The sequence below is a fragment of the Stegostoma tigrinum genome, chromosome 36 (assembly GCF_030684315.1).
Source record: "Stegostoma tigrinum isolate sSteTig4 chromosome 36, sSteTig4.hap1, whole genome shotgun sequence".
Taxonomy (NCBI): domain Eukaryota; kingdom Metazoa; phylum Chordata; class Chondrichthyes; order Orectolobiformes; family Stegostomatidae; genus Stegostoma; species Stegostoma tigrinum.
Window position 1 is genome coordinate 23,433,039 of NC_081389.1, and position 568,084 is coordinate 24,001,122.

Consider the following 568,084-nt stretch of genomic DNA (forward strand, 5'->3'; position numbering starts at 1 on the left):
AACCATTCTGTTGAAGGGTCACTGGACTCAAAATGTTAACTCTGATTTCTCTCCACACATACTGCCAGACCTGCTATTTCTGTTTCTGTTTCTGATCTTCAGCATCCACATTTTAACATTTTGATTATGTTATTTGTTCTATTTATTAAACTTGACATAATGTGACCTTTTTTAAGGGTCATTCTGATGAATCTGTGGTCTTATCCAAGACCAATTTCTAGAAACAAAGAAACATAGAAGATAGGAGGAGGCCAGTCAGCTCTTCAAGCCTGCTTTGCCATTCTTCATGATCATGGCTGATCTTCCAACCAATAACCTCATCCTGCTTTCTCCCCATAAACTTTGATCCCATTCACCTCAGGTGCTATATCTAGCTGCCTCTTGAATACATTCAATGTTTTGGCATCAACTACTTCCTGTGATAATGAATTCCACAGGCTCTCCACTCTTTGGGTGAAGAAATGTCTCCTCATTTCCATCCTAAATGGTCTTCCCCAAATCCTCATTCTGTGACCCCTGGTTCTGGACACACCCACCATCAGGAACATCCTCCCTGCGATTACCCTGTCCAATCCTGTTAGAATCTGTTCTGAAGTGTGGTGCTAAACTGAATGCAGTTCTTCCCAAGTGGATCAGACCAAGACTCTGCAAAACTGAAGCATAACTTCCTTTCTTTGGAATTCCAAACTCTCTTGTGGTAAGGACTGATGTTCCGTTAACCTTTATGGTTACTGTTTGTGCTGGTATGCTAGATTTCCTTCGAGATCCTGGCCTCTCCTTATGAAGAAAATGTTCCTCTATTTGTTCTTCGCAGATCCAAAGTGAATAGTTTTACATGTCCCCACATTAAGTACTGTATGCCCTGACTAGTATTTAATTACCCCTTTGGAAAGACGTTGTTAACCCCACTATCAACATTCTGGTGGTTACCATTAACCAGAAACAGAACTGGACTTCCTATCAGTAGATGCTGGAAATCTGAAACAAAAACATAAAGTGCTGAAGAAACTCAACAGGTCTGGCAGTATTTGTGGAGACAAAAGCAGAGTTAAGTTTCTGAATTTAGTGACCCTTCACCAGAACTGAAAGCAGCTGGGAACGGGTAGTATTCATCAGCATAAATACTACGCTCTCCCAGCTATTTTGATTCTGTTCAAGGGTTTCCAAATTTGAAACATTAACACTGTTTTTCTGTCTACAGATGCTGAATTCAGTTTGGCTGAATTTCTCCGGTACTTTCGGCTTTTGTCCCAAGGCACAGGTTAGGAATGTGATGGAATACTCCCCACTTGCCTGGATGGATGCAGCTCCAATAACACTCAAGAAGCTTGACACACTCCAGGACAAAGCAGCTGCTTGATTGGCCACATTTGTGCCTTCCTTTACTCCCTCCAAGATCAGCACACTGTCGCAGCAATGTGTACCATCTACTAGATGCAGTGTGGAAATTCACCAAAGCTTCTTCCAAGTCCATGACCACTACAACTTGGAAGGACCAGAGAAGCAGAGACATGAGAACATCGCAACCTGCAAGTTCCCCTCCAAACCACTCCATATCTGACTTGGAAATATACTGCCACTGTACACACAGCAAGCCTCCAAATCCACAGTAAGAAAAATGACCTGATAATCTGTTTTAGTGTTGTTGGTTGAGGCAGAAATATTGGCTAGAAGATTGGCAATGGATCTCCTGTTCATCTTTGAATAGCATCATGGGGCCTTTTACAATTACCTTTTTACAACCTTGATGGGACCTTAGTTTAACCTCATCAAAAAGACAGTTCCTATGACAGGGCAGCAATCCCTCAGTGTTGCACTGAAGTGAAGGGAAAGCTTGTTGCACACATGGGTAGGAAGAAAAGGACTGGATAGAGAGTGGAATAAATTAATTCCCTATCACGTAGTGCAAGGGTGTTGTTAGAGTGTATGATAAAGCAAAATAAAAACAAAGTGCTGGAGAAATTCAGCAGGTCTGGGACCATCTGTAGACAGAGGAACAGGGTTGGATATAACTCAACTTTAGAAGTTTTCTTCTGATTCTCCCTTCATAGACCCTGCCAGACCTGTGCAGTTTCTCCAGCATTCTCAGTTTTTATTTCAAATTTCGAGTATCCAAGTATTTTGCTTTTGTTTCTGTGATAACATGATATCAGGAAACACAGTGTCGAGATTTGTATAGGCACTGCAATTAATCATGACAAACAATGACCAGGAATGACGTAGTGGAGTTACCATCAGCCTGTGGTCACAATATTGGCACCAAGCTGTGGTGGACTTGTGACAAATAAGGCTAAAGAGTGAATGGAGGAATTGCTCTGGTTTAGATCAACATCAACATCTGAAGGAGGATCCTGGATGGCATTGTCCATCACACAAGGATAAAGACTAGGTACTGGTTCATGATTAAGCTTTGTAATTGACATTGAATATAAATGCCAAACCATTCTGATGAAAGTTTAGAGACTTGAAATGTTATCGTTCCCCTCTCTACAGAAGCTGCCTTTCCCAAGTACTTCCAACACTTTTTGTAAGTGGAACTTAAGTTGGGCACTTCAAATACTGCAACAAAGCTGCAACATTACACTTGGATAAATCATTGATCTCCTTTTGTGGAAGTTTGTTCGAGGTTCAGATTTAGTTCCATTGCATGGGACACAGAATTGAAAAAAATTGAGTTCAATTTCATTGTCCAATTCCCATTTTTGGAAGGTTGTTGCACCCAACAATGACACAATGCAGATGGTTCTGTAAATAAAGGAACAAATGATGACCCAGTAAGTCGGGTTTGAATCGTAGTTCAGCAATTTAATCATGCAAATTATGCCAAGGCAGTGCTGTCCAATCAGAGTAGGGAGGTGATGGCCTAGTGGTTAATCCAGAGACCCAGGTAATGTTCTGGGGATCAGTGTTCGAATCCTGCCACGGCAGATGATGGAATTTGAATTCGATAAAATATCTGGAATTAAGAATCTAATGATGACCATGAATCCATTGTCAATTATCAGAAAAACCCATCTGATTCACTAATGACCTTCAGGGAAGGAAATTGCCATCCTTACCTGGTCTGGCCTACATGTGATTACAGACCCACAGCAATGTGGTTGACTCTTAACTGCCCTCTGGGCAATCAGGGATGGGCAATAAATGCTGCCTGGCCAGTGACACCCTCATCCCGTAAATGAATAAAGAAAAAAAGTAGCAGTCATTTGATGAAAGTTTTAACCAAAGTCACTACAGCCGATAGCTGTAAAATACACCAAAGTCATTATTTTGAAGAGCAGGAAGGAATTTCTCTACAGGACCTTGGCTAATATTTATCCCTCAAACTATACCCAGAACAGATGCATTGTTCATTAATTTTCTGATTATTTTTAAGAGCTTGATTGTATATTGGCCATCACATTTGTCAACAGTGCAGCAGAGACTGATACTCATAGCTATTACAATGGCAATAAAGTGTTCTGTGAGCTATATCAATGTAAGTCTACCTATCCCAGAACAGAGATAATGGGAACTGCACCCTGGTTGATTGTTAGAGAGTATATTGCCTGGATGTATATCGGTACGCTTCCTAAAATGCTCAGTCATGGTTTAACTATCTCACCCAACAAAAAACATAATGCAGATGACTCTGTAGATAATGGAGGACATGATGAGCAATCAATCTGCAAACAAGGAGCTGGCAGTATTATTCTTCTGTTGTCATGGCAGCTCCCACTATCTTCCTAAGATATTGTCACCAGCTTGAAAATGAGGTGATAGAGCATGGTGATCCCCAACCCCTTTTTACTCCTGTCACCTCCTTCACTTTTTCTTGAGCTGATCTCAGCTGGACCCTGGCTCTTCTTAATTTAATAAGTAGAAAATAGAACAAGGCTATTCAGCCCATCGTATCCATACTTGCTTAATGAAAAATTCATCTTATTAGTCACACTAGCCCACTCTTTTCCGATAGCCCTGAAAAACCTTCCCCTACAAGAATTGTTAAAGTTTCTCTTTTGAAAGTGATGATTGAATCTGTTTCCTCAAACTTTCAGGTAGCATGTTCCGCATTAGAACAACTTGCTGCAGCAAAAAACCCCTCATCTCCCCCCAGTCCTTTTGTCATCTGCTTCACTTCTCCTCGAATGCTCCTATTGTCTACAATAAGATCAATTTTGAATGTTCCTGTTTTTTCACTGCTTTCTCAACCCAATACCTACAAAAATCCTTCCACCAGCCTCAAGGTATTGTGATCTAGAGACCCAAGCTCAGCAGTTATTATTCACCTGAGGTCACTCATTCTTATGATTGCTATTAATATCAAGAATTTCCTCCCCAGGTTACCACATTACAAACAAGGCAATTATTCTTTTGCCAAGCACCAGAAAATTGAGAATGGTAGTTGCATCTTGGTGAAAGGATCTGAGGTTTTTGCTTTCTGACTTGTGAGTTCTATTCCATTCGTTGGACTGGATAAAATTTATATTTGTTATGTATCTTTATTTTTCCTGACTGGTTTCCTGGAGATAGTGACTCATTCTTGGATACAAGTGAAGCAGGAAGGCACGCACACTAAGGAACACACAGCACTTGCTGACTGGAAGAAGCAAGGCAAAGTAGGATGAGATGGCAGTTCACCAATACCCTCTCCAGGACAATTAGGAATGGGCAATGAATGCCAGTGAATTCCACACCCTGTGAAAGAGAAAATGATTCAACTTCACACCCATTTACCATTGGTTGACCAGTTAAATAGGAATTCAGTAACAATGGCTTGCATTTATGTAGCACATTCAATGCAGTTAGATGTTCAAGGTGGTTTACAGGAGCATTGTCAATGAAAATTGGACAGAAGAATTACCAACAGAAAGGCAGAGTGGAAGTTTTCATACAAAAATCAAGTAGTGTGCACAATATTTCACTAAAAATGATCCTTCAAAACAACATATATGACTTAAAAGGGAATTTAATAAGCATTTAAAAACAAACAAAAAGTCTTAAAGGATGGGATGAGAGATAAATTAAAGAATTAGAATTCCAATTTCGAAGATCGAGCATTACACAACATAGTGGGCTAAATGATGTCCTTTGATGTTAGTTTCTAAATATCTATGAAGTCTGTGTTTTGAATTCCATGTTCCTATCTACTCCTGATAACCCTTGATTCCTCTGCCTTCCAAGAACCCATGTACTTCTGCCTTACAAATATTCAATGAACCCCCGCCCAAATTGTGTTCTGCTGCAGACAGCCCTCACAATCCACTGAGAGACACATAGAAACATAGAAGATAGGAGCAGGGGTAGGACATTTGGCCCTTTGAGCCTGCTTCGTCATTCTTTACAATCATGGCTGATTGTCCAACTCGATAGCTTAATCCTGCTTTCTCTGGATAAATTTTGATCCCATTTGCCACAAGTGCTATATCTAGTCGCCTCTTGAATACATGCAATGTTTTGGCATCAACTACTTCCTATGGTAATGAAGTCCACTCTTTGGATGAAGAAATGTCTCCTCACCTTTGTTCTAAATCATCTACCCTGAATCCTCACTTCAGCACTGTGGGGATTCTAAGAAAGACACAGGTACAGGAAGGAAGATCCCACCAACTGCAATGTGATTGTGACCAATTACTCTTTATCCTGTAAGGGAGAAGCCCCCTGCTCCAGGCTGGCATTTGTTGCCTATCCTTAAATGCCCTGAACTGAGTTACTCGCTAGGGTCATTTCAGGGTTATGCGTCAACTACATTGCTGTGGTTCTGGACTCAAGTGCAGTCCAGACCAGGGGGATAGGTTAGGGACAGCAGATTTCCTTCCTTGAAGGGCACTAGTGAACCAGATGGGTTTTTGTGATAATCAGTGCTCACCATTGCTTTCAATTCCAGGTTTTGATTAATTGAATGTAAATTTTCCCCCAGTGTTCCTGCAGTCAAGGATATACTCTCCTCAGCTCTGTTCTAAAAGGGTGATTTCTAATTTTATAACCGTGTCCTTTAGTTCAAGACTCGCCCAGAAGACAAAACATCCTTCTCACATCAATCTTGTCAAGACCATTAAGGATCTGACAGGCAAGTTTCAACAAAGTCGCTCCTCACCCTTCTAAATTCCAGTAAAAACAAAGCCAATCTGTCCATCTTTTCCCATCAGACAGCCCACTCATTCTAAGTCTCAATCTAGTAAACTTACTCTGATCTGCCTCCAATGTATTTACAGCCTGATGCATAGCATCCATGCTCTCATAATTTACCATCCCATTAGTTTTCTTGATGACTTATTATATCTGCTTACTAGTTTTTTGTGGTACATGCACCAGAACACTGAGATCCTTCTGTACCTGGTATTCCACAGTCCTTCTCCATTTAGCTAACACTGTGTTTTTACCTGGGAGGTGAAGGGGAGAGTGTTAGCTAGTTCACTTGGCTGGACAGCTGATTTACATTGCAGTTTATGCTAACAGCATTATCCAGTTCTCTGATTAGCTGGGGTTACTATAAAGGGCTCCTCAAACCCCTCCTGTCCCTTCCCCTCCCGAGGTATGGTGACCCTGAATCACCACCAGTTACCTCTTTCTAATGAGAAAGCACCCCTATGGTCTGGTAACGCTACAGTGACTTTGCCTTTATATTCTTCCTGCTAAAGTGAAAAAATTCTTATTTTCCCACATTATACTCATGTCAGATTTTTGCCCACCCACTCAGCTATCTGTATCCAACTGCAACACCTTAATGTCCTCTTCACTGTATACTTTCTGAGCTATCTGTCTGTAACTAGCGAATCTAACCATCTTACCTTCACTCCTTTCATGTCAGTGATTGAAGTAAATTGTAAGAAGTTGGGGGTACAGCACAGATTACTGCAGGACTCCACTGGTCACATTCTGACAGAAAATATTGTCGGAAAACTACCCAGGTATGCATGTTTCATGGCACCAGCCATTCTTTTACCCATGCTTCTATGTTGCACAATAACCTTTTGTGTGGCATAATGTCATGCTTTTGATAGCCGATCTATATTGCTTGTTTGGAGGCAACTGCTTGTATGAATTACACAGAATATTATCTCTGTTTTGATGGAGGGTCACTGGACTTTAAACATTAGCTGTTTTTCTGCTAGACCTGCTCAATTTCTCCAGCACCTTGTTTTTGTTTCAGTTCTTTGTTTTTATTTATCATCCCTTTTCTATACATTCCTAAGTGGACTGCAAAGGACTGAAATTGTGTAGTGAAGGTAAACTAGATTCATTCCTGGAACAAATACATTGGAAAACAAGAGGATTTCAAATCTTGAGAATACACTGACTTACCTAGCTATTTCTCCTTTATTTTCTCCTGCTTTATTGACAGATGAAAATCAATTTATTGTCTGGTTCTCTTAGTTATGTAGAGAGGAAGTTTTACTCTTGTTTGAGATAACACAGTGTGGAGCTGCAGGAACACAGCAGGCCAGGCAGAATGAGAGGAGCAGGAAAGCTGACGTTTCGGGTCGGGACCCCAATTCTGAAGAAGGGTCTGGACCCAAAACGTCAGCTTTCCTGTTCCTCTGATGCTGCCCGGCCATGTGTTCCTCCATCTCCACACTGTGTTATCTCTGACTCCAGCATCTGCAGTTCTTACTATCTCTTTACTCTGGTTTGAACCTTGTTTCTCTGAATGTTTGTTGGGGACAATTCAGAAGTAGTTTTACTTTCAGTTTAAGGTTTTAATTCTGGTCTTCCTGCCTTAGGAAAGATGTTGTGAAACTTGAAAGGGTTCAGTGAAGATTTACAAGGATGTTGCCAGGGTTAGAGAGTTTGAACTATTGGGAGAGGCTGAATAAGCTGGGGCTATTTTCTCCCAAAGTTTTGGAAGCTGAGGGGTGACCTTATACAAGTTTATAAGATTGTGAGGGACATGGACAAGGTGAATAGACAAGGTCTTTTTCCAGGCTAGGGGATTCCAGAATTAGAGGACATAGGTTTAAGGTGGGGGAGCAAGGTTAAATGGGACCTGAGGGGCAACATTTTCACATAGAGGGTAGTGTCTGAATGGAATAAGCTGCCAGAGGAAGTCATGGAGGCTGGTACAATTACAGCATTTAAAAGGTGTCCAGATGGGTATATGAATAGGAAGGGTCTGGAAGGATATGGGCCAAATACTGGTAAAAGGGACTAGATTAATTTAGGATACATGGTTGGCCTGGATGAGTTGGATTGAAGGGTCTGTTTCAGTGCAACACATCTCCATGACTCTTAAGAGAGTAGAGGGAGCTTTACTCTGTACCTAGCCCTAGGCTGTCTCTGTCCTGGAATGTTTGATGGAGACAGTATCAAGGAGGCTTTATCTTCAGCTTGAGACTAGAGAGCTTTACTGTGTATCTAAGCCAGTGCTGTCCCTGTCCTGGGAGTGCTGTTGGGGTAGTGTTACAGGAGCTTTAATTTTAGTTTGAAGTGTAGAGAGACTTTATTCTCTATCTAACCTCATGCTGTGTGAGGAAAGGAGATAAGCTGAGACCAAGCCTTGACTATTCACCTTATCCATTTCCCTAATAATTTTATAAACTTGTATAAGGTCACCCTTCAGCTCCAACACTTTGGGACAGAATAGCCGAAGCCTATTTCAGCCTCTCCCACTAGTTCAAACTCTCCAACCCTGGCAACATCCTTGTAAATCTTTATTGAACCTTTCAGGTTTGAAAAACCAGGTTGATTGTGACCAGCAGCAGAACAAAGCCCGAGGAATTGCACACAGTCGAGATTCCAGGGGAAGAATGATTAAAATGGGAATGATGGGTCTGTTCAGCGTGGAAAGGTAAACTCTATTGAATAAATCTGAGAGACTTGAAGTTGAACTGGAGTAGAAGGATGTCAGTGCCAATGAACCAAATATGAAGAAAATAGACAGAGGCAATTGGATCTTAGAAACCACACAATGGAGAGTTATAAACTCAATGTTTATTTTAATTTTGGAACAACTGGTGATCCTACAAATACAAGTTTGTTTTAAAAGCATCAGTGGGGTCAATAATTTAGCCAATAACAGCAGTATGTGATAGCCTTCCCTGGACAGTCCTGTAGTGAATGGATGCCAGTGACCTCTGTACTCCCAACTCTTGGACACTCAGCTTCTCTGTCTCTTGGAATCACCTCATCATTCCAGCATTGGGGGAGCTAATCCATTCAGGATCCAGGAGTTGAAGCCCAGAGACTTGAAATGTTTCCTTTTAACAGTTTGTGGCACTTCAGAAAGTCTATGAACGACAATTTTAACCTAAATTCACCCCAGTCAGGAAGCAGGAGAATCTGGTGTAATGCGAGATAACTCTCATTGGGATTTACTTCTGTTTGAAGTGAACAAAGATATTAAATTGAATGGAGTTTTAAACCAATGATACTGTCCAGTTCCCTGGGCCTCCCACTGCAGTTGGCGTGTGCCCCTAAATAACACAATGATGTTGGGCCTGGAAACATGAACCCAACTCAGATATTAACCAAGATTCTGGGGACATTTAGATTCCAAAATGAATTGAAAAATAGTCTTGAGACTGATGCAAATGACAACAAATGGAGGAATAGAAAGCTGGAGGGAGGAACTGGTCTTCATCATTCGCAGGCCACTATGGACAAATCAACCGTGGATGCTGCACCCTTTGGGGACACTGACATAAGAACTATACAAGGAAGTGAAACATTTGGGTAAAGTCTAGTGTTAGGTAGCCAATAGCAAATGAAATTGTGAGTCGAAGCTCAAAGCCTGTAATTAGAAGAGATTGTGATTATGTTCACTGACTCACTGTGTTTAATAACAACAGTCTCAGATATTTTTAAGTTTGTGAGTGAGTATTCTCTGGGAGGATTCTCACTGAGCAGTGTGTTCCGTGTATCAGTCAACGCAGTCCCTCCCCAACAATCTTCACTTTGGTGGAAAGCTTATTTACCAGGGCCCAGAATGATGGAAGCAAAGAATTGTATACCAGTGGGGTTTGAAATGAAATGCTCCCTAAATTAGTTTTGATTTCACCAACTATTAATAGTTATCACAGTACAAAGATATTCGGAATCCTAGCATCCCACTACCCAGGATTAGTATCGCATTGTGGCAGCTTGAGAGGTACCTAACAGGGAGCATCAGCAAACACTGCTGTTCATTTAGACATCGTTGGAAGCAAGGATTACAAAACAGGGAAACAAAATTCTAACCACAGGGTCCAAGACAATTCTAGAATGTGGGGGGAGAGATGGAAACATCTGTACAGGAATAAGCGACGTAGCAAAGGAACAAAAAGAAATTGATATAAAATGAAAAGGTTGTGTTTTTTAATGTTTATGCCCCTCAAGCAGTACACAGACAGCTACTGATGCATATACCAAGTCTATAAACGTTCCAGCAGTATAATACTACAGATAGAATTGCACGCCCGCTCCAATGACCTGACTCTGCTCCAGATGGTGCTGATACACTCTTCAAAGATGCTCAGTTCTGATTGGCACAGAGCCGAAGCAAAAAGGGAGAAGTACAAGCACAGCAGCCCCTCATCAGAGCCTCGTTCAATAACGTGATTCTGGCATCCAGCTCTTGACCCCAGTGGCGAGGGGCGGGTGAAGTCCCCGCTATTTCCCGTAGAACTTCTTGTTCAGGAGGAAGATCAGCAGGTTGACGTTAACCTTTGCTTTGTCGAACAGCTTCATAACGGCAACACCTTCATATTGGAGCTGGAGGAGATCCTGGGCAAGGACAGAAGTTACAGGCTCAGCAAAAAGTCAAGAAATCTGACACAGAGAACAGCTGTAAGCCAGTCACAATCTGAGTCTCACAAGCAGAGTTCCCATTTTCACTCTCATTATACTGTCACCAGTTCCCAACAACAGGTGGTTGCCAGGGAATTGAATTTCTCTTGGGAACTGTCCTCCAGTGAGACAGTACCTTCAGGAACTGTATCCTAGTGAGAGGCAGCACCTTCAGGAACTGTATCCCAGTGAGAGTCAGTACCTTCAGGAACTGTATCCCAGTGAGAGTCAGCACCTTCAGGAACTGTATCCCAGTGAGAGTCAGCACCTTCAGGAACTGTATCCCAGTGAGAGTCAGTACCTTCAGGAACTGTATCCCAGTGAGAGTCAGCACCTTCAGGAACTGTATCCCAGTGAGAGTCAGCACCTTCGGGAACCGTATCCCAGTGAGAGTCAGCACCTTCGGGAACTCTATCCCAGTGACAGTCAGCCCCTTCAGGAACTGCGTCCCAGTGAGGGTCAGCGCCTTCAGGAACTGCATCCCAGTGAGGGTCAGTGCCTTCAGGAACTGTATCCCAGTGAGGGTCAGCACCTTCAGGAACTGTATCCCAGTGAGGGCCAGTACCTTCAGGAACTGTATCCCAGTGAGAGTCAGCACCTTCAGGAGCTGTATCCCAGTGAGGGCCAGTACCTTCAGGAACTGTATCCCAGTGAGGGCCAGTTACCTACAGGAACTGTATCCCAGTGAGGGCCAGTAAATTCAGGAACTGTATCCCAGTGAGGGCCAGCACCTTCAGGATTCACAAGGACAGAACAAGAGTTTCCATTTATATCGTGCCTCTAACGTAGTAAAATCCATTGTGTGTCATGAGACTGACAGACTATTTGGTACCAAACATATAAAAAGATATTGGGACAGATGCTGGAAAGTTCAGATGGGTTTAAGGAGTAACTTGGAGGAGAAGAGGTTTGACAAAGGAAATCTCAAAGCTGATGGGGCCCAGGCAGCTGAAGACAAGCTCAGAAGTGAAGCAACTGAAATGGATGATGTAATTGAAAGCCAGAATTAGCGGATCAGAGGGCTCTGGCGGCTATTAGAGATTACAGAGCTAGGGAAGGAATATAGAGATTTTGCAAATATGGTTACAAGTTGAAATGTTGTGGAACGAGGTGCCAAAGTGGACAAGAAGGTAAAGCAGAGGTGACCATATCCGGCCATGACAATTACCTGATAGTGCAGCATGAATGTCTCCATTTGAACTCCCATGAACTTGGCCTTCACCTCAAAGTCACCCACCTCTTCTGTTGGGCAGATGTCAAAGATAACATTTTTAAACCTGAAAACAGAAGAGAACTGTTTAATTAACCAAATAAACCTATGGAAAGAATAAAACACAAGTGCAAGCAGGGAGAAGGTATCTCCTTTAGCCGTGGGTTAACACTCGTGGCCTGTGAATCAGAACTGAAAGGCCCGGTGTAAAATTTGAGGTCTCAATTTAGTCAGTCCTCACAGCAGCAAACAGCTTGTTTGGGAGGTTAACCCAAAGCCTGATCTGCGCATGTTGGTGGTAGGTTAAAGATCCCTTTCGATAGACATGAATAAGGGCGTGCTCTCTCAAATGACAGTACTCCCTAAAGATTCTGATGCTGCCTCTTCTCTCAGATATTATTTCTGGCTGCAAATGGACTGCTGTGAGGGTAGCAGCAATCTCAGACTCTCCCTGCAAAAGGCTGGGTATTAATTGAGGTTCTCCAGGCTGACATTGAATATAATTTTTCTTATTTAAGGCCATGCATTGTATAACCACCACCTCCAGGTTCTGCCATGGATAAAGCAATGAACCGGATTTCCCCAGCTCCCTGAACTGGTCATTTCCTGTCAGTTCAAAATGTTGAGCGTTAAATATTCCTGTTACCTTCTCAGTGAAACCCTGCCCAGTCCAGATACATATCCTCAGAGATAATGGGAACTGCAGATGCTGGAGAATCCAAGATAACAAAGTGTGGAGCTGGATGAACACAGCAGGCCAAGCAGCATCTCAGGAGCGCAAAAGCTGGCATTTCGGGCCTAGACCCTTCATCAGAGGCTTGGCCTGCTGTGTTCATCCAGCTTCACACTGTTATCTCAGATACATATCCTGTTGTCTCCAGCCTGTTGCAGGTATTTTTAAATCAACTTGTAACAACACACCTCGACATCAGTTGGGATTTGAACCTGGGACTTCTGGCTCAGATACAGGCATACTACCACTGCATCACAGACCCTGTTGGATACAGTCTTTTTTGCACACTGCCTGCGAAGCTCACTTCTTCGCTCTTTTTATCCCAAATTTTCTGCCATGAAGCCCTTGACCCTTCTTCACAGGAATCAAACCACTCATTGCCACTTTGATATCCTTCATTGACCCCAAGGGGGGAAGCTGCAAACTTTTTCAAAGGAAGCAAACCGGATTTCCTGGTGAATTCCTATCACTCACTGGTTGCTGTTGAGATCCTCGATTTCAAGCAGAACACCCTTCTCATGGAGTCTTGCTGCTGTGTATCGCTGCGAGACCTGTTTGCTTTTCTTTCCTTTAACATCTCCTGGCTTCTTTGAAACTCTATAAGGAGCATCAAAGCACAGGGGTAAGACACAACAATGCCACATGTCAAACACAATGCAACAATTTCCAGCAAAATCCACTCAACATGTTCTTACAGTTTCAAACAGAGGAGTCTGGGTGAGGCATACAGCAGATTATAAAAACCAGGAAAACAGGCTTACTACTGGCTACTTTCAGACACTTCCCACCGAATCAGCTGGGGGTTTTTAGTTTAAATTTTCACCTCTGTCAGGTGTTGTTTTCGGGTGCAGTGAGTATAAAAATGCATCCATTCTCACTGGTGTCAATATATAAGAACAAAGAAGGACATGCATTCAACTGGGACAGCACATCCATAACAGCACAAACCAAACAGAGACATCCAGAGATTTCCTGGAGGCCTGGCATTCCAACTGGAACTCAACCAACAAACACATTGAACTGGTCCCGATATACCAACCACTGAGAAACAGAACCAGAAGTGATGCCAACTGCCCCAGCAAACTGAGGCATATAAATAAAAAGCAGGAGAGACACCAGTGCTTCACCAGATGCACTCTGATGATTTTACCCAGCACGGTGACAAAACGTCTGCAATCAAACCTACCAGATCAGCGAGCAAGTCTACAACCTCAATGATTCAGGGGATGTAACAATGGTATGGCTTGGGGGTGGAAAGACCAGAAGGTCCTCTTGATTCTATTGTCCTTCTAAAGGTCACTGAGGGAGGGGGAATGGGGTGGAACCTTGCTGACCCATTTCTGAGATTATTGAGACTGGAGTCACGTGTGGGTCTGACTGGGTACGGGAGGCAGGCTGAGAGTTTACAATTCTTTTTGATGCCAGCTCTAAAGTTACAGAGATGGGGTTTGAGCTGTTGATCCGCGGGTGAGCAACCTGATTGGCTATAATCACTAGACCACCATCTCAGCAAGCGATGATATCTTCATTGATAAGCAGACTCAGGCTCACGTTTTAAACACAGACCACAGTGAGACCTTAGGGAAAGTTCGAGCTTTGCGGGTTTAGGAAAACGGGACAGCGAGAGTCCCTGGGGCCACGTCGGGTTGGGTGCAGAGGGAGAGGCGTAAGGATAAGTGACGTTAGTAGCTTAGAAAGTCCTGGAAAGCTCAAGAGATCAGTGATCACAGACACATAAGGAGGAGACAGGAAAGGTGGAGTTTCTCTCCTCCCTTGGTCTTTAAGCTCTTGAGCGATCTTTAGGTCAGTGCTATGGTCATATTTTCCCCATTCCCTCCTGTAGTGATCTGCCCAAAACAAAACAAATTCACATAAGTTTTGAAAGGGAACCAGATAAATGCTCAAAGGAGAAAAAGGATTGCAGGGCTAGTGGGAAAGGACGGATGTGAGTGGGACTCACTGTATTTCTCTGCCAACAAGCCAGCAGCAGAGTAATGGGTTAAATGGTCTGTTCCCTACACTCGAATGTTCTTCAATTCCATCTTTTCCAAGCTGAGGGTCAGCATGCATTCAGAACATCAGGAACAAGTCATTATCATAGCAGGGAATTGGAGCCACTCACTTTCCTTTGCTGGCCAGGTTGTCCATGCAGGTCTTGATGTACTGGTTGTAGTAGTCAATCTGCTCTTCGAAGAAGGCAGTTTTTGAGATCAGGCCACTGTATGTCTGCTGCAGTCGTACCAGCTCTGCCTTCCGCCTCTGCCGGTATCGCCGCTGGTTTCGAATGTCCTGCAGGCAGGAACAGATGGGGATTAAATTTTGCCCTGGCATGTGAGCTGTGATAAATGCACCCTTCTCAGGTGGCACTGAGCAGGAAGATCCTAGTTGGAACCCAGTTTGGTCCCATGTGAGGCACCACCAGCTTCAATTTGATAAATGTGCAGAGATGTGTGTGCACGGGAGTACGCGTGTGCGCGCACATGGGCAGTAGACCGTGTGTGCATGTATAGGGGGGTGTGTGTAGGTGTACGTGTCTGCATGTGTTCAGGCATGATAGTGCATATGTGTGTGTACACATGATTTCACAGATGTGTGCGCGGTCTGAATGTGCAAACAGCAACATCACAAACGGCCAGAATCAGCCTCAGCTGCAATGCCTTGCATGACCAACCAGCCCAACACTTCTCTGTCTGACCACACCAGGGCAACAGCTTTTGAGTGAAGCAGCAGATATTGGCAGCCCATATACCAAACAACCACTTACATTCATATAGCACCTTCACTAAAGATAAATGCGCCAAGATTTTCAAGTGCGTGAGGAAAGATGGAGCTGAAAACTGTGGGGGCAAAAAAAAAGTCTCCCAAACTCCTTCCATCGTTGTCACTCAGCACAAAATAAAAACAGTAAAAGATGGAATTAAATCAGCAGGTCTAGCAGCTTCTATGGAGAGTAAGAGAGTTAGAATTTCAAATTGATGTTGTTTTGCCATTGGTCAACCTCTCTCATCATTTTTCTTATTTTCACAAATGAGCATGGCTGGCTGGGCCAGCAATTATTGTCCATCCCTAATAGCTCTGGAGAAGGTGGTGGAGAGCTGCCCTCTCTGAACCGCTGCAGACTTGGGTGTAGATAGACCCACAATGCTGGTAGTGAGGGGATCCAAGGTTCTGATCCAGCAACAATGAAGGAATGTAAATATATTTTCAAATCAGGATGGTGAGTGGCTCTCAGAGAATTGTACACTCTGATTTCCGTCTTCACCAGAAACAGGCAATCCTGCGGAGTTATCAGAAGGCAGATCAGATTTCATTTATTTAAAAATAACCAGGCTTATTGAATTATATTCAAACGAAGTGTGTTTGGGTGGGGTGCTGAGGAAGATGTTTCTCTGACCGGTTACACAGGTTGTCTGGATCCCAGAGGCGATGGGAGTGTGGCACAAAATCCTGGAGGTGAACTCCGACCATCATTGAGAGATTGTAAATCAACAGTGAATGTTTGTGCATGAGTGAGTGTGTGTGCACACGAGACGAGAGAGAGAATGTGTATGCGTGTGTGAGAGAGAGAGAGAATGTGTGTGCATGTACAAGAGAAAGAGAATGCGTGTGAGAGAGAGAGTGTGCGCGAGAGAGAATGCTTGCGAGAGAGCACGAACAAGAGAGAATTGGTGATACAGTGAGTGAGAGAGAATGGTTGAAAAAGCGAGTGGGTGACAGAATGAGTGAGAGAGAATGGGTAAGAGAGCGAGCGAGAGAGAATGGGTGTGAGAGTGAGCGAGAGAGAATGGGTGTGAGTGTGTGTACTTGTGTGTCAGAGAGAGAGAAAATGTGTGTATATGAGACAGTGTGAGAGAGAAAGTAAGTGAGTGTGAGACAAACACAATGCAAGAGAAGCTAAGCAGGTCTGACAGCATCTGTGGAAAGAAAACAGAGTTAATATTTTGAGACTGGAATGACTGGTTCTTTGGGCTCTGAAGAGTAGTAATACTGGGTTTGAAATGTTCAGTCTCCACAGATGCTGTCAGACTTGCTGAGTTTCTCCAGCACTCTATTTGTTTCAGATTTCCAGTACCTGCAGTGATTTGTTTATGTGAGTAGGAATGAGAGGAAGCATGAATAAGTGGATGTTTGTGTGTCTGTGTGAGCAAGAGACTTTGAGGAATCACAGTGAGGCTTTCACTCATGATCTTGAGTGCATTCACTCCTCATTCTTGCACATAGTTCTCAGCCGCTGTTAACAGCCACTAAAACATGTTTAAAGGAACCATACCTCTGGTTGTCTGACAGTCAAAATATTTTAAAATGAATTTTTGGGATTATTGCTCATTCTGGAGCTGCACTGGAGTGGTATGATACACCACATCAGACAGCAGTTTGGAAATTACTCCCAGATGACACTGGAGGTACAGAAATTGGGAATGGAATTAGAACCCCTACCAATGTGGAAACAGGCCCTTTGGCCCAACAAGTCCACACCGACCCTTGGTGCATCCCACCCAGACCCATCCCCCCTTTTACCCACCTAATCTACAGACCCTGAACACTATGGTCAATTTAGCTTAGACAATCCACCTAACCTGCACATCTTCAGACTGTGGGAGGAAACCCATGCAGACATGGGGAGAATGTGCAAACTCCACACAGACAGTTACCTGAGGGTGGAATTGAACCCGGGTCCCTGGTGCTGTGAGGCAGCAGTGTTAACCACTGAGCCACTGTGCTGCCCTCAAGGCTGGAGGGTTTCCAGCTTAGAGGATATAATGCCCTGGAAAACAAAGAAAGACCTCACAGCACCAGGGACCCGGGTTCAATTCCAGCCTCGGGCAACTGTCTGTTGCATATTCTCCCCGTGACTGCCTGGGTTTCCTCCAGGTGTTCCGGTTTCCTCCCACACACCAAAGATGTGCAGGCTAGGTGGATTGGCCATGCTAACTTGGCTGTAGTGTTCAGGAGTTTGTGGGTTATAGGGGGATTGGTCTGGGTGGGATGTTTCGAGGGGTGGTATGGATTTGCTGGGCTGAAGGGCCTGTTTCCACACTGTAGGGAATCTAATCTAATCCTGCTTTTTATGATCTCTGGGTGTCTCAAAGCATTTTACAGCCAGTGAAGTACTGCAGTTGCTGGTGTGATGCAGGAGACACAGTGGCCGGTGTGCACAGCAGGATCCCACAAACAACCATGGACTAAATGACTGGATAAGACAAGTTTTTTTTTCATGATGCTAATTGAGGGCACATTGTTCACTAGGGATCACTCAGAGTCACAGTTGTACAGCACAGAACCAGGCCTTTCATTCCAACTTGTTCATGCTAACCTGACATCCTAAACTGATCTAGTTTGTATCCATCCAGATGCCTTTTAAAATGTTGTAATTGTACCCACCTCCACCACTTCCTCTGGCAACTCATTCCATACACACACCACCCTCTGTGTGAAAATACTGTTTCTTAGGCCCCTTTTAAATCTTTCCCCCTCACCTTAAACTGAGGCCCTCTAGTTTTGGATCCCCTACCGTGGGGATAAAGACCATGGCTTTTCACCTTATCCATGCCCCTAATGCTTTTATGAAACTCTCTAAGGTCACCCCTCAGCCTCTGACACTCCAGGGATTAATAAAAAGACGATCAAGGGAGAAGGCAGGAGATGGGATTGAGAAACACATCAGCCATGTGGAGCAGATTCAATGGCCGAATAGCCTAATACTATTCCTGTATCTTATGGTCTTATTTATGCTCAGTAATTTACAAGTCTGCAACACCCTGTTTCGTAGTGGACCCTGTGCTCCTGTACAGCCCTGGGTCACAGCTCCTGCTGGCTCTTTCTGCTTTCTCCAAGCTACTTGCTAGTTTCACTATAGATATTTCTACTAACTTCAAGCTAGGCACGTCCGACACTCTCTGTTCCCTCATGAACTCTGTCTTCAAACCAACCACAAAAAAGCATCTCTCCCAAACTCAGAGTGGAGATTAACTCAGCTGCTGTTGTTAGAAATCCAGGAATCTTCTGCATCTACCTGAGCAGGCAGCTGGTCACGGTTTTCATCAGAACGACAACAGTACTACAGCGGGAGTCATAGAGTTGTATTACTTTACTTCTCAAGCTCTGAACATTCATGGCTGATTCTGAACTAATCATCCAAAGGTATGCAGGTTAGGTGGGTTGGCCATGCTAAATTGACCATAGTGTCCAGGATGTGAAGGCTGGGTGCATTAGCCAAAGTAAAGGCAGGGTTGAGGGGATAGGGTAGAGGTCTTGATCTGGGTGGGCTACTGTTCGGATGGTTGGTATAGACTCGATGGGCTAACTAACCTCTTTCCACACTGTGGGGATTCTATGATTCTGTGAATTTGGTTTGTGCAACAACCTAAAACTTCTACTGTCCCTCGTACAGGTGTCAGCTTTTTAGTTAAAATACCACTCTTCAGTTGGAATATTCAGACTGTCCCTGGCAAGACTCGATTTCTGGATCATTGTTGCTGGTATTAATATGTCATTACTGCACTACTCAATACTTATTAAAAACAAACTGATGCAGCATCTAAATGACTCAGTAGACAGATGCACTGTTTGCTGACCACAGACTGTGCTGAGTTTACCCTCATGAAGGGGGACAGAATGTGAAAACGAGGGAGAAAAATCGGTTGGTAAAGATTTCTTTGCGTAACTGTGGATGTGACACATTTAAAGGGAACGTGGATAATAGACAGGAAGGAGAAATGAACAGAAGGATACCATGTTTGGGTGAGATAAAGGGGAGGGTGGTGAGTGAAGAAGGTTCATGTGCAGCCTACACCGCTGACAGGTCAATGATCTGTTCCTATGCTCAAGACAGATTCATTGGATCCTCTCATTCACACAGCATTCTACCACCATCTAGAGGTGTAACTAAGGACTGCTGAAAGTGGCAGTAAGAGTGCACAATGAAATGGTGCAGGGCGAGGCTGCTTATCCTGAGCTGGTCCTGAGCTTGTTTTCTGATGAAAAACAAATTGGAAGCTGTGGGAGGACTGGAATTCCTTTCCTGATAGATGAGCTAAGGCGGGTCTTCAATTCAAGAATGAGACGGAGTGCTGGAGAAACCCAGCACATGTGGAGAGACAATCTGAGTTAATGTTCCAGCTTATAAAAAACTGGAAAAACTGCAGATGCTGTAAATCTGAGACAAAAACAGAAACTGCTGGGAAAGCTCAGCAGGTCTGCCAGCATCTACACAAATGTGCTGAGCTTTCCCACCAATTTCTGTTTGTGCAATGTACCAGCTTGATGTGATAAAATGAAAGGTTTATTCATAGAAACACAGAAGATAGGAGTAGGAGGAGGCCATTCGGCCCCTTGAACCTGCTCCGCCATTCATCATGATCGTGGCTAATCCTGCTTTCTCCCCAAAACCTTTGATCCCATTCACCCCAAGTGCTATGTCTAGTCGCCTCTTGAATACATTCAATGTTTTGGTATCAACTACTTCCTGTGGTAATGAATTCCACAGGCTCACCGCTCTTCGGGTGAAGAATTTCTCTGTCCTAAATGGTCTACCCCAAATCCTCAGACTTTGACCCCTCTGGTTCTGACACACCCACCATCAGAACATCCTCCCTGCATAGACCCAGTCCAGTCCTGTTAGAATTTTATAAGTCTCTATGAGATCCAAGTTACTGGGCTGACTGCACATTTGCAGCATTTTTTATTTTTAATTTCGATAGGTCTTCCTTGTATTTAATTTGATCATTCACCACATACAAGAGATGTGATTTAGCTGTGGTTCAGGTGGGATCACTCATCTGCTTTGTGGCTGTTACTCACAGTGTAGTGCTGACCAAGTGCTGCATTATCAAGGGTGCTGTCTTTTGGCTGAGAGATTAAATTGAAGCCCTCACTCTCAGGTGAGTGTGAGGTGGGGTGTTGAAGGGGTGCAGGGGAGTCTGTCCCACACAAGGATTTATCCCTGAGCTACTGTCACAGTGAGACAGACAGCTGTGTTATGGTGGTGTCACTAGACCCTCTGAAGAGCATCTCACCCAAATCCATACTATTCCCATCCCCATAATCAATCCACCCTAACCTGTAAATCTTTGAACAGCGGGAGGGAACTGGAGCACCCAACAGAAACCCATACAGATATGGGAAGAATGTGCAAACTGCACACAGACAGCCCCCTGGCGCTGTGAGGCAGCGATGCTAACCACTGAGCCACCGTGCCGACCCTTTCCTGCATTACTAACAGTGACTATACTTGAAAAAGTAACCTCATTGGCTGTGGACCTGAGGGTGTGCATTAGCACTATACAAATGTAAGTGTCGGGATGGAAGTCACTGGGTTAAGACGGAGCTCTCTGCGAGGCCACCTGAGTTGAATATCTTATCTAGCCTGTCACCTGTGGCAGTGAGGTCAGAGTGAGGCTGTTCAGTGAATGTGACCCCTTTGTGCTTAGGGTGTTACCTTGGCGATGTCATTGATCAGATCCTGATATTTGTTCACTGGGTTGACTTTTCCCAGACTTGCCAACTTTTTCAAGTTTTGTTCAATTCTCTCTTTCTTCTCCTTCAGAGACATCTGGTTTTCCTCCAACTGGACCTGGTTCCGTTTCATCTTCTCGGGAGTCTTGGCATCTCGTATAGCTCTCCTCTGCATGGCTCGCTGGTGATCAGCATCCTGTGTGGAGAGAGAGAGAGAGAGAGAGAGAGAGAGAGCTTCAGCAGGGCTTCTCAACACTGCAGTGTGGTATCTGCAGCTCAAACTATTTCTTAAAACAAAACCCTTCGATTTTCTGTTAGCACACAACGTTCCTCAGTGAGCTTCGTACCCACTGGAACAGGAGCAGGCCATTCAGCCCCTGAAAACTGTTACACAGATACAACAGGAAGCCATTCAGCCTTTCAGATCTGTTACACAGGTGCTCAATGGTCAGCATTACTGCCTCACAGTGCCAGCGATCTGGGTTCGATTCCACTGTGCAAACTCCACACAGACAGTTGCCCAACATTCTCCGTGTCTGCGTGGGCTTCCTCCGGGTGCTCCGGTTTCCTCCCACAGATGTGCAGGTTAGGGTGGATTGGTCATGCTAAATTACCCATAATGTCCAGGGATGTGCAGGCTAGGTGGGTTAGCCATGGGAAATGGAGACAGGAAGGACTACAGATGCTAGCCATGGGAGATGAAGGGTTACAGGTATGCGGTAGGTGTGTGGGTCCAGTTAGGATGCTCGTTGGAAGGTTGGTGTGGTCGTGAGGACTGAATGACCTGCTTCCACACTGTAGGGATTCTATAATTCTTACAGGAGGAGGCCATTCAGCCTCTTGAACTGATTGTATAGGAACAGGAGAATGCACTCAGCCAGAACAATCAGTGGCATAGAAACAGGAGGCTATTCAGTCCCTTATGACTGTTGCACAGGAACAGGAGAACTTCAGCGCCTTGAATAGATAGCATTGGACAGGAGGCCATTCAGCTTGTTAAGCCCTGATAGGAACAGGAGCCCCGTGGGACAGAGATCAACCACCAGCAAGCGGACGCAGCCTCTGAATGCTCAGGAAGATTCAATACTCACTTGCTCCGGAGAGGCTGGAGTCTCCAAGATCTCGGTCAGAGTTTCACCAGTTTGGAAACGAATCACATCGACAATCAAACGCTTGGTGCTGGAATGCATCAAAACAGAGGTTGGGGTCATATTTCACAGCAGCTCAATATTCCTTAAGGGAAACAAACAAAGAGAGACAGAGAGACAGAGAGAGAGAGAGAGAGCTGGACACAGGCTAGGAGGTTTACGGAGGGAATTCCAGATCTTGGGATGCAGGCAGCAGAATACGCGGCCACTGACAGTGAAGTGGTTGAAATTAGGGATATGCAAGAGCCGGAATTGGAGGAATATGGACCTGTTGGAGGTGCAGTACTGAAGGAGTGCTACACTCCCAAAAGCACACTGTCCTACAGGTGAAATATTATTCACCTGCTGTCTCAGTCCCATGGCCACTGTTTCGAAGGGAAGCAGTATTCTCCTCAGTGTCTTGGCCAAGCCCTATCCCCAACATTACTGACTGACAGAGTCTATAGGTGAGAGGCTGGAAAAGCACAGCAGGTCAGAGAGCATCCGAGGAGCCGGAAAGGCAACATTTCGGGCTGTTAGGGACACTGACGTTAACAGGTCATCACTTCGAAAGCATCTCATTGGCTGCAAATTGGGAGGTGGAAGGGGGTACAGAAATTAAATTTCTTTTGATGGCAAGAAGTTGTAGCCCTCCTAGACAAACAGCTTACTTCAGCAACAGAGTGCGTGCGTTCATCTCCTCGTTCTCACTCCCAGACACATCAAATTTGTTGGTGAGGGTTAGGGACAGCTCTGTCTTGGAAAGCTGCTCTTTATTCGTTTCATGCAAAACCCCTTCACCTGTGGGAGGGAAACCCCAACAAGTTAACTTAGCAAACAGCATTTATAAATCAAACATTCCCTGGCACGTTCACAAGCACAGAGAGTGAGCAATAGCTGGAGTCACTGCAATGGAGACCAAAGGTTTGGCGAGTGATGGTCAGTTGAAGGAGGAAGGTGAGGCCATGAGGCAGACGGAGAATTCCGGAGCCTGGGCCCTGGGCAGCTGAAGGCACAATCACCAAGACTGGAGCGACAGGGATCGGGAAAATAGGGAAGGCCATATGTGAATCGGTGTTGGAGGGGCCGGAGAGGGTGACAGGAATAGGGAGGGGGTACAGGGGCTGGAGGGGGTGACAGAGATAGGGAGGGGGTACAGGGGCCGGAGGGGGTGACAGAGATAGGAAGGGGGTACAGGGGCCGGAGGGGGTTACAGAGATAGGGAGGGGGTACAGGGGCCGGAGGGAGTTACAGAGATAGGGAGGGGGTACAGGGGGATGGAGGGGGTTACAGAGATAGGGAGGGGGTACAGGGGCTGGAGGGGGTGACAGAGATAGGGAGGGGGTACAGGGGCCGGAGGGGGTTACAGAGATAGGGAGGGGGTACAGGGGCCGGAGGGGGTTAGAGATAGGGAGGGGGTACAGGGGCTGGAGGGGGTGACAGAGATAGGGAGGGGGTACAGGGGGATGGAGGGGGTTAGAGATAGGGAGGGGGTACAGGGGGCCGGAGGGGGTTACAGAGATAGGGAGGGGGTACAGGGGCCGGAGGGGGTTACAGAGATAGGGAGGGGGTACAGGGGCCGGAGGGAGTTACAGAGATAGGGAGGGGGTACAGGGGGTAGGGAGGGGGTTAGAGAGATAGGGAGGGGGTACAGGGGGTAGGGAGGGGGTTAGAGAGATAGGGAGGGGGTACAGGGGGATGGAGGGGGTTAGAGATAGGGAGGGGGTACAGGGGCTGGAGGGGGTTAGAGATAGGGAGGGGGTACAGGGGGATGGAGGGGGTGACAGAGATAGGGAGGGGGTACAGGGGGATGGAGGGGGTTAGAGATAGGGAGGGGGTACAGGGGGATGGAGGGGGTTAGAGATAGGGAGGGGGTACAGGGCCGGAGGGGGTTACAGAGATAGGGAGGGGGTACAGGGGCCGGAGGGAGTTACAGAGATAGGGAGGGGGTACAGGGGGTAGGGAGGGGGTTAGAGAGATAGGGAGGGGGTACAGGGGGTAGGGAGGGGGTTAGAGAGATAGGGAGGGGGTACAGGGGGATGGAGGGGGTTAGAGATAGGGAGGGGGTACAGGGGCTGGAGGGGGTTAGAGATAGGGAGGGGGTACAGGGGGATGGAGGGGGTGACAGAGATAGGGAGGGGGTACAGGGGCTGGAGGAGGTTACAGAGATAGGGAGGGGGTACAGGGGCTGGAGGGGGTTAGAGATAGGGAGGGGGTACAGGGGGATGGAGGGGGTGACAGAGATAGGGAGGGGGTACAGGGGGATGGACGGGGTTACAGAGATAGGGAGGGGGTACAGGGGCTGGAGGAGGTTACAGAGATAGGGAGAGGGTACAGGGGCTGGAGGGGGTTAGAGATAGGGAGGGGGTACAGGGGGATGGAGGGGGTGACAGAGATAGGGAGGGGGTACAGGGGCTGGAGGAAGTTACAGAGATAGGGAGGGGGTACAGGGGCTGGAGGAGGTTACAGAGATAGGGAGGGGGTACAGGGGCTGGAGGGGGTTAGAGAGATAGGGAGGGGGTACAGGGGGATGGAGGGGGTTACAGAGATAGGGAGGGGGTACAGGGGCTGGAGGAGGTTACAGAGATAGGGAGGGGGTACAGGGGCTGGAGGAGGTTACAGAGATAGGGAGGGGGTACAGGGGCTGGAGGAGGTTACAGAGATAGGGAGGGGGTGTAGGGGCTGAAGGAGGTTACAGAGATAGGGAGGGGGTGTAGGGGCTGGAGGAGGTTACAGAGATAGGAAGGGGGTACAGAGGGATGGAGGGGGTTACAGAGATAGGGAGGGGGTACAGGGGCTGGAGGAGGTTACAGAGATAGGGAGGGGGTACAGGGGGATGGAGGGGGTTACAGAGATAGGGAGGGGGTACAGGGGGATGGAGGAGGTTACAGAGATAGGGAGGGGGTGTAGGGGCTGGAGGGGGTTACAGAGATAGGGAGGGGGTACAGGGGCCGGAGGGGGTGACAGAGATAGGGAGGGGGTACAGGGGCCGGAGGGGGTTAGAGAGATAGGGAGGGGGTACAGGGGCTGGAGGGGGTTAGAGAGATAGGGAGGGGGTGTAGGGGCTGGAGGAGGTTACAGAGATAGGAAGGGGGTACAGAGGGATGGAGGGGGTTACAGAGATAGGGAGGGGGTACAGGGGCTGGAGGAGGTTACAGAGATAGGGAGGGGGTACAGGGGGATGGAGGAGGTTAGAGAGATAGTGAGGGGGTACAGGGGCTGGAGGAGGTTACAGAGATAGGGAGGGGGTACAGGGGCTGGAGGGGGTGACAGAGATAGGGAGGGGGTACAGGGGGATGGAGGGGGTTAGAGATAGGGAGGGGGTACAGGGGGATGGAGGGGGTTAGAGATAGGGAGGGGGTACAGGGGGATGGAGGGGGTGACAGAGATAGGGAGGGGGTGTAGGGGCTGAAGGAGGTTACATAGATAGGGAGGGGGTGTAGGGGCTGGAGGAGGTTACAGAGATAGGGAGGGGGTGTAGAGGCTGGAGGAGGTTACAGAGATAGGGAGGGGGTGTAGGGGCTAGAGGGGGTGACAGAGATAGGGAGGGGGTGTAGGGGCTGGAGGAGGTTACAGAGATAGGGAGGGGCTGTAGGGGCTGCAGGAGGTTAGAGATAGGGAGGGGGTACAGGGGCTGGAGGAGGTTCCAGAGATAGGGAGGGGGTACAGGGGCTGGAGGAGGTTACAGAGATAGGGAGGGGGTACAGGGGCTGGAGGAGGGTCATGTTAAGGAAGGTTCAGAATGTTAATTTAGTGATTTACATGATGTTGGGTTGGAAGCTCAGTTCAGGACCATGTTGGATGTTGAGGAGCTTTCGTCAATGGTTAGTGGAATGAGTTTGTGTCAGAGATCTGAAGGGTTTGGTATCTCTCTGCCCAATATGTATGAGGTTACCTCAAATGCGAGAAAGTCCAATTTCCACTCCATTTTAGAGACAGCTGGATTACCATCACAAATCCTGGGGGAACGTGACTAGGTCAGAGAGGGCCGCATAGGAGTCAATCTGCTCAGTTCGCCACAGTGAGGAAAGAGCCACTAAGACTGGCCAGGTCAGGAGTCTGATCTCCATGTTAGTGAGGAACACGCCCCGACTCCTCTGTCCTGTCTGAGAGCAGCTGGTGAGAAGATAAAGGAGGAGAGTAAAACAGTGGGTACTTGCCAACTAGAGACTCAATAGTGGGCACTTCGCCAAGATCTTCCAACAGCTCATGAATGGGATCATTGTGTTCTGGAGCAATGGCATCTTGGTGATCCAGGAAAAGCTACAATTTGAGAGAAAGCAACCAATCAGATAGATGGACAGTGGACCCAAAAATAAGTCAACAACAATCAAAGGGATGAAGACAGGATGTAACTGTTCTCTCGCTATCTGGGGGTTCACACATTCTGGCTGGCCCCATACGCAGCACTCCCACTCTCCGATTAGACTCAAAATTGAATAAGGTGCTTGAAAATGCCTCAAGAGTTGTGAAAGGTGCTACATAAATATAACTCATGCTCTATGTTAAAGGTAAAGGATGATGCCAGAGGACCACAGGGCTGCTCTCTCGTTAGAGTGACACCATGCCTCAGGTGAGCGGAGAGATTATGAAGGAGAGTCCTTCATATGGAAACAGGCCCTTCGGCCCAACTTATCCAGACTGACCATGGTAACATCAGCTGCTGTGAGAATTGAACCCATGCTGTTGGTGTCACTCTGCATTGCAAACCAGTTATCCATCTAATTGAGCTAACCAACCCTTCACAAATGGCTACTGAAGCCAAATTACTGTGAAAAAGAAATAACTACAGGGAAGAAATGGCATCAGAGGTTGGGCAATGCATTCCCAACATCAGCTACATGCAGCAAACTATTATAATCGTTACTCTGTACACACCTCACCTCTCTTTGGAATAGCCTAATGTAGGATTGGTTTTGGCTGTTTCAACACAGAATGGATGAGAAGCTGACGCAGCCCATGCAATGCAGTGGTGAGCCTTGTCTCAACAGATTCAACCTGGAGAAAAGCTGAATTCCTGCACCCAGAGGGAGGCTGCTGCTGTTCCTGCCCAGTAAACTCACCGTGTGAGTATTGATGATCTCCCCAATTGAAATATAAATCACCGGCTTCGTCAGGGTCACAAGGTCTGAGTATTCATCAACGTTAAAACGGTCCTCAAGCTCTGGAACCTCACAAGCAGCCTGGAAGAATCGTCTGGATAAAGTGGGACATTAAGTGTGCAGGAAAGACAGGAGAGGAAGAGATAGACAGCAAGAATAATTGAGAAAGAGAGAGAGAAAATCCACAATGTTATCACCATGTCATCATTCGACGTTGTGCCTTCTGCTGCCTGGACCATATTCTCCAGAATTCCTTCCTAATCCTGTCCCCTTCTCCTCCTTCAAACCCCCACCTCTGGCCAAGCTTTTGATCCTGTCTATTCCAATGTTTAGTTAAGAGACTCTACACCTGATTACATTGCTGTGTCACACGCTGTGTGGATATATTAATGGTAATATATAATTGCAAGCCTTCTTATTTTTTTGTTTGTTATTACTTGTTTGCAGGATGTGACCTGATCCAGTTGCCCATGGTGGTGGTGAGCTAACTTACTGAACAGCTGCAGTTCACTTGCGGTGGGTTGAACCATATTGCCATTAGGGAAGCAATTCCTGGATTTTGACGCAGCTACCATGAAGGAACAGTGACATATTTCCAAGTCAGGATAGGCAGGGAAACTCACAAGGGACGGTATTCCCATGTATTTTGTTCTTCTAGACAGTCGTGGCTGTGGGATTGGAGGATATTTGTTGAGTTGCTGCAGTGCATCTTGTAGATCTTGTAGTCACTGCTGTGTTTGAATGTTTAGTTATTGACGTGTAAGTGCTGAGTTCCAACTCAATATCCAAATGAAAAGACTGGGTGGAGGGAGTGGTTTGAGATGGGCCTATGTTGTGTCTATCCTGGAGTCTTCCCTGGGAAAATGGGGACATTGTATAATGAACAGCGAGAGATCGAAATCGACCTACCTGAACTTCATGTGTGCCTGAGAGAGGTAATCGTTTACCGAGCCCAGGTGGCAGTTTTCCTTGTCGAACATTTTACTGGAGGCAGCGTGTTGTAAGACCTTGGCAATGGAGCCCAGGTTCCTTCTCTGGTCAGTGGTCAGGCCCCCACCCCCAGCCGAGATGTCGATGATATCGAAGGCGTCAGGAGCCACAATGGCTGGGTTCATGTAGCGGTAATACAGCAGATTCCCGACAATCTGAAATCATCCAGAACACAAGTCACCACAACAATAAAAAAAAAAGCACAACAGCTCCCAGCACCCACCCCAAAACCCTCTGCAAGTTTGTACAGAATTTGGAATAATCTGGACACTGGCAAAAGTCAGTGAGAGCTACTGGTGAAAGGACAGGGATGGGAGACAGAGGAAAAGAGGAGAGTCAGAGTGCAGCAGCGAAGGCAAGAGTAGGCACACAAGTAACTTCAGTTCAGATGCCACTCACAGAGAGATTCACCTCAGGAGGAATTACAGACTAGGCTTCCAAAGGCAGGAAATGAAGGATTGTCAATCTCCTGCTTACTGGGAGAGTTCACCATGCTTAGTTCGAAGAGTGTGGAAAGAAGAGAAATCGAAAGCCTTAAAACAGAAGAGAGAAGAGAAGCAAGGTTGAAACAAAATTATCAAAGGCTGGAAAAATGTTTGATTTACTTCACAGTGTGGGGTTAGACTTTAAACCTCAGTCGTTCAAACCCAGTAAAGTAACTCCGTCCAGCTCTGACATGGGATTCTCCTGGCTGATGGAGTTCAGTCTCACATGGAGCAGGAGGTGTAACAGTGTAAAACAAATCTACCGAAACCCGTCTCATAAGCCAAGTGCAGAAACTGACAGGCAGGTGTGTCCCGTCCAAGAGGGATTTCACACGTCAGCGCCATTCATCATCTGACAAAATGTGACTGGACACCTACCTTAATGAGCTCGTCATCTGTAGCATCCGGAAACTTCTCATGCAGGGAATCTTTCAGGACTTTTGCAATCAGCCTCATTCCGTATCTGCAGCAGTGAGAGAGAATTATTGGTGAATGAAGACAGGGAGAGACGGAGGACCTGGTGAGGTATTGGGTGATTGAAGACAGGGAGACGGAGGAGCTGGTGAGGTATTGGGTGAATGAAGACAGGGAGAGACGGTGAAGCTGGTGAAGTATTGGGTGAATGAAGACAGGGAGAGACGGTGGATCTGGTGAAGTATTGGGTGAATGAAGACAGGGAGAGACGGTGAAGCTGGTGAAGTATTGGGTGAATGAAGACAGGGAGAGACGGTGGATCTGGTGAGGTATTGGGTGAATGAAGACGAGAGAGATGGTGAAGCTGGTGAAGTATTGGGTGAATGAAGACAGGGAGAGACGGTGAAGCTGGTGAAGTATTGGGTGAATGAAGACAGGGAGACGGTGGATCTGGTGAGGTATTGGGTGAATGAAGACGAGAGAGATGGTGAAGCTGGTGACGTATTGGGTGAATGAAGACAGGGAGAGATGGTGAAGCTGGTGAGGTATTGGGTGAATGAAGACAGGGAGAGACAGTGGATCTGGTGAGGTATTGGGTGAATGAAGACAGGGAGAGATGGTGAAGCTGGTGAGGTATTGGGTGAATGAAGACAGGGAGAGACGGAGGAGCTGGTGAGGTATTGGGTGAATGAAGACAGGGAGAGATGGAGGAGCTGGTGAGGTATTGGGTGAATGAAGACAGGGAGACGGAGGAGCTGGTGAATCACACTGTGACCACAGCTCGAACTGTGGTGCAGCCAGTCTCCAACGCAATCCTCACTGAAGGTGCAGACAAGAAATGCGTGAGAGAAATAGTCACATCTTGTCCACTGCAATCTTAGAAAACATGGGGCTGTGGGAGGGGATTAAATGGTTGGGTAAAAGGCAGTACTCACGGGATTTTGTCCACCGATGTTACAATGGCCGATAGGAATTTGTCGGTGATTGACCTCATGTTCTTGATGGATGCATCTAGCCTCTGTTTGACCTCGTCATGACTGAGTGCTTGGTCTGGTGTGACATCGTACGGGAGTTTACTGAAAAACAGAATTGTGGATATCTTGACTGTCGGTCAGATGCAGAGGGATGCTTGGCATCCGTTCTGCCATGTCAGTCCACAGGGGCAATGTGACCCCTTCAAAATCCCTACCATTTCCCTGGTGGTGAAATGGACATCATAGCAGCAGCAGGTTCTCCTATCTCCTCATTTCTTCCCTATCCCAATTGTTATCATGTTTGATGCTGGGAGTTTTGATGTCTCAAAGTGCTCCACAGCCAATTAAGTATTTTTGAAGTGTGGTACTAATGCAGAAAATGCCATAGCCAATTTGTGCATAGGAAGCTCCCAACAGCAGCAATGTGACAACGACCAGCTAAATCTGTTTTACCAGGGTGGATGGGGGCTCAATTTAACATCTTATCTACAAGGGGTCACCTCCAGCAGAGCAGGGCTGCAATCAAGAATCGAGGCTGAGATCAACAGTATTTTTCAATCATTAAGGGGAATTGAAGGTTATGGGGAAAAGGCAGGAAAGTGGAGTTGTGGATGACCAAATCAGCCATGATTTTATTGAATGGCAGAACAGACTCGACTGACTGCATTGCCTAGTTCTGTTCCCATGTCGAAATGGTCTTATGGTCCGAATACACTCTCTCGGTACTCAGGGTCAATGTGGACTGTGGGCTCGAACCTCTGCCTCTGAGCTAACGATACTTGGATTATACCCACTCAGCCCACAGGGACAGTGAACACGGCATGAAATCAGACATGGACTTGTCTCAATTTCTTTCTAACATGGCAGAGACACCGCCCCACATGGGCTCTCACAGTCATAAATCCCTGGCAGCTACATTCACCTAACTCTGGGATGGGTGGCAGACAGAGAGTAATTCCCAGCCGGTGAACTCCTGGAATAATAAGACCTGGAATGGACTGGGAGCATCTGTAAGTGACAAGGAAACAGGCTCTGGGGGAGGGGTAAAGGACAGGGTGTGGAGAAAGCCAAATTGAAAGGTTTGCTCCCCAAGTGTGATGGCATCAGCAACCAGGCCACAGGCCAGTGTTGGCATCGATAAACAAGCACACAGCACCAGGAAATGCAGCGATCTGCTTAGGTTTGTAGAAATGCAGTTGTTGGTCCTCCCTTGATCTGCAACACAGGAACCTGAGGAAACTCTTGTTTGCTTCACTGGTGTCTGCTGTTGATGCAGAATGGCTGCCCTTGTACAAAATGACACCCTTTGTGAAGTAATTCTTCAGATGAAGCATTCCGAGGCACTTGGCTGATGTGATCACTGTTGTGTAAACACATATATCCTCCATTCTCAGTGGTGTGTGGCCCTCATGTTCCTTCCTATTTGAAAGACACAGCAATCTTATTCTTCATTATCCCAGCTCAGAGTGAGCCTGGTTTGGTTAGCATAGGGCACATTGTGAGAGATAACATGTCCTTGGGCGAGGGAACAAAGGGACTATTATCCAGCACAGCTCCTCGGAGTGAAGGAGAGAGACTGGGATGAATCCTGTCCCCAAAGCCATCATTGGGAGACCAGCTCACTGAGCTGTTAGTTTTCAGAATGCTTCAGCCCAGAGGCTGGATCACTGAATATATTCAAACAGGAGTTAGATTTTTGAACTTCAAGGGACTCAGATTATGGAGGAACAGGAATTAAGAATCGTAAAATCCCTACAATGTGGAAACAGGCCATTCGACCCAACACGCCCACACCAAACCTCCAGAGTACACTCCACCTAGACCCATCCCCGCTACCCTTTCCCTGTAACCTTGCATTACCCGTGTCTAATTCAGCTAACCTGCTCATTTTTGGAGGAAAAGATGTGGGAGGAAACCAGACCACCCAGAGAAAGCCCATGCAGACACAGGGAGAATGTGCCAACTCCACAGACAGGCACCTGAGGCTGGAATTGAACTCAGGTCCCTGGCGCTGTGAGGCAGCAGCGCTAACCGTCAAATGAGCTGTGACTTGGTGAATGACGGAACAGGCTCATGGGCCCTTTACAGAATGGTCCAACTCCAATTGGAGTCACATATTCTGGCCAGACTAGTGTCTCCAGAAAGGCTGGTGGACAGCAACGCTCCTCATCCCCAGAATGCTCCACTACCCCCAGGGGCTGCTCACTCAGCACACTGATACCCTTTATAACCATGTTCATTCCAAACTGTCTCCTCTGGCATCATGCTGTTGCCAGGCTTGGGGGAAGCACTGGTAAAAGGGGCAACTGAGGCAGTGTCCTCATTGGTTGGAACTCCTGGAAGACCAGGTTCTCACCAGGTGTGTATGAAGACCCACAGGGTCTCACACTCTCCTTTACCTGGCCTCTCCTGTCTGCGACTCCATCTGGTTCACCCAAGCCTTGTATATATCCACAGGGTCCGTCTTGATGTTCATCGACCGTTCCTCAATGATCTCCTTGACAACAGGTGCCAGGATCTGTCGGAGGGCGTTCTGTCCTCGTGCTCCACGGTTAAAGCTGACCACCATCTTAATAACGGTGGGGTTTCCTGTGATGATCTCATGGAGTTGATCTACCTTTGACCTGCAGAAAGCAGAGAATGTGCCAGGGTCAGAATCACTTTCTCCAGGGATATCTCAAACCGCTTAGCCTTAGAGGACTGTATGTAGACAGAGATCAACTTTCACACTCCCTGAGAAGCGTTCTACCTGTGCTGAGGTCACCAAAGAAAATCCCATGTGTGTCTCTCTCCGCTGCCATCACCCTTGGACAGTGACCTTCTTCCTGGACTGTAAACCCCACTCTGAAGCAGCAAAGAGATCACGGTGCACTGAGTAGTCAATGCCCTCTTCACAACATTGTAAGTCCTACCTACAGCAAATGGACTGCAGTGGTTCAAGGAGGCAACTTACAACTACCTTCTCCAAAGCAACTGGGAATGGGTAATAAATGTTGGCCCAGCCAACTGTGAATTCATAAAAACAATTTCACACACCTCTCCCTATAGCCCTGAATCCCACTCCCAAACCGGATATTCATCAGGATCTTTTTGACTGGAGTCACCTCCCAGTGACTGATCTGGGATTGGGGTAGATGACAAGATGTGGCCAGGAACCTACTTGATTTCCTCCTGGAGGGCAGTCTTAAAGAGTTTCAGCAGCAGGTACTCCTCTCTCTGGTTTGAAGCATAATTATAGAGTGTGAAAATGACTGAGTCCATGAACTTGGTGGATTTATTCTGAGGCATCTGGAAAATCAGCTTGGCCAGGTAGGTGGGGTTAGTCTGGAGAGAGAGAGGAAGAAAACACACAGTTTGACACTGATTTCTTACTCATTGAACGAAACAGTTTACCGTAAATTCACTTTTCCCATTTCCCTCCAGTTTGCTGATAGACATTCTGCTCGATCACAGGGTCTGCAGACATAGACTGTCTCTTGGTCCCAGCAGCAGTAGGGGGGAGCTCACACATGACAAAGTTGGAAATTGAATGTCACTGCAAAAGGTGATCCCAACACTTCCCACAGGAAGAAGTTACATTTTCATGGCTCCCTTTCACAGACTCAGGACATCGCAGAGTGCTTCACAGTTAATGAGGTATTGTTTTTGAAGGGCAGTCTTTGTTCTAGTGTAGGAAAAGCAGCAGCCAACTTGCACAGAGCAGGATCCTGCAATCAGCAATGAGATAATGATCAGATTGTGCCGTGGATTGAGGGATAAACTTAGGCCCCAGGTCACTGTTCAGGTGAGGGAAGCTGGGGCCTCTAGTAAATGTCTTATCTGAAAGACCTCGTGTCTGACAGTTCAGCAGCTCCTCAGTGCTACATGGGAGAGTCTAGCTGTAATTAATACTCAAAGTGCGAGGCAAGGACTTCAACTACAACCCTCTGGGTCAGAGGCAAGACTGTTACATCCAGGGCCAAAGGTGACAACTTCAAAATGGGTGGGTAGAGTCAGTGAGCGTACACAGGGCTGTGGGAGGGAATTAAAAGAGATTCCATGATTTTTCCTAGATAATAAAATGTGAGGCTGGATGAACACAGCAGGCCAAGCAGCATCCCAGGAGCACAAAAGCTGACGTTTCGGGCCTAGAAGATTTTTCCTATCTGCGAGAGGCTGGGCACTGTGGCCTTGGACACTGTTGGTGGGAAAGAATCCGACTGGAGATTTACCTGGAGCAGGTAGAAAAGGTTCTGGTAAGCCTCGAGCTTCATGCGTTTCTCCTTGCTCAAGGCCTTCAGGCCTCCTTTCTGTTTGTTGATCTGCATCATGTCTGACAGCTGCTCCTTGTTCTTCCGGGTCAGTTTCTTGCTGTGCGACACTACTTCCTGTAACGTGGGAAAAGTACCTGTCAGTGTCTCACCACAAACCCATCCCTGCCATTGGTCACTGGCTCACCAAATGGATTGGAGACCGTGGCTAAAAACCAGGGGCCTCTGTCCTCCCAGATCCCAACTATGTCATAATTTTCTGGAATTTCCCTGATATTCCCATTGTCCAGTCAATATTCCCAGGGTAATATTTCCAGTGTGATTTTCTCACTGTTCAGGGCAACATTCCGGTTGTCTGGGGTGATATTGCCAATGGAAGACCCTGACCAATTATCCTAGTGCTTGGGACAATATTCCTGTTAGCAAGAGTAGGATTACCTGGGATGGCTATCACTAGCGTTGTATTCCCAGAGTGTTATTCCTACAAGCTTCTCAAATGGTATTCCTATTGCTGGAAATGGTGTTCCCATGTTGGTATTCTCAGAAAATATCCCTGTTATTCTTTGTGACATTTCTATTATTTTGGAATTGATATCCCATTACTGGGGGCAACATTCCCATTATTCCAGCATTATATTCCCATTTCAGGAAGTGGTACTCCCAACAATTCACAGGTTGATATTTCCAATATTCTGGGTATGATGTTTTATGATTGATATTCCCACTCTTCTGATCTAATTCTGCAGTCCTGTGGGTAACATTTCTGATATTCTGGGAAAGATACTCTGGTTATTCCCATGGCACTATTCCCTATATTCTGAGGGCAATGCCCCCATTATTCTAGGTGATATTCCCATTATTCTGGGGTTGATATTCATTACTTGGGTGTTGCGGAGGTGCTATCCCAGTTACCTGCAATGTGATTTTGTTCTTCACCAGGAGCCCAATCTTGATATCCATTGTATTGAGGTCGTTTTCCAGTTGCTGATTGGATCGGATCCGAGTAACTACTTCCTCTCTTAGTCGCATCATTTCCAGCTCCTCCTGGAAATCCTGGTCACTCTGATCGAGCAGGTGGACAAATTTTCGGACCACAGCCATTGGAGGCTGATCCGCATTGACTGTCCAAGAGGAGAGGGTGTGAGACAAGGTGGAAAGGACAGGACTACTACAAATCAAACCTCATCCTGACACCAAGCTGTGCAGATTTCAGGTCAGTGATTTTCAATTAGAAGCATTAACCCTGTCGGTACAGTGTTACTCGGAGAATCCCTGACATTTGATCTTCCTGGCTCCTGTCTCTCATTCACCTCCCCCGGCAATCTATCTCCTCTTTCACTTACTTTATTCCCTTTACCTTCTGTTTTCAAACTATATATGCTCTCTTCCATCCCTTCCCTACCTCAACCAAATAACCTAGGAACAAACAGATTCCCGACAGACTGGTGTATTTACAGTGGATAGAGCACACCTAATGATGGATGGTGGCTAAGGATCCAACGCATGTTCTTCAGCCTGATACTCACTCAGAGTTTTATAATCATCTCGGGCCTTGTTTGCTCTGATGAATGCCTGGATTTTAATAATATCAGATTCCTGGAAACAAAACAGAAAACTGGAGATCAGAATTAACCTCAGTGCGTGTCGTAACTGTTAGAACCTGGAGTGAGACACACAGTTGGAATGATCAGGGAGTGAGAGGCAGCTGGAAGGAAAGAGACGGCTCATAGTTATTGACCCAGCCAGAACAGAAAGCCAAGGGTCAGATGGTACCAAACCAAACCTCTCTGCTTTGGATTTCCTCCTACACCCACTCTGCCACAAATCCCAGCACCAAGATACAACTGGATCTTAGCCAAAATTCTACCATCTTCCCATATCTCCATATTAGACCATAAGAAAAGGAAACAGGAGTAATCCATTTGGCCCCTCAAACCTGCTCCATCATTCAACAGTATCACAGCTGATCTGACATTTCTCACATTCGTTTTCCTGCCCTTTTCCGGTTACCTTTGATTCCCCGACTGGTCAAGAATCCTTCTCAGCCTTAAATATACACAAGGACTCTGTCCCCACAGCTTTCTATGGTAGGGAGTTCCAAAGACATTCTTAGAGAAGAAATTCCTCCTCATCTCAGTTTTAACTTGGCTCCCCTTTATTCTGAGACTGTGCCCACCTGGTTGTAGACACTCCCATGAAGGGAAACTACACTTACCCTGTCAAGTCCCTTTAGAATCCTACATGTTTCAGTGAGATCACCTCTCATTCTCCTAAACTCCAGTGGGCAGAGTCCTAATCTATTTAATCTTTGCTCATAAAACTCCACCCTGGAGTCTATACTGGGATCATCCTAGTGAACGTTCTCTGAACTGCCTCCAATGAGATGCTTTCTTTCCTCACATAAGTGGACCAGAACGGCTCACAGTACTCCAGATGTTGTCTCACCTGCACTTTGTACAGTTGCAGTCAGGCTTCCTTACTCTTACACTCCAAACTCTTTGAAATAAGGGCCAACATCACATTTGCATTCCTGACCCTATGTGCTAGCTTTCTGTGTTTGTTGTACAAATACCCACCAAGTCCCTTTTAGTTGCAGCTTCCTGTGGTTTTTCTCTATTTAAATAACGTTCTGTTCTTTTGTTCTACCCTTGTATACCTTTGACACCCGGAATACTATCAGTCTCTGTCAGGAGCATAACCGATGAGGGAGCCTCTACAGCCCTAGGAGCAGAGAATTCCAAAGATTGCCCACTGTCCGAGTGAAGAAATTCCTCCCCATCTCTCCGCGAGGGCAGACTCCATATTCAGAGACTGTCTCCTGATTTTAGGTGTCCTTCAATCAGGGAACATCCTTCCTGTGTTTTCCCTGACAGATGCCAGTGAACATGTTCCTGGCATTACAGAGTAGATAGAGCAAGACACGGTCAGGGACTGTGAGCTGTGATGTGAAGGCAAGCTGCACTTGGACATTGAGCAGTGTTCGATCCAATCTTGGAGAAACTGAGATCTGCATCGGTGCATCCAGATGGGGTGTGCAGAGGTTAGGGTTAGGGTAAATGGTAAAGAGTTAATCGGAGGATCAGTAACAAGGGAGCAATCTCATTGCGCAGTGGGTAGTGTCCCTGACTCTGAGCCAGAAGTTCCAGTTACAAGCCCCATTCCAGGACATGGATGTTCATGCAGTTTGTTACATGGCCAAACTGTTTAATGGTCGGCCCATGAATCCTTCCCATAGAAAAACTGAAAGACTTGCAAATGCTGTAAATCAGGAACAAGAACAGAAATTGCTGAAAAGCTCAGCAGGTCTGGCAGCATCTGAGAAGAAAAAAATCAGAGTTGACATTTCGGGTTCTGTGACACTTCCTCAGAACTGATCTTAACTGTTCTCTGGGCAATTAGGGATGGACAATAAATGTTGGTCCAGTCAGTGATACCTATATCCCTTGAATGTATTAAAAATACTAAGCATTTGGAAGGCTAGCAGGCAGTTAAGGATGAATTGCATTGCAGTGGTTCCGGAGTCACATCTAGGCCAGACCAGGTAAGGATGACAGATTTCCTATCCAAAACAGCAATACCAGAGATAGTAGGACCTGCAGATACTGGAGAATCTGAGATAACAAGGTGTAGAGCTTGATGAACACAGCAGGCCGAGCAGCATCAGAGGAGCAGGAAAGCTGATGTTTTGGGCCTATTTTTACAACGTCAATGATAGTTTAGGTTTTAATTCCCGATTTATTCAAATATCACATCGCTAAACTGCAATTTGAAGTCCCCAGCTCCTGAGCCTCTGGATTGCTGGTCTAGAAACATTACTGCTACAAAATTGGTACAACAGAGGACAAAGAGATGATTTCACACAAATCTACTCGAATTCAACACCACAGAAAGGTCATGGATTCAAAAGAATTGATAAAGGAAGCGTGGAGAGACTTCATTTCATTACACAGTGAAGTGACAATTTGGAAGGAGAATTTGAGGTGAAATCAGAATCCAGAAGAAATTACTAAAAGCTACTGGAGAGGAATAATTTACAGGGACATGGGGAAAGTCTGGACTGGAAGGATGCATAACGTGACAGCTCCTTTGAAGAGTTAGAACAAATGTGAGTGTGGTGCTGAGAGGTTCCAAGATTCTACAGAACAGGTGGAGTGAATTCAGTTCCATTATGACATCTACAGATCAGTCAGAAAAGAGCTGGGGAAGCAGAGGTAATAACGGGTGTGGGGACGTGGTACAATGGGTTGAAGCACACATCAATCCACTTTCCTTCAGTATCAATGAATCCCACGTAATTTCTGGAAAATTCTTCCCAACCCTTAGTGAATGCCGCACTAGCAGATAGTTTCCCCAAGCCAGTGAACTTTTTCAAGATGCAGAACTTCAATTTTACACAATTTAGGTCTTGACAGAAAGAAGCTGGTTTAAAATATCAAATCCCAGCAGACAGCGTCATTAACAGATCACAACACTCACATGGTCCTTGAAATACTTTAGCCGATCCTTGTATTTCTTCCTGGCCTGCTGCATCCGCACCAATGACTGTATCTGTAACAGAAATAGAGAAAGAGGGAAAGTGAGAGAGGACAAAAGTCAGACAGGGAGGAAAGCAAGGGGGCGGCAAAAGGGACAGAGAAAGTGAAAGAGGGAGAACGTGAGAGAGACACAGAATGAATGTGAGAAAGAGAGAAAGTTGGGAAAAATGGAGAGTGAGAGGTGGTGGAGTGAGAGCATGAAAGATAGACAGAAGGGGGAAGACAGAATGGAATGAAAAACATATGAGGTTTGTCTATAGTACAGACGGCATTGAGCTGAGTAATGAGGCTGGACTCATACAGACAGGAGAAACTATGTGTGTATGAGGGCCCAACAGTGTATGTAAGATGTGGAGAGTGTGTTTATGTTGCTAGTCATCCATTTGTTAAAGCAGGAAGCAATCTGTCTTCCACAATTATTCCTTTGCAGTTCACGGTTCAATGCAAACTCCAATTTGCTCTGTGCCCTTCCTAACCAAATTCCCTCACTAGTAAAATCCAAGCCCACTGTGTTTGGACCCCATCAGGAACTCACCTGTTTGACAAATTAAACAATATACAAGCACCAATAATAACAAAAGGAAAAGGTAGTGCACAAGATAGGGGCTAAATCAAAGGCAGTTGGAAGGAGAGACAATGTACCCCAGTCCCTGCAGTTCCCAGCTCTCTCTAAATGTTTCAGGGTGGAAGGCAGTCCTTCAGTATGCGATCCACTAAGATCCAGTGTGGAGTGCATTCCAGTTCTTTCTGAAAGGGGGCCATCAATTATATCATAATCAATGTGTATCTGGGTCTGTAAATGCACACACAGCACAGTGTGCCCACGGACCAGTGTGTGCACGCACGGCGCAGTGTGCCCAAGGGACCAGTGTATGCACACACGGCGCAGTGTGCCCTAGGGACCAATGTATGCACACACGGCACAGTGTGCCCAACGGACCAGTGTATGCACACATGGCACAGTGTGCCCAACGGACCAGTGTATGCACGCACAGCGCAGTGTGCCCAAGGGACCAGTGTATGCACACACGGCGCAGTGTGCCCAAGGGACCAATGTATGCACACACAGCACAGTGTGCCCAACGGACCAGTGTATGCACACATGGCACAATGTGCCCAACGGACCAGTGTATGCACGCACGGCACAGTGTGCCCAAGGGACCAATGTACGCACACACAGCACAGTGTGCCCAAGGGACCAATGTATGCATGCACACAGCAGTGTGCCCAAGGGACCAATGTATGCACACACAGCGCAGTGTGCCCAAGGGACCAGTGTGTGCACACACGACACAGTGTGCCCGAGGGACCAGTGTGTGCACACACAGCGCAGTGTGCCCACGGACCAGTGTGTGCACGCACGGCGCAGTGTGCCCAAGGGACCAGTGTATGCACACACGGCGCAGTTTGCCCTAGGGACCAATGTATTCACACACGGCACAGTGTGCCCAACGGACCAGTGTATGCACACATGGCACAGTGTGCCCAACGGACCAGTGTATGCACGCACGGCACAGTGTGCCCAAGGGACCAATGTACGCACACACAGCACAGTGTGCCCAAGGGACCAATGTATGCACACACAGCACAGTGTGCCCAAGGGACCAATGTATGCACACACAGCGCAGTGTGCCCAAGGGACCAGTGTGTGCACACACGGCGCAGTGTGCCCAAGGGACCAGTGTGTGCACACACAGCACAGTGTGCCCAAGGGACCAATGTGTGCACACACGGCACAGTGTGCCCAAGGGACCAGTATATGCACACACAGCACAGAGTGCCCAAGGGACCCCAATGTATGTACACACAGCACAGTGTGCCCGAGGGACCAATGTATGCACACACAGCACAGTGTGCCTGTGGGACCAGTGTAGGCACACACAGCACAGTGTGCCCAAGGGACCAATGTATGCACACACAGCACAGTGTGCCCAAGGGACCAATGTATGCACACACAGCGCAGTGTGCCCAAGGGACCAGTGTGTGCACACACGGCGCAGTGTGCCCAAGGGACCAGTGTGTGCACACACAGCACAGTGTGCCCAAGGGACCAATGTGTGCACACACGGCACAGTGTGCCCAAGGGACCAGTATATGCACACACAGCACAGAGTGCCCAAGGGAACCCAATGTATGTACACACAGCACAGTGTGCCCGAGGGACCAATGTATGCACACACAGCACAGTGTGCCCGTGGGACCAGTGTAGGCACACACAGCACAGTGTGCCCGAGGGACCAGTGTATGCACACACAGCACAGTGTGTCCGAGGGACCAGTGTGTGCACACACAGCACAGTGTGCCCGAGGGATCAGTGTGTGCACACACAGCACAGTGTGCCCAAGGGACCAGTGTGTGCACACACAGCACAGTGTGCCCAAGGGACCAGTGTGTGCACACACAGCACAGTGTGCCCAAGGGACCAATGTGTGCATACACGGCACAGTGTGCCCAAGGGACCAGTGTATGTACACACAGCACAATGTGCCCAAGGGACCAGTGTGTGCACACACAGCGCAGTGTGCCCAAGGGACCAGTGTATGCACACACAGCACAGTGTGCCCAAGGGACCAGTGTATTGACACACAGCACAGTATGCCCAAGGACCAGTGTATGCACACACAGCACAGTGTGCCCAAGGGACCAGTGTATGCACACACAGCACAGTGTGCCCAAGGGACCAGTGTATGCACACACAGCACAGTGTGCCCAAGGGACCAGTGTATGCACACACAGCACAGTGTGCCCAAGGGACCAATGTATGCACACATGGCACAGTGTGCCCAAGGGACCAGTGTATGCACACAAAGCACAGTGTGCCCAAGGGACCAATGTATGCACACACAGCACAGTGTGCCCAAGGGACCAATGTATGCACACACAGCACAGTGTGCCCAAGGGACCAATGTGTGTACACACGGCACAGTGTGCCCAAGGGACCAGTATATGTACACACAGCACAATGTGCCCAAGGGACCAGTGTGTGCACACACAGCGCAGTGTGCCCAAGGGACCAGTGTATGCACACACAGCACAGTGTGCCCAAGGGACCAGTGTATTGACACACAGCACAGTATGCCCAAGGACCAGTGTATGCACACACAAAACAGTGTGCCCAAGGGACCAGTGTATGCACACACAGCACAGTGTGCCCAAGGGACCAGTGTATGCACACACAGCACAGTGTGCCCAAGGGACCAATGTATGCACACACAGGACAGTGTGCCCAAGGGACCAGTGTATTGACACACAGCACAGTATGCCCAAGGACCAGTGTATGCACACACAGCACAGTGTGCCCAAGGGACCAGTGTATGCACACACAGGACAGTGTGCCCAAGGGACCAATGTACGCACACACAGCACAGTGTGCCCAAGGGACCAATGTATGCACACACAGCACAGTGTGCCCAAGGGACCAATGTATGCACACACAGCGCAGTGTGCCCAAGGGACCAGTGTGTGCACACACGGCGCAGTGTGCCCAAGGGACCAGTGTGTGCACACACAGCACAGTGTGCCCAAGGGACCAATGTGTGCACACACGGCACAGTGTGCCCAAGGGACCAGTATATGCACACACAGCACAGAGTGCCCAAGGGACCCCAATGTATGTACACACAGCACAGTGTGCCCGAGGGACCAATGTATGCACACACAGCACAGTGTGCCTGTGGGACCAGTGTAGGCACACACAGCACAGTGTGCCCAAGGGACCAATGTATGCACACACAGCACAGTGTGCCCAAGGGACCAATGTATGCACACACAGCGCAGTGTGCCCAAGGGACCAGTGTGTGCACACACGGCGCAGTGTGCCCAAGGGACCAGTGTGTGCACACACAGCACAGTGTGCCCAAGGGACCAATGTGTGCACACACGGCACAGTGTGCCCAAGGGACCAGTATATGCACACACAGCACAGAGTGCCCAAGGGAACCCAATGTATGTACACACAGCACAGTGTGCCCGAGGGACCAATGTATGCACACACAGCACAGTGTGCCCGTGGGACCAGTGTAGGCACACACAGCACAGTGTGCCCGAGGGACCAGTGTATGCACACACAGCACAGTGTGTCCGAGGGACCAGTGTGTGCACACACAGCACAGTGTGCCCGAGGGATCAGTGTGTGCACACACAGCACAGTGTGCCCAAGGGACCAGTGTGTGCACACACAGCACAGTGTGCCCAAGGGACCAGTGTGTGCACACACAGCACAGTGTGCCCAAGGGACCAATGTGTGCATACACGGCACAGTGTGCCCAAGGGACCAGTGTATGTACACACAGCACAATGTGCCCAAGGGACCAGTGTGTGCACACACAGCGCAGTGTGCCCAAGGGACCAGTGTATGCACACACAGCACAGTGTGCCCAAGGGACCAGTGTATTGACACACAGCACAGTATGCCCAAGGACCAGTGTATGCACACACAGCACAGTGTGCCCAAGGGACCAGTGTATGCACACACAGCACAGTGTGCCCAAGGGACCAGTGTATGCACACACAGCACAGTGTGCCCAAGGGACCAGTGTATGCACACACAGCACAGTGTGCCCAAGGGACCAATGTATGCACACATGGCACAGTGTGCCCAAGGGACCAGTGTATGCACACAAAGCACAGTGTGCCCAAGGGACCAATGTATGCACACACAGCACAGTGTGCCCAAGGGACCAATGTATGCACACACAGCACAGTGTGCCCAAGGGACCAATGTGTGTACACACGGCACAGTGTGCCCAAGGGACCAGTATATGTACACACAGCACAATGTGCCCAAGGGACCAGTGTGTGCACACACAGCGCAGTGTGCCCAAGGGACCAGTGTATGCACACACAGCACAGTGTGCCCAAGGGACCAGTGTATTGACACACAGCACAGTATGCCCAAGGACCAGTGTATGCACACACAGCACAGTGTGCCCAAGGGACCAGTGTATGCACACACAGCACAGTGTGCCCAAGGGACCAGTGTATGCACACACAGCACAGTGTGCCCAAGGGACCAATGTATGCACACACAGGACAGTGTGCCCAAGGGACCAGTGTATTGACACACAGCACAGTATGCCCAAGGACCAGTGTATGCACACACAGCACAGTGTGCCCAAGGGACCAGTGTATGCACACACAGGACAGTGTGCCCAAGGGACCAGTGTATTGACACACAGCACAGTGTGCCCAAGGACCAGTGTATGCACACATGGCACAGTGTGCCCAAGGACCAGTACATGTACACATTGACACGAGTGTGTATCAGGGACCAGTATACGTACACACACTCGTGTCAATGTATCAGGGACCAGTACATGTACACATTGACACGAGTGTGTATCAGGGACCAGTATACGTACACACACTCGTGTCAATGTATCAGGGACCAGTACATGTACACATTGACACGAGTGTGTGTCAGGGACCAGTACATGTACACATTGACACGAGTGTGTATCAGGGACCAGTATACGTACACACACTCGTGTCAATGTATCAGGGACCAGTACATGTACACATTGACACGAGTGTGTATCAGGGACCAGTACATGTACACATTGACACGAGTGTGTGTCAGGGACCAGTACATGTACACATTGACACGAGTGTGTATCAGGGACCAGTACATGTACACATTGACATGAGTGTGTATCAGGGACCAGTACATGTACACATTGACACGAGTGTGTGTCAGGGACCAGTACATGTACACATTGACACGAGTGTGTATCAGGGACCAGTATACGTACACACACTCGTGTCAATGTATCAGGGACCAGTACATGTACACATTGACACGAGTGTGTGTCAGGGACCAGTACATGTACACTCTGACCTCAGACACGTGCTGGGGTTAATGAGGAGAGCTGAATATCTTTGAATAACTCATTTATGGAGACTCAACATTTTCCTAACCCGCATCACATCAACTTGAACATAGGAAGCAGTTATGTCTTTACCTTCACCGCAGAGTCTGTGTTGTCTTTGAGGTACTGAAGCCTGTTCTTGTATGCCTGCTTTTGTTTGTAACCTCTCCAGTTAGACTAAGGGGAGAGAAAAGGCTACAATTTATATCTCACCAACAGACCACAGCGGAAATGTTTGTGTTAAGTATTTCCCTTGAATCTCATACCTGAATGGTCAGGATTGCTGGCTGCTGTTTCTTTAGGAAGTTCATTCGATCTGAATATTCTCTCCGTACCAGGTAACCTCGGCAACATGCCTGTAACTTGGTGATGAGGCTCTCATTGGCCACCCAGAGCTGCTCTCGGTTATAGGCAGCTGTCACTCCCGAAATCGTTGACTGTGGGGAATGAGAGAGAGAAAACAAGAGAAACTGCTTACAGCTGAGGAGAGAGAGAGAGAGAGAGAGAGAGAGAGAGAGAGAGACAGACAGTAAGAGTAAGAGAAGAGTGAGAGAAAAAGAAATAGAGTGCAAGAAAGACAGAGGGAGGGAAGTGGTCAGCGTGTCAGACAGAGTGCAAGACAAAGCGAAAGATGGATGAGAGAGAGAAAAAGGGAGGGAGGTGGTCTGTGTCTGATAAATTGTTTGAGAAAGAGTGACTGGTCTAATTTGTCACCATCTGGATCAGGAAGAAACTGAATTATGCAGATCTGGGATTGTTAACATCCAGCTCAACGGGGCCTTATTTCACCTGAAAGACAGCAGCTGGGACAGTGCAGCACTCCTTCAGTACTACACAGCAAAGTCAACCTTGACTCCTGAGCTTGAGCCTGAGAGTGGGATTTGAATCTGAACCTAGTGATTCAGAGGTGACTGTGCTAACCACTGAGCCAAAGTGGTGACACCTAAAATTCAGTCTGGACACTATTAATTTTAACTTTTAAAGAAGTTTGTAGTATTTCTGAGGAGGGTGCATTGCAATATTGAGAAAAGGGAAGTAGAGGGTTAGAGGAAATTATTTCATTGGAGGGGGTAAGAAAGAAGATGTGTAGAATGAGAGGAAAGCCCTCTTATCCTTTTACTCTGGTCAACACATTTCTCCCCCACCTCCCAATTTCTGAAATGGCTTTAATTCAAGACATAAGTCACAGGGAGTGATTGGGATCAGACTGTACTGTGTACCTGGATTTCTTCCTTGCTCAGTTGTGTGTTGTTCTGGACAAACCCAGGTGGCTGCTCCCAGCTTCCTTGTTTTGTCGCTAGGTTGTAGTAATAATGGTAACCTCCCTTCACCCAGTGCCTGACCCAATGGCTGCCATTGTCACCTGCAGGTTAAAGGGGAACACATTAACACATTGAGAGATAGTAGGAACTGCCGATGCTGGCGTCAGAGATAACACAGTGTGGAGCTGGAAGAACACGGCAGGCCAGGCAGGATCAGGGGAGAGCCGAAACATCAAATTTCCCACTCCTCTGATGCTGCCTGGCCTGCTGTACTTCACCAGCTCCACACTACACTAACACATTGCACCATGTTGCTGTGGATCAACATGCCCAATGCCAGACATTTCGACTTCCACCATCCAAGGTACATGACTTCATCCAGGATCTCACATTCCATCCCTGTGAACACAGAGCTTTCCTTCACTGACCAATCAGCATACAGGATCTGTTACCCAGTGACTGAGAAAGTAACCAATTGATGCCCAATGACAAGGGGAACCACTAACCAGTGTCACAGCTGCCCCAGTGAAAGCGCTCAGATCAAATCAGAGGGTTAATGACATCAACACATTGTGCATACGTTCAGCAAAAGAAAATCTGGGTGATATCAGTCCAGCACCTTGGACCCAATCCATGCCAGGATCCAGTTCATTTCAGTGTGAAACCAGCCACCTTATGGAGATGAGCATTTGTAGTATTGAAAATACGGGAGTTGTCTCAGGTCACCATTTGTTTCATTCAGTTTTGGGACGTGGTATCTTTGGCAAGGCCCGTATTAACTGCCCAAGCAGTGCTGCTCCTTGAGAAGATGATGTGCACTGCTCTGCTTTCACACTGACTGAAACGGCATTGAGGAAAGTCTGCCATGACTTGGTGAATGGCCTACTTCTGCTTCTATTATCTTAATATGTTCTTCTAACCTCTTTATCCCTGTTAACATTGACAGTTTGGAGGGGTATTAGTGGAAGAAATCATACCAGTGCCAGGAATAAAATGCACTCACTCACCTTCTGCGTTCTTGGCATGTTTAGCCTCAGTCAGCTCCTGCCGGTAAGTGTCATCACATTCGGAGGTGACTCCGTATAACCCAACGTCTGGTGATCGCAGGGCACTCAGTATCTGCGCTGTGTCTCCATGGTCCACTGCTTCATTGATAGCCAGAATGCCAAGGGAAACTAGACAGGTTAGAGAGACGGAGAGATCACATTAGCGTCACCAACCTCTCAGGGTTCGAATCTCTGGGTATTACAAACCAGTCATTAAAGTATCATCTCATGTTGATGATCCAAAGGAGATACTGCATTGCCAGGTACAGTACTGAACTCTGTGGCCTACGACTATTTCAGGCTTTGGGTAACAGATCGAAATGTTACAACTGGTTCCAATCAGACCTGGGCAAGGCTGAGGAATTTGTGATGCAATGTTGGTCAGAATCTATCTACACGTGTGTGCGTGTGTCTCAGTATATGATCAGATATCATCAGAGGTGAGTGCAGGTATTTCAATGAACGAGCGTGTGTGTGTGTACACACACTGGTGAGTATCGTACCGTGTGCAAGTGTGTGTGTTATTGCGTGCTCTTGTGAGTATGTCAGCAGAGGTGTACATGTAAAGTGCTGATACACTTACAGCATGTGAGTGTGTGCGTGTTACTGAGTGCATGCAGACTTGTGAGTGTGTCACCAAGTGTGAGTGTGTATTTGTGCCCAATGAGCAACAATGGGATCAATCATCACCCACTCACACTCAGTTCCATGATTAACCCAAAGATCAGTTCATGGGAATTGTAGCCTCACAACTGGGAAGGAATTTTGAGAGACGTTGGCTACATGGATTTTAGTAAAGCCTTTGAAAAGGTTTTGCATGGCAGACTAAATAGTAAAGTTAAATCACATGGGATTCAGCGAGCGCTTACCAACTGGATACAAAATGGGCTAGACAGTAGAGGATGGTGGTGCAGGGCTTTTCGGAATGGGGGCCTGTGACTAGCGGTGTTCCACAGGGGTCGGTACTGGGTCCACTTCTGTCTGTCATTTATGCAAGTGATTTGGATAAGAATATAGGGGGCATGGTTCGTAAGTTTGTGGATGACACCAAAATTGGTGGTAGAGTGGACTGTGTAAAAGGTGATCTAAAATTATTAAGAGAGCTTAATCAATTGGGCAATGGGCTAAGGGGAGACAGAAGGGGTTTAATTTGCATAAATGCAACGTGTGCATTTTGGTAAAACAAACAAGGGCAGGACTTATACAGTTGATGGTAGGGACCTGGGTGGTGTTGTTAAACAGACAGACCTGGGGATTCAGGTACATAGCTCTTTGAAATTTTCATCACATGAAGTTAGGGTGGTGAAGAAAGCATTTAGCATGCTTGCCTCATTGCTCAGACTAATGTATGTAGGAGTTGAGATGTCATGTTGAGGTTATACAGGACATTTCTGGAGTACTGCGTACAGTCTGACTGCCCTGCTATAGGCAAGATATTATTAAATTGGAGAGATTGCAGAAAAGATTTAGGATGTTACCAGGACAGGAGGGTTTGAGTTATAAGGAAAAGATGGATAGGCTGGGACATTTTTCACTGGAGCATAGAGGTTTATAAAATAATGATGCACTTAGATGAGGTGAATAGCAAGGTTCTTTTCCCTAGGGTGGGGGAGTTCAAAACTAGGGGGCACATTTTAAGATGAGAGGAGAAAGATTTAAAAGGGACCTGAGGGGCAACTTTTTCCACACAGAGGATAGTTTGTTTGGAGAATGAACTGCCAGAGATAGAACACAGAACATAGAACATTACAGCACAGTACAGGCCCTTCGGTCCTCGATGTTGTGCCGACCTGTCATACCGATCTCAAGCCCATCTAACCTATACTATTCCATGTACGTCCATATTCTTGTCCAATGACGACTTAAGCGTACCTAAAGTTGGCGAATCTACTACCGTTGCAGGCAAAGCATTCCATTCCCTACTACTCTCTGAGTAAAGAAACTACCTCTGACATCTGTCCTATATCTTTCACCCCTCAATTTAAAGCTATGCCCCCTCATGCTTGCCATCACCATCCTAGGAAAAAGGCTCTCCCTGTCCACCCTATCTAACCCTCTGATTATTTTATATGTCTCAATTAAGTCACCTCTCAACCTTCTTCTCTCTAACGAAAACAGCCTCAAGTCCCTCAGCCTTTCCTTGTAAGACCTTCCCCTCCATACCAGGCAACATCCTAGTAAATCTCCTCTGCACCCTTTCCAAAGCTTCCACATCCTTCTTATAATGCGGTGACCAGAACTGTACGCAATACTCCAAGTGCAGCCGCACCAGAGTTTTGTACAGCTGCAGCATAACCTCTTGGTTCCGGAACTCGATCCCTCTATTAATAAAAGCTAAAACACTGTATGCCTTCTTAACAGCCCTGTCAACCTGGGTGGCAACTTTCAAGGATCTGTGTACACGGACACCAAGATCTCTCTGCTCATCTACACTACTAAGAATCTTACCATTAGCCCTGTACTTTGCCTTCCGGTTACTCCTACCAAAGTGTATCAACCTCACACTTGTCCGCATTAAACTCCATTTGCCACCTCTCAGCCCAGCTCTGCAGCTTATCTATGTCTCTCTGCAACCTACAGCATCCTTCATCACTATCCACAACTCCACCGACCTTAGAGTCGTCTGCAAATTTACTAACCCATCCTTCTACGCCCTCATCCAGGTCATTTATAAAAATGACAAACAGCAGTGGACCCAACACCGACCCTTGCGGTACACCACTAGTAACTGGTCTCCAGGATGAACATTTCCCATCAACTATCACCCTCTGTCTTCTTTCAGCAAGCCAATTTCTGATCCAAACTGCTATATCTCCCACAATTCCATTCCTCCGCATTTTGTACAATAGCCTACTGTGGGGAACCTTATCGAACGCCTTGCTGAAATCCATATACACCACATCAACCGGTTTACTCTCATCTACCTATTTGGTCACCTTCTCAAAGAACTCAATAAGGTTTGTGAGGCACGACCTTCCCTCACAAAACTGTGCTGACTGTCCCTAATCAATTTATTTTTATCTAGATGATTATAAATCCTATGCCTTATAACCTTTTCCAACACTTTACCAACAACTGAGGTAAGGCTCACTGGTCTATAATTCCCAAGGTTGTCTCTACTCCCCTTCTTGAACAGGGGAACCACATTTGCTACCCTCCAGTCATCTGGCTCTATTCCTGTAGACAATGACGAGTTAAAGATCAATGCCAACGGCTTGGCAATCTCCTCCCTGGCTTCCTAGAGGATCCTAGGATAAATCCCATCCGGCCCAGGGAACTTATCTATCTTCACCCTCTGTAGGATTTCTAATACCTCTTCCTCGTGAACCTCAATCCCACCTAGTCTAGTAGCCTGTAACTCAGTATTCTCCTCGACAACATTGTCGTTTTCCAGAGTGAATACTGTTGAAAAATATTCATTTAGATGCAGGTAAGTTACTACATTTAAAAGACATTTGGACAGGTACATGAATAGGAAAGATTTAGAGGAATAGAGGCCAAACACAGGCAAATGGGCTAGTTTAGTTTGGGAAACTTGGTCAGCATGGATGAGTTGGACTGAAGGGTCTGTTTCCATGCTGTGTGACTCAATGTGACAGGCGTTTTCTGATTGATTCAGGCAAATTGGGCAGAGCGAGATTTATTTTATTTAAGGACATGTTTGAAGGTCGACCCATTAAGTGTATTTTGCACAGTATCTTTGTGGCAGCAAACAGCAGAAACTCACATTTCTCAGCATCTTGTGTATCCTTGTTGGATTTCCAGACAGTGTCCTGAATTTCATCGAGCCACAGCACTGCAGAATCATCCTGAGTCTCCTGTGAAGAGTCAAAGTCATCAGTGACTGCACTGTCAGGCTGAGGGAGAAACTAAACACATGGAGCTAACTAGGAAATCAGATGTAGCTGACCACTGTTCTCAATTGTCAGTTAAACCTCAGGAACAGATACTGTTCAATAAAACAAAGAACTGCGGATCTGAAACAAAACAGAGTTTGCTAGAGAAAGTCAGCACATCTGGCAGCATCTCTGGAGAGAAAGTAGAGTTGATGTTTCGAGTCCAGTGTCCAGTTCTGAAGAAGTGTTGCTGGATTTGAAACACTAACTCTGCTTTCTTTTCACAGAAGCTGTCAGACCTGCTGAATTTCTCTAACAACTTCTGTTTTTGTTACTGTGCTATTCTTGCTGTCAATACTTGTTTTAGAAAAATTTCATTATTAAAGTGTATTTTGCAACAACAGGAGTTCTCAAAGCCCTTGAAGTATTTCTGAAGCATAATTAGTATTGTGACATTTGGACAGTGTGAATTTTTTGTGCATTGGGCAAGAAATAGAAGCATGTTTTGAATTTCTTTTTGATCATTGTTGCTGGTTTACTTTGTTACTTTATTGAAGCATATTAATGTTGTAAATATGCATCTGTGAAATACATTCACCTCAACTGTGTGGAAACAATCTTCTACCCATTTTAATGCATGTAACAAAAACGTATTCCTGTAATTTTATCTGCAACGAGCCAGTTATTTCGACTGTACCTCTCTGTTAAGAGTGCTTTCTGATTTCTAGACTCATCAAGAAAATAGGTCAGTTAGAACGTTAATAGATCTTAAATAATTGTCAAAACCAATGGCAAAACAGAGAATAATTTCCATATGGTGGGTTGAGTTGTGGAACAAGGGTTTTGGAATCAGATTCCATAGGAATTTTTAAAAAGCAATTGGACATTCAGTGATGTGGAACATCAGGTTTGGAATAAGGTGGGCAGCTCTGGTGTGTACATGCTTTCAGAATCTGCAATAGGTTGCCATCACTGGGGGAGCTCCATCATCACCAATGGGTGAGCTGGGCTGCACAGGCAGAGGTGCACGAGTTCCACCAGGGGGCGCCCTGAGAGGCTGTGACACACTGGCTCCACCAGGGGGCGCCTTGACAGGCTGTGACACACTGGCTCCACCAGGGGGCACCCTGGCAGGCTGTGACACACTGGCTCCACCAGGGGGCACCCTGGTAGGCTGTGACACACTGGCTCCACCGGGGGGGGGGGGGGGGGGGCGCCCTGAGAGGCTGTGACACACTGGCTCCTCCAGGGGGCGCCTTGACAGGCTGTGACACACTGGCTCCACCGGTGTGGGGGGGGGGGGGGGGGCGCCCTGGCAGGCTGTGACACACTGGCTCCACCAGGGGGGGTGCCCTGAGAGGCTGTGACACACTGGCTCCACCAGGGGGCGCCTTGACAGGCTGTGACACACTGGCTCCACCAGGGGGCGCCTTGACAGGCTGTGACACACTGGCTCCATCAGGGGGCGGCCTGGCAGGCTGTGACACACTGGCTCCACCAGGGGGCGCCCTGAGAGGCTGTGACACACTGGCTCCACCAGGGGGTTGCCCTGGCAGGCTGTGACACACTGGCTCCACCAGGGGGAGTTTGGGTGCTGTTCTTTATGGGACAGAGACCCCTCAGTTCCAACACCAACACCATATGTAATCGACTGCTCAGAGACACGGGCTTCTTTGTACCCAGTGAATGCCAGAAACAGACATTCCTCTCAGTGAGCCTCACATGGAGAGATGTTTTCCAAGATGCCGATTCCTTGGCTGTAATTCTATACCTCTCCTCACTGCTGCTGGCTTTTAGAACAGTTTTGCTTCCAGTAATAATTCAGTGACAGCTTGCAGGCCTTTTCTTAAAACAAAATAGAAATGACAGCTAGAGTTCTGGTGAAATCCTGTTTTTGGATCCAGTAACACATAAGGAGATATTCAGACCCGGTGGAGAGGAGAGATAATTAACATGGATAGAGGACTGGCTAACCAACAGGAAACAGAGAATCAGGTTGACTCTGCTTCAGAAATGGGGAGGGGGAAGGGGAGCTCAGAGATAAACAGAGAGGAGGGGTAGGGCTGGGGAAGGTAGGTAGGATGGTGATAGGTGAGTGCATGGGGATTGGTCAGTGACATGGGACAGGTGGATACATGGGAGCGAAGATGGAACAGATTGTGTAAGGTCAAAGAGACACTGACACTGGAGGAGGCCCAAGATGGATGGTCTCCTGTACATCCATCAACTTGGTTTACTGAATCCGCTGCTCCTGATGTAGCCTCCTCTACATGGTGAGACCAAGCAGAGACTCAGAGACGGTTTTGTTGAACATCTGCACTCTGTACGTGACAAACGACAACACCTTCCGGTCGCTAAACATTTCACCTCTCTCTCCCCCTCCCACTCCCATGGTGTATGTTCATCCTGGGCCTCCTCCAGTGTCACAGTTACATGACCCACAAACTGGAGGAGCAACACCTCATATTCTGCTTTTGGAGTCTACAACCTGATGGCCTGAATGTGGATTTTACCAGTTTCAAAATCTCCCCGTCCCCGGCCTCATCCCATGACCAACCCACCCCCTCATTCCCACCTCCTCGATCTACACAACCTGTCCATCTTCTGTCCTACCTATCTACCCCTCCCACCTCACTGACCAATCCCAACCACTCCCTACCTGCACTCACTTATCATCATCCCACAGCTACCTTCCCCAGCCCCACCCCTCCTCTCTATTTATTTGAGTTCCCCTCCCACTCCCCATTTCTGAAGAAGGGTCCAGACCCGAAATGTCAGCTTTCCTGCTGCTGCCTGGCCTGCTGTGTTCATCCAGCTCCACACTGTGTTAGCTTGTCTGAGGGCTCACTTCAAATACTATGGCAACTTAACACAACAAAGGTGCAGCAATGTGTCAGAGCTAAATTACCAAGAATAACACCAGCCAGATCAGCCGTGACTCTATCTCCCTCTCCTCAGACAGCCATGAGTTCAAATCTCACAAGAGAACATGAAGCACAAAATCCAGTCTGACCCCCCACGCCAGGCTGGGCTGCAGCCAGACACGGAAGTTGCTGCATCATTCTCTCCTCCTTGAACGTGCTCTTCAAAATCTGTTTGGCCAGTCTCTGGATTAACTGCCCTGCTATCTCTATACAGTCATTTAGTGTGAAACATTACGGATTACACACCTGTGAAGCATGTTATCATGTTGAAGTTGCTACACGAGTGAAATCAATTGATATTGTATTGTTTTTAAAGAAATAGTTATTACTGAGTAACATCAGGAAAGTCAGGCCCAATGTAGTAAAGAATACAATTGATTCAAAGTAAAACAAAGTTAATATGAAGGAAAAATAGGAACAGGAGTAGGCCATTCAGCCCTTCAAGCCTGTTCCACCATTCACCTAACTCCATATCCCTGCCTTTGGTGGTCCATATTCCTTTATGTCTTTCAACATCTGGCAGCTCAGCTGAATTAATTGGAATGTGTGGTGTATAAGTTGTGAGAAGTCACGGACCTGTCGTAAATCACATGTACAGGAACTGTTGCCTGCTGCAGAGCTCCAGGTTTCAATGTCAGTGTGCCACATCTGAGAGGCTGGGAGTGACGTGGACAGAAGGACGGTCCCCAAGTCTCCTAGAGGCTGAAAGGGGCTGGGTGATTAACCTGAGGTCCTGTTCACAAATGGGTTTCCATTTTGGAAGCTAATGAAGGTGTTAGTTGCTCAGGGAGATGCTGTTAGAGCAGTGTCTGTGGCACAAGTGGACTGACTGTACAGGGAGAGAGGAACGGTGCTGGTAGTTAGGGAAACAGACAAGCCTTTCTGTGGGCACAGAAGTGACTCCAGGATGGCGTGGTGCCTCCCTGGTGCCAGGGTCCATGGTGCCAGATTGGCTGCAGGACATTATTCTCAGGGAAGGTGAACAGCCTGAATTTGGGGTCCACTCTGTGCCAATGATTTGGGTCAGAAGGGAAATGTCATCTTGCAATTGGAATTTAGGTTAGCTAGGGTTTTAAAAAAAAGCAAACAGGACCACAAATGTAGGAATCTCCAGATCAGTCCCGGAGCCATAGATGAGGGCAGGAACAGGAGGATAAGGCGTACGGATGCATAGCTGGAAAGGCGGTACAGGTCTGTTCTTTTGATTCCCGAGAGTGTCTGCACCTCAGGTGAACTGAGACTGAACTCCTTTCAGACGGTTTTGCAGGTGCTTTTGGGATTGTTTTAAACTAACTCAGCAGGGGCATGGGAGCAAAGAGAATATTAGAGGAATGCCACGGTGCACAAAATGATCAGAGAGATGGGTAGCGCTCGTGTCGAGAATAGAAAGTCAACAGGTGAGGGAGAAAGTAATAAAGTTTAAATTAGAGTTACTGTGCATGATCACCTCCTACAATGTTCACAGGAAATCAATGATTAACTTCCCTGTGGAGCTGGTTTAATCGGAGTTCTCTTGGTAATAGGCAATGGCCTGCCCAGCTGGAACACAACACCTGAGCCCTTTGTAAGCAGACCCATGGGCAAAGGGGGTTGGCTGAGTGGTATTGTTGCTAGATTAGTAATCTAGAGTCCTAGTTACAAACTTGCCCCTCAGAAAAAATAAAGCAGACTCAAGGGGCTCTTGTGGCGGAGTCCCTACCTCTGAGCCAGGAGACCTCAGTTCAAGTCCCACCTGCTCCACAGAGTGTGTTTGAAGAGATTGATTAAAAACATGTATAATAGCTAATAAAAAAAATCTGTTTATAAGTGTGAGGCATTTTGGTGTAGAAGAACTTTGAAGGACAATATAAAACTGGTGGCACAGTTCTGCAGGAGCAGAGGGTGTAAATGTGCACGGATCATTGAGAGAAGCAGGACAGGTGCAGACAGCAGTGAGTAAAGCTCACAGTATCCTTGGTTTTGTTAATAAGGGGCAGAGTACAAAGCATGGAGGTGATGTTAAACTTGTACAACACGCTGGTTCAATCTCAGCTAGAGTACAGTTCGGGGCACCACATCATGGGAAGGATGTGAACATACTAGAGGCAATGCAGAAGAGATTTAGAGAACAGTTCCAAAGATGAGACACTTCAGTTATGAGGATAGATTGGAGAAGTTGGGGTTTTTCTCTCTGAAGAGGAGAAGGCTAACAGCAGGATCTGATAGAATTTTTCAAAATTACTCTCATAGTGTAGTTAGAGAGAAACTGTTCCACTGGTAACGGGATCAGGAATGAGATGGCATGGGTGTGAAGTGATTTGTAAATGTAGGAACTGTGATGTCAGATCAATGAGTAGGTTGAGTTTGGAATGCACTGCCCGGGAGCCCTGATGGAAACATTGAGCCTGATGGGAGGCCTTTAGGACAGTATTGGATTTCATTCAAACAGCCACAGAGTTACATGGAAAAGGCAAAACAATGGCACTAAGTCACAATGCTCACTGTCGATCTGGGACAGACATGATGGGCTCAATGGCCTCCTACTGCACTGTAAATATTCTGATCCTGTTACTATTTGACTATGGGGGCATCATAACAGATTCCTGTCTCCCAGAAATTCTCTCACAAACCAGCAGGGCTCAGTGGATAGGAATGAAGGGGAGGAACCCTGGATATTTGACCCTTTGCTCACTAAAGGATAACTCAAGCACATACCACAGTCACGCTCTCATTTGATCTCAAATGAGATTGGACCTGGGCTTAGTCCCACACCCATCTGGGAATTCAAGAGGAGGTTTAACACAAAATGTCTGCAGTCTTGAGGCAATAATTTATTCTGCCAAGAGTCTGTCTCTCTTTCTGTATCCCCACCCTTCCCTGGCAGCGATTTAATTTAGGTGCTGTGTTACTTGGATCAGCACAGAAACACACAAAGGAATCATTCACTAACTAAACAGTCACCTGGAACCAGAACAGACAGCCCTGTGCAAGGCCTGACTCCAGCACAACACAAAACAAAAGGCCTCAACCCAAAGCAGAGTCTTACAGAGGGAGAGGGAATGAGGGAGGGAAGGAGCAAAGAGGAAAAGAGGAGGCGAGAGGGAGAGTGAGGCGAGAAAGAGAGTGAGGCGGAGAGGGAGAGTGAGGCGAGAAGGAGAGTGAGGCGGAGAGGGAGAGTGAGGCGGAGAGGGAGAGTGAGGCGAGAAGGAGAGTGAGGCGGAGAGGGAGAGTGAGGCGGAGAGGGAGAGTGAGGCGGAGAGGGAGAGGGAGGGGGAGAGGGTGGGGGAGAGGGAGGGGGAGAGGGTGGGGGAGAGGGTGGGGGAGAGAGAGGGGGAGGGGGGAGAGGGAGAGTGAGGCGGAGAGGGAGGGGGAGAGGGAGGTGGAGGGGGAGAGGGATGGGGAGGGGGAGAGGGAGGGGGAGGGGGAGGGGGAGGGGGAGAGGGTGGGGAGAGGGTGGGGAGAGGGAGGGGGAGAGGGAGGGAGGTGGAGAGGGAGGTGGGAGAGGGAGGGGGAGGGGAGAGGGGGAGTGAGACGAAGGGGGAGTGAGGCGAAGGGGGAGAGTGAGGCGAAGGGGGAGAGTGAGGCAAAGGGGGAGGGATGGAAAGGTGAGGGAGGGGAGGGGAGGGAGAGGCAGGGGGCTGGGAATGGGATTGAGGGGGCAAGGGCTGAGAGCAATAGTAAGCAAGGAAATAAAGGAGGAAGTGAAGATTGGAGGAAGAAAAGCAGAAAGGCAGAGAAGGAAGGAAGGAGTTAGGGAGGGAACAGGGAATGGTAAGGTGGAGGGAGGAAAGGGGGCAGAGAGGCAAGGAAAGAAAGAAGGAGGTGAGTGGGGGGAGAAAGACCGAGAAATAGAAAGAGTGAGGATGTGGGGGTGGAAAAAGAAAGAGAGAGAGAGAGGAGTTGGAGGATTGAAGGTCGGGAGGGAACAAGATATGGAGGGGGAGCAGCATGAAGGCACATGGTTAACTCTGAGGGGACTCTGGCTGTAGGAGTGATGCTGTGAGCTGTTGACATTTCTGAGTGAGTGTAAGACTGGGCTCCAAATTTAGTCTATTTTGAACTTTGATGCAACTGATGGTCCCATCTGGAACTTCCTGGATCTTAAACCCCAAACAAGCAAGACCAGAAAATCAAACACTCATTAATCCATAAAGAGGCAGCAAGCGGAAGACAAACAGGATGTGAACAATGTTCTCGGTCCCTGTGGAGCAGGGCTGATAGTTTTTTTTAAATTGCTGCTTGTGTTTTCATCTTGTAAATGATGGTCTGTGTGAACAGGAATAAATTACAGGGTTTCTGGAAGGTGTGTTTTTAAAATTCCACTCTCTGGATCTGACAATCAGACAAAATGGTGGGATTTACTGGGAACGGTTCCATCTGCCACAAAATATTTGTTCCCCAGCTGATAGTTTATGCCGAGAGAGAGAGAGAGAGAGAGAGTGTGTGTGTGTGTGTGTGTGTGAGAGAGTGTGAGAGAGAATGTGGGACAGAGAGAGTGTGGGAGAGACAGTGAGTGTGAGAGGGAGAGAGAGAGTGTGTGAGTGAGAGGAAGAATGAGAGAGAGTGTGTGTGACAGAGTGAGCAAGCAAGAGTGTGTGTGACAGAGGATGACTGAGTGAGAGAGTGAGTGACAGTGTGTGTATGTGTGTGTGTGTACACATGTGTGTGCGTGCACATGTTTGCGGGAGTTGGTGGGGAAGGCTGGAGAGGAATGGCATCGCAGAGAATATGAAGGTTAGGTAATGGAGTTGTCCTGGCAACCCATCCAACACACAAACAGCAATGATTCAATTAACCTAGAGATACAATGGGCTGGGCAGCTAACTTCAGCAATTCCAGGATTCAGATTGGTTTGGCCTACAAGTACTGTTCTCAGGGAGCTGACACCCACAGAGGAATGTTCATTTGAATAACGCATAGCCAACTCCTCTCACTGTTGCACACATCTTTTTCAATTTCCTCCCAGAGTCTGATCTCTCCCAGTCTCACTGTCCATTCCTCCAGTATATCCTTCCTCAATGTCCAGGCAGTGAGACATTTGTCATTCTTGTATTTGTCCCGATGAGTGCAAGGTGGAAAGCTTCAGTGACACACCTCCCAGGATATTTAACTGCAGAAACCATCACCACCGAAGCCAGTTCTCACCATACCAGCTACCCGCAAAATCCTTTTTTCTCCCAGTCATTCACAGGATGAGAGTGTCGCTGGCTAGGCCAGCATTTATTGCCCATCCCTAAATGCCCAGAGGGCAGTTAAGTGTCAACCACATTGCTGTGGGTCTGGAGTCACATGTAGGCCAGGCCGGATAAGGATGGCAGTTTCCTTCCGTACAGGGTATTAGTGAACCAGATGGGATTTTCCCAACAATCGACTATGGCTTCACGGTCATCATTAGACTCTTAATTCCAGAATTCAAATTCCACCATCTACTGTGGGAGGATTTGAACCCATGACCTCAGAACATGCACGGAAATGGGTCAGCCATGGCTATGGAATGAGGGTCTGGTTACAATCAGTTAACTTGGCCCTTTAGGCAGACTGAGTCTTGGTTTGAACAACATGGGAAGGGACAGCTGTACAAAAACATGGTGAACTTAATGCAGTGGGAGGACCTTATGGTATTGTCAGGCAGTGCTGCTGTTCCCGTATTACAACAGCGATTGCACACCAGATCGACATGATGTTGTAAAGTCACAAAAGGCTATGAAGAAATGCAAGTTCCTCTTTTTCAGAATCTGCTTGCTGCCTTAGACAGCTCCCAGTGAGAGGAGAGACCCGGGGAGTAACAGAGAGGGTGAGGAGGTGCCACGGACAGTATCAGAAGGATAATGCCCCTCTTTCCGCTGACACATATCCACAGGGGCAACAGGTGACTAGGCCCCAAGACCTCACTCTTAGTCCCAGACTTTGTGCCTAAATTGGCAAAAAGACAGATAAACCTGAGAGAACCAGAGAATACTGTCATATAGAAAATAAGTTATGTTCAGCTAAACACTGCAATCCCGAAAACCCCACTATTTCTCTGCAATTCCTTCCAAAACATGGAGCATGGTGTTGGCCCGCTTCCTGTGGTGGGAAAGAGTAATAGGAAGCCAAGGGGGCAGCTAGGACCAACGATAAATGGTCAAGGCAACCAAAGCATGTTGGCTCAAAGCACAAGTCTTGACAACTTGACAATCTTCTGTCATTTTATTTCCCCAGTAAGAGACTAAAGAGAAGCAATGGAGGCGCTGGGAGACCATGTGGGTAAAGTTAGTGTTGAGGCAACAACAACAACTTAAGCACAACCTGCTCCATTAACATCCTTAAAGGTAGTGTACAAGAAAATAACAGGGGCAGGGGTAGGCCATTTCCCCTCCCTACCCCCTCAAATCTGACCCATCATTCAACACTGGGGCTCATCTGCCCCAGACCTCAACTCCCTCTTTGTGCCAGCTCCTCAAAGCTTTCAACTCCCTGATACTTCAACAATCTTCCTCCTTTTGGGATACTCTCAGTGATCCATCCCCCACAACTCTCTGCAGTACATAACTTCAGGCATGCACTGCCCTCTTGAGAGAAGAAATTCCTTCAGGCTCAGTTGTAAACGTGTGTTCAGTATTCTGTGCTTATGTACCTGGCTTGAGATTTCCCACTTGTGGAAATGTCTTCTCAACACTGAACCTGTCAAACCCCCTCAGAATTTTGTAAGTTTCAAAAGGATTGTGCCTCATTCGTCTAAACTCTAATGGGCTAACCTGTTTAACTGTTCTTGATAAGTCAACCTTCATCCCAGGAATCAGAATAAATCTCTGTTCATTTTAGAATGGTGATGTGTTGCTGTGGGGATTAAGGACTCTCAGTTGTTGCAGGGGGTCACACCCTCACTGGGTACATACCCCTGTGCTCTCTCACAGTATTTACTCCTCCCTTTTCACTGGTGACTCTGTGTTCCCAAAGGACTTGATCAAGATTCAAATCCTTCCATATTCCCTGGTGAATCCCGCACAGTCATACATGGGTCATGGGCAGAGAACATCTCCCAGAGAACAGCTGTGGGTCACAGCCCTCTACCACCCTCCCAAAATACAATAGTCAGGAGCAACGACCATAATGCACACTGCAAAATCCAACTGTTAGTGATTTCAGTCACCACCAAAGCTGGTTTAGCTGTTGGCCAAGGAAGGAATTGTATGCAATTTTGGGACCCATAGCACAGGAAGGATGTACTGGCCCTGGAGCTGGGCCTGTACTTGATAGAGTTTGGAAGGATGAGGGAGGGGTCTAATTGAAACTTAGAGAATGCTGAATGGCCCAGGCAGAGCGGATGTTAAGAAGATGCTTCCATTGGTAGGAGAGTCTAGGACCCGAGGATACAGCCTTAGAGTAAAGGGAAGACCCTTTAGAATGAAGATATGAGAAATTCTTCAGCCAGAGAGTGGCGAATCTATGGAATTCACTGCCACAGAAGGTTGAGGGACCAGGTCATTGAGTACATTTTGGAGATAGACATGTTCTTGATTATCAAGGGAATCAAGGGTTACAGGGAGAAAGCGGGAGAATGGGGGGAGAAGCTTATCTTTCATGATTGAATGGAGGAAAAGACACGAAGGGCTGAATGTCCTATATCTTAAGGTCTTATTAATGTCAGCCAGGCACTTGTCCGCTTTTAGCAGGAGCTTTGTGGGATCTTTAAGCCAATATTCCTTCGGCCTGGGCCATTACTCCCCCAGCACGGGCTGGGAGACTGGGCCATTACTCCCCCAGCACGGACTGGGAGACTGGGCCATTACTCCCCCAGCACGGACTGGGAGACTGGGCCATTACTCCCCCAGCACGGACTGGGAGACTGGGCCATTACTCCCCCAGCACGGACTGGGAGACTGGGCCATTACTCCCCCAGAACGGACTGGGAGACTGGGCCATTACTCCACTAGCATGGACTGGGAGACTGGGCCATTACTCCCCCAGCACGGACTGGGAGACTGGATGAACAGCCCAAATTCTGGAGTGGGGACGAAGAGGGGAGCCTCTCCGTGAGAGGATGCTGAGCTCCTCATTGAGCTAAGTGGACGTGAAGTATTGTGGAGGCTAGAGGAATGCAGAAATAATTCTGCTTGAAATCAAATATATCCCAGCTTTTGCATTAACTTTACAGCTTAACTGCCTGTTCCTACTGCTGCTGGAGACAGGGCCATAAATGGAAGTTTGTAAGATTTATTTTAAGCTTTCAACCTGAAGATCGGGGATTTGATTCCCAATCTTTACGGTCTACAACCAGCGAACCAGCCAAAAGCAGTTTGCTTGAAAAGGCAGCTCTGCAGGGAACTGCCCTGGACAAGCACCAAGGTTGTTTGGATCTTTGCCAATAACAATGCGGATCTCTTTTGGTCAGATTGTGAGCACTCAGAATGCAACAAGAAACACAATATTAACTCTTTGATGTTACAACTGTATCTCACATTTCTTTGCTGCTCCCAGGGCATGTTTCCTTGTTTACATTTGTCGATGATGAGAGGCAGAGATAGAGTGGATAGCCAGAGACACCCGTTCCCAGGGCGGAATGACTATTATGATGTGCTTAATTTTAGATTAGATTCCCTACAGGGTGGAAACAGGCCCTTCGGCCCAACGAGTCCACACCACCCCTTGATAGATCCCACCCAGAACCAACCCCCTATAACCCTGAATACTACGGGCAATTTTGCATGGCCAATTCACCTAGCCTGCACATCTTTGGACTGTGGGAGGAAACCGGAGCACCCAGGGGAAACCCACGCAGACACAGGGAGAATGTGCAAACTCCACACAGACAGTTACCCGAGGCTGGAATTGAAATTGGGTCCCTGGTGCTGTGAGGCTGCAGTGCTCACCACTGAGCCACCATGCTGCAGGCGATTGGAGGAAGGTATAGGGGAAATGTCAGAGGTAGGTTCTTCACACAGAGAGTGGTGGGTGTGTGGAATGCGCTGCCGGCAGTGGTAGTGGGGTCAGATACATTAGGGACATATAAACAACACTTGGGTAGGTACATGGATGAGAGTAAAATGTAGGGTATGTAGAGCAGGATAATCGGCGGGAACAACATCATGGGCCAAAGCGTCTGTACTGTTCTATGTTCTATGTAGGGCAAGGGGAAAGGCAGTGCAAAGGGATTTGCTGCATTCCCAACTCAGAAAGCCAGAGAGGCCTCAATGTGCTGCAACCATTCTGACTCTATGATCAAATTACATGCTCTCCAGCGAGTTTTGAGAAGATTTGTAGCTCAGGTTGAGGTTCTGGATGTGAGTTTGCTCGCTGAGCAGGAAGGTTAGTTTTCAGACGTTTCGTCACCATTCTAGGTAACATCATCAGTGAGCCTCCGACGAAGCGCCGCTGGTGTTATGTCCCGCTTTCTATTTATCTGGTCAGGTTTCCTTGGGTTGGTGATGTCATATCCTGCGTTGGTGATGTCAAGAACAGGAAATGGCATCACCAACGCAGGAAATGACATCACCAACCCAAGGAAACCTGAACAGATAAATAGAAAGCAGGATGTAACACCAGTGCTTTGTCGGAGGCTCGCTGATGATGTTACCTAGAATGGTGACGAAATGTCTGAAAACGAACCATCCAGCTCAGCGAGCAAACTCACACCTACATGCTCTCCACTTAAAAAAAAAGGATTTGAAAATTGCACTAAACTTTGTACATTCCAGGAAATTTCAACTTCTGTGGAAAAGGTCTGATTTTTATTTTACGGCTAGCAAAGACTTGTTATTAATTCATTATTCATTTCTAATGCATTGGAGTTGCTGCAAATCAGTACAATTCAAGTTAACTGGTGCTGCAATTACAAATGGATAAAACCAGGAGGGAGGACAAGTTTGGAAACAGCATGATGTCGAGACAGAGACAGAGAGAGAGACAGAGAGAATGGAGCACAATGATGAAGAAGAGTGATGGGAGCAAAGTGATGATGGAGTGAGAGAGAAAAGAGTGCACAGTGATGTGAGAGAGAGAGAGAGAGAGAGAGAGAGAGAGAGAAAGAGAAAGAGAGAGCCAGAGAAAGGAACACAATGACAAGGGAGAGAAAGGGGAGCACAGTGATGAGGGAGGTAGAGATAGGGAAAGGGACACAAGGTTGAGTGGCGCATAGACCAGTCTATTAATAACTATGGAGGGAAGAAATGACAGGACTATCCAGTCTAGCTCTCCCTTGATGACCCTGTAAGCACTGTGTGGCTCTATACTCAAGTGTTGCTGCTACAACCTCTCCTCAACGAACCAGACTTTTACACAGAGCTGGGAGCAAACTAGGAACAACCTCAGCAGCACCATTCAGATCCCGTGAATTCCAGGAAGTCTCTGTGTCCCACCACTCAGCTGGAATTAGTATGCCAACAATTAGGGAGAGTCAGGGGGCAGAGTTGTGCATGGTGGGCATTACAAAAGAGAAAGTGCTAGAAAAGCTAAAAGGTCTAAAAATTGATAAATCTACTGGTTCTGATGAGCTACATCCTAGAGTTCTGAGGGAGGTGGCTGAGGAAATAGCGGAGGCTTTGGTTGTGATCTTTCAAAAGTCACTGGAGTCAGGGAAAGTTCCAGATGATTGGAAAATTGCTGTTGTAACTCTCTTGTTTAAGAAAGGATCAAGGCAAAAGATGGAAAATTATAGGCCGATTAGCCTAACCTCGGTTGTTGGTAAAATTCTAGAATCCATTGTCAAGGATGAGATTTCTAAATTCTTGGAAGTACAAGATCGGATTAGAACAAGTCAGCATGGATTTAGTAAGGGGAGATTGTGCCTGACAAACCTGTTAAAATTCTTTGAAGAGGTAACAAGTAGGTTAGACCAGGGAAACCCAGTGAATGTTATCTATCTAGACTTCCAAAAGGCATTTCATAAGGTGCCTCACGGGAGTCTGCTGAGTAAGGTGAGGGCCCACGGTGTTCAAGGTGAGCTACTGGCTTGGATTAAGAATTGTCTGTCTGACAGAAGGCAGAGAGTTGGGATAAAAGGCTCTTTTTCGGAATGGCAACCAGTGACAAGTGGTGTCCCGCAGGGTTCAGTGTTGGGGCCGCAGCTGTTCACTTTATATATTAATGATCTGGACGAAGGGACTGGGGGCATTCTGGCGAAGTTTGCCGATGATACGAAGATAGGTGGACAGGCAGGTAGTACTGAGGAGGTTGGGAGTCTGCAGAAAGATTTAGAGAGTTTAGGAGATTGTTCCAGGAAATGGCTGATGAAATTCAACGTGAGCAAATGCAAGGTTTTGCACTTTGGAAAAAAGAATACAGGCATGGACTATTTTCTAAATGGTGAGAAAATTCATAAAGCAGAAGTACGAAGGGATCTGGGAGTGTTGGTCCAGGATTCTCCAAAAGTTAACATGCAGGTAGAGTCCGTAATCAAGAAGGCGAATGTAATGTTGTTGTTTATCTCAAGTGGGTTGGAACATAAAAGCAGTAATGTGCTTCTGAGGCTTTATAAAGCTCTAGTTAGGCCCCATTTAGAATACTGTGTCCAATTTTGGGCCCCACACCTCAGGAAGGACATACTAGCCCTGGAGCATGTCCAGCGGAGATTCACACGGATGATGCCTGGAATGGTAGGTTTAACGTACGATGAACGGCTAAGGATCCTGGGATTGTATTTATTAGAGTTTAGAAGGTTGAGATCTAATAAAAACTTACAAGATAATGTATGGCTTAGAAAGGGTAGATGCTGGGAAGTTGTTTCTGTTAGGCGGGGAGACTAGGGCCTGTGGACACAGTCTTAGAATTAGAGGGGGTAAATTTAAAACAGAAATGAGGAGAGATTTCGTCAGCCGGAGAGTGGTGGGCCTGTGGAATTCATTGCCACGGAGCGCAGTGGAGGCTGGGACGTTAAATGTCTTCAAGGCAGAGAATGATAAATTCTTGAACTCATAAGGAATCAAGGGCTATGGGGAGGGTGCGGGTAAGTGGAGGTGAAATGCCCATCAGCCATGATTTAAATGGCGGAGTGGACTCGAAGGGCCGAATGGCCTTACTTCCACTCCTATGTCTTATGGTCTTATGGAATTCTCTGAAATTAGTTCCTGTTTTAGATGAGTTCCAGACATGTCAGTTGGGTAAGATGCTGCAAAGTTATCAGCGATTGAGCTCGAACCAAATGAACACAAAGTGATCAGTGAGAGACGGGGCAGAGTGGGACCAGTGGAGCGGGACTGCTTCAGGTCCCTCGTGAGGTGGTCAGAAGTCAAGAATGTGAGGGATTGGCCAGGCTACGGGGGAAATCTCTGACATGGGTAGCTGTGGGATTGAAGCACACAGATTGGGGCTGTGTGTGTGTGAATTATTGCAGAATTCCGTACCTGAGCCTTCTCTCTCTTCGCTCGAATGAGGGTCTCCTGGTAATGTTCAGCCACTGGGGGCAAGACATCAGCCAGCTTGGCACTCGACAGGAGCAGTGCGTTCAGGGTCTTCTGAGGATCCCCTTCATCCACAGCCTCATTAATCAGGCCAATCGCCTTAATTCCTGGGAAATACACCAGCAGATCAGAAACAGCCTTAAATTCAGGCAGGGAACACACACAGACACAAGTACACATACTCACAGAGAAAGAAGAGTGCACATACAGACATGCACGCACACAGACACACAGTCTTACACACACACAGGATGATACACTCAATGAACCATCCCGAGGATCCAACCACCCATGACAGAGCTGTACCCTCCATCCCAACCCTGCGTCTAAGAACGGGATCTCTGAGGAGTCAGTTGACCTCAATGCCTTGGGTCGGGGCAGCACTCAGCCAGGGTATTAGGCAAGAATGCAATTGGGTTTCCCTTGTGATATCTCTCTCAAGAAATCAGCCAATCAAGCCTGTTTCCCTATTCGATAAGATCCTGGCGTCCAAATTCTGTCCCTAAATCCATGTAACTGGCTGCTCTCGACAACTCTCAATGCCTTGTCAGTCAAAGATCTGTTCAAGTCAGCTTTGTGTAAATTCTTCATCACTCACTGGGGAACAGAATCCCAGACATTATTAAACCTCATGGAGATGAAGTTCCTCCTTGACTCTATCCCGGATACAGAATCCCTTATTTTTAAAACCTGCTCCAAGTTCTAGAGTGCCCGATGAGAGGAGGTTTCTATCCTGTCAAGACCCTTCAGAATGTTATTTTTAAATAAGACCAGATCTCACTCTCCGAAATTCTAGGGAGTACAGAATCAACTTGTTCAAACCTTCCTCACAAGCCAACTCCTTCATCCTAGATATCAGCCTGGCGACCTTTCTCTGAACTGCTTCTAATGCAAGGACGCCACCTTCTTCATTTTTTTAAAACCTATTTTTCTAATTAGCCTGTTCAGTGATGTTATTACATACTGCTGGGGCAGATGGGATTTGAACCCAGGTCCCTCAGTCCAAGGGTAGGGTCACTAGCACTGTGCCACAAGAGGGCCTTATGTCCGCTTCTTAATTTAAAAAAAATTTAATCTATTTTACTCATCAGCTGTACAGAGATATTATTATTTATTCCTGGAACAGGTGGGACTTGAACCTGCGTCTCCCAGTCACGGCACCACAAGAAAGCCCCCTTTAATCCCCTTAAGTGAGGAGATGATATGAAATCCAGCTGCAGTCTCACCAATACCCAGTACTGTTGTAACAAGCCCCTGCTACTTTCACACTCCTTCCCCCTTTGCTACTCAGGCCAACATTCTGTTTGCCTTCCTAGCTACTTGTTATACAGTTGATCCTCACACAACAGCACCAGACCTGAAGAATGGACATTTGAAAATATTGACAATTAAGAGAGTGCAGGGACTCTTCTCCTGCCATTCTATATTTGTGCAGTTTGCTAATCACACTGATCAATCAGTCAGCAATAGACCCAGGCACGAGGAGAGGGTAAGTATAAAAGGGAATTCTGACTTCCTGTTTCCACTGTCTACTTACGGTCATGTTCCTCCTGGACCACCACGTTCACCTGGTCAACTGATCCCTGGATGTCGTTCCAGGTGAGAAACTCATTGCCCTCTGCTCGAGCCCTGGCCTTCATTCTCATCAGCTCATCCACATACCTACCACACACAAAGGTCACTGTGAGGATCAAAGCTGAGGGGTGATCTCGTTAAGAGAGTTTCAGACATCTATAAACGATCTCATTGGGTCGAATGAGTTGTAAAACCTTAAACTGAGAGCCAGATCATTAAGGGGCGATGACAGGAAACAGGGAGTGGAAATGTAAGATTCCCTTTTGTCTCTGTGCTGTTAGATTGGGGATAAATTGAAAATGTCAAAACTGCGATTTCGATTTTGGTAAAGGTTACAGCACTAAGGCAGCTAGACTGAGCTAAAATACAGATCAGCTGTTAACAAACCGAGTGGCAGAACAAGCTTGAGGGGCTGAATGGACTCCCCTTGTTCCAATATATAAAAACAACCCCAGGGACAACTGAACCTAAAGTAACAATGGACAGGAAATAACTCCACAGAGGCTGGTAACCCATCACCAAGTCACCCTTTATTTACACATGGAGAGTGCTTGACACTAAGCCAGTTCCCTCAGTGTCGGCTCTCAGAGTGAACAAGGTGTCTGACAATCCTGTTTATGTCTGTCAGCCTGGGCTCCCCGACTGGACCAGATTAACACCCGCAATCAGGGAACTCACATTCTGTGAGGTCCATCTGGTTGACCTTGGGACAGTCACTACAAACATGATGGTGGGATAGAGGTCGATTGTACATACCCTATATAAACCGTATGACTATCCCACCCTCTGGCTCTCAGGCAGACAGCCTCTTGATTTTCAAATCCCTCAAAAGCTGTGTTCCCCTCCTCTGTCTCTGTAAACCGCTCTAGTTCTGCCATCCTCTGAGATCTCTGGGCTTCTCTGATTGCATTACCTTGAGGACCATTCCTTGCCCATTGGGCGGACATTCCTTTCCAAGAGCTGTCATCGGACTCTCTGTGCGATCACGATGGAGTCAAATGTTCTTTGATGATGTAGTGATTGGAACCCATGACCAGGTGGACCTCATTGACGATGAAATCCTTGAATGGGGTTGTTAGCCTTGACCAATCAGGGAGCCATGGCTGACAGGAGATTCAGAAGAGCTCCTTAGTCTAAGGACTGGCTCTGAGTTGGCTGATCAGACCACATCTAAATATAGGGTGACTTGGTGACAGAATAGCAGTCTCTGCACATTTATTTCAGTAATGCTGTGTGAAACACTTTGGGATGGTCACAATGTCAAAAGTATCACATTAATGCAATCTCAGATTGCGAAGAGGAGATTTAATCCACAAATCTGATGGCTCCATGTTGTCCCCTCTCTCTCCATCACTGACTCCCTAAAGCCTGCTCTCCAGGCTGTGCTGTTACCTCTGTGCGTTGCCATCGTCCACGTTAGTGAGTCCTGTCACTGGGTTCTGGATCTGTCTCCACACCCCGTTGACGTCTCCAGCCTCCAGCGCGCGATTGATCAGTGCCACAGAAGATAACATCTCCACAGCAACAGCTAGCTCGGCATGTGTTAGGTTACCCTATTCACAGGTACATTTACACATTTAAATCTGGTTTCTTCCATACAACTAAAATGTAAACAGTACTTTCAGTTTGCAATAATGACTAAACAATTAAAGTACCCCTGAAATATTCCACCCTGTGTACGCTCTGCCCCATCACTGACACTACCCACCCATTTAATACCCCTCCCACTGCCCCCTATACACTCTGCCCCATCACTGACACTACCCACCCATTTAATACCCCTCCCACTGCCCTGTGTACACTCTGCCCCATCACTGACACTACCCACCCATTTAATACCCCTCCCACTGCCCTGTGTACACTCTGCCCCATCACTGACACTGCCCACCCATTTAATACCCCTCCCACTGCCCCCTATACACTCTGCCCCATCACTGACACTACCCACACATTTAATACCCCTCCCACTGCCCCCTATACACTCTGCCCCATCACTGACACTACCCACACATTTAATACCCCTCCCACTGCCCCCTATACACTCTGCCCCATCACTGACACTGCCCACCCATTTAATACCCCTCCCACTGCCCTGTGTACACTCTGCCCCATCACTGACACTGCCCACACATTTAATACCCCTCCCACTGCCCTGTGTACACTCTGCCCCATCACTGACACTACCCACACATTTAATACCCCTCCCACTGCCCTGCGTACGCTCTGCCCCATCACTGACACTACCCACCCATTTAATACCCCTCCCACTGCCCTGTGTACACTCTGCCCCATCACTGACACTACCCACCCATTTAATACCCCTCCCACTGCCCCCTATACACTCTGCCCCATCACTGACACTACCCACCCATTTAATACCCCTCCCACTGCCCTGTGTACACTCTGCCCCATCACTGACACTACCCACCCATTTAATACCCCTCCCACTGCCCTGCGTACACTCTGCCCCATCACTGACACTACCCACCCATTTAATCCCCCTCCCACTGCCCTGTGTACACTCTGCCCCATCACTGACACTACCCACCCATTTAATCCCCCTCCCACTGCCCTGTGTACACTCTGTCCCATCACTGACACTACCCACCCATTTAATCCCCCTCCCACTGCCCTGTGTACACTCTGCCCCATCACTGACACTACCCACCCATTTAATACCCCTCCCACTGCCCCCTATACACTCTGCCCCATCACTGACACTACCCACACATTTAATACCCCTCCCACTGCCCCCTATACACTCTGCCCCATCACTGACACTGCCCACCCATTTAATACCCCTCCCACTGCCCTGTGTACACTCTGCCCCATCACTGACACTACCCACCCATTTAATACCCCTCCCACTGCCCCCTATACACTCTGCCCCATCACTGACACTACCCACACATTTAATACCCCTCCCACTGCCCCCTATACACTCTGCCCCATCACTGACACTGCCCACCCATTTAATACCCCTCCCACTGCCCTGTGTACACTCTGCCCCATCACTGACACTGCCCACACATTTAATACCCCTCCCACTGCCCTGTGTACACTCTGCCCCATCACTGACACTACCCACACATTTAATACCCCTCCCACTGCCCTGCGTACGCTCTGCCCCATCACTGACACTACCCACCCATTTAATACCCCTCCCACTGCCCTGTGTACACTCTGCCCCATCACTGACACTACCCACCCATTTAATACCCCTCCCACTGCCCCCTATACACTCTGCCCCATCACTGACACTACCCACCCATTTAATACCCCTCCCACTGCCCTGTGTACACTCTGCCCCATCACTGACACTACCCACCCATTTAATACCCCTCCCACTGCCCTGCGTACACTCTGCCCCATCACTGACACTACCCACCCATTTAATCCCCCTCCCACTGCCCTGTGTACACTCTGCCCCATCACTGACACTACCCACCCATTTAATCCCCCTCCCACTGCCCTGTGTACACTCTGTCCCATCACTGACACTACCCACCCATTTAATCCCCCTCCCACTGCCCTGTGTACACTCTGCCCCATCACTGACACTACCCACCCATTTAATCCCCCTCCCACTGCCCTGTGTACACTCTGTCCCATCACTGACACTACCCACCCATTTAATACCCCTCCCACTGCCCTGCGTACACTCTGCCCCATCACTGACACTACCCACCCATTTAATCCCCCTCCCACTGCCCTGTGTACACTCTGCCCCATCACTGACACTACCCACCCATTTAATACCCCTCCCACTGCCCTGTGTACACTCTGCCCCATCACTGACACTACCCACCCATTTAATACCCCTCCCACTGCCCTGCGTACACTCTGCCCCATCACTGACACTACCCACCCATTTAATCCCCCTCCCACTGCCCTGTGTACACTCTGCCCCATCACTGACACTACCCACCCATTTAATACCCCTCCCACTGCCCTGTGTACACTCTGCCCCATCACTGACACTACCCACCCATTTAATACCCCTCCCACTGCCCTGTGTACACTCTGCCCCATCACTGACACTACCCACCCATTTAATACCCCTCCCACTGCCCCCTATACACTGCCCCCATCACTGACACTACCCACCCATTTAATACCCCTCCCACTGCCCCGTATACACTGCCCCCATCACTGACACTGCCCACACATTCAATCCCTGAGAAAAGGTTCAGTGAAAGCATTCTTGACCTCGAGAGGATTTTGAACAAAGTTAATTTTGTTTGAAGTGAAAAGTGAATGATTAAATGACAGTGTGGTAAAAGAGAAAGCAAGGTGAAGATGGGTTGCAGTGATTATGCCATTGGGCATGTAATCTAGAGACTCAGGCTAATGTTCTGGGGACGTGGGTTCAAATCCCACCAGGGCAGGTGGTGAAACCTGAAGTAACAGAAATATGAAATCAAAAGCTAGTGTAACCACAGTTGCCTGTTGTAAAAAACATCAGGGATCTGCCATCTTTACCTGGTCTGACCTAGATACTTGACTCAGAGCAATGTAGTTGACTCTGGGCAACTAGGAATAAATGCAATAAATGCCTGGCCAGTGATGCCCAAAACGTTTAATGCCATTAAAAACAAAATGTAGGAAACTCTCAGAGGGTATCCACACTTGGAGTTTAAAATTCCAGGAATGATGTTCCTGATATTTGTTGATATTTTCAACGTTAGTGCAGGGAATAATCAAAAGGTATTAACTGAGGACGGCTGAGGACCTGAATATTTCAGCAGCCCAGTGGATTCCAGTGTTTCGTGTGTGGGTTTCCTCCGGGTGCTCCAGTTTCCTCCCAAAGTCCAAAGATGTGCAGGGTAGGGAGGGGTGGCCATGGGAAATACATGGTTGTGGGAATAGGGTTGGTGGGGGTTGGATCTGGGTGGATGCTCTTTGGAGGGTTCTTGATGGGTCAAATGGGCTGCTTCCATACTGTACAGAGTCTATCATTCGGTGAGTGCCTTCTACCAGACCCTGACAATACAGCCTTGGTTTCTGGCTCACGATGACCCACCTGGTGGCTCTGCTGTTGCAGGGTGGAGAGCTCCTGCTGATACAGCTCAGCAGCAAAAGGGTACACCTCTGGTAATTGGGCATCGCGGTTCATCAGCTCTGTCACCGTATTCTCTGCTACTCCTTTGCGGATTGCTGCATTGATTCGAGAAACAGCTTCCAGCACTGAAACAAGAGATTCAATTAAATTCGATTCTGAATGAGTAAGGGGATCAAGGGTTATGTGATGGGGGTGTGCAAGGCAGGGGAATGGGGCTGAGAAACATATCAGTTATGATCAAAAGGGGGGGCAGATTCAAATGGACTGAATGGCCTAATTCTGCTCTAATTCTGATGGGTTTATGGATCCTGAATTATGGTCATTCCAGGGTGTACAAAGTCCCAAAAGTACAGAAACTAATGTCGAAGTTGCTTTCATAAACAGAAGAATTCCAATTTCAGGCAGAGCACATCTCCATCAATCACTCCCAGGACAGGGACTGTACAGGGTTAAATACAGAGTAAAGCTCCCTCTACACTGTCCCCATCACACACTCCCAGGACAGGGATAGTACGGGATTAAATACAGAGTAAAGCTCCCTCTACACTGTCCCCCATCAAACACTCCCAGGACAGGGACAGCACAGGGTTCAATACCAAGTGAAGCTCTCTCTATACTGTCCCTATCAAACATTTGTATAGGAAATTGACACTGCTGGTGTGTTGGGTCAGACGGTTAGCTGAGGCTCATCTAGATGTTTTTGTCTTATGAATACACAGTTTGAAGAAAGGCAGGAAACTCTCTTTGTGTTTTGCTTGACCTACTTTCCTCAGACACCAGAAATGATTAAACATTGTTTTGAGGAACTCGCTGATCATAAAATGGCTATTGCATTGAAATGATTTTAGACTTGTCCAGAGATTCTATCTGTAATTTTTAAATATACATTCCTTTCCCGTTAATCTCAAGGTGATTCCTGTTAATAATACTGAGGGTGTACATCAGCAATATAGACAGCAGCAGCTCATCACCACTTCCCACATGACAATTAGGGGTTGGCAAGGAATGTTGGTCCTGTCTATGTCAACATACATGAATAAAAACAAAAGTAGCCAGTAAAATTCAGGTTTAAAGAGAGTGACCAAACTACAAATGTTTTCCTCCAGTTTATTTTCTCCAGCCTGGCAGTTAGTGTGAGTAATACTGCAACTGAACCCACGTCCGGGCACCAAACATGACCAGAGGGCAAGGGGATGGCATCTACTCACTTCTCCTGAACTGACGACCATCTTGGTTGGCTTGGTCAACTCCGAACTGTAACTCCTCCTTCGTCAGAGGCTCCTTTGAGCCCTGTTCCTGATTGGTGGAAGGTGATGGGTATTTAAGGGAGAACAGAGATTAGCAACATGTAACAAGCTATGGATAGCTCTTTAACATATTTCAAAGTAAAATCCATTCTTGTGCCTGGTTATTCTAGCACTGCCAGAGATCTGTTGACAAATGTAGCAATCTCAGTTGCAGTGCGTAGCCTCTTGGCCTTCCTGTATATTTATAACACGGAGTGACATTCTATCATTCACGAACAAAAACAAAGTTGCTGGAAAAGCTCAGTAGGTCTGGCAGCATCTGTGAAGCAAAAAACAGAATTAACGTTTCGGGTCTAGTGACCCTTCCTCAGAACATCACTCGTGGCCTGTGCTATCTCTCGGAAGGGTCTGACTCTCCCTGTCTTTACCCAATCGTCCTGGAAACTTTTCTCCTTCAAGTTAATGTCCAATTCCCTTTTACTGTTAAAAAAGTGATTTCACTACCTTCTCAAGCAAGATATTTCAGTTTGTAATAACACCTCACTTTGTCACTCCATTGTTTTTTGCCAGACATCCTGATTTGTTACCTGGGCTTTCAGCTGTTTGTCAGAGGACAGTTGCTTGAGGTACCAGTCACAGTTGTCCAACTCCACATCTCGCAGGCCCAAGGCTGGTGACTTCAGGGCATTGTAGAGAGCTGTCCCATCTTGTTGCTCCAGGGCTCCATTCACATGCTTCAGGCCATTCTGTACTGAAATCACAACATGCCAATGGGTCAGAGGGCGCGTTACGCCCTGGATGGGAAAGCTCTACATGGCTCTTCAAGCCAAACCAAACATTGGTAGATATAAATGAATGAAAATAAATTTAACTCAGTTATTAGGAAGAACTACCTCTACTCAAGGATGAGCAGTCAGTTACAATTATCCAACAGCCCAACTCTCCTAATGAAATAGGAGATTTTCACTTGTCCATGCTACCCCTACTCGCCTGGAGTCTCTTGGGAATTCAGGCCCAGGAGAAGTATTGTGGGATGTGAATAAAAACCCTTTATTAACTTTTTTTTCAGCAGGTTCATAGAGTTTCCAAATGGCTGTGGAAAGGTGGGCCATCCTGAGGGTGGCCATGTTGAGCAACCGTTGGTGGGACAGAGGGCTGCAGGAGTGGGAGGTGACATGGTGCTACCTTCAGGAAGATGATTGATGAGAGTTGGTGACCACAGTCAGAACTAACTGTACTTGGAATGGCCATCACGAGTCTGTCAAACAATTATCACTCTTTAACACATGGCCTGCGTGTTGCCTCTTGATAGTGCATCCACTGTTGACAGGAGGGAGAAGTTAGCCAACAACAAACCTTTGCTATCAGCAGTGTTGAACAGTAACAGAGTCATAGATCTTGGTGAAGTATTAGGGACAGTTTCCTAAATCAATATATTGTATCCAACTAGGGACCAGGATGTTTTGGATCTGGTAATGTGCAATGAGGCAGGTTTATTAAATGGTTTTGAAATAAAAGGTCCCCCATGAAATAGTCACCATAGCATGGTAATTTCGCATTTAGAATGTAGCTTAAGAGTGAGAAACCTGGGTCAGAAACAACTGTGCTAAGCTTAGATAAGGGTAATTACAAAGGAACGAGGGTCACGTTGGCTTGAGAGGACTGAGAAAGGAGTTTAATAGAAATGATGATTGAGGGCCACTTGGAGATATTTAAGAAAACAGTTCATAAATCACACAAAGGTATATCCCAGTGAGAAAAGGGGATTCTAGGAAAGGGATAAACAGATCATGGTTATTCAGGAAAATAAAGCATAGTATCAAATTGAAAGTGGAAAAATACAATGCGTCAATTAGTAAACAGAGGATTGGGCAAGTTATAAAAACTGACTAAAGTTGACAATAACCTAACAGAGGGAGAAAGTAAACTGAGTGTAAACTTCCAAGTAATATCAAAACATGTAGTAACAGCGGAAAGAAAAACAGAAATCGCTGGAGAAACTCAGCAGGTCTAGCAACATCTGTGGGATGAAAGTAGAGTTAACATTTTGAAGGCAATGACTCTTTATCGGAGTTCAGTTGTATGTGTTTGGACAATAAATCTGACAGGCGATGTGTTTATACTAACGCCCAGGGAAACCTGATCAGACACAGAGCAGGGCATCACTTGTAGAAAAATGTACCCAGCAGCATATATCTGGTTCAGTCAGACTGACTGGCTTTGAGGTTAAAGTTGATGCAGGAAACAGAAGAATGACATTTATAAAGCACATTTCACTTATAACCTTAAAGCTCTTTACAACTGCAATACCACACAGCTTTCTGAAATGTTGTTGCTTTAGTAATGTAGGAAATGCCACAGCTAACATTTACACAGCAAGCTCCAATAAACACACAGACAGTCTCTCTCTCTCTCTCTCTCTCTCTCTCTGTCACACACAGACACAGAGCAAATATGATTTGAGAATTGGCCTTGGTGCAATATTGGGTTGAAGGATCATTTTTGACCATGGAGAACTCTTTCACTCTTTTTCAAAATACAGACTACAGGCTCTTTTAACCCCACCTGAGAAGGGCCTCAGTTTGAAGTCACATCTGAATGACAGTACCTCTGACAGGGCAGGGCTCCCTCAGTGGGTCACTGGAATGTCAGCCTCGATTTGTGTGCTCAAACTTTGGGAGTGGGATTTGAACCTAGAATCTAGTGATTTGAGTCACGGCCAATGTTCACTCGCTCAGAGACATTCAAAACAGCTTTTGACTACCACTGGCAGGATGTGTACTTAAGCTTGGAGGAGGGTTAATAAATAGGGATGAATCAATTGAAGCTGATTCTGCTTTGCTGTCCATTTCATCAAAGGTGCCAACACTGCTGTAGCATGGGCTCCAGTGGCACATATCAAACTCTGTTATGCATCAATGAGAGATTCCAAGCTGTTCAACTGTGAGTGCATCACAGTCCACTAAGACCCACCTGCACACAGCAGCCAGGAGTCATTGCCTTGACTTTAGCACAACTGCCACTATACCTGAAACTTCACATAGTGAACAAGTTGTGAGATTTCTCAAACTTACAGTTGACTTTATTTACATTTCCCTGGATCTCAGCTTGTGTGAGGAGCTCTTCATAAACGTCTCTCTCTTCCTGAGGGCTCCCAGGCACATCCTTAAAAAATATAAAATGGAATCACAGGAGTCACTTCAGTTCCTTGATCCTTTCTGGAACCCACCACTCCCGCTGCCACGTGTCCACAAAAAGCCATTCATTCAACATCTACTGGGCACAGGATGTTCTACATCACAACATAGAACCTGTCTGTACTCTCATTGCTCTCAGGGAAGGATATCTACTGTCCTTACCCAGTTACAGCCACAGCAATGTGGTTTATTCTTAAACACCTTCTGAAATGGTGTGGTGATAACACCGTGGAACACTGAGGCCATGAACCACAGTGGTTCAAAGCAGTATCTCAGCACCACCTTCTCCAGGGCACTTAAGGACAGGCAATGAATGCTGCTCTTGCCAGCAACACACACGTTCCAAGAACGAATGACAAAAACAGTAACGTTCACGTAGTGAACAATATCAAGTGCTGACTGCACTAAAGAAAGGTGGAGATAAGTGTAAGAGAATCCTCCAGCATCACCTTCAGCTCCTGTCATGGAACTGCACGGTTCTGATTTATAGGGAACAATAACACAAGGTAAGTCAATCTCCCAGGCAGTGAACAGGCCCACATCAGTCCCACATCAATACATACTGTCCGCATATGTCCTTTTTACAGAGACACCGATTACCTCCTTACATGATGAATGCCCACCTTATTTCGGGCGTTTGCCATTTTCTCATGCTTGGCAGCACTCAGGGTATCCTGATACTGCACACTTTGTGTAGGATCTAAATTGACCAGCATGGCATTGGGGTTTTTCATTGCTGCCAGGGTCTCTGCTGGAACACCCTTCTCAATGGCATCATTGATGGCAATGACAGCAGCGTGCACTGTGGGAAAGGGCAGGTAACATTAATTAGCACAATATTGGCTTTTAAAAAACACAGTTGGAGTTTTGCCTCCCCAAAATCAGTCCTTTCCCCTATTCACTGACTATCTCGTGCTTTCATTCAAATTTCTCCCTGGTCACATCCCTATATAATTTCTGCAACCTCCTTCAGGCCCACAACCCACCGAGATATCGATGCTCCTCCAGCTCGGGTCTCTTGAGCATCCCCAGTATTCATCATCCTGTGGCTGGTGGCCGTGCCTTTAGCTGCCTGGGCTCTGAGCTCTGGAATTCCCTCCTTAACCCACTCCATCTTTCTCTCTCTGTCCTCCTTCAAGTTGCTCCTCAAACCCTGGCAGCTGAACCCAGTTTTGATCATCTGCTCTTACATTTTGTGATATGGCTTAGTATTAGATTTGTTTGGTGTATGAGTCCATGAAGCACCTCAGGACTTTTTGTCATTGTTGAAGGTGCTACCTCTCACAGAGTACAATTCCACAGAAATTTTGATGTGTGATTTGCTGCCCACATCCATGAATTTGGGTTCAAGGCCAATTAGTCAAGGAGAAGACAAGGTCAAGAGCTGTCTTTGGGTTTGGGCTTCTTTATGACATTATTTATTACGTATTAAAACTCAGAAGGTACGATATACCAGGAGCTAACCTGTTACTTTATTGACTTATCCAAAAATTCTACCATCTAATGCCAATGGATTTATTACCCAGGCTTCTCTGGATGTGTTTCTAACATTCACATGACTACACTTCAGGTTGCTGTCCAGCTCCGCCTGTGTTGTCTCTCCTTTCTCATCTCTACCCACACTGTGCTATTTATACCCAGAGAGGAGCAGCTCAGTGACATCATCACAAGGTTGTTGCAGGGTGGTTGAGATCTGACTCAACAAACATCAGCCAACAAGGGGCCACTTAGTGTGGGACAGCTGGACATTGAGAGTGTCACAGTTCACATCAATCCCCTCCTTGGCCATCATCAATATACACCTCACCCAGCGTGAGGCAAAACTTTGCCATTTGGAATGACAACCAATTTTGACCCTCACCCACTCCCCCTAAGGGCAGCCCTGTTATTTGTTGAACTGCATTCCCAACAGGGATTGAGAAATATCGTCAAGATGACAGACCAAAAATGTTATCAGGACTCCAACTCTCAGGATCCAAAGCCCAACATCACTTACAGGCAGCTTCATCCACTGATAGTTCATTGGCCAAAATTCCCCCGATCTTACTGAACGCTGGCATCTGAATCCCGTATTTCTCCAGCTCAGTCTTCATGTTGTTAATCTCCTCCTCTGAAACCGACAGGAGAAAAAGAAGGGTTAGGGACTGTAACCCATTTATTCATCCCAGTCCACCACCCAACAGCTCTCTCCTTCTCTGACCTCCTGCCCCCTTCTTGGACCCAATCCCTTTCACCCATTCTCCCATCCTGAACTGTCACGGCAACTCTGCCACTGAATAATCCAAATGGAAGAAGTGGAATTACTGGGGACTCATGGAAATAGTTGCCTTGTTATTTGAGCAGCTAAATGATTTGGGTGGACTGGAAAGAAAGTATGCTCATGATTTTGTTCTGTGAAGGGTTTTTCCTCCTCCCAGAGAAACTTGTGATTGAAAATTCACTCACTCCCTAAAATCTCTTGTTTACCTCTTTCCCCGGACTTGGCTATTTGGAATATTCCCAGCTCCCTGAATAACAGGACTTCCCTTAAAGAGTAGGAGCAAAGATTGGGACATTGCACAGTTGGCAGAAGGATCAAGCTTGACAAACAGGTTTGTTCATTTATGATTTAATAGATTTACATAAAATTAGTTTCCAGGAAGCTCCAAGTCCCCACCATGTCATTTGTTGTGTTTGGCTTTGTAGAACCAATTCTGTATACAGCTTTGACAATGGGATTGATTGGCTCTGGTGCAAGATTTGAGAGCACTCTCAGACTTGGTGTTTGCTAACTGTTATCTGCATTTTGCACCTTTGCTGCCAAACGATTAGTCAGGCTCGATTAAGGTCTGTGTACTGGAAACAACTGATTAGATAGCAGTTCTGTTAAGTGGCCCAGCAGACTCAGAAAATCAACCAGATTATTTATTTCCTAACTGCTCGTTTGAAGGTGCCGACAGAACACTGTCGTTATACTGAATTACACCGCATAAGATATGGGAACAGAAACAGGCCACTCAGCCCATCCAGTCAGCTCCACAATTAAATGAGATCATGGCTGATCTGATAATTCTCAACTAGACTCTCCTAGCTTTTCCTTATAACTCTTCATTCACTTCCTGATTAAAAGCCTCAGACTTGATTATAGTGAACAACTCAGCCTCAATACCCCTCTGCAGTAAAAATTCCATAGATTCACTACCCTCAGAGAAGAAGTTCTTCCTCATCTCTGCCTTCAATGGGTAACTCCTTACCCTGACGTAATACCCTCTGGTCCCAGACTCTCCTAAAAGGGAAACAATCTTTCCACACCTGCTGTTAAGTCCCTTAGGAATCCTCCATGCTTCAATAAGGTCGTCTTTCATTCTTACAAACTCTGATGAGTACAAGTTCAATCTTCTTAATATCTCTTCATAAGAAAGACCCTCAATACCCAGGATCAACCTAGTGAACCATCCTTGTACTGTCCCTAATGCCAGTACATCTTTGCCTAAATAAGAGGCCCAAAGGTGTTCACAGTATTTCAGCTGTGGCCTGATTAGTGCCTTGTACAGTTTTAGGGAAATCTGCCTACTTTCATATTCCAATCATCTTGTGATAGAGGTTAACATTTCATTTGTCTTCCCTACTACCCACTGAACCCCGGGCCTGAGCCTTTTGTGATTCATGCATAATGAACCCAAATTCCTCTTCTGTAGCTTCCTCCATTTGAACAATACTCAGGTCCTTAAAATGTGCTGCCTGCCTCTTGGTAACCTAAATAGTCTCCTGTGGGTCTGGACTGTGCGTACAAAGGACAGCGATGCCTCTGTGACCCAGTCAGATGCCATTCTCCTCCCCACCCTAAATGTGGACTGTCTGTATTTCAGACATGAAAGGAACACTGCACAGTAGTTGCATGTGGAAACTTGAGCTGAAATTTCCTCTTCTCAGTGCAGAAGCCCATCAGCTCAATTGTAGCAACCAATAGGTGAGATCAGTTCTGAATCCTGTCAGCTCAGTCTTCTTGCCCAGTAGGTGTGGTCAGCTCCCCTTCGATTGCTCCCCAATTGTCTGGAACCACTGCAATTTCAGCAGAGAGAGAGGGCAGCCATTCGGCCTACTGGTGCCCATGCTGATGGTCGCTGATCGCCTGGAGCTCTCTGACCTCCCTGTTCTCCCCTGATTTCCCTTTATACAGGGGGTCCTGCTTATAGAATCATAGAGCCATACAGCTCGGAAACAGACCATTCGGTCTAACCAGTTTGTGCTGAACAAAATCCCAAACTAAACTAGTCCCACCAGCCTGCTCCTGGCCCATATCCCTCCAAACGTCCTATTCATACATCTGTCCACATGTCTTTTAAATGTTGTAACTGTACCCATGTCCACCACTTCATCAGGAAATTTATTCCACACGCAAACCACCCTCCGTGTGAAAAAGGTGTCTCATGTCACCTCAAAAATGTGCCCCCAGTCTTGAAATTCCCCATCCTAGAGAAAAGACAAAAATCATCAACTTTATCTATATCTCTCATTATTTTATAAACTTCTAGAGATCACCTCTCAACCGCCTATGCTCCAGTGAAAAAAATCCCAGCCTATCCAGACTTTCTTTATAACTCAAACCTTCCATACCAGGCAACATCTTAGTCAAGCTTTTCTGAAACTCTCCAGTTTGATAGTATCCTTCCTATAACTGGGCAACCAGAACTGGTCACAGTATTCTGGAACAGACCGCAACAATGTCCTGTACAACCTCAACTAACATCTCAACTCCTATACTCAAAGGACCGAGCAACGAAGACAAGTGTGCCAAATGCCTGTTTAGCCATCATGTCTGTTTGCAATGCAAACTTTAAAGAATTATCTACCATATCTGCTGCCTCTTGGTAACCTAAATAGTCTCCTGTGGGTCTGGACTGTGCATATAGAGGATAAACTGGCCTCAGTTTTCCTGCATGTCAGGGAGAGAGTAGAAAATGTGATCAACTTGGTCTCCCATACGGATTAGATAATCCATTTATCATGGTGTAAAGTAGTGGCCCAGGCCAGTGGAGAGAACTCCCCTGATCTCCTGAGGAGGCAGATGGAGTCTTAACTTTAACGTCTCGTGTGAAAATTTGAACTTCCAATAGTGCAGTGCCCTCTCAGTGTAGCACTGGGAGTCTGCACACTCACATTTCTGGAGTGGAGTTTCAATCCACAACTTTCAGACCTAGGGTCAAGAGTATGCTAGCATGCAGTCACAGCACAAGCAGGGCATTTGGTGTTCTATTCATGCTCCCCACTCACATTTTGAGGGGCAGTTGATAAAAAAGTTTTGAAAACATAGTCTTCCATCAAATACTGCACTGAACCTCACCAGGCACATGATTCCCGCCCCCTGCGCACCCCCCCCCCCCCACCCCCCACCTCACTCTCTCTCCTGAGGTTCTCATATAGACAAGTTCTCATGTTCTCTTTTAACCTCAGGCTGAATGTGTGCCCCAGTGACGTGGGGCTGGGATAACAGGAAAGGCCCTGTCCTTCCACACACTCACTATGGACCCAGTTTCACAGATTGCAGTCTGTTCTGGGAGAATCAACCAAAACATGTTCCTGTTTGAGACCAGCTGACCAGAACCCCCAGAACAATAACCTCCAACCTGCTGTCCTCGCTCTACGGTGCTGCATCTCCCCAATAAACACTCAGAAATCTTTGGTGTGGTCAGTAAATCCAGCATGTACCAACACTGCCTGGCACACACGTGGCTGATTCCACATGCACTGCCTCTCTCTGGGAACCAAACTAAAACTCAACTCTTCACCCAAATGAACGGGTGCAGTTACCCAGGAGCCCAACACATCACACACAGTGGGCACAAGCACAGTTCATCACAGATCACTGAAATCACTATGTCGACTGTGCCCGGGTACATCACACCTCTTGGTCTAACACAACAACAAAAACAAAGTTGCTGGAAAAGCTCAGCTGGTCTGGCAGCACCTGTGGAAGAGAAAACAGAGTTAACATTTTGGGTCCGGTGACCCTTCCTCAGAACCCAGTCTAACACACCCTGTTTACCAGCCCTGTGTATGCACAGACACACAATTCAGAGTTACACAGGCTATGTATTGTTGATTATGCGCGGTAGCAAAGAAGAGTCACTATTTGAGAAAGATTGAGTGGTCATGACAACTGATTAATTTGAACCATCCTCACCTGTGAAAGCAACTTTTCCGTAAAGATCCTGAATCTGTGGTGCCAATCCCAGTTTAAAGAGGTACAAACTGCCAAAGGAATGGAGACAGAAATCAATGAAGATCCAAGCACAGTCCAGTGGTCAGTAACACCTTCCTACTCTGTCCACTGACCCTCTGCCAAACACGTCCTCAATGGTCTACTGCGGGCCTCAGGGCCATGCTGGCTAATGTTCGTGAGAGGAGAGAGAGAGGCAGTGAGAGAGAGTGAGACAGAGAGAGATAGTGTGTGAGAGAGGAGAGAGAGACACAGACACAGATAGACAGAGAGACGGACAGAGAAACGAACAGAGAGAGAGAGAGAGAGACTGACAGACAGAGACAGAGGGGGAGAGAGAGAGAGAGAGAGAGAGAGAGAGACACACACAGACACAGATAGACAGAGAGAGAGAGAGAGACAGAGACAGAAAGAGAGACAGCAACGAACAGAGAGAGAGAGGGAAAGACTGACAGACAGAGAGAGAGACCGTGACAGAGAGGGGGGAGAGAGAGAGAGAGAGAGGGGAGAGAGAGAGAGAGAGAGAGAGAGAGACTGAGATTACAGTGATCAAATGATGAGGAGAGATTACACAAACATCAAGATATTGTAGGCATTGATAAACTGGATAGAGAGAAAAGAATTCCACTAACTAGCAAATCTACAGTTTGGTGATATGATCGAAAGATTGGGTGCAGATCTTTCTGGTGTGATGAATGGTCTCTCATTCTTCTGAGAAGTTGAGCCCATGTCTGGGCTACATTCTAATTTGGTTTGTTTCTACTGTTTCATGGGATATGATATCTAACTGCCCATCACTAATTGCCCTGGAGCTGAATGGCTTACTGGTCAGTTAGGAGGCAATCAGACTATTACACCTACAGTCACACAGAGACCAGCCTGGGAAAGGATGGCAGATTCCCCTCCTAAAGGGCATTAAGGAACCAGATGGGATTTTACATCAATTCCTGATTCATTAATTGGATTTCAATTCCATTAGCTGCCATGGTTGGATTTGAACACATTCCAAGAGCATGAGAAGCTGGATTATAAATTCAGTCAGATTACTGTCCATATTTGTATCAATTTCCATTTAGTTACATGGGAACTTGCTTATCCTAAATCTGAATATTAAAACTTCTCATTGTTGTTTTCCTATGCCCCCACAGCTTCAGCTGCCCCTATCTCTGTAACTCCCTCCAGCCCCAACACCCCGTCTCTATCTCTGTAACCCCTTCCAGGCCCAACACCCCCACTCTATCTCTGTAAACCCCCCTCCAGCCCCAACGCCCCCATCTCTGTAACCCTCTCCAGCCTCTACACCCCGTCCATCTCTGTCACCTCCTCCAGCCCCTACACCCTCTCCCTATCTCTGTCACCTCCTCCAGCCTCTCACCCTCTCCCTGTCTCTGTCACTTTCTCCAGGCCCTACACCCCCTCCCTATCTCTATAATCTCTTCCAGCCTCTAATGCATCCGTATCTCTGTAAACCTCTGCATCTCCTCACTCCCAATCTCTGCAACTCCATTCATCCCCTACACTCCTCCTTATCTGTCACTTCCTCCAGTCCCTACAGCCCCTCCCTATCTCTGTAACCCCACTCCCACTCCAGCCCCTCCTGCCCTACCTATAATTATCTAACTCTGGCCTGGACTGCATCGTGATTTTCATTGATGGACACATTTCAGCTTCCTTAAACCTCTCTGCCTCTCTCTCTCTCTCTCCTCGAGTAAATATATCACTATTCCTTGCCTGTCGAAGGGTCAAAATCCTGGAATTCCTTCCTGCAGGGCATTGTGGGTCAATCTGCAGCAGGTCAAGAACGCAGCTCACCCCTACCTTCTCAAGGAGCAACTAGGAACAAGCAATAAATGCTGACCCCAGCCAACCACACCCATGTCCTATGAATGGATTAATTTAAAAGATGCTCCTCGAGTCAGCTTTTGGTCATCTGATATAATATTCTTCCTGCTGTTCAGTGCCAGCTTTTGTTTGGTAATTCCTTTTAGAAGTACTTTGGGATATTTTACTATGGCAAAGGGGCTAGACAAATGCAAGTTGTTGTTGTGTCCTTCCCTCTGAAGCACACGGCAGCAACCCTAAGCTAGACAGACAGACTGAATGGGAGAATCAGAGACTTGTAACAACAGGAAGGCACAAGAGTCTTTGCCTGCCACTTCTCTTGGCCAGAGATTGTCCTTGGTGTAACCCCATTTGAGAGACAGCACAAACAGCCATTTGGCTAATCAGCCTGGTATTTTCAGATCTGAACAATGTGACCTGGGTCAGGAATAGCTGCAGCACTGGGAAACACTCAGCCCCAATACAGGAAATAGCTGGATGAGGACTCACTGTTCCTTTACATACTGACTCATTACCACAGCAGCTCGCTTCAAACAGAAACTCTCTACTTTACGCTACATTCCAAACAGCCTTGAAGGGTGCTTTCAGCTCAGGGACTCGACTTAAGGAACCTGACGAGTGAGCTCATCATTCAACCTTTCTAACTGTTCTGGGGCTTCCTCTATCAAAGGCAAGCAGCACAATGACTCTCAGCCCAACCAGACACTGCTCCTGCTACTCTTCTCACATCTCACTCCCCCTGCTGCTTGCCCACTCCCCTCACCCTCAATGAGTACAGTGGTGCCCATTCTATTCCCGGAAGCTGATCTGAGCTGCAGCAATGTAAACAGTGTAATCAGCCAAGCATGCCTGGACTACAGACTGTTACAGCACTGGGAAGCACTGGAAGCAACAACAGCGCAGAGTGATGCTTCTCTGGTTGAATAGTCAGACTAGGACCTCGATGCCAGCAGCTGGAAGCAATACCTGAGAGCGTGGATACAGTAAATACATCGGGGCATGTTCTTACGGTCATAGATGTCTGTAGTTTCAGGGTAAAATATCTATGTGAAAAGAAACATGGTACAATTAATAAAATGCTTCACTGATCACAAATGCAAGTTGCCCCAAAAACTTGAAACTGTATAAATATTTCAGAATGTAAACAGACAGGGCAATCAGGATTTCTGTAACCTTGGACTGACTTTGTCCAAAAATAGGAAAGCTAGTCATGCCAACCTGATCTTTCACCTGAAATACAATTAAACTCTCACTGACCTCACCTAGGGTTTGCTGTCTTTGGAGAACAATTCAGATTGCATTAGCAATGCTACAGGGGGTCAATTGGCAGACCTTCCAGTGTTCACTTCCTGCTTCACTCTGATCTCTGCTAACTCTCCCCATTGTACTGTACACCCTATCGATGTTGTTAGATTTTGGGCTCTTCAACATACTTTTAACAATTCCAAGAAAAATAGCCATTAGTATATACAAATCCCAACTGTCACCCTTAATCTGCTTGTCTACATGATGTCACAAATACTAAAACCACCTTCAAATATCAGAGTCTCACAAATAGCTCTGGTATTTTCTGCCCAAGAATCAGAAATGTACAGTTAGTTATAATGACTTAGGTGTGTGGGGAATGCACAAGCTACAGTACAGAAATGTCACAGTTGCAAAGGGTTTTGAGGCTGGAGAAAAGTACAGATTGGGGGTGGGATGAGGCTGTAAGGGATTTGCAAAAAATCAACACAAGTTCTAAAACTGAATATCTTCAGAACAGGAGCCATTGTTGGTCACTAAGCACAGGAATGATGCACCAACAGGTGCAAATTAGGATGTGGACAGCAGAGGTTGGCACGAGGTCAAGTTTACAGAGGGTGGAAGATGAGATGACGGCTGGGAGCAGAGTAAAATAGTTATCTGTGTAAGTAATAGAGGCATAGGCTGAGGTAGGAGCACAGATGGGCGTTGTTTGAAATGTGGAAATTAGCAGTCTTACTATTAAAGAGAAGGTGGAGCCACAAACCTATCTCAGGGTTGAGGAAGGTACAGAGGTTATGAGTGGACTGTTCTCAGACATTGGATTACAGTTTACCATCAGGTAGTTAAGTTGTATATGAATGGTATTAGTTGCTTAAAGCAAACAACTTTTTGAAGCTTCTTACAGACATAAGAGCAAATTAGCAAAGCAGCAATAACAGGATTCAGACACGCTAAAGACTGACATCGAGAGAGCACAGCCAAAACAATCACCACAAGCACCGAAATCTCATGGATCAGTCACTAAACACCAAATGCAATATGAATCTCAGCCATTCCAGGGATCAGGAAAGACATGAAATAAAAACCAAAAGAACTGCGGATGCTGTAAATCAGGAACAAAAATAGAAGTTGCTGAAAAAGCTCAGCAGGTCTGGCAGCATCTGTGAAGAAAAGCCAGAGTTAACATTTTGGGACCGATGACCCTTCCCCAGAACAAATAAAGCCAATTTGAGGTTGAATTGTGACTGCTGGGCTGAAGCCAAGGTTACTGTGGTCTGATGGAATCCTAGCAGCTCAGGGCGTGGAGTGAATGCCAGGGCAGGAAGTTTCCATGAATATTTTTCTGGAAAGAACGAGAGAAGGAGAGCAAACAGGAAGAGGTTCAAAACTTTAATTGGCCAATGTTGGAAATCTGGGACAAAAGGCAGAAAATAATGGGAACCAATATCAGCAAAAGAGACAGATTGAAAAATCTGTACTTGTAATCCTTCAGCCTTTGCTGTAACTATTGTTTTCTCTACTGAGGTAATGACTGAGTTTATTAACCTTCCAATGTTATTGCCCGCTTCATTTGTGCAGAAACAAAATGGGAGCAGAGCATGGCCAGTTTAAGAATAAAACAAAGATTCACCTTTGGCAGCCCAATGTTCGACATTGCGTTAAACCACTGGATGGTGTTGTCCGTGTGGCGGAAATGGAGCCCGGTTGCCTGTGTTTCGATGGAAGAAGAGAAAACACATCAAGGAAATCTCGCCTTTTCACTTCTTCAGAAGGCCAGCTTGCCGATTACCCACAGTATCCTGCTCATCCTGATTTATCCCGGATTGTCACTGGTTAACAACAGCAGATAGAGAGCATTCTGGCCACCTAGTCCATGCCAGCATTTTCTCCAAACAAGCCTCTGCCCGCCCATCTTTGACTCACCCTATCAATATATCCATCTATTCCTGACCCGAAAAATCAGCTTTCCTGCTCCTCCGATGCTGCCTGGCGTGCTATGTTCCTCCAGCTCCACACTATTATTCGCTTCTCTCTCATGTGTTTATCCAGCTTCCCCTTCAATGTACTGAAACCATCTACCCTGTGTGGCAGCAAGGACCACTTTCTCTTAGTGAAGATGTTGGTCCTAAATTCCCAATTGAATTTGTCAGCAACTGCCTTGAATCTATGGCCCGTAGCTTTGGGTTCACCCTGGCAAGTGGAAATTCCATTATAGTAGGAGAAAAAGCCAGTAAGCAAAGCCCAGGCCATGCAAGCTCGATTGAAATTATTGCCCCAGAGCCTTGCCCATGGCACCCTCTGTCTGTATCCATATGTTTCTGCTGCCATTCCTTACCCCCTCCCCCACTCCTGTTCACGTGCAGTTGAGATTACCTTGTATCTGGTCTGTTCACAGTCGTAGATCTTTTTGAGCGACACTACCTTTGGGCTAAAGAAGTTGCCAAGTTTGGCAAGATACACTCCGTTTCTCAGCCCTTCCTCAAGCTCTGTTGTTGGAGGCAGCTCCTCATCCAAACACGCCTCCATCCAGCTGAAAACAGAGGAAAAGAGCATCCATTATTTCAGGAATCCTGGGTGAAAGTTGAAGATTTTCTCCGTAAATTTAAACAGAATTCCTAAACTTCTTCAGTGTCCAACTGTTGATCATCTGGCTCTGAGAATAGTTCACAACATATCCTGCTTCGAGTAGAAACAGACAGTGCCCACGCCATACCCTGCTTTTCTTTTGGAAAGATAGAACCTAAATCCACATTTTTACTTCATTTTCCTTTGATACCCGGCTCAGCTTTACAAGATGTGATAATTCCATCTGGTCTCTGTCATTCTTCTCCAAGCTAACTCCAATGATTTTACAAACCTTTGCCTGCAAAGAATTCTTAGTTCCCAATTTTCATCTTAGGGATTTTCATCATCTTCTCTCCTAACAATGTTAATTCAGATCCACGGTGGCTCAGCTGTTAGCACCGCTGCCTCACGGCACCAGGGACATGGGTTTGATTCCAGCCTCGGGTGACTGTCTGTGAGGAGTTTGCACATTCTCTGAGTTTTTTTGCGGGTTTCCTCCAGGTGCTCTGGTTTTCTCCCACAGTCCAAAGATGTGCAGGTTAGGTGGTTTGGCCATGCTAAATTGCCTGTAGTGTTCAGGGGTGGGTTATAGGGGGATGAGTCTGGGCGGGATGCTTTCAGAGTCAGTGTTGACTTGTTGGGCCAAAGGGCCTGTTTCCACACTGTAGGGATTCTATGAGATCCATGCTTCTGTCTCACTGACTGGCCACGACACCTTTCTTTGTGAAGAAAAGAGTTTAGCAGCTCCTCAGTCTTACAGCTCCTTCAATGTACCCTGTCTTGTCTTTTCCCTTTGAAATTTTGTTTTATTTATCTAATTTTATAATCAACCTGTTCAGAGACATTATTACACACTTCTGGAATAGGTGTGACTTCATCCCAGGCCTCCTGGTCCAGGGGTAGGAACACTACCACTGCTCCACAAGAGGGCCCTCCTTTCCCCTTTCAGATCAACCAAGTCAATTTATCAACTTTCTCAATCACCTGCTCGAACAGAAGCTATATGCACACTGTCTGTGTTTGGAGGGATCGCAGACAACCGACATGGGATCCCAGAGAGAGCCTAGATGTACAGGCAGGGGCAAGGAAACGAGAGGACGGAGAAGAAAATGCGTGTGAAGCTCTGTGTGGGGAAACATAAGATTTTGTGTGTGTGTGTGTGTGTGTGTGTGTGCTGATCAAACATGCACTCCCAGCTGACACAGCACTGCTGTATCACAAGTTAATTGACCTCAATAGTTATGCTGTCGTCATGTCTGGTAAACACATGATAGCTGGTTAGTCAGACCAACTCTCTTGTAGGTTAGCTGTGAAAATGCAGGAGAGATTTTTTTTCTATTTCATTCTCAAGATACGGTGGGCCAGAATTTAGTTATTCATTCTACTTGGCCTTGTGGTATTACTTTGGCTCCTTGAACCACAGCAGCCGATGATGCGATCTGCTGAGTCATCCTACGAGCAGGACCCAGGGACCATGAAGGAATGGGTGAGTGATTTGTCAGGGCAGTGTGGAAAGTTACAATGGAAGAGTAAATCCTGAGGAAATTTCCTCTTTTTATTTGCAGGACGCTTTAACAGTGAGCACAGTACAGTTTTCCCACTACTGCTCTTGCTGGGTGAAGGAATACTGGAACATCTAAGAACTGCTGGAAACTGTGAGCAGATCAGTCAGCATTAGAAAAGGGAAATCAAATCTGTCCTTGTGAAAATGCAGGCTCAATCTGAGGCACCAACGCATCTTCCACTGGCATTATACTGTGTCAGCCACAACCCAATGCTGGTACTCTTGCCTCGGGTCAGGGGGCTTTGGATATAAAGCCCACTCCAGAGGCTTTTGGATGAAATTTGAGTGATCTTGTGTAATGCTGATGGAGCGCCGCACTGTCGGAGGGCCAGCGCTGAGGGAGCGCCGCACTGTTGGAGGAGGGTCGGCGCTGACGGAGTGCAGCGCCGTCAGAGGGTCAGTGTTGAGGGAGCACCGCACCATCAGAGGGTCAGTGCTGAGCAAGTGCCACACCGTCAGAGGGTCAGTACTGAGGGAGCACTGTCCGATTGTTCTTCAAACTTGCTCTGCCTTTCAACAAGATCATTCTGGTCTCAATTCCCCTGCCAAATCCCTGTAGCCTTCAATTTCCCATTTATTTCAAAAATCTATCAGCCTCCTCTTTTGATACCTCTCGTGATCTGTAACTGTATCCCTAGTTCAGGATATGCCTTCCAGTGGAAAAATCTTCTCAACATTGGCCCTGTCAAACCTCCCTGGAATCTTGTTTGTAATAACAGGATTGCCCGTCTTCTAAAGTCTAATGAATAAAGGCCTAACCTGTTTAGCTGATGTGATTTGATTTTGATTTATGCACTGCACCTAGGTACAGTGAAAAGTTTTGCTTTGTGTGCAAAGGTTTTGCAGATCATACCATTCAAAATGCATTAGGGTGATAGAACAGAGTGAGGAATATAAAGTTACAGCTGCAGAGAAGGTGCACAAAGAGTGAGATTACCATTAGATTTGAAATTTGAGAGGTCCATTTAGAAGTCTAATAACTGGGGAAGAAGCTGTTCTTGAAACTGTTGGTGCGTGTGTTTAAGATTTTATATCATCTGCGTAACAGAAGAGATTGGAAGAGATTCCAACCGGGGTTGGGGGTGGGGTGTTGGTTTTGATGATGTTAGCCTCCTTCCTGTGTTAAACGAGAAGCGTAGATGCAGTCGGTGGATGGAAGGTCGGTTCACATGATGCTATGGGCTGTATTCACGGCTTTCTGTAGTTTCTTACAGTCCTGGGCAGGGCAGGTGCCGAACCAGGCTGTGATGCATCCAGATAGAACGGTGCATCTGTAAAGATTGGTGAGGGTCCTTATGGACATTTCCTCAGCCTCCTGAGGAAGGAGAGGTATTGCTGTGTGTGTGGCCCAGGACATATTGTTGGTAATTGTCACTCCCAGGGACTTGATGCTCTCAATGTTTCCTGAAGTCGTTGATCAGCTCTTTGGTTCTGCTGATGCTGAGGGAGAGATAGTTATCTTTACACCATGTCACCAAACATTCTCTCCTTCCTGTGTTCTGTCTTGTCACCATTTGACATGCAGCCTACACTGATGATGTCATCAGCAAACTTGTAGATGGAGTTCAGATGAAAGCGGTTCTTGACAAGTTAATTTCTTTATCCCAGGAAACCACAAAATGAACTTTTTAAAAATTGTCTCCAGAGTCAGTGCAGTCTTTCTTAAATACAAAGACTGAGGCTGTACACAGTTCTCCAGGTACAGGCTCACCAAGGGTAAAGAAACTTCCCTATTTTCAACCTCTAACCCTTAGCAATAAAGGACTGAATGCCATCTACCTTAATTACATGTTGCGCTTGTATGCTAACCTTTTCTGTTTCATGCACTCAGACCCTTGTGTACTGTGCTTTCTTTGGAGCCTTTCTCCATTTAAATTGTGTCTTCTTTGATTTTTATTTCCCTACGAAAGTGCATTCCTCACACGTTGTTCCATTAAACTCCATCTGCCAAGTTAATGCCCATTCACTCAACCTCTATATACCACATTGCAGGTTCCTCATGTCCGCATCGTGACGTGGTCGCTGACCAGTTTCTGTATTGCCAGCAAACATGGTTCCAGAGACACTGGATCACATGCCTCCTCCTTCAAGTTATTAACATAGCTACTAAATAATTGAGAACCTAGCACTAATCCTTGTTGCACTCCACTAGAGTCTTTCCACCTTGCATGGGACCCATTAATCATGACTCTGCATCTTGTGTGTTAATCAATTATCAATCCATGCTGATACATGCCCTCAGTACCATACTGTGAATTCCTTTCTTCTGTAGGAACTTTTTATGTGGCACCTCATTGAATGCCTTCAGAATCCAAATACATCATCTCTGCTGGATCTCCCTTATAAATCTTGCTTGTTATATTCGCAAAGTACGCTAGCAAATTTGTCAAACCTGATTTGCCTTTCACAAAATCATGTTCTCTGTGACTGCGTTAAACTTTTCTACATGTCCTGATATTTCTTCATCAATAATAGACTCCAACATTTTCCCAAAGACAAATATTAAGCTAACTGGTCTCTAGTTTCCAACTTTCTGTCTATCTCCCACTTGAACAGGGGCGTCACATTAGCGGTTTTCCAATCCACTGGAACCCTTGTGGAATCCAACAGTTCTGGAATATTTTGACCAGTGCCTGCACTATCTCTGCAGCCACTTCCTTTTAAATCCTTAGGTGCAGGCCACCAGACCTTCAGTCCCATTTGTTTGTCAAACACTTTGTCCTTCGTCATACAGATGTAATAACTCCACACGGGCCCGTATCCCATCACCATGTCACCCTTTATTTAGGGATCAGCAGTCCTTGACTATAGCACTGCCTCATACACAGTCAGGCATCAGAGTGTTGGTATCGTCAACACACACCCTTTTTATCTGTCAACCAAGGCTCCGTGATTGGACCAGATTAAAAGCTGCAATCAGGGAACTCCTTTCAATGAGGTCCAGCTGGCTGACCTTGTTACAATCGCTACAAGAAACTGTTACAAGATCTCTCCTCCCATAAGCAACTTGCTTATCTGTTATCTTCTGGGTATCTACAGTGTCATCCACTGTGAAGACTGAAGCAAACAACTGGTCTAAATGATCTGCTATTTCCCTGACATTATTTTACCACTTACATCCTCCAAGGGTCCCACACTTACTTAAGCTACTCTGTTTCCTTTTATATACTCTTGATTCTTATTTATATTTCTTGCCAATTTCATACATAATTAATCTTCTCCCACTTTATTAGCTTTTCAGTCATTGGTTGTTGGTTCCTAAAAGGAAATTCCCAATTCTCTGGCCTACCAATAGTTTTTGCCTCTTTGTATGCCTTAGTTTTTGATTAGATACTCTCCTTGACTGCTGTAGTTAACCGTGGGTGATTCATCCTTCTCATCAAGTTCTTTCTGACCGGAATAAATTTTTGCCGAGCGTTATAAAATTCCTGCTCACATGTCTGCCACTTGCTCATCCTCTGACCTTCCCCTTAGTCTATTTTCCAAATCTGCTTTAGACAATAGTCACTCTCCTGACCCTCAAATATGATCGACCCTTACGGAATGGTTGTATTCCTTTGTTGTTCATGGAATTCCACAAAATCGGAGCTCTGGAATGTGTCAGCTGGTCCATAATTCCAGAGGGAGAGAGAGAAAAGGCTGCATTTCTGTGCTGAGGAATGTGAGTTTGAGCTTGTGCACAGTGCGATTACACAGGGAGTGGTGCAATAACAAGCTGCTCTCTGTCTGTTAAGAGGGTCAGTAGCAGAACCAGTTTGACAACTAGACCAGAGACACCATTCACTCTGCACAGAGGGGAGAAATGCTGGTTTCCACTGATGCTACTAACCTGCCCATATCAGGAGCATGCACTGACCAGCGACACCCCCACCCAGAGTTCAGACATACCCAGGTCTCTGTGTGTGTGTGTGTGTGTGTGTGTGTGTGTGTGTGTGTGTGGTGGGGGGGGTGGTTTCCACGACTATTTGACAGCTCCCATGTTGCTGTGGAGGAATGTAACAAACATTAAACAGGAGCAGTGAACTTCATTATCGTGGAGTCTAGGACACATAAGGACAGGAGTTACATTAGAGGTGCACAGAGCTCCTGTTTGACTCCATCTAAGTGAGTCACCGGACCTGAAACGTTAACTCTGTTTTTTTCTCCATGGATGCTGCCAGACCTGCTGAGCTTTTCCAGCAACTTTGTTTTTGTTCCAGATTTACAGGATCCGCAGTTTTTCGTTTTTACCCAGGATGGAGAATACCGGTTTTGTTGTGGATCCAGGACAGGGTTCACCAGGATATTACTGGAGCTCTAATACATTCTGACACAGGTCGCACTGACTTGTATGTATCAGATTAAGACGTTACCTAATTTGAGTTCTTTAAAGTGATTAAAGGATTTGATAGGACAGAGAGAGACAGAAACTACTTCCTGTGATGGGGGAGGGTCTTGTTGAATGGTGGGGTAGGTTTGAGGGGCTGAACGGTCTACTCCAGTTCTTGTTTTTTATGTAAAACCCATGTGCTTGGTATCCGAGAGACAAGAAATCTTTTTCCCTAACAATTTCCAACAGCAGCAGACTGAGGGTCAGAGAAGACAGGGCTTGGGAGTGTGGGGAGGTGGGAATGAGGCAAATTGGTCGTGGAGTTATTGTGTTCTTTTCCCCCGAATCAAAAGGATCTGGTAAAAACCAAAAGCATTTGTGAAGGAAAAAAACAGAGTTAATGTTTCGGGACTGGTGACCCTTCCTCAGAACCCTGGTCCTTGACTGGGCCTCAAATGAGCAAGCTCAGTAGATCACACAGGAAGGATGGAAGAGTCTGCTTCGTGCAGCATGCCTACAAAACAAGCTACAGATTGAAACTTGTGGTTACGCTACAAGAGCAGGCTTCTGGATTGGGCGGGGTCTGAGCGGCTTGCAAAGGCGAGGCTGCCAAAAATGATTCTGTGAGCAGACAGAAAGCTTCAGCTCCGAGCCAGCCTGCACGTAACCCAGGCCACTCCCAAATGCCAACTGCAAAGAAAGGTTTAATTTAGAACAAAATAGAACTTCTGTTCGTGGTTAGAGGACTCATTCATCAACGAAAGGCACCATAACACACTGAGAAGGTGGTGATAGGCTTCCACTGATTTGGCTGAATTCCTTTATCGGCCTAAACACAAAACAAGGTTCCAGGGTGTATTACCAGTAACAGATTCTGGAACTGCTTGACTTGGAAGCAAAAAGGTCTAATGTGGAAGAATGAAAGAGTTTGCCCCTCACACAGCCTCAGGTGGCTGTAAAATGAATCATGACTAATTGACTATTCTGAAGAAACACCATTGCTAACACAGGAAATGTCAGTACTAATTTACACACAGCAAGCACAAGATCTCAGCAGTTGGAGGGTTAGCGCTGAGGGGGTGCCGTGCTGTTGGAGGGTCAGCACTGGGGGAGCGCCGCGCTGTCGGAGGCTCAGCGCTGGGGGGGGGGGGGCGCCGCGCTGTCGGAGGCTCAGCGCTGGAGGGGGGGGGGGCGCCGCATTGTCGGAGGCTCAGCGATGGGGGGGGCGCCGCGCTGTCGGAGGCTCAGCGATTGGGGGGGGGGGGCTGCGCTGTCAGAGGCTCAGCGATGGGGGGGGGGGCCGCGCTGTCAGAGGCTCAGCGATGGGGGGGGGGCGCCGTGCTGTCGGAGGCTTAGCGATGGGGGGGCGCGCGCCGCGCTGTCGGAGGCTCAGCGATGGGGGGGGGGGGGGCCGTGCTGTCGAAGGCTCAGCGATGGGGGGGGGGGGCGCTGCGCTGTCAGAGGCTCAGCGATGGGGGGGGGGGGGCGCGCCGCACAGTCGGAGGGTGAGCGCTGTGGGGGGGGGGGGGGGGCGCTGCGCTGTCGGAGGTGCTACCTTGCAGTTAACCATTAAAACTTATCTGTCCTGCCAGGTGGAGCTAAAAGTATCCCACTGCCCTTTTCAAAGAAGAACAACGGACATTTCATCACTTTGAGTCCATACTTGTCCCTCAACCAACAGATCATCTGACCAAAACTAGAGGGGCATAGGTTTGGGGTGAGGGGGGAAAGATTTAAAAAGGACTTCAGGGGCAACGTTTATGAGCTGTCAGAGGAACATTTAAAAGGCATCTGGATGGGTACATGAATAGGAAGGGTTTGGAGGGGTATGAGACAAATGCTGGCAAAGGTTGAGATTAATTTAGGATATCTGGTCAGCGTGGAGAAGATGGATCAAAGGGTCTGTTTCTGCACTGTTCATCTCTATGACTGTATTTCTCTAAATGCCAATTATGGGAGCTTGCTGTGTACAAGATGGCTGCAATTTTCCATGTTACTACAGCATTCACACTTCAAAACAAATTCATCTGTCATGAAGCACTTTGGAATGTCCTCAAGAGGTGAAAGACCCCACATAAGTACAAGCTCTCTGTTTAATTCATTAAGAAAGCAGGCTTTTATACCAGTTTGAAACCCAGCCTGCTAACAGTGCATCACCAACACTGTGCTCCTCACACATAATCAGACACTTCCTCAAACTTAGCCATCTGCAGCAGTAGGAGACAATAGGCACCTCAGGTGGGTAAAGGGAGCAGATTGATGTGGGAATGAATGTGAGGGTCCAGGAGCATTTCAGGGTTATGGGGCAGAGAGATGCACACAGAGAGGGTAGAGAGAGATAATAGGAACTGCAGATGCTGGAGAATCCAAGATAATAAAATGTGAGGCTGGATGAACACAGCAGGCCAAGCAGCATCTCAGGAGCACAAAAGCTGACCTCTGATGAAGGGTCTAGGCCTGAAACGTCAGCTTTTGAGCTCCTGAGATGCTGCTGGGCCTGCTGTGTTCATCCAGCCTCACATTTTATTATCGAGGGTAGAGAGTGTGAGCAATTGTGATGACAATTGCTGATGTGGGAAAACTTTACCCTCGCCAGCTCTTTCCCTTTCGGTCCACTGGACCGCGTGCAATTCGCTTTGCCTTTATACTTAGCTCCTTGGACAGATCTCGGGGAGCAGATGATGAACACAAAGGGACAGGTGGTCTGAGGTGCATTTGTTTTAATGTGAGAAGTGTAGTAGGTATAATGTTATTGCTATTACTGAGATTTGGTTGAGGGTAGGGCATGACTGGCAACTAGTTGTCCCAGGATATCGATGCTTCAGGCGGGATAGAGAGGGAGGTAAAAGGGGTGGAGGAGTTGGAGTAATGGTCAAAGACGATATCACAGCCGCACTGAAGGAGGGCCCCGTGGAGGACTCAAACAGTGAGGCAATATGGGTAGAACTCAGAAATAGGAAAGATACACTAACAGTGTTGGGGCTGTACTACAGGCCTCCCAACAGCGAGCATGAGATAGAGGTACAAATATGTAAACAGATAATGGAAAGGTGTAGGAGAAACAGGGTAGTGGTGATGGGAGATTTTAATTTTCCCAACACTGACTGGGATTCACTCAGTGTTGGGGGTCAAGACGGAGCAGAATTTGTAAGGTGTGTCCAGGAGGGTTTTCTAGAGCAGTATGTATGTAGTCCAACTCAGGAAAGGGCCATACTGGACCTGGTGCTGGGGAATGAACCCGGCCAGGTGGTTGATATTACAGTAGGGGACTACTTTGGAAATAGCGACCACAATTCCATAATTTTTACAATACTCATGGACAAGGATGGGAGTGGTCCGAAAGGAAGAGTTCAAAACTGGGGGAAGGCCAACTATACCAAGATTCGGCAGGATCTGAGGAATGTAGATTGGCAGAAACTGTTTGAAGGTAAATCCACATTTGATATGTGGGAGGCTTTTAAAGAGAGGTTGATTAGTGTGCAGGAGAGACATGTTCCTGTGAAAATGAGGAATAGAAATGACAAGATTAGGGAACCATGGATGACAGGTGAAATTGTGAGACTAGCCAAGAGGAAGAAGGAAGCACACATGAGGTCTAGGCAACTGAAGACAGACGAAGCTTTGCAAGTATATTGGGAATGTAGAGCGAATCTGAAACGAGGGATTAAGAGGGCTAAGAGAGGGCATGAGATAATGCTGGCAAACATGGTTAAGGAAAATCCCAAAGCCTTTTATTCATATATAAAGAGCAAGAGGGTAACGTGAGAAAGGATTGGCCCACTCAAGGACAAAGAAGGAAAGTTATGCGCTGAGTCAGAGAAAATGGGTGACATTCTTAATGAGTACTTTGCATGGGTATTCACCAAGGAGAGGGACATGACGGATGTTGAGGTTAGGGGTAGATGTTTGCTTAGTCTAGGTCAAGTTGACAGAGGGAAGGAGGAAGTGTTAGGTATCCTAAAAGACATTAAGGTGGGCAAGTCCCCAGGTCCGGATGGGATCTATCCCAGGTTACTGAGGGAAGCGAGAGAGGAAATAGCCGGGGCCCTAATAGATATCTTTGCAGTGTCCTTAGACACGGGTGAGGTCCCAGAGGACTGGAGACTTGCTAATGTTGTCTCCTTGTTTAAAAAGGGCAGCAAGGATAATCCAGGTAATTATCGACCGGTGAGTCTGACGTCAGCAGTAGGGAAGCTACTGGAGAAGATACTGAGGGATAGGATCTATTCCCATTTGGAAGAAAATGGGCTTATCAGTGATAGGCAACATGGTTTTGTACAGTGAAGGTCATGTCTTACCAACTTAATAGAATTCTTTGAGGACGTGACAAAGTTGATTGATGAGGGAAAGGCTGTAGATGTCATATACATGGACTTCAGTAAGGCGTTTGATAAGGTTCCCCATGGCAGGCTGATGGAGAAAGTGAAGTCACATGGGGTCCAGGGTGTGCTGGCTAGATGGATAAAAAACTGGCTAGGCAACAGGAGACAGAGGGTAGTAGTAGAAGGGAGTTTCTCAAATTGGAGACCTGTAACCAGTGGTGTTCCACAGGGATCTGTGCTGGGACCACTGTTGTTTGTGATATATGTAAATGATCCGGAGGAAGGTGTAGGTGGTCTGGTCAGCAAGTTTGCTGATGACACTAAGATTGGTGGAGTAGCTGAAAGTGAAGGGGACTGTCAGAGGTTACAGCAGAATATAGATAGACTGGAGAGTTGGGCAGAAAGAGTTCAATCCGGGCAAATGCGAGGTGATGCATTTTGGAAGATCAAATTCAAGGGCGAACTATATGGTAAATGGAAAAGTGCTAGGGAAAATTGATGAACAGAGAGATCTGGGTGTTCAGGTCCATTGTTCCCTGAAGGTGACAATGCAGGTTAATAGGGTGGTCAAGAAGGCATATGGCATGCTTTCCTTCATTGGGCGGGGTATTGAGTACAAGAGTTGGCAGGTCATGTTGCAGTTGTATAGGACTTTGGTTCGGCCACATTTGGAGTACTGTGTACAGTTCTGGTCGCCACATTACCGAAAGGACATGGATGCTTTGGAGAGAGTGCAGAGGAGGTTCACCAAGATGTTGCCTGGGAGGGTGCTAGCTAGGAAGAGAGGTTGAATAGATTAGGATTATTTTCATTAGAAAGATGGAGATTGAGGGGGAACCTGATTGAGGTCTACAAAATCATGAGGGGTGTAGACAGGGTGGATAGCAAAAAGCTTTTTCCCAGAGTGGGGGACTCAATTACTAGGGGTCATGAGTTCAAAGTGAGAGGAGGAAAGTTTAAGGGAGATATGCGTGGAAAGTTCTTTACACAGAGGGTGGTGGGTGCCTGGAACGCGTTGCCAGCGGAGGTGGTAGACGCAGATATGTTGGCATCTTTTAAGATATATTTGGACAGGTACGTGGATGGGCAGGGAGCAAATGGACACAGACTGTCAGAAAATAGATGACAGGTTAGACAGAGGATCTGGATCGGTGCAGGTTTGGAGGGCCAAAGGGCCTGTTCCTGTGCTGTAGGTTTCTTTGTTCTTTGATTGATTTGGGGAGAAATTAATCAGAATTTGTCGAGTTGCACATCTGGTGTAGATGTGAGATGACAGATTTTATCATCAAACTACAGCAAGGTATGAGAGAAGTGACATCATTCCCCAGCACCAGGAACCGAAGAGCGACTGTGAGCAGCTCAGTACGCCTCATGTTTAACTCATTCATTGCCATCACCTTCAAATGGTGAAATCTACCTCTTCTTTTACAGTCAAGAGACATATAAGAACTCAAGCTTAGTGTCATTGACATACTGACTGATCTCTATCTCTTCTGCTGTATTTTCTTTTCCTACATTTGGTGTTGTAATATGAAACAACACCGAAAGCTCAGAATTCCGCAAATATTCAGGAGTTGAACAAGATTTAGTTCCAGCCATGACTATACTAACCACAATGAGAGGGGAACAAATTTGGCAATGACTGACTGAAACGCAGTTGGAGAGTTCCAAAGTGGGTGTTTGGGCATTTCTGTCTCCTCCTCTTGATTCTGCCAGAGCTGAAGATTGATAGGTCATGTAAAAGCTGCTTTTGTTGTAATTTCATTGCCACTGGTCTTGTGCAGCTGGTAACAAAACAAGTTTGCCAAGTTCGTAAAAGTTGTAACATTAAACCCTTTAGAAAGATTAGACAGCAGCAAGACGGGTGGAAATGTACTTTGTAAATTTAACTTGTTTACAGCATCACTGAAAGAGACGCTTGCTCACTGCCTTCTGCTCCTGGGATCCACAACTATATATACTGCCCTATTACCCACTAACTCTGAAACTTTCGTTAATTTGGACTCGTGTACTCCAAATCCCTCCTGGGTAGTCTTTCATTTCTCAATCCTCCATGTTCTCTGCTCCTCTATTTCTAATTTCTTGTAGTTTCCTGATTTTAAATTGTTCCACCACTGGTGCTCATGTCTGGGCCCCAAGCTCTTGGATTCCCTTTCTAAACCTTTCCTCCCCCTCTCCTTTAAGACATGCCTTAAAACCTGCCTCCATGACTGGGTCACTACTCCAACAGTTTCTGTGATCCAGAGTCAAATTTTGTTGCCTTCGGACATTTTACTAACTTTATTAACACAAGTTTTGGCTTTGAGTCTGTGGTTGCACAGGCGAGAGGTGAGGAATTGCCCAGGTTTGAGGTCTTGGTGAAGGGGAAGGATTTGAACGCAGCAAGGGTTCACTGATAAACAGAGGAGTATTTTACTCTTCACAATGAGTGGGTTTTAGCAGCAGGATGGGGAAACTTTACCAGTTGCTGATTCATACATTCCATCCTTACTTCAGCTGGAAGTGATGATATCACTTCACACCAATCAAATTCATGTTCACAGACCTTCACATCTATTTTTAAACAAGTCTGTCAGTGTTTGGCGCTTGCCCATCAGGCAAACTCAGTCACCCTAATCACCAATAGGAGCTGTCAGAGAGAGACAAAGAGACAGAGAGAGAGACAGAGTGAGAGAGCGACAGAGCGAGAGAGAAAGAGAGAGAGCGCGAGAGAGAGAGAGCGAGAGAGCAAGAGAATGACAGAGCGAGAGAGAGAGAGCGCGCGAGAGAGAGAGAGCAAGTGAAAGACAGAAACGCAGGTAGAAAGACACAGAGGGAGAGGGACAGAGAGAAAATCTGAAACATGGGCAGAAAGAGGGAGAAACACAGAAAAGCGAACACACACACACACACAGTGAGGGGCAGAGATAAAGAAAGAGAGCAGGACTACGAGACAGTCAGGGAGAGAGAAAGTGCGTGAGGCATAGAGAGAGACAGGAAGAGAGACACAGAGTGCAAGACTGAAGAACGTACAAGTCAGGGAGAGAGTGCAATGGACACAGAGTGTAGGTGTGAGAAAGAGAGAGAGAGAGAGAGAATGAGAGGCAAGGTGGGAAGAGAAGCACTCACGGAACAACAATGTCTCCAGCTGGGGGTGGGATGTATCAGAGATAATGGGAACTGCAGATGCTGGAGAATCTGTGATAACAAGGTGTGAAGCTGGATGAACAACAGCATCTTAGCAGCAGGAAGGCTAACATTGAGTTCCTTCTTCAGACCCTTTTTCTGAGCAAGGGTCTAGGCCCGAAACATCAGCTTTCCTGGTCCTAAGATGCTGCTTGGCCTGCTATGTTCACCCAGCTCCACACCTTGTTATATTGGGGGTGAGATGTAGTTTGCTGAATTGTCTCAGAGAAGCCACCTTTGAGACTGAACCATTCCAATGCTTGTTTGACCAGTATTCCGGCTTCCATCCTTCAGAAACTGGAATTCACATCTGAACTTGAACCCAAGTCCTGTTCACACATCAGCCACCCAAAGCTTGCTGACTCTCCATCCTGCAATGCCTCTGTTTTAAAAATCTCACAAATGTTTCCATAGCTATGCTCATGCCCTGCATTCCCCCAATTCGGGCTTTATGCCCTCCCCTTAGTCTTTCCATCATTGGTGTCAGTCTACCCAGCTGTCTAGGCCCTAAGTTCTGGAATTGCCTCCCTGAACCCCATCGTCTGTCACTCTGGTCTGTAAAACCTACCTCTTTGGTCACTATTATCTTGGTGTATGCTTGGTAATATTTTGCTGGATATCACTCCAACGAAGCACCTTGGGACAGCCTATTCTCTCAGCAGGCGCTATATAAATGCAAATGGCTGTTCTTAGTGTATAGAGGGGAACTATGCTAATTGATAAATGTTTGCTTCTTACACTGGAATGTAGAAATCGAAGAATTCCCAGGTTTGAGTTCTACTCAAGGTGACCTATAATATAGCATCTCTGAACAAGTAGCATATTGACAAAAAATGCCAGGTCTTCCTTCTTCTGATCATTGCCCAGTAGGACTGTGAGTAAGACTGATCATGGCTGCAAGCCCACTTTTTCTACCACAGGCAAATAGTCTGCTGACACTGTCCCACCCCATACCCAGTGAGACTCACTCAGGAGGGCAAAGCACAGAGGATGTGAACTGCCTGCAGAACCCATACAGGGGAGGCCTGTTATGTGGGGGTGGGTTATGTATGGAGGTAACATTGAGGTTCCCTTTTCAAATCCCATGGCCTCACAAAAGGCAACACAATGCAACTGTGACCAAAAATTCGAAATCCATGTTTATTGTCTGGTAACTGTTCTGTGAATGAAATTTCAGAATAAATCGACAATGCAAAAATAAATGAGGGAGATAAGTTGTGAAGGCGACAAAAGGAACCTGTAAATGAATCAGGGAGGTTGAGTGTTCGGCAGATGGTGTATTATGTGGGAAGATGTGAACTTGTTCACTTCAGCAGGAAGATTAAAAAATAGCGTATTATTTAAATGGTGGAAATTTGCAAAACTCTGTGCACAGAGGGATCGAAGGGTCCTGTTACATGAATCATAAAATATCAAAATGTAGGTACAGCAATTGAACAGGAAGGCAAATGAAACGTTGGGATGTCTTGCAAGGGGAATGGAATATGAAAAAGGAAATTGTAAGAACTGCTGATGCTGGAGTCAGAGACAACACAGCATGGAGCTGGAGGAACACAGCAGGCCAGGCAGCATCAGAGGAGCAGGAAAGTTGACGTTTTGGGTTGGGAGCCTTCTTCAGAAATGATTCAAGAACCATTCAACTTTCAACTTTCCTGCTCTGTACTTCCAGCTCCACACTGTGTTATCTATGAAAAAGGAATATTTTGTTACAGTTATATAGGACCTTGGTGAGACAACAAAGAGTATTGTGTGCAGGTTTGGTCTCCTAACTGAAGAAAGGATATAAGTGCATTAGAAACTGTTCAGAGAAGGTTCCTTCAGCCGATCCTTTAGAGGATGGAAATATTTAGTAAATAAAGTTTGGCCATGTATCCATTAGCATTCAGAGGTCAAGAGGCAATCTTATTGAAACACAAGATCCCAAAGGGCATTTAACACGGTGGACACCATGAGGTTACATCCTTTTGCAGCAGGGGCTAAGGGACACACAAAGAATAAAGGATCTCCCTTTTAAGACAGAGGCATGCAGTAAGATTTCTTCCCAGAGGATCACGAGCCTGGGGAAAATCACCTTCCCGGAGAATGGAGGAGGCAAGGTATGGGTCAGATAATCCCTACGGTGTGGAAGCAGGCTATTTGGCCCAAAAAGTCCACACTGCCCCTCTGAAGAGCATCCCACCCAGACCCAACACACCCACCCTATCCATGTAACCCTACATCTCCCATGGCTAACCCACCTAGTCTGCACATCCCTGTGCACAGCAAGTGAACAGGAAGGCAAATGAAATGTTGGGATTTCTTGCAAGGGGAATGGAATATGAAAAAGGAAATTGTAAGAACTGCTGATGCTGGAGTCAGAGACAACACAGCATGGAGCTGGAGGAACACAGCAGGCCAGGCAGCATCAGAGGAGCATGGCCAATCCACCCTAACCTGCACATCTTTGGACTATGGGAGGAAAGCATGGCACCCAGAGGAAACCCCACACAGACACGGGGAGAACGTGTAAACTCCACACAGACAATCACCTGAGGGTGGGACTGAACTCAGGTCCCTGGCGCTGTGAGGCAGCAGTGCTAACCACAGAGCCACCGTGCAGCCATTCGTTTAAGTTAGAGCTTGACAGATCAAGGAGTCAAAGGTAAACAGGTGGAAATGAGACCACATCAAATCAGCCACAACCTTACGAATGACAGAGCAGATTTGAGGGGATCAGCGGCCAATTCCTGCCCCAAATTATTTGCTGGTATGTTCGTAAGCTATTCGACTAAAAGGGTCATATATGGCAGTCTACCAGCCCCATGGCTTCCCAGAGGAGTTACTGGATAATGAGTATGGGCTGATTCTGGCACCACTCTGGCTTGGTTCTCCTGGAACACCTACACCAGCTGACACCAGCAAACATACCACATCAGCAGGAGGCCATTCAGCCCCTCAAGCCAATGTCACCATGGTTACTTCACATCATTCTACCACCATGGAACCATATTCCTTGCCAGTCCTCAGCCTCCCAAATCGTTCAGGATCTTAATCTAGGGAGATCTTCTATCAACTTCCAGCATTCAGCAAATTTCAACGGTCACAATTTCAGATTTCCCTAACCCTCATTGGGAAGAGACCTTTTCTGATCCCTCTTGTACTGGATTCCATCTCTCTTTCGACCTTGCCGGAAGGTCTCACACTAGGTATAAAACCCACCCCATAAATCTTTCAGCGTCTGCTGCTGTTAAAGACAAGAAGCAAAAGGTGGCTCGAGGCTGATCAATGTGACTGGTTGAGGTGGTGTTTTCCAGGATTTCTTGCTGTTTCGAAATGAATTGACAGTTTCCTGAAGAAATTCCATTTCATGTGTCAAATTAAACAATGTAGATTAAAGACATGCCCAGACTCTTGCAGGAAGTGAATGACTGTGTAGAGACCTGCTTCATTAAACCAGAGTGTCAACTATTGCAGATAACGGAAAACAATATACAGTCTGTCATTCCGGGCCAATCTCATAAACGAGGCACACCAGCAGAATGGGACACTTGGGAATTAAACTCTCGGCCAGGGCCCTGACTCACTCAAGGGCCTTGGGTGTTCCGGTTCACACTGAGCAAATGAACGACTATAGGACACATTTCTACACTCCAACGAATTTGCAGCTTATCCCTCATTGACATTCCCCGGGTCGGGGAGCTCTTGTAGCTCAATGTTAGTGCCTGCAACTCTGGGCCAGAAGGTCCCAGCTCAAATCCCACCCGCCCTGGCAAACTGTCATAACGTGTCCGAAGCACATTGATCAAAACAAATTTTCCCAATGCAGCTCAGAGGGAGCGCCGCACTGTCGGAGGGTCAGCGCTGAGGGGGTGCCGCACTGTCGGAGGGTCAGCGCTGAGGGGGCACCGCACTGTCGGAGGGTCAGCGCTAAGGGGGCGTCAGTGCTGAGGGAGCGCTGTATTGTCGGAGGGTCAGCACTGCAGAATCATGCCTGTAAGTGAAATCATGTTATACAGATTGGTTTTGTGTTGTAAAGAATACAGTGTCATGTTTGTTACGTTACTGATCAAATTGAATTCAAATTTCACTTCAGCAACTGAGGAATTTGAATTCAATTTATGAAAATATGGAACAATATATTTGTCTCAAGAAACATGATCGTGAAAATAGTAGATTAACATCAAAGCCCATCTGGTTCATATCTTTTAGGGAAGGAAATTTCCCATCCTCACCCAGTCTGGCGTAAATGTGACCCCAGACTGACAGCAATGTGGTTGACACTTAACTGATCTCAAACAGCTGAGCAAGACTCAGTCATATCTGCAGTGGTTCAACAATCACCTAGACATTTAGGACAGGGCATGTCTGTACCCAGGTAATGATTTTAAAAAAATCATTCGGCATAAGGCACAGTGTGACAACCTGAGGCTGTGAAAGGCAATGAAGCAGGACTGTTGGACATTATGCAGCCCATATTGATTTTTGAGAGGGTTTTGTGGGAGGCTGTGAGCAGGGACAGTAATGTGAAGGCCATAATGGTCTTTGACTGAGTGGGTAGAAGGGAAGAGAAGAGGGTGAGTGTGATCAGGAAGTCCGAGGGTTGGTTTAGGAAACCTGTGGGGAGTGGATGTGGTGAGGAGGAGTGTTGAGGGATAAGGATCGGTATTGGGGTGGTCTGGGCAGCAGGAGATGTGAGGAGGTAGGAGACGAGACACTGTTGGAAACGCCTGCTCCTCTTGGTCAAGGAGTTGAGAGATGGTCAGGGTGTTGGCCGGCCCTGTCCTGGCTAGTCAGCTCTTACTGCCGCAGCGGCGAGGGCTCTGTTCACTCACACTCATGGGCATTCTCTTCTCTGTGCATGATAGCAGAATCTGCAGCGAGCCTCCCACTGGTTTCTAATTTGTATAAGGTTCTGTTAATACATCATAATTCCTCAATGCAGTCTGACTCTGACCGTGAGCAGAAAGGATCCTCAGCTGCTCAGGATCCACTGACACACCCTGTGCTTAGAAACAACCAGCACAGCAGGAAAAACCAGAGAGGGAAATCTCAAAATGCTACATGACAGACAAAAGCATGTAATTTACAATCGCCCCCTGAACACAGTAAAACATCTCCAGGTGCTTCACTGCAGTGAGAAACTAAGACAATTGGACACAACCATATCAGGAGAAATGAGAAGCTTTCCTTCACACCTGATCAAAAATCTGATAGCTCCTAGCTCAAAGCGTTACAGTTTGGAATTGCTTTCAGAAAGCTCCTTCTGTTTCTCTAGAGATGGGTCTTCCTCTCGGAGATGTGTTCCAATGGCATGATTTCCCCAAAATTTTTGCAACCATTTCCACCCTTTAGGTTCTCCACCGACAGAGGAATCCCCCATTCCTCTTCCAGTTCCAGAAGTAGCTATCTCCAACATTCTGCAATGTCAAGTCTCCACAACTGTTCATTGTGTTGTGGGGGAGGGAGGGAAAGACTGTGTGACAAAGAGAGACAGAGCACATGACAGAGAGAAAGAGAGAGATAGTAGGAAAGGAGGATGCTGGAGAATCTGCGATAACAAGGTGTAGAGCTGGATGAACACAGCAGGCCAAGCAGCATCGGAGGAGCAGGAAAGCTAACATTTCAGGCCTGGACCCTTATCAGAAAGAAAAAAGAAAGAGAGCATGGGAGACACAGACAACGAGAGCTAGAGCACGCAACATAGAGAGAGAGAAAAATACAGACAGAGTGTGTGTGTGTGTGTGTGTGTGTGTGTGTGTGTGTGTGTTTGAGAGAGAGAGAGTGAGGGAGAGAGAGAGAGACAGAACATGAGAGAGCATGCAAAAGACAGCATAACAGAGAGGCTGATGGAGAATGGGAAAAATAAATTAATCCTGGGGCATAAGGCAAACTGCTCAGGGTAGGATACAGCCTCACAGCCAGCAAACTGCTGGCTACAACGTGCCTCAACTGATTTTCAGGAACATTGACTCTAAACCAAGGCAGTGACAGCAGAATGGACCTGCCCAATAAGTATGGTTCCTCATAAAGAAGGCACATGCATACAGTTCCAGAAATGAAACAGAATCTGTGACAGAGGGTTTGGCTTGTTGAATGAAAACTCAAATCAGGGCTTCAGCTGTTCCAAATGGGCACAGAAAGAGGGAAATGGAGAGAGAGAGAGAGAGAGAGAGAGAGAGGAGTCTTCCCCACCTCCACTACCACCCTCCCACCTCATCTCAGACCACCTCCTTCTGGTGTTGTCGCAATTCACTTGGGCTGGGAAAGGAAGTTGAAGTTGTTTCTCATTGGGAAGATTGACCAAGGATAGCCCCAGAACTTGGATCCTCACTGTTCCTCTCAGTGCAAAGTGAAGTCACCTTCTGACCAATCTTTGGGCAAACTGTTGGAATGTTTGACCATATGACACCCAACAGTGAAAGTGACACCAGGAACACAAACATGCCTGGAGTTCCCCCTAATCCCATATGACATCAGAAAGAAAAAAGAAAGTTTCACAAGTAGCTACAAGGGTGAGGTCCCAGAGATTATCCAGAATCACTCGAAGCATAGGCCAGAGACAGTCAGCAACTGGAACAGTTTCAGATTCTTGTCTCTCACTCTCTACCCTCCTGTAGTAGAGAGCAATAGCCATTGGAGAGAGGCTAACTTTCACAAGTTAACATCTAACAGCTCATCTCAGGGTCTGGTCGCAGATTACCCAAAGACATTTGCAATATTTCATCAAACATTCCCAGCTCCAAACATTTGTAGAAATGACCCTGTACAAACTGTAAACCTTTCTGTTGTTCATGTGCTGGGCCCCAGTCATCCTCTCACACACAATGGACTATGACCAATCAGAAATAAACCTCAGACAGGCTTCAGTCACAGCTGCAAGCTATTCAGCCACGCTGGGAGTCACAGCCTGAAATCCACAAGCACACTGCCTGGGACTGGTGAAATGACCAGAGGAGAGTGACCACAGCAAGGCTGACTGCACCTCAGCTCCTCGTTCACAGGTGCCTTCATCAACCCAAGTTCACACGAAACCTCCAGGATGAGGCAGGATGGAGCAGCGAGCAGACATTACCAGGTCAGACTCTGTCTCAATGTGAGGCAGGACAATGACATCTAATCATTCAGGAGCAGTGAAAGCATCATGTGATGCAGAACCAATCACAGAAACACATTCTTCAGATTTCTGAAGAAGGGTCCAGACCCAAAGTGTCAGCTTGCCTGCTCCTCTGATGCTGCTTGGCCTGCTGTGTTCATCCAGCTCGACACCTTGTTATTATAGAAACACGTGCATTGGGAGTGTGGATCAGTCAGACTCAGAGCCTACCATATGTTAAAAGTGACTACACACATTTCCCCACAGGGCAGGAGACTGTTCCCACAGGCTGATGAATCTGTTCAATACTCAATCCCAGCCACATGTGGAGAAGTGATCTTCACCAACTTAGGTCAATCCCTCGCTTACCCTTCTAGGAAGAACTCAACAAAGAAGAAACCCACCCTACCTAACATTTAGCCTCCGAATCATCTATCCCGTCTCTCTTTATTAATGTTATTGCAGTCATTTTAATGCAACATATAATTTTCAAACAAATCAAGAACCTGCACTTTTATAGAGCCTTTCACACCGCATGCGGTCCTAAAGCAGTTTGAAACAATGAATACTTTTTAGTCATCATCCAAACGTAGGAAGGATAGAAGGCAATTTCAGCCCAGCAAAGTGTATCAACAGCGTGGATTGTTAACTTCAAACAAAACAGAACATCACTTTTGCACTGCATCAGAAACATACTTTCTTTGACAGCATAGGGCTCCCACAGCGCTGACCCTCTGATAGCGTGGCGCTCCCTCAGCGTTGACCCCCCGAGAGAGCGGCGGCCCCTCCATACTGCACTGTTGGTGGGACTGCCTGGCTTAATTTTCTGCTTAAGTCTCTGAGGTGTAGCTAGAACCCCTGCTCTTCTGAGTTGAAGTGTGTGTCACCCACTGAGCCAAAACAAACAACTCAAAGGAAACTTTCAGGTGCTTTTCACACTGGGCTATAAACAGGTTGGAGAGAGTTTCCACCTCAATTATCAGAAATAAAGAGGGAAGTTGTTCTGCACAAAGGAGCACCGCTAACACCACCGACTGATGGTCAGAGATTAACTCCTAATTGTGACATGATCTAACTATTTGTGGTGTCAGAAAAGGGATGAGAAACTAGCAAGATCTGAAAGAGATGGGTGGGGCAAACAGCTGCTGGGTTGTGGGCAATCATCTTGGAAACTGAGCTAACAAGAGCAGGTTGAGAGTGGTTTTTCCACGACCAGGGGTGTGGGGCTCAGTCTGAGGAGTGGTCAGAAACACTGAAGGTAAATGTGACAGAGGGGGAGAAGGAAGGATAGTAAGTTCAAGTGTGAAATGTCAGGTAATGTAATGACAAAAGGTCACAGACCTGAGGTCCAAATTACAAAGAAAACTAGATGAAGAAATGTCTTTGCCCAGACAGTGGTGAGATGTGGAACTTGGTCACATAAGGTGTGATCGAAGCCAATAGTATTGATGCATTTCAGAGGAAGCTGGGTAAGCACAGAAGGGAGAGGGAATAGACGGTTATGATGGCAGGTTTAGTTGAGAAAAAAAAGAGTGAACTGTTTAAGGAGGAGGAGTCTTGAGTGCAGCATAATCACTGGTGCTGACAGTTGGAATGAATGCTGCTTCTTCACAGTGAGGCAAAACAAAAATGAAAGAAGTGTCGTTTGCCTCACAAAGTTCATGTCTCAAAGCTAGAGTACCTGAAGCCCAATCTGCAGTAAATAAGCCATTAGTCGGTTTTTAATTTTATGGTAAATCATCAGTATTTTGGGTTGGTTAGACTATCTGCTGATTCTGACATTGAGCAATCTTGTGAAACCAGCATAAAACACATGACGTAAGCAGCGCATGAGGAACTTGAAACCAAGGTCAGCCACAAAGCTCCACAAGTTCCACCCAGCCCTACATCGTAAATGACACATGAAGTGAATGAGTTCTCTTTCAATTCATTTTGTGGGTGTTACTGGCAAGGCCAGATTTTATTGTTCATGCCTAATTGCTCACAACTCTGTGGTTTGCTTGATCATTTGGGGGCAGGTAAGAGTCACATTACTGAGCACCTGGAGTCACATATAGGCTAGAACAGCAATGGACGGCGGATTTCCTTTCAAAATGACATGCGTGAGCTATTGGGTTTTCTGTCCAACCAATAGGTTCATGGTCCCCATTGATAATATAAAGCTTTTCATTCCAGATTTGATGAATTTATTGAATTTAAATTTACTATTTCCTATGGTGGGGTTTGAACTAGTGTTGCTGAATCATTCATAGAGCCATACAGCACAGAAACAGACCCTTTGGTCCAACCAGTCCATGCCGACCATAATCCCAAACTAAACAAGTCTCACCTGCCTGTGCTTGGCCCATATCCTGCTAAACATTTCTTCTTCATGTGCTTATCCAAATGTCTTTGCAATGTTGTACTATACCTGCATCCACCACTTCCCCTTGAAGTTCATTCCACACATGGCCCACTCTGTGTCAAAAAATGTTGCCCTTCATGTCCTTTTCAGTCTTTCTCCTCTCACCTTAAAAATATGCCCCTTAGTCTTGAACTCCCGCTCCCTAGGGAAAAAAACATCTGCAATTCACTTTATCTACACGCCCTCATGATTTTACAAACCTCCATAAAGTCACCCCTCAACCTCCTACGCACCAGTGAAAAACCCTCTATTCCTGGCAACAACCTGGTAAATCTCCTCTGCACCCTCTTCAGCTTAATAAAATCCTTCCTAAACAGGGTGAATAGAACCAAGGCCTCTGGCTAATCAGAGCTATAAAATGTTACTCTGCTCTAAAACACTTATGAATCAATGCCACCTCACTAACTCAAAAGAAGTCAAAAACAGCATGAAAGAGAAAAGAAAAGCTTTCAACATTTACCTCAATGACTGTACTTTCAGCTCCCTGAGCCTAGGACACTGGAATTATCTCCTTAAACCTATTCACCTCTCTGCCCTCCTTTAAAAGGTTTTTCTAGAGTGTTATTTCTTTGACTCAGCTTTTGATCATTTGTCCTAATATTTCATGCAGCTCAGTGTCAACACTTTTTTGATAATTATCCTGTCAGAATGTTTTGGTATATGTTAAATCCAAGTTGCTATTGAGCACCACCAGCTGCAAGTTCCCCTCCAAGCCACACGCCTTCACTGACGCTGGGTCAAAATTGTGGAGCTCCGTCTCTAACAGCACTGTGCTTGCACCTACATCCAAAGGGCTGCAGCAATTTAAGAAGGCACCTCACTATTAATCGCTCAAGGGCATTTAGGTATAGACAATAAACGCTGCTCTTTCCAGTGCCTCCCACATTCCGAGAATGAATTAAAAAAAAAAGACTATTCATCTTTGCAGAGATAGTGGGAACTGCAGATAACAAGGTGTAGAGCTGAATGAACACAGCAGGCCAAGCAGCATCAGAGGAGCAGGAAAGCTGACGTTTTGGCCCTAGACCCTTCCCAATGCGCACATAATAATGTTCACCATGTGTTTAAGTTATTAGAAAGAACATGGTGTTTTAAAGCCTTGCATATTCCATAAATGTAAAAAATATAATTTTGTAAATCGTACAAATCCACATCATGTCAGTTTCGGTGCACAGCGGGTCAATTTCCATGGAAATTGCTCAAATCCAAAGCAAGAATTCACTTTCAATCTGTTAAAATCAGCCAAACTACAGGTGAATTTCAACAGCTCAACAAGCCCAAGGGTATCAATGTGGACTTCACAAGGTTCAAAATCTCCCCTCCCGCTACCGCATCCCATAACCAGCCCAGCTTGTCCCCTAACCTGTCCGTCCTTCCTCCCACCTATCCACTCCTCCCATCTCAAGCCCCACCCCTATCTCCTACCTACTAGCCTCATCCCGCCTCCTTGACCTATTCATCTTCCCTGGACTGACCTATCCCCTCCCTAACTCCCCACCTACACTCACCTTTACTGGCTCCAACCCCACTCTTTGACCTGTCTGTCTCCTGTCCACCTATCTTCTCCTCTATCCATCTTCTATCCACCCCCCACCCCCCACCCGGTCCATTTATTTCAGAATCCCCTTCCCTTCCTCCATTTCTGAAGAAGGGTCTAGACCCAAAACGTCAGCTTTCCTGCTCCTCTGATGCTGCTTGGCCTGCTGTGTTCATTCAGCTCTACACCCTGTTATCTCAGATTCTACAATAGTTCATTATCTCAATCCAAGGATGTTCAGGCTAGGTGGATTGGCCATACTAAATTGCCTGTAGTGTTTAGGGATGTGTAGATTAGGGGGGGATAGGTCTGGGTGGGATGCTCTGTGCATCGGCGTAGACTTGTTGGTCCGAAGGGCCTGTTTCCACACTGTAGGGATTCTATTAAAAACTCTCCCCAGCGCGCTGCTTGATATTTAACTATCAATCAAGATCCCATGCCAAAAACAGAAAATCTAATCAGTGTCACAACAGAGTTGGTGGGAGCTTGCTATCGTACTCCCCACATCATAACAATGACTACAACTTAAAAAACACTTGTCTTTCAAATGGCAAGGGGTGCCGTATGGTGCGAAAGGTGCTATAGAAATGCAAGTTTTTCTGACATTGTGTATCATCCAGATGAGTCATGCAGTGGCCGCTTTTGCAGCCAACTGTTTCCTGTGTGTATGATATTTGATCCTCTTCAAAAACGGAATCATTTCCTGCCGCATTCAGAGACAGCGCAGCAACATATTGAAGTTACTACACAAAGACAGGCCGTTCAGCCCAACCAGATGGGCTGAGCGTTTCATATCCATTGTGAACCAATAGTTTTGATTACATTTATACGTATACTCTGTCGGCTTATTACTCCATCCACCAAACTACATTCAGTGTCAAGGTCTCTGCCTCAACCCTTAGTGCAAGAACACAATCTGTAACATCACAACTTCTTCTGCCCAGCCTTGTTTTAAATCAGGAACAGGAATCCATCTCTACTTCTGGTGCAAAGCACAACAGCAAGAATCAACAACCAGTGAAAAACTGATGTTTCAGGAGTTGAGAGGCTGGTGGTACCTACAACTGTTCATCAGTGGAGAACTCTACACCGCTAGCAGAGCTACAGCTGCTGGAGATCTGGAACAAGTTGTCTCCCGTTCAGAATTCAAAGCCAGGCTAAGAGAGACAGCATTCACTAATGTTTACCTTGGTTGGGGCAGCGAGGGGTTATCGTACTAACACCTGCAACTCGCATCTTTGACAGATGGAGGTTTGACCCCGTTCTGCTGCTGCTATCGGCTTACGTTGATCATGAGGTGAAGCACTAGACTGATTAAAACATCTTCAGTTGATTAAGTGACTTCACCAATAATTGTTTATTTTCTGGGCTCCTGTTGTCAACACTGCAGTAATTGTTTTTTGGAGGGCTGCACAGGGAGAATCAGTCAGTGCTGGAAACGTTCTTATCCCCCCAAGAGGCAAACAGACACAAAGGATGTAGTGAGAGCTGTGGCAGATCACCCATGATCTTATGAAACAGTGCAGCTGGCTCGAGGGGCTAAATGGCCCACTCCTGATCCTATTTCTTACGATCTTAACTGTTGACTCAACTCTCACCCAGAGGTCTCTGGGTATACCTGTGGCTTTAATGGAATCCCTACATTGGGGAAGCAGACCATTCAGCCTATCCAGTTCACACTGATTCCTCAAAGTGCATCCCACCCAGATCCACTGCCCTACCCTATCCCTGTAACCTTGCATTCCCCTTGGCTAACCCACCTAGCCTGCACATCCCAGGACACTGCAGGCAATTTAGCACGGCTAATCCACCTAACCTGGACATCTTTGGATTGGGGGAAGAAACTGCAGCACCTGGATGAAGCAGATACAGGGAGAATGTGCAAACTCTACACAGACAGTAGCCGGAGGGTGGAAGGAGGGAGGAGTACTAACCACTGAGCCACAGTACTGCCCATGAGTTGAAGGCAGAAGTAGTGTAATTGTCACTCTCCAATGGTTGACCACCTCAGTGCTGTTCATGACACCAGGCTTCTAAATGAACAATGGGCACTCAAATGAAGGGACTAAATATCCATGGAAGGCAACAACTTCAGGAGAGAGGAGGGATAACAATCTGGAAATGCTGGAATATGAAATCATGTGGGGTCTTTGGATTATCTGAAAATCTTAAGCATACTTTTCATCTTTTCACACATCTCTGCCTGTGCAGGAGAATGACACGTAAATCACAACACCATTAACCTAAGCCCCAAAAGTAGGCGCAAAAAAAATGTAGTTCCTGAAAACTAAAATTAAAAGATTTCTCGGTAGGATATGGTTTCTACAACTCTTTTTCTTTCCCTTTATTCGTTTACTGTCTGAGGGCATCACTGGCCAGGCAGCATTTATTGTCCATCCCGAACTGTCCAGAGGGCAGTTAAGAGTCAACCACATTGCTGTGGGTCTGGAGTCACATGGAGGCCAGGCCAGGTAAGGTGGCAGTTTCCTTCCCTAAAGGACATTAGTGAACCAACTAAAACGTACAACTAAAACAAAGAAGGGACCCGACGTCAAGCTTTCCTGCTCCTCTGATGCTGCTTGGCCCACTGTGTTCATCCAACTTCACACCGTGTTATTTCAGATTCTCCAGCATCGGCAGTTCCTGCTATCTCTGTAAAATGTACCATCTCTTTTTCAGCTTATATCCACTGAATTCCATCTTCTCACCAGATCCCTCAAACCCTTTCCAGAAATAAAAAACAAACAAACAATCTGGGGTGTTTGGTTCACTGATCTTAAGGGCAGCACGGTGGCTCAGTGGTTTGCACTGCAGCCTCACAGCGCCAGGGACTGGGTTCGATTCTAGCCTCAGGTAACTGTCTGTGTGGAGTTTGCACATTCTCCCCGTGTCTGCGTGGGTTTCCTTGGGGTGCTCTGGTTTTCTCCCACAGTCCAAAGATGTGCAGGCCATGTTAAATTGCCCGTAGTGTTCAGGGGTGTTTGGGTTATAGGGGGATGGGTCTGGGTGGGATGCTCTAAGGGGTTGTGTGGACTTGTTGGGCCGAAGGGCCTATTTCCACACTGTAGGGAATCTAATCTAATCTCTCCTTGTAATTGATTCACAATTTTCATGGTCTATGCAGGTGGTTTATACTTCACTTGAATCCTCCCTGTCTCTTTTGTAACATTATAGTTTTCTATTGCCTTTGTGCTCATGAAGCTTATATACCTTCCTCTTGAATATCTAAAATAATCACTCAGCCACTTCCAGTTGGAGAAAGTTCCACATTCTCCTCACCCTGTGGATCAATATGTTTTTCCCAAATTCCTTATTGGATTTATTAGTGACGATCTTCTGTTTATAATTATTACTTTTGGTCTCCCTTACAATGATAATATCTTTCTTAACATGTATTCTATCAGACACTTTTACAACATTAAACATAGTAATTAGACCTCACAAAATAAAATCAGTAGCACTTAACTCTGAAATTTTAGCTTCAAACAGTATAAATGGGCCTATGGGTATTTCCAGAAATTAGAATTTGAGATTAGCAATGAAGCAAGGTATACTGCATATACAGGATCTTTCCTGTTCACAGAAGCTCGTTTTGTGTGTGATACCCGACTTCTTATCCTATGGTGAGAAACATTTGTGCAACAGGATAATTTGGAATAGAAGCAGTGTCAGTGGGAATGTTAGAGAATCTATAAACCAAAATCACTTCTCATCTCTTGCTGCTATCAGGCACAGTGACAACAGGACACCTTCATGATAGCACTGATAAACAGACTTACCGTTTTGCTTCCTCCAGGTGACAGAGATATTCATATGCAATATTCTGCCGTCTCCGTTCATCCATCTCCTCAGCTGTAAGACGTTCATTATCCAAAACAGCTGTAAAACAATGCACAAAGATAAAAACAATTGAAGAGGAAGGATATCTACTTATGAAAAGTCTCGCTTAAAGTGTTTTATATTCACAAGCCTGGCTCTCCCTTGTCATGATTTCTGGTCAAGTTTTTCTGACCTTTATAAATCTGCGGGGCCTAGGTCTGGGTGAGATGCTCTTCATAGGGTCAGTGTGGACTTGATAAAGCTGAACGACCTCCCTCCACATTGTAGGGATTATATGGCCCTAAGAAATCATTATGGTAACAATTTTTAATCAAATTTTACTATGTCAGCTGTCACAGGATAGTTGCAGACTCTAGCCCTGGATAACAAGCTTACACCATGCCAATCACAACTTAGGCAGTCCCTAAACTGTGAACAGGTTCTGTTCCTGTGTCTTTTTGCAAGTTGATTGGAACACAATGCAGGGCAACATTATGCAGCTGTTCCTAAATACAGGACATGTTTATATCCCTGACATTTCATATTACACCCTCTGTGGGATTGCACATGTGAATACAAGCATTCCTAAGTTAGACATTCGTGAATTGGGGACATGAAACAAACAGAGTGATGGAGAAACTGAGCAGGTCTGGAAATGTCTGTAGAAACAAAAAGTTAGTGTTTCAAGTCCGGGGACCCTTTGTCATAACTAGAAACAGTCTCCTAAATCTGTTGTGACTTCAATGCTTGTAAAAAACTTTCTCCGCTGGTTGGACAATGGTAGAAGCAGTTTACCAGTAAAATAGAAAAGGCAGTACAGCCCAAGTTGGGCTGTGGAAGTGTCCCCTCTCTTGTTTCTGATATACAGGACCACTAAAGTTCCATAAAACTCCTGCTGCCTTTTTAAAGGTAAAAACCTGGACCACCAGGTAGAAGCAAATGCATGCTGGGACAATTTAGTTCCTTTCATGTATAATATTAATGTTAATGTGAATGCAGATTTTCTACTTTCCAGGAAGGGCAGTAAGTCCAAAAAGCAAGGGAACCAACATATTTGTAATAAAACAGGAGTTTCGTTGAATGATCACCTCTAATTGTCAGCAGCTGCATCCAAAATCTCATCATAAAGGTAATCTCATTTTAACTACCTGAAACTGCGTGGATAATCTTTTAATTAATGCAGCGAGCTTAGTAAACAGGTAAGTGCAGTGTAAAGTGTTTCTTGACTAACAAGCAAAATAGCATAGTTGCTGTAAAAAGGAAATTTTTTAAAAATGATAAAATTCTGGAAATAACCTTAATTGATACAATTAACAGTGCAAGTGTCTACAGGTTGGGGTGCTTGTTGGCTAATGATTACTGTACATTTATTGACATTGGGATATAGTGGGTGTTTGGAGCTATTTATTTAGAAAATCTCATTTTGTGAATAGGTCCAAAACTGAGTGAAAGCTGGCTTCTGTTCTCCTTGTTCGCCAACATGAAATTTTACACTAAGAAGGACTAGCAGCAGGCAACATAACTGCATGGCCTGTTGGATGTCAGTTGTGGCTCAGTTGATAGTGCTGTCATCTGGGGCAGAAGGTTGTGGGTTCAAGTACCAGTCCTGAAACTTTAATGTAATAGCTAGGCAGACTCTTCCCCTGCAGTATTGATGGAGTGCTGCAATGTCGGGGTGCTGTTTTTCTGATAAGACATCAACCAAAGGGGAAGGATCCATGACTAAGATCAACGACTCATTGTTACTCAAAATCAGGCATCTCCTTTTCTCCTGGATTTATCCTTTAAAGTAATGTTATTGAGTTAGCAAACTGTGCATAGAATTATGCACAATTTGTCCCGGATATAGCAGGTTATTTCTGATAGTCCAGAGGCAGGAAGGGAAACAGTCACTGTGACAAGTACATTTTTTTTATGGCTGATTTGCACAAGGGGGTGTGTTGCACTCCCTCAATTATGAATCTACTCTGTTTTCTTCAAAGGAAATCGGCTGAGCTTAGCTTGCTCATGGCCCAAACTGAACTCTGTGTTGGATGGAAATATGCTTCTTTTTATTAAAGAGTGGAGCTGGATGAACACAGCAGGCCAAGCAGCATCAAGATACTGCTTGGCCTGATGTTTTCATCCAGCTCCACACTTTGTTATCTCGGATTCTCCAGCATCTGCAGTTCCCATTATCTTTGCTTCTTTTTATTTATAGGTGACGACTGAGATCAATTCCATGTGTAATCACAGGTTGAGAAATCAGAAAGGAGCAGAGAAGATCACAAAAACAGTGTGCTTTTGTTGCCTACTTCGGTTACCCTGGTTGTTTGCTTTCTGCCTACAAGATTATTTTTGTTTCAAGAGTGTAGAGTTCTGACATCACAGGAAGTGCAAAATTAGCTTTCCACACTTACAGATAATAAGCCAAGTATTATGCAGTACCATCTTACTGAAATATTAAACTGAGGCCACAGTGACCTATTCAGTAGATGCTGATATCCTATGACACTATTGGAACAGCATGGAGATCCCTGACCAACATTATTCCCTCAGCCAACACTAGCCAAGAACACTAACTGCTTATTCATCTTGTTTCCATTTGTAATGTTTTACAGTGCACATATCTGTATCCACAAGTTCAGCCACTTTTTGAAATGATTCACTGTGGATGAGCTGCTCAGGTCAAACTGTATAAATTCAACTTATTCTTCTCCATTGAACACAATGTTTAGATATCCATTAGCTACCACACCTTCAAATATGCCTGCTGTTCTCTCTTTCACACCTTCAAATACCTCCAGCAGCTGCGATCACTGTGTCTCCCCCAGAGCGGTGGATAAATCCAATCTCTACTCAATCCATCAATCTTTAATCCTATTCCCAATATAAGGGTTTCTTTTCGTGTAGTAACTCGTGGCTACTGTGTGCTGTGTGAGGTCTGTTAGCTCATTGAACAGCACCAGGATTGCAGATAAAATGTAAATCTTGAAGCATTCAGTGTTCAGCATGGATTAGTTTCGGTGCATAACACAAACCCTCTGCCTCTGATCTGTGAACTATGGAAGTCCAAGAATCTTCAAATACTGTAGAGATTAGCCATCCATCCACAAAGGGACAAGGTGAAATTCAGATGTGCCTGCTGGCTGGAATCAACCTGAATGAATAGTCTTAACACTGTTTCTATAAGGCTACAGAGCCAAAAGAGGGTTTATAGTTGAAATGCAGAAAGGTCTCCAAAAGCAGTTGAAGAGGGACCTTTCTGCAGTTGAGAACCTTTGGTGGATGTTAAGTACAGACAGAACATTACATTACACTGATATTCAAGTGATGACATGTCTCTCATGTGGTCTGGCACTGCTCAAATTCATAAACCTATTACCAAAGTGACACCCTCCTGTCAGTGGCCAATAAATTACCTGATGAGTAAATGACTCACAGAAGGTGAAATAGCTCCACAGAGGCCAGTATCCCATTACTAAGTCACCCTGTTATTTACACATGGAGAGTCCTTGACACTGAGCCAGCTCTCAGAATGAACAAGGTGTTTGACCCTCCTGTTTACATTTATCAGCCTGGGCTTCCTGATTGGACCAGGTTAACTCCCCCAGTCAGGAAACTTCTATTCTATGAGGTCCAGCTGGCTGACCTTGTTACAATCACTGCAGAAGGTGCCAAATTCAATCTAACAAAGTGTGAAGCTGGATGAACACGGCAGGTCAAGCAGCATCTCAGGAGCACAAAAGCTGATGGTTCGGGCCTAGACTCAAATTCAATCTGGTCTGTTTGGAGGTAGCTGATCTCAGTTGAGCTAACCAAATTTTTTTTTATTCTTTCATATTTATTGTCCATACCTAGTCACCCTTGACAAGGTGATGGTGAGCTGCCTTCTTGAACAGGTGCAGTCTATTTCCCAAATTCTCAATGTCTTTGGAGAGGAATTCCAGGAATTAACTCAGTGACACTGAAGGAACGACGACATATTTCCAAGTCAGGATAGTAAGTGGCATGGACAGGCGCATGCAAGGGTTAGTGTTCCCATGTATCTGCTGTCCTCGTCCTTCTACATTGTAGTGGGATTGGAAGGTGCTGTCTAAGGACCCTTGATGTTTCTGCAATACATCTTGACCATGGTACACGCTACTGGTACTGTGTGTTGGTGGTGGAGAGAGGGGAGAATTGTGTATGTGGTGTCAATTAAGCAGGCTGCTTTGTCCTGGGCAGTGTCAATGTTATTGGAGTTGTACTGATCCAGGCAAATGGGGAGTATTCCATCACACTTCTGACTTGAACTGAAGAGGCTTTGAGATTCAATCCGACCTGGTAACCCAAGAGGAAATCCTCTTTCAGTTCTACCATGGCAACCGTTTCCTGATCTCTTACACATTTACACTTTACTTGCTGTCATATAGCCCACGGACAAGTTCACGAATAGAGAACTATTTATCTGTACAAGGATAGACCAGCAGGAAACGTGCGAAGCAAGGATTCAATCCTATTGGATATCAGTGAGGCTCTGAATATGAGTTGTGCAAAAACTGTCTCCTACTATCAGATATTTTAACTTCGAGGTCGGGGGAATTGGCCTTTGAACTGGAGAATCTGTTGAAACGCAGACATGTCCAACAGCCGCAACTTTCCGAGATGAAATGATTGAGTGAAATCATTGCTGTTCTGAAAGAATTTTAAGGAAGACTCATGCAGAAGATGGTAACAAGTTCAAGTTTGGGTAGGTTAGAGGGATATTCTGAGGAAGCAGAGCGATTGCAAAAGTCTTATATGTAGCTAATCCTGTCCTGGGAGAGTTTGATGGACAGTGTAGAGGCACTTTATTCTGTATCTAACCTCATGCTGTCCTTGTCCTGGGAGTGGTACATGGGGGACAGCGTAGAGCGAGATTTACTCTGTAACTAAGCCCGTGCTATCCCTGTCCTGGTAGTGTTTGACGGGGACAGTGTAGAGGAACGTTGACCGTCGTTCTAACCCCTTGCTGTGCCTGTCGTATGAATGCTTGATGGGGGTATTGTCGAGAGAGCTCAACTTTCAGTTTAAAATAATAGAGAACGGTTAGTTAGGGCATGCTGTACGCTGTATCTAACTCTGCGCTGTCCCTGTTTTGAGTGCCTCCCTTCCTCACCTTAATGATAAAGTCTATTAAATCTGGGTTACCCCCTCTCTCTCTCTCTCATCAGTGCCGGGGTCTCCTTCACTTTTCTCGTTAATTCTGCTATCCAGCTCCCTCTATCTCTGGGGATAAACCGACTGTGATGCGGAAGTTGGTTTCCCGCCATCAGACCGCCTCACCCAGCTCCCAGTCCCTGAGGATCGGAATTGAAATTGGGGAGAGGTGGAGAATTGCGGCAGCTGCGGGAGAAGTTGCAGAGAGTGTTGGGGGTGGGAACTGACAGGGCAGTGATCCTCATGGCCTGGAAACACTGCCCTGATCCGCTACATCAGCAAAGTCAGATAGTGATCAAGTCCCATGAAGACAGGCTTGGGTGAGGAGTTTCAGCCAGAATCTGGGACTGATGCAATCCTTTCAGACTGGGTTCACTGACCATCTGCAACCAATCATTTGCAGCTCGCAGATTGATTCCTGAGAGAACCCGAACAGGCTGGTTGAACACCTGTACATCGCATTAAAACAACTCGAACAAAAACAGCTCAGCCATCCTGATAGCCACGCCCTTTGGTGGGTCGACAATGCACAGAAAGATCCCACAACGCGGGACTGGAAACCAAGGGGGTAAAATGAAAATGACTTATTATGTCAACAATCAACTCCGGACAGGAACTATTAAAAACAAGAGTAATCTTCCTCCCCTAGTGCCTATAAATTCAGCAGCCCCCACCCCACAGCTTCAAAAGCTGAGCTGAAACTCACAGAATCAGGTTTGGTTTGGAAAGCCTCTCCGCCAAAACACACCTGCCTTGCAACTTTCTCCAACTTGTTACCATTTACACACTCGCCGGATCCTTCTGAACACGCTGATACTCGGCTGATCTCCACCCCCACCCACACTTCCCAAACTTCATTCTAATGCTCTGAGTTGCCTCCTCCAGGCGTAGCTTATTTTGCAGTTTGACTGGGGGTTTACTTACATCCATAGTGGGGTCTGACTGCCCCCAGCCCATCCACTTCGTCTGATGTAGACATTCTCAACTTTCTCTACCCTTAACCCCGACGAAAGGACAGCGCCAAGCTTCCGATTTCCAGCAGGGTGGGCGGTCAACTTTGCTGTACTTGTATCTCAGTCTATTTCAGCGTTTCCTTCCTCTCCTCCCTCTCTCTCAGTCACTTCTGGGTGTAGCTTCAGTCTCAGCAGTCGTCTTACACTCCCTCTATTGCTCTCCCTTTGTACTGCACTGCTTACACTTTCACTTTCTCCGGTGACTCGACATCCTTCGTATTCCTTATCGTTCTGGCTTGAAAGTTGTCCAGAGACTTAAATTTAAGAACGAGAGGCAATCTCAGTGAGACATGTAAGATTCTGAAAGGGGTTGACGCTGTGAGATTGTTCCCCCTGGCCATCGAATATAGAACAAGGAGACTATACCTTCGGAAGAGGGACTGATTGTTTAGGATTGAAATGAGGAGACATTACTTCACTCAAAGGGTTATGAATCTTTATAATTCTCTACTCCAGAGGATTGTCCATGGTCCGTTGTTGAATACATTTAATGCTGGGAACAAGACAGACTTTTGGTCCATCGGGAAAGCAAGGGATCTGGGAAGTGGGCAGGAAGGTGGGGTTGAAGGCCAAGGTTAACCATAATCCCATTGAATGTTAGAACAGGCAGGACTTGCTGTAGTGTATTGATGGTCTTTTTCGTGTCACCACCCTCAGTCCCCCGCCTGTTGGAATAGGAGGCTGTTCCACCATTCACAATGATCTGTATCTTAATTCCAATTTAACTTATACGTGGCTAGCAATGCGGGGCGGGGGAGGGGAGCAGTACACTGTTGGAAGGACAAATCTGACAATGATTTGCCAAATTGAGATCCTGTCTGTGTCTCAGGGGAGTATAAAGCAACTGATGGAATTATGATTCTCCCCAATGTCATGGTCAATATTTATACCTCAAACAAAGTCACTAAGGCGGATCATTTTGTCATTGCAGTTTGTAAGAGTTTTCTGTGTGTCACTTGGCTGCTGCTGCTTCCATTACAACAGGAAGTACACTTTACAAAAAAAAGTAATTTGTTAGCTGTTATGGAGTGTGGGATATCATAAGATTATTACAGGTACAATCTAAATGCATTTTTTCTTTTATTCCTTAAGGTGAGGAACATACCTTTACTGCCTAATATTTTTAAACAAACTTTGAGAATTTTAACAGTGAGACCCTTTGTCGTGGCTGCTGGATACTGTAGCACTGCTTTGACAAAAGGCCAACTAGAAATAAAAAAAACTGGTTTATTTAGATTATTTGTTAACCAGTTTTATCCATTTCCTAACACTCTTCATGTTGTGTAAGATCATAAATTGGTTGAGTGACAAAGTCTACAAAGTGTGAGGCTGGATGAACACAGCAGGCCAAGCAGCATCTCAGGAGCACAAAAGCTGACGTTCCGGGCCTAGACCCTTCATCAGAGAGGGGGATGGGGTGAGGGTTCTGGAATAAATAGGGAGAGAGGGGGAGGCGGACCGAAGATGGAGAGAAAAGAAGATAGGTGGAGAGAGTATAGGTGGGGAGGTAGGGAAGGGATAGGTCAGTCCAGGGAAGACGGACAGGTCAAGGAGGTGGGATGAGGTTAGTAGGTAGATGGAGGTGCGGCTTGGGGTGTGAGGAAGGGATGGGTGAGAGGATCCCTTCCTCCCACCCCAAGCCGCACCCCCATCTACCTACTAACCTCATCCCACCTCCTTGACCTGTCCATCTTCCCTGGACTGACCTATCCCCTCCCTACCTCCCCACCTATACTCTCTCCACCTATCTTCTTTTCTCTCCATCTTCGGTCCGCCTCCCCCTCTCTCCCTATTTATTCCAGAAGCCTCACCCCATCCCCCTCTCTGATGAAGGGTCTAGGCCCGAAACGTCAGCTTTTGTGCTCCTGAGATGCTGCTTGGCCTGCTGTGTTCATCCAGCCTCACATTTTGTTGTCTTGGATTCTCCAGCATCTGCAGTTCCCATTATCTCGAGTGACAAAGTCTGTCTTGTTCCAGACTCAGAATCTCCGGTGGACGTGTTTCCAGAGATCAGAAAGAGGGGAATATATTGAGAAATAGAAAGTGAGAAGAAACCAAATGCTTATCTGTTGCTTCTTGTTCTGCTCCCAGGTCCTTTCCCTTTACTGCTGCTCATTATGCCTCTGTGACTTCATTATTGCTTTTTTGCTGGCACAGACTGTCTCATTGGTTTAGATTAACTCCACTTTGAAGGGATAACACAGTGTGAAGCTGGAGGAACACAGTAGGCCGGGCAGCATCAGAGGAGCAGGAAAGTTGACATTTCGGGTCAGGACCCTTCTTCATTTCTTTGACATGACTGATTAGTGCACTCAGCCAGCATCAGAGGGGCTCTCTGTTCCCCTCAGCCATGCTTTTGAGCAGAAAACTAATTTTGAGCTTGGGACCGTTGTGAATTTGTTTCAGGGAGATTTCATTTAATTTATGGAATGTTTATACCAAATCAGAAACCCTAGAGGTGACCTTGATGGTGCAAATGGTGACTGATGACACACAATCGATTGCACCATGCTGCCTCATTGGACTAGTCACCCATATGCACTGATCAGATGACTGCTGATACCAGTGGTCAATTTATTCAATGGTTGATACCCACATACAACTGGATGATAGGTGCATGGAGCAACTTATAAAATTTTTCACTTAATTTTTCATGTACAAGTGCACACAACAATACATTTTTATTCTATGTGGACCACATATGGATACTAAATTCCACTGGTGTGGTAGCACTATTTTTTATGACTGGATTAATAACCCAGGATCATGGGCCAATAATCCGTGGATGTAGTCCAACTCATACTGTATCAGCTGGGGAATTTGAATTCAATTAATTAAATAAATCTAGAATAAAGAGCTAGCAGCAGTAATAGTGACAATGAAACTACTGGATTGTTGTTAAAGTCCTATCTGGTCTACTAATTTCCTGTCCGTACACAGTCTCCCGTCACGTGACTCCAAACCCACTGCATGGTGGCTGGCCATCAACTGACCTCTGTTATGGCTCAACAAGCCACTTAGTTGTATCAAAATTGCTCCAAGAAACTACAATGCAAATGGTCTGCAGCTCACCACTCCGGCAATAACTGGTGGTCTTGCTGAGACAGCCAATTCTTGTGAATGAAAAATATCCATGTTCAGGGATCTGAAACTGATAGATCTTGATGTTCCAATTTAGGATTTATTCACTGACAGGGCAGGCCCTGTAAAGACAACCAAGAAGTATGAAACTTAAAAAAGGAAGTGTGACAGAATTGCCAAGGCACGCAGACCATGTGTAGCTTGGACACCACCTTGCTGCCAAGATCAGGATTTCCATGATGCAAGTTAAATGCAACAAAAACATGTTAGAAAGTTTTCTCCTCATCTATGATGTCAGTTCTCCATTTATTCTTGTAAGATTTTTAGACCTGCTCAGCTGGTGACATTTCTTCAGCAGGAGAGCTGCTACAGGTTCTTGACTGTGTTAAAATGGTAGCACTCTCACCTTTGAGTCACAGTGTTCTGAGTTCAAGTCTTATTCCAGGACAAGAATGTGAAAATCCAGATTAATGCTAATGTCTGTAAAAGATTCCACATCATTATTTCAAAGAAGAATGGGTAAGTTATGTCTGGTGTAAGTATTTTCTGACCAATATTTGTCCCTCAGTCAATATGACAAACAGATTATCTGGTTGTTATCACAGAGATGTTTGGGAGATTTATGTGTGCAAATAGAGTGCTTTGTTTACTTACTATGACACTACTTATTCATCTGTAAAGTGCTTTGGGACAGCCAGTCAGCATGACATATAAATTACAGTCTTCCTTTACAGTAAAAATTTGCGCAGTCCTATATTGGGAATTATCATGTTGGCACAAAACTCTCCTCCTGTTGCAGTGTAACGCTTCTTATAAAGCATAGAGCAGAGATGTTAGCAACACACCGGACAACTCATTGAACTATTTCTACAGTATCAATTCAGTTAAACATTTTAGTTGACCATTATAGCTTCTGTTCCTTTAATTCATTTTTTAAAAAAAAATTGGGAGGGAAGAAGAGAAATACAAAGAAATGATTAACTGACACTAAGCTGTCAATTTAATTGAGGTGAGAGAGATACGAGGGAAGAATATTCTCAAGAACCGGGAAAGGTTCAATCAAAGAAGGAGATGGTGTGATGTGCGTTTAACAGTGAGGAAGCACCAGATAGTACAGTTAGACCTCGGTAAGAAGGAGAAAATCCTCATTGTTAAAAGATCACATTTTCAGAATATTTTCTCCAATTGAAAAAGCAACTAAATATGATCAGTGATCAATGATTATGTTCTCATTTGTTTTAAGGTCAAAGTGCAGTGAGAATGTTCATATTTAATTCTTTTAACTCTGGCCATTTGCACATCCCTGATTTTAATTGCTGCATGCTTTCAGCCTCTTGACCTCTGAATTATGGAATTCTTCCCATAAATCTGTATCATCCTTCAAGGCAATGTCTATAACCCTTTTTTCACCTGCTTCATGTGGTTCTGTGTCGTATTTTGCCTTCTAAAGCATATTTGGTCATTTCTGCTATGTTAGTATTTTTTAAAACAAAGTTGTAGTTATCTTTGTAAATCAATCAGCAGTGAATTATACGGAGGACAGCTCCTCTCCATGGTTCTATTGAGTAAATACAGCACACAATTGGGTGCAGTGCAGTTTCTAATTTTGGTTGCCATCTACCATTGGAAATCATTCCAGACTTGGTTGTGACGTCCCATACAAACAAATTGTCTACTGTCACTCAGCTAATTTTAACCAAACTCATGAATACAAAGTACAACGTAAAAACAGGCCTTCGAGACAAATAGTCAGCTGTCAGCTTTGACACTCCATATGAGCAAAGAATATTTAATACCTCTACCCTGGGTCAGGGTTTGGGACACTACCTGTTCCCATATTCCTTCATCCGTCCGACAAATCTAATCAATGTTTCTGCCACAGCCACTGGTGTATAGAATAGAAAGAAACATTTTGATTGGAACATAAAATCTTGAAGGGTCTTGACAGGGTAGATATGAAAAGGATATTTCCTTTTTTGGGAACAATTAAAACTAGGGGTTAGCCATTAAAGACAAAGATGCAGAGACATTTTCTCTCATAGTGGTGAATTTTGGAACTCAATTCCTTGAAAGACGGTGAAGGCAGGCTGTGAATATTTTTGAAGCAGAAGTAGGTAGATTCTTGATGGGGGGGGATGTGGTAACGGATTATTGGGAATAGGTTGGAATGTGCAATTATCAGAAAGACATGGTCTCATTGAAGCACACAACATGACTGAAGGTCTGGGTTGCCTACAGCATCTTTAATTTGCATGTTCATATGTACAACCACTGACAGGAACTGAATTTCTCAACTTTGTAACACTCCTTGTGTTACTCTTTTTTATATTTGAATGGGATATAGGTATCGCTGCCAGACTCAGCATTTATTGCACATCCTTGATTGTCCTGGAGCAGGTGGTGTCAGTTGCCTCCTTGACCTGCTGCTTGCGGTGTAGGGACACCCATGGTGTTGTTAGAGACTGTCCAGCAGTTTGTCCCACTTACAGTGAAAGACCAGTGATTAGTCCAAGTCAAGATGGTAAGTGGCTTAGGGGTCAATTTGCAGGTGGTGGTATTTAGATTTGTCTTCTTCCTTTGCTCGCAGGTTTTTGGAGAAGCTTTAGTGAATTGCTGCACTGCATCTTGTAGACAATAATGTGTATCAGTGCCGAAGGGAATAAAGAAGCCGCTTTATCTTGCCTGATGTCAAATTTTCTGTTGTTGAGCAAATAGAGAGCATTCCTGACTTGTGCCATGGTCTTTGTTCTAAGCGTCCAAAGATTTAACCTTAGATCAAAGGCCACTTGTTCCTGATCCCTTGATTATTGGAGAGAGACTGCTTCTATTTACTCTCTCCAATTATTGTGTTTAGTCATTTCCAGCACTGTACCTCTAACCTGTACTCCTTGAACAAAAATGAAAAATCATCACTAGTTTGGTGTAACTGAGGATGGCCACTGTCTGTATGGAAATATGATTTGTGTTTGCACTCAAGTCACATACATGCTGTGATTTGCTTAGGACGGGATGTCATCGTACTTTGATTGGGAGAAAAACAAACGTTCTCATGTGGAATTTAACTGCACACCTGAGAATTACTGATTCCATTCATTAGACTCAGCTGCAAACAAACATCCGAAATCAATCTGAAATTTCCAAGCTTGCAAATTAATACAACAGACATCTACCAAATTTCAGCAAGCTATAAATACTGCTGTGACCTTGAAACAGCTTCCTCTCTGGTGGGGAGCTCTGCTTCTGGTACAGACCCGTGTAGCTGATAGCTCCATTGCATGTTAAGAAACTGAGCTGTGTGAGCAATAAGATTCCAGTCATTTTTTAAAATTCATTCACAGGAAAAGGTAATATTTGGGAAGACTGGCATGACTGCCATTAAGACGGTGTGAACAAATTTAGTGGGTACAGCTAAGTTACTTGAAAGGTCATTTCAAGGGGGAATTTATGAGTCAACCATGTTTCGATGGGTGTGGAGTCACATGTAGAACTGGGCTAGATGAGGATAACTAATCTCCTTCTGTAGAGGCTATTAGTAAGCTAACTAAGTTTTTACAACAGTCTTGATCACCATTACTAATACTAGCTTTTTATTTCACCTTTATTTACTAATTGAAGTAAAATTCACTAGATGCTTTGGTGGGAATTGAACTCATGTCATGTCATTACTGATTCAGTAATATAATGAAAAAGATACAACATCCATAGAATTCCACACAGTACTGAGCTACCTGAACTAAGGAAGGGCACTATAATTAATGTTAGTGATTACAAGCAAGTGAAGTTAATAAACAATCAGGACTCCCATTCCTATTAATACCTTCAGGAAGACTGGAACAGGTTCAGTCATAACATCCTCAAGGTTAACTCTTATAGTCCGCGTTCAGCTTAGCACAGTGGCCCTACAGGCAAAGTACTGCTACCTTTGGTGTTATAACCAAGAATAGGTAAGAATAGGTAATCTTCTGAAGAGGGAAAGAAACCTGGAAAAGAAAAAAAATCACAGGAATTTGATTTGATATGATTTATTTATTGTCAGATGTATTTTGTTACAAAACATGGTTATAAAGCATTGGGAAGTGTCACCACTTTCCAGTGCCATCTTAAAACCAAAAAAAACCCCAAAACATAGAACATAAAGGCAGAAAAAAAAGTGTTCAACTTTACAGTCATTCTTGTTAAGTGCTCCGCCATGGGCCTGGTAGACAGGCACGAGCCCCTTTCGCCACGCTGCTGCCACTAGAAGTAAAGTCACCTCTCTTCGGCGCTATCTCACCTCCACTGATGCCCCTGCCACTCAGTCCTTGCTGGACTTTGCAAATGCACCGGCCGAAACTCAACTCCACTGTCGCCAGGAGTCCGCTTTGGGCTGATCTTGCCTGGTCTCATTCTGGGCCAAAACTCGCCTCTGCTGCCGCCATAATATGCACTGGACACAGACCTTGCCAGGAACCCAAACTTAATTCTGCCGCAGCAGCCATGAGTTGGTGTTAGGGTCATCTTATGTTAACTGATAATGCAATTTAAAGAGATTCGAGAAGGAAATTGGAAAATCGTCAGAAAATGCATGAAATGTTACAAATACTGCTTAATGAGTTATAATATTGAAATGTCTCAAAATGAGCAAAAAAATCTAGACAACTACTGTTACTTAGAAATTCTATGTGACAGGAAAGGAGATGGGCAAGGCCCGGGGGCAGAACTCTACTAATACTTTGAAAAATAGTGAATGAATTTAGTAATGAAGTAACCAACCAGTTGGCGTCAGGTTCAGGGTTTCTTAAAGCCTGTGGATTGAAAAAGGCGTAGAAAACTGGAAGATTAAAAGTTGCATAGGTTTTAGGAACTGGAAAGGAATGAGCTAAAGCAGATGATTAAATAGTAAGATAATATAAAATATTATTAATAAACATTATGACAAATAGCTAAAATTGCTGATGTCATACAGATAGGGAAATTAAGTGGAGAGAAGGACAGAAGTCTACAAAGGGATGTAGACAAGTTGAGTGAGAGGGAAAAAATTTGGCAAGTGGAGTATAATGTGGGAAAATGCATGGTAGAAGAGAAAAGCACTGTCCTACTTACATGAAGAAAGATTGCTGAACTCAGTGATACAAAAGGATCTGGTGTTCTGGTACATGAATCACATTAAGTTAGTTTGCAGGATGATTAGGAGAGAAAATGGAATATTAGTGTTTATTGCAACATGACTGGAACATAAAAATAAGGATCTTTTGCCACAGTAGTACAGGCTTTGGTAAGATCATATTTGCAGCACTGCATTCAGTTTAGTCTCTTTATTTCAGAAAGGATGTAACTGCATTTGAAGCAGTGCAGTGAAAGTTCACTTGACCGATTGCTGGGATGATGGGCTGAACTTGGGGAGAAAGTTTGGACATATGAATTTGGTGATGGAGTAGATAATTGGGCCCCTGAGCCTGCTTTGCCATTTGATAAGATTATGATTAATCTGACTGGCTCCAACTCCTCTTTCCTGTTTATCCCTCCCGATACCCTTTAAATGCCTTGTTGGTCAAGATCGAAGTTCTGAGCAAGGGTTGCTCGACCTGAAACATTAACTCTGAGTTCTCTTCGAAGATGCTGTCAGACCTGTCGAGCTTATCCAGAAATTTCTGTTTTTGTTTCGGATTTACAGCATCTGTAATTCTTTCAGTTTCTATTCTTCTCTGCCAACTGCTCTCTGTGGAAATGTTCAATAGATTCAAGATGGTTTGAGAGAAAAAAATACACCTTTTTCTTTAATGGGAGACCCTTTATTTTTAAACAATGTTCCCTAATTCTAGTCTTTCCCACGAGTTAAAAAATTCTTTGAGCACCAACCCTGTCACATTTCCACAGGATCTAAATGTTTCAATAACAGCTCTCATTCTTTTAAACTCCAATGCATACCCAATTGTGGTAACTCAATTTCCATTGTTGTGCTCAGTCACAAAGTTTTCAGATTCAAGCAAAACGTGAAGAAACATTAAAAACAGAAAAAGTCAGATTAATTTCACTTGAATATAATTCAGTCGCAGGTGAGTTTAAGAGATGCAGAGCACCATAGCGTATTGTCAAACAATAGGCTTATTTAAAATGCACTATGGCAAATATAATGCTGTAAAATCCACTCCACCCCTCCCTCAACCCACCAAACAGAAAACATGGATAGAATTGTTTTGTGTAAGGCATCATATTTCCAGCATGCTCTAGAAAGTTTGAATACATCATCGAAAGTCTTTTTCATGATTGCTGCTCCAGCTGTCTCAATGAAGAAGTCACAAAGTGAGGGAAACAATATTTCTAAGTATCCTTACAAATGATGTCTCACACATGCAAAACCTACCCAACTTTTATCCTCCAACCTGGAAAAGTAGCCTAATCGGGAGAAAGATGATTGCTTCTTTAAACAAAATTTAAATGTCCATCTCAAACCAGTCGGCTAAACCCATTTAGAAATCAACATACAGATTCACTCAAGAAAGAAACAAAGAAGTGATCATTTCTTTGACAGCTGCTCAATCAGTTTTTTCCAGCTAGCTCTCTTCTGGGTGATATAGGCTGGGGTGATAACCACCACTGGTGGCCTGTGGTCCTTCCTGAGGTATTGCTCACAAAGAGCCTCTGCAGTGCAAATCACATACATCCCACAATCATAGCTGTTCTTTTGAACTGGTGCTGAATCCTCACCGAAAGGCACTTCAGACTTGGTTCCCAGGAAGTGTTGCAGCTTCCTTGCTATCTGACGAGCATGACTTTCATTCATATTGCTGCAGGAATCATAGTGGCTGAAGCAGTTCCTATCTCTGTTGTAAAACAGCAAGCTCCAGTGAGACCCACCAGCCGCCTGCACAGAATTGTCATTGACTGCAAGGAAGACCAAGCTTTTCTGCGCTAGTTCTAGTGGCTCCAGGAAGATTGCCAGCTCCTCCTGGCTGGCCATGCATTTAATAAACTGAGTAACTTCAGGGCTAATGAAGCAGACTCTGCCTGACAGCTCCTTATACTGTTCAGCAGCAAAGTATTCAAAGGCAAATGCGATGATGTGATCATTGAGCCAGTTGGGTGGGTTGAGGAGTAAGAGATCTGAGCGTCTGATTAAGCTGTCATGGTAGCTCAGTATTACTGGGTCCATGCTGCTCCTGAGAACAAACAAGAAACTTTAGGTTCAAAAACAAAATTCTAGAGATGCTGTAAGTTTGAAATAAAAATAGAAAAGGTTGGAAATACTCAGCAGGTTTGCAGTATCCGTGGAAAGAAAACAGAGTTAATGTTTTAGGTACATGATTTTTGTCAGAACTGGGACAAGTTAGAAATATAGATAATAAAATGTGAGGCTGGATGAACACAGCAGGCCAAGCAGCATCTCAGGAGCACAAAAGCTGACGTTTCGGGCCTAGACCCTTCATCAGAGATGATCTGGGTCTAGGCCCGAAACGTCAGCTTTTGTGCTCCTGAGATGCTGCTTGGCCTGCTGTGTTCATCCAGCCTCACATTTTATTATCTTGGAATCTCCAGCATCTGCAGTTCCCATTATCTCTGATACAAGTTAGAAATATAGTAAGTTTTGAACACATGAAGGTAGGACAGAGGGAAGAAGAAGAATAAAAAGGAAGATCTTTGATAGGCTGGCAATCGACACTGAGACTTCAGCATTGTAATGGAGGTACTATCTTACAGATCAGTCATGAAGACAGAGCCCTGTCTGACTTCACAGATAAATTAAAATATCCCATGGCAGTTTCTTGAAGTAGATTGGGAAGTTCTCCAGTGACCTGCTCAATATTCATCCCTTAAACAATATTACCAAAACAGATTTTCTGGTTAGATATATCATTTCAGTTTATGAGTTCTTGCTCTGTGTAAATTCATAGAATCCCGACAGTATGGAAGTAGGCAGTTTGGCTCATCAAGTCCACACTGACCCTTCGAGAGCATGTGACCCAAAACTTACCCCACCTCTGTCCCTGAATCCCTGCATTTCTTACAGCTAATTCATTTTGGCTGCAAATCCCTGGACACTATGGGCAATAAAGCATGGCCAATCCACCTAATGGGCACATCTTTGGACTGTGGGAGGAAATTAGAGCGCCGGAGGAAACCCATGCAAACATGGGGAGAATGTGCAAACTCCACACAGACAGTGGTCTGAGGGTGGAAGTGAACCCAGGTCTCTGGTGCTGTGAGACAGCAGTGTTAACCACTGAGTCACTATGCTGCTCATATGCCAAATTGGTTATGCTTTCTACATTACAACATAAAATACTCTGTAGAAATACTTATTTGGGGGTGAAGTGTTTTGGAACATTGTATAATTGTGAAAGGTGCTATCTAAATTCAGGTCTTAAATCCAATGGGTACAAAAAACAGTATGCAACAACTCACCAAGGTTCCTTCCACAGCAGCATGAACGGTGCAACCTGAAAAGACAAGGGCAGCAGGTACACGGGAACACCATCCCCTGCAAGTTTCCTCCAGGTCACATGCATTCCGAACTGGAAAGAAACTACTGGTCTTCCACCCTAACAATAGTCTAAAATTATGCCAATCTATTCTCAGCCTTGGTGTCACATTCCATCCTGAGACCTCATATTCATGCCATCTAAGAATGCCTTCTACATCCCCAATGATATTATTGACTTCGCTCTTGTGTCAGCTCATTCACTGCTGAAATGTCTATTCATGCTTTTAATGTCTCCAGTTTTGAAAATTCCAAAACACTCCTGGCAGGTTCCCCATATTCTATTCTTCATAATCATTAGGTGAACCAAACGACTGTTGCCTGTTTCCTCATCAGACTGACCTTGCTAACGTTCATTGGCTCCTGGTCTGCTTTGTGTGATTCAGAGTCATACTCTTGTTTTACAATGCATCTTGGATCATTTCATGATATAAGGCACTATGTTCCTTCACTGTTGCTGGGAACTCCTTTCCGATCAGCACGATATGTCTAACATCAGACTCCCAAAATCCTGCCCACCACCTACAAGGCACAAGTCAGGTGTGTGATGGAATACACCCCACTTGTCTGGATGAATGCAACTCCAACAACATTCAAGAAGCTTGATACTATCCAGGACAAAGGAGCCCACTTGACTGGCACCGTATCACAAACATTCAATCCCTCCAGTCACAATGCTCCGAAACAGCAGTGTGTACCATCTACAAAATGCTCTGCAGTAACTCATCAAGGTTCCTTAGAAGCAATTTCCAAACCCATGACTGTTGCCATCTGGAAGAATAAGGATAGCAGATACATGGGTACACCAACATTTGCAAGTTCCCCACCAAGCAACTCACCAAACTGATTTAAAAATATACTGCTGTTCCTTCAGAGTTGCAGGTTAAAATTCTAGAATTTCCTCCCTAACTGTGTTGTACTTGTACCCATGTCAAATGAAATGCATCTGTTCAAGAAGCCAGCTCACCACCACTATTTTTTTTTGATTTTAAACTATTAACTGCTACCAGTAAATCACTCATGTAGCCAGTTAGAAGTTTACAAGCAAAGCCCATTTTAGGAAATGCAAAGTATCAAAGTGAAGGAGAGGTACGGAGAATGGGAAGGGACTAAATCAAAATGGAGTTGGAGGTGAAGGTATCAAGAGCATTGATGGACACTGTGTGCTCCTTCTCCATTGATGCCTAGGCATGAACATAACTGCTATAGAGGGGCAGACAGTCAGCAGAGATGACCACCCCACAACCCACTGTTTAGACACATAATAGTCAGCTTGGCCAGACACATGAGCAGACCCACAAGGAGGTTCATGGGTTTGCACATATGCCTCTGTACTGCATGCTCAAAGATTAGATGCATGGACTGAAGTGGAACTGAAAGCAGAACAAAAGACTTTTCAAAAGGGGTGCAATTGTCTACAACCAATGTATACATGGTCCATGGACTCCAAAGAGCCGCATAATAAACAGCTGGGCTGGGAGCCTGTGAACCACCACAATCTGTGGTTATACGGGACTGCTGAGTGCAACACCCTCCACTCTTGGTCTCTGATAGAAAATGGGGAGGTCTCCTTGCCAGGCAGCCTTCCATTGGGGATAGAGATAATGGGAACTGCAGATGCTGGAGAATTCCAAGATAATAAAATGTGAGGCTGGATGAACACAGCAGGCCAAGCAGCATCTCAGGAGCACAAAAGCTGACGTTTCGGGCCTAGACCCTTCATCAGAGAGGGTCTAGGCCCGAAACGTCAGCTTTTGTGCTCCTGAGATGCTGCTTGGCCTGCTGTGTTCATCCAGCCTCACATTTTATTATCTTGGCCTTCCATTGGGGATCTCCACTGCCTGGCAGCAAATAAGCATGCGAAAGCATATCCAGATGGCAGATGAAGGAGTCAAGGCGCATGCACAGCGGCAGCTTGCACAAAAAAAAACTTTTTGTGAGTTGGAAAGTTACACTACACATACCCAAAAGGTGGCTCAGGTTGTGGGGTGTGGGTTTCTAAGGAAGGTCCATGTGAAATTTCAACCAAGTAGGGGTTCCACTGCACACCTGAGCATCCTCTAATTGGTGCACGACACCACTGTTTTCAGGTAATGTGTGACATAGGCTATTAGCCAGATGGAACAGCAGTATATTTTTAAGTCAGTTTGGTGAGTGGCTTGGTGGGGAACTTGCAAGTGGTGGTGTACCCATGTATCTGCTGTCCTTATCCTTCCAGGTGGCAGCAGTCATGGGTTTGGAAAGTGCTGTCTAAGGAACTTTGATGAGCTAATTAGCTGGATGCTGCCCTTCTATCACCACCACCTCAAAGACAACAATGGTTGGACAATAAATGCTGGCTAGCCGGCAATGCCCACATCCCACAAGTGAATGAATAAAAAAAACCTATAATAGATAAACTGAGGCATTTGAAGAAAGCAGCTCAGTCAATGGGATTTAGAAAAAAATTGCATCTCTCACCAGCAATGCCTACATCCCATTAAGCTCCTTTCTGATAGTCTGGTCTCAACACCATTCAGTGGAGAGCAATTCCTGCTTTCTCAATCCCGATCTTTCTAGTGAGATTAACAGCTGCTAGGAGATAACGCCTGCAGATGTTGGAATTCAGAATCGATAAAATGTTGAGCTGGAGGAGCACAGCAGGTCAGACAGCATCTGAGGAGCAAAAAAGTCAACGTTTTGGGTTTGGACCCTTGAAATGTTGACTTTCCTACCTCCTCAGATACTGCCTGTGCTCCTCCAGCTCCACATTTTATCAGAGGGTCTAGGCCCGAAACGTCAGCTTTTGTGCTCCTGAGATGCTGCTTGGCCTGCTGTGTTCATCCAGCTCCACACTTCGTTATCTCAGATTCTCCAGCATCTGCAGTTCCCATTATCACTGAATATTTGAGATAACAAGGTGTAGAGCTGGATGAACACAGCAGGCCAAGCAGCATCAGAGGAGCAGGAAAGCTGACGTTTCCGGCCTAGACCCTTCGGGTTTTCAAAGTAATGAAGAGTCTGGACACAGTAGATAGGGGTAAAAAAATGTACCATTGGCAGAAAAGTTGAAAACTAGAGACAGTTTTAAGTTAATGGGCAAAAGAACCAAAGGCTAAACTTTTTAACCATACAATACGGATCTGGGTGGGATGCTCGGAGGGTCAGTGTGGACTTGTGATTGACAGGGCCAACAGGCCCACACCCCCCCGCAGTGATTGACAGGGCCAACAGCCCCACCCCCCGCAGTGATTGACAGGGCCAACAGCCCCACCCCCCCGCAGTGATTGACAGGGCAAACAGCCCCACCCCCCCGCAGAGCTTGACAGGGCCAACAGCACCACCCCCCCCGCAGTGCTTGACAGGGCCAACAGCACCACCCCCCCCGCAGTGCTTGACAGGGCCGCACCACCCCCCCCCGCAGTGCTTGACAGGGCCGCACCCCCCCCCCCGCAGTGCTTGACAGGGCCGCACCCCCGCCCCCCCCGCAGTGCTTGACAGGGCCGCACCCCCCCCCCCCCCGCAGTGCTTGACAGGGCCGCACCCCCCCCCCCCCGCAGTGCTTGACAGGGCCGCACCCCCCCCCCCCCGCAGTGCTTGACAGGGCCGCAGTGCTTGACAGGGCCGCACCCCCCCCCCCGCAGTGCTTGACAGGGCCGCACCCCCCCCCCCCCCCGCAGTGCTTGACAGGGCCGCACCCCCCCCCCCCCCCCCCCCGCGGTGCTTGACAGGGCCGCACCCCCCCCCCCCCCCAGTGCTTGACAGGGCCGCACCCCCCCCCCCCCCAGTGCTTGACAGGGCCGCACCCCCCCCCCCCCCCCCCGCGGTGCTTGACAGGGCCGCACCCCCCCCCCCCCAGTGCTTGACAGGGCCGCACCCCCCCCCCCCCCAGTGCTTGACAGGGCCGCACCCCCCCCCCCCCCGCGGTGCTTGACAGGGCCGCACCCCCCCCCCCCGCGGTGCTTGACAGGGCCGCACCCCCCCCCCCCCGCGGTGCTTGACAGGGCCGCACCCCCCCCCCCCGCGGTGCTTGACAGGGCCGCACCCCCCCCCCCCCCGCGGTGCTTGACAGGGCCGCACCCCCCCCCCCCCAGTGCTTGACAGGGCCGCACCCCCCCCCCCCCCCGCGGTGCTTGACAGGGCCGCACCCCCCCCCCCCCCAGTGCTTGACAGGGCCGCACCCCCCCCCCCCAGTGCTTGACAGGGCCGCACCCCCCCCCCCCCCCGCGGTGCTTGACAGGGCCGCACCCCCCCCCCCCCCCCGCGGTGCTTGACAGGGCCGCACCCCCCCCCCCCCGCAGTGCTTGACAGGGCCGCACCCCCCCCCCGCAGTGCTTGACAGGGCCGCCCCCCCCCCCCCCCCCCAGTGCTTGACAGGGCCGCACCCCCCCCCCCAGTGCTTGACAGGGCCGCACCCCCCCCCCCCCCGCAGTGCTTGACAGGGCCGCACCCCCCCCCCCCCCCGCAGTGCTTGACAGGGCCGCACCCCCCCCCCCCCCCGCAGTGCTTGACAGGGCCGCACCCCCCCCCCCCCCGCAGTGCTTGACAGGGCCGCACCCCCCCCCCCCCGCAGTGCTTGACAGGGCCGCACCCCCCCCAGTGCTTGACAGGGCCGCACCCCCCCCCCCCCAGTGCTTGACAGGGCCGCGCACCCCCCCCCCCCCCCAGTGCTTGACAGGGCCGCGCACCCCCCCCCCCCGCAGTGCTTGACAGGGCCGCACCCCCCCCCCCCCGCAGTGCTTGACAGGGCCGCACCCCCCCCCCCCCCCCCGCAGTGCTTGACAGGGCCGCACCCCCCCCCCCCCCCCGCAGTGCTTGACAGGGCCGCACCCCCCCCCCCCGCAGTGCTTGACAGGGCCGCACCCCCCCCCCCCCGCAGTGCTTGACAGGGCCGCACCCCCCCCCCCCCAGTGCTTGACAGGGCCGCACCCCCCCCCCCCAGTGCTTGACAGGGCCGCACCCCCCCCCCCCCCGCAGTGCTTGACAGGGCCGCACCCCCCCCCGCAGTGCTTGACAGGGCCGCACCCCCCCCCCCCCCCGCAGTGCTTGACAGGGCCGCACCCCCCCCCCCCCCCAGTGCTTGACAGGGCCGCACCCCCCCCCCCCCCCCCGCAGTGCTTGACAGGGCCGCACCCCCCCCCCCCCCCGCAGTGCGTGACAGGGCCGCACGCACCCCCCCCCCCCCCAGTGCTTGACAGGGCCGCACCCCCCCCCCCCCCCGCAGTGCTTGACAGGGCCGCACCCCCCCCCGCAGTGCTTGACAGGGCCGCACCCCCCCCCCCCCGCAGTGCTTGACAGGGCCGCACCCCCCCCCGCAGTGCTTGACAGGGCCGCACCCCCCCCCCGCAGTGCTTGACAGGGCCGCACCCCCCCCCCCCCCCGCAGTGCTTGACAGGGCCGCACCCCCCCCCCCCCCAGTGCTTGACAGGGCCGCACCCCCCCCCCCCCCCGCAGTGCTTGACAGGGCCGCACCCCCCCCCCCCCCGCAGTGCGTGACAGGGCCGCACGCACCCCCCCCCCCCCCAGTGCTTGACAGGGCCGCACCCCCCCCCCCCCCCGCAGTGCTTGACAGGGCCGCACCCCCCCCCCGCAGTGCTTGACAGGGCCGCACCCCCCCCCCCCCCGCAGTGCTTGACAGGGCCGCACCCCCCCCCCGCAGTGCTTGACAGGGCCGCACCCCCCCCCCCCCAGTGCTTGACAGGGCCGCACCCCCCCCCCCCCCCCCCGCAGTGCTTGACAGGGCCGCACCCCCCCCCCCCCCCCCGCAGTGCTTGACAGGGCCGCACCGCACCCCCCCCCCCCCCCCGCAGTGCTTGACAGGGCCGCACCCCCCCCCCCCGCAGTGCTTGACAGGGCCGCACCCCCCCCCCCGCAGTGCTTGACAGGGCCGCACCCCCCCCCCCCCCCCGCAGTGCTTGACAGCGCCGCACCCCCCCCCCCCCCCGCAGTGCTTGACAGGGCCGCACCCCCCCCCCCCCCGCAGTGCTTGACAGGGCCGCACCGCACCCCCCCCCCCCCCCGCAGTGCTTGACAGGGCCGCACCCCCCCCCCCCCCCAGTGCTTGACAGGGCCGCACCCCCCCCCCCCCCCCAGTGCTTGACAGGGCCGCACCCCCCCCCCCCCCCCCAGTGCTTGACAGGGCCGCACCCCCCCCCCCCCAGTGCTTGACAGGGCCGCACCCCCCCCCCCGCCCCCCGCAGTGCTTGACAGGGCCGCACCCCCCCCCCCCCCCGCAGTGCTTGACAGGGCCGCACCCCCCCCCCCCCCGCAGTGCTTGACAGGGCCGCACCCCCCCCCCCCCCCCGCAGTGCTTGACAGGGCCGCACCCCCCCCCCCCCCCCGCAGTGCTTGACAGGGCCGCACCCCCCCCCCCCCCCCCCCCGCAGTGCTTGACAGGGCCGCACCCCCCCCCCCCCCCCGCAGTGCTTGACAGGGCCGCACCCCCCCCCCCCCCGCAGTGCTTGACAGGGCCGCACCCCCCCCCCCCCCCCCGCAGTGCTTGACAGGGCCGCACCCCCCCCCCCCCCCGCAGTGCTTGACAGGGCCGCACCCCCCCCCCCCCCCCCGCAGTGCTTGACAGGGCCGCACCCCCCCCCCCCCCCCCCCGCAGTGCTTGACAGGGCCGCACCCCCCCCCCCCCCCCCCGCAGTGCTTGACAGGGCCGCACCCCCCCCCCCCCCCCCCGCAGTGCTTGACAGGGCCGCACCCCCCCCCCCCGCAGTGCTTGACAGGGCCGCACCCCCCCCCCCCCGCAGTGCTTGACAGGGCCGCACCCCCCCCCCCCCCCGCAGTGCTTGACAGGGCCGCACCCCCCCCCCCCCCCCGCAGTGCTTGACAGGGCCGCACCCCCCCCCCCCCCCCGCAGTGCTTGACAGGGCCGCACCCCCCCCCCCCCCGCAGTGCTTGACAGGGCCGCACCCCCCCCCCCCCCCCCGCAGTGCTTGACAGGGCCGCACCCCCCCCCCCCCCCCCCGCAGTGCTTGACAGGGCCGCACCCCCCCCCCCCCCCCGCAGTGCTTGACAGGGCCGCACCCCCCCCCCCCCCCCGCAGTGCTTGACAGGGCCGCACCCCCCCCCCCCCCCCCCCGCAGTGCTTGACAGGGCCGCACCCCCCCCCCCCCCCCCCCGCAGTGCTTGACAGGGCCGCACCCCCCCCCCCCCCCCCCCGCAGTGCTTGACAGGGCCGCACCCCCCCCCCCCCCCCCCCCCGCAGTGCTTGACAGGGCCGCACCCCCCCCCCCCCGCAGTGCTTGACAGGGCCGCACCCCCCCCCCCCCCGCAGTGCTTGACAGGGCCGCACCCCCCCCCCCCCCCCCGCAGTGCTTGACAGGGCCGCACCCCCCCCCCCCCCCCCGCAGTGCTTGACAGGGCCGCACCCCCCCCCCCCCCCCCCGCAGTGCTTGACAGGGCCGCACCCCCCCCCCCCCCCGCAGTGCTTGACAGGGCCGCACCCCCCCCCCCCCCCGCAGTGCTTGACAGGGCCGCACCCCCCCCCCCGCAGTGCTTGACAGGGCCGCACCCCCCCCCCCCCCGCAGTGCTTGACAGGGCCGCACCCCCCCCCCCCCCGCAGTGCTTGACAGGGCCGCACCCCCCCCGCAGTGCTTGACAGGGCCGCACCCCCCCCCCCCCCGCCGCAGTGCTTGACAGGGCCGCACCCCCCCCCCCCCCCGCAGTGCTTGACAGGGCCGCACCCCCCCCCCCCCCCCCGCAGTGCTTGACAGGGCCGCACCCCCCCCCCCCCCCGCAGTGCTTGACAGGGCCGCACCCCCCCCCCCCCCCCGCAGTGCTTGACAGGGCCGCACCCCCCCCCCCCCCCCCGCAGTGCTTGACAGGGCCGCACCCCCCCCCCCCCCCCCGCAGTGCTTGACAGGGCCGCACCCCCCCCGACCCCCCCCCGCAGTGCTTGACAGGGCCGCACCCCCCCCCCCCCCGCAGTGCTTGACAGGGCCGCACCCCCCCGGACCGGCGCCCCCCCCCCCCCCCGCAGTGCTTGACAGGGCCGCACCCCCCCCCCCCCCCCCGCAGTGCTTGACAGGGCCGCACCCCCCCCCCCCCCCCCGCAGTGCTTGACAGGGCCGCACCCCCCCCGACCCCCCCCCCCCGCAGTGCTTGACAGGGCCGCACCCCCCCCCCCCCCCCCCCCGCAGTGCTTGACAGGGCCGCACCCCCCCCCCCCCCCCCCCGCAGTGCTTGACAGGGCCGCACCCCCCCCCCCCGCAGTGCTTGACAGGGCCGCACCCCCCCCCCCCCCGCAGTGCTTGACAGGGCCGCACCCCCCCCCCCCCCCGCAGTGCTTGACAGGGCCGCACCCCCCCCCCCCCCCGCAGTGCTTGACAGGGCCGCACCCCCCCCCCCCCGCAGTGCTTGACAGGGCCGCACCCCCCCCCCCCCCCCGCAGTGCTTGACAGGGCCGCACCCCCCCCCCCCCCCCCCCGCAGTGCTTGACAGGGCCGCACCCCCCCCCCCCCCCCGCAGTGCTTGACAGGGCCGCCCCCCCCCCCCCCCGCAGTGCTTGACAGGGCCGCACCCCCCCCCGCCCCCCCCCCCCGCAGTGCTTGACAGGGCCGCACCCCCCCCCCCCCCCCCCGCAGTGCTTGACAGGGCCGCACCCCCCCCGGCCCCCCCCCCCCCCCGCAGTGCTTGACAGGGCCGCACCCCCCCCCCCCCCCGCAGTGCTTGACAGGGCCGCACCCCCCCCCCCCCCCGCAGTGCTTGACAGGGCCGCACCCCCCCCCCCCCCCCGCAGTGCTTGACAGGGCCGCACCCCCCCCCCCCCCCCGCAGCAGTGCTTGACAGGGCCGCACCCCCCCCCCCCCCCCCGCAGTGCTTGACAGGGCCGCACCCCCCCCCCCCCCCGCAAGTGCTTGACAGGGCCGCACCCCCCCCCCCCCCCCCCGCAGTGCTTGACAGGGCCGCACCCCCCCCGCAGTGCTTGACAGGGCCGCACCCCCCCCCCCCCCCGCAGTGCTTGACAGGGCCGCACCCCCCCCCCCCCCGCAGTGCTTGACAGGGCCGCACCCCCCCCCGCAGTGCTTGACAGGGCCGCACCCCCCCCCCCCCCCCGCAGTGCTTGACAGGGCCGCACCCCCCCCCCCCCCCCCCCGCAGTGCTTGACAGGGCCGCACCCCCCCCCCCCCCCCGCAGTGCTTGACAGGGCCGCACCCCCCCCCCCCCCCGCCCCCCCCGCAGTGCTTGACAGGGCCGCACCCCCCCCCCCCGCAGTGCTTGACAGGGCCGCACCCCCCCCCCCCCCCCCGCAGTGCTTGACAGGGCCGCACCCCCCCCCCCCCCCGCAGTGCTTGACAGGGCCGCACCCCCCCCCCCCCCCCCCGCAGTGCTTGACAGGGCCGCACCCCCCCCCCCCCGCAGTGCTTGACAGGGCCGCACCCCCCCCCCCGCCCCCCCCGCAGTGCTTGACAGGGCCGCACCCCCCCCCCGCAGTGCTTGACAGGGCCGCACCCCCCCCCCCCCCGCAGTGCTTGACAGGGCCGCACCCCCCCCCCCCCCCCCCGCAGTGCTTGACAGGGCCGCACCCCCCCGCCCCCCCCCCCCCGCAGTGCTTGACAGGGCCGCACCCCCCCCCCCCCCCCCCCGCAGTGCTTGACAGGGCCGCACCCCCCCCGCCCCCCCCCCCCCCCCGCAGTGCTTGACAGGGCCGCACCCCCCCCCCCCCCCCCCCCCGCAGTGCTTGACAGGGCCGCACCCCCCCCCCCCCCCCCCCCGCAGTGCTTGACAGGGCCGCACCCCCCCCCCCCCCCCGCAGTGCTTGACAGGGCCGCACCCCCCCCCCCCCCCCCGCAGTGCTTGACAGGGCCGCACCCCCCCCGCAGTGCTTGACAGGGCCGCACCCCCCCCCCCCCCCCCCCGCAGTGCTTGACAGGGCCGCACCCCCCCCCCCCCCCCCGCAGTGCTTGACAGGGCCGCACCCCCCCCCCCCCCCCCCCCCGCAGTGCTTGACAGGGCCGCACCCCCCCCCCCCCCCCGCAGTGCTTGACAGGGCCGCACCCCCCCCCCCCCGCCGCAGTGCTTGACAGGGCCGCACCCCCCCCCCCCCCCGCAGTGCTTGACAGGGCCGCACCCCCCCCCCGCAGTGCTTGACAGGGCCGCACCCCCCCCCCCCCCCCCCCCCCCGCAGTGCTTGACAGGGCCGCACCCCCCCCCCCCCCCCCCCCCCCGCAGTGCTTGACAGGGCCGCACCCCCCCCCCCCTCCCCCGCAGTGCTTGACAGGGCCGCACCCCCCCCCCCCCCCCCCCCCCCCCCCCCCGCAGTGCTTGACAGGGCCGCACCCCCCCCCCCCCCCCCGCAGTGCTTGACAGGGCCGCACCCCCCCCCCCCCCCCCCCCCGCAGTGCTTGACAGGGCCGCACCCCCCCCCCCCCCCCCCCCCCCCCCCCCCGCAGTGCTTGACAGGGCCGCACCCCCCCCGCAGTGCTTGACAGGGCCGCACCCCCCCCGCAGTGCTTGACAGGGCCGCACCCCCCCCCCCCCCCCCCCCCGCAGTGCTTGACAGGGCCAACAGCCCCACCCCCCCCCGCAGTGATTGACAGGGCCAACAGCCCCACCCCCCCCGCAGTGATTGACAGGGCCAACAGCCCCACCCCCCCCGCAGTGATTGACAGGGCCAACAGCCCCACCCCCCGCAGTGATTGACAGGGCCAACAGCCCCACCCCTGCAGTGGCCTACACCTTAAAACGATTGACTTGGACAAATGCCCCACCGCCTGATCAAGTGCCGTACAGTCCTGGGAGACGGCCACAGAGCGCCTCTCTTTATAGGGACCAACAGGGCACAGATCTTTATCCACTGAGCTGACTGACAGGACCAAAAATACCGCGATTGACAGCCTAGGGCACGCCCCAGGCAGTGATTGACACTATGGCCCTGCCTCCAGTGGTGATTAACAGCCACAGGGCCAAGGACATTGCAATGATTGACAATCACAGAAGCCGCCCCCTCGCCATGACACTACGCCGTGAGCTACACCCCCTGTAGTGATCGACAGTCCCAAGGACACTAGCCCTTCAGCGCCTGAACGCACCGTAGTTTTCCGCGGTGATTGATAGTCCCATTGCCGCACCCCATACAGTGATTGAGAGGCCCCATGTTCCGCCCCCTGCAGTGACTCACAACCTCGGTTCCGGGCAGTAATTGACAGCCTCAGGGCTGACAACAGACGTGGTCCGCCTTTCCCGGCGAATGCCATTGACCGCCGGATCCGGGGATCCTAATCCAACTGCCGCCCGTTTACTCTAGTCTTCCTAACAACCCTCGTAGCCCCAATCTACAAAATGAGAGACTTAAAACGACGGCTGCCGATTTTACCTGAACGCTGCTGCTACCTCCTTTCACACCCCTGCCCCAAGCACTCGACGGCTAAGACCAAGAACACCACCACCTCATGTTGGCGCGAAGCCGCTGGCAGCCAGCTGCCGTAAGGCGGGAGCTGGTTTTCACGACGTTGCCGTGCCGGCAGGTGGCAGTGAAGCCTCAGCGCGCGTGCGTCTCCTCCCCTCCCAGGGCTCGTGCACCTCCTCTCGCGGCTTCTCCCTCCACGCAGGCGCATGCGCCGGGCGTGGAAGTGGGGAGGTTGGCTCGTGCCAAACGGAAGATCGGAGGGAGGTCCAAGCGAGGGGAGAGGGGTTCATTAACGGCCGTCGCCGCCGGGGCAGAGGTGAGGCTGAGGGACCCCGGGAGGGTTGGGGCGGAGGGAGACAGCTATTGAATGGGATTGCCGTTTCGACGGCATTGGTGCTGCCTGTAGAAAGGCGCCCCATACTGAGAGACTGAGGGGAGGGGAGGGGAGGGAGATAAGTAATCGGTTGAAGTGAAAGCTCCTGTCATACCGGTCGGTCGATCGGGATCGGGCTGGAGTCTAAGCCGGTCCCCCCCGACCCCACCGCCGCAATCTCTGCAGCTGCTAACGTCCCTGGCTCGCGCCCGCGGTCACGCAGCGCGCTCCCTCACAGACCGCCAGGGACCGTTCGTCTGCCAGCGACCTGTCACCCTTCTCCCACACCCCGTCTCTTTAACCACACCCCCATCCGTGGCGACCTGTATCCAGGGGCATCCCTGCGCCTGAAGGGGGTGGCTGTGCGCCCCGGGGGATCCCTGCGCCTGAAGGGGGTGGCTGTGCGCCCCGGGGCATCCCTGCGCCTGAAGGGGGTGGCTCTGCGTCCAGGGGCATCCCTGCGCCTGAAGGGGGTGGCTCTGCGCCCAGGGGCATCCCTGCGCCTGAAGGGGGTGGCTGTGCGCCCAGGGGCATCCCTGCGCCTGAAGGGGGTGGCTGTGCGCCCAGGGGCATCCCTGCGCCTGAAGGGGGTGGCTGTGCGCCCAGGGGGATCCCTGCGCCTGAAGGGGGTGGCTGTGCGCCCAGGGGGATCCCTGCGCCTGAAGGGGGTGGCTGTGCGCCCAGGGGCATCCCTGCGCCTGAAGGGGGTGGCTGTGCGCCCCGGGGGATCCCTGCGCCTGAAGGGGGTGGCTCTGTGCCCAGGGGGATCCCTGCGCCTGAAGGGGGTGGCTGTGCGCCCCGGGGCATCCCTGCTCCTGAAGGGGGTGGCTCTGCGCCCAGGGGCATCCCTGCGCCTGAAGGGGGTGGCTCTGCGCCCAGGGGCATCCCTGCGCCTGAAGGGGGTGGCTGTGCGCCCAGGGGGATCCCTGCGCCTGAAGGGGGTGGCTCTGCGCCCAGGGGGATCCCTGCGCCTGAAGGGGGTGGCTCTGCGCCCAGGGGGATCCCTGCGCCTGAAGGGGGTGGCTCTGCGCCCAGGGGCATCCCTGCGCCTGAAGGGGGTGGCTCTGCGCCCAGGGGCATCCCTGCGCCTGAAGGGGGTGGCTGTGCATCCTGGGGGATCCCTGCGCCTGAAGGGGGTGGCTGTGCGCCCCGGGGGATCCCTGCGCCTGAAGGGGGTGGCTCTGTGCCCAGGGGGATCCCCGCGCCTGAAGGGGGTGGCTCTGTGCCCACGGGGATCCCCGCGCCTGAAGGGGATGGCTGTGCGCCCCGGGGGATCCCTGCGCCTGAAGGGGGTGGCTCTGCGCCCAGGGGCATCCCTGCGCCTGAAGGGGGTGGCTGTGCGCCCCAGGGGATCCCTGCGCCTGAAGGGGGTGGCTCTGTGCCCAGGGGGATCCCTGCAACTGAAGGGGGTGGCTCTGTGCCCACGGGGGATCCCTGCACCTGAAGGGGGTGGCTCTGCGCCCCGGGGGATCCCTGCGCCTGAAGGGGGTGGCTTTGCGCCCCGGGGGATCCCTGCGCCTGGTCAGGCAGCTAATGCCTGGAAGGGCATCTCTGTGTCTGAGAAGCATGTGCCTGGAAGGCTGTTTTGGATCCACCTATGTAGCCTCCCATAGGAAATCAACTATGGTGTCTTGCCAGCAGCAAAACTGCGAGTCCTGGAAATCTGAAACAAAAACAGAAGTTACAGGTGAAACTTGGCAGGTCTAGCAGCACCTGCGGAGAGAAAGCAAAGTCAACACTTTGGGTCCATTGACCCTTCTTCAGAACTGAGCTGGAGATATTTAACTATGTTAAATGAGTGACTTAATTTGTCTTCGTTTGTAGCTTGTAGCTGGAAAAAGCATTTAAATCTGTCCCCTGCAGCCAGGTGGTATGTGTGGTTTTCAGTGGCGTAGCGGTATATTCCAGTTGCAAGATGTGATGGTGCATCTTTGTGTGACTCATGCAGTTTTGCGAAGTAACTGTTACTTAAAATTAATTAGCATTCATTCTGATTTAACATAACCTGATCTCATCTTAAATTATAACAGAGTGTTGATCAAGGAAGTTGTCAGTTGAAGGAATTACAGTTTAAGTAAAATATGATTAAGTGCAATAAATATTTTGTTGCTTTTTGGTTAAAAGACTTCCTACAATGAAGTAGGAGGAGAAAAAGATGTCACTTTGTAATTTGAGGAGGATGGAATTGGCTTGGAATAAATGCAATTGCAGCCTGTAGCATATGGCTTTACATTTGTACTTGTATAGTCTTTCTACAAAGGCATGTTGAAATTTCTCACAGTTAGAATATTGTTTGACAAGTTCAAAATGGACTTCTATGGCATGATATTGTCTTTCAAGGATCTACTTTGTGTGCATGGAGAAATTTTTCTTTTGAAGATAAAATGCCGTAATCTTTAAGATTTAAGACTCATCCGACCGTGTCTTTGAATGTACCAGAAAAACTTTTTCTGAAGCCCCTTGGAAAATGTAGCCCAATGCTAAAAAGGATAAGGATGCTGTTAGCAGACATTTGGAAAAGTATAATTTGAAATTATTATAGACTGCCCCCAGTAACACTCAAACACACAGATTTTTAACCTTCTAACTGCAGGTAGTTTCTGAAGAGAAGGTTTACAGTGTACCGAGACAGAAGAAATGATCACTTTGATTGAATTAACAGGTTGCATTTATATAATGTCTTCAATACAGTAAAACATATCCATACACATCACAGGTATGTCAAACATAATGTGACACCAGCCACGAAAGGAGATTATCAGACGTTTGATATATGATATAGATTTTAAGGAGTTGTTTCCACTAGTCGTTTAGATGACAAGAGAAAAAAATTTTTGGTACTTACAAAAATAAATTGAAAGGAAAGGTTTTTTTTGCAGAAAGATCTTGGGACAGATTGGTTAATGGCAGAGTAGACCACATATAAGCATATGCCAAGTTTTACAGAAGTCGAATCAAGTGGAAAATCAGGAATAGTGAATTATGTGAAGGTGAGTAGGAAAGAAATCTTCATGTGGCAACTGTGGAGGTGAACATGCAAGTAATCTATGCTAGCTGCTATAATCTATGATTCAAAGTTATCCTAAGCAGACACTGTTGAATATTCTAAGTCTTTCATCTTGCACAAATTAAGTTACTCTCTTTGAGACTAATGGTTTGAAAGAAAATGTATCAAATGTGTCCCTGTTCAAATTTGACTAGGTGCATGTCGTAGCAACTGTGGACCAAAGATAATGCTTAATGTTGTATTGCCATTTAGAATGTGTTGCTCTTATTCCCAGGATTTGTCAGAAAAGTCATGAGAAAGTAATGTCTTAAAGGCTTGCATCTTGTTAGTTTGAATCAATGCATCAATTTCACATTGATGTTGCAGGGTCCTGGGAAAATTATGTTTAAGGAACGATGAGCAACTCTTAAATTCTGTCCCTCAAATGGAAGTTCTAACCATTTTAAGATGAATTAGTGTATTCCTGGTGATTATTAGATTTATTGGTAGATGACAGGAAGAGAAACCTTTTTTCACTGATTGAAAGATTGATGTTGGATAAGGAAAAGTTGAACAGGCTAGGCTTGAATATGGAGGAGTTTAGAACAGTAAGATGTAACGGTAGAAATGTACTAGATATTGAGGAATCTTGATAGAAGATGTGGAGAGGATGTTTCCTGTTCTAGGAGAATGCAGAATTAGGGATTGCTGTTTAAAATCATGTGTCGCCTATGTAGAATAGAATGAATTTTTTTTTTCCCTGAGAGTAGTGAGTCTTTGGAATGCTCTTCCTGAAAAAGTGGTGGAAGCAGAACCCTCAAATGTTTTTAAGGTAGAGGTAGACAAATTATTTTCATCAAGGCTGTAAGAAGTTATCAAGGGCAGGTGGGCTTGTGGTTTTGAGATTACAAACGAACCTAACACAGTCAGTTCAGCCATGATCTTATTAAATGGAGTATTTGGCCAAAGGGTCTGAATACTGTATTCCTGTTTTTTATTCGCATGTTTGCATGGATGTTAGTTACTGGAAATTGAGCCCTGATAGACTCAAAGTCGTTACAAAAGTTTTAAAAAATAAAGATCAAACTGTGCAAAGTTTGCAGTTTACCTGTCTGAAAGATTTGAGTAAACATAAAACGCAGACCTAGTTTCTGTAATTAACAAGAACTAATCGTTGTTGCACTTAAACAGGTTTTAAGCATAGGAAAATGACTATGAGCAGTTGACACATAACTAGTTAAAAATACTCACCTTACATGTGCACATGTGCACACACAATCAAAAAAAAGTTTGTGTTACGGACAGAGGAGACGTAAACGCACAATGACATGTCTAATGCACCAGCATTACCAGAATCTCAAAACACACATTTTGTGAACATTCAAATTGTTGCATATACTTTTTCAGATTGTGACATACATTGTCTCCAATTAAAGCATGCACTTGCTTTACAGTTTGACAGCACCATTTGCTGGAGGGGTTCCTTTTATTTCCCAAGTTTGTTTGTTCTCTGAGCTTTTCCTTCTGGTTTTTCCACTTCACAGGAGGCACAGAGCAAAGGATTCACAAATTATAAAGCCTTTGACTTAATTGTTTAAAAGCAACAGTTTATAGCAGCTGGCAGAAGAAAATAACTAGCGTTCTTAAACTTCAGATATTTTCACCATTGAAGGAGAGGAACACTATCTCCCCTCCTCGAGGCCTAAAGGCGGTTCACCCACAAGCTGATCAGCTGCCCAGGAACCAATTAAAGAGTTGTCATCAGACAGATCACCTTTCATATCCATTGCTGGTCATAGTTGCTTGAGCTAATCAGTCACTTGTTGCCAGTCAAATCTCACTTTGTCATGCCCTAGTGTTGAGCCCTCCCTTTACATTGAAAATGTGACTTAGTGAGTTGCAACAATTTTTAAAAAATGCAGCAATTTCTTCCTCAGTCATATTCTGTAAGACAGCCCTTCTCCTAATGCAATCCACAATTTAAAAACAAAATAAAAGGATGCAGGCGTTACACTGCATAGCATATATGTATTTGTAAATTGGACGTGAGAAATTGTCTTAGACTTTACTGAAGATATTGTATTATGTTTACATTCTAGAGGATGACTATTGCTGAATGTACTACTTGCATGAGTTTGCATGGTATAATTGTTGTTGCTGCTGCTGTTATAACGTGGATTGCTGGTACACATCATTTATTCACAATATGAGATTGATTCAGGGATTATGTTGCTGAGACTCGTATGTGCTTCTTGTGGAGACACACTGGTTTCACCAAGCTTTATCTAAGAATCTGAGGGAATTGTAAATGTGTATGTTTTAATTGGAGACCATGTATGACACAATCCAATAAAGTATATACAACAATTCCAAGGTTCAGACTAGTTGATATTGTGGTTCTGGTCCTAGTGTTAGATGTCAGTGTATGTTTGGTTTCAATTAGATATGGATGAAAAGGGAAAAAAAAACTCGAATATCTACCACAACATTCACAAACTTAGGACTTCTCAATGTAGCACAATGAAGTCCTTTCAAATTCAAATAACTGTTTGCCCATATTAAGCTTCCATAAACAGAATTCAGTAATGATCAGATCAATATCAAAGCTAGATCAGTCGTAGAGTCATACAGGTACACAGCATGGAAACTGACCCTGAAGTCAAACTTATCCATACTGATCAGATATGCTACATAAATCTAGTCCCATTTGCCCCTCTTAGTCCCTCTTAAATCCTTCCAATTCAAGTAGCCATCCAGCTGCCTTTTAAATGTAATTGTACCAGCCTCTGCTACCACATTCCACACACACACATGCTTTGCATGAAAAAGTTGCCTTTCAGATCCCTTATATATCTTTCCCTCTCACCTTAAACCTATGCCCTCTAGTTTTGCCCTCCCCAACCTTGGGAAAAGATCTTCTTATTCACCCTCTCCATGCCCCTCGTGATTATATAAACCTCTATAAGGTCACCCCCTTAGCCTCTGATGCTCCAGGGAAAATTGCCCCAGCCTATTCAGTCTCTCCTATAGGTCAAACCCTTCAATCCTGGCAATATCATTGTAATTATTTTCTGAATGCATTGTAATTTCACAACATCCTTCCTATAGGAGGGAGCAGTATTCCAGAAGTGGCCGAACCAATGTCCTGTACAGTGGCAACATGACCTCCCAATTCCTATACTGAATGCACTGTACAATGAAGGCAAGCACACCATACACCGCTTTTGCTATTCTGTCTACATGTGACTCCATTTTTCAAGGAATTATGAACCTGAACTCCAAGGTCTCTTTATTCAGCAATACTCCCCAAGACCTTACCATTAAGTATACATGTTCTGCCCTGATTTGCTGTTCCAGAATGCAGTCCCTCACGTTTATCTAAATTAAACTCCATCTGTCACTCCTCACACCATTGCCCATCTGATCAAGATCCCACTGTATTCTGAGGTAACCACCTTCCATGTCCATGAGACCATCAATTTTGGTGTCATCTACAAACTTACTAACCATACCTCCTGTGTTTAGATCCAAATCATTTGTATAAATGACAAAAACCAGTGGACCCAGCACTGATCCTCGTGGCACACTGCTGGTCACAGGCCTTGTTAAATTTAAATCTAACTTGAGATTGGAGATGCAGTGACCAGATGCAAATGACCTCACCAGTCTGTGGAATGCATGTTTAGGGTGATGGGAATCACAGTATCAGTTTACTTTCTAATTGGCTTATTCAGAAATGTTTTTCATTATGTGCCTCTGGAGCAAGTGAGACTTCAACCTAGGTGTCCTGGGTCAGGCATGGGGATGCTTTCAATACACCGCAAGAGCCCCAGAGTTTTGTTGCTAATTTATGCTTGTTGTCTTGTCCAAAAATAAATATTGTGGTACGTCAAAAGTAAATGCTTTCTTTGTGTGGATTTAAGCTCCATGGATTCTAGTTCTTCTGTGTAACTCTATGTTCCTGAAATGGAGGCAATGTTATTACATGACTGCATAACCTAATGAAGGAGTTGTTGAGGGTGAAAAAGGACCTTATGAAAGCTAGAAAGTAACCCTGAAAATCACAGTAGACCTTGAAAAAATATCAAGTGCTGCCATGGGGATGGTGACATAATTATTTTCATCCCTAGTGCTGTAGAATATCTTACATGCACCTGAGATGGCACCATTAGTCTCATCAGAAAAAACAGTAGCTCTGACAGTCATTGCACCTACAGAAGCAGTGGAATGGGGCTTGAATCCTTCTGAAGCAGAGGTGGGAAGACAGCCATAGCTTATGTCTGTGTGCTGTACATTGTAGGGAAGAAGGTTGTGAGAACTTAATTGTGTTGAATATTGTTTCTGTATTGCTGTAATGGTATACATTATTCCTTCCATACACTGAGTACTTTAATCCTTTATTACCCCTTTGGAAAATGGGAACTAGCATACTCAGACTAGGGAGATTTAGTCAAGGTCTGTGTACTTTCTCCAGTCCAATATTATGAAAAGTTTTAGTACAGCATAATGTATGGTATTTTGAAATTATTTTCCTACATGAGACTCATGCTGTCAACCATTGAGTTGTTAGGCAAGAAGTGAGTTTGAGATTACTCTTAGAGGTGCTAACTCATAATTTTGCTTTTGTTGCATTAAACTGAATTAGTCACGAGCAATTTTGATTGTGTCTATTTGAATTTGAGAAAAACATCCAGCAGGAAAATTGCAGGTTGTGAACCTCCAAATGTTGGTTATGTCTGGTTATTATTGATAATTGCAAGTAAATCACTATCGGTGGGCACAATTTGAGCTGAAGCGCTGGAAGTAGCTGAAAGAATACCGATACAACTGTGAATGTTTTGGCTGATGTACACATTTTCCTGTGTATTTTCAGTGTAGTAAACAATCCTGAAGACTATTGTACATTGGGTTCTCACAGTTCAGAGCACAATTGTCTTCAGATTATATTAAATAGTTGGCTTTTCTGTTTGGGTAGTTGATGTTTATGTTGTATTTTAATGATAGATGATATTATTGTGTGCAGTTTTAAGTATGAATTATTTTTGCCCAAGCAGCAACAATTTTACTATTCCATTGTAGAGGTAAACATTCAGTTTCTACCTATTCTGGTTCTTCCACATACTCTTCAGCTGAATGGAAATGGATAAGCGCTAAAGTGGAAAAAAAAGAGATTTACAAGGAAGGTGTTGGAACTAAGAACATATTTATCAGAAAAATCAGAGCAGACTGTGTGGGTTCTTTTTTTCTATCAAAGAAAAGACTTTCTGGAGGCTAGACTTAGAGATGTAAGTATTTTAAAAGAAAAGTTATTAATTAATCCAATATGAAGTTGAGGTGCAGAACACCTTCGTGGAGAGAATAATAAGAATATAGAAGTTGTGACCAAACGGATTGGTCTATGCAAATGGAGTAGGTGCAATGAATGTGAAGCTAGATATGTAATGAGGAAGAAAAGAGCGGAAGGATATATTGATAGGATAAGACAAAATAAAATGATAGGACACTTATGTTGAGCATAAACACTAACATCATTTACCAGTTGAAATAGGTGGCTTGTACTTTGGAGGTAAATTTCTATCTGTATTGTGATAATGGGAATTGCAGATGCTGGAGAATCCAAGATAACAAAGTGTGAAGCTGGATGAACACAGCAAGCCAAGCAGCATCTCAGGAGCACAAAAGCTGACGTTTCGGGCCTAGACCCTTCATCAGAGAGGGGGATGGGGAGAGGGTTCTGGAATAAATAGGGAGAGAGGGGGAGGCGGACTGAAGATGGAGAGAAAAGAAGATAGGTGGGTTGGGGAGGTAGGGAGGGTATAGGTCAGTCCAGGGAAGACAAGGGTGGGGATACATACAACGCATCATCCTCTGACACTTCTGCCATCTACAATCCGACCCCACCACCCAAGACATTTTTCCATCCCCACCCTTGTCTGCCTTCTGGAGAGACCACTCTCTCCGTGACTCCCTTGTCCGCTCCGCACTCCTCTCTAACCCCACCACACCCGGCACCATCCCCTGCAACCGCAGGAAGTGCTACACTTGCCCCCACACCCCCATCCCAGGCCTCAAGATGACCTTCCGTATTAAGCAGATGTTCACCTGCACATCTGCCAATGTGGTGTACTGCTTCCATTGTACCCGGTGTGGCTACCTCTACATTGGGGAAACCAAGCAGAGGCTTGGGGACCGCTTTGCAGAACACCTCCGCTCGGTTCGCAGTAAGCAACTGCACCTCCCAGTCACGAACCATTTTAACTCCCCCTCCCATTCCTCAGACGACATGTCCATCATGGGCCTCCTGCAGTGCTACAATGATGCCACCAAAAGGTTGCAGGAACAGCAACTCCTATTCCGCTTGGGAACTCTGCAGCCCAATAATATCAATATAGACTTCACAAGCTTCAAAATCTCCCCTTCCCCCACTGCATCCCAAAACCAGCCCAGCTCGTCCCCTCCCCCCACAGCATCCCAAAACCAGCCCAGCCTGTCTCTGCTTCCCGAACCTGTTCTTCCTCTCTCCCATCCCTTCCTCCCACCTCAAGCTGCACCTCCATTTCCCACCTACTACCTCATCCCGCGTCCTTGACCTGTCTGTCTTCCCTGGACTGACCTATCCCCTCCCTACCTCCCCACCTATACCGTCCTCTCCACCTATCTTCATTTCTCTCCATCTTCGGTCCGCTTCCCCCTCTCTCCCTATTTATTCCAGAACCCTGTCCCCATCCCCCTCTCTGATGAAGGGTCTAGGTCCGAAACGTCAGCTTTTGTGCTCCTGAGATGCTGCTTGGCCTGCTGTGTTCATCCAGCTTCGCACTTTGTATTCTTCTATCTGTACTGTGCTTTGTTTTAAAATTTAAGAAATATTTATTGTCCTGTTACTTTGTTTTCAGCATTTTAATTTTCATGTTATGGTTTTTACTTTTTGTGCTAGTTAAGCATTTGTCAAAGTGAATAAAGCTAATCTGAACTCTAGAGATAACAAGGCGTAGAGTTGGATGAACACAGCAGGCCAAGCAGCATCAGAGGAGCAGGAAGGCTGACGTTTCGGGCCTGGACCTGTCTTCAGAAATGAAGAATGGTCTAGGCCCGAAATGTCAGCCTTCCTGCTCCTCTGATGCTGCTTGGCTTGCTGTGTTCATCCAGCTCTGCACCTTGTTATCTCTAGATTCTCCACCATCTGCAGTTCCTACTATATCTAATCTGAACTCTAGTTGTTTGCTGGAAGTTTTTTGGCCAATTGCTGCCCAGAACAGTGTTTATGGTCAGTTGATAGTACACTCATCTCTAAGTCATATGGATGTGGACTGAAGTTCCATTGTGAATGTTGGGGCAGCACGGTGGCTCAGTGTTTAGCACTGCTACCTCACAGCACTAGGGACCTGGCTTCGATTCCTGGGGGACGGACTGTGTCAAGCTTGCCCATTCTCTCTGTGTTTACGTGGGTTTCCTCCCATAGCCCAAGATGTGCGGTTTAGGTGGGTTGGCCATGGTAAATGCAGAATTATAGCGACTTGATGGGCAGAATTGCCTCTTTCCACACTGTAAAGACTGTATGATTAAAGTGTTAAAAGTATGAGAGTGCAGTGAATGTGTAAAATTTCAAGGCAGTATTTTGATAAGAAGTGAATGTATTCTTCCTCTTGTCCTGGCCGATATTTTCCCTCAACCGTTGTCTGTAAATCATTAAAAGCTGGTGACCAAATTCAGTGGTGATAGTGAAGGTAAATAGAATGGTGGCTTTTATTTCAAACGGAATGGAGTATAAATGTAAGGAGGTTTTGCTAAAATTATAGAAAGCCCTAGTTGGACTGCAGCTAGAATACTGTATACAGTTTTGGGCCCTTACCTAAGGAAAGGTACACTGGCATCGGAGGCAATCCAGAGAATGTTCACTTGTCTGATACTAGGAGGGACTGTCTTAGGAGGAGAGGTTGAATAGATTGGGCTGTGCTTTTTTGAATATAAAGTGTGGAGTGGGGAAGATAGGACCTTATTGAAACTCTCAAGATTTTTAGCAAATTTGACAAACTAGACAGGGAAAGATTGTTCCCCCTTGTGGGGAAGTCTGGAACCAGAGAGCATGATCTCAGAACAAGGATCACACATGTAATACCCTGGAATGAAGAGGATTCAAGTATATTGAGGACTGACGTGGACAGATTTTTAATCAGGAAGGGAATCAAGGGTCTTGGGGGAGCGGAGTGGGGGGAAGCAGGAAAGTGGAGTTAAGGATTATTAGATCAGCCATGATCTCATTGGAAGGGGGAACAGACTTGAAGGGTTGAATGGCCTACTTCTGCTCTTGCATCTTATCATTTAAAAAAAAGTTGATTTGGTTATTAGCATACCTTATGGTAGCCAGCAGTGTGAAAATTTGCTCCTGGATTTCTACATTAAAACAGGAACTACACCTCAAAAAGTACTTCATTGATTGCAAAGTGCTTTAGGGCATTCCAAGAATGTAAAAAAGTAGCATACTCCTTTCTTGCTCATGGTTGACACTGTTAATCTGATTTTCAGATACACACAGCCTTTCCAACGGTTATTTATAGTTGAAAGCTAGTCATCACTTGATCACTTGAATTGTGAGAAAATGATCTTGAACAAATGCATGGTAGCATATGAGTACCTCCCATCAGTGAGAGCTTTAAGTTGTTCCCTTTATGAAACGTAAGCAACTTGCTCTCTTCAGACCAGATAGAGAATTGAGTCTTGATCTATGATTCTTTTCCAGAAGAGTTTTTGATTAAAAATTCTAAATAAGTTCCTTTAACATTGATGCTGTAGAGAAGGCGTTACATTTTCAGGATTTTTCTCCTCTAGTCCTAAAGCTTGTTTGTGTTTAGAGTTTTCTGTCAGTTTGCTTTCCTTCCTATTTGGAATGCTTTGACTCTTGTCATGGCACAGTTCCATTGATTAATTTGCACCTGATGGCAACCCTCAGCAAGCATAATCGTTTGGGTCTAGACAGTGAATGTTGACAATTTATTTCACTATGGGATGAATGGAACTCTGCCGGTACAGTAGCATTCTTGTTTCAGTGTTATGGCATTAAATGTAGCCGTGAAAGATGTCTCCTGTTTACTGGCTCTATCACTGAGTGGTAAAAATTGACAAATTGTTGAATACCCCACTTTCAGAAAAAAACTGAAGCAATGTCATTATATTTTCTTGATCAATGATATGCCAGATTGTGACTAAAGAAAAGATTTTTGCCTCAGCATTTTATGCAGAGTTTTGTTCCCACAGATTTAAAATGGCTATTTTCCAAAAGAAAATAAAGGTTAACAATTGTAATTGCAAATCTACTTTGGCATTTCCTTCTGAACCCTGAAGTGTGTAGCGATCTAAAACTTGGGAATTTCTTTGCTCATGGGACATTTTGCTCGTTTGAGGTGCCCATGAGAAGCATGCAGTGAACTGCAAACTTCAACTGCTTTGGTCCATGGGGTGTCCATGAGGTGACATTTTTGAAGGTCATTGAAGCAGCTGAAATGATTGCACCTAGGACACAGTCTTGCACAACTCCTGCAATGATGCTGTTGTCCTGAGATTATTGACATTCAACTACAAGCATCTTTCTTTGTGCTAGGTGTAACTCTAACTAGCAAGGAGCTTTCCCTTCCATTCCCATTGATTTTTTTTTTGTCAGGGCTCCTTGTTGGTATACTTGGTTCAACTGCTGTCTTGATTTCGGGGCAGTCACTGCCACCAAGCATTGTTCAGAAATGTATTGAATCAATAATTTATTGGATAGGTGTCAGTTACAACAGTCTTGCCAATTGATTCAGTGCAGAATTGCACTTTTAAGTTGAGGGAATATTCTCACTTACTTTCTCGCAAGCAATTTTCTAACCTCTGCCCTACATCTGTTTACTGTCACTGGTGTATTCTGGCAGATACCAGCAGTCTTGATGCTGATGTCACTGGATGTCTAATTCAGAGGCCTGGGCTAATGCATTTTGAATATGAGTTCAAATCCCACCATGGCAGCTGGTGGGATTTAAAATTCATTAATAAACCTGGAAGTGAAAGCTGATCTCCATAATGGTGATATGAAACTAAAATTCACTTATTGTAAAAGAAAACCATCTGGTTCACTCATACTCTGTAGGAAAAGAATTCTGCTACCTTACCTATTCAGACGAATACATGTGATTCCAGATCCTCAGTGATGTGTTTGACTCTTAATTGCTGTCTGAAATGGCTAGTAATTTGTACATTCGAGGAGCAATTTAGTCTGGGCAATAAATGCAGACCTTGCCGAGGATGCCTACATTTCATGATCCAATAAAGAATTTCAGACACCTGTCAAACCAGTAACACTGCCCAACTGTTTCGTTGTCAGGGCATCACAGCCAAATGTGATCCTGTATACATGGGAGACTTTTTGCCTTTGATCAAAACACTCATCCAATTTATATACTTTCCACTGGGGATTACTGATCAGGGATCTGGTTTGGAATTCCTAATGACATTTCCATTTATTGCTACGGACACAGGTTAATTTTGGCATCTTTGGGTGTGAGCTGTTGACTCAGAAAAAAGATGGATTCGGGGACACCTGACTGTCTGTCTGTGATAGAGTGCAACTCTGGGTAGTGCAGAATTAAACTGAATGTGGAAAAATATTTTTGAGAACCAGGATCTCAAACCCAAAACTTGAGTTATGGCTTACCAGGCAACAGTGATCCCTGCCCTCAATATTATTTGGAAACTTTAACAACCTATTGCAGGTATTGGAAAAGACCTATGCAAGCCTTCACAAGATCCTCCAAATCAAGTGGCAGACAACATACCCAGCATTGAGGCACAAGTGACTCAAACCAGCTCCACTTGATGCATGTCATTCACATCCTCACAGCAGATATCTGTATTCTGATTTATCCTAAAGGACAATGGGAAAACTTTGGGAGTGATTTCAAAGCATTTGTGAGGGGATCCACATTGTGTCTTTCAGTTTTCAGATTATATGTTAGATTTATTAGTTATCAATAAACCATATCAAATTGGGTGGAAGCAAGTCATCGTCAGTCTTGAGAGAGTAGTTCAGAAGAGAAGATGAAATTGGCTGGTAGGCTCACCTGGATGTTTGCAACTCCATTTGTCCACCTTTAATCCAGAATCGAGAACTCTTGGTACCCTTGCATTATAAAACTGCATTCATCTCATTCTGAAGTGTCAAATCAATACTCACAGCCCTTTGGAAGAGTGCATTCTTAATTTCCATAAGCAATTGTATAACTTTCATCATTGTTGGAGAAATTTCTGTGTAGAGCTGTGTAGAGCAGATGCAATTTTCCCATTTTCCCCGTTTGAACTCTGAAAGACACCTCACAACACAAGAATGCAACACGATTGTTCAACAAGTTACTTTCATGTTTTACTACACAGAGCTTTAAACTGTGTAGCGGGTGTGTGGGTTCAGTTGCATGTAAAATTATAAAATCAAAAGTAGGGGAGAAGGCAGGATTGCTGGTTAGTGATGGAATTGATTGTTACCAGAAAATAAAAGGTAAAGCATTACATGTGTGTATGTCATGTTGTACCAAGGAACCATCGAAATTAAGAACCTCTGTTTAGGAAGGAAGGGAGGCAGAAGACAAGAATTTATAGGCTGATTAGCCTGATCTTGATTCCTGGTAAGATTTTAAAGTTCATTATTAAGGATGAGATTGCAGAGTAATTGGAAATGAATGGCAACGTATGGCTGAATCGGCATGGTTTCGTCATGATTGGGGGGGTGGTGTTCATGAATGACGAATCTATTAGAGTATGTTGAGGAGGTAATAAACAAGTTTAAATAAAGGAGAGCCAGCGGATGTGATCTGTTTGGATTTACAGAAGGCCTTTGACGAAGTGCTGCGCAGGAGGCTGCTAAATAAGATAAGAGCCCATAGTGTTTGGATCAAGGAATGATAGAGGATTGGCTGACTGGCAGAAGGCAGAGAGTGGGAATAAAGGGTTTTCTTTTAAGGATGGTTGCCAGTGACTAGTAGAGTTCCGTGGGGGTCATTGTTGGGACCACACCTGTTCAAGTTATACATTAACAATGTGGACTAAGGAACTAAGTGTGCAGATGACATAGAGAAGGGTGGAAGGGGCAGGTTGTGTTGAGGAGATGAGGAGGCAGGGATGCTGCAGAAGGGCAGGCTAAGAGAGTGGGAGAAGTGGTGAAATACAATGGGGAAGTGTGAGGTTTTGCACTTTGGTAGGAGGAAAAGAGGAATAGAGTTTTCTAAATGAGCAAAGGCTACAGAAATTTGAAGTACAAAGGGACATGGGAATCCTAATTCAGCATTCTCTAACGGTTAAGATGCAGATTCGGTTGGCAGTTAGGAAGGTAAATGTAGCATTAGGACTTGTTTCAAGAGGGCTAAAATGCAAGAGCAAAGGTGTACTGTTGATGCTGTATAATGTTCTGGTCAGACTGCATTTGAAATATTGTGAGCAGTTTTGGGGCCTGGATACAAGGAAGAATGTGAGAGAGATAATGGGAACTGCAGATGCTGGAGAATCCAAGATAACAAAGTGTGAAGCTGGATGAACACAGCAGGCCAAGCAGCATCTGAGATGCTACTTGGCCTGCTGTGTTCATCCAGCTTCACACTTTGTTATCTTACAAGGAAGGATGTGCTGGCTTTGGAAGGGATCCAGAAGAGGTTTACAAAAATGATCCTAGGAATGAACAGCTTGTCATATGGGGAGGGGATGAATACTCTGGGACTGTACTTAATGGAGTTTAGAAGGATAAAGTGGGGGGGATCTGATTGAAGCTTACAAAATACTGAAGTGTCTGGATAGAGTGGACTTGGAGAATATGTTTCCTCCACTTGGCGAGTAGACGACTTGAAGATACAGCTGAGGAGTGAAGAGGTGACCCTTTAGAACTGAGATGAGTAACTTTTTCAGACAGACAGTGTCCAATATATGGAACTATGGCTACAGAAGGCTGTGGAGAACAAGTCATTGAATGTATTTAAGATAGGTTGTTGATTAGTGAGGGGATCAAAGTTACGGGGAGAAGGCAGGAAAATGGGGGTGAGAAACATATCAGCTATGATTGAATGGCGGAGCAGATTTTATGGACTGAATGGCGTATTCTGCACCTATATATTATGGCCTATGGTAAAAGTCATTCGGATTGTATATTAATGAAAAAATTATTTTGACAGCAAATTTGTGACCAAATAATCTGAAATATGGAAAGCTCCCCCTATTCCCCATGTGGTTTGGGTGTCATTGCATAGGAAATATGTCTTGACCTGGCTTACATGCATCATACTTCTGTCATTTTCAAAGAATAAAAGCAGCCTGCATTTATTACAAATTTGTTTGTAGTTGAGTACTCTTGGTCAAAGAAACAGAACAGCTGAACATATTTTTGGAGGATCGCTCTCTGTGCCTTAACATCCTGTTGAAGGCACATCCTGTGAACACTGGGTGTGTAATTGAAATAGGTTCTCTTCATTGTTGGGTGTGTGATGGTGACACATGGTCTAATTATAGCAACAAGAACAGTACTTGCTGGACCATCCAGAAACGTCTAATAACTTCCGGTTGGAAAGTATTCAGTTTAGATGGGTCAGAAATGCAACAATTTTTTTCATTCTAAACACACTTTTTACGTACAAGTGGATCTACCATAGAGTATCATAAGTGGCTTGGTTTCATCACCTTTCTATATTTCTCATTCTGTCCTCACTGACTACATGATTTCCTGTCCCAATGTCAATCTAACAAGTCTCTCTGTTCTTAATGTGGTCTATTCAAAAAAATGGCCTTTGACCTCAACCTTTGTCTCTATTGAAGAAATGTGAGAACCAAGGCAAAATGTTTACTAAACCCAGAAAATTCACCAGTTGATAATATTAAATGTTACGACGTGGAACCAGACAACCAATTAAAATGAGCCTCTCTTTCCCTACATTCACAATACCATTTTAAAAAAACTCACTGACCCTCAAAGTTACCCCAACAGTTGCTAAACAATACCAGACTGTAAATAACCAAATCAGACATCAAACTTATATCTTAAATAATTAACAATTTATTGATAATACAATAATAGAACAAAGTAAAACAACAATTCAAGTTCAAGAAGGCAGCTCACTACCACCTTTTCAAGGAGCAATTAGGGTTGGGCAAGAAATGCTGGCCCACCAGTGACCCCCACATCCCACAAATGAATAGAATAAAGAATTAATATTTATTATTTAAACCTGATCTTCTTTGATGCTAACTTTCACTCTCTCAGAAACTACAGCCAAACAGACATAGTTAAGGGATAAATGTAACAATGCTGTCACTTTAAGAGGTTTTATTTGCAGAGAGGTTGTGTGCAGACATGACGAGCTTGCTACTGATCATCACTTGAGTAAACACTTTGGGAAGCCTTGCGTTTTTTTTAAGGCAGGCTGAATGGTTGTGGCCATCCGTCTCAGATTAGGATTTCTGGCTTTTTGGTTTTTTAGTGGCTTCAGAAGCTATTGGAGTCTCAAGAGAGTTGGAATCTTTCGTGAATGTCTCCTGGCTGCTGCTCTGTCTGAATTTTCCCTCGATGTGGTTTTTCCGCCTGGATGTGAGAACTGCATATGAGAATCTGTGTCTGATTTTTCCTTTTTTTGCCAAGGGGTATGCTTATGGGTTATTACTATATTGGAACAGTTAATTACTAATAGTCACTGTATCTATTATTCCGTTAAGCTTTTCAGTACAGTTATTATTCTAAATTACTCTTTCTTTGGTATACTTTAACCAGTGTTTAAATAAATTGTTTTGCTTAATATCGAGAAGTTTGACCAGTCACATTGCATCTGGAACAGACATAGTACATTTTCCTTTAAAATAAGAAAAAGTTAGGGTCTAAGCTACTACCTTAAATATTTCAAGGGGGTCTGGTCTTGTCTATAACATAAATCAAAAGAAAAATAGACGAGATATAACTGGTCAGTTCACTTCAGCGGTCTCCACAACCCGGAATTTCACAGGTGCATGAGATTCATCTAACTGGGTTCTGAAGACACTGGTCAATACACACAGATCCAGTAGGTCCTGAGGAATTTTCACTTAATTCTCCTAACTTTTCTGTGAACTTTCAATGAATTGAAACTTGGGCAATAATTAGGGAGCAGTCATTATCTCTCTCATATAACCCATCCTTCTGACAAAATATACAGTTCAAACTTTGCTTTCTTTTTCTTAGACTATTTGACACTGGTCTCCCTGCGAGGCCCCAGTTAATAATCCAGACATCTGCTACCTGTTTGAGCATAATGCATCTCGAGAACCAAAGTGTCTATTAGTACTCTGGACAAGAGTCAACCTGCAATTAACTTTCAGGTCTGGTCTCATAAACAAATAATTTCTTACAAAGACCGCTCACAGACCAAATGTTGTCTTCAGTTCTCAGCTCACTGTTCACAGCTGCAAATCAAAAATGATGATAAAGAAAAATCATTGAGGATTTTAACAAATGCCAAAGTATGTGCGATTATGATTAGTCTTTTCTCAGTTAACATCGATCAATAGCACAGCTGGAAAACCTGAAACTCAGGAATATTGTACAGCTTGTGCTGCATTACTTCTTAAAAGCTTCTCCAAATGACAGTTGAATTGAATAATTTCTAGCCTGCTGACATTTTTGATTCTGTGTAGAATTACTGGAGCCTAAATCCCAGTTGTTTCGTATTTCTTTATTGTAAGATGACTGTATGTTTGTTATTAAATTTTGGCTTAGTTACTGTGAGGTATAGTAAGGATTATAAAATTATGGGAACAATCCAAAGAATTTGTTTTAAAATTTTATTAAGATTGAATATTTGTAAATTGCAGTATCCGAGCTGATGTTTCCTTTTCCACACAGGATAATTTGAAAGGACTTTTTGTTAAAGATTGTGTCTTCCTAAAAATATTCAGTTGCAAAAACATACTGGAAGGATTATGCATGAATTCTAACCATTTATTATGTTGGTGTTAGTGGCACTGCTCTTTATTACCTTCTCCATTACGGTGAGATTTGTAGAACTAGTGACCGAGATATGACTTGTCTATTTTCAATTCTGTCGTGTGGTGTGATGCTGTGGAGGGATACACACCCTTGGGCCCTGCATTCCCAGGCATCAGTTTGTTCTTATGTTTATGATTTTGATGGTGAAATGGGCTGTACATTTTAGCTGAAACTTGGCTGTTGTTTTGAAGGTGGTAGTTATCTTTAGTTCTGGCTTTGCAAGAGCTTGATAATGACCATACAGACTATTTATGATGGTGTTTGCTGCATTTCCTTTCATTGTCAGATGACGACTGCCTGAAATTCCTGTTCGTTTTTGTGTTCCTGTGTGGTATGATATGAAATTCCAATCTTTTTCCTGTAGCCCACCAGACTGTCAGCCGGATAGTCTTTCATTTATATATATATATAGCTTGGAAAATGTGTGTGTACAAACTTATATGATTTGGAGCCATCATGGCTGATTCAATCAAAGAATCATGTATACACTCTTTTGATAAATGTAAAACTCCACTCCCGAAAAAGCCTACCCGTGAGAACCCTTAAATCCAACCCGTCCACCTTCTAAGAGGGTTCAGCTACTGCCCAAGCTAAAACCATTTTGTTTAAACCAGATTTTTGGATTTTCTTTTCTCTATGGCTCATTTGCATTTAACGGTGCATTTGTGTCATGTGGGTGTAATGTCTCAGTTTTAATCACTAACTCTGGGAGTTAATGTTACTGCAACACGGTTTATCTTGCTGCATGTCCTAAATCTCTGACATTTAATCTTGCATCTCTGTTTCTTTATTCCAGAATGCTCCCCAAGTCACCCTGTTTCTATTGCTTTTCCCCTAATCTTTGTAATTTGAATGGTGTATTTGTTTGTTTTGATTACTTTGCTAATTTAGTACTTCTCTTTTAAGAGATGGCCATTGAGAATAGGTGCTATTGGTGCTGTCAGTTCTATGCGCGCAAACAGAATTCTTTCCCTCCCCAAGCATATAAACTAATACAATTTGACCAATTAAACTGGAAAACACATTTGACTGTCGGCTGAAAAATGCTCTGTTTGATCATTGCAATTAAGAATAAAATTATTTTGCAGTCTCATATTTCACGATTGATTTTCAGTACTCACACCTTCAGTTCAGTGAAAGGTGTTAAATTTTTATTCTGTGGTCACTGTTTATGCTGGCTGTTATATGGCACCAGACAAACAGTAATCTTTATTCACTGATAAACCCAGACAGTGAGTGCCAAACAGTAAAGGATATCTCAGCAAAGCTGGATCTTACTGTAAAGTCAGTTTGACTTCTCAGCTTCAATTTTGGGTTTTGAGAACTAGAATTCTAGTTCATTTCTCTCTACCACCTGACATGTTGAAGTCTGAGAAACATCCAGTAATTCAAAACAGGATTTGAACCAGGATTTCTGGCTTCCAACTTAATACTTTGTGGTCAGTGATTTATACGTAGAATTAAGATTAGATTAGATTCCCTACAGTGTGGAAACAGACCCTGCGGCCCAACAAGTCTGCACTGCCCCTTGAAGCATCCCACCCAGACCCATCTCGCTATAACCCCCACACCCCTGAACACTGTGGGCAATTTAGCATGGCCAATCCACCTAGTCATGGTTGGCAGTACTTCACCCAAAGGCTATTCTTCATGTATGAGATTTGATAGTTGTCTGTTGAATTGCACTGACATCACAGTAGCTAAACTCCTAATACTTCATTCCTGCATCACCTATCTCCCAACTCTGCTTACATTTCCTTGTCCACCTTTGTTCTTCTGTATGATTTGCCATGCCTGAAATAGTGTAATGGCTTAAGCCTGATTTGCTGGCTGGTATATTACTATTTTATTATTCTACCTGTTTTAAACTTGTGTTAGAAATTGAACCTGATTATCACACATTCTTGGTGGTTGAGTTGAGTTTCACATCGGTTCTTCTATGTGATCACTTAGTTGTCAATCTAGTAGTCAACTAGTAAAACGATTGTCACTCACATCTCTAACCCAGCAAGGAATCAGTACTGAAGAGGGGAATGATAAATACTGATGGGTAACGCCTGCTCTAGTTGAATGCATGTTGGCCAAAACTGTCAACCAGGTTTCTGAATTGTGGTCAGTATTCGTAATGAAAAGTTCACACATCAAAGGCTAGTGAGAACAGGATTAAACTTGATTGTGATACCTGCTACAGTTGAATAACCAGCCATTCCTGCTTGTTGGAAGAATAATGACTTGGGCAAGTTGGAAGTGATGTCCATGGAATTATTTTCCAGATGAGTCAATACTTGGAAAAGGAGGTGAAAAATGGACAGAGTGAAATTAGTTTAGGAAAAATACCCTTCTCCTCTGATCTGAATTTTCTATTTCTGTGATTGCCTGAAATTATTTCTGGAGGATCACTTGACAACTGTCTAATAATTCATAATTATATAAACCTTGATTACTTGTGTTATTATTTTGTAACCTAGCAATCTTTGCCATGCCATATAATACCTTAAAATTATTCACATCAGTGTTATGTGTCGAGAGAGAGAGCGTTCACTAATCCATGAATTTGTGTCTGGGCTGTCTGCTGCTGTTTTTCTATTTCAAGATTACATGTTGCTCAGTTTCATCTTGCAGTTTTGAATGAATTTTGTTTACTGGATTTTTAGATGTGATTGATAGATGGAAAAGTTGGAGTATCCATTTTGAGGAAAGAAAATCTGACGCCGTTCAGCTTGTAGTGCTGCATTTGCCCTTTGGTGACATGGTTTACAGGCCAAACTCCTGCACTATTCCGGGGGAAAGAGAGAGATGTCTGTTGCTGAGCAGCCAGCAAGGGAGGAGAATATTGCATCAAAAACGCCTTTGTTTGTGAAAACTGTATGCTGATTTGAAACTACTGTGCTGTAAATTGATCTATCACACTTGTGAACAAGACCTTTATAACTTAAATGAACTAAGATCTTTCTTACTGATACATTTACAAACCATGTGCAACTTTCTTTGCTCAATTATCTTTGTATGTGCAACATGAATAAGAATGAGAAATTTTTTTCAAGTTTTGTTACAGTGTAGGCACCATAAATTGGATCTATCTTGAAAAGGGTCTGTTGATAATTGGAGAACCTGACTAATATGTCCTTTCTTGGGTGGATTTTTTGATTGTTGACTTTGCTAATGTGTCTGACTAATCCTGTTGTCGTTGCTTGATTGCGTTTCAATATGTAGTTATACCCAGTGTTGGCTGCTCTTTGGAAGCAGAGCTGAGACCTGGCCATATAAGACCATACCACCCAAGGAGGAAATGATGATTGATGTGAGTTGATTGACCATCTCAGAAACAATTTGTGATGTTGCACAAATCTATGTAGGCAGAGTATCAGGTGGTAGGATAATGGCACATGCTAAAGAATATCTTTCACTGATATGTAATGCAGATCCTTCTCTGGCCTGCACATAGTTTAGTGTTTTTTTTAAATAAAAGCATAAGGATATGAAAGTTTAATTGCATCATTTAAACTAGAAGATTTGCATTGGTCATTGCCTGAGTTGTGACCTATGTTGATTGGCACAAGATTTGCCTATTCATTGAATGCGGCAACATGAAATTTCCATTGCAATCTGACAGCTGGATATAAGTTGACAACTGGATATAGTCCATAAATATGCCACTTAGACTCTGTTATTTGCATTGATTGAAAGTGGTTTTGGGCACATGCAGTCAAAGAGAGCAAGGATATAGAAGTTTCAGCAGCCTTCGGGGAAAATATGCAGCCTTCACAGGCCAGCATAGTGATTTGTTTCACAAAATGTCACGGACTTGAAACATGAACTTTGTTTCTGTATCCATAGCTCCTACGCGCCATAAGTATTTCTGGCTTTTTCTTTTGTTATTTCAGATTTCCATCATTTGCTTTTGTTTTAGTGCCCTGTCAGGGAATAATTTATCTTCAGTTATTTAAAATGTAATGAGTTGATTATAAACATGCAATTTCACAAATGTGTAATGTCCACTATAAGTGTGTGTAATTTCACGACCTTGGATGAGAGTGAGTTGGAGGCTGGCAATGTAACTCTTATCGGTTGATGCCGCGTGGCTCAGTAGAATTACAGGTGTGAACCACAGCATGACAGTTTTTTTTCCTATGGGTGATGAAATATGTAATTGAAACTTACATTAGATTTTCAAGAAATCTATTTGACAAATCTGCCAAATGACGCTTTACAATTTTTGTGCTTTGTAAATTTGTTCATGGGATGTGGGTCTGGAGCTACGTATAGGCTAGACTTACATCCCTAAAGATTTACATCCTTAAAGCTCATTAGTAAGCCAGATGGATTTTTATAACCATTGACGATGATTGCAATTAGGCTAACCTTTAATTGCAGATTTCACTGAATTTAAATTTCATCATCTGCCATTGTCAGATACAAACCCATTTCCCTGGAAAAGCTCAGCAGGTCTGGCTGCATCTGTGGAGGAGAAAACAGAGTTGATGTTTCCGGTCTGGTGATCCTTCCTCAGAACTGATGGTGGTTGGAAAAGCGTCAGTTTATATGCAGAAAATAGGAAGTGATTAGGGTAGGGGGTAAACGATAGGATAGAGCCCAAAGAGAGAGAGAGACAGTTAGATAGACAAAGGAGTTGCTAATGATCATGGGCCTCAATATTGAATTCAATCATTTTAGGGCCTAAATTCTCCCATGTCCCAGCGCCCCACGCCTTGTTACCACATAGCCTGCCATTACACACCCACTGTTGTTAGTCACTAACAGTCCCCATTAACAACTATTCGCCCTCCCAGCCTGATGGTTAGCAACTCCTTTGTCTGTCCAACTGTCTTTATTTCTCTTTGGGCTCTATCCTATTGTTTACTCCCTACCCCACCCACCTCCCTATTTTCTGCATGTAAACTGGTGCTTTCCCAGTCACCACCAATTGTGAGGAAGGGTCACTGGATCCGAAACATTAGCTCTGTTTTCTCCTCCACAGATGCTGCCGGACCTGCTGAGCTTTTCCAGTGACTTTGTTTTTGTGCAGTATGAATGATGTGGTCTACATTTTTATGTAAGGAGTTAAATTAATATTCTTGAAGTGACTAAGTACAGTAAGAATTTAATGTTTTGTTTAACAATGCTTCCTAAACGATTGGGGCCATGGAAATGACATATCAAAAAAGGCAGCCAGTCTGGAATAAAGTTAATATTATCAAATTTTGGTAAAGGGAACATGTTGACAGAGCCTTTGGCATTTGGTTGAAATAGGTTGGATAAATGTATGCGATAGTTTACATTGCGTGATGAATTCCTGGTTCAACTTGGGTTAACTATCATAGAGTATGAATGCACTGCAGCAAAAATCATTAAAATTAGCAAGTTTCAGTGTGTGATACAATTTAAAAATTGTAATAGTTTTAATTCATCACTACAAAATACTCATCAGTGGTCAGCCACCAAATATGTCATCCTCATTTTATATAGCTTGATATTGTTTCTCTTAGGGTCATGAGGTGCTGTGGATAGTGTCCTGACTTCTGGGCCAGAAGACCTGTGTTCAGTTCCCAATCACACTGTAGGTTTGTCATTAACATGTCTCAATAGTTTGTTTTAAAAATTGTTGAAACTTGGGTTTTGTCTAGAGAAATATATTTGTGCTTCACTGAGCGTTTTCACATTTCGTCATTGTAAAGAAAGAAGATTCAAACAGCCTTTGCCACAATATTGTTTTGTAAGTGAATAGTATTAAGTATTTAAAGTTACAGTAATTTTTGTAGGCTGGCATGATGGTATTTTGTATTGGCCAAATGACACCCAATAGATATGTATCAGCAGTGTGGCTATGAAATAAATGTTTGGTTCAAAAATGTAGTTGGCTTTCCTGAGATTTTTACCTTTATTGAATCTGTAACATTACAGTTTACAATGAAAATGATCTGTGATATGCTTAACACAATTTATTTACTGTTTTGATTTTTTAAAAACCGACTATATTCAGAACGTGTGAATGTTCGCCGAGTTATGAATCCAGAATATCTTGTGCTGTCCAGTAACTTGCCCAATTGGCGATTAGTAACATATTGTTGACTTTATTGGTAGTTAATTGTCATGTGTGATTTTACCCAGCATAGATGCCAACCCAGGTTTACTCCACTCATTTCAAGCAGCTAGAGATCAGGAACGTAAATCATGTCTGATTGGTATCTACCTTCCCTGCTCCTATTACCCACCTACCCAGCCGAGGATGCTGATTTTAGTTAAGTAAATCAGTTCCTTCAAAGTATTAAGCACAGACTTGAAGTTGAACTTTTGGCTGTATAAGCTAGGCAGTGTATATATCTGTTTGAACACAATAATATGATCAGCTTTCATATTTATATGTGCTTTCATAGGAGGATAGGATAATGTGGTGCAGAATATAATTGGAGTAATGTTCTATATGGAGTGCAAGTGCCTGCAGTTCAGTTTAACTGTGGAATAACTTTTGGTTTTCTTTTTAGTGCGTAGTTAGTATTAGGTGAATTTACATTACTTTGCTTGATAATCACTGTTTTATTTGAATTCAAATGAGATAGTTACATTAGAAAAGTGACAGTTTGTGCAATGTTTGATAATGCTTTAGTTGTATAAATTGTGATAATCTGGCAATTTATCACAAAGCATTGAAATTTCAGAAGAATTACTCAGATCACCTTGAAAGTATTTGAAGTTGCCATCTAATGTTGTTTGCATATTACAAGAGATAATTCACTAACCATTGTCTTCCGTATCAATCAAATATTTGTCCAATTCAGCCTTGAGCACATTCTATGACCCAGTCTCCACTGCTCACTGTAGAACAGAATTCCAAAGACTAACAAGCCTTTCGAAGAATAACTCCCTTTTTTCTACATTTTAAGTAGAAGATTCATTATTTTTATACATTAGACCCTAATTGAAGATTCCCACTTGAGATGGATCATCTTATCTGCCAGATCCCTCAGAACGTTGTATTAACTGTGATCACCTCTCATTCTAATTAACTCCATTGACTGTAAGCCCAACGTGCTCAGGCTTTCCTCATAAACAACTCGTTACAGGAATCAACTTAATGAAAATTCTCTAAATTTCTTCCAGGGCAAGTATGCATCTCCTCCAGCACACTAGTACAAATCTACACAGCACACAATACGCACATCCTATGCAGTTGTAGAAAGATTTGCCTACTTTTGCATTACAAGCTCCTTGCAATAAATACCCACATTCCATTTGCTGTCCTAATTACATGCTGTATCTATGTGCTGATTTCTTCTGATGTTTGTACGTCGATGCTGAGTTCTGTCTTCGCTGCAGTGTTCTGTAATTTCATTCCATTTAACTAATAACGTGCATCTTTTTTCTCTTTGCCAAAGTGAATAACTTCACATTGCCTCAAATTATACTCTGTCTGCCTTGTTTTTGAACATGAGCTTAACCTATTTGTATCCCTTGCAGAGTCTTTGTATCCACCTAGCAGCTTGCTTTCTTACTATCACCAGCAAATCTGTAATGCTCCCTTCATCCAAAATATTAACATAGATCATTAACACCTTTGGCAGTTACTATTTGCCTTTGCTGAAAGTAATCCATTTATTATGCCTCTGTTTTCTGTTTCATTAGAGGGCTAATGAATCTAATATCTTAACCCTTATCTTACATAGTAGCTTGATGTGGTGCCTCAATGAATGCCATTTGGAAATCTACATACATAGCAAGTATTAATTTCCCCTTAACACACCTGGCTTGTTGCATCCACAAGAAGCTCTAATAAATATTTCAAACAACATTTCACTTTTTGCACAATGCACTTTGACTCGATACTGTTATAATTGTCCAGACGTCTGGCTGTCACCTCTAATAATAGATTTGGCATTTTCCCACTGACCAATGTTAAGCTAAATTGACCTATAGTTTCCCGCTTCTGGGACAGAAGCATTAAATTTTGCAGTTTTCCAATTTGTTGAGATCTTTTCAGCATCTGTGAAACTTTGGAAGATTACAATCAATGCATCCAGTGACTTTGTTGCCACAACCTTTAACACCCAGGGGGCTTGTCTGCCTTCAGTAATATTTCCTTCACTTTTCACAAGTAATTTGTTTTAAATTCCTCCCACTGTTTTGATTTTCTTCTGTATTTTAGATGCTTTTTGTGTCTTCTGCTGTGAAGACAGCTACAGAATACTTGTTCAAAACCTCTGCCATTTCCTTGTTGCACTTGATTAATTCCTCAGTCTCTCACTCTAAAGGAACAAATGTTCACTTTTTAGGTGCTTTAGTGAGGCTTCCTCTAAAAATCAGAAGGGGCAGATTGTTTCTTTTGGTGTTTCTTTCTGCTGGACTGGAGAGAGACAACATGTAAGAATCATAATTGTGTTGCTGAATTTGCCTTTGCTGAGGACGTGTTTATGAGATGCTGCTTATATTAGAACAGTTGATGATTAGTGATTAAATAATACGTTATTTTGATAAGCGTTTCAATAGCGTAAAGTTGTGTTAATTTTTTTTATTTTAGCTGTGTTGTAAAAATAAAGTACGTTTTCATGAAAGCTTAGTAGCTGACCAATTGAATCATATCTGGAACATAACGTCTGACACTTAAAGGTTAGGTTTAGACCATCTCTATAATATACTTTTAAGAGTGTGGCCTGGTTCGTAACTAATGATCTCATTCTTGATTAACAGAGATGCTACATCTTTTCCAAATTTTATTAGAGCTTCTTTTTCTATTTTCATCTTAAATTTTTTTAGTCTATTTGTGGGTTTTCATTTTGCTGAAGGCAGAGCATCTGTCTTGACATAATATTCTAACTATTGCCAAAATATTTCCCAAGTTGATGACCAAAACTATCTAGAAGGACAAGGGCAACAAATACATGGGAGCACCATCACCTACAAGTTCTCCTTGATGCGACTTCACCATCCTCACTTGGTCGGTGACTTCAGTGTTGCTGGGTCAAAATCCTGGCATTTCCTCTCTCACAGCATTGTGAGACCACCTACATCAAATGAACTGCAGCAGCTCAAGAAGGCAGCTCACCAACACCTTTAAGGCAACTAGGAATGGATAATAAATGCTGGCCCAGGCAGTGATGCCTATTTCCCATGAATAAATTACATAAAGTTCTAGGATGGTTTACTAGCCGGCAATGGGGAGAAAGAGCATTTTCTAATTTTCTTTTCACACCATTCTTCAGTCAAGAATGCTGCAGTAACCTTTGTGTTCTAGTCACTGCTTGGATTAGATCAGTTAACTGAACTAGGTTTTGACCTGTGTAACTCAATACTTCACTGGGTAATGCCGTGCTGAGCCACTAAATAATCTTGTTACTTTTGTAAGCATTGTAATAATGATAGTTGTAGCTTCTACTGTATGTTCACGATTGGGGAAATGTGCTATATTAATGTTCATGTTTCAGATTCTGAATTTACGCATAGCATGTTACAAAGAACTGGCACTACAATGTTTTACCTCTTGGTGACCCAGCCTGCTCAATAATAAGATTTTCCACTGGATGTATTGCATTAGGAAAATAGCTTTATAATACTCTCTGAAGGGAGAAGGCTAGGCATTGCAATAGATTAGAACACTTGTCTACTTGTGGCTTGTTTAAACTTCCAGATTGTTTAAACTTCTCGAATTGGAACAAAAATCTCTTTTCTATTTAGTCTTGACCCAATCTGCAGTAAACTTGACTGCATGACAGCTGACGTTCAAAATTTGTGTAAGACTACGCTAGCTTTTCAGAATAAATTAGTTCAATGAAGTAAAGGTTTTGTAATGACTCTAAGTGAGTTTCTCTCTGGACTTGCTGCTCCTTTTGTACTGGGAGTGGAGTTTCTGTATGATGTAATTCTCCTCTGCAAGTATTGACACTTGCTGTGTTTTGTATGACATCTCCAATAACAACACATTATATTGCATCTGGGCAGGTTGGTACAGTTTTCTAAAAAAAATCTGATTACAAGATGTAATTGAATTCTGATAAAGTTTTGTAATGTAGTTAGAGCATTGAATAAGACATGGCATATAAGAGAGAATTAAAGCTGATGTATTTTGCTTGTCTGTGAGATCTGTTTTTCATTCCACTTGAATAGCTGGACCCTAAACAAATGTGCATGCTGATGTTCACCTTTGAATAAGAAGTTTGGTTTTCAGTAGATAACTTGTGTTGTTTTCTTGAGCTATTGCTTCAGAAATGGTCAGTATTTTGAGAGAAGAATTGCATCATTGTGTACAGCATTCCAGAATGAGAAATGAGATCGGAAAGCTTTTGTTTTGATGTGGAATTGCTGATAGTTGATATGGTTCCATTTCTTGGCCTTTATAGAAAGTTGGAATGCTTGGAGAAAGTTGATTAAATTTTGTTTCCTTTCGGTATTAGTTAGAGTATATTTTAAACAGACTTCAGCCAAAGTGAAGTTGAATATTTGAAATTATGGTGAAGGGTCAATTAAAATTAAGTACTAACAGCTCAACAGTTTAATTTATTTACCATTTTTCTTGTATCCTAGTACTGCATACTTGTGTTGCCTTTCCATGCTTGTTTCAGCCACGGTTAGGATACAGTTGCTTAGCTTTGTGTAATTTACTTCGTGTTTGTGGTAGCAAATGAGATTTATTACAAATATAATGCCACGCCATTCGGGAGAGATGTTAGAAAGCACTCCTACACGCAAAGAGTAGTAGAGGTTTGAAATTCTTCCTCATATGACGATTGATGCTAATTCAGTTGTTAAATTTAAATCTGAGACAGATTTTTAGTAAGCAAGTAAGTTGAGGGATGTGGTCCCAAGGCAGGCACATGGAGTTAGACGAAGAGCAAAAAGTGCTAGAGATTACAGTGAGTCAGGCAGCATCCGTGGAGAGAGAGCAAGCTAATGTTTCAAGGCTTGAAATGCTGTCTGACCTGCTGACATCTCCAGCATCTTCTGTTTTCAGTATGGATTCCAGAATTAGCAGCCGTTTGCTCCTATATGAAGTTAGACCACAGATCAGCCAGTAACATTTTGAATAGTAGAGCAGGCTCGAGGAGCTGGCAAGACCATTGCTACTAATGCTGATCAATATAGTTTTACCTATTGTCAAAACAGCACTGCATTTGTACAAGATATAACAAGATGTAGAGCTGGATGAACGCAGCAGGCCAAGCAGCACCAAAGGAGCAGGAGAGCTGATGTTTCGGGTCTAGACTCTTAACCAGTAAGCCATTGCATGAGCATTATTCTATTTCCACTAACATTTTTAGAAATGTATTAAGGCCTAATGCTGGTGCTTCTCATTAAAGCAAAATTTCCACCTATTGCACTATTTACACCTGGTTGAGGGAATTTTTCAAACTGAACTAAATTTTTTAGGTGCACAGTCACAAGTAAACACACTTTTAATATTTTAAGTTTTAATATTTGTAGATGTATGTATTACTTTCCAAGTAGCTGTTGAACACCAAAAAACTAGTGTGGTTTTGTTTTCATTTTTAGTGATTTTTAAAACTGAGTTACTCATGGATGGAAGAATAGACTTATGTAGTAATGTGGTATACTCCAGTAGGTAAATTAAATTATACCTGGTTACTGCTGTTCAGAAAATAGTATTTTTGTTAATGAAAAAGATTATGTCCTGCTACGATGACTAATTGCAATGATTTTACCTATGGGACTATGTAAATTAATTCTATCATAAACTTAACCTGTAGCCAAACAATAATTTAAGGCATGATTTGTCCTCAGTTTCCTAGTTGCATTCAAGATAGAATTGTTCCAAGATCTATGGCATCGCTTCCTCTGAAATTTTGTTGTGCCAGCAGTAGGAAACAGAACTTGGGTTAAGGTGGCCACTTTTCAACTATTAGTTGAAATATGAAAAGAAAACTTCTGATAAATGTATGTTAACAATTGGCTGCCCTGGGTACACAACACAATTATTAGAACTTCTTAAATGTTCTTCAATTGTAATTTTTAAGAAAAATTTAAAGTGTATTATCCCTACAATGAAATAATTTTCTTTACTGACCTGGTGGGTTCAATTGTAGGAATAAAGCTTCATGTTTGTTACAGTGTGCCGTTGCGAAATCAGTGAAGTCATTACCACATAGCTTTCAAATTCCACAGAAATGGAAATGTTATCTTATAATCTCACATCAAGGAATGCTGATTTCATGGTGCCATCTTTGAGTTAATTACCAGATACAACAATAAGGAAAGACTTTCAACATGATTGCACCTGCTGTTGAATGAGTAAATCACCTACCTTGATAGGATTATGTCACTGTTTAAAATGGGGGAATTCTCTAGCTGAATGGTGATTTGCAAGAAGCCTTCTCCACGCAGCCACATCCGCCTTTTAGCCCTGTGCAGCATCTCAGGAGCACAAAAGCTGACATTTCGGGCCGAGACCCTTCATTAGAGAGGGGGATGGGGTGAGGATTCTGGAATAAATAGGGAGAGAGGGGGAGGCGGACCGAAGATAGAGAGAAAAGAAGATGGGTGGAGAGGAGAGTATAGGTGGGGAGGTAGGGAGAGGACAGGTCAGTCTGGGGAGGACGGAATGCCAAGGAGGTGGGAGGAAGGGATGGGTGAGAGGAAGAACCGGTTAGGGAGGCAGAGACAGGCTGGGCTGATTTGGGATGCGGTGGGGGGGGGGCGGGGGGAAGAGCTGGGCTGGTTGTGTGATACAGTGGGGGGAGGGGACGAACTGGGCTGGTTTTGGGATGCGGTGGGGGAAGGGGAGATTTTGAAGCTGGTGAAGTCCACATTGATACCATTGGGCTGCAGGGTTCCCAAGCAGAATATGAGTTGCTGTTCTTGCAACCTTCGGGTGGCATCATTGTGGCACTGCAGGAGGCCCATGATCGACATGTCGTCTGAGGAATGGGAGGGGGAGTTAAAATGGTTTGCGACTGGGAGGTGCAGTTGTTTATTGTGAACCGAGCTGAGGTGTTCTGCAAAGCGGTCCCCAAGCCTCCGCTTGGTTTCCCCAATGTAGAGGAAGCCACACCGGGTACAATGGATGCAGTATACCACGTTGGCAGATGTGCAGGTGAACCTCTGCTTAATATGGAAAGTCGTCTTGTGGCCTGGGATAGGGGTGAGGGAGGAGGTGTGGGGGCAAGTGTAGCACTTCCTGCGGTTGCAGGGGAAGGTGCCGGGTGTGGTTGTGTTGGAGGGCAGTGTGGAGCGAACAAGGGAGTCACGGAGAGAGTGGTCTCTCCGGAAAGCAGACAAGGGTGGGGATGGAAAAATGTCTTGGGTGGTGGGGTCGGATTGTAGATGGTGGAAGTGTTGAAGGATGATATGTTGTATCCGGAGGTTGGTGGGGTGGTGTGTGAGAACGAGGGGGATCCTCTTAGGGTGGTTGTGGCGGAGGTGGGGTGTGAGGGATGTGTTGCAGGAAATGCCTCCTCCCACCCACCCTCCTGCAAAAATTTCATCCCCTAATCCCAATTCCTTTGCCTCCGCCGCATCTGCTCCCAGGATGAGGCATTCCACTCCTGCACATCCCAGATGTCCAAGTTCTTCAAGGACCGCAACTTTCCCCCCACAGTGGTCGAGAACGCCCTTGACCGCGTCTCCCGCATTTCCCGCAACACATGACGGTACAACGTTGAATATAATTTATGCAAATCAGCATATCAATAGTAAAATAATTACTAACCATCCACAATTAAGAAAGTCATCCTGGGTTAAAGTTACAAATTTAATGGTTCTACTGCTGCTCAATCAATTCGATGCATGTCACAAATACTTTCCACTTCATGGGATTTCAACATCAGGTAACTAAAAAGGCAATTTTCAGAATACCTTTGCATTGCAATGGATGTCTTGTTATAACAATGTATGAAATAAAATCAGGAGGTAGGCCACGTAGCCCCTCATGCCCGCCCTGTCAATTCACTAAGATAATTTATGATCTGCCTCAAGGCTCAACTCTTTCGTGTGCATGAACCCTCAACATCCCAATATTTCAATCATCAATCCACCTCTGCTTTAATTCGTGATCAACCTCTACAACTCTGCAGTGGACAATTTCAGGTATGCAATACCCACTTGAGAGGAGAAACTCCTTCAGTCTCAGTTGTAAATGTGTGTATTCTCACATTTCTCCAATTATGTATCTGGTTCAAGATTTCCCACTTGTTGACATATCTTCTCAATATTGACTCTGTCAAACCCCCTTAGAACATTGTATGTTTCAATAGGATTGCCCCTCATTCTTCTAAGCTCTAATGATTGAAGTCCTAACCGTTTTAGCTGTTCTTGATAAGTCAACCCTTCAATTCAGGAATCAGCTGAGTCAATCTCTTTTGAGCTATTCCCAATGTCAGTGTATCCTTTTATAAATATGCGGGCCAAAACTGCACACAGTACTCCAGGATGTTGATGAGGTTGCACCTGTACAGTTAGAATAAGTTTTCCTTATTTTTAACCTCTGGAATCCCTAGAAACAAAGGCCAAAGTTCTATTTGCAGCCTTAACTATTTGAACATATATTTCATGCACAAAAATGTCCAGTTTACCCTGTACTCTACTTTTTTGGAGTCTGTCTCCATTTAAATAATTATAGCTTGCCTGTTGAATTTTTCTGCCAAGTGCATAACTGTCAGTTTCCCACAATAACTTCCATCTGCCAAGATTTTGCCCACTCATTTACTTGTGTATATCCCTTTGTAGATTCCTTGTTTCCTTATCGTATCATGTCCTCCACCTATTTTTTGTATCATCAAGCAAATTTAGATACATTAATGACTTGGAGGAGGGACAAAATGTAATGTAGAATGTAAATACTTACAAGGATTGATCCTGTGGCACTTCACTATTTATGTACTTCCAATCTGAATGTCAGTTCCACATCTGCAATATTGTGAGCTCTGTTCATGTGCAATAACCTTGTATGTGGCACTTCATCGAATGCCTTCTGGAACTCTAGATACACTTCATCTTCTGGTTTCTCCTTACCACCTCTGCTTATGATATAATTAGAGAGCTATACAGAGTATGTTAAACATGCTGTGAAGCTGGATGAACACAGCAGGCTAAACAGCATCTTAGGAGCACAGAAGCTGACATTTCGGGCCTAGACCCTTCATCAGAGAAGGGGATGGGGAGAGGGTTCTGAAATAAATAGGGAGAGAGGGGGAGGCGGACCGAAGATGGATAGAGGAGAAGATAGGTGGAGAGGAGATTATAGGTAGGGAGGGATAGGTCAGTCCGGGGAGGACGGATTGGTCAAGGAGGCGGGATGAGGTTAGTAGGTAGGAAATAGAGGTGCAGCTTGAGGTGGGAGGAGGAGATAGGTGAGAGGAAGAACAGGTTAGTGAGGCGGGGACGAGCTGGGTTGGTTTTGGGATGCAGTGGGGGGAGGGGATGAGCTGGGCTGGTTTTGGGATGCAGTGGGGGGAGGGGATGAGTTGGGCTGGTTTTAGGTTGCAGTGGGGGAAGGGGAGATTTTGAAGCTTGTGAAGTCCACATTGATACCACTGGGCTGCAGGGTTCCCAAGCGGAATATGAGTTGCTGTTCCTGCAACCTTCGGGTGGCATCATTATGGCACTGCAGGAGGCCCAGGATGCACATGTTGCCTAAGGAATGGGAGGGGAAGTTAAAATGGTTTGCGACTGGGAGGTGCAGTTGTTTGTTGCGAACTGAGCTGAGGTGTTCTGCAGAGCGGTCCCCAAGCCTCCACTTGGTTTCCCCAATATAGAAGAGGCCACACCGGGTACAGTGGATGCAGTATACCACATTGGCAGATGTGCAGGTGAACATGTGCTTGATATGGAAAGCCATCTTGGAGCCTGGGATGGGGATGAGGGTGGAGGTGTGGGGGCAAGTGTAGCACGTCCTGCGGTTGCAGGGGAAGGTGCCGGGTGTGGTGGGGTTGGAGGGGAGTGTGGAGTGGACAAGGGAGTCACGGAGAGAGTGGTCTCTCCAGAAGGCCGACAAAGGTGGGGATGGAAAAATGTCTTGGGTGGTGGGGTCGGATTGTAGATGGCGGAAGTGTCGGAAGATGATGCGTTGTATTCGGAGGTTGGTGGGGTGGTATGTGAGGGCTGGGGGATTCTCTTTGGGCGGTTATTGTGGGGGCGGGGTGTGAGGGATGTGTAGCGGGAAATGTGGGAGACACGGTCGAGGGTGTTCTTGACCACTGTGGGGGGGGGGGGGGGATGTTGCGGCCCTTGAAGAACGCGGACATCTGGAATGTGCGGGAGTGGAATGCCTCATCCTGGGAGGAAATGCGGCGGAGGCGAATGAATTGGAAATAGGGGATGGAATTTTTGCAGTAGGGTGGGTGGGAGGAGGTGTATTCTAGGTAGCTGTGGGAGTCAGTGGGCTTGAAATGGACATCAGTTTCTAGCTGGTTGCCTGAGATGCTGCTTGGCCTGCTGTGTTCATCCAGCTTCACACTTTGTTATCTCGGATTCTCCAACATCTGCAGTTGCCTTTATCTATGTTAAACATGCTATTTCTTTCTCAAAATCAAGTTGACTTTGTGTAAAATCTTTCTAAATATCCTGTTATTTCTTCCTTGGTAATAGACTCCAGCATTTTCTGTCAGTGACTGATTCTGACACATTCCCATGAATTGCTGTCTAGCTAGCTGCCCTATTGTATTCCTTCTTTCTTGAAAAGAGGAGCTGTGTTTGCTGCTTACCTGAATTAAGGACATAACCACATATCCACTAGCTCATTAGCCACCCTGTTAAGGCCAGAAAATGAATGCTGTCTGGATAGCCTCCCAATTCCCCCCCCCAAACCAACAACCCCTAGCCCTGACACACCATCTGTTTGCTTTGTGCTGCTTCCTCCGAGTCATAGAATTAAAAGCACAGAAACAGACCCAGCTTGTCTCCGCCGATCAAATCTTGACCCAATTGCCATTGTTTGGCCCATTTCCCTCTGAACCATTGCTATTCATGTACCCATCCAGATGCTTTTTAAATGTTATAATTGTAGCAGCCTTCACCGTCTCCTCTGGCACCCCCGCGTGAAAAAATTGCCCCGAGATCTCTTTAAAGTCTTGCCCCCCTCACATTTTAAATCTATGCCCTGTAGTTTTGGAGTCTCCCCTCCTCCTTTGTAATTGTAATTTTACTAAACTCTTGCTTCCTTTCCATCTCCAAATTTATGACTGTTACTGAAAATTTTTTTATAATCTCTTTAGTGAACGTTGGAGCAAAATGTTTTTGTTCATTTAATCCACAACGTCCTTATTATCTGTTATGAACTCCCCATTCTCAGGATATCCAGAGGATCAGTGCTCAATTTGCTGACTCTTCATTTGTAAATGCTAGGAATTTAAATTTTTACTATCTATGTTTGCATTTCTCGTTGCCTTTCCCTCCTATTGTAACCTCTTACTCCTGATTAAAATTTTAGACATTTTCTGCAGTTGTATATTCTGACCTGTCACTTGCCTTTGCACCATTATACGCTTTTGCCTTAAACTCGCTGCTTTCCTTTCTCTCTCTAGCTAAGCATGGAAGCTAGGTGCTCCCTTTAGAATTTTTCTTGACGGTAGGAATACGCTTATTCTGAATAATCTGAAATATTCCTTGAACGTCTGCTATTGCATCTCTATTGATCTGTCTCTTAGCCACTATATCATCTTATTTCTTAACACCGTTTCCCTTACTTGGTGTTAGAATACGAGTCTCATACACAATTTTCTCCCTTTTCAAACTACATGCGAAATTCAATCATATTGTAATCACTACTGTCTAGCGCTGTCTTTATTCTGAAGTCATTAACTAATCTTGTCACACTATACAATGCCAAGTCTCATATAATCTACACATTATTTGGTTACAGAACATACTGATCTAAGAAACTATTTTGAAAGCATTCAATGAACTCCTTGTCAAGTTTACTTTTGCAACCAGAATTTTAAAGTTTCTATCCAGATTAAAATCACCCAAGATTATTGCTGTCCCATTATCACAGGTTTCCTGTATTTCTTTTTGTATACTTTCCCATGTTATGGATAGTTAGGGGTTGTGTAAACAACTCCCACTAGTGACTTCTTTGCTCCACTGTTCCCCATCTCCACCTAAATCAGTTTTATAACTTGATCTCCTGAGTCAAATTTATCTCTTATTGTTGCTCTAATGTCAGTAGCATTTAATAGTTCCGACCTTCCACTTTTAGCTCACATTTTCTTCCTAAATGACACGTGCTCTTCAATATTCAGGACCTCGTCCTTGTCGTTCTACAGTCAGTTCTCTGAGATGGCTAAAATAAAGAACTGTGGATGTTGGAGATCTCAAACAAAACAGAAATTGTTGGCAAAACTCAGCAGATCTCACAGTATTTGTGGGAGAAAGCAGAGTTACTGTTTTGAATTTGGTGACTCTGATTCACAGATCCTGCCAGACCTAATTAGTTTTGCCAGCAAAATGTTTCTGTCGAAATGGCTATCAGATCATGTTTGTTTAATTCCTTACACACTCAATTTGTTGACTTTATTGCCAGGGCTATGTGCTTTCAGATATAGAGCTTTCACTTTTGTCTTTTTGTTATCTTCTTAATACCTGGTCTTGATTGGTGTATCCATTTTTTTCTTTCTGTACCTTCCTGCCATTTTCTGACCCATGTTCCTATTTTTCTCTCTCATTTCATCTCCACTTCTTGATATACCACATCTTCCCACGTGATCACTTGCCCCCAGTATGTAGTTTAAAACCTTCTCTACTTTCCTCGCTCTGAAGTTGACAAAACCATTGGCCCCAGCGCAGTTCAGGTGTAGACTATCTCAACAGTATAACACCTGTTTTCCCCAGTGTTGGTGCCAGACCCCACCATACAAATCTCCAACACTGGTCTTTGAGCCATGTATTAATTTGTCTAATTTCATGTAACCTAATCTATGCCAATTTTCACATTGCACAGCTAATAATCCAGAGGTTATAACTTTTGAGGTTTTGTTTTTAATTTAATACCTAGCTTGATATACACTCTGTACAGAATGCCTTTCCTAGTGTAGCCTATGTCATTGTTACCGATGTGGACAATGACTGCTGGATCCTTCTTTTCACTGCAAGTTGTTTCCGGCCCTTAGCAGATGTCCTGAATCCTGACACTAGGCATGTCTGTCTGGTCTCTTGCTCTTTGCTGTGCTGAGCAGCATTCATATTTGCTGTCCCGACTGCTATCAGATTTGAAGTTGTAGACTGCTCACTGAGCTAGTGTGCTTGATTGCAGACATTTTGACACCCTGCTAGTAGCATCGTCAGTGTACCTCTGGTGAAGTGTTGGTGTTCTGTCCCACTTATTATTTGTATGCCTTGGTTTGCTAGGGTGGTTGGCATCACTTCTGGTTCTGTTTTTCAGTGGTTTGTATATTGAGTCCCGTTCAAAGTGTTTGATGGAGTTCTGGTTGGAATATCAGGCCTCCAGGAATTCCCTGGCATGTCACTGTTTGGCTCGTGCTATTGTAGATGTGTTGTGAAAGTCAAACCCGTGTCCTCCTTTGTCTGGTTGCATTTTGACCAGTGAGAATTAGTTGTGTCTCTTGGTGGCTAGTTGGTGTTAGTTTGTCCTTATTTGTCAATTTTCTTCTCATTTGGCTTATGTAACCACTGAAAAACAGAACCGCAAGTGATGCCAACCATCCCAGCAAAAGGCATATAAATAAAAAGTGGGACAAAACACCAATACCTCACCAGAGGTGCACTGATAATGTTACCTAGCAGGGTGATGAAACGCCTGCAATCAAACACTCCAGCTCAGTGAGCAAGCCTATAACCTCATCCGCAACCCGAGCTACCAATCTCCTCAAACACTTTAAACTACTGGATTTCTTGATGCTGTCAGAAGTTTGACGAAATTAGTATTTTGCTTCATTTGAGCTGGCCGGCATTTATTGCCTATCCCTAACTGCCCTTGAATTGAGTGGCTATCTAGGTCATTTCAGAGGGCAGTTGAGGGTCAACCTCATTGCTGTGGGTCTGGAGTTACATGTAGGTCAGACCAGGTGAGGATGGCTGATTTCCTTCCCTGGAAGACATTAGTAAGCTATAAGGGTTTTTTACAACAATCAGCAGTGGCTTTATAGAATATAAATTTATTTGCATGTGCACTTTTACATGAAAAATACGGTGAAAGTTTTGTAAGTCACCACATCATGGCACCTATGTTAAAGATAGATGTCATACATAATAATAAAAAAAGTGAAATTAAGACAAAGTTCAACACAGTTCAGTTAATGGCTCCTGGGCTCGGGGAAAGCCAATTAAGGAATGATGAATACCCTGAAGATAAGGGGCAAGAATGCCATGCCAGGATGGGACAAACACTTCAGGCTGCTGGAAGCCACCTTGTCACTGGGCCAGGAGAAGATTCGTGTTCCTCATCCACTGCCTGTCCAGTTGCTGCCATTGGTTACAGAGGAGGTTCACCTGGGTGTTGCCTGGTATGCAGGGCGCTAGCTAGGAAGAGAGGTTGAGTAGGTTGTCTTTCTAATGTAAATAAGCCTAGAGGTTGAGGGGGGACCTGACTGAGGTCTACAAAATCATGAGCGGTATAGACAAGATGGATAGCAAGAAGCTTTTTCCCAGAGTGGGCGACTCAATTACTCAAGGTCATGATTTCAATTGAGAGGGGAAAAGTTTAAGGGAGATATGCGTAGAAAGTTCTTTACGCAGAGGGTGGTGGGTGCCTGGAATGTGTTGCCAGCGGAGGTGGTAGAGGCGGGCATGATAGCGTCATAGAAGATGTATGTAGACAGTTACATGAATGGGCAGAGAGCAGAGGGATACAGATCATTAGAAAATAGGTGACAGGTTTAGATAGAAGATCTGGATCGCTGCAGGTTTGGAGGGCCGAAAGGCCTGTTCCTGTGCTGTAATTTCCTTCATTCTTTGTTCTTTATCCCCTTCACCGATGTTTCTGCTCCTTCAAGCACCTGGGCCCAGCTGTGGACCCAGATCCTCAGCCCAGCCTGTAAGTTCAGGTTGGAGGAATCAGCCCAGGATTTTCCCCTTGCTCAGTTGGAGACCCTGAGCTGGGGTGGAGCCATGTCTAGTTTATTCTGGCACTGCTGTCACTGTCAGAGGCTGCCTCCTTCATCTGCCACGTTCCATGCCTTAAAGAAAAAAACAAGAAAAAGAAAAAAAACAGAAGTAAAAAAAGAAAAAAGCAGATGGAAGCAGACGAGCCTCTGGTTCAGTTCCCGTACTTTGCTGCCATTTTGGAATCGACCATGGTTATTAATAGATTCTTCGTTCTAGATCTTTTTTATGTTGAATTCAAATTCCACCATCTGCCGTGGCCAGTTTTGAAGCTAGGTGTCCCAAACTTTTGCTGAGTTTCTGGGTTAATAGTCCAGTGATAATACCATCTGGCCATCACCTTTGCTCTTTGGTATGTGATTATTATTATGAAAATATATTACTACCAATGTGTTAAATACTTTTTCTTATTATTTTTAGCGTACACCTACCACAACATTTTTGGATTCACTGAATTACAGAAGCTGCCCATTCTGACATCAGAAAGCAAAATAACGTTTACATTTGAAACCTCTGAGAATGCAAATTTGTTAATCATGATCTTCATGCTTTGGGGTCAACCCTACATCTCCAGTAGCATCAAAGTCCTGAATTTTCACGTGTCTTGAGAATGCAAGTTATTGACCCTCAAATATATCCATTAAGTACTTGTAGTGTTCAGTTTTCAAAATGATAATGGGAAGTGTGCCACTTTTATCATACGGTGACATAATTAAGTATCAGTATGAGGCAGGGAGTCTAATAGTAGTCTTTTGAAATTTCTAACATGACATGGTATTGTTGTATTATCAATCACTTGAAGTTCAGGCTGGTTTGGCATAATGCTTCTACATGCATATCTGGGAAGGACAATAATGATGGAAGCTCCAACTGTTTTTTCATCACATGAATGACTAGGACTTTTCCCCCCACTCTTATTGCCTACTATTGGATGTGTTGAAATAATTTGTAGGTTGCTAATCAATCATTTTGGTTGAAATATGAAGATTCCTTCTTTGACCAAAAAGTCTTGAATTCAAAAATTTTGACTTGGATGGAGAGGTACTATCAAGTATGCATGTGACTTCACTATGACTCATGTAGACTCTTTTAACATGCAACTTTTTTTTGTGTTATTTGGTCATGTTATTTGGATATTTTGTATTTTTATATGTATGAGGATATTTGTTTTAATTGCAACCTGTGGTTAGAGAATGTTGGGCTGTGGCAATGTAAGTTTGCATGCTAAGTGTAAATGAAAATTTGATTTCTCCTCCTGTTGATTTTGTTTCAGGTCTGATGTCATGAATCCTATTGTATGGATGTGCTATCAGTGCTGATGGCACAATTGATCCAATATGAATGTGCATGACATTGGTAGAAGACGACGCTATGAAGACAATGAGTTTACGTTGAGAGTTTACCCAGGGAATATAGCAGAAGGCACCATTTATTGCCCTGTCACTGCAAGGAAAAACACTAGTGCTGCAGAAGTTATAGAAACCCTTATTTACAAATTGCAGCTTGAGAAGACAAAATGCTATGTCCTGGCAGAAGTAAAAGAATTCGGTGGAGAGGAGTGGATACTCAATCCATCAGACTGTCCTGTGCAGCGCATGATGCTTTGGCCACGCAGTGCCCTCGAAAATCGTTTCAGCAGTGAGGACTATCGCTTCTTACTTCGAGAAAAAAATCTTGATGGCTCAATTCATTATAACAATCTACAGTCATGGCTGAGAGTGACGGAAGAACGAAGGAGGATGATGGAGCGGGGATTTTTGCCCCAACCCTCGCAGAAGGACTATAATGATTTGTGCAATCTACCAGATTTGAATGAAAAAGCACTCCTGGACAACCTGCGCAACAGATTTAAACAAGAGAAAATCTACACCTATGTGGGAACGATCTTAATTGCCATAAACCCTTTCAAATTTCTTCCTATTTACAACCCTAAATATGTAAAAATGTATGATAATCACCAACTCGGAAAGCTGGAGCCCCATATATATGCAATTGCTGACGTGGCATATCATGCCATGCTACAACGCAAGAAAAACCAGTGTATAGTTATTTCAGGTGAGAGTGGTTCAGGAAAAACACAAAGTACAAATTTCCTTATCCATCATCTTACTGCTCTGAGCCAGAAGGGATTTGCCAGTGGAGTGGAACAAATTATTCTTGGAGCAGGACCTGTGCTAGAGGTAAGATGCTGCCACAGATATTTCCCTTTTCCAGAATGAAGACTGCGGATGTGGTTAAATGCTGTTTTTGATATAACCCATGCTGCACCATGAGTAAGTCTTGTAATGTAAGTAGAAATTGCTGGAAATTCAGTCCTGAAGAAGGATCCTTGGACCCAAAATGTTAACTTTGCTTTCTCTCCACAGATCCACTGAGTTTCTGATTGTCGGCATCTGCAGTTCTTTGATTTTTCAGTCTAGTAATATGTTGTTTGTGTTACAAGCTAGTTCAAACCCCTTTAAAATATGTTAAGAAGATAGCCTAGACCTTCACTTTTTCTTATTTTAAAGGTAAGTATAAGGTGTTGTGTTCCAGATGCAATTCAATTGGACAGACTAATTGACTTCAAGCAAACACATTTCATTTCTAAAATGCAGACAAAACAATAAAAGAAAAGGACTGGATTAACTACTCTATCAAAATGCTTAACAAAATAACATAATGACTGCTACTAATTAACTGTTCCAATTTAGAAATATCCCATGAAACACACCCGTGGCAAAGTAAAATTCAGTAAAATAGATTATCTCAAATGCTGTTCTCACAGCAGGATGAGAACGCTGGCTTTTAGCTGTAACAGAGAGAGGAATAAGAGCTTCCACATTCAGCTTCAAGACCCCATCAACTGCTGAAAGCAAAAACTAAAAATCCTGGTTTTTTGGGAGTTTGACCCCACCCATTCAGGCTGCTTCTATTGTTCCAAAAAATCCAAGGTCTCGGAAGCTGTTTACTTTATTGGCTTTGAGCAGACTGCTCTGCAGTTCTGTCTCAACCTTTCTTCACTTAAAAAAAATACCAGGACAAAATATACCTCTTAAAGCAATCCTATCGTCACAATTGTGAGGTGTTGGGTACCGTTCATGTGAACTGTCTGAACATGTAGTTCTTGAGTTCTCACAATCATTTATGAAAATAATACACATCATTCTATCTTTGTCTTTAATGCTGCATTTTCTGCTAATAAATAAATTCCATCAGCTGAACGAATTATTTGATAAACTATGCTGAATACTTCTAATGCCTCCTAAAGACAACTGCATGCCAGGAATATGTGAGATAAAGGATCAAGCTACTACTCATCTATCTTTTTCCCTCAACTCACCTACTCTGACATGCATGTTCCTTGAATCACTGTAATGCCAATTAAACAACTTGGGGAAGAATTGTTAGAATATAGTTTCAAGAAGTTACTTTTGCAAACTCAAGAACATTTAGGGCCAGGAAAAGGTTATCCGCCCAAAATTCCCATTTTTTAAAATAATTTCCAAAATAAACTAAATTTAATTGCTTTTTCAGAAGAAACATCAGCTATAGCATTTTAATAAAATGTGAGGCTGGATGAACACAGCAGGCCAAGCAGCATCTCAGGAGCACAAAAGCTGATGTTTCGGGCCTAGACCCTTCATCAGAGAGGGGGATAGGGTGAGGGAACTGGAATAAATAGGGAGAGAGGGGGAGGCGGACCGAAGATGGAGAAAAGAAGATAGGTGGAGAGAGTATAGGTGGGGAGGTAGGGAGGGGATAGGTCAGTCCAGGGAAGACGGACAGGTCAAGGAGGTGGGATGAGGTTAGTAGGTAGATGGGGGTGCGGCTTGGGGTGGGAGGAAGGGATGGGTGAGAGGAAGAACAGGTTAGGGAGGCAGAGACAGGTTGGACTGGTTTTGGGATGCAGTGGGTGGAGGGGAAGAGCTGGGCTGGTTGTGTGGTGCAGTGGGGGGAGGGGCCGAACTGGGCTGGTTTAGGGATGTGGTGGGGGAAGGGGAGATTTTGAAACTGGTGAAGTCCACATTGATACCATTGGGCTGCAGGGTTTCCAGGCGGTATATGAGTTGCTGTTCCTGCAACCTTCGGGTGGCATCATTGTAGCACTGCAGGAGCTAGAGCATTTTCATATTTTTACTTCTTATGACAGCCAACTCTAAACTTTCCAATCACGTTGTCTCCCAATTCCTCAAACCCTTCTGCTTCAAAAATGAATTAAATTGTATCTTGAATCCATTTATACTGCTTAATTTTCTGGTTGCAAGCATTTAACTGACTAACTGAAATCCATACCATTAAATCATACTGCCTGAATTTAAGTCTATGTTGGTTCTGTTATGATTAGATTAGATTAGATTAGATTAGATTCCCTACAGTGTGTAAACAGGCCCTTCGGCCCCACAAGTCCACACCGCCCATTGAAGCATCCCACCCAGACCCATCCCCTATAACCCACACACCCATGAACACTATGGGCAATTTAGCATGGCCGATCCACCTATGACAGTGTAATTCTGGTTATAAATTAAAATCTCGCAAATTCCAGGAAATGGTTGGATTAATTTGGATTATTACAAGTTTACAAGACAAAATATGCTTTAAAGGTTAGAAGATTCAAAAATTCAAAAAGATAATCAAATTGTGGTTAAATGATAAATTTGTAAGTTCAAGGAGGGAACGAATTGCGCAGTTGAGATCCTGAGAAGGAACAAGGTAAAGTTCATTTAGTGTTATTTTAGTCTTGTGAGACTCATAATAGTACAAGACAGTCACTTTCAGAAGCTTCCCTGTTTTTCAGAAAATTTCGAGCACCCTGTTGTTCTCCTTTCATAAATGAGAATTAAAAGACCTCTGAATTTGGTTCTGCTTAACTTAAGCTGAAATATGATGTATCAGAGATGATGCGAACTGCAGATGCTGGAGAATCCGAGATAACAAAGTGTAGAGCTGGATGAACACAGCAGGCCAAGCAGCATCTTAGGAGCACAAAAGCTGACATTTCGGGCCCAGACCCTTCATCAGAAAATGAAGGGTCTAGGCCCGAAACATCAGCTTTTGTGCTCCTAAAATGCTGCTTGGCCTGTTGTGTTCATCTAGCTTCACACTTTGTTCTCTGAAATATGATTTAGTTGGCTTCTCACAAATTTCAGTCTGTGTTATACTGTGCCCCACAGTATATAAATATACTGATCCAACAGAGATCCAACAGTATAGGAAGCATTCTGCTTGTTACATGAAAAGATTGGAAGTAACATTTCCTAGAAAGTCCCTTTAAAAATATACAGATCTTATCATTGTTGCAAATGCAGCCTCCACCATTTTGCCTTTAGCCTCTCATGGAATTGGGTTTTGGCCTCGCTTGATGTGATGCAAAAAAACTCACCTTTTAAACCCCAAAAGTGATCAAATGTGTTTTTTATGCGTGGTGTGGAATCTCTGTTTTTGCTGCCATTCTTTAGAGGGCTTTTCTCAAACCAAAATCAAGAGTGCTAAAATACTGGAATGTGAGATACATTAATTAAGAGAAGCAGAAGTGGCTTGATTAATTCTTCCAGTTATTAGGCTGAGTAACACTTGATTTATCTGTTGCAAAGCCTGGTCCTCCTCCGCTGTAGATCATATGTAATGATGGCTATGAAGGTTTCACTCTTCTTCACCATGATAGGATGTCCAAATATTTGAAGTGCCCAATGTTGCTTTGAATAGTGTAGTGCTGGAAGAGCAGTCATCATTGATCTGTATTAATGATCTAATTTATTACATGCTTCTAGTCAAATAATTACTTATATTTCCATCTGTATTTTAATCAGTAGCTTTGCATTGAGATATATATTGTAATTTATGTAACTACTTAAGATCATAAACACATTTGTTTTAATGATTAATAATAGATATCTCGGTAATAGCCAGCGGATGAATTCTTGTCACTGTAAATGCCTTTGCATCCATTTTGTTTTGCAATCTGTTTTAGATCATTTTGAATTCCCATCAAAACATCTCTCCAATAGCTTGTTGTCTTACTCTGAGGCCAAGTTGATTGAGTGTAGTTGAAAACCCACAAGCTGAGTTCACAGGGAGGTGAAGGTGAGTGGCACCATTTAGCTCTTGAATGTCCCACAGATGGGAGGCTTGAGAATAGGTTACATTTGGGTAGTAGTTTGGGTTGCATTGTTCACAATCGGAGAATAAGGTATTGATAATAAAAACTGAAGACTGGCAGATTCTGGAAATCAAAAATAAAAACCGATATTCCTTGAAAAAATTCTGGAACTGGATGGATCTGTGGAGAGAAGGCAAAGTTAAATGTTTCAGGTCCACTGACCTTGCTTCAGAACTGCTCCTGAAATGCTTCTTTTTGCAGCAATTTCTGTCAGTGTTGATAATAAGGTTTTGCTATACTGGCTAAGTTTATGAATCTCTAATGTTTATGCAACCAAAAGAGATGAGTTAATTTTGTTGCAGTAACTTTTAAAGTAGTGAAACAGCATTTCTAAAATTTTATTCATAAATTAGGGAAAAACTTGTGTGACGTTTTCAGTTTATCATCTGGAGAAAAGGTTTCTCTTTTGGAATGCTAGCAATATATAGCCATTAATTTTCAACGTTGTTGTTAATTTCAAACTAGTTGGTTAATAATATAGTTGAAGTACTGTGGTTTGGAAGCAATTGTTTGAACAACCTGATTTGCTATCAACCTATTACTGATTAATCTGGGTATTAGAGTGTTCAAGTACTGCTTTGGGAACATGTTTTGTTAGCTCGACAGCACTGAAGGCCAATATATTGCTCTGAGTTCATATTTATTGGACAGGTGGAAGCACAGCTAGTGCTTTTCTTAGTGTAATGTTCACTTGTGTGGTTGCCATTCTTTTCAGCTGGAGGTTTATCTGTTGGTGCAAATCAAATGCTTTAATACCCTACTGTTTTAAAAAATAAATTGTGTTCCAGTGTGCCTTGTGTGTTTTTTGCCACTATCATATTAATTGTAAATTAAAAACAATTGATTACTATTCGGTTTTGGGGCAGTTTCCCATCAACACTGTGTCAGAGATATTTATTCAAATGCCATTCTTCATGTCTCAATCTGGATTCTGCATACTGAAAGGCAAATTTAATGTGGACAGTGTCACAGCTGGACCTTGATATAATCCCTGGCTGATGTTCAGGGGAGGTGTGGAGATCATTGGTTCCTCCATTCCACTACCATCACAACAGCCCCATCTACCCACCTACACTATTCCAAGAATAGTGAGGACATCTGTCATAACCAACTACAAAAGCATAGCATTTTTAAGTAGCGTTATTCCAAGATTTAAGTTGGATATTGTTTTGCACTGCTTTTAGTGAACATACATTCCTCAAATGCTTCTTTTGATCAGTCATCTGTTAAATATCTGTTAGTGAAGTTATGATTATGCATTATACTAATTCTGGTGGAAAAAATGAAATTTTCTAATTATTTTCTAAATTATTTTTGCATTATCAGTAGAGAAAAAATTTATAAAAATATTAATTTTCAAAACATGTTCGTGTGAATATAAGCCATGTTATTTGCACAATTTCATTGACAAAGGAGCTCCTTTGCTTAAAAAAGCATCAGTGAGACGAAGCGGAGACTCAAAGACAGTTTTGTAGAACATTTGTGCTCTGTACGCAACAAACAACAACACCTTCTAGTTGCAAAACATTTTAACTCCCCGTCCGACTCCTTAGGTAACATGCACATCCTGGGCCTCCTCCACTGTCACAATGATGTCACCCACAAACTGGAGGAGCAGCATCTCCTATTCTGCCTCAGGAGCCTATAGGCCAATGGCCTAAACGTGTGGACTTTACTAGTTTCAAAATCTCCCTACCCCAGCCCCATCCCATGGTCAATCCTCCCACTCATCCCTGTTTCCATGACCTGAAACAACCTGTCCATCTTCTGTTCCACCTATTCGCCACTCCTACCTCACTGACCAATCCTGACCACTGCCTATATGCACTCACCTATCACTATCCCACCTATCTTCCCCAGCCCAACTGCTCCTCTCTCTCTTTATTTCTGAGCTCCCTCCTCCCCATCCCTGAAGAAGGGTCCCAACCTGAAACGTCAGTTTTCCTGTTCCTCTGACGCTGCCTGGCCTGCTCTGTTCCTCCAAATCCACCCTTCGTTATCTCTGATTCCAACATCTACAGTTCTTTCTATCTTAATGAATTAATTATTTAATACAGAATAGAAAGTCTCACAATAACTTTAGCTGAGAAGCAATTTGATTTACATCTGGGACATACAGAAGGACGTTTACAGGCTTGATCCAATATCTGCAATTAGCTAGATATTCTTGCCTTAAGCAGTATTAGCATAACTGTTAGAAAATTAGCATTTTTTGCAGAAGGGTCCCAACCCAAAACGTCAGCTTTCCTGCTCCTCTGATGCTACCTGGCCTGTTGTTCCTCCACCTCCACATTCTGAAATGTCATAATCCAGCATCAGCAGTTCTTACTATCTCTTAGCATAACTGTATTTGGTTTCAATATTTTCAAGCCCAAGAAAGACATTTCAGCAGTTGTTCAATATGCTGAGTTTGATTATGTTATGTATTTCCAAATGTTCTGTTAAACCCTTTAGTTTGTCCGGAATGCCATTTATATCCTTGAAATGATGTAAAGTATTTATTCAACTCCTATGCCATTTCTTGGCTTCCATCATTATTTCCTAGCCTTGTTCAGGGTCTGATGTTCACTTTGGCCCTTCTCTTCCTATTTACGTATTTGGCGGCTCAGTGGTTAGCACTGCAGCCTCACAGCGCCAGGCACCCGGGTTTAGTTCCAGCCTCGGGTGACTGACTGTGTGGAGTTTTCACATTCCCCCCTGTCTGTGTGGGTTTTCTCTGGGTGCTCTGGTTTCCTCCCACAGTCCAAAGATGTGCAGGCTAGGTGGATTGCTAAATTGCCCATAGTGTTCAGGGATGTGTGGGTTATAGGGGGATGGGTGTGGGTGGGATGCTGCAAAGGGGCGGTGTGGACGTATTGGGCCGAAGGGCCTGTTTCCACATTAGGGAATCTAATCTAATCTAAAATAGCTCTTGCTAACTTTTTATATTACTTGCTAATTTTTTTCTCAAAGTTCTTTTTCCTTTCAATTTTGCACAATTTTTGTCTATTTTTAAAACTTTCCTAATCCTCTGTGTTTACCACAATAATGCCATGCTGTTATGTTTTTTCGTCAATTTGATACTGTCTTTTACGTCCTTGGTTGACCATGGTTGGTTTGTCCCTTTCCTAGAATCCTCCTTCACTGGGATATATTTTTGTTGTGAATCATATCATTTTCTTACACATGTTCTCAAATGTCTTCTCTGCTAAACTCCTTTCACAGTTCACTGTAGTAAAATTTACCCTCATTCAAATATAATTACGCTTATTTACATTGAACAAAGTTGTTCGTGACCCAGTTTTGGCGCACTCAGACTGCGTGCTAAATTCTCCATTATTATGGTTGCTGTTCTTTTACTCTCGGATAATTGGTATTGATAATTAAACAATAGCCTCTGAGGAGGCAAACTGATTTTTGTTTATAATATCATCAAGAACAAAAGCTGTATTTTACGATGTATTCAATTTCATAGAGTTTTTCACAGTACAGCAAAGATACATAGCAGTAGAGTTCAAGCATTCAATATGTATTAAAATGTGTAAAAACAATCCTGTTCTTCATCTTTAGAGCCACCTAACACATCCCAGTCTGTTTCTTGAATGTTAGTTATCATTAGCCATATCATTCCACAAATCACCTCCTATACCATCAAGTGTACTGAACACTACACACTCTCTGATGAAGGGTCCAGGCCCGAAACGTCAGCTTTTGTGCTCCTGAGATGCAGCTTGGCCTGCTGTGTTCATCCAGCCTCACATTTCATTATCTTGGGATTCTCCAGCATCTGCAGTTCCCATTATCTCTCACTACACATAACGAAATGGCTTGACATTTTCCATTTTGATTTCATACCAGGCTTCAATTCACTTATAATGAAATGTGAGGCTGGGTGAACACAGCAGGCCCAGCAGCATCTCAGGAGCACAAAAGCTGACGTTTCGGGCCTAGACCCTTCACTTATGCTGGGATTGCTAATGTTGGATCACGTATGCTGCTTACCTTGGATGTCTTCTCCCCTCTCATTATCCAATCATGTCATTATTTTCTCATTCTGTACTGGAAGGGCTTGTTTAAAGAGACGCCTGTTGGTTGAACAAGTTTGGCTAGACCACTGGAAATGCAGGTTTACTTCAGCAACAATATCATTGACATTGTACAAACTCCATTCAGTTCACACGTTCTCCCTGTGTGTGCGTGGGTTTCCTCTGGGTACTCCAGTTTCTTCCCACAGTCCAAAGATGTGCTGCCTAGGTGGATTGACCATGCTAAATTGCCCGTCGTGTTTGTGGATGTGTAGGTTACGTGAGTTATAGGGGGATGGGTCTGGGTGGGATGTTCTTAAGGTTGCTGTAGACTTGTTGGGCTGAAGGTCCTGTTTCCACACTGTAGGGATTCTGTTCTATGCTAAGTGCTTGTTTTTTGCACAACCTTCTTGGTCAGAAACTAGAAATGTTTCCGTTGCTGTAATTCTAAGCCACCTTCATCCATCCATCCTTTATTTTGAAAGTAAAACTTTGGTCTTTTTGGGAATTGCTCGTTTGGGAGAGCACTTCCCTTAAATATATCAATTGGATTAAGCATTTTCTATTAGATGTACGTGACAACGCTATGTGAATCTACTGTTTGCACTTGCAGTTATCTTTATTGGGTACTATTGTACAACTTTGCTCACAACTTGATTGGCCAGCTTGTCAAAATTTACATGAGTTTGATCCATGTATTCAACGCAGGGCAATCTTAATCCATTTTATGTCTTCAAGTTCTAATAGACTTAGTGAAATCCTGGTCTTCTGTTGCAGTAAAAGAAATGTTTCCCTTCTGAAACCCCGCACATCATGCGAGTCCGTCAAAACCCTGTACATCATTCAAGTCCGTCTTTGAATACTGCTGTGCCTAACTTTCTTATTTCAAAATGAAGATTTCAGATAAATCATCAAAACTGCATTCTTAGATGTCTGCCTAAGCTTTGAAGAGAGTGCTGTCCATTAGATTAGATTAGATCCTCTAGCATTTTTCTCAGACAGCTTGCATTCTGTAGCTGTGCACAATTTTTTGTTTATTCTGCAGTCTCAGTGGTCTTAAGTTTGAACAGGGCTGTGTATATACCATTCCATGGCACCAACTTGCCATAGTAGAGAGTGTGTTGGCAGGAAAACTATGCGCACCATTGTACATGATAGCCTCAATGACAAAAATTGTTTGAGCAGACACAAAAAGCTAAATAGCTGCCTTCAGTGGTGTGCTGTTCTATGATTCTATAAAGCAAGTTTATTCAGGATGAGTGAGACCATTTCAGTGGGTGGTAAATGCACAGAGTTTGGATTTTTTGTTGGGACTGACATGCTCACAGGATATATGAAAGATTAATGAATTTTTTTGATAGAAGTTGGTCATTGACTTTTATGCAAGATTAGCTATTACTTGAGTGTATATGGTTGTGTGATGATGCAGTAAAATGCATTCCTTCATGGTTCAATCATTTTGTTTTAAATTTGCCTGCAGTAGAACTTTTGTCGGGAGAGTCTGAATAGGCTGTAGCATTTTTCCCTGGAGCGATGGGGGCTGAGGGCTGACCTTATAGAGATTTATAAAATCATGAGGGACATGGATTGGGTGAATACACAAGGTCTTTTTCCTAGGGTGTGGGAGTCCAAAACTAGAGGGCATAGGTGAGGGGGGAAAGATTTAAAAAGGACCTGAGGAGTAACTTTCATAGAGACCGTGGTGTGTGTATGGAACGACTTGCCAGAGGAAGTGTGGAGGTGGGTACGATTAACATCATTTAAAAGGCATCTAGATGATATACGAACAAGAACAGTTTTGAAGAATATGGACCAAATGATGGCAAATGGGACCAAGTCAGGTTGAGATAGCTGGTTGGCATGTATGAGCTGGACTGAAGTGTCTGTTTCTGTGCTGTATGACTGAATGACTCTTATAAGTAGATGCATATAAAAAATGAAGAAGAACATTTGTTTGCTTTTTTTCCCCACAACTAGTGATTGCCGCTAAACTGTTCATAGCCGTTGAAATAGTTTTGAAGTGCAGTTAACTATTTTATTTAGGAAATATGGTAGCTAATTTGCAACATGCAAGATTCTGAGACAATAATATTACAATAACCAGTTAATGTGTTGAGGGACAAGGGAATTGATTTATCAGGTCAGCCACATCTCATTGAATGGCAAGCAGACACAATGGGCTGTAAGGCCTACTTCTGTTCCTATGCCTAGTGATTTTATGTAAAGCTCCCTGGCTGTGCTTCAAGGTAGTATCAAGATACGTTTTGTGTAGTATCCTGAGAGGATAGACTAGGCCTCTGTTTAACATATTATCTAACAAGGTACCAGCTATGGCATTGCAGCATCCAAGTTACTGCCTCATAATGTTGGCTTTAGTTTTGTACTCAACTTCTGCAGTGAAACCTGAACGTGGACTTCTGACTTTTGATAGAGAGTGATATCTACTGAGCCAAAGCTGATAGATCAATAATTATGAATAGCAAAATTCTAGTGTGGAAGAAGGAACTTTTTTCCCCTGCATGCAAATATTCATTTTCATAGAATCTTTTATAGAATCTCTACAGTGTGGTTACTCATACAGTTGTGCAGCTTTTTGAACCTCACTACATTGAATTATACCACTATGGTTTAGAAGGGATGGACGCTAGGAAGTTGTTTCCGTTAGGCGGGGAGACTAGGACCCGTGGCAACAGCCTTAAAATTAGAGGGGGTAAATTTAAAACTGAAATGAGATGACATTTCTTCAACCAGAGAGTGGTGGGCTTGTGGAATTCATTGCCGCAGAGTACAGTGGAGGCCGGGACGTTGGAGGCCTTCAAGGCAGAGATCGACAAATTCTTGATCTCAAAAGGAATCGAGGGCTATGGGGAGAGTGCAGGGAAGTGGTGTTGATCTGCCCATCAGCCATGATTTAAATGGCGGAGTGGACTTGATGGGCCGAATGGCCTTACTTCCACTCCTATGTCTTATGGTCTTATGGTCTTATAGCTTGCCTATAGTGCAATGACATCAGGGTTTCATCCTGGACCATTATTTCCATAGAAATCAAATGTGAATGCTTTCAACAAGAGGAGGTCATTCCAATGCCCAGTGAACAGATAAAAAAAATGCCTCAACTGGAGTTAGAGGCCTAATAATGTTGCTCTTCTATTGCTTTTCCACATTCATTTCAAAATGCCTAGCAATAATTGAGCAGTCACCCACAGTGACAACATTTGAAATGAGGATCTCAACAATCATAGAAACAGTAAATTTTTTTGGAATAATTACTTGCCCTTCAGCAAAATAGTGCTTGGAAATTTGGTTCCTTATAAATATTTGTAACATTGACTTAATGCAAATTTCCTGTTGCTGTTTGTGTAAAAGCAGATTTTTGAATTTCTTTTTAATATAGTTAATGAAGGGTGGACAAATGACTGTCCATTGGCTCAGATAAATGGACAATGGTTTAATTCTGTGCAGAGGTGATATTTTGGTTCAAGTTGTGCATTGTGAAAGTGATGGACTAGTGATTATGATGGTTACTGTGCAGGTTTAACATTTAGAATTGGCTGATGAGCCCAATCCAAGTGTTTCCAGGAAAGTAGAATTGGTTCTTGAGATCAGTAGCACTGCTTTCTCTGGTTCCTTTATCGTACTTTCTCTTGCGATTGGCTGTTCTCAAAGACAGTGTCCCCTCATGCGGGAGATCCTTACAAGTTAGTTTCTTTTGAACGAGGGTCTCTCACATAAATTATAGATTCCCTACGATGTGGAAACAGACCCTTCAGCCCAACAAGTCTACACCGACTCTCTGAGCATCCCACCCAGAGCCCATCCCCCTATACTACTCATCCCTGAACACTCCGGGCAATTTAGCATGGCCAGTCCACCTTCCGTGCACATCTTCAGACTGTGGGAGGAAACTGGAGAACCTAGAGGAAACCCGTGCAGACACGAGGAGAATGTGCAAACTCTACACAGGCAGTCACCCGAGGGTGGAGTTTAACCTGGGTCCCTGGCGCTGTGAGGCAGCAGCTAGCCACTGTGCTGCCCTAAATGTTGACGTCTGTGTTGCATTTCTTAAAGCGTTTGTCTTTGAAAACACTTCCTTTGACCTCCAATTGTTCAAGTGCCTTCTTTAATTGCTGTGGAGCCTTTTCACAGGCTTGAGAAGGAATGTGGGACATAAGGGCATGACAGTTTGCCTCATCTCATCCTTGTCTTCGTAAAGGAGAAGTCAACTTCGATTATGCTTTAAATCCCCATCTAGTAAAACTTGCTGGAAGCACTTGGTCATCAGCTGAGTAGAAGGCAGGTGTGAGAACTGGATATTAACTGTCAGTAAACCATTTGCAACTGATAATTGTTCTGCACTTTTCCCTAAAATATGGCTATTTCAGTATAAAGAATGCGGAGAAGCATCATGTCTGCATTAGTCATTTGCATCCTTGAGGGTGAAGTTTAATGTCTGAAAGCATTTTGGCAATGGGTAATATCATTTGTAGAATCAATGTGGGCTGACCTGAACTATCTGTTAATTTTTATTGCTGTATTATTTTGAGGGATGGATAAGACTGAATGTGTGTTTCTCTCTTGGTCTGACTTTTACCAGGTATTAGGTTGCATTTGTTCTGTTGCAGTCTTTGTGCCCTTTACACATGACAGTAGTGGTCTATATAGTGGAGAGAAATTCTGTGCTTTTGTGAAATGTTTTGCTGCATTATAGGACACAGTATTTGTTGCAACAGATATTATCCTCATCAATTGACTTTTTAATGGCTTCCACACCCACCTTTGTCATTATCAGTTTAAAACTTAATGTAGTCTCAAATCACTTACAGGCCCCCTGTCTTCATCTCCATTCATAGTCAATCATATCCTGTTCTTTGATAAAGAAAGTCCTACAAAAGAAACCAAGTTTTGTTTTTGACTTGAGTTGTAAGGCTCTAATAAAATTGCTAGCCCTTTAAGCGTTTAACCTCGATGAAAGTGCATAATTTGGTAGCAGTGGTTTCTCGGGCAATATGCTGTTTGCGGTGTAGGTTGTACTTTGCATTTTGAGAAAATTTTAACATGTACTGTCTTGATGTGACTAGTAAAATACAATACACTTGTTGCAGAATTCTTATGATTTGGAAAACTATTGTAGTGATTAAAATGATATCCATAATTTCTGTCTAAAAACACATTGTTTGCAAATTTGTATTCTGAAAATGCAAAGGAGTAACTTTTTAAATAACTGATCATCGGATCTCTCAAAATAGATCTGTGAATTGTTTGTCATCAATTATTTTCTTGAGCATTCACGGATCTGGAGCTAAAAGCTAGTTATTTTGTGCACAGCAAGCTCTTGAGCAAATATGAATCAAAATTGATTTAATTTGGTTGAGTGAGGGAAGAGTCTTGGATGAGCCTTGGTTTAATTTTTTTTAGGAATGAGAGAAACAGTTTCTCAGTTCTGTGTCAAGTCATAGGTTGGTACATGAATAGTTTCCTGAATCGGTGATATGAATACTGCCAACTGAGCTACTTTGGAGTGTAGTCAGATTCTGTCAAGGCCACCAAACAGACAACATTCACTTGTTAGAAGTGAATTCATGCGTATTAGAACATAGAACATAGAACATTACAGCACAGTACAGGCCCTTCAGCCCTCGATGTTGTGCCGACCTGTCATACCGATCTCAAGCCCATCTAACCTACACTATTCCATGTACGTCCATATGCTTATCCAATGACGACTTAGATGTACCTAAAGTTAGCGAATCTACTACCGTTGCAGGCAAAGCGTTCCACTCCCTTACTACGCTCCAAGTAAAGAAACTACCTCTGACATCTGTCCTATATCTTTCACCCCTCAATTTAAAGCTGTGCCCCCTCGTGCTCGCCGTCACCATCCTAAGAAAAAGGCTCTCCCTATCCACCCTATCTAACCGTCTGATTATTTTACATGTTTTTGACATATGTTTATGACATGAAGAAGTCCAAAACAAAAAGGACTTGCAGCTTATATAGTGCTTTTCACAACCACCAGATATCCCAAAGCATTTTCGAATCAAGTGTGTCTATTTGCTATTGTGTAATTATTTTTGCACTAAGTCCAGGATTTCTGCAACTAATTCAGTTTATGCATTTGGTATGACTGAGAATTTTGAATTTCTTTGGTTTGTTTAATTCTGTTTATGCATTTGGAGTGGCTGTGAATTTTGAGTTCTTTGGTCAGGTTAATTCCTTTTGATTGATTGCTAGTCATTTCTATGAAAATGTAAAAAAAAATGTATATCATACAATTGCAGTAAATAATGGGGAACCTCGACCTAATGGGTAGAGGGAGTACTAATAGTTAAAAGTTAATGATGGATTTGTTTTTTCCAGCCCTTTAGGTGGAAGTACACCCACAGAGCTGTTTAGGAGAGTGTTTCAGGATTTTGATCACATAAAAATGAAAGGAAAGGGATTTATTCCAAGTCAGAATTGAGGAAGCAATGCATGTGGATACAGTTACAATGTTTAAAAGACACTTGGATAAATACATGAATAAGAAATGTTTGGAGGGATTATGGGCCAGGTGTGGGTGATGGGACTAGTTCAGTTTGGGATTATAGTTGGTTTGTACTGGAGGATCTGTTTCCATGCTGTATGACTCTAGAATCTCAGGGTTTGAATTCCACTGGCAGTTGGTGAAATTTGAATTTTAAAGCAGGTGCAGCAAGTGCTTAGAATGTCAAATGGAAGGGAATGGATCATAATTGTGTTGCTGTTTTGCTGTTCAGTGGGCTGAATGGCATACTTCTTGTGTTTTCTATGTTTCCAAGAGTGTAAAGTAGCTAAACTAGCTAATTTTGAATTATTCTTCAGTAAAGCAGAATGTTGCTGAGGAATTCATCTGACTGCAGGAAAGGGGTCAATCTTGAAATATCTTGCATTGACTTTAATATGTATTTTTAAACTTTTTGCAGCCTAATAGGTAATTCATGAAATAGATATTTACTTAGTGTATCCATGGCAACTGCTTCATGGTTATTTTGTTTATAATATTGGCACACAGGACGTCATTGAAATTTATTATCTCTTACCTGGAGATACATGGTAAATATAGACAAAGAATACCAAAGTTTATTGAATTTCGACCTGTTCGTGTAACACTGTATTATGACCTTCAGTGTGAAGTATACATTGTTCTGTGGAGATTCTGGAGTTATTTACGTTGTCTTTCTAGATGCTTTCTCTGGTGAGATTAGCTAAGGAGAGGTATTAGATCCAGTTTTAACAATAGCATGCAGCTTCCGCAGCTGAAGTTGGTGGAGGAGATGGCATCTTGAATGCAAAGCTTCGATCTGTTGGTGTTCCAAGTAAAGCGTATTTCCAAATGCGCATTTCCATAAAAACTGATGTTTGTCCACAGTCCTGTAGATCATAATCAAAAAATGATCTCCAATCAAATACAACAGAGATCAGAGCACTTGGAGCCAAATAAAATTTTGGTGAAACAAAACAGAACAAATGTGAAAAACTGCAGATGCCTGGAAATTTGAAATAGAAAATGCAGTTTTTGGGATGCTAAGCTGATCAGTCTGTCCAGGGAAACAGAACTACTGTGTTGGTTTGATGATCCTTCAGACCTAAGGCAAGATAGAACTGCTGTATTGGACATGGAGAGATTAAATGATAAAAAGAGATTGTAAAAACTGCTGATGCTGGAGTCAGAGATAACCCAGTATGGAGTTGGAGGAACACAGCAGGAAAGTTTCCTGCCCCTCTGATGCTGCCCGACTTGCTGTGTTCCTCCAGCTCCACACTGTATTAAATGATAAAAAGTTTTAATGGTGCGTAGATGAAAGAGAGTGATCATTGTGCAGTAAATGTACTCTTCTATTTTAGTTGCCGAGGAGAGTGTCTGGAAAAGATTGCAACCATCATTGTTGTTGGCAAAAAGTTTTTTTAAACAAATTGAATGCTAACTACTTTTAGTCTGTACCATGATGCTGCTTGAGAGAACCGATTCTTACTAATCATGTGATATTGCATCACTTCCCAATGATGGAAACAACCTTAATTTATGTATTTACTTTAATATTTTACATCTGTCGCTGAGTGCCTGACTTTCCTATTCCATTTTATTATTTATATCTCCTTACCCTGTAGTAAAGACAGAAGCGAAATGTCCTGATGCAATGTTCACAGGTGTAGATAAGCCATTCAAATGCAATGTGAGGGGATAAAGAAGGAACAAGACAAAACCCAAACAGCAGGAGTGGTGGTGGTGGTTTGGGGGGGGGGGGGGGGGTGCGAAGGATTAAGGCAAATGTTATGCTATAAAATTGTTGAAATTAACACTGACTCCAGAGGATGTAGCGTGCCAAGTGAGAGGATTAAAAAAAACTGTTCCTCAGATTTCGTTAGAGCATCACAGCAGGTCAAGGATCGAAGGATTGGAGTTGGAGCAAGGTGGAAATTGGAATGACAAGTGACCAGAACATTTAGGGCATTTTTGCAGACTGAACAGAGGAGTTCTGCGTGGTGGATACCCATGGTATGCTAAGTGGAGAGGACAACTAAATTGCTTTCATTTGGAAGGTGTGTTTTTGTCCTGACAGTGTGAAGGGAGGAGGTAAAATATTTCACTCTACCCTTCAACACTGACGTATGTGGTGGGTGGCTGTGTGTAATGAAATTTGTGGCGTAATATATATTCATTTCCTAAATATTGCCTATTATTTTCATCTATCATATTAACACTAAATTCCTTCAATGTCATCCACTCAAATCAAAAATAGTTAATAAAGGTGCCTATCTTTCAAACAAAGAATGATGGACACGCAAATATTAAGAAATCAATAAATAAAATTAGGATTAATGTTTGTGGTCATGGCACGATACAGTGCACTGAGAAGGACAGTAATCCCATTAGAAATTGCTTCAAAAACAAAGACAGTATTGGCCTTTGGGAGGGAGTGGAGTGCAGATTAATGTGACCTCCAGGCCAATTTATTCGCATGTAAGGAAAAAATACATAGCACTGAGGTGCAAAGCAGGTTATTATAAATGTGTCATTGGTGGAAGGGGAGCAACTTGGGTAATGAATAAAGAATGCCTTACAAGCTTTGACATTAGTGAATTGCTGGGTGTTTTTAGCAGAATCTTAAATTGTGCTGTTTCACCTCCTCGGGTCCTCCTAATGCATGTTATAATCAATGAATTACTTTTGAAATATTGTTGCTCTTTTGGCAGCTAATTTATTAGTCATTGCAAGATCTCTGAAACTGCAATGGAATGATTGAGTCAGTGATAATGGGAACTGCAGATCCTGTAGAATCCAAGATAACAAAGTGTGGAGCTGGATGAACACAGCAGGCCAAGCAGCATCTCAGGAGCACAAAAGCTGACGTTTCGGGCCTAGACCCTTCATCAGAGAGGGGAATGGGGAGAGGGAACTGGAATAAATAGGGAGAGAGGGGGAGGCAGACCGAAGATGGAGAGAAAACAGGATAGGTGGACAGAGTATAGGTGAGGAGGTAGGGAGGGGATAGGTCAGTCCAGGGAAGACGGACAGGTCAAGGAGGTGGGATGAGGTGGTTGGTAAGAAATGGAGGTGCGGCTTGAGGTGGGAGGAGGAAGGGATGGGTGAGAGGAAGAACAGGTTAGGGAAGCGGAGACGGGCTGGGCTGGTTTTGGGATGCAGTGGGGGGAGGGGTTGAGCTGGGCTGGTTTTGTGATGCAGTGGGGGGAGTGGAAGAATTGGGCTGGTTTTGGGATGCAGTGGGGGAAGGGGAGATTTTGAAGCTTGTGAAGTCCACATTGATACCATTGGGCTGCAGGGTTCCCAAGCAGAATATGAGTTGCTGTTCTTGCAACCTTCGGGTGGCATCATTGTGGCACTGCAGGAGGCCCATGATCGACATGTCGTCTGAGGAATGGGAGGGGGAGTTAAAATGGTTTGCGACTGTGAGGTGCAGTTGTTTGTTGCGAACCGAGTGGAGGTGTTCTGCAAAGCGGTCCCCAAGCCTCCGCTTGGTTTCCGCAATGTAGAGGAAGCCACACCGGGTACATTGGATACAATATACCACATTGGCAGATGTGCAGGTGAACATCTGCTTGATATGGAAAATCATCTTGGAGCCTGGGATGGGGGTGAGGGAGGAGTTGTGGGGGCAAGTGTAGCACTTCCTGCGGTTGCAGGGGAAGGTGCCGGGTGTGGTGGGGTTGGAGGGGAGTGTGGAGCGGACAAGGGAGTCGCGGAGAGAGTGGTCTCTCCGGAAGGCAGACAAGGGTAGGGATGGAAAAATGTCTTGGGTGGTGGGGTCGGATTGTAGATGGCGGAAGTGTCGGAGGATGATGCGTTGTATCTGGAGGTTGGTGGGGTGGTATGTGAGAATGAGGGGGATCCTCTGGGGGCGGTTGTGGCGGGGGCGAGGTGTGAGGGATGTGTAGCGGGAAATGCGTGAGACGCGGTCAAGGGCGTTCTCAACCACTGCGGGGGGAAAGTTGCGGTCCTGGAAGAACGTGGCCATCTGGGATGTGCGGGAGTGGAATGCCTCATTCTGGGAGCAGATGCGGAGGAATTAGGAATAGAGGATGGAATTTTTGCAGGAGGGTGGGTGGGAGGAGCTGTATTCTAGGTAGCTGTGGGAGTCAGTGGGCTTGAAATCGACATCAGTTTCGAGCTGGTTATCTGAGTTGGAGACTGAGAGGTCCAGGAAGGTGAGGGATGGTGGGGTGGCCATGGGTACCCGCATGTGCCCAAGCTATGCCTGCCTCTTTGTAGGTTACATGCAACAGTCCCTCTTCCGCACCTACACAGGCTCCAAACCCCACCTCTTCCTCCGTTACATTGATGACTGTATCGGCGCCGCCTCTTGCTCCCCGGAGGAGCTCAAGCAGTTCATCCTCTTCACCAACACCTTCCACCCCAACCTCAAGTTCACCTGGGCCATCTCCAACACATCCCTCGCCTTCCTGGACCTCTCAGTCTCCATCTCAGGTAACCAGCTCGAAACTGATGTCGATTTCAAGCCCACTGACTCCCACAGCTACCTAGAATACACCTCCTCCCACCCACCCTCCTGCAAAAATTCCATCTCCTATTCCCAATTACTCCGCCTCCACCGCATCTGCTCCCAGGATGAGGCATACCACTCCTGCACATCCCAGATGTCCACGTTCTTCCAGGACCACAACTTTCCCCACACAGTGGTTGAGAATGCCCTTCACCGCGTCTCCCGCATTTCCTGCTACACATCCCTCACACCCCGCCCTCGCCACAACCGCCCTAAGAGGATCCCCCTCATTCTCACATACCACCCCACCAACCTCCGGATACAATGCTTCATCCTCCGACACTTCCGCCATCTACAATCCGACCCCACCACCCAAGACATTTTTCCATCCCCACCCTTGTCTGCCTTCCGGAGAGACCATTCTCTCCGTGACTCCCTCGTCCGCTCCACACTGCCCTCCAACCCCACCACACCCGGCACCTTCCCCTGCAACCGCCGAAAGTGCTACACTTGCCCCCACACCTCCTCCCTCACCCCTGTCCGAGGCCCCAAGATGATTTTCCATATCAAGCAGATGTTCACCTGCACATCTGCCAATGTGGTATATTGTATCCATTATACCCGGTTTGGCTTCCTCTACATTGGGGAAACCAAGCGGAGGCTTGGGGACCGCTTTGCAGAACACCTCCACTCGGTTCGCAACAAACAACTGCACCTCACAGTCGCAAACCAATTTAACTCCCCCTCCCATTCCTCAGACGACATGTCGATCATGGGCCTCCTGCAGTGCCACAATGATGCCACCCGAAGGTTGCAAGAACAGCAACTCATATTCTGCTTGGGAACCCTGTAGCCCAATGGTATCAATGTGGACTTCACAAGCTTCAAAATCTCCCCTTCCCCCACCGCATCCCAAAACCAGCCCAGTTCTTCCACTCCCCCCACTGCCTCCCAAAACCAGCCCAGCCTGTCTCCGCTTCCCTAACCTGTTCTTCCTCTCGCCCCTCCCTTCCTCCTCCCACCTCAAGCCGCACCTCCATTTCCTACCAACCACCTCATCCCGCCTCCTTGACCTGTCCGTCTTCCCTGGACTGACCTATCCCCTCCCTAACTCCTCACCTATGCTGTCCTCTCCACCTATCCTGTTTTCTCTCCATCTTCGGTCTGCCTCCCCCTCTCTCCCTATTTATTCCAGTTCCCTCTCCCCATCCCCCTCTCTGATGAAGGGTCTAGGCCCGAAACGTCAGCTTTTGTGCTCCTGAGATGCTCCATGGAATGATTGATCTGTTTTTGTTCGTTACAGAGGAAATTTTGATGACTGAATTCCCTTCTTGTTTGAATCATGCAACATACTACTTACATCTTGTGATAACATTGCAAATATAAAACACTGAAAGAATGACACAGAATAGGAGAAAGCAACAGGGACTTTGAACTTTACAGCGAATTTCTAAGTAACCCATTGTTCTAAATAGGGTGTAGATGTTACTGAGTTATTTAAGAATGCAGCTGTAATATTTGCAGACTGTCCCTGTGAAACCTGCTAGTCTTACAGCAGTTTTACAGAAGGCCCTTGCCCATCTTGCATCTGTTTAGAGAAAGGAAAGCTAATTTTCCTTTCTTTCAGATTTCCTTAATTCTGAGTTCTGAATTGTATTTCCATTGTTCAGATGTGGATTTCAACAGGGGTATAAAGCTTGTGGATAGGGTGAATATTTAAGTAGGGAAAATAGTGTTTGTTTCGTATGACCTCTTTATGAATTTTCAGATAAAGTGAAGTCAGGGACTAGGGTGAGATTTGTGTGCAAATAAATTAACATTGGGGCACAAACCTTCTTGGATCAGGAGGACTTTGCTGCCAATAAATATGGTTTAGGTGATGTTAACTCTCCTTTCAACCTTTTGCACCTCCTTCACTAACCAGCAGTGTGAAGCAATTATTATAGTAACTTGAAAAATTATTTTTATTTGGACAAATGTTTGGATGATTGAATATCTGGCAGAAGACAAAATATTGATGTGGTTGTCAGAGGTCAGTTTTCTGAGCTCCAACATATCTTTGCAGGATTCTATCCATATCTAATCCAACTGTTGAGAAATTTTATTCCTGATCTCTGGAGCAAATAGGACTTGAACCCAGATCTCCTGACTCAGAGGCGGCAATGCAGTTACTGCACTGCAAGATCCCTTAGGAGCCTCAAGCAAGTGTCCTTGGCCTGACCATCTTGAGCTGCTGCTTCAGTGATCTTGCCTCCATCATAATAACAGAAGTAGGGATGCTTGCATGATGTTCAACACTGTGACTCCTCAGATATTGAAGCAATGTGTGACCAAATATAGCAATACCTAGATAACATCCAGGCTTTGACTGACAAGTGACAAGTAGCATTCAGGCCACACAAGTGCTAGTCCATGACCGTTTCTAACTAGAGTAAATCTAACAATTGCCCCTTGATATCCAATGGCACAGCCATGACTGAATCCCCCAACTATCAAGGTCTTGGAGGTGACTACTAAGCCGAAATTGAACTGCACTGAATACTTGTGGCTACAAGAGCAGGTCAGAAGCTAGGAATATTGTACTGAATATCTTACCACCTGACTTTACAAAGCTTGTTCAAAATCTACAAGCCAGGAATGTAAAGGAATACTGTTTATTTTCCTGGATGAGTGCAGCTCCATTAACACTCAAGATGCTTGGCACCATCCAGGACAAACTGGCCCACTTGATAGGCAGCACACTGACAAACGTTCACACCCTCCACCTTCGACACTCTGTAGAAACGGTCAACAGTACCTACAAGGTGCACTGTAGGAATTAACCAAGACTCCTTTAGATGGCACCTTCCAAACCCATGACTCTTATCATCTAGAGGGACAAGAGCAACAGATACATGGAAACACCACTACCTGCAGGTTCCCCTCCAAGCAACTCACCATCCTGACATAGAAATATATTTCCCTTCCTTCAGTGTCACTGGGTAAGTGTCCTGTAACTCCTTCTTAACAGCATAGTGGAGTACCTACCAGAAATGGTTCAAGAAAGCAGCTTGTCACCTGCTTTTCAAGGTCAATAAATGCTGGCCTAGTCTGCAATGCCCATGTTCCATGCATAAATTCAAAGAAAAATAGATCAAAAAGTGTTGCAGGTTCACCCTCACCAACCTGTAGATCTGGTATAGAGAATAAACCACAATTATAGGGTAACAGAAACAGGCCCCAGTCCTTTCAGGCTTCCACTGCAAATAAGTTAAGAAGCCCATCTCTGCATGGATTTCCTCTGGGTGCTCCAGTTTCCTCCCAGAATCCAAAGGTGTGCAGGGTAGGTGGATTGGCCATGCTAAATTGCTGGTAGTGTTCAGGGATGTGTTCATTAAGTGGGTTATAAGGGGATGGGTCTGGTTGGGAAGCTGTGAGGGTCAGTGTGGATTTGTTGGGCCGAAGGGCCTGTTTCCACACTGTAGAGATTCTGTGATAAAAAGCATTGTCAATACTCTATTTGAGTGCTGGAGTTCCAGTAATTAAAAATTTAACTATCATGATGGTATGGCAAGAAATGCAGGAAAAAAGTCATTGGCATATAAGTTTCCTTTTCATTTGAGCATTTCTGTTTAAGTGTTGATGGGAGCACAGAAAAGAGCAATTAATTGTGCAAAACTGCACGTCACTTGAATGAATGTCCAATGGTATGTATCGTCAGAGCCCCTAAATTGCAATAATGTGCACAGAACAGTGCACAAACAGTTGATTTGATAGCATTCCTGCTGTCAATTCAGGACACAGGCCAATAACTGTCTTGTAAAATTGGCAATCCAGTATTACATTGTCAGATCTGCTTTTTGTTCTGATGAAATATTGAGCTGAGACCCTGTCTGCCCTGTAGTTGGATGCAAGAGAACCTGTGATGCTTCCTGGAGACAGAATTCTCCTGTGTGTGATGATCATTTACTCAGTTTTTCTGTAGTATTAGTTAGCTAGTAATTAATTTATTTTTGTCTCATTGAATCTTAATTTGCTAAGATTATCTGCTATATTTGCCTCAAAGCCTGACAACATTTGACTGCTTTTATGTTGGAAGGAGGACATTCCTTCATTGCAAAATGCTTTAGAGTGACCTGGTCTATGTATGTTGATGATCAACTGCAAGCTTGTTTTCTTTCTTGACATTGTGCTGCAGAAAATAAAAATGGAAGTTTTTTTTTCTAATTGGCTAGTTCAGAGATGATATTGCACATCTCTGCGCAGTGGAACTTGAACCTGGGTCTCTGGGCTCAGAGGTAGGGCTTCTACCAGTGTGACACAAAATCGTTTCCTGTGCAGAGAATAAGCTGAGGGAATTCTGATTTTGTGATAGTTTCCTGACTAGAGTGCTGGATGCTTGCCTTTTGATTAAGTGTGATCTGTAAGAGTGGTAGTCATATGCATTGTGAGCAGTATGTAGCTCATTTGATGTAATGGTTATGCCTTTATCTTGATGGTTTGTAATGCAAGTAGAAATTAAAACTAACTGTTAACAATATACTGGCTGTCTGAAATTGACTTGAGTAAGTTTTTTCTGAAAGAATATAGAAGCAATGATAAAGTTCCAAACACTTGTAACCTGACGCATTCATACTCCCATGACCAATTGGTATGATGTACAAAACAAGACACAGTTTGTTACTAATTTCTTGAAATTAAAATTTGTCTAAGGGAGCAAGTAGCAGTGATTATAGCAAAGATAAGTGGTAAAATGAGTTGAGCCAACTCCTGCAAAAGAATACCCGTGAAAAATGTGGTTCCTGACTTTTCTAGAGTGATGTAGTAAATTAAGAAAAAAGTCATCATGCAGCATTTTAAGTAATTTGATAGCAATTTTAAAAAAATAAGACTTTGAGTGAAATGTAATTTATTTGATTGTTGCTCCATGTAATGGTACAGCACATAATTTGTAGAAATGACAGGCTGTTTAAACCCTCATAGTTCTCATTTAAGTTTATGCACCTTTTAGAGCCTGCCCAGACCTGTTTCATTTTCTTCCTGCCGTGGTGCCAAGTATTGTCAATTGAGCCAGCTTCCAATTTTCAACTTCAGCCATATGGAATAAGGAAGTGTTTGGGAAAGGGATGCTTCACATGATTTTGGAAGTGAAGGATGCAATCTGGAAATTTTCAATGATGTGCAAGATGTTGATTTTACTGCTGGATGAATTTGTACGATTTTAACAGCTTTTAAAAGAGAATAAATGAAAAGTTGCTGCATAATGCATATGCATGAGGTTATTGCCATCATTTCATTGGTGCTGCTGGAATCATGAGTAAGTAATGGTGATTCTTGGCAAGTGTGATGAGAGATCTTGACCTCTGCTGTTTAAAAAATGTTGTTCTATGTCTTGGTTTTATTTTCTCTGACTGACATTAATTTCAAATCAGTTTCTCTGATAATTTTAGTTCAAAGACTTTTAGCTTTGTTTCTTTGTCGGGATATTGTCCATTTCCTTTGTTTTGTAACTCTTTTACAAGCATTATGATTAAATTACACAATAATTCCTGAATTCAGCTTAGCTTGAGTTTGATTGAAAATGCATTTTGTGTTCAGGATTGATGTGTCACTTTTTGTTTAAACTTTGTACGTCAGTCATATCTGAAATTCTTGTTGCATTGTGTTAGTGTATCTATCATTCATACTGCTTATGTGTGTTTTAAGAAAGCATTTGACCGAAGTGTTAGCAGTACATTTAACGTCAATTTCTTCAACCATTATGAACAAATTAGCTCATCATATTCATGGTATCAGCAGTTATATAACATCTTGACAGCACTTGACACCATAGTAGTGATCCATTTGAATCATGCATGGTATATTTCAATAATTCATTATGGTTAGGAACATGCAGAATACATGCTGACATGTTGAAATCCAAAGTATTCACTCCACCAGTTAGATTTGAGGGAGTACTATTATAAGACCATAAGACATGAGTAGAAGTAAGGCCATTCGGCCCATCGGGTCCACTCCGCCATTTAATCATGGCTGATGGGCATTTCAACTCCACTTCCCTGCACTCTCCCCATAGCCCTTGATTCGTTGTGAGATTAAGAATTTATCAATCTCCGCCTTGAAGACATTTAACGTCCCAGCCTCCACTGCGCTCTGTGGCAATGAATTCCATAGGCCCACTACTGTCTGGCTGAAGAAATGTCTCCTCATTTCTGTTTTAAATTTACCCCCTCTAATTCTAAGGCTGTGCTCACGGGTCCTAGTCTCCCCGTCTAATGGAAACAACTTCCCAGCGTCCACCCGTTCTAAGCCATGCATCATCTTGTAATTTTTTATTAGATCTCCCCTCAACCTTCTAAACTCTAATGAATACAATCCCAGCATCCTCAGCCGTTCATCGTATGTTAAACCTACCATCCCAGGGACCGTCCGTGTGAATCTCTGCTGGACACGCTCCAGCGCGAGTATGTCCTCCCTGAGGTGTGGGGCACATTATGATACATATGCGTATGCTGGAGTGTTAGAAAACAGTCATTTCAATAGGTGCCTGATCTTTTGGGTTTTATTATATATAAACCATTCATCGATAAAGTAATAATGAACGTTAAATGTATTTGCAGACACTGTTTGACTTCAATGATTGTTGGTTGGGAAGGAAAAGGAAGAGTGCAAGAGAAGGTGCCTTTGTGTGAAACTGTAAAAGGCAGAAGTATTAGATTTGAAACGTAGTGCCACTTTCATGAAAGACTGTTTTTAGGCAGGTTGTAATTAATGCGTAGCTTTCGCATAATCACAGAATTAATGGAAATTAGAATGTCATGGTTTCAAATCCCACTCCAGAGATGGGCACAAAAGTGACGTAAGCACTTCTTCGCATTTTGAGGGAATGCTGCACTACTGGAGATGCTGACTTTGAAATTAGACAAAAAGACGTAGGAGCAGAAGTAGGCTATTCACCCTATCAAGTCTGTTCTGCCATCCATTGAGGTCATGGTTGATTTGATGATGCATAACTCTACTTCCGGGCTTTTGCTCATGACCCTTGACACCCACTGGACCTAGGGGAAACAACCTTTGCGTATTTACACTGTTGATCCCCTGATAATCTTGTATGTTTTCATAAGGTTGTTTCTTGTTCTTCTAAATTCCAGTGAGTACAGGCCCAACTTGCTCAACCTTCCCTCATAGGAAGATCCTTTCATACCTGGTATCAAACCAGTGAGCCTTCTCTGGACTCTCCAATGCCAGCTTCGGTCCCCTTTCATAAGGGGACCAAAATTGTTCACTGTATTCCAACTGTGCTTAACTAGCGTCTTGTATAGTCTTAGCAAAACCTTCCCACATTTATATCCCTCTGCCTTTGAAATCGAGCCTTATATTACATTTGCCTTGCCTATTACTCACTGAACTTAGATAATAGCTCTTTGTGATTCATGGGCAAGAACTCAAATCTCTCTCTTCTGTAGCTTAATGCGCTCTTAAACAACGTGCAGCTTCTCTTCCTCCTGCCAAAGTGCATAAGCTTAGATTTTCCTACTTTTTGATTGATCTGCTAAGTCTTTGCTCACTCACTTATCTTGTTTATATCCCTCTGCAGAACCTGTGTCATCCTCACTGCCAATTGAAGCGCATTTTTTGAGAAAAGAATGAAGGAAAACAATGGAGGCCTAAAGACAAACTGACGATCTTAATTTTTCTTTAAGGATTAGAAATATTCGCCAGTTCTACTCAAACACCTTCTTACTCAGCACTTGCATTGCTCAGCTGCTGGCCTGACTGTGGTTAGGCCTCTTTGTCCACATCTTTTATCCTCTACAACCTATCTCATCTGGAGTGTTTACTATTTGAAGTATGATGCATTAAGCAGAGGCCTTGATAAGATTCCCTGGACTATTTATTGGGAGAAGAGAAAGTGTGCTCACTCTGTTCAAGAGTTATCTCTGAAATCATGCCTGAAACATAAACGTAAGAACTAGGAGCAGGAGTAGGAGTAGGCAATTCAGCCTTAGAGTTGTACAACACGGAAGTAGATGATTTGGTCCAAGTTGTCCACGCTAACCAGATATCCTAAATTAATCTAGGTCCATATGCCAGCATATGGCCCATATTCCTCTAAACCCTTCCTTTTCATTTACCCATCCAGATGTCTTTTAAATTGTGTAATTGTACCAGCCTCCTCCACTTTCTCTGGCAGCTCATTCTATACACGCACCACCCACTGGGCCCTTTTTAAACTTTTCCCTTCAAACCTGTGCCCTCTTAAAACTTATGCCCTCTACCCTGGGGAAACAACCTTGGGTATTCACCCTATTCATGCCCCCCCATGATTTTATAAACTTCTGTAAATGCCTCAGCGTCTGATTCTCCAGGAAGAATAACACCGTCCTGTTGACCCTCTCCTTGTAGGTCAAACCTTCCAACCCCAGCAACATCCCTGTAAACGTTTTCTGCATTATTTTAAATTTAACAATGTCCTCCCTATAGCAGGGAGACCAGAATTGAATGCAGTATCCAGAAGTGGCCTAACCAATGTCTTGTACAGCCATAACGTGAAGCCTCAACTTCTGTACTCAATGTGCTGACCAATAAAGGCAAGCATACTAAACACCACCTCCATTACTTTCTCTACCTTGGGGTCCACTTTCAAGGACCAATGAACCTGCAATTTAAGGTCTCTTTGTTCGGCAACATGCCCCAGGACTTTACCACTACCGAACTGCCTCCAATACAAATACATTTTTGTCACATCAGAGGACTAAAATTGTACACAGTACTCGCAGGTATTGTCTCTGTAATGCATTGTATAGTTGTAGCAACACTCGTGTTACCTTTATACTCTATTCCTAAAGCAATAATTACCAAAATTCCGTTTGCCTTCCTTTTATGTGCTGTACTTGCATATTAGTTTTTTGTGATTCGTGTGCAAGAACGCTCAGATCCTTCTCCACTGAAGCACTTTGAAGGTTCTCTCCATTTAGATAACTTGTCCTTCAATTCTTCTGACCACATTGGATAACCTCTCATCTGTCTATTTGTAAATTTCTTATTTCTTCATTGTAACTTACCTGCCTGAAAATAAATTGATAATTCATCTCTTTGCTCTTGTGTGAGATGATCTAGATAAACAAGCTGCTGCAGTACACACATTGCACAAATGTGTTCACTTCAAAAATAAATAATTAACTGTGAATGCCTTTGACCGCTGAAAATGTGAAAGATTCTCATATATGCAAGGCTTTTTGTTATCAAATGGGGTTGGTATGTAACTGAGTCATTGCACAAATGTTATTAGGTATGATCGTAGTGCTTGGTGCCAGGAAGAAATTAAAAGCCGGCATTGTTATTGAAATACAAAGGAGCGCTGGGGTGTCACTACAGTGGAAGTGTGCAATGAATGGCATGAATAATGCCTTCTAGCTTTAATATAACTGATGTGTTGCAAATGCTTGGTTGACCACGAGTTATAACAACTGTCAAAGCACAAATACACCCAGCCAGCTGCCTTCTAATTATTTAAGGATAGTGATGGTACAGTTCTCTACTTTCAGCAAGCATAGCCATTCTACCAAAAGCCTTTATCATTCAAGGGCACTCCCAGAAGCTCAGGATTTTCAGGCGCCCTTGTTTGTTTTGAAATGTTGTTGACATGGATTAACAGGAATTCAACCTTGATGCTGAGATAATGGGAACTGCAGATGCTGGAGAATCCAAGATAACAAAGTGTGGAGCTGGATGAACACAGCAGGCCAAGCAGCATCTCAGGAGCACAAAAGCTGACGTTTCGGGTCTGTTAGTTATCTTCAACCTGGATGCGTATTTTCCTTCAAAAAAACGCACCAAAATAGCTCACAGACAGTAGGAACTGTTGATGCTGGAGAATCTGAGATAACAAGGTGTAGAGCTGGATGAACACAGCAGGCCAAGCAGCATCAGAGGAGCAGGAAAGCTGATGTTTCGGGTCTGGACCGTCTTCAGAAATGGGGGAGGAAAAGAGGATTCTGAAATAAATAGGGAGAGGGGGGAGGCGGATGGAAGATGGATAAAAGAGCAGATAGATGGAGAGGATACAGACAGATCAAGGAGGCAGGGATGGAGCCAGTAAAGGTGAGTCTAGGTGGGGAGTTAGGATGGTGGTAGGTCAGTCAAGGCAAGACAGACCAGTCAGATTGACAGGGATGAGGCTGGTGGCTGGGAGGTAGGTAGGTGTGTAGGTAGGAGGACCAATAGTATCAATATGGACTTCACAAGCTTCAAAATCTCCCTGCCCCTGACCGCATCCCAAAACCAGCCCAGCTCGTTCCTGCCTCCTTGACCTATTTGTCCTTTTCTCCTACCTATCTGCTCTTCCCACCTCAACCTCAACCCCAACCCCCACCTCCTACCTACCAGCCTCATCCCCGCCTCCTTTACCTGTCCGTATTCCCTTGATTGACCTATCCCCATCCTAACTCCCTACCTATACTCATCTTTACTGGCTCCATCCCCACCTCCTTGATCTGCCCGTCTCCTCACCACCTGTCTGCTCCTTTATCCATCCTCCATCTGCCTCCCCCTCTCTTTATTTCAAAATCCCCTTCTCCTCCCCCATTTCTGAAGACGGTCCAGACCCGAAACGTCAGCTTTCCTGCTCCTCTGATGCTGCTTGGCCTGCTGTGTTCATCCAGCACTAGACCTTGTTACCAAAATAGTTCAGTTATTTTGAACATGGAAATGACATTTTTGTTTTAAAAAGTATGGATTTTGGGATCCAGAATCCAGTTTTCATCTTGGCCTTTGTAATAAACCATTGCCTGTGCTAATTATTCAACTTTATTCAATAGAGATGAAGAATGACTTAAGTTTCACTTGGTTCAAAGGGTCTTTTGATAGCTAATTTAATTCAATGTGCAGTATGTTGACTAAGCCACATGTGAGGCAGGGGGTGTTTGAAGAGGTCAGTTTAGATGTATCATTTGATGGCTTGTGCAAGCTTCTCCAGTGCCTTCACTTCAATGTGTTCCAAAGAAAGTCTCTCAATGTGTTTGATGCCTTAAAAACTGAATATTCTCCCCTTTGGTCAGTCACGGCCAGGGACTGTACTGAGTTGGCAGGAGATTGACTTCCTTGGGGATGCTTTGAAAAAGTCCTGAATGCATTTGCACTGTCTTCCCGGGAGACTCCTGTCAGGCCATAGAGAAGTATCTTCAGGCATGTGAATGTTATCTTCTGGTCAATGGAGACTGTTTTGAGTGATTAGCCTCTTGATGCCGGGCATGTTGGCTTGCAAAACTATGCTGAGACAGCCTTCCTTGTCATTGGATTTGGAGGATCTTACATTGGCACTGGAGGTGATATTGCACACATGAAAACAGAAATTGTTGGAGAAGCTCAAGAAGTCCGGCAGCCTCTGTTGGGGAAAAAGCTGAGTTAATATTTTGTGTCTGGTGACACTTCATCAGAGCTGATAGCAAGGAAAAAGTGATATATAGGTGTTGGGAACGGGAAGAGGAGGGATAGGATAAGGTAAGGGATAGTTGGAGGTGGATCCCGGAGAGAGATGTGAAAGACAGACGGGGGATTATTGAAAATAAACCAGGACAGAAGAGAAACTGAATAGGTGATTTTGAGGCCTTAGGATAGGAGAAAATGGGTAGGCTGTGCTGAAAGCAGCCCTTGAAATGACAGGACAAGATTGTGGGCATAAGTTTTTAAAAGAAAGGCATGCAAGGGCACAATCAAGCTCTAAAGATGTTGAACATGATGTTGAGCCCTAGACACTGCAGGTTCTCCAAGTGAAAGATGAGATACTGTTCTTCAATGCTATGGGTCACTGGATGCGTAAAGGCTAGAAATATACATTCTGTATGCGTACCACCCTCTGTGTAAAAAGAAAAAAAGTTGCCTCTTAGGTTCCCATGTGATCTTTTCCCTCTAGTCCTTAATTCCCCAACCCTGGGAAAAAGACTGAGTGCATTCACCCAACCACATCTCATGATCAGAAACACTTCGACAAGATCACCCCCTCAGTCTGCTATGTGTTCAAGAAAAAAAGTCCTAGTTTGTCCAACCTCTCCCTATAACTCTGTTCCTTGAGTCCTGGCAACATCCTTGTAAATTTCTTCTGTATTCTTTCCAGTTTAATAACATCCTTCCTATAGCAAGGTAACCAAAACTGAACACAGTGCACCAAGTGGGGTTTCGTCATGTTCTATGCAACTGAATTCTGACTTCCCAACTTCTTTACTTTATGCCCTGACTGCTGAAGGCTAGTGTGCCAAACACTCACTGCCCTGTCTACCTGTGACTCCACTTTCAGAGAACTGTATACCTGCACTCCAAGGTCCCTTTTTTCCACTATGCTGCTTAAGGCCCACAAAACCCCTACCTTGATTTGACTTTCCAAAATGTAACACCTCACACTTATTTATTTTAAACTCCATTTGCCACTTCTTTGCCCACTTCCTGAGCTGATCAAGAACCTGCAGCAATTTCTTGGTCTACACAATACCACCTATTTTAGTGTTGCCCACAAACTTACTAATCATGCCTTGTGCATTCTCATCCAAATCATTGATATAGATAACAAACAGCAATGGGCCCAGCGCTGGCCTCTGAGGCACACCACGAGTCACAGGCCTCCACTCTGACAAACATCCTTAGACCATTACTCTCTGCTTCCTACCATCAAGCTAATTGTGTATCCAATTTGCCAGCTTTCTGTGGATTCCATGTGATCTATTCTTCCAGAGCAGCCTACCATGTGGAACCTTATCTAAGAGCTTACTGAAATCCATGTTGACTATATCTACCTCCCTGCCCTCGTCATTTCATCAAAGAACTCTAACAAATTTGTGAGGTGCGATCTCCCATTCATGAAGCTGTGCCGACTGCTCCTAGTCAAACTGTCTTTCTAAATGTATATCTATCTTATCCCTCAGAATCTTCCCAAGTAACTTAGCTACCACAGATGTTAAGCTTACTAGTCTATAATACTCAGGCTTTTCTTTGCAACCCATCTTGAATAAAGGAACAACATTCTCTATCCTCCCAGACTTTTGGGTCTTCACCTGTGGTTAACGATCATGCAAATATTATCAGCCAGGGCCCTTGTAATTTCTTATCTAGCCAGTTGAAGTGTTCTTGGATATTATCTGATCAGGACCAGGAGATTTATCCACCTTAATATATTCTGATACTTCTAACACCACCTCTAATGTGATATGGACTGTCCCAAGATATTGCCACTAACTTTCCCTAAGTATAATTGTTTACTTACCTGTCACCCTGGACTAAGTGAGCAATTAGAGGCATTTGAGGACAGACAAATTTGACAAATTTACTTCCATAAGCCTTCGTGGTTGACAAAGCAACAACTTTCATCTGGTAGACTTCATGCTGGGGGCTGTCACATTCAATAGTCACCAAGGGAACCTAACCTGATTGTAGTAACTACAGAGCGGTCTTCCTGATGTCTGCCACAAGGAATTGTAATTTCGATGTTTTCTTTACTTGGAAGAACTAGGAATGTACAGCTTTCCCACTGGAAATTAACCTACGTATCAGAAAATCATGGCTAATGAAAGCAATTCTGTAATATCTAGGACATCTGGTGCTATGGATCTCACCCAGCTGATATTGCAAAACAGATTCCACAGTACTGACAAGAATGCTAAAACATCTGTCTCACATAAACGTGTATTTTATTTAAAAGCTGCAATAGCAATAATGAACTTATGGTGCGGCAGGTGTCTGTGATTAGAGGCTAACATTGCTGTCCTCAGACTAATGGGTTTCGTCCCTGTTTCAAACTCTTGTTCCCTACGTTACTGATACTGTCTTTCTCCCTGATAGCAGTCTGAGAAGAAACTAGTCCTTCTGCTACCTTGGTGTCATATTTGACCCTGAGATTGTTATCTCTAAATGTGATTATTCCAACACAGTCATGGTTAGTCTCCATCTTCATGACTGTGTGCACTTGAGGTCATGCGAAATTCTGCTGCTTATGTCCTTAATGCACGTCAAGTCCTGTTCATTCTTGCTGACTACATTGGCAGGCCAGTGAGGCAAAGTGTGTTATTTAATTTCATAATGGCCACGTGAAGATGTTTGGAAAGTGTTCTGATGTTATGTGCACTATTTTAAGACGTGGCAGTATTGTTAGAACAAGTGGCTTAGTGTGCAAGTTTGCAGAAAGTAAAAATGCAGATAGCATGGCAGCAGCAGGTTTTTACAAAATGCATTAGTGAAATAGGAGAAACCACGTTGAAGTGGCATATAGTTAGAAGACTGTATTGCGCTTGTTGCATCCTTGCACTGAAATGTAAACTGCTGACAGTAGTAAATTCAGCTGTGCATAACTGATTAAGTTTATTTTACCTAGATGTACATTGGTTTTCTGTACTTCAAATGTATTATTCAGCTCAACCAATATCTGTCAACTGTGCTGCACAAACATGAGCAAAGGCTGGCGCATTTGCTTCATCTTGTCTATTAGTATATTCTTATATCCGCCTCTCCCTTGTACTTTGCTCCCGCTCCTTAAATGCATCTACACCATTGGTTTCGACAACTCCATGTTGAATTCCACATTTTAACCAAACTGAGTAAAGAAATTTCTCTCTCAATTCCTTGCTGTGTTTATTAGTGATTTTGTTTCAGTTTTGGAATGCTTGTCAGGACAACTGTATCCCTTCTCGCGGAAGAAAACCCAGTTGAACTGACCAGAACCAATATTGGATTTGAGGATTATTATTAACCACTATTGTAGACCGTTTTTGACCAGCATGTTAGGAAGACCACGCACCACGTACACAGCAGGTACTTGTGACTCGGTCAATATTGTCTATCTCATATGCTGTAGGTAAGAATGCTCAGAGGCATAGTATATTGGCGAGACCATGCAGATGCTACGACAACAAATAATAGACATCGCACAACAATTGTCAGACAGGAATGTTCCCTTCCAGTCAGAACACTTCAGCCGGTCAAGAACATTCAGCCTCTGGTCTTCGGGTAAGTATCTCTCCAAGGCAGACTTAGAGATACACAACAATGCAGAATTGCCGAGTAGACATTGATTGTCATGTTTTGTACCCATGAAGATGGCCTCAACCATGATCTTGTCTTACTGTGACTCCACAACACTGTCTCTATCTATAAAATCTTCCTAGCTGTCCTATTTTGATTGCATCACTTGGATAAATTGATATGATCTTCTACCTTAATTAATTTGTACAGTTTTGAATTACTTATTACTTTGATTAGACCAGGGGTGGGAATCCTTTTTACATTGGAAGGCCACATTTTATTTAATGGAGATCCTATTAGGCCGCATGCTGAAAATTTAACATATGCAACCAAATGTCATATTTTTGTTGATGTATTTACAAATTTTGGTTAAAGCCTGCTGTCTTATGAGGACTTTAAACAAAATAAAAATTCAGCAAATACACATTTATTTGTTTGGCAAAGTTGACAATAGAACTAATAATAAGTGAAAATCTTCGACAACAACCCATTCAATGACTTTTTGTCATTGCTTATTGTGAAATAGGAATTGGATATTTGGTTCCAACATTGTTGACTATAGCTTTAATTGGTTCTCCAGCATATTTTAATTTGTGTCACATATGAAAATATTGATTCACAACAGTTGGTTGTGCGAAAACAAGACAGCATTCAACACGCACGTTGACGTTGATGTGGGCATTCAATGTCATTTTTCCATATTTCAACGGGATTCTTCTTAGCGTCAAATAGAGACTTCAGAATATTATCTTCTGAAAGCTCAATCAATTCCATCTGTAAGTCATCAGATGCTTTGGAGACACCAACCAGGTCTCATTGAAAATCTAGGTTCAGTGTGAGCTCATGCTTTTCAAAAAAACTGCAAACCTTTCATTGTATTCATTAATCAGGGACTAATCAGACAACTGTACACAAATAAGATAACAAAGTCTGAAGCTGGATGAACACAGCAGGCCAAGCAGCATCTCAGGAGCACAAAAGCTGACGTTTCAGGCCTAGACCCTTCATCAGAGAGGGGGATGGGGAGAGTCAGGGTTCCACTGGACTGACCTATACCCTCCCTACCTCCCCACCTATACTCTCCTCTCCACCTATCTTCTTTTCTCTCCATCTTCGGTCCGCCTCCCCCTCTCTCCCTATTTATTTCAGAACCCTCTCCCCATTCCCCTCTCTGATGAAGGGTCTAGGCCCGAAATGTCAGCTTTTGTGCTCCTGAGATGCTGCTTGGCCTGCTGTGTTCATCCAGCTTCAGACTTTGTTATCCTGGATTCTCCAGCATCTGCAGTTCCCATTATAACTGTACACAAACAGTTGTGTATTCTTTCACGTCGCATTTCCTTAATGATTTGCTTGTATCCTGTTCATTAATTACCTTTATCAGTTCAGGAAAGTATTCAGCTGAAGGTTCCAATCAGGTCAGGAGTGTTTTGAAAAAGATCAGCCTTTTCTGAAATGCCTGGATTTTTAGCTACATATCATACATAGATTTAGTTTTACCTTGCAAAAAATATTCAGATCATTTTGTTTTGATATTATATCACACAAAAATGCAGCATTTCTGCAGGAATTGTCTTTTGACAATTCACATGGTTCATTCAGTTCCTTAAAAAGATTTTGATTTGTTTTTGCAGAGATAAAAGCTTTACAAGTATTTGTCCTTGTGACAACCAACACACTTTAGAATGCTATGATAGATCCACATGGAATGTTTCATTATCAAGCTGAAGCATTTTGGAAATTGTGTATTTGCTTGAATGTAGTATACTATACCTGTAACTTTATCTAATGTGTCACTTAAAATAGTAGATTTGGCACAGAGATTCTGTTGATGCAAAAGACAGTGAAAGGAAGTCAAAGTATCTCGATAAGGCAATTCTCTTTGTAGTAACGCAACAAATCCTTCATGCTTTCCTCTTTTGGAAGTTGCACTGTCTGTGCATACACTTAGTAAGTTACATAAATTCAGTTTCACTTCATGGCATTCTTCTTTGAAGACAGTGAAAATGTCAATTCCGAGTGTTCTTACCATAGGGGTACCCAAAGCCAGTAGCTCCTTGCGACAATGAAAATCTGGAGTTGTAACACAGATTTAAAAAATACACCTGCATTGAGTCAGTAATGTCAGTGGAATATTTCTAAGGCAATTGAATAATAAGTGTCTTCACTTTGGCATATTATATGCAGTTGTTCGGTTACGTTGAGGGCTAATGCACGTCATCCATCAGTTATGGTGCATCATGAAAGAGGTAGTTGTTTGTACTTATTAACCTTATCTGAAACTTAACATTCTACAACTTCAACAGTGCATTCTTTTATGATTTCCACATTGCTGTATGACTTACTCCTCTTCCAAGCATATATGCTACCTTATAAGCTGCTTCAGTAATGTCAGTCACTTGTCCTGACATTGTTTTAAATACTTGCTAGTGTTTTTGATCTTTAATTTTCTTAAGTGCAGACTTTTGGAGTTGTCCTTCCAGTTTAGCACATTTTTGCTCATTGTGAGTTACGTTATGCTGATATGCTTGTATTTCTTCACTGTTGCAATTATGGCATCTCAGAGCAAACAAATCATTTTGTCTTTCTTAACAGTAATACTGCAACTCCCACTCTTCATTGAATACTCTGTTCTCTTCCTTTAATGTTCTTTTCTTACTTTATGTCATGGTACACAGATTTAAAAAGGCAGATTTAGTATTTGTAGACAAATTGGCAGAAGGCCGCAACTAGTACTCCGAAGGCCACATATTCCCCACCCCTGGGTTAGACCCTTGGCATGTGACTGTTGTACCTATCACATTTTCCATTCATTTAGTTTGTCTCCAGCACCACCTTAATTTTAATTTTTTGTAATTATCTCTCTGCCTAACTTAAGCAGATTATCGGTTTGCTGGTTATTCACCTGTTGACACTTTATTCACCATATAGCACTTTTGGTCACCGGCAGAGGCTTATTATCTGACGCTCCACTCTCACCAGTTGTATGATCTTATGATCTTTTGATCTCTCTCCTCCCTTAATCTCTCTGCCTGTGTTTGTCTGTATGCTGTTGTCTCTCACTGCACCTGGCAAAGGGGCTGTGCTTTGAAGTCTTCTAATTTCAAATAAATTTGTTGGATTATAATGTAATGTTGTGTGACTTCTGGCTTTTTACAATATGTGCAAATCAGTCACTTTTTGATTGTTACTTAATGGACAAAAGTTTTTCACTGTATCTTGGGGACTGTTTGTTTTTAACACTTCTAAATGCAATATGAAGGACTAGACATTTTCCCCCCTGGTAGTTTCATAATCTTACAATATTAAATTCACAAAATTGTAATGATGAAGGATTCAAATGCTAGAGGAATCTATTTTAAAAATTAGAAATAAGATGAACATTTCCATCTGGAGTGAAGTTGAGTTGCGAGACATGTTACCATCAAAATTGATAATTAAAAATAGATCTGAGGGGTAGTTCTTACAAATCTGGACAGCAATGGCTTTATGGACATAGTAAGAAGGTAGATCAGTTGATTGATCTGTTACAAAGAATGGGCTTGTTGAGCTTGATTTGCTTTTATTTTGGTTTTTAAATTTAAATTTAAATTTGACTCTAACTTGTGTGCTTCCAGTTCCTAAATTTGCGGTATTGTCATTGCTGTAAAGACCTGAAGAACAGACACGTAGATAAGTACATGAATAGCAAACATTTGAAGGGATGTGGGCCAGGAGTAAACAGTTGGAAGTAGTTTAGTTTGGGATTCTGTTCAGCATGGTCTGGTTGGACTGAAGAGTTTGTTTCTGTGCTATACAACTCTAATTGCGGATGCTGTAAATTTTGTTTTTGTCATTGATTGTAACTTGGATATGTTTTTACACACAGCAACCTACTAACGGTGAGAAGGTTCGAACTATGGACTGTTAGCATATTTAATCATGAAAATGTTAATTCTTCTGGGTTAAGCAAGATGAACAGTGGAGCAAAGAACTTAATGAAAAATTGGGCGTTATTGTGAAGATCCATGTTATACTTATGTACACCACAAAGAAGCAGCAAGCTTGATGATGCCATTTTGAATCAAATCAACATGAATACGTACATACATGTATATATTATGACACTGCTACTGATAGTGCTGTTATATTAATGAAGTGTTACACTTGACCCTGGTGGACCTTAGTCTGAATTTGAGACATCTTCTCCACTTCCTGACAGTGTGCTACTAGAACTACTTTTATGTTCCTGGCTAGTGATTTTCTTTGTACAGACAGGCGAGATGGAAACATGGCTTACCAGGTAATTGAAGAAAACGTGAAACCTTGGCCTTGTTTCTGCTACATTGAACAGAGGTGTTACATAGGTGGAGAAACAGGAAGCTGGAAGAAGACAGAAAGCCAGGCAGCATTTGGAGGAAAGGAGCAGTCATCATTTTGAGTATTCCCCTTTGGGACTGCAGTTGACTGCACCTTTCCTCCAGTTGGTTCCTGACTTGCTATGCTCTTCTGGTCTCCTGTCTGTCTGCCTTGGATTCTAGCATCTGCACTCTTTTTCCCTCTAAAGAGATGTGATTCGTTTGTCTTAGTTAGTTTAATTTTAGCTAATTTATTTCATAACATTGTATTTTGCACCCTTCAAATCAAGAAAGGTTCCTGCAATTCCACATACCAGTGTTGATCATGACTTTTATTAACCAATGAGTACTTTTTAGTCCAGTGTCTGAGAGTGAGTCAGTGGTGATTTATTGACAAGTCCATCAACAAACAACTCAGAATCAAAATTGGAGGAAGTGGCATGAGCTTTATTTCAACTAAGAGCTCCAAAATTTTGCAGCCAGCTACCTTATAATTTAACCTCTTAGAACACAAACAAAGTTTGCTACCAGCTGCCTTGGTTGCTGGCATGATTATCAAATTGAAACTTGGTTACACAGCTTGTGACAATTTGTTTTTGCGGTTCAGGAGGTATGTAAGTGTTACATAGCTGCATAAGGAACCACAACCTTAGAGCATAGACCAAGCACCATGGAGGAGTGTAACAGTAATGGCATAGTTTAAAACAGAATAGAATAGAATCCCTACAGTGTGGAAACAGGCCCTTCAGCCCAACAAGTCAACACTGGATCTGTCACTGAATCAATGACCTAGATTAACGATCTGTATACATGAGTTCAAATCCCGTCATGACAGCTAGTGGAATTTGAGAACTGTTGTTGCACAGAGGCAGCTCCCCTACTTTGAGCCAGGATATTGACGTTCAAGTCCCACCTGCTCCAGGTTGATTAGAAATTTGTTTTTTTTCATATGAAAGTTGTGGCCCTCTGTACCCTTCTATGTGACACCATTCATGGATGCAATATGTCTTCAAAGGTGCTTTCAACAGCAGCCCCTCTGTGGCATCATTGTTGGTAGGATGCATCGCAAATATAGAAACATAGGAAACAGCAAACATCATCATCAATGTGCCCATCCTCCCGCAAAGCCTACTGCTTTGGGTGGATCATGCCACCAGGGTGGATGACAGTCATCTGCCCAAAACCACACATTTCAATCTACAGATTGAATGGAAATACCAGATTGGTAGCCTGGATGATGAGTTCATACATTGCTATCAAAGCACTTTCTGAGAGCACTACATTCTGAAGCTAGGAGCAGCCATGCTCTGATGAAGAGTCATCCAGGCTTGAAACATTAGTGTGCTTTCTCACATCCTGGAGCTATGCAGAAAGCAGGTTATATAAAATTTGGTACTGTGCAATGTGACAGAATTGATTAGTGACTTGAAAGTTAAGGAACCACTAGGCATCAGTGACCATAGTATGATTGAATTTTTACGTCCAGTTTGAAATGGAGAAGGATAAGTCTCATACTAGTATATTTTAAACTTAACAAAGCCAAAGATATGGTCAAGAATGCTGAGCTTTCTGAAGTGAGGAGATAGATCGATAGAAAAGTAATGGCAGCCATTGAAGAGGATGTTTCAAAATACTCAGAATTGGTATATTCTCACTATAATGAAAAATTCTAAAGGAAGGACCCATTGTCTGTGGTTAATGACAACACTTATGGAAAATGCATATTATGATGCAGTGATGAGTGGCAAGTTAGATGATTTATCAGCATATAATGAATCACAGAGAATGACTAAAAGGTTAATCAAAAGAGAAAGTTGAGAGACGATGTGATAGATTTTCAAAACTGTGAGCAGGCAGGCCAGAGTAGATTGGGAAAAGCTGCTCCTGTTTATAAAAGAAACGAGAGGGTGTGGATTAGAAGTGATATGAAAAAGGAGCAAGGCTGATTTCATGAGAACTTTATTTGCACAACAGGTAATTAGAGTATGGAATACACTGTCTGGAAATTTGGTGAAGATAAGTTCACTTGAAGCATTAAGGCTATGGATGGATAGTTGTATAGAAATGGTGTGCATGGATCTGGGGAAACGGCAGGAGATTGCTACTTGGAAATGGAACCGGTGCAGGCACAGTGCGCTGAATGACCTTGTTCTGCACCATAATGACTCAGTGATATGTTACAGCTCAAGGTTCCCTGTCAGCTGCTCTCTGCCAGTTTATTTCTCTTACTCTAGATTCTTGCATGTATTCTCAACATTGTCTCCTAAATATTCCTCCATTGACTATTGACTCACTTGACCCATCTCACTAGATTGCTACCTGGAATGAATGGGTTGTTTTATGATGAAAGGTTGGACAGACTGGGCTTATTCACTGGAGTTTAGAAGACTGAAGGGTGACTTGGCTGAAATGTGTAAGATCCTGAATGGTGTGGACAAGAAGGATGTGAAGAGATGTTCCCTCATGTGGGTGAGTTCTGAATTAGAGATCTTTGTTTTAAAATTAGATGTCTCCCTTTTAGGACAGATATGATAAGAAATTTTTTTGAGAGTTGTGTACTTTGGAATACTGTGCCTCTGGTGATGAAGGTGAGGTCATTGAGTATTTGTTAAGGGTGGGGTAGATAGATGGGCAGTGGAATCAAAGGTTATTGCAAGTAGATGGGAATATGGAATTCAGTCACAAACAGATCAGCCAGATCTTATTGAATTGTATAGCAGGATTGAGCAGCTGAATGGCCTACTTCTCCTAATTTGTATGCTTGTGTGTGTCATATTGAGAGCTGACCACTGGTAAATACAACAAAGGGAATTCAAGGACTCCCAGAAGAAGTTGCTCCTTCTGTGCAAAATTGGAAGCATGGGTCTAGATTGCATCTGCAAGCATCCCAATGTTGGGAGTTCTTAGACACCTTTGAGATTGACCAAAGCATCAGCATGCAAAAGAAAAAGAGGAAAAGGATAGATCCAGTTATCGTCAGCAGAAACTACTTTCCCACTTACACAGTTTGTGGGAGAACATACCAGTCACATGGAGACCTGACTAGCCACCAGTGGGCTGCAGTTGATCCTTCCAAAAAATCTTCATCCATGAAGAAATGCTGATAGATTTGGTGAAAATGGAGTCATTTAATACTGAGAGTTTGTGCAGTCATCGTAAGGAAGACTTTGCGATGATGTAGTTCGGGGTGGCACAGTGGCTCAGTGGTTAGCGCTGCTGCCTCACAGCTCCAGGAACCCAAGTTTAATTCCATCTGGGAAGTAAAAAATTGCAAATTAGTATCTGCAAAGGAAACAAAGACCATGTGTCAGTCAGCCAGTTTTCCGTTCTGTTGCCTTGGCAATCGCCATTGATGTCTCCTTGCCTTTGAACTTCTTGGTTACATTCATGTCTGCTTTGTTTGTCTATTTTTCTTTAATGGGCTGAAAATTTAGAATATGAAAGTCATTTGTTTTTCTCATTTCCACTTAAAATTATTTGTTCCAAGCTGATGCTTGTGACAGAGATAATAAAATGTGAGGCTGGATGAACACAGCAGGCCAAGCAGCATCTCAGGAGCACAAAAGCTGACGTTTCGGGCCTGGACCCTTCATCAGAGAGGGGGATGGGGAGAGGGAAAAAGTAGTTTTTAATATCATCGTTAAATTCTTTTGAAGTCCACAGCAGAGTTCCTGATGAGCCTGTTTTGCTAGCAGTGGAAGCTTGCTGTAGTTCATAAACTTGTTAGAAGGTATATTTTTCAATAAAACAGTCAGACAAACTTGTTGGTATAATTAGCACATCATGCTAATACAACTAATTGGTTTTAGTTTTTTATTATGTTGATCTGTAGTTCTGAATTTTTGTATTTACAGAATCCTGTACAATAATTATTAAAGGCTGCAAATGCGAAATTTTGTAATTTTCCATAATGCTTCAATTAAGGATTGTGAGTTGCTTCATACACTCATTCCATCCAGACAATCCCTTAGGATATGTCAAATAGCACTTGTATGCTTCTTAAATTATGGATCTAGTGATCTATTTGTCACAAATCAGAAACTAAACCTGCAATTTTATCTACTTTGTACATAAAATGGAGAACAGCAAGAAAACCATAAAAGTAATAAGTGGCTGGTCAGACAGCAAGTTTGGTATAATATTAAAATGATGGATTCAGTTGACAGTTTTTTCATGATGCTTATTTAGTATTCAGTAAATTTTTTTGAGAAGATTGTATTTTAAGCCAAAGCATTAATATTTTGTGATACATTGCTTGTATTCCAGCACTTCTAATTCATCATTGCAGTTACTTCTAACCCTTCTCAGTGACTGTCCTGTATCCACCAATGCATTTCCCCTCATACAGAACTCTCTCTTCAAATGCAATTTCAGCTTAGAAGGGCACAATCTCTTACTACACAGCATGATTTTCACAGTTAAGTTGAAATTTTTACATAGCTAACATTATACTTAATAGAAATATAGAAAATTGGAGCAAATGTAGATGTTTTAGGCCTTTGAGCCTACTCTGCAATGGCTGATTATCCAACTCTGTACCCAGTTCTTGCTTTCTCCCCATGCTCCCACAGTCCTAAGAACTGTATCTAACTCGCTTCTTGAAAACATTCAATGTTTTGGCCTAAACCGCTTTCACTGGCAGGGAGTTCCACAGGCTTACCATTCTCTGATTGAAGAAATTTCTCCCCCTCTCAGCCTAAATGCCCTACCCTGTAACACTAAACTGTGAGAGACCTAGCTCCAGACTCCTGGTCATTGGAACATCCTTCCTACATTTACCCTGTCTAATCCTGTTAAAATTTTACATGTTTCTATGAGATCCCATCCCCACATCATTCTTCTAAAATTGAGTGAATACTGTCCTAACAGATTCCAATCTCTCTTCACACATCAGTCCTGCCATTTCAGGAACTAGACTGTCAAACATTTTTGACACTCCCTCTATATCCTTGTGTAAGGAGATCAAAACACACAGTACTCTGGGTGCCATCCCACCAAGGCCCTACATAATTGCAGCAAGACATCCTTGCTGCTGTACTCAAATCCTTTTGTTTTGAAAGCCAACACATCATTTGCCACTTTCACCACTTGCTGTACCTGCATGCTTAGTTTGTGACTGGTCAACAAGGGATCCCAGGTCTTGTTACACCTCGCTGTAATGTCATTGTGATAACACTGCACATATTATGTCCTTCTAACAATGTGTTCAAGATCTCATCAAGAAGTCAATTTAAACTAAATTCTCTGTTGTAATTTTGCAATTAACTTAACCTAGCTGAATACACTACAGCGTTGATAGCTGTTGCTTGCTGTGATTGGTCACATAAATATACAAATTGCGAGCAGGAATGGGCAATTCTGCCCCTTGAGCTAGTCCCACCATTCAGTAAGATCTTGGCTGATACGTTTGTTTTGAACTTCACACTCCCATTGACTTGTGATAGCCTTGAATTGCATTGCCTAACAAAAGTCTACCATCAACCTCTTAAAAATAATCAGTGGTTCCACCTTCACTGTTATCTGAGGCAGTGGGCTAAAAAATCACAGAATCCTCAAATAAAATTCTCTTTTGTCCTTGCCCTAAAAGGGCAATCATAACTTTGAAGACAGTGCCCCTCCCTGGTTGAGGACTGAGCCACAAGAAGATACAGCCTTTCAACATCTGCCTTGTTCAGACTGTAACTTACACACTTAAATCAAGTCACTCCTCAATCTTCTAAAGTCCAGTGGCAACAAACTCAGTCTATCCAACCTTCTCACATATGACAACACACCCATTCCAGTTATCAACCCAGTAAATATCCTCTGAACCACCTTCAATGCATTTACATCCTTTCTCAAATATGAAGACCAAAACACCACACAGTATGTTTAGCTCCATTCATAATAAAGGCCATTATTCCATTAGCCTCCTTAATTACCTTGTTAATTACTTGCTGTATCTGTATTCTAACGTATTGTGACTTATGCACAAAAAAACTTAGATCCAGCCTGCACCATTGAATTCTGTGGTAATTTGCAAGATCAAAAAGCATAGGGATAATCCTCTTAAAGTGCCATTACTTTACAAGGCTTTGGGCCAAATGCTGAGATTACAGAACATTGGTTCTTCATGAACTGCTCTCAAATGAGAGGTTGTAAGGCCTAAGGGCCGTAAAACTCTAATTCTATTCAATTCTATAAAAGTATCATTTTTATCAGTTATGTGGCATGATTTCACAAAGGAGCAGACTGCATTTCTGCCAGCTCTTTTAAACATACACAGTTATCACTTGTTTGGAAACTGGTCGTTAGATGCCTTCAAGGCAGAGATCAACAAATTCTTGATCTCTCAAAGAATCAAGGGCTACGGGGAGAGTGCAGGGAAGTGGAGTTGAAATGCCCATCAGCCATGATTTAAATCGCGGATTAGACTTGATGGGCTGAATGGCCTTACTTCCACTCCTATGTCTTATGGAATTCATTGCAGATCACATCATAGCCTGTATATGGTGTGTAAAATTTAGGAAATACTGTTTGCTGTTTTATGAATTGACAAGGTGCACATAGCACAGATGTTCATGTTGTATTGCAGCTCCATCAGCCACCCTTATTCTGAGAGATGAAAATTCCTTTTTTTTAAAGCTTATAACTTTGTGATGCATACGTACAATTCTCTGTTTATTTGCAGACTGTAAAAATTCATCAGTAAGTCCGAGGAGTAGTTACAAGTGACTGATTTCACAGAACAGTATACCTTAAAATGGTGCCAAATAAAGTGACACTAAATAGTTTTTGGAAGATCGAATCTACCACTGAAGATAGGAGAGCTGTTGTAGGGGAAGGGAAACAAATGTAAAACTTGATTTATAGTATATATGCTTATAAACAATAATGTTATTTTAATTGTGCTTGCTTTCTTTAACTTTTAAATATACACAATTCGTTATAATTTTCAAACAAAAACGTAGTATAATTTCTTTTCAGTTAATCACTTGAAATGTTAATAGTTCGTATCAGTGTTGTAGCACTTGAGTGCTTACAAGTTTATTGGGCTGCTGGGTTGCAGGTTATAATACAAAAACGTATTTAATGGGATCTTGCGATCTGTAATCACCTTGACTGCATCCTCCCGATCTCAGTAAACGTAGTGAATGGGCACGTTACTCAGTGTGTTTGTATTTTGGCACAATGTGCAGTTTTATAAAATTATGAAAGCATTGAAACCTTTCACCTGTTCTGTGTGGGAAGGGATTTACTCACTCATCCAACCTGCTGACACATCACCGACTTCATACTGGACAGAGACCATTCACCTGTTGGGAGTGCGGAAAAGCATTCACTCAGACAGTTCACCTGCTGATACACCAGCGAGTTCACACTGGAGAGAAACCGTTCACCTGTTCCGAGTGTGGGAAGGGATTTACTCACTCAACCAACCTGCTGAGACACCAGCGAGTTCACTCTGGGGACAGACCATTCACTTGTTCTATGTGTGGAAAGGGATTCTTTCAATCATGCAAACTGTTAGCACACCAGCAAGTTCACCACAACCACATTTGAAGGATTTTGCTCTTAAATCAAGGAATGAACTTTGATCTTTGGGCTGTTTGTACTTGTGTCACTAGTCCCTGCTCAAAACTTGATCTTCTCTTGGGAAATAAGGTAGGGCAGATGACTGAAGGGTCAGTGGGGAAAATATTTTGGGGCCTATGATCATAGTTCTATTAGTTTTAAAATATTTATGGAGAATGATAGACTTGGTCTAAAAGTTAAAGTTTTAAATGGGACGAAGGCCAACTTTGACACTATTATAGGTGGCAGATGGAATTCAACCTGGATAAATGCGAGGTGATGCATTTTGGAAGGTTGAATTTGAAAGCTGAGTACAGGATTAAGGATAGGATTCTTGGCAGTGTGGAGGAACAGAGGGATCTTGGTGTGCAGATACGTAGATCCCTTAAAATGGCCACCCAAGTGGACAGGGTGGTTAAGAAAGCATATGGTGTTTTGGCTTTCATTAACAAGGGGATTGAGTTTAAGAGTCGTGAGATTTTGTTGCAGCTCTATAAAACTTTGGTTAGACCGCACTTGGAATACTGCGTCTAGTTCTGGTCGCCCTATTATAGGAAAGATGTGGATGCTTTGGAGAGGGTTCAAAGGAGGTTTACCAGGATGCTGCCTGGACTGGAGGGCTTATCTTATGAAGAGAGGCTGACTGAGCTCGGGCTCTTTTCATTGGAGAAAAGGAGGAGGAGAGGGGACCTAATTGAGGTATACAAGATAATGAGAGGCATAGATAGAGTTGATAGCCAGAGACTATTTCCCAGGGCAGAAATGGCTAACACGAGGGGTCATAGTTTTAAGCTGGTTGGAGGAAAGTATAGAGGGGATGTCAGAGGCGGGTTCTTTACACAGAGAGTTGTGAGAGCATGGAATGCGTTGCCAACAGCAGTTGTGGAAGCAAGGTCATTGGGGTCATTTAAGAGACTGCTGGACATGCATACGGTCACAGAAATTTGAGGGTGCATACATGAGGATCAATGGTCGGCGCAACATCGTGGGCTGAAGGGCCTGTTCTGTGCTGTACTGTTCTATGTTCTATTAATTCATTAAACCAACTCTGAATGCAGAGCAGGTCTGGCAGCATCTGTGGAGGAGAAGACAGAGTTAACGTTTCGGGTCCGGTGACCCTTCCTCAGAACCGAGGAACTGAGCTCTGAGGAAGGGTACCAAACCCAAAAAGTTAACTCTATTTTCTCTTCCACAGATACAGCCAGACCTGCTGAGCTTTTCCAGCAACTTTGTTTTTGTTCCTGATTTACAGCACCCGCAGTTCTTTTGGTTTTTAACTTGAATGCAGACTTGTGTTTATTCCTGTAGCTCCATTTGGAGGCTAATTGATGAAATGGATGTAAACATACCAAATCCATAGAGTAGGCTTGTTACTTGAAACATGTTGAGCACTTGTAGCATGACTATGACACTTTCAGATACAGAAAACAATAAAGGCTTGAAGGCTGGCTCAGAGGACATTAGAAAGTGTGCAGGTCAGGGCACCGTATAGCAAGAGATGGGGCAGGAAACATTGTTGAGGTCCTTTTCAAAATTTTGGGTTTTCTGCACTACTGTAATACATACAGCCTTAATAGAGGAAGATCTCCAATTATTTTTATCTTGCCTCAGGTGACATGCATGTCTTACAATCTCTTGAATTTTCAGAAAAAGGCCAGCTGCCATCCCTTATCTGGGTTAATTTTAAAACTTTTTGGACCTTTAGCCCAGCTACTTCCTCAGCCTTTCCACCTCACAAGTTCAACAGTTCAACCTTCACCCAATCAGTTAATCAACTTCACTGCTGTGTGAGTGTGAGTATGAGCAGAGATTGTAGTGACATGTTTGTCAAGATCACTGAGGAAGACATGACTGAACTCCAAATCCTGTTTGCTTTGATTTTGGAAATTTGATACATTACACTGACAATTGATTCATGTGACATATTTTGAGTGTGGAACCTATTGCTGCCCAAGGTTTCCTTGGGTTGGTGATGTCATTTCCTGTTCTTTTTCTCAGAGGATGGTAGATTGGCTCCAAATCAACCTGGCCAAAGAAATATTGACTACACTATTAGAAGAACCAAAGACACGTACACCAGACACCACCAACCGCATCAGCAAGGACAACATCATCAAGCTAGTGGACCTATGCCTTACCACCCACTTCACTTTCAATAACAAACCCTACAGACAAACCAACAGTACACCCATGGGATTCCCGATATCAGGGTTCTTAGCAGAGGCAGTAATGCAGAGACTCGAACAAACAGCTCTGCCAATCATACAACCCAAACTTTGGGTCCGCTACGTGGATGACACCTTTGTCATCACCAAACAAAACAAATTAGAGGAAACCTTCAAGACCATCAATAACACCCTTACTGGCATAACATTCACAAAAGAGGAGGAAAACAACAGCAAACTGCCATTCCTAGATGTCACAGTAGAGCGAACAGCCAGTGGGGAACTTCAAACCAGCGTCTACAGGAAAACAACACATACGGACCAAATACTGAACTACAGGAGCAACCATCCCAACACCCACAAATGAAGCTGCATAGAACATTATTCCAATGAGGCACCACACACTGCAGCACAGGGGAACTACGAAGAGCAGAAGAAAATCGCCTATACAGCGTATTCAAAAAGAACGCAATGAACACAGTCCACTGATTTCTCAGTAACAAACCCAAACAAACAGACAAAACGGGCCCAGAAACCATAACCACTCTCCCCTACATCAAAGACATTTTGGAAATGACTGCCAGACTACTCGGACCTCTTGGCGTCAGGGTAGCCCACAAACCCACCAACACACTAAGACAGCAGCTAATGAACTTAAAAGACCCTGTACAGACAACAAGCAAAATGAACAAAATACCTTGCAAAAACTGTGACAAACACTACATTGGACAAACAGGCAGGAAGCTAGACACCAGGATACATGAACATCAACTAGCCACAAAATGACATGACCCACTATCACTCGTATCCTCACATACAGATAAGGAAGGACACCACTTTGATTGGGACAACACCTCCATCCTAGGACAAGCCAAACAGAGACACGCACGAGAATTCCTAGAAGCATGGCATTCCAACCGGAACTCCATCAACAAACACATTGATTTGGAGCCAATCTACCATCCTCTGAGAAAAAGAACAGGAAATGACATCACCAACCCAAGGAAACCTAAACCGATAAATAGAAAGCGGGACATCACACCAGTGCTTCACCGAAGGCTCACTGATGATACCTAGAATGGTGACGAAACGTCTGAAAACTAACCTTCCAGCTCAGCGAGCAAACTCACATCCATACTTAACACGTGCTCAGTCGTATAACCAATGAATAGATTAAAGTAAATCTTTTAGTGGAATGTTAAACCACTAATCACTTGTGATCTGTATGTCTGAATTTGTTATAATTAAAGCAGTGTTTTAGAAATGGTGTCAAATATTAGGATTCAAGGAATGTATGGTTGGTAATTATATAAAACAACGAATATGCATTATACTTCACTGGGACTGGAAATTGAATCCCTGCATTCCTGGAGTTAAAAATAATGCTCAAAGTACACAAAGTTCTCAATTGATCAGTCTAATAGACTCAGACTCAGGTTAACAGAAAACCCAGACCACGTTTGTAAACTGAACAAGTCCTCAGAATTCAGTGGGATGTTTCTTTATTTTCTCGAGTCCTTCAGTTCACAAAATATGCCTCTGACATGTTAGTTAAAAACAACAGATGAGAGTGATTGGTAGGAGGAAATAATTGGGTTTCTTTAGTTTCTGGCATTTGACTGGGGTGGGGGAGGGGATGATGCTGGCGGAGGGAGAGAGAGTCTTCCAGAGGCTTGAAGGCTGCCCAGTGTGTTGTTTACACCCACAAACATTTAAAACCAATTGGAGAGTTGTAATCAGTCTTATGACTGTTGGCATCCATAACTGGTCATCATCGTTCAAACCGATCAACACCTTATCAGCTGAATCTCACTTTGTATACACATCAGGGAACCAGGCCATCTTCCCTGATGCCTTATCTCATTGCTTGTGAGACAACGGTTTAAAGAAAACTTACAATGATTTTCAATAACTTACTTTTTAAAATTACAACAGTTCCTTCCCTCATCCTTTTGTTGTAAAACAGGCCTTCCTGACTCCATCACAATGAAAATTGAAGTAAAATAAAAAGTTAGGATCTTTATATACATGTGGCATTTCATTGAATTACTTTTATTAGTCACTCCCCAAGTGGTTAGGCATATGTTTAGTTTTGGGGGCAGCTGGAGCTATACAGTTATACAGCAGGTAAACAGACCCTTTGCTCCTACTCGTCTGCACCGACCAAACATCCCAATCTGACCTAGTCCCACCTGCAAGCTTCTGGTGCATAGTCCTCTTAAACCCTGTCTATTCATATACCCATCCACATGCCTGTTAAATGTTATATTTGCACCTGCCTCTACCATTTCCTCTGGCATCGCCCTCAGAGCAGAAAAAGTTACGCTTCTCTTGTTCATCAAAACTGAAGAGTCACAAAGATATTTTCTGACGCTGGAGGGCCGTAAAAATGAACTGGTGCACTTCAAAATGGTCATGATCAAAGTTTATTAAAATGTATAAAGAAAGAACGTACATAAAAGTTGATTAATTAATCCTTGCGTGCTGAGATTAAAAGGAATTTATTTCCTCCAAGGAAGAGTTATTTTTGACAGACTCCAAAGGCTGTTCATACTTTATAATTTTATGCCTTCAAAGAGAACCTAGTGATCAAGTGGAAATGAAGTTAATTTTTATGTTGTGGAAAGCACGTGGCGTATCCTTTGGAGGACAAGTGGAGAGAAATCTGAAAGAATTTCCTCTGGACAACATGTGGCTGGAGGGTGTTGAGACAGAATTGGATGTTGTCTGGGCATCCCAAATTAACTTTTCTCATTGCATTCTTTTTCATGTTTTGAGCTACATGTCGGTTTGCTGTTTGAAAGCATTGTGTTTTGTTTGTTGAAAATAGTATTGATGTTTTATTTCCCAATGGCTCTGTTACATAGGCATTGCATAATGAAGCTACATAGACCATAGAGGTCCATCCCGTTTTGAGCCCTAATTTGTGCATTGCTAATTGATTTCAGTTATATGAACAGGATGAGGCCATTCCATTCCTGGAATCTGTCTTGCCATTATGTAAGACAATGACCTAACTCAATTTATCCACCATTATTCTGTATTTCTTACTGCCCTAGCCTAACAAAAATCCATCAATCCTGGTCTTAAATATTTTAAGTACCTTAGCTTTCCTTATTTTGGGGGAAAGAGTAATAAATTTTCATTACCCTTTATGTGAAAAATGATTAATTCTTTCATTCCTAACTGACATGTAATTTTATGATTGTACCTTTCTTGATTTGGATTCTTCCTTCAGGGAGAATATGTTCTCTATCTACCTTTATTTTGTCCATTTAAACACCTACATTGAAATCAATTCTTAGCCTTCTGAACCCGTAAATACAAACGATGCTTATATGTATACCATTAATTTAGCTTCCATTGGGACAAATCTGCTATATCCAATCCAATTTATATCTGTTCGTTCATTTGGGCATTTGCTGCTCATTCCCAGTTGCCCTTGAGAATGTGGCAATGTGGTGCTGCCTTGAACCACTGAGTCCCATTTGACGTAGGCACACCTACAATCTTGTCAGGATGGTGTGTGGCTTTCATGGGAACTGTAGGCAGTGGTCGTTTTTGGGTTTGGAAGGTGCTGTCCTAAGAGCTTTGGTGAGTTTCTACAATGTATCTTGTAGATAATACGCACCGCTGCTATTGAGCGCCAATAGTGGAGGGTCTGAATTTTTGTAGATGTGCTAATCATGTGGGCGACTTTGTCTTGAATGATGTCAAGCTTCTTGAGCATTGTTGACGCTACACACATCCAAGCAAATGGGGTGGATTTTGTCATAGTCCTGACTTGTGTCATGTCAACGGTGAAGAGGCTTTGGGAGGTGTGATGGTCATTGTAGGATTCCTAGCTTCTGACCTGTTTGTGTAACCAATGCCAGTTTGTTTTGTGGCTAATGGTAACCTCCAAAATGTTGATAGAATGTGATAGAATTCAGTAATGGTGATACCATTGAATATCAAGGGACAGTGGTTAGGTTTTGTCTTGTTGGAGATGGTTGAGCCTGGCATTTATATAGCATGAATGTTATTTGCCATTTGTCAGACCAAGCATGGTTATTGTTCAGACCTTGCCACATTTGGGCATAGACTACTCCAGCTTCTGAGGAGTCGTGAATGGCGCTGAACATTGTGCAACCATAAGCGAACATCCCCACTTCTAACGGAGTGAAAATTGGTCACTTTGGAATTAAGGAGCTATGCCTACATTAACTTAAAGTTGGACTGTGCCTTTGATTTGGTAAGAATTAAAATATATATTTTGTTTTGTAATTCTACATCAAGGCCATTTTCTGTCAGAAGTAGCTGAATGAGGTTGAAAATTTCTTCTGACAACACAGGATTCTTGAAATATCTTGGTGGGAAGAGAAAGAGGCCGTGCACTGATACACAAAGCCAGCCTGATCAGGAGTGCAAGGATAATGAACATATTCTATTGTTGAGAAAATTGGAATTTGTACGAATGTAATATTTAACGTTCATTTAAATTCTACTCCTGTTTATGGTGGAAGATATTTTAATGGAACAGCTTGGAATGTGACACAGTTATCGACAATATGCAACAGTAATTCGTGATATGAAATCTGTTGTAAATATTATAGTTACTCAACAATAAACAACCTTACAACATAATAGAGTAAAAAGAAATAAATTACCTCTATTTTAAAAGTCATAAATGTATTTCAACTTTTGGAAACTCCCTCTGTAGTTCAGGCACATTTACAAATGTAGAGCTTTACTTTTTTGAAATAGACGGTTATGGTATATGAACAGTCTTGCTTAAGACATTTTCAAATCAATTTCAGATAATAGCTAATGTTTTGATGAATCTTTACTGATTCTTCATTATTATTGGTGAAAGGTGAAAGGAAAAGAACAGACCAGATGAGCTTTGTGTGTGAGGCCATGCTTGGAGGCTGCTTGCAGAATGAACCTTGAAGAAGAGGTTCTAATATACATAGTGTTCCTGGGAAGAGTGCTGTGTTTGAGCAGATGGCAGAAGTTGGCTTTAAATGAGGTTAGTACCTGAGTACTGATGCCAGTAAGTCTACAAGAGACCCTATAATCAAGCAGATTGATTAGTGGTAACTGAGGCCTCAGGAAGAATTGATCAGTCTACAAGGGTGAAACTAGAATCAAAGTCTTTTAAACTGTTTTCTGAGAGATGGTTCTGGGCTGCTGCTGATACAGTGTGAAGATTTGAAAGCTCCCTGCTTAATCCACTGCACCAGCTTCCAGAAACCCGAAGATAAAAAGCCGAGTTAGAAGTATTTGCTTGGGTGAACTGAAACTGAAAAAGTGATCCTGATCAGTATTTCAGAAAAAGTAGCCAAAGAGTCCACATTTATGCCTGTGAAATAAAGTATTGTGAAAGCCATTTATGTAATTTGGTCAGTTTTCTTAATTTATTTATCCCTTAACTGTGTTTGTTTTCCTATCTTTTGTCTGAAAGAGTGGCTGAAAAGAAATATTTCGAGTTTAAAGCATAATTATGAATCATTTTACTGGCTTATTGATTTGCCCTCTCTCTTAAAGTTAGTGTATTTTAGTTAAATCTTTTGTTTAAGATACAAAACTGGTGGTTTGGAAATTCATTAGCTGCAAAGCCTGAGATTGGTTATTCAAAAGTTTGGTTAGAAACCTTTTGGAGCGACTATTTAGGGGTCTTTGACAGTTTAATTTTGCTGTGTTATGAATACAGAGGTAGAAAGACTTACTTGTTTTTGCTATCTGTCTCTGCGTTGTACCAGTATAATTTACAAAACTTTTGGTGTTCAAAAAACTGCTCACATTATAAGAGGCATGTAACTTCACTGGAGAGGGTGAGATGTCTCCTGGACTGGAGAATTTTAGATATGAAGAGAAATTGGATAGACTGGGGTTGTTTTCCTTGGAACAGCGCAGACTGAAGGAGGTGGGGTCATGATCGAGATGTAAAAAATTGAAGATAGAATGGAAGGAACTTTTTCCCATGGTGTAGGGATCAGTGACCATGGGGCAGAAACTTAAGGTCAAGGGCAGGACTTTTAGAGGAGATATGCTGTAAAATTCTTCACTTATAGGCTGGTGAGTGGTGGAATTCGATGTCTATAAGGGTGGCAGAGGCAGAAACCCTCATACACCTAAATACTTTTTAAATGTTATGCCTTTGAATCATAAGCACAGAAGGCTTATGGGCCAAGTGCTAGCAAATTGAATTAGAATAGTTAGCTGGTCATTTTAATCAACACAAACTCAATGGACTTTAGCGCCATTTTCTGTGCTATATAGATCTCTTTGACTTTATCAAGTCTACAGTGGTAGGAAGAAGGGGAGATAATTTAAGTTGTTACAAATGGTAGTTTGTTTCAAACCTCAAAGAAAAAGGGAAGATGAAAGGATATAAATTCCACACTTTTAGGGTCCAGGGAATACCAACATTAAGGTTGACAGACTTTTTGAGCTTTGAATTCAACGCATTGAGTGAAATACTTTGAAGAAATGAGGGAAATTCAGAGGAAATGTGATTCTAGTAATCGAGGTAAAATAGAGCCATAAAAGTGTGATTAAGAGAGCCTAGCAAGCATGAGAGCTATTAGCTATTTAGATTGTATTTTACTGCTGTTGATGAAGCTTCTCCACCTGCTGTATGTGAAGGCGGTATGGTTTATGATAAAGTAACCACATTGATTCAGCCTTCAATTTGAAGAATTTTTTTGCTGACGTTCAAAGTCTGTGGCTGGGCTTGAATACTGTCTATGAATAGTATGAAGTGTTCAGTGTAAATGAGTTATTTAATTCCCCTGTTTTCTCAGAACTGTGGTAGCAAAAGAACTGCAGTTACCAGTTGTGCATCTGATTATCTGAAGTCATTTCCTTGTGGAATGAGATGATTGAAATTTAAAAAAAAACTTTGACAAAATAAGTGAGGTTTAATGTTCTGTCAGAAAATCATGGTATACTTCAAATCACCCCCTCCATGTAATTTCACTCATTCTTTATGTATAATACGAGTTCATGATAACCTTTTTTGGTGGACGATGACTTAAGATGTTGACTGATTTTGTGTGTGCAAAATTGTATTCATGTAATCATTACTGGAACTGGCCACTGACTAGGCTGACATTTATTGTTCTAGAAAATTCTTTGACATTAGAAAGAATTACAGTTGAATTCAATCTTGCCTAACATCCACAAATCTGTTTTTCAATAATTGTGATTTTATAATGGTGATGTTTGGAAATTCAGCCCAATTGACCCTTTTGTCATTTAATTATTACTTAATATGGAAAAACAAATAGGTGATTTTCTATATCACAGTACTACCACCACTGCAATGAGCTAACTCAAAACCAACTGGGAATAATTTCTGACACCTCTTGAGAATTTGCTAGCCTTTGTGATGGAAAGAGTGTGGGAGAGGAAGGGTGTCAAAATCAAAACTTTTGTACTTTTTCTTGTTCATATTCCAGAATTTGTCAGAGTCTGAATGGTATTTGAAATTTTAAAATGAAGTTTAATCACTTAGTGCCAATATTCTTCATCCTGCAGTGTTACCATTGCACTGCTTCGATCAGTTATAGTTGTCTGAAGCTCCTAGATTGGTTGGCTTTCAACTCACTTCTTAAACTGAATTTTTAGATGAAATTGTCTTCTAGTCAGGTATTCTCGTGAATTGCTTATACGTGTGACAAGGATCTTTGCAAAGTAATGATGAACTTATTTGCTAAATTTGTTGACCTAGTGTCTTTTATTGCTTTTCGATTTAGGGTCAAGTTTGTAATCCTTCACGTCCTTGTTTCATTGTTCACTGTTTGATCTCAATTTTGTATCTCTCTTGTGCATGTTGTTCTGCATAGGTGCATGGAAATAAGCCACAATAGAAAATGGCAAAACAACTTCATATTTTCTTTTGTATCCCTCTTGAATTTATATTTTGTTTCATGGGATCATAGGTCTGAGATCACAATAAGCTAGCTTGCTGGTAACGAAGTACAAATGATTTATAGGAGATGAAGAGCTGATGGACTGTGACCATTAGTAAATAAGATGGAATCTCAGATGAAATGCTCGTTAACCGTTGCAAATTATTTCTTAGAAGCACTGGGAATCTTGTTGAACAAAATTATAGCTGCATTTAAAACAATTAATTTAGGATTAGGTGGGGGAAAAAGTACTACTTACCAACAATATACAATGTACTTTTTGAGTGATGTGATGGATGCAGGCTAGCTTGGATGGCCAGTGTCTGATGCATGGTGATACAGCATTGGTTCAATTCCTGCATTAGCTGAGGCTACCGTGAAGGACTCTCCTTCCCCACCTCTCCCCTCACCTGAGGCTTGGCAACCCTTGGGTTAAACCAGCACCAATCATCTCCTTCTCTAATGAGAGAGCAGCCCTGCTGTCTGATAAGACAGTGGTGACTTTACCTTAACTAGTCCAATGTGTAAACTGCATCTTTGCCAGGAATTTTAATTCATTGTGAAAGCTAGTGGGTGCATAACTTGTAATCTTCCAAAATTCCCCAAATCCCAGCGGATTGGAAACTCACAGATGTAATGCCTTAATTTACGAAAGAAGGGAGACAGAAAACAGGAAATTATAGGCCAGTTAGCTCAACATTCATTGGGCAAGCACTGTATACCATTATGAACGAAGAAGCAGCAGGATATCTAGAAAATCATAATACAATCCAGCAAAGTCAACATGGTGTTGTGGAAAGAGAAGCAGGTTGGATCATGGGGAGTAGACAATTTGAAGTTCTAAAAGCACTTCTAAGCTGTCACATAAAAGATTACTATCTTTTGAGTCCGATATGACACTTAATCAGAACTGGAAGACTTTGGAAATATTTGTTTTATATTTTTGACAGTGATAGAGGAGGGGCAAAAGGAACAGACGATGTAGAGGCCCAGTGCAAAAGACAAACAGGTGAAAAATAAATGTAACATGGGTTTAAGTTAAGGTGTGTAAGGGGGAGAATGGGTCCCCTCTTCTGAGGTCAAAATAAATAAGACGCAAATGAGACAGGCTGTGAGGGGAGAGGAGGTGGGGGGGAGAAAAAGGAAAAATGCACATCAGACATGTGGTCAGTTTTGAGGTTATGGAATTAAATGTTGAGACTGAGGAACTATAAAGTATGTAAGTGAAAATGAGGTGTCGTGCTTTGTTGGAACATTGTACCAGATCCAAATCAGGAATTTTAGCATAAGAGCAAGGTGATTTAATAAACTGGCAAGAAACTGGAATGTCAGGTTCATTCCTATAGATAGAGCGAAGGTGTTCTGCAAAAGTGGTCACCCAGTCTGCATTTGATCTTGCCAATGTAAAGAAAACTGTATTGTGAACAATGAATACAGTCGATGAGATTGAAAGAAGTAGAAGTAAAACATAGCTTCAGTTGGAAGGTATGTTTTAGGCCCTTGGACAGTGAGGAGGGTGGAGGTGAATTGATGAGTGTAGCTACTCTGGGAAAGAGAGGAAATATTTGAAATGGTAGAGGGTGTCCGGGCTGTGACGGAGGCTGTCAACCTTGCCAAATGCTGACAGACGAGCAGAGGGGAGGGAAGATTGGGAGAGGATGATGCTTTGAATGCAGAGATCAGTGGGGTAGAAAGTAAGAGTTTTTTGTTCTGGGAAAGAGGAGAAGGGGTGAGAGCAGAAGTGCAGACAAGACTGAGGGTCCTGTCAACCACAATGGGAGTGTGGTCTTTGCTTGAGGATAAAGGCTATCATGTCAGAGGCAGCCCAGTGGAAGGCGGCAACATCAGAACAGATGCCACAGAGATCGGGAAACCGGGAGAACGGAACAAAATCCTTGCAGGTAACAGGGAAGGAAGAGATGTAATCGAGGTAACAGTGTGAGTCAGTGGGCTTATAATGGATCTTCGTGGACAGCCTACCCCAGAAATGCAAACAGTCAAGCCAAGGAAGGGAAGAGTCCAAGTTGGACCAGGCTGAAAGTAGAAGAAAGATGTAAATTGGCAACAACACTAATAATTGGAGACTGAAAATGATTAAGTGACGTCCTTAATTCCTTAAGCTTTTGTATGTAAAGGCAATTACAAATGTAAATCATTATTATTTGATGTGAAACCAAAACTACTCATAGCAACTTTGAATACTGGTGCGTCTGTTGTATCTGTCTAATTAATGAACAATAATTGCATCAGTTTCTTATGCTCTCTGAGGTTTGGGCAGGGTGAAATGTTGCTATTTTTTCTTTGCCATAGATCTGAATAAATTGCTTGAAATGAATCCGTGGCAGTTTAGTGGAATTGATGTTCATATCATGATCTGATTCAATACCAGAACAGGCTGTAGGGGTTAGATTTGCTTTCACCAGTTCCTGTGTTCTTATCTATGATTGGCTTTCACCTGTTCCTGTGTTCTTATCTGTAGTGCTGAAAGTACAGACAATGAAAACTTCTAGATCCTTCTGTTTCTGATTTGAGCTGGCGAAAGCTGGGTGCAGAATTGCCACATATTCTGCAGACCATTCTCTATAATGGATTGGCCAAAAAATGTAACTTGGGCAATTTACCAGAAAACAACCAATTCCCATGGTATTGTAATTCACTGTAAGCTATATTGATCAGGAGGAGAAGAATGTTTAATATAATGTTCTATACATAGTTATATATTGTATGTGCTTTTGTATATCTGGACCTATACAAAAATTACTGTTAATGTTGAGTTTAAAAATCTGTAAAAGAGAAATACTTTAAATTTCACCATAGAATAATTTGTGGAAATACAATTGGATTTAGTCAGCATTAATTTCAATTTAATGGAATAGTTTCACACATGCTTACAGGAGCATGTTTAGCATGTACTGACAATGTGTTATCCTTCAAATCTGGCATAAGAATTCTTAGTTTTACTGTTGAATGAGGCAGAAATGTCAGAGTGATGCATTAGAAATAGGCTGGATCGATCAGCTGGGCTTTCCCATCTGACATATTCCTATGATAAGTGGAAATCTGTATTTTCTTGAAATTAGTGGCTTGTGATTATACATTTCAGCGGTGCCTTACATTTGATTCTCTATATCAGAATATTCCGAGTTGTGAAGTTTAAGAGATGTATTGCTGCCATGGTTAAAGCTGCTATTGGTGGAAAATTTCTCTTCTTCATTTATAACAATGGCTCTGATAAATAGATCATCCTCCTGCATTTCCCAAGTTTAGCTTCTGGCTTTAAAAAAATAAGTATTATGATTCAAATGAGGTATCTATTTAATGACAGAATACTATATTTACGAGCCTGATTTAAATGTAGCTAAGATGAATGAGTTGATACTTGTTTTATTTGATCTAGTTACCCTGACATGGTTAAAAAACTGTGAACAATATAAACCAGTCAGTATTCGTACAACTTGGCTGTCTTCTGAACAGGAGATTGATGGTAGATCTACTTAAGTGGGACTCACGGGTACAAGCACAACTGCAAAGTCGGCATCAGATATGCGGGTTTCTAATGGGAAGAAATATCTTGTATCACAAGGGATGCTATTTGACAAGCTAATGTAATTGAAGGCAAACAAGTTGCCAGGAGCTGGGTTTTAAAGGAAGACCTGCAGACATATTGGAGGAATTGGTTGAAATATTCCAGAATTCACTACAATTTGAGAGATTTCCAGGGAAGCAGTTATTGTGACACCCCTGTGCAAAGGGAGGAAAACAAAGTTGGAAACTAAAGGCCATTTAGCCTAACATTTGTCTTTGGGAAAATGTTGGAGTTTGTTATTTCTTTATCAATAACAGGACATGTAGAAAAGTTTAATGCAATCACAGTCAACGTGATTTTGTGAAAGGCAAATCATTTTTGACAAATTTGCTAGAGTACTTTGCAGATATAACAAGCAAGATTTATAAGGAAGATCCAGCAGAGATAATGTATTTGGATTCTGAAGGCATTCAATGAGGTGCCACATAAAAAGTTCCTACAGAGGAAAGGAATTCACAGTATGGTACTGAGGGCATGTATCTGCATGGATTGATAATTGATTAACACACAAGATGCAGAGTCATGATTAATGGGTCCCATGCAAGGTGGAAAGACTCTAGTGGAGTGCAACAAGGATTAGTGCTAGGTTCTCAATTATTTACTATCTATGTTAATAACTTGAAGGAGGAGGCATGTGATCCAGTGTCTCTGGAACCATAGACCAGCAAGAATGGAGAAGGAAAAATAGTTTAATTTGTCCCATGCTTCCTATCTCTACAGCTGCTTGATGTTCGATTTTCTGTTTATTATTACAACAATAATTTTCTTTGTTTTCTCAAGTACTTTTATCTCATTGTCCTGGAAATAATTGGTGTTGAAGTGTATACGTAATTGTGGTCTTACGTATTATTTTCACCTTGATAGATTTTGAAGGTGACATGCAGTCCGCAAAACAAATTCCAAGCTGTATTCAATATACTGCCAAGCAAAGATCAAATTTTAATTTTAGTGTTGCTCTATTTCACAATCTTGGTCAGGGAGTGTTTTTCACTGCTGGTGGCATCTCTTCTCAGAATGATGTAATTGCTCATCTCTAAAATAGAATTTTCAAAGTAGCGTTGCTTCAGTGTCTAATTATGACAGCTTTGATGTATAAAACATCAGAATCCAGATTTTTAAAAAATAATTATGTGTGTCTATTAGCCTAATCCTGATGAAGGATTCATATAAAAATAGGTGACCTTGCTATCTGATTTTGTGGTCATAAGAAGGGTCAGAAAAATCTTTTATATATACAAGTGGTGTAGTAGTACATGAGGGGAGCTTAGAATTGAAGAATACTTGAGGGTTTTGTGAATAGCATTATGCAAAGCACACATGGAGGGAATTAGCACAACACTTGCAGAACGTGGGAAGCATGTGTATTTCACTGAATGCCAAGGGCAACAATCACCTACCAAGATTTCTGTCTTGAACTGAAGTGCAGGTTGTAGTTTGTGGTGACTGGTAGCTGTGAGTTTCAGTAGTATGTTAATCTGCCCCAAGGGAATTGTAGCTTGCTGTCTAAATAGTGCAGGCTATTCATTGGTCTGTCTTCATTTCTTTTTCTTGCCCTCAGTAATCTTCCTTAGTGTTAATATTTTCTCTGTCATGTAATACTATTTCTGTTGAAGAGTTAGACCATGTATTCAAACTACTGTCTCACTTGTTAACAGTAGCTGGCAATTATTCTGTAGGTATATGGGGAGAAGGACTTCATCTAAAACTTCTGATAACCATATATTGGTTGTAGTATAAAGGGAGCAAAAATAATGTTTTTCCCAGTATATTTAAATAAATATTTCCTGTGTAAGCAATACAATTCACTGTTATTATGGTGTTGTGTTGCCAACATCAATAAATCACTGCTACTTTTCCACTTAATTTTGAAGAAGGACAAACTACATCTCTTTTTCAATGAAAGTATCAATGGCATATGATTGTACCTTTGCCAGAGGCAAGTTTTGAAATCTTCAAGATATATGTACTGTTCTTGCTGCAGCCTGACCTAATTTTCTTGCTGTCAGACATGATTGACTTGATGGGTTTCTTTTGAAAAAGGACATGCAAGTTCATGAGATGCAAAAATGGCCTGCAGGCAAGCATTTACTTTCGTATTAAAGCGCAAAGTTAAATCAAGGATTGTTACCTTTGAGATCCTGGTAGAAAATGCATAATTACAGAATTGTTTTGGCGCATCTTATAGTGTTGATTGATAGTTAACTGCCTGGCTTTATTTAAATTTTATAACGGGTATGTTAACTGTGATGTTGTCCTGAGAAATTAATCAGCTATTTTGCTGAGTTGAAACAGGTTGAGTATGTATACATACTTTCTCTGTTTGTACAAAATGAGGTCCTATGCATTAATATATACAGCTTCCAGTACACACAAGTGTATACTACAGAAATTCATCAGGGTTGCTTAGACTTCGTCTTACACACCTTCAATAATTATGAGAAAGAAGGACAAGCGCAGCAGATGCGTGGGGAAATCACCTTTACATCCTGTCCAACTTGCTCATCATTCTGACTTGGAAATGTATTACTATTCCTTCAGTGTTGCTGGATCAAAATCCTGGAACTCTCCCAATCAGCAATCTGGGTGTCCTTACAGCAAATGTACCGCAGTGGTTCAAGAAGGCAACTCATTACCATCTTTTCCAGAGCAACCGGGGATTGGGAATTAATTCTAGCCCAGACAGCGACACCTGCATCTCCTGAATGAATTTTTATAAGTAAGTGTGCTACACTGTAAGGTTGCAATATTGACTGTCCTAATTAGTTGTCAGCACACTTCTTTGCACACACATTTGCACAAAAAAAACAAAGTTTATGCAAAATACAATCTCAGCTAAGCTTGTATACATCAGAACTTAGAATCTACATAAATTAAACATGACTTGACAAACAAATTATGAAGTGTTAAACAATGCATTCCATTAAATGATGGAGACAAGTAAAATAGATCCGATGAAGTAGTCTGGCGGTCCATCCGGTGTATAGATAATCAAACTCAGTGAAAATGTCTTCAAGAATCATGTCTTTCAAAGAATTTCAGCTCTTCAAGGATTTAGCCTGATCCCCAGGTGACCACAGTATATAACCAAACCAGATTCTACAAAAATGGCATATGTCTACAGAACCTGTTCATCGCTGCTTACGACAGTCTTGACAATTTAAATCTACCAATATTATCTTCAGTTCACAAAAACAAGAACAGTAATTATTTCTTTTGCTTATTCTTAGTCTCCCCAGAAGTTTTGCGTTCCAATTTCAGTTTGTCTTTGCTCCATGAGAAATCAGAAAGGCCATTCTCACTCATTTTCCATTTTTGATAAGAATCTGTCTTAAAGTACAACATTTGAAGCCGTGGATTCCATCTTGCATTAGATATACTCATAGTTTATGAGCGGTTGCATTAGTTTAGTTTCTGAACAATTATGTTATTGAATTGTGTTATTATGTGAAGTTGGAGTCACAGAGATGTAGATCACAGAAACAGACCCTTCAGTCTAAGTTGTTCATGATGACTAGACATCAAAATTAATGCGGTTCCATTTGCCAGCATTTGGTCCAAATCCCCCTCAACTCTTCCTACTCATGTACCTATCCAGATGCCTTTTAAATGTTGTAATTTTACCAGCCTCCACCACCACCTCTGGCAGCTTGTTCCATACATGCATTAACCTCTGCGTGGAAATAATTGCCCCTTGGGTCCCTTTTATGCCTTTCTCCTCTCACCTTAAACCTATGCCCTTAAACTTCCTTACCCTGGGGAAAGGTCCTTGGTTATTCGTCCTATCCATGCCCCTTATGATTTTATAAACCTTAATAAAGTCACCGCTCAGCCTTGAATGCTCCAGGGTAAAATAACATTAGCCTATTCAGCCTTTCCCTATAGCTCAAACCTTCTAACCCTGGTAACATCCTTGTAAATCTTTTCTGAACCCTTCTTAGTTTCACGGCATCTTTCCTATACCTGTTGCCATTTCTGACATTTATTTGCCGTTAAAATTGAAATTGGAGGTTATTAATAATCCCTATGATTTAAGATTATTACAGCGGACAAATGTCAGTTTTTTTCATTTTGGCTTTGGATTCTTTGGTTAACAATGATTGTTGGCATCGTAATCTGTAATTTTTGTCCTCACTTCATTAAAAGCATTGCTGTTGTATGTGAGTTCTACTGAAAAAAATTAGGAAGGATGTAATGTTATTCAGTGACTCCAGAAAACTGACATTTATGGACATCTACAGGCTTAAGGTAAAGCTGAAATAGGCAGATGAAATACAATATGGAAAAAAGGTAGAAAAAATAGAAAAGCAAATTATTTAATTGGAGAGAAACTATAGAATGTTGCAATACAGAGGGACCTTGGCATTCTCGGACATGAAAAAGCATTGAAATGTGGCCTTTAAACCAAGCGAATGAAATATAAAAGTGGGACAAACTGTCTCCAACTGTGTAATGTGTTGTTGAGATCACATCTGGTGTACTGTGTGCAGTTTGGATTCATGACTTAAGGAAGGGTGTACTTCCGTGGAAAACAGTTGAGAGAAGGTTCATTAGGCTGATTCCTGGGTTCAATGGATTGCCTTGTGAGGAAAGGTTAAGAAGATTGACCTGTACCCATTTGAATTTGAAAGAATCAGAAGTCACCTTATGAAACATAGGATTCTGAGGATGCTTAACTGGATAAATGCTGAGGTGATGTTTCCCATTGGGGAATCCAGAACTAACAGATATAGTTTCAGAATGAGGGGCTCTTACTTTAGACATTGATGAAAAGAAATTTCTTCTGAGCCCTTTGAATTTCTTTTGAGGGCTGAGAGTTTTTAACAGTTTTTAGAAAGCTGTGGAAGCTGAGTCATTGTCCAGCATAGTCTTTAATAAGCTCACATCTTTGGACTTTAAATGTCTTGAGCCTGTGGGGGACAGACAGGAAAGCAAAGTTGAAGCTTAACTTGATTAGTCACAATCTTGTTGAATGGTTTTGCAGGCCTGAGGCACTATTCTTTGTGTGATAGTAGATAGACCGTGGATGCTGGAGAATCTGAGATAACAAGGTGCAGAGCTGGATGAACACAGCAGGCCAAGCAGTATCGGAGGAGCAAAAAAGTTGACGTTTCGGGCCCAGACCCTTCTTCAGGAAATTCTACACCTTGTTATCTCACTATTCTTCCTGTGCCTTACTTGCTCATCATTTCTTGGTCTCGTGAAAAAAGAACACTGGTGTTTGTTGATTTTATAAGGTTTTTCACCCATCTTATAGAGAAGCAAGAAGGTGAAATATATGGCACTTAGAATTTGGAATTGTACAGCACCAGAACAGGCCCTTTGGCCCACCATGGGGTGTGATGGTGTCGTGGTATTATCACCAGACTGTTAATCCAAGACCCAGATAATATTCTGGGGATAATAAAATGTGAGTATACTCTCTCCACCTATCTTCTTTACTCTCCATCTTCGGTCCGCCTCCCCCTCTCTCCCTATTTATTCCAGTTCCCTCTCCCCATCCCCCTCTCTGATGAAGGGTCTAGGCCCGAACCGTCAGCTTTTGTGCTCCTGAGATGCAGCTTGGCCTGCTGTGTTCATCCAGCCTCACATTTTATTATCTTGGAATTCTCCAGCATCTGCAGTTCCCATTATCTCTAATATTCTGGGGACCTGGGTTCAAATCCTGCCAAGGCAAATGGTGGAATTGAATTCAATAAATATCTGGAATTATGAATCTAATGATGGCCATAAATCCATTGCTGCTTGTTGGGGAAAACACCCATCTGGTTTACTAATAACCTTTAGGGAAGGAAACTGCCATCCTTACCTAGTCTGGCCGACACGTGATTCCAGACCCACAACAATGTGATTGATTCTTAACTACCCTCTGGACAATTAGGGATGGGCAATAAATGCTGCCTGGCCAGCGACACCCTCATCCCGTGATAAAGTTAAAAAAGGGACCATGTCTGTGTTGACCATGATACCATCTGAAACTAATCCTATCTGCCTGCATGTGGCCTGTATCCCTCAATTCCCTGTCTGCTCGTGTATATGTCTGAATGCCTGCTGAACATTGCTGTTGTATAGCAGTGATAAATAAATAAAAAGTCAAAGGACTTGATTCTGTCCGCATAACGCCACAAAACTAAGGTGGTCATGAGTGAAAAGCCGAAGAGAAACAACAGATAATTTGCATTTTGGAACCGTTCAGATCATCCACTCAAATGACACACTATTACCTCAGATGTGATGGTTGAAAATGTGACAGATATCTTTCAGGTAAAAGCTGGAAATCCGAAATAAAAACCGAAAAGTACTGGAGCAACTCAGCCAATCTGGAAGCATCTCTCGAGGGAGAAACAGTTAACATTTGGAACCTGATATGATTTATTCAGAACTGCGCAAGAAGTCAAATCTCATTTGAAATGTTAACTCTGTTTTTCCTTCCATAGATGTTGCTACATCTGCTGAGAAGATTTTGGAGGATTGATTTGGGAGTAGGAATGATGAAGGCCTCCATATTCTTTCATAGCCTGAAGCAAATTAAATATTTTTAGTTCAGCCTTAAAATGGTTAAATTGGAGCATATTACAATATTCTGCCACAAGCTCTGTTGTCTGAACAGACAGTCCTGCTTGTTTTCAGAATATTCTCTTCATTTTGATATTACAAATGCATCACTGTGTGTGTTCACATAAATCATTGCTTCCCAAGTTTTGTGTTTAGGGGTTGCTGTGGTGTCTTTTTTGTTTACTGCAGTCAGTGAAATTTCTCATCTGAGTGATAGTTTACATGAAGAAAACTTAAAACCAAGAAATTTCAGTTGTGTTTAAAATTCAATTTTGTGTTTCTGCATGCTCTCCCATTTTGTTTGCGCAGTCAACACCATTTTAATCAAAACATGAAAGAAACTTTTTGCTTAATTTATACTGCAGCACATTGTATTCCAACTTTAATGTGATATTAGGAAATTATTACTCTGTACCCAGCTTGTGAAAGAAAATCTTTCAGTTCATCAAATGCCAACTTTGAGAGTTATTGAATGCTGTTTGTGGATTGGTGGTGTTGAAGGAGAAGAGGATAGTTGGGCATGAGACATATGTGCAATATTGTAATATATTATGATGCAAGAACTTTGGGTGAATTAGATCCACAATTAGGTTGCAGGTATGCTGGCAGCAGATTAGGAGACCCAAGAAAGAAAGGTTACCCCTGCAGTCAGATGATTTGGACCAAAACATTTGTTATTTTCTTTCCTCCACTTAATAATATGGTTAAATTTGTCAGGTTGTCACGTTTAATCTGAAGTCATAGGCACAAAAGCTGACAAAGCTGCACCAGCATGCACATGCCATCTCAGGTTGGCACTGTCTCCCCATTGCATACAAGTGTCAAGATGCCAGAAAACCAGCCATTTGCCCCTCACCCACCACAGCTATGGTGGCTGTCTCCGCTGCTGCTGCTGCTGCTGTCAGGTTTGACCATGCTCGGCTCAAAAGCATTGATTCAGAGATTCTCCATGAGCGAATTAGGTGGATTGGTAGGTATTAGAAGAGAGGCCAGGTGGAGTGAAGAGGCATAGCTGCTCATTGCCTTCATGAAAGAAGATGGGGGGACAGAAAAAGAGAGAAGTGTAAAGACATGAAGTGAATGGTTGCACTGGCAAACATGCACAGACGCTGAGGAATGACGGGCTATTTAATAGGATAGTGACACTTCCTGATCCAAAGGGGACAGCATGGTAGCTCAGTGGTTAAGTGCTGCAGGCACACAGTGCCAGAGACACAGGTTCAGTTCTAGCCTAAGATGACTGTGCGAGCGCTCTCAAATATTCTCCCTGTGTGCACGATTTTCCACAGATGTGCAGGTTAGGTGGATTGGCCGTAATAAATTGCTCAGTAGTGCCGAGGAATTTGCAGGATCGGTGGATTAGCTATGGTAAAGACAAGGCTATGAGGATAGGGTGAGGGTCTAGGTAGGGCTTTCTTTGAAAGGTTTGTCTAGACTCAGTGGGCCGAATGGCATGTTTTGGCATTGTGGGGATTGTATGGTGTACTTTTTGTTGTGTTTTTGTCAGATTTAAACCCATGCATTAAAAGTTGTTTGCGTTGCTATGATTTACATAAAGACTTCAAGACATTGTCTATTTTGGTATCTTGCTAATATGCACTGACCAGATTGAAAAATCAGCCAGTATGGGCAAGAGACTAGCAGACTATGCATATGAGAGTTGTTTCCCAACATAATACAACACATTTGCAAACGAGATGGAGAAAATCTTCTAGCGATGAATGTTCAGCTGAGTACAAAATAAGTGCGATTTGAAACAGTATGCATTTTGCAATTAAGTTACGTGAATTGTTTATTTACAGAATTTTTATCACTCAATTTCACTTTTCAGGTTTTGTAAGATCTGGACATGCCTCAAAATCTTTGGAGACAATTGAAATTCAGAGCAAGGAACCTTCACTTTGTAGAATTTCTGACTATTTTCGTTTCATCAACAGGCTTTTGGGAATGCAAAGACAGCTCATAATAACAACTCCAGCCGTTTTGGCAAATTCATTCAAGTGAACTACCAGGAGACTGGCACTGTACGAGGGTGAGTAATGTGAGGCATTTAGCTCGATTACTATTTGTTAAAAAAGGGATGAAAAGATAAATCATTAAGTATTTTTGACACTCTTTGCCCCACCACTGCCACAACAAATAGGTTTCTACTTCATCAGCTAACTTTGTTGAAGGAGAATTATAAATAATATTATTATAAAATTTATATAAGCACACAATGATATTTACAGAGATGATTAAGAAGTGTGAGACTGTGGATGGGTCAATGAAATTGCTAGCTGTTGAAAGAGCACTAACACTCAACAAATTAGCTGTTTGAAATTCTCCTGTTGGTGCTGTCAGTGAATTTAAGTAATGCATAATCTCCAGTGTGTGGGAATTACAGTCCCATCTATTTGCCTATATCTATCTCCATATTTATCTTTGATAATGGGAACTGCAGATGCTGGAGAATCCAAGATAATGAAATGTGAGGCTGGATGAACACAGCAGGCCCAGTAGCATCTCAGGAGCACAAAAGCTGACGTTTCGGGCCTAGACCCTTCATCAGAGACGGGGATGGGGTGGGGGTTCTGGAATAAATAGGGAGAGAGGGGGAGGCGGACCGAAGATGGAGAGAAAAGAAGATAGGTGGGGAGGTAGGGAGGGGATAGGTCAGTCCAGGGAAGACGGACAGGTCAAGGAGGTGGGATGAGGTTAGTAGGTAGGAGATGGAGGTGCGGCTTGGGGTGGGAGGAAGGGATGGGTGAGAGGAAGAACAGGTTAGGGAGGCAGAGACAGGTTGGACTCGTTTTGGGATGCAGTGGGTGGAGGGGAAGAGTTGGGCTGGTTGTGTGGTGCAGTGGGGGGAGGTGACGAACTGGGCTCATTTAGGGATGCGGTGGGGGAAGGGGAGATTTTGAAGGTGGTGAAGTCCACATTGATACCATTGGGCTGCAGGGTACCCAAGTGGAATATGAGTTGCTGTTCCTGCAACCTACGGGTGGCATCATTGTGGCACTGCAGGAGGCCCATGATGGACATGTCATCTAAAGAATGGGAGGGGGAGTGGAAATGGTTTGCAACTGGGAGGTGTAGTTGTTTATTGCGAACCGAGCTGAGGTGTTCTGCAAAGCGGTCCCCAAGCCTCCGCTTGGTTTCCCCAATGTAGAGGAAGCCACACCGGGTACAATGGATGCAGGATACCACATTGGCAGATGTGCAGGTGAACCTCTGCTTAATGTGGAAAGTCATCTTGGGGCCTGGTATGGGGGTGAAGGAGGAGGTGTGGGGGCAAACGTAGCATTTCCTGCAGTTGCAGGGGAAGGTGCTGGGGTTGGAGGGCAGTGTGGAGCGAACAAGGGAGTCACGGAGAGAGTGGTCTCTCCGGAAAGCAGACAGGGGTGGGGATGGAAAAATGTCTTGGGTGGTGGGATCGGATTGTAGATGGCAGAAGTGTCGGAGGATGATGTGTTGTATCCGGAGGTTGGTGGGGTGGTGTGTGAGAACGAGGGGGATCCTCTTTGGGCGGTTGTGGCGGGGGCGGGGTGTGAGGGATGTGTTGCGGGAAATGCAGGAGACGTGGTCAAGGGCGTTCTCGACCACTGTGGGGGGAAAGTTGCGGTCCTTGAAGAACTTGGACATCTGGGATGTGCGGGAGTGGAATGCCTGATTGTGGGAGCAGATGTGCGGGAGGCGGAGGAATTGGGAATAGGGGATGGAATTTTTGCAGGAGGGTGGATGGGAGGAGTTATAGTTATCTTAGTTCTTTTTGCTTGATGCCCTTGCTTCTACCTGTACCTCATTCCAGGCTTGAAGACCAATGTGTGACACATTGACAAATAAAGCTCAAACATCTGTCAAATTAAGTCATTTGTCCAGCCAGTAGGAACCATTGGAGGGTTAATAGACTGACACTCCCTATTGTATTTTTTTGTTGGTCTTGAAAAATTGTTTTAATCTCCCCTTTTTTGGTGATGTACAAATTAACACTAACTCATTAATTGGAAAGCAAAAGGGTGTGAACTGTCTTCTTTCTACATTTGGTGCATTGGAGCTAAATGTTTGTGAATCACCACATTACCTTGTGGAGCTTTTCTTTTAACTGATTGAAGGGTTTAGGCCCGAAACGTCAGCTTTTGTGCTCCTGAGATGCTGCTTGGCCTGCTGTGTTCATCCAGCCTCACATTTTATTATCTTGGAATTCTCCAGCATCTGCAGTTCCCATTATCTCTGACAATGGATAAAAACAGGTCAATATATTGTTCAGTCGTTTATTGTTTTCTGCATGCAGCAGCTGTTATTGATAGTCTCCCTCATGATTTCTTTAAACTGAACTAATTGTGGCTTTGTAAGTATAGTTTAAAGACGTCTATTTTGCTTGATTATTCATTAGTATGTGAATAAATTTTACATTTTGAGCTCTCCACTTCTGTAGGTAAATATGTTGAAATATCAAAAGGTGCAAGTTTAATCTCTTCTCTGTCCTCACTTCACTGATCTTTTTGTGAAGTGGCAGGGGATTACGTTTTTTAAAAACGCAATCCAGGGTTCCCTGCTGGCAAGTGTGTATGCAAGTGTGGCAAAGGAAGGATGTGATTAACTGTCACAAATAGAGCCTATTGTGAAGCAAGAGATAACAAAGTGTGGAGCTGGATGAACACAGCAGGCTAAGCAGCATCTTAAGCAGTTTGCTGGCTCATACTTGGACTAAGTACTACAAGGATACAATAATGTGGGTATGTCTCTATTTGCTAGAATTTGAGAAGATAATGTGATTTTAGTGTACAACATTATATACAGGTACTTGGGCATTATTTTCATAACTTTTGGTTAAACACGTTTCAGGATAAGTAGAGTAACTTGTGACTTGGGAAGACTGTTAACCAGCTTAACAAATTTATAGAATGCCTTAGACGCATTAAGACATTAAAGCTTTATAATAAGATAAAAGATGTATGTGGTGTGAGGTTAGTAGGAGGAAAGCTGGACAAAGGGAAAGTAGGCCTTGGTTATTGATAACAAACTGTGAAGCTGGATGAACAGCAGGCCAAGCAGCATCTTAGGAGCACAAAAGCTGACGTTTCGGGCGTAGACCCTTCATCAGACCCTCTCTGATGAAGGGCCTAGGCCCAAAAATGTCAGATTTTGTGCTCCTAAGATGCTGCTTGGCCTGCTGTGTTCAACCAGCTCCACACTTTGTTATCTTGGATTCTCCAGCATCTGCAGTTCCCATTATCACTGATACAAATCTTGGTTATTGTTCAGGTTTAGGAGTGGAATGGGAACAATGGTTTGGAGAAGGCCAATTTGCACAGGTGAATAAAAATAAATCAGTAGATGTGAGAAAGGAGCTGAGTTAGAGGTTGACAATACATCAGTCTTAGGTATCCCTTCTATTGGCAAGTTGTGGCACTTGTTGAAATGAGGTTCGGAACAGCAGAAGAGGATGCTCAGTGTGAAAGCTTTGGCTCAGTTAGATATGATATCAGACCGGCAGTTACAGAATCTACTACAAGTACTTGAATAATGGGATAGAAAGCAATGTAGAGTTTTTTTTTTGGTCTGGTTATAATGGCCAACTCAGTTTTTCTTGCTCGTCCCTATTTGCCTTGGGATGGTGGGACTGAGCTGCCACCTTAAACTGATGTAGGCCATGTGGTGTAGATACATTCACAATGTTGTTCTTAAGGAAGTATCAGGATGTTGACCCAGTGACAATGAAGAAACTGCGATCTAGTTCCAAGTCAGGATAGTGTGCGGATTAGTAGGGAATTTGGAGCTAGTGGTGTTTCCGTGTATTTGCTGTCTGTGTCTTTCTAAGTAGTAGAGGTTGCAGGTTTCAAAGGTGCTGTCTAAGGAGCCTTGATGCATTGTTACGCTGCTGTCCCTGTATGCCAGTGGTGGAGAGAGGAAAAGTTGATGGTATTAGTTTGGTTTCCAGTCAAATGGATTGCTTTGTCCTGAATCATATCAAACTTCTCATGTTTTTGGACCTGCACTCATCTAAGCGAGTGGAGACAGTTTCATTATGCCTGTGACCTGTGCTTTGTAGTGTGAGAGCCTGAGGAGTCGGAAGATGAATTTTGGGCTATTCTCGGAATTCTCAGGCTCTGATCTGATCTTGTGGTCTCAATATTTATATGGATGGTCCACTTCACATTCTTGCCTGTGGTAAGCTCCAGGCTGATGTTAGTGGGGCATACAGTGATAATGTCATTCGATATCGAGGGGCAATGGTTGGGTTCTCACAAGTTCGAGATGTTTACTTGGCACTTGTCTGACACAAATGCTTGTCAGGCCACATCTGAACATCTAGTTCCTGCTTCAGTTAGACATAGTTACTTCAGCACCTGAGAAATTGCAACTGCTGAATCTTGTATAAACATCAGCTGACTTCTGATCTTGTAATGGAGGGTGTGTCTTTGATAAAGCAGCTAAAGATGGTAGGGCATAGAAGCTCTTGCAGTGATGTTCTGTGGTGGGATGATTGACTTGGAGCAATCATAGCCACCTTCCTTTGTGTTTTGTATGATGTCATCATGTGCATGTATGTAGAAGCCTGCTGTTTAGTTATGCCATCATAATACCAAGTGATTGTTCATACCTACTGAAGAAGGAGGTAGAATGGGCAGGTTTTAGGGAGCACTGCAAATGATGCGTATGTAAAGAAGCAATTTGACCTTCTAATCCTTGAAGGCCCTTCTGTCTCAAGAGAGTGATGTAAGTGCAACATTAAATTAAGAATGATAGAGAAAGAAAGTTATGAACATACTATTAGATAAATCATATGAGGAGGTAGGAATTGATGAACTGAGTCAGTGTGAATGGATAAAGAAATTGGCTTTGCAATTCCCTAAGCTAATTAATAGAAAGGGCTTTAGAACCAATTAATTGCATTTGTACAGCAAATGAAAGCTTTGTAATGTGACAACCAATTTGTGCGCAGCATGTGAAAATGATTAGATGACTATTTTACTGATGTTGGCTGAAGGATAAATATTGGGCAAAACACCAGGAATTACTCCCCTGCTCTTTTTAAAAATTGTATCATGGTATCTTTAGCCCTCTTATTGAGGAGGAGACACGGCTTCTTTTTAACATCTCCGTTCAACAGACAATATCCCTATCAGTGGCACATTTCCTCACTGTTGCAGAGAGAAACAAAACCAACCTAGCCTTCCTGATCAAGACCCCTGACCTCTTAATAACTTTTTTCTCACGTCATGGTGCTACTTCTGATTTATGGCTGACACCTAACGACCAGACATGGTCAGAGGAGGCAGTAGTGCTGATGCAAATGTTGGCTTTAGACCAAACTGTCCATGATTTTTTTTTTAGATGAGATTTGCAAGAAATAAGAGTGCATAAGCAGGTAACAAGTGGAGAAAATGATTTGAGTTTCTTTCTATTGTTCATGGACACTTGGGAGTAGTGAATAGTTTTGGCAGAAGAGGTGAACTTGAAGTGAACAAATTATAACCGATAATGGACAAGTAGACTGGATCCAACCATATTGAAGCTTATGGGTAAATTACAAAACTATTGTTCAACAGGCTGAAAAGCTTAACGGTTTCAATTATTTCAAAAAAAGGTAAATATATTGATATTTTGAATCTGTGTTGATTTTTGTCAATTTGATAAGACTGCAGTTGAACCTTTTTGAGATGTTATAAAAATTTTTGGAGTACTGTGTAACAGTTCTTGAATATGTTACCTTTCTGTTGATGTTCAGACAGAAGGTGATGATGCTATTAATTTTCTATAGTTCTTTTTGTTTGGTGGGTAATTTTTGAAATTAAAAACATATGCACGTGGAAGAACATTGATTGTATTTGGCGAATATCTATAAAATTAAACTGTGTGTTCATCTGTTGCTTTAGTTTTGATTCCCATGACTACAATAACCCCTTTCTCAATAAAGATTATTGTTCTCAAAATTGCAATAATTATGTGAATATAGAATGATGAGCAAAGGCTATTTGTGTTTATCGTGTCCATTATATGATGAAAAATCCTGTAATGTTTTGCAGAATATTAGCAATACCGTTGCTTTCAAAGGGAGAGAAAATCAGAGTTAAATCTTAAATAGGTCCAAAGTTGTGACTGTTAAATTATTCAGAATTGTGCATTTGAGTTGACTCTTAAAAACAAATTAGTTTTAATTGCTGGTTGACTGGATATAAGTTCTGATCATTCAAGCTGTTTCTCAAAACTATGTTCAGCAATTCAAGTTGTGAACTTTAATGAGAGAAAGGTTGCTTTAGTTAGAGCCCTTTCGATTTTTATATCTTGAGGCCAAGTTTTGTAGCATGGAATGCTGGCTCAGCATTTTGAGCACATGTAATCATGAAATATTTTATCAAAGTAATGGTAAATTGACCCGGCATCAACTATCACTTGTAGACGAGAGTTCCAATGTTTACCACCCATTGCTTCTAAAAGTCTGTCTAAAAGGCCTAGATCTAATGTTTTAATAATATGGCCTTGCCCTAAATGCTTTAGTGAAGAAGCTATTCGTTCTTTTTAATATGTTGTCAAGCTTCACTCTAATGCTCTTAATCTTTTTCAAATTTCTCGAAATACAACCCTACCTAATGCATTCTCACCTTAATTAGACCCTGTGAAACCAGGCATCGTTTATATTTTCCATGATGGATGTAAGCACCTTTGACCAGTAGGACATTTGAGACAGTATCTGGAAAAATATATAAGGAATACAACAAGAGAAAATTTTAAATTTTAAATCTTATGCAGTGAAATAGAGGATTCTTGGGGAAGAGTGATCAGAATATGTGGAATTTTATAATGAGTATGCAAGTGATGTGCTTTTAAATCTGAAACTAATATTAAATTTAAAAAGAGCTAATTATGTGGATATGAGATTTATGTTGGCAAAGGTAGTTTGGGGAACTAAACTAAAAGAAATTATTTCCAGATATTTAATGGGAAAAGAAGCCCAAAAACAGTGTTTGCTTGGTGAATTGGGAAACATTTGAAAGTTGCTGAAACACCAAGGATAGTGTCAGCTAAGTGAAGCTAGCTGTCTGCTAAGGGACTGGAATTATGAATAGATGCTGGAATCCGGTATGAAAGTCCAGTGGAATGCAGTCTTGGAAAGGGATTGAATTATGAGGTCATGAGCAACCATTTGAGGCAGTCTGTGATGGAGTGGCTTTAGAGGGAGGTCTTAAGTCAGTGCTTTTGATCCTAGTGAAGGATTATTATTATATTATATAAAGGAAACACTTAAGATTTGGATGTCCATAGTGACTGGTGGGGTGTGTTTCGGCCTGCATTGACAGTTTAAAATGCAGTCTGTTCAATGTTCAACCACAGTTTGTCTGTTAACTCATATTATCTTACTGTTAGTCATGAATATACTTAAGTTGCGTTGTTTACTGCCTTGTACAGTTCAGTTAATTTTGTTTTTCACACTTTTGGAACACTAGCTTTATTCTGTTGAATTTCAAACCTTGTCTACTTTAAACAAAAATAAAGGTTATTGGTACCTAGTAGGATCACAACGTAACTGTGATGCTGTCTTCTGGGATTATGGCATTGTACATAAAACAAAGTAAACCTGTCATTTCCAGTTCGCAGTTTGATAGTATGCTGGCTTTAATGCTCAGAGGTTGGATTTCAAGATTGAGGACGTTTTGCTGTAGTTGCTCAGCCTTTGGAGTGATTATACCTGGAGTACTGTGTACAGTTTTCTGTAGCTTAAGGCAACTTGGGTCTCTGTCTAAGGAAGGATATACATGTCCTGGTTGTATGCACAACCTGGACGTATGATGGGAATGGATCAAAGGTTCAGTGGTTGATTCCTGGGAAAGATTTTTATTGATCTAACAAGTAATATAATTTTGGTTTTGTAGAGCTTATGTTGAAAAGTACCTGCTGGAGAAGTCACGGCTGGTCTACCAGGAGCATAATGAACGGTAAGACATGCAAAATAGTAACTGAGTCAATTTGAAATGTCATGAATATTTCCAGAATTCGGAAAGTGGTGTCCGCCTTCCATGGAACAAACATACAAAGAAAATGGCATCTCTTTGTTGGAGTGTAGGATAAACTAGGTCTCTAGTATTTTAATTTTGTATTTGGCAATTTAAAAATCATATTACGTTTTAGGGTGAATTACAACATAGTGATTAATGCCATGTTATTGGAAAGATTTTTTAAATACATTTTATGATGTCATACTGAAATGTAATATCTTCTTGTGCTGTAGTTACCACTGTTGTTTGATATTTGTTGCTGTCGTGGAATTGCCAGATGGCAAGAACTGTAGTTTATGGTAAACTTGTAAACTTGTTTGAATTAATTTTGAAGCAATTATTGCAAAACAAAGGTGGACTGATATTAGCAATTTTGCTTGTAACAGTTTGTTGGCACTGGAACAAATCACATTGATGCAATAGGGGTACTTTTCATTCGTCAGGGCAGGTTAAAAGGCATTTTATAACTCAGAATAAATATGACCTGGGAGTCTTTGTGGGAACAGAATGAAGGAATTTTTATTTTTAAACCTTGATGTACAAACATATGGAGGTGTTTGGTATATCGCACCTGGTGCTTTATTTTGGCCCATCAGGATTTTCAGGTCCTGGAACAGTACAAATTAAGTATGATGTAGAGAGAGCTTCACTTTGCATGAAACATTGGTACAACTGACTTGGAATTTCTCAACAATGAAATTGTAGAGGCTGCCTCATGCTACTACTTTGCAGTAAACATGAGTGGTATTCTCCACTCAAAGAAAGCTACTGCCCAGCTCAAAAGATACTCTGGATATCAACAAATTAGTAATATGGTACACGAATTTCAGCAATGATGTGACACCAGATATGTAGATTGCATAAAGGGATAACAAGGTGTAGAGTTGGATGAACACAGGCCAAGCAGCATCAGAGGAGCAGGAAGGCTGACGTTTCAGGCCTAGACCCTTCTTCAGAAATGCCTGCATGTCTCAATGATCAGCAGACCATGCCAAACAATATATCTCTTTAATTGCCTGCAAGGGGCAGCATACTGACTGGACTCAACCGGACCTGCTTGTAAAACTCAAATGGTGTAATTTGTTTCTGTAATTAGGCAATATTTACTAAATAATCAAAACTCCTATGAATTACACCGGCGACCATTTTAAGATTTGGTCAGGCTTAGAACATGGGACATAGAAAAATACAGCACAGTACAGGCCCTTCTGCCCACGATGTTGTGCCGTGGATTAATCCTAATCCAAAAATAAAATAACCTAACCTACATTCCCCTCAATTCACTGCTGTCCATGTGTATGTCCAGCAGTTGCTTAAATGTCAATAATGACTCCGCTTCCACGACTACCACTGGCAAACTATTCCATGCGCTCACAACTCTCTCTGGGTGAAGAACCTCCCTCTGACGTTGCCTCTGTACCTTCCTCCTAACACCTTAAAACTATGAACCCTCGTGGCAGTCAATCCTGCCCTGGGGAAAAGTCTCTGGCTATCGACTCTATCCATGCCTCTCATTACCTTGCAGTATGTTTTCATTAGCATGGGCTAGAATTTACTTGGGTAACTTTTAGGACCCTGTTATGTGTAGACCAGAAGAATTTGTGCGTACATTGCATCTTTTTCATTGAGAAAGGGTTTTGGAACCTGTCAATCCCTGCTGCATTCCTATTATAATACTCAGATCAATCAGAAATAGCTGCCTTGACTGAGCTTAATCATCTAGTTAGGTTGCATCCAGCTGCATCTCTCTGCGCTGAGTCAGCAGCCCTCTTGTGCTCTATAAATTGGTTTTCCTTTTCAAAGTTTGTTTTCTTGCAGCCACCTGATGAGTACAAGACAAAAAGCCTGTGATATCTTTTTTAGTGGTGTTTAATTTACATTCCAACACGCAACTATTTGAATTTTACTTTGACTTTTATTGTGCTATGCTTGATATCATGTCTGAAATTGGAATTAATCCTATTTTCAGGCAATAACATTTAATGAACACACAATTCATCCCAAGATTAAAAGATTTGGGGTGAGGTTTGTGTCCCCACCCCAGACAGGATACATCATTTTTACCTCAAAATAGTTTCCAGTTGAGTAGTTAAGGATAACGTCAATGTATGGTTTGGTCTTAGAATAATACTTTACAGAATCTATATTGGAATATTAAAGATAACTTGTTTTAAAAGAAATTGCGATTATTAACTTACTAATGTAGCTGGCAAGACACTGGGGAACAGTGATTGAGATTGGCTCTTGATTAATTTTTCTGTGTATCAAAATGTAGCAAATTTTACATGGAAAAGGATGACACCAGAGGCCAGACCTAGATAGAGGGAATTTTAACTGTAATCTTTGGGTTTGTGAATAATTTAATATGTATGCTCTAATGATGGTTAATTTGATATGTATTTCATGTATTCTTTGTATAAATTAACCTTTGACTTAATGGCTAAAAAGTCCAAACTCAGTATTACACTTCACAGTGAAGCCAAACTGTCCCTGATGCCAACCTGTTCATTCATTGAACCATGGAAAAACACACTATTTGATGTTGGCTGCTCAATTTGAGAATGAATATACTTTTTTGGATCCTTTTGAACAACTTCCGGGAGCAAGTTTGGCAGGAACAGTATCTAATCCTATGAGAAAAGGATTCAGTTTCTCTAATGGTTGCTTGTAAAAGTGAATCCCCTATTTATTGAGTAAAAAAAAATGGATTTGATGATCATGGATCAATATATGGATGTGTGAAAATTAATGTAGCCTGTTATCAGTACCATTGATAGCATGATCAGCCTCAATTATATGCAGTCAGAGGCATCTCCACTTCCAATAATTTCAGTACAAATTAACACATTTAGATTTTGAGCATTTTTACTGTTAAGATAGTACAAATGGCTTCTGTTTATATTACATAACTGATTTAAATTTGACACATCTTCACAATATTGCCACATTGCAGTCACTTGAATGTTAATGTAACATTGTGATGTGACATTCTTGTTTCAGAAATTATCATGTATTCTACTACTTGCTGGCAGGAGCCAATGAAGAGGAGAAAAAAGGCTTCCACCTGCAGGACCCTGAAGAATACCATTACTTGAATCAGGTTAGTACCAAAGGCTAATTCTGTGTAAAAAAAAAACTTCATTGCAGATGTTATTTGTGAAAAATTGAAGATAATAAATTCAGAAATTATAGCTTGAAAGCATCTTGTTCATTATTACGTGGATTGAAATTGTGCCAGCTGGCATGAACATGAAAATTTCATAGCATTCATATGCATGTCAGAAAATTAATGGCAGCTGATTATGAATATGTATTTGATAAATTATATTTAATCATGAAGGTTCTATGGCATGAGGTTATGTTCCCTAGACATCAGGGAACGGACATGACAACTGTTGAATGGATATTTGGGGTTTAAAGATGTCACCAACGACTTGAAGACATCTCAAGGCCTTTTGACTGAAGTTCAGAATAAGATAATTGGTTAGATGCAAACCAATGCAATATAAAACAAAGTTCAAAATTATGGCCAGGGTTGATTATTTTGCTAGATTATTTTTACTCAATGTAACTATGGATGATTCAATCTTTCAGTCAAAAGAAAGCTTATCACTTCTTTGAAAAGCAGGCCTTGAATGGGACTACAAAAGTCTGTGACTCATCTTTTTGGCTTTTTGTTTCCTTCCTTTGATGAAATTAATTTGAATTTAGTTTCTTTGTAGGAGAGAGAACACTGATAATTGCAATTCAGAACATTAATCTCCGTCAGTAGTATTGCTTAAGGCAATATGTGGCTGACTAATTGAGTTTTGCAAATCAGAAAACCTAGGCTATTGCGTTAACAAAGGACAGACAGTCAAGCTCTTCCAGGGCAACAATTGTATTGTTACAATTGTATTAGCCTAGAGGAGAAAAGGTGAGCTTCTTGTTTTGGATCACATTCTGCTGAAACGTCTTTTTGTAGATATTGAATTAGGTCAAATTTGAGCTTGTTCTTGATGACAGTTCCGTTTGCCTGAAAAGCTTGGCTAAATTATTGATGGTTTGGGATCAGAGATAATGGGAACTGCAGATGCTGGAGAATCCAAGATAACAAAGTGTGGATAATAAAATATGAGGCTGGATGAACACAGCAGGCCCAGCAGCATCTCAGGAGCACAAAAGCTGACGTTTCGGGCCTAGACCCTTCATCAGAAAAGGGGGCTGGGGACAGGATTCTGAAATAAATAGGGAGCGAGGGGGAGGCGGACTGAAGATGGATAGAGGAGAAGATAAGTGGAGAGGAGAGTATGGGTGGGAAGGTAGGGATCACATTCTGCTGAAACGTCTTTTTGTAGATATTGAATTAGGTCAAATTTGAGCTTGTTCTTGATGACAGTTCCTTTTTCCTGAAAAGCTTGGCTAAATTATTGACGATTTGGGATAAAGAAAAAGAGAAGTAATGGACAAAAAAAATCATAGCATCATTAAATGCCACAGTTAGCAGTTTTAATGTGCAAAACTTAGAGCTGCTGATCTAACAGCCTCATCTAACAATGCTTGCACACTGCTGCCATCTCCCCTTTGCCCTGAATAGACTTCCTACTCCATGAACGGTACCCGCAATCTACTGAGAAAGGTTAAAATGTACAAATTTGATACATAATACTTTTTGACTTAGAAAATCATAGCCATAATCATGCACTTTTTATGTCTTCATGAGCAATTTAAAATTAATATTCTAAGATATCCTTGTTTCTCTTTTAATAATCGGACAATTCCTCTTGTTTCTATTTGTGCATGCTTTAACCAGATTGCAGGAGCTTTTCTGGTTGTGGTAATTATTTCACTTTGTTACAATTGTGATTTATAGTCAGAGTTACACCGCACATAAACAGACCCTTCGGTTCAACTCATCATGCTGACCAAATATCCCAATCTGACCAAGTCCCATTTGCCAGCATTTGGACCATTTCCCTCCAATCCCTTTCTATTTGTGCGCCCATCCAGATGCCTTTTAAATGTTGTAACTCAATCCACCTCCGCCAACTCCTCTGGCAACTCATTTTGTACGTTCACCGCCCTCTGTGTGAAAAAGTTGATCCTGAGCTCTCTTTTAAATCCTTTCGTCTCTCCCCTTTAACCCGTTCCCTGTAGTTTTGGACACCCCTACCTTGGGAAAAGGCCTTGACTATTCCACCTATCATTTATCGAATGTAGCCATGCATTTGATTCTTGCTGATTATTCTTAACTTGATTTTTTAAAAAATCCACATACAGATAAGATGGAGTGGAATAGAGACTGAAGTAAAATATCGTAGCTATTTCAGAATATTAATTGTAACAGTTCCATTTCCATTTCCAAGTTTAAAAATTTGATCCAGGATTTTATGGTCACGTAGGCTTCAGCAGTGCTGTGCAGTCTTTTAGATGGAATGTTAAACAGTTGTTTTCTGTCTGATATCTGATAACTCAGATAAATTTGATAAGTCCTATTGCATTGTTTGAACTTTTTTGATGTCCTAACCAATAGGCCTTCTTGCAGTAACATTACCAAATGCACAAAACAGAGCCACTGGCCAAATCTCACTATCACATGAACTTCAGTGGGTCTAGAAGCTAGATCAACATCACCTTCCAAAGGACAAATAATAACATGCAACAGCTGCTAGCTCAGCCAATGAGACCAATCCCATGAACAAGTAAAAATAAAAACATTGCAACTGTTAGATGTTTTCCCTGGACCATCGAGGGCTGAGGGATTACCTTCTAGAAGTTTATAAAATCATGAAAGGCATGGATAGGATGGAATAGCCAAGGTCTTTTTTTTCCCAGGGTAGAGGAGTCCAAGTGGAGTTGTAGGTAGAGAGGACAGTGAAGAAAGCATTAGGTATGCTCGTCTTTATTGATCAATGCATTGAGTGTAGGAGTCAGGATGTCATGTTGTGGCTATGCAAGACATTGGTTAGGCTGCTTTTGGAATACTGCTTGCAATTCTGGTCTCCCTGCGAGAGGACTTAGGTTTACGGTGAGAAGGGAAAAATTTAAAAAGGACCTGATTTGTAACTTTTTCATGCAGAGTGTAGTACGTGTGTGGATGAGCTCGAAGGGCCGAATGGCCTACTCCTGCACCTATTGTCTATTGTCTGTTGAGCTGCCAGAGGATGTGGTGGATGCAGGTACAGTTTCAACATTTAAAAGGCATCTGGATGGCTATATGAATAGGAAGGGTTTAGAGGGATATGGACTAAATGCTAGCAAATGGGACCAGTTCAGATTAGAATGTTTGGTCAGCCTGGATGAGTTGGACCAGAGAGTATGTTTCCATGTTATATGACTGCCATGCATAAGTTAGTCATCACCTTTTCCCAAGTTACAGGATGAATGACATTCATAATAATGTATTGATTGTTGATCTCTTGAGTGACCAGACACTACATAACTAAGCTTTCGATCTTACTGTTAAAAAGATTTAGCTGACATCATCTTGGAGAATACGTGAATTAAAAAAAATTCTAAAGGTGATCCTTTTTATCATTACTTTCTAATGCATTGATTGAATTGAACTAAATCAGCTTTATTGTCACATATCCTTAGTGAATATAGTGAAAAGTTTATAAATTGCCACTTACAGCACCATCTTTTTAAGATATAAAGGTACCTAGGTACAGCTTCTTTAGTTACAAGATCTTGGGCAATAGGGAAATACAATGTCCTGTTGCCATAATAAATGCTCAGAACAACAGACCATGCTGGCACCCAGCTTCCAGTCTGCGCCAGGCCTTGCTACACACCGCACTGGGCTTCACCTTGAGGATCAGGAGGCTGGGAGATCGCTTCAGACCACCATGCTGGGCCAAGATGTGCTATGCCATGAGGTCACCCTGGGAGGCTACTGCAATAGGCATGGAGGCTGCTACACCAGGCCAGTAGGTTGCCGTGCCAGGCCGGGTCACCACTGCTGCTGCACCAGTCTAGGAGGCTGCGACACTAGACCAGGAGTCGTCGCTGGAGGCCAGGAGAAAAGAAGAAAAAACTCTTAATTGGAGAAATAGAGAAGAAAGGAAGAACAGGAGGAGTGTCCTACCCTGCTGCCAAATTGGGTTTCATTTTGAATAGTAGTCAAAATTCTAAGGATGCACTAGAGACCACAGAGCGTGTTTTGATAACATGCACCCAAAACACATATTTACAGAAGTTCGTTTGCACAATTGAACGTTTTTGGGTTTTAGAATTAATATTCGGTTTTATTGTTTCATGTACTCAAACACAGGAGTACAGTGGAAAAATGTACAAAATCGCCACTCACCAGCAGGTACAAAAACAAAAATGTTAAAAAATCCCATCTAGATACAAAAACCAAACAGCCAATTAAAAATACAAAAATCAGAATTAAGTAAAACAAATACGAAAAAATAGAGTCAAGGAAGAGGGAAGCATCCAGATCTAAAAGTCTTATCTACCTTCCCAAAGCCTTGAGCCTCCATGCTGCTGCAGGCCTGTGGAAGTTGCTCCTGCTGCTTCAGAGCCTCAGACATTGCTGCTACCGCAGGCCCTTGGGTGTTACCGTCGCCACTGCAGCTGCAGTCGCTTTCATTGCTGCTGCAGATTCTTGGAAGTCACTGTTGCCAATGCTGCTGCTCCTTGGAAGTCCCAGTCATTGTGGCCGCAGACTCTCTGATATCACTGCTGCAGGAGTTTGATGAGAGAAGAATCTAAACAGATAAAAACAATTATTATGAAAATGGAGGTTAGTCTATGGCTAAAGTTCATAATTGGACTTGAACCTTTTTCATTGCAGTTGCAATTAATTAGTTTGAAAATATAAATCCTGTTGATAATTAGATGTTATGATCATACCAGGATTATTGTAATTTATTTAGTGTAATGTTAAAAATATTTGCTTTTTCTTTGAGGAGAACTCATCACTCTTACCTCTTGAACTTTACTTGCTGGATATGGATCTTGACTCATCCAGTTGACCAAAACAAAAAGATTGAGCTTGCTTTCTGCTTGTTGCCTGCTTCTTCAAGTTGCAGTGTGAATCGTTGACTCTGTCAAAGTTGTTTAAAGTGCGTACACTTCCTAATGCCATCTATCTTGCTTTCTCAGATGACGAAGAAACCGCTCAGACAGACTTGGGATGATTATTACTATGATTCAGAACTGGTTAGTATTTTGAGTTTTTCATTACTAGTGGTAAGTTGCTGATATATCACTGTATTTCCAGAAAGAAAGCATGGGCAAAACTGTCAAAAGGTGTTGGTTTTTCTCGAAACAATTAGATCTTTAATCCAACCAAAAGCAGTTTAAATTGATCATTCTAGATTGTGTCATTGGGGCAGAAAAGAAGGTTCAAGAATATTTACGTACAATTTTTTCTCTTCTGTAAAATATTCATATTTTTCATCAATCTCATGTTTGCTCCTCTAATCCACCAACAGTTAAAGTGATGACTAATGCTCCCATATGAGGTCTATTAACATGCACTGCATTACAGGCTACAGTACAAGTTACACAGCTTTGACTGTTTCATGAATGCACCACCCAACACTTCGCTTCTTTGTGGTTGAAAACATCTTTATACCAAGGTTGATTCTTTGTTGTGATTCCTTGTAATTGTTTCTACACATATTTGTCTGCTGTACCACAATTGGTAGTACCAACGCTACACCATTTCTTTGCTTCTGTGCATAATGACATTTTATTTATGATAGCTGAATTGTATGGACTTGTGATATGGGAAGGTTGTGTTTAAAGAATGACTATAAGTGCTTGGATCAGTGTCTGTGTTCATCATTTTTTAAGGTGATCCACAAAAGGGCAGTGCTTCTGCAATCATCAGTTTGAAGAAATAAAGTATATCATGATCTTTTGGATTTCAGTTAAACTGATGTAGATCTAAATATAAATGGGAATTCTAATTTGTTAAATATTAGTATTCAGTGCAATAGACCATTAGTAAAAGTAGGTAATCATAAATCAGGTGATACTGGAGGAATAGTGTTGTAAGCATAGTAATAATCTGTTAAATAGACAATGTTTTAGGATGTTGGGTGTCATTTGGGGAGAGATGACAGAGAAAGGAGGCTCCAAAATAAGGACAAATAGTAAAGAAATCCTTCAGAAATTGTATTTGATTACAGTTAACCAAAACAAAAAGATTGAGCTTGCTTTCTGCCTGTTGCCTGCTTCTTCAAGTTGCAGTGTGAATCGTTGACTCTGTCAACTTTACTTTTTATGTATCTGATGTTTGGCATGTGGACCACTTCCAGATTACATTTTTTGGTACTTCAGGTGCCAAAATGTCTTACTCAAAAGTGTAGACATTAACAAGACTTCCAGCCTCTTTACAATTGAGCTTGGGAGCTTAAGACTGCTAATATCTTAATATTTAACACATGGGAAATATTTTGTGATGTTGCTAATGATTTGACTTGTTTGATGAGAGAAGATCAGTTCATTGATTGGATTTCATAGGCATCCAAAATCTGATTCTGAGTTTTGATTAAAGCACACTTAATGGTAAGGTCCTGGAGAGTGTTGCCAAACAAAGAGAACTTGGAATGCAGACTCATAGTTCCTTAAAAGTGGACTTGTAGGTAGAGGGGACAGTGAAGAAAGCATTAGGTATGCTCGTCTTTATTGATCAATGCATTGAGTATGGGAGTCAGGATGTCTTGTTGTGGCTATGCAGGACATTGGTTAGGCTGCTTTTGGAATACTGCTTGCAATCCTGGTCTCCCTGCTATAGGAAGGATGTTATGTAACTTAAAAGGGTTCAGAAAAGATTGACAAGGATGTTGACAAGGTTAGAGGGTTTGAGCTATAGAGAGAAATTGTAAAGACTGCGACTGTTTGCCCTGGAGCAGAGGTTTTTATAGACTTTTATAAAATAAAAGAACAAAGAAAATTACAGCACAGTAACAAGCCTTTCGGCCCTCCAGGCCTGCGCCAATCGAGATCCTCTGTCTAACCTGTCATCTATTTTCTAAGGGTCTGTGTCCATTTGCTCCCCGCCCATCCATGTACCTGTCCAGATATATCTTAAAAGATCCTAATTTGTCTGCGTCTACCACCTCCGCTGGCAACGCGTTCCAGGCGCCCACCACCCTCTGTGTAAAGAGCTTTCCACGCAGATCTCCCTTAAACTTTCCTCCTCTCATTTTGAACTCATGACCCCTAGTAATTGAGTCCCCCACTCTAGGAAAAAGCTTTTTGCTATCCACCCTGTCTATACCCCTCACGATTTTGTAGACCTCAATCAGGTCCCTCCTCAATCTCCATCTTTCTAATGAAAATAATCCTAATCTACTCAACCTCTCTTCATAGCTAGCACCCTCCATACCAGGCAACATCCTGGTGAACCACCTCTGCACCCTCTCTAAAGCATCCACATCCTTTTGGTAATGTGGCAACCAGAACTGTACACAGTACTCCAAACGTGGCCGGACCAAAGTCCTATACAACTGCAACATGACCTGCCAACTCTTGTACTCAATACCCCGCCCAATGAAGGAAAGCATGCCGTATGCCTTCTTGACCACCTATTGACTTGCGTTGCCACCTTCAGGGAACAATGGACCTGAACGCCCAGATCTCTCTTCATCAATTTTCTTTAGGACTTTTCCATTTACTATAGTTCGCCCTTGACGTAGATCTTTCAAAATGCATCACTTCGCATTTGCCCGGATTGAACTCCATCTGCCTGCCATGGGGAACCTTATCAAACGCCTCACTGAAGTCCATGTATATGACATCTACAGCCTTTCCCTCATCAACCAACTTTGTCACGTCCTCAAAGAATTCTATTAAGTTGATAAGACATGACCTTCCCTGCGCAAAACCATGTTGCCTTTCACTGATAAGCCATTTCTTCCAAATGGGAATAGATCCTATCCCTCAGTATCTTCTCCAGTAGCTTACCAACCACTGATGTCAGGCTCACCGGTCAATAATTACCTGGATTATCCTTGCTACCCTTCTTAAACAAGGGGACAACATTAGCAAGTCTCCAGTCCTCTGGGACCTCACCCGTGCTAAGGATGCTGCAAAGATATCTGTTAAGGCCCGGCTCTTTCCTCTCTCGCTTCCCTCAGTAACGTGGGATAGATCCCATCTGGACCAGGGGACTTGTCCACCTTAATACCTTTTAGGATACCCAACACTTCCTCCTTCCTTATATCAACTTGAGCGAGAGTAAGCAAACATCTGTCCCTAACCTCAACATCTGTCGTGTCCCTCTCCTTGGTGAATACCGATGCAAAGAATGTCACCTATTTTCTCTGACTCAGCGCATAACCTTCCTTCTTTGTCCTTAAGTGGGCCAATCCTTTCTCACGTTACCCTCTTGCTCTTTATATATGAATAAAAGGCTTTGGGATTTTCCTTAACCATGTTTGCCAGCATTATCTCATGCCCTCTCTTACCCCTCTTAATCCCTCGTTTCAGATTCGCTCTACATTCCCAATATTCTTGCAAAGCTTCGTCTGTCTTCAGTCGCCTAGACCTCATGTGTGCTTCCTTCTTCCTCTTGGCTAGTCTCACAATTTCACCTGTCATCCATGGTTCCCTAATCTTGCCTTTTCTATTCCTCATTTTCACAGGAACATGTCTCTCCTGCACACTAATCAACTTCTCCTTAAAAGCCTCCCACATATCAAATGTGGATTTACCTTCAAACAGTTTCTCCCAATCTACATTCCCCAGATCCTGCCGAATTTTGGTATAGTTGGCTTTCCCCCAGTTCAGAACTCTTCCTTTAGGACCATTCCCATCCTTGTCCATGAGTATTGTAAAACTTACGGAATTGTGGTCGCTTATTCCAAAGTAGTCCCCTACTGTAATTTCAACCACCTGGCCGGGTTCATTCCCCAACACCAGGTCCAGTATGGCCCTTTCCCGAGTTGGACTACATACATTCTGCTCTAGAAAACCCTCCTGGACACACCTTACAAATTCTGCTCCGTCTTGACCCCTAACACTGAGTGAATCCCATTCAATGTTGGGAAAATTAAAATCTCCCATCAACACCACCCTGTTTCTCCTACACCTTTCCAATAAAATCATGAGGGGCATGTAAAGGGTAAATAGACAAGGTCTTTTCCTTGGGCTGTGGGATTCCAAATTTAGAGGGCATAAGTTTAAGATGAGAAGAGAAAGATTTAAAAGAACCTAAGGGCAACTTTTTCACACAGAGGAAGTGGTGGAGGCTGGTACAATTGCAGGATTTAAAAATCATCTGGATAGGTATGTGAATAAAAAGAGTTTAGAGGGATATGGGCCAAAAGGTAGCAAATGGGACTGGATTTATATGGGATATCTGGATAGCATTGATGAATTGGACCAAAGGACCTGCTTCTGTGGTGTACATCTTTGACTCTAAAAATCTAACGGTTCCTCTGGTTTAAGTAGTCAAAGCAGTGTTCAGTTGGATCGCACAAGAGTCCATGGTTCATCCACTAACTTTGTGTTCGCCATTTTATTTTGGGTAGTGCAAGAGTCCTATACTGGACATGTCATCTTGGAGTAGGAAGGAAAAGAAAATCAGCCACGGTTTCCAGTCTTGATCCCTAATTGCTGGGTATTGGTTATTTGACACAAATATTAGCTGAAAGCCATCTAGGACTTAATATCTTGGATAGTGTAGGTGAAGCATGCATATAGGTGAGTAAACACAGGATTTCTGGCAAATAAGAAATAAGACGTCAGCAAGGAGATTAGTATTATTAGGAGAAAAAAATTATGTTGGAAAAGGGAGAAAGGACAAGTAATTATTAGGATAGTGCTGTTCGGTACATGCATACAAATGCTAGAGCTAAGTGTTAAAATGAATGGGATTGAGCAAAAATAAATAAGCATGTCCTGGTATTATGGTAATAGCAGCATCAAGTATCCTTGCATCATGCATTTTATTTAATAATTAAGTTCCACAGGAAGAAATATTGTTTAACCTAATGACAAGTATATATTGTATTAGCGCCCACAAATTATCTATTCAGCCAGAGGACTTAAAGACAGCTAAGACAGAAGTCTGACTTGTGCCATATTAAAACCTATAAATTGCTGAAGTATGTTCAGCAGGCCAAATATCTGTATCCGGTATTTAAATATTGTACAAAAAAATGGACAATTTCCTATTACTTGCCTGGTATTTTACCACTTAAAAGTTCCCAAATGTGGACAGGGAAACAATGAATTAAAGAAACCGAGAAAAATATCAAAAGTAGCCAATGCTATTCAAGTAGGCAGCTTGGGTCCCTAAAACCACTGTCTTTGAATCAAGGCTTCATTCTGTCCCAGGCTTTAGGTGCAAAACTTTGGCTGGTCCTCTGGGACTGTACAATTATAAGGGCTGCAATGTTGCTTGATGTGTTGAAACAGGTAGTTCTGTATAGATCAGAAATAAAACACTGGGATGCTGGAAGTTAAATCAAGTTGGAGATGCTGGAGATACAGACTGTAGAAGTGTAGGAATTTCCATCTTCTGGCAAACCTTGCTACAATATTTTAACTGATCATTTGCATCATAGCTGTTTGTCGGACCCTGATATGCATTCTAGCTTTTGAGTTATCTGTTAATTAAAACTATGTCAAAAAATACATCATGCCAGGAATAACCTGTCCTTTGGTATTGCTGAAATAAGGTTTGTCAAAGCTTTCTGCCTTGAACTCACCAGGAAAATTTGTAGGAGTACTAATTCAATTTTTATACTGATAAGAAGAGATTGGTTGGCTGGTAGACTCTGTTACAGATGTTGCAATGGAGAATGTAGCAGTTAGTGATGATAATGATCTGTCATGCTTTATTTAGATTTTAAACCAGGCACTCTGACTCTGATTTGTCCTAAGAGATGAACCATCAAATGGCTGTGACCTGCTTTGATGAGTTAAAGTAGGTGGAGTATATGAATTATCTGCAAATGACAAGGCCCTATGTATTAACGTATGTAGCTTCCTGTACATTCAAGTGTGCCATACTGCATGCTGAACTGACAGCATGATTGATATCAGTGAATTGATTGTTAGTGTAGTTATATGCACACTCAGAATTAAATAGCAAATGTTGTTCACTTGCAGAATCACTGCTAATGTAAGATACCTTCGTGAATTTTCCAAGTGTAGACTGGTTGGGTACAGTTCAGTATGTTGCTTATTGCGACCAACTAAAGAAGTATGCTGCTTGATATGATCTGAGGCCTTGCATTTTGGTTACCTTGCATCACACCTGTATTGAAATTCATATACCACATTATTAATTTGTGTAATAGGCAGAAAGTCTTTTTTAGCTTGACAACAACATCCTGTTGGTAGTAAATACCATTCACATTGCTATTGCAACAGTTGTTTCACACAGCCACTATAACAGAAAGGAATGTGCGCATACTGTTTCACCTTGGCAAAATGAGTGACAACCATTTGCTGGTTCATTTCAATTGGCAGTGTTCTAGCCAACCAGAGTCAACCTGTTTGGTTTAAAATTTAAACAAGGCTTGGCAGGGAGTTATTAATGATCATTAACCAGCTGCTGCATTCTTCTTAGTGACAGTTGTACCAGAGTCCACTTATTAATCAGTTTGCCAGCACTCTCTTCTCAAGTATCATTGTTGGTTTTCCCCTTTACTGATATTCTTTCAAATTGTCTTGACTAGTGCAAGACAAAAATGCTCCCAGTTCCGCGCTTACATACTATACATAACCAGCGGTTGTTGCCCATCCTTAATTATCCTTGAACTTAGTGGCTTGTTTGGCTATTTGAGAGGGCGTATAAGAGCCAACCACATTACAGTGGGCCTGGAGTCACACATAGGTCAGACTGTTTTAAGGATGGCAGATTGAAGGAAAGAAAAGATTAACCGAGATTTCCAATTCTTTTCTTGATTGCTATTGCTGAGACCGTAAGATATAGAAGCAGAATTGGGCTATTCAGCCCATCGTGTCTGCTGCTATGTTTGATTACGTCTGATATGTTTCTCAACCTTGTTCTCCTGCCTTCCCTTGATCCCCATACCAATCAAGAACCCATCTATCTCTGTCTTAAGTATACTCAATGGTGCAACCTGCAGTCCTCTGCAGCAATGAGTTCCACCAATTATCTACCCACCATCTGAACACATTCCTCCTCTCCGTTCTAACGGGTCATTCCTTTCAGTCTGAGGCTGTACCCTCAGGTCCTAGTTTGTCCTCCCAATGGAGACATCTCCATGTCCACTTTATCCAGGACTTTCAGTGTTCTATAAGCTTCAATCTGATCCCCACTCATTCATCTAAACTCTGAGTACACACCCAGAATCCTCAACTGCTCCTCATCTGACAAGCCCTTCATCATATGAATGATGCTTGTAAATCTCGTTTGGACCTTCTCCAGTGCCAGCACATCCATCCTTCAGTAAGGGCCCAAAACTGGTCTTGGTATTCCAAATGTGGTCTAACCAGAGCCTCAGCAGCACATCTCTGCTCTTGTATTCTAGCCCTCTTGATGCCAGCATCACATTTGTCTTCCTAACTGCCAAATTAATCTGGATGTTAACCTTAAGACATTCCTGAACTATGACTCCTAAGTCCCTTTGTGCTTCAGATTTCTGAAGCCTTTCCCCATTTAGAAAATGATTTTTCCTGCCAAAGTGCATAATCTCATACTTTGTGTTCCATCTGCACACTCTTCGCCCACTCTGCTCGTCCTTCTGCAGCCTCCCTGCTTCATAACACTACCTGTTACTCCATTATCATTATCATTAAACTCTAGATTTTACTCATTGAATTTAAATTCCATCAGCTGCCTTGGGATTTGGTGGGATTTGAACCCTCGTCCACAAAGTTAGGCCTTTGGGTTGCTAGTTAATTGTCATTACCAATACAACAGCATTTTCCTTCCTCTGTGAGCTTTCTGAGATACATGTTTGAAGTGCTGCATAAATTCTAGCATTTACTTCAACCCACAATAAATGTGACACCAGGAATTATGTGATATTATTTTGAGTTATTGTGGAGTCTCGTTTGTGACCCACTGTAATACAACTGCTGTCAGACTTTTCAGAATGAAAGCTGTGAAAATACTTCTGCAAACCATTTCTGTGCACATTGTTAAAAATCGAGTAATCATCACCTACAATGTAACAGTTGTTAAGTAGAATCCCTATAGTGTGGAAACAGGTCATTCAGCCCATTGAATCCACACTGACCTACCAAAGAGCATCTCACCCAGACCTCTAACCCTGTAACCCTGCATTCCCTGTGGCTAATCCACCTAGCTAGTACATTTTTGGACACTGTGGACATAGCATGGGCAGTCCACCTAACCTGCACACCTTTGGACTGTGGGAGGGAACTGAAGCGCCCAGCAGAAACCCACACAGACGTGGAGAGAATGTGCAAACTCCACACAGATCGTTGCCCAAAGGTGGAGTCGAACTCAGGTCCCTGGTGCAGTGAGGCAGCAGAGCTAACCACTGAGCCACTGTGCCACTATGTAAGTGCCGTTATATTTTCCTGTGTTTGTACACATAAAAGGAAGGTGGTCTCCATTTCTCATATTCATTTTGTTCATATAAAATCCTCAAAATGACTCAACTGTTACTTAAGTAAAGTATCAGATACCCTTTTGTAATGAAAACAGAGCATGTTGGAAATAGAGTTGTGGTCAGAGCACAAGTTAACATTTAAGGTTAACAAAGTGTGGAGCTGGATGAACACAGCAGGCCAAGCAGCATCTCAGGAGCACAAAAGCTGACGTTTCGGGCCTAGACCCTTTATCAGAGAGGCTCTCCGATAAAGGGTCTAGGCCCAAAACGTCAGCTTTTGTGCTCCTGAGATGCTGCTTGGCCTGCTGTGTTCATCCAGCTCCACACTTTGTTATCTTGGATTCTCCAGCATCTGTAGTTCCCATTATCTCTAACATTTAAGGTTGATGACTTCGCTCAGGTCAAGTATGTGTAGTATTACAGGAAGGCATTTATAGACCTAACTATCACAACCTCTATTTGAGATTTAGTCATGTCTGTGGCCACCAATAACCATCTAAGTAAGATGCCTCAAGATGGCTTAAAGTTAACAAGACGTGTTTGATTGCATTCTTCCACAATATCACCTTATCATTCTGTTTCGTCTTTCATTAAACATCTTTGAAATGGACCCTCTATGACTGTGCAACATGTTTGTAACCGTGTTACAATCATCCTACGTTATGCACATGTCATGGCTTGGAAGTTGAACATCTGAGCTGATATTGAGCAGGCATTTTCACTATTCGACTGATGGCTGAGTTTTAGACTGCCTATTTTCTTGAGACAGTGAACTCTTGCAACACAAACATTGCATACAGTAAACGGATCCAAGTGAACATGCTTTTTGATATTAAATAAAGTTGCATTGTTGTGAGTTTGTTCTTTGGGCTTTGCCCAGAATTACCCTCACTCACCTTTGGATTCCTCCCTGGCACCACATTAGAGGACATCTGTTCAACCACTAGTACACGTGATTAGTGTATTATGAGGCCAACTCTGACAGCTATTAAGTATTGGCAACCACTTAAAAAAGCAATAACAAGTGAACATCTTGAATCGGAAACTTTTTTTTTCCACTGGTGTCTCTTGTCAACCTTAAAAGCAACTGAGAATAAGTAGCAAAATTTGAGCAAAAACATTCCCATTCTCCCTTCCCTTCTTTACCTTTACCTTTACCTTGAAGTAATCTTTGCTTTGTGAAGACACCTGTCTTGATACATTCAAGATACATTCATGTATTTACATTCAATCACTAGCTCTTATCCCTATACTGCAGGACCATTGCTTCATCTGTGCAATGCGTGGATATTACTTGGATTTGCAAGATCTATAGCTCTTCTTACCTTAGTTCAGAGTGAGGGTGAATATGCCATCAAAATCTTTGGGACGGTATTGGGAGAATGCTGTTGGGATGCTGTTAAAGTTGCCTTGTTTTTAATAAGAAATTAACATTAGATTTTGTCTGTGCCGAGTTGTTCACAAAAGGCCCCATTACATTATCCATGGAGACACAAGGGAATTTTCCTGCCTGAAATTTATCTGCTAACTCACTTAACCAGCATAGATTAATTGATCATTCACCTCATTATTGGACGTGAGACTTTTCTGTGTCTTAATTGCCTGTGTTGTTTGCTTAAAAAAAAGCCCACAGTTGAACAATACTTGATTGGCTCGGAAGAGATTTGCTTTATCCCAAAATTATGAAAGGTGCAATGCAAATGTGTGTCTTTTTTTTAAATAAAAAGAGGATGACAGCACAAATCTTCCTCCATTAGAAGAGAAAGGTATTGCCAGTTGAAAGAGCGAGTGGCTAAGAGAGTTGTTTGAGGTAGGAGGGAGGCCATTTTAGAGGGTTGAACTGCAAATATCTGAATTTTCCATAACCTACAGGATTAGGTTTTCTCTGGCTCTGATCTTTAAGGTAACCATCTACCTTGATAATTTTGGCATTCCTTCAAAGCTGTTTGAACTTCTGATGGCATGTGTCTTAACAATGGAAAACGTGAAGTATCATCAATGTAAGAACTTTTCCTATTAGGATTGATTTTGTGTGTTTCCTCATTGTAAGTTTCATGGTGGAACTAATGGGAAGGAGACAATATCATTTGTTTGAATTGAATTTATGCCCTCAGTTGCATTTCCCCATAATATAATTTCCAACAGCTCTTTGATCAGCCTAATAGTTAGAAACAGGAGGCAATGAATTACGACTACAAAGCAGCCTTACTTATGAAGCAGACTGTGATTTATGATGAGAGTTATTTAAATAAGTTTTAAGTCAGTTTTCATCAACAGTAAAACCAACTTCAGAGCTGGAACCACTATCTTATTCTTTAGTCCAATATATTCCTTATTAATAAAATGTGAGGCTGGATGAACACAGCAGGCCAAGCAGCATCTCAGGAGCACAAAAGCTGACGTTTCGGGCCTAGACCCTTCATCAGAGAGGGGGATGGGGAGAGGGAACTGGAATAAATAGGGAGAGAGGGGGAGGCGGACCGAAGATGGAGAGTAAAGAAGATAGGTGGAGAGAAGTATAGGTGGGGAGGTAGGGAGGGGATAGGTCAGTCCAGGGAAGATGGACAGGTCAAGGAGGTGCGATGAGGTTAGTAGGTAGATGGGGGTGCGGCTTGGGGTGGGAGGAAGGGATGGGTGAGAGGAAGAACCGGTTAGGGAGGCAGAGACAGGTTGGACTGGTTTTGGGATGCAGTGGGTGGGGGGGAAGAGCTGGGCTGGTTGTGTGGTGCAATGCGGGGAGGGGACGAACTGGGCTGGTTTAGGGATGCAGTAGGGGAAGGGGAGATTTTGAAACTGGTGAAGTCCACATTGATACCATTAGGCTGCAGGGTTCCCAGGCGGAATATGAGTTGCTGTTCCTGCAACCTTCGGGTGGCATCATTGTGGCAGTGCAGGAGGCCCATGATGGACATGTCATCTAGAGAATGGGAGGGGGAGTGGAAATGGTTTGCGACTGGGAGGTGCAGTTGTTTGTTGCGAACTGAGCGGAGGTGTTCTGCAAAGCGGTCTCCAAGCCTCCGCTTGGTTAATATTCCTTATTGTTGGAAGAGGGTGAAAATCCGATTTCTGCTTTTATTCCCTACACTGTGAAGATGGATGTACATGTCTTTCAAAAAAAAACAATTGAACGTGATGAACCAGAAACAATCTGGGTCTGGATGTACTGGAACAACAGTCTTATAGCTACATAGGATTTAATGATTTATGAACAGATTGGGCATGAGGGAACAGAGTGTGAGAACAATGAATAGATTTTCCACTTCAAAGCATCACTGATCCTACTGTGAAGTTGTGTAATTGACTATATATTGCGTAAGGACAAGATTGGGCTTGGTAATAATGGTCTCTGCAGCAAAACAGCCGACGATGTTCAATGTTGAAACCCTCATATAAGAAATAGTAGAAGAGGATGACAAATACTTTTGAAAGGTTATTCCAGGAAAGAGCAGATACCTTGAGGGAGAAAGACTGAAAAACAAAAATGAAGTTATGTGAACAAGTTGTTTCTAACAACATTGTTTTCTTTCAAACTTTAGCAGGACAGTTTTTCTGTAGAGGGTGAGGATCTGAAACACGACTTTGAGCGCTTACAACTAGCCATGGAAATGGTTGGTTTCCTGCCGAAAACACGGAAGCGGTAAGATGAGATACTTAGAGAGACTGTGTGTGTGTGTGTGTGAGAGAGACTCTGTGCGAGTGAGAGTGGCTCAGTGTGAGTGTGGGTGGGCGGGGGGCACTGCGCGTGTGTGTGAGCGAGAACTGTACTGTCCAGGAGATTTTACAGATGTAGATCAGTGTGGTGTTGTCTCATGTAGTGCAACATGAAAGCAATATTGCAGTCAAGGCTGTTTGTACATGTACGCAATTTGGCTATCAGTCCCTGCTTGGCGATTCTTTGTTGTTGTGTACCTTGAGGTCTGCCTTGGAGGAGGCTTACCTGAAAATCAGAGGCTGACTGCTGAAGTGTCCCCGGACTGGGAGGGAACTTCCCAGTCTGGCAAATGTTGTGTGCTGTCCGTTCATCCTTGGACCTCAAAGTAAAGGAGCCATTAGGAGGTAGTGACCATAATATGATAGGTTTTAATCTGCAGTTTGAGAGGGAGAAGGGAGAATCAGAAGTGTCAATATTGCAGATGAGAAAAGGGAACTATGGAGCTATGAAGGAGGAGCTGACTAAAGTTCAATACCCTAGCAGGGATGGCAGTGGAACAACAATATTTCTGGATATCATGCAGAAGGTGCAGGATCAGTTCATTCCAAAGAGGAAGAAAGATCCTAAGGGGCGGCCGTGGCTGATGAGGGAAGTTAAGAACTGTATAAAGATAAAAGAGAACTATAACATAGCAAAGATAATGGGGACTGCAGATGCTGGAGAATCCAAGATAACAAAGTGTGAAGCTGGAATAACACAGCAGGCCAAGCAGCATCTCAGGAGCACAAAAGCTGACGTTTCGGACCTAGACCCTTCATCAGAGAGGGGGATGGGGAAAGGGTTCTGGAATAAATAGGGAGAGAGGGGGAGGCGGACTGAAGATGGAGAGAAAAGAAGGTAGGTGGAGAGGAGAGTATAGGTGGGGAGGTAGGAAAGGGATAGGTCAGTCCAGGGAAGACGGACAGGTCAAGGAGGTGGGATGAGGTTAGTAGGTAGGAAATGGAGGTGCGGCTTGAGGTGGGAGGAAGGGATGGGTGAGAGGAAGAACAGGTTAGGGAGGCGGAGACAGGCTGGGCTGTTTGTGGGATGCAGTGGGTGGAGGGGACGAGCTGGGTTGGTTGTGTGATGCAGTGTGAGGAGGGGACGAACTGGGCTGCTTTTGGGATGCAGTGGGGGGAAGGGGAGATTTTGAAGCTTGTGAAGTCCACATTGATACCATTGGGCTGCAGGGTTCCCAAGCGGAATATGAGTTGCTATTTCTGCAATCTTCGGGTGACATCATTGTGGCACTGCAGGAGGCCAATGATGGACATGTCATCTAAAGAATGGGAGGAGGAGTTAAAATGGTTTGCAACTGGGAGGTGCAGTTGTTTATTGCGAACCGAACGGAGGTGTTCTGCAAAGCAGTCCCCAAGCCCCTATCCATCCCCTATTCCCAATTCCTCCGCCTCCGCTGCATCTGCTCCCAGGATGAGGCATTCCACTCGCGCACATCCCAGATGTCCCAGTTCTTCAAGGACCGCAACTTTCCCCCCGCAGTGGTCGAGAACGCCCTTGACCGCGTCTCCCGCATTTCCCGCAACACATCCCTCACACCCCGCCCCCGCCACAACCGCCCCAAGAGGATCCCCCTCGTTCTCACCATCCCACCAACCTCCGGATACAACGCATCATCCTCCGACACTTCCGCCGCCTATAATCCGACCCCACCACCCAAGATATTTTTCCATCCCCACCCCTGTCTGCCTTCCGGAGAGACCACTCTCTCCGTGACTCCCTTGTTTGCTCCACACTCCCCTCCAACCCCACCACACCCGGCACCTTCCCCTGCAACTGCAGGAAGTGCTACACTTGCCCCCACACCTCCTCCCTCACCCCCATACCAGGCCCCAAGATGACTTTCCATATTAAGCAGATGTTCACCTGCACATCTGCCAATGTGGTGTATTGTATCCATTGTACCCGGTGTGGCTTCCTCTATATTGGGGAAACCAAGCGGAGGCTTGGGGACCGCTTTGCAGAACACCTCCGCTCGGTTCGCAACAAACAACTGCACCTCCCAGTCGCAAACCATTTTAACTCCCCCTCCCATTCTTTAGATGACATGTCCATTATGGGCCTCCTGCAGTGCCACAATGATGCCACCGGAAGGTTGCAGGAACAGCAACTCATATTCTGCTTGGGAACCCTGCAGCCCAAGGGCATCGATGTGGACTTCACCAGCTTCAAAATCTCTCCTTCCCACACTGCATCCCAAAACCGGCCCAGTTTGTCCCCTCCCCCCACTGCATCCCAACCGAGTCCAGCCTGTCTCTGCCTCCCTAACCTGTTCTTCCTCTCACCCATCCCTTCCTCCCACCCCAAGCCACACCTCCATTTCCTACCTACTAACCTCATCCCACCTCCTTGACCTGTCCATCTTCCCTGGACTGACCTATCCCCTCCCTACCTCCCCACCTATACTCTCTCCACCTATCTTCTTTTCTCTCCATCTTCGGTCCGCCTCCCCCTCTCTCCCTATTTATTCCAGAACCCTTTCCCCATCCCCCTCTCTGATGAAGGGTCTAGGTCCAAAATGTCAGCTTTTGTGCTCCTGAAATGGTTTTGGATAGACTGCTAGGTCTGAACGCTGATAAGTCCCCGGGATCTGATGGTCTATATCCCAGGGTACTTAAGGAGGTGGCTCTAGAAATCGTGGACGCATTGGTAATCATTTTCCAATGTTCTATAGATTCAGGATCAGTTCCTGCGGATTGGTTGGTGGCTAATGTTGTCCTACTTTTCAAGAAAGGAGGGAGAGAGAAAACAGTAAATTATAGACTGGTTAGCCTGACGTCAGTGGTGGGAAGGATGCTGGAGTCAATTATAAAAGATGAGATTACGACTCATTTGGATAGCAGTAACAGGATAGGTCAGATTCGGCATGGATTTACGAAGGGGAAATCATACTTGACTAATCTTCTGGAATTTTTTGAGGATGTATCTATGAAGATGGACAAGGGAGAACCAGTGGATGTAGTGTACCTGGACTTTCAGAAAGCCTTTAATAAAGTCCCACATAGGAGATTGGTGAACAAAATTAGGGCACATGGTCTTGGGGGCAAAACACTGACTTGGATTGAGAATTGGCTGGCTGACAGGAAGCAAAGAGTAGTGATAAACGGGTCCCTTTTGGAATCGCAGGCAGTGACCAGTGGGGTACCACAAGGTTCGGTGCTGGGACCGCAGCTATTTACGATGTATATTAATGATATAGATGAAGGCATTAAAAGTAATATTAGCAAATTTGCTGATGACACAAAGTTGAGTGGCAGTGCGAAATGTGAGGAGGATGTTATGAGAATACAGGGTGGCTTGGACAGGCTAGGTGAGTGGTTGGATGCATGGCAGATGCAGTTTAATGTGGATAAATGTGTGGTTATACACTTTGGTGGCAAGACCAGGACGGCAGATTCCTATCTAAATGGAGTCAAGTTAGGCAAAGGCGGAGTACAACGTGATCTAGTTGTTCTTCTACATCAGTCAATGAAAGCAAGCATGCAGGTACAGCAGACAGTGAAGAAAGCTAATAGCACGCTGGCCTTCATAACAAGAGGAATTGAGTATAGGAACAAAGAGGTCCTTCTGCAGCTGTACAGGGCCCTGGTCAGACCGCACCTGGAGTATTGTGTGCAGTTTTGGTCTCCAAATTTGAGGAAGGACATTCTTGCTATTGAGGGAGTGCAGCATAGGTTCACGAGGTCAATTCCTGGAATGGCGGGACTATCATACGTTGAAAGATTGGAGCGACTGGGCTTGTATACAGTTGAGTTTAGAAGGATGAGAGGGGATCTGATTGAGACGTATAAGATTATTAAGGGATTGGACACTGTGGAGGCAGGAAGCATGCTTCCGCTGATGGGTGAGTCCAGAACCAGAGGACACAGTTTAAAAATAAGGGGTAGGCCATTTAGAGCAGAGTTGAGGAAAAACTTCTTCACCCGGAGAGTGGTGGATATATGGAATGTTCTGCCCCAGAAGGCAGTGGAGGCCAACTCTCTGGATGCTTCCAAGAAAGAGATAGACAGCGCTCTTAAAGATAGTGGAATCAAGGGTTATGGGGATAAGGCAGGAACAGGCTACTGATTGTGCATGATCAGCCATGATCATAATGAATGGTGGTGCTAGCTCAAAGAGCCGGATGGCCTACTCCAGCACCTATTGTCTGTTGTCTATTAAGTACATTCAGGGTTGAGATAGACAAACCTTTAATCAGTAAAGGAATTGACGGTTATTGACAAAAGACCGGAAAGAGGAGTTGTATTCTCAGATCAACATTGATCTCACTGAATGGTGGAGCAGATTTGAATAGTCTATTTCTGCTCCTTTTTCTCATGTCTTATTAAGTTTTGACCAAAATAATACAGTTTTTAACCATTCCTTTTGCATACAAATAGAACTTTTCTAGACACGTGAGTTCAAGCAAATCTGCAATGCTATTTATCCCATGAAAACTCATTAAATCTTTGTTTCAGGAGCATGTTTGTGCTGTGTCATTATACATTGTTAAGCAGTTGATGGACTAAGGGTCCACAGTAACTCACTGTGTGGCCTTGTATCTTTTCTGAAAGTGTGAATATTAACATTTACCATTTGCTTCACAACAACAGTTTGGCTCTTTTGATTGGATAATTATGCCTAAAATGCATCTTTGGATACAAATTGTGTAATCACTATGAAGAAAAATACAATTGTTATAAACCTAGGAACTGTTTTCAAAAATTTGTCCAATTACAGGAGATCCTTCTTTTAGAAATATGTACATATTGTTTATTGGAAGTTTGATGTTCTATTATAGTTACAGGGTTATATATAGTTAGAGTTTTAGATGACATTAAAGCAAAATAATTTAAATTGCATTGTAATTACAGGATATTTAGCCTTCTGTCTGCAATTTTACACCTTGGGAACATAAAATACAAAAAGAAGACCTATCGAGATGATTCGGTTGACATTTGCAACCCAGAAGTGTTGCCCATTGTCTCAGAGCTTCTGGAGGTATTACAGTGGCTAATCTTATCAATTCAATGCTGTATTATAATAACTTCCATTCTCTATTAAATAACTAAAATCCTTCCTCTGAAGGGAATATATGGGTAATTGAGTATTGTTAATGCCATTATAAGTCCAAGTTGAGATGAGCCCAAAATTACATATTTCTTTGATACCTCAACCACGTAGTGAATAACACTAGACTTCCTGTCTAAATTGTACATTTCATCTTGTTTTTGGAAAGAATGAGCCACACTTTGCATGTGTAACAATAACAACTACTTGTAATTGTACATTAGATTTTGCAAAAAGTTCGGAAGTACTTTGTATGAGCATAATTGGACATAATTTTACACCAAGTTACATGTGAAGGTATTGAGGTAGATCAACAAAAACCTTGGTAGTGGTAGGATTTAAGAAATGTCTTAAAAGAGGAAAGAGAGTTTTCAAAATTGGAGAGTTTTCAGGAGGAAATGCCAGAACTTCAGGGTCTCAGCAGCTAAAGGCATGGCTGCCAATTGTGGAGCCATTAAAATTGTGGAAGGACATGAGGTCAGAATTGCTATGTCTGTTTATTTCTTGTTCTGGGAAGAAAATTATTCTGTACAGTGAATACTTTTGAAGGGTTTTGCATAAGCTAAATGATTTTCACTGTTTTGCGATTACAACTTTTTGGTTAATTTGGGTTGCATGGCGACTTAGTGGTTAGCACTGCTGCCTCATAGGGCCAGGGACCTGGATTCAATTCCACACCTGGGCAACTGTCTGTGTGGAGTTTGCATGTTCTCCCCATGTCCTCACTGCTTTCTGCCTGATTCTCCATTTTCTTCCCACAGTCCAAAGATGGTTAGGTGGATTGGTCATGTTAAATTGCCCATAGTGTCCAGGGATGTGTAAATTTGGTAGACTTGCCATGGGTAACACGGGATTACAGGGAAAAGGGTAGGAAGAAGCATCTGGATAAGGTGCTGTTTGGAGGGATAATGTGTACTCATTGAGCCAAATGGCTTGTTTCCAAACTGTTGGAATTCTAGAGAAGGTCTAACTCTATTGAAGTTGGGAAAGAAAACCAAATTTGCCAAATATTCCTGAATCCATGATAAAACTAGAAAAGTTAAAAATTCTTTGAATTAAAAACCTATCATGGAGGATTTAAAGCTACATTAATACCTAACTACTATTAACACTATGGAATTTCAAGTCACTTAAATATCATTTGCTTGGAATTCACTGATTTTTAATTAGGTTAAAGAAGATGCACTGTTTGAAGCACTGACCACCAGGAAGACTGTGACAGTTGGAGAGAGACTTATCCTGCCCTATAGACTATCTGAGGTAAATAAAAAGCAGTGTGTTGAATGCACACAGCATGTTTTCTATCTCACACTGGGTGCTATACTCTGAATAGCAAGTTGGTAGAGGAAAATTCAAAGCTAATCTTTATTTCAGGTATAACCTCATTCAGAATGCAACATTATGGGTAAATATCCCCTGACTTTACTGAACGCTTGTGTGCCACTTTATGGTTTTTATACAGCATGTCTTCATTTGCTTTGTTTCCCCATTGGTGAATAGATGGAAGGACTCCTGGGCTCGTTATCATGAATAGAGATAGTAGGAACTGCACATGCTGCAGAATCTGAGATAACAAGGTGTAGAACTGGATGAACACAGCAGGCCAAGCAGCATCATAGGACCAGTAAGGTCTAGGTCCGAAACGTCAGTTTTCCTGCTCCCCTGCTGCGTTCATCCAGCTCTACACCTTGTTATCTCTGATTATCACGAATGTTGGCTGCAGATGGAACAAATCCTGGTGTTGGACTTGTACCAAGAGTTGCTGGCCCAGAATTTGGGACGTTACTGCTGTGTGATAACAACTACATTGAAAACTCAGCCCAAAGTGAACTGGATAGGTTTTTAAGACAGTTGGTGATAGTTTCAACTGAGTCTAGCTATCAGTTCCAGATTTTTTACATTGAATTTAAAATCCATCTGTTGTTGCAGTGGGCTTAGAATCTTTGTTCTCAGAATAGAAAAAGCAAAATAATGCAGATGCTGGGAATCTGAAAAAAAAAGTTTAAAGAAACTCATTGGGTCTGACAGCATTTTGGAGAAAGAAACAAAGTTAATGTTTCGAGTTCAATATGATTGATCTGAAAAGAAGACTCCAGCCCAGTTCATCCCCTCCCCCCACTGCACCACACAACCAGCCCAGCTCTTCCCCTCCACCCACTGCATCCCAAAACCAGTCCAGCCTGTCTCTGCCTCCCTAACCTGTTCTTCCTCTCACCCATCCCTTCCTCCCACCCCAAGCCACACCTCCATCTCCTACCTACTAACTCATTCCACCTCCTTGACCTGTCCGTCTTCCCTGGACTGACCTATCCCCTCCCTGCCTCCCCACCTATACTCTCCTCTCCACCTATCTTCTTTTCTCTCCATCTTCGGTCCGCCTCCCCCTCTCTCCCTATTTATTCCAGAAACCTCACCCCATCCCCCTCTCTGATGAAGGGTCTAGGCCCGAAACATCAGCTTTTGTGCTCCTGAGATGCTGCTTGGCCTGCTGTGTTCATCCAGCCTCACATTTTGGTATCTTCATTTCAGACTTGAACTGGTCTCTCGGTTCAGGGGTAGGGACAATTCGTCAGTGCCACAAGAGGGCTGTAGTCCTGTGATATCAGCATCACACCACTGTTCTCTGTCCTGTGTGCTGAATTACCTATCCAATCAGTGCTGTGTCCAAGTGTATGTAATTCAATTGGTCCAAAAGGCGATGAGGGAAATTGGGATATTTTCCCGATTGGGAAACTTCTGTAATTATTAAAATATACAGTTCATCACCTTACCTGTAGTAAAATTATGACTTCCAAATTTGAGCATACATACTAACAAGGGCCAAAATAAACTTACAGACCATTTATTAATATTTTCTCAGTGTAATAAAGCTTGCTTGAGGTTCCTTAGCCATAGTTAGCCAAGTTCCCAATGAGATAAATGTGAGTATGCGAGGTCAGGATCCCTGTATCAGACCAGTAATCTCTAGAAAGAAATATGAACTTCTCAGTGTCTGATACAATTGCATGACACATTTTAAGACTTCTCTTATAAATGTTTGCTGATTAAACATCATATGGTAGGCAACTAATATGCTCAACTACAGAATTGGTATTTCCCAATCACTTAGTGCAATGAAAAAACACACTAAATTTATACGTTATGCTACATTCTAAGCAGACATGTAATCTTCTATATGAAAACTCAAGCACCTCCTGCCTTCAGCACCGTCTCTTGTCTCTTCTTCACCAGGATGGATCTTCCAGTATCCTTTTAAAACTGACTCCTTTCTTCATTTTTCTGAGTATGTCCACATGGATTTCTGGTAACAAGGCACCCTCTTGCTACTCCTTGGCTTTCACACTTCATAAGATTCATTTCTTCAAACAAGGAAGCTGTCTGTTACGGAACATTTAAATGGAGATAATGGAAAATCTATTTATCTTTGTATGCAAGTAGATTTATGTGTCATTCAGTAGGTATTTTTATTGCGATGGTATTAAGATGCGTTCGTAAGGGCATTGAGCAAAGGAGCTACCTCTTCAGTGGAGCTACAATCTGTGAGTATTGGGATTATTGTATCTGAGATGTGAGCAGAACTAGTCAAAAATCAAAGTGCATGAATTTCAAATGCAATGTCTTTGAGAAGATAGCTCACAATAATAGCTCATGCCAAGCTGAGAGATCCTGTACCATTGAGTTTCTTCTGTATGTCACACTACAGAGGTGGGGTGGTGTGTGTATGCTAATTAGATTTTCAGAACACTTTTTAACTTGTTTGTTTGCAGAATTTTGATATTTATTGGTTTGCTTTAGAGGTCATAATCCGTGACCAGCAATCTATCAAATGTCCACTACCACATTCCTCATCTATATCTGCACCCAATAGTACATAAATTTCTTAAATGTCCTTTTTGCCGGTATTCCCTCATGCACTTAGGAAATTCCAGTTAATCAACAATTGCACACCCTAAGCGCTGTTTCATTCAGTGTAAATCCTTTGTTACCCTGCCCTTGTCAGACTTTGCTTGTTCCCTTTTTCCAGCATTAAAGTACTCACTTGTGCATTCCTGATGCTTTTGCCCTCGTTCTCACACACCACCCCACCAACCTCCGGATACAACACATCATCCTCCAACACTTCCGCCATCTACAATCCGACCCCACCACCCAAGACATTTTTCCATCCCCACCCCTGTCTGCTTTCCGGAGAGACCACTCTCTCCGTGACTCCCTTGTTCGCTCCACACTGCCCTCCAACCCCACCACACCCAGCACCTTCCCCTGCAACCGCAGGAAAAGCTACACTTGCCCCCGCACCTCCTCCCTCACCCCTATCCCAGGCCCCAAGATGACTTTCCATATTAAGCAGATGTTCACCTGCACATCTGCCAATGTGGTATACTGCATCCACTGTACCCGGTGTGGCTTCCTCTACATTGGGGAAACCAAGCGGAGGCTTGGGGACCAGAGATAATGGGAACTGCAGATGCTGGAGATTCCAAGATAATAAAATGTGAGGCTGGATGAACACAGCAGGCCAAGCAGCATCTCAGGAGCACAAAAGCTGACGTTTCGGGCCTAGACCCTTCATCAGAGAGGGAGATGGGGGGAGGGAACTGGAATAAATAGGGAGAGAGGGGGAGGCGGACCGAAGATGGAGAGTAAAGAAGATAGGTGGAGAGGGTGTAGGTGGGGAGGTAGGGAGGGGATAGGTCAGTCCAGGGAAGACGGACAGGTCAAGGAGGTGGGATGAGGTTAGTAGGTAGCTGGGGGTGCGGCTTGGGGTGGGAGGAAGGGATGGGTGAGAGGAAGAACCGGTTAGGGAGGCAGAGACAGGTTGGACTGGTTTTGGGATGCAGTGGGTGGGGGGGAAGAGCTGGGCTGGTTGTGTGGTGCAGTGGGGGGAGGGGATGAACTGGGCTGGTTGAGGGATGCAGTGGGGGAAGGGGAGATTTTGAAACTGGTGAAGTCCACATTGATACCATATGGCTGCAGGGTTCCCAGGCGGAATATGAGTTGCTGTTCCTGCAACCTTCGGGTGGCATCATTGTGGCAGTGCAGGAGGCCCATGATGGACATGTCATCTAGAGAATGGGAGGGGGAGTGGAAATGGTTTGCGACTGGGAGGTGCAGTTGTTTGTTGCGAACTGAGCGGAGGTGTTCTGCAAAGCGGTCCCCAAGCCTCCGCTTGGTTTCCCCAATGTAGAGAAAGCCGCACCGGGTACAGTGGATGCAGTATACCACATTGGCAGATGTGCAGGTGAACCTCTGCTTAATGTGGAATGTCATCTTGGGGCCTGGGATGGGGGTGAGGGAGGAGGTGTGGGGACAAGTGTAGCATTTCCTGCGGTTGCAGGGGAAGGTGCCGGGTGTGGTGGGGTTGGAGGGCAGTGTGGAGCGAACAAGGGAGTCATTTTTCCAAGATAATAAAATGTGAGGCTGGATGAACACAGCAGGCCAAGCAGCATCTCAGGAGCACAAAAGCTGACGTTTCGGGCCTCGGATCCCCCTCGTTCTCACACACCACCCTACCAACCTCCGGGTACAACGCATTATCCTCCGACACTTCCGCTATTTACAATCCGACCCCACCACCCAAGACATTTTTCCATCCCCACCCCTGTCTGCTTTCCGGAGAGACCACTCTCTCCGTGACTCCCTTGTTCGCTCCACACTGCCCTCCAACCCCACCACACCCGGCACCTTCCCCTGCAACCGCAGGAAATGCTACACTTGTCCCCACACCTCCTCCCTCACCCCCATCCCAGGCCCCAAGATGACATTCCACATTAAGCAGAGGTTCACCTGCACATCTGCCAATGTGGTATACTGCATCCACTGTACCCGGTGCGGCTTTCTCTACATTGGGGAAACCAAGCGGAGGCTTGGGGACCGCTTTGCAGAACACCTCCGCTCAGTTCGCAACAAACAACTGCACCTCCCAGTCGCAAACCATTTCCACTCCCCCTCCCATTCTCTAGATGACATGTCCATCATGGGCCTCCTGCACTGCCACAATGATGCCACCCGAAGGTTGCAGGAACAGCAACTCATATTCCGCCTGGGAACCCTGCAGCCATATGGTATCAATGTGGACTTCACCAGTTTCAAAATCTCCCCTTCCCCCACTGCATCCCTCAACCAGCCCAGTTCATCCCCTCCCCCCACTGCACCACACAACCAGCCCAGCTCTTCCCCCCCACCCACTGCATCCCAAAACCAGTCCAACCTGTCTCTGCCTCCCTAACCGGTTCTTCCTCTCACCCATCCCTTCCTCCCACCCCAAGCCGCACCCCCAGCTACCTACTAACCTCATCCCACCTCCTTGACCTGTCCGTCTTCCCTGGACTGACCTATCCCCTCCCTACCTCCCCACCTACACCCTCTCCACCTATCTTCTTTACTCTCCATCTTCGGTCCGCCTCCCCCTCTCTCCCTATTTATTCCAGTTCCCTCCCCCCATCCCCCTCTCTGATGAAGGGTCTAGGCCCGAAACGTCAGCTTTTGTGCTCCTGAGATGCTCCTTGGCCTGCTGTGTTCATCCAGCCTCACATTTTATTATCTTGGAGGCTTGGGGACCGCTTTGCAGAACACCTCCACTCAGTTTGCAACAAACAACTGCACCTCCCAGTCGCAAACCATTTCCACTCCCCCTCCCATTCTTTAGATGACATGTCCATCATGGGCCTCCTGCAGTGCCACAATGATGCCACCCGAAGGTTGCAGGAACAGCAACTCATATTCCGCCTGGGAACCCTGCAGCCTAATGGTATCAATGTGGACTTCACCAGTTTCAAAATCTCCCCTTCCCCCACCGCATCCCTAAACCAGCCCAGTTCGTCTCCTCCTCCCACTGCACCACACAACCAGCCCAGCTCTTCCCCTCCACCCACTGCATCCCAAAACCAGTCCAACCTGTCTCTGCCTCCCTAACCTGTTCTTCCTCTCACCCATCCCTTCCTCCCACCCCAAGCCGCACCCCCATCTACCCACTAACCTCATCCCACCTCCCTGACCTGTCCATCTTCCCTGGACTGACCTATCCCCTCCCTACCTCCCCACCTGTACTCTCTCCACCTATCTTCTTTACTCTCCGTCTTCGGTCCGCCTCCCCCTCTCTCCCTATTTATTCCAGAACCCTCACCCCATCCCCCTCTCTGATGAAGGGTCTAGGCCCGAAACGTCAGCTTTTGTGCTCCTGAGATGCTGCTTGGCCTGCTGTGTTCATCCAGCCTCACATTTTATTATCTTGGATTCTCCAGCATCTGCAGTTCCCATTATCTCTCAATTACTGCTGGTCTTTGCATTGACTTTATCTTTCTCAGTTCTCTGTTTGCTGATCGTTGCAATCTCACATCTGTGCTGCTGGCTTTCAGCTTCCAGTAGATTGAACCAAGAAGTTTTCAAGTAGATAGGCCAGGATTAATTGAATAAGACTTGAAAATTGGTGACAAAGATAAAACTGTTAAAATTGAAAGTTTTGAGTAAACAAGCTATACTTCTGGTTTGATTGAAAAATTTAGATGAAACTATTAACCCGTTTCAAGTTGAGATATACTGATCCTGTCAGGTGAAGAACAACTGGGGAAAATAGCAATGTTCCTTCTTGCAAGTGTAACAGCAACAAAGGAATGGATGTGACTTGATTGCAAAATGCAGACTTTGCTATCATGTATTTTTGGATCTTGGATGAGATGTTAGAGACTTGAAGGTGTGCCATCAGTTTGATTTTATAAACAAAGCCTGACAAATCTTTGCAAGTATTGTGAATTGTCAGGAGTTTAGTGTTAAACCTCAAGATGATAAGGGTAAACTGATAATATGGACAGATATAATAGGAACTGCAGATGCTGGAGAACCTGAGATAACAAGGTGTGGAGCTGGTGGAACACGGCAGGCCAAGCAGCATCTTAGGAGCACAAGAGCTGACATGTCGGGCCGAGACCCATCATCAGAAATGGAGGAGGGGAAGAGGGTTCAGAAATAAATAGGGAGGGAAGGGCAGGAGGATCGAAGATAATTAGAAGAGAAGATGGAACATAGAACATTGCAACACAGTACAGGCCCTTCGGCCCTCGATGTTGTGCCGACCTGTCATACCGATCTCAAGCCCATCTAACCTACACTATTCCATGTACATCCATATGCTTATCCAATGACGACTTAAATGTACCTAAAGTTGGCAAACCTACTGTCGTTGCAGGCAAAGCATTCCATTCCCTTACTACTCTCTGAGTAAATAAACCACCTCTGACATCTGTCCTACATCTTTCAGTCCTCAATTTAAAGCTATGCCCCCTCGTGCTCGCCGTCACAATCCTAGGAAAAAGGCTCTCCCTATCCACCCTATCTAACCCTCTGATTATTTTTTTATGTTTCAATTAAGACCTGTCAACCTTCTTCTCTCGAACAAAAACAGCCTCAAGTCCCTCAGCCTTTCCTCATAAGACCTTCCCTCCATACCAGGCAACATCCTAGTAAATCTCCTCTGCACCCTTTCCAAAGCTTCCACATCCCTCTTATAATGCGGTGACCAGAACTGTACGCAATACTCCAAGTGCGGCCGCACCAGAGTTTTGTGCAGCTGCAGCATAACCTCTTGGTTCCGGAACTCGATCCCTCTATTAATAAAAGCTAAAACACTGTATGCCTTCTTAACAGCCCTGTCAAGGTGGGTGGCAACTTTCAAGAATCTGTGTACATGGACACCGAGATCTCTGCTCATCTACACTACCAAGAATCTTACCATTAGCCCAGTACTTTGCCTTCCGGTTACTCCTACCAAAGTGCATCAACCTCACACTTGTCCGCATTAAACTCCATTTGCCACCTCTCAGCCCAGGTCTGCAGCTTATCTATGTAGGAGGAGAGGAGACAGACAAGTTTAAGAGGTGGGGATGGAGCCAGTGAAGGTGAGTGTAGGTGGGGAGGTAGGGAGTAGATAGGTCAGTCCAGGGAGGATGGACAGGCCAAGAGGGCGGGATGAGGCCAGTAAGTAGGAAATGGGGGTACAGCTTGAGGTGAGAGGAAGGGATAGGTGAGAGGAAGAACAGGTTAGGGAGGCAGCGACAAGCTGGGCTGGTTTTGGGATGCGTGGGGTGAGGGGATGTTTTGAAGCTTGTGAAATCCACATTTATACCGTTGGGCAGCAAGGTTCCCAAGCGGAATATGAGTTGCTTGTTCCTGCAACCTTCAGGTGGCATCATTGTGGCACTGCAGGAGGCCCAGGATGGACATGTCGTCTGAGGAATGGGAGGGGGAGTTGAAATGGTTTGCGAGTGGGAGGTGCAGCTGTTTATTGCGAACCGAGCTGAGGTGTTCTGCAGAGCCGTTCCCAAGCCTCCACTTGGTTTCGCCAATGTAGAGGAGGCCACAACGGGTGCAGTGGATGCAGTATACCACATCACCAGATGTGCTAATGGACCTCTGCTTGATGTCGAAAGTCATCTTGGGGCCTGGGATGGGGGTGAGGGAGGAGGTGTGAGGGTAGGTGTAGCACTTCCTGCGGTTGCAGGGAAAAGTGCCGGGTGTGGTGGGGCTGGAGTGGAGTGTGGAGCAGACAAGGGAGTCACGGAGAGAGTGGTCCTTCCGGAAAGCAGACAAGGGTGGGGAGGGAAGAATCGCTTTGGTGGTGGGGTCGGATTGCAGATGGTGGAAGTGTCAGAGGATGATGCGTTGGATCCGGAGGTTGGTGGGGTGGTTTGTGAGGACTAGGGGGATTCTCTTTTGGTTGTTATTGCGGGGACGGGGTGTGTGGGATGAGTTGCGGGAAATGTGGGAGACGCGGTTGAAGGCGTTCTCAACCACTGCGGGAGTTGGGGGTGGGGGGCCGCGGGTAGTTGCGGTCGTTGAAAAGCAAACACATCTGAGATGTACGGGAGTGGTATGCCCCATCCTGGGCGCAGATGCAGCCGAGGCCAAGGAATTGGGAATAGGGGATGGCATTTTTGATCCACTTCAGCAACACACCTTCCACCCCAACCTTAAGATCACCTGGATTATCTCTAACACCTCCCTCATCTTCCTGGACCTCTCTGTTTCAATCTTGGGCAACCACCTAGAAACTGATATCCATTTCAAGCCTATCGACTCCCACAGCTACCTCGAATACACCTCCTCCCACCCACCTTCCTGCAGTAATGCCATTCCCTATTCCCAATTCCTCCACCTTCGCCACATCTGCTCCCAGTATGAGGCATTCCACTCCTGTACATCTCAGATGTCCTCGTTTTTCAACGACCGCAACATCCGCTGCCACCCCCGACCCCTGGGGAAGTGGTCGGGAACGCCCTCGAACACTTCTCCCACATTTCCCGCAATTCAACCCTCACACCCCGTCCCCGCAATAACAGCCAAAAGAGAATCCCCCTTGTCCTCACGTACTACCCCACCAACCTCAGGATCCTGCTCATTATCCACCGATATTTCCGCCATCTGCAATCCGATCCCACCACCAAAGACATTTTTCCCTCTCCACCCTTGTCTGCTTTCCAGAAGGACCACTCGCTCCGTGTCTCCCTTGTCCGCTCCACACTTCCCTCCAGCCCCACCACACCCGGCACTTTTCCCTGCAACCGCAGGAAGTGCTACACCTGCCCCCACGCTTCCCTCACCCCCATCCCAGGCCACAAGAAGACTTTCCACATCAAGCAGATGTTCACTAGCACATCTGCTAATGTGGTATACTACATGCGCTGTACCCATTGTGGCCTCCTTTACATCGGGGACCACTTTGCGGAACACCAACGCTTGGTTCGCAGTAAACAGCTGCACCTCCCACTCGCGAACCATTTCAACTCTCCGTCCCATTCCTTAGATGACATTTCCATCCTGGGCCTCCTGCAGTGCCACAATGATGCTGCCTGAATGTTGCAGGAACAGCAACTCATATTCCACTTGGGAACCTTGCAGCCCAATGATATCAATGTGGATTTCACAAGCTTCAAAATCTTCCCTCCCCCCATGCACCCCAAAACCAGTCCAGCTCATCCCCACCCCCCCCACACCGTGTTCTTTCTCTCACCTATCCCCTCTTCCCACCTCAAGCCGCACCTCCATTTCCTACGTACTAACCTCATCCCGCCTCCTTGACTTGTCTGTCCTTCCTGGACTGACCTATCTCCTCCCTACCTCCCCACCTACACTCACCTTTACTGGCTCCATCTCTGCTTCTTTAACTTATCTGTCTCCCCTCTACCTATCTTCTCCTCTATCTATCTTCAATCGGCCTCCCCCTCTCTCCTTATTTATTTCAGAACCTGCTTCCCCTCCCCCATTTCTGATGCAGGGTCTAGGTCCGACATGTCAGCCCTTGTGCTCCTAAGATGTTGCTTGGTCTGCTGTGTTCATCCAGCTCCACAACTTGTTATGTGGACAGATATATAAGTTTAATGCAAAAAACTTTGACATGTTACATTTTGAAAGAAAGAATGAAGAGAGACAATTTAAAACAAAAAGTAAAATTCTAAAACAGGTATTGGAACAGAGTTTTGAGGGTTAAATATGCAAAAATATTTGAAGGTATTAGGACAGGTCAAGAGAACTGTTAAGTCTCTGAATCTTTGACTTTACACATGAGAGTATGAACACATGAGCATAAGAGTACAAAAAAACAAAAATTATGGTCAACCTTTTTAAAAGGTCAGTATGACCTCAACTGGAATCTGGCCACCAGACTTTAGAAGGACGTGCAGGTACTAGCAAAGATGCAGAAAATACTCAAGGAAATGATTTCAGGGATGGGGGTGCTGGGTTGCTTCGTGACATTGGAGAAGCTTTGACTGTTCTCTTTAGAGAAGGCCAAGAAGATGTTTGGAAAATTAAATGTTACTGTTTATTGGTAAGTAATAGGATATATAAGTCGTACATTTTGCCACTTCAGTACAGGTGTTGATGAGATCTGTGTACAGTTTGGACTCCTTGTATAAGAAGGGATATAATTGCAGTTTGGAGAAAATTCACTTAACTAATTCCTGGGATGAAAACATTACCTAGTAGAGATCTCAGACGTGATTGACGGTGTCTGCACAGAAGATTTTACCTCTTATGGGAGAGAATGGGAGAAAATAGGTTAAGTGAGATGCTGCTTGGCCTGCTGTGTTCATCCAGCTCCACACTTTGTTATCTCGGATTATCCAGCGTCTGCAGTTCCCGTTATTTTTGAGGCCATAATCTGATCAGCAATAGTTACTAACTGTTGGAGCAGGCTTAAAGAACCAGATGGCTGGTTTCTAATATGTGTGTTCATATGTATTTATTTGATAGAGGTATTAAATCACAAAGGGTCTTGACAAAGTAGATGGAGAAAAAAAAATCCCCTGGGCAGAAGGGTTAAGAACTAGATGACATTATTTTGGCATGCACCTTATAATGGTGACATGAGCTATGGGAGAGGACTGAAGAGTAGGACCAGCTATTTTGATCTTACAGGGAGGTAGCATTGGTGCACATGGCCGAACGCCTACTTCCTATGCTGTAATCTCTCCAGAATTCTATTGTTGATCTTTTGACTGAAGTTTATAAAAATTAATTAAAAAAGAGGAACAAATGTCATTCCTAAAAATAACTGAGAAAAATGAAGATAATATTGAATATACATGGGCAGACACTTTTTGTTGCAGACACTTTGTATAACCTGATGACTGGTTTACGCTAAAATATTATCTAGTCTTTTGTATTTTCTGAAGTTAGCAGGCCTACAGTGTATTGTCAGAATTCACTGCTTTACTTCAATTACCTGGCACTTCTAGTTTTCTCTTCAACTTGTTAGAAATTAGCTCTCAGAGCTGTGCTCAATTATAGAGTCATGGAGTCGTACAGCATGGAAACAGACTCTTCAGTCCAACTTGACCATGTTCCCAACCTAAATTAGTCCTGCCTACCTACATTTGGCCCATATCCCTCCAAACCTTTCCTATTCATATACTTATCCAAATGTCTTTTAAATGTTCTAACTGTACCTGCATCCATCGCTTCCTCTGGCGGTCATCCCACACACTTACCCTACTCTGTTAAAACAGAAAAGTTGCCCCTAATGTCATTTTTAAATCTTTTCTCCTCTCACCTTAAAAATAGGGAAAATGCCTTTGCTGTTCACCTTATTTGTGCCCCTCCTGGTTTTACAAGCATCTATAAGGTCACCTCTCAAACACCTATGTTCCAAAAGCCCCAGTCTATTTTTATAACTCAAACCCTCCATTTCCAGCAATACCCTGGTAAATCTTTTCTGAATCGCCTCCAATTTAACAATATCCTTCCTATAACAGGGCAACCAGAATGGCACACTGTACTCCTAAAGTGGCTTCACTAACATCCTGTACAACCTCAACGTGATATTTCATTTGTATTGGCTTGGAGCAATACTAACATGTAAAATAATTAGAGGGTTAGATAGGGTGGATAGGATAGTGACGGTGAGCACGAGGGGGCATAGCTTTAAATTGAGGGGTGAAAGATATAGGACAGATGTCAGAGGTAGTTTCTTTACTCGGAGAGTAGTAAGGGAATGGAATACTTTGCCTGCAACGGTAGTAGATTCGCCAACTTTAGGTACATTTAGTCATCATTGGACAAGCATGTGGACATACATGGAATAGTGTAGGTTAGATGGGCTTCAGATTGGTATGACAGGTCGGCACAACATCAAGGGCTGAAGGGCCTGTACTGTGCTGTAATGTTCTGTGTTCTAAAAGTAAAACCTTTAAATTCATAAAATAAGTTTGCCAGAACATACGCACCAAACTTGCCTGTAGTTAGCCCTCTACATTTCAAATTCACTGAGATCTAGTAATATAATTTAAACGCACTCATTAGAAAGGTAATGATCAATTCCTAGTTCCTTATCTCAGGATGTCCCACAGTGCTTTGCAACCAATGAGTTAACCTTTTGAAGTGTTGTTACGTCGGCAAAGTATCCAGTAGTCGAGCAATAAGTCATAACATAGTGAACAAGATGGATGAATAGTTAATTTGCTTTGGATCACCTTGCTGAGGACACCCCCTGTTGTTGTTTTAACTAATGGATCTCTACATCCATCCAAGCCAGCAGTTAACCAAACTTCAGTTTCACATGTTACCTCAAAAATGATGACTACAGAAATTGAAGTTTCTTTAATTTAATGAACTGATCCAAGGCACTTTACTGGAGCATGACTCCAATCCCCCATATGATGATTCTAGCGTAGGTGACCAAAAGCTTTCTCAAAAAGATCACTTTCAAGCAGTGACATAAAGGAATTAGTTTGGAGGATGCACTAGGGGCCATAAATAGAGGAACACATATTGGTCTACAACTTAACTGTGTCCCTTGATTATGGGCTCAATTGACAATGGGACTTGACTGCACTACCTTTCACTCAGAAGTTAGTCCTATTATTGAGCCAAGGCTGATATTTGGCTAAACTGGTGACAGGAGAAGCTTACCAAACCAGCATCGACTTATATATTTTTAAGATCACAAGAAACACTTGCAATATTTAATTAACCAGTTCTGAAGACCAGTCATACTGAATTCACAATTTTAATTCTGTTCCCCTCCCCACATGCTGCCAGACTGTTGAGTTCCTTAAGCATTGTGTTTGTTTCCAGCATTTACAGTATTTGGCTTTTATTTAATTACTACTTTAACAGCTAAAATTATAACCTGTAACTAGTTGTTGTACATGCATTGTGGCCCCAGGAGCTTTTTTGCTGCCATTCTGAGAGCTCTGCCTTAGTGGACAAATACAAGAATTTTGAAATCCATCAATTGAGGAGCATTTATAATATTTTCTGAGTGTTGCCATAAGGTTTTCAGTTTATACTGTATGTTGCCCATCAGTACTTGCCAATTTGTTGTATTTTAGGCAATAACTGTACGTGACTCCATGGCTAAGTCACTCTACAGTGCCCTATTTGACTGGATAGTATTCCGAATCAACCATGCACTCCTTAACAGTCGTGACCTAGAAGAACGCCAGAAGGTGAGTTAGATCAAATAAATCTGACAGATCATTCTTCAACTAATAGTTTGGTCAGGTCATCTCTGAAATTCATGCATGTAAATGACAAAGCCATAACGCATTTTAACCATTTTTCTATGCTGCTTCCCTCCCTTTACACACTCTTTATTAGTAGGATAATGTGGCCTTTGAACATGGTAAGTGTGTGAATGATTCAGGACAGTTTGCAGCTTTTCCTTTTCTCTCTTACAGCAAAGTGTCTCACCTTTATTTGATATGATATGCTGTAGCATTGACCTCACTAAGCCAGGAATGCCGTCACAGATTCTTTATCGTACTGCATAGCTACATTAATAGCCTACAGTAATAGAATACTGTGCTGTGTGAATTAAATTCTTGAACACTGATTCTCTGAAAATAGAGTATTATAACAATTTGATGGATCATTTCATTTGGGTATCACTCAACACACTCAGTTTTCCTTGGTTGATTTTGATCTGGTGTTCAGATGAATACTTGCCTTTTTATTTTGAAACCTCATTTCCAATTTCTCCTAAAGGCACAGTTTGTGCTTGGGTATAGTTAGATAAGATTATGAAAATGTTTGATTGGGTCAACACAGAGAAAACATTTCCTTTTGTATGGGAGACTGAAACCAGGGACCATAAATCCAAGTGATTTGTTCATAAGTTTGATAGGCAATTTATGTGGAACTTCTTTCCCCACAGCATGATTAAATATGGACCTCTTTACCACAGTGTGTAATTTAGATGACTTTCTTTCATACATTTGAACTATAGACACATCAAAAAACTAAACAAACATGAGAATAAAAGGGTTAGTTGGGTATTCTGGAAGGATGCCAGGTGTATAAACACTGATATGGGCCTGTATTTGATCTCTACCTTCTATGCGTTGCTTCTCAGGAACATATTGCTAAGTTATCCATGTAATTGTTCTTAATATGTCAACTCAGTGATTGAAATAAACTATTCACCTATACAACACACAGCAAAGGTGAGTAAATGGTTAAAAAGGCATCTGGATTCTTGGGCTTTGTAGAGTTATTGAAGACAATACAAGAAAGTGATGGTAAACCATGATAGAATACTACATTGGCCTGAACCAGCATATCCTTTACAGTTTTGGACACTTAGGAAGGATGTGAAGGCATGGTAGAGGGGACAGAAAAGATTCAACAGAAACCTTTCCATGGGTGAGGGACTTCAGTTGCATGGTTACATTTGGAGAAGTTGGATTTTTTTTATCCTTGCAGAAGAGAGAGTTGCAAGGACCCATGATTGTACTCAAAATTTTGTGGGATCTGACCACAGTAAACAGGGAAAAATTGTTCCCATTGGCAGAAGGGTCCAAATTTAACATTTAGAAATGAATCAAAGGCACATTGGAAAAATGGTTTTTACACAGTGAATAGTTGAAACTGGGCATACACTACCTGAAAGGGTAGTGAAAACAGATTTTAATCGTGTTTTTGAAGTGGTAATTAGATAAGCACCTGAAGATGAAATTATGCAACACAATGGAAAAAGGACCTGAAAATGAGAGGAGCTATGTTGCTGTTGTAGAGAGCTAGCACAAGTTTAACAGGCTGAAGGCCCTCCTCTGGCGCTGCAACTATTCATGATTTTATCATGACAGCACCAAATCCTGATTCCATTATGCACCAGCTTACAAGGAACAACGATAACTGCAGCTGACTCCTCCAAACCTAAGTATGCTAATTATAGTGTCTTGTGATTTGATCGTGGTGAACTGATGACTCAACCAATATATGACATCAGAATCATCTTAATTGATTAGTTTCACCTCACTTCATGTCGTCATTTTATATACAGACCATCAAAAAGGCACATTGACTTTTAATAAAACAGCATATTGATAGTAATAAATACACTTGTATTTGTAGATTCTTTCCATTGGTGTACTTGATATTTTTGGCTTCGAGGACTATGAGAACAACAGCTTTGAACAGTTCTGTATAAACTTCGCTAATGAGCGACTTCAGCACTACTTCAATCAGCACATTTTCAAAATGGAGCAGGTAAAAAGAAAATTTCTTGGACACATTGCAATTCAAAATATGCCTTGGTATAATAGTATAAAATGAACTTTTCTTATCTCTCCTATGCTGGATTTGAACTGGCAAGTGGTTTATACTGGACACAGTTGTTGAATTGCCCAGATTTGACATGCCTCACATGGATGAACAGAAAATTCTTTTTTGTTTTACCCTTAGCAAAGGTCATGTTTTTCATTTTAGGGAGGGAGGGAACTTGCCTCGAAGTTACTGGTTAAGTTAAATATTGGCCAAGAAGAAAATTGTTTCTGAAATTTAAAACTCCACGTACAAAGTTCAACTTCTAGTATTTTGTTCCGAGAAAGTTCCTGTCAGCTGTTTTTTACCTTTTCAAAAAAATATATATTTCCAGCTTGAAACAAGTATGTTCTGGCAACAGCTTTGTGCTCCTAAACCTTCTTACAACTGGAAATTTGCTCATAATTTACTTTATATTTTGCACACTGTGATCTTCGTCAATTCCTAATGCCATTTGCATTGTTGAGATTTAATTACAAATTGCTTTTAGAATTTGAAGTACAGTGTTCTTCTAAAACATGAAGATTGTATTTAGGTTCTGGATTTTCTGGTGTATCATGAATATCCATGGTCGGAACATTGCAGACTGGCTGTCAGTCGACTCTCAGTAATTTTGTTGATCAAATGTTGGAACAGCAGAAACTTAGTTTTAAAATACTGAGTTTTAAAATATCTTCATGAATAGACTGAGTTCTCAGTTTCCGCAGGACCCTGTGTGTGTTCCACTGCATTTCCCTTTGTGTACATATAGATGTCTTTTACACAATGAAAAAAAATTCTTATTGCATGTGCATGAGATTGAAAAATGAGAATCAGATTTAGCAGTTTTAGAAATAATCCACCCTACTTCAATTTTTTTCTGGTCAACAAATAGTCAGTGTGCCTTGGGTCCTCTGATGATTCACAATGATTGATATGCAATTGTTTAATTTTAGACAGTGAATATATTTCCCTGAAGCCAAGCAATAGCTTCCTCATTTACTCAAGTTAAGTAGTCTTCCACTCAGTCTGCAGATTGGTATGTGTGGCATTGTTTGTGATCCTGCACAGATGCAAAAAATGGTTAATATTGATTGATGGAGGTTGGATGCTCAGGAGCCCTGTCCTGAACCTGTTTAGGAAAAGCCGCTGTCACTAACTCAAAACATTCAATAGTTGGGATTTGTCAGAAGAAACCAATTAATGGATTCCTTTATTTATTAATCCTTAATATCTGCTGGGAGGTCTTCTTGACGAAAATGAGATGCTGGAAGTAGATGGCTCGAGTAGGTCATGGAGTGGCAATGAAAAGAATGGTTCTAAGGATGAAAGCATCAATTATGAGGATAGATTGGAGAGGTCAACACAGCACGGTATGAAGAACGCTGAAAGGAAATCTGAGAGAAGCTTTCTAACTCGTGTGGGGGCTGGTTAGAGGAGATAGGGAGAAATTGTTCTTATTCGAAAGGATCAAGAGTGAGAGGGTACAGATTTAAATTGACTTGCAAAAGAACCAAATGCAAGGTGAGGAAAAACATTTTTACACAAATGGTTCAGACATAGAACATAGAACATAGAACAGTACAGCACAGAACAGGCCCTTCAGCCCACAATGTTGTGCCGACCATTGATCCTCATGGATGCACCCTCAAATTTCTGTGACCATATGCATGTCCAGCAGTCTCTTAAATGACCCCAATGACCTTGCTTCCACAACTGCTGCTGGCAACGCATTCCATGGAGGTTTGGTAGAGGCAAGTTCAGTTGAGGCATTCAAGCAAGTATTGGATTATTGACAACAAAAACAAAGTTGCTGGAAAAGCTCAGCAGGCCTGGCAGCACCTGTGGAGGAGAAAACAGAGTTGACGTTTCGGGTCTGGTGACTCTTCCTCAGAACTGATGGTGGCTGGGAGTACGTCAGTTTATATGCAGAAAATAGGAAGGTAGATGCGGGAGAGAGTAAACGGGCAGCATAGTGGCTCAGTGGTTAGCACTGCAGCCTCACAGTGCCAGGTACCCAGGTTCGATTCCAGCCTCAGGTGACTGTCTGTGTGGAGTTTGCACATTCTCCCCGTGTCTGCATGGGTTTCCTCCGGTGCTCCGGTTTCCTCCCACAGTCCAAAGATGTGCAGGCTAGGTGGATTGGCCATGCTAAATTGCCTGTAGTGTTCAGGGGTATGTGGGTTATAGGGGCATGGGTCTGGGTGGGATGTTTCAAGGGGCGGTGTGGACTTGTTGGGCCGAAGGGCCTGGTTTCACACTGTAGGGAATCTAGTCTAATCTAAATGATAGGATAGAGCCCAAAGAGAGAGAGAGAGACAGTTGGACAGGCAAAGGAGTTGCTAACGATCAGCCTGGGAGGGTGAATAGTTGTTAATGGGGACTGTTAGTGACTAACAACAGGGTGTGTGTAGTGGCATGCTAGGTATTGGATTATTGTTTTGTTTGGATAAAGTGCAGAGGTATGTGGAAAAGAGAGGAGAATAGCATGAAGTGATACTCATTTGGACCACCAATGCAGACACAATGGCCTAATGGCTTCCATCTGCGCAATTCTGTGAAATGAGGTGCAGCATGAGTGGCTTCAACCAGCTTGCTTATTTTTGTCAACGACAACAAAATGTGAGGCTGGATGAACACAGCAGGCCAAACAGCATCTCAGGAGCACAAAAGCTGACGTTTCGGGCCTAGACCCTTCATCAGAGAAGGGTCTAGGCCCGAAACGTCAGCTTTTGTGCTCCTGAGATGCTGCTTGGCCTGCTGTGTTCATCCAGCCTCACATTTTGTTGTCTTGGATTCTCCAGCATCTGCAGTTCCCATTATCTCTGCTTATTTTTGTAAGCCAGCATTGTGTGGACAAATGATGTTTACAAGGGCAGGAAAATGAATGTTGGTTGTTGAGTGGAATGTTCCAGTGCATTATCGCATTCAATTGATGGCCAACATGATGTGTACATAACTTTTGCCAGAAAGATGCACAATACTGTGCTGTATAATATGATAGGACAAGTGCTAAGTTCTGGAATTATGTGACAGCATTTTACGTAGCAAATTTGATCCAGCAAATTTGATCAGTAGACTGTTTATGGCTTTGGATTTTTGCTGCTGTTTTCATTCAATGTTCTTGGAGGACAATGTTCTATCTTGAGTCACTCCTAAATATGCTAGGTTGGATCATGATTTTGTCCTTGGCCATTATTGGAGAGATGCATTTCAGTTTTTAGTGGTGGAATACACTGGATATAGTATTAGTGGAATTCATTGTGAGAATGCTGTGATCTATTGACTGCAGATAGCCACTTCAAACTAAAATAGGACAACTTGATACTGGTGCAGGGTTATTTTAATCACATTAGTGCTAGGATGCATGTCGACTCAATCTGGTGGGGCTGCGCCAAAACTTTCAACTAGAATTGGTTTCCTTCAATAACGCCTTCTGTCTGTGTTCATACGTTCAGTAAGTGATTTCATTGTTGGATATTCTGTTGTGATGCTACAACCTGTTACATGCAGAGAAGAATCTGACATTCTTTGGTTTCTTTTCCTATTAGCTTTTTTTAAAAATCAAAATTGATAAAAACCCTGCCTGACTGTCCTAGCCAGCTGATTCTGACCTGTAACGAGTCTTTCTTGCCAATCTAAATAAATTCATTCATCGGGAGATGCTGCATGAATTTTGGTCAGCACTTGCATAATGCACACATGCCCACAGCTTGCAAATTTGAAACTCTTGAACTGAAGCTAATGTTTGACTGCTCCTGCAAGAGTCCTTTGGCATTTCTTCTGAATTCAAAATGTTTGTGATTGAATTTTCCTATCGTTGTATTAGACACTACCATATTAAGCAAAAAACTGAATAGCTTCCTAAGGGATAATAGGAACTGGATCCGAGACAACAAGATGTAGAGCTGGATGAATACAGCAGGCCGAGCAGGAAAGCTGACGTTTCGGGCCTAGACCCTTCATCAGAAAGGGTCTAGACCCGAAATGTCAGCTCTCTTAGCTTCCTTAGGGGCTCAGTTTTAAAATCAAATGTTCTGGTCCTACATGTGAGCAAGTTTTTGTAACAATCTCCTATCTGGTTTTCATTAGCTAACCTCTGAATACATCACCAGTATTCACCCCAGTATTCTTACTAGCATTGCATTAGTGTCCATGGATTATAGAGGAAAAAAATCAATAAAAGTTTGTTTGTGTGAAAATTTGTGGATGTTCTGAGGCTAGAAGAGGGATTTCTTTGGTACCCTGATATGTGAATTGATTGCCAAATGTCAACTTAAGATCTATGTATAAAGTGCCAGTTCTTGGTGAGATGCTACAGATTATCCATTTTATATTAACCCACAGGAGCAGAACGTCGAGGCTATGACATTTTTAAATTTCAAAAATCTACTTTATTCATAAAGATTATCTTTGTATATGTACACAAATGCAGTTTTGTACAGTAGCATATCAATGGTTTGTTTAGATAGAATCAAACTCCAGAAACATCTCTAGGAGAGTGTGATAACTGAACAGACCCCCATTTAACATCAGCAAGAAGTGTTCTTTACCCACTGCGCCTTGGCAGCAGCTGCCCAAGCTTTAGTGCATCTCTGAGCATGTAGTCCTGGACCTTGGAATGTGTCAGTCTGCAACTCTCAGGCGAGGTCAACTCCTTGCTCTGGAAAATCAAAAGGTTTTGAGCAGAGCAATGAGCGTCTTTCACTGAGTTGATAGTTTTCCAATGCAATCAATGTTTGTCTCGGTGTGCCTCCCAGGGAACAGATCTTAGAGTGCAGAGCTGCTCTGGATGAACCTTGACAAAAACCAATGCATCTTTCTCCAGACTTCCTTTGCAAAGGCATGTTCCAGAAGGTGATAGTCTCAAGATCTCATCATCCCCGCCACCTTGCTTGTGGTGGCACACACCGACTGAATGTACATGAAGGATTTGACGGCAGTGCCCTTCTCACCAACAGCCAAACAATTTCTTGGTGCTGGTTGGAAAGTTTTGGTGATGAGGCATTCTGCCAAATGACTGACAGTCTGGTCAGGGAAGCACGCGACAGGATCTATCCTCTCCTTTTCCCACAGGGTCTCAAAGATACTACATGCTGACGACTTCCTGATGGACTCGTGGTCAAAGGTGTTTTTCTTTGCAAATGTCTCCACACAGAATAGGTGACATGAAATGGTGCAACTGCTTTGAGAGTTCCGCAGCAATGAGAACCAGTCCCGTCCTTCTCAGAACTGGGGACAGGTAGAAGCTCCGTACATAAGTGACTATTGGTGTTTGTGTACTGAGGGTCTATGCACAAATGCAGCCACACACAAAGCTGGCCGTCAGGGTAAGGGTGACATTGGGAACATGCGCGCCCCCCCCCCCGTGCCATCCAGAGTTTTGTACATGGAGTCCCTGCAGGCACAGTCTATCTTAAACCTTCAAAATAAGTAGAAGATGGCTTGGATGACTGAAACAATGTGGTTTCGGAGAATTGGCCAGACATGCACCAAATACAACACACACTATGATCAGGTTTTTACCTGCAATGGAGAGGAATCAGTGCTACCAAAAGCTTTCTAAGGACTTGAGATAACAGCTGGTCCAGCCTCTCCTCCATGCTGTCATTTACGATAGCCATGGTAGAGGACAGGAACGACCGGGAGGCCACACTGTCTGTGGGCTTCGTGTCGTACAGACTGGCTTAAAAAGAATTTGTTGATCCTCAGTACATCAGACTGAGATGATGCTATTGAGCCATCTGTTTCCTTCAGGCTGCTGAGCACAAAGTTCTTGTGCACTTTCTGGAAGAAGAAACGCAAACCCATCTCACCCTGTTCCATGGTGTGGGCCCTGGACCGGAAGATTATCTTGGAGGGCTGTGAGACAAAGAGGTTGCTGGCTCTTTACCTGCTGGAGATTGTCAGTGACATTGAACCCCATTGCCTGCAGCAGGAATAGGTTCTGCATCACCATCTGAAGTTTGGATGGTTTTCCCTGTCTCTTCCTCTCCTTCTGAACACCTTTGAAGATAAAGAAACTCTTGATGATCCCCTTGACTGTTTCCCACAGTTCAATATTGACTCAGGGGCTTCCTGGTTCTCTAACTTGTGAAAATTGCTTTTGAGCTCCTCATTGTTTTCTAGGGTCAACACTTTCATGTTCAGCTTCCACGTACCCTTGCTGGCCTGCTGGTTGCCCTGTAGGTGACAGTCGGCTAGCAGGAGACAGTGGTCAGAGAAGAACACTGCCTTGATGTTGGATGATCTGACTGGTTATGCGCGGGACATAAACAAGAAATCTATCCTTGAGCAGTTAGACCCATCAGGCCATGACTAAGTGTATCTATGCCTCGCTCTGCCTGTAGGAGTGCGGAAGACATCGTGCAGCTTGACGACTTGTTTCCATCAGGAATCTGGATATGGAGTTCAGTTTGTTGCCAGTCTGTTGGATTATCCAATAGGCCAGAATGACCAGCCTGGATGTTGCACCAGCTCACACTTTATCACTGAGGCATACACACTAATTAGTCTCAGGGGAGTGTTTCTGTACATAATGTCTGCTACAAGGAGACACCCATTCGCCACCTCCTTAACTTCAGAGATGGTGAAGTTGCTTCTTTGCAGGAGAATACTTGGGTTAGAGGAATGGCTGTCGTTTCCCCTCGACCACATTGACGGCCCACGAGCTCGATGTTTTCCTGTAGCTGCTGAGGTGTGGTATCCACATTCATGTAGAAACAGGAGGTCTGCTGTGACGTTGGCTAGGTATGCCAATGTGGAGACACACACATTGTAGGTTTAACGCTTGCACATTAATAGTGGCAATTTTAAAATCCATTTTAAGATTTTGTAGAATTACCCTATGTCCATTCACCCATACATCTTGTCACGGGGGTACTCCCTGCATTTCCGTGGCATGGGCAAACTGTTGGACGCTCTCATCACTGAGTAGCCGTCCTGTTCCAGAGGTTTAGGGATTGCATTGTGTGTGGTGTGTGTGTTTGCACACGCATGTGTGTTGTGCTGATTTAGTGTTATCACGGCGAGAAGGAAGCCAGGAAAGTCCACTTCTGAGTCTGGCAGTGCACTTCTCCTAATTTGGAATGAAAACCGAAAGAACTGTGAATGCTGTAAATTGGGAACAAAAACAAAGTTGCTGGAAAAGCTCAGCAGATGTGGCGGCATCTATGAAGGAGAAAACAGAGTTAAACGTTTCCAGTCCAGTGACCCTTCCTCAGAACTTTATTTTAAGGAGTTGCTAGTGATCAGGCTGGGAGGGTGAGTAGTTGTTAACGGGGACTGTTAATGACTAACACCAGGAGGTGTGTAATGGCAGGCTATGTGGTAACAAGGCCTGGTGTGTGGGGTAGGGGGCTGGGACATGGGAGAGTTTAGGCCCTAAAATTATTGAACTCAGTATTGAGTCGGGAGGGCTGTAGGGTCCCCAGTGGAAAATGAGGTGATGTTCCTCCAGCTTGCTTTGGGGTTCGCTGGAACACTGCAGCAAGTCAGAGACTAAGATATTGGCCAGGGAGCAGGATGATGCATTGAAATGGCAGGCAACAGGTAGTTCAGGGTCTTTTTTGCGAGCAGAACGTAAATGTTCTGCTAAGTGGTCACCAAGTCTATGCTTTGTTTTCCCAATGTAGAGGAGACCACATTGTGAGCAGCGAATGCAGTAGACTAGATTCTGGGAAGTGCAGGTGAAGTGTTACTTTATCCGGAAGGTATGTTTGGGCCCTTGGATACTGGGCAGAGAGGAGGTAAATGGGTAGGTATTGCACCTTCGCCAGTTACAGGGGAAGATGCCACAGGGGTGTGGGGAGGTGTTGGGGGTGAAGGAAGTGTGGACCAGAGTGTCCTGGAGGGAACAGTCCCTGCGGAAGGCGGACAAGGGAGCAGTAGGGAATGTGTGTCTGGTGGTGGCAACTCGCTGGAGATGGCAGAAATGGCGTCCGATGATCTTCTGGATGTGGATGCTGGTGGGATGGTAGGTAAGGATAAGGGGGAACACTATTGCAGTTGCGGGTGGGAAGAGAAGGGGTGAGGGTGGACGTGCGGGAGATGGGTCAGACCTAGCTGAGGGCCCTGTCGACAACAGAGCTGGGGAATCTTCGGTTGAGGAAGAAGGTGGACATTTCAGAGGCCCCCTTGTCAAAGTTGGCCTTAGCCAAACATACGCGACAGGGACAGAGGAACTGAGAGAATGGGATGGAGTCTTTACAGGAAGTGGGGTGTGAGGATGTATTGTCCAGATAGCTGTGGGAGTCACTGGGTTTGTAGTGGATACTCGTGGCCAGTCTACCCCCCGAAATGGAAACAGAAATGTTGAGGAAAGGAAGGGAGGAGTCATGGAGAGACCAAGTGAAAGTGAGGGTAGGTCCATTGTTCCCTGAAGGTGGCAACGCAGGTCAAGACGTCATCAAGAAGGCGTACGGCATGCTTTCCTTCATCGGACGGGTATTGAGTACAAGAGTTGGCAGGTCATGTTACAGTTGTATAAGACTTTGGTTTGGCCACATTTAGTGGACTGTGTACAGTTCTGGTAGCCACATGACCGCAAGGATGTGGACGCTTCGGAGAGGGTGCAGAGGAGGTTCACCAGGATGTTGCCTGGTATGGAGGGTGCTAGCTATGAAAAGAGGTTGAGTAGATTAGGATTATTTTCATTAGAAAGACGGAGATTGAGGGGGGACCTGATTGAGGTCTACAAAATCATGAGGGGTATAGACAGGGTGGATAGCAAGAAGCTTTTTCCTAGAGTGGGGGACTCAATTACTAGGGGTCATGAGTTCAAAGTGAGAGGAGGAAAGTTTAAGGGAGATATGCGTGTAAAGTTCTTTACGCAGAGGGTTGTGGGCGCCTGGAACGCGTTGCCAGCGGAGGTGATAGACGCAGACACGTTAGCGTCTTTTAAGATATATCTGGACAGGTACATGGATGGGCGGGGAGCAAATGAACACAAACCCTTAGAAAAGAGATGACAGGTTAGACAGAGCATCTCAATCGGCTCAGGCTTGGAGAGCCGAAGGGCCTGTTCCTGTGTTGTAACTTTCTTTGTTCTTTGAAATTGGAGGTGAAATTGGTGAAGTTTTCCAATTTGAGATGAGAGAGGGAAGCAGCACTGATGATATCATCAATGTATCGGAGAAAGAGTTGAGGATGGGGCCCAAAATAGGACTGGAACAAGGAATGTTCCACGTACCCCATTGAAGAGACAGGCACAACTAGCGTCCATGGCAACCCCCCTTAATGAGAGGAGTTGAAGGAGAAGTTGTTGAGGGTGAGGACAAGCTTGGCCAAGCGGAGGAGGGTAGTGGTGGGTGGGGATGGTTCAGGTCTTTGCTTCAGGAAGAAGTTGAGAGCCCTAAGACTCTCATGGTGAGGAATGGACTAAAGGGACTGCAAGCCCATGCTAAAGAGGAGGTGGCTGGAGCCCGTAAACTGGAAGTTTTGAAACTGGCATAAAGCGTCAGTTCTGAAGAAGGGTCCCAGGACCTGAAATGTTAACTTTGTTTTATCCTTCACAGATGCTGCCAGACCTGCTGAGCTTTTCCAGCAACTTTGTTTTTGTTCCTAATTTGGAGTTTTGTTGCTCCCACTTGCCTGGAGCTATGGAGCGGTGAGTAATCACTGCTTCCTAATGGCTAGAGGTTGTGTTTCTCCAAAACCCTTGGGGTGTTGTGTTTCCAGGTTGGAGGGGGCTCCTCTCTGTCTCTCCGTTGTGCTGAGCCTCCCTCTGTTGGTCGTCATTCCACTGCGTACCTTGATCATCAGAGGAGCTGTTGGTACGTCCATCGTGCAGCCGCCTTCTTTTGTTTTGCTGTGGGCCTTTAGGGCCCTGAAGTATTTTTCTTTCCCAGTTGTTTCTTATCAATATTCATTCCCTGCCTCCTTTGTTTCCTCTTCCTTCACTGACCTGTTCTGGTGAAGGTTTCGTTGGTTACTATGCTGCCGCACTGGCTACCTTCTTTCTGTCTAGCCTGCCCCTCCTGGATTTTTCAGCTGTTTTTGCTGGAGAGTGGCTCCTTACTGTCCTTTGGAGGACCACGGCTCGCATTGCCTCTTCCATCTGAGCATATGTGGCACCCCTCCCATCTTGGACAGGCCTTGTACAACCTACTCACTGGCCCCGGCCACCCACAAGAGGATTCCTGCGCCTCCCAAATCCCGACTCTGTCCCTGCCCCTCCCCCACCATGCACCCGCCGCCATTGACCATGAGGACACGGCCGGAGACCCCACCGATGACGTCACATCGGCCTCCGCCGGCCACAGAACTTCCGGAACCGCTGCTGCAGTCACCACCTCCACGTCCAGGTACTACAGCCCACACACCACCCTCACCTCAGCTGCTGCCGCCCACCCCGATCCTCCCACCGCCGACGGAACCCCGCCCACGGCCGACGGAACCCCGCCCACGGTCGACGCCGACGGAACCCCGCCCACGGTCGACGCCGACGGAACCCCGCCCACGGTCGACGCCGACGGAACCCCGCCCACGGATGACGCCGACGGAACCCCACCCACGGCCGACGACCTCATCGCTCCGCCCACAACCTCCACAGCCAGCAACCCCAGAGGAGACAGCCACCCTGAACCCTGCCGCATCTTCACCTTCCCCCCAGACCTTCCACTGACTGAGGACGAACGGTCAGTCCTGAGCAAGGGGCTCACCTTTGTCCCCCTACAACCACACATCAACGAATACCAGTCACGGTTGGACACAGAGCAGTTTTTCCGCCATCTTCGCCTCCATGCCTACTTCTTCAACCGGGAACCTAACCCTCCCGCCACTGACCCCTTCACCCTCTTCCAACACAAGTCCTCCTCCTGGACACCAGCCCCAGGCCTCCTACCCTCCCTCGACCTCTTCATCTCCAACTGCCGTCGAGACATTAACCGCCTCAACCTCTCCACCCCTCTCACCCACTCCAACCTCTCCCCCGCAGAACGGGCAGCCCTCCGCTCCCTCCGCTCCAACCCCAACCTCACCATCAAACCCGCAGACAAGGGTGGCGCAGTGGTAGTATGGCGCACTGACCTCTACATCGCCGAGGCCAGACGCCAACTCTCCGACACCACCTCCTACCGCCCCCTCGATCATGACCCCACACCCGAGCGCCAAACCATCATCTCCAACACCATTCATGACCTCATCACCTCAGGGGACCTCCCACCCACAGCCTCCAACCTCATTGTTCCCCAACCCCGCACGGCCCGTTTCTATCTCCTTCCCAAAATCCACAAACCTGCCTGCCCTGGTCGACCCATCGTCTCAGCCTGCTCCTGCCCCACCGAACTCATCTCCACCTATCTGGACTCCATTTTCTCCCCTTTGGTCCAGGAACTCCCCACCTACGTCTATGACACCACCCACACCCTCCACCTCCTCCAGGACTTCCAATTCCCTGGCCCCCAACAGTTCATCCACTTCACCAACACCTTCCACCCCAACCTTCAGTTCACCTGGGCCATCTCCAGCACATCCCCCACCTTCCTGAACCTCTCAGTCTCCATCTCAGGCAACCAGCTTGTAACTGATGTCCATTTCAAGCCCACCGACTCCCACAGCTACCTAGAATACACCTCCTCCCACCCACCCTCCTGCAAAAATTCCATCCCCTATTCCCAATTCCTCCGCCTCCGCCGCATCTGCTCCCACGATAAGACATTCCGCTCCCGCACATCCCAGATGTCCAAGTTCTTTAAGGACCGCAACTTTCCCCCCACAGTGATAGAGAACGCCCTTGACCGCGTCTCCCGCATTTCCCGCAACACATCCCTCACACCCCGCCCCCGCCACAACCGCCCAAAGAGGATCCCCCTCTTTCTCACACACCACCCTACCAACCTCCGGATACAACGCATCATCCTCCGACACTTCCGCCATTTACAATCCGACCCCACCACCCAAGACATTTTTCCATCCCCACCCCTGTCTGCTTTCCGGAGAGACCACTCTCTCCGTGACTCCCTTGTTCGCTCCACACTGCCCTCCAACCCCACCACACCCGGCACCTTCCCCTGCAACCGCAGGAAATGCTACACTTGCCCCCACACCTCCTCCCTCACCCCTATCCCAGGCCCCAAGATGACATTCCACATTAAGCAGAGGTTCACCTGCACATCTGCCAATGTGGTATACTGCATCCACTGTACCCGGTGTGGCTTCCTCTACATTGGGGAAACCAAGCGGAGGCTTGGAGACCGCTTTGCAGAACACCTCTGCTCGGTTCGCAACAAACAACTGCACCTCCCAGTCGCAAACCATTTCCACTCCCCCTCCCATTCTCTAGAGGACATGTCCATCATGGGCCTCCTGCACTGCCACAATGATGCCACCCGAAGGTTGCAGGAACAGCAACTCATATTCCGCCTGGGAACCCTGCAGCCTAATGGTATCAATGTGGACTTCACCAGTTTCAAAATTTCCCCTTCCCCTACTGCATCCCTAAACCAGCCCAGTTCGTCTCCTCCCCCCACTGCACCACACAACCAGCCCAGCTCTACCCCCCACCCACTGCATCCCAAAACCAGTCCAACCTGTCTCTGCCTCCCTAACCGGTTCTTCCTCTCACCCATCCCTTCCTCCCACCCCAAGCCGCACCCCCATCTACCTACTAACCTCATCCCACCTCCTTGACCTGTCCGTCTTCCCTGGACTGACCTATCCCCTCCCTACCTCCCCACCTATACTCTCTCCACCTATCTCCTTCACTCTCCATCTTCGGTCCGCCTCCCCCTCTCTCCCTATTTATTCCAGTTCCCTCTTCCCATCCCCCTCTCTGATGAAGGGTCTAGGCCCGAAACGTCAGCATCCTGAGATGCTGCTTGGCCTGCTGTGTTCATCCAGCGTCACATTTTATCTTGGAATTCTCCAGCATCTGCAGTTCCCATTATCTCTCTCTCTCTGTTGTGATTGATGTTGGGGCATCAGCTGAACCCAAGCTTCAAAAATAGTTTTTTGAATGATCGATCAATATCCCTGTTGCTGCTTGCTCCATTTCTGTGGCAGGAAGCAGATATCTCTCTGTTCCCAAACTTTGGGTATATTGTGTTTCTGATGTTGCATAATTCACGTATGTGTTACTGCTGAATCTAAAGACTATGTCATTTCAGTCAAAATACTATTTTCTCATCTCTGATTTACTCATTTCAGGATGTCATTGCATGCAGATTCTTTCTCCCTGAGCAGTAGTAATGGCAGACAATACATGAGTGTTGCACATCACAATGGAACCTAGTCCCTCCTTCACCCATACCTTGCATGTTTTCCCCATTATCCTGGGGCACTGGAGCTAATTGTATTACCTTCAAAAGGTGCCCAAGCTGCAAGTACAGTCTGGAACCTTGCTAGTTACTGTGCAGATGTGCTAACTGTGATCAGGGAATTTGTGTGGATATATTTTTAAAAAATCAGTCCCCTGTTCATATCATTTTGGAAACCATTCTTGTAACTGGTATGCTACACTTGGTTTATATTCACAAATTTCCTACAATTTGAAATATTTTGATCTTTATAATGTGCTGGTCTTGAGAGGATGAGATTCATGCACACTTCGAAGAATTGTCATAGATGTTGTAAGTAATATAATTAACAGTGTGACTAAACACTGCCCAGATTGAGCTCAGATTGCCAAAGTACCAGTAAAGCCTTGTCCTGCATGAAGACATTTTCAGCCATGTAATAATTGCTGTGTGTCGCATGAATTATTCATAGATGATGGTGTGTATTCGTGTGAGCCCTGTGACTCAGGACGCATTGAGAGTTCTTGTGAAAAATTCCTCTGAGGGCAATAGCAACTACAGGGCTTAGCGATACACTGCTTTCAGTATTGCATGAGACATGAATTCCTTTTCGTCTGGTGGTACGATTTTTTTTCCCCACCTTACTGTCATGATTTGAGGTAAGTTGACTGTTCTACTTTATGAAAAATAGAATGCAGGATTAAGAAGTACTTAATGTCACCCTTGGATAAGGCACCCATGCATTATTCACCGTATAAACTTTCCTCAACAAACGTCTGCTATCTTAAGTTATGTTTAATGTTTTGTATGTTATTGATTGAAAACTCAGGAAAGTATTCCTCATGCGCAAAAAAACCTATCCACTTCTACAATGCACGTCATGGGTGTGATAGAATATAGTCCACTTGCCTATTGGGTGCATCTCCGACAACACTCGGAAAACTTGACACAATCCAGGACAAAGTAGCCAGCTTGATTGATCTTCTATTTGCTATCTTAAATATTTACTCCTTTCACCACTGTGCAGTAACAGCAGTGTCAACCGTCTACTAATCGAACCGCGACAGCCCACTGAGGTTTCTTTGGTAGCGCCTTTCAAACCCACAACCTCTATTTCTGAGAAGGACGAAGGCAACAAATACATGTGAACACTGGCATCTGCACGTTTCCCTCCAAGCCATTCACCTACCTGACTTGGAGCAATATTGCCATCCCTTCAGTGTTCCTGGCACCAAATGCTCAATCACCCGACCTAATAGAACTGTGAGTCAACCTGCAATCCAAAGACTGCAGCAGTTCCAAGGAGGCAGCTTGTCACCACCTTGACCAGGGCATTAAGAATGGGCAGTAAATGCTTGCCTAGTCAGCCATTCTCATTTACCATGAATACATTTTAAAAAGAGTATTTCAAATCTTAGATGTTTATTGCTTTGTTAAAATACCCACATTGCTTAATATATTGCCAGTGAGCGTGGGTATTAGTGCTAGCATTGGTTCGATGCATAATTTGATAATGCATGCACATTAGCTAAGATAGTCACATTCTTTTCCAATTTTTTTGTTTGCTCTTATCCAGAAGTTCTTTTAAAACAAATTCAAGAATCCTCCACTGATTCACTAAGATGAAAATTTTCTTCTTCAGAATCAACCATAGAATTTAATTTCTTATTTGTCTGTCAATTGATAAAATTTACAATTTTTACCTTGGGGTGAAAGTGTGCTGTGTGTACTTCAGTGAGTGCTCAAATTATCATTGAGGATGCAGGGAGAATAACAGTGCCTAGTTATGTTTAGAATTGGACTCGTCGACCCACATTTTAATCCACTAAGTGCATTCATCTGTAAGTGACAGAGACATGTATAGAGGTTATAAAGATTTTTCTCTTTTTATGCTCCAATATAGCAGTGCCTTGTATCTACAGTTCCCTTAGCTTTGTCTTCATGTGGCTTTCAGCCTTCCTATTTTCTCCAGTCCAGTGACACTGTATTTCTCCAATTCTGAAGCCACCTTGTTTATCTCCAGTATTTTTCAATATAAGTATAAAATGAGAGTGCTGGAGAAACTCAGCAGGTCTGACATCATCTGTGGAAAGAGAATTAGAATTAATATTTCGTGTCTGATATAACTCTTCTTCAGAACACTTGAAGTTCAGAGGCTTCATTGATTATGCATGCTACTTCTGATAATTCATGCTTTTTGAGGGATCTTGATAAAATGAGGCTTTGCTGTCTTTCGAGCAACCACTTTGTCCCTTCTCCCCAGACTGAATCAGCATGAGGTGGAAGGGGCTGAAGCAGCACATAGGATCGGTTCAGAGATAGTGTGAACTGCGGAAGGGTCTGGACCCGAAACGTCGGCTTTCCTGCTCCACTGATGCCACTTGGCCTGCTGTGTACATCCAGCTCTACACCTTGTTACCTCACATAGGATCGGTTGTTGCTTTTAAAAACATATTACTCTCAAGCAAAGATGGGGGAGTCCGTGCCTGTGCTAACCTTGCTGTGCGTGGATTGTGGTGATGGCAGCAGCACATATGCAGACAGATCATGAAGCTGTTGCAAACAGTTGACATGACTAACATCATCTGTGTTTATGCTGGTAGAGTTTTACCAGCCATTTTGACATTTGCAGAATTATGCCAGTGTTATCAAGTAAGATGTTTTGTCAGGTCACGTAAGAAAGTCTTGTTCACATAACCAAAAGCTTGGTCAGAGAGTGAAGAAAGGGAATTCTAGGGCTTGGTATCTGATCAGCTGAAAGCATAGCCACCAAAGGTACAGCATTAAAATCAAGAAAACTCGAGATGTCCGAGTTAGAGGAGCACAGGTATCTTGGAGTGTTGGGGGCTGGAACAGACTGCAGAGATATGGGAGTTACCATGGAGAGATTTGAATGTATGGATGGTCAGTTTAAAATCAAGGTGTTGCCTAATCCAGAATAAGGTAGGTGAGCTTGCAGCTTGGATAGGTACCTGGGACTTCGATGTCGTGGCCATTTCGGAGACATGGATAAAGCAGGGTCAGAAATGCAGACTCCAGGGTTTAGATCTTTCATTAAGGCCAGGGAAGGTGGTAAAAGAGGGGGAGGTGTGGCTTTGTTAGTCAAGGACAGTATAACAGTGGCTGAAAGAACTTTTGATTAGGACTTGTCTACTGAGGTGGTATGGGCTGAGGTCAGAAACAGGAGAGGAGAGGTAACACTGCTGGGAGGTTTTATAGGCCCCCGCAAAGTTCCAGGGATGTGGAGGAGAGGATCGGCAAAACTATTCTGGGCTGGAGTGAAAAGAACAGGGTGGTCATTATGGGAGACTTTAACTTGCCTAACATTGACTGGAAATGCTATAACTCTAGTACGTAGGATGGATCAGTTTTTGTCCAATGTGTGCAGGACGGTTTTCTGACTCAGTATGTCGAAGGGCCGACAAGAGGGGAGGCCACACTGGATCTGGTACTTGGTAATGAACCAGGCCAGGTGTTTGATTTAGTGGTAGGTGAGCACTTTGGAGAGAGTGACCTCAGTTCGGTTATGTTTACTTTAACAATGGAAAGGTATAGGAACATGCCACAGGACAAGAGTTATAGATGGGGGAAGGGAAATTATAATGCGATTAGGCAAGACTTAGGAGGCATAAAATGGGTTAACAAAATGCAGGGGATGGGGACAATCGAAATGTGGAGCTGGTTCAAGGAACAGATATTGCGTGTCCTTGATAGGTATGTCCCTGTCAGGCAGGGAGGAAGCAATAAGGTAAAGGAACCATGGTTTACTAAAGAAATTATATCTCTTGTTAAGCGGAAGAGGGAGGCTTATGTGACGAGATGGTTTAGATGAGGTGATGGAGAGTTACAGATTAGCTAGGAAGGATTTAAAGAGAGAGTTAAGAAGAGCAAGGAGGGGCCATGAACAGACATTGGCAGGTAGAATAAAAGAGAACCCTAAAGCTTTCTATAGGTATGTGAGGAATAAGAGGATGACTAGGGTAGGAATAGGGCCAGTCAAAGACAGAAGTGGGATGTTGTGTGTGGACCCTGTGGAGATTGGAGTGGTGGTAAATGATTATTTCTCATCTGTTTTCGCTGAGGAGCAAGACAGTATTGTAGAGGAGATGACTGAGTTACGGGCTACTAGAATTGAAAGGATTAAGGTTAGCATGTGGATGAGGGAAGGGCAGTTGACGTGGTGTACATAGGCTTCAGTAAAGCCTTTGATAAGGTTCCACGTGATAGGCTATTGGAGAAAATACAGAGGCACGGGATTGAGGGAGATTTAGCAGTTTGGATTAGAAACTGGCTTTCTGTAAGAAGGCAACGAGTGGTGGTTGATGGAAAATATTCAGCCTGGAGGCCGATTACCAGTGATGTGCCTAAAGGATCTGTTTTGGGACCACTGCTGTTTGTCATTTTTATAAATGACTTGGATGCAGGCATTGGTGCATGGGTTAGTAAATTTGCAGATGACACTAAAGTTGGTGGAGTGGTGGACAGTGTGGAAGAATGTTGCAGGTTGCAGGGAGACTTGGATAAACTGCAGAATTGGGCCGAAAGATGGCAAATGGAGTTTAATACGGATAAATGTGAGGTGATTCACTTTGGGAGGAATAATAAGAAGGCAGAATACCGGGCCAATTGAAAGATTCCTGGTAGTGTGATGTGCAGAGGAATCTTGGTGTCCACGTACATAGATCCCTAAAAATTGCCACCCAAGTTGATGGTGCTGTTGAGAAGGCTTACTTAGGTTTTATTGGTAGAGGGATTGAGTTCTGGAGCCGTGATGTCATGCTGCAACTGTACAAAACGCTAGTGCAGCCTCATTTGGAATACTGCGTGCAGTTCTGGTCGCCCCATTACAAGAAGGATGTAGAAGCATTGGAAAAGGTGCAGAGGAGATTTACCAGGATGTTGCCGGGTCTGGAGCACAGGCCCTATGAAGAAAGGCTGAGGGACTTGGGTCTGTTCTCATTGGAGAGAAGGAGGCTAAGACGGGATTTAATAGAGACATACAAGATGATCAGAGGATGAGATAGGGTGGACAGTGAGAGTCTTTTTCCGAGGATGATGACTTCAGCTTGTACAAGGGGGCATAGCTACAAATTGAGGGGTGATAGATCTAAGACAGATGTCAGAGGCAGGTTCTTTACTCAGAGAGTGGTAAGGGCGAGGAATGCCCTGCCTGCCAATGTAGCGAACTCAGCCACATTAGGGGCATTTAAACAGTCCTTGGGTAAGCATAGGGATAATGCTGGGATAGTGTAGGGGGAGGGACTTAGATTAGTTCACAGATCGGTGCAACATCGAGGGCTGAAGGGCCTGTTCTGCGCTCTATTGTTCTATGTTCTATGTTCTAATTCTGAGCCACTGTAGATTAGCAACTACAGGGTGATTGGTGAACAGGACTTGATTTAATTTGGGGCATGGACAGTGGAATCTTGGATGTCCTCCAGTTTATGAAAGATAGATGTGTAAAGTCAGCCTGGAGCATGTTAGAATAGTCAAATCTGAAGACAGTAAAGACATCTATAAATGTTCAGGCAGCAAATAAGCAGAGATGAGATTGGAGTATGGTGTTGTCATGGCGATGGAGTTAGGTGGTCTGAGTGGTGCTAACATAAGCTTGGAAGCTCTTCTTGAAGTCACATATCACACCAGGTTGTAACTGTCTGATTTAGCCTAGGACAGTGTTGTTTAGAGAGAAGAACAGAATTGGTGGTTTACAACACAATTTGTTTTGGAGGTTTTGAAGAAATTTCTACACATTCATTTACTGGATTTTGGATGAGCTATCAGATAGCTTTGTGACAGTGGAGTAGTTGCAAGGGGTGTTTCTGATGTAGAGCTGGCTGTCATTATGTGAAAACTAACTTTTCAGGTCATGTTGCTGAGCCACAATATGTAGATGAAAAATAGAAGGAGCTATGGATAGATCATTACTAGAGGTTACGGTGCAGGAACAAGAAGGGAAACTATTGCAGCTATTTCTAAGTAAAGTTAGATAATTATGGAACCAGCTGAGTGGAGCTACACTAAATTGGATGGTAGCGGGGAGACTTTGGAGGGGGATTATTTGGTCAAAGGCTTCAGACAGATCAAGAAGGGCAAGAAAGATAGGTCACCTACATCAATGAGGAAAAATCTTGCATTATTGTAATATTTTTCTTGAACACTAGATATGTCAACGTGTTTTACAACTATTGAAGTGCTTTGATATGTTGTCACTTGTCCTGTAGGAAATGTGGATGCTAACTTCCATAAACAACAATGTGATAGTGCTAATCTCTTTTCTTTTGAGATATTAATTTTGGGGATAGAGATTGGCTCAGGATTATTCCTCTATGGTTCTTTGAAGTATGCTGTGGGATATTCTACAATCCCTGTCTGCCCAATCTACTAGATGGGGGTCTTGGTTCGATGGCATCTTCAACAATTCGGTGCTTCGCTGTAATTTTGGCCTTAATTCTGGTGCTTAAGTCTGAGATGGAACTTGAACTTAAATCTTGGTAATTCAGAGATGAATGTGCTGCCAACAGAGCTATGACACACACAATGCCCCCATCTAACATGTTGATTGTGACTTTGAGACCCCGCTTAGTTCTGAAGGTTCTGGAAAAAAGAGGCTTAGATTTGTTAAGAGCAGAGCAGAAGGCCTTTGGAGAAGATTAAGTTAGAGGCTATAACAGTAATTTGCAAAGACTTTGGGCTAAGAGTTGTTTTCTTGGTTTGTTGACTTTTCGTGAGGAGAGCGAGAGAGCCAGACAGAGAGAGCGCCAAGAGGCTGCCGGCAAGGTAGCGTTTTTATTTTACCACTTTAAAAAGCTTACCTCGAGCGGGAGCGGTCTTCATTTATTTGGGCAGCGGCTGAACCCGAGACACTACACGTGTAGTGTCTCCCACCCGCCCTCCTCCTCAAACCAAAAAAAAGACTCTGTGGTGTGTAGATAAGGTAAGGCTTTTTCTGTTTCACGTTTCTTTATATATATATCGTGTGATTGCCAAAAACCTTTTGGTTCCTTTTTCATTTATCTTAGTTAAGCTTAATAATGTCAGGAGATCTCACACCCATGTTGTGCTCCTCTTGCTCAATGTGGGAGCTCAGGCACAGGGCTGATGTCCCTGACTCCTTCACGTGCAGGAAGTGTGTCCAGCTGCAGATCTTGTTAGACCGCATGACGGCTCTGGAGCTGCAGATGGGCTCACTTTGGAGCATACGCGATGCTGAGGGGGTCGTGGATAGCACGTTTAGCAATTTGGTCACACCGCAGATTAGGATTGCTAAGAGAGATAGCGAATGGGTGACCAAAAGGCGGAGGAAGAGCAGGAACGCAGTGCAGGAGTTCCCTGTGGTCATCTCCCTCCAAAACAGGTATTCCGTTTTGAATACTGTTGGGGGAGATGGCTCACCAGAGGAAGGCAGCAGTAGCCAGGTTCACGGCACCAAGGCTGGCTCTGCTGTACAGAAGGGCGGGAAAAAGAGTGGAAGGGCGATAGTCATTGGGGAATTCAATTGTAAGGGGCGTAGATAGGCGGTTCTGCGGTTGAATACGGGACTCCCGAATGGTATGTTCCCTCCCAGGTGCACGTGTCAGGGATGTCTCCGATCGGCTGCAGAGCATTCTGAAGGGGGAGGGCGAACAGCCAGTTGTCGTGGTGCATATAGGCAGGAAACGGGATGAGGTCCTACAAGCAGAATTTAGGGAGTTAGGAGCCAAGTTAACAAGTAGGACCTCAAAGGTAGTTATCTCAGGATTGCTACCAGTGCCACGTGCTAGTCAGTGCAGAAATGAAAGAATAGCCATGATGAATGCGTGGCTTGAGAGATGGTGGTGGAGGGAAGGGTTCAGATTTTTGGGACGTTGGAACCGGTTCTGGGGAAGATGGGACTATTACAAATTGGACGGTCTACACCTGAACCGGACTGGAGCCAATGTCCTTGGGGGTGCTTTTGCTAATGCTGTGGGGGAGGGTTTAAACTAATGTGGCAGGGGCATGGGAACCAAATATTGGACAGAAAAGAGGTAGGAACGAAAGCCTGTAGGGAACTAGATAATGGAGTCAGTGTGACTAAAGGGAATAGTAGGTGGGGAACAGATGATGAACATAAAGGTACAGGTGGTCTGAGGTGCATTTGTTTTAATGCGAGAAGTGTAGTAGACAAGGCAGATGAGTTTAGGGCTTGGATCGGTACCTGGAGGTATGATGTTATCGCTATTACTGAGACTTGGCTGAGGGAAGGGCATGACTGACAACTAGTTGTCTCAGGATATCGATGCTTCAGGCGGGATAGAGAGGGAGGTAAAAGGGGTGGAGGAATTGCAGTAATGGTCAAAGACGATATCACAGCCGCAGTGAAGGAGGGCCCCGTGGAGGACTCAAACGATGATGCAATATGGGTAGAAATAGGAAGGATGCAGTAACAATGCTGGGAATGTACTACAGGCCTCCCAACAGCGAGCGTGAGATAGAGGTACAAATATGTAAACAGATAATGGAAAGGTGTAGGAGAAACAGGGTAGTGGTGATGGGAGATTTTAATTTTCCCAACACTGACTGGGATTCCCTCAGTGTTGGGGGTCAAGACGGAGCAGAATTTCTAAGGTATGTCCAGGAGGGTTTTCTAGAGCAGTATGTATGTAGTCCAACTCGGGAAAGGGCCATACTGGACCTGGTGCCGGGGAATGAACCCGGCCAGGTGGTTGATATTACAGTAGGGGACTACTTTGGAAATAGCGACCACAATTCCATAAGTTTTACAATACTCATGGACAAGGATAGGAGTGGTCCTAAAGGAAGAGTACTAAACTGGGGGAAGGCCAACTATACCAAAATTCAGCAGGATCTGAGGAATGTAGATTGGCAGAAACTGTTTGAAGGTAAATCCACATTTGATATGTGGGAGGCTTTTAAAGAGAGGTTGATTAGTGTGCAGGAGAGACATGTTCCTGTGAAAATGAGGAATAGAAAAGGCAAGATTAGGGAGCCATGGATGACAGGTGAAATTGTGAGACTAGCCAAGAGAAAAAAGGAAGCAGACATGAGGTCTAGGCGACTGAAGACAGACGAAGCTTTGCAAGAATATTGGGAATATAGAGCGAATCTGAAAAAAGGGATTAAGAGGGCTAAGAGAGGACATGCGATAATGCTGGCAAACATGGTTAAGGAAAATCCCAAAGCCTTTTATTCATAGATAAAGAGCAAGAGGGTAACGTGAGAAAGGATTGGCCCACTTAAGGACAAAAAAGGAAAGTTATGCGCTGAGTCAGAGAAAATGGGTGACATTCTTAACGAGTACTTTGCATCGGTATTCACCAAGGAGAGGGACATGACGGATGTTGAGGTTAGGGATAGATGTTTGCTTAGTCTAGGTCAAGTTGACAGAGGGAAGGAGGAAGTGTTAGAACATAGAACATAGAACAATACAGCGCAGAACAGGCCCTTCGGCCCTCGATGTTGCGCCCACCTGTGAACTAGTCTAAGCTCCTTCCCTTGCACTATCCCATCATTATCCATATGCTTATCCAAGGACTGTTTAAATGCCCCTAATGTGGGCTTTCCGAAGCCTCTATCATCTGCAAGATCTCTTCCAGGTCACACACCTGACTTGGAATACTATTGCCATTCCTTTATTTTTATTCGGTCATTATCCTGGAAATCCTACCCTAATAGCACTGTGGATGTCCTACACTGCCAGGACTGCCAAGATTCAAGAAGACTCTCACAACCATCTTTTCCAAGATAACTGCATAATAAATGCTGGCCAAGCCAGTGACACCCAGATCCCACAAACAGAGCCAATATTTTCTAATTCTGACAGATAATGACACTCGGTACATAATACACAGGTTTTCTATCCAGACTTTTATGGGGCTCTTTGTCAAATACTTGCTTGATAAAAGACATTAAGGTGGACAAATCCCCAGGTCCAGATGGGATCTATCCCAGGTTACTGAGGGAAGCGAGAGAGAAAATAGCCGGGGCCCTAACAGATATCTTTGCAGTGTTCTTAGACACGAGTGAGGTCCCAGAGGACTGGAGAGTTGCTAATGTTGTCCCGTTGTTTAAAAAGGGCAGCAAGGATAATCCAGGTAATTATCGACCGGTGAGTCTGACGTCAGCAGTAGGGAAGCTACTGGAGAAGATACTGAGGGATAGGATCTATTCCCATTTGGAAGAAAAAGGGCTTATCAGTGATAGGCAACATGGTTTTGTACAGGGAAGGTCATGTCTTACCAACTTAATAGAATTCTTTGAGGACGGGACAAAGTTGATTGATGAGGGAAAGGCTGTAGATGTCATATACATGGACTTCAGTGAGGCGTTTGATAAGGTTCCCCATGGCAGGCTGATGGAGAAAGTGAAGTCACATGGGGTCCAGGGTGTGCTAGCTAGATGGATAAACAAACTGGCTAGGCAACAGGAGACAGAGGGTAGTAGTAGAAGGGAGTTTCTCAAATTGGAGACCTGTAACCAGTGGTGTTCCACAGGGATCTGTGCTGGGACCACTGTTGTTTGTGATATGTGTAAATGATCTGGAGGAAGGTGTGGGTGGTCTGATCAGCAAGTTTGCTGATGAAACTAAGATTGGTGGAGTAGCTGATAGTGAAGGGGACTGTCAGAGATTACAGCAGAATATAGATAGACTGGAGAGTTGGGCAGATAAATGGCAGATGAAGTTCAATCTGGGCAAATGCGAAGTGATGCATTTTGGAAGATCAAATTCAAGGGCGAACTATATGGTAAATGGAAAAGTTCTAGGGAAAATTGATGAACAGAGAGATCTGGGTGTTCAGATCCATTGTTCCCTGAAAGTGACAACGCAGGTCAATAGGGTGGTCAAGAAGGCATATGGCATGCTTTCCTTCATTGGGCGGGGTATTGAGTACAAGAGTTGGCAGGTCATATTGCAGTTGTATAGGACTTTGGTTCGGCCACATTTGGAGTACTGTGTACAGTTCTGGTCGCCACATTACCAAAAGGATGTGGACGCTTCGGAGAGGGTGCAGAGGAGGTTCACCAGGATGTTGCCTGGTATGGAGGGTGCTAACTATGAAGAGAGGTTGAATAGATAGGATTATTTTCATCAGAAAGATGGAGATTGAGGGAGGACCTGATTGAGGTCTACAAAATCATGAGGGGTGTAGACAGGGTGGATAGCAAGAAGCTTTTTCCCAGAGTGGGGGACTCAATTACTAGGGGTCATGAGTTCAAAGTGAGAGGAGGAAAGTTTAAGGGAGATACGCGTGGAAAGTTCTTTACACAGAGGGTGGTGGGTGCCTGGGACGCGTTGCCAGCGGAGGTGGTAGACGCAGACACGTTAGCGTCTTTTAAGATATATTTGGACAGGTACATGGATGGGCGGGGAGCAAATGGACACAGACTGTCAGAAAATAGATGACAGGTTAGACAGAGGATCTTGATCGGCGCAGGCTTGGAGGGCGGAAGGGCCTGTTCCTGTGCTGTAGGTTTCTTTGTTTCTTTGTTTGTAAAATGGTGGTCACATGGTCTAATTGCTAAGGTGTCTGACTTCACTGAGGACTGTGATGTTAGCATTTGTTGTGGTTTTGAGTTCTAATGTGATTATTTGGGGTCCTGTTGCACAGCAGTAGTGTCCCTGGTTCTGGGCTAGATGGTCATATTCAAATCCCATCTGCCACGAAGATGTCTCATAACAAAATGCAATTTTTTATTTTAAAAAAATGACTTTTTTTCAGAATAAGTGAAGGCCGTTGTGATATGATCACTGTTCTATCTAAGAAATTGTCAGCATAAGGATTGTCGGATGTTGAATATTTTTGGGGCAAGTGTTAAGCCCTGTCTTTAAAGAAGGTGTCAGTGTGGACTGAAGAAGTGTCAGGTCTTTGGAGCTGTGAGAAACATGTCAAATAAAGCACATAACCAGATCTTGCATGTAGTGTGTGGAGGTCAAGCAGGACTGAGATTTATCTTCCAGCTTTGATGCTGTTGAAGTAAAGCATTTCAAAATAGTGGAGTATGTATACTTGGCTGCATGAATATTCTCAAAGTAGTGGACATGAGGGATGGTTAACACCAGAGCAGTTTTGCTGCACTGTGAGCACGCTTGCCCAGGATATTTGTTTTGCAGAGTTTCAAATAGTTTAAAAACTTTTATGCCATCTGTGACCCATACACTAATGGTGCTAAGCCAGTTATTGAGGTTGCCACATTCTTAACCACGTCTTGGGGGAACCTTGCAACATTAATTCATGAGTTTCCTTAAATGGTAAAGAATTATCACTAGAATTGTGTATTTCCTTACAGGCTTAATCTCTTTAACTGCTTAATTTATTGCTTTGAACTTATTTCAGCAAAGCTGCAATGTAATATTTATGTTGTATTATTAGGTAAAAAAGCCTTTTTAACTGTGTATTTTTTTGACATAGAGAATAAAATTCTTTTGTCTGTGACCTACTGAATAAATTTGCTTATTAAATTTTTTTTGTTTCCAAACATTCCAGGAAATGCTGACTCTGTGTGGAAATGTTACAAATGCCTTTCATATTAATAACGCTGTGACCTGAGACTAGGAAAGAGTGCTTGCTGGAACACAAAAACACATTATGTAGCTAGCTGTTGTTTTTTTGGCTGGATATGGGCCAGTGTCACTTTGGCAAGCAGTTTGCAGTCCTTGAGGACTAAAACTGAATTTTAGATGAGATCATATATGGCAGTCTTTTTGTGATGTTCTTGTGTCTCTTGACTCTCACTTGTTAAATACTGTTTGCATAGTTTAAAGGGGGCTAGAGGAATAATTGTCGCTGTTGCTGTTAGTAGTATTTATACGTTCTTGCATCATAGTGCAAGACTGGAAATGGGTTGAGTGGGGGAGGGGTAGAGAACTAATAATTAATAATGGTGTAAATGCCTGTTCCTATATTATATATTCACTGAAGAATGCAAAATAATGGCATTTACAGAGCTTTACATCATACCAGATAACTCAACATTTTTATCTGAACGAGATTAGCTCTTGTTATGTCGGTAAATATTAAGAGGCAGCACACAACAACAAAATGACTGATTCAGCTATCTAAGCTAGTTATTGGTCAAAGGCAAAAAAAATTTGGGAGAACACATAGTGCATTGTCTTTTGTTTCCCTGACCTATGGAAAAGGCTGTTGGGACCCTTTTAGCTTAGTTCATGATTTTAACCTGAAAAGTACTAATTGAGGTTTGAAACTACTGCAAAATTAGTCAAGCCAGCACTGCAAATACTATACTCATTCAAAGGTAATTATAGAATCATAGATTTCCTACAGTATGAAGCAGGCCAATCAGCCCACTGAGTCCACACTGACCCTCCGAAGAGCATCCACCCAGCCTGCACTTTGCTGGATGATACTATGTGCAATTTAACATGACTAATCCACATCTTTGGACAGTGGGAGAAAACCCATGCAGACATGGGGAGAATTTTCAAACTCCAGGCAGTTAGTTGCTTGAGGGTAGAATTGAACCTGGTCCCTATGATGCTGTGAGGCATCATGCTGCCCCCTATCAAAACTATCAAATGAAGAAAGTTTGAGTGTACTCCTACTTATTGCTCCACATTCACAGCTCCAGACTGGTTTCATCAGGGCATTCCTCCCCAAAGAGATTATTAATACATCTGCCCTTCTAGCCTCCCTTAAGGAGGGAGCCTCTTGAATGTCTGGGTTACATATGTAATCTCAAAGTGGTCCTACATTGCTCAAAATGTCACCACCTTGACAGGTGATAAGGGAACGTAGAATTGCGAAGTATTGATTTCCTCTGTTGTTCTTAGAGTTGTAATTCACTGTTCTTCATGCTGTTCCTTGCTCCCTAAATCTGCCCTGATCTCAATTGAGCTTTGTTATACCAAAGCTAAGTAGCATATACAGGAACTTGGAAATAAGAACAGAAAATGCTGAAAACACCTGAATGCTGCAAGTTTGGCAGCATCTGTGGGGAAAGAAAAAGGGTGAAGGTTTCATTTCAGTAATGAGAGGAGACAGAATTTTCCTGATTTTAGTTTGTCTATTGTTAGTAGTCATGCTTTCAACTGCACAGGCCTAATTTCTAGATTCCCGCTGCAGACCTCTGCTTTATTCACCTTGAAGGTGCTCTTAAAACCTACATTGTTGATATAAGGTTTTATTGATCTGTCTTAATATCTTTGTACGTAGCTCCTCTAAGGGGAGGCAATGGCCTAGTGGTATTATTGCTGGACTGTTAATCCAGAAACCCAGGTAATATTCTGGGGGCCTGGGTTCGAATCCTGCCACAACAGATAGTGGAATTTGAATTCAATAAAATATAACTGGAATTAAGAATCTAATAATGCCCATCAATCCATTTGTTGATTGTCAGAAAAAAGCCCACCTGGGTCACTAATGTCCTTTAGGGAAGGAAACTGCCATCCTTACCTGGTCTGGCCTGCATGTGACTCCAGACTCTCAGCAATATAGTTGACTCTGAACTGCCCTCTGGGCAATTAGGACAATAATGGACAATAAATGCTGCCTCGCCAGTGATATCCTCCTCTTGTTTATGAATAAAGAAAAGAAAGTGTCAAATCGTCGTCTGATTATGTCCCTGTGAAATGCTTTGGGATGTTGTGCTGGGTTAAAAGTGCTACATGGATACAAGTTATTGTACAAGCTTATAAGATCAGCTTTGTCGCCATTTAAGTGCTTTCTGGGTTATCTTACTTCTGCCTTCCACTTTTTGCCTTTGGTAGTGTCCTGCACTTTTATGAATAAAAATATGCTTGTCCTTCATTCGTATTTTTGAGCTGAAATGCTGAGCTGAACATGAAGCAGCATATGCTTAGGAGTGGATTGGCTCCTCTCCAGGTAATCTGCAAGTCTGGCAGCATCTGTGAAGGAGAAAACAGAATTAACATTTCGGGTCGGATGACCCGTCCTCAGAACACAGGACCCAAAATGTTAACTCTGTTTTCTCCTTCACAGATGCTACCAGACCTGCTGAGCTTTCCCAGCAACTTTGTTTTTGTTCGTGATTTACAGCATCCGCAATTCTTTTGGTTTTTATATTGTAATCTGACTTTGGGAAAGAGGGGAGAGACTGCCTGACTAACGCTGAGTCATATCCTTGAATCAATTTGCTACGTTGCATAAAGGTGAACTAGGAAATGGACTTTTCCGATAACCCTCAGACTATCGATCCATCAGTATTTCTAAATATAAAGGAAGGTCTTTATATCCACTTTATTAATGAAGATGTAATGTTAGAACTGAAATGCTGAGCTCCTTGTTGAAATGGAAGCTGTTAAAATGAGCTTCTGAGGGATGGATTGGGAGTTCAGTGGGACCAAATACTATAACTTGTACTTGGCAGGTGCATCATATTATGCAATTTACATTTAAGAGGAATAATAGCCCAAAAATGACTTCCTGCATAGATTTTCCGAAAAACAGAAAGCTTGACCCCTTAAACAACTGAATCACCTGTGATTGAAGATCACCTATTGATATGGTCCATATTTCGTAGATCTTATTGATTTTGCATCATTCTTTCAATTTATTTTGGGCATTAGGGGCAGCACGGTGGCTCAGTGGTTAGCACTGCAACCTCACAGTGCCAGGGACCCAGGTTCGATTCCAGCCTTGGGTGACTGTCTGTCTGTGTGGAGTTTGCACATTCTCCCCGTGTCTGCGTGGGTTTCCTCCGGTGCTCCGGTTTCCTCCCACAGTCCAAAGATGTGCAGGCTAGGTGGATTGGCCATGCTAAATTGCCCATAGTGTTCAGGGGTATGTGGATTATATGGGGATGGGTTTGGGTGGGATGCTTCAAGGAGCAGTGTGGACTTGTTGGGCCGTAGGGCCTGTTTCCACACTGTAGGGAATCTATCTGTCTATCTATCATCCTTTTACTGCCCAACTCAAAACTATCTGTCCTTTCCTTTTCAAGCAGAAACACATTTCTCATAAGGAGTCTCCTGTCATTCCTGGCAGCTTTTCAACATAAATACCTACTCTTTTTTCAAAAGACTAGTCCTGTTTTTGCACTTGTAGTTCACTTTTCTCTGAGTAGTTACACAAGTGAAACCATATGCTCTGCATTTGGACAGGCTAGAAATTAACATTTGTGTATGCATCAAATGTCTGGGTTCCATGACATAGCCTAGGTATCAGTACAGGTCACCCTCTGCTAGAAATGTTACGAAAAGATGTTGGATAGGCTGGAGTTGTGTTACATGGAACAGAGGACAGTAAAGGGGAACATGGTGGAGATGTATAAAATTATCATGGATATAGACAGGAAGAAACGTTTTCCTTGAGTGGGGGGATCGTTGGACAGGGTTATAGATTTAAGGTAAAGGACAGGAGGTTTAGAGGAGATGAGAGGAAAGTTTTTTTTAAACCAGATGGTGGTGGGAGTTTGGACCCCACTGCCTTTAAGAGTTATGCTTGCCCAAGTGTTTACATGTGCACTCACGATGCTAAGGCATACAAGGCTGTGGGCCAAGCGATGGAAAATGGGATTCGAATAGATAGGTAGTTGTTCACCAGCACAGACTCAATCAGCTGAACAGCCTTTTTCTGTCCAGGAGACCTGAAGGATTCTAATTACATAACGGAAAGGTCTAAGGAAAAGAGGATAAGTAATATGTAAATATATTCCTCACCTGCCTTTTGGTACACTAATAAGCTCCTCGTAGTTTGATTTATATTGCTAATTTTGTACTTGCCTTAACCTTAAATTTTCATCCTACAGGAGGAGTACAGGTCAGAAGGAATCAGTTGGCACAATATAGATTATACAGACAACAGTGGTTGCATTAACCTCATCAGCAAGAAACCCACAGGCTTACTGAACCTGTTGGATGAGGAGTGCAAGTGAGTATTCAGAATAACCTGATATAATAAATAGTGGATAGTGAATTTACAATATGGATACAACAGTATCAAATTCATATGAATACAATATAATGAACATATTCACTTAATTTAGTTTAACTCGTTAATATGTCTACTAAAACAGTAAAACATGTAGTTTGGGAGAGTTTTCTTTGTATACTATTACTGTCTGTAATTTCTAACATAACCTTTTAATTGGTGGATGTCCAATATATTTAAACAATTCCAAGCCCATAATCTAAGAATGCAGTGATAAACCTTTTGTTGTTCTAACTTTTGATGCTACTCAGACCTTTAGGTGGAATACTTTGCAATTACTTGTGGATAATAACATTGAAGAAGACTAGATGTGGGCCAACAGCTAAATAGTCAGGAGGCTGGCAGTGGGTTTTTGAACAGAAAGTGAACAGTTCCATGATTGGAATGGAAACATAAAAGTTAGGTGCAGGAGTAGGCCATTCAACCCCTTAAGCCTGCTCTGCCATTCAGTATGATCATTGAGCTCACTACCCTAATCCCACCTTCTGCCCCATGTCTGTTGATTCCTTTAGCCACGAGCTATTTCTTACACCTCCTTTGGTAGTGAATTCTACAGGTTCACTATCTGTAGGTGAAGAAATTTCTTCAGATTTCAATCCTAATAGGTTTACTCTTTATGTTTAAACAATGACTATGGCCTCCTCAAATGCGAAGCGTTTTTCATAACTGTGAAGTTAAACATAGTTGTGTGAGTTAATTTGAATGCTTTTCCTGCCTTTGTAAGTCCTTGAATCTACTAATTTTCCTTGCTTCACATTTTTCCCAGAGCTAAGAACATTATCCAGATTTGTTATTATGCTACTTCAATATAATTCTATGTGAGGAGAGTTAATTAACAATAAATTATTTTAGTTTAAACTTACCAGAATTATTTCTTATTTTACTTCCTGTCTAATCTGGTTGCAAACATCATGATCTGTTCAATATTTTTTTTAAAATCAGTCTTGTATTTGACATTGTACAAGAAGAATTACATGCTAAAAATGGACAGTGTTGGCTCTGGAATTTCAGCGGTCTTTGCTGGTGGGTTGGAATATTTAAAATTTCAGTGGTTTGCCCATGAGATTCATGAAAGTTACTCAATAATTCAGTCATAGATTATTTCCTCCAAAGTTAGGTTGCATTCAAAAGGAACATTGTGAAGCACTAGGGTGAAATACTGGTGCATAACGATATCATTAGTCGTAGATCAATTCTTAATGAATTAGGAGCATCATAGGAAATGTACATCACATGGTATGAAAGAGATTCATTTGAGGTTACTTTCAGGACAAGGGAATTGGCCATACTAGATATGAGTGTAATGAACTGTCCTCCTGGCATTTAAATTAAAACTGACTTGATGTAAAAACAGCTAGAAGGCTGTATTGGAGGATGAGAAATAGCTTACATTTCATTTCATTTTTCTCTGCCCTGTTAATATCAATAACTAAACCTACTTGATGTAGTTGGAAATAAATAACATTTACAGAGGTATGGGGACCATAGGGACATTGCCACTTTAAGACACCAACATGCTTGCAGCAACCATGTGTTTGATCTCACTGAGTTGTACTATAAATAGGATATTGTCCTGAATTTGCACCATCAAATTGCTACCTCCTGTGTTGACCTTGTCACAAGGACAGCTTTAATGAATTATTTCCAAGTAACTAGGACTATTGTTGAATAGTTTTGATAAGTCATTTTGGTTGTTTCAGAATCCAATGAACAATAATTTTGTCAGTATCCATGATGGATACTTGCAAAGATGGTAACTTTCACAGCTGTCTGTTCTGGTTTCTTCAGTGGTTTGTAAAGAAGTAACAACAGAAGGCTGTAACTATTAAAATACCTGGTAACTACAGGTTCTTATTCTCACAGAGCATCAAATAGGATAGCCTGATCAGTGCAATGCAATTTACTCTGAGATTTTATTTGTATTTTGTGTAAATCAAGCACAAATTGGAATCAGAATGTGACTGTCATGTAATCCCTGATGAAAACAGAATTGAATTTCACAACAGCAGCAGAATCTGTTAAAGCTGTAAATAATGTCTATCTGTATGCTGGTTGGTAGCATTTACCTGCCCAAGTCAGACCTCTCACTCATTGGCCCAGAGATTCAAATAGATGTTCAAATGGAGGGGGTTATGGCTGTGATTATTTGTATCCAGGAGCTGGTGAATGACCGGTTTGAGATTGCTGCAAGGTCCTAGATCATGCTGCATTAAACCTGATGATTGAGACCAACCTGATCTAGCTGTGACCTATATTGTCAGTGAACCATAAACTCAACTCATGGGGCAGCCAACACTGCTAGAATATCTTCCAGGCTCTTATTAAACAGATTTGTCTGGTACCTTACAGAAATCTAAATATATTGTATTCTATTGGTTGCCCTTTGCTTCCTCAAAGAGTTCTAATAAACTTGCCAGGTGTGATTGCCCCTTCATGAAGCCTTGCTGATTCTGCTTGATTTTGTTACGTACTTCGAAATGGTCTGCTACTGCATCCTTTAAGGATCCTCTAATCCTTTTCATTTCTTGGTTCTCTTGTTAATTCTCCAGCCTTGTCCTCTAAGGGACCTTTATATACTTTGGCCCCTCATTTCCTTTTCATATATTTAAAGAAGCTCTTGCTGTCAATTTTGATCATGTTTGCTAGTTTTCCTTCATGATTTATTTTCTGCTTCATTTTTTGGTCATCTTTTGTTTGCTTTTAAAACCTACCTAATCTTCTGGTTTACCACGAATGTTTGTCACATTGTATGTTCTTTTTTCTTTCAGTTTGATACTGTTTTTAACTTCCATAGTTAATCATGGTCGTTTTTTTCCCCTTCCTTAGAATCCTGTCTTACTCACTGAGCTATATTTACACAGTGAGTCACGAACTAATTTCTTAAATATCTGCCATTGTCCCTCAAGCATCTTTTTTACTATACTCCTTTTCCAGTCCACTGAAGACAACTCTCATTTCATCCGTGTGAAATTACCCTGAGCTCAGCACAGGTATTTCAACTCACGTTTCTCACTCTGGAATTAAATGCTAAATTCTACTCTGTTATAGTCACTGTTCTTTAGGAAATTTCGTACTTACTAAACCTTCCTCATTAGACATTCTCAGAGCCAAAAGAACCTGATTCTTGGTTGAATCCATGACACATTGACCCAGGAAACTGTCCCAAATATACCCTCTAAATTCTACTGGCTATTTTCGCAAAGTTGATTTTCCAAATCTGCATGAAGATGACAGTCACCCATGACTAGTGTACTGCCTTTTTTACATGCCCTCACTATCTCACAGTTAATTCTTTCCTATAGAGCCGATACTGTTAGGGGGTTCTTTAGAGTACTCCCACCAGTGTAGTCAGCCCCTTGTTATTTCTTTCTTCCACCCATATGGTTCCACATCATCATATCCAAGATTATTTCTTGCTATCATAGTCATTCCAGCAGTCTCAGTTTAAAGTATGTGATCAAGTCCTGGAGTGGGACTTTAGATGTATGACTTGATTCTATTTGAATGCTAACAGCTGACCTACACAATCAAATTAGTTTTTTCTTTTTTGAAACCCATTCCTGTCCTCTTCCTTTATAATCTAGGGGTATTAATGTTGAACAAAGAACAAAGGCTAAAGATGAAGCCTGCCCAACAAAGTTCCATCTTAAGTCGCAGGGTATGCTTTATGAAAGCTATGAAACAACTAGGTTAACTAGATCCTGCTGTTTCCACGCTGATAAGAATCACACAGCTGAGGTTTATATGTAATTATTTTCCTTTCAATTCAGTTTTCCACAGGCAACAAATCAGACGCTGTTGGACAAATTCAAGCGGCAGTATGAAGGGAACAATTATATCGAGTTCCCAGCGGTGATGGAGCAAGCTTTTATAATAAAGCACTATGCAGGGAAAGTCAAGTACCAAATGAAGGTCTGTGCTGTATAAATAATGGTCATCCATTGCTCTCGAAGAGTTTTGAATAGGTATTGGAGGAGGCATTGACCATCTGAACAGTAGAGTGCTTGAGCCAAAAAATGTACTTTGTGCAGTGCATCTAACATCCAGACCAGGGAAAAGTCATGGTTCAGTCCCCAGTCTGTACTAAATTGGTGAATAATGGCTGGAAAGCTGCAATGTTCCTTGATTAGGACAGACAAATAAGCACATTGCAGCTCCTGATCATAATCCAGTTGCTCTTACTGAGACTTGGGTCATGATATTTATATCTTGATATAGCGTCAATCAAGCAACATGTTGTGCTTTCCATGTTGTAATAACCCTTCATATTCTGTGATAAATTAATACTTTCTGGCTAGAGGTCTTTTGAAGTCAGCCTTCTGCTCTGGACACCACACCTCCAAAAGGATATGTTGGCTTGGGATCAGTGGAAGCATAGATTCACCAGAACCATATAGGTACTAAAGGGATTAAGTTATGAGGACAGATTGTGCTGTTGAAACTTAAACGTAGAACGGACCCTTTGGCCATGATGTTGTACTGACCTATTATCCTACTAAGATCAATCTACCGTGCATACCCTACATTGTACTATCCTCCATGAGTTTCCAAGAGTTGCTTAAAAGTCTCTGAATTATCTGACTCCACTACCACTGCCAGCAGCGCATTTCACACACCCACCACTCTCTGTGTGAAGAACGTACCTCTGACATCTCCCCTATACCTTTCTCCAGTCAGCTTAAAATTATGCCTCTTCATAATAGTCATTTCTGCTCTGGGAAAAAGTCTCTGAATGCCCACTCTATCTATCCCTCTCATCGCCTTGTACACCTCTATCAAGTCACCTCATCTTTCTTCACTCTAATGAGAAAAGCCCAAGCTCCCTCAACCTTTCCTCATAAGATCTGCTCTCCAGTCCAGGCAGCATTCTGGTAAATCTTCTGCTCTCCTTCTAAGGCTTCCACATCTTTCCTGTAATGAGGTGACCAAAACTGAACACAGTATTACAAGTGTTGTCTAACCAGAGTTTTATAGAGCTGCAGCATAACCTCATGGCTCTTAAACTCCATTCCCCTGCCAATGAAAGCCAACACACCGTATGCATTCTTTACAACTCAATCAACTTGGGTAGCAACTTTGAGGGATCTATGCACATGGACCCCCAAATCCCTCTGTTCCTCCACACTGCCGAGAATCCTGCCATTAACCATGTATTCTGCATTCAAATGTGATCTTCTAAAATGGATCACTTCACACTTTTCTGGGTTGAATTCCATCTGCCACTTCTTTGCACAGCTCTGCATCCTGTCATTGTCCCGTTACAACCTACAACAGCCCTCCATGCTATCCACAACTCCACCAACTTTCGTGCCACCCACCCCTCCACTTCCTCATCCAAGTCAGTTATAAAGATCACAAAGAGTATAGCCCCAGAACAGATCCCTGCGGAACACCACTGGTCACTGAGCTCCAGGCTGAATACTTTCTAACGAGTACCACACCCTGCCTTCCATGGGACAGTCGGTTTTGTATCCAGACAGCCAAACTTCCCTGAATCCCATGCCTCCTTAATTTCTGAATGAGCTTACCATGTGGAACATTATCAAATGCCTTTCTGAAATCCATATACACTACATCCACTGCTGTACCTTCATCAATGTGTTTTGTAATATTCTCTAGGAATTCAATGAGGCTTGTGAGAACTGACCTGCTCCTCACAAAGCCATGCTGACTATATCTAATCAAACAGTGCTTTTCCAAATAATCGTAAGTACTATCTCTCAGAATCCTCTCTAATAATTTGCCCATTACAGAAGAAAGACTGATTGGTCTTAAATTTCCAGGATTATCCCTATTCCCTTTCTTGAACAAGGGAATGACATTTGCCACCCTCCAATCTTTTGGTACTACTCCAGTGGGCAGTGAGAATGCAAAGATCATTGTCAAAGGGGCAGTAATCTCTTCCCTTGCTTCCCATAGTAACCATGGGTATATCCCGTTTGGCCCAGGGGACTTATCTACCCTCACGTTTTTTTCAAAATTAAACTATGCTTGCATTCCTTGACTGTAGACAGTTAAAGAACTATTAAATTGACATGTTCAAGATGATTAATGATTTTGATGGATACTATGGAGTTGTTTCTTTTAATGGGAATAAATCTCTTTCTTCTTGTCAACCGTGGATTATAACCTTAAAAGTAGACCATTCAAGGTGATCTCATGGTGCAACATGTATAAAGTAATAGAAATTTTTTCTTTCCCAAAAAGCTGTTGAGTTTGGGAGTCAATTGAAAATTTAAGAACTATAATTGAATGATGACCTCCGCTTTCTATAATTCCTCCCCCGGCAAAAAAAAGAAATTGGAAGAGGTCTCTGTGGATTGTATATCCACATGAACAAAAACAAAGTTGCTGGAGAAGCTCAGCAGGTTTGGCAGCATCTGTGAAGGAAAAAACCTTCACAGATGCTGCCAGACCTGCTGAGCTTCTCCAGCAACTTTGTTTTTGTTCCTGATTTAGAGCATCTGCAGTTGTTTCGGTTTTTATTATTGTATTACCACGAGTTGGTTTCTTTCAGTTGATGGGGAGAAGTGTGTTGGAAGTAGTAGAAATTACCTCCATTGAGAAAAGAATCATGATTGTGAATAAAATATGCACCTATAAAATTAGATCATTCATTATTCCTTATTAACGTATGTTTTAGGATTTTCGAGAAAAGAATACAGACCACATGCGTCCTGACATTGTCGCACTTCTGAAAAGCAGTAAGAATGCTTTCATCAGCAGTCTGATTGGCATTGACCCAGTAGCTGTCTTCCGCTGGTCAATACTGCGGTCCTACTTCCGAGCAGCCGTGGCTTTCCGAGAGGCTGGAAAATGCCATGTTGAAAAGAAACCTGGTAAGGGAAAGTGAGGGGATTTCCGTGCTTTCAATTGTTGGGCATAGTTTAAGAAAATGTTCTAGCTATGGAATCCCACAGAATTCTAAAATCATAGAATTCCTACATGTAGAAACAGGTTATTCAGTCTATTGAGTCTACACTGACCCTATGAAGAGCATCTCACCCAAACCCACCCCGTACCCTATTCCTGTAACCCTACAATGCCCATGACTAATCCATGTAGCCTGCACGTCCCTGGTCACTATGGGCAATTTAGCATGGCCAGTCCACCTAACCTGCACATCTTTGGACTGTGGAAGGAAACCAGAGCACCCGGCAGAAATCCACGCAGAAACGGGGAGCATGTTCAAACTCCATACAGAAAGTCTGTGCAAACTCCACACGGTCACCCGAGGCTGGTATCAAACCTAGACCCCTGACACTGTGAGACAGCAGTGCTAACCATTGACCCACTATGCCACCAAGTGATAATATTGCTGGACTATTAATTCAGAAACTCAGTTAATGTTCGGGGGGCCCGGCAGGTGGCAGAATTGTATTTCATAAAAAATCTCAAATTAAGAATGTACTGATGACCATGAAACCATTGTTTGCCAGAAAACCTGTCTGGTTCACTAATGTCCTTCAAGGAAGGAAATTTCTCATCCTCACTTGGTCTGACCTACCTGTAATTCCAGAGACACAGCAATATGGTTGACTCTTAACAACCTCTGAAATGGCCTAACAACCTGCTCATTTGTGTCAATTACCACAAATATTCGACAAAGAAATGAACCCAGACAGACTACCTGGCATTGCCCTAGGCACCCAAAACAACAATTGCAGCAGCAGCCCTGATGATGCTCCAACGTCCTCCATTCTAACCACTAGAGGCTACTGCCAAAATTGGGAGAGCTGTCTCTCTGACTAGTCAGGCAACAGCCTGACATTGTCACAGAATTGCACTTTACAGTTCATGTTCCAGACATTATCTTCCCTGGATATGTTCTGTTCCACTGACAAGACAGACACAGCAGAAGTGGTGGGCACAGTTTTTTTTTGTTCACCCATGGGATGTGGGTATCTCTGGTGAGGCCAGAATTTATTGCCCATCGCAGAGGGCAGCCTAAAGTTAGCCACATTGCTGTGGGTCTGTAGTGACATGTAGGCCAGACCAGGTAATGATAATAGGTTTCCCTCCCTAAAGGACATTTAGTGAATCAGATGGGTTTTATCGACAATTGATGATGGTTTCATGGTCATCATTAGACCCTTAATTCCAGATTCCGTATTGAATTCAAATTCTACCATCTGGCATAGTAGGATTTGAATCTGGATCCCCAGAACATTAGCTGAGTTCTGAGTTAATAGTCTAGTATTTATGCAATTGGCCACTGCTTATTCAGAATTCAGACACCTCAGGCACCACATCAGGAAGCATCCACTGATGCTCATTAGCAGCAGTGTGTACTATCTGCAAGATGCACTGCAGAAATTCAACAAAGCACCTTCCAAACTGAAGACCACTTCAGTCGAGAGAGACAAGGGCAGCAGAGACATGGGAACATAAGCCCCTGCAAATTCCCCTCCAAGCCACTCACTATCCTGACTTGGAAATATATTGTAGTTCCTTCACTGTCAGTGGGTCAAAATCCTGGAATTCCCTCCTCAAGGGCATGTGGATCTATGAATAGGTCATGGACTGTAGCGATTCAAGAACACAGCCTACTGTCACCTTCTCAAGGACAACTAGGGACAGGCAATAAACACTGGCCAGCCATTAGTGCTTATGTCCCACGAGTGAATAAAGCAAAAATGTTGAAAGATTCTAATAGAATCTGGTCAGTATTGAATATGTTCCATAACCAATTCCTAATGATATAAATGCTTTTGGCCTCAATTTGCTTATTCTTTTAGACACTGAAGGCTGTCATTTCTTTCATAAGGCATTGCTTATAGAACTGCAATGCAAGCTTTTGTTTATGGGATTCTGCAATCAAGCTGAAACAACTAAATTTTACACGTGTTTTAACTAGTCTTTTAATATAACAGCTTTAGAGTTCAGGCAGTGGAATGTTGACAGAGACAAAATCACAATACTTTGTAAAGATAAGAAAAATAGTAAGTGCTGCAAATCTAAAATAAAAGCTAGAAAAGTGCAATAGGTCTTTTAACATCTGGCCAGAAAAAGAAAAAAGCTATGTTTTTACAAAGGGTTACCTGGAATACATGACACAAGAGCAAGTTATTCAGCCCACTTGATGCATACCGCTCTTGAATTTCTTTTGCACCTCCCACTCGCGAACCATTCAACTACCCCTCCCATTCCTTAGACGACGTGTCCATCCTGGGCCTCTTGCAGTGCCATAATGATGCCACCCATAGCTTGCAGGAACTGCAACTCATATTCTGCTTGGGAACCCTGCAGCCCAATGGTAACAATGTGGATTTCACCAGCTTCAAAATCTCCCCTCCCCCCACTGCATCCAAAAACCAGCCTAGCTTGTCCCTGCCTCCCTAACCTGATCTTCCTCTCATCTATTCCCTCCTCCCACCTCAAGCCGCACCTCCATTTCCTACCTACCAACGTCAACCCGCCCACTTGACCTGTCCGTCCTCCCCGGACTGACCTATCCCCTCCCCACCTCTCCACCCATACTGACCTCTCCACCTATCTTCTCCTCTATCCATCTTCAGTCCGCCTCCCCCCTCCCTATTTATTTCAGAATCCTCTCCCCATCCTCCTTTTCTGATGAAGAGTGTAGGCCCGAAACGTCAGCTCTTGTGGTCCTAACATGCTGCTTGATCTGCTGTGTTATCCAGCTCCACGCTTTGTTATCTCGGATTCTCCAGCATCTGCAGTTCCCATTATCCCTGCACTCATCCTGTCTCCTGTAAGGAGTTTGATACTGCAGATATTGACAGATGTAACATCAGGAAACTATTTTTGGCAAGTAATGTACCTTAAAATGGGCAACTCATCTGATGTGTTAGATTAAAAGCTTACCGTTTATTTACTTACAGTTAACCTTAGCTTCCAATGCTTAAATTAGGCAGCAGTGTGTGTGCAATTTTCCCCCTCCCTTTGAAGAAATTTTTTTTAGAAATTGGAGAAGTTTTTTGAAGTAAAAATGGCAGTTATTCTTCACTTTCCATCAGTCCATTTTCTTCTTTCCTCTACTGTTTTCAGGTAAAGGGATGCGTGCTAAGTGGGAAGCTTACAGAAGTGTGATAACGAGATTTTAGAGTCGTCATGTTCCTGTTGGTGAAAAGTAAAGCTGGTAGGATTAGAGAACAATAGATGAATAAAGATATTGAGGTTCTAGTCAAGGATGAAAAAAATCAACTATTAGATATAGACAACTTGGTTCAAGTGAATCCTTTGAACAGTGTAAAGAGAGTAAGGGCACTCTTAGGGGGGAGATCAAGAAGGCAAAGCGATAGCCTTGGCATATAAGGTTAAAGATAATCCAAAGAGATTCTAAAAGTGCATTAAGAGCACGGGAGCAACTAGAGAGAGTAGGGACCCTTAACAATCAAAGGCGTCACCTTTATGTTGAACCTCAGGAGGTATGAGAGATATTAATTGAATATTTTGTGTCAGTTCTTACTGTGGAGAAAGAAATGGAGCCGAGAGAGCGGGGAAATTAATGTTTTGAAAGCAGTTCTTACTATAGGAGAGGAAATATTGGAGGTTTTAGAAAACACAAATGTGGATCAACCTCCAGGACTTGACTTTGTGTATCCCAGGATGAGGAAATTGCGAGGTCCCTCACAGAAATATTCGTATCATCTATAATTAAGGGTGATGTGCCGATTACTGGAGGGTGACTAATGGTGTACCTTTGTTTAAGAAGGGCTGTAAGGAGAAGCCTAGGAATTGTAGACCTGAGAGTCAGACTTCAGTGGTGTGTAAGTTGTTGAAAGTGATTCTGAAAGATAGGATTTATTTACATATGGGGAAGCAAGGAATGATTAGGGACAGTCAGCATGGTTTTATGCGAAGAAAATCATGTCTCACCGAACTGATTGAGTATTTTTAAGGAGGTAACCAAGATGATTGAGGACAGAGTGGCAGACTTTACTTAGACTTTAGTAAAGCCTTTGACAAGGTTCCGTATGGTAGCCTAATTTAAATCACATGAGATTCAGTGAGCTTGCCAGTTTATACAAAATTGGCTTAATGGCGAGAGACAGAGAGTGATGTTGAAGTGTTGTTTTTCTGACTGGAGGCCTGTGACTAGCAATGTTCCACAGGGATCAGTGCTGGGCCCACTTTTGTTTGTCATTTATATAAATGATTTAGATGACAACGTGGAAGCATGCTTAGTAAGTCCGTACATGACACCAAAATTGGTGACGTAGTGGGCAGTGAAGAAGGTGATCGAAGATTACAAAGGGACATTGATCAGTTGGATCAGTAGACTGAAGAGTGGCAGAAAGAGTTCAGTTTGGATAAATGTGAAGTATTGCGTTTTGTTACAACAAACAAGGGCAGGACTTATACAGTTAATGGTTGGGCCTTGGGTCATGTTATAGAAAGAGAGGCCTAGGGGTTCAGGTGCATAATTCTTTGAAGTTTGCATCATATATAGGTAGGGTGGTTAAGAAGGAGGTTAGTGCACTTGCTCAGACCTTTCACTATAGGAGTTGAAATGCTGTGTTGAGGTTGTACAGGACATTTGTGAGGCCACTTCTGGAGTATTGTGTCCAGATCTGGTTGCCCTGTTGTAGGAAGGATACTATTAAGCTAGAAAAGAGCATTACCAAGAAGTTACCAGGAATTGAGTGCTTGAGTTATAAGCAGAGGGTGGATAGCCTGGGACTTATTTCACTGGAGCATAAGAGGTTGAGTGGTGAACTTGTGGAGGCTTACAAAATCATGAGGGATGTGGGATCTTGTTCAATAATGACTGAAATCGGTGAGTGGTGAAAGTAACCTCTGTATTGAGCATCCGCAGAAGCACAGTTCAAGGCGGTGATGGAATCCAAAATACACTTTTACAGTCACTTCTTTATACCGAGTTTTTATGTGCATTAAAATTTTAGCATCATGGTGTCACATTGTTGTATCTACTGTACAAAAGTTTGCATGACATCTGTTCTGGGGAAGCAGGAAATGGTTTAAGCACTTGCTGATGAGATTAGAATGGCTGTCCAATGTGAACTTACAAAATCAAGAGGTGTTAGTCTTTTTGTCTTTAAAGTTAGTAATGTTAGTAAAAATACTAGATCTGTATGATCTAAATAAATGAGAAATTATGTGTGTACTAAATAAAAGTATAGATGATATGAAACTGATCTCCCACTGCTGGGTTGTGAGATTTCATTTACTATTGCTGTTTTTACACATTCAATCAGGCAGTTTTCACAGAACATAAGTTGTGGAGCTGGATGAACTCAGCAGGCCAAGCAGCATGTTAGGAGCATAAAAGCTGACGTTTCGGGCTTAGACCCTTTCTCTGATGAAGGGTCTAGGCCCAAAACGTCAGCTTTTGTGCTCCTGAGATGCTGCTTGGCCTGCTGTGTTCATTCAGCTCCACACTTTGTTATCTCGGATTCTCAGCATCTGCAGTTCCCATTATCTCTGTTTCACAGAAGCACTGTTTTGATAGTAAGTTTCTTAAAGGCCCGATTTAATATGTATTTAAAAAGTTTGTACTAGTGGAGGAAACTGTTTGATGTTTTGTAGCCTATTCAGGCTCTGAGAGACGGTTGCTAAGGGCTAATTAATGTAATAATCTTTGCATTGTTTCAAGTGATTTATGGAGACACAGTGGTGAGAATGACAATTTTCTAAGTAGGTTATAGTATTAACACTTATTCAGGGGTAGCCTTTGATATAGAAACGGGTCTAAATGCTGCTTGCAGCAAGGGGTCATTAAGTATTGAAAGATGCAAAGAAACAGTAAGGAGTTGGAAGGGATCAGAGATAATGAGAACTGCAGATGCTGGAGAATTCCAAGATAATAAAATGTGAGGCTGGATGAACACAGCAGGCCAAGCAGCATCTCAGGAGCACAAAAGCTGACGTTTCGGGCCTAGACCCTTCATCAGAGAGGGGGATGGGGAGAGGGAACTGGAATAAATAGGGAGAGAGGGGGAGGCGGACCGAAGATGGAGAGTAAAGAAGATAGGTGGAGAGAGTATAGGTGGGGAGGTAGGGAGGGGATAGGTCAGTCCAGGGAAGACGGACAGGTCAAGGAGGTGGGATGAGGTTAGTAGGTAGCTGGGGGTGCGGCTTGGGGTGGGAGGAAGGGATGGGTGAGAGGAAGAACCGGTTAGGGAGGCAGAGACAGGTTGGACTGGTTTTGGGATGCAGTGGGTGGGGGGGAAGAGCTGGGCTGGTTGTGTGGTGCAGTGGGGGGAGGGGACGAACTGGGCTGGTTTAGGGATGCAGTAGGGGAAGGGGAGATTTTGAAACTGAGACTATCTCCATCTCAGGCAACCAGCTTGTAACTCATGTCCATTTCAAGCCCACCGACTCCCACAGCTACCTAGAATACACCTCCTCCCACCCACCCTCCTGCAAAAATTCCATCCCCTATTCCCAATTCCTCCGCCTCCGCCACATCTGCTCCCACGATAAGACATTCCACTCCCGCACATCCCAGATGTCCAAGTTCTTTAAGGACCGCAACTTTCCCCCCACAGTGATCGAGAACGCCCTTGACCGCGTCTCCCGTATTACCCGCAACACATCCCTCACACCCCGCCCCCGCCACAACCGCCCTAAGAGGATCCCCCTCGTTCTCACACACCACCCTACCAACCTCCGGATACAACGCATCATCCTCCGACACTTCCGCCATTTACAATCCGACCCCACCACCCAAGACATTTTTCCATCCCCTCCCCTGTCTGCTTTCCGGAGAGACCACTCTCTCCGTGACTCCCTTGTTCGCTCCACACTGCCCTCCAACCCCACCACACCCGGCACCTTCCCCTGCAACCGCAGGAAATGCTACACTTGTCCCCACACCTCCTCCCTCACCCCTATCCCAGGCCCCAAGATGACATTCCACATTAAGCAGAGGTTCACCTGCACATCTGCCAATGTGGTATACTGCATCCACTGTACCCGGTGTGGCTTCCTCTACATTGGGGAAACCAAGCGGAGGCTTGGGGACCGCTTTGCAGAACACCTCCGCTCAGTTCACAACAAACAACTGCACCTCCCAGTCGCAAACCATTTCCACTCCCCCTCCCATTCTCTAGATGACATGTCCATCATGGGCCTCCTGCACTGCCACAATGATGCCACCCGAAGGTTGCAGGAACAGCAACTCATATTCCGCTTGGGAACCCTGCAGCCATATGGTATCAATGTGGACTTCACCAGTTTCAAAATCTCCCCTTCCCCTACTGCATCCCTAAACCAGCCCAGTTCGTCCCCTCCCCCCACTGCACCACACAACCAGCCCAGTCCCCCCCCCCCCCCCCACTGCGTCCCAAAACCAGTCCAACCTGTCTCTGCCTCCCTAACCGGTTCTTCCTCTCACCCATCCCTTCCTCCCACCCCAAGCCGCACCCCCATCTACCTACTAACCTCATCCCACCTCCTTGACCTGTCCGCCTTCCCTGGACTGACCTATCCCCTCCCTACCTCCCCACCTATACTCTCTCCACCTATCTTCTTTACTCTCCATCTTCGGTCCGCCTCTCCCTATTTATTCCAGTTCCCTCTCCCCATCCCCCTCTCTGATGAAGGGTCTAGGCCCGAAACGTCAGCTTTTGTGCTCCTGAGATGCTGCTTGGCCTGCTGTGTTCATCCAGCCTCACATTTTATTATCTTGGAGTTGGAAGGGATGTTTTCTTTAACACTGTTTTATGAATGAATGAATAGAAACACGGTATAGTAAACATAGTGTGCTTGTGAGTGAGTTAGTAAAGAGAATCATAATACAATATCTTGCAGGGGTATAGCTAAGGTGAATGGCAGGTGTCTTTTCCCCAGGCTGGGGACTATTTTTCATTGTGCTAGGTAGTATCTGACTTTGTACATGACTTCAGTTTCGAAGTGCCAATGAATTGATCAGTGACTTATTGAGTATACATATGATGGTCCCCATAAATCTTCTAAATTCGTAAAGTGCAGGTTTCTCACTTGAGTGGCTTTGAGAAACATGTAGTTTGCTGCCAAACAAAGGCAATGATTTGTTCAACTATTTGATTTAATGCTAGGGTCTGGCATTCCACTGCTTCAGGAAATTAATGTAACTGTGGTGCTTGAGCACAACATTGTGTGTTACTCTCGTGTTTCTGTCATGTAGTGGTTATCATGTTCGCCTCACACACGAAAGGCCCCTGTTTTGAAGCCGGACAGGATCAGTGGTGCTCCTTTCACAGTTCCTTACTCAGAGAGTGGTTGGAGTGTGGAATGCATTGCCGGAGAGGGTAGAGGAGTCTGCCTAATCAGGGCATTTAAGTGGCTATTACATAGGCATATGGGTGATTTGTATAAGGTAGGGGCGGAGGTTAGGTAGACCTTAGGATTAGGGTAAAAGTTAGGCACAATGTCGCGGGCCGAAGGGCCTGTACTGTGCTGTACTGGTCTATGTTCTATGTTATAGGCTTTGTACGACAAAAAATCATTTGCCCAAGTGACATAGAATTCGCGGCAATTTAGAATAATACTTAAACTACCCATTATGTCATTTCACAAAGAAACCATCATAAAGTACGCTTTGGGAGAACAAAGACAGGTAATATAAAGTTTTAAATTGTACTGGTTAGTTTCTGTATACTGGGTGATGCATGTCTTGGTACCTTAAACCATGATATATGGGTGACTTTTAGCTATTTTGTTCCAGAGCCTAATTAATTTAAATGTTCTAATCCCACAAGCATTAAATTCCATCTAGTGGTGAAATATTTGAATTTGTATTACTTAAATTCATTTTATGAGGTCCGCATTCATTTTGAAAATATCATCTGCCAGTCTTTGGGATTTCTGCAATTTTAGATTGACCTATTTGTGTAAATTACAGTTTGTGAACAGTTTAGTGTTTGTGCTGATTTTATGTAGGCATTGGTTAGTTTTTTTCTCATTTTAATCAGTGCACTTCTAAATGTAGGAAAATGTGCTTGTTTTATAGGAAGACGCATCATCATGCTGTAGCAGCTGGTCTGCACTCTGAATTCACTGCCTAGTATAGTCTTGCTCTGTCTAGATCTAATCTTGGTAGAGAAGTAGAATGCTCTCTATATATCTTCCACTCTTGTATTGTAATCTCTCTCTTCTCTGTGCTGAAGATCAGCAAAATAAAATACCTTGTGAAAACTGATGTGTTTGCTTACTTTTCTTTATGAATAACCATTTGTTAATTTGAAGCTGTTGAAGGAAATAAAAGTGCCCTAGTGTGAAGGGTATGAACTTAATTCTGTAATTGGTAGTTTCTTTGGTATGAAATGAAACCGTTCCTAATAAGTTTTCATTATATTGCCCTCCTTCCGTCCATCTCCTGAAGAACCTGATTTGTATATAGTAATACAGTTCCAAAGGCGCAAGCAGCCCCTGTAACCCCACTGAGTAGCTGTTTCTCATTTGCAAACCCAGATAAATTTTAGTGGGCTCTTCAGCTGTGAGAGATGTCACGTTTCAGCTTATTCCGATCCTCAGCAGATATCCATGTATGCACTGTTGTTTTGGCTATATAAGTCAGATTCTGCTTGCTGTCATGATCTGCCATCTCCATTTAAGATTGTCTTATTGAGATCTGAAACCTTCTGGTGGTGATGACAACTGGATCAGTAGATGAAACAATGCATCAATAATAATTGAAGTTTATAATTTAAAATCCTTTTATTTCTTCTAGACTGTTTTCAGAGCAAATGCTGCTGTAATTTTGAGAACGCCCCTGTGGTGGCCTGATAAAATCTAAAAAGGATGAAACATTGTGAAAGTGAACTATTTGTATTTCTGGTTGTCGAATCAATTACTTAAAAGAAAAAGATGAATATATTTCATTGTTGATAATATTTTAATAAGTGCTGATTTTCTTTAATGAATATGCATAACTGCACTTTGTAAAATCTGTCTTTTTCTTGCATTGCCTTTTTTCTCTCTTGAAGCGCATACAAGCTTTCTACAATTCACTAACTCTTCATCTCTGAATTAGGAAGAAAAATGGTCTCATTTCCAACAAAAAAGAATCAATGATTAAATGTGTCTCACTGTAATTGTGATATTTAGTTTCTTGTAGAGGTTTCTCAGTCTTTCAAATTTCCATCTTTTATGAATATTTCTATCTTGTGTCTTTTTCTTTTGTTTTTATTATGCTTCCCAAGGGCATGATGATGCTGTTCCATTTCCGGTTTTGAAAAGTGTCGATAGTTTTAGCTTTCTGCATCACCCAGTTCATCAGAGGAGTTTAGAGATTCTCCAAAGGTGCAAGGAAGAGAAGTACAGTAAGGCTCCAAATCCAGCAATGTGTTCTCAAATTTATCTTAACCCATAGGAACTGGGAATCCAAGAGCATTCACTCAGTGCTGGTGGTCTTCATTAATTTTTTGAAAAGGTTCTGGAAGTTACTGGTATTGCCCGCTAGCTGAGGTTACAGTTTTGAGTTTTGCTAATCTGAGGGCGTGAGAGCAGTATGCCGGATTGATTTTGAAAATGATCCAACCATGTACTTGTGGCCACACCAGCTGTTCACAGTGGTTAATGAAGACCGCTGACTTGAAGCCAAACAACACCAAAGAATTCTGGGATGTTTGTGGCTTTTAAATCACACACTTTAAAGTATGCATATTATGTTTTTAAAAGAGAAGCATTGGTTAAGTAATCCAAATTTCTTACATATTCTGAACAATTTGCAGAGGATTAAATGAGAAACAGTTGCGATTTCTTTACCAGAATTTTTCAATGAACTTTACAACTGTATAAACTTCAAAATACCTTTACTGATTATTTTCAATTTCTTTGCACTGTATTCTTAAAGATAGCGTGAATACACATCCCACAGTTCTTTGGCTTTGTTGATAGAGTGAATGATGTTGGTCTCAATGTCCTCTGTGTCCATTTTTGCAGGTCTTCTTTCTGTGTGGTTACTAACACTAATTCTGCATGCTCTTAAGCTGATTCCCTGTTTGAGGACTAATAATTTCAGTTGGTCCTTTGAATCTAGTTACATAGCACCAATTTCAATTCAGCTGACAACATGAATATGAAATTGAAAACATTAAATGGGGAAGTTATGGCTGTTAGGTGATTAGCTTGTCATTTTGGAGACTCTTGACACCCTTACCTTCAGTTATATTTGTGTTTTAAGCAATTGTCTGTTCTAGGTTGGTTAGTTTGCAATTCAGACTGTTGCTATGATTCTTGTGGTACAGTGGTCCTGCTCCTATTCTGGGTCAGGAGATCCATGTTCAATTCCTATCTGCTCTTGAGGTGTGTGATAATATCTGAGCAAGTTGATTAGAAAATGCCCACAGAGTGCTGCTTTCCCATATTTGTAAGATCAGGGCTTTAAGTTCAATTGCTTTTGATTTAAATCTCATTGAAAATCCTAATGACACAAAAGACAGAACTAATAAAATATAAATTTCGTTCAAGGTCCTATTTTAAAACTTAGGTGCAGTCTGGTCTAAAACCTTGAGGATGTGAGAACGATGCACAAAATAGAGTATGATATCACAGTCAGAAGGTAACGTTTTAAGTCATCAAATTCATTCCAAGAACTAAAATAACTTTAATTTCAGAGGTACTGTTGAGTTTTGAAGCCGTATATTGTTAGTCTTGATAATTCAAAATACATTCCATTTGTATAGATCCACAGTTTCATAAAATTAAAATGAATTTCTCAGTTGAGATGGTACCACTGTCCACAAACTGTGATGGTCAAGCTATACTTCAGGGCAAATGATTGATTTTCTTTTCCTTGGTGAACTACTGGGACAAGATTAGTGTGTGTTGATTATTTGGAAAGGATAGATGTATTCATTTTGGGCAGGGGTGGCCATATGTTCGTTAGCAGAAAGAGGTTGCTTCTGATTTGATAACTCTTTTCCCATCAATTGTAAGCCAGTTTCTTTTGACGTTTGTCCAGAGAGCATAAGTTTGAATAAATAAGATAGGTATCCATGTTCAGCTGCCTTGAGTATTTGACGGTAAATGGATTCTAGAACATTCCCACTTCAAACACAAAATTTCAATATGTTAAGTAAGGATTATATGATGAAAGGTTTTGTTAAATTGGTAGCCAGAATTCTTGACCAAGTGCAGTGAGCTATTTGTGTTGATAAAATTGTTTAGATGGTTAATTGTACTCATTAACAGTTCAAATTTAACACAATTGATGCGTAGCACCCAATCCTTTGTGAATTATCCTTTATGCTAGCTATGCCAAGTTGAATTTGGTGGAGACCCTGTGAGAACCTTGAATTTCTGGTGAAATGGACAGAAAATATAAATAAATAAGCCTCCTTGTATTCACTCAGAGCCTTAATTTTCTAAGTACAGTTGATAAATGGCAAATATATGATGCACCCTAAATATTTTTGTTGCTCCCTTTTGCTTCTGGTCTTATAACCACATTGATTTTTTTTCCCTAATATATTTGTAATGCTTGTTCAGCTTCCAGCCTTTGGCCTGTGCATTCTATAGGTTATGTATTAATTATAGAAAGGTACTGGCTGTGATTAACTCTTAAGAGGAATAATTCTTGTAATAGACTGGTTTATTATTCAGTAAGTCCTTATGATTTTTTTACAAGTCTGAGGACTGGATTTGATATCTCTCTTTGGCTTTCCGCTTTTGACAACGTCACTTATTCCACCCTGTTGTGGTCATAGCCATTGCCTTGTGTGGAGTGATTCTATACGGCACCTGCAGAGATTCTGTAGGAATACTTCAGGTTGTCCCTGCTAAACTGTCTGCAGCATGGTGCAACGCATGCATGTGCTTCGCTTTTGCTGCTTGTTTCTCTTTGATCATTTACTATTTTAGCACTTGTTTTGCTGTGATAGGTATTATGAGGAAAAGCCCCAGGATGCCATTATCTAACTTGCAAGGGACAAACACCATCAATGAAAAATCACCATGGTAAGTACTTGACTTTTATTTTCTTAAATATGATATGATCTTTTTAATGATAAAAAGTGCAAGTTGTTTTTAGATGCTTCAAACATTTTTTCATGTGAGCTACTGATGCAAAATGTTACAACATTTGCTAGAAAACTGTGGCTATATCCTGAGAAAGTGTCTTCCTGGTGTGCAGAATTTTAAAATATAATGTTTCAACTTCATGAAAATAAACTGCTAAGAGGTCTAAACTAAGAGTGCTAATCATAAGATTGGTTTAAGTGATAAAACTGTATCAAGGTAGTATCAGGAGAAAGAAGTAACAGAATCAGAATAATTTTGCTCCCAAAATGAGTTATTGATGATGGGTTGGATGCTGGCCCCTCAGCCCTGTTATCCAGATTAAAATCTGTTCTAGTGATAATGGGAACTGCAGATGCTGGAGAATCCAAGATAACAAAGTGTGGAGCTGGATGAACACAGCAGGCCAAGCAGCATCTCAGGAGCACAAAAGCTGACCTTTCGGGCCCAGACCCTTCTTCAGAGAGGGGGATGGGGAGAGGGTTCTGGAATAAATAGGGAGAGAGGGGGAGGCGGACCAAAGATGGAGAGAAAAGAAGATAGGTGGAGAGGAGAGTATAGGTCGGGAGGTAGGGAGGGAATAGGTTGGTTCAGGGAAGACGGACAGGTCAAGGAAGCGGTTTGAGGTTAGTAGGTAGGAAATGGAGGTGCGGCTTGAGGTGGGAGGAAGGGATGGATGAGAGGAAGAACAGGTTAGGGAGGCGGAGACAGGCTGGGCTGGTTTTGGGATGCAGTGGGTGGAGGGGACGAGCAGGCATCCCCTGTGATGCAGTGTGGGGAGGGGACGAACTGGGCTGGTTTTGGGATGCAGTAGGGGAAGGGGAGATTTTGAAGCTCGAGAAGTCCGCATTGATACCATTGGGCTGCAGGGTTCCCAAGCGGAATATGAGTTGCTGTTCCTGCAACCTTCGGGTGGCAACACTGTGGCACTGCAGGAGGCCCATGTCGTCTGAGGAATGGAAGGGGGAGTTAAAATGGTTCGCGACTGGGAGGCGCAATTTTTTATTGCGAACCGAGCTGAGGTGTTCTGCAAAGCGGTCCCCAAGCCTCCGCTTGGTTTCCCCAATGTAGAGGAAGCCACACTGGGTGCAGTGGATACAGTATACCACATTGGCAGATGTGCAGGTGAACATCTGCTTAATATGGAAAGCCATCTTTTTTAAACTTAATGTAAATTATTAATATCAATCTTTGTCTCATTCTGTTTGGTTTGATGTATGATCTACTGCAATTAACACTTAATACAGGTACTTGAATGGTTTGCAGGAATGTATTTGTGAGCTGCTGAGTTGAGTCATGGCTCCAGTAAATCCTTAGACATGATTTCCAAGCTAAAGGTGGGAAAGCACCATGAAAGCCCAAGTTTCTTCAAAAGTGTTGGGGCGATGATTCTTCACACCGGCCCAAACAGGGAATGGGTCAGTGGTGGAGCCATTTCTCGTTACCACACCTTCTGTGTTGTCATGGAACAGGCAAAGGATGATGACAAACTTCATGGTGCAACCACAGCGGAAAAGGATGTTCCATAGTACTTCCCGATTGATGATGTAAAGGCCTTTGTAAGGTCGAAGATGGCCATGTATAGGGATACGCTATTTTCTCTGCATTTCTCCTGCAGCTGTCACATGTTAACAGTTGTGTCCTTTGTGCCCCTCTATGGCCAAATGCGACACTATATCTCTCGAAGGATTTCTTCAATCTCAGGGAGGAGATGGTTGCAGAGAACCCTGGCGATGACTCCCCTGGAGTTACCACAGACGGATCAATTCCCTTTTTTGAAAATACTCATGACTGTGGTGTCTTGGAGCCCTCCTAGAGTTGCACTCCTCCTTCCAGATAAGATGACAAGCACACAGTTGATGTAGGAGCCCTTTGCTTCTACACTTCAGTGCCTCAGTGGGATACCATCTGCTCTAGCAGCCTTGTTTTTTTTTAATGTGGTGGACGGCCTTCTCTACTTTGTGCAAAGTTGGGGTGTTGCTGAACTCATGACGTGTAGTATGCTGTGGGATGTGTTCAAGAACGTTCGGATCAATGACAGAAGCCTGTTTGAGGAGGTCTCTGAAGGGGTCCCCCCCTTGCTTTTTGATGATATTTTTTAATCTTTGATGAGGGTAACTCCGTCCTTGGCCAGCAATGGTCAGGGGCACTAGATATTTGGTTCGTATGTAGTCTTGACAGCACAAGAGACCATGCATGGCTTGGCCATTGGCCATACATTAGCCCTCCAGCCCCTCTTCCACCTACCACCTGTTATTTGTGTCACAGGTTTATTCTTGTATCTCTACCTTCAGCCACCTGTGGGCCTACCTTTTCTCTTCCAAGTGCAGTTGTTGTTTTAGATTCAGAAATGCCACGTGGTTTTGGATTAATAGCTCCTGGGTCTCCTCATCATTCTCATGAAACCAATCTTGGTCTTTCCTGGTTGAGCGGCCAACTGAGTTTCTGAGGGCATCGATGGCGGTCCTACGGGCAGACGAGAGACTGTTGGGATCCCACGACACTGTTGCTGAGCTTTTCTAGGTTTGTGGAGAGGCGTCGGTTGTATGAGATTATTTTATTGAGTCCTCAGGTGCCTCAATATTGAAATTTTTGCGGTAGGGCTATATTTAAGTTGATCCTGGCTCAGATAAGGCAATGGTCCGTCCAGCAGTCGCTGGTTTCTGTTGTAGTGTGTGTGATTTTTAACAGCTTCCCAATCCCTCGATTTAGTGATGACATTGTCAAGGAGGTGCCAGTGTCTGGAGTGCAGCACCACGTTGTCTTTTATTTGTCCCTTTGGTGGAACAGTGTGTTAGTGATGACGAGGTTGTGTTCACGGCATTTTGTCAGGAGAAGGGTGCCATTGGACTTTTGCTTTACAACTCCCTCTTTACTGATTATATTGCGTCAATGCTGCATTTTTGCCAGCTCTGGTGTTGAAGTCACAGAGGACGATTAGATTGTCCACTGCAGGGACCCCTGAGAGAGATCGATTAAGGTTTGAGTTGAATTTCTTTGTCCTCAGCTGTTGCATATTCAAGAATGCTGTGACGTACTGGTTCCAAGCAAGGGATCACCACTACCTACTCTCCTGTCACACAATATCATCAGTTCCTGCTTCTGTTCATTAACTACATCTGGGTCAAAACCCTGGAACTCACTAGATAACGGCATTTCTGGGTATGTCTACATACCAAGGACTGCAGTGGTTCAAAGCCTGCTGTAACTTTCTTCATGTCGTTTAGGGATGGGCAATAAATACCTGACCCTGCCAATGATGCCTATAATCCTATGATTAAATAAAGAATGAACTACAAGCTCTCTTCTGACATTCTATGCTGTTCAGTCATCTTTTGTGCTTGTCAACCCAGGTAAAATGTATCTTCTGAAATCCAGTAAAAATCAATTTAAAAAAAACAGATATAATGCACTTTCATAAGTGACTGAATAGTAGGGAGGAACTAGAACATTTGATTTTCCTTTTGTCTGTTTCCAAATCCAGAGGCACTTGGGCCATTCCATCCCTACTGCTGTCTCCGGTGGGATCACTAAATAAGCGCAGGCTGAACTTGTGACCTCCTGGTGTATAAGGCTTACTACTTTAATCAACTGAGCCATTTAAGGCATATGTTATGCTCAGGCACATTGTGGCTATATGTGCATTTCTTGTAGGTAGTCATTGGGAGCCTGCTTTTGATATGAATCATCATCAAATTTGAAGTATTCCAGAGCAAAAAGGCATGAATAGCATGAACTTTATTGCCTTTAAGTCAATGTCTGATTAATGTTTATTAGTGTACATTTAATTTCACTACGTATAACTCAGCCATAGTAATATGTCTTGAGTAAAATTCTCAGCTTCACCCACTTACTCTTCAACTGAAAAAGAATTTCAAGCTTAGCATGACATTGAGGACTTTGAGAGCCAAAGAGATGAGCTCTTCCTCCATTGTCATTGCCTTACAGTCTCTTGTTTTACCAAGCATCTTTTCTTGTCTATTCATATTCAGAAGATTGTATCACCCACGTCCTCTCTCAGACTTTCTACAATCTTGATTCTTTCAGCGGAAAACTGTTGGCTTGAATTTAGCCACTATGAGATCTCTGCTCCCTTAACACATTGTAATGCCCTCCCACTGAATTTGCAGCACTTCATGTCCACAAACTGAATCCCAGCATTTTAATGAAAAATGCTAACAAGAATAACACTGTATATTTTGAGCAAATTGATCACTACCATACACAGATTAAATATCAACTCTCTCATTTGATCTCCTAAATCCTCCGACCATGATACTGCTCCTAAACATCCAACCGCTGTTTCCAGAACTTGCACTGATCTCAGCCCCTCTTAAGATCAGAGCTCCATAGCCTCCAACCCCAAGCACCCACCTCAGTGCAGTCCGGTTTATCTCCATCCCAAGATTCACACGCAGCCTCCCCTAGTAGACCCGTTTTACCCTGTTGTCAGCACGCAATTTTGGCTGTTTGTCACCTCATCTAGGGTCTTTATAACATTTGTGATTCTTCTTCACCTTCTGACATTTAAAATCTTGTAGATTCCTGGCCCTAACCATCATTTTCTCACTGAGGAAGTCTAATCCTTCTATCAAGTCTAATCTCTTTGGATCTCAGATATAACAGTGTGGAGCTAGAGAAACACAGCAGGTCAGGCAACATCAGAGGAGCAGGAACGTTGTTGTTTCGGGTCGGGACCCTTCTTCAGAAATGGGGAGAGGGGGAAAGGAGCTCAGAAATAGAGAGAGGAGGCGTGGAGCTGGGGAAGGTAGCTGGGATGGGGATTGGTCAGTGAGGTCGGAGTGGCAGATGGGTGGGAGAGAAGATGGACAGGTTGTTTCAGGTCAAGGAGGTGGGGATGAGAGGGAGGGTTGGTCATGGGATGAGGTCAGGTTTGGGGAGAATTTGAAACTAGTAACCACTCCTCCCTCTCATCCCTGTCAAGTCAAGGCAAACTTGGAGGTGGTGTTCCAATGCAGCTACTGTCGTTATCCAGTGGACACTGCAAGTTTGGTGTTTTTGAAGGAGCCTTAGAGAGCAACTGCAATGCATTTTGCATATGGTAGAAGGAATGAATGCATGTGTAAGATGATAGATCGGGTGCCAATCAAAGGGGCTGCTTTGTCCTGGATTGTGTCAAACCTGTTGTTGCCACACTCGTCTAAGCAAGTGGAGAGTAATCTATCGCATTGTTTGTGCACCACCTCTAAGTCAAGCTGAGTTGTTTCCACAGAATTCTCAACCTCTGACCTATACTTGTGACTGCAATATTTATATGGCTATTCCAGTTATGTTTCTGGCTAATGGAATGCCCAAGATATTATTATGGGGATTTCAGTGATGTTAATATTGCTGAATTTCACAGTGAGATGATTTGATTCTTCTTGGAGATGGTCATTGCTTGTTGGTTTGTTGTGAATGTTAGCCGCCACATATTAGCCCAAGTCTGATGTTATCCAGCTCTTGCTGCATGTGACTGGGCTGTTTCAGTATCTGAAGTGTTGTGAGTAGGACTGGACACTAATCATCAGAAAATATCCTGTCCCTTCTGCCCTGACCTTATCAGTAAGGAATGATTATTGATGAAGCAGAGAAAGATGGTTGGTTTTAGGACACTATCCAGAGGAATTCCTACTGTGCTGTCAGGGTACTTTCTAAATGGTATGAAGTTAAATGCAGTGGATGTTTGATTTGACTTATTACTGTCACATGTACTGGGATACAGTGAGAAGTATTGTTTTGCATGCTATCCAGGCAAATCACACCTTACCTCAGCACATCAGAGTAATAGAACAGAATATAGAATTTAGTGTATCAACTACAGACAAGGTGCAGAGAGAGATCAACTTTAACATGAGAGGTCCATTCAGAAGTCTGATAAAAGCAGCAAAGAAGCTGTTCTTGAATTTATTAGTATGCGTCTTCAAATTTTTGTATCTTCTGCCTAATGGAAGAGGTGGAAGAGACCATAAATTGGGTGCAAGGGCTCTTTAATTATGTTGGCTGCTTTCCCGAGGCAGCAGGATGTACAGAGGGAGCCAGTGGATGAAAGTCTTTGTGTGATGGTCTGGTCTGTGTTCATAATGCTGTAGTTTCTTGCAGTCTTGGGCAGAGCAGTTGCCATATCAAGCTGTGATGCATCCAGATAGGATGTTTTCTATGGTACATCTATAAAAATTGGTAAGACATGTTGTGGATATGTCAAATTTCGTTAGCCTTCTGAGGAACTAGAGGTGTTGTCTGAAGAGACTTAAGGTCCAGGTACATAGATTTTTAAAATGTTCCGAACAGGTGCAAAAAATAATCAAGGAAGCTAATAGAATGTTGGTCTTTATATCTGGAAGCCTGGACTACAAGGATGCACAAGTTATGCTGTAGTTAAACAAAAGTTGTTAGACCCCATTGAAGTACTGTGAGCAGTACACCTGAGGAATGATATAGTGGCCTTGAAGTAGGTAGGCAGTGGTGGGGATTTGTTTACAGGAATGATACTTGGACTTGGGTTAATTTGAAGAGGCCTATTTGTTTTAAAATTCAGAAAGTTAAGGGATGATCTGATCGAGGTCTTCAAGATATTAACAGGAAAAAATAGGGAGTAGATGATAACCTATTTCTGCTAGTTTGGGGATTTCAGAACTAGGGGTCATAATCTGAGAATTCGAGAGATTAGGAAGCACTACTGTGCGCAAATGATGATAGATATTTGGAACTTTTTTTCCGTAATCAGCAGTGGATGCAAGATTGTTTAAATTGTTTAAATCTGAGAGAGAAATTTTTGTTAAGCAACGGCATAGAACATAGAACAGTATAGCACGGTATAGGCCCTCATCCCACTATGTTGTGCTGAACTTTTACCCCAAACCTAAGGTCTATCTAACCTCCACCCCTACCTTATACTATCATCCGTATGCCTATCTAGTAGCTGCTTAAATGCCCCTAATGAGACCGACTCCACTACCCTCTCCGGCAATGCATTCTACGTGCCTACCACTCTGAGTAAAGAAACCACCTCTGATGTCTCCCCTATATCTACCTCCACTCACTTTAAAACTATGCCCCTTCATAATAGCTACCTCCCCCGCTAGGAAGAAGTCCCTGGCTGTCCACTCTATACCTCTGATCATTTTGTACGCTTCTATCAAGTAACCTCTCATCCTTCGTCGTTCTAAAGAGAAAAGCCTCTCTCAACCGTTCCTCATGAGACCTTCCCTCCATTCCAGGCAACAACCTAGTAAATCTCCTCTGCACCTTTCCCAACGCTTCCATATCTTCCCTGTAATGAGGCGACCAGAACTAGACACGATACTCCAGGTGTGGCCGAATCGGGCTCTTGAATAGCTAGATCATAACTTCACGGCTGTTGAACTCGATCCCTCTGTTAATGAAAGCTAACACACCATATGCCTTCTTAACAACTCTATTCACCCGCGTGGCAGCTTTCAGGGATCTGTGGACATGAACCCCAAGATCCCTCTGCTCCTCCACACTGCCAAGAATCTTTCCATTAACCCTGTATTCTGCTTTCAAAATTGTCCTTTCACAATGAATCACCTCACACTTTTCAGAGTTAAACTCCATCTGTCACTTCTCGGGCCAGCTCTGCATCCTATCCAGAACTCGACCCACCTTCGTATCATCCACGAACTTACTAATCGACCCTTACATTCCTTCGTCCAAATCATTTACAAAAATCACAAATAGAAGAGGACCTATAACAGATCCCTGTGGAACACCACTCGTAACTGAGCACCATGGTGAATATTTTCCATTTGCTACCACCCTTCACCCAAAGGCACTGATGGATATGGGCCAAGTATGGAGTTAGTGCACAGGTCAGCCATGGTGATCTGTACGGTGGAACTGGCTTGAAAGGCTGAATGGCCTACTCCTGTTGTAATGTCCTGAAACTAAGATGATTGGCCTACAAAAACATAGCTAGCTTCCCTTTTGCGTGGTGTGACTGCAGCCAGTGGATAACCCTACCCTTGATGTCCTCTGACTTTGATTTTGTTAGGTTTCCAAAATGTTGCTACATTTTGCCAATCCTTGTCACCTAAGGAATGCCTCAATTTTCAAATTTGTTTTCAAATCTCACTTTTCAGGTCTGACTGTGCTTTAGAAAGGTGAAATGTCTGTCATGCTGACGTATGAGCCATTAATTTGTACATTCCGACAATAGAAAGACTATGGAACTCATTTCCCTTTCCCCCACCCCCCAGCAGTTTTTAAAAAATTTTTGAATTTCATTTTTAGGCTTTAAAGCTGAACTTGGCATCTCCTGCGCACAATTTTTTGATTTAACTTTGATCTCTTACTATTTTCAGCCTCAGCTGTCTTTACACCATGGGATCTTGACTTTTATCTGTGTTTCTCAATTTAAGTAGCAATTAGAATTAGTTACATTGTCATATGTACTCACATGAGAACCGAAATGTTTTACCAGTCACCACTTATAGCACCGTCTTAGGTACAAAGGTACCCTAGATACAGATTTTTAAATACAAATTCTCAGGGGAAATGAATTAGAAAAATAAAGAAATAAGAAGTCCAGCAATAAATTGGAAAAATAAGGAAATAAGAGTTCAGAATAACAGTCCATCCAAGCCAGACCCTGCAGGTCTTCATCTTGAGGCTGGGAGTGCTGGGAGTCAAATCCACGATGAGGCCACAAGTCCGAGTCCATACTGAGGCCAGAGGTCCGTGCTGGCTTTTACCCCAGACATCGTCAATGCCACCCAAGGATAGGAGGTAAAAAGAAAGAGAAAAAAGAAAAATGCAAAAAGAGAGACAGGGCGGGAGGGGGGGAGAAAAGAGGAAAAAGAAACGATGGAGCAGGCATGCCCCAGCTCCGGAATCCTACTCTGCTGCTGTCCTGTTACTTTAGAGTCATACTTTTAGAAGTATCTGAAAGTCTTAGGTCTTGGTTTGCTGAATATTTCTCGCTCTCAATTCATCTTTGTTCTTTTGTCTCAAATTTTCACATACTGACTTGCTGAAGATCTTTCATGTTATCCATGGTGAAGTTTTAATAGTTTCTCATTCTTTTAAAATCAAGAATCTGGAATATCCATTTAAATATGTTTGCATGGCAGATATGATGCTGGCATCTAGCTTGGCTGATTATAACTGAAAAATGTAAAGCAGAGTCATCTGCATGAAGATAGTTAAGACAACGAGTGAACCACGATATAATGCTGGCCTGACGTCTGCACACAATTTATATGAAAGTAATTGTATTTGTTCCTAAGAGAATTGTTACAAAATTAATTTCATTCATTGAATTCATTTTTCTGGGGTAATGTGACTTCAATACAGTGGGACTGTTACTAAGGGCAGTATAAGGCGGTTAATTACTGAGTGAGTACAGGCTGGATCTGGGCTGGATCAAGGCTGACAGAATATGAGTTTTTGTGTCACATCAACTGAAATTGAGCATTCATAGTCTTCCATTCAAGAGATGGGTTAATAAAATAAAAAGAAAATACCGTGAATGCTGGAATTACTGAACATCTATGGACAGAGAAACTGAACTAAGGTTTCTAACAGAAACATCATCATTGAGTATTTCAAGACAGAAATAGATTTCTGGAAATTAATGCCATCAGTGGCTACTGGGATAATGCAGGTAAGTGACATTAAAATAGCTGGTCAGCCGTCATCTGTTCAAATGGCAGAGCAAGTTCAATGGGCCGAATGAACTATTCTTCTTGTGCTACGTTCCTAGTAATATAAAATCACGGTTGTTGTTGCATAATACAGATGCGTCTTTAATTATAGGAAAGATAGCACTTGAAACAATAGATATTGCTGTGCATTATATTTGTACTCTTTGTATTTGAAGGAGAGTATAATTGTAAGTTGTGTTCATAATTTGTGCTCATTCTGTTGAGGGCTGTACAGTTTTAAGTATTAACATGCCTTTATCCTTGATTAACCTGTTGTGTTTTTTGGGTATTTCCTGTTTTTATTTTCGGTGTCTAGCATCTAAAGTTTATTTTTGTTAAACTCTGATGTTTCTTTTCTTTGAACAGTGACCTACGTGGAATGAGCTGGAATGGCAGGACAGGAGTTCACGCTGCAAGGCTTCCCTGTAGTCATTCGTTGATTGATGATGAAGGGATTTTTTTGAATTCTTCTAGCACAAAGCTATTGGAGAGAGCTCATGGCATCCTGATGTGAGTATGCAGCTTTTCTACCAGGAAATGCAAACAGCTTCTATGTACTGAGAAGCAGAATTTTGTATAAATGCTTAATTTGCCACCTTGAACATTTACTGAAAAGGAATAGCTTCAAGCCAGTGTTCAAACAGGGTACGTTGCTACTCATATTAATATAATTAATGTTGACTGGAATACAAAAGGTATTACTCAAATCTAATTTATTTCAAGAAACAAATAATGGTAATTTTGCAATGTTGGAAAGAGTCTAAAAAAGGTAAGTTAGGTTTTTTTGTTATGGAGAATATTGCTCTAGGCAAAGAATAACACGAGTATTGCTGCTGCTCAGTATAATGTATAGAGCAGCAACTTGTAAGAAGAATATAAAAAAATCTGCAAAGAAATCACAAACATATAGACAGCATAGAGTAGTTATAACGGTTGGGTGGTTTGGGGAGGGCTTTAAATTTCCATGTATCAACCGGGATAATGGTAGTGTAAAGGGCAATGAAAGACTAGTGTTCCTAGAGCGCATTTACAAACGTTTACTGCAGCAGTGTCTGTCAGTCTAACAAGAAAGGCATCACTGCTTGACTAGGTCTTTGGAATAAGGCGGACTAACGAGCTCACTGACAGTGGGACAACATTTACTGAGCAGTGTTAGGGTTAGGGTTAGGGTAAGATGTACAAGCAAGTGCTGCCAACCCATGATGACAGAGGAGGAAACTGATTGGTAGGGTTTAAATTTGATCAGGAGGAGGTATTGGATGAGATGTTGATACTGTAAGTTGATAAGGTACTGGAACTGGAAGAAAAACATCCAAGGATTTTAACCGAAGTGAGAATGGAAATTGCAAAGGCAATTGGCAGTTATCTTTCAGACTTCCCTGGATTGGAGAAGTTGACAGCAATTATAGATCGCTCAGTTGAATCTCAATGGTGTGGAAAGTTTTTAGAAGCAGTTAGAACAGTACAGCACAGTACAGGCCCTTCAGCCCTTGATGTCATTTGAGATAGGTTTAGTAGTCACGTGGCAAAATATACATTAATTTAGAAGCGTCAACATGGATTTGTTAAGGGAAAATTGAATCTATCTAACTTGTGCAAGCTTTTTAGAAAACATGACAGAGAGATTTGAAATTAATGCTGATGCAGTGCCCATGGACTTCCAAAAGGCATTCTATGCAATGCCACACAACAGACTTGTAAGGACAGTTATAGGTAGTTATAGGTCATGTAGCAAGAGGGACAGTCACAACATGGACACAAAACTGGCTGAAGGATAGAAACCAAGTAATGGTTAATGGATGTATTCCAGGCTGGAAGAAGGTTTGTAATGGAGTTCCCCAGGAGATCAGTTTTAGGACCCACGCTTTTCCTGATGTACATTAATGATCTAGATTTTCATGCAAGGGACAATTTCCAAATTGCTGATGACAAAAACTCAGTAGAATTGTAAACTGTAAGGATGATAGATTACAACTTTGAAAGAACACTGATACCTTTTGCTCACCCAGAGAGAGAGAGAGAGAGAGAGACGGATGGTGGCAAGCTTAACCTGAGGGTCGCAGCATGTCAGGTGAGGGGTGTGGTTAAGGAAGCAGAGCCTTAATTGTGACCTCACTGGGCGGATAGGTGGCTGTTGAAGTTTGAATGCGAAAGTGTGAGGTGATGCACTTTGTTGTAAAGTATATGGCAAGGTAGCATAAAATAAAGGGGATTATTCTAAAGTGCATTCATGAGTAGGCAGACCTGGGTGCCCATCGATGCAAGTCACTAAAGATGGCAGGACAGATAGAAAGAGCTGTTAATAAAGATTTGATATTCTAGTCCTTGGATGGAGTATTCCATACAGTTCTGGGCACCACCACATACGAATAATGTGAACAGGAGAGGGGGCAGAAGAGGTTTAAGATGTTAATTCCAGGGATGAGACACTTCAGTTATGAGGGTAGAATTGAGATGTTGGGACTGTTTAAGGAGAAGACTAAATGAAAATAATATAAAAATTTTCAAAATTGTAATGGTCCTGGAAGCAGTGAATAGAGGGAAGCTGTTTCCACTCATAAACTGATTGAGAATTAGAGGGCTTCATTTTAAAGTCTTTTTCAAGAGGAAAGAATGTGAAGTGAGAAAAAAACTTGCACACAGCAAACTGTCAGGATAGGAATGCATTACCTGGAAGTGTGATAAAAGGTTGTACAATTGAGACATTCAGGAGGACATTGGGTGATTATTTAAATCGGAAATATATGCAGGGCACAGGCAAAGGCAAGAGATTGCCACTCTTAAAATGCTCAGCACAGTTACGAATAAGATGGGCGTTTTGGTCTCTTGCTGAACTGTGACAATTTATGCTGCTCGGTCAGAATCCTAATGTAGTGGCCACAACACTCCAGTTCAACTTTCAGTTAAGGAGAAGAGGGGAAAAAATGTTGCCCTGCTACTAATCATACTGTTTATCCCTTTTGGAAAGTGAATGTCAGTGCTGGATTTAATTAGGATGCTTTCCATTGTTGAACACCTTGCCAATTTTCTCATTGTGAGTTTGGAAATGAATAATGGTCAGTTGGACAAGGAATCAGAGAAGTGCCGGTGCCTGTGGAAATTGTAGACCAGTAAGCCTTTTTGAACTCAGGAACACAAAGTGGAAAGGCTGGGAAAGAAAGGTGACACAAATATTCTGAAATAGCTCATTTATTTGCCATTCACCACTCAGTTTGAATGTTCTTGCTTGCATGTATTTTACGACAGAGTGCAGAATGTCTACAGTTTACTCTTGCCATACCACTATTTCTTCTATTCTTCTATTAATGAATCATTCACTAGCAGATATGAATTCGCATTTGTCCTTGTATGTGTGCACTTATCCATTATCATCTATGAAGTTATGTCATTTTAAGCATTTAAAATTATTTGATATTTGAATGGTTGCCACCCAGGCAAGAATCAATACAATTAAAATGTGACTTTAGTTCTACATTCAAAAATTTATGATTAAAATATAAGATTTCTTCTTGCATTTTGTATTTGTGTTGAGCCTTGAAACTCCTGGTGACCTACCTCAGTCCCTTCCCAAACTCTGGCTTGTTATATTGGAAAGCCCAAGTCTCTCGATGCCTTCCTTGGAATAATTTTCAAACTGATTTCTGCAAGGGCATTAAGTATTCTTGATCTGTAGACTGACAGTACCTTAGATTGACATAGATTGACAATGCCTTGAATTTTCTATTGTATTCTGTATCTAATTTCTCTGAATTCATTCACTTACTAGAACTTTACTAATGTACAGCTGTGGAAATAATAACAAGGGTGATAATAATGATAATAATAGTAATGGAGCAATAAAGTGAGAAATTTGTTATAATGATCACTGATTCACCATATCCAATACAAGTTTCAATTTTAAGCAATTATTTAAGCACATAGTAGGTGAACTCTATGTTCAGCAGTAGATTGTGTGGTTCTTTTTAAGATTATGCAGAATTAATATTGATTATGTCTTAGGAATATGTGGTTGCAATTTTAATCCAAAACCATTGAAGTGTAGCTGTAGTGCTTTCAATTCTGGTGACAAGTGAAAGCTACCAAATTTGTCACTTTTATGTTTTTTTTGGGCGAGGATGATCAGTCATACCTTCTTTGGCCTAAATTGTGCTAAAAGTCTTTCTGATCCCTTCTAACTGATTACCTGACTGCTGATACCATTTTCTTTGGTTTGATAAAACACACAATTTGGGAACATTCAACAGATATGGCAGAACCTGTGGAAAAAGAAACAGTTAATGTTCCAGGTCTGTGGTTTTTCAGTATTCTTTTGGGTTTCTTGTAGTGGTTCCCATGTTGAATAAAATCCCACTCTTATTTAGTGGCCAGATTGCATTTTCCACTGGATTAAAGAAAAGGCTGACAGGGCTCATGCAGTTAAATACTGGGGTGTAAAATCGCTGCATTGTTTCAAGAGACACTTTGCATCTGCCATGACCTCTGCCCAAAAGTTACTCACTTACAGTGAAAATTATGTTTAATATTTTTCTTTGTATAGCTGATGCACTCTTCAAGTTTAGAATTACAGCGTTACAGAATTATTGCATTGCAGAAGGGGCTATTCAGCCCATTGTGCCTGCACAGACTCTCTGAATGAGCATCATGCTTCAGTGCCATTCTCCAGTCCTCTGCCCTTAACCCTGTGCATTATTTCTATTTAAATAGCCATCTAATTTCCTTCTAAAGGCCTCGATTGAAATGCACTTTAAAACAATAAATTTCGGACCCAAGCCACCTGTCCTCTGGAGAAGTTTTTTCTTGTATCACCTTTACTACTTTTACAAATTAGTCCAGATCTGTGCCCTTTCATTCTTACCTGTTTTATGAATGGCAATAGATATTTTCTGTCTGACCTGTCAAGCTTGAAAACTTTATTCAAATCTAATGTTATCTTGCTCCTTGTCGAAGAAAACAGCCCCATTTTTATAATTCACCTTCAAAGTTAAAGTTTTCATCTCTACAGCCATTCTAATAAACCTCTTGTGTACCATTTCCAAAGTGTTCAGTTTCTTCCTAAGATGTGGCACCCAAAATTCTATGCCATACTCCATCTGAGATCCAATTAGTGTCTTAAGCAGATTCAGCATAAATGCTGCTGACATCCTCTAACACCATTAATAAGCCCTAAGACACTGTACAGTCCAGAACAAGGGCTTTCTGAGTATGTAGTCTCTAAGAATGCTTCTTTCTTGGAATTTTGGGAATACAGATGACTTCTACACAGTAAAATTTGGCAATGGTTATTATTAGTGTTAAATATAGTGCTGTAGTGATACTGGCTACTTGCTGACTCATTGACAAAATGGGATGTGCTTGCTTTGTAACACTTACTATGCTCTTTCACTAGGAGGAATAGGAACTCCAAAACTAAACCTGTTTTACCAAAGGTGAGAACACAACCTTTGCTTTTCTATATTCCACCTGAAACGGTTGAATTAACCCCTTGTCTTCAAAGTGAAATTGTAAATTGTGCTACCTAACACTCATTGTATTTTGTGCAAATATCTTTAGTTGTAATGTGATTCAAGTGACCTTTCTTATGTTTCAAATTGAGCATTATGATGCTTTACTGCAATTTTTAAAAATACTATCTTTCCCTTCACTCTTCCTGTCTTTTATGGAGTACAGTGGAGGCATTGCCACTAATACCATATCCAAATATTCATTTGTCAACCCATAACGGCACACTTCTTCAAGCTGAACAGGAGGCCATTCAGCCCTCGTGTTCTGTCTTCTAATGAGATCATAACTGTTTAGTATCACTGTTATATTAAATTAAGAACTGTGGATGCTGTAAATCTGAAACAGACATTAGCAGAAATTGCTGGTGAAACTTATCACGTTTGACAGCGTCTTTGGAGAGAAAACTGAATTAGCGTTTTGATTCTTGTGACCCTAATTCAGAACTAGAAGCAGCTGGAGAAATCAGAGTTAACATTTTGGGTCGAGTGACTTTTCGTCAGACCCTTCCTCAGGTTGCCGAACCTAAAATGTTAACTCTGATTTTCTGTTCACGGATGTTGCTAGACCTGCTGAGTTTTTCCAGCAACTTCTGTTTTTGATCCTATTTCATGATAGGACTTGGCATAATGGAGATAGGTAAAAGATAAGGAAGCAGTTGTCGCACTCTACAATTGCTAAACACAGTGTTGAGACCTGAAGTCTATAAGGTGCCCAAGTGGAAAATGAGGTGATGTTCTTCTAGCTTGCGTTGAACCTTGCTGTAACACTGCAACAGGCCTGAGACACAAATGTTGGCGCGGAGCAAGATAGTTATTGAAGTGGCAGACAAGTAGAAGCTTGGGATCATTTTTACAGGCAGAGTCCTTGGGCTGGATGACTGCCTTCTGTGTCATTTATGCTTGTACCAGCCCAAAGAGAGACCATCTAATATCACTTAAGTTTTTGGTCTGTAGTCCTGTAGGTTGAGGCATTATCCAGACATGATGAGAGTTGCTGTCTTTATCACTTATTCATACCATGACCACCAGTGTAAAAGATTCTCCAAGTCTTCCTGCCAGTTACTTTAAATCTGTTCCGCTGGACTGTTGACCTCTTGTGCTAATCTAGAAGTTTTCAGCCCTGGTAGCAATCTTGTAAAATGCTTCTGTTATTTTTCTAGTGTAACCACATTTTTCCTTTTACATTGGTAATCAGAAAAAAAAATGCAATGCCCTAGCTGTGGTTTAACTCATGTTCTGTAGCATGATGTCGCTGTTGTTTTAATCTATATCATAGCCAATGAGATATGCCCTCTGTGTGTTTTCTTGATCGTGAAGACCAAACCAACAATATGTAGGAACACCATCGCCTTAAGATCCCCACCAAACATGTACCATCTCTTGTTGATGGGTCACAATCCTGGAATTTGCTTCCTAACATAACTGTGGAGGTACCTATACTGCATGGACTACAGCAATTCAAGCAGACAGCTCTTAACTTTTTCAAGGACAATAAATGCAACAGGGTGATAATGGCCTAGTGGTATGATTGCCAGACTGTTAATGCAGCGACCCAGGTTCTGTGGATCCAGGTTCAACTCCTACCATGGCAGATAGTGAAATTTGAATTCAGCTTAAAAAAAAATGCAGAGTCCAATAATGATCATGAATCCATTGCTGATTATCAGAAAAACACAGTTGGTTCACTAATATCCTTTAGGGAAGGAAACTGTCATCTTTCCCTGGGCTGACTTACATGTGAGTTCAGACCCACAGCTAATGTGGTTGACTCTTAACACCCTCTGGGAAATTAAGGATCAACAATGAAAGCTGCCTAGCTAATGATTCTCACATCCCCTGAACGGATAAAGAATAAAGATTTGGGTAGCATTGTCCACTTCCTATGAGAGAAGAAAGAACTAATGTCTCTGTCCTGCCACCTTAAAAAAAAAGCCTTGCATTCCAAAGGTCCTGTTGATCCCAGCTGCAAAAGCACTCCTCATTCATTCTCATTTTCTTCCTTCAATTGTGCTAATTTGGGATCCAAGTTTTCACTTCTCTTGGACCCAAAATTTCAGTCAATCCTCCATGTGGACTTATCCAGTGTTATTTGGCTAACAAATTTCCATTGACATTAGAACTGTGATGATCAAATGATCTATCATAGACTGGCTTGTTTGGGAGAGCCAGACATATCTGCAGCTCTTTGCATAAAAAGTATCTCCTTATTTCTTTCCTGAATGGTAACAAGCTAGATTTCTGAAATCTGAATAATGTGCAACCTAAAAGAAGAATCATTTATCTTCAGCTAACAACAGTGGTCCTTTTTAAAATAATAAATTAGAACTCATTCAAATCTGGACCAAGTTAATAGGAATGGAGAAGTACTAGCAGTAAAGAAACAAACAACGAATTGGAAATGGATGAATGTGCTGTTAATTGGGGTTGAGACGGTGCTTCTCTCCTTTTTAGCTTAGTTATCAAAGATAGAAGCTTTCTGGCTTGCCGTTGAATGGAAATTCACAAACTTGTCAGCAGTTATTTGCAGTGTATATTAGTGATTTGACTGAGAGAAGTAATTGTACTATTGCCAAGCTTGCAGCTAGCACAAAATTTGTTGGGAGGCAAGTATGGAAGATGACAAAAAGAACATGCAGGTTGTGTGCAGGGAAAAACTTGAAAAGTAGAATACTATATGGAAAGTGTGAGATTGTAGGAAGAACGAGAAGGTGAATATTATTTAAATGGAGGTAGACTGCAAAAAGCTGCAGCACAGAGGGATTTGAGAGTCTTTGGCCTGTATTTCAAAGGGAATTAAGCTACGCAAATTAGGGAAGTCTTGTTAAAACTGACATTGCATACTTAGACAACACCAAGAATATTGTCAATAGTTTTAGTCCTCTTATCGAAGACCGATGCAAAGTACCTACTATAAAGTTTTTGAGAAGATTTGTAGTGCGGGTTGTGGATGAGGTTGTAGACCTCTCCAAGCTGGTAGATTTGGTTGCAAACGTTTCATCAACCTGCTAGGTAACATCATCAGTGCACCTCCTGTGAAGCGTCTGTGTTCTGTCCCACTTGTTATTTATATCCCTCCGTTTGCTGGAGTGGTTGGTTTTGTTTCTCAGAGGTCTGTAAACAGAGTATAACTCAATGTATTTGTTGATGGCGTTCCGGTTGGAATACCTTGCATGAATATGGATGTGTCATTCCAGTCAAATTCATGTCTCTCATTGTCTGTGTGTAGTGAGACAAGTGAGAATTGGTTATGTCTCTCGGTGGCTAGTTAGCTTTTGTGTATCCGTATTGTTACTTTTCTTCAAATTTGGCCTATGTAGTATTTCCTACAGTCCTTGTGTGGTAAAAAAGTAAAAGTCAAAGAAATAATTGCCACTCTGCTGGACAAATCATGTAAGCAGGCAACCCGGGACACGAACAACATCAATAGGGACACCACCATGAAACTACTAGATCTGTGCCTCACAACGCACTTCACCTTCAACGACAGCATTTACAAACAAATTAACGGAGCACCAATGGGATCCCCAACATCAAGTCTAATTGCAGAAACTGTAATGCAAAGGTTAGAACGGACAGCGCTCCTCACTTTGGATCTGATATGCAGGTGACACCTTCGTGATTAGTATAATACCTACTATGTTGGAGGTGGTTCAGAAGAACCAGGTTGATTCTAGGCGTGGAAGGATTCTCTTAGAGTTTGAATAGCTAAGAACGTTAATGTGTTGAAAACAGTTCAGAGCAGTTTAATGAACTAATAACTAGAATGAGCAGCTTGCCTTATGTGGAAAGGCTAGACAGGCAAGGCCCTTTATCTCTGGAGTTTTGTCGAGTCAGGCAGGACTTAATTAAAATGTATAAGATCCTGAGGGGACTTGACTGTGGATGTGGAAACGATGGGTCCTGTTGTGGGAGAATCTAGAACTACAGGTTGTAATTTGAAAATAAGGAGTCACCCATTTGAGACAGAGATGAAGAAATGTTCTTTAATCTAAGATTGAAAGTCTTTGGAATCCCATTCCTCAAAAGGCAGTGAAGGCAGGGTCTTGAAATATTTTTCAATAAATTCTTGATTACCAAGAAGATGATCAGCATGCAGGAGTTGAGGTTAAAATCAGGTCAGCCATGATCTTACTCCCTAGAACACTTGTTTAAAATTCCTTGTTCATGTATTAGGTCGGGCACATATGCATTGGGATTTAACAGAATGAAAAGTGATCTTATTGAAATAGACAAGGTTTTGATGCAACTTGACAGGGTAGATGTGGACAGGTTGTTTCCCTTTGTGGTAGAATCTAGAAACGGGGGCATAATCTTAATGAAGGGTTGCCAAATTCAGACAGAGATGATGAGGAATTCTTTCCTGAGTGTAGTTAATCTGTGGAACTGTTTATTGCAGGGGGCTGCAGAGAAGAGATATTTTATCATATTTGAGTCTGAGGTGGATGTTTAATCAGTAAAGTGATCCAGAGTTAAGGGGATAAGGCAGGAAATTTGAGTTGAGGATCAGCTAGATCTCGTTGGATGGTAGACCCCAGATCGATTGGGCCAAATCGCTTGCTTCTGCTGTTACATCTAATGGTCAATCTGTATCAATGCTACTCAACTGGACTAAGGTTTGTTGAATGAAAACCTTACAACCAAAACTAGGCAAACTAGTATTTTTTACGAGGTATGATGAATTATGTACAAATTATCACTTTGAGGTATGTCCAATCACTGTTTTAAGAATATAGGAGAGAACCAAAATATTATGCAGTGTGAGTAATCTCACTTTATGGAAACCGCAACATCAAGCAGCTTTAATCCTGTAATAATGGCATGTAGATTGCAAATGTAATGTTTGAAATTTTGAAGTACAACTAGAGGATCTAGGGCTCTTTTCATTACAATACAGAGTTGAGAGGATATCTCTAAGGTGTTCACAATGTGATATTAGTTTTTAAAACTTTTTTTTAAATAACTGGTGAATTACTGACTAGATGATGTGAATTTAAGATCATTACCAAAATAACAAAGGATTTGTTAGAAGTCTTTATTTTTATGCTTAGAGTTGTTAGAACTTGGGGTGTTTCAACAGAGGTAATAGTGGAAACAGAATCAATAGTAGCTTTTAAAAGGCAATGAATATATGAGAAAAATAAACATTTGACCTGATGAAGGATTGGTACTGAAAATGTTTAGCCTGTTATTCTCTTTGCTGAATATTTGGGCCGGAAGGCCTGTTTCCACACTGTAGGGATTCTAAGAAACTCTAAGAATGTTGACTGATCTGTTTCCAGCGCTTCTAGTGCTAGCAACTTCCCTTATTCTATATTAGTTTTGTTTCAGTTAAATAGATTTGTAGATTGTCTAAGTCATTCTCTGACCTTTCTTACTGTAATTTTTATCTCGATTTTAATACTTTTACAAATACAAAGGTTCTGTGTATTGCTTTTAGCTGATTTAGTATTGTTACCATTTTTATCTTGACCTTCTAGCACTTGTTAGATGTGAAGTCACTGAAGTACCTGACAAGCCTGACACTTCATGACCGTATTACCAAGTCTTTACTTCATTTGCACAAAAAGAAAAAGCCACCCAGCATTAGTGCCCAATTTCAGGTAAATACATGATGCGTTTGACTGGTTGTCCAATTTTACTGCCTACCTTCCTTGAACTATATAGAGATGTTAAACTGTAGTCTCAAATGCCAGTGTTGATTGTAAGGTAGTCAGTGACATGACTTTGAGCACTTAAAGTTGTGGTTTGTTGTATTTGGGGCTGCCTGATATGTGTTAACTGGTTCAAAATGGGGATTGCTCAACTCTAAAGAGCTTCATCCTCCTCCTTGCTAACCTTGACCATCATAAAATTAAACAGGCTATTTGAACGTAAGAATGTAAAGAATCAAGAATGAGAAAATACCTTGATTAATTGAAACTTGTTACTTGAATACCTAGATCTCTACATGTTGAATCACTGAAATCATTTGGCAGCTTGCCATAAAAAACCTAAATTTGACATGATTCAGATCCATATTAAATAGCAAATCAATTGTTAATGGAAATGATTATCACACTGTTCCCTATAAACACTGCCTTCAAAAGACACCTCATTTCTTGTAATTTACACTTGCACAGTCAGTTCTGTCCTAATGATACCAGAGGTTACACAATACATAAATCATTGTACAAGATGATCATTTAGTAAATTTCTTCTTTCTCATAGTATGGGTATAGTTCCACAGTTCTCAAGTAAGACTTGAGATTAAAAACACTTTTCTCATTTGCCCACTGCTCAGTTATCTGCATGAGGAATAGACATGACTGCCAATGCAATCTCTGTAGTGTTCATTTTAATATGTAAAAGTAAAAGCCATATTGATAACAAGTAAATGGTGGAATTGAGGATAAAAAGGGTTGAAATGATTTTAAGTCTGAGTTTTACCCAATCTGACTGTATAAAATACTGTAAGTTAACCTCTGAACTACCTAGACTTTGGAAATGATATAACCAATGTACGATATCAGTAGTACAATGGGACAGCACGGTGGCACAATGGTTAGCACTGTTGCCTCACAGCGTGAGGGACCTGGGTTCAATTCCAGCCTCGGGGAACTATCTGTGTGGAATTTGCATGTTCTTTCTGTGTCTCCTTGGGTTTCCTCCAGGTGCTCCGGTTTCCTCCCACAGTCCAAAGATGTGCAGGTTAGGTAGATTGGCCATGCTAAATTGTCAGTTGTGTTCAGGGAGGTGTAGATTGGGTGGGTAATAGGGGGATGGGTGTGGGTGGGATGTTCTGAAGTACGATGTGGACTTGTTGGGCCGAAGGGCCTGTTTCCACACTATAGAGATTCTGTGAATATAAAGTTGAATAGATGATTTGGATTTACCTCTGAGAGCAAGAAGAACCTTTCAGAAGTTTTCTTTAGGATATCTAAATAGACTGTGCAGCTCTTAGAAACGGAAAACATAGACCATAAGACATAGGAGTGGAAGTAAGGCCATTCGGCCCATCGAGACCACTCCCCCATTTAAATCATGGCTGATGGGCATTTCAGCTCCACTTCCCTGCACTCTTCCCGTAGCCCTTGATTCCTAGTGAGATCAAGAATTTATCGATCTCTGCCTTGAAGGCATCTAACGTCCCGGCCTCCACTGCACTCCGTGGCAATGAATTCCACAAGCCCACCACTCTCTGGCTGAAGAAATGTCTCCTCATTTCCATTTTAAATTTACCCCCTCTAATTCTAAGGCTGTGCGCACGGGTCCTAGTCTCCCTGCCTAATGGAAACAACTTTTCAGCATCCACCGTTTCTAAGCCATACATTATCTTGTAAGTTTCTATTAGATCTCCCCTCAACCTTCTAAACTCTAACGAATACAATCCCAGGATCCTTAGCCGTTCACTGTACGTTAAACCTACCATTCCAGGGATCATCCGTGTGAATCTCCGCTAGACAGGCTCCAGGGCCAGTATGTCCTTCCTGAGGTGTGGGGCCCAAAATTGGATGCAGTATTCTAAATGGGGCACAAATTAGTTATACATCTATTTTTCACCTGCTGAGCACACCCTAAAGCACTGCATTGGTAACGCAATAATTTTGATGTGTATTCACTGTTGTGATCCCACAAGCAACAATTAGTTCTATGAACATTTAAATTGTTTTAATATTGGTGGAGTGATGACTTGTAGTCAAGACTGGAAGGAAAATAACCCCTGTTGCGCATTGAAATAATGCCCTTAGATCTTTTAATCCTCCTGAGATGCGGGCATCTTTGATGCCTTGTCTGAAAGATGATATCTCTGATGCTACAATGCTGTTGGGACTGTTCTGGAGCGTCACCTCGGATAGTCTTTCTAATTCCTGATTTTAGGCTTCAAATCCCAATCTTTTGCTTGAAAGGCGGTAGTCCAACCACTCAGCTAAAAATGGCAAATAAAACATACTAGATGGAGAATAAAGAGAAAACTAATGTTTTGAAATTCAAATAGAAGTTTTGAGAAAATGTTGTTGAAAAATTTCTCACCTAAAACAAATAGAACTGAATGCAGTGGAATTTGTCTGACTTTTTGTGGGTCTTTAAGATGTGTTAAATTTTCTTATCTAAGGTTCTTTTGACTTTGACCCATTCATTCCAGGCACTACAATAATTCTGAGGAAGGACCCAAAATGTTAACTCTGTTTTCTCCTCCACAGATGCTGCCAGACCTGCTGAGCTTTACCAGCAACTTTGTTTTTATTCCTGATTTACAGCATCCGCAGCTCTTTTGGGTTTTACTACAATAATTCACCTTTTTATGTTTTCTCTTTCTGCAGGCTTCTCTCAGTAAACTGATGGAGACTCTGGGACAGGCAGAGCCCTACTTTGTCAAATGCATTCGATCAAATGCGGAAAAGGTAGCTATGCTTGTTGGAAATTTAATAGGTTGATAAATCAAGATAATGTTAGGTCATTGCTTGCATGAATAGAATAAACAGCCACTGAAAACTTTATGTGACGACTTTTAATATGAAGGCATTTTACCAATGAGGCTGAAAAAACCTGGCTGCCAAAAGTTGGGTAGGCTTTCAGGTTTTTCTCATTTAAATAATATCAGGATGAACATAGCATCACATCTATTGAATAAGGAATAAGAAGTCTGATTATATTTCAAGATGTTGTGATTTAGTGACAATCTATTTAAATTTTTGCAGACATTAGGGAGAAATGATTGAGGTGGGTATAAAGATCCTGATTGTTACAATGAGGCTTGATTTCAGCACAATGGTGACATAGGGAAAAAGAGAAACGTATACGACAGTGTATATGGCTTTTGATGGGAAATGTGGTTGGACAATTATCGTAAAGTTAGCAATGCATTGGTTGTGGGAAGATGGGAGGGAAATTACAGCAAATTCATGTTTAGAAGTAAGAGCACAGTTCTTACTCAAGTATTTATCGTGTGTTAAGACCATAAGAGATAGGAGCAGAAGTAGGCTTTTCATCTTATTTTCAGTGAGATTATGGCTAATCTGAAAATGTTCATCTTCTCTTTCCTGACTTCACCCAATTAACCCTTGATTCCCCTACTGTTTTGTTAAAAAATCTATGTCAACTTTAATGTACTGAATGACCCACAGCCCGCTGTGGTAAGTAATTCCACAGATTCGCTATCTTCTAAGAGAAGAAATTCCTCCTTACCTCTGTTTTAAATAGACAATTCTTTACTCTGAGATTATGCCCTCTGGCCTTGGGTTCTCCCACAAGGGGAATCAATCTTTCTGCATGTACTATGTCGAATCCCTGAAGAATCTTGTATATTTCAATAAGGCTGCCTCTCGTTCATCTAAACTCTAATGAGTGCAGACCCAATCTATTCAATGTCTCCTCATAAGACAGTCCTTTTATTTTCAGGATGAACATAGTGCACCTTGTCTAGACTGCCTCCAATGCCCGTATATCATTCCTTACATAAAAGGACCAAAATTTGTCACATTAATCCAGATGTGGTACATTCATTTTTCTCATCTAAGTGACTAATATATACTGCAAATAATTACAGTCCCAGCACTGATTCCTGTGGCACCTCACATTTTTACAGGTTACCATCTTAAAAACTCCCCTTATCTATGTAATAAGGTTAGGGTTAGGGTTAAACCCTCCTGTCCATGCTCATATACTAATATCCCAGCACCATAATCTCTTGTCTTATTAAGTAGCCTGACCTGTGGTCAAACGCTTTCTGAAAATTCAAATCTATTACATTCACTGCTTCCCCTTTAACTATACTGCTTGTTACCTCCTCAAAGAATTTGAATAAATTTGTTAGTCGTGATGTCCCTTTCAAAGCCATGCTGACTCTGCTTAATGATATTCTATATTTCTAAATGCTGTGTTGTTACACCCTTCATAATAAACTCTTCGCATTTTCCCAATAATATATGTTAAGCCAACTGATCTATAGTTACTTATTTTATTGATTTCTTACCTTTCTAAATAAGCATGGGCAATTTTCCTATTACCTGTCCAGGATTATTAACAGATATTAACAAAGCCTTCCTAGATTGTGAAGAGATGCTCAAGATGTTATTCACTTTCTCCTGTGTAAATTATTACTTTTAGATTGAAATTGTTTTGTTTACCTGCCTGAGATCGATCTTGTGTGAATATTGCAGCTTCCTTTGCGCTTCCATGATCACCTAGTCCTGAGACAGCTACGGTACACAGGCATGTTGGAAACAGTGAGGATACGACAATCAGGTTATAGTATTAAATATACTTTCCAGGTGAGAACCTCTGGTTATTTGGAAGTGTAAGTATTCCAGTCCATTGCTCAAGTTTGCTTTCAGAATTAATGGATGGTGTCAATTTCAAGTGAAATACCAATTTTTCCATAATGTTTATGTTAATTTGAACTGAAGTGCCCACCGCTGAACAGGTCAAATTAAGTTGAATTTAAGAAGTTAATTCCTTTCCAGGCTTGAGTGGATTAGTTTGCAATTTTATCAAGTGCAATCTTACATTTGATTTAAAAATAATTGATTGAGTTGAATTTGATTTTCTTACATCACCTGCGACTGCATGATTTTGGCTGCATTATGGGTTGTGATCTTTCAGAGCACTCTGGTTGGAAGTTATAATTAATTCATTCCTGTCAGTTTAGCTTTGTAGAGTGATTTTTAAAAAAACATGTCCTAGATTTTTCTAGTGTATGCAGTAAAGTTTGCTGCATTAGTTTTATTGTTAGCATTGCCTGTTACCGCTCCCAAGCGATCACTGTTCACTCTCAAACCCATGCATCGAGTTTCTTCAGGCTGTTTGATTGTTGGTAATATCTTATCAAGTATCCCTCTTTCAATGACTGCATCTCTATTACTAGTAGAATCCCTGGTTAGTATTCAGGAAGGGAAAGCTTCACTGAATTGCCATTCTTTCTGTCTTCCCTCATTCTCTCCCACTAAGCTCCTTTGTTATGTCCAACTGTTCCCTTTATTGGAGTCAACTCATTCAGCATCAACCAAATTTGAAACCTGGGACTATCCTGGAGTTTATTTGTTTTGGAATTTCATCAAATGATGTACCTTCCCATCATTCCAAAAGGAGGAACATAACTGGTTAATTTGGAATGTAATCCTTATCTGATGTATGGTTTTAATTGTCATTAGATAATGTAATCTTTTCTGTGGTAAGTTTTATTTTAAATAATGTTAAACTGATACATTTTGGTATCACTGTAAAGCTATAGTGAAAGTAATTCTATAATTTTTCTGAATCATTTTCAGGAATTTGTGGCTCATTTCCATGTGCTTCTGCCACAAGGCACCATCTGTTCTCAGTGCAATATCAGGAAATTTATGAGAAATGCAAACCTCGACGTAGCCACTTATCAAGTAGGAAAAACAATGGTATGTTATAATTTTGTTATGCAACTGCCAGTTGATATGCCTATTTGAAAATGATGTGCACAGATAATGCAAGCTGGTTCAGAAATTTCTAATAGAGGAACATAAGGTGAACATCTGTGTCCTACATTTCTGGGGATTTTAGATGGATCATATTGTTCAGATTATGAAGTATTTTTATAATTTATTTCTTGTAATCTCTGCAGCCAATGCTGCGACTTTAAATTATTCATGCTGAGGACTCGAAGAATTTGTAGCTGGTCTTTTGTCAATTGAAAACAAAAGTGCTTTTCCGACATAGCAGGAACTGCAGATGCTGGAGAATCTGAGCTAACAAGCTGTAGAGCTGGATGAATACAGCAGGCCAAGCAGCATCAGAGGAGCAGGAAGGCTGATGTTTTGGACCTAGACCCTCCTTCAGAAAATCTCTTCGTTTGTTGAATGCCAGCATTCATGCTGAGCATGAATAAAACTAGCAGTTTCCCGACACCAGTTTTCATTTTGGACAGTTTGTAGTAGCTATAGATGCAAGTTTGATGTGTCCCCATTAAATGTCCACGGCCTCACACTTTGCAATTGGAGTCAGTTGATATTGAGCAGGAGCTTGGGTTGAGATTTATTTCCCTCTTTTGAAAAAAAACAGTAATCAACTTAAGGTTGCCAACCGTTTTAACTCCCCCTCCCACTTCCTGGATGATATGTCCATCGTGGGCTGCCTCCAGTGTCACAATATCACCAACTGCAAACTGGAGGAGCAACATCTCATATGCTGCCTCAGGAACCTACAGCCCAATGGTCAGAACATGGAATTCACCAGTTTTAAAATCTCACTACCTCCGGCCTCATTCCATTTCCGACCCTCTCATCCCCACCTCGACCAAACCCAACCTATCTGCCCCACCCATCCCACTGATCAATCCCCTCCACTCCCTACCTGCAATCACCTATCACCATCCCACCTACCTTCCCCAGCTCCAACCCTCCTCTCTATTTTTTTGAGCTCCCTTCCCCCTCCCCATTTCTGCAGAAGGGCTCCAAATCGAAATGTCAATGTTCCTGTTCCTCTGATGCTGCCTGGCCTGCTGTGTTGCCTCTAACTCCAGCATCTGCAGTTTTTGCTTTCTTTGACTAAACTTTATGTGCAATTTTTTCATTACCTCACTTCAGCTGATGTTTACACCCAATTCCATTGCTAAACCCCTCTGCACTGCTGCATCCTTCCCAGGTTAACAGTTTTTGACTATCTCTTATCTCTTCTTCTCTGGCATTTATTAGAAGTCTGAATGAGACCTGCAAACCATTTGTTTCTTTTTGTTTCACAGACTGCCTGTTTTGCTACACTGAAAATATTGTATGAAGGAATTGCTGTTGTAAAATGGTATTATAGTGGTGAAGGTTACTGGATTAACAATATATATGCTCAGGCTAATGCCTTGGGTCATGGATTCAAATCTCTCAACTGCAGTTGGTAGAATATATATTCAATTAATAAATCTATAATCTCAAATTATTCTCAGTAATGCTGCAATGACAACTGTCATCAATTATAGAAATCTATCTAGTTCACTAATGACCTTTAGAAAAGGAAAACTGCTATTCTTGCCTGATCTGGCTTGCACGTTTCCTGACCTGCTACAGTGTGGTTGACTTTAAGCTGACTTCTGAAATGCTTGACAAACAACTCAGTTTGAGATCAGTTAGGAACAGCCAGCTAACTGGTATTGCCAGCGATGCCTGCATCTCAGGAAAGGTTTTTTTAAAAATTCCATTTGACCAGTATTCTTGAATACTTAAAAGAAACAAAGAAGTGTGGATGCTGGAAATCAGAAGTAAAAACAGAAATTGCTGGAGAAACTCATAAATTCTGGCGGCATCTGTGGAGAGAATGCATTGTTAACATTTCGGGTCCAATGACCTTTCAGAACCTGTTCTGATGAAGCGTCACTGGACCTGAAACATTAACTGTGCTTTCTCTCCACAGATGCTGCCAGACCTGCTGGGTTTTTCCTTGAATACTTACTTATCCATATTTCTCCCACTCTCTGTTGCTAATATCGTTTACTGTTGTATGGTTCTCCATAGATATTCCTGAAGGAGATTGAGCGTCAAAAGCTGCAGGACATGCTGCACAAGGAGGTCCTGAGACGAATTGTTTTGCTTCAGAGCTGGTTCCGTGCTGTGCTTGAACAGCGACAATTTCTTGAAAAGAAGAGGGCAGCAGTTAAAATACAGGTTTGTTCAATAGTGGAAACTGCTGTTTTTCAACTTTGTCAGTAGAATCTCAGCTGAAATCTTAACACAAGTCTTAGGAAGAAGCTTCTTTGAAGGTTAAACAAAAAGCATCTTGAACTGCATAATTTTCAGGTATTCAAATGATTGCCTGTGTGCTATATGCTGCCTAGGCCACAAAGTTTGGGCAGTTCTGTTCTGTTTGTGCCATCATTTCCTTTCCACTGGTTTAACCTGTTTGGGCTATGTATGTTGGGAGCTTTGAAAGAGCTTTCCTTAGATTGGTGGTCTCATCAGTTGAATTGTCAATTCATGTGGACTTCCACTACCTAGAACTGAAAGGAGAACTGCCTACACTGATTTTGCTGTAAGCCTGTTCACAGTTTGGGCTTGAATCTGAGTGCCAGAGGTTAGTCCAGTGATAAATCTACTGTGGAAATATATTTCCAGCAAATTTCATGGATCTTGTATTTTAAAAATCACCTTAAATGTTACATTACTTAAGAGATTATTTTGGGTGCTCATGTATAAGAAGTTTGTTTCAATGATTTTCATGAGAGTAGTTCATAGATATTTCAAATATAACTTTTTTGTCTTCCATTCTTCTCTGCAGAATTGTTGGCGACGCTACAAAATGAAAGAGCACCTAATTTGCACAGACCCCACTGTCTTAAATGCAGCAGCGACCAGTATTCAGGCCGTGTGGAAAGGATACCAACAGAGAAGGATACTTTTGCGAATGCATGATGCAGCAATTGTCATACAGAAGTGGTGGCGTGATTGCCACAGGTATAGACTAGCTGCACTGTGCATTCAGAAACACTGGCGACGATACAAAGAAATGCAAGCATACAGAGCATTCAGGGACAGCATAGTAAAGATTCAAGCTGCTAACAGAGGTTTTGTAGTACGGCGCAGGTAACTGTTATACAGAGCAAGTTTTGTCTATTTGTTTGTCTACTCCAGATTTGGATTGTATATATGACCAGCCATCAGTACAGCCTCTGTTATCTTGTATTTAACGTTAAGGGGTTTCTGTTCTGGTTAAATTAATTGGATAGTTATCATTTCTCCCAAAAGCTTCCTCCCTAACTTCAGTGCTGGCGTTAATAATGGCATCTTTGCAAGCTCAGCTGTGGCAGCCTATTCAAAACAAATCCCAGAGCTGACCTTGGAATATTCTAATCTGAATGGGCAGTACATTGATCCACTGACCTATTGGAGAACTTCTTTGATCTTGAATTGAATCAGAGCAACTCACATAGATGATTTCTAGAGTGTCAAGTGCCTGGGGGAATTTAATTCCTATCTTTTTATTTCAGGTTTCAGGCGTTGAAAAAGCAGAAACTCAAAGAAAAGAAGCAGCAGCTGGATGGTGAAAAGATAGATACCTTGAACAAACACATCCCAGATGAAAACCTTCCTGAAATCGTCAGGCCTGAGCTGAGCAAATTTGGGCATAAACTAACTAAGACGTGCACTTCAATAGAAAATGACTGTCAGCAAATCCATTCTGAATGTATCAGTAATTCAGTAGATTTGCAGGTTAGAACTTCTGACTTTTCCAATATTACAAATATACCACAGGGTGTGATTGTCAGGGAGAGACCAAAATCCCTTTCTGGAGACTCTGACAAACAGAAAGTGGTGCGTGCCAAAAGACATAGTCGGAGAATGCGAGAGTTAGAACAAGCCAAATTTAGCCTTGAATTGCTGAAGGTGCGATCAGGAGGTGTGTCTCCCTCAGAGGAGGGGCGCTGGTCCACCGAGCTAGTATCCGATGGCGTGAGCTCCCGATCTCCTCAGGGAACGCCGGACAGTGAAAGCTCAAGGGGTAGTTTTGAAGCGCCTGTTTGTGAAGAAGAACAGAAGAGAAAGCAGTCTTTAACTATTTCTGATGAGTCAGTCTCTGATTCCAGCCTGCATACTGTTCAGGATTATCTTTCAATAAATTCCACGCCCAATAATCATGGTCTGTCCTCTGACCTGACACTTTATGGAAAGAACCTGCCTTCCAGTCCGTATATGAACACTAATTATACTAGTCTTGACTCCAGAAGTCCGAAATCAGCCAATAAGGAATTCCATGTTCGGAGATCAAATTCTGAAGATCGATCTTCCAGACCAAGGTTGAGCGACAGTCAGTTTTCAAGTTATAAAGTGGACTGCAGTCTGTCTACTCAGTTGCCGAATCAAGATAGCCTATCCAGTAGCTCAAAGCCAGATGAGACTATCACTGTACATTCTGACCATTATACAATTGAAGGCACTATTGCTGCACCCAAAACGGATGAAGCGGGTGACAGTGCTCCACTCAATCAGTCACTTGATGGTGAATTTTGTAAGGATGAAGATGAACAGCCTTGTTCAGCAGACAATTCAGGCATTAGTCCCTTTCCTCAAATTGCAATTCTGGAAAGACTTGAACAGTTAAATGTGCAGCAGGCAGAGAGACAAAAGCAGAAACGGCAGCAGAATGAGAAGGAGATGATGGAACAGATAAGGCAGCAGACAGAAATCCTGGAGAAGCAACGCAAAGCTTTTGAAAAACAAGAGAAGGACATGTTTGAGAGACAGCGAGGGGAAGCACTGCAGAGAATAGAACAGTGCAGACAGAATGATATTGCTCCGGTTCCTTTGATATCTCCAAGCGAACAGACAGACAGACCTCAGCCCTGTCTTGCTTTGCTCTCAGACAGAAAGTGGGATTCAAGTATCAATTCAGATTCTCAATTAATATCATCCATTGAATCTAAAATGTTAAACACTGCAGAATTTTTTGATATTTACAATACCACAGGCTGCCCTGGAGTGAAAGATAGACCTATCAGTATGTTTTTTGATAAGAAGGATCTGCAACCAAGTGGCCTACAAGAAATTAATAAGCTAGATGGGTGGACACCAAAACTCAGTTTGGAGTCTCGTGAACCTGGTACAGGGGAACCCCGACAACCTAGATCTCAGAAAGGGGCTGCAAACGTGGAGGAAGAGTCTACAGATGACAGGACCAATATCTTGTTTTTTTTGCCCAAAGACAAAAACACACTAAGCAAGTAAGTTATTTTCCTTGCATATTCAGATGCCTAATTTAGCAGCTGCATAACTGTATTGGTGATGTTGTACACAGTCAATGGGATGATAGAGTAACAGCTTTGACACTATTGTTAGTTTGATGTTTGGCTGTGGGGAAAAGCTAACCAAGATAGTAATGAATAATCTCAGCAAAGTTAATGAACAGGCCATCTGCTGCTTCTGTTGATCAAAAGCTCGTGTATGGAATGAGGTAAACATAGACGTATAAGAAATTCATTTGAAAAATGGTCTGAACATTGTACTATACAAAGTAGAGGTGTTCTTTAAAATTAATGGCTCTAATAAGATAGCAGCCCAATGGTGTGTTAAGACTGTAGTAACTTTACCGCTTCATTAAGGAAATTAGAGAGGTGGATGGGTTGGGAGTAAAGGATAGGATAAAGGATAAAGCCTAAAGACAGAAGAGTAGTTGAAAAGACAAAGGAATTGATAACAGGATAATAAAATGTGAGGCTGGATGAACACAGCAGGCCAAGCAGCATCTCAGGAGCACAAAAGCTGACGTTTCGGGCCTAGACCCTTCATCAGAGAGCTCTCTGATGAAGGGTCTAGGCCCGAAACGTCAGCTTTTGTGCTCCTGAGATGCTGCTTGGCCTGCTGTGTTCATCCAGCCTCACATTTTATTATCTTGGAATCTCCAGCATCTGCAGTTCCCATTATCTCGGAATTGATAACAATCTGGCTAGGAGGGTGAATAGCTGTTAATGGGGACTGTTATGACAAACAATAGATGGGGTATAATGGCAGGCTGTGTGATAACAAGGCCTGGTGTTTGTGGGTTCACTGCTTGCTGTAAAGTCTCCATCTCATTCTCTCATTCTCTTTGGGGTTGGGGGCTAGGACATGGGAGAGTTTAGGCCTAAAAATTACTGAACTGAGTATTGAGCCCAGAGGGCTGAAAATGAGGTGGTGTTCTCCCAGCTTGATTTGAGCTTTGCTGGAACACAGCAGCAAGCCAGAGACCGAAATCTTGGCCAGGGAACAGGGCGGTGTGTTAAAGTGACAGGCAACTGGAAGTTCAGGGTCTTTTTTTGCGAGCAGGTCGTAGATGTTCTGCAAAGCAATCACCCAGCCCCCACCTTGTTTCCCCAATGTAAAGGAGACCACATTGTAAGTAGCACATGCAGTAGATTAGATTCTGGGAAGTGCAGGTGAAGTGTTATTGTTGGCGGTGAAGGAAGAGTGGACCAGGATGTCCCGGAGGGAACGGTCCCTGTAGAAAGTGGACTAGGGAGGAGAGGGGAATATGTCTGGTGGTGGCGTCTCGCCGGAGGTGGTGGAGATGGTGCCTGATGATCTTCTGGATGTGGATGCTGGTGGGATGATAGGTAAGGACAAGGGGAACCTTACCGCTGTTGCGTGAGAGAAGAGAGGGGTGAGGGGAAACATGAGGGAGATGGGCGGATCCAGTTGAGGGCCCTGTCAACTGCGCTGCTGGGAGGGTCTTTGGTTGAGGAAGCAGCTGGACACTTCAGAGGCTTCCTTGTTGAAGTGGGCCTCATCTCAACGTATGAAATGGAGATGGTGGAACTGAGAGAATGAGATGGAGTCTTTACAGCAAGCAGTGAACCCACAAAATTGTTTATAATCTTGTCAATTAACTTTCAGTCTCACTCAGGAATGTGAGTATTGGGAGAAATAGTGAGTACAGGTTGTTGTCTGAGGGTGAAGCTTTGTGACATTGTTGAAGAGAGTTTTGCATCTGTTTATACTATACCAGGCCTGGGTGAGTTTAACGCAGCAGTATAATGGAAACTTCTAAGCTTATCGCCCCTCTTCCCAACATTCTAGTCCCTTATGCATTTTCTTCCAAGCTGTATATGACCTCTGAGAGACTTAATTTGTCCTCCATCTGATCTGTAACTGATTTGGGAGTGTATAAATCAGTGTAGAGAGTTTTATTTGGCTCGGGTAAAATGGTATCTGTAGTGGAAACTGTCGCTGCTTTCTGCACCTTGTACAAAACATTATTTTAAAAGGACAACCAAGAAAAAAGATTAAATGAAAAATATAAAAATGAGTCATAAGAGCTTCTGTAGGTCTGTAAAACGAAAAGATTAGCAAAAACCAGTCTGAATTCATTCCAAGAAGAGAATATATAGTCGGGAATAGAGAAATGGCAGAGAAGCTAAAGAAATACTTTGTGTCTGCCTTCATGGAGGAAAATACTAAAACCTTTCAGAAATAAAAGAATCTCAGGACTTGTGAAAACAAGTTGCTGCCAAATATCAGCTTGGATTTATGAAAGAGGAATCATGTTTGACAAAGCTTTTGGGAGTTTTTTGAGACTATAACTATCAGAATAGGTAACAGGGAACTGGTGGATGTGAGTTCATTACATTTTCAGAAAACTTCTGATAAGTATCTACGCAAGAGGTTAGTAAACAAAATTACAGCATGTGAATTAAGGGAAATGTATTGGCATGAATTGAGAACTGGTTGATGAACAGAAAACTGAGAAGGATTAAATGGGTCACATTCAGAATGACAATCTGGGATTCTGTAGCACCAAAAGGATTAGTGCTTGGGTCCCATGTATTCACAATCTATATCGATGATGCATTTGCATGTGAGGATTAAGGGTAATGCTTTCAAGTTTGCAGTTGACAAAAAATAACTAGGTGCAAGTAATTAATATTGATAGTTAACAGATTTAATTCTTGATCCACATCAGGTTAAATTTATAATAAATTATTTACTCCCCCTAGAAAGGCCAGTGCACAGATTAGGAGTTATGAAGGTGATGCTAAAACACTTCCAGGGAATTTGGAGAGGTTAAGTAAGTGAACAAAAAATTGCCAATTCCAAAATTTGGAATACAACATTCAGATGTGTGAGGTTATCCACTTCATTAGAAAAATTGAAATACTGAATGTTTCTGAAATGTTAAAAGCGTAAGAAATAAGAACAGGAGCTGGCTGTTCAGCAGGGAACTGGGAATTATTGACCTTCGCAGGAATTTTAGGTATCCTGTTCTTGAATCATTGAAAATTAGCAGATAGGTATTAAGGCAAAACATATGTTAGTCTTCAGTACAAGAGGATATGAGTTTAAGAATGAAGATGTCTTGAAGTGATAGATGGCCTTGATGACTCAGCATTTGGAGTTGTGTGCAGTTTTGGCCTCCTTATGTGTGGAAAGATATACTTGCCGTAGAGACTGAAAGAACTGTGGATGCTGTAAATCAGTAACAAAAACCAAAGTTGCTGGAAGAGCTCAGCAGGTCTGGCAACGTCTGTGAAGGAGAACTGTGAACCAGTTCTGAGAAAGGGTCACTGGACCTGAAACGTTAACTCTGTTTTCTCCTTCATAGATGTTGCCAGACCTGCTGAGCTTTCCCAGCAACTTCGGTTTTTGCACTTGCCATTGAGGCAGTGCGATGAAGGTTCATCAAACTGATTCCCTAGGGTCAGAGATGATGGGAACTGCAGATGCTGGAGAATCCAAGATAACAAAGTGTGTGGCTGGATGAACAGAGCAGGCCAAGCAGCATCTTAGGAGCACAAAAGCTAAACGTTTCGGGCCTAGACCCTTCATCAGAAAAGGTGATTTTCTGATGAAGGGTCTAGGCCTGAAACGTCAGGTTTTGTGCTCCTAAGATGCTGCTTGGCTTGCTGTGTTCATCCAGCCCCACACTTTGTAATCTTTGATTCCCTAGGGTGTTGGGATTGTCTTGTGAGGAAATATGAAGTAGATTTAAGCCTATATTCTTTGGAGTTTAGAAAAATGAGAGATGCTCTCATTCAAACATGATTCTTACACAATCAACAGGCTTGATGCAGAAAGGATTTTTACGTCTGTCTAGGGAATCTAAGACCAGGGACACAGTCTCAAAAAAAGGGGCAAACTATTTATGGTGCAAAGAGAAAGAAGTTCTTCACTTCGGTAATAAATTGTTGGTATTATCTACCTTAGATGGCTGTGGAAGTTCAGTGATTGAGTATGTTCAGGACTGAGATTGGCGCTGCAGGAAAATGGCCTTAAAATAGTAGAGTATCTGTGATCTCACTACACAATAGAGTGGGCTTGAATGGCTTACTCCTGCTCCTGTTTCTTTTGGTTTTTCTTAAGATGGAGAATAAAACAGAATAATTTGCATTCTCTAAATCTTAATTAAAAATAGGAAATGCTTGAAAAACTTAATAGATCTGACAGGATCTTGGGAGAGGAAAATGCACTGATAATCCAACTCCACTATTCCAAATGTCACAAATGTAATTGTGTAGTCACCCAATCAAGCCACCAAGATAATCAGCATGCCTGACAGACTACTATTAAAGTAAAAAATAATTCACATCACATTTCGTCATTAACAAGAAGATCATTATTATGTGTTTAAAATTCAATCTATAGAACAATGATTGATCTTCAATTCAGTAGCTGAATGAGTGGACCTATGTCTTTTCTTACATGAGAATATTTTCTTTAGAGTCTAGTCTTTTTTTGTCCTGTCACTCTTGAAAAGTGTGTGACTTTGACTACACTGCACTGTGCAACTAGACCAATCCAAATGTTGTCATTAGGCAATTTTTCCTTAACTCAAAGACTCCAGGTGCCACACTGTTTCTCTCAAATTATCAATCTCACTGCTCTGAAAATTGATATTGACTTTTGTAGCTAAAGTGCACACTGCACAATTCCTCTTATCTTCAAGTTCTAGAGAAAAATGCTTTATTGGTACATCCTCAGTTTATAGCAGTGTCCAACTTTTGTGGTCCCTTTGACTAATTTTCAACTCAACATGTTAACTCTTGATTATTTGCCCTCTGATCCAGCCTGATCTGTGTTTTTCCAGCACTTTTTCTTTAATGTAGAGCATTGTTGAATATATTGCCTATATGTTACTGCATTGTAGCCAATGTTCTTAAAAACACAGGATTATGCAAGATCAAAACAGATGTCGTATTCATGTTTTGTGTGGCTTTTTAATACTGCTTTATTTGTAATCTGGTTCCATGTCACCTCTGATAAGGGAAAACAACAGTCGAGTACACAGTCAAAGGCATAAATTGCAGTCATATGAAATTACAAAGAAAGGAAAATTTGCATGCAGTGGAAGTATGGAGATACAGCCGTCCAGAATTAGTTGTAAGGAGAGAGAGGAATAGAAATGTGGCACTGCATTTTTGCAGAAGTAGTGAATCTGATGGAGGCAGTGATAGTGGCAGGAGCTGTGTAATATGGAGCTTTAACAGAAATGAAGAAACCGAGAGAATGAAGTGAAACTGGAGACTATCAGAAGTCAGAGATGTAAAGTGAACTGCCGTATTGGGTAGAATTCTGCAGAAGTAGGTAAAAACATGTTACAGAGAGCGTGGGGTTAAATTAGATTTGCAGAATTAATACGGAGTTGTTGGTAGCCAAATTCTCCTCTTAAAACTAAACTCATGAATAAGGAACGTATCCAGTTTGTCATTATATAATTTCTTGAGAGCTTTGAGGGTTTTGAGATGCCACAAAGTTTCAGGGATTTTGTTCAATTCAGAATTAGGTTGATAACATGTCTGAAATGGTACCAGAAGGGTTTTTTTAAAACTCCTTACTAGTTCCTTGTTTGCCAATATTCAATATGAATGTACAGCTACCTAATAGCTTATCTGACTACTAGAAAAAGGTATCAGTTCAGCGTCAACAGGTAGAATTCCTGAAGATTGGTTGATGTGGCAATGTTATGTGGTTTTTCCTAAATACTCAGATCATTCAGAACTCCATGAACAGAAACCTAATGATAATCATCCCTAGTTTTGGAATTCTAACCTGCTGATTTGTGTGTTTAGACGACTTGGTTTATCAAGTAAACTATTCAGTGATTGTTGTTGTATGAGTATTGGTTAATGAATTGTTTATAGCACAAAATAGGTAAAATGATGAGTCACAACTTTTTAATAAAGAAAAGCATTTCTCAGTGACATTATCTCCATCTACTGAATACCTTTGTCTAACTGTGGAATGTTGACTTAGAGGTTAATGGACGAGGAGGGTACTTTGTAAAGGAATCCTGAACATGGAGTTGAGTATTGTGCTGAAGAGATATTATTAAGTTAGAGAAATACTCTTTCTGCTGTTCATTCTTGTCAGGGTGCTGGCATTCCTCTGACACCATGTCAAATTAATAGTTTTTGATGTGAGGCTGGGGAAGAATGTTGGTGGTGCTTTTGCAACCAAACATAATCACGTTCTTATGACTTGTACAATACCTTTCAAGATATCAGAACAAACAAAACTACTTCACACCAGGTTGAATACTTTGAAAGTGTAGTCACTGTTGTAGTTTATGAAACTACAACCGAAAGGTCCCACAACTAGCTCATGAAATACAAGATGAGATAATCTGTTGTTACTGCAGTTGAAGGATAAATGTTAGCCTAGACAATGGCAGAACTGTCTGCTTCTTTGACTATTGAGATGGGGGTTTTTTTAGAACCTCCTCTGAAGGGAGATGGGACTTTAGTTTAATTTCTGTTCCGAAAGGTGGGGATTTGCAATGTTGCCACTTTTGATCATTTGCTTAGTTTGATGATCTGTATGAGCTAGGTCATTGGATAGAGATCAGGAGCAGGAACTGTGTCTCTGCTCCCATCAACTGGGATGATGATGAAAATTGTCTGCCCAAATTGTCCCACAGATTACGCAGGAACTGAATCTTCGTCTGTGTTGTTCAGGACTACAGTGTTCTTTGTACATATATCCACTGGGCTATTGAAAAGTCTTAAATTATGTTTGCTTCTAAATCATGAAAAATCTACCATGACACAGATGAATTTTGCTTATTTTTACTACTGCATTTCACAGGTTTGACAAAGATTCTGTGAATCTGGAAAAATCTGAATTTTCCCAAGAAGGTCAAACTTTCAGAGAAAAGATGGCTACAACATCACGATTAAAATTAACTCATGTAAGCAATTTAATCATATCTCCTTAGTAATTTGTGAAAGAGACCAGTATGGAGAACCGGAATCAAGTAGTTTCTGAAGAATGAGTGCTTGTGAACGGGGATTATTTAAAGTCAGTCTGCTGCGCTCCAGTCAAAACTTACAGCCAATATTTGCACTTTGCCGTTTATAGACGTGGTATCACAAGCATAAAATGCCTCAATCTTCTATTTCTTCCATGTATGTTTTATCTTTCCCATTTGCCAAATATGCTATTTACTTAAGGTTGTCATTCCACATCATCAACTGCTCTCGAGTATCTCATCAAAGTAATTGTTTTCCTCAAGTGAGCAAGGACCTCGGTCGTTTACAGTCTGATTGTGGGAATGTCACATCCAAGCACAATCTTGGATCTGGCAGTCTTTCATCCGGCATTCAATGTTGCACTTTCTAACAGGAGCCACTGGAAAGTAACCATAGGCAGGAACCCTCACTGATTAAGTTAAAACTGGATCTCAAGCTTGAAAACTTGTGGCCAGTACAGTTGAATACCGCACAAGCATGATGTCACTATTTACAAGGGACCTAGTATATTTTAATTAAATACACAGAAGGTATTTTGAAATTCCTGCTGTTACATTCTTCACTCCTAAATCGCGCTTTTCTTTTTTTAATCATTGCTTTGTTGGTTCTTAGCTATGCCTTTGTAGACGAGGATGGTTTGTTATTGCAAAGTAGTCATCTTTAGGACTCGGGCTGAGTGATCATGTCATTTGAGAATTTTTCTTGTATTTTGATGTGTTTATGTTATTCGGTCAATCAGGTTGCAAGACCAGCGCACAAAAAGAAAGCCCGCATGGCGCGGACCCGCTCTGATTTCTTGACTAGAGGCTGTAACGCTGAAGGGGAGGGAGAGTCTGAGGAAGAGGAGTATGATGGCCCCTTCGTTGAGCCCCCTCTCTCTCCCGACCAACCTAGGCCTGAGCTGAGGCCCAAGGACAGTGCCGGACAGGCCTGTTACAGTGACTCAGAAATGGTAAATAAAATCTGGCCAATTGGGTGTGTCAAATCTGGAAGCATCTCTTACCTAACCCTTAATATGGGGTAGAAAGTGATACTGACATCTGGAACTGCTTAACCTCCCTGCCTTTCAGATTTTAGAAGGTAACACTCAATGCATAAGGATGGCACCTTTCTATAAATCACTGCATTTTTTTTTGCAGTTAGTTTTGCTGCTGTATCCAACTGCCATTGACAATTATATCTCCTAACTTCAGCAAAAGTTATCCAATCTGTTTTCTGTATTTAACATTCGTTGTATGGAATGTTGAAAATGAGAATACTTAGCAAGTTAAAGCTTGTTTATAATGTAGCAAATTAAGGCATATTATGAATTTCGTGCCAACTGTACTATAACAATGGAGTCAAATTGCTGTAGTCCCAGAGGACCATAGTGTGGCTGCTGTCATTAGAGATGACTGGTGGTAGTTTAACCTGAGGGTCACCAATCCTCAGCTGAGGGGAGAGGTTAAGAAGTCCTTTGTGGTAACCTCAGCCATTTTGGGAATTGAACCTATGCAGTTGGCTTCACACTACATTGCAAAGAGCCATCTGGCTAGTTAAGCTGAGGGATTTTTAAATAATGAGTTGTAGACTTGCCTGCCATTTTATGAGAAATTACTGAATTCAGTAGCCAAATGACTAGGAGTGACCAGGTTGCCTTTTGTCACATAGTCATCTTGTCAATTTCTGTACCGCTATAATTTGTGGTGTCAACTGCACAGTTTTATGTGTTTATTCTGATGTCTGAAAATTAGTGAAGATTTTGTTAGTTCAATAGTCCAAACTTGCATAAAAATATGTCTACATGTCCCTTGTCTTACCTTCATCTTTAGAAGGCACTCACTTTTTGCAGGCAGTTCCATACCTGCCGTTAGCACCCCGAATGAAAATACTGAGGCCAGTTGTAACATCCCAGTTAAGATAGTAACTGAGTCTAAATTTGGAATGAAATCTGGGACAAAGAAAAAGTCCTCTTACTCGAGTATGTGTTGAAGGTTGAAATAAATCTGACTGTTATGACCCATGTTGGTGAAATATGAATCAAAAGTAGCTGTCTGTACTCAACTAAAGAACAGAGTAAGCCACAGGAGTACTGCAGCAATGGCATTTCCCTGACAACATTTTCAGGAGAGGAAAATAAAATTGAAAAGTAAATTATGAACATATTGAGTAAAGTACTTTTGAACGTGTTTTGAGTGTTTCCTTTTAAAACAACCATATATTTGGGACTTAGATCACCATTGTCCTACACTGGAAATCTCTTTCAAACTCTAGGAGATCTGGTCACACTGTTTCTGATTGGGTATGGCCAATCTATTGCTAAACCAATCTTTTTGACTATCCTCTACTACTGCCTTGTGCCCAGCATTTGCATTATTCAATTCCTTGCAGTTGACTTGATTTGGCAAATTATTGCATGACCTATCTTTGCTAACTGTACTGTTAGGTTTGTACTTACACAACTGTTTCAACTCTTTCACTTTTAACACCTGAATCTCAATCGGTTCTAACTTGTGGGTTTATTAACAGCACAGCGGTATAATTTTTTTTCCCATGACATTTTACTTTTGCAATGCATTTTGCAAATTTGTAAAAGAGGATAATTGTGTTTTAATTTTATCTTGACTAAGTTTGGAATGTTAACTTTAGCTGCATGCACCTCTGTTAATTGTATGCAAAGCTACTTTGATTAGGTATTTTTCACTATCATTGAAGCTTTAATTTGCAACCTGAAGGTCATAAAGTGACTTCTTGCAAAGTGTTATTGTTGCATCAAGGATTTTATTTTATAATCCATCATTGTTTATTCAAACATCTCTTGCAATCTTTATCTGACCTCCAGTATCGCAGATAATCATCCCAACTTGTGTTTGTCAACTTGAGGTTTGTTGTCTTGCAATGTGTGGTTGTGCTTGACACTGACTAGTTACTTCTAGTCTGCATAAAATTGTCTCGTGGCAATATAACCTATTCATTATTATGTGCTGTTCACATTTCAATTTCAACGAATTTCTATTTAAGTAACTTGAATCTAATTTTCTGTCATGATAGCCGAATTATAGTATCCTGACAGCTGTGTTTGGACTTATCTTAAGATGATTTTAATGAGACACTGCCACCTACAGGACTTTACATGTACCAGTTGCGTCTTTTCGTCCCATCACCTTGTGGAGTGTCACTATTGTTGTTTGCTCATTCAGTGAGGTTTAACAATCTGTGCACGTTTTATAGGAGTGCAGTGAGAAAACAGATGTTTCCCTGAAAAGAGATTGTTATTTTAATCTTCAGTTTTGTTTAAAAGTATGTATTGAGACTTAATTTTACTCCAACCAACGCTTTGTTCTGAACGTTATAATATCTGAGCCTGGGACTGATTATGAAATTAATCTCAGCAGAAACCAGCAGCACTGAGTAATAAATTAGGCCCAAGTTATTTGTTTTAGGGTTAATGCATACACGCATGTGCACACTGTTAATTTCCAGTTAGGGTCTTGAGAGTGATCAGGGGCGGTAGTTGCAGTTGGTCTTCACAGTTTAAGATTATGCTAATTCCCCTATTGTCCATGCTGGGCTCACCTAACTCAGTACAAACCTAAATGTAATCTGGCACTCACTGCTTTATGCGTTTCTCTGCCATGTTCAGTGTTATGTCTGCCTGCCATGGAGGTATTTCAGTATCCCAGGGTTTTAATTATTACCAAAAGCTCAGGAGAGCAGAGCTTTGCTTCATAATGTTGTCTTGAATTAAATGTGCATTCAAAACTGATCAAAGCAATCCTAGAACATATGAGTTCATAGAACCGTAATGTACAGAATAGGGTCATTAACCTGGATAACAAAATGTGAGGCTGGATGAACACAGCAGGCCAAGCAGCATCTCAGGAGCACAAAAGCTGACGTTTCAGGCCTAGACCCTTCATCAGAGAGGGGGATGGGGAGAGGGAACTGGAATAAATAGGGAGAGAGGGGGAGGCGGACCGAAGATGGAGAGTAAAGAAGATAGGTGGAGAGAGTATAGGTGGGGAGGTAGGGAGGGGATAGGTCAGTCCAGGGAAGACGGACAGGTCAAGGAGGTGGGATGAGGTTAGTAGGTAGATGGGGGTGTGGCTTGGGGTGGGAGGATGGGATGGGTGAGAGGAAGAACCGGTTAGGGAGGCAGAGACAGGTTGGACTGGTTTTGGGATGCAGTGGGTGGGGGGGAAGAGCTGGGCTGGTTGTGTGGTGCAGTGGGGGGAGGGGACGAACTGGGCTGGTTTAGGGATGCAGTAGGGGAAGGGGAGATTTTGAAACTGGTCAAGTCCACATTGATACCATATGGCTGCAGGGTTCCCAAGCGGAATATGAGTTGCTGTTCCTGCAACCTTCGGGTGGCATCATTGTGGCAGTGCAGGAGGCCCATGATGGACATGTCATCTAGAGAATGGGAGGGGGAGTGGAAATGGTTTGCGACTGGGAGGTGCAGTTGTTTGTTGCGAACTGAGCGGAGGTGTTCTGCAAAGCGGTCCCCAAGCCTCCGCTTGGTTTCCCCAATGTAGAGGAAGCCGCACCGGGTACAGTGGATGCAGTATACCACATTGGCAGATGTGCAGGTGAACCTCTGCTTAATGTGGAACGTCATCTTGGGGCCTGGGATGGGGGTGAGGGAGGAGGTGTGGGGACAAGTGTAGCATTTCCTGCAGATGCAGGGGAAGGTGCCGGGTGTGGTGGGGTTGGAGGGCAGTGTGGAGCGAACAAAGGAGTCACGGAGAGAGTGGTCTCTCCGGAAAGCAGACAGGGGAGGGGATGGAAAAATGTCTAGGGTGGTGGGGTCGGATTGTAAATGGCAGAAGTGTCGGAGGATGATGCGTTGTATCCGGAGGTTGGTAGGGTGGTGTGTGAGAACGAGGGGGATCCTCTTAGGGCGGTTGTGGCGGGGGCGGGGTGTGAGGGATGTGTTGCGGGAAATACGGGAGACGCGGTCAAGGGCGTTCTCGATCACTGTGGGGGGAAAGTTGCGGTCCTTAAAGAACTTGGACATCTGGGATGTGCGGGAGTGGAATGTCTTTTCGTGGGAGCAGATGCGGCGGAGGCGGAGGAATTGGGAATAGGGGATGGAAGTTTTGCAGGAGGGTGGGTGGGAGGAGGTGTATTTTAGGTAGCTGTGGGAGTCGGTGGGCTTGAAATGGACATCAGTTACAAGCTGGTTGCCTGAGATGGAGACTGAGAGGTCCAGGAAGGTGAGGGATGTGCTGGAGATGGCCCAGGTGAACTGAAGGTTGGGGTGGAAGGTGTTGGTGAAGTGGATGAACTGTTCGAGCTCCTTTGGGGAGCAAGAGGCGGCGCCGATACAGTCATCAATGTACCGGAGGAAGAGGTGGGGTTTGGGGCCTGTGTAGGTGCGGAAGAGGGACTGTTCCACGTAACCTACAAAGAGGCAGGCATAGCTGGCGCCCATTCGGGTGCCCATGGCCACCCCTTTAGTCTGTAGGAAGTGGGAGGATCCAAAAGAGAAGTTGTTGAGTGTGAGGACGAGTTCATCTAGGCGGATGAGAGTGTCGGTGGAGGGGGACTGGTCGGGCCTGCGGGACAGGAAGAAGCGGAGGGCCTTGAGGCCATCTCCATGCAGAATGCAGGTGTACAGGGACTGGACGTCCATGGTGAATATGAGGTGTTGGGGGCCAGGGAATTGGAAGTCCTGGAGGAGGTGGAGGGCGTGGGTGGTGCCACGGACGTAGGTGGGGAGTTCCTGGACCAAAGGGGAGAAAATGGAGTCCAGATAGGTGGAGATGAGTTCGGTGGGGCAGGAGCAGGCTGAGACGATGGGTCGACCAGGGCAGGCAGGTTTGTGGATTTTGGGAAGGAGATAGAAATGGGCCGTGCGGGGTTGGGGAACAATGAGGTTGGAGGCTGTGGGTGGGAGGTCCCCTGAGGTGATGAGGTCGTGAATGGTGTTGGAGATGATGGTTTGGTGCGCGGGTGTGGGGTCATGATCGAGGAGGCGGTAGGAGGTGGTGTCGGAGAGTTGGCGTCTGGCCTCGGCGATGTAGAGGTCAGTGCGCCATACTACCACTGCGCCACCCTTGTCTGCGGGTTTGATGGTGAGGTTGGGGTTGGAGTGGAGGGAGCGGAGGGCTGCCCGTTCTGCGGGGGAGAGGTTGGAGTGGGTGAGAGGGGTGGAGAGGTTGAGGCGGTTAATGTCTCGACGGCAGTTGGAGATGAAGAGGTCGAGGGAGGGTAGGGTCATTAACCTGTCAGGTCTGTACTGCCAAAAATATGCTATCTACAGTACTCCCATTTTCCCACAGTAAACCCATAGCCTTGAATGTTATGGCACTTCATGTGCTTAGCCAAGTACTTTTTGAAGGTTGTGAGGTTTCCAGCCGCAACTATCCTCACAGCCAGTGCATTCCAGATCCCACTACCCTCTGGTGAAAAAGGTTTTCCTCAAATCTCCTGTCAACCTCCTGTCTTTCACTTTAGAATTATGCTTCCTAATTATTGAGCTTCAACCAAAACCCACAAGCAGGAAAGTCAAAATCCTTTTAGTAGCTAGATTTGTGCTAACCATTGTAGTGCTACATGCTTTTCTGATGACTTTCTCTCTGCCAGCATCTAAATTAGCATAAATATATTTGTGGGCTGCAGACAGACATTTTTTTAAACATTGAGTTTCTATGCATCAAGCATTTGTGTGTGTGTCAGTCATGTTCACCTTAGACAAAAGTAGACTCTGCTACATATCGTTGATTCTTTTTGCAGTCAATGGTAAGATTTGACACAGTTATACTGTTGAGAAGAAAAATGTCTTAAGTCAAAAAATTGAATTACTTTTTCTTTTAAAGAGCTAGTTATCTTGCAGCCTCAGTACTGCAGTATCTCTGGTAAAAGGAAATTCTCATGCTTTGTCAGAGGAGAATGTGGTTTAACTATGCCTTTAATCCATGACTAAAGCTGCCTTTGTTTCTGTAAGAAGCCGTAAACATTTCGCTAATTGACTTTCCTTATAATTTCAAAGAATGAAAAGCTTTCACACTTACCAATTGAAGTTGATGAAAAATAACGATGTAGAAGATTTGATAATGCAAGCTTTGCTTAGCAAACAATGTGACTCAGCAGTAAATGTAAGAACAAGACTGTTAAGTGAGAGAGGGACTTTGTTGCTAAAGTTTGATGTCGTGTAACATGTTAGAAGTTAATATGATCTTTCCAGATTATATTAAGGTTGAATGGTAGTTGGTTGAGGCAGCAAAGAAATTCTAGGTGTACTAAAATAATTGTGCATATGTTAATCAATGAAGACAGAACAGGTAATAAATTTCTAAGTCAGTCATTGCTCATAGTGTATATATCGAGTGTTAAGTATGTTCTAAGGAAACAAGTATTAAATCTCCTCAGGCATCATTTAAAAAATGATGAGCTATACACAAGAACGAAAGAATAAGTTTAGCATGTTTGCCTTCATTGCTCAGCCCTTTGAGTATAGGAATTGGGACATTATGTTGAGGTTGCACGGGACATTAGCAAGGACTCTTCTGGAATATTGTGTCCAATTCTGGTCACTGAGTTATAGGAGGGATATTAGCAAGCTGGAGAGGGTTCAGAAGAGATTTTCCAAGATGTTGTGGGACATGGAAGGTTTGAATTATAAGGAAAAGCTTGATAGGCTTTTTCACTGTAGCATAGGAGGTTGACAGATGACCTGATGGAAGCTTATAATATCATGAGAGATATAGCTAGAGTTAATAGTAGCCAGCTTTTCCCTAAGATGGGCAATTTCAAGACAAGGGGGCACATTTTAAGGTGAGAGCAGAGAGATTTAAAAAAACACGTGAGCGGCAAGCATTTTACACAAAGGGTGGTTTGCATGTGGAATGAACTTCCTGATGAAATGGTGGATGCGTGTACAATGTAATGTTTAAAAGACATTTGGATGGATGTATGATTAGGAAAGCTTTGGACTGATATAGGCCAGGAGCAGGTAGGTGGGACTAATTTAATTTGGTATTATGTTCAGCATGGTCTGTTTGGACCACAGGGTCTGTTTCCATGCTGTATGACTCTATAACATCTGAGAGTTCAGAATGGTCTTTGGACTGCTGGGAGATGAGGCTGGTGAAATAGTAATGGGGAACAAAAAATGGCAAAGAAACTGACTGTTCTCACAGCTACATATCAGAACTTCAAAAGACCAGGGACAGAGGTGAGTGTAGTGGTCACCACTAAGGAGAAGATGCTGGGAAAGCTGAAAGGTCTGAAGGTGGATAATTCATCCAGATCAGATGGACTCCTCCCAGAGTTCTGAAGGATATAGCTGAGGAGATTGTAGAGGTTGTGGTGGTGATCTTTCAGGATTAATTAGAGCCAGAAAGGGCCCCAGAGGACTGGAATAAAATCCCTGCTAAGAAGCAACGGAGACAGGAGACAGGAAACTGTAGGCTGGTTAGCCTGACGTCAGTCATAGGTAATATTTTAGAATTCATTATTGAGGATGAGATTGCTGAATGCTCAAAGAACATGGTAAAATAGGAATCAGTCATCAAGGGGAGATCATGTTTGAACAATTTACTAGAACTGTTTGAGGAGGTAATGAGCAAGTTAGACAAAGGAGAGCCGGTGGACCTAATCTGCTTGGATTTCTAGAAGGTCTTTGGCAAAGCGATGCACAAGGGGCTGATAAATAAGGTAAGACTGGTGTTCGGGGCAACATACTAACGTGGATAAAGAATCGGCTGACTGGCAGAAGGCAGAAAGTATGGATAAGGGGGTGTTTTTCAGGATGGCAGCCTGTGGAGTTCTGCTGAGGTCTGTGTTGTGACCACAACTACTCATGTTATGCATTAATGACCTGAACAAAGAAACTGAAGACATTGTTACGAAGTTTACAGATGATACAAAGATAGGTGGAGAGTCAAGGAGGGTGCAGAAAGACTTGGAAACACTAGATGAGTGGGTAAAGAAGTGGCAGATGAAATACAGTGTGGGAAAGTGTGAGAAAGAATAGAAGCATAGACTATTTTCTAAATGAAGGTAAGCTTCAAAAATCTGAATCACAAAGGGACTTGGGAGTCCTACCTCAGGACTCTCAAGTTTAAAATACTGGATCACTTGGCAGTTAAGAAGTCAAATGAAATGTTAGCATTCATCTCAAAAGGGCTAGAATACAAGAACAGAGATGTTCTGCTGAGGCTCTATAAGGCCCTGGTCAGGCTGCATTTGGAATATACTGAGCAGTTTTGGGTCCCGTATCTAGAATGGATGTGCTGGCATTAGAGGGGATTCAGAGGAGGCTTACAAGAATGATCCCCAGGGAAGAAGGGCTTGTCATATGAGGAGTGGTTGAGGACTCTGGGTCTGTACTGAATGGAGTTTAGAAAGATATAGGGGGATCTTATTGAAGCTTACAGAATACTGAAAGGCCTGGATTGAATGGACATGGAGATGTTTCCATTGGGAGGAGAGACTAGGAGCCAAGTTTGCAGCCTCAGAGTGAAGGGGTGACCATTTAGAACTGAAATGAGGAATTTGAACAGACAGTGGCTAGATAATCTGAGGAACTCATTGCCACAAAGGGTTGTGGGGGCCAGGTCATTGAGTGTATTTGAGACAGAAATAGGTTTTTGATTGGTAAAGGATCTCCCTCCATGGCACTTTCCCCTGCAACCGGCAAAAGTGTAACACCTGCCCATTTACCCCCCACCAGTATTCAAGGGCCCAAACATACCTTCCAGGTAAAGCAACATTTCCCAGAATCTAATCTACTGTATTCATTGCTCACAATGTGGCCTCCTTACATTGGAAATATGAAGCATAGACTGGGTTATCGCATTGCAGAACATCTATGTTCTCATTTTCCACTTGGGGACCGTGCAGCCCTCTGGACTCTCTCAATTCAGTAATTTTAGGGCCTAAACTCTCCCACGTCCTAGCCCTCTTCCCCACACACCAGGCCTTATTATCACTTTGTCTGCCATTGCACGCTAACTATTGTTACTCACTAACAGTTCCTATTAACAGCAATTAACAGTTCAGCTTCCTAGCCAGATTGTTATCAACTCCTTTGTCTATCCAACTGCTCTTCCCTCTCTTTGGCCTCTATCCCCATCTGTAATTTACTCCCCACCTTGTCCCCCTCCCTATCTTCTGCATATAAACTGACATTTTCCTAGCTGCCATCAGTTCTGAGGAAGGGTCACCTCACCTGAAATGTTAACTCTGATTTTTTTCTTTACAGATGCTGCCAGACCGGCTGAGCTTTTTCAACAACTTCCTGTTTTTGTTCAAGGGTTATGGGGTTGAGGAACATCAGTCATGGTTGAATGGCTTAATTCTGCTTGTATATCTTATGATCTTACGAAAGCAACAACACTTATAAGAATACAAGAACATATGAGAGTTCCATGCAATAGAAAGTCCAGATCTCGCTGCTCTGTGTTTTCTGGAGTCTCTTTCCACTAAAGTAATAGCCTGCCTTTTGGTTCTTCCTACCAAAGTATGTGATCTCCCATTTTCTTGCATCAAACTTTATCTTGCATGTTTTTGCCCAATACTCAACCTATCACCTCTTGCAGATTCCTGATGGTCTTATCACAACATACCTTCGCAGCTATTTTTATATAATCAAGCAAATTTGTATCGATTGCACTTGTATCTCCGCATCCCTCTGCCAAGCCATTGATATAGATAGTAAATAATTGAGGCACTGGGACTGATGCCTGTGGCAATTCATTAGTTAGATCTTTCCAACCTGAGAAGGTCCATTAACCCTGCCTCAGTCTTCTCTATGTTAATCAATCTCCAATCCATGCTAATGTGGAGCCTATAATATTGAGAGTTCCTTTATTGTGCGCTTTTTTTTGGGCACCTCATCAAAGCCTTCTGGAAATCTACACTATGTCTGCTGATTCCCTTTTGTCAAATGTGCTTGTTTCCTCAAAGAGCACTAGAAAAATTATCAAATATGATTTCCTTTCAGAAAACTGTATTGACTTTGGTTGATTCCATTAAGCTTTTCTGAATGTCCTGCTGTTTCTTTCTTAATGAACCCTAACATTTCCCCAGAGATAGATGTTAGGCTAACTGGCCCATAATTTCCTGCTCTCTGATTCCCACCCTACTTGACCAAGTCAATAATATTATTGGTTTTCCAATCCACTGGAACCGTCCTACAATCTAGTGAGCACTGGAACTTTTTGTGCAAGACCCTTGGATAGAGGCCATCTGGTCATTGAAACTTGTTTGCCTCGTAATCCCATTTGTTTATCAAAATGCTCTGTTCCTTATGATACAGATAGTTGCTATACTTTTCCTCCATTAGTGTCTAGCTTATCAGTCTCTTTGAGAAGGATCTTTCACTGTGAAGACTGATACAAAATATTGATTTAAATTATCTGCCATTTCCCTGTTCCACATTCTCAATCCCCAGCCATATCCTCCAAAGGTCCCACACTTACTTTACCTGCTCTTTTTCTTTTTAAATGCTCTGATAGAATCTCTTAGTTTTTTTTGTCTTTATATTTCTTGCCAATTTACTTTCTCATAATCAATTTCTCCCTCTCAGTTATCTTCTTATCATCTGTTGGTTCCTGAAAAAAAAATCCAAATCTTCCGACCTACCACTTTTTTTGCTGCTCTGCATGCCTTAGTTTTTAATGAATGCCGTCTTTGACTGCTTGTGTGGACCTTGGGAGATCGATCCTTCTCAAAAACCTTTTTTGACTGAAACAAATTTATGTTGATTGTTATGACATATCTGCCTAATTGCTTACCTCTGGTCAGGCACTGTTTTGCTATTCGTCTATTTTTCTAGCCTACTTTAAGCACGTCTTTCTTCATACCTCTGCAGTTACCTTTACTGAAGTTGAGACGCGAGTGGCTTGTCCTTGCGCTGAGTTTGAAATTTGACTATGATGTGATAGCTGTTGTCCAGAGGATCATTAACTATGAGATCTCTTAATCCTACCTAATTGTATTATTACATCTAAAATAGCTTAGAACATGAAAGAGCACAGCATAGGAACTGGCCCTTCGGCCCACAATGTTGTGCTGAACATAATGCCATATTAAACAAATGTCTTCTGCCCGCCCTTGGTCCATATCCCTCCATTCTTTGCGTATTCATGTGCTTATTTAAAAGCTCTTTAAATGCCCCTGTTATTTCTGCCTCCACCACCACCCTGGCAATGTGTTCCAGATGCCTACCACTCTCTGTAAAAATAAAAATTTGCTGTTCACATCTCCTTTGAACTTTCTCCCTCTTACCTTAAACGCATGCCCCTTCGCATTCGACATTTCAACTCTGAGGAAAATGATCCTCACTGTCAACCTATCTATGCATCTCATAATTTTATAGACTTCTATCAAGGCTCCCCTCAGCCTTCACCGTGTCGGAGAAAACAGTCCTAGTTTTTCTAGCCTCCCCTTATAGCTCATACCCTGTAACCCAGGCAACATCCTGGTAAACCACTTCAGCACCTGCTTCAGAGCCTCCACCTCCTTCCTGTAATGTGGCAACTGGAATTGAATGCAATACTTATGAATGCAGCCTAACCAAAATCTTATAGAGCTGCAACATCACATCCCGACTATTGTATTCGATGCCCCAGTAATAAAGGCAAACATGCCATATACTTCCTTTACCACTCTATCTACTAGTGTGGCCAATTTCAGCGAGCTATGGACTTGAACCCCAATATCCCTTTATGTATCAATGCTGTTCTGGGTTCTGTCATTAACTGTTTACTTTTCCTTAACATTTGATTTCCCAAAGTGCAGCACCTCATATCTGCCCAGATTAAACTCTATCTGCCATTTCTCCACACAAATCTGCAACTGATTTGTGCAAGAGAAGTGTCCTATTACATCATTTGATAGCGTACTACACTATCCTCAACTCCATTGATCTTTGCGCCACCTGCAAATTTACCAACCCAACCATCACGTTTTCAACCAAGTCACATATATATATATTATCTAATATATACACGAACAGCAGAAGTCCCAGTTTGGATCTCTGCAGAACACCCATAGTCATGGACCTCCAACCAGTAAAACACTCTTCCAGCACTACCCACTGCCTCCTATGGGAAAGGCAGTTTTGAAATCCAAAAACCAAGTCACTGTGGGTCCCATGCATCTTAATCTTCTGGATGAGCCTACCATGAGGGACATTGTTGACAGCCTTACTAAAATCCAAGTAGAAAACATCCACTGCTCTACCCTCATCAATCACCTCTGTCACTCCTCGAAAAATTCAGTCAAGTTAGTAAGACATCACCTGCCTTGCACAAAAGTTGTACTGACTGCCCCTAACTAGATCATGCTTTTCCAAATGTACGTAAATCCTACCCCTAAGACTTCTCCCTACCAGATACCCAACCACCAATTTGAGTCTCACCAGTCTATAGTTTCCTTGATTATCCCTATTTCCTTCCTTGAACAGAGGAACCACATTAGCCACTCACCAGTCCTCTGGCACCCCTCCAGTGGCTAACAAGGATGCAAAGATTTTGGTCAAGGCCCCAGAAAACACTTCTCTTGCCTCTCTCAATGACCTGGGGTAGATACCATCGGGCGCTCGGGACTTATCCACCTTGATGCTCTTCAAAAGATCTAACATCACTTTTATCTCAATCTCAAAATGGCCTGGCATATTGTAACTTATGCAACATACTACTCTCAGAAGCAATCCCTGATGCTCTCTGTAAATTCTTCTGCCATGTTGCACTTGCATATCGGATTTGCCCAATCAATATGCAAATTAAAATCACCTACGAGAACTGTAGTTCTCATGAATATCCATTATTTCTTGATTTATACTTTGTACTTCATGAAGTTCTTCCCAGAAGTAGGAATTTTAAAGAGTTTGTCCTGCATTGCTACTTTTTCATATTCATTCTCAATGAACTTCTCTGACTGTTTGAATCACCTAGAATACACCTCCTCCCACCAACCCTCCTGCAAAAATTCCATCCCCTATTCCCAATTCCGCCGCCTCCGCCGCATCTGCTCCCACGATAAGACATTCCACTCCCGCACATCCCAGATGTCCAAGTTCTTTAAGGACCGCAACTTTCCCCCCACAGTGATCGAGAACGCCCTTGACCGCGTCTCCCGTATTTCCCGCAACACATCCCTCACACCCCGCCCCCGCCACAACCGCCCTAAGAGGATCCCCCTCTTTCTCACACACCACCCTACCAACCTCCGGATACAACGCATCATCCTCCGACACTTCCGCCATTTACAATCCGACCCCACCACCCTAGACATTTTTCCATCCCCTCCCCTGTCTGCTTTCCGGAGAGACCACTCTCTCCGTGACTCCCTTGTTTGCTCCACACTGCCCTCCAACCCCACCACACCCGGCACCTTCCCCTGCAACTGCAGGAACTGCTACATTTGTCCCCACACCTCCTCCCTCACCCCTATCCCAGGCCCCAAGATGACATTCCACATTAAGCAGAGGTTCACCTGCACATCTGCCAATGTGGTATACTGCATCCACTGTACCCGGTGCGGCTTCCTCTACATTGGGGAAACCAAGCGGAGGCTTGGGGACCGCTTTGCAGAACACCTCCGCTCAGTTCGCAACAAACAACTGCACCTCCCAGTCGCAAACCATTTCCACTCCCCCTCCCATTCTCTAGATGACATGTCCATCATGGGCCTCCTGCACTGCCACAATGATGCCACCCGAAGGTTGCAGGAACAGCAACTCATATTCCGCTTGGGAACCCTGCAGCCATATGGTATCAATGTGGACTTGACCAGTTTCAAAATCTCCCCTTCCCCTACTGCATCCCTAAACCAGCCCAGTTCGTCCCCTCCCCCCACTGCACCACACAACCAGCCCAGCTCTTCCCCCCCACCCACTGCATCCCAAAACCAGTCCATCCTGTCTCTGCCTCCCTAACCGGTTCTTCCTCTCACCCATCCCTTCCTCCCACCCCAAGCCACACCCCCATCTACCTACTAACCTCATCCCACCTCCTTGACCTGTCCGCCTTCCCTGGACTGACCTATCCCCTCCCTACCTCCCCACCTATACTCTCTCCACCTATCTTCTTTACTCTCCATCTTCGGTCCGCCTCTCCCTATTTATTCCAGTTCCCTCTCCCCATCCCCCTCTCTGATGAAGGGTCTAGGCCCGAAACGTCAGCTTTTGTGCTCCTGAGATGCTGCTTGGCCTGCTGTGTTCATCCAGCCTCACATTTTATTATCTTGGAATCAAATTGTGATGTTGTTTTGAAGGAAAACTGCCCAAAGTTCAATATTTTATTTTGCATTCCCTGCCAACGATTGGCAGTTATTAACGGGTTTTGACATTTAGCCAAACGGCCTCAGGTAATTTGCCGATGCTTGATTAGGTTTCCTGAGAAGAATTTTGCATTGACTTTTGTGTTTAAACGTGGGAGTGTTAATATTTCAACATTAAGTTCTATGCATCATTTCTTATCTGGCTTACTTACTTTGACCAAGCTCTTTCAAGTACTAATTGCTCTTCCTGACTACATTGTCAGAATGTTTAACAGATTTGATGATCAAAGTGTCCTCTAAATGTAGGAAGGATCTGAATGTGCTCCTGTTCATATATCAAAAATATCTAAAAACACTTCATATACAATGAAATTTTTACTTTACAGTCACAAAATTGACAATTGACTGTAAAGTAATAGCAGTATTTTGTGCACAGTAGTGGTTTTTCAATGTGAATAATCCCTGATTCATCGTGCATATTAAAGACATTGTTGTGAATGTGTCTAAAATTGATATTTTCTTGAAACTGTAGTCACCACGCAAGTGAAGAATAATTCTTGAGGACAACTGGAAACTTTGTCAACTTGTTTGTTGCACATTTCAACAGCTGAGGACAAGCCCTTGTTGCTTATTTAGAAAATGTTATATAATAGTGTTTACTGGATGAATCATGAACTCTCAAAGAGTCAATGTGCCTGTTTCAGCATTATCTTCTCCTACTTTATGTGTTTGTTAATCCTTTATTTTCATAGAATGACAATTAAGTAATGCAACTGAACAGTTGTTAATAGTAAGATGTGGAGCTGGATGAACACAGCAGGCCAGGCAGCATCAGAGGAGCAGGAAAGCTGATATTTCGGGTCTGGACCCTTCTTCAGAAATGGGGGAGGGGAAGGAGGCTCTGAAGTCGGTAGAAAGACAGGAATGCGATAATAGAAGGTAGATAGTGGAACAGATAGGTGGAGAGAAGACAGGCTGGTCAAGGAGGCAGGGATGAAGCCAGTAAAGGTTAGTGTAGGTAGGGAGTTGGGATGGAGGTTGGTCAGTGAGGAGGAAGGGGGCAGGTAGGTGGGAGGGAAGACTGACAGGTCAGGGAGGTGGGGATGAGGCTAGTAGAGGTGAGGTGTGTGTAGGTAGGAAGTAGGGCTGGGGGTTGGTAGTGAGGTGGGAGGAGCGGATAGATGGGAGAAAAGACGGGCAGATTTGAGGAGGCGGGAACAAGAGGGGGTGCTGGTCTTGGGATGAGGTCAGGGTGGGTAGGTTTTGAAGCTTATAAAGTCCACATTGAGACCATTGGGTGGTAGCGTTTCCAGCTGGAATACGAGGTGCTGTTCCTCTAGTTTTCGGGTGACATCATTGTGGCCTCTTCCAGTGCCTCCTTGGCCAGTCCATCTTCCCTCCCACCTACCCGCCCCTCCCTTCCCATTGACCAGTCCCCATCTCAATTCCCTACCTACACTCACCTTTACTGGTTTCATCCCCGCCTCCTTGACCTGTCCGTCTTATCTCCGACTCTCTGCTTCACTATCCACCTTCTATTATCGCCTCCCCTCTCTCTATATATTTCAGAGCGCCCTTCCCCTCCCCCATTTCTGAAGAAGAGTCCAGACCCGAAACATCAACTTTCCTGCTCCTCTGATGCTGCCTGGCCTGCTGTGTTCATCCAACTCTACACCTTATCTCAGGCTCCAGCGTAGGCAGTTTCTACTATCTCTGAGTAGTTAATAGTAGCTTTCTTTGATAGATTAATTCTTTCTGAATTATAATCCAATTACTTTATCGGTAATATGAGCAATGCAACTGAACATAGAATTCTTTTATAGACTCATGATGTTGTGGCCAGCCAGCATTTATGGCCCATCTCTAGCTGCCTTTGCAAAGGTGGCAATGAGCTGCCTACTTGAACTGCTGCAACACACATGCTGTAGGTAGGCCCACAATGTCTCTGAGGAAGGAATTTGACTGTGCAACTTTGAGGACCGGGATTTATTCCCAGTTTAGGGTGGTGAGTAGCTTGAGGGAAACTTGCAGGTGGTGATGTTCCCATGCATCTGCTGCCCTGTCCTTCTGGATGGAAGTGGTTATGAGCTTGAAAGATGGTGCCTAAGGATGTTTGGTGAATTTCTGCAGTGCATTTTGTAGATCATACACACTACTGCCATTGCGTGTTGGTGATGGAGGGAATGGATGCATGTGGGTGTGGTGCCATTCTGGTGGGCTGCTTTGTCTTGGATGGTGTCAAGCTTCTTGAATGTTGTTGGAGTTGCACTCATCCAGACAAATGGGGACTATTTCAAAACACTCCTGACTTGTGCCTTGTATTTGATGGACTGGTTTTAGGGAATCAGGAGATGCAATATACCTAGCCTCTGACCTGTTCTTCTAGCCACAATTTATTTATCCAGCTCTGAGGAATGGTCACCAGACCTGAAACATTAACTCTGTTCTTTTCCTTTACAGATGCTGCCAGACTGCTGAGCTTTTCAGCAACTTTGCTCTTGTTCCTGTATTTTTATAGCAAGCACAGTTGAGTTTCTAGTGAACAGTAACTCTCAGGGTTTGGATACTGAGGGATTCAGTAAATGGCATCGGGCACTGGTTAGATTGTCTCTTAAAAGAAATGGTCATTGTCTGGCATTTGTATGGCATGGAATGGTACATGCCACTTGTCAGTCCATCTTACATTCTAATCCAGTGGTGCTGAACATTGTGCAATCATTGGTGAATGTACCCACTTCCGATCTTATGATAGAGGGAGGGCTATTGATAAAGCAGTTGAAGATGCTTGGGCCTAGAACCCCACCCTTAGGAACTCATGCAGGGGTGTCCTGAGATGACTGACCTCCAACAACCACAACCATCTTGCTATGTGCCAAAAGAAAATATTCTGTCTGGCTTGGAGTGGTTGGTATACTGAGACATATAAATAACAAGCAGGACAGAACTCTGACACTTCACCAAAGGCGCACTGACGATGTTACCTCGCAGGATGATGAAACATTTGCAGCCAAACCCACTGGCTTGGCAAGCATGTCTACAATCTCATTGTGATAGCGCCACGGTGAAGACAAGGTCAAGTATGTTTTCTTGGTTGCCTCACCACATGCCACAGACCCAGTTTAGCAACCATGTGCTTTGGGACCCGACCAGTTAGTTGAGTAGTGCTGCCTAGACACACTCGGTGGTGGATAGTGAAATTCCCCAACCAGAGTGTATTTTGCATCCTTGTCACCCTTGCCACACTCACTGTTTCCTTCAAGTGTTGTTCGATGTGGAGGAGGACTGATTTACCAGATGAGACAAGACAGCACATGGTGATCAGGAGGTTTCCTTGCCCACATTTAGCCAGATGCCATGAGACGTCATGGTGTCCTGAGTCAATTTTGAGGACTTCCAAGACAACTCCCTCCCAGTTGTATTCCACTACTGGTTCTGTCCTGCCAGTGGGATTGGACATATTGAGGAATGGTGATGGTGATGTTTAGAGCATTGTCTGTAAGGTATGATTCTGTGAGTGTGACTGTATCAGGCTGTTGCTTTGACTAATCTGTGGGACAGCTGTCCCAATTTTGACCCTAGCCCCTATAAATTAGTAAGGAGGACTTTGCAGGGTCAATAGGGCTGTTTTTGCCGTTGTCGTTTCCAATGCCCAGGTTGATAACAGATGGTCCATCTGTTTCATTTCTTTGTTGAGACTTTGTAGCAATTGATACAACTGAGTGCCTTGTTAGCCCGTTTCAGGCAGTTGAGAGTCAACCATATTACTGTGGCTCTGGAGCTGCATGTAGGGCAGACCAGGTGGGGATGGCAAATTGCCTTTCCCAAAGGACATTAGTGAGCCAGATGGATTTTCTGACAATCAATATCAGGAGATTCTTCATTCCAGACTCTCCTCTTTACTGGTGGGATTTGAACTGGGTCCCCAGAACCAGCTGAGTTTCTGGCTTAAAAGTCTAATGATATTACCACGAGGCCATCGATTCCCCGAATTCAGCCCTCCCCAAATTCTGTAAGGGTTATGAGCAAAGCTAGACATGTCCTATATTATTGTAACAGCAGTGCAATTGAACATCATTTTGCCCTGGTTTTATTCACTGTTCATGCAGTTAACCAGTTAGTTTACAAAATGTTTGTTGTCTTCTCCATAAACAGATTTTATACATTACTTTGTCAGCTCAACAGATAAGCATGGGTTCACAGTGCTTAAACTGTCTTGCAGATGCAGTCTACACGAAATGAAGACCAGAAGAAACTGCATAAGGCACAGTCTCAAGATGAGTTGGGCAGATTGGACCCTGTTCAAGAGAGTAATGTCCCAGATGGCAGGTAACAAGAGATGAGACTTAATAATAAATCTGTGCTACAGCCGTAATCAACGTTATGGGTGGGCTGAAGACCAGAATAATTAGCAACAGTTGTCATGGCTTATGACTGTCTGGTCACATGTGGTACAAAGTGTTTATTCTTGCATGCTGGGTGCTGATATGATTTCAATTGACTGATCAATTTCAATCGACAGTCACTTCCTGTCTAGGTTCAGTTCAGAAAGGTAACAACCTAGAACTTTTGGAGTTGCTGATGTTCAATGTACCACACTGCGTCTTTAGTAGTCAAGGGAAGAAAATTTGAAACAAAAAAGTACTTTTAAAATATTGTGGAGATTGATTGATTTGTTTTTTCCAATATCATTTTAGTATGAATATTAATATAAACCAAATTTGGAAACCCTGCTGTTTTCAGTACACACACCGAATTACCCCTCATCTGCATTTCATGATACCTCACAAACATTGACATCAAGTGCATGTTTTTATAAAAGTGATGGATAGATCATGTGTATTAATTTATATTCAGACTGCAGATACAGTAATTGGTTTGTTACAAACCCATGGCTGTGACAGCAATGTCAGGAAACCATATGTTGGGGTTCATTTTACTTTAATTTTTAAAAATTGAAACTTTCTGCAACATAATTTTAACTGCATAATGGTTATTGTGTTGTGATGCAAAGAAACCCTGAACTTCTCATCAAAGCATAACATTCCTTCATGTCTCTGATTTTCTTCTGTTTCTCTGGAGAATGAGTTTTACACCTCACTGTCTCTCCTCATTTTCAACCAGCTGTCAGCCATGCATGATACTCTTATTTAGTTTAGGATCTGAATTGATCAGTTGTAGATATTTTTAATCAAATTGTCCAGATATGTTAGGATACACCTCCGGGGCAGATGAGGCGACAACCTGAATCTTCTGGCCCAGAGGTAAGGTCATTACCACTGTGCCACAATGCCCATTGTTCATTTGTGAATGAAGATAAGCTCCCCATTTATTTCATTGATACTGATGATCTTGATGTGATAATGCAGCTATTGGACAGAGATCCTTGAATCTCCATCACTTGCATTAGTGAATATAAGGATACTTAGACAAGCCACTGAGGTTGATTGATGCACATTGCATTTTTATTGTAGTTGACCACTCACTAGAGGGTTTCCTATCTTTGAATTTCAAACATAACCTGCTTTTTCAAGCAATACCTTGTATGCAAAAGTAAACATAGTGGGTGTTATTAACGTAATGCGATGTCTATGATGGCATCATGTTATATTCTGTTGCCTGGGTACCAACCATTGGTGGCTTCTGGTGACGCTAAGTCCTGCCACCAAGCCTCCTTCCAGTGCTTGTCTAAATAGCCATTTAGTCATCTGTGGTGGAAGATGAGCCATGAAAAAGTCTTTGCAGAAGAGACGCTTGCCTTGGATAATGTGATGTAGTGTATTACATAACATTAACAAGATACAAGTTACCTTAATACTTAGGTATATCAACTATCACTTATAAATTGTAGACAATACACATATAACTCCATCCGGAGACTACCAGATCTGAACCGATTCACTTTGATGAGGTTGTGAAATCATCAGACTGTGTGGATGTCAGTTCAAATGTTAACTCTTTCAGACCATTATCTAATACAACACTGGAGATGATGGAGATCCTGAACAAGAATAAATAATTCCTATTCACAATTTATGTCCATAGCTGCATGACCCATGTTTGACTGAGCATGTTGACTAACATTTGTTTTCTGGCCATAGAGCTGCTTTGAAGGGTCGCATGAGATTCTGGGGAAACAGAAAACAAGGAGAAAAGAAGCTGTCTCGAGAGAAGCTAGCTACTCAGGCAGAGCTGCAGGAGCTCAGCGTAGATCAGGATGCACAGGGGCCACTATGGAGAGGAGAGCTCAGACCCAGTGAGGCTGCACTCAATCTGTCACTGACAGAAGGAAGGGACAGTACATTTAAAGGTAAATAAGGAAGAATTACCTTAAGTTCAAACCGGTATTTTTAGAAGTTCACCAAATGGGTTGTTTTGTCTTTCAGAAACCTTTCAAAGTCCTTCACGTATGTGGATTAATTTGGCTTGTGGTCACTGTTGAAGCTACTTGTGTATTGTGAGATCTAACAAGAAGGGATGAGATAAATATCATGAAATCTGTGCTGTTGGAAACAATATTGGTCAGGATATGAACTTAAACCACTGCTCTTAATCAAGTAATATGAAAAGAGCTACATATCCAACTGAATCATTAGACTAAACAGGTGTTTAACATCTCACTTAAAAGACGTTTCCCAATACTGCAGAGTATCAGCCAAGATCACAGTATTGTAGCTTTTGCTATCTCCAGCTGCACATGCTCATACTATGAAATTATCTTCCACGTTTGAAGTCTGCATTTAATCTTGATGTGAGATTTCTCAGGCTGCAGTGATAAACCCTAAACAAGAACAAGAATAGTCATCTACAAGATGCAGAAGTGCTTAAAAATGGTCCTTCATAATCTTCTCAGAATCATAAAGTTCAAAATCAACAACTAACGAATCAGAAACAGAAGCACAAAAAGTACCAGGTCATTTGGGTTTTGACACCTGAATACTGACAGCCTGTGTTTTACATTGGCCTTTTACCTGGATTGCCTCTGAGTAATGGGGGTTGAACTCTCCACTTTATGACTACTTTATTCAAATTATATGCAATATGTTTTAAATTGCTCCTATCCAGTACGGTGACAAATCCATTTAATTTTTTTTCCCATCATAATTGAAGCATCATTGGTGGAAACACAGCATATTTCAAAGTGAAAGACGTGAAAAATAGCATCATGCAGTTTCAGTTTGAATTCCCCTGTTTTCACTGGCACTGCTTTCAGGCACCATAACCTTAATAAAATCTTGACTAATGTCAAGACAGAATTTGGATGATCCTGATTTGAATGCAGAGAATAATCTGCTCATAGATGTTAATTCTGTAATATGCTCCAGAGTAAATGCATGCAGGAAGGGAAGAGCTGGAAGAACCAAATTTCATTGTCATTTGTCAGAAAAGCCTATCTGTTTCATTAATGTCCTTTAAGGAAGGAAATCTAGCATTTTCACCTAGTCTGGCCTACATGTTACTCCAGACCCACAGCAATGTGGTTCACTCAACTGCCCTCTAAAATGTTCCAGCAAGTCATTCAATTGTACCAATTACGACAAAGTCTCAAAGAAATTAAACTGGGCAGATCATCTGGCATTGGAAAAGACAACAGCAGAAACAGCCCTGTCGACCCTGCAAAATCCTCCTTACTAACATCAGGGGGGCTAGTGCCAAAATTGGTAGACCTGCCTCATAGACTAGTACACTCAGAATCATTCCTTATGTGAAACATCCCGGACACCACCATCTCCACCCTTGGATAAGTCCTATCCCACCGGCAGGACAAACACAACAGAGGTATGGAGGGAGGGAGTTGCCCTGGGAGTCCTCACCGTTGACTGTGGACCTCATGAAGTCGATTGGCTTCAGGTTAAATCTGGACAAGGAAACAGTTTGCTGACTATCACTTACAGTCCTCCCTCAGCTGATGAAGCGGTACTCCTCCATGTTGAACAACACTTAAAGGAATCGATGAGGATGGCAAGGTTACAAAATGTACTCTGGGCAGGGTGTTTTGCTGTCTAGCACCATGAGTGGCTCGACAGCACTCCTGCTGTTCGAGCTGGTCAGGTCCTAAAAGGACATTGCTGCCAGACTGAATCTGTGGCCAGTGCTAAGAGAACCAACAGGAGCTAAAAGCATACTTGACCTCATCTTTAACAATCTGCCAGCTCCAGATACATCTGTCCGTGACAGTATTGGTAAGAGCAACCACTGCATAGGCCTTGTGGAGATGTAGTCTTGCTTGCACGTTGAAAATAACCTGTATCATGTGTAGCCTTATCGCCGTGCTAAATGGGACAGACTTTGAACAGATCTAGCAACTCAAGACTAGGCATTTTTGAGGGTCTGCGAGCTATCATTAGTAGCAGAATTGTACTCCAGCACAATATGTAATCTCTTAGTCCACCATATCCCCCACTCAACAATTACCATCAAGCTAGGGGATCAGTCCTGGTTCAGTGAAGAATGTAGGAGGGCATGCCAAAAGAACACCAGACTAACCCAAAAGATGAGTTATCAACCTGGTGAGGCTACCAAACAGACGTACTTGCATGCCAAGCAAAATCAGCAGCCAAGTGATATGCAGAGCTAAGTGAACCCACAAGCAATGGATCAGATCCAAGCTCTGCAGTCCAGCCACATCCGGTCATGAATGGTGGTGGACACTTAAACAACTCAATGGAGGAGGCACCTGCACAAATGTCTCATCCTCAATGATGGAAGAACCCAGCACATCAGTGCAAAAGATAAGGCTGAAGCTTTCACAGTAATCTTCAGCCAGAAGTGCTGAGTGGATCATTCATCTTAGCCTCCTTCAGTGCTCCCCAGCATCACAGATACCGGTCGTCAGCCAATTTGATTCACTTCGCATGAGATCAAGTAATGGTTGGAGACACGAAAATACAAAGGCTATGAGCCCTGATACCTGTTATAAAGCTGAGGTCGACCATCCCCCTTGAAATAACTAAAACTGAAACACCCAGAGAGGCGCACCTCACCCTGTTAAAAGAAGTGTAAAAAAAAAACTTACCCCTTACTCCCAACCTGTTGTAAAGGAGTAGCTGAATGAAATACACACCTGACACCCACTCTATAATCAACAAGTAACAATTTATTTATATAACTGTAACAGTGAACAAATTAACTGAACTATTAACAAATCAAGCAATTCCCCCCAACTACTAACTGTTCCCAAAAAAAAATTCTACTAGTATGCTGTTCCAATAAATAAAAGTCCCACTTATACAGACCAAAATATATTTTTAAAAAATTAGAATATCGTCTCTTGAAAAAAGCCAGGTTACATCTTCGGGAATGTTCTGTTTTCTTCATTGATCTTTTGTCAGGAATACCGCCGTTGAATTCTTCTGTCAAGAACATTAGCTAAGAATGCTGCGGTTTCTTTATTTATCTGATGCTTTTTCTAAGAGCTGAGAGAGCTGATCTCTTAGTAGATGGTAGTTTGCTCTGTACTGATTTTGCAACTGTCCCCGTCTTTTATACCCTTGCTGATATATCAATTTCTTACAATAGGATTGGTCTAATGTCAAAATCATCGGACTTAAATTTAATTGTTTTTTAGTATCAAAGTGCCTGGTTTAAATTAATTGGCTAAATGAAAACTTGTGTTGATAATAAAACTGTGGCTTGGCCTGTTAACTGTCCAGCCTTTTGATACAAATGTTACAATGTGCACCTGCAAACCCACAAACTGCCGACAAATATTTTTTCAAATCTCCAAACCTAGGAAAGCATGCCACCTTTTAAAGGAATCACACACTGCTTCCCCCTATCAATTTATAAACATCAATATTTTACAAACACCAAATTCTAACAGCCTGCCTTCCAGTTCACAAGTACTCTACCTAACTTCGCAACATCTCCCACCTTAAAAAAATCATTACAAAAAAATGACTTCATGTTTTTTTCTGAACCTTAATGCCATTATATCATTAGATCTATAGTTCATTAATTTAGAGTTACATGTTTCCTGCTAATTCTGCATAGATATATCTGGAGTTTCTATCTTATATACACATCTTTCTTTTAAACATTTTCATGACCTGCAACATGTACAGTCTGTAAATTAAATGCTTGTAACAGAAACAACAACGTTTTCATGCCCCGTAACATGTACAGTCTGTAAATTAAATGCTTGTAACAGAAAACACCAATGAAATAATCTGGTGTTCTTGTCCTTAAATCTTTCCAAATATTTCAAAGGAGTGTAGTCAGTATACACAGCCGTCTCTGGTGCATTGTTTGCGACATAAATATTAAAATGTTGTACAGTCATTACAACCTCAACTTTTTTTTAGTGGTTGAATATGTTTTCTGGTGGATATTAAGTTTTTTTTGAAAAATAACTGATTGGCCTTTCAGTTTCACAGTCATCCGCGTGTAACAACATAGTTCCAACCCCTACATTGCTTGTGTCAGTGGTGACTTTAAAGAGTTTCAAGAAATTTGGGGTGGCTAAAATGGGTGCAGTGGTTAACACAGCCTTTAAATTCTCAAATACCTTCTGACATTGTTGTGTCCACCAAAACCTAATGTTCTTTTTTAACAAATCCGTCAGCGGGGTGCCACCATGGTTCTAAAATTTGGTACATTTCATGTAGCATCTGGTCAATCCTAAAAATCTTATCACTTCCCCCTTTGAGGATGCTCTTAGAAATTTCTCAATGGCCTTTGTCTTCAAGTTTCTTGGTATCATCTGTCCTTGGCCAATGTTATGCCATAAGAATATCACTTCCGCCTTTGTGAATTCTGTTTTCGCCAAGCTTATGACCAACTTTACTTTCCATAGTCTCTCAAAGAACTCTGCCAAGTGTTCCATGTGATCTTTCCACGAAGGGCTAAAGATCACTAAGTCATCTATGTAGACAGCACAATCACTCAATCCTGCCACAACTCTGTTCATAAGTCTTTGAAAAATACCTGAGACATTTTTCATTCCAAAGGGCATTACTTTAAATTGATGTAGCCCATTTGGGATTCAAAAGCAGAAGCTTCTTTAGCTGTCTCCGACAAAGGTACTTGACAGTAACTGCGAACTAAGTCCAATTTTGTGATGTCCTGTTTTTTTCCACAAGGTCTTCCAGCCTCGGAATTAGATATGAATCTGATTTGGTCACAGCATCGACCTTCTGATAATTTACAAAGAATTTTGTTGAGTACCATCAAGTTTGGAGCCAATATGATCGGTGAACTCTACTCACTTTGACTCGACTCTATGATGTCTTCTTGGAGCATCTCTTCCACTTTCTTCTGAACCTGTGCTGTTTTGAGAGAATTAACCCTGTAGTGGTGATGTTTTATTGGAAGAGCATTCCCTATGTCAAACTCATGTACAATGGTTTTACTCCTCCCCATTCTATTTTTACGTATGTCCTCATAGAGCTGCAACAAGTCTTTTAATTCACTTCTCTGTTCCTGGGACAGACCACTCACTATCCTGTCCTATTCTTTAAGAGCTTCCGCACTATTCAATTTATCCTGAGGCATATCAAAATCCAAATCATTTGCATTTGATTGCTCACTCTGAGTGGCAGTAACTAAATCCTCTTTCTCCAGTTCCCTTTCCCTGTCATAGTAATGTTTTAGCATGTTCACATGACATACCTGATAATATTTTTTCCTACTGGGATCATTACCAGATAATTCACCTGACATAACTTCTTCTCAATCTGGTAGGGACCACTAAAACCTTGGTTTGAAGGGATCTCCTACCACTGGTAATAGCAGTAGTACATTATCTCCATGGGCAAACGTACAAATTTTAGATTTCTTTTGCTTCTTCATTAGGTGCCGTGTCACCTTCAAATGTTGTCTAGCTAATCCGCCTACCCTGTTTAATCTTTTGCACCTCGGATACATAATACAACTGTGCAATCTCTGACTTTGGATATTTACTTTTACTTACTTAATTTTAAACGCCCTCTTACTTCATGTCTGAATATCAATTCAAATGGAGTAAACTGAGTTGATTGATTTAGACCATGTCTAGTAGCAAATAATGTAAATGGGATACCTTTATTCCAATCATTTGGGTAATCCTAACAATAAATGGTCAGCGTAGTCTTTAGAGTCTGATGCCACCTTTCCAGTGGTCCCTGGGATTCAGAATAGTATTCATTTGAATTAAAGTGTTGGATGCTGAAACTATCTATGACAACCTCAGATAATTTGGCAATAAAATCGGACCCTTGGTCTGACTGAATCTCCACAAAAGGTAAAGAAAGCAAGCAACTCCTCCACAACCTTTTTGGCTTGACATTCTGTAATGGAATTGCCTCCGGAAATCTGGTTGACACATCCATTATGGTTACCAAGTACTGGTTCCCACTTTCAGTTTTAGGGAGAGGACCTACAAATCACTCATAACACACGTTAAAAGGTTCTTTAAGTGTGGGAAATGGCATCAAAGACACTAGTTTTAATTTCTGAAGAAGAGTCCTGACCTGAGATGTCAACTTACCTGTCCCTCTGATGCTGTCTGGCCTGCTATGTTCCTCCAGCTCCACACTGTGTTGTCTTCGACTCCAGCATCTGCAGTTCTTGCTATCCCCACTAGCTTTATTGCTGCCTGTAGCTTTCTTACCATCTTACACGTATAACAGGTATGACAAAATTCAACTGCATCTTTATGTAATCCACCAATAGAAACGCTTCTCTATCTTAGCCTGAGTCTTCTTCGATCCTAGATGGCCTCCTACAGATAATTCGTGAGCTACCTGTTATACTTCCTGTCTGTATGCTACCGGCAACGCAATCTGGTGAATTTGTGCCCACTTTTCCTCTGCACTAATATGCCATGCTCTCCATTTCCACCTAAGATTTTATCCTTAAGGTAATAACATTCTGGAATACACTTTAATTCCTTTTCTGAGTAGGTTTCATAATTTAAGCCCTTTATCGTCTTAACTTTTCATTGTAAATCCACTAACCTTTCAGAACTAAACACCTTTGCCTGATCCTCTACCTGCCATTTTTCCTTTACTATTTCATCAAAGCTAACTACTGTCCTTTGACATTCAGTGGTGTTATTGAATACCCCATTATACACATCCTGGGGGTTACCATTGACTAGAAATCCAACTGGACTCCCCACCTAAGTACAGTGTATGCAAGAGCAAGTGAGAGACCAGGAATACTGCGACGAGTGACTCATCTCCTGACATCCCAGAGCTTGTCCAACATCTCCAAGGCCCAAGTCAGGAGAGTGATGGAATGCTCCCCACTTGCCTAGATGGGTGCAACTCCAACAGCACTCAAAAAGCATGACGCCATCCGGACCAAAGCAACCACCTTGATTGGCACCACACCCACAAACACTCACTGCCTCCACTACCGAAGCTCAGTAGCAGCAGTGTGTACCATCTTCAAGGTGCATTGCACAACTTCAAGATTCCTGAGACAGCTCCGTCTAAACTCTCAACCACTTCCATCTAGAAGGACAAGTGCAGCAGGTACATGGGAACATCACCTTCAAGTTTCTCTCCAAGTCACTCACCATCCTGACTTGAAAGTATATTGATTCCTTCATTTTTGCTTGGTCAAAATCCCGGAATTCCCTCCCTAATGGCATTGTGGGTCAACCGCAGCAGGTGGATTGTTGCAGATCAAGAAGACAGCTCACCACCGCCACCTCAAGGGAAACTATGCATGGGCAATAAATGCTGGCTATTGGGTGATGCCCACATCCCACAAATGGTGGGTGGTTAATTTGAAAAGATATGAAGGTTGGAAATAAGAGCCAAAAATAAAAGTTGTGATGTCAGGGAGACCATTTGTATAATGAATGTGAGCAGCGTATAAATCAGATTTCAAACGTGCTCATTTGTGTATGAGATTAGACAAATGCAATTTCACTCTGTCTGCTTTATGTCAGAATATACACGTTCTGTCTTGAAATACACCAGGAGATTATTGAACCTAGAAATGAATTAATTAGGAGACCTCAGATCAGCCAGGTACTGTGATAAATGAGTTACAGTATTAATGAAATGTTCAGAAATGCAGTTCTTTCTTCTGAGAATTTGTGTTCTTAGAGAATTTATACCAAACTAGAAACCTGAAAACTGACACAAGGGCTAGGCAATTTGAGTGATTTTGTGTGTTCAAGCTTGTTACTTTCTGGATATAACTGATTGGCTTGAGCAGTGTGTTCAGTAAGCAGTGAATTTGAAATGGAGCTCAATACATGTATGAATGTATGTGTAAACTGATATAATTAATGTGCCTGATTGGACTGAAATACCAATCTACATGGCATTCCAAGTTAGATATCAAAAGTTTAAAACAAAATGGGTTGCAAATCTGTCAGTGGGCCTGTATGGTATGACAAACTAAAATGAGACATGAGAGTGATTGGAAAAAATTGAAAGATTAGTTGCAGTCTCCTTCCTAAATGTCAATGGCCGAATATGCTAATATGACAATACTATAGCTTGAAGAAGTGTATTTTGTTCTGTTTTTTTTTCAATGTCGAGGTTGAGACAGAGGTGGTAAGCAGTGTGCTCATAGCCAGTAAACAGCTTGAGAAGCCTCAGGTTTTTTAAAAGTTAGAACACTACAAGCAGCCTCAATGGCTGCTTGTACACTCACCACAGTGAGCCAAGTTCTGCCCAACTCCATTTACAAGTTCGCTGACGAGATCACTGTTGTTGGTTAGACCTGAAGCAAAAAAGAGACAGAATACAGGAAAGAGATTGAATGTTTAGCAGCATGGCGTAATGATGACAATCCCTCCATCAACATCAGAAAACAAAGGAGGTGGTTACTGACTTCAGGAAGTGGAGTGGAGGGCACCGCCTCCGTCTGTATTAGTGGTTCTGAGGTAGAGAGGGTCAAGAGCATCAAGTGATGACCAATCTGTCCTGGTCTACCCACATTGACGCAATAGTCAAAAAAACAAAGCAACACCTCTGCTTCCTCAGGGGGCTAACGAAATTTGGCATGGCCACAAGGACTCTAACCAATTTTTATAGATACACCATAGAAAGCATCCTGCCTGGATGCATCACAGCGTGGGTTAGCAGCTGCTCTCCCCTACAAGTTGGGAGATAGTTAGTGAGGAACAAAAACAAAGTTGCTGGAAAAGCTCAGCAGGTCTGGCAGCATCTATGAAAGAGAAAACAGAATTAACATTTCGGGTCTGGTGATCCTTCCTCAGAACAGAACTTCTGAGGAATGGTCACCAGACACTAAACATTAACTCTGTTGTTGAAGCTCTACGTTGATTATTTTAGAGGAGTTCTTCCTGAAGTAGTGAGAACGCATGGAACAGCAGAGAGTTAAAACTGCAAGATTAGCAGCAGACATGGCAAATGACTGAGTTGGTTCGAAAATCAAAGTTTGGCTTCAAATATCAGCTTCAATCTGTGAGGGTAATGGGAAAGGAGATCTCATCGAAGATAGTAAAGATAGTTTGTCACAGGATAAAAAAGATGCCCATGAGGGGGAAAAGGAAGTTAAAAAACAATAACTCAGGTGTTTTCACTGTGATAAAGTACGCCACATGAATTGACAGTGTTTGTGGTTTAGGAGAAAAACTGGGAAGATGGATGTAGGAATAAGCTGGAAAGTACTAATCTGATTATGTATGATGTAGATAAAGGAAATACTATTCCAATTAAGCAACATCCTTATAGACTTAACCTTGTAAAGTTGGCATACATTCAAAAAAAAATTGAATGCGTGCTCAAAGACAATATAATCTAAGTGAGTTGTGGCAACTGGAGCTTACCACTGGCTCCAAAACCAGATGGTACCCAAATGACTGTGTGGACTATCACAAAGTCAATGCAGTTACAAAGTCTGATTCATAACCTATTTCACATTTAGAAGATGTACTCGGAAGTTTAGACAAGCAACTTATATTTCAAAGCTGGACTTAGAGGATACTAGCAGACACCTTTTTTCTGAAAGAACAAGCAAAATTTCGGCTTTCTTGACACCAGTTTAGAGCCATGCAATTTGGTATGAAAAATGCACCAGCCAAATTTCGGAGACTAACCAATCAAGTCATTTTGGGATTACCCCTTTGTGTGGTGTACATGGACGATCTGGTGATTCTGAGTCACACATGGAAGAAAAAATTGAAGCATTTATTGAAATTGTTTGACTGACTTCAGGAGGTGGGTTTAGTGATAAACCTAGCTAAGAGTGGGTTTGCAAAAGCCCATGGCATGTTCCTGGGGCATGTTATTGAACACGGACAAATGGCTGCCAGAGATGTGAAAATGAAGGTATCAACAAGTTTTCCACACTTTCGATGAAGAGGGAAGTACTACAATGCCTGGGATTGAGTGGTTTTTATTGGAAGTTCATACTGGATTTTAGCAGTGTAATTGTTCCACTGACTGACTTGTTGAAGAAGTGCGGAACATTTCAGTAGATGGTGAAATGTCAGAAGGCATTTGACAGGCTGAAAGCTATGTTAAGCACTGCCCCAGTGTTAGCCACACTTAATTCGCAAAATCATTAAAAATGTCTATTGATGCAAGCGATGTGGGCGTTGGTGCTGCACTCTTGCAAGAAGACCACGAGAAGATAGAAAGACCTATTAAATATTTTTCGAGGAAGTTGAATAATTGTCAACTAAAATAGTCCACAATCAAGTAAGAGACCTTGAGCTTGGTGTTGCAACATTTCACCATTTATATTGCCAGTAATGTGACTGAGACATTTGTATATGCTGATCATAACCCATTAAAGTTTTTGGAAAAATTCAGGGATGAAAATACCAGACTGTTTAGACAGAGCTACTTATTGCAGCCATTTAATTTGAAAGCTATACACTTGGCAGGATGCAAGAATGTAAATGCCAACATATCATCGTGACTTTAAAGGAAGATGGAGGCATTCGATGGCAGGCAAAAGAAAACAACTGAAATGGACTGTAGTAGTGAATGACTCTAAGCATGCAAACAATGTTATGTATTATAGTGTACTAATAGTGTAAGACCAAAAATTTTAAAAATGCAGCTGTCTTTGTACATAGATGGCTTATTTCTTTAAGGGGGGGAGGTGTAACAATACTATGGCTTTAACATGAATATTTTGTCCTAATTTTTTTTTATGAAGAAACTTTGAGATAGAGGTGACAAGCAGTCTGCTCAAAGCCAATAGAATAAACAGCTTGTAAAGCCTTAGGGTAGTAAGAACTGCAGATGCTGAAGTCAGAGATAACACAGTGTGGAGCTGGAGGAACACAACAGGCCAGGCAACATCAAAGGGACAGGAAAACTGATGTTTTGGGTCAGGACCTTTCTTCAGAAATGGGATAGGGGAGGGGAGCTCAGAAATAAATAAAGAGAGGAGGGTTGAGGCTGGGGAAGGTAGGTGGAATGGTGAGTGCATGTCTAATGTGGTGGGGATCGGTCAGTGAGGTGGGAGGAGCAGATAGGTGGGAGAGAAGACGGACAGGTTGTGTCTGGTCAAAGTGGCAGGGATGAGAGGGTGGGTTGGACATGTGGTGAGCCCGGGGGGGGGGGGGGGGGGGGGGTGGGGTGTGGGGTGTGGTGAGATCTTGAAACTGGTAAAATCGACATTTAGGCCATTGAGCTGTAGACCACCGATGTGGGATATGAGATGCTTCTCCTCCAGTTTGTGAGTGGTGTCATTGTGACACCGGAGGAGGCCCAGGATGGAAATAATTGTAATGCGAAGGGTTTTTTTTTATAGATGGAACAACAGAAACAACCTGAATGGGTGGGGTCAAGCTCCGACAGAATCAAGATTTTTAGTTTAGCTTTCACTAGCAGTTGCAGAGATCTGAAAACTGGATGTAGAAGCTCTGTTACAACTAAAAGCTGGGGTTATCTTCCTGCTGTTAGAATTGCATGTGACGCATCTATCTTACTGAATTTATCTATGCCAAGTTGTGTTTATAGGATGTAACTATATTGGAACAGTTAAGGAGTAGTTGATTATTTTAAGTATTTTGATAGTTACAGGTGAGCCAATTTTATTTTTATTTTGTCTGTGTTTCAACTGTAGTTTATGAATAAAGTGTCTTTTACTTCAAGCCTGATAGTTTGACCAATTGAATTGCATCATGAGCACAATTCCTGGCACTTGCCTTTAAAATAGGAAAATGTTAGGCTCCAGGCTATCTCATTGGCATGTTTTGAAGGGGTTTGGTCTGGTCCATAAAACTAAATACTAAAATAAAGCCGCAACTGGGTTTCTTTTTGTCCCGCATAAAGAAAGCTTCGGAATACCTTTAGGAAGCTGGGTGCCCTCACGAGGATGTGGCAGATGAAAGGACTCTGTTAAACTTGAACTATTTAATAAACTTGTAGATTTTCCCTTTCCTTTTCCAGTGGAGAAGTGCTTGGTTTCCACTTGAATAAGTGATTGAGTTTGAGAGGTCACTGTGCTTAGAGTTTCAGGCATGGACCTACTTCCCAAAATAGGGAGCAACCTCAGGATATTAGATTTCCATAAATGCTGTAATTCAATGTCTTGAAGAGTTGTTTGACTTTTCTGTCCAAAGATTCATTTGATGTTGATCTTGATTTTTTGGTTCTTCTTCAGGTCAGGAACACATACCTCATAATCTGACACCTCCCAGGAGTCCTGATTTAGGGCTAGAACGAGGGAAAGAGTTTAAGGAGAATAAAGAGCCATCACCTAAGGTAAAGCGAAGGAGGAGTGTGAAAATTAGCAACGTGGGCCTGGAGCCCATACAGTGCCAGCACGACGAATTACAGATTATAACCAGTGCCAATGACTTCAAGTGTATGAATGAATTCCTGCAGAAGAAGGTAGGTGTGAAACTCGATAAAGAAGTCTCAGATTTTCATGGACAGACAGTAAAATGGATTCTCAATGAAACTGCGTGGGTATAACAAGCTAAAAAACAGTTTGATTCAGATTCACATCCGCATAAATTTGTGGAATTTGGGGCGGCACGGTGGCACAGCGGTTAGCACTGCTGCCTCACAGCACCAGGGACCCGTGTTCAATTCCAGCCTCGGGCGACTGTCTGTGTGGCACATTCTCCCTGTGTCTGCATGGATTTCCACAGGGTGCTCCGATTTCCTCCCACAGTCCAAAAATGTGTAGGATAGGTGGATTGGCCATGCAAAATTGCCCATAGTGCTCAGGGAGGTGTAGCTTAGGTGGGTTATAAGGGAAATGGATCTGAGTGGGATGTTCTGAGGTTTGGTGTGGTCTTGTTTGGCCAAAGGGCCTGTTTCCACACTGTAGGGATTCTAATTCTAATTCTTAAAAATCTTTCCCTATCTACATTGGAGGGCCTACATTAAATGTACTTTGGCAATTACAATATAATTCTAACTAGACAGAGGCAGGTTTGGCAGAAATAAAAAAAGGTTTGCAGTGTACCTTCTGGGATTTGTAAAGAAACATGTTGCTTGAGGAAAATGAAGAAAGCTTTACTTAGCAATTAACTACTATATTTGTATAAGTCATGAATGTCAATGCTTGAGTGATTTTGAAAGGGTTCCATTTGTATCCCAAGTATTCTTGATAGGCAAATTTTATTTTAACAAAAACTCTTCGTCTGCAAGTTAACAAGGCTTTATATTCATATTTAAAGAAATAGTATCATTTTGCTTTACCTTTTCAGATCACTGACCTGGACACTGATGACTGCAAGAAAGATACATTTGTGGATGTTGTTTTTAAGAAATCCCTTAAAGAGTTCCGTTTAAATATCTTCAACTCTTATTCAGCAGCTTTAGCGGTGAGTGTAGGTTCAGATTAATGAAGATTTTGGCATCAAATGGACAGTGTAACAAAACATTTGTCTTAAGATGTAAATTATACAATAAGGACTTCTCTGTTTATTGCTTTTTGATGTTCTAGGGTGAATATTTTTTCTGATCCTGTAGAATTGCCTTCATTCCCGTCTATAGATTTTTATTTGGGGGAGAAGAGACTTGTTAAAGCTGCTGTTAAATCATCATCATCTATTTTCCAGCAAGGAGCAATTTATTCTTAATTTAAAGTAAATCCTACATATCAAGTTGAAATATAGCACCAAAGATTAGGGAGGGATGGGGCACCATGATGTAGCTGATATCTATTTTTTGTTCATTTGTAATGCCTCTGTCACAGGTGGACAATGGGAAGAGCATTCGGTACAAAGATTTGTATGCACTATTTGAGCAGATTCTGGAAAAGACGATGAGGCAGGAGCAACGTGATTGGAATGAATCTCCAGTCAAAGTGTGGGTCAACACCTTTAAGGTGTTTCTAGATGAGTTTATGATGGAGTACAAGATTCTGGAGAGTAACACTGGGAAGGTGAGATGTTTACAATATCTAGCCTATTTTTTTGAGAAGTACTTGGCTGTAAATCCAAGACATGTAATGTAGGACTACAAATATTGAAATAATAACCACAAAAGTGAGATAAATCAAGAAGTATGCTTAGGTGACACCCAGCACGAATTTCAAGAGACCATGGAGGTGGGGCGATGTGTTGGGGAGGGGGGACAGTGCAGAGAGAGAGAGAGAGATTTATAGCAAGCTTTGGCATTCTTGAAAAGGATGACTGGGGAAGACTTTTTTTTTCTTTACTTGTAGCAACAAGGGCATTGATGTCTGGCCAGCATTTATTGCCCATTCCTAACTTTACCATAGAATCTCGACAATGGGAAAGTAGGGCATTTGGCCCATTGCGCCATTTAGCACGGCCATTCCACTTAACCTGCACTCTTGGACAGTGGGAGGATGTGCAAACGCCATAAAGCCAGTGACCTGAGGGTGTAGTTGAACCCATGCCCATACTGCTGTGAAACAGCAGTACAAACTACTGAGCCAATCTTCTGACCCCCCCCAGAAGGTGGTGATGAGCTGCCTTCTTAAACTGCTGCAGCCTATATATGTAGGTTGACCCACAATGCCCTTTGGGAGAGAATTCCAGAATTTTTACCCAGTGACAGTGAAGGATTGATGATATATTTCCAAGTCAGGATGGTGAGTGGCTTGGAGGGAAACCTGCAGGTGAATTTACAGGTGGTGATATTCCTGTGTATCTTGCTGCCCTTGCCCTTCTAGATGGATGTTTTTGTGGGTTCGAAGGTGTTGTCTAAAGAATCTTTGGTGAATTTCTGCAGTGCAAACTGGAGATAATGCTCATTAACAGCATGATGGTGGAGGGAGTATCGTTTTTTAGATGTGGTGCAACACAAGTGGAGAATATTTCATCATACTCCTGATTTGTGCCTTGTAGATGGTGGGCAGGCTTTGGGGAGTTAGGTCGTGATTTACTCGCCTCAGAATGCCTAGCCTCTGATCTGCTGTTGTAGCCACTATCTATGTGAAGAGTCCAGTTGAGTTTCTGATCAGTGGTAATCCCAAGATGCTGGTAGTGGGGGATTCAGTGATGATAACACTATTGAATGTTTAGGGGTGATAATGAGATTGTCTGTTACTGGAGACGTTCATTGCCTAGCATTTGTGTGGTGCGAATGTTATTGCCACTTGTCAGCTCAAGCCTAGATGTTGTCCAGATTTATTGCATTTGAACATAGACTGCTTCAGTATCTGAAGAGTGCAATTGGTGCTGAAAATGTTTGGGCCAAGGACACGACCCTGAGGAGCTCCTGTAACTGAAATAACTGACCTCCAACAACAAAATCTATTGTGCTAGGTATGAACTCCAACCATTAGAGCATTTGCCTCGGATATGCATTGATTCCAGTTTTGTTCAGGCTCCTTGGTGCCACGCTGAGTTGAATGCAATCTTGGTGTTGAGGGCCATCTCTCCCACCTCACCTATGGAATTCAGTTCTTTTGCCCATTTTTGAACCGAAGCTGCAATGAGGTCAGGAGCTGAGTGGCTCTGATGGAACATAAACTGAACATTATGAAGTGTATCATTGCTGAGCAAGTGCTGCTTGATCGCGTTATTAAAGACACCTTCCATCAATATACTGATGATTGTGAGTAAACTTATGGGGCGGTAACTGGCCAGGTTAAATTTGTCCTGCATTTTGTGTACAGGACATTAGCTTGGAAATTTTCTAATTGTTGTAACTGTACTGAAGTGACAAGTTCTGGAGCACATGTCTTCAGTAATATTGCCAGAATTCTATCAGGCCCAGAGTCTTGGCAGTATCCAGTGTATTTAACTGTTTTCTTGACATCGCTTGCATTGTGTGAAGACTGTAATGCAGGGGACCACTAGAGGAGGCTGAGCTGGATCATTCATTTGGCACTTATGCCTAAAGATTGCTGTGAATGCTTCAGCCTTATCTTTTGCATTAGGGCTCTTCTATCTTTAAGGATTGTGAGGTTTATCTGAACCTGCTCCTCAGTGAGTTGTTTAGTTATCCACCACTATTTGCAACTGGATGTGGCAGGACTGCAGAACTTAGACCTGATCTGTTGATTGAGGGATTGCTCTCTCTATCACTTGCTGCTTCTGCTGTTTGGCATGCAAGTAGTTCTGTTTAGTAGTTGCACCAGGTTGACACCTCATTTTTAGGTACGCATGCTGCTCCTGGCATGCCTTCCAGCATTCTCCATTGAATCTGGCTTGATGGTAATAATTGAGTGGGGGATATGGCAGGCCATCAGGTAGCAGATTGTGCTGGAGTACTGTTCTGCTGCTCTTGATGGCCTATAGGGCCTCATGGATGCCAAGTCTTTGAGTTGCTAGATCTGTTTGAAGTCTGTCCCATTTACTTCAGTGGTAGTGCCATTCAGTACATTAGAGGACTTACATGGACAGATTGGTAAGATGAGGTTAAGTATATTTCTCTCTTTTGTTCATTCCCTCACCACCTGTCATAGACCCAGTTTAGCATTTATGCACTTTAGGACTGAACTCGCTCAATTAGTAGAGTTATTAGATATTAGATTCCCTACAGTGTTGAAACAGGCCCTTTGGCCCAACAAGTCCACACCGCCCCTTGAAGCATCCCACCCAGACCCACCCCCCATAACCCACACACCCCTGAACACTACGGGCAATTTAGCACGGCCGATCCACCTAGCCTGCACATCTTTGGACTGTGGGAGAAAACCGGAGCACCTGGAGGAAACCCACGCAGACACTGGGAGAATGTGCAAACTCCACACAGACAGTCGCCTAAGGCTGGAATCGAACCCGGGTCCCTGGTGCTGTGAGACTGCAGTGCTAATCACCGAGCCACAATGCCGCCCAAAAGTTATTGCCGAGCCACACTTTGTGGTGGGCATTAAATCCCTACCCAGAGTACATTTTGCGCTTTTGCCACCCTCGGTGCTTCCTCAAAGTATTTCTCAACTTGGAGGAGTGCTGATTCATCAGCCAAGGAAGGGCAGTACGTGATAATCAGCAGGAGGTTTCTTTGGCTATGTTTAGCCTGAAACTATGAGACTTCATGAGGTCCAGAGTCAATGTTAAGGACTGTGTGGAAAACTCCCTATTTGGATTGTTGGGATTTCAGAAAGGCTCTGAAATCAAAATTACATCTCCCTTAAATGGCTTAGTTGGCATAGACACCATTCAATGTTATGTTTACGTGTGCTGAGTTAGATGAGATAAACTGTGATGATGTTAGTGTGTTGTGGTGAAATCATCCAGGAATTCTGCTGCTTGCAATCCACTGGCCCCTCCTATGGATATTGTTTGAGGACAGGTTTCAACTCATTTGTAATTCTCATCATAATTCTTTAGTCTGCCAACACTGTCTGGACTGTAATGAGTTGAATAACTACTTGAAATACTGCTGGCATTTGAGGAAACCAACTTCGAGCTTAGCTGTTCAAGAGGAAAGAAGTTTGTGGAAACAGAAGAATGATAGAAAGCCCTCGATTGATCAGATTTGTTAATTCTATCAGTGAAGTACATGTTCAGTTTTACATTCTAGATTGTGTGATTTCCTGACTACCTGTTGCTAAGAAACATGGGCGTGGGTGTATTGGCACATTCACTCACATAAGAATTCGATTCTGTTTCTCAGGTGCAAAAAATCGAAAGGAAGAAGAGACGGAAGAAAGAAACCGACATTGTAAGTAATTAAGTATTGCCTGACTCCTGGTCACTTTCTTTGTCAGTTTCACTAAACCCTTTGTGTTCCGTTAATCAATGAATGCCCTCCAGTTGCACCTATTTCCAGCATGAGTTTAGCTGTTTTCCTCCATACACTTCAGATTCAGGCAACTTTTACCCTTCAGTTAGAATTATCCTTCATATACCGCAATACTTCACTTTGTTTTTGGGGCCTTGGTCTGGTTACTTTTTTTGTATTGTGCTACCTTATCAGTTGACTTTTTTCTTGAAAAGGAAAAGCAAAAGCTGTAGCAGCTCCAAGGAACTATAATGATAGCAAGTGGGGAAAATTCACTTTGTTGTGGTAGCATCAAAAACTCGAGTCTAGTTTGAATGATAATGGTATTTTTGAAATATCAGTTACATTTCCATGTAAATTCAGGACACTTATTACTCTCTATACTTTCCATAAACCCACTTGGTTCTTTAAGCAGCCTTGTTAAGAGATGTTAAGTTATTTAAATAGCTTTAGAGTAGTCAGAAATGCTAACAGTAAAGCTTCAGATTTATAATATTCCTGAGCTGCAGTGATTCTATTTACTCAAAACATTGCATTTGATATTTACACCATTACTGTTTTAAATATACTGTCTCACTTCTAGACTGACATCTAGAGTTGACACCCAATTTGTGACTGAATAAATGTCTTGCAAAAAATCTCATGAACTCTTCTTGTAACTCATTTACCTGTTAATCTTGGACCTTCTAAATCTGTATATTTAGGAAAAGTTCCACCAGACTGCAGAGTAGCAAATATTCCTGTTCAAAAAGGAAAGGAAGGCAGATAACAGAACCAGAAGCCAACTAGTTTATATCTGTCATAGGAGGTGTTAGAATCATTCTTTGATTAGGTCACAGCTGGCCATTTAAAGGCTGTAGATAATTGAGAAGATACAGCGTGGAGGAAGGAAATCATGCTTAACCAATTTATTAGATTCTGAAGAAGTAGCCCATGTGCTGGGCATGCACTGAAGATGTGCTGTTCTTGGATTTCAGAAGACATTTGATGAGATGCCACATCAAAGACAATTATGGAAAATGTATGTTCACAGTGTAGCAGGTAGCATATTAACATTGGTGGAAGATTGGCTGAAAGTAGTGTATGCATAAATAAATTCTTGTCTGGTTGATGGGATATCATAAGTGGAACCCCACTGGGACCTCAGCCTTTTACAGTTTGCATCAGTGACTTAAAGGAATCTAACATAAAAGTAAAGATGCTGTGGTTCGGCTGTACGAACCACATCTCAAACAGGGTAGTTTTCGTCTCTTTATTAAAGGAAGGAGCAATTGCATTGAAGGTGGTTTGTTGGTAGTTTGCTCGACTACTACCCGGGCGGAGCAGCTGTCACATGAGAATAGATTTGACAAGCTGGACTGGTTTCCATTAGAATTTAGAAGAGCGAGGTGTAAGTTGATTGAAGTATATAAGATCCTGAATAGTCATGATAAGGTTGTCATTGACAGGATGCTTCCGTGTGGGTCAGTCCAGACTTGGAGCACCGTTTTTAAATTAGGAGTCACTTTGTTAGAACCAATGTGAGAACTTTTTTCTTATAAATTTCTGTGACTTGGAACTCTGTGTCAAAAAGTTATGTAAGCAGAGACGTTGAACATCTCAAACTACCACCGAACCACCTTCAATGTATTTGCTCCTTCCTTTAATAGAGAAAAAAACTACAGTGCTTGAGATGTGCTTCTTACTAATGACCCTTACAGCCAAACCGTAGCATCTTTACTTTTATGTTAGATTCCTTTAAGTCACTGATGCAAACTGTAAAAGGTTTTTAAGACTGAGATAGGTAGATTCTTGATGGCAACACAATCAGAGCTTATCAAGAGCATACGGATATGTGGAACTCAAAACATGTGCAAGGATTATTGATGATTGGCTGCCTTGTATTTCTATTTTATACTTACATTGAATTTCAGTATATTTTTATTCTGATTTAATGTTGGGTTCAATTTATGTTGAAATATTAGAAATGTGATGTCTACTTTAATGCTTAAGAGTGCCTATTGTACTGAAGCATCCCAGCATTCGAGTACAGGAAATAATTTTCTTTTGAGATAATGGAAAGGATGTATGCAATTTTTTGAATAGCATTTAATTGCTGTCTCTCAATATAAGAATGATTTTTATGGGCCAAATATGTCTGATTACAGGTGGAGGAATACAATGGTCATATTTTCAAATCTACGCAGTACAGTATTCCCACCTACTGTGAATGCTGTTCCTCCCTTATCTGGATGATGGACAGAGCCTGTGTCTGCAAGTGTAAGTTCCTACAATGTTGCATCAGAATTAAAGAGCAGACCAAAGACTTTTGCTTCTAAGAAATCTTTACTTTTTAAATAAATTCACACTTCCTCATAGTATGCCTGATACTTGTCACATTCCTGGTCTGCCTTTTTCCTCAAAATGTATCTAATTGTCTGCCATGAGACCACTTGTTCTGTCCACTTCCGTAGCCTACTGTCGTAAGACATAGGAGCAGAATTAGGTCATTTGGGTCTGTTCCACCATTCAGTTAGATCATGGCTGATCTGATAACTCTCAACTCCATTTTCCTGCTTTTTTGCCAAGATTTTTAATTTCTTTACTGATGAAAATCTATCTTATGGATATATTTAATAACTGAGCATCTAAACCTCTGCAGTAAAAAAACCGCCCACAAATACACTTTGAGAGAAAAAAAAATCTTCTTCATTGCTATCCTAAGTTGGTGACCCTTTACTTTGAGATTATGCTCTTTGGTCCTAAACTGTCCCACAAGGGCAAGGGAACTCTCCACATCTTCCCTGTCAAGCCCTCTGAGAATCTTGTATGTTTCAGTAAGGTCCTTCTCATTCTTCTAAATTCCATTAAGTACAAGTACAACATACTCAATCTTTCCTCGTAAGAAAATTCCTCTGTATCTGGTATTAACCTAGTGAACCTCCTCTGGACTGCCTCCAATGTCAATGTATCTGTCCTTAGGTAAGGGGACCACAAACACTTCACAAAATTCCAGATGTGACTTAACTAGTGCTTTGTATGGTTTCAGTAACACTTTGTCACAATTCTTTTAACAAGCTATCTGTTAGGGAAACAGCCCATTTGTCTTCCCAATTAACTGTTGAATTTAGATGCTAACTTTTTGTGATTTATGAACAAAGACTCCCAAATTCCTCTGCAGTCTTTCTCCACTTAAAGCTCTTCTATTCTTCCTGTCCAAGTGAAAAATCTTGCTTTCTCCCTCATTATATTCCATCTGCCAAGTTTTTACCCAGCCACTTAGACTGTCTATATTCCTCTGTGGAATTCTGTGTCACTGTCGCCGCTTGCTTTCCCACCTATTTTTGTGACATCGACAAAATTCAGCGATGGTGCATTCACTTCTGTCATCCAAATTATTAATATATTTTGTAAATAATTTTGCCCCCAGAATTAATCACAGTTGCATTGTTCTTCCCAGTTACTGATGTTTTAATACTCTCAATACTAATGATGCAGTTTCACCTGCCAGCTTTTCATCGATGCCGTTTAATTATTTATTGTATCCAGCTTAATTTCTATGAATCCATGTCAACTAATGGGATAAAGGTCTTATCAAATGTTAATGATCAGAATGTTACAGCACTTGTGCACTTTACCCAGGCTGGTCAAATGAATTACATCTTTCAAAATTAAGTTTAGATAAAAATGTCTTTGTATATGTTCATATATGTTATATATATTGTATATACTTCTCCACTTCTCTCTCAGTATGTAGATACGCTTGCCATAGAAAGTGCTGCTTGAAAACTACTAACAAATGCTCCAAAAAGGTAAGGTATCTTGAATTAGCAGAGTTTCAAATTCTTTTTGAGTAGTGTTCTGTGAGTGGAAGCTTTGCAGTTTTAAACCATTCCTTTTTATCAGACTTTACAAGAGAATGCTCACCGACATATCAGTGAATCACAGGGCAATTGACAATGATTCATGGTCATGATTGGAATCTTAATTCCAGATTTTTATTGAATTCAAATTCCACCATCTGCTGAAATTAGATGAGACAATTTTGATTCAGTTTGTGTAAATTTCGAACTCTAACACGTGTCTCCCACCAGCCAATGCTGACTTGATGCAGTTTTGAAAATATTTGACCTGGTGCATAAAGGTTTGGCTTCTGAAGTAATCGGAAATATTTGTTGTCATTTGTTGAAAATATGTTCATCCTTAGGCTGCACGTAATCTGGAAAGTTTTTGGCTGTTGAGAAGTTGAGTTCAAGGCATAGTGCTGAATGGAAATCTGGGAGTGTGGTGTTCTACCATCTATATTCCATCTTCACTAATATGAGTAAATGAAACTAGTAGCTATTTGGATTTTGGATGAAATTTGATAGCAAGTTGATATAAAATAAAAATGGTCTCTGCTATCATCAGAATAAAAAGATGATGTTCTCTAAATTTATGCACAGTTGAGTGGCAGAATCCTTCCTTTGTTGTGACCAAGTATTATAGTTTAGCTGAAATGGGGAATGCTACTTCCTAAGATGCATTTTAAGAAGCAGCGCTACAGACAGTGCAGGCATTTCAAGTTTCAATTCAATGCCATATTCACTGCAACCAAATCTTTAAAAAAATTGTCCAAATCCCATTTAGCACAGCCATAAAATTAGCAGCTTTTTGTGGTAATTCACTTTTTACTGAAGTGTTGAATTTAGCAATTTAAATGCAAAAGATAATCTGTTAAGTGTGCTTATGGCAAAAATATTGCTTCGTATCTTGATCTGGATTTTATTGGGAATTTTATAGCTTTTTTTCTGAGTGTAATTTGTAAAACTTTCATTGCTATAAATTAGTTGTTCGTGATTATTAATAACCTACTTGTCAGTGTTAGATTTAGTGCTGAACACATACTTCCTCTACTTACATCAAAACAGCAGCAAGCGATGTTCCATTTTGAAATGCTACTTTGTCACAAGAATATAGTCATCTCTACAAAAAGATTAATTTAAGCCTGTTGCCTGTGTGTTGGCAACTGACACATGGAGAGCCATCGCTAGTAGAAGAAAACAAAGCTTTGTTACACATTTTATGAATGATCAGAGTTTTAAGGGGGCAAAAGTCCTGATGTAGTCAAATCTTTGCCCAGATTTAGTAGGAACTTCATCCATAAGCACAACTAAATTGGAATGAGTCTAATTCATATCAACTGAATCAAACTGGATATTTTCAGCTGAATGTAGTTCTACTACTATGCGTATTTTGTTAACACAAATTGGGTGTAACATGATTGATGAATAGTGCACGCTGTTTGGATAACAGATGGTCACGCAAGAATGCATCTATTGTGTTATGGGAGAACTACCTGTAGGCCTCTGTTTCACCTACTAATCTGGACAGAATGTGTGGACCTTGGTGAAATGAAAGATCTTTCCGTCCACTGTAGCAATCTCATTTTCCCCATTCCTGTCTGAAAGTGCTAACTTGTCAACTAGTAGTTCTATGGGTACGGGTTGCCGATCACTCCATTGTCTAAATTTCACATGGACTGTTAAGTGGTGAGCACTGGCAGTCAATTCAGTTGTACCACCGATTTCGTCTTTACTCCATATCCAAATATGCACGTTTACCTAAAACATAACTGCAGTCCTTCTTTGTTGCAATAATTTATTAGTTTGACCCGAGATCTTTTATTGTTTTAGAATGTTTGCTTTTAAGCTTTTTTGCTCTTCTGACTTAACAATTGGAAAGAGAGGAGGGTTTGGGAGAGATGGATGCTGTCCATCTTCAGGCTTTGTATTTTCTGTCCTCTACTGCCTGTGATACTCGCAGGTTTTTAACAGTGCAGCTCAACCAAATGGGGCTGTTGTCAGGCAGAATTTTTTAGAAATTCAAACAACATGGTGCCATTCTGTCTCAAATTCTTGCTCTCGTAGCTTCAAACAACAACATCAAATCTCGCAGCTCAAAAAATATGCAGCACTTGATCTTACTTTAAAGTTCCACAACAGTCCTGCTATTTCAGTTATAGCAGTTCAACTTGCTTTGCACTTTATATTTCCAAAAGTAATAAATAGGTGTTCTCATACACTACCTAATTATTAGGATCTATAGATTGTTTATTGCTTTCCTGCCTATCTCCAAATATTTGAGACTAATTATGATGCTTCTGCAGATGGTTAACTCTACAGACTGGGAACTGAGGCCCCCTATTGTTTATTATTAACTTCATACTGGACGTTACATTTTGCCAGCTGAGACATTTGAGTTGTATGGTGTTGGAGAAGTTAATTATTGTAGGCTGCAATTGGTTTACATAGTCTTCTCTTTGATGTGCAGTATGACCCTGAGTTATCATCTCGGCAGTTTGGAGTGGAAGTTTCGAGACTTACCAGTGATGAGAGGTCAGTTCCATTGGTCGTGGAGAAACTGATCAACTACATTGAAATGCATGGCTTGTATACTGAAGGAATCTATCGGAAGTCTGGATCAACAAACAAAATCAAAGAGCTCAAACAGGGCCTGGACACAGGTAAGGAAGGCTCCCAGACTGGGTATTTAGACGTGTTCCAACAGCACAGTAAGTTGAAACCTGTTTTGCAGTGACAAATGTAAGCTTAAAATATACGAGCTTAAGGCTAATTCAAACAAAATTTAGGATTTCAATGAATAATTCCACCCTAGAGTTTTATAAATAATACCAACAGTTATAACTAATGTTCTAATGCTGCTGGTGATCAGATGGGGTGCACTTTTTATTAGTCATTGCTGGGTTAAAATTCTGTAACATTCCACATTAAGGTACCATGTGGATTACATGTTCAGGAAGGCTCACTATCTTTGTGAAATATAGGCCTTGTCTTTGGATACCCACATGTCAAGAATATATTTCTAAAATGCAGGACGCAGATGATTCCCATTTCTATCTGGGAGTCTTTTAACCCTGCCTGCTGTTTTTTTGTTTCAGTACTGACTGAAATTTCTCCTTGCAGATATTAACAGCATGAATCTGGATGAGTATAACATTCACGTCATTGCCAGTGTTTTCAAACAGTGGCTGAGGGACCTCCCTAACCCTTTGATGACGTTTGAACTCTATGATGAGGTTCTGCGAGCAATGGGTAAGCAGGAGTTGTGTCCTTTCAGTTATTTGTAAATTATCGAAGTGGATTCAGTCATTTTGGTAACAATCAAAAGAAATGAAGAAAAGCAAAGAATGCAGCTGTTGACTGGCATTTTCTAGTAATATCATATTTAGCTGCTGTGATCAGTTTCTGATGTATGCAATGAAACGTATATTTTTGGTCTAATGTAAAATATAATCTCTCTTTCCTTTGAGTCAGAAGGTTGTGGGTTTAGGCCATATTACCAAGATTTAAACTAAAGGAGTGCGACCTTTTTGGAGAGCATTTCCATCTGATGATTTTGGAAGCTGTAATCCTGATCCATAGAATCCCTACAGTGTGGAAACAAGCCATTTGTCCGAACAAATCCACATCAACTCTCCAATGAACATCCCACCCAGACTCACTACCCCCTACCCTATAACTCTACATTTCCCATAGCTAATCCACACATCCCTTGTCACGATAGGCAATTTAGCATGGCCAATCCACAGAACCTGTACATTTTTAGACTGTGGAAGGAAACTGGAGCACCTGGAGGAAACCCATGTATAAACAGAGACAATGTGCAAACTCCACACAGGCAGTCACCGGAGGCTGGAATGGAACCTGACTCCCTGGCATTGTGAGGCAGCAGTGCTAACCACTGAGCCACTGTGCCACCCCAAACATGATCAAACAGTATCCCCAGACAACCAACTCTGTCCTGATAAATCAGGAGCATTATTACTGCCACCAAACACCATGAGTCTGACAGAAGAGGGAAGATTAAACATTCAAAGTGATTCCTCTTGCCATTAGCTTTAATTTGTTGTGGAAAAAGCACTTTACTCTGAGCCATCCATATTTCCACTTTCAACGAAAAGATAGCCATCACTGGTGACCTCAGTGCTTTTCAATCATTGGCACTTAAGACAGTGTGTGAGACTTGGATATATTAGAGTTATACATGCTCAAGTATCAGCTTGCACCTTTTCATGAAGAAAATATTGCATGTATTTTTTAAAGGCTGGGAAGGCAGAAAGAAATCTGGGACCAATCTTGGCATTAATTGCATCCACACTAGCAATTCAGCCAACCAAGCCCCAGGGATTCAGAGTTGCTGGGGCAACATAGGTTAATATATGCATAATGTAGCCTGAAGCTACACACAGTGATAAGATAGGCTCCAATTTCTTTGTGAAATGATTGTCATGTTTGCCTATGAGACCAAGAGAGTTCAGAGTAATTCAGTGCAGCGTTTTTGAGAGTTGTGATACAGCCCCAAATAAATAAGTCACTTATTGCTAACATGATATTAATGAGGCATCACATGACTGACCAGGAATCTGTTGCTATTACCACCTGCCATTGGTAAATATCAGAAGAAGTTACATGTTTGAATTCAATTTGTTTGGCAATGGTATGAATATACTTTCCTTGGGAAACTTGAAGCCTGAGCTTCTGGCCTGAAGATGGGGCTGTTGGGTACTATTCCATAAAATCTCCTAACTGGGTGTTTAGGAAAACTATTTTGGAGTACTGAGATGTTCTGACAGAACATTCAGTTGCGACAAAAATGCACAGCAAATTAAACTGGAGAGCTAAGGGACTGAGCAGAAATGTAGGTTGGTGAAATAAAGGTATATTTTAGTTGAAGTGAGGTCATGGAAGAATTTGTAAACCAGGAAAAGATTTTGAAGTCAATGCACTGTGGAATGAAGAGCCATTAGCAAGAATGGGGAATGGCAGGTCACCATATGGTAAGATGGACCGAGCACTAAGCAAATTTGACTTTTTCTCTGATTGGGTTAAAAAATCACTGAGATGAATATTGGAGGAATAAACCTGAATGTAGACAGGTCCTAAAAAGTCAGGCAGGTCTCCCAATACCGCGGCCAAGATTTATCCAACACTACCAAGAAGTAGATTAAATTGAACATGTCTCGCTAGATCTTGCTGTGCTAAAATGACTGCTATGTTTGCATAGCTAGGAAGCTACTGGATGTGAAGTAATTCAGTGAATTTGAAGCACTTCGAGATAAGGCACTAAATAAATGTGGTACTTTGTAACATGATCTTATCAAGCCATCTCATCAAAAAGTAAATGTTGCAGTCTCAATTGCATTTAAAAATGGTTAAGGCTGGCTTGAAAATTATAATAAATGTTCAAAACATGCAACTGCTGTCTTTCAGTATGCTTCAGTCTGTGTTGCCCTGTAGATCAGATATAATTAATCCATCTAATGTTTTGTCACTCACCTTCTGTCTCGTCTTCATTAAAGGGCTTGTGTCTGCTGGGATATAGCTTTATCAGAATATACAGTCCTCTTGTGTTTCACCTCAATATGTCATTCCTGTCATGAGAACTGTTCCGACATAGGGTCTTTGGACTCGAAACATCAACTGTTTTTCTCTCAACAGAATTGTCACCTGCAATGTTTCTCCAGCACTCTGTTTCTGTTTCACATTGTCAGCATCCACAGTTCTTTTGTGTACATATTGATGGGAATTGTAACTTATTTTCATCTCTGTGCTGAGCCTAATTTTAACAACCCTACTCCTCCGTTAGCTAACAAGCTGATTCACTACAGAACAATAATGCAACTTTGAGCTTTCTTGTTCTGTGATTAAGCATTCCAAAAAAGAAGTAAATGTCGTTGACCAGAGTTTCAGATTAGCATTCAGTCTTGATATAATTTGCCACAATGTGATTGAATTGTGATGTTTAGTGATGTAAAAATTTTGTATAATTGCAGGTCTCCCAGACAGAAAGGAAATAATTAGAGGTGTATATTCCATAATTGATCAATTGTCACGAACTCACATCAACACACTTGAACGACTCATCTTTCATCTTGTAAGGTAAATATTTGACTGATGCATTCGATTTTAAATAAATGTAATTCTGCAGAAGAAGGTCGGTCGATTGGCATTTTACTATTTCTGCATGGTTAAGCATAGACATCATGTAGATACTTGAAGTTCCAGATTCACTTCATGTTGGATGTCGGCAAGCCTTCATTAAAGGAAAAATGATCCACATCTGAGCAAGAGCATTTTGCCTGAAATTCTGTTAGATCATCCGTAGTAAATGTTACAACCTTTCCATTCTTTCAGTTAGTTGTTTCTAAAATTAATCCACTGGCCCCAAGACAGTTCAGTGTTGATCATTCAGTTATTTAACTGTTTTTTTTTCCCCAACCTCACCGTTTTTAGAAGGTTAGATTTGTACTTTGACTTTATACGCTGAGTGTTGTGCACTGGTAACAGAAGAGTATTTGCCAAACTTGGCTGGTAAGAATACTTCTCATAAATCCTAATTATGATTTTTTTTGTCAAACTTGAGCAGCTTAGCCATCACAAAACTATAAAATTCCTTGTCAAACTTCTGTTGTTTGAGAAAAGTGAAATGTTGTGCAGGACAGATTATGTTAAATTCCTGATCTTACAAGATGTTTCTTATGTGTGATTTCTTTTTCATTAGCTCCAATGTTTTGCAGACCACTTTGGAATCATTATACAGAAATGGGAACAGCACTGAAAGTCAGTTCTGAAAAAGGGGCACTGGACCCGAAACATTAATTCTGATTTCACTCCATAGGTGCAGCCAGACCTGTTGATTTTCCAGCAGTTTCTGCTTTTGTTATTGAAAGTTGCAATGTGTAGAATGATGGATTGCAATCCAAACTCATGTGCGTGATAGAAATGCGTTTCCAGATTGAATCAGGACATTTTGCACCTTTCTTTCTGTGAACATTACAGTGTTGTGACAAGTCCCTCTTTTCATACAAATAATTGTAATGTCTCGTACGGGGTGGGGGGTTCTGCTAGAACATGATATTTGCGTTCCTGTGCGACATTGCGTTATTGAGATACAACTGAAATAGAAATGTAAAAATAACAGGACCTATGGGAAAAGCAGGGTATTGGGCAGGCCACCAAAAAAGTATCACGCAAAATTGTTAAAAAAAAACCCTCAAAGGCTTAATATAAAGGGTAGTCCTGTTTGAATAAATATTTGATTCATATCTAATCATGAAATGAGTAAATTTAACGCCTTACCTCGTAAAACAAAAAGTCAAAATGACTTGATTGGGGATGAAGTTTTGAGGTTGCTCTGTTGTTTATGCGAAGACTGAGGGTCGTCGTTGTCATCGTCATCATCATCGTCACCACCATCACCTTCAGGTGCAGTTGTGGTTGCAGGGTTAGGGCAAAAAAATAGTTACTCCAGGGTGGATGGCTGTGGTTCATTGTCTTCTGACCGTTTCTTGAGGGTTGGCTTAAAAAAGGCTTCCAGTTTTTGCTCCTTTGCCCTTTTTCATCTTTCATGAAAAAGCTGTTCATAGGTGCCAAATAAGATCTTATTGTAGAATATGCTATCCTGCTGCATTCTGCAATGTAATTGTTGTCCTGTAAGGGTTGCAACAGCTTCCCTCGGGGTGGAAGACAAAACACGAAGTGGAAAGCTGTCATGGTGCTGCATCCTGGACAACAACATGCTCATCACCAGCTTCCACTTCCCCCTCAGCGACAAGATGTTGTAGATCAGTTGTACCGAGGTCTGTACAATAGGACTCAAGCAGCTCTTTGACATCCTCATTCTCCACTTCTTCAAACCCAACTTGCTTTGCAAGATCAACACATTGTTCATTGATTCTTGAGAGTTCCTCTGATGGACCAAATGTTTTAAAATCTTGAAAAATATCTGGGAGAAGCTTTCGCCAAACTGCACACAAGCAGCCCTAATTGACATCACCCCAGGTCTCCGTGATAGTGTCAAATACATTTTCGATGTTAAAACTCTTCCAAACTTGAAGAACACTGCCCTTAATCCCGTCAGTGGCTGCAAACAGCCTCTTAAATAATAAACTTTAAAAGCAGCTGTTGCACCATGGTCCATGGGTTGAAGGAGAGAGGTTGTGTTTTGGGCGTAGAAACAGCACTTTGCTGTTTTCAAAAAGCTCACCAATGATGAAAGGCTGACGGCACATCATCCAGGATGAGGAGAATCTCAAAATCCAATTTTTTTTCTGCCGTACTTTACGAAAACATTTTCCAAAACATCAACAATAAGGTAAAAAAAAAATTGTCCCATCATCCAACCTCTCTTGCTTGAGCAAAAGTACACCCCTGGAGAAGACGTGATGCTGGCGTGGAAACTCTTTCAGCGCCAGCATTGTTCATGCTTGGGACAAATCCTGCAGAACAATCGTGATGTTGACCCATACACTGTTGGAATCGCATTATAGCCACCACAAGTTCACGTTTTAGAAATAGCATTCCCCTATTCATCAGTTGGGTTATAGCCAATTCACCGTTATCAGAACACGTGTTATAGCAGAAAACCCATAGCTTTGATTTGAGAACTTCCTTAGAAACCTGCATGAAAATCTTTCCTATAAATTGCTCATTTTGCTCAGTTGCAAAAAGTGTGTTTTGTATTTGAAGATTCCCCGTCGCTAGGACTGCAGCAAGACCTTCTGTGTATTCTCAGCATTTTTTTATATTTGCAGAATTGACTGGTTCTCATAATTGTTTCTCTCTACTCCCTCATTCACCCAACTTAATCCCTCCATTTTCAGAATTGCACTGCAAGAAGAAACCAACCGGATGTCCTCAAATGCACTGGCTATTGTCTTTGCTCCATGTATTCTTCGATGCCCAGACACCACTGACCCATTACAAAGCGTACAGGATATTTCAAAAACCACTGCGTAAGTATGCTTTTGTTTCTTAATGATTCCTCTGGCACATTTTTTTAAAAAGGGTCATAATGGTACAAAGCTGGGGCCATGAAAACAGATTTGGTGGAATTTTTTGTTGTAACAATAGCACAAGTTGACCCGTTATGTTGGTAGATGACGTAGTGCTATTTTTGTTAAATCTCACGTCAAGCAGATTGTTCCTGCATTCATATAGGATAATAGTTCCAGTTTTACCACTATATTGATGTTGATTATATCAAGTAATTCCCATGTGTACAATCTGCTTTATAAGTTTGAGAAATGCAATGAAGTCAACTGTAAGTGCAAATCAGTGAGGCCTTCCTTCCTACAATGCTTGTTTGCTGTTTCTGTTTTAAATGATTAGACTTGTAATTTTCCTGTTGTGAAGGTAAGAAAGTTACCAATGGAGCCAATTGCCTCAGATCAAGATCGTACCAGTTAAACCGCATTTCTCAAACTACAGAAAGTTTAAGTCATAACAATTTTCAATACATGACCTCACAAGTGTTCTTTTTAATCTCAGACATTGGATGCAGAAACTCTGAAGGCCGAAGTACTAAATTAATATTTTTATTCATTCATGAGATGAAAGTATTGTTGACTAGGCTAGCATTTATTGCCTACCTCTAATTGCCAAAAAGGCAATTAAGAGTCGGCCACATTGCTGAGAGTCTGGAGTCACATGTAGTCCAGACCAGCTAACGATGGCAGACTTCCTTCCCTAAAGGACATTAGTAAACCAGATAGGTTTTTCCTGACAATGGTTTCGTGGCCATCATTAGATTCTTATTTCCAGATCATTATTGAATTCAAATTCCATCATCTGCCATGGCAGGATTTGAACCAGGCCTCCCAGAGCATTACATGGGTCTCTGGATTAATCCATAGAACCTCTACAGTGTGGAAACAGACCCTTCGGCCCAACAAGTCCACACCGACCCTCAGAGCATCCTACCCAGACCCACCCGCTTATAACCACCTAATCTACACATCCCTGAACATTATGGGCAATTTAGCATGGCCAATAGTCTAGTGATAAGTACGAGACTATTATCTTCCCTAAGATCATGATATCGTCTGAAGAAAGTAAACAATAGTCTGTTTTGAAAGCAGAATTTTTCTTTTTTAGTCATTGAAATTGAAAGATTTAGTGAGATAGCCAAATTGAGTTTATTTTTCAGTTTGCCAATATTATGAACCTCATTGGCAATTCAGTTTCTTCTACATCTTTAGGAGGAGATAGGTAAGTAGTAGTGGGGCAAAAAGATACCTTGAAGAGAATTGACTAATAAAGAGGAAATAAGGGTCAGAGAATGCAATTTCAAATTAAATTGGGAGTTTAGAAATAATCTGGCAGAGCTTTTGTTTCCTGCAGAAGTTAAAGTTGTGGTTTAGTCATCAGGGAAGGCCAGTGAAGAAGACCGTATAAGCATGTTTTTCAATCAGTGAGTTATGTTTCTGTTGCAAAACAAATGGTTGATTCCCCACTCCAACCTTCCTGAAAGTTTTGCATTATTTTTCCAGAATTATTTTTATGTTATCAACCTGTTCAAGGATGCTTTAGTACATCTCTGGAGCAGGTGAGCCATTAACCTGGGCTTCCTACCAGTGGAACCCTTTGCCGGAAGTATATATAACCTAAAATATTTCTTTAAACTTGTTTATCATTTCCTGAAGATGTGTGGAATTGATTATCGTGGAGCAAATGAACAAGTATCGAGCAAGGCTAAAGGACATCAACAGCTTGGAGTTTGCAGAGAACAAAGCCAAGAACAGATTGTCACTCATACGTCGCTCTATAGTAAGATCTTTCAACTTGATTTTTATCTGGATCTGTAAAACTAAAATCTTATTGGTTGCTTTTCTATACTTGCATTAGAAGAAATATTGCCACATACTTGCATTCTCACAGAAAACAGCTTCTTTAGAATTCTTGTTAGTTCAGGTTGCCTGCGACATCAGGTAGAATTTGTTCTCATTTTGTCTGTCTTTCAGAATGTCACAAGTCTTTATTCCATTCCATTAAATTGATGATTCACCACATAAATCTATATTTGCTGTTCTGTGAGTCTCGTGTGAATTGACCACTTTGTTTAATGTCAACAAAGATTGAGTTAACAAACTGTGAAGCTGGATGAACACAGCAGGCCAAGCAGCATCTCGGGAGCACAAAAGCTGATGTTTCGGGCCTAGACCCTTCATCAGAGAGGGCCTAGGCCCGAAACGTCAGCTTTTGTGCTTCTGAGATGCTGCTTGGCCTTCTGTGTTCATCCAGCCTCACATTTTATTATCCTGGATTCTCCAGTGTCTGCAGTTCCCATTATCTCTGAAACAAAGATTGAGTGACTGGTTTATTCACATATGTTCTCTTAGTGGTTTTTGTGTTTTCTTACCGTGTGCCCCTTCCTAACAATGATAAGAGTGAATGCTGTTTTCTCACCGTGAGTAAATGAGTAGAATGAAGCTGCAAATATACTTACTGCTTATGATTATGTTATAATAACAGAATCATAGAATCCCAACAGTGTGGAAACAATGGCCGTTCAGCCTAACAAGGCCACAGAGACCCTCAGAGCATCCCATCCAGTCACACACCACCCCCCCCCCCCCCCCCCCAAATCTACGCATCCCTGAACACAGTGGGCAATTTAGTATGGCAAGTCCACCTAACCTGCACATCTCTGGACTGTGGGAGGACACCCATGTAGACACTGGAAGAATGTGCAGATTCCACACAGACAGTCACCCGAGGTCGGAATTGCACCCAGGTCCCTAGCTCTGTGAGGCAGCAGTGCTAGCCACTGACCCACTGTGCCATTCAGATTAAGTTTCAGTCTGATATGTACCATACAGAAGACTTCCTTAGGTAAGCAATCTTACAAGACTTGAGTTTGTTAAAACACCGTGCCGAAGTCCAAGTGGCCAATGTTGAATGTCTTGGACTCTTAAAAACCACTACAAATGTTTAGGCGCTCCTGTCTGCACTCTCAAAATGTTCAAAATTTGCTAACTACCTGTAATGTACCAGGTATGTTGCCACTAACAACCCCCAACATTACTGTGGACCTGCTGACTACACGTTATCTGGGCTATTATAACTGCAGCATTAAGCATGTCTTTCTACTAGGTACAGATATGAGGTTAGAACTTATTTTAAGTTAGAAGATGGAAACTAAACATGCTCAGGCATTTATTGTAAGTCAGAAATTAAGTAAACTGAGAAGTGCAAGTTTTAGTTTCCCTCATTCTTCCAGTATCGCTCATGTTAAACTTACAATAGATCTTTCTCATCTTTCCGTTGGTTCAGTTGGACTGAAACTTGGAATTCCGTTTTTGTGTGTTTACTTCTCTCCTCATCATCAACTTGACTTGCTGCTGTATTCTGTTCGATAATTCTGTTGAAGTTCCAGAATGTGATGTGAGGGTCAATCACATGTCCAGCTTGGCCAAGTTCTCAAAGGGCCTTCTCTTTTGATGAATAACTGGATAGCAAATACATTGCCTAAAGCAATACTGTATACATACTGAAGTTCTAAATAATTTCTGATTTTGTTAAAGCACTCTTCTCTGGACTGCTTTAAGGCATTGTGCCGGCATTAGCACATTTGCACATATACCAGGTCTGAATACCCGGATTTGTAAGTTGAGAATGCTGTCTTGCCATATTGAACAGTGTGACAATAGCTGTTATTATAGGAATAGTCTGTTCCTTCAGATTCCCATGTCAGCTGTGTGCAACATGGTACTGGTTATTGCAGTGAAAACGTGTGCACATTCTTTTCTTTAAATTCATTTTTACAATAACGTTTATGCATGTATAGTGGAAGTGCTCCATGGCGCACTGTTTAGGCTGCAAACTCTTTTTGATGCTTGTTTGTTTTTTCGAAGCCAGGAACAATATTTACTCTCTTGAACCCTAGATTTTTTTTAAACTGGAAGCTATTACCATGCTTTGTCTGTACCCTTAAATCTGTGATTTTTGGCAGAGAGTCTTCTGTTGCCCAATTGTGCTAATTGAACCCAACGCAAAAATTAAACTTGGTTCAGTTGCCTTTACAGGCACAGTGCAGGTCGGCTGAAAATAACATTTAAGGGATATCTGCTTATAAAGATTTGATCTTAATTGGTATGTAACATTTCATCCCTGAAGGATCCATCAGCACAAAGAGGATTCAACATTCTTTTTCCTACTCGTGATATTTCTTGTCAGGTTGTCTCTTCTTTCCCTACTCTATCCAGTTAATTCAGTTTTGATCATTTCTGTTGAATTTCAGTGAGCAGCCAGTTTGTTTTCACTGCTTTAATAATTTAGAAATTGAAAATCGATTTAAAAGTACATATTCCCATGTTGGGTGTTTAAGCTAGTGAATAAAATGACTTGTTTGCGCACTTAGGACACTGAGGCTGGTTTTAATTCAAATAATATGTGGGTGCATGAGTAAAGCAATACAATTGAGTGTGTAAATGTAGGACGGGAATCAGTATATCCAGTTCAATCTGTGCGTAGTCTTTTTCCTAAATTACCTGCATTGGTTAAGTTCTGGGCTTAACAGAACGTAGTTATCCAACTAGGAGGAAGGTTTGTAGTTTTTATTGACCCAAATGTTCAATTCCTGAGCAAATTCATTATGCATCAGTATTGCCCAACTTGTTCAATTGAAGGTGGAGTCACTCTACTAAATCACTTGTAGAGGATGCCAATTCATTTTAGTTGTGGAAAAGTGCTCATTATATTGCTGTCCTTGTTCACTGACTTGCATGTTAGCTGTTGTCTATCTGTCACGAGTTCCACATTCATAACAGGTGCACTGAACTTTTGGAGAGATGAATGACAATTTGAAAAACATTATCATTATTTGAAAACAGAACTACTTCAATTAGAATGTCAGTACAAATAAGTTAGAGCTTCAATAATAGTAAAGAGATAATCTTATTTGATGATGTGGGGTATATAGACCCTGCTGAACACACCCAGTTATGCTTATGGGATGGTTGGTCTCAGTTGAGGTGAGACATGGGGAGCTACCAATGGCTTCAGCATCTCTGCATTTTGGTAGTTTAATTTAATTGCTATTTGGTAACATCAGTTGATAACTATACATGCAAACATCAGCTTAGCCAGAATCAGATTGAAAAGAGATTTCCACCACAGTTAAGTAGCCACTTGACAATCATGGATTCACACTTGAATGTTGTTTATTTTGATGAAATTCCCAAAGAAACCGCAATGGCATTAGATGTGCACTTAAATTTTTAATGGGAGGAGAAAAAGTGGGGATGGAGTTGTAAAATGGGTACAACAAGGAAGGATGCCATTTGGTCTATCATATCATCAACGTTATCTGCATGAACAACTTGGGTAGTTCCACTTTCTCCAATTGTTTTTTTTCCTCCCTAGCCCTGCAGCTTTTTCTTCTTCAGATAATTACCCAGTTTCCTTTTGAAGGCCACAGTTGAAACTGCCTCCATCTCTCACTCAAGCAGTACATTTCAGATCTAACCGTTAGTTGGAAAGGGTGTTAGCCTGCTGTCTGCAATTTCTAGAATGCAAACAACTAATATTTAATGATTATGCTATAACTAACCCAGAGCAAAACACATTCCTTTTCCTGCAGTCTGCATGCTGCTGTTGAATGCATGATTAAACTAACTTGATCCTCTACTTTTGGTGTTCTTTTCTACTATAGAAACCGGTTATAATAGCGGTTAGATTCATGAGCATGAATCGCAGTTCAATTCCGGTAGGTATTTCTCCCACCATTTCACCAATGCCTGTCCATGATGCCATTCATTACATGATTCCGCCCCATTCGTTCAGGGAATGATCTAGTTGTGAGTTGATTTGAAACAGAAGTGAGGTTATGTTAACTTAAATTATTCTCCTGCAGTTGACTGCATTTCTGCTCCTGTTGATTGTTTCAAGAACCACATTTTGAGAATATTTGACTGTTATAGTTTGGTTCCATCACAGTGTGAATGGGCTAGAAATGGTGTCTAGATTCTGGAACTGTTTTGTACATTTTTTAGATAATGGCACTATATATCTATTGCAGAATTCTCCCAAGTCTATTGCGTTCCAAATGATAACTTCCCACAAGCAAAGTCAACATGAGAGCTAGAAACCACTGTACTGTCAGAGACTACTCAATGTCAGCAGCATGATTTTCCATAAGGAATTCATATTAAGTGTGTGAGTGTCAAAAATGCCCAACTTAATAGACTAGAGGGAAGCTATCCTGTGCTTTTCATAGGCATTCAACATGAAAGCTAGCTAACCCTCATATTGTTGACATAATTTGGGTGGTGGTCACCAATCCATTTCTCATATTTTGTTCTTATACTTAACAAAAGTTTAGAAGGGAATTATATATAATATATTTAGTTCTGCTCATTATTTAGTTTTTTATTCCAAGAACAGATATCTTTATGATGGAAAGCTTACACCAATTCATACCTTCTTTTTGTCAATTCACGATCTTCTGGGTCTATGTTATTGGTATGAATACAGCTGATGCTGTTTGTTTGGTTGTCACTTAATTCACTGTATAGGTACACTATTTGGCCTGTTTACCTACTTGTTATGTCTGTCAAATAACTAAGTATGTACAGTTGTTACGAAGTATTTATTTGCCCACTAGTTTAAATGATAACTAAAGTTCATTGGAGGATTCCAAAATAGATTCTATAACCACACACTCCACACGATAGATTCTATATCCATAATCATTCATTACTTAAATAAAAATATTATATGGCCATCATTAACACAAAAAGAATTTTAATATTTAGGTTTATTTTGTAGCTTGGTACAAGTAAAATGTTCTTACATTCTGACATTTCTTCCTGCGAGTGAATTTGGAAAAGACAGAGTATAGCTGAGTCATACAGACCAAGAAGATGTCAGATTCAGACTCCAATCAGCTGAGTGGTGTTGTTGGTTTGTACGTTTGGTCCTGAGATAGAGAGCTGAAAGCTCAAATGGGATTTCTAAACCTAATCCTGTGACTTCTCTGGATAGTGCACAAATTTACTCTTGTATCAGCTCTGAACCTTACAACAAGAATGCTGATGCCACTGACTGCTGACGTTCCAGTTCTGCATTGACCAGCAATAAATCAAAGATCCATTGTCGCTGGCTGTGTGCAACAAATGCAGGCAACAGCAGAGATAGTATGAAACAGAGCTGCTCAACATTAGTGTGTTTATGACAAATGCTCTTTTTTGACACATTTTCAGATGACACTATATTTTTATGAGCTTGTGGAAAATTTCCTTGCATTATTTTTATATATATTATATGCATTGTATTATATAGAATGGTCGTGGGTCTGTGAATTCTATGTTTCTGTTTTAGTTTATAGGCACTTAAATCATTAACATTCTCAGTACGTGATATATTCAAGTGATAAGATGCATAATTGAATTAAAGTGCACCGTTTCTCAAATAAAAGGCCATCTTCTGTGGTTCAACTCCCAACCAGTGACTCTGAAAATCTGACTTGCTTTAAAACCGAATATTGCTGATCGGAGGCTTTGGGTCTACCCGAGTTCTGATTATATCTAATGTTGCTTTGTAGAAAATTAACTCTTGGAGTCTTTCGAAGAGTCACTGGACGTGAAACATTAACTTTGTTTCTCTGTCCATGAAAGATGCCAGACATCCCAAGTCTCTTCTGCACTTTGTATTTTTCCCTCCATCATTGTTACATTATTGAAAGGTGACCACCAGTCTATCTACTTTTCAACCAGATTATTCACTTTTAGGTAGGATCTCTATTCATCAGCCCATTAAAGTTAGATCGTCAAGTTCCCATTTTTAAAACAATGCATGTTGGTTTTACAGGAATGTGGTGCCTCATGCACGTTGTTAATGTGTTCGTCAAGTTGCAGTATGAATTTTTGCTGCTAGCAGTTACATTATTCACAGTAAACATTTACAGTAAGGATGCTTAAATAGTCAATTTTGCTTCAATTTCATTAACCTAGCCTTGTTAACTTTTTGGGCAAAATGCAACATAGTGCACTTGTATTGTAGTTTAAGTGTTAATTTCTGTATCCGTCTTGGCATGTTGTGATGTACTTTTGAAGTGCTGTATCTCTTACAGGCAATGAGTTTTTATTTTAATTAAATCACCACCAAATCACCCATTTGTAAACAATAAGAGTTGGTTACTTGACTTGATGGCATGCGTGTCAGTATGTCCATAATGGTCAGTAGTAATATCAGTAACCAGCATTGCACATCGGTAAAATAAGAGACGGTTGGAAGTGAATTGATTGACTGCCAGTGAGTCATCCTTAAACCCCACATCTGTACCACTTCATGATGATCACACACTGTTTTTCTCTCTCTTCTATGTCTCTCTCTCGCGCGCGCCCTCTCTCTTGCGCGCCCTGTCTCTCGCGCTCTCTCTCTCTCTCTAGCTGTTTCCCTCACGCGCGCTCTGTCTCGCTCTCGCTCTGTCTCTTTCTGGAAATGAGTTTGGTAAGAGACTTGCTGAAATTTTCATTTTTCTTTTTGCCGTCCATGCAGCCGAATGGTAATAAAAAGGTAATGGTTCGTCTGATATGTGCTTGTAGTGATTGACCTTTCCTGGTGATGGTGACCACTCCAACGCATGCCTAATTCAACAAAACCTGCTAACTACATGATTCTGAATATAGAAAAGCATTCTAAAATCATTTTCTATTCACTATTTTTAGTTTAATCTTGAACGTTGGGTGTCAGGTTTTATTTCTTGCCCTTAGGATTCACCTAGTAACTGTTTACAATCACAATTTAACAGTTCATTTTTCTACTTTGTTCTGATGTGACTTGCTCTGGAATATCCCATATTCAAATGGTGTGGGATCAGCATTGAATTTAGATTTCACATTTTGTTTTTCAATTTAGTACCAGATTCACTGTTTTCTATCAATGTGACACTTAGTCAAAAGGAACTGGAATGACATGAACTCATTACATCTGGATTTTTAAAGATAGAGAAGGATTTTCTCCCATCAGCCTAGATTTTGAACCATTATCACCAAGGTGCAAGTCCATCATATTGATCAGCTGCAGCTCTCAGTTAATTGAAAGAACCTGTAAATAAGATTAATACTGATGCTCCATGGTGGTCACATGGGCTGAATGGCTTCATTTCTTCTGTGCTTTAAAACAAAACAATGATGCTAACAATATCATATTTTTATGGGGGCTTCTATTAAGTATGTTAATCTTTCCCTTTGTTAATTACCTTTTGAGTCTATGTTTCGGAGTAAGATGCTGATAAAAAGCAGGCCATTTGCTGGAGTGGAAGCGTGCTAGTGAAGCATGGAAGCAGGCTCTATTGTGTGTTCAGATTGTATTGCTAAATATTTATAGTTCATGTATGTAAATCTGTGAAATGTGGTGTTCTCCTATGTGTCATTGTGACCATTACTTCAGCTATTAGTCATCTCGATAGGAATTGAGAAGAAACTGCTTTCAGAAGCTTCAGATTATGCTGGAAAATCTCATTTTCTCAATTTAGCACTATCCCAAGGCTAAAGAACCTTCCACTTCTGGTGCCTAATTGTTACAGCAGTGATTTACTGCCACTTCCCAGCTAAAAAGCTTGACCTTGTTTCTTACATTTTGATTTTGATTTGCAGTGTTTTTTCTGTGTTCGGGTGAAATCAACTGTAAGCAGCTCCCCTGGTTTTTGAGTTCAAGAACAAAAATATTTCACCCAAAAAAAGTCAATCACTTTGAAAGGAGCAAGTGATATCTAAAATAATATTAAGACAAATGTCCTATAAAAGTATAGTGCTAAAAAACATTGCAGTGCATCGTACGCTACATTGTTAGCACTTACCTTCTGCCTCAATCCTAACCTGCAAACACAGATGAAGCTGCTTTTACTTTGATATCCTTCAGCACAGAGACAAGAAATGCTTTTCAGCATCAAACAGAATGTGATCGAATGTTTCACTGCCGTATGACCTAGTATAGAACTTGCTGTTACTGAGATTTAAGCCTGATTTTGATGACTGAAGGGTAGTTAATGAGTTCAATTTAAATTGACCCTAAAGCCAGAGCTTAATTATGATACAATAGAAATTAAGAAACAACCGCATATGGCTAGAAATTCAAGAATGAATTGAAGAGACATGTTGGCAAAGTTGTTTGGCTTGCATTAAACATGACAAATATAACAGTGCCAAACTTCAAATGATCACAGCAGTTTATACTATTGGAAATAAACGGCGCAGATTGTTTGTCAAGTTGATTCTCTGGCTGAAGCCCTGCCATGGTGAAAACAACGTGCAACTTCAGTCTTCCTAAGCTCTCGCATAATTCAAAAATGTGTGGACTTGAACATATTCCTTTTGTTTGCAGAGAATGGGCCCCTGCATATCTCTGTACATCAATTCTGGCAAACGTGAATGAGCCAGTTAAAAGCTCGACTGCTCACCTTCCTTTGGTTGTAAGTGTAGCAATTCAAGAACTTGAGATTGAGCAACACTTGCTGAACTATCACTTCTAAAAAGAAACTTGTTTTGGGCTTGCAAGCATGGGCTGTTTGTGTATGGTCTGTTTCTAGCCTATTACAAACAACGAAACGAATATGCTATTTGATTTGAGCAGCCAAATATTGAAATGTACAGACTAGTGTCTGTCATGTATTGCCTTCAGTACTGATGTGATGCCTGACTGTATTCCTTGTTCTTCATAATTTTATAGGGTAAAGGTCGTCTTCGCCGCTCAAATTACAGCAGCCCTGGCTCTCCAATTGGAATACGACTGCCATCAGTTGCAGATGTTCCTGAAGAAACAGCAAGTGCCGATGAGTCACCTGACATGGATTTGACTGAGCAACAGCAGGCTGCCATACAGCAGGAGGAGAGGGCTCTAACTGAGCAGATAGAGACTCTGCAGAAAGAAAAGTAAGAGATACAAGTTTTCGATATATGACTGGTGCTAGATGGAGCTGATGGCATCTGTCTCTATGGTCAAACGTTTTGCAGTATTCATGGTTGCTTAAATGGAAACCAGGAAATGGCTCTGGTTTGGTGATTTCAGCTAGGTGCTTTTTGTTTTGAATTTGTATTATTGAATTTTGGTATAATGTATTAATGTACTCTTGACATTATAGGATAGTATTGTCGCTACTTTTATACTCAAGTAGATCTAAGTATAGGTGCTAAGAGATTTTCTACCACAGGAAACATTTGGCTATTGGTATCAAGTCTCCGTAAAAGTTTCTATCTTCCCAGTTTCTATTCCTTTTAGTTAGAAAGGTAAGAAAAGGATTCTGTCCCTTATTAAGGAGACACCTTTAAAGCCAAGGCCATGATCCACAGAAACAGTCAGCTCGCCTCCCCACTTTGAGCCACAGAAGCTGCTTAATCAGATGGTGCTGATTCCTGAAGTGCTTGTCATGTATAGCCATATGCAGTAAGCCAACCTTACTTTTTAAGGTCAAGAAAAAAATTTCAGCCTGTTACCTTTCTCCTTGGCTTGGATAGCTAATGTGTGAGTTCCTTGTTATGATATTAGGCAAATGAGTGTGGCTCACTATTACTGCTTTAGTGTTACGAGTTGACAAACAGTACATCTATGGAGTCCAAACCATTGCTGCTCACTCTTATTGAGACTAGCTTTCTGATTGCTGTTACCCATGGAGAATGGCTGCATTGTTCTAAAGTAAACACAAAATGTATCCAGTGAGGTTGCGGGGCCATTGATTCTGCAATTTGAAAGGAAGCATACTTTTAATTTTTTGGCATAAGGAGCTGCCTTGTGTTGTCATTTTTAGTACATTTATATTTCAGTGCATGTCTTCCAGTTTTTCGATGCTGCTCTATTTTTAAACAAAAATCTTTCTTTAGGGAGGAGTTGACTTTTGAAATGCTTGCCCTGGAGCCCCGAGCCTCTGACGATGAAACCCTTGAATCAGAAGCATCAATTGGAACAGCAGACAGCTTTGAAAATTTAAACATGGATTCTGAGGGAGCTGCATCAGAACGTTCCGGTAATTGATGCCATTTGTATCTTCTAGAAGCTTCCAGCCTATTAAACTTTCATGTTTTAAAGAAACCCTTTTAATATCATTTTGCACCAGGAAGGTGAAAGGATTAATATAACATTTCATTCAAATTGTATTTAAACTTTGGACAGTTTTCTGACTGCAGCAAACCACATATTGAGATGAACATGGATAGAGAACAAGCTGGATAGATCAAGGCTGCGGTTGCTGGTGACATTTTGTAGATTGGTTGTGGACCACAGAGGTAGCAGGAGAGATTTGGTCAATGTCCAGGGTGGTGCTGAGTTTAGTCAGGACCAGAGAATGGGTGAAGGAGCAATTGTGGATAGATGATTGATAGATTCATTCATATGGAGGGGCAATTTAGTCACGGTGGCTTTGAGCTGGACCAGTTAGCTTGAGGACCACTGAAGGAAAGGCATCTCAGTTACTGGACCTAGCCATTCTACCTACTTTCGCATCTTTGGCTTTCTGGCCAACAAGTTTAAAACTTAATGTATACAATTTTAACAAAATATTTAGATTAGTGACCTGATTCTAGGAAACAGGTTAGCTACTCACCTCAACCAAAACTCATTAAAACCGTTGGAGGGAGTTCAGGAGTGTAACGGCTGTTCTTGAACATTTTAATTAACCATTGTCCCTTAGCTCCAATCCTGGGGTTTAAACTTGACCTCGTTGTATTGGATCATACAGCAGGAAAATGTCAGTTTGTATGAGGGACCCAAAAAAATACTCATTTCTGTCAATTGGTACTTCAATTAAGGTCAATGTATTTAGGAAGAAGATGAGAAAAAACGTTCTTGTTACTTGGGCGCAGTAAATTTTTTTTTATGATCCTAGCTATGGTAATATTGGACTAGTCGGATCCCAGAATGAAATCTGAATTGATAAATCCTGAGTTTTATTTTTGTAGTTGGTTGCTGTGACAGTTAGTCACTAAACACGCATTCACAAAAGCCTGCCCAGATTCTTTAAATACAAGGGCATATGTTTCTTTAAAAAAAGCTATATATGTAAGTCAATTTGAAATTATCTGAACACAAGCAGGAAAAATACAAGTTCACCCTTTTTTCCAGTAGTATCCTTTACAGATGCTCGATCTCAGAGAAATATCATTCCCGACTTAAATTTTTAATTTCTTACCGAATTGACTTTCCAGTTTTCCTTCTTGGACTGCTTACATGGTTTCAAAATTTCTTTCTAGTTCAGAAAGCTTAACTTCTTTTTAGTTTGGACAAATTGGAAACTTCACAAACTAATTTGCTGAAATGCTTTGGTGAAACTATTCCCCTGAACTAAAAGCTTGATATTTCTGCTAGGATGAAACTGAAGCCAAAATTGATCTGGCTTTATTTTAAAGTACAAATATCAAAATGATACTAGTATATATAATACACTGTTTTCACAATGTAAGTTGTAATTTTGTATACAGTCAGCCTGATAAATAGCTGAAATAGTATTTGTTCATACCGAATTCTCTCTTTTTTTGTTCTTTTTGTGAACAGAAAAAAAATTAGTGAGCTCTATCAGCCCACACCAACCTGAAGCAGTGAACAGGCTAAGGAGACCACGAAGGAAGAAAGCAGATTCTTTGGAGTCTGTTGATTTAGCTGTTCATTTACCATCTACCGTGTCTTCTTCATCATCTTGCTTACCTCCAGGAGGAAGACGATTCCGTTTTCGTTCAAAATCACCATCCCCACATGCTTTTTACCATACACACGATATTGCCAACAGCACTGAGCAAAGAGCAGATGGGGATGGGGCATATAGCCAGCTGAAAGTTCAAGAAGAGAGGCCACAGTTCACAAGTAGAGGCACCTTCAATCCAGAAAAGGGCAAACAAAAACTAAAGATGCTGAAGCGCTCAGCCCAGAAGCCCAAAGACACAACTGATGGGGCCTCGAGCATAGGGAAGAAGCGCAGTGCTGAACCTGACTTCGGTGCTCACCAGCAACTGGTGGTATTTGGGAACAATGAATTCATGGTGTGAGGCCAAGGATTTGCAAAACGTTTTAAACTAATTGGATAATGGCCCTCCTTCCGTCCCTACACATCATCTTCCTCCTGGTTGCTGCTATCTAAGTACACCACATACAAAATGTCCAGTTCTCGTAGATGGCATCACTGCCTCACGGAATGACAAAGGAAAGTGATATCTATTGATTTTTTTTAAAAACCCACCGGAAGATTTGTATAGTGGCCTTAACCATTTGACTCTTGAAAAATTTCTGCACAACCTACTGGTATACCAAGAAATATCTGAGCTGTATTTCTACAGCTGCTGGCCACTGTTCTCGAGAGTGAAGAAGAAAGTCTGCACTCCAAAGGGTTATGGCAAGAAGTCCATATTTGAAGAAGCACTTGCTTTCAAGAAATCAATCTTCCAGAAAAGAAGGAGCTGCTGAGTCTATTCAGTCCAAAAGACTGAAGGAAATAAGTAGATCTTAACTTTTGTCCCAACATCACACTCCATTGACGTTCGTAGATAAAGGTCGTCAAATGAGCTTATTTGAGAAATCACAAAAAGACTAGATGCTTACAATCAGATTCAACAGCACTTCTCACTAACTTAGAGGCACTGCTGTCATACGAAGGATTTTTAAATGTTTTAGGAACAGCCAGTGGCCACTTGGAAATGTAAACAAAATGTCTGCGTACAAAAATGCATTAACCGTGCATACTATGTCTGACATTTTACAGGGTTTCAGGAACCACTTTACCAGTTAAGTTAATGCTGCTCCTACCTGGGTGTGTAAATTTAGAAAGCCTTGCAAAAAGGGACCAATCCAACTAGACACTGAGCTTGCAAACCAACATCTGTCTGTGCAGCATCAGGCATGAGCAAAAGTGCAGTTACATTAAACCTCGTCAACTGTGTTGCATGATAGTATAGGTAAGCCAAAACCATGCTTGGTCCTTTAAACTTGGCTCAGAAGAAAACCTTTTATTGAATTGTCAGTATTAAAAGCAAAGACAACTTGAAGAATTTTTATTCTGGTTTCTAAAGCTCACTGTTAAATGTTTTTGTTTTAAAGGTTTGTATTTTATTTGATTTTTCTTTTCTAAAAATGTTACTTCCATGATGTAAGATTGTAGCTTCCTGTCCAAAGGGGATGTATGTGGAATAGGTTAGGAACAAAACTGAATGTAACAATCACTGGAACGGGCATGCTGGGCTTCTCGTAACTTATAGTATGCACATAACTGTATATTTCAAGGAATCTATTTGTAAAGGATATATTATCCTGTGTCATATTCTATAATAAGTACTGATATAAACTGTTCAGCAAACACAGCCCAAATTATGAGGTTTCTGTACAGTTTCAGCTCTGTATTTTGATGTTAGCCATTAGGGTGGCCAACTTGTGTATAAAATGCAATTTGTGTGTATTATTTCTTAAGTGTATCTGTATGGTTGTACAAACAAGTTTATGAACAAATGCACCACAGCTTATTAAAGAACAAGGGCTGTAAAATTCACTTCTTGACTTTCTTCTTGTGCACAGAAGAGGAACCTGAAAGTGCTATTGGTCAAATCTGTGTGTCAAATAATATCAAATGCATCATCAGATTTTTAAAAAAATGAAATTGTTATGTCTTGAACATGGGGAAAAGCTGATAATGTTTGACTTCATGCCCTTCCTATGTGTGTATGTTTGTATGTATGTTTATAAGTCTTAATTTTTCCTTATCCCAAATTTACTTCTGAACAGCCATAAATTAATGGAAATATAAGCCCAGTTATAAGTAGCCAAAGCCTCCTGATTCAATCAAACAATTAATTGTTATATTCTTAACTTTGTATGCATCACACTTTCACTCTTCTGTTGTCTCATTGCTTCACTGCAGCTAGGAAGTGGAGCTTCTATTTGGTGACCTTACTTAGTCAGCTGGTATAATTTATGAGGTAGGAGCACTTTGAAGTCCCTTCGTTTACCTTTATTAACTTCTGTCTATGTAGGAGTGGTTTGGCCATGGAAAATTTGTATTTTCAAGAATACTAAAATAGAAATATTCTTTAATAGTGACTAGTTTGCAGTGTGATCTGTAGGGGACCAGAGCTCATACAGGATAAACTGCAGCAGAACAAAAACAGTTGGAGATGACGAACGCATTCCCATTTTGATGAGCAGAGGCATTTCTGCTGCCAGGCTACTGGAAGCTTTAGCTTGCCAATGTGAGCTTGATCATTCTACAGTTCTTGCTGACTGTGATTTTTCTCCACCTTTACCACCCCAGCATCCCAAAAGAAAACTAATCTGGATCTACCATGACCTGTTTAATATGTCTATACATTTATTTATAAACTGCTACATTATTTGCGTTTGGAGCATTGTAGATGCTGTTGCAGTAAACTACTGCTTAATCCCATCTTGTAGCTTTCCCCAATAATATGAAGTCGTTAGATTGGTGAAATTTCAAGGAATTGCTCAGATATGTGACAATTAGCTCTGCTTTACTTTTATTTGTTAGGTCACAAGTTCTTCTGATTTCTCATTTTTCTCTTCCAATTTCTCCCCCGTAACTGGCAGTGCACACTGGGATAGGAGTGCACAGGCGCTGGACGCCATCAGGGACCATTTTTCATGTGCAAACTAAGAAAATGGCTGTGAGACAGCTGTGTTTGATGCACCCCTGCGTAACATTCAGCATACATGCACTCTCTTGCAAAGATGACAGGATAAGGATAGGGACCCTTAGATCCCCTTTCTCTTCTCTAGTCCAAAGTTGCACCCCAAAAACTATGCCCCGGTGATATATCTTTTGATGTGTGGAGATGTGCACTTGTGGGTATATACACACACACACTCACACACACAATATTTTGACTCAATATTTGTTTGAAAAACCAAGAGCAATATAGCATTTTTTTGGGAAAAGGTGAGTTAGACAGTGTTGAGTAATAATGGAGAACATGAGGCAGTTGTCAGACTTTGAGGGCCCAGCGGGCTAACGTTGCAAATCACAGGAATGCAAGATCTCTCCTTGAGCCTTGGATTTTCTCTAATTTGTTCTTGATGTGATAAGAAGAGAGTTGAAGAAATTCCGTCACTTTCTGTATACTCTACACTGAATAATGTCAATTAAGTGTAATACAAGAGATTGCAATGTAACTAAATGCATTGTGTTGGCGTCAAGGGGCTGGTATAAAGGAATTACAGGGTTGGTTTTTGGAATACATTACTGCATTACTATGTATCTTGTATGCTAATTTAATAATTTGCCATGAGCTAATAAAGTACCTCTCTGTCTTTTTTATGGAATTGTATCCAATGATTTTTCCTTAACTTAATTGAGAGAGATGCTATAGCTTTAATGCTTTAGTCAACATGTCCAAAGCTTTCCTGACCTTAAATTGTCTCATCAGGCAGGCGCAACATGGGTTCATGAAAGGCTGATTATATTTAACTAATTTACTCAAATTATTTGAGAGCCGTATGAGCGCGAAGGACAATGGGGAACAGGTGAATGTGGCGTATCTGGATTCTCAGAAGGCAGTCGACAAGATGCTGCACAAAAGGCTGCTGCATAAAAGTGCATGGTGTTATGGATAATGTATTTAGCATGGATAGAAGATAGGTTAACTAACAAAGCAAAGAGTGGGCATAATTGGGTATTTTGCTGGTTGGCAATCAGTGGCTAGTGGTGTGCCTCAGGGATCTGTGTTGGGACCACAATTGTTTACAATTCACAGAAATGATTTAGAACTGGAGACCGAATGCAGTATGTTTAAGTTTGCAGATGACACTAAGATTAATGGTAGAACAAAGTATGCACTGAAAGTCTGCAGATGGATGTAGATAGGATAAGTGAGTGGGCAAGGGTCTGGCAGATGGAATACAATGTTGGTAAATGTGAGGTGATCCATTTTGGTAGGAGTAATCGCAAAATGGACTGTTATTTAAATGGTGAAAAATTACGGCATGCTGCTGTGCAGAGGGACCTGGGTGTTCTTTTGCATGAGCCACAAAGTTGGGTTGCAAGTGCAGCAGGTAATTAAGGCAAATGGAATATTGTCATTCATTGCTGGAGTTTAAGGAGGTTGTGCTGCAGACACAAAAATAGAAATTGCTGGAAAAACTCAGCAGGTCTGGCAGCATCTGTGGAGAGAAATCAGAGTTAACTTCTTGGTTTGAGTGACCCTTCTTCAGAACTGTTCCAACAATTTTTATTTTTGTCTCTGATTTACAGCATCTGCAGTTCTTTTGGAGGTTAAGCTGCAGCTGTATAGGGTGTTGGTGAAGCCACACCTGGAGTACTGTGTACAATTTTGGTCTCTTTACTTGAGAAAGGATTGATTCTGAAGTTGGAAGGATTGGCTTATGAGGAGAGATTGAATAGACTGGGACTATAACTCATAGGAATTTAGAAGAATGAGGGGAATCTTATAGAAACAATAAAATTATGAAGAGAACAGATAAGATAGAAGCAGGGAGGTAGTTTCCAATGGCAGGTGAAAGTAAAACTGGGGGCATAGCCTCAAAATACAGGAGAGCAGATTTGACTGAGTTGAGAAGGAACATCTTCACCCAAAGGGTTGTGAATCTATAGAATTCCCTGGCCCGTGGAGCAGCTGAGGCTACTTCATTGAATGTTTTTAGGCAAAGACAGATTTTTGAACAGTAAGAAATTAAGCCCATGAAAAGATCAGCCGTGACGTTCTTGAATTGCGAAGCAGACTTGACCGGCTAGATGGCCTACTCTTCCTAATTCTGTTTAATAATGTTAAATAATCTCTCTGTCTTACTTTCCTGAAAATGCTGACAGCTCATTGCGCGGTTTTGTTAAATTTGGTTGATCCCATAGTGCTTCACACAACAAATTTTGCTCTTGAATGTTTGACTCTGGGCGATGAGTTTGCAGGTTGTTTGACTTTAAGTAGTGTCAAAGCTGAACCAAGATCGATAGAATAACAGAACACAGTATACTATAAATGCTACCATGTGTTAAAAAGAAAATAGTTCTTCCCATCTCGCTCCTGTTTTTGCTGATTGACTTAAGTCTGATCCCTGTGGTTACTGACCCTTCTGGTGAAAATTGTTGCTCCTTATTTACTTAGTCAAAACCATTCATAGGTGTAGACACCTTTTTGAATATCCCCTTCACACTGTAAAGAACACACTTAACCTTTCATTTGACATCTACTTATGCACTTGCTGGCAGAGGTCATTAGCTTGCCAACAAAAGCTGAAATGGCTGGAGTTTCCAAAATCTCTGAATGGCCTAGGGCATTTAAGCTAAGTGCAATGTTGGCCACTGCTATTCACGCTAAGTTGACAAGCATTCCATATAAGATGAAGAAATGATATGGTTATGATTCAAAAGACTGAAAGAGGAATGAGTGGTTCATACAAATACAAGTGCTTCATGCAGCATACAAGTTAGGATCAAGAGTAGTCATTTGCCCTCTGCTGCTTAATAAGATCATGACTGATCTGACTGTGATTTCAAGTCCACTTTCCTATCACTGATGTACTCTCTGACTCCGTTATTAGTTAAATAACATTATTTAGGCAAAATGTACTATCATAGTTATGCTTCCTGTTATTTACATTTTCTTCATTGAAGGCTGATTGCTGTAAATTGAGTGCGTCGGGAGATAGCAAGGCTGAGTTCAGCTGATTGGCTTATTTCCCCAAAGTCCAATTCAAATGGATTATTTAGCTCAATTTACAGTATGTCTGAAGAGTTTGGCTACCTGCCAAGAGCTGAACAATCACATGGTTCTATGTTTAATACTTTGTTTACACAAAAAGATCAAACATGTTTTCAACTGTAAACAACACAAACTCTAGCTTGACACTCCACATATTAGCACTGAGAAAGTGCTGTACAGTCAAAATTACCATTGTTCAGATGAGACATTAAACTGAGATATCCACCTGTGCCCTATGAGGTGGATGTAAAAAAATCCCACGGCACTATCAAACAGGAGTATTCTCAGCTGTGTTTGGCCCAATATTTATCCTTTGACCAACATCTCTGAAAAACATTATCTGGTCAGTATTGCATTTCTATTTGTGAGTTCTTGTACGCAGTTTACTGCTGTATTTTCTACATCACACTTCACCTGAAGTCTCTTTTGTACTTCATTGGTCTGAAAGCAGTTTGGGGAGTCCAGAATTTATGAAAGATGCTCTCTAGATACAATGCTCAACAAAATATATGCCCAGTCGATGCATGAGAATGTATTTACATTAGAGTTGTACTGTTAACTCTTTCAAATTCCTGCTTTTTACTAAATTCTGCTTTCTGTCAGACACCCCTATCATTGACCAACACTTGTATGTGTCAAAATATTACATTTCCTATTCATCTGAGTTGACTAGATTAACAGGCCATTCAGCTCCTCAAACTTATTCTGCCGTTTAATGAGCTTGTGGCGTAACCTGGATCCATCTCTCCAGAAACACATAGCTACATATTTTTCTGACAATATCCTTTCTCTTCTGTCAATAGTGATTTGAGACAGATGTTTGTCCCATTAACCAGAACTCCCTCCCAAAACCTTTCTGCCGTCGCTTTTTTCACCCCAATTACCCCTGTCTTTCCCTACATAGAGCATTTTTAATATCCATCTTCTCAGTAAGCTTTCATTTTTCCATCATGTATAGGCATTGCTTTCCATTTTGAAAATTACATTAAAGACGCAAATCTTCAAGTCAATCAAATCCCATGTGATGTAAGTGTCACAAACCACAGAATTCTGGAGAAACTTTGCATTTCACTGGAGCATAGGAGGTTGAGGTTTTATAAAGAGATTTATAAAATCTTGAGGGTCATAGATAAGGCATATAGCAAAGATCTTTTCCCTAGGGTAGAGGAGTTCAAAACCAGCGTGTATATTTTTAAGGTGAGATAAGAATGATGTAAAAGGGACCTGAGATGCAACTCTTTCACAAAGAGGGTTGTTCATGTATGGAGTTAACTTCCAGAAGTACATGCTGGTAGTTACAACATTTAACAGACATTTTGGATAAGTATGAATAAGAAAGTTTGAAAGGATATGGGCCAAACGCAGGCAAATGGGACTAGTTTAGTTTGGGAAACTTGGTTGGAATGGACAAGTTGGACTGGAGGGTCTGTTTCCGTGCTATATGACTCTGTCAGGCAGCGTCTGTAGAGAGAAAAATAGAGTTAATGCTCCAAGTCTGGTATGACTTCTTGACAACTAAAAAGGTGTTGGAAGATAGATTTATTTAAGTCCTTTTGATGAAGGCAGATAAGAACCAAAAGAGCAGATGGTATACAGGTACCGATGCAGAAGACAAAGGGGCTGTGAAAGAAAACATGAAATGCAAAATTATGTAAATTATGATGTGAAAGAGAAAGAACTGATTCTCTCTAATGAGTGCAAAGTAAAGAAGTCATAAATACAACATGGCTGTGTGTGGAGGTGAAGGTAAAAGAAATGGACATTGATGTCAATTTCTGAAGTAATTGAATTCGGTATTGAGGCCTCACGGCTATGTGTGACTAATCAGAAAGTAAGGTGCATTCCTTGAGCTTATGTGCTGCTTTGTTGGAACATTGCAGGTAGCCCTGGACAGAAGTGTTTGTATGAGAGCAAGGTGGTTTATTGAAATGGTAAGCAACTGGGAGGTCAGGGTCATTCCTACAGTCAGGATGGAGTTTTCCTGCAAAACAGTCGCCCAATCTATGTTTGGTCCTGTCAGTGAAAATTATGAGGGACGTAAATAAGGCATACAGCAAAGATCTTTTCCCTAAGGCACAGGAGTTCAAAACCAGGGGGTATCTTTTTAAGGTGAATGAAACTATTGTGAGCTGTGAATGCAGTACACTAGATTGAAAGAAGTAGAAGTGCACTTCAGTTGGAAGGCATAATTAGAGTCTTGGACAATGAGGAGGGAGGTGGTGAATAGACAGTGATGCATCTTCTACAATTGCATGGTAAGGTGTCATGGGGTAATGAGGAAGCATTAGGAGTAGACCATGGTGTCATGGAAAAATACTGATGAGGCCAGGGAAAGATATGTTTGGTAGTGGAATCCTGCTGAAGTTGGCTGAAATGGCAGGGGATGATCCTTTGAATGCAAAGCCCAGGGGCATGAAAAGTGAGGTCAAGTGGAATTATTTCATTATTCTGAGAAGGGGTGGAAGGGCTGAAGGTATTGAGTTGTGGAGCCCTCAGTTAAGGAAAAAGTTGGCCATGTCAGAGGCAGCCCAGCAGAAGGTAGCATCATCAGAATAGTTGAGACACACAAACTGGGAGAATGAAATGGAATCCTTTCAGACTATCCTTGAGACAAGTGTAATTTGGAAAAAAGGTCACTTTATGTCGTGTTAGCCCTGATTAGGGGTTGTGGCTTTTTCCTAAACATCTAAGCATTGAAGATGTTAAAATACAATTGGAAGTCTTATTTTGAGTACATGCCAGCAGTAAAGAGCTTTATTCTTTAGAGGCGTATCCCCTAGATGTTTTAACAATGAATCTGACAGTCTTCAGAGTTCAGAGCAATAGTGAAAAGCCATGTGTACGGAGACAAAGCAATAAAAAGATTGAAGTTTTCATCACTGCTGTTCATGAATGGGAAAGGAACAGAAACAGATGTTGCAAGGTTTCAAACTCTCAATGATTGTTAGCAGTGGATAACACACAGACTCCAGCTTTTCAATACGATTCTGACTTTTGTGCTGTTTGATTTGAAGTTGAGTTGAGTTGGCGTTGGTGTGAAGCAATTTCTAGCTCTATGCAAAATTCTGTTCTTCGAATCCACCAGCATTGACTTGATCTTGCATGTCCTCCAAAATATTAAATTTAAATTCATTGTCTTCACAACCTGGATCCATCTGTTTTCAGAGATCGTAAGAACTGCTGGAGTCAGAGGTAAGAGTGTGGAGCTGGAGGAACACAGCAGGCCGGGCAGGGTCAGAGGAATATGAAAGTTGATGTTTCAGGCTGGGACCCTTCTTCAGAACTGGGGGAGGGGCAAGGGAGCTCGGAAATAAATAGAGGTGGGGTTGGGCTGGAGAATGTAGGTGGAATGGTGATGGGTGGTCGCAGGTAGGCAGTGGTGGAGATTCGTCAGTGAGGTAGGAGGAGCGGATGGTGGGGAAGAAGATGGACAAGTTTGACCAACCCCTACCACTACCTACCTAACTGGGCAGCATCCTGCTGATATCAAACTCAGCACTAATCTCTCTGTCTTTGTTCAGCTATGTGTCATATGATTGCAGAAATCTGTTACCATGTTTAGGCCTCCACACTAAACTGCTCAGAAATGTATACTACATTTGTGTGTCCAACATAGAATGCAAAATCTCTACCCATGGAGCTTTCACGTTCTCCCGTTTTTGCGTGGGTTTCCTCCCACAGTCCAAAAATGTGCAAATTAGGTGGATTGGCCATGTCAAATTGACCATAGTATCTAGGGATGTGCAAGCTAGATAGGTTAGCCATAGGAAATGTAGGGTTACAGGGATGGGATGGGTCTGGGTGGAATGTTTTTCAAAGAGTCAGTGTGGATTCGATGAGCCAAATGGCCTGCTTCCACACTGCAGGGATGCTATGGATTCTTAGATTTATTGTCGAGGGCCACAGTTTTGGCATGATAAACGTGCATCGTGATATACTGTAGTTTAACCAGCTCATATCATGCAACTGACTAGCACAGAAAGAACTATTCAGCTTTACTTTGCCTCTCCAGTTGTAGTTGATATATTTTCTGTACTGGATGAAAGTGCATCACACAGAATGCTAGCAGTAATATTCCACATGTCCAAGTTGAAGACTGTTTAATTTAGTTACCTCTTATGAGGAGCTTTAAATGACAAATATTCATGTTATATCTCACTCCTGGCTGCTCAGTGACAGATCTATTTAGGGCAGGCACTTGAACTTCCTGCAATAGTTTATTCTTTTTTGCTACAAATTAACTTGTGCTCTTGGACTTGGCCTATGGCTGAGAGATCCATTTAATTGACTTGAGGGGAGCCATTTGCATAAATACCTCAAGTTTGACTAGTGTTAGAACTTTGCTATCACTGAAGAATAGCTGGAGTTTTCTTTGCCCTTTATCTATTTCACTTTTCATTCCCTTCAGGAATTTCAGAGCATATCTTGATGGTTCAAAGAACATAGAACATAGAACAGTACAGCACAGAACAGGCCCTTCAGCCCACAATGTTGTGCCGACCATTGATCCTCATGGATGCACCCTCAAATTTCTGTGACCATATGCATGTCCAGCAGTCTCTTAAATGACCCCAATGACCTTGCTTCCACAACTGCTGCTGGCAACGCATTCCATGCTCTCACAACTCTCTGCGTAAAGAACCTGCCTCTGACATCCCCTCTATACTTTCCACCAACCAGCTTAAAACTATGACCCCTCGTGCTAGCCATTTCTGCCCTGGGAAATAGTCTCTGGCTATCGACTCTATCTATGCCTCTCATTATCTTGTATACCTCAATTAGGTCCCCTCTCCTCCTCCTTTTCTCCAATGAAAAGAGACCGAGCTCAGTCAACCTCTCTTCATAAGATAAGCCCTCCAGTCCAGGCAGCATCCTGGTAAACCTCCTCTGAACCCTCTCCAAAGCATCCACATCTTTCCTATAATAGGGCGCCCAGAACTGGACGCAGTATTCCAAGTGCGGTCTAACCAAAGTTTTATAGAGCTGCAACAAGATCTCACGACTCTTAAACTCAATCCCCCTGTTAATGAAAGCCAAAACACCATATGCTTTCTTAACAACCCTGTCCACTTGGGTGGCCATTTTAAGGGATCTATGTATCTGCACACCAAGATCCCTCTGTTCCTCCACGCTGCCAAGAATCCTATCCTTAATCCTGTACTCAGCTTTCAAATTCGACCTTCCAAAATGCATCACCTCGCATTTATTGCATCACCTCGCATTTAAGAGCAGGGTAAATATTTAATTCTTTGTCTTTCTTCATTCGTGACTTCAACAAAACCTGGAATCAAACCTGAGACTGTTCTTGAGGTATTGATTTAATTGGATTGAAGTTGACTTTCACTGGTTCATCTGTTCCAAACAATGCCTTCAATATTCACCGTTAAATCATGGAAAAAACCCTGTTAAATTATTAGCAAAAGGCCCAGATCCTGGTTTGAATACACTTTCAAATATAGATTAAAACCGAAGAGACTATAGGGCATTGTGGTGTTAAGTAGGCCAGAAGTCTAGCAAAGCTTTTGTTATATTAATCCTTTCCCTCTCCACAACTTCACCAGACTTCCCTTACTTCTTAACACAGTATGGAGCTGGAGAATGCAGCAGATCAGGCAACATCAGAGGAGCAGAAAAGCTGACATTTTGAGTCGGGAGTTCTGAAGAAGGGGCCGGACTCAGAACGTCAGCTTTCCTGCTCCTCTGATGCTGCTTGGCCTACTGTATTATTCTCAGACTCCAGCATCGGCAGTTCTTACTGTCTCTTCCCTTACTTGATGTTTTTTTTGCCTGGTATGTGATGAACAATTTGGAAGATCAATATTGCTACCTTGATTCAAATGTTAAAACTTCTGTTAAGTTAATTTAGTCTCTCCTCATTTCTCAACAAAATTGTATCCAATTCCTGAACTCTTGGTTATCATGTGAAAATCTCGTGTCTGTAATCACTTTATTTAATTCCTTCTACAAGTCATTGATTCCTCTATAATTCCATGTATCAACCATTTTGTTTGATATACAAGTCACTGCTGATGTCCAGAACAGTCTTGGTATTATATTCAGAGCTTCTTAAAAAAACAAACTAGACTCTCATATTTTATGTTTCGTTCCCTTCAGGAATTTCAGGGCATATCTTGCAGTTGCAAAAACAGTGCAAACATTTGATTCTTTGTCTTTCTTCAAAACACAGACTGCGTGAAAATTGATTTAATTGCTCCCACTTATTCTCTCAGAATCTAATAAAATTGTCGAACATAATGTCTTTTGCTCTTCCAGCTTAAATAAAAAAAGTTTTAATACTGAGCCTTGAAATTAGATATCACAACCACTTGATTTAAAGCATCATCTGTTCTTTTGGCAGATAGCAAGCTTTAGGCCTTCATAGAGCTTGTCCATTACCAAAAGTATTTATTCCTCCCTTTTATTCCCCATCACCTTTTTAAAATAATCTCATGAGGGACTACGAAGCAAAAATGTTTTTAATGCCTTGTCTTTAACTATAATTCTTCAAGAAATTCACGTTTGATATTGTCATTAATCGCACAGCTTATCTGAATGCTGTATCATTTCTTGAGCTCATGAAATAGTTTTGAGTTTTACTGGTTTGTGGCGAATGTTCTATTTTTCTCAAAAAGATTTTCAGCTTTCCTGCATTCCTTAAAAATGCTTCTTCTTATGCTGGATTATTACATAGTGTAACCTATGTTTCAGTCCTCCAAGCACCCTTCTAGCCATAATTTGGTCCTCTTGAAATTCTTCTATGCCAGCTTTTCTTTGTGTTCAGCATTAGTATGCAGCAGGTAATGGTTAAGAACTTTCTCCCCAGTATCATTTCCATATTGAAGAAAACAGCTGAACAACAAACAAGTGGGGTAGAGAGAGAGATAATGGGAACTGCAGATGCTGGAGATTCCAAGATAATAAAATGTGAGGCTGGATGAACACAGCAGGACAAGCAGCATCTCAGAAGCACAAAAGCTGACGTTTCGGGCCTAGACCCTTCATCAGAGAGGGGGATGGGGGGAGGGAACTGGAATAAATAGGGAGAGAGGGGGAGGCGGACCGAAGATGGAGAGTAAAGAAGATAGGTGGAGAGAGTGTAGGTGGGGAGGTAGGGAGGGGATAGGTCAGTCCAGGGAGGACGGACAGGTCAAGGAGGTGGGATGAGGTTAGTAGGTAGCGGGGGGTGCGGCTTGGGGTGGGAGGAAGGGATGGGTGAGAGGAAGAACCGGTTAGGGAGGCAGAGACAGGTTGGACTGGTTTTGGGATGCAGTGGGTGGGGGGGAAGAGCTGGGCTGGTTGTGTGGTGCAGTGGGGGGAGGGGACGAACTGGGCTGGTTGAGGGATGCAGTAGGGGAAGGGGAGATTTTGAAACTGGTGAAGTCCACATTGATACCATATGGCTGCAGGGTTCCCAGGCGGAATATGAGTTGCTGTTCCTGCAACCTTCGGGTGGCATCATTGTGGCAGTGCAGGAGGCCCATGATGGACATGTCATCAAGAGAATGGGAGGGGGAGTGGAAATGGTTTGCGACTGGGAGGTGCAGTTGTTTTTTGCGAACTGAGCGGAGGTGTTCTGCAAAGCGGTCCCCAAGCCTCCGCTTGGTTTCCCCAATGTAGAGGAAGCCGCACCGGGTACAGTGGATGCAGTATACCACATTGGTAGATGTGCAGGTGAACCTCTGCTTGATGTGGAATGTCATCTTGGGGCCTGGGATGGGGGTGAGGGAGGAGGTGTGGGGACAAGTGTAGCATTTCCTGCGGTTGCAGGGGAAGGTGCCGGGTGTGGTGGGGTTGGAGGGCAGTGTGGAGCGAACAAGGGAGTCACGGAGAGAGTGGTCTCTCCGGAAAGCAGACAGGGGAGGGGATGGAAAAATGTCTTGGGTGGTGGGGTCGGATTGTAAATGGCGGAAGTGTCGGAGGATAATGCGTTGTATCCGGAGGTTGGTAGGGTGGTGTGTGAGAACGAGGGGGATCCTCTTGGGGCGGTTGTGGCGGGGGCGGGGTGTGAGGGATGTGTCGCGGGAAATGCGGGAGACGCGGTCAAGGGCGTTCTCGATCACCGTGGGGGGAAAGTTGCGGTCCTTAAAGAACTTGGACATCTGGGATGTGCGGGAGTGGAATGTCTTGTCGTGGGAGCAGATGCGGCGGAGGCGGAGGAATTGGGAATAGGGGATGGAATTTTTGCAGGAGGGTGGGTGGGAGGAGGTGTATTCTAGGTAGCTGTGGGAGTCGGTGGGCTTGAAGTGGACATCAGTTACAAGCTGGTTGCCTGAGATGGAGACTGAGAGGTCCAGGAAGGTGAGGGATGTGCTGGAGATGGCCCAGGTGAACTGAAGGTTGGGGTGGAAGGTGTTGGTGAAGTGGATGAACTGTTCGAGCTCCTCTGGGGAGCAAGAGGCGGCGCCGATACAGTCATCAATGTACCGGAGGAAGAGGTGGGGTTTGGGGCCTGTGTAGGTGCGGAAGAGGGACTGTTCCACGTAACCTACAAAGAGGCAGGCATAGCTGGGGCCCATGCGGGTGCCCATGGCCACCCCCTTGGTCTGTAGGAAGTGGGAGGAGTCAAAAGAGAAGTTGTTGAGTGTGAGGACGAGTTCAGCTAGGCGGATGAGAGTGTCGGTGGAGGGGGACTGGTCGGGCCTGCGGGACAGGAAGAAGCGGAGGGCCTTGAGGCCATCTCCATGCGGAATGCAGGTGTACAGGGACTGGACGTCCATGGTGAATATGAGGTGTTGGGGGCCAGGGAATTGGAAGTCCTGGAGAAGGTGGAGGGCGTGGGTGGTGCCACGGACGTAGGTGGGGAGTAACCAGATTTCAGTTTTATTCTTGTATAGAAATATATTCAATCTTCATACATTTAAAAATTATAAAGGTTTGAAACGTTAGTTGTTCAGGAAAACTGAGTATGTAAAATGTTGGGATAGAATTTGATATGTGAGACAATAATAAATAGGTAGGGTGACATGTCAGAGAGACGGTATCATAGGGTGTAGTGCCTTAGTGGTGGTTGCAGACAGAGGACTTGATGTTTTTGGGAAGTTAGCAAGAATAATACAGGGAACAGACAGTAGAAGGTTGTTTCAGAGATAGTAGGTACTGCAGATGCTGGAGAATCTGAGATAACAAGGTGTAGAGCTGGATGAACACAGAAGGCCAAGCAGCATCAGAGGAGCAGGAAAGCTGACGTTTTGGGCCTAGAGGTGTTGAGAAGAGGGAGGAGTCAGTACATAGTAGGAGATGCTGCTTGGGACATTCAACTCTTGAACATGTCACAGAGAAGTTTTTCCATGGGAGTATTACCAATGGTTCTGTGGAAAAATAGCAGCTCAATTTGTTCTGAAGAGACAAAACGGAGTGATGGTAGGAGGAGCAGCAACTTCCCAAATCTGAGAAAAAAAATAAGAAAATAAACAGACAACTAACCCTGAGCAAAAATTCTTTTGAAAATATACATCAACAAATAGAACCACAAATCAACAAAACAAAGAGAAGGATCAAGTTCAGATTAAGGAAATGCCGTATGTATTAGAAAAGTCCAACGCTCTTAAGCAATGATGAGTTACAATGTGGAATTAGTGCAATTAGATGTATAAATATGATGGACATCTATACATGGCAAAGTCTTGCAATTAACAACGATGCAATCCAATTAATCTCTCTTTTGATGATGATGGTTAGAATAGGGACTTGCTGTTTTTTTTGAATTTCCATAGCATTTTTAATATCCACCTGAGCAGGTAAGTAGACTCCAGTTGAACGTTTCATCTGAAGGAAGCAAATACTCAAAACAATTTTTTTAAGACCCCCAGGAGTTAGTTACTCCAGTTCCAAGAAGGACAGGTTTGTGGTAACTGACATTAAGGTGAGTACTAATAGATGGTCGATTTCCCGCTTCGCTTTTTATGTCTGTATTTAATAGTTGTGCTGTGTAATAATGCAATTCATTGTTATATATGACACCAGCATGATAATGAGCATGTGACATGCAAGAATCATTTGGTATTGATTAGCAAGTGTAGTTTCGGCGGGAGAATTGTTTGATGATCTGCCTTTCCTTACCTAACTGGCTGGATTGGGTAATGTGTCCTGCTGTGCTGACCCAGCATCACTTGAGACTGATCCTGTAGATTCTCCACCTGCTCTGGGTCCTTCAAACCTCTTGTTTCTGAAGAAGAACATGGTATAGGTGAATATTTATTTCACTGCAGGGAAATTCTCCTAAGATTCTATTAGAATATACACTTGTACGTCTTTAATTAGTTAGTAATCACACTAAAGGACACAGAGAGGTTGCTTTCCCAGTCCACGCTGATGTGGCATGGATATTTGGGGATGTCCTTTTGATCTTAGTGTTCTTGATCTAGGGAGTCAAAACAGCCCTTTGCTGAAGCTACAGATTGTGCTTCCATCAGATCTCACAGGATAACTATTTTGAACATAAAGAGAGGAATTGCTTGGTACCTACAGTCAATATACATGTATGCTAGTCATCTGGGATGGCACACAAACAATACCCACTTGTCAAGATACTGTGTGTTAGCAAGTGGCTATGGAAGTGTATCTTAAGATGAGTCAGCATCTTCAGGAGAGGATGGAAGAAACTGGGTAAAACAAATAGCCCAGAACGTGCCAATTAATATGGAACAGCCCTAGTATCCCAGTGAAATTTGTACAAATCTTGTGAATAAATCCATGCACATGGCCACCGCCAAAAGTTCAGAATGGTATGTTTACTCATACTGTACATCACAAAAGAATCAGGGCTTTTCACAGTTCATGGGACATAGCCATCACTGGCAAAGCCAACATTTGCTCCCCGTCCCTAAATGCCCTTGGGCTGAGAGCCTCATCACGTCTTTTTAGAGGATAGTCAACAGTCAACCACATTATTGTGGGCCTGGAGTAGGCCAGTCCAGCCAACGAAGGCAACAGTTCTGAGGAAGGGTCACTGGACCCGAAATGTTAACTCTGACTTGTCTTCTCAGATGTTGCCAGACCTGCTGAGCTTTTCCGGCAACTTCTTTTTGTTTCTGATTTACAGCATCTACAGTTCTTTTGGTTTTTATTAGATTTCCTTCTGTTCATTTACAATCTATGGTAGTTTCATGAGACTATTGTTAAGGCTAACCGTTTTTTTTAATATTCAAGATTTATTGCCTGAGTTTAAATTCCTCCAGCTGCAGTTGTGGGTTTTGAATCTGTTGTGAGACCTCTAGACCTCTGGATTACTAGTCCAATGACAATACCACTGTGTCAACGTTGTCCAGACACAGATATAGTAGATAATTAATACTTACCTTCAGAGGAAATTCAGAACGACTTTCACTACCAAATTTGTCTGTAGCAAACTTCTAAACATTTTACCTTAAATGTATAATTTAAGAAGATTTTACTTAAGTCTTTATCGTATTAGCATATTTAAGAATCTGCCTCCTTTATAGTGTATTACACCACTGTCTGCTCCTCCAACACTGGAATTCAGTTTGCTAATGGTCTCTGTGCACCTTGATTTGCTGCAACAGCAATTGGCTACAGGGACAACAAACAGATTGGACATATTGCCTGAGAGAATTCAATGAATTGGTTCTGCTCACCTGGTTTAAAGAGTACAACAGCCTTCAGGCATGCAAACTCGGTGGGGTCCACAGCAATGGCTTTGAAGCGACTCATGATCTCCTGCAGGATGCGGATGTCAGCCACGGCAGGACTACTCTTTCCCTGAGGGCAATGGGAGAGTTCAGGTAATGACAACAAAGGGCAACTTTCCAATGGCATGGACCACTGGATAGCACAGAGCAGGAAGAGCTCATTCCAGGCTTCCTCCAACAGGATCACCTGCATCAGAAAAATTATTTTGTTGATGGGCAGGAATATTCAACAGGCCAGTGCTTTTACAAAGGCAAAAATGCTACAGTAGTTGGAAGTCAGAAATGAAGACAGAAAGCGCTGGCAATGCTCAACTGGTTTGGCAGTAGCTGTGAACTTAATGTTTCAGGTTGACCTTCTGTCAGAAAGTTCTGGTAGGCAGCCATCTGTAACATTAACTGTTTCTCTGTCCACACATTCTACCAGACTTGCTGAATATTTACAATATTTTCTATTTTTTTTGTCAATATGTCTGTCATCTATGCTCCTCTAATTCTCACATCTTGCTTTTTACTCCACAATTGTTTTCTTAGTTCATGGGTCATACTGGTTAGTGCCATGTTTATTGCCAGCTGTAGCTGCCTTGGGGTCATTACAGTCAACCATTTTCATCACTTTTCTTGCTCCATATGTTTTCCTCAATTGAAATGAACATCTGTTGCACAATCTGCTACCTTAACTCCTTCAGTCGATTTTTCCTTCTAAAAGCTTTGAAGTTCCTAGCTTTGCATCACTGAATTACAGGTTTGCTAATTTACCTTACCAATCACCCTTTTTTTGTTAACCTTGGTTTAGAACATAGAAAGGTACAGCACAGTACAGGCCCTTCGGCCCACGATGTTGTGCTGTGGATCAATCCTAATCCAAAAATAAAATAGCCTAACCTACGTTCCCCTCAATTCACTGCTGTCCATGTGCATGTCCAGCAGTCGCTTAAATGTCACTAATGACTCTGCTTCCACGACTTCCACTGGCAAACTATTCCATGCGCTCACAACTCTCTGGGTGAAGAACCTCCCTCTGACGTCTACTCTATACCTTCCTCCTAACACCTTAAAGCTATGAACCCTCGTGGCAGTCAATCCTGCCCTGGGGAAAAGTCTCTGGCTATCAACTCTATCCACGCCTCTCATTACCTTGTACACCTTGATCAGGCCACCTCTCTTCCTCCTTCTCTCCAGAGAGAAAAGTCTGAGCTCAGTCAACCTCTCCTCGTAAAACAAGCCCTCCTGTCCAGGCAGCATCCTGGTAAACTTTGTTTGCACCCTCTCCAAAGCATCCACATCTTTCCTATAAAAGGGTGACCAGGACTGGACACAATATTCCAAGTGTGGTCTCACCAGGGTTTTGTAGAGTTGCAGCATAACCTCACGGCTCTTAAATTCAATCCCCCTGTTAATGAAAGCCAAAACACCATATGCTTTCTTAACAACTTATCCACTTGGGTGGCAACTTTGAGGGAGCTATGCACTTGAACACCAAGATCCCACTGTTCCTCCACACTGCCGAGAATCCTGCGTTTAATCCTGTATTCAGCATTTAAGTTCTATTGTCACTACTTTTTATTTTTCATTGATTCAATTGGATAACAGAATAGAAATGTATCCAAATAAGATTGAATTTATGATACCCTCATGAAAGAGGAATTAGATTAACCTGCAAAACTTAAAGTGCAACCTGACTATACATCTCTGAGCCTCAGGTTCTAATCCCCAACCCAGATTCAAATGTTTCAAAAGACATGTAGTACATAATGTTGGAATTGAACATTAATTTCTTATCGTTCAATGTTGCGGTTTAGTCCAGTGCCCCCACCCCCCACCCCGACTCTGCCCCAACACCTACCAATGGTCTACTGAGATACCTGGTCCCGGAATGGTAGATTAGAGAAGACTGGAAGATTCTTGGCCCATTTAACTGCCATGAAGAGCAATCTGGCGGAAGTCTCATACACGTTCTCAAGACTACTCGGGGGGTAAATGGACATCTGGTATTCGGTGGATGTCCTCTCTGGCTCATTGCTTGTCACATCGATGTTCTCATCCACTGCAAGCAGAATATATAACAGGGAAACACTCACTAACGCTCCCAACTCTCTGTGGCCACAAATATTGGCTTTCTGATCCTTTTCCTTTTAGTGACCCAGATCAGTGCAATGGCTGTTCACTTGTAATGAAACATATGACCTTGAATTCTTCCTTACGGCTTTAGTCACCAATTTCTGCTGAATAAACCAATCTCAGCTGGAGATGTGTTGAGCCATATTGGATAGGAAGTGATAAATCAGGCTGAGTTCCTGCTCATGTTAGTATCAGTGGCAGCAAGGTAATGTGTGAAACTGAGATGTACATATAGGATTTGCCTCAGTGGATGGTTGTATGTGGTTTAATTTTACATGTGAAGAGCATGTGCTTTGGCAGGACCAGAGAAGTAATCGGGAGTGAAAGGAAGAAAATTTACAATCCTTAAAATGATTTTATAAACTGGTTGCAGATTTAATTTGTTCGGAGCTGCATTAATTCTTTAATCAATGGAGTTGCATACACAGTAAAGAAGTGATGTAGAAGGGATTAGGACCCCATTACTGACCGTCCTCAGGCTCCAGCTTGGCACAGGTCTCAGCAGTCATTAGGCTGGCCATGAACCGGTGGTTGTTTGGTGGACTGATGGTTGTCTGACTGCTGCTGATGTTGGAGGAAGCTGGTCTCTGGCTGCTGGCAGATGACGAAGTGGGCTCTCTGGTTGTGGCTATGTGCTCCTTTTCAGGGTCAAGCTCAGCAGTGTCCAATCGGACCTGGGCAGTGCTACGGGGCTGGCGTTCATTCTGAACGGCTGGAGGAATAAGTAAGTAAGAAATATGAGCAGGGAGGCAGAATCCAAGGGGAAGATATGGAAAAAATAATAGAGATTAGAGGATTATAGCTGCTTAAAGCCTAAAACATTAAGCCATAATTTCACAGATGCTGTCAGACGGAGACGTTTGCATAGACTCACCGTCTTTATTCATACCAGCCTGCAAACATTTCTTCAGCCTACAAGCCTGGCACTGATTCCGATGCGCTTTATCCACAGGACACATCCCAGTACCTGCCTGGCACCTGAAAGCAGAGATGCCAGAGCAGCCAATAAATAAATGCGACGACAGAGCTCTCACTGGAGATATTTGTTGTTGAACATGTGGAAGATAAAGTAACATACCAGAATGTCAAATAAGTCAATAGGCCAGCAATTGCTAGCATACCAGTATGAATGTATGAAAAATAAAGTGACATACTAGCATGTTAGCATAGATCAAAGGTCAGCAATAGCTAAGTGTTACGTTAGCAGAGATCAAACATCAGGCTGGATGCAGGCCAGTAAATGCCAACAATTAGGTCAAGTAGCAGTGTAATGTCAACTGTTAGCCATGTAATTGTAGCTGTTCAAACAAAGGTGGCATAATGTAGTTAAATCATGTGAATGTTGAAGGCCACAATGATATAGTGTAATAGGCTAAGGGTAGAGTAGAAGACCATTGTGGCAGACATGATTCAGAAGACGAATAGCTTCAGAGAGATTACGTGAAATAACACAATTGGTTTATTGCATGTTTGTAGAGAGATAACCCTAGTTGACACAATTGGCCATGCTGATAACCTTACAGGAGCATGGCAACTGAAAAGGTATAAAACATGACAAACCCTAAGGGTCGGGGGTGATCGGGAATCCACATTCTGATTGTCACAGCCTTTGCTTGCAAATAAAGTTTTACCTTCTTGAAGAACTCTCTACGTCTCTTACTGATTCCCCACGACAAACAGAGGTGTATTGTTGGGATCCACGAGTGTTAAACATTAAGGATTTTGCATTGCACTAATTGCATTGGAGCACAGAGGTTAGCATTGCTGCTTCACAGTGCTACGGACCTGAGTTTGATTCTAACCTCTTGGTGGGATGTTCTTAGGAGGGTCAGGGAATATATGATGGGCCAGATGGCCTCTATCTGCACTGTAGAGATTCTATAATGAATCTATGATAAATACACTTGTTGCTATTCAAGACTGAGATGAGGCATGTCTTCACTGAGGGCAGTGAATTTCTTGGAATTTTAGCTCAGAGGGCTGTGCAAGTTCGTGCATTGAACAACTTCATGACAAAAATTGACAGTTTTCTGTAAGTTTTCTGGCTAATCACATTAGACTGGGCAACTTGGAGATAATGGTCTTGTGGTCAATGATCTAAATGAATGTCTTGATGGGATAAGCAGCTTTCTTGTACCTCTGTTCCTATTTCCTATTTACTCCCATTTCTCCAATATAAAGTTTAGAAATGCTGCCTGAATTTAATGGGGTTCATATGATGGTAGTAAATGAATTCATTTAATTCCTTGGAATTGGGATTATGTTTCAACAATTTACACATTCAGCCTATAATCCTAGACTATTAGCTGAAGTTATGCGAATAAAATCACCTTGATAATTCATGCAGTTAATTTTCATTGGCCAGTATTAGCTTGACCATATAGAAAACGCTCCTGCCTCAGATTCAGAAGTTTGTAAGTGCAAGTCTTGGTGTAAAATTAAAACATTTCAATTGATGCTTTACTTCAGGAGCACCAGAGATCCTTTTGCATGCAATATTAGCTGTTACTCCGTTGTGGGGAGAGCTCTAAGGGTCTTTTTTCCTTACATGTAAGGTTGTGACTTTGGAGATACAGTACAGCAAACTGTTAGCATTTTTACATATAGACTACCACAGGAGTAAAATTATGATGTTGACCTACCTGTAGATGAGCTTTCTTCTGACACTTCGCTTGAAGAAGCCACTACAACCATTACAGGCATAAATACCATAGTGTTTACCACTGCTGGTATCCCCACAGACCTTACACATAAGCACAGGACTGAGAGACTTCCCTGGGCTTGGAATTTTCTCTGAAATGAAGAACAGAAATATGCAAAGTGTAATCACCTCAGTCCTGACCTTTATCACAGTAGTCGAAGGGGTAAATCAGATTAGACTTGACTAGTCACTAGCTGGACTCAATTGAACTTCTAACCACAGGTCAGGCATAGTTCCACACCAGAATTTGATGACTCTTCACTTAGCGTTTCGCTTGTCTGAAGGCACGGCTTAAAATTAAATATGAGTGACAATATAGAGAGGGAATCATGTATACATGACTTAGTTCTTTATTTGAAAGAACGGAGGACATTTTCCTTCGAACAATGGCATACTGTTGAGGATCTATTACTCTTTGACTCTCAAGATGATTGCTGCTATGATGAAGCACATTAAGAACTTAACTCAAATTCCTGAAAAAGGGCACAAGGGTTTCCTAGAACAGCCTCTCAAACCACTTCAAAGAATAAGTTCTTCACTGGAAACCAGGTTCACAAAATACTGAGCACATTAGAACAATCAATATTCACATTTATACCATCTATACACAAATGATGTATCACTGGGAACCAAAGTGACCACTAACTTAGCTCAATAGCCATAATTAAAACATGTTGGTGATTAAATGCAGTATTTTCTTATGAAACGGAGGTTTCAATAATCAGATTTTGTGGAAAATAAAGTAACATACCAGAATGTCAAATAAGTCAATAGGCCATGAATATATGGGAAAAAAAGTGACACACCAGCATGCTAGCATAGATCAAAGGCCAGTAACAACTAAGTGCTAGGTTAGCATAGATCAAAGGCCAGTAACAGCTAAGTGCTAGGTTAGCAGAGATCAAACATCAGGCCGGACACCGGCCAGTAAATGTCAACAATTAAGTCAAGTAGCAGTGTAATGTCAACTGTTAGCCATGTAGTTTCAGCTGCTAAAATAATAGTGGCATAACATAACTAGGAGGATAGTTAAATCACGTGATCATGTAATTGTAGCTGTTCAAACAAAGGTGGCATAATGTAGTTAAATCATGTGAATGTTGAAGGCCACAATGATATAGTGCAATAGGCTAAGGGTAGAGTAGAAGACCATTGTGGCAGACATGATTCAGAAGACGAATAGCTTCAGAGAGATTACGTGAAATAACACAATTGGTTTATTGCATGTTTGTAGAGAGATAACCCTAGTTGACACAATTGGCCATGCTGATAACCTTACAGGAGCATGGCAACTGAAAAGGTATAAAACATGACAAACCCTAAGGGTCGGGGGTGATCGGGAATCCACATTCTGATTGTCACAGCCTTTGCTTGCAAATAAAGTTTTACCTTCTTGAAGAACTCTCTCCATCTCCGGGTCATTCTCTACGACAGTTTCTTTATCATGTATATTTGACATTAATAAATACTGGATACTATTAAGATACAGTGACGTCTCAATATTTTTGTGCATTCTGAAATTGTTGTCAATTTATTATTTAAAACAAATGTTTAGACTGACAGTCCTATCATTTACCCTTTCCCAATGCTTAAATGCACATTCCAGTCTGGAGCACATTTGAAGTGTTTCATTTTCTTAATTGGTTTTCCTTTATTGAAGTGTTTGCTACCCACTCCTTCTAACATTGAGTCCTGGACTTTGACATAATTGACTTTATAAACCAACTCATCAGCTCTCTGTTTTGCTTACTGTTTAATGTCTTCATCATTCTCACTTTTCCATCTTGCTTTCTCACATTATTACAGATTTCTGTCTGATTCATTCTTCTCTTTGACTTTCTCATTCGTTTTCATATCTGTTTGCGATTCCTTTTCGTTTGTGGCTGAATGCTGTTGTTATTCAACTGGATCTTTACTGCTATTGATCTGCCACCTTCATCTTCATTGACAGGTGCCTTCTCATCTCCCTGACTTTGCTCCCTGACTATTCTGAAACCTGCCCAATTGTTCTGGCTTTCCTAATCTCTTTTTTTTCTCTTACAATCTTTCACTGAGTCTCTGGTTGTGATCGTCTCTCTCTCACTCACACACACACACACACACTCTCTTCTCTATCTCTCTCCTCTATCTCTCTTCTCTATCTATCTATCTCTCTCTCTCTCTCTCTCTCTCTCAGTCAATCTCTCGCTCATTCAGTTGTTTGTACTTGCTCCTACCTGTCTGGCTGTCCTCCAGCCCTGGGCTTACTAATGACTCGACGGAGGAGCTGCTCATTCTTCTTCTCAAAGAGCAGGAGCTGGCCTCTGTCTACAAAACTTCTTCCTGGGCACCCTGGGAGCAACTGGTCAGCCGATGCCAAAATCTTGGATTAAGGAAAAAGCCAACCTTTGGAATAAAGAGAAAATCCAGCTCTTCGGAAGAAGGTAGCATCCAGAGTTTAGATAGGAAATGTTGCATGTGCAGTTGCTGGATTTCTGTGTCTCGCCCCCCTTGCTTAATTTCTGCAAGCCTTGAGCTCTTCTTGTGTATCTGAGGAGTCAGTGTGTGAATGAGTCTGGCTGGTGCTCCTGTGCTCCTAAAGCCTGCACAGCAGATTAGCCTGTAACGCTCTGTAAGTAGATGCCTATTTGTCAGTCTCTTAATCTTTACTGTCCATTGCAAAGATGGATCAATCAGTCAGCACATGAAGAATTTAAATGCTGAAACCTCTTCTGTCTTAGAATGGTAACTTTAAACTCAGCCTTAACCCCACCCAGCTTTTCTTCTCTCCAACACTGTATAAAAACGTAAAAGTGCTTATTACATTTGAATGCGTCTCTTTCTATAGACTGACGGCTAGATTATATGTGTCATTTCTAAAGGCATGAATTATCCTGTTTGCTAGCGTTCAGAGTGTATTTCTCTGTGTGAGTTTATGCTCAATTTCCTGATGTAAATTTGATCTATTTGATTGCTCATGGGTATAATGGTGCCACTATTTGCCTGGATGCCCAGGTGCCTATTAGCTCCATCCTTCCTTTTGAAGGAACAGGCATTTCAATTACACAAATAATTGAATTTTTAATCGCCGTGTTTCGCTTACACTAAATTCATTCCATTCTTGCAGCCCATGAATTATCAAACGAGGAAAGAGTAAATGGCATCATTCTCTGCTAATTATAAGCTCTTGTGAATAGAACTCCACTAGGTGTGTGATCTTTTGACAGCTGGATGGTAAGGATCAAGAACTACCACAGTGTACCAGAAGCCATTAGGCTTTCAGAATGCGTCTTACATTAATATTCTCAGTTAGAAGATTGCAAATTAAAGTTGAATATTTTTTCTGCAGAAGGTTTATAAAAATCTTTCTTTCCTTATGATTCTCTAATGCGTCTGTCTCTTTGATACTACATTCCTTTGTTTTTCTCAGTAGTTTGGTTCTGCAGGTGTGTACTTCCCTTTAGGGTTTTCTCATTTGATCTCTGATGGTTTATGTCTCTGTCTCACTCCGTATCTGTCAAAGAGTTTCTGAGGGTAAATTTTAAACAGCTGGTCGTCCCATTGAAAAGTGCCCAGCAATTGAAAAATGACAGAGAAGCATCAGCCTTCCCTCGGGCATCATTTGTTTGCATGATAACAAAGTGTGAGGCTGGATGAACATAGCAGGCCAAGCAGCATCTCAGGAGCACAAAAGCTGACATTTCGAGCCTAGACCCTTCATCAGAGACCCTCTCTGATTTTGCTCTCTGATGAAGGGTCTAGGCCCAAAATGTCAACTTTTGTGCTCCTGAGATGCTGCTTGGCCTGCTGTGTTCATCCAGCTTCACACTTTGTTATCTTGGATTCTCCAGCGTCTGCAGTTCCCATTATCCCTGATCACAAATGTTTGCATGATGTAGTCTTGAAGTAAACCAATAAATGAGCACCCAGTTTTCTTAGCTGGAGTAGCAAAGAGTCCTCACTCATCTAAAAGTAAGGTGCTTGGAATACCATTTGCAACATTCAGTGATGGAGCATGTGCCACATATCTTCTTCCCATTTGTACCAGTACTTAACAGGCTAAACTATAGTCCTTGAAGAGGCTATTGGAGGTCACCCAAAACCAACTTGGAACTATCTCATGGTATTTCTCTGGGGCTAGAAATACTCCTCCTGTGGTCATTCAGCTCAGTTTTCTCACTGGATTAATTGGAATATCTCCTGGTGGGCTTGTTCTTAATGAGTATTGAGCATTCCACCAAATCCATTTGTGCATTTTACACGTATTACAGGTGATTTGTTCAAATTGTCCCTCCATGAATCTGTTTTACTGTTTCTGGCCCAGTGTATGTGCATATGTATCTGACCCTCCCCCCCTTCTTTGTTGCTCTCTGGCTGTGTCCACAAATATCCATAGTCTCACTAAAGCATATCTTTCTCTATTTCACCTTCCTTTTAGTTGCCTGCTTGTTGCTTACCTTTCTCATTTTAGCTTTCTGGAGCCTTTCCATCACCATCTCTAACCCAGTCAGAAGTCACATGACACCAGGTTGTAGCCCAATAGGTTAATTTGAAATCCCAGGCTTTCAGAGCACTTCATCAAGACTGTAATCTGGTATCATGTGACTTCTGACTTTGTTCACCCCAGTCCAACACCGGCATGGCTGGAATCTCTAACCCAACGGAATCTCTCTCCAAAGTTCTCAGAGCCAACTTTCAGTGACCTCTTTCAAAGGAACTGCTCAAGGTGTGGACATAAACGTGAAGTAAACTCCTTTGATCACAATCCTTCAAAATTTAAGTCCTCCAAGCAATACAAAATATAAAGAGCCTTTGTAAAACTACCTCTGTCTCCTGTCTAGTCATTCTTTCTCAAGTATTGCAGTACTCATTAATCCCTTCTGCACCTGCACCCCTACAAAATTCTGGTCTTTTCACTTCTCAGGGCTCCCTTCCTGGACTTTATCCCAACCATTTCCTTCTTTCATCTCATTTTTTTCCAGTTGTATTTTTAACTATCCTATACGCAAAAGGCAGGAGAAATCTATGCCGACCAATTTCTGCCCCAATCTCGACCATCAGTAAAGTGATGGAAGGTGTCAGTAACAGCGCAATCAAACAGCACCTGCTCACAATAACCTGCTCAGTGACGCCCAGTTTGGGTTCCGCCAGGGCCACTCAGTCCTGACCTCATTACAGCCTCGGTTCAAACATGGACAAAAGAGTTGAATTCCAGAGGTGAGGTGAGAGTGACAGTGTGACGTCAAGGAGGCTTAGTAAAACTGGAATCAATGGGTATGAGGGGGCAAACTCTCCGGTGGTTGGAGTCACACCTGACACATAGGAAGATGGTCATAGTTGTGGGAGATCAGTTATCTCAGCGCCAGGACATCTCTGCTGGAGTTCCTCAGGATAATGTCCTAGAACCAACCATCTCCAGCCTATTCATCCATCATAAGGCAAAGTTTACTGGTGATTACATGATGTTCAGCACCATTCATTTCACCTCAGAGCCTGAAGCAGCCCGTGTGTAAATGCAGGTTTGTGCTGACATGGGGCAGGTAACATTCATGGAACACAGTTACCAGAAATAACCATCTCCAACAAGACAGATTCTAACTATTACTTCTTAACCATCAATGGCATTACTATCACTGAATTCTCCCATTATTAATATCTTGACAGTTACCATTGACCAGAAGCTGAATGGTATCAGCCTGTAAATACCTTAACAAGAGTAGGTTAGAGGCTGGGAATCTTGCAGCGAGTAATTTCAATGCCCCCCCCCTCCCCAGCACCTCAAAACCTATTAACCATCTCAAAGGTACAATTCACCACCAACGTTCAGTAGTCACAGTGTGTACTATTTACAAGATGTAACCGAGGCTTCTTGGAGACCACCTTCCAAACCTGCAAACTCTTCCATCTAGAAAGAAAGGGACAGTAGGTACGTTGGAACACCATCATGTACACGTTCGTCTTCGTGACATTCATCATGCTGACCGGGAAATATATCACCATTTGTGAAGCGCCACTGGGTCAAAATCCTGGAGTTCCCATCCTCTCAGCATGGTATGCTCCTACACCCCAAGGACTGTAGAACACCACCACCTTTTCCAGGGAAATTAGGGGCGGGCAATAAATCCTGGCCTAACCAAAGATGCTCACATTCTTTCAACAAATGAATAGAGGCATAATTTTAAAGGGACACCAGAAAAGAAGCGCTGAGAGTGGTAGGGCATGTTTGAAGATTGTTACAAGAGCATATGTAATCCTTCACTTTATTAATGTGGAATACAAAAGCAAGGAAATCACACTAAACCCTTATAAAACACTACTTAGGCCTTAGATCGAGTAATTATGTTTGATTCTGATACGTCACATATTAGGGACAGCTATCAAGGACAGAGAAAATTTACAAGCCTATCACCAGGAAGGACAAATGTTAGTTATGTGAAGTGCTCTGCTCACTGGGGTAACTTAATGCACTAAAACTGGAGTTTCACAAAGTTAAAAATGTTGTCAAAGTACATAAAGTCTCCAATTCCCTGTGGACCCAGGTTAACATAAAACACTAGCCAGGTTTCTAAGCTTACAACAACTACTATTTATCAGAAATAAATAGATTCTAGCCAGAGAAATATGAACAGCTGATGTGTAACTCTTCCAGTTAAACTCTGACTGCCTTCAAAAACATCCCTACACACAGAGGCAGCTGGATAAGTAAAAATTGGTCTCAGACATGGAGGGGATAAAATCCGAAGGAAAAGACATTCAATGCATCAGTCTTTAGGAGTCAGTGGAGGGTTTCCTGTAGTTTCTCAATTTCTTCGGTAGACTGATCTTTTCCTTCAGAATCTTTCACCTCCTCACAGGAACACAGGGCAAACTGAGATACCCTTCAGGCAAGGGCTAGTGACACAGTATGAAAAGACAGCCTCCCATATCAATCCAGGAGCTTGACCACCATCATTCAGCTGCTTAGGGTGGTCAGGGTGAGGACCGTCAGCCCTTTGTTGGCACACCCAGCTCTTTCTACCCTCTTATGGGCCATTTCCTCATGGATTAAGTGAGATGAAAGAGGGTGGCACAGCTGTCGGTGCTGGTGGGCTGGGTTAAAGGTGGGGAGGTGTCCCAGGTGAGTGAGTTGGCAGCACTAAGGGCATGCAGGGTCAGTGATGTGGGTGGATTGGGTTGGGAGAGAGTGAGCAGGGAAACAGTGGTAGACCATAATCTGCGGACGGAGATGGATGCAGTCACAGAGAGAGAGAGAGAGTGAGTGTATGGAAATAGAGAGGAGAGTGTGGCTCTTGGTGTAGTGGAGAAGGTCCCTGGTCTTTTTGCTGTAGTGCTGGGCATTTCTGCGGTCAGCTGAGACCACACTGACCAGGCTGGCAGGGGCTGGTGGCATGATCTCCTCTGCCAGTCCCTGGGGGCATAAGCATGAACCTGCCCTATATCACCCTGTCCAGCAGCACCTCCAACACAGATTCTCCCTCATTTGCCTTTATCGGGTTAAGTGTTATAAAGCATGCAGGATTTGTTTGTAAATTAGGGGCGGCACGGTGGCTCAGTGATTAGCACTGCAGCCTCACAGCACCAGGGACCCGGGTTCGATTCCAGCCTCGGGCAACTGTCTGTGTGGAGTTTGCACGTTCTCCCTGTGTCTGCGTGGGTTTTCTCCGGGTGCTCCGGTGTCCTCCCACAGTCCAAAGATGTGCAGGCTAGGGTGGATCAGCCATGCTAAATTGTTCCATAGTGCCCATGGATGTGTAGGTTAGGTAAATTAGCAATGGGAATACAGGGTTACAGGGGTGGGTTTGGGTGGGATGCTCTTCAGAGGGGCAGTGGGGGCTCAATGGGCTGAATAGCCTGCTTCCACACTGCAGGGATCCTACGGTGCCTGATAGTGCTTCTTGGAGTACACAATAGCCTTTCAAAAATGACCTAGGGCTAAGGATCCCAGCGTTTCCTGACAGTAGCAAGTAGGAACTAGCATCAGAAAAGAGGGGCACTGTAGGAACGTAATAGCATAAGGGAAAGTTTGGGATGATTATGAGCAAAGCCATGAAATCTGATAGAAATGAAATTTAACTGACATTTAGTAAGGCTCAGCCTAAAAAAAAGAGGATCTCTTACAAGGTAGGTTCAACCTGACCTTCACTAATTTATTGGTACAGTCGACTTGGGTGGTCCATGGGTATAGAGGGGGATAATCAGTCAGGATTCTTACAAATCACTAATATGTATGAATGTTGCTGGGAAAGTTCATTTGTGGGGATATTCAATTCAAATAGGATTGAGTTCCGATGACCACTGTGGTTAAATAGCCTCCTTAGCCCATTATTTAGCCTTACATGTGAATGTCGATGACTTGGATATGATACATATGGTTTCTATGTACCCACTGATGCCACAAGCTTTCAGAAGAAGAGGAAAGAAAAACAGAAGGAAGTAAAGATCTTCTTGTGTAACAAAAACAATTAGTTCAAGGATTAAGTGAGGATATCCTTAGACTATCCTCTCTGTACAGGCCGAGCTTTATACCATATGGTAACAACAGAGACTGTTCTCTGGCAGAGTAATTAGTTTGTTGAAGTCACTGACTTTTTTTCTGTCCCTCTTTTATTGTGGATTTAGCTTATTACGGACTTAAATTCAGATCAGGCTGCAGTGTTACAGAAAGCCGGACAGCAATGAAGAGCTCCTTATGGAAATGTTGGTCTTGTCTTTGTGCTTGTTTACAACTTTGGGCAGAATGTATTTGTGTCAGGCACCACCAGACATCCTCACTCAAAGATAATGGGGACTGCAGATGCTGGAGATTCCAAGATAATAAAATGTGAGGCTGGATGAACACAGCAGGCCAAGCAGCATCTCAGGAGCACAAAAGCTGACGTTTCGGGCCTAGACCCTTCATCAGAGAGTTAGGGTCTCTGATGAAGGGTCTAGGCCCGAAACGTCAGCTTTTGTGCTCCTGAGATGCTGCTTGGCCTGCTGTGTTCATCCAGCCTCACATTTTATTATCCTCACTCAAAGATGGTTTCAGCCCATTTGTTTTTGCACTTTGGCTCATGGCATGTTTCCACAAGGGAAGCACCGAGCCTCCTAAAGGTGCTGACAACTGTTAAGGCATGACATGTCTGAATTTCACATCCATTACCCAATTACTTTTATTTATATTCTTTCATGGAATGTGGACTTGAGATGCCTCTGCCATACTTATATCTCAACCTTAATTTCCTTTTGGAATACTGCATTCTGGTCTCCCTGCTAAAAGTAAGATGTTGTGAAACTTGAAAGGGTTCAGAAAATATTTACAAGGATGTTGCCAGGGTTGGAGGGTTTGAGCTACAAGGAGAGGCTGAACAGGCTGGGGTCATTTTCCCTGGAACATTAGAGACTGAAGGGTGACCTTATAGAGGTTTATAACATCATGAAGGTATGATTAGGGTGAATAGCCAAGGTCTTTTCCCCAGGGTGGGGGGTGTCCACAACTAGAAGGGCATAGGTTCAAGGTGAGAGGGGAAAGATTTAAAAGGGACCTAAGGGGTAACATTTTCACACAGAGGGTGGTGTGTGTATGGAATGAGCTGCCAGAGGAAGTGGTGGAGGCTGGTACAGTTACAGCAATTAAAAGGCATCTGGATGGGTACAGGAATAGGAAGGGTTTAGAGGGATATGGGCCAAATGCTGGCAAATGGGGCTAGATTAATTAACGATATCTGGTCAGCACGGACACGTTAGTCTGTTTCCGTGCTGTACAGCTCAATGACTGTATACCTCAGGTGAAGTGACAGTGTAACACCTTCTTGAACTGCTGTGGCCCATGAGGTCTAAGTGCTGCCAGGGACTTCCAGAATTTTGACTCTGCAACAGTGAAGGCCCACACAGTGTGGAGCTGGAGGAGCACAGCAGGTCCGGCAGCATCAGAGGAGCGGGAAGCTAACATTTCAGGTCAGAACCCTTGTTTATTGTGCCCCAATGAAGGGTTCTGATGTGAAACATCCACTTTCCGGCACCTCTGATGCTGCCTGGCCTGCTGCGCTCCGCCAGATCCACACTATTATCTCTGACTCCAGCATCTGCAGTTCTTGCTATCACAACCGTGAAGGATGTTGTTTTGCAAGAATTAGGATTAATGCTGAGAATGCCTTAAGCACCACGAATGATGACGATGTCATAGAGACTAAGGGAAGAAAAGTTTAGGATTTTAAAGCAATAAGTTCCATCATCTGGATCTTCTTCACTGTCTCTGTCATACTAATGTAACTTGTACATCTTTACCATTATGCAGTAAACTCTATCTTGTTTAAGACAATAGCAGCTTTTTGTTAGAGCATCCAATATATTTCATCCACCACACTGGACCATACAGGCTTCTCAAGGTCCGTACAAGGGAAGTGGCACCAGCAGAACTAGCAGATAGCTCGTACAGAATGATGAGCAGTGGTGAGGATTATTGTGACAGCCATAATTACTGTTTGGATAGAAATTGTATTGAAGTGCTCCCTGGTTTGCTGTAGTCACACACGCTGTACCATTAGGCTTCAGTGCAGCCAGCCATTCCACAATAAGCTCACAATAATGGAGAGGCAATGGTCTCGTGTTATTATCGCCCGACTGTTAAGCCTGAAACCCAACTAATGTTCTGGCGACCTGGGTTCGAATCCTGCTGCGGCAGATGGTGGAACTTGAATTCAATAAATGTCTAGAATTGAGAGTCCAGTGATGAACATGAATCCATTACTGATTGTCGGAAACATCCACCTGGTTCACTAATGCCCTTTAGGGAAGGAAACTGCCATCCTTACCTGTTTGGGTTACATGTGACTGCAGACCCACAGCAACGTGGCTGACTCTTAACTGCCCTCTGGGCAATTACGGATGAGCAATAAATTCCGATCTAGCCAGCAATGCCCTCATCCTGCAAATGAATAAAGAATAAAAGTTCAGTAAAGACACAATATGTGCAAAACTGTTGTCAAGTGAACCTGTAACATGGTGTTAGAGTTGAACCAAAATTTAGTGTTGAAGATTGTTGTACAGAAGTATAGCTACGTAAAGAGGAACACAGGAATGTTCAGAGCTGCTAAAAACCACAGGTTTACACAAAAATGCTGAAAGCACTGGAAAGACACAATTTGAGTGAATTCTCTTCTGCAGATTCGGTTTGAAATGGAAAGTAATATGAAGCACAACTAGGAGTTTTTCCACTTGCAATGATAAATTATGAAAAGTCAATAGATTCATTTAACAAGCGATACTGTTGTGGGACTGTTACAAACTACATTCTACCCAATCTCTGGAAGGCACAGAAAAAAAAACTGCAGAAATTTTGAAACCCTTGTAGGTATGCTTTGAACCTAAACTGAACATAACTTATGAATATAAGATAACAAGGTGTGGAGCTGGATGAACACAGCAGGCCAAGCAGCATCTTAGGAGCACAAAAGCTGATGTTTCGGGCCTCGACCCTTCATTGGAGAGGTCTAGGCCCGAAACATCAGCTTTTGTGCTCCTGAGATGCTGCTTGGCCTGCTGCGTTCATCCAGCCTCACACTTTGTTATCTTGGATTCTCCAGCATCTGCAGTTCCCATTATCTCTGATAACTTACGAATATTATGTGTCCAATATTAGTGCCCAAGGTAACTCAATTCTGTTCATAGATGTCTGACTGAATTAACATAGCTTAAAGAATCCTATGAATTTGGGCAATTGAAAGATCATTTCATCAAAGATAAAATTATTTTGGGCTGAGATCCTGCTAAGACAATCCTACAGCCAAGGGGCAGTCTGACTCTCAGAGATATGAACATGTGCAGAAGGTCTTAACATATAATTCAGCAGCAGCAGGTGGGTTTGTCCACAAAATGGAGAAGCTGTTTAGAACCGGGCACTGTGTTAAAGAGGGATTCAGAAACCAGGCACTGCATTAACCAAAAGCAACATTTTACATAGCGTCAGCAATGGAGCTGCGGATGAATTTTGTACAGCTGAATACAACAACAGAGGAATAGAGAACTGTTCAGAGCTGTTGGGAAATACAGAACATACTGGAACATGCTGAAGAAGAAAAAAAACAAAAAAAAACCAGAAGAAAAGCTGCATCTCAACCTCTGGGTGAGCCAGACATTGTCTATAAACTTTCCTCTCCTAGTTCCAGCTGAAAGGAAAGGCGATTTGGAACAGAACTGGCAGTTTTTCTCATGGCAACGGTAAAAATTTGAGATTATGACCCACTTAATGAACAACTCAGCACAGGTACGCGTCGTTAAAAGTAAAAATGAAAAGGGCTGCAGATGCCAGAAATGAGAAACAATGCCAAAGGCCAGAGTGATCCAAGTGAAAGTAAACTGCTGCCCCACGGCACCTTCCCCTCCAACTGCCGAAGGTGTAACATTTGCCCCTTTGCTTCCTCCCTCCCTCAGTATCCAAGGGCCCAAACATATCTTCCAGATGAAACAACACTTCACCTGCACTGCACACAATCTAGTCTACTGCATTCGCTGCTCACAATGTGGTCTCCTCCATGTTGGGGAAATGAAGCATAAACTGGGTGACTGCTTCGCAGAACATCTATGTTCTATCCGTAAGAAAAGACCCTGAGCTTCCATCTGCCTGCCGCTTTAACACACCACCCTGTTCCCTGGTCAAGATCTCTGTCTCTGGTTTGCTGCAGTCTTCCAGTGAAGCCCAACGTAAGCTGGAGGAACAACACCTCATTTTCCACTTGGGGACCCTGCAGGCTTTAGAACTCAACAAATTTTAGGGCTTGAGGCACCCTCTCCCATGCCCCTAGCCCAAACCCCACACACCATGCCTTGTTATCACATGATCTGTGATTACACACAACCCATATTAGCCACTAACTGTCCCCATTAGCAACTATTCACTCTCCCGGGTTGATCTTTATCCACTCCTTTGTCTGCGCAACTGTCCTTCTCTCTTTGGGCTCTATCCCCACCTACCATTTACTCCCTACCCCCTCCCCCCACCTTATCCTCTGCATATAAACTGGTGTTTCCCCAGATACCATCAGTTCTGAGGAAGGGCCATCAGACCCAAAACGGTAACTCTGATTTCTCTCCACAGATGCTACCAGACCTGCTGAGCTTTTCCAGCAATCTCAGCTTTTGTTACACTCTATTGTTGTTAGAGAAACTCTCATAAATTACATTCCACCCTAAACCTCTCCAAAGCACATAAAAAATAAACAGACTGCAGAAATTTCGACATCCTTGAAGAGATGTTTTTAATTGAAATTGAATGCAAGATATGAATAGTATGGATTCACGTTCGAGTCGAGGTGAAAAAGAACCTATTGACAGACATGTGACGACATTCGGAGAGCTCACAGATTCCCATCAATTCAGCCACCGAAAGGATGATCTCATTAAAGATGCAACAACCTTCGGGATAACTGATCCCTATGTAAACACAGCTGCTATGGGAAGAGAGCCTGTGCTTTCAGAGGTTCTGACTGGTTGTGTCAGATACAATGGGCAGACGGGTCTAGATACTGGACCTCTTGGCTCAGAAGAAGGGACGTTACCACCGTGCCGCAAGAGCCCATGGAAAAGTTATAAACATGAGGAGAAACTATGAGTTTGTAATTCAGCAGATGAGTTTGTTCGGTAAGTGGAGATGCTGTCTTGAGCTGCCCACCCTGTACCAGAGAGACTCAGAGCCGGGCACCGTGTACCAGAGGGGCTCAGACATGAACACTGTGTACCAGAGGGGCTCAGACATGGGCACTGTGTACCAGAGAGGCTCAGAGCTGGGCACCGTGTACCAGAGGAACTCAGAGCCGGGCACTGTGTACCAGACGGACTCAGAGCCGGGCACCGTGTACCAGAGGGATTCAGAGCCGGGCACTGTGTACCAGAGGGACTCAGACATGGGCACTGTGTACCAGAGGGGCTCAGAGCTGGACACTGTGTACCAGAGGGGCTCAGAGCTGGACACTGCGTACCAGAGGGGCTCGGAGACAGGCATTGTGTACCAGAGGGGCTCAGAGCCTAGCACTATGTACCAGAAGGATTCAAACATGGACACTGTGTATCAGAGATTCTCAGACCCGGACAATGTGTACCAGAAATGGGATACAGCACCCTGCTGTATCCCTTCACAACCTTCTATACTATCTATTCTCCCTGTGTCTGCCTGAGTTTCCTCTGGGTGCCCTGGCTTCCTCCTACAGTCCAAAGATGTGCAGGCTAGGTGGATTGGCTGTAGGAAATTGCCCGTAGTGTTCAGGGGTGTGTGGGTTATAGGAGGATGGGTCTGGGTGGGATGCTTCAAGGGGCGGTGTGGACTTATTGGGCCGAAGGGTCTGTTTCCACACTGTAGGGAATCTAATCCAATCAATTGAAATTAAAATCTATATATACTGCACTTTAAAATATAACATAGGATGTTCCTGCATGATCAAGAGTTTCCACCTGTCTGAGTGTCTCAAATGGAAGCTTCTCTTTTTAACCCGCTCATTTCTTTGTCTCACCTTGTAGAGAAATTAGTTATGCAAGGTTTCAAATAATTCTCATCAGTCTCAGTGAGACCTCAGTTATAAGACCCTATGATGTAGGAACAGAAGTCAGTCCATTCAGCCTATTCTACCATTCAGTGAGATCGTGGCTAATCTGATAATCCTCAATATAGAAGCAAATTATTGCGGGTGCTGGAATCTGTACTGAAAATATAAATGCTAGGCCGTCCACAATTTCACATTAGCTCTGATAAAGTTAGATTGGTCTGTCTCTATGGATGCTGCCTGACTGCTGATCATCCTCAACTCCACTTCCCTGCCCTGTCTCCATTACCCTTGATTCCATTACTGATCAAAGACTGAGTGCTGATTAACATCTCAGAATTCCACAGATTCACTCCCCTCTGAGAAAAGAAGTTCCTTCTCATCTCTGTTTTCAATGGATGGCCTTTAACTTTGAGATAATGCCCTCCCATGTGCTAAACCAGGGCAAACATCTTGTCTGCATCTGGTTTGTTGGCCTCCCTAGGGGTGTTGGATATTGACTGAGCCTGTATAAAATTGTTACAAATAAAAGGTGCTGCTGGGGAGGCAATGGCCTAGTGGTATTATTGCTGCACTGTTAATTCAGAGACCCAGCTAATGTTATGGGGATAACAAAGTGTGGAGCTGGATGAACACAGCAGGCCAAGCAGCATCTCAGGAGCACAAAAGCTGACGTTTCGGGCCTAGACCCTTCATCAGAAATGGGGATGGGGTGAGGTGATGAGGGGTCTAGGCCCGAAACGTCAGCTATTGTGCTCCTGAGATGCTGCTTGGCCTGCTGTGTTCATCTAGCTCCACACTTTGTTATCTTGGATTCTCCAGCATCTGCAGTTCCCATTATCACTAATGTTATGGGGACCTGGGTTTGAATCCCACCATGGCAAATGCTGCAATTTGAATTCAATGATTTTTAAAAAGTCTGGAATTAAGACTCCAATGATGACCATGAATTGATTGTTAGGAAAATTCCATCTGTCTCACTATCCTCTAGGGAAGGAAACTGCCATTCTTACCCGGTCTGGCCTACACGTGACTCCAGACCCACAGCATTGTGAGATAACAAGGTGTGGAGCTGGATGAACACGGCAGGGTGAGCTGGATTTCTGCTCCTCTGATGCTGCTTGCCCTGCTGCATTCAACCAGCTCCACACCTTGTTATCTCAGATTCTCCAGCATCTGCAGTTCCTACTATCTCTGGTACAATTTTAACCACTCTCCCCACAGCAATGTGGTTGACTCTTAACTGCCCTCTCGGCAATTAGGGATGGGCAATAAATCCTGTCTCACCAGTGACATCCTCATCCTGTTAATGTATAAGATAAAACGAAACAAAGTGAAAAGTGAATATTGTAGTTATCCGAAACTCCAAATAAGGAGAAATCATTTGCATTGGCCAGACAGGCAGTAACCAGGGGAACTTGTGCTCCTGAGATGCTGCTTGGCCTGCTGTGTTCATCCAGCTCCACACTTTGTTATCTTGGATTCTCCAGCATCTGCAGTTCCCAGTATCAGTAACCAGGGGACACAGATTTATAATTATTAGCCCCAAAGGGGAAGGACAATATTTTCTTTTGGGCCTGTGGTTGAAATCTGGAAAGAGCTTCCTGACAGAGAAGTGGAAGCAGTTTCACAAATAGCACTTTAAAAAAGAATTGGTTTAAAGAGAAAAGATCTGACAGGACAGTGGGAGGAGCAGGGAATGGGATTTATTATTCAGCACAGGCTAAAGGGTGAACTTGTCCTCCTGCATTGTAAGCTGCTATGCACTGGCTGAATATATGAAGGACAATTGGTGTATTATGTACTTCATATTTCACACCTTTTAGAAAAATACTGTGGTAAGGGCAGCCCACTCAACCAATCCTCCCCACATCCACATACACGCTGTGACATTAAGACTTTCTCAGCATTCTCAGGGTGGCTTGGTGTTTAACACTGCTGCCATGCAGCACAACAGACCTGGGTTCAATTCCACCCTCAGGTGACTGTCTGCGTGGAGTCTGCATGTTTTCCTTGTGTGTGTGTGCGTTTCCTCCCACAGTCCACAGTTGTGTAGGCTAGGGTGGCTTGGCCATGCTGAATTTCCTGTAGTGTTCAGGGATGTGTAACTTGGATGGGTCTGGGTAGGACGCTGTGAGGGCTGCTTATGGATTTGTTGAGCCAAAGGGCCTGTTTCCACACTGTAGGGATTCTATGATTTCCCCTTGCTCCTCAAAATGAGCAGGTTTTCAAAGAATCTAGGTGTCGTTTAATTTCTCAATGGAAACATGTTTATTCAACCGAGAGTCTGTGTCATTGCTAGTTTTGTTGTGAAACTGCTTCTGTCCCGTGCATTGTAATCCCAGTTTAAGCTATCCACGAAATTCCTGAGTTCTTTACCCAGATTGGAAATGCCAAGTAATAGGTTTAACGTGAAAAGGGGGAAGGTTTAAAGGAGATGTGCAAGGAAAGCTTTTTTTACACAGACAGTAGGTGCCTGGAAAGCACTGCCTGAGGAGGTGGTAGAAGCAGATGCGATAGCAATCTTAAGGGGTATTTAGAGAGATACATGAGCAGGCAGGGAATAGTGGGATGCAGACCATGTGCAGGGAGCTGGAACATTGTGTTTGATGCTGACATGGTGGACCAAAGGTTCCTGTGCTGTACTGTTCTATGTTCTAGTCACTCATTTGAGGCTTGATGTAGGGATAGGGATGAAGAAGGTAAATGGCTAAGGAGTTGGTTTAAAGCTAGTTGATGATGTGTGGACTGCTGACAGTGTACATTATCCAGCTGCTGCTGCTTGTACAGGGATAACCTCCCAACGGAACAGCCTCTTAAACCCCCACAGTGACACCATCACACTATTTCGGATTTAGTGTCTCAGCTTATCACTTTATCTATACAATCTCTCACCGCATGCTCTCACTGCACACTCCAAACCACGAGAAAGCCTTTGAGAAAAGACAGGCCATGATGAAATGAAAATACTCAGATCCTCACCTTTAAAAGCGGAGTGCACACTTCCATGGCCACTGGGCATGAACATAAACCCCTGGGGGTGCAACTTGAACCTAACGGCCTGGGTGGTGAGGGCACTGTGATGAGCCAAGCATCAAAGGACTGGAAAATTTGGTGGATATTAACCACCCAGCTCCCAGTCTATGAGGCGAGGCAAGTCCTCGGCAGAACAAAGACCACCCCCCCCAACCAACCCACCTCCGCCCAACCCCAGCCAATCCTAACATCTACTCAGTGGAAAGTTGCAAGAAGGGGCAGCAGATACATGGGAATGCCACTCCCTGCAACCTTCCCTCCGAGCCACTGACTATCCTGTCTTGGAAATATACTTGCTGTTCCTTCACTGTCGCTGGGTCAGAACCCTGGGATTCATGAGCAGAAGTTGCGACATAAAACCCCATGCTGCTTGTCACAGTCCAGCCCAACAATTTCTTTTATTCACTCACAAGATGAGGGCATCACCTCCTGGGCCAGTATTTATTGCCTATCCCTAGTTACCCCCCGAGAAGGTGGTGGTGAGTTACACACTTGAACCACTGTAGGCTGATGGCTCACTGGTTCGCACTGCTGCCTCACAGCGCCAGGGGCATGGGTTTGATTCCAGCCTCAGGCGACTGTCTGTGTGGAGTTTGCACATTCTTCCCATGTCTGTGTGGCGTTTGCACATTCTCCCCGAGTCTGTGTGGGGTTTCCACCCACAGTCTAAAGATTTGCAGGTTAGGGTGGGTTAGCCATTGGAAATGTGGGATTACAGGGATAGGGTAGGGGGTGTGTGTCTGGGTGGGAGGCCCTTCAGAGGGTTAGTATGGGCTGAATGGCCTGCTTCCACGCTGTAGGGATTCTATGATAGACATCTTCCATAATGATAGTTCAAGTGCTGATTTGACCCACAATGCCCTTAGGGGAGGGAATTCCAGGATTTTGACCCAGTGACAGCGAAGAGACTGCAATATATTTCCAAATCAGGATGGTGAGTGGTTTGAGGGGAACCTACAGGGGGTGGTGTTCCCATGTATCTGCTGCCCTTGTCCTTCTGGATGGAAGTGGTTGTGGGTTTGGAAAGTGTTGTCTGAGAATCTTTGGTGAATTTTTGCTGTGCAGCTTGGACTTGGTACGCACTGCTGCCTGATGTATACACCGGCAAATTTTAAGAGTTCCAACAGTGTCCATTCAGCATTGAATTTCAGTCTGATCTCAGCATTAACTTTCAAAAATGTAATGATAACTCAATACTTGTTAGCTGCAAGGAGCATCATGTAACAGCAGTTTTATCAGTCCCAGTCAGGGTGGTCCAGTGTTAAAAGGGGTGGCAATGGCCTAGTGGTATATTGCTGGATTGTTAACCCAGAGACCTAGGTAATGCTCTGGGGACAGGGGTTCAAATCCTGCCACAGCAGATGGTGTAATTTGAATTCAATAAATATGTGGAATTAAGGGTCTAACGATGACTGTGAACCATTACTGGTTGTCAGGAAAAAACCCATCTGGGTCACTAATGTCCTTCAGAGAAGGAAACTGCCATCCTTACCCAGTCTGGCCTGCGTGCGACTCCAGACCCACAGCAATGTGGTTGACTATTAAGTGCCCTCTGGGCAATTAGGGATGGGCAATAGATGCTGGCTTGACCAGCAATGCCCTCATTTTGTGAATAAGTAAAAGAAGAAAGAACTTGCATTTAAATAGCACCTTTTCTTTTATTCAGGAAAATCCCAATGCTTCACAGATAATGAATTACGTTTTGAACTTGTAATTCAGGGTTAGACATGTCCCTGCTAATGATTTATTTTAAGTAGATACTTTAAGTACATAAATACTGTGCACGCTGGAAATCTGAAGCAAAACAGAGTACTGGAGAAACTCAGCAGGTCTGACAGCAGGTTTGGAGAGAGAAACAGAGTTAATTCTTTGGCTCCAAAGACTTTTCATCAGCTGTTTTGAAGAAAGGTCATTCCAGACTTGTAATGTTAACTCTGTGCCTCCCTCCGCAGATGCTGCCAGACCTGCTGAGTCTCTCCAGCACTTTATCCATTTTAACTTAAATGACAGCTGCAGACAGCTACTTGTGCACGTCCTCTGCCTTTGTTACAGATCCTCTTCTTTTACAAGCGTTGATGCTGTGCCTCGGAGAAGGTCAGAGGTCAAGGACGGCTTTGCTGTTCTTTGTGCTTCTGTTTTTCCGTCATGGTATCAGTAACTGGATATTAACCCAGATCACTGGCCCCTGAGCTGCAGGAGTAGAGCAGTGACCAGGGAATTGCAGCTGTCATCAGGCTGGATGATGACGTGTTGCAAGAGCTAAAAGGAGATAACTGTCAGATTGATGTTCTCTCGATCCCTTTGACAGGACTCATCTGCTCTGATATCATTTAGAAGCCCCACAGCCGGGTTCCAGGCGCTCTCTTTCTGCGATGGTTTCCCAGTGAGCAATCTGCCCCACACAAGGTATCAGCCATTTACAGTCTACACCGCTCCGCTGGTGGGGCCTTCTCTGTGAGAGATGTGAGCACCTGCAAATCTGATATTCTCGGCTTGGCATTTTCTCCCAGGGCAGAGCTAGGTGTGAAATATGCTGCCAGATGGAGTGGCTGGAATGAATAATGTGGGCGCTTTTAAGGGGAAGTTAGAAAAACATACGAGGGAGAAAGGGACAGAGGGTGTACTGATGGGCTGAGATGAAGTAAGGTGGAGAGATGGTTCACACAGGGCATAATGACCAGCAGAGACCAGTGACACGAATGGCCTGATTTTCTGTGCTGGAAATATTAAGGAATTCCTTTGACTTCCACTATCAGGCCCTAAGTTATTCTCCCATTCTCACCTGCTGGAGTATATTTTAATAACTTTGGCCAGCTCAGGCAGGCTGCTCGTTCATAAGTTGGAAGAAATTTAACCCGATTCAACTCTTTTCACATTTCAACACCCGCGACTGAGTGGGAGGATGTGTTTCATTTTTCCTTCCAAACTTAAAGCCTCAATGACCAAGTGTTGAGTTATTTCCTACTTCCCAGCTGGCCAAAATTAGGAAACGCACAACTAGACTAGCTGTCTGCCATCTAGTGACACATAGGCTGATCCACAGTTCGTGCTATGGAAATGCTCTGCACACAGCAACAATATTTTCAAAGGTGCTTGATCTAAGCTAACTGCAGAGCAAGATAATAAAGTGTGGAGCTGGATGAACACAGCAGGCCAAGCAGCATCTCAGGAGCACAAAAGCTGACGTTTCAGGCCTGGACCCTTCATCAGAGTTCTGCTTGGCCTGCTGTATTCAACCAGCCTCACACTTTATTATCTTGGATTCTCCAGCATCTGCAGTTCCCATTATCACTGCAGAGCAAGATATCTTGCTACACAATTACAGCTCTCCGCTAGCAAGGAGAGATTTAATCAATTAATGTTCCATTTCTGTTGGTTGCCACGATTACAATGTCTGTTGTTCATAAAAAAAGTTGCCAGAATCAGTCTCATCAGAACTGGGCAAGGCCTAAGGTTTGAAGATAGCTGTAGCTGTATCCTCTAGCACTTGTGTGAAAATGTGAACAGGTCACTCCACATAGGTGTGTTGATACTAGATGTTTCTGTGACCTTCAGTTTGCAACCTTCTCCACCTCCCTCCTCCCCTCCCTGCGCACACAAAGGCACATGCACAGGCATAGACATACGCACACACATACACACACAGACACACACACACATGCACACAGACACAAATGCACAGATAGACACACGCATGTACATATGTGCACACATGGACACACACAACCACAAGCAGGCAGACACATACATGTGAGTGCGCACATATGCATACACACACATGCTCACGCACACATGCACACACTCACACATGTGCATTCACAAACATACTGACATACACACATATGCACGCATACACTCACATGCTCTCACACATGCACAGACACACGGGTGTATACACACACACTGAGTTTTGCTAAATTGGGTTTAGAAAAAAAAGATGTGCCTTACAAACATACAACTGGAGTCAGATTGCAATGAGTCTGAGAGATTGGCTGTTGAAGAAGGCGCTGTTAAGGTGGTAAATTGTTTGGGATATGGGGGTGAGCATATTCCATAATAAAGAGCATTTCTTTTATAATTCAAAGATTCACATGCAGTGCTTTGAATTTAGCCAGCGAAGTTAGCATCTGTAACTGCCATTGAGGCAGTAATTTTATCCAGCAGTGAATGTACTGGACAGAAAGTGGATGCTTTAAGGTGATTTTCTTTAAAAAACAAGTTGCAGGAAAGTTCACTCAGACTATGCTGCCTATCACTCCCTGACTGTTAAAGTATGTTGAGTTCAATGGAGTTGGTCTGACAGTTCAATGGGCTGATGTACGCTGCCAGTCAGTGACCAGTGAGGAAGATCCAAGCCTACTGAGTGTGTGAAGTGATGTCAGCCGATGTTAACTGGTCTCCTCCAGTCACTTAACCATAACCAGAGCGTGCGACTGAACTCTCTTTCTCCAGACTGAGTAAGAATACCAGGCTTCCTTCTTGAAAGAGCAATGCTAGAGCTTCATGGTCATTGTTATTGTTGCCAGTTTTTATTTCCATGTCTTAATCAGACCATAGAACTCTGACAGTGTCGAAACAGGCCATTCAGCCCATCGAATCCACACCGACCCTCCAACAGCATCCCACTGAGACCCACCCCCTCCCATAACCCTACATTTCCCATCGCTGACCCACCTAGCCTGCACATCGCTGGACACTACGGGTAATTTAGCATGGCCAATGCACCCTAACCTGCACATCTTTGGACTGTGGGTGGAAAACAAAGCAAACCAATAGAAGACACAGGGAAGAACATGCAAACTCCACACAAATGATTGCCTGAGGTGAGGGTGCAATTGAACTGGGTCCATGTTGCTCTGAGGCAGCAGGGCTAACTACTGAACCACTGTGCTGCCCACAGTGTTGAACTGAACTCTACCTCTTTTCTGGATTATTATTGGGTTACTCACGCTGTAACACAGCGCCTGTGCCACACTCTGCTGCTGTCTGCTGCAGCAACTTGTTCCTTTACAGGGCAACAATGGAAGTGTGCATCTCTCCAGCCTTCCCTCCACACTAACATGCTATCTAACCACTACTTCCTGGTTTGCCCCATTCTTTATGAACCCTTGGTTCTCGCCAGGTTTAGGTGACCCAGGGCAGCAGGAGAAAGATTGAGAGGGTTCGGTTGGTAGCTCTCTTATTTCTGGGCTGGAGATCCATGGGCTCAAAGCTGCAGCAGAGACACATTGTATGTAATGCAGGTATCACACTGCATTGCAGTAATGAAGGAGAGCTGGGTCTGTGTGGGGTGACGTCTTCCAAGTGAAATTTCAGACGGAGTCTTTGCCCACTTTCATGAGTATACATTAAAAACACACTCTACTATCCAAAGTGAAGCAGGAGAGTTCTCCTCAGTATCCTTCCCAATATCTTTCCCAAAACTAATCTGAGTAAATGGTAGATTGCAGAGGGCTGGAGCTGGTGGATGACTAGGAATGTTTACTCTGCTGAGCATTCGTTAATGTTGCCCACCAGCTTTTTTTGAAAACCATTACCAATGTGATTCGATCTTTCTGCATTCTGTTGTCATTTCATGAAAGGAGGGGGGCATGTCGTCAAGGATTCTGTTTCAGCGCAGGTCAGCGTAATAAACAGATGGAACTCAGATAATCAAACTCACCTTAGCAAAGTATCATGTGTGTGACATTTGAAGACTTGAGGAGGTGGATTTATCTAATACTGACTGTTGTTAATAAGAGTACAGGGATTACATCAAAGGGATTAAGTAAAGAGTCTAAGTATAGAACTAATGTAACTTGTCCAGTAATATCTAAACAAGGCAAAGCATTACCTTTATTATTCTTGAGATAACGTCTGACCAAAGATAACTTTCACACTCTGACAATGCTCACCTTTTAAGGTTATCCATGAAATCTTATAGCAATGATAGTCTGCTGACGAATCTGTGAGTCTTGTCAGGTGAAGGAGTTTGTAATCTGTTTTATGAGAGGTTGGATTGTTATTTCCAAATCCACTAAATGGCAATATTCGTTGGTTTCTCTGAGTGAAGATGGTGAGAATACTCCCAGCCAAACATTTTGTTAAACTTTGTATATCTTGAACAGTACCACAAAGTATGCTACAGAGGTGAGGGTGAATCACCTACGTAATGCAAAAAAAAAGCTATGAAAATGTAGAGATGGCTCAGCAATTGTGATGGCTCTTGCAGTCCATCAGCCAGAGTTTTGTTTCACAGGGAAAGGTGAAAGATGAAATGATTTGGGACATAGAAGGATCGTTACTTCCTTCTCAAAAAAAAATGCCGCTGAGGGGCCTATAGCTGTCCTGATTGATGCCAGCACCAATAACTTGAAGCTGACCTCCTCTCTCCCCTGATGTGAAGCAGTCTGCTTGGGGAGCATATTGCTACATGTTACAACACAGAGGGAAAATGGCTGTGACATCATGAGATCTGAATGAACCACCAAGACATCCCTTAAGCAAGGCAGTAAACAATTTAAACAATTCTTGTCTCTAAAGTTTCTTCTCAATGAATTATGTTTGCGTTTGAAGGAAGACCGTCAAAGTCAATGGAGTGTATTTCCACTAGCGGATGTAAACTAAATTCCAATGTATCTCTGAGTACTCAGAGTATCTCTGGGGATGTCCTTTCTGTAGTTTCCTCCAGAGAAAAGGAAAGTGTAATTGCACAAGAGAAGTGAAAAGATCCTTGGAATCCATTTTGAATCGTTCTTTCAAATTGGTTTAATTTTTCAGAATGTGTTCTGTTTCTAAGCTGTTAGCAAAAGTGCAGGCTCTGGTTGTGGGATCATCCCACCATGTGGGCTATTGTCAGTAGCTTGCCCCTTCTTACCTGTGCCCACCTGTGTTGCCATTTTACTGATAGCTGCAGGATATCAGGCTGGTCCCTCCTACGACTGGAGCTGGAATTAGAAACCACACTAACTAGAAAATACAGAAACATAGCACTCTGTGGGAAGAGGAAGTTAGGTCTTGTGTTTCAGACTGATGATTGTTTGTAGCAGAGTGATACGAAGGAAATTCTCGAGTGTGTGGGGCAAAATGAAGATAATATTGGCTCAGGTGCCAATAGACATGAAGAGTTTCCTGTGTACAAGCTATTAGGGATTGGTTAGCTCAGTTGGCTGCTTGGCTGGTTTGTGATACCGATGGCTCAGGTTCAATTCCTCGTGCACCAGCTGCGGTCTCCATGAACATCCCATCTATTTGATCTTGCCCCTCACCTGTGGCGTAGTGAGTATCAGGTTAAACCACCACTAGCCATGGGGTCATACAGCATAGAAACAGAGCCTTCAGTCCAGCCCATCCATGCCAAGTTTCCTCAAACTAAACTAGTCCCACGCGCCCGCATCTGGTTCATTTCCCTCTAAACCGCTCCCATTCAAAATGTTGTACCTGCATCTACCACTTCCTTAAGGCATGGTGACTCTCATGTTAAATGAACCACCAATTATATCTCTCTAATTCAAACTATGATGATTTAACTTTTACAGATTATTCACAGCTCCCTGATGTGGCTTCAAGTTACTCCCTTGAAATCTACTGGGGCAATCACTATGAAAATATATTTTTCCTATCCTTGTCATACTGTTGGCAAAACATTGTCAGGACTGCAGTTTCAGACAGAAACTAATTAAAATGTTTAACTAAAAGTTGAAAAATGGTCTTTGTTTTTATTTTGAAGGGGAAAACGAATGGAAGGAATGGATAGGGATAAAAGAGGTTTACAGTGCCAAACCCAGACATTGCACGTGAGTTAAAGATAAGGATTAAAGTTGAGTGAGTCATGTTTGTGATCAGTGTGTTGTTTAAGGATTAAAGCTTGCTAGCCTGTACAAACAGGAACGTAAGTGTGGGAGCCGAGGCAGCAATTGGTCTCTGGTCTGGCTGGGCCTTTCTAAACAGAAGGTTCAATGTTGATCTTCCATAAGGTCCCTCAATCAGCAAAACAAAACCCTGCCTGGATTGGGCAGATTAGCTTCAGCTGCCATCTGCTACCACCACCATTAATTATCAAAATGAGAAAATCAATTAATTAAAATAATTTGAACAAACGCAAAGACCATTTGAAACCATTTAGTGAAGCAAATTAAAGACGGTGTTTAGCAAAAGGGATGTTTTTTTTGCCCTGCAGGGACACGTCTGATAGAGAGCCACAGCGAATACATTATTGAGTGGGTAGTTAATACTGAGGCCTGTCCGCTCAGGGGATTAACATTGTGACAGTCACATCACAAGTATCTAATATTGGCACTTCATAAGAGAGAGAGGTTAAGTGTTGATCAATTTCATGAATTGAGGTTCTGTAGGAGGACACTAAGTGTTCTGCTCATAGCCCCTCTGTAATGCCTAGCAACAAAATTAAGTTGGACTGATGGAGATTAGTGCGCTGAAAACTGCCTCAAACTTACTTTTAAAGATGTTTATTGATTGTCTGATTGAGTGCTACTTTTATTAACAGCTCTTCCTTAAGGCTTTGTCTAACAAATTCAACTTAAACGAAGAGGGCTACAGTATGTAATGGTGTATCAGTGAGAAAGGTCAGGACCGGACTGTCGACATGAACTAGAATATGGTTTTAAAACGAGAAAACAACTAGCTGTTGAGATCAATCTTGGGGAATTAATTGGTCTAATTAATTGGTTATGGAGTCGGAGAGCTGTACAGCACAGAAGCAGACCCTACTGATACAACTCGTCTGTACCAAACAGACATCCCAAACTCATGCAGTCCCATTTGTCCCTTTAAACCCTTCCTATCCATGTCCCCACCCAAATGCCTTGTAAATGCTGTAACTGTACCAGCCCCCGCCACTTCCTCCGGCAGCTCATCCCATACACACACCACCCTCTGTGTGAAAATGTTGCCCCTCAGGTCCCTTTTATATCTTTCCCCTCTTACCTTAAACCTATGACCCTCTGGTTTTGGACTTTCATATCCTGGGAAAAGACATTACCTGTTTACACTATCCATACCCCTCATGATGTTATAAACCTCTATAACGTTCCCCTCAGCCTCTGATGCTCCGGGGAAAATAACATTAGCCTATTCAGCCTCTCCTTGTCGCTCAAACCCTCCAACCCCAGTAACATTCTGGTAAATCTTTTCTGAACCCTTTTAAGTTTAACAGCATCTTTCCTACAGCGGGGAAGCCAGGACTGAATACAATATTCTAAAAGTGGCCTAGCCAGGGCCTTGTACGGCTGCAACACGAGTTCCTAACTCCTATACTCTCCACTGACCAATAACAGTGTACCAACACCTCCTTCACCATCCTGTTCACCTGTGAAGCCACTTCTAGGAAACCTGCACTCCAAGGTCCCTTTGGGCTTGGCAACACTCCCAGGGCAATACCATTAACTCTGTAAGTCCTGCCCTGATTGGCCTTACCAAAATGCAGCACCTCACTTTTATCTAAATTAAACTCCATCTGCCACTCCTCGGCCCATTGATTTCATTTATATAAATTATGAAAAGCCGTGGACCCAGCACTGATCCCTGTGGCACACCGCTGGTCACAGGTCCCCAGTTTAAAAAGCAACCCTCTACCACCACCCTCTCTCTGCTACCTTCAAGTCAATTTTACATCTAGTTGGCTGGATTCCCCTGCATCCCATGTGATCTAACATTGCTCTACCAGTCAACCATGCAAAACCTTGTCAAATGTCTTGTTGAAATCCATATAGACAACATCCACTGCTCTGCCTTCATCAATCTTCAAAAACCTCAATCAAGCTAGTGAGTCATGATTTCCCACGCACAGTCATATTGATTGTCCCTAATCAATCTTTGCCTTCCCAAATGTATTTAAATCCTGTCCCTCTGAATCCCCTCCAACAACTTATCCACTACTGGTGTCAGATTCACTGGTCTATAGTTCCCAGGCTTTTCCTTACAACCTTTCTTAAATAGTGGAACCACAGAAGCCAACCTCCAGTCTTCCAGCATCTCACCTGTGGTTATTGCGAATACAATTATTTCAGCATTCACTTCCCTAGCTTCCCTCAGAGTTCTGAGTTACACCTGATCAGCTCTTAGGGAATTATCCACTCCAGCATCACCTCCTCTGTAATATGGACACTTTTCAAGAAATTACTATTTATTTCCCCAAGTTCCCTAGCTTCCATTGTCTTTCCCCACAGTAAATACAGATTTGAAATATTCATTTAATATCTTGCCCATCTCCTGAAAATGTCTATATCTAAATTTGGCCATATTCCCCTTTCACATCATAGAACATAGAACATAGAACAGTACAGCACAGAACAGGCTCTTCAGCCCACAATGTTGTGCCGACCATTGATCCTCATGGATGCACCCTCAAATTTCTGTGACCATATGCATGTCCAGCAGTCTCTTAAATGTCCCCAATGACCTTGCTTCCACAACTGCTGCTGGCAACGCATTCCATGCTCTCACAACTCTCTGCGTAAAGAACCTGCCTCTGACATCCCCTCTATACTTTCCACCAACCAGCTTAAAACTATGACCCCTCGTGCTAGCCATTTCTGCCCTGGGAAATAGTCTCTGGCTATCGACTCTATCTATGCCTCTCATTATCTTGTATACCTCAATTAGGTCCCCTCTCCTCCTCCTTTTCTCCAATGAAAAGAGACCGAGCTCAGTCAACCTCTCTTCATAAGATAAGCCCTCCAGTCCAGGCAGCATCCTGGTAAACCTCCTCTGAACCCTCTCCAAAGCATCCACATCTTTCCTATAATAGGGCGCCCAGAACTGGACGCAGTATTCCAAGTGCGGTCTAACCAAAGTTTTATAGAGCTGCAACAAGATCTCACGACTCTTAAACTCAATCCCCCTGTTAATGAAAGCCAAAACACCATATGCTTTCTTAACAACCCTGTCCACTTGGGTGGCCATTTTAAGGGATCTATGTATCTGCACACCAAGATCCCTCTGTTCCTCCACGCTGCCAAGAATCCTATCCTTAATCCTGTACTCAGCTTTCAAATTCGACCTTCCAAAATGCATCACCTCGCATTTATCCAGGTTGAACTCCATCTGCCACCTCTCAGCCCATCTCTGCATCCTGTCAATGTCCCGCTGCAGCCTACAACAGCCCTCTACACTGTCAACGACACCTCCGACCTTTGTGTCGTCTGCAAACTTGCTGACCCATCCTTCAATTCCCTCGTCCAAGTCATTAATAAAAATTACAAACAGTAGAGGCCCAAGGACAGAGCCCTGTGGAACCCCACTCACCACTGACTTCCAGGCAGAATATTTTCCTTCTACTACCACATGCTGTCTTCTGTTGGCCAGCCAATTCTGTATCCAAGCAGCTAAGTTCCCCTGTATCCCATTCCTCCTGACCTTCTGAATGAGCCTTCCATGGGGAACCTTATCAAATGCCTTACTGAAGTCCATATACACCACATCCACAGCTCGACCCTCATCAACCTTACTAGTCACATCCTCAAAAAACTCGATAAGGTTTGTAAGGCATGACCTACCCCTCACAAAGCCGTGTTGACTGTATTTGATCAAGCCATGCTCTTCCAGATGGTCATAAATCTTATCCCTCAGAATCCTTTCTAACACCTTGCAGACGACAGACGTGAGACTTACCGGTCTATAATTGCCGGGGATTTCCCTATTTCCTTTCTTGAAGAGAGGAATTACATTTGCCTCTCTCCAGTCCTCAGGTACGACTCCAGTGGAGAGCGAGGATGCAAAGATCTTCGCAAGTGGCGAAGCAATTGCATTTCTCGCTTCCCAAAGCAGCCGAGGACAAATCTGATCCGGGCCTGGCGACTTGTCAATCTTAATGTTTGACAAAATTTTCAGTACATCAGCTTCCTCTATCTCTATCCATTCCAGCATGCACACCTGCTCTTCAAAGGTTTCATTCACTACACAGTTCGATTCTTTCGTAAAGACAGAAGCAAAAAACTCATTTAGGGCTTCCCCTACCTCCTCAGGCTCCACACACAAGTTCCCTATGCTATCCCTGATCGGCCCTACTCTTTCTTTGACCATTCTCTTATTCCTCACGTAAGTGTAAAATGCCTTTGTGTTTTCCCGGATTCCTTCTGCCAAGCCTTTCTCGTGCCCCCTCCTGGCTCTCCTCAGACCATTTTTGAGCTCCTTCCTTGCCTGCATGTAATCCTCTCTAGCTGAACTTGACCCTAGCTTCCTCCACCTTATGTAAGCTACCTTCTTCCTTTTCACTAGAAGCTCCACCGCTCTCGTCATCCAAGGTTCCTTTATCTTACCCCTTCTTGCCTGTCTCAGAGGGACATATTTACTCATCACTCCCAACAACTGTTCCTTAAACCATCTCCACATGTCTATAGTTCCCTTACCATGGAACAACTGCTCCCAGTCCATGCTTCCTAACTCGTGTCTAATCGCATCATAGTTTCCTCTTCCCCAATTAAATATCCTCCCATTCTGCCTAATCCTCTCCTTCTCCATAGCTATGTAGAATGAGAGAGTGTTATGGTCACTATCACCAAAATGCTCTCCCACCACAAGATCTGATACCTGCCCCGGCTCGTTTCCGAGCACCAAGTCTAGAATGGCCTCTCCCCTCGTCGGCCTTTCAACGTACTGCGTTAGGAAACCCTCCTGAACACACCTTACAAAAACAGCTCCATTCAAATCTTCTGCTCGAAGGAGGTTCCAATCAATATTAGGAAAGTTAAAGTCACCCATTACAACAACCCTACTGCGTGCACACTTTTCCAAAATCTGTCGACCTATGCTTTCTTCAATCTCCCTGCTGCTATTGGGGGGCCTGTAGTAAACCCCTAACGAGGTGACTACTCCCTTGCTGTTCCCAATTTCCACCCATACTGACTCAGTAGGCAGATCTTCCTCGACAAAGGAAGCTTCTGTAGCTGTGATGCCCTCTCTGATTAGTAGTGCTAATCATCGTTGTCAGAGTAAGGACATCTATTTCAATTTTAAAACTTGATCTTCTAGTGACTATTTTATATTCATGTTTCTTTAGACTTGCCTCAGTCATAGATGTAAAAATTCTTCCACATCCACCCTATTGAATTCCTCCATTATTTTAAAGAGCCCTCTGGTTTATAAGTCTGTCCTCCAGAGACAGAATCCCAGCAGCCCCCTCTTTCTTCCTGTGGTTCCTGAATCCTCTCAATTTCTGATAAAGTCTTGTAAATGTTTTCTTGACTTCTGTTTCAAGACTTTTCCTGTCACACAGAGATCAGAATTACACATGGCACTGCAAGTGTGATCAAAGTTCGAATGATTTTTAACATTACCTCCTTCCTCATTGCCTGTGCTAATGTTTGTGTTGTAGCAATTTATTATGGCTAACATTCATTCCTCGACAAATAACATATTTGATCAAATCTGTGGAAACTCTGAGTGAAATTTTGCTGTTACAAACACTTGCACTTGAGTGTGTGTGTTTGCACACGTGTGTATGTGCAACACGTGTGTGTGAGAGCCACAGGTGTCAGTATACCTACGTATCGGATTTTGGTCGTATCCCAGTTCTGAAAGTACTGGGAATATTGTTGAGAGAGGCCAAGGTCTGTGCTAGAAGCCTGGAGGAGCTCTTTGTTAAAGTGAGGCAGAAACTGGGTTTCTGGGAGCACTGCTTCCTCTCTGTTGAGGATAAAAACCTAATCGCCAGGTAGGAGGTCCTCTCTCTGTTTCCTAGCCCATTCCGCAAACCTGTACAGTTGCAGCCCCCTGAGCCATCTTCCAGTTCACCTGGAGGTCTAAGATGGATCGGGCCCACAGGGACACTATGTGCAATGTTCTGGATAAGGGGGAGAAGGGCATACACAATGTCACCCTTACCCTGACGGCCAGCTTTGTGTGTGGCTGCATTTGTGCATAGACCCTCAGTACACAAACACCAATAGTCACTTATGTACGGAGCTTCTACCTGCCCCCAGTTCTGAGAAGGACGGGACTGGACTCGCTGCCACACAGTATTAAAAATAGTTGGGGCGTTCAGAACCACCTGTCCTTAGAACATAGAACAGCACAGCACAGTGCAGGCCCTTCAACCACGATGCTGTGCCGAACTTTTACCCTAATCATAAGGTCTATCTAACCTCCACTCCTGCCTTACGCTATCGTCCATATGCCAACCTAATAGCGATTAAATGCCCCTAATGAGGCTGACTCCACTGTCCTCGCTGGCAATGCACTCCACACGCCGACCACTCTCCGAGTCCTTCTTGGAGAAATTTGCAAAGAAAAGCCCCTTCGACCACCAGTCCATCAGGAAGTGGTCAGCACGCAGCATCCTCAATACCCTGCAGGGAAAGGGTGGACCCTGTTGCATAGTTCCCTGACCAGGCTGTCAAAGTGACTTGGCAGAATGCCTCATCGCCAGAACTTTCCAACAAGCACCAAGACATTGGCTGCTGGTGAGAAGGGCACTACCTGTGAGACCCTCTTCATACATAACCTCTGTGCCACGACACACTGCCCTCGAAGCAGCTGTGGGAGTGTGGCGGGGGGCGCAGTAGCGTGGAGGGTGTAGGGGTGGGTGTTAAGACTATCACACACCTCCTTCTGGAATGTACCGCTGCGAAGGAAGTCTGGAGAAAGATGCAGTGATTTTTGTCGATGTTCGCCCTGCACAGGTCAATGACACGGGACTCTGTGCTGTACGGTCTGGTCCTCAGGAAGTACACTGAAATAAACATTGACTGTGCCTGTAGGACCATCACCCTGGTGAAAGGTGCTCATCGGTATACCTGAAACGTTTCTTAAAATTCATTTATGGATTACAGGCATTGTAGGCTGGGACCAGGATTCCCTGCCCATCCCTAGTTGCCCCTTGAGAAGGTGGGGGTGAGCTGCCTTCTTAAACCACTGCTGTCTATGTGCTGTGGGTTGACCGACAATGTCCAGAGGGAGGGAATTCTGGGATTTTGACCCAGTGACAGTGCAGGAATGATGATGTTGGTCTTCCAGTGTGAAGAGTTGACCGAGTATTACAAGCTGGCACGCTCCAAGGTCCAGGACTCCATGCTGAGGGACACACTGAAGCTTGGGGCAGCCGTCACCAAGGCTCAGTGGGGAAAGACCACTGTCTGAGATCTTTCTGTCAAAGTATGACAAGGGTCTATTCAGTTGTCAGACCCTCTCCGTAAATGTAACTATTTTCTTTCTGAGATATCAGTTAAACATGTCTTTGTAATTATTGCCTGCGATGGGGATGTAAAATTCCGATGTATCATTTGTTTCTTTTTCCTTGTAGGAAAGATTGTGCAGAACAAAATGAGCACCTTTTAGTGCGTACTTATATTTTTTATGAATAAAGTGTATTTTTTAATCTAAAAAAATTTCTCAGATACACGGGGCCAGCCGGTAAACTCCCTTCCTGTCCCAAATGTCCTGCAAAATTCCTTGACTTCAGTAACCAATCAGAGAAATAGTAAACAACTGCTCTGCCAATCACAGGCTGCCTCACTCCATGCTCATTGCTGATAGGTTTGCTAGTGAACTCATCGACAGTGCTGGGAGAGAATCAAGCTCTGATTGGAAGAGCACTGGGCAGAGAGCTGGCAGGAAAAGTGGGAAGACAGGGAATTGGAATGGAGCTGTGGAAATGTTACATACAACCCCTACAGTGTGGAAGCAGACCATTCGGCCCACGCTGACCTTCTGAAAAGCATTGTGCCCCGTAGCCCTACATTTCCCATGGCTAACCCACCTAGCTTGCACATCCCTGCAATTTCCCAAGGCCAATCCATCCTAACCTGCACATCTTTGGACTGTGGGAGGAAACTGGAACACCCTGAGCAAACCCACACAGACATGGGGAGAATGTGCAAACTCCACACAGACAGTCACCCGTGGGACAAATCATGCCTGGGCCCCTGGTACTGTGAGGCAGCAGTGCTAACCACTGAGCCAGTGTGCCATCCTTGTAATGGGCCTGTGGGGGACCCAGCAGGGTGTAATGGGGCTGTGGGGACCCAGTAGATTGTAATGGGGCTGTGGGGGACCCAGCAGGGTGTAATGGGGCTGTGGGGACCCAGCAGGTTGTAATGGGGCTGTGGGGGACCCAGCAGGGTGTAATGGACCTCTGGGGACCCAGTAGGGTGTAATGGGGCTGTGGGGGACCCAGCAGGGTGTAATGGGGCTGTAGGCAACACACAGATTGTAATGGGGCTGTAGGGAGCCCAACGGGTTGAAATGGGGCTGTATGCAACACACAGATTGTAATGGGGCTGTAGGGAGCCCAACAGGTTGAAATGGGGCTGTATGCAACACACAGATTGTAATGGGGCTGTGGGGCATTCGTCTTGTTCCTACAATTTTCTGGCTTTATCCTTATTTAGCATGTATCAGTTCTAAATAAGCACTTTGGAAATGCATTATATTCTTTATATCCCACTGATTTATTAATAAACTACATCTCTAGAAAAATGTTAACTATCTGTAATATCTAAATGCTTTTTAAACAAGAGTTGACATATTTATAGGAATATTTACTTACTATAGACTGACACACAGCTGAGACTGACATCAGCAGTGGGCAAGTTGTTGGAGGGGATTGTAACTCACAAACTTAATTGAGTATTTTGAAGAAGTAGCGATGAGGGCAGTAAGGCATTCCGCAAGGTTCCTCATGGTACACTGGTTAGCCAGGGTAGTATACAGGGAGAAGTAGCCATTTGGATACACAACTGGCTCAAAGGTAGGAGACAGAGGGTAGTGATGGAGGGTTGCTTTTCAGACAGGAGGCCTGTGACCAGCGGTGTGCCACAGGAGTCAGTGCTGGGTCCACGGCTTTTCATCATTTATATAAATGACTTGGATGTGACTGTAGGAGGTATGGTCAGTTAGTTTGCAGATGACACCAAAGTTGGAGGTGTAGTGGACAGCGAAGAAGGTTACCTCAGAGTACAACAGGATTGTGATCAGATGGGCCAATGGGCCGAGGAGTGGCAGTTGGAGTTTAATTTAGATAAATGTGAGGTGCTGCATTTTGGAAAGGCCAATCAGGGCAGGACCTGTTAATGGTAGGGCCCTGGGGAATGTTGTTCAACAAAAAGTCCTTGGAGTGCAGGTTTCTTGAAAGTAGCGTTGCCTGTAGTTAGGACAGTGAAGAAGGCGTTTGGTATTCCTGCCTTTATTGATCAGTTATCAGTTAGTATCAGATGATATAGGAGCTGAAAGCTCAAGTTGCAGCTGTACAGGACCTGGTTAGACCATTTCCAGAATATTGCATTCAATCCTAGTCTCTGTGCTATAGGAAGGATGTTGTGAAACTTGAAAGCGTTTAGAAAAGGATATTGCCAGGGTTGGTGGGTTTGAGATATTGGGAGGCTGAGGGAAGGCCTTGTAGAGGTTTATAAAATCGTGAGAGGCATGGATAAGGTGAATATACAAGGTCATTTCTCCAGGGTCAGGGGAGTCCAAAACTAGTGGCCATAGGTGTAAGGTGAGAGGGCAAAGACTTAAACGGGACCTAAAGGGAAACTTTTACACACAGAGGGTGGTAAGTGTGTGGAATGAATGGCAGAGGAAGTGGTGGAGGCTGGTACAATTACAAGATTTAAAAGGCATCTGGATGGGTGTATAAATGGGAAGGATTTAGAAGGATATGGGCCAAATGCTGAGAAATGGGACTAGATTAATTTAGGATATTGAGTTGGTATGGAAGGGTCTGTTTCCATGCTGTACAGCCTATGACTCTATTTGTGTTATTTTAAATGGGAAATGTGCTGTTGGCTTGGCCTGTGAAATTGGCCTTATACTGCATGATATTTGAGTGTTTCAAGGCCACATAATGATCAAAAGATTAGGTGTGAAATGAACAAGATGGGAAGGATTCCTTTTGGGTGACAAGGTTCCATGAGCAGTTTGAAAACCTTACTGCAGATTCGCTTGAACATATAACTCTTCTGACAGTATCCCAGCACACATTCGCTTTTCAAAGGACTGCCACTTGAATGTACCATCCTTTGTAGGAAAGCAGGCTGTATTTGAGCCAACATTAGCCATTTGCCAGACCAGGCTCCCACTGGTCTGTGCAGGCAATAAGCAGCTTGGGGGCATGCTGAGTGTGTGTAACAATGCTCTCAGACAGGATAGAGCAGCACCACTTTACAGTACTCCCTGTGTCGCTGGATTCATCGTCAAGTCTCTGGCACAGGATTTCTGCTCGATATAAACAATGGGAGGGAATCAGTACAGTGGCTCAGTGGTTTGCACTGCTGCTTCACAGCACCAGGGACCTGGGTTCGATTCCAACCTCGGGTGACTGTGTGGAGTTTGCACATTCTCCCTGTGTCTGCGTGGGTTTCCTCTAGACGCTCCAGTTTCCTCCCACAGTTCAAAGATGTGCGGGTTAGGGTGGATTGCCCATAGTGTCCAGCAATGGGCAGGTTAGGTGGTTTAACCATGGGAAATGCAGGGCTACAGGAATATGTCATGTCTGGGTGGGATGTCCTTCAGAGGGGTCAGTGTGCGCTTGATGAGCCGGATGACCTCTTCCCCCACCAGAGGGATTCTATGATCCGAACTGTGGTGCAGTAGGCTGGCACATTATTTTTGTCACTCTGGGAGCTGCTTTATTAACTATCAATGACCTGGCTTTGCCCATATCACTCACAGACTCTGATGCTGTGGAAAACAGTGAACTCCAGCTGCTTTCTGATGACAGAGCCCGGTGATGTACTGCGACAAAGAGGCTGATCACTCTCCAAAAGCTTTGTGTTGGCTGATTCATCGAGCAAGACTAAAGTTTGATAGGACCCATCCACTTTCAGTAGAACAGAATGGCCCTGGGCCATTAGAGATGGGATCTCCAGCACAAGTAATCTTTATCTGGCTCTACCTATGGCCAAGTGCGCTGTTATCAGGTGATAGTACCAAACCAGATTACATTTCACAATCGATCCAGGCATTATTCACGGAGATAACAGAACCCTTCACCCATTTCCTTTTGGCAAACAGGTGTTCCTCAGTAGGAATCAAGGGCTACGGGGAGAGTGCAGGGAAGTGGAGTCGAAATGCCCATCAACCATGATTTAAATGGCGGAGTGGACTTGATGGGCCAAATGGCCTTACTTCCACCCCTATGTTTTATGGTCTTATGCCTGAGAAAACATCACATACATCTCGTCCACATTGGCAAGGTATGCTCCTCTATTCCAATAAACGCTGATGAGTGTTTTCAGCAAAATCAGAGAAATAATTAAAGGATCAATAATGAAGAAATGTAGCTGAGAGTCTACAGCTGGAGTACAGGAGTTCATCGCAGCCTCCAAACGTCATTTTGATCATCACTTCTCAAGGTTTGTCTGAAGGGTGCTCACTTTTTAAAGTGTTAGACATAAGAGTATGTAGCCAGCAAGAATGACCAACTCTGGGAAGGATGAAGGAACACTTGTAATAGGCAATGGCCAATGGTATTATCACTGGGCTATGAGTCCACAGAACCAGTAATGATCTGGGGACAAAGGTCTATATCTAGGTGGTAGGCTTTGAATTAAATGAAAAATCTGGCATTATGAGTCTAGTTATGACCATGATGTTGATTGTTGGGAAGAACTCCTGGGTCACTAATGCCCTTTTGGGAAGGAATTACCACCCTTATCCAGTCTGGCTGACACATGACTCCAGCATGTGAATCTTAATTACCCTCTGGGCAGCCACTGATGTCCATGTCCTGTGACTGAATAAAAAATGCTCCAACATTTGTGCAAAAGAGTGTTTACAGCCAACCGCAAGTGTTAACCTCATTTGTTTACAACACATCTCAGTTTTGTAATGTGCTTGACGAAATGACCGACTGCCTCGGGTAGTGAGAGCGTGGCTGTGTACTTTGCATCCTAGTCTCTGATGGTTGGGATTTGGCTTTATTCTGCGTCGTGTATCTGTGCATGTTATGTCTATGTTTAATAACTAAGGGCAGTAATTAAACACAAAGCATGTCAATAAACAAAAGTCACAAAGACTTACTCCACTAAGATCAATACAACCAATCACAAGGGGCTCTGGAAATGAGGTCAATCAATTCTTGCTAATTTGACCGAAGATTAGATTCTTCCTGGGAAAGATTGAGATTTTCTGGTGACTGGATAGTAATCTGCTAAAGTTTTCCACATGCTATTAACGTCCAGGCAGGTATTTACGTGGATCTGAAATCAACTTTCCCACTCAGAATAAAATTACGTTCCTCAGTCCAAAATCCAACCAAATCCATTGCACTTAAAGGGTCACCAGCTCATTCCCAATACATGAAAACATGATCATTTCCTGAGTAATACCTCAGTGTTATAAAATCATGCTTAACCACTTCTGCTTAGCAATCTAATCATCCATTTCTAATCCTTCTCACTGCCTTTGTCCATTTATTAACGTTAGCATTTAGGTTCTGTCCTTTAATTTGTTTTTATTAGAAAGAAACTTATTAAAAGGCTGAGCCCACTAACGTAGTGAAAGGGCAGAGAGGCGAGAAATGGAGACAACAGTATATCAACAGATAGCGGCTAAGATGCTCCTAGTCTAGGACTTTGAAAGCTGGTAACTTTTGAGAAAGGGGTGTGTTAGGAAGTTATGTTGAGGTTGTACAGGACATTGGTGAGACCTCTTCTGGAATACTGTATCCAGCTCTGGCCATCCAGTTATAGGATGGATATCAGCAAGCTGGAGAGAATTCAAAAGCAATTTACCAGGATGTTGCTGGGTATGGAAGGGTTGAGTTATAAAGAGAGGCTGAATGAGCTTTTTTTTTCACTGGGGTGTAGAAGATTAAAAGGTGACCTGATAGAAGTTTATAAAATAATGAGGGGTATATATAGAGTTAATGGCAGATATCTTTCCCCTAGGATAGGGGGTTTCAAGACTAGGGGGCACCGTTATAAGGCGAGAGGAGAGAGATATTAAAAAGACATGAGAGGCAACTTTTTTACACAGCGAGTGGTTCACGTGTGGAATGAACTTCCTGAGGAAGGGGTTGATTTGGGTATAATTACAAAGTTTGAAAGACATCTGGACCAGTACTCGATAGGAAAGCATGGAGGGATATGGGCCAAGCACAGGCTAGTGGGACTGGTTTAGTTTGGGATTATGTTTAGCACGGACTAGTTGGACAGAAGGATCTGGCTCTGTGCTGAATGTCTCTATGACCCTGTGAAGGTCTGAGAGCCTGGGAAAGAAGAGGAAGTGGAGGATGCGGACTGATGTTTTCAATGCAGAGAGAAGGAAAATTCTGGAGAAGATTATGTGGAGCTTGGTGTTCACTATAGCTCAGTAGAAATGATTGTGGCCATCTCTCAGATAATCATATGATCCAGTCCTGCTCCAGAGACTAAAGTACACGTTCTAGGTGTCACCTGGTTGATGAGATGTTAAACTGAACTCTTAGGTGGATGGGAAAGACCCTGTGATGCTCTTTGAAGAACAGCAAGAGAGATCGTCCTGGTGATCCCAACAATATCAACGAAACCAGTTAAACAGAGGATCTTCTCCTCATCATCATCATCATTATCATCATCACATTGCCGTTTATGGAATCTTGTTGTGTGCAAATTGGCTAATTTTTCATCAGAAAAGTGACCACACTCCGTACGCACCTCATTAGCTGTAGAGAGGGAGATCCTGAGGTTGTGAGAGAAATGCACATCTTTAGGGCCATAGTGGAATGAGAAAGTATTGCTAATAGAGGCGTGTAAACTTGCAATGAGGAGAAGTCAAGGTCGCAGGCTGAACTGGCAGGAAGAAATACTTAATAGCAGCCAAGTACATTCTCAGATTATTCCTTCCCATCTGCTTTAAAACATTGTGCAAAAGCTGTGAGTGTATATTCACTTTGAACATTATTGTCACCTAAATGCATTGTCAAGTCCTTCCTTGGCATACTCTGGTTTGTCTGACATTCAAACGTAGAATTCATGTAGGAGATCTGACATGCCACATGGCCAGACGCTCACTTATCAATAAATTCAAACTATTATTCAAACCTTGTGGTAAAGTAAGTTCAACAGATAAGTTCCTGACCCATCTGCTGCACAATTTGAGAACCAGTGGTCAGTCAGCTCTGTGCATCTGTATATGCAATACGGTGTTGCTGTCACTATAAAAGATTATTTAGTCCTGTGTTTTATTTTGAAGAGAGGTTATAAGGTAGAGGTTGCAAACGGGCTACTGAAGACCACTTGTGTAAACAACTGGTGAGGTGTTGGGTTTGTTTTAAACAGCCTGAATGGCTGTGGCCAGCTTTTACAGGTCCAGATTTCTGGGTTTTAAATATTTCATAAATATCAGAAACTCTTGGAGTCTCAACAGAGTTGGAAGCTTCAGTGAATGTCTCCTGGCTGCTACTCTCTCTGAATTTTCCCTTGATTTTTTTCTTTCCTGTGTTGGAGAACTGCATGTAAGAACCTGTGCCTAAGTTTGCCTTTTTGTTGTATGTGTTTATAGAATGTTACTATATTGGAGCAGTTAGTTAGTAACAGGTCCTGTGTTTATAGAATGTTACTATTGGAGCAGTTAGTTAGTAACAGGTCCTGTGTTTATAGAATGTTACTATTGGAGCAGTTAGTTAGTAACAAGTCCTGTGTTGAGAGAATGTTACTATTGGAGCAGTTAGTTAGTAACAGGTCCTGTGTTTATAGAATATTACTATTGCAGCAGTTAGTTAGTAACAGGTCCTGTGTTTATAGAATGTTACTATTGGAGCAGTTAGTTAGTAACAGTTCCTGTGTTTATAGAATGTTATTATTGGAGCAGTTAGTTAGTAACAGGTCCTGTGTTGAGAGAATGTTACTATTGGAGCAGTTAGTTAGTAACAGGTCCTGCGTTTATAGAATGTTATTATTGGAGCAGTTAGTTAGTAACAGGTCCTGTGTTGAGAGAATGTTACTATTGGAGCAGTTAGTTAGTAACAGGTCCTGTGTTTATAGAATGTTAATATTGGAGCAGTTAGTTAGTAACAGGTCCTGTGTTTATAGAATGTTATTATTGGAGCAGTTAGTTAGTAACAGGTCCTGTGTTTATAGAATGTTACTATTGGAGCAGTTAGTTAGTAACAGGTCCTATGTTGAGAGAATGTTACTATTGCAGCAGTTAGTTAGTAACAGGTCCTGTGTTTATAGAATGTTATTATTGGAGCAGTTAGTTAGTAACAGGTCCTGTGTTGAGAGAATGTTACTATTGGAGCAGTTAGTTAGTAACAGGTCCTGTGTTGAGAGAATGTTACTATTGGAGCAGTTAGTTAGTAACAGGTCCTGTGTTTATAGAATGTTACTATTGGAGCAGTTAGTTAGTAACAGGTCCTGTGTTTATAGAATGTTACTATATTGGAGCAGTTAATCAGTAACAGGTCCTGTGTTTATAGAATGTTACTATTGGAGCAGTTAGTTAGTAGCAGGTCCTGTGTTTATAGAATGTTATTATTGGAGCAGTTAGTTAGTAACAGGTCCTGTGTTTATCGAATGTTACTTTTTTGGAGCAGTTAATTAGTAACAGGTCCTGTGTTGAGAGAATGTTACTATTGGAGCAGTTAATTAGTAACAGGTCCTGTGTTTATAGAATGTTACTATATTGGAGCAGTTAGCTAGTAACAGGTCCTGCGTTTATAGAATGTTACTACTGGAGCAGTTAATTAGTAACAGGTCCTGTGTTTATAGACTGTTACTACTGGAGCAGTTAATTAGTAACAGGTCCTGTGTTTATAGAATGTTACTATTGCAGCAGTTAGTTAGTAACAGGTCCTGTGTTTATAGAATGTTATTATTGGAGCAGTTAGTTAGTAACAGGTCCTGTGTTGAGAGAATGTTACTATTGGAGCAGTTAGTTAGTAACAGGTCCTGTGTTTATAGAATGTTATTATTGGAGCAGTTAGTTAGTAACAGGTCCTGTGTTTATAGAATGTTACTATATTGGTGCAGTTAATTAGTAACAGGTCCTGTGTTGAGAGAATGTTACTATTGGAGCAGTTAGTTAGTAACAGGTCCTGTGTTTATAGAATGTTACTATATTGGAGCAGTTAGCGAGTAACAGGTCCTGTGTTTATACAATGTTTTTATTGGAGCAGTTAGTTAGTAACCGGTCCTGTGTTTATAGAATGTTACTATTGGAGCAGTAATTTAGTTACAGGTCCTGTGTTTATAGAATGTTACTATTGGAGCAATTAGTTAGTAACAGGTCCTGTGTTTATAGAATGTTACTATATTGGAGCAGTTAATTAGTAACGGGTCCTGTGTTTATAGAATGTTACTACTCGAGCAGTTAATTAGTAACAGGCCCTGTGTTTATAGAATGTTACTACTGGAGCAGTTAGTTAGTAACAGGTCCTCTGTTTATTGAATGTTACTATTGGAGCAGTTAGTTAGTAACAGGTCCTGTATATATTATTCTGTTAAGCTTTCCAATAGTTATGTTATTATAAATTCCTCTTTCTCTGGTTTGCATTTAATCAGAGTGTTTAAATAAATTGTTTTACTTAATGTCAACTTGTTTGGCCAATTGCATCACATCTGGAACATGGCACTTCACACCTACTTTTAAATTAAGAAAAGTCAGGGTCTAGACTACCTTCTTAAAATATACTGAGCGGGGTCTGGTCCGGTCCGTAGCCTGTCTTCTGAGGACCTGTATATGTCTCTTGTGGGCTTTTTTTCACTGGGGAACCTGCAGCATGTGTGATTGAGCTTTGCATGGTAATTTGGCCAATTGTGACACTGTTTAGCAGATCAAACCCTCAAACAGGGAAAGTGATTCCATAGTCTCCATCACCAGGTGACCCTAGTTGAAGTCACATTGAGATTTTCTGTAAACCAGCCTGGTGGGTCAGGGGCTACACCATTGCACTGGTTGCAGCATCGCTAATCTACCGATTAACCTCGAAAAATCGTTAACAAATCCCACCTTAAGACTAGGTGCTATATCTGTACAGTAGAGCTAGTAAAACCCTAATTATTAACATTCTTGGTTGTAGACTGCTGTTTATCAGACACCTTTTCTCCCAAAGGTTTCCAACTTATTAAACTCTGTTGATTTCCCCATCTGACTGGGTTCAGTTTCACACTGACTTCCTCGAGAAAACCCCAGAATATGGATATCGCAGCTTTCCCAGGCTCTGGGTAATTTCTTCCTTTGGGGTAAAAAGTATGGAGGACAATGATTGTGCCCTGGACGGGGGGAGAAGAACTTCCCAAAAATGAGACAACCATCCAACTGCAAACTACAAAAACCAAATGTTTCCAAAACGGTGAATCAACGTCCACTTCACACACAGTAATCACAGTGAGGAACAAAACTGCCAAAGGAATAGTCCCAGCCATCTGTGAAAATCTGCTCACGTATGGGAGTCAGGTCTGCCAGCCTAACTGATGTTCCATGGTAGCTATTTCTAAATGGCTGGAACGTGATGAAAGCCAATGCGACGGGGCTGAGGGTGACAGTGGGGTACAGTTGTTGATGAGAACAAGCCTCTGAGCTATTCTCTTGTTAGAGAGATGTAATGTGTTAATGACATAGTGAATGTTGATAAATGGCCCAGAGAACTTGGTTCAAATCCATTACGGCAGTTTGAGAATTTCAGCTCAGTTTAATAAAACTGGAAATAAAAAGAATGCAATTTGAGTAAAAGTGACCATAAAGCTGTCAAAGAAAGGCCATTAAATTGGCAAAACATGACCACAAAACTGTCAAAACTAATCTGGTCTGGAGGTACGTGGTTTACAATCATTGACTTTCTATTCATTTAATATTAGACTCTTAATATAAACTCACTGAATTTTGAGACTTGTCTAAATGAGTGTGCCTTGCTTTGCGAGCACTTTCAGCTGGTTGGGCTGCCTGTTGTGTTTGGTGCTGCCCGCTTTTCCCATGGCATCTGTCTGGAGGATGATAGCTCCTGTTGGCTACAAATCTATGCCAGAATCTCACCAGAAACTGGACACGTGTTTTCGTCGAGTGCCATAGAGAGTTTCCGTGTGCGAGACTTGGCGAGTTTTCTCACATAATTGTTCTAACCCAGTCATTAACTATGACGCACACCCTATGGTGCCCTCCTTGTGCAATGGATGCCTGGTCATCTGACACCTGCCCCCACCATTCGCTAAAACCAGGCATATTCACCACCTTCTGAGAGGGAATGCCCAGCGTCCCTGGCACTGTCTTATCTTTAAAAGGCCATTGCAATATGCCACACTGACACAAGTCAGGTTGGACATGGCAAATAAGAGAAAGTCTGTGCCCTGCTTTACAGTCAAGGATCTGGAGGTCCTGCTGAATGTGGTGCCTTTGAGGAGGCTCATCCTCATCCTACCCACAGGAATTGCAGAGGAAGCCATGACACCAGACCCTGCCAGCATGGGTCAGTGTGGTCTCAGGTGTTGGGATGAATGCCCAACGCTGCAGGAAGAGGACCCTCTCTGCTCTTCAATGTCCTTCTCTACTCCATCAGGGTAGGTGCGACCGCCTTCTCTCCGATAACTCACATTCACTCCATCTCTGTTACTGCACCAACCTCCCACCAAGGCCCAGTTACCTTCACCATCACATGCACCATCTTCCCTCACCCACTGTCACCAACATCACCACTGCCCCTGCATGCCCTCCGCGCTGCCCAGTCACTCACTCCCCTTCTCCTGCTGCAGCTGTGCCAGCCACTTACATCTCACTCAACTCCTTCCTTCCTCTCATTCCAGGAGGGAACACCCCCACACCTCCAAAATAGGACAGAACAAGGGTGATGGCTGGCGCTATGTCTGACATTTTGTTCCTTACCAGGAGGGCACCAGGCTGCAGTTGAGCCCCTGGACTGACATCAGAGGCTATTGGTGACTCACTGTCCCAGGGCCTTTGAGATGATTTACAATGACTCCCTGAGCCCCGGCTCTCGGTTTGCTGCCCATGCAGGAAGTCTGCCGTGGAAGCGGAGGTTGGGAGGAAGGCGGGGTAGTGATGTGGCCCACAGCCGTACAGGAAGGTGCCCAACCCCGGGACTGATGATTATTGACCACTCGGGCAAGCAGCCCGGTTTAGTGCCTGTGTGAAACTACACAGCCAGCACTGTCAGCCCCATAGTTCTGGCTGAGGGAGAGACAGTGTGAACAGGTCAAAATGGAACTGCCAGGTGAAGTAGGGAAACAGTTGGAGCCCGAGTAGGTGCAGAGGGAGGGAGGGAGGGAGTGGTGTGAGCTGCAGCATGGTCCAGTCTAGGAGCTGGCTGCCTGTCCGTGTGTGTGTCTGTGTGTGTGTGTGTGAGTGTGTGTGTGTGTGTTTGTGTGTGAGTGAGTGTGTGTGTGTGCATGCGTGCGCGTGTGTGAGAGAGTGTGTGTGTGTGAGCATGTGTGTGAGTGAGTGCGTGTGCATGTGTGAGAGAGTGTGTGTGAGTGAGTGTGTGTGTGTTTGTGTGTGAGTGCGTGTGCGTGTGTGTGTGTGTGTGTGTGTGAGTGAGTGCGTGTGTGTGAGTCTGTGTGTGTGAGCGTGTGTGTGAGTGAGTGCGTGTGCATATGTGAGACTGTGTGTGTGCGTGTGTGGGCGAGCGTGCGCAATGTTCCTACAGCAGCCAACCCCCACCCCCGCCCCCTCCACAAGAGAGCCTGAGTCTCTCTGGGGCAGCTTCACAGCGCAGGAAGGGGATCATGATGTACTTTGAGGGTGCAGTGAGGCTCCTCTGATCTGGATGCCAATGCCCATGGACATGTGGTGCGTATGGCTCCTGCCGCCACCCCTCCCCCACCATGGGGCATTCACTGTGTGTCCAAGGCAGAGGCCCAGAGGAGCAGGCCGAGAGCGTGAATCCCTGGGTAACCCGCTCAGATTTCCACACTGGGAATTCCTGGTGCCTGGTTTCTATTTTGTTGGTGGGAGAATGGGAAACTGCATTGGAATTGAGATTATATAACAATGAGGGTAATAGTCAGTGATAATCCTCTTTCGTTGATCTCTCACTTCTCACCACTTGCATTTTCAGTCTCAATGTTGAGGAGGACCTCACTGTATACCATGCCTGATATTCCCATTTGGGGAAATTTGTGCCGAGAATGTTATTCACCTGAAGAATTACAAGGTCAAAAATCACATGACACCAACAGGTTGGGCTATAACCTCGTGTTGCATGGCTTTTGATCTTGTCCAGCCCAGTCCAACACTGGCACTTGCGCATCAGAATGACAGATATTTCTGAGAACACTTCCCTACACTTTCAGCTTTGTGCCAGTAGATGGTGGGTTTGCTTCACAATGACAAACCCCGCCATCAAGCACATGGACCCGGGAAAAGCAAACAGCTCCATCACTTTGATACGACATTCAGTTATTTTATTTGGCTGCAACAGTCTCCCACATGTTGATCACTCTTTGACTTTCTCTGGTTTCACTCTGTATCTTTGTCCTATTATCATAGTATCATTTGAACTGCTGTCTCTCCATCGCCAGAGTGAACACAAATCCTCTGCTCCTGAGAACAATTACTATGGTCGTGGGTGATGTGTCCTTCTCTCAGGATGTTAGTTGCTTAACATTTGCAAAACTCAGAGATGGCCCTACGTGCAAATGACAATATTGAGAAATGAAATTAACCAGGCCACATCCAAATAGCTGCATTGTCAGTCCAGCTCAGCAGCTATTGCTGTCAGATATTGTCAGACCCAGAGCCCCTGCATTTCTCCAAAGTTGCAGTGGGACACAGAAAGATGAAAGATTAATTTCCAGATGGCAAGCTGCATATCAAAAGAAAAAAATCACAGTCAGGCTGACAGGATTCTGAAATGCAATGTTACAGTGTTGTCACACCAGGTGAGTGAAAAGGACAGCACAGGGCCAATCCAGAAGGATGTGCTTAATGCCTGGGGAGTCGGGAACCAGACGTCACTGTCTAAGGATATGATGTAAAACCGTGTAGGACTGAGAAAAAAATCTTCACCCAGAGAGCAGTGAGTCTGTGGATTTCATTCCCACAGAAAGCAGTCAAGGCCAAAACATTGCATGATTTCAAGAAGGAATTGGATCACTTGGGGCTAAAGGGATCAAAGTATATTTGAGAAAAGCTGTTGAGTTGGATGATCAGTTATAGTCATAATGAATGATGGAGCAGGCATGAAGGGCCAAATGGCCTACTCACCTCCTATTTTCTATGTTTCTACATTTCAATGAGCTAAATATTACTCCCTTTCAGCTTAGAACATAGAACATAGAACAATAGAGCGCAGAACAGGCCCTTCAGCCCTCGATGTTGCGCCGACCTGTGAACTAATCTAAGCCCCTCCCCCTACACTATCCCAGCATTATCCACTGTTTAAATGCCCCTAATGTGGCTGAGTTCACTACATTGGCAGGCAGGGCGTTCCACACCCTTACCACTCTCTGAGTAAAGAACCTGCCTCTGACATCTGTCTTAAATCTATCACCCCTCAATTTGTAGCTATGCCCCCTTGTACAAGCTGAAGTCATCATCCTCGGAAAAAGACTCTCACTGTCCACCCTATCTAATCCTCTGATCATCTTGTACGTCTCTATTAAATCCCCTCTTAGCCTCCTTCTCTCCGATGAGAACAGACCCAAGTCCCTCAGCCTTTCTTCATAGGGCCTGCGCTCCAGACCAGGCAACATCCTGGTAAATCTCCTCTGCACCTTTTCCAATGCTTCCACATCCTTCTTGTAATGGGGCGATCAGAACTGCACGCAATATTCCAAATGAGGCTGCACTAGCGTTTTGTACAGTTGCAGCATGACATCATGGCTCCAGGACTCAATCCCTCTACCAGTAAAACCTAAGTAAGCCTTCTTAACAGCACTATCTACCTGGGTGGCAATTTTCAGGGATCTATGTACGTGGACACCAAGATCCCTCTGCACATCCACACTACCAAGAATCTTTCCATTGACCCAGTATTCTGCCTTCTTATTATTCCTCCCAAAGTGAATCACCTCACATTTATCCGCATTAAACTCCATTTGCCACCTTTTGGCCCAATTCTGCAGTTTATCCAAGTCTCCCTGCAACCTGCAACATTCTTCCACACTGTCCACCACTCCACCAACTTTAGTGTCATCTGCAAACTTACTAACCCATGCACCAATGCCTGCATCCAAGTCATTTATAAAAATGACAAACAGCAGTGGTCCCAAAACAGATCCTTTAGGCACATCACTGGTAACTGGCCTCCAGGCTGAATATTTTCCATCAACCACCACTTGTTGCCTTCTTACAGAAAGCCAGTTTCTAATCCAAACTGCTAAATCTCCCTCAATCCCATGCCTCTGTATTTTCTCCAATAGCCTATCACGTGGAACCTTATCAAAGGCTTTACTGAAGTCCATGTACACCACGTCAACCGCCCTTCCCTCATCCACATACTATAAGTACTTCATAGACATTATAACCAGCTTCAAATTGCAGTAGTTTGCAAGCTGTCAAATGTTATTTACACTTTGTCTTTTGTGATTGAACTCATCACAATCCTCCACCAAGAAAAAAGAATTCAAAAGGGAAAAGCAGAAATTTTTTTCCAGTTCCTTCGTCACGACTTCAACTCTGGAAATCATCTAGATCTGCCTTTTCCCTGCCACACCCCCAGTGTGTGAAAGCTTCTTCAAATATCCCAGGAACCAACGATAAATGTGCTTTTCAGTCTGACTCACTCAGGACCTTGGTCTCCGAGTGGTGACTAACGGTGGTTCCCAGTTCAGCAACTGCTCCTTTTTAAAATTCTTGACCCTCATTTCAAGTCCTGCTTTGACGTCAGGTTTTACTAACTGTGTGGCCATCTCCAGCTCTCAAGCCCCCAAGGTGTCCGTAACTCTCCTTATTCTGGCCTTTTGCACATCGTCAGTTTTAAACGTCACCGCTGGCCACACTGTCTCAGAATACCTGGACTCTAAGCTGTCAGGTTCCAGTCTAAACTTCACTCTCTTCCTTTAATTAAAGGTCCTGGACCTTTCCTAATGTCACATTTTGTGGCCGGGAGTGATATTTGAATCATCAAATCCCCACAGTGTGGAAGCAGGCCATTCGGCCCAACAAGTCTGCACTGACCCTCTGAAAAGCATCCCATTCAGACCCTATCCCTGTAACCCTGTACCACCTAACCCGCTCATCTTCAGATTGTGAAAGGAAACTGGAGCAGCCATAGGAACCCCACACAGATGTGGGGAGAAAACATCTTCCCTTTAAAATCAAATACAATCTGGTGCTAGAATATCCCCTAATCTTTCTGGAAATCTTGATGAAATCATTGGCTGTGTTGGTGTGTAGCTGTGCATGGCACATATCTGGGATAACAAAATGCAACCTGGTATCTCTTTTAGAAATGCCTGGCCACCACATTGATTTGCTGTGTTCTCTCTCTGCGAATTATGTTACCTTGGCAATCCTTGGGGTTTCTGCAGAATTTCTTTACACTTCGACATTGTGTGGCCATTCATTAATAAATACTTCACTATTGTCAAATGCTCCTGGTATGCCTTTATTACTTGGTTTTGATGGATTTTATGTTGGACACCCCTGCAGACAGAGTTCTCTTGACCTTTTTATGCAAACTCCTGTCAGATTATTGAACTGAACAAATTTTGATCGAGTTTTCCGTCTTGCCACAGAAATGTCCATTATTCCCGGGTGCCATAACTCCTTGTTTTTAAAATAGTAGACATCTTTACACGTAGTTTGTTTAGTTTAATGCAGTAGCTTTCCCATTTTTAGTCAACTGCCCACAAAGAAAGAGTTCATTGCAGTGGATCAAGACTCTGCTTGGGATGGCACGGTGGCTCAGTGGTTAGCACAGCTGCCTCACAGTGCCAGGGACCCAGGTTCAATTCCACCCTCCAGTGACTGACTGTCTGTGTGAAGTTTGCACATCCTCCCCGTGTCTGCATGGGATCGCTCTTGTTTCCTCTCACAGTCCAAAGATGTGCAGGTTAGGTGGATTGGCCATGGGAAATTGCCTGTAGTGGCCAGGAATGCACAAGCTGGGTGGATTATCCATGGTAGTACAGGGATTGGGTGGGATGCTATTCAGAGGGGTGGTGTGCACTTGATGGGCTGAATGGTCTGCTCTCACTTTGCAGGGATTCTATGATTCTACTTCTTCAAGAAGAAAATCTATTTGAATTGTTTGCTCCCTTTGAGTGTATCTGCTGTTATTTGCGTTTCGCCGGGAATCTTGTTTTCGGCTCCCAACTGACGACATGATGGAAAGGTCTGGGCTCGTACTGAAACCTGGCTGACTTGACCATAAGCTTTATTTTCTAATTTGTTTAGCATGGAGATCAGCCCCAAACACATTCGCTAGAGATCACCAATGTACTTGCAACAAAGAAAGCAAATGTTTATTACATAAAAGAGAAAACACTAACTATTGCAACAATTTCATTAGAAATGTCAACACTAAAGATTGGTCCCTTTCATCCCAACAATCTCTTATAGACACTCAAATCTCAATGGAGAGTCACCTCTACCATCATGCGTAAGCTTCGGGCTCTGCTGGAACGGTTAGAATTGTTACATTTTAGCTAATTGCTGCAAGGATCAATTGGGTCAATGGGCTGAGGAGTGGAGATGGAATTTAATTTGAATAAATGCGAGGTGTCGCATTTTGGGAAAACAAACAAGGACTGGGCATGTACAGTTAATGGTAGCGCCCGGGGCAGTGTTATAGAACAGGGAGACCTCGGGGTTCAGGTACATAATTCTTTGCAATTTGCTTCACTTGAGGACAGGGTGATTAAGAAGGCATTTAGCACATTTGTCTTCATTCCTCAGTCCTTTGAGAACACGGGTTGGGATGTCATGTTAAGGTTGTACAGGATGTTGGTGAGGCCTCTTGTGGAGCACTGTGTCCAGTTCTGGTCACCCTGTTACAGGAAGGATATTGTTCAGCTGGAGAGGGCTCAGAAAAGATTCATCAGGATGCTACAGGGAATTGGAGGGTTTGAATTGTAATGAGAGGCTGGCCAGGCTGGGACTTTATTTCACTGCAGTGCAGGAGATTGAGGGGTGACCTTTGTAAAGGTTATAAAATCATTAGGGATGTAGATAAGGTGCCTGGCAGGTGTCTTTACCCCAGGATGGGGGATTTCAAAACTAAGATGAGAAGAGAAAGACTTAAAAAAGGACATGAGAAGCAACATTTTTAACAGTGTGGTTCATGTGGGAAACCACCAGAAAAGCGGTGAATGTGGGTACAGTTACAATATTTAAAATACATTTGGATACTTACTTGAATGGGAAAGGTTTGGAGGGGTATAGGCCGGGAGCAGGCAGGTGGGACTAGTTTAGTTTGGGATTATGGTCAGCATGGACTGGTTGGACTGAAGGGTCTGTTTCCATGCTGTATGAATCTGATATTGACTCCATACAGACTGTTACCTAAGGGTTGAGTTGAAGCCAGGTCCCCCCCCCCCCCCCCCCCCCCCCCCCCCGGATCTGTGAGGCAGCAGCGCTGACCGCTGAACTACCACATCCCAGTATTTGTACAGTAAAGCACCTAAAGACCATGTGAGACACGTACTCTGCCCAACATAGAATTTGTTGAAGGAATCGGTCTCCCTCTCTTGTGGCTGAGGAACAGAAGTGCTATTGGTCACTGTATCCACCACAATGATCCATGCAGGATATACAACATTCCCACAAGAGTCACTCACTGATCCCTTGGGCAGGAATGAGTTTTAGGGAATTGATGACTCACTCTTTGCTGCTGTTTCAAACTACACTGCAGGTGGCAGCAGTGACATGCAAAGATTTAGACAGCGTCAAACTGGATTAAACGATGGCAAATTATAACCAGTGTACTTAATGGAATTGATGTCAGGTTAACATGAGTATTTGAATCTCTGCCACTCTCGGTCAGTGATTAAAATATGCTGCCATGTGATAGAAGCTGACTGAACTAGTTTCAATTTAGCAAGCTCACAGCTGATGCTGCAGAATGTAAATGTTTCCATTCCCCTTGTATATTATTGGAGTACCTGTTGTAACACCTCAATGCTGTAATCTTTTGCTATTGTTACAATCGATACATAACTGAGACAATGTCTTCAATATTGCAGTTCACTCCGGCTCTGCAATCTTCTGTCGATGGAACAGGTTTTGGTTTTTGATCTAGAATGTGAATTTGGAGCTGGTTAGCTCAGTTGGATAGATACCTAACATTTGTTGTCAGTAACAGCAGGACTGCAGCTTGAATGTCCACAGTGACTGAGATACATGTCTTGTTCCACTGTAATCGTTGGAAGTAAACCACGATTAAGAACCCAGTGAGCTTGCTAAGTGACAGAAAGAGAGAGAATGTTAATTTGAACTCTCTTCCTTGTTAGACTTTTTTCTCTCTGCCCCCTGTCTTTGCCTCCAACTCTGTCCCTTTCCCTAGCCACGGTCTCAGATGAATGTTCCCAATTGGAACTTTCTATTTCGACCTCAGCTAAGTTTCTGACAGATGTGCCCTGACATCTATGTGTCAGTTCTAGCTCTCTGAGGGTCCACATGTGCCACTTAATGCATGGATGCATTGACTTCTGGAAGTTGCCAGAGATAGAGCTCCAACGTCTCTGTGATGTCAGGGAGAATGAGACAGATACAAAAACAGAAGTTGCTGGAAAAGCTCAGCAGGTCTGGCAGCATCTGTGAAGAAAAAAGATTACAGTTAACGTTTTAGGTCCAGTGACCCTTCCTCAGAACTGATGGTAGCTAGGAAAATGTCAATTTATTTGCAGAAGATAGGGAGGGGGGTGAGGTAAGGAGTAAACAATAGGATATAGGATAAAGCCCAAAGAGAGAGAAGAGCAGTTGGATAGACAAAGGAGTTGATGATAATCTGGCTAGAAGCGTGAATAGCTGTTAATGGACTGTTAGGGCCTGGTGTGTGCAGTAGGGGGCTGGGATATGGGAGAGTTTAGGCCCAAAAGTTATTGAACTCGATATTGAGTCTGGAGGGCTGCAGGGTCCCCAAGTTGTTCTTCCAGCTTGTGTTGAGCTTCACTGGAACACTCCAACAAGCCAGAAGCAGAGATGTTGGCCAGGGAACAGGGTGATGTGTTGAGGTGGCAGGCAAACTGGAAGCTAAGTGTCTTTTTCAGCGAGCAGGAGATAGATGTTGTGTGAAGCGTTAACCCAGTCTACACTTTGTTTTCCCAATGTAGAGGAGACAACATTGTGAGCAGCAAATGCAGTAGACTAGACTCTGGGAAGTGCAGGTGAAGTGATGCTTCACCCGGAAGGTATGTTTGGGCCCTTGGATAGTGGAGAGGGAGGAGGTAAATGGGTGCAGCGTGGGTTGTGTGGGGAACAAACTTTCAGAGGAAGTGGCTGATGCAGGTGCATTACGATGTTCAAAAGCCCTTTAGATAAGTATGTGAATAAGAAGTGCTTGGAGGGATGGGGCTCAAGTGCAGGCAGATGTGACTAATTTAGTTTGGGATTATGGCTGGCATGGACTGGTTGGACCGAAGGGCCTGTTTCTGTGCAGTATAGCTCTATGACCTCTGCCCACTATCTCTGTCAACTCTCTAATGGCTCTGTTTCCTTTGTCTCTGGCGCTTTGTTTACCACCATTCCCTTCAGCTTCCATTGGCAGATCCAATGCAATAGAACATTTGATTAGATGTAAACACTGTGGCCAAAGGTTCAGGCAAATATAAAAGAACACTTATTCATGCCCTGACAAGTGTGGTGTCTTCCTCCACAAACGGCAAAATCTTTTTGATGCTGTTTTCTTGAAATCACATTTCCGAAAGCCTCCCAGGATTCAATAGCCTCTTGCGAAGTACCTTGGAACATTTTGCAATGTTAATGGATCTGTCCCTCAGTAAGTTGTTAATATAAATGGCAACTGGGAATAAGGCTAAGCAGAAATCAACTTCATCTTTTTCTTTGAACCATTCCCAATTCATCAATGCCATTTTGAAAGCAGGGTGTTCACTTTCCACAGTATACCAAGCGTCTTTTCAACAATGATTTATACTGTGTTAAAATAACCTTTCTCAGTTCATGGTAAAAAGCCCTTGAGGAGTGTCTTGGAGCTTGATTGACGATTTATCTTGTTCTGAATATTTCTATCTTCCAATCTTGACACCAGTGGCAGACTGATTAGGTACTTTCAATAGTGCTGCTTGGAAAATTGTAGGATTCATTATTTGAAATTCTTCTTATCAATGACACCAGCCTATTCATTTTGCGTAACAAATCCATCTAAACACAGTGAAATTACAACCCATAGTTTGGTGGAGTTCTAAAGGCAGTCACTACATTGTTCACCCCCACAAGCTGATCATTTACCATGCAGCCAGTTACAGGACTGGCATCAGGCAGATCACCTTTCACATCCTTTGCTGGTCACAATTGCTTGAGCTAATCAGTCACTTGTTGCCTGTTGAATCTCACTTTGTCACGCCCTGGTGAAGTGCCATCTGCCCTTACAGATCAACCACTGTTTTAGAAGCAACAGTGTAAACATAACTTACAATGAGTTTCAGTAATTTTTAAGAATACATGGCAATTCCTTGCCTGGTCCATTGTTGTAAAAAACAGTCCTTTTCACAACTCAACTGAGTAAATTACAAAATAAATGTGGCCTTTATTTTGGAACAAATCTAAACAGAAAATGCTGGAAATACTCAGCAGCTCAGGCAACATCTGGGTGAGAGAGTTGTCTTAATGTTTCAGATCTTTGAGCTTTCCTCATACTACAGCAGGTTATAAACATGCAAAGAGAAGTTGGTATTAGGTGAATGTAGGTGAGAATGGGACACATCAAGAAACAGACAAAAAAACAAGCCAAGCTCACAATGGTAAAAACAGATTCATTATCAATGCTCCTGTCTGAGAAATGGCAGTAATGGTTACTGTTTCAAATTGTAGAATTCAATGTTGGAGCAAATTACTGCAAATGCTGGAATCCAAACTGAAAACAGAAGATGCAGGAGATCACAACATGTCAGGCAGCATCTGTGGAGTGAAAACAAGCTAATGTTTCGAGCTGTAAAACTCATTGTTCAGGGTGGTAAGTTGTAAAGTGCTGAGTTGAATGAAAAGATACAGTTCCTGGAGACTCACTGAGCTTCATTGAAAGGAAGGATTTTCATGTGATCATGTGAATGGGATCAAGTTGATTTACGAGAATAGAAAAGATGAAAGGCAGTATTGTGCACTGGGTTGGATCTATAACTAAGGGAAGATCTTAGGTGACCCACTGATTATTCAAGTGGCATCTTGGTATTTTTCTTCAAGTTAACTGTAATTGTGGCTATTATTCACACACACTGACCTCAATGTTTAAATGGCTTGGAACTGAATGTAAGATCAGAGGAAAAGGATTTCACTGAAAGGCCAATAGCAGATATCACACAGGAACAAGTTTCAATGAAAGCACAGCTGCATTAAATACATTATCAGCAATTCATTCCCAATCAACAGTAATTACTGGGAGCCTTTTAAGCATCTGTTGGTTTGGTAAACTTAAACAAATCAGATGTTGCTTGTCTTGAAATAATTTCCATTGCTAATTATTACTGCAGGAGCTAACAGAAACCTCTTCAAACAAATGTGAGCTACTAACAATGACAGTGTCATGCCATTGGAAGCAGGTGGTTTCATTGGGCAGATTACATTGCCAATAAAACTGATCATCTTCTGGTAGTCACTGAGAAGAGTAACATACATTCACATGTGTATCAAGCTGACTGTGCCCAGAAACTGGTGTGCTGGTGTCACATGGTAGGCCCAGAGACTTGGAGCAAGATGTGGTGTAAAGGCTTAATTTAAGATATGATTTGCCAATGAAATACAATATACTTCAACCCAAATTGATATAATGTCATTTGATCCTACTCTCGTACAAACCTTTGGCAAGAATGAAGCAGCAGTGAGATGATTCTCAAATAGAGTCAATGTTTTCCTCATCAGACTCTGTAAATATTCTTTCATGCCATAGCAATGCTAAGAGTATTATAGTGGTCATTGCACGGGACTGTCATTATTGACTCACCAACGCTAATGGCACATAAAGCGAGTTAACTTGGGGAGACCGAATATTTAAATCCAGGAAATTGGGGGTTGAGGGTGTTGGGAGGGTCAATTTCTTTCTAACATCCAGGACATTACCTGGGCAAGAGGGTTTGAGTATGTGGAGAGGCTGGATAGGCTGGGACTGTTTTCCACCAGGTGGTAGGAAGTTGAGGAGTGACCTTATAAAGTCATGATGGGCGAGGATAAGGTAAATAGCATAAGTCTTTTCCCCAGGGTGGGAGAGTTCAAAACTAGGGGGTATATTTTTAGGGTGAGGGCAGAAAGACTTAAAAGGGACCTGAGGGGAGCTTTTTTTTCAGGCAGAGCTTCCTGTGCAGAATGAACTGCCAGAGGAAGTGGTAGATATAGGTAGTTTAAACATCTAAAAGACATTTGGATCAGTAAATGACTAGGAGAGGCTTGGAGAGATATGGGACAAGCACAGGCAAATGGGACTAGTTTAGTTTGGGAAACTTGGTCAGCATGGACAGGTTGGACCGGAGGGTCTGTTTCCATGCTGCATGACTATAATAGGAATTTTGCATTAAACATAACTGTAAAGGTAAGTAACAGTTTTTTAGTCAGACTTGGCCAAAGTTAAACAAGTTCATTACTGAAGACAGTCAGGTAACTAGTTAGAGCTGATTTCTTAACCTGACTTGGTGAGTTGAAAAGTGTCATTTCTGCATATCTCTAAAATACATCATTGCTGAAGTGTCTTACAGCCACTTACTATTATGCAGTCCAGTCCTTGTTTTAATTTATATTAATAAATTATGGGAGGGGCTGTTGCTGACAAGGTCGACTTACATTATTCATCTTTAGTTGCCCTTGAACTGGATGGCTTGCTAAAGGGCATCAGTGACCCAGATGGGATTTGTGGTTACATGGTCACGTGAGACCAGCTTGTCATTCCAGATTTTATCAAACCCAAATGTCATATTCTGCCAGGGAATGGGAATTTTATCCACAGTACCAGAACATTGGCCTGGTGTGCATTACTAGAGTAGCAATATTACCATGACACACTCCCACCTCAAATATTTACTGACAGCAACAGTGACTATGCAAATTCCTGACTGTTCTATGGATTTTTTCAGGGGGTTATTAAGTTTGAGTCTGGAGTCACATGTAGGCCAAACCCAGTAAGGATGGCAGATTTCCTTCCCTCAAGACATTGATAATCTTTTGGTTGCTAGGTAAGCACAGTAATGTTGTTGACTCTTAACTGCCTTCTGAGCAATTAGGGTTCAAAAATAAATGCTGGCCTAGCCAGTGACATCCTGTCAATGAATGAAAAAGAACCTAATTTATTTAGTTGTCCAAGGTCTTTTGGTGAGATTTGAACTCATGTCTCTCAAATTGTTCCATGTCATATCTTATGTTATCCAGGAAGTAGCTTCATGTCCCGTTTGTGTATATACAGCCCTCCCCGAGTAGTGCATTGGGAAATGACAGCCTAGATGCTGTGCTCAAGTCTCTGAAATGGGCCTCAAAGCCCCAGTGTCTAACTCTTGAGAACAGTTTTAGCAAGGAGTCATGGCTAACACCAACTTCGGCGTTGGGGACATGGTAACAGTAACTTAGAGAGAGGGCTTACACAGGATATAGCTGAGGACAGGCAAACATTGTGGTGTGCTGGTTAAACAGCAGCCAGGTGGAGAGAATTACAGTTGTGTGTCAGCCATGCCAGATCTGTGCCACAGCAGTGCTGCGAACGGGCGGTACTATAGTGCTAACACTTGTCTGGGTGATGCCTTTCAAGCATGGTGCAGTTTCAAGGTATGCTACACTTTTGTCTAATATTCACTACGGGGTGAGCTGGTACAGGAATGGCACATGGTAAGATGGAGCTAGAATCAGATATGACAGGGGTGGGTACATTGCTATTTTAAAATATTCAGTAAGATACAGTGAGAAACCTTTCTAAGAGTTTCCTCACAAGACTCAACGCAACTCAAAATTAAGTCAGTAAGGTGTAAGGTATACTAGGCTCAGGGTCACCATACTGAGACGAGCTTTCTATTCCTGGTTTAATTAATTGCATTCCAATTCCAGTTGCTGTACAAATGAACACCAGAATAAAGAGCAGATGTAGGCCATTCAGCCGCTCAAACCTGCTCTGCCATTACAGTCATAGAGTAATACAGCATGGAAACACGCCCTTCAGGCCAAACTGGCCCATGCTGACCATCGTGCCCATTCAGTTAGTTCTAATTGCCTGCATTTGGTCCATATCCCTCCAAACCCTTTCCATCCATGTTCCTGTCCAAATGTTCTTTTAAATGTTGCTATTGTACCTGCCACATTAGAGGCATTTAAACAGTCCTTGGATAAGCATATGGATGATGATGGGATAGTGTAGGGAGAGGGGCTTAGATTAGTTCACAGGTCGGCGCAACATCGAGGGCCGAAGGGCCTGTTCTGTGCTGTATTCTTCTATGTTCTATGTTCAACCACTTTGTCCAGCAGCTTATTCCATACACACACCACTCTCTATGTGAAGAAGTTACCCATCAAGTCCTTCTTAAATCTCTCCCCCCCCCCCCCCCTTTAACCTGTGCTCTCTAGTTTTCAATTCCCTATCCCTGGGGAAAAGACTATCTGCATTGGTAATGTGCCCTTCATGATTTTATACAGTTCAATAAGATCACTCTTTATTCCTCGGAACATAGGAGAACGAAGTCCTATCTTGGCCAACCTCTCCCGATAACTCAGGCCTACTAATCCTGGCAACAACCTGGGAAATTTTTTTTGCACACTTGCCAGTTTAGCTATGTCCTTCCTATAACAGAGCGACCAACACTGAACACAATACTCCAGGTGCAGCCTCACCAACTTCTTATATAACCGTAACGTAATGTCCCCAGCTCCTATACCGATGAGGACCAGCATGCTAAAAGCTTTCTTCACCACCCTGTCTACCTGTGACGCTGCTTTCAACAAACCATGCACTTGTACTATTAGGTCCCTCTGTTCCACAACACTCCTCAGGGCCTTACCATTTACTGTATAAATCCTCCCTTAGGCTGACTTTCCAAACTGCAACACCTCACACTTATCTGTATTGAACTGCATTTGTCAATCCTCTGCCTACTTCCCCAAATGATTCAAGATCCCTCTGTAATATTTGTTAACCTTCCTCCATATCAGTGATGCCTCCTAATTTTGTACCATCCGCCAACTTACTAATCAAGCCTTGTACATTCACATCCAGATCATTTATGTAAATAACAAATAACAAAGGACCCAGCACTGACCCCTGTGGCACACCACCAGTCACAGGCCTCCAGCCCGAGAAACAACCTTCACCCATCACCCTCTGCTTCCTAGCATTGAGCCAATTTTGTATCCAGTTAGCTAGCTGTCCCTGGATCCCATGTGACCCAACCTTCATGCCAGGCAGGACCTTGTCAAAGGCCTTACGGAAGTCCATATAAACAACATCCACTGCCCTCTCCTCATTCATCCTCTTGGTTACCCCTTCGAAAAACTCCAAAAGATTTGTCAGACATGACTTCCTGTGCACAAATCCATGCTGACTATCCCTAATCAGACCTTGACTATCCAAATGTTGGTTGACCCTGTCCCTCAGTATCCTCTCCCATAACGTGCCTACCACTGATGTCAGGCTCACTGGTCTGTAGTTCCCGGCCTTGTCTTTACTACCTTTCTGAAACAATGGAACAACATTAGCCACCCTCCAGCCTTCTGGAACTTCACTAGTGGCTAAAGGTGAAGCAAAAATCTCTGCGAGGGCCTCTGCAGTTTCTTTCCTAGTGACCCACAAGTCCAAGGATAGACTTGATCAGGTCCAGGGGATTTATCCACCTTAATGCGCTTTAAGGCTGCAAACACTAGGGAGCTGATGGCCTAGTTAATCCAGTCCTCTGGATTGTTAATCCAGAAACCCAGATAATGTTCTGGGGACTTGGGACCGAATCCTGCCATGGCAGATGGTGGAATTTGGATTCAATAATTATCTGGAATTAAGAATCTAATGATGACTGTGAATCCATTGCCAATTGTTGGGTGAAAAACCCATGTGGTTCACTCATGCCCTTAGGGAAGGAAACTGCCATCCTTACCTGGTCTGGTCTACATGTGACTCCAGACCCACAGCAATGTGGTTGGCTCTTAACTGTCCTCTGGGCAATTAGGGATGGGCGATAAATGCTACCTGGCCAGTGACACCCTCATCCTGTGAATGAATAAAGGAAAAAAAACACCTCTCTGGTAATACATATGAAATATGTAAGAACATAATGATCTGCATGCATTCTGAGAACCCTCTCCCCATCCCCCATTTCTGATGAAGGGTCTAGGCCTGAAACGTCAGTTTTTGTGCTCCTGAGGTGCTGCTGGGCCTGCTGTGTTCATCCAGCCGCACACTTTGTTATCTCGGATTCTCCAGCAGCTGCAGTTCCCATTATCTCTGATCACATTCCCATAAACACCCTTGTTTAACAAGAATCTAGCCAGCTCTGCATTAAAAATATCCAATGACCAGCCTCCAACGTCTTCTGAAGCAGAGAGTTCAAAGTGCACAATGCTCTGACAGAAAATAAATTTTCCTCATCTCTCTCCTAAACAAGCGACCCCTAATTTTAGAATAGTATCCCTATCGTGTGATTTGAACACTTTTCTGCAGGCTGCTCTCCCATCAGTCTGAGCCTCTAGTGGTATAACCACCTCCCTATCAGTAATGTCTAGGTACAGGAGCGCAACATCTGGAGCATTTAAAAAAAATGCATTCCTGGGATGTGTGTGCCACTGTCCAGGCCATACTTTTTGCCCATCCCTAATTGCCCAGAGGGCAGTTAAGTTTCAACCACATTGCTGTGGGTCCGGAGTCACATGTGGGCCAGGTGAAGAATGGCGGATTTCCTTCCTGAAAGGGCATCAGTGAACCAGGTGGGTTTTTCCTGACAACGGTTTCATGGACATCATATTCTATTCAAACTCCACTGTCTGCCAGAGCAGGATTTGAAGCTGTGTTCCCAGATCGTCACCTGTCTTTGGTCTAATGCTCCAGTGGTAATACTACTAGGCCATTTTCTCTCTGTATGACTTAGTGCCTTCAACAGGGATGGGAATAAGAATATCATGTCATGCCCCATTTGTCACACTGTTCAGTTGGTAAAATACACAGGTGCCCCTTAGCCTGGGTTGGAGAGAGTCCACTGCACCAGGAGCCTTATCACCAACTTCAGAGTCACATTATTAAATGTTAGATCATCCCAGCCTGGCCGCAAACTGAAGCACCAGAGACTGAATCCAATCAATCCTTTTGATTACTGGAAGTTTACTGACAACGTGAGACATGGGAGGTAAGCAAATGGAGATGAAATAAAAACAGCTGTGAATAAAGTTCTCGCATGAGTTGCTGGATATTTATTTAAGGGTTAGCAAATGAGTGTGCAGAATGAACAATGCGCATTTCGGAAGATAACGGGTGAAACAAAGGGGCCACGACACAAATGTTTTTGGAATTGTGAACTTGTGCTCATTTATTGCCCGTTTTAGCAGATAAATTCCACACGTGAGGTTGGTCTTATACAGAAGACAGCAGAAACCAAATGGAAATGTAATCACGTTTCAGCGCTTTATCTTGGAGAGTACTTCCCTTGTTCTTCCAGCTCGCAACTGGTCACCTCATTTCAAGACATATTTGAATTTCAGGATCAACCTTCTCATGACAGGGACAGCATGGGGTTGGATACAGAGCAAAGCTCCCTCTACACAGTCTCTATCAAACGCTCCCACTCGAGCTGTTTTGTTGATCAACAGTTACCAGGTATTGGATTGAGATAATCCGAAGACATTTTCTGATCGACCCTTCTCTTTCACAGGGAGGTGAAGTTCTGATGTAAACCCACTCCCTGAAACAAAATGGCCACTGTGTAATATTCTGCAATTGCAAACCCACTTCCTGCCACACAATCCTGGCGTATTCTGAACACAGGAAGATTGTTGGAGATTACTGTGCCTGAGATCGGTAGAGCCAGGAGGAAAGCTGTTGTGTCCTCTGTATGGCTCTGGTGTTCAGATTCCAGCCCCAGTTTTTTTCTGAAATGTTCACCTTGTCACTTGTATGGATCTGAAAGTATTATAAACCTGAAGGAGATAATCAAATGCATGGCTGCTCGTCTGAAAGTGTGAGCTACTAAAAGAACTGTTGTATAATTTCCAAAGCTGGCAGGAGGTTTCTCTGAGGCATTCTACTGCTGCCTAGAATAATTCAACATTTCCTTTTAGTATTATTTACACACACTTCTCCAAGTTCACTTTGTGAAGGAGTGAGTTACAGGTCAGTTTAGATTACTTTCACTCAGCGTCTCTGAATGTGCCCACTGCTGATGGGTAACATCAAGGAGCATCAAACATGGTCAATTCCTCCAGCCTTACCCAGGAGATTTGCAGTTCATTGTTCCATCCTTGCTGCAGCCTTGTGTAACATCAACTATCCCAGGATCTAAATTGGCCCCACTGCTCTGTGAGTAGTGCTTTTCTCAAATGTGCTATTTATAGCACCTTACTATCTAAAGATTAGAGGGCAAGGCAGCAGGGTGTGGCATCACAGTACCTCAGTGGTTAGCAGTGCTGCTTCACAGCATCAGGGGTCTAGGTTCAATGCCACCCTTGGGTGATTGTGTGCACGTTCTCCCTGTGTCTGTGTGGGTTCACTCCAGGCGCTCCAGTTTTCTCCCACAGCCCGAACATGTGCAGGGTAGGTGGATTGGCCGTGCTAAGTTGCCCGTAGTGCCAAGGGACATAGAGGGTAGGTGGGCTAGTCACAGGAAATGCAGGGCTGTGGGGGTCTGAGTGGTATTCTCTTTAGATGGTCAACGCAGACTCAATGGGCCAAATGGCCTCTTTCTACACTGTAAGGATTCTATAATTGTAAAGTAAATGAACAAGCGCATTTTAAAATTATTTTTAGTAACCTGCTTGGACTTCTTCCGACACAACTCTGCGACCTGAGGGGTATGACACTAACATTGCACCATGAGACCCCTAACAATTACGTTTGTAAACTTATTATTTCATCTCCAATTTAATTGCCATTTCTTGGATGAATAAAATTTTGACCAAGTAGCAGGGACGACTCAGCAGCACTTGAGGGAAGGCAGTGTGGGAGGTTTGATTGATAGTATTTTGATGTACTTATTGTGATTCCTTCATTGCAAATTGGATGTCAAGGTATTAGGTTGTCTTTGGAAATTAGAAAAAGTGATTAACATATTAAACAGTTACAACTTCCAGGCACTGCAGTGTGAGACTTGTAACCTCCTCCATTTATCGTGAGTTCTTACCTTTGCTGCTATAGGAAGGATGTTGTGAAACTTGGAAGGGCTCAGAAAAGATTTACAAGAAAGTTGCCAGGGGTGGAGGGAGTGCGCTATGGGGAGAGGCTAAATAAGCTGGGGCTATTTTCCCTGGAAAGTTTGAAGCTCGGGAGGGTGACCTCATTGAAGTTTACAAAACTTTGAGGGCATGGATAGGGTGAATAGCCAAGGTCTTTTCCCCAGGTGGGGGGCATCCAAAACTAGGGGGGCATAGGTTTAAAGGGAGAGAGGAAAGATTTAAAAGGGACCTGAGGGGCAACTTTTTCACACAGAGGATGATGTGTGTATGGAATGAGCTGTCAGAGGAAGTGGTGGAGGCTGGTACAATTAAATATTTAAAAGACATCCGGATGGGTATATGAAGAGGAAGGGTTGAGAGGGATATGGGCCAAATGCTGGAAAATGGGACAAGATTAATTGAGGATATCTGGTCAGTATGGACGAGTTGGACCGAAGGGTCTGTGTCCATGCTGTTCAACTCTATGAATCTACTTTGGCAGACAGTATAAATACTTATCATGATCCTCCCTTCACTACCTGACCTCAAAAGGTGTTTCTTCCTTTTCATAATGGCAGCAGTGAATTCTGGTATAGTCTGTGCTGCATCTCAGGTAGCAATGAAAAGAGATTGCTGGGAAAACTTCAAATTGGTTCAGTGCTCAGGAGAATTGTGATGAAAGCATTGGAGAAAACCAATTGATGCAGTTTGGATTTATCTCCTCTTTGATTCTCTCTGTCTCCTGCACAATCTGCTGGTTTCCTGCTAGGTGCTGAATGTCCATGTGTTCATCTCCTTTTCTAAGACGACCTCTCAGCTTGAGGCTAGACAGTAGTGTCGATTATCAATTTGGTCTTGACAGACCATCCTTTTATTTTTACTGATTACCTGGAGAGAAATCCAGTTCTCACTGAATGCGCTTTGCAATGGGGATCACTGGGTAGTGTAGAGGGGCAGGGCGGGAACTGGATAGTGACACAGGGTCACTGCATAATGATGAAGAGCAGGGGTGACATACTTTCAGTCTGCAGTTATACAATTACAATGTTTCTTTATCAATCCTTGTAATATTTCCCATAGGCCAAGAATTGCTCCCGTTATTAAACTAAACATATTTTAATCACAGCCAGGGAACCTTGAACTTTCCAATACATGTTTTGATAAGCTGGTAACATTACTGGGATATTTGCCACAAGCTGAATGCTATAAACATGCTCCATCGAGCATTTAAAATGACAATACACCATCATAAAGTCTCTGAATAGCCTTGAAATGGCTATGTGAACTCATGAATAATACAATAAATTCCACTCTTCACAAACAAAAGCACATTTCAGTGAATAAAGAGCTCATTTTATCCGATCAAGGGCAAAACTGTTTACAGAATTAGTTATTTCCAAGCCACAAGAGTCAGACTTTTCCATGAGGATTGAGAGCTTCTCCCTGAATTGGGTTTGACAGGAATCATATATCGATGCGCTATAACACAGAAAGGCACATCCTGCTGAACTGGCTGTGTGATATTTTCATTTCACGTAATTCCATTTGAACAGTAAGCTGGATAAATGGATGGCTCACACCTTGTGGAATCTACCCACAATAAACAGCAGAGGGCTCTGAATGTGCTGAGGTTGACTTCATCAGTGACTGATGTGAGTTAAACCAAATTTTGCAGGTTACACCAGGATGTCAGCTACACTCCTGGAAAAGCTTTCTTTCTCTTTCAGTGCATTTTAATGATCTGTTTTCCCTGTAATTACTTTTGGTTTAGCGAAGAAATTATGAATATGTGTGTTTTCAAAATGTAAGAGGCTTCGTGCGTATCTGAAGAAAATGAGAGAAACTTCCTCAGTGTAAAGAATGCATACATTTTGTAGCTGTGACAGTCATTGAACCATATAACACAGAAACAGACCCAACTCATTCATGCTAACAATGCTCCCAAATTAAACTAGACCCTCTTTGTTTTATGTACTGAAGGCAAAAAATGCTGGAAATCACAACAGGCCACTGTGCTGAGAGAGCGAGCTAACGTTTTGAGTCTAGATGACTTCATCAGAACTACAAGAGTGAAACTCTTCAGGGTAGGCAATCCTTGAAGAGATGTGGCACTCAATTGAGCAAAAGTCTGAGCTCTAATGAAGAGTCATCTAGATTCGAAGGTTAGTTTGCTCTCTGTCCATGGATGCTGCCTGATTTCTTGTGTTTTTTGTCTTCGGTATAGGTTCCAGCACCTGCAGTAATTTGCTCCCACCCTAGTTTTATGTTCTATGAACTTCAGAACCTACTTTAAGAGAGAAAGAGTGCATCTTTGCTCGTGGTAGTGTGAATTCAATTTTAAAAATTCAAAGCCTGTTTCAAACTGGAACCAGAATATTTTCTCACTTCTGTTTCTCTTTCAGATAGTAAGGATAGCTATCATAATTACCGACACCAGTGAGACAGGGAGCGAGGAAGAGGGCAGGGGCAACAAAAAACTGTCTGCTTCCTCTTTATATCAAAGAAATGTTCAAATTTTAAAAACAAACAAAACATATTTGAGAGAATTGTGGAGGGAAGAAGTCTAAAGGAAGCCAGTTGAGGGTGAGGGAAACAGACCATCCTGGAGAAGCACAACTGAACTAGCAGTTTTGGTGAAGGGAGAAACAGAGTTGGTATTTTGAATCCAATATGGTTCTTCTGAAATTCTGATGAAGGGTCACTGGATTCAAAACATTAACTCTGCTTCACTCTCCACAGATGTTGCCAGGCCGGCTGAGTTTCTGCACCACCTTGTCTTTTGATTTTAGATTTCCCACCCCTAGGAGGATTTTGCTTTGATTTGAGGATGTGGGAGGTCTTGTAGTATACCACCTGCTCATGACCAGAGTGTGCTTAGAAGTTTGAAGGCTGGCTTGTTTGGTTATTGGTGAGATAAGTGACTGCGGGGTTGGAGTTGCTACTTAAATGAGGAATTCCCACCTTTAGGGCACTGTGGGTCTACCTGTGGCACATGGACTGTAGCGATTCAAGAAGGCAGCTCACCCCCAGCCGTCTCAAGGGAAAACTAGGGATGGGCAATAAATGCTGGTCCTGCCAGTGACACCCACATCCCACAGGAAAATTAAAAAAAGGAGAAAACAGGTGGAAGTGGACAGTGTGAGGAGCAAAAAGAGACAGAAGTGGAGAAGGACAGATAGAAACGGCAAAGGCAGCACAGATATGTAAGGAGAGAGCACATTCTCTGACTTAGTGTGCACAATGCCATGGGTCATCAAACTGATTTTCTCTTAAAATCAGGCAACTGTTAACTCCATTCTGGCACTTATTTCCACACCCTGTTAGAGTGCAGTCATCCAGAGGTTCAACGAAGCAAAACAAACACAGAAATGAAACCCCCTGACCCTCGCTACCTCTTTTTCACAAAACTCCAAACCCTGCCCTCAGACCCTGCCTCTGACCCGGGCAGCAGGTGACCTCACTAAAGGAAGGGGTTAAGTTACTTTGGTGTCATGACCCCTGAGTAGGCTAATGGGTTTATGAGAAGTGAGTACTTGCTGCCTACGGCACCTCTCTACTGATATCTGCAAAAAGGATGCAGGAATGTGGTGGCTTTGAAAGGTAGCACTGCATGCCCTGAGGACGATTAATGTACTATATGATAGATTCAATTCAATAATTTCCCACTACTTCATCTCCCACACCATCCACTAGCCAGTATCTTTTTACAAGACACTTCTCTTCCTGGACTTCATATTTCTTATTATAAATAATATGAAATGAAGTCTGCAGCAAATTCTTTCCTTTGGCAAATCCAGCAAGAAAGTTCTGCTTGCTCACCCATCTGTGTCTGTCTGAAATAACAAAGTGTGAGGCTGGATGAACACAGCAGGCCAAGCAGCATCTTAGGAGCACAAAAGCTGACGTTTTGGGCCTAGACCCTTCATCAGAAAAGCTTTTCTGATGAAGGGTCTAGGCCTGAAACGTCAGCTTTTGTGCTCCTGAGATGCTGCTTGGCCTGCTGTGTTCATCCAGCCTCACACTTTGTTATCTTGGATTCTCCAGCGTCTGCAGTTCCCATTATCTCTGTGTCTGTCTGAATATGTCCTCGTTATTGTGTGTGCATGTGTGTGTGTGAATCTCTGTATGTCCGTGTGTGTGTGTGTGTGAGAGAGAGAGTGTGTGTGTGCCTGTCTGCCTGTAATAAATCCTCTTCTCATTTATGTCCATACTTCCATCAACAAAATGCTTGATGTTTGTGTGCACATCTCTCCCACTCTCCTTCTGAACTCTCCATGGTCTCACTAGTCCCTGTCCATCCATGCTCTAACCCTCTCCCCTTTTATCTGTGAATTCCAGGACCATTCCCCATCACTGTATCTGATGAGTGCCCACTGGGTCAAATTTGCTTTGGATTGCATGTAGAAGATGGGCTGATTTTTGAGATTCTGCTACTTTTTCCAAAGCCCAGGCAGGGGAATGTTAACTGATATGTGCTGAAAAACAATGGGGCAGAGAGCCAGACCAACATTTTCTCTACTTCATTTGATTACTGACTACACTTCTCAGATACTTTGTTAGCTGTGAAACATTTTGATACATCCTGAAAACATGAAGAGCACGAGGTAAATGCACAATTGTTTCTCTTTCAATGCCCAAGAAATAGCCATCAAAAAGATGTGAAGATAAACGTGAAGTTGCCATAGCCCCAGAGGAGCATAAGGCTGCTCTTTCATTAGTGAGAGACAGCTTTTGGTGGTTTAAGCTGTGGGTCACCAGCTGATGGTGAGCTTGAGAAGGAGACTCCCCTGGTGCAGGACATGGGAGTCAGCAGCTCCTAGTGACATTGTGACAAGGCTGACCGAAGCTAATTTTCTGGGAACATGGGTCCGAACCCTGCCATGGTAGATGGTGAAATTTGAAATCAATAGAACTTTGTGGTTAAAAGGCTGGTCCAGTGGTGACCATGAGTCCATTGTTAATTGTTGTAAAAACCCATCTGGTTCACTAATGTCCTTCAGGGAAGGAAACTGCCATCCTTACCCGGTCTGTCCTACATGTGACTCCAGGCCCACAGCAATATGGTTGACTCTCAACTGCCCTCTGGGCAATTAGAGATGGGAAATAAATGATAAGAAGATAAGACATAGGAGCAGAAATTATGCCATTCGGTCCATTGAGTCTACTCCACTATTCCATCATCTCAATCAATGTTCTCGACTCCATTCTCCCACTTTCTCCCCGTAACTCTTGACGCCCCTTCCCCTGACAATCAAGAACCTGTCTATCTCTGTCTTAAATGCACTCAATGAATTGGCCTCCACGGCCTTCTGAAGCAGTGAGCTCCATAGATTCCCCACTCTCTGGCAGAAAAAATTTCTCCATATCTCCGTTCTGAAAGGTCTTCCCTTTACTCTAAGGCTGTGCCCTCTGGTCCTAGACTCTCCTACCAACATCCCAACTTCTTCCCAACATCCACTCTGTCCAGGCCATTCAGTATTCTGTAAGTTTCAATTAGATTCCCCCTCATCCTTCTAAACTCCATCGAGTATAGACCCAGAGTCCTCAAATGTTTCTCATATTTAAGCCTTTCATTCCTGGGACCATTCTTGTGAACCCCCTCTGGACCCGCTCCAGGGCCAGTACATCCTTCTTGAGGAATGGGGACCAAAATTGCTCACAATACTCTAAATGTGGTCTGACCAGAGTTTCATAAAACCTCAGAAATATATCTTGGCTTTTACATTCTGGTTCTCTCACCATTTCTCCTGAGCAAAACAAAAAGTAGTTGAAACCATGCTGTTGGCATCACTCTGCATTGCAAACCAGCTGTCCAGCAAACTGAGCTAAAGGAGAGGAAATTGAGTCCAAAGCTATTTCAAATTGGGCAGTTAGAAATGGATGCCAACTTGTGCATTAAAACTGCAAGGAAGCTGCAGAGTGTGGGAGTGGACACTGGGAGGCAAGAACCAGTCTTCCTTAGAATGAAGGTGGTGCCAGGGCACTGAGGAATTGTGAATGATCCACCTTAAAATGAGATGAAGAACTGCGGATGCTGGATCTGTCGGAAGAAAGCATTGTGACTCTTCATCAGAGCCTGCTTTCTTCCCACAGATGCTGCCACACCTGCTGAGTGCCAGCAATTTCTAGCTTTGTTGTAACTGTTACATCTCTATACCAAAACGGTGTTGAGATCAGGGCAGGAAACACAGGCCAATCAGTTTAAACAGTGATCATTCCCAAAACAATAATACAGAAAAAATTAACAATGACTTGGACAAACACTGATTAACTAAGGAAAGTCAGTGTGAATGTCTTCAGGGAAAATATCCTACAGGAATTGTTCTGAAGAGGTAACATTGAGAGTTAGAACTCTCTCAGATAGTAGGAACTACCAATGCTGGAGTCTGGGATAACAAGGTGTAGAGCTGGATGAACACAGCAGGCCAAGCAGCATCAGAGGAGCAGGAAAGCTGACGTTAAGGGACTGAACCCTTCTTTAGAATTTCTTCAGACCCTTTTCTGAAGAAGGGTCCAGGCCCAAAACGTGAGCTTTCCTGCTCCTCTGATGCTGCCTGGTCTGCTGTGCTGATCCAGTTCCACACCGTGTTAACATAGAGGGTTGTTGATGGCATTGCTGTTGGGATGGTATACAAGGCTTCCAAAAGCCATTTGAAGTATTGTCACGCACCAGACATATGAACAATGTTACAGCTCATAGGACAAAAGTGACAGTCATGCCATGGATAGAAAATTGGCTAACTGACAGAAGCAGAGAGCAACAATCATTGGGTGTTTATGGAGCTGGAGGGAGGTTTGTTGTTGAGTTCCCAGGTGTCACTTTGGATATACAAATATTCCACTGGAGAGACCTGAAGTTAGTTGATTAAGGAAACTAGTTTGAACTATTTGTTCTGTACCCGGGGCTGAGTTAACTCATAGCACATAGACACAAGTGTCTTGGTGTGATTTAGCACTGAGTGTGAGTTTAAACAGGAGAGCAAGGCAACTAGATGGAGAGTGGAAGGAGACGCTCCTTTGTTTATTCAAACCTTTTCACCCCGTACAAAATGATTCTTTCTGTAACACAGGGATGGAAGCTAATTGCAAAAACAGAAGTTGCTGGAAAAGCTCCTACTGTGAAATAAAATCAGAGATAGTAGGAACTACAGACACTGGAGAATCTGAGATAACAAGGTGTGGAGCTGGATGAACACAGCAGGCCAAGCAGCATCAGAGGAGCAGGAAAGCTGACGCTTTGGGTCGGGACCCTCCTCCAGAAAAAGTGTCTAGACCTGAAATGTCAGCTTTCTTGCTCCTCTGGTGCTGCTTGGCCTGCTGTGTTTGTCCAGCTCTTCACCCTGTTATCTCAAATAAAATCAGAGTTAATGTTTCAGGTCCGGTGACCCTTCCTCAGAACTGATGGTAGCTGGGAAATCATCGGTTTATACGGAGATGATAGAGTATGGAGGGGTACAGAGTAGATGATAGGTGGGGATAGAGCCCAAAGACAGAGAAAGACAGTTGGACAGGCAAAGGAGTTGCTAACGATCAGCCTGGGAGGGCGAATAGTTGTTAATGGGGACTGTTAGTGACTAACAACAGGGGGTATGTAGTGGCAGGCTATGGTAACAAGGCCTGGTGTGTGGGGTGGGGGGCTGGGACATGGGGGAGTTTAGGCCTGAAAATTATTGAACTCAATATTGAGTCCAGAGGGATGTAGGGCCCCCAAATGGAAAATGAGGTGTTATTCTCCCAGCTTGAGTTGGGTTTCACTGGAACACAGCAGCGAGCCAGAGACAGAGATGTTGGCCAGGGAGCAGGGTGGTGCATTAAAGTGGCAGGCAACAGGTAGTTCAGCATCTTTTTTGTGAGCAGAACGTAGAAATTCTGTGAAGCAGTCACCCAGTCTACGCTTTGCTTCCCCAGTGTAGAGGAGACCACATTGTGAGCAGCAAATGCAGTAGACTAGATCCTTGGAAGTGCAGGTGAAGTGTTTGGGCCCTTGGATACTGAGGAGGGAGGAGGTAAATGGGCAGCTGTTGCACCTTCGCTGGTTACAGGGGAAGGAGCCATAGGGCTATGGGGAGGTGTTGGGGGAAGAGTGGACCAGGGTGTCCCGGAGGGAATGGTCCCTGCGGAAGGCGGACAAGGGAGGGAAGGGGAGTACGTGTCAGATGGTGGGATCTCACTGGAGGTGGTGGAAATGATGTCTGATGATCTTCTGGATGTGGATGCTGGTGGGATGGTAGGTAAGGATAAGGGGGAACATTGCTGTTGTGGGAGGGAAGCGAAGGGGTGAGGGTGGAAGTGCGGGAGATGGGTCAGACCTGGCTGAGGGCCCTGTCGACTACTGAGCTGGGGAATCCTTGGTTGAGGAAGAAGGTGGACATTTTGGAGGCTCCCTTGTTGGAGTTGGCCTCATCAGAACATATGCAACGGGGACAGAGGAACTGAGAGAAGTGGGGTGTGACGATGTATAGTCCAGGTAGCTGTGGGAGTTGGTAGGTTTGTGATGGATATTAGTGGCCAGTCTATCCCCAGGAATGGAAACAGAAATGTTGAGGAAGGGAAGGGAGGAGTCAGAGATAGGCCAGGTGAAAGTGAGAGCAGGGTGGAAATTGTAAGTGAAATTGATGAACTTTTCCAATTCTGGATGAGAGAGGGAAGCAACACCGATGATATCATTGATTTTTGGAGAAAGAGTTGTGGGTAGGAATAGGACTGGAACAAGGAATGTTCCATGTACCCCACAAAGGGACAGGCATAACTGGAGCTCATATGCATACCCATTGCCATCCCTCTGACCTGAAGAAAACGAGAGGAATCAGTAGAGAAGTTGTTGAGGGTGAGGATGATATCCAAGCAGAGGAGGGTGGTGGTGGCTGTGTTGATGCTGGCTGTTTGGTTAGTTTTTGTTAAGTAATTAAAGCCTACTCTGTACCTACCATGCAAAATTGTATGGGAATTGGCCGTAAGGTTAATAAGATATATAAGAAAAGGAAAATAGTTAATTGAATAAAATAAAGAAGTAGTTGATTAAAATACATTTAGGACACATTAATGATGTGTTGCAGCTGCAGTATGTAGGAACCTTGAAGGTTGTAATCTCTCTGGGTTTATACCTGAGCCATGTGCAAATTGGCATAAAGCAAGGCAATGAATGAGTGGGGTGGCTCAAAAACTGGTGAGGTTTGTGGGGGTCTTGTACCAATATGGGGAAATGACACTTCTAGTGATGGGATGGTCTACACCTGACCTATTTCAGAATCAATGTTCAAATAAGCTGTGTAATTTGGGAGGCATAGAGAGTTTTGAGCTAAACAGAGGGGTAAAAAGATTACATTTGAAAAGATGCAATGGATGAAAGGCCAGGAACTAGGTATGTTTGACAGGTGTTTGTAAAGGAAACGGGCAACAGATTGTGAAAGGAGTGAGCAGAAAGTACAGATTGAAAGGGTGAATCAACAGAAAACGAGCGAGGTGACAAAGAAAATAAAAGGACAGAACTGAAGCCTCCCTGTCTGAATGTAGGCAACATTTGAAACAAACTGACTAAGGTGATGGACGAAACAGAAGGAAAGGGGATCTGATAGCCATTACAGAGACATAGCTGCAGGGTGGTGGGGCCTGGATATTGTAGGGCCCATGACATACAGGGGGCCATATAAACTAGGAGAAGGTGGCTCTGTTAATTAATTCATTTATTTGATTTTATTATTCTCATATGTGCCTGAGTAGAGTGAAAAGTTTCCTTTGTGAGCAGTACAGGCAGATCATAACATACATGGACATACAGACCATAGGGTGCTTAGACAGAGCAAGGCAGACAGGGTTACAGCTGCACAGGAGGTGCACAAAGCAAGATCAACATTAAATTTGAAATTAGAGAGGTCCATTCAGCAGGGAAGAAGCTGTTCTTAAATCTGTTGGTACGTGTGTTCAGGTTTCTGTATTTTCTGCCCGATGGAAGAGGTTAGAAGAGAGTATTACTGGGATGGGAGAGGTCTTTGATGATGTTGGCCACCTTTCCATGGCAATGAGACATGTAAATGGAGTCCATGGTTGGGAGGTTGGCTTCCGTGATGGTCTGGGCTGTGGTCACAATTTTCTGTAGCTTCGCATGGTCCTGGACAAAGAAAGTGCTGAACCAAGCTGCTATACATCCAGATAGGATGCTTTCAATGCGCATCTATAAAAGTTGCTGAGGGTCCTTATGGGCATGATGACATTAATGGTGTCATGAAGTTGATTAATTATTGATAAATTAACACAATAGAAAGGGATGGTCAACATTTAGGAAACCGGGATGTATAAGAGGTTTTGGTACAACTGAGAAATTGTAAGTTGTGAAATCACTTGTAAGTATGGCGTACAAGTGCTGACAAAGAAGGGTAGAGTACAAAGGAGGATATAATGGCAGTCTTTAAGATAAATATGACAATAAAGGTAGGGGTTTCAAGCTAGATCTACTCTAGAATAATCAGATAGGCCCAGATGAATTGTGTGTTGAATGTTTTAGGGATAGTTTCTTAGAACAACTCATTCTGGAGCCAAACAGAGGCAGGTAATTCTAGATCTGGTATTGGACAATGAGATAAAATTAATTCTGATCACTTCGTCAAGGACCCAAGGCAGCATTGACCATAAAATGATTGAATCTTATATTCAGTTTGAAGCAAAGAACAGAGAGTCCAAGACTGGTATTTTAAACTTAACTTGTGCGGACATGAAAGCGGAGCCAGCTAAAGTGAATGGGAAAATGAGGTTAAGGGATAAGTCAATCGGGATGTGATGGCAGACGTTTCGGAGGATAGCTCAGAATACACAAAAATAGATACATTCCTACAAGAAAGAAACATTCCAAGGAGTGGACCTCCACATGCAGATAATTAAAATCGTTAAAGGTAATATCAAACTTAAATAAAAACATAATTGCACAAAGATACCTGGAAGATCAGTAAATTGGACTTAATGTAAAAAACAAAGAATAGCTTATCAAAAGATTAATAAGAGATGAAAAAGTTGAGTACAAGGGAAAACTAGCTGGAAATATAAAAGCAGAGGGTACATAGATTTTTACAAAGTATTAATAAGTGAGTAATCAAGTGCAGAGAATAAGGAGCTGGCTGATGAATTGAACTGGTAATCTTTAGAATTACGTTCCTCAAAAGGCAGTGGAAGCAGATGCTTGAACATTTTTAAGGCAGAGGTAAATAAACTGTTGAGAAGCAAAAGGATAAAAGGTTATCTGAGATAGGCAGGGAAGTGGAGTAATCAGATCAGCCATGACCTTATTGAATGACAGAGCATGTTTGAGGGGCTGAGTGGCCTTTTCCTGCCCCTAATTTGTATGTTTGCATTACCCTTATTCTTGCTGATTATATATTAATGAACTAGAGCTCACTGTACATGGCACAATTCCAAAATCTGCAGAAGATCAGAAACTGGGTTGCATTGTGAACTGTGAGGAACATAATGTTGACTCTTTAAAGGTCATAGACAATTTGATAGAATGGGCAGACAGGTGACAGATGAAGTTCAATAAGGAGCATTAGAGAGTGGTTCAGTTGAGGAGGAAGAACATGGAGATAAAAGGTAAAATATATCTCTTAAGGTGATACAGGATCTGAGGGACCTGGACCATAAACTCGTGAAGGTGTCAGATTACAAGAACAGTTAATAAAGCAGCCAGCATCCTAGGTTTCGTTAAGAAGATCTTTGGGTACAACATCAATGATGTTGTGTGAAACTTACAAAAAAAAGTTCACCCTCAACTGGACTTCAGTTCTGGCATAACACTTGAGGAAATTAGTGAAGGTATTAAAGAGAGTGCGGAAAAGATTCACTAGAATGGTTCCAGTGTTCAGAAACTGCAGTTACATGGATAAAATGAAAATGTTGGGACTGCTTTCCTTGGAAAATAGAAGAAGAGATTGCAATACAGGTGTTCGAACTTGTGAGGGGTTTGAACAGAGTGAAAAAGGAGAAACCATTACCATTAGTGGGGGGACCGAGAGCCAAAAGGTCATCGATATAAAGCAATTAGCAAAAGACTGAAAGGAGACAGGAGTAAAAATGTCTTTATGCAGTGAGTCGCTAGCAGGTGGAATGTGCTGCCTCCCTGAGAGTATGCTGGAGGCAGGGCCAACGATTGCAGCTTCCTCAGAAAAAGGAGGAAAGCACCTGTTACAGGGAGAAGATGGGAAGGCTTGAAGTGAACGGCTCACAGGGTTAATGCTCAGGGTTCCATGGTACTTCTTCAGATCAGCACTTGAAGCATTAATTCTGTTTCTCTCTCAATGGGTGCTGCCAGACCTGCTGTATTTCTCCATCCCTTCCTGCTTTTGTTTGTTCCTGATCTCCAGCACCTGCAGTTCTTTGCTTTATTGTAGCTGATTTGGAGAGTTAGTACAAACATGATGGGTTGAGTGGACTCCTTCTGCTCTGTAACAATCCTGTGAACTCCACTGGTGTTGAAGTAAAGTTCTTCAGGCATGGGCAGATGTTTCAAATCAGAAAACCTGTACAAGGAACAATTGGAGAAAGTGATAGGCCTGAATCTAACTGAGAGTTTGAGATACTTTATACATAGAGCACAACAGATATCTGGGATTGAGTTACAGGCTCAAACTCAATAACTGATTGCTATCTACAGATCCCTGCTGGAAAGTGTAAAGGTCCTATTGTCAAACAACCTCATTCCTCAGATAACAAGGTGTGGAGCTGGATGAACACACCAGGCTAAATAGCATCAGAGGAGCAGGAAGGCTGGCATTTCGGGCCAAGGTTCTTCTTCAGAAATAGGGGAGGGGAAGGGGGTTCTGAAATGAACAGGGAGAAGGGGGAGGCAGATTGAAGATGGATAGAGGAGAAGACAGGTGGAGAGGACACAGGCAGGTCAAAGAGGCAGGAGCCACGAGAGGTGTGTGTAGGTGGGGAGGTAGGGAGGGGATAGGTCAGTCCAGGGACAGGTCAAGGGGGTGGGATGAGGTTAGTAGGTAGGAGATGGGGGTGGGACTTGAGGTGGGAGGACAGTATCGGTGAGAGGAAGGACAGGTTAGGGAGGCGGGGATGAGCTGGGCTGGTTTTGGGATGCGGTGGGGGAAGGGGAGATTTTGAAGCTGGTGAAGTCCACATTGATACCATTGGGCTGCAGGGTTCCAAAGCGGAATATGAGTTGCTGTTCCTGCAACCTTCGGGTGGCATCATTGTGGCACTACAGGAGGCCCAGGATGGACATGTCATCTAAAGAATGGGAGGGGGAGTTAAAATGGTTCGCGACTGGGAGGTGCAGTTGTTTGTTGCAAACCGAGCGGAGGTGTTCTGCAAAGCAGTCCCCAAGCCTCCACTTGGTTTCTCCGATGTAGAGGAAGCCACAGTGGGTATAGTGGATGTAGTACACCACATTGGCAGATGTGCAGGTGAACCTCAGCTTAATGTGGAAAGTCATGTTGGGATGGGAGTGAGGGGGGAGGTGTGGGGGCAAGTGTAGCACTTCCTGCAGTTGCAGGGGAAGGTGCTGGGTGTGGTGGGGTTGGAGGGGAGTGTGGAGCGGACAAGGAAGTCACGGAGAGAGTGGTCTCTCCGGAAAGCAGTTAAGGGTGGGAGGGAAAAATGTCTTTGATGGTGGGGTCGGATTGCAGATGGCGGAAGTGTCGGAGGATGATGCAATGGATCCGGAGGTTGGTGGGGTCGTAAGTGAGGACCAGGGGGATTCTGTTTTGGTTGTTACTGCGGGGAGGGGGTGTGAAGGATGAATTGCGGGAAATGCGGGAGACACGGTCGAGGGCGTTCTTGACCACTGAGGGGGCGGAATTTGCGGTCCTTGAAAATCGAGGACATCTGAGATATACGGGAATGGAATGCCTCATCTTGGGAGCAGATGCGGCAGAGGCGAAGGAGTTGGGGATAAGGGATGGCATTTTTGTGGGAAGCTGGCTGGGAGGAGGTGTATTCCAGGTAGCTGTGGGAGTCAGTGGACTTGAAATGGACATCAGTTTCCAGGTGGTTGCCTGAGATGGAGACAGAGAGGTCCAGGAAGGTGAGGGATGTGTTGGAGATGGCCCAGGTGAACTTGAGGTTGGGGTGGAAGGTGTTGGTGAAGTGGATGAACTGTTCGAGCTCCTCTGGGGAGCAAGAGGCGGCGCCGATACAGTCATCAATGTAACAGAGGAAGAGGTGGGGTTTGGGGTCTATGTAGGTGCGGAAGAGGGACTGTTCCACGTAACCTACAAAGAGGCAGGCATAGCTTGGGCCCATGCAGGTACCCATGGTCATCCCCTTTGTCTGTAGGAAGTGGGAGGAATTAAAAGAGAAGTTGTTGAGGGTGAGGACGGGTTCGGCTAGGCGGATGAGGGTGTTGGTGGAGGGGGACTGGCCAGGCCTGCGGGACAGGAAGAAGCGGAGGGCCTTGAGGCCATCTGCATGGGGAATGCAGGTGTATAGGGACTGGACTTCCATAGTAAAGATGAGGTGTTGAGGGCCAGGGAATTATAAGTTCTGGAGGAGGTGGAGGGTGTGGGTGGTGTCACGGACGTAGTTAGGGAGTTCCTGGACCAAGGGGAAGAAAATGAAGTCCAGATAGGTGGAGATGAGTTCGGTGGGGCAGGAGCAGGCGGAAACAATGGGTCGACCAGGGCAGGCAGGTTTGTGGATTTTGGGAAGGAGATTGAAGCGGGCCGTGCGGGGTTGGGGAACGGTGAGGTTAGAGGCTGTGGGTGGGAGGTCACCTGAAGTGATGAAATTGTGGATGGTCTGGGAGATGATGGTTTGATGGTTGGGGGTGGGGCCATGATCGGGGGTTGGTAGGAGGAGGTGTCGGAGAGTTGGCGCCTGGCGTCAGCGATGTAGAGGTCTCCCCTACATCGGGGAAAACAAGCGGAGGCTCAGGGACTGCTTTGTGGAACACCTACGTTCTGTTTGCAACAAACAACTGCACCTCCCAGTCGCATTTCAAACTCTGCGCCCCCCCCCACTCATTTGACGACATGTCCACCATGGCCCTTCTGCAGTGCCACAACGATGCCACCCGAAGGTTGCAGGAACAGCAACTCATATTCTGCTTGGGAACCCTGCAGCCCAATGGCATCAATGTGGACTTCACCAGCTTCAAAATCTGCCCTCCCCCACTGCATCCCAAAACCAGCCCAGCTCGTCTCCGCCACCCTAACCTGTCTGTCATTCCTCCCAACTATCCCCTCCTCCCACCTGAAGCCCCACCCCCAACTCCTACCTACTAACCTCATTCCGCCCCCTTGGCCAGTCCGTCCTCCCTGGACTGACCTATCCCCTCCCTACCTTCCCACCTATACTCTCCTCTATCCATCTTCTATCTGCCTCCCCCCCTCTCCCTATTTATTTCAGAATCCCCTTCCCCTCCCCATTCCTGAAGAAGTGTCTAGGCCCAAACTGTCAGCTTTCCTGCTCCTAAGATGCTGCTTGGCCTGCTGTGTTCATCCAGCTCCACACCTTGTTATCTCAGGTTATCCAGCATCTGCAATTCCTGCTCTCTCATTCCTCAGATGTGGTTTTCACGGGGCTGATTCCTGGCATGGACGGATTGTGTTATGAACTCAGGTTATTCAGGTTGAGAGTCTATTCACTAGAGGTGTGGAAAATGAGAGGTGATCTCATTGAAACATATCAGATTCTTAAAGGGCTTGATGGGGTCAATGCTGAGAGGATGTTTCCCCTCATGGGAGAGCCTAGAAGGTATAGTTTCCAAATAAAGAGGCACCAATTTAAGACTGAGGTGAGGAGGAATTTCTTCTCTCAGAGAGTTGTGAATCCATGGAACTCCCTGCCACAGAGAGCTGTGGGGGCAGGGACCTTGTATTTATTTAAGGCTCAGATTGATAGATTCTTGATTGGTCAGGGATTCATGGGTTACAAGGAAAGGTCAGGAGGTTGGATGTGAAGAAGGTCAGATCACCTGTGATCCTATTGAATGGGGAGCAGGCTGGAGGGGCTGAATGGCCTACTCCTGTTCATATTTCTGATGGTCTTAGGGAACAAAGAAAGAACTTGTTGTCCACCTGCTGCACTTCCTCTGAGGACAGAAACTCTTTGCCAGGATGGAGCTCATTTAAATCTTGGAAAGCTGTATGTGTGCTTGGAGGTTGGCCAGTGAGATAGTGGGCAATAAATGTGTGCTGGCAGATTCGTATTCGTAATAACCACAGGGACAGGTCACAGGGGGCTCAGTAGCGAGGGAGGAGATTTCTACTGATGTCAGGAGGCTCAGTATGAGGAACACTGAGAAACTTTGCGTTTGCAGCACTTGGGATCTATGGAACTCTCTGCCCCGTACATACACAGTCATTGTGTATATTCAAATCAACACTGAGACTGATAGATCTTTGGGTACTAATGTGATCACGGGATGTGGGTCTTGGGTTGGAAAGTCGGGGTAAGTTAAAGAAGAACCATGGGTGCGGACTTGAGCAACAGTTTGACATTCCTCCTGCTCTCATTGCCAACATTCTGACTTTTTACATTTAGCTGAATTGGGCCGGACCTGGCTGTGTATTGTACGATGGAAATGTACAAGCCTCTTGTCTGTTCTGGGTGTGAGTGTTATCTGACTATTGCCCAGCTATTGGTAGCTATCGGAACATGACTTTTATCTGAAAGAACAATGCAGGGCCAAATGGCCTGCTTCCACACTATAGGGACTACATGATGCATTGACGATGATTTGAGACAAAAACAATCTCCAAATATGTGAGTACAGGTCCAGAGAGAGAGGGAGAGAAAGGATTGTGTTCATGAATGCTCTCCCCACCACTGGATAATGTACAACCCTGAGCAAACATAGAGAGACAACTACTTGACACCAGAGGCTGTTTGTCCTCTCTGGAATCACAGTCAGAACGTTTGAAAAAGCGGACGCTCGTATTGAAGATATTGCTTTCTCTGTATTCTTCATGATGCAGAAAGTAATGCTTTAAAATCGATTTCAGGCAAAGCTCAAACACTGGCAGAGAATGGGAGCTGCACACAGAATTCTGAGTCCTCTTCCCTGTCTCTATGTCTCATTGAGAACCTGGAGCCTATCTTTAATCACCAGCCAATGTGCCACGCAACATCAAATTGAGAATTTCGCACAGCAACTGTCTTGAATCGTGGATTGAAAATAAGAGTGCAGAGTATTGATTCACAAACCCTCTACGCCAAGTACATATTTACACTTGGGAATAGCTCAGCAACTTCTCCAGAGTTTTTCAGCTTTTAAAATTTAATATTCTACTCTGTGAAAACACACAATCTTTAGAACATTTAAAATGTCTATTTCAGGATTGGTGTTTCCCCTCATTTCATGCTCATTGAAGTGAGAAATGCTGGTGCTGTGGATGAGAACAGTCTCCCTCCCAGGCACCATGCTTCAGTATTAACACTTACAGTTAGATACCAAAATGGTCAAATATAGAATAAAGCTCCCTCTAAGTTGTCCCCATCAAACACTCCCAGGGCAGACACAGCTCAGGGTTAGGTAGAATGAAGCTGCCTTCACACTGTCCCCTTCAAGCACTCCTAGGACAGGGATAACATGGGGTTAGATACAGAGTAAAATCTCCTTTACACGGTCCCTATTGATGTGTCTCAGAACTGTAGATTAACCCCCTCTAATGTATCTGGGTGATTTTTCTATTTGCAGCATATAGCTATCGGGGGTGGGGGTGGGGGAGACCTTTACTTTATTTTTGACAGGCACTGTAAATGGCCTAATCTTCCACGGAGGTGTGACAACCATGTTCAAACTGTGTCTACTTGCTGTTTTCAGGAGGAATTACTGAATAGCGAATAGCCAGGAGCCCTGGCTGCTGTGTCTCTCTTTCCCAGGGCACTGATTGCAGTGTATAACAACTTCTGAACTCTGGCTGAGCATGGACTCTGCAGCTCAGACTAAACTCCAAATGTGGACCCTGCTGTTCTCTGTTACTGAGCTGCTGCCTGGTAAATGCTGCAGACCACTAGGCAGATGAGTGGACATGGAATGTACTTTGGACCCTTTCTAAAAGCAAGTTAGATTAAAACAAATATTACTACAAAGCAAACAAGCAAGGCTCATCTCTACACAGTGTCTTTCCCAATGCCAGCATATCCCACAACTCTTTACTGCCAGTGAAATGTTTTAAAATCTCCATTTTAGGAATTGGGACACCTGTTATGCTCCCTCTAAGCTCCACACCCAGCATTATGCTAACCATCAGTAATGTCTCACTGCTACAGGTTCAGGGATAATTGATAAACAAGAGATGAGAACATTGGCCATCTTTGGTATGAAGTTTTACAGAAAGGAAAGAGGCCCTTCAGCCCATTGTGTCCACACATGTCATCACACAACTGTCTACTATAGTCCCACAGCTTCTTAACCATCTTATTTTTAAAAAATTCATTCATGGGACATGGGTATGTCCAGCTGGCCAGCATGTATTGCCTGTTCCTTCGTTGCTCTTGAGAGGGTGATGGTGAGTTTCCACCTTGAACTGCAGCAGTCTGTATACATTCATCAACAAACGTCCCCACTTCTGACCTTATGATGGAGGGAATGTCATTGATGAAGCAGCTGAAGATATTTGGGCCAAGGACATTACCCTGAGGAACTCCCGCAGAGATGTCCTGGAGCTGAAGTGACTGACCTCCAAAAACCACGACCACCTTCCTATGTGCCAGGTATGACTCCAGCCACCAACGAGTTTGCCCCTGCCACTCATCAATTTCAGCTTTGTCGTTCAGATTCCCCTTGATGCCACACTTGGTCGAATGCAGCTTTGTTATCAAGGGCTGTCACTCTCCCCTCACCTCTGGAATTCAGCTCTTTAATCCATGTTTGAACTGAGGCTGTAATGAGATCAGGAGCTGAGTGCCCCTGGCAGAACCCAAACTGGGCGTCACTGAGCAGGTTATTGCTGAGCAGGTGCTGCTTGATAGCGCTGTTACAGTGACACCTTCCATCACTTTACTGATGATCCAGAGGAGACTGATGGGGTGTTAATGATCTAATCCTCCTGTTCTTCTGTCATCAAGGATCTTTGGACATTTACAGCAAGATCTCTCTGACCCTCTGTACTCCCATAGAGTCAGACTATACATCATATACTCCCTTGCTTTGTTAGTGTCCCCCCTCACACCGCCACAAATGCATCAGCTCACACTCTTCAGGTTTGAATCCGATGTGTTGCTATCTGTCCAATTGACCAGCCTATGTACATCATCCTGTATACTAAGGTTTTCCTTCTTGCTATTTAGTACGCGAGCCACCATCATGTGTTCTGCAACTTACTGACCATAACATTCCTGCCTAGATCATGAATGTAGATTAAAATAGCAAGGGACCCCGCACTGAACCCTGTGGCATGGTACTGGACACACGCTTCCAGTCACAAAAACGCCCTTTCGTCATCACAGATAATAAAGTGTGGAGCTGGATGAACACAGCAGGCCAAGCAGCATCTCAGGAGCACAGAAGCTGACATTTCAGGCCTAGGCCCTTCATCAGAGAGGGGGATGGGGTGAGGGTTCTGGAATAAATAGGGAGACAGGGGGAGGTGGACCGAAGATGGAGAGAAAAGAAGATAGGTGGAGAGAGTGTAGGTGGGGAGGTAGGGAGGGGATAGGTCAGTCCAGGGAAGACGGACAGGTCAAGGAGGTGGGATGAGGTTAGTAGGTAGGAGATGGAGGTGCGGCTTGGGGTGGGAGGAAGGGACGGGTGAGAGGAAGAACAGGTTAGGGAGGCAGAGACAGGCTGGACTGGTTTTGGGATGCAGTGGGTGAAGGGGAAGAGCTGGGCTGGTTGTGTGGTGCAGTGGGGGGAGGGGACGAACTGGGCTGGTTTAGGGATGCAGTTGGGGAAGGGGAGATTTTGAAGGTGGTGAAGTCCACATTGATACCATTGGGCTGCAGGGTTCCCAAGCAGAATATGAGTTGCTGTTCCTGCAACTTTCGGGTGCAACATTGTGGCACTGCAGGAGACCCATGATGGACATGTCATCTAAAGAATGGGAGGGGGAGTGGAAATGGTTCGTGACTGGGAGGTGCAGTTGTTTATTGCGAACTGAGCGGAGGTGTTCTGCAAAGTGGTCCCCAAGCCTCCGCTTGGTTTCCCCAATGTAGAGGAAGCTACACCGGGTACAGTGGATGCAGTATACCACATTGGCAGATGTGCAGGTGAACATATGCTTAATGTGGAATGTCATCTTGGGGCCTGGGATAGGGGTGAGGGAGGAGGTGTGGGGGCAAGTGTAGCATTTCCTGTGGTTGCAGGGGAAGGTGCTGGGTGTGGTGGGGTTGGAGGGCAGTGTGGAGCGAACAAGGGAGTCACGGAGAGAGTGGTCTCTCTGGAAAGCAGACAAGGGTGGGGATGGAAAAATGTCTTGGGTGGTGGGATCGGATTGTAGATGGCGGAAGTGTCGGAGGATGATGCATTGTATCCGGAGGTTGGTGGGGTGGTGTGTGAGAACGAGGGGGATCCTGTTTGAGCGGTTGTGGCGGGGGCGGGGTGTGAGGGATGTGTTGCGGGAGACGCGGTCAAGGGTGTTCTCGATCACTGTGGGGGGAAAGTTGCGGTCCATGAAGAACTTGGACTCTGGGATGTGCGGGAGTGGAATGTCTTATCGTGGGAGCAGATGCGGCGGAGGCGGAGGAATTGGGAATAGGGAATGGAATTTTTGCAGGAGGGTGGGTGGGAGGAGGTGTATTCTAGGTAGCTGTGGGAGTCGGTGGGCTTGAAATGGACATCAGTTACAAGCTGGTGGCCCAGGTGAACTGAAGGTTGGGGTGGAAGGTGTTGGTGAAGTGGATGAACTGTTCGAGCTTCTCTGGGGAGCAAGAGGCGGCGCCGATACAGTCATCAATGTACCGGAGGAAGAGGTGGGGTTTGGGGCCTGTGTAGGTGCGGAAGAGGGACTGTTCCACGTAACCTACAAAGAGGCAGGCATAGCTGGGG

General features: G+C 43.5%; 4 protein-coding genes across 16 annotated transcripts; 1 reads left to right on the top strand and 3 right to left on the bottom strand.

Annotated features, from left to right (window-relative positions):
* Positions 1-10,250: 10,250 nt before the first annotated feature.
* Positions 10,251-123,730, bottom strand: iqgap1 (IQ motif containing GTPase activating protein 1). 2 transcript variants are annotated; one of them, XM_059640220.1, is made up of 38 exons: positions 123,520-123,730; positions 117,396-117,495; positions 89,052-89,208; positions 88,309-88,386; positions 86,397-86,473; positions 83,553-83,620; positions 79,386-79,499; positions 78,013-78,191; positions 77,267-77,357; positions 74,780-74,943; positions 74,154-74,241; positions 72,907-73,070; positions 69,276-69,436; positions 67,846-67,970; positions 66,252-66,415; positions 50,920-51,010; positions 47,154-47,321; positions 46,105-46,247; positions 45,151-45,321; positions 44,978-45,061; positions 38,959-39,030; positions 36,009-36,078; positions 35,395-35,603; positions 34,444-34,599; positions 33,393-33,556; positions 32,632-32,856; positions 30,194-30,334; positions 29,223-29,307; positions 28,279-28,514; positions 27,331-27,463; positions 26,428-26,530; positions 22,939-23,068; positions 22,232-22,319; positions 21,124-21,336; positions 14,809-14,975; positions 13,161-13,283; positions 11,912-12,020; positions 10,251-10,680 (listed from the first exon to the last, which is right to left on the bottom strand). In XM_059640220.1, the coding sequence occupies exons 1-38, from the start codon at positions 123,572-123,574 to the stop codon at positions 10,567-10,569; spliced, it is 4,980 nt and encodes a 1,659-aa protein (XP_059496203.1). In that variant the 5' UTR covers positions 123,575-123,730; the 3' UTR covers positions 10,251-10,566. The 2 variants fall into 2 exon arrangements, with proteins under 2 accessions (XP_059496203.1, XP_059496204.1); XM_059640221.1 differs by lacking the exon at positions 123,520-123,730 and adding an exon at positions 123,344-123,409.
* A 6,965-nt stretch (positions 123,731-130,695) lies between these two features.
* Positions 130,696-147,061, bottom strand: senp8 (SUMO peptidase family member, NEDD8 specific). Of its 4 annotated transcripts, none has more exons than XM_048520499.2 (3): positions 146,451-146,630; positions 135,072-135,106; positions 130,696-133,828 (listed from the first exon to the last, which is right to left on the bottom strand). In XM_048520499.2, the coding sequence occupies exons 2-3, from the start codon at positions 135,092-135,094 to the stop codon at positions 133,186-133,188; spliced, it is 666 nt and encodes a 221-aa protein (XP_048376456.1). In that variant the 5' UTR covers positions 135,095-135,106; positions 146,451-146,630; the 3' UTR covers positions 130,696-133,185. The 4 variants fall into 4 exon arrangements, with proteins under 4 accessions (XP_048376456.1, XP_048376455.1, XP_048376458.1 ...); XM_048520498.2 differs by having other exon boundaries at positions 135,072-135,219; XM_048520501.2 differs by lacking the exons at positions 135,072-135,106; positions 146,451-146,630 and adding an exon at positions 146,972-147,061.
* On the top strand, positions 146,684-465,473 carry myo9aa (myosin IXAa). 8 transcript variants are annotated; one of them, XM_059640175.1, is made up of 45 exons: positions 146,684-146,799; positions 188,125-189,031; positions 256,988-257,082; positions 264,908-264,970; positions 268,031-268,130; positions 273,122-273,178; positions 285,066-285,166; positions 290,092-290,218; positions 291,458-291,547; positions 305,113-305,229; positions 307,136-307,270; positions 337,249-337,370; positions 341,201-341,342; positions 344,074-344,269; positions 354,542-354,661; positions 357,224-357,299; positions 367,391-367,534; positions 372,411-372,450; positions 378,003-378,125; positions 380,826-380,906; positions 382,665-382,775; positions 383,772-383,894; positions 385,974-386,123; positions 386,734-387,038; positions 387,443-389,173; positions 396,006-396,108; positions 396,909-397,121; positions 415,602-415,708; positions 417,481-417,689; positions 429,911-430,140; positions 430,968-431,084; positions 431,459-431,647; positions 435,298-435,345; positions 437,553-437,664; positions 439,135-439,196; positions 441,697-441,889; positions 442,350-442,478; positions 445,220-445,325; positions 448,049-448,180; positions 449,870-449,993; positions 453,880-453,933; positions 456,726-456,743; positions 458,898-459,100; positions 460,046-460,188; positions 461,712-465,473. In XM_059640175.1, the coding sequence occupies exons 2-45, from the start codon at positions 188,189-188,191 to the stop codon at positions 462,197-462,199; spliced, it is 8,172 nt and encodes a 2,723-aa protein (XP_059496158.1). In that variant the 5' UTR covers positions 146,684-146,799; positions 188,125-188,188; the 3' UTR covers positions 462,200-465,473. The 8 variants fall into 8 exon arrangements, with proteins under 8 accessions (XP_059496158.1, XP_059496164.1, XP_059496160.1 ...); XM_059640181.1 differs by having other exon boundaries at positions 386,734-386,909; XM_059640176.1 differs by lacking the exon at positions 146,684-146,799 and adding an exon at positions 171,360-171,411.
* A 10,975-nt stretch (positions 465,474-476,448) lies between these two features.
* On the bottom strand, positions 476,449-486,908 carry nr2e3 (nuclear receptor subfamily 2, group E, member 3). 2 transcript variants are annotated; one of them, XM_048520497.2, is made up of 8 exons: positions 486,719-486,908; positions 484,275-484,425; positions 482,507-482,610; positions 482,102-482,344; positions 481,377-481,558; positions 479,461-479,701; positions 477,926-478,031; positions 476,449-477,252 (listed from the first exon to the last, which is right to left on the bottom strand). In XM_048520497.2, exons 2-8 carry the CDS (start codon positions 484,382-484,384, stop codon positions 477,120-477,122), a joined length of 1,119 nt encoding a protein of 372 aa, XP_048376454.1. In that variant the 5' UTR covers positions 484,385-484,425; positions 486,719-486,908; the 3' UTR covers positions 476,449-477,119. The 2 variants fall into 2 exon arrangements, with proteins under 2 accessions (XP_048376454.1, XP_048376451.1); XM_048520494.2 differs by having other exon boundaries at positions 486,550-486,908.
* Positions 486,909-568,084: the final 81,176 nt, after the last annotated feature.

Excerpts from the sequence above, each read along its gene's own strand:
- iqgap1 (XM_059640220.1), bottom strand. The coding sequence starts at position 123,574 with ATGTCTACATCAGACGAAGTGGATGGGCTGGGGGCAGTCAGACCCCAC. Across the intron at positions 86,474-88,308 it reads CGAACATTGGGCTGCCAAAG|ATATTTTACCCTGAAACTAC; the intron begins GTGAATCTTTGT and ends CTTTTCACATAG. Across the intron at positions 26,531-27,330 it reads AGATCATCAATACTCACACG|CTTTTCCTGGATCACCAAGA; the intron begins GTGAGTTTACTG and ends CTCAAATTGTAG.
- senp8 (XM_048520498.2), bottom strand. The coding sequence starts at position 135,175 with ATGCATGTGACCTGGAGGAAACTTGCAGGGGATGGTGTTCCCGTGTAC. Across the intron at positions 133,829-135,071 it reads CTGCTGTGGAAGGAACCTTG|GAGCAGCATGGACCCAGTAA; the intron begins GTGAGTTGTTGC and ends GTTTGTTCTCAG.
- myo9aa (XM_059640175.1), top strand. The coding sequence starts at position 188,189 with ATGAATGTGCATGACATTGGTAGAAGACGACGCTATGAAGACAATGAG. Across the intron at positions 341,343-344,073 it reads AAGTCAAGTACCAAATGAAG|GATTTTCGAGAAAAGAATAC; the intron begins GTCTGTGCTGTA and ends CGTATGTTTTAG. Across the intron at positions 430,141-430,967 it reads ATGAATTCCTGCAGAAGAAG|ATCACTGACCTGGACACTGA; the intron begins GTAGGTGTGAAA and ends TTACCTTTTCAG.
- nr2e3 (XM_048520494.2), bottom strand. The coding sequence starts at position 486,607 with ATGAGCAGCTCCTCCGTCGAGTCATTAGTAAGCCCAGGGCTGGAGGAC. Across the intron at positions 481,559-482,101 it reads CAAGCTGGAGCCTGAGGACG|TGGATGAGAACATCGATGTG; the intron begins GTCAGTAATGGG and ends TTCTGCTTGCAG. Across the intron at positions 479,702-481,376 it reads ATCTACCATTCCGGGACCAG|GTGATCCTGTTGGAGGAAGC; the intron begins GTATCTCAGTAG and ends TTTCTGATGCAG.